At 45.0% G+C, this 409,550-nt stretch overlaps 1 protein-coding gene and 2 long non-coding RNA genes across 5 annotated transcripts; 1 reads left to right on the top strand and 2 right to left on the bottom strand.

Moving 5' to 3' along the window:
- Positions 1 to 42,493: 42,493 nt before the first annotated feature.
- On the bottom strand, positions 42,494 to 52,675 carry DYNLRB2 (dynein light chain roadblock-type 2). The gene is made up of 4 exons (XM_004014924.4): positions 52,589 to 52,675; positions 50,061 to 50,136; positions 43,796 to 43,963; positions 42,494 to 42,741 (listed from the first exon to the last, which is right to left on the bottom strand). The coding sequence occupies exons 1-4, from the start codon at positions 52,589 to 52,591 to the stop codon at positions 42,698 to 42,700; spliced, it is 291 nt and encodes a 96-aa protein (XP_004014973.1). The 5' UTR covers positions 52,592 to 52,675; the 3' UTR covers positions 42,494 to 42,697.
- A 96-nt stretch (positions 52,676 to 52,771) lies between these two features.
- On the top strand, positions 52,772 to 343,996 carry LOC105609364 (uncharacterized). Of its 3 annotated transcripts, none has more exons than XR_009596148.1 (6): positions 181,157 to 181,230; positions 182,226 to 182,358; positions 229,776 to 229,954; positions 314,483 to 314,566; positions 341,790 to 341,920; positions 342,386 to 343,996. It is a non-coding gene; the product is annotated as an uncharacterized LOC105609364 (long non-coding RNA). The 3 variants fall into 3 exon arrangements; XR_009596149.1 differs by having other exon boundaries at positions 182,223 to 182,358; XR_003591434.3 differs by lacking the exons at positions 181,157 to 181,230; positions 182,226 to 182,358 and adding an exon at positions 52,772 to 52,895.
- Positions 247,501 to 249,163, bottom strand: LOC132657663 (uncharacterized). The gene is made up of 2 exons (XR_009596150.1): positions 249,026 to 249,163; positions 247,501 to 248,462 (listed from the first exon to the last, which is right to left on the bottom strand). It is a non-coding gene; the product is annotated as an uncharacterized LOC132657663 (long non-coding RNA).
- Positions 343,997 to 409,550: the final 65,554 nt, after the last annotated feature.

The following is a 409,550-nucleotide window of genomic DNA, read 5'->3' as shown; positions in this document are numbered from 1 at the left end:
GGAATAAGAAGTCTGTCAGGGGCTCGAGGCAGCAGGGAACTCTGTGGAAGGGACTACCTGTGCGTCCATCCAGCGGCGGTGTTGAGCCCCCAGCTCTGCCTCGAGGCCACACCAGTGCCGACAGGCAAAGATTACTCAGACCGTCCCTGTCATGCAGAATCTTGGGGTCCAGGAGTATGAGAAAGACATGTCATCCTGCCTTAATTCCCAGACTGTGCACAATGTGGTACTGGAAAGAAGAGCTTACATAACCTCCAACACCCTCAGAGCCTAGAGGATGGTGCGGTGGTGGTAGTTTTCCGTTGAACCTGCATCCAGCAGCGTGGGCCAGCCAGCATGGCTGGGAGCCCAGGGTTGTCCCACTGATGGTCCCCTTCCCTCTCTCTTGTTCTTGGTGGCATCAGCGTTGTCTTGTGTGCCTCTCTGCCCTTTCTCTGTAGTCCTGACTCCATCCTGAGCAGTCAAGGTCAAACCTGGAAACTCCTTTGCTCCTGACTGTGTCTGGTCCTTCCAGAAGACTGGACGAAGCCTTTCAGATGTTTCAGGGCGAAGTGTCTGTAAGACTAACCCTTCTTCTTTTGACTGTCTCTCCGAGGCTACCTTTGATGTGATGTGATACTGAAAGAAGGCCTCACCCAGCAGTGAGAACTGAGCTGAGGGTCTCACGTGGTGAGACTCATCAACAATTAAATGGACCGCCAGTATGTTGAATGAACAGTGATGGGGTGTAATCCCCAAATTTTGTCTCTCACTGTTTCTTTAAGTTGGGTTAACCGGATAATCATCTCCTAGATGAAAACACAGGCTGTCAGTTCAGTCACTCAGTTGTGTCTGACTCCGTGCAGCCCCATGGACTGCAGCACGGCAGGCTTCCCTGCCCATCACCAACTCCCAGAGCTTGCTCAAACTCAGTGTCCATCGAGTCAGTGATGCCATCCAGCCATCTCATCCTCTGTCATCTCCTCCTCCTGCCTTCAGTCTTTCAGTAAATAATACAATGTCACAAACAATGTCAGTTCAGTTGTCAAAGATGGTTATGTTCCATTTAAGCATCAGTGCTTCCAATTTCATCCAATGTCAAGACTTCACTCATTCTTACTGACTCTCATTTCCTTTCCTGGTTGGATTACGGAGCGCTCGAAAGATTTTATAAGGACCAAGCAGTGCTGTTGTCACATGCGGGCTTCCTTCTCTGGGCCCCATAAATGTTTATGCTGACTGTCTTTCAGGGAACCCATCTGGGTTTCTGGTGATTTCTTCAGCTGATGCTGGCCAGTCTCTTAGTGTTGCCGGTGAACTCTGTGTCGTCAGCACATCACTCCCTCCTCGGTCCCTAGGAGTCGGCGGTCCACTGCCAGCTTCTTCAGTGCAGGTCTGTTTGTCCCTGTAGAATAAGATGATCCCACATGCCTAGACTCCATCTGGCTCAGGGGAGCATTCATGCAACCTCTGTTCATACAGGTCGAGGACTGCAGGCTGAATCCCAAACAGCAGCAACTGCCTCCCTGGTGGGCTAACTAGTCAGCTAGTTGGCCTCTCGTTCACTGAATTTCTCAGGCACGAGTCAGACGCCGATCTACTGTGTTACCTAAGTTTTAGGGGATACATATAAATTGATAAAGCCTCATTTCCTTTGACTTCAGATGAAAGGCCTTCTCGCTCACTCCGGGGTGTGTATACGTGTGTGTGTGTGTGAAGGGGTGGTAGGTAGCCTAGTTCTCACCAAAGACATTCTTACAAACCCTCCGTAGTAGACGTTAGATTCATGCATTACATCCCCAAACGATTCAGGCTCTTGCGAGGGGTGGTTTCAACATGCTGGCAGGTCTTCGTATGGGAGACACATGCTGTACAGCCTCGTGGGTTGGGCTGAGGATTCGAGTTTCCACTCTAAGGGAGGTGGGAGGGCTTAGGAAGGAGGAGCCAGGACTGACTTGTGCTTTTAGCAGATTTGCTGTGGTTTTGGGCAAAAGGGAGCTGAGGGCAAGGGGACCCAAAGGAGACTCTGGTAGTTGTCTGCCCTCGATGAAAGCTTGAATTGGGGATGGGGCACTTGAGGTAACAGGAAGGAGTGACATCCTGAGTGTATTTTGAAGGCAGACTTAGAACAAGTCAAGTTTGGTCCTGGGATTTGGGGTTGCCCCTAAGTGAGGCAGGGACAGCTCTGGGGTTTAGGGCGGGCAGATCTGAGTTGGGGTGCTTGGAGCTCAGCGGAGTCCTGGTATCACATGCACAGGGTGTTTGAGCTTGCTTAGCCTTTGGGGAATACAACTGTGCTCGCCTTCTAGGGAGTTTTTAAATGATTAAATGAGATTTATAAAAACATAGTATATATGTGAATGTATGAATATGTGAGAGTTTATATATGTGAGATTTATTTAAATATACAAGGGACACTAATATATAAAATTAGATTAGGTATATTTATAAGAGTTGGCATGAAATCTTTTTTAATGATTAAATGAGATTTGCATAATTATATAGAGTCTCTAGAACAGTTGCTAACATAGTCCGTATTTAATGGTTAAGTGAGATTTTCTTATATATGCAAAATTTATATAAATGAGATTTATATATACGTATCATATATAAATTTTAGAGATTATATATAATTATCATTACATGTGGGCTCAGATAGTAAAGAATCCACCTGCAATGCGGGAGACCTGTGTTTGATCCCTGGTGGCTGCTGCTGCTGCTTCTGCTAAGTCGCTTCAGTCGTGTCCGTCCCTGGTTGGGAAGATCCAAATGGCAACCCACTCCAGTATTCTTGCCTGGAGGATCCCAGGGACAGAGCAGCCTGGAGGGCTACAGTCCGTGGAGTCGCAAAGAGTCAGACACGACTGAGTGGCTAGCATACGCACACACATACATACATATGTAAATGAGGTTTTATCTATGTGCAAAATGTTTGGAACAGCTGTTGGCACATAGTCACTTTTTACAATTGAAATGTAGTTGAATTACAGTGTTGTGTTAATTAATGCTGTACAGCAAAGTGACTCCGTTGCACATAGACAGCCTTTTGTAATATTCTTTTCCATTATCACAGGACAGTGAATGTAGTTCCCTGTGCTCAGTCGCGTGGAGAAGGCAATGGCACCCACTCCAGTACTCTTGCCTGGAAAATCCCATGGATGGAGGAGCCTGGTGGGCTGCAGTCCATGGGGTCGCTAAGAGTCAGACACGACTGAGCGACTTCACTTTCACTTTCCACTTTCATGCATTGGAGAAGGCGACGGCACCCCCACTCCAGTGTTCTTGCCTGGAGAATCCCAGGGATGGCGGAGCCTGGTGGGCTGCCGTCTATGGGGTTGCACAGAGTCAGACACGACTGAAGCGACTCAGCAGCAGCGGCAGCAGCACTCTACAGTAGGACTCTATTGTTTACGCGTTCCATGTATACTGGTCTGCATCCGCTAGTCCCAGATTCCCAGTCTGTCCCTCCCCCATCGCCCCTCCTCCCTGAATCACCAGTCTGTTCTCCATGTCCATGAGTCTGTTTATGTTTCATAGGTAAGTTCCTTTTTGTCATATCTTAGATTCCACCTATAAGTGACCTCATATGGTATTTGTCTTTTTCTTTCTGACTTACTTCATTTAGGATGATAATCTGTAGTTGCATCCATGTTTTTGCACAGGGCCTTATTTTGTCTTTTTTTGGCTGAGTAATATTCCTTCTTCTATATCCATTCATCTAGTGATGGATATTTTGTTTCCATGTCTTGTCTATGTGCATGGCCACTCTTTAGTGATGAAATGAACCTTACATATATGCATGAGTTTATATATATATATATATATATATATATATATATATATATGATCTATTCAAAGTGTGAGATTAAGCAGGTCCTTACCTACATACATATACAAACACACTCTCATCTTGAGGACCATTGTTGGCAAAGCATTGCTACTGAATCAAGAGTAGCCTTATCAGTACTTATGCTGGTGAAGGCCGGGGCGAGAGACTGGGTTACATCAGTCGGGGACTCGGGTATGTCTGTTAGATGTGGGAAAACACAGGTCTGGGCTCAGGCAGAAGTTGGGTAGGAGATGTAATGTTCCTCTGCTCTCCCAGGTGAGAACTAGTCTCTGCTGGTGGCTGGATGGCCACTTCCCCAGAGGAGGCCCCTGGCCGTGACGCCGTGGCACAGCCTTTTCCTCACTGGCCCCCGAGCCCTCCTGCATGTGGGGCTCATGCTGCTGCCTCTCTTAAGGTTATTGGGAGGATTCGATGGGAACGTGTGCGAGGCCTGATGCCCTTTTCCTTGGGGATTCCCTAAGGCGGCCCCGTCAGAAGCTCTTGGCTTCTGAGGTTTCCAGTGAGGTCTGTACTTCTCCATCCTCCAAACCCCTTCCTGGAAATGCGGATGCAGAGGCCTGGGCCCAAGGATGGTCCAGGAGCCTTCCTAAGCTGGGGGTGAGGACAAGAGCCCTTTGGGCACCAAGGCAAGTTGAGAAATCAACGTCCAGGAGCCGACAGGCTTCATGGGGGCACCAGTCTGGAGCGACTGGGAGGTTCAGGGCAGAGAGTGGGAGGGGGACACTTTATAGGGCAGCTGCCGTTTTGTGCAGGGATCAGGAGGAGACTGTCCAGGGCACCAGGCAGGCAGGAAGCACCAATATGTGTATGTAAATCAGTGAAAATTCCTCCTCCAAGGCTGTCAGTTTGTGAGAAATGTGGCGAGATCTTGCTGAGAAGTGACTGGAGAGATCAATGGCAACGATGTCACTGGAAAGAGCATGATGTATGTGATTGTCCTACGGGCAGAAAATCTTGCATTGAAGTCTCTGATCTGACTTCACTGAATGGCATCTTCATTTCCTAATCTGTGCAGTGGGCACAGTAGCTCTCACTACAGGGCATTGTGAGGCTTAGGCAAGCTGAAGGCAGAACGTGCCTGCAGTAGAGCTGGCACATAGTAGCTGTCCTATACATGTTGATTGCCTGACACCTACCTCCTCCCCTTCCCCGTCTTTAAAGCAGTGGAGACCTGTCTGGAGCACAGGGGAGGAGCGGACGACGCAGACTGGGAGGCAGCAAGGGTCTCCGCAAATCAGTCATCAGGGACTGACATTCAAGCTGGTGTCATTCAGGAGGTGCCAGGAGACCCCACCCACGTGGGACCCCCAGCCAGATGGTGACTTGTGGGGTGTAACTTAACCGCCTGGATTAAGGGCCTTAACAATGGTTTGTGGCTGTAGGACAGTTGGGGTCCACAGGCTTAGCCCCCACGTGCAGAACACACACACACGCTAAGAGAACACTTGTGGACTCGCCTGGGGGGGAAGGGTGGGGGACACGTGTCCTTGGGATTTTCCATCTATTGTCAAACATGGAGCCCTGGGCTCTGCCAGGACAGATGGCAAATGAGCTGTCTCGCGGTGCCAGGGGGCCCGATGGGTTCTAGCTTCGGGCCACACTCGGTGTCCCAAGACGCCTCCTTGTCTCACGCAGACACACTTGTTTACACTTTCACTTCCAAACAGGGGCCCGCAGGCTGCTCTCACAGCCATTTGGATGGTAACAAGCAGTTACTGACAAAAGAAGAGAAAACTCAGACGTTGTGGGCCAGTTCCTGGCAGAGGAGATCTGTGGTTGACAATTTTTTTTTTTTTAAGAAGTCTTGTGGTTGTGTCTTTAAGATTGTATCTCCTCTTGGCCACATTTCCTGTTTGATTGCGGAGTCTTTTCCTCCCCCTTCTCCTCCTCCCCGTGTCTTGCATTGGTCGTAGTACTATCATCAGAGCAATGGCCAGGAGGAAGCCGGGAGAGCCTGGCGTTTGGCGTCAAATGGAGCTGAGTTCACATTCTCCCTCCATCACGGTGTGATGTCATGTGTGATGACTCAGCTCCTTTCGCCTTCGGCACCTCTTCTAGGTTTTGTTTGTTTGTTTTAAGAATTAAGAAATATTGTGGGCAGACGCTTTACCATCTGAGCCACCCGGGAAATCCATATGCAGACATACAACTGAAAAACGTGTACTCATTTTGTACCCAACTTCTTTGCCTGCCTCAGTCTGATAGGAGAGAAAAACTGGGGCTCAGAGAGGTGAGATTACTTGCCCAAGGGCACACAGTAGTGAGCAGTGAGTGGGAATTCCAGAGTGTCTTTCTGTCCTCTCATTCTAAAACAATTTGACTTACAAGAAAGTTGCAAAATTGTACACCCCCCAATTACACATACCCTTCACCCAGATCCCCCAAATGATAACGTGATGGTCCTTCTTCTGGTCCTGAATCCAATCCGAGGTGATGCGTCGAATTTCGCTCTCCCGATCCCTCTTTAACCTGGAGCAGTTCCTTCACCTTTCTGAGGTTCTCTTGACCTTGACAGTTGAAAGAATGTATAAGAAGCTAGTCACGTTTTGCAGTTTGGGGTTTGTCTCCTCTTCCCCCGTTATTTAATTCAGGTTATGCATTTTGGAGGGAGGATCACAGAAGCCACGTCATGTCTGTCTGAATGCATCGCTTCAGGGGCCTTTGTTCCCTCACTGACGATGTCAACTTGATCATTTGGGTTTAGATTCCAAGGCTTCTTTTCTTTTGACTGCACCATGCTACCAACAATCTGATTTCTACACACTGTACTCAAGCTGTCAGAACCGATCCTGGCGTTAAAGCAGTTGAAAATAATATTAAATGATACCGCAACTCGAGATGTTGCTTTTATACTGTGAGTTTCCTTGAGGGCAAAAACCAATTTTGAATCTTTGGCGCTTTTGTGCCTTGCACAGAGAGAAAGCCAAGAAGCTGTTTGTTGAGTGAAAATAAATAAAATCATGAACATATGAGTGGATGGGATTCTCAGTTCAGGTGGAGGGCAGGAATATATACCTTCTATATCCCTTTACTTTCTATATTGCCTACAAACAGTGGGTACTCAATTGAATATGAATGAATGAAACTAACACTTCCAAGTGGACATTTCCGGACTTACAAGAAGAAGGGGAAAATATCTATTTTGTATTTTAAAAAATGAAAAATATTTATTTTTTCACAGCTCTTTTATTTTTATTAAACAAAGGTATTTCTGCTTTAATTCTGGGTGTGTAAAAATAATTTTCTTGTCTTTGGTTGTTTGTGGTGTTTCCACAGATGGAGACCGTAACTGTTTAGTTTAAGAAAGCTGGTTAATGATTCAGGCCTGTGGTAGGCAGAATACTGAGATGGCTTCAAGATTGCCACCCGATATAATCCCCTGTTCTTGAGTGAGGCTGCTCTAACCAGTTGAACCATCAGGAGACTAGAGGTCAGAGATGGAGTATTCAGAGGTTCAGACTTGAAAGGCCAAAGGGAGAGAGTCACATGGTAGGGAATGGCAGGAGGGTTCTAGGAGCTGAGATCAGCCACCAGTCAGTGGCTTGTAGCAAGAAAACAGGGACCTCAGTCCACAAACACAAGGCACTGAATTCTACCAACACCCTGAGTGAGACTGGAAGGGGACCTGGGCCTCAGACAGGACCCACACCCACTGACACCTTAGTTTTGCCTCATGAGACCTTGAGCAAAGAACTCAGCTACACTGTGCCCCAACTCCCAGACCCATGGAAACTGAGATGATACATTTGTGTTGTAAGTGGCTAAGTTTGTGATACATTCCACAGCAAGCTAGAATCAAGATTGCCGGGAGAAATATCAATAACCTCAGATATGCAGATGACACCACCCTTATGGCAGAAAGTGAAGAGGAACTAAAAAGCCTCTTGATGAAAGTGAAAGTGGAGAGTAAAAAAGTTGGCTTAAAGCTCAACATTCAGAAAATGAAGATCACAAGCATCCGGTCCCATCACTTCATGGGAAATAGATGGGGAAACAATGGAAACAGTGTCAGACTTTATTTTTTTGGGCTCCAAAATCACTGCAGATGGTGACTGCAGCCATGAAATTAAAAGACGCTTACTCCTTGGAAGAAAAGTTATGACCAACCTAGATAGTATATTCAAAAGCAGAGACATTACTTTGCCGACTAAGGTCTGTCTAGTCAAGGCTATGGCTTTTCCAGTGGTCATGTATGGATGTGAGAGTTGGACTGTGAAGAAAGCTGAGCGCCGAAGAATAGATGCTTTTGAACTGTGGTGTTGGAGAAGACTCTTGAGTCCCTTGGACTGCAAGGAGATCCAACCAGTCCATTCTGAAGGAGATCAACCCTGGGTGTTCTTTGTAAGGAATGATGCTAAAGCTGAAACTCCAGTACTTTGACCATCTCATGCGAAGAGTTGACTCACTGGAAAAGACTCTGATGCTGGGAGGGATTGGGGGCAGGAGGAGAAGCGGACGACAGAGGATGAGATAGATGGTTGGATGGCATCACTGACTTGATGGACGTGAGTCTGAGTGAATTTTGGGAGTCGGTGATGGACAGGGAGGCCTGGCGTGCTGCGATTCATGGGGTCGCAAAGAGTCAGACACGACTGAGCAACTGAACTGGACTGAACTGAACACAGCAATAGTTTGGCCTTTTCTGAATGTCACATAGTTGGAGTTGCGCAGTATGTAGCTTTTTCAAATGGGCTAATTTCACTTAAGTTTCCTCCATGGCTTCTTTGTGACTTGACAGCTGATTTTTTTTTTTTTTAACTGCTGAATCAACTTGAGGCTCTAAGAATCACATGGCCAGGAAATGGCAGAATCATACTTTGAACCTAGCTCTAGTTGAATCATGAAAATGAAAGTGGAAGTGAAGTAGCTCAGTTGTGTCTGACACTTCGCAATCCCATGGACTGTAGCCTACCAGGCCCCTCCCTCCATGGGATTCTCCAGGCAAGAGTACTGGAGTGGGTTGCCATTTCTTTCTCCAGGGGATCTTCCCGACCCAGGGATCGAACCCAGGTCTCCTGCATTCCAGGCAGACGCTTTAACCTCTGCGTCATAAACCCACATTATTTCTTCTGGAGGTCACAGCATGGGGTGGTTCCTGCACCTCGGAAGAGGTGAGGGTGGTTTCTTCTCTCTTCAGTCTGCCATTTTCCTTGGGTCTCACTCAGAATGGTTTTCCCTATCAGCTTGTAGATTAGGTTATCAAGGGAGCGGGATAATTATTGATTACTTTCCATACACCAGGTACCATACATAGCCTTAAAATTTTTTTTAAATACAATTTTAAATGTTACTTTCCATTTACAAAATATTTTCCCCATGTTGTACAGTAGATCCTTACACCCAGCAGTTTGTACCCCCTCCTTTTTACCCTCTCCCTCCACTGATGGCCACTAGTTTAGTCTCTGTATCTGAGAGTCTGCTTCCTGCTTGTTCTATGCACTAGTTTGTCATATTTTTTTAGGTTCCACACATTAGTCATATCACCCAGTATTTGTCTTTCTCTGTCTGACTCCCTTCTCTTAACATAATTCCCCCAAGTCCGTCCGTGCTGCTGCAGATGGCAACAGTTCATCCTTGTTTGGGAGTAGCATTCCATTGTGTATATGTATACCACATCTTTATGCACTTGTCTGTCCATGGATGGGTAGGCTGCCACATCTGGACTGCAGGTAAGTAATGCTGCTCTGAGCATTGGGGTGCATGTATCTTTTCAAGTGAGGAGTTTGGGGTTGTTCTGGATGTATACCCAGGAGTGAGTATGACTATTGCTGAGTCATATAGCTGCTCCAGTTTTAGGGTCTTGAGGAAACTCCATACAGTTTCCCACTGGCTGCACACATTTACATTTCCACCAACAGTGTGTAAGGGTTCTGTCTTCTCCACATCCTTGCAAACATGTGCTATTTGTGTTCTTTTTTGATAGTAGACATTCTGCCAGGTATGAGGTGACATCTCACTGTGGTTTTGATCAGCATTTCCCTAACGGTTAGTGATGTTGACATCTTTTCATGTGCCTATTGATCACATGCATTTCCATTTTTGAAAAAGTGTCTGTTCACTTCTTCTGCCCGTTCTTAAGTAGAGTTGTTCGTTTTTCTGATGTTTGTATGAGTTGCTTACTTATGTTGGCTTTTAACTCCTTATCAGTCATATCATGTGCAAATAAATATTTTCTCCCATTCAGTCTTTTCATTTTGTCAGTGGTTGCCTTTGCTGTGCAAAACCTTGTAAGTTTAATTAGCCCCTTTTGTTTATTTTTGCCTTTATTTAGTTTAGGAGATGGATCCGAAAACATTGCTGTGATTTATGTCAAAGAGTGTTTTGTCTATGTTTTCTCCTAGGCATTTTATAATATATAATCTTACATTTAAGTGTTTAATCCATTTTCAATTTATTTTTGTATATGGTGGTATAGAATATAATTTTATTCTTTTCCACGTAGTTCCCCAGTTTTCCCAGCACTGCTTATTGAAGAGACTATCTTTTCTCTATTGTATACTCTTGCCTCCCATGTGATGGATTAATTGACCGTAAGTGCGTGGGCTTAATTCTGGGCTCCCTGTCTTGTTCCACTGATTTCTGTTTCTATTTTTGGCCAGTACCATACTGTTTTCATTATCGTCACTTTGTAGTTTAGTCTGAGCTCAGGGCATGTGTTTCCTCAACTTCTCATGCACTGCCGTTTATATCTGCTGTTTAACCCTTACAACAAACCAGTTGGTTGGGTAATATTATGATTTTCTTTTTTTACAGATGAAGGAAATGAGCCTCAAAGTCATTGAGTCACTTTTCCAAGTCACAATTAGTCCCAACTAGTAATGGCAACTGCTGGGTTTGGAATGTGGAGTGGTCTTGTTTTAAGTTTGTGACCTTTACTCTCTGCTGATGGCCCTCATTCTTCTTGGTCTTAGGCACCTCTCTTTCTCTTAAAAGAGATTGGGCTGCAGCCCCTCCTGAGTTATTACATTTAGGTCATTAATGACTGCCATTCCTAGTAATTTCACCAAAAGGGAGTCAACTGGACATTATTTTTCTCCTCAAGGAAAGACATAATACCACCTATCTCTAAACTGGGCTTGCAATGTCCAGGAACTACATGCGAGAGAATATGTTAAGCAAACTCTATCAATGCAATTAGTCAAATCTTGAATGCAGAAAAAAAACTATTTCAGCATTTGATTCCTTTACCAGATGACTTTCAAAGGAGAAAATATCAATGGGAGAAGGGAACCTAGGAGAGACATATGTACCAAACATCATATGTAGATTATGTCAGATCTTGATTTGAACAAAAACACTGTATGCCTGTGTATGTGTGAATAATATTAAGGAATTGCTGGTAGTTTTTTTTTTTTATAGGATACTGACTGTAGTTAGCCTTTTTAAAAATGTTCTTCTGGACTTCCTTGATGGTTCAGTGGTAAAGAATCCACCTGCCAATGCAGGTTCGATCCCTGATCCAGGAAGATCCCACATGCTGTGGAGCAGCTAAACCTGTGCAGCACAGCTGTGGAGCCTAAGCTCCAGAGCTCGGGAGTCACAAGTGCTGAGCCCAGGAGCTGCGAGTACTGAAGCCCGTGTCCCCTAGAGCTTGTGCTCCGCAACAGCAGAAGCCACCACGATGAGAAGCCCTGGCCCTGCAACTCCAGAGTGGCCCCAGCTCGCTGCAGCTGGAGAAGAGCCCTCATAAAGCCCACCGAGCACAGCCAGCATCAAGAATAAATCAATCAAATTATTTTAAAAATGTTCTTCCATTTAAAACATGTGCAATTAACTTCTAAGTACTTTACTTTTCTCACTTCCTCCTTTTTTTTTTTAGACAAAGTTAGAGGAACCCCTGGAAGCCCTTTGTCAGCTTCACACCTGGGACATGGCAGAGCTGGGCCTGAAGGCAGGGGACGCAGGCAAGTCTGTCTGGGCGCAGCTTGTTGCCGCGCCTTTACAGTCTGGTCAACCTTTCTTGGTGTGGACACACGTTGAACCGTGTGACAAATGAGCAGTCGAGGAATCTCAGGCTGCGGCTCTCGTGGGATGCAGTTTAGGGGTTTTTTTGTGGAAGTCCCTAGGAACAAATTTGAAAAATACCCAGAATCAGCTCCATGGCAGGAAAGGTATTTGCCAAAAGCAGCCTGATTGAGACCGAAACTCCAGATGTCATCAACTTTGCAGACACACGCAGTTCCGTGGTGAGCGGCGAGCGGCAGTGGAGGCTGCTGACTCACAGGCTGGGAGCCATGGGGCCGGGGCTGTTTCTTCAAGGACGTTTTATAAGCCAGCTGCCATCTTGGCACTACCACGTGGGCTGGGCTGTCCTCAGAGTTGACGGTGGTCCTTCCACATTTGGGGGTGCTTCTTCATTCCAAACATGCACGGAGTTCAGCGAGCGCATCTTGCTTTGGAATTTCCGGTTGACAGCTCAGAACCTCATCTTTCTTACGATTAGCCCATGGGGTCGGGACGTGGACTTGAAGGGGTGAAGTGATGAGTCTGACCTCCCATGAACCCTTTACCTTCCTGATGAGATGAGTGCAAGGAGACAGGAAGGAGGTTGGGCCCGAATCACTGAGCGCTCACCACGAACTGAGAAGCACTCGTGCTGCCAAGCAGCTATCTCTGCAATGCACAGGGTTTCTCACAAGAGCAGAGGGGAACTGCGGGTGAGTCGGGACAAAGCCAGCCCAGGACCGAGAAGACAACCGAAAGGCAGGGCTGTTCAGCAGCTCGGTCCTGGCCGGAGAGCACCAACTCTCGTGTTCACTCGGGAGGCAGCCAAGCCCAGCAAGTCTAAGCAATGATGGGGTGGCCTCGTGGGGTTATTCGCCCAAGGCTTCCGGAAAGAAACGTTCTGAGGGAAGAAATGTTCCTGGCTTCTGACCAGGAACAGGGGCATGTGAGGACCTGCCATAAAGCCTGAGCATAAAATCAGAAGCCTGTTATCTATCCAAACTTGGGAAGGCGTCGAGAGCCCACGGCTGCGGTGCTCTGTAACCAGGGAAACAGGATGTAGCACAAATGGGGATGGGTACTCTCACAGTTGGCGTGGCTATTGGAGCACAGAATAAGGTCATGCTGGAGGGTCTCATGCTGGGCAGTGACCCTCCCGTAGAGAGATGGAGCCGGAGCTGGCTGGGAGGGCCACAGGACAGACAGGTTACAGAGGGTATCCAAGAGAGGCATGTCCTTGGGTTTATGCATGGCACCCCTTGTGTACTCAAGCAGGGAGCTGAGGTAATGTGACGTGTCATAGGGTAAACATGAGAATTAAGTGAGAGAATAAGAAAAGCATTGGTGTTGTTATTGCTGTTTCATAATTTTAATTGTTATGTCAAATAAACCTCGGTTCTGAGATATATATCTATAGACAGAAGAACCTGGTGGGCTCCAGTCCATGGAGTCACAAGAGTCAGACATGCCTGAGCGACTAACACACACACACACACACACACACACACACACACACACACACACACACACACATATACACGCACGCATGTGGGCTCAGTCGTGTCCAACACTTTGTGACCCCGTGAACTGTAGCCTGCCAGACTCCTTTTGTCCATGGAATTTTCCAGGCAAGAATACTGGAGTGAGTTGCCATTTCCTGCTCCAGGGGAATCTTCCCGACTCAGGGATCGAATCTGCAACTCTTGAGTCTTCCTCATTGGCAGGTGGATTCTTTACCACTGGGCCACCTGGGAAGACCCCAGAGCTGGGCCATAGAGAAGGCTGAGCACCAAAGAATTGATGCTTTTGGACTGTGGTGCTGGAGAAGGCTCTTGAGAGTTCCTGGACAGCAAGGAGATCCAACCAGTCCATCCTAAAGGAAATCAACCCTGAATATTCATTGGAAGGACTGATGCTGAAGCTGAAGCTCCAATACTATGGCCACCTGATGCGAAGAGCTAACTCATTGGAAAAGACCCTGATGCTTGGAAAGACTGAGGGCAGGAGAAAAAGGGAATGACAGAGGATGAGATGGTTGGATGGCATCACTGACTCCACGGACATGAGTTTGAGCAAAGTCAGGAAGATGGTGAAGGACAGGGAAGGCTGGCGTGCTGCAGTCCATGGGGTCACAAAGAGTCAGATACAACTTAGTGACTGAACAACAATGTACTATTAATAACTTAATTAAATTATATGAATTACCAATGTCTGTACGTAGTAAGTGCTACGTACAGCTGCTAGTTGCTTCTGTTATTTTTATGATGATGATTATCAATGGAGATGATGGTACTAGAATAGCAGGAGGACTTTAAAGATGGAGAAATATATTTTGATTATAATTACTGTCATGCCTGTTTTTGATCCCTGGACTAAAAATGGAGCCTGGAACTCATGGGTAATATTGAAATAAATGTGTTGAACTCAGTCAAAGAGAAGGAGAGAGAGAGACTCAGAACAGGGACTTTCAGGCTCCAGTTTCCATCTTGGTTCAGCCGCAGAGGTGGGATGCCCACGCTACGCTGCCGGGTTAGGTTTGCTCGTGGTCCAGATGAGTTTGAGACTGTCGGAGTAGACAGTAGGAGGCTGGAGATGCTTGTCTAAGATCTCCAACTGGTTGGCGTCAGCAGCCAGCGCAAACACAGGAACTCCCACCTCCGACTTCAGATCCCTTCCTCTGGCACTGCTGTCTCAGGTATGAGAGGCCCCCGGGGTCCTGGCTGGCTGTTCTCATGGGGATGAACATGAAGACAAAGCGGGTTGGGATCCAGGCTCCCATCCGTGTGGCTGGCTCTCAGAAGAACGCCTTGGTCCAGCCTGGAGGAGAGGTGCGGGGTAAGCCGGAGAACTGGTTTGGCTGAATGTTCTAAATTTAGAAGGGGACTTGGATGCGCCCTCTGTGGCTTTTGACTGGTGCCCAAGCTCAGAGCGTGTTGGTGTTTTTCCTCTTTGGGTTCCCCATCGGGGTGGGGAAGCTGCCGCCCTCTCAGGTTCCTGAGGGCTCAGGCACAGGCGCCAGGTTTATAAATACCCTCTCTCTTCCCTGGCCGATTGTCAGTGATTCCAGGGTTTCTCATGGAGCCTCTGCGCTTCAGTTCACTGGGATGAGGATCCAGGGTGGCGGGTCGCCCCCAGCCCTGGGGAGGGTCTGCGGCAGAGGCTCCAGTGGATGCGTCCCGGTGCTGCCTCCCTCCTCCCTGTGCCTTGCGAGGCAGTCAAAAGCCTTGTGGGGAAATAACACTTTCCTTTGTCCCATTCAGATAAAACCATTTGGAGGTTTGTGCTGTGTCATTATAGGGGTGGGGGCGTGAAGACAAGGTTGGGCCTGGGGCATTTGTAGACTGTGTGCCAGGCTTATGCCCGGGGATTTAATGCTGGTTGAAAACGTGAGCTGATAATGAGTGTTCTATGTGTGAAAGCTCCATGCAGCTGTTTTTATGCGGACTGTCTTATTTATTCACCCATGTGATCCTTTAACGTCTGTGGAGTGTTTCATGGCTGAGGCACCTGAGGATCTGAGGAGTGATGGGACTGACCCAAGTCGCACTTCACTTTCTTTCTTTCCACAAGCGCCATGTTGAGAACCCCTATCATCTAATTTGTATTTAATAGCATCCTGGGCAGTTAAAACATTTTGAAGACGTAGTGTAGTGCGTGTGTGTGTGTGTGTGTGTGCATGCTCTGTCGTGTCTGACTCTTTGCGACCCCATGGACTGCAGCCCGCCAGGCTCCTCTGTCCATGGGATTCTCCAGACAAGAACACTGGAGTGGGTTGCCATTTCCTCCTCCGGGGATCGTCCTGGTCTAGGGATTGAACTCCCATCTCCTGCATTGCAGGCAGATTCTTTACCACTGCACCATCTGGGAAGCCCAAAGACATGTAGACCGGGGCTCAAATCACAGCCCTGCCACTTGCTCTAAGAATCCTCAAATCCTTTAAACTTATCTGAGCCTCAGTTATCTTACCTGTCAAATGGGAAGGAGAGCAGAGTCAGTGTGAGGCCCAACTGAGACTGTGTCAAACCACTTGGGAAATAGTGTGCCCTGAATCAGTGATAATGAATAATTGTAATAATAATAAAATGTTAATTCAGTTTGTCCTCCCTATGTGTTAGGCTATTCTGTGCACATTATATTTTTTATTTAATGCTCTCAACCATCTTAGGAAGACATACTTTATTAACCTCAGGTTTCAAAAGATCTGAGGGTTAAAGAGTGACCTGCCCGTGGTCTCATAGCTAGTAAATGGATGAACGTGGGTTTGAATCCAGAGAGACTCCGAGCCCATATTCTTACCTCGTGTGTACTGCCTTTGTCATCATTGGCATCATCGTTTATCACCTCCGTCGTTGTCATTCACCATCACCATCATTCTCCATCACTGTTATCACCATCAGTATTCTCTCCACCCTCATCACCATCACACTGCTCACTGCCATCAACATGGCACCACCCTCATCACCATCACCACTGCCGTCATCACCATCCTCATCAGCATCTCTATGATGACAGTCAGCATCGTTATTCCTGACTGTGTCTGTCAGCTCTGGAGCTGCTCTCGGATGGGGATGGTGCCCATACGAGCAGTAGGATCTCAGCATGTCTGTGGATTGGAAGCATGAATGAGATGACCCTTCATGAGCTCAGCTCATCTGAGAGGTTTCTCACCCATGTGCCCAGAGCAGTCGAGGGCTGCTGTTGCTGCTGCTGCTAAGTCGCTTCATTCGTATCCGACTCTGCGCGACCCCATAGATGGCAGCCCACCAGGCTCCGCCGTCCCTGGGATTCTCCAGGCAAGAACACTGGAGTGGGCTGCCGTTTCCTTCTCCAATGCATGAAAGTGAAAAGTGAAAGTGAAGTCACTCAGTTGTGTCCGACTCTTAGCGACCTCATGGACTGCAGCCCACCAGGCTCTTCCATCCATGGGATTTTCCAGGCAAGAGTACTGGAGTGGGGTGCCATTGCCTTCTCCAGCAGTTGAGGGCTAGTGGATCTTAAACCTGAAATTCCCGTGGAAGGGTGCTCTGAGAAGCACAGTGTTGGCAAAAATGCTCAGAAGCTGAGGATTCTGTTTCTCCTGCACTGTCCAACCAATATGGAAGCCACTAGTGACTAAATTTTAAAAGTCACATTATTTAAAATAAAATAAAATAAAATGTTAAATTGAGTTCCATAGTTATGGTAGTCCCCTCCCATCACTTGTGGCTGGTGGCTACCATATTGGATATGCAGCCATTGACCACTGAGTGTCTCATTGCTAAAAGTTCTCTTGGTGCTGTCCTAGAAGGTCCTGATTCTCAGTCCCCATGTGGCCTCTGAGTACATTAATCTTTCCAGATAAGGAGGCTGGTCTTGGGCTTGGAGCCCGTGGTCACTGTGGCCAGCACGCACCAGTGGGATGGGGAGACGAGCCAGAGAGAGGCTCCTGGCGGACTCCTCAGTCTTGCCGCCATCCTGCCTAAGCTCAATGGGCTCAAGATAAGGTGGTTGAAGTCACCAGCACTGGAGTCAGGGCTCAGATCTCCAGTTTTCAGCTGTGCAACTTTGAGAAAATTAATAAGCCTCCCTGGGCCTCAGTTTCCCCAACTGTGAAATGTGTACGCCACAACTTCATAGGGACTTGTGGGAAAACCGGAAGAGCCGTGTCAAAAGCACCTGCGCACAGCAGGTTATGAAGCGCCAGTTCTCTTCCCCTCCATCAGAGAGAAGGCCAGGGTGGGTGAGGTTCAAAGCCAGGTGCCTTTACAAACTGCAGGGAAGTTCCCCTGCCCTCACCTCAGCCTGCTTCTCTGGACCTGCTTAGTCCTGCTTGGAATGTTATATGTTTGGGCATTTGGTGAGACAGAGAATTGTTATATTTTGCTACCATCACCAGTAAACAAAATAAGAGGCTTTCCCCAAAGGAAGCCATGCACAGGGGACTTAGTAAAGAGTTCTGGCAGCCCCAGGAATCAACTCCCTTCACCCACTCAATGCCCATCCCCTTCCCTCCATACTCGCCCCGCAAGGCCCCATTTCCCTGCAAAAAATCAGCACCTCTGTGGCTCTGAATTTCAAATTCACTAGTAGCAATCACACTCATAGCTACTGTTTGTTGAGGTCCTCGATGTGCTGGGCATGGTTCAAAGGTGTTTACACACAGTATCATGGCCCTCTGATGGGCCGTATCAGCCCATTTCACAGATGATGAAACTGTGCTGGTTTGACTAGCACACCCATAACCTGTTGCGTGGCAGGTAAAAAATGGCAGAGCAGGACATTGAATTCAGGTCCACAGGAAGCTGAAGTCCCAGCTATTCCCATCATTTCACATTTCCCATGGGGTCAAGAAGATGCTTATGTAAGAGTGACCGGCATAGAGTTTTATAACCATGATGGTCCAGCTTGGAGGGGAAAGCCCAGGCTTTGTGGCCCCAGTTCAGCTTTGAGATCTGGCTCTCTGTTGACTGCCAGGGCAGTCGTGGGCAAGCTGCCCCCTTTTATTAATAAAAACCACTTTAAGTTTCAGTTTCCCTAACTGTAAAATGAGGATGGTGATTAAACCTCATAGTGATGTTTTGAGGATTCAGGGGTCGCGAGCTATGTTTGACAAAGTGTTTGACCTGCAGTGGGTGTTTGGAGCGCATTAGAAGCTTCTGCCCTTGCAGGCTTCTCCCCACCCTGGACGAGAGTTTCTCAGTCTCAGTCCTCCTGACCCTCTGAGCTGACAATTCTTTGGTGTGGAGGCCGTCCATGTTACAGGATGTTTAACAGCATCCTTTGCCTCTACCCACTAAGTGCCAGTTGGAACAACCAAAAAGGCTTTGCTAAAACTGTCCCTGGAGGGGCAGAATTCCCGCTCACACCCTCGGGGACACCTGCTGGAGCACCATCTCCCAGTGCCATGCCAGACAGGAGGCTGTGATCAGCCTGGGGTGGCCGGTGCTGGCGCCTTTTGAGAATTGGCACCAGGCTCACTTTTTCAGCTGGCAATTATCTGAACAGAAGTATTCTAATTGCCTGAAGATCAGGTTTCCTCTGGGGGTCATTTCTTTGAAGGCTCCTGCTGCTGTTTATTTATACTCATCCCCATAAAAAACATGTGCTCAGCTGCAAGGGGTATTAATGATGGGAGGGTCACTCCAGACGGTGCCCAGGGAGGCGCCTGAAGATCCCTCCTCCAGAGGTTTCTCATTTGCTGGATCTGCCTGGCAGGGCCCTGGTGGGAGTGAGGTGGGGAGTGTGTGTGTGTGTGTGTGTGTGTGTGTGTGTGTGTGTCTGTGCACCAAGAGTGGGCATTTGTTGCCTCTCTGAGTTAGCACTTATAATAACACAAATACATCCCCCAAGGAAGCTTCTGCCCTCACATCTGGCCACCAGACTGGGCCTCTGCCAGTCTGGACTTCCTGCACCCATCACAGGCTTCCAGTTTGACTTCTGGGGGTGACGCTGAGCCCCAAAGCTAACTCAGCTGGTTATCCCCCTGGAGGGAAACTAATAAAGTAGTAAGGATGCCATACATATGAGGGCTCCGTTATTAGCAACAAGCTTTCTCACGGTGATCGTCAGAATGAGGATATTAAATAAACAGCCTTTTCTGAGCACTGACTGTGTACCAACCACTGCACTGTCCGCTCCCTCATTCACTCACGCACTCATTCATTCACACAGACATTGAAACAGACATGCTTTGAGTACCACTAACCCCAGGCATCATTATAATGCCAGAGCGTCGAAAGCCAATCAGATAATTAGCTCCCATGGAGCTGACAATTCGGGGAAGGTGGAGGGGAGACAGAAGCTCCTCCTCCCCTGCAATTATAATGTTGTGAGCAAAAAAATAAATGAACAGGATTATTTCAGTTACTGATAACTGCGCAAAAGGAGGTGAAACGGAGGAAGAGGGCAGAAATTTGTTAAGGCGAGAGGGGCCTCTTGAACAGGACACAGCCATCAGAGGAGACCTCAGGCCAGGCCCTTGATGACAAATGGCGGGAGTGTTCTTGGAAGAGAAACAGCGGGACGAATGCCTTGAGGTGGCAACAAGCTGGAATTACTCGTGGAGCAGAAAGGTGTCCCAGGAGGCTAGAGCCAGGAGAGGGAGGAGGTGGTTGGCGAGACTGGCAGGGGCCAGAAGTCGAGGAATGTCTTCCGCAGCAAAATTCGAGTCTAAGCATTGAGTTGGCCAAAACCTTCATTCTTACTTTGGACTGATTATTCCATTTCTGCCCCACAAACAGCCCGATGAGGGCATCTTATTGTCTCCATTTTACAGTTAGGAAAACAGGCTGAGAAGTGGGGCCACCTGACCAAGACTCCACGGGTGGAAGGTGGGTCAGGGACCCAGGTCTGCATGACTCCAAAGCCACTGCTCCTAATACCTCCCCACCCAACCCTGGCAGCATGTTGCATGGCAGTGAGGCTTTAGTCGGGTGGGTTATGTATTTGACCTCTTCCCTTCCATACCACAAGCCGTTGGGAGACCGGGGGCTGTCATCTTGTTGAGGCCTTTTCCCATTGACCCCCTAGCTGGGGGCCTGGATGTGTCCCTGGGGGCCAGTCCTCTTACCCTGACGCCCCTGCAGGCTCGGGGTGCTGTCACGCAGACAGGAAGGGGCTTGGATAGGAGTCAGTGCAGCTGCGCTCCATTGTGTGAGGTCAGAGGGAGACGGAGGCAAAATCCCATCTTCTCCTCCAGCTAAGCAGAACTCATCCCCACCCCACCCCAGCCGTGGGGGCACCTTCTCAGCTTTGGGGGTGGCTGCAGGGCCAGTGGACGCACCCCCATGAACTGGGACCCTGAGAACCCAGGTCCCTGTGCCTCCAGGCCCTTAGCGTCTTCCAAGGGCTGGAACCGAGTAGGGCAAAACCATCGATTCTTTGTGCTGGAAGGTGCATCCTCCTTAAAAAGGCTGCTTGCCCTCCCTTGCCTTCCTTCCTTCCCTCCTTCACCCCACCCTCCCTCCCTTCCTCCTCTTTCTCCTTCATCTCCCCTCCTTCCCTCCCTTAGGCCCTGGGGCAAACAGTGGGGCAGGAAGCTGACCTCATCGCTGCCATCCTGAGGCTGAGGGCCCGGCCCAGTGATTCTCCTTCCCCTTGGGAAGCCACAATCTCGGAGGAACAGAATTGGAATAGGTGGGAGGTGGGGGTCACAGTCGAGTGGCGGGCAGTCAGCCTTCTGCTGTTTTGGAAATGTCTCTAGTTGACCCTAACTCCCGGGGGGACACTGAGAAGTCCTGGTCTGGAAGTCTCCTGGATTAACCCAGTGACTCTCTAAGTAATACAGAGCTGCAGCCCTGAAGTGCTATGGGGCTGAGGAGTGTGGTCCAGAGGGGTTATTTGGGAGGTTGGACTTGGCTCAGGAAGTCGAGGAAGGCTTCCTCGATGAAGTGACTTTGGGTTGAGTTCTGAAGGGCAGATGGTAGGAGTGAACGAGGTAAAGAGGCGAGGGGAGAGGGTGTGCAAAGTCCCTGTGCAAGCAGGAGTGTGGTAAGGACACTGACCAGGCACTCGGAAGAACGGGTGGGTCTGGAGTTGTGAGGAGGGGGAGGAGGGGAGGAGGAAGGGGGAAGAGACTTCAGGTGGGGGGTGGGCTCAAGGTGAGGAGGGGTGGGTCAGGGGGGCAGGGGTCGCACCACTCTGGCTTCCTGAGCCCATCAGCCCGGGGCAGAAGCTGTCTTCATCCAGAGATCAAAGGGAAAGTGTGGAGGTGTTGAGCAAGGGCTGGCACGCCCACACTCACAAATTTGCCATGGGCTGTGCCCGGAATGTGCAAAGAGGGGGTTCCAGGGTGCATCTTGGGGAGACCAGTCAGCAAGTCGCGCCCCAGTCTGGAACGGAGGCCAGGGACAACGAATCACGGTATTAGCAGTTAGGAAAAGTGGCCAGGTGCCAGACGCTAAGTCACTTGGCTGGGTTCTGCAGCCAGCTGGTTCAAACCCAGTTCAACTGCACAGCGCCCGAGTGGCAAGTCTTTCGGAGCACAGGTGTCCCCTCATGGATGTGTGACATCATTTTTGTGGGTCACAACCAGCATTTGCAAAAATACTTGTGTGTGTGTGTGTGTGTGTGTGTGTGTGTGTGTGTGTGTGTGTGTGTGAAAGGAAAAGGAAAGGAATGGAATGAAGTCTAGCACAGAGCGCTGCAGGTGGTTAAGTGTGAGGATTACTTTGTGCAGATGCGTTCTGTTTTGTATTCGGATCTACCAGGGTGTGATGTGGCCAGTCGTGGCCAAACAGGTTTGGAGAACGCTGCTCAGGGAGGTTTGAGGGTTCCCCCTCCAGCCCCTTTCTCCCGCTGAGACTGGATTCTAGTAAACGAGTCAGAGGAGAGACCGTCCCCCAGTCTCTGAGCACCTTGCGCTTTCTCATAATGCAGTGCTGTGAACTGGGAGCCAGAGGGGCCAGATGTATGCCCTAAGCCTCCGTGGCAGGGATGTCCAGGGCTGAGGGGAAGGCCGCATGAATCCCCACGACTCAGGGTCCAGCTCAGTCCAGACCCCCGCTGGCCGAGAGCCGGGGGCACCCCACCCCTCCTTCCCCATCTGATCTGCCGCAGCCCCTGCCGATGAGTCCGAGTCCCCGTGGCCCCAGCATCAGCCCCCCGTCCCTGGCTGCGAGGCAGGAGCAGGGCTGCAGAGCTGAGAGGCCTTTAATTTGTTTGATGTAAGGCTTGGTCTGCAGACGGTCTACATCACCAGGAAGGCCTGGCTTAGCCTGGCCCCTGAGAACGCTCCCCCACACATCCTACAGGCCCGATCCTAGAGGGCAGGAGGGTGAGGGGCATGCCCTGCCACCCTCTTCTCAGGCCCCGAGAATCCCACCAGCCGGGCCCAGGGAGGGAACAGAGGGTGCTGGTCTTCCAAGTCTCCTCCGGTGGGTTCTGAGTCCCAGCTGTGGACCTTCAGATAGCTTAACTCTCGCGTGGTTTGCATGTGGCTGGCCAGCTTTCCCAACACCGCTTGCTAATAAGAGGCGCCTGGATGCCTCTCTGAGACTTCTGTTTTCATTGAGATACAGGACTTCTCAGGTGGCTCAGTGGTAAAGAACCCGCCTGGCAACGCAGGAGACAGAAGAGACTCCGGTTCCTTCCCCGGGTCGGGAAGATCCCCTGGAGGAGGAAATGGCAGTCCACCCCAGTATTCTTGTCTGGGAAATCCCACAAACAGAGGAGCCTGGTAGGCTACAGTCCGTGGGGTTGCAAAGAGTCAGACACGACTAAAGTGACTGAACACGCACTTATGCTTAGCTCACATGCACATACACGGCACCCTCTCAAAGTACATAATTCAGCTGTGCAGGTATCACCACTAGCTCCAGAGCACTGTCCTCACTTCAAAAACGAAACCCCGCACCCTTGAGTACCTTCATGTTCCCCCTCCCCGTCCTGTGGCAATCCCTAATCTACTTTCTGCCGTCTCTGTCTTACCTTTGCTCCTGGATAAGCAGGTCTAATCTTCCCTTAGAGCCATGTTTCATTATTTGCTCAACATTTGAACCTCCTTCCCATATGTGTGGAATTCCATAGTGTATGGCTTATTGTCGGAGGCCTTCTACCTTTTTTTAGATTTATTTATTTGGCTGCACTGGGTCTTCACTGCTGTTCGTGGACTTTCTCTGCTTTCAGCAAGTAGGGGCTGCTCTCTGTTGCAGTGCATGGACTTCTCACTGTGGTGGTTTTCTTATTGCAGAGAAGAGGCTTTAGGTGCTTGGGCTCTAGAGCTCTGGCTCAGTAGTTGTGGCACACAGGTTTAGTTGCTCTATGACATATGGGATCTTCTTGGACCAGGGATTGAACCCGTGTCCCTTATATTCAGTTCAGTCGCTCAGTCGTGTCCAACTCTTTGCAACCCCGTGGACTGCAGCATGCTAGGCCTCCCTGTCCATCCCCAACTCCTGGAGCTTGCTCAAACTCATGGCCATCGAGTTGGTGATGCCATCCAACTGTCTCATCATCTGTCATCCCCTTCTCCCACCTTCAATCTTGTCCAGCATCAGGGTCTTTTCCAGTGAGTCAATTCTTGGCATCAGGTGGCCAAAGTATTGGAGCTTCAGCTTCAGCATGAGTCCTTCCAATGAGTATTCGGGACTGATTTCCTTTAGGATTGACTGGTTTGATCTCCTTGCAGTCCAAGAGACTCTCAAGAGTCTTCTCCAGCATCACAGTTTGAAAGTGTCAATTCTTTGGCGCTCAGCTTTCATTATAGTCCAACTCTCATATCCATTCATGAGCACTGGAAAAACCATCACTTTGACTGGATGGACCTTTGTTGGCAAAGTAATGTCTCTGCTTTTGAATATGCTGTCTAGGTTGGTCATAACTTTCCTTCCAAGGAGTAAGCGTCTTTTAAATTTTATGCTGCAATCACCATCTACAGTGATTTTGGAGCCCCCAAAATAAAGTCTGTCACTGTTTCCATTGTTTCCCCATCTATTTGCCATGGAGTGATGGGACCGGATGCCATGATCTTAGTTTTTTGAATGTTGAGTTTTAAGCCAAATTTTTCACTCTCCTCTTTCTTTCAAGAGGCTCTTTAGGTCCCTTTACATTGGCAGGCAGATTCTCAACCACTGGATACCAGGAAAGCCTAGCCCTGTCTCTATTAAAGCTTTAAAAAAAGCTGAATACATGCTTTCCCAGACTCCCTTGCCGCTGGATCCCTGGTGTGGGAGGCTTAGCCAGTGATTTTAGCCAATCATTAACTGATGATTTAGTGATCAACCAGTTAATCTTAACCAGTCTAGAGTTAGTGGCCCCGAAGTCAGGGGCAGTGGGGAATCTTCTGGGAGGTGTGTGGCCTCAGCGATCGTGTCCAAGCCTATGGGCAGCTATGGCAACGGGGCCAGGGCCATGCTCAGTGGCCCTGGTGTCCCCACTGGGCTGGTTGGGGTTCTGACTGTGGTTCTGGCTGTCAGACTCCCGCATTCCTGGCCATTGTTTCAGCTGGGTCCTGCAGCCTTCCTGGTTCCTGTGTGAACAAGACCCTCTCTTTAAAATAGATTGCCTTCAGCTAAAACCATCTCGAGTTTGTTTCCATGCATGCAACTGAGAACCATATCTCAGTTTAATGAGACATGTTTTAAAATACTAAAGTCTTAACAAAACAGCTTTGTGGAGGTTGTCCCCCAGAACACTGCATTTGGAGGGTGCCACATTTTGAAGACTGGCCTGCCCTCCTTCCGTGTTCTTTCTTATTCCTGCTGCGGTGCAGTGGTGAGCAGGCTTCTTCCTCTGGGAACATCCCCAAAGTAGCAAGGGAGCAGAGAGGGAGACGGAGACTCAAGATCAAAGGTGCTCACCTGGGGGTCCCTCAGTCGGGGAGGAGGCTGGGTCTCTCCTCATCCTCTCTGAGTCTCATTTAGAAATTTAGAGTTTCTGGTTCTGGCTGCTTGTCCTCTGTTACAGGTTGGACTGAGTTTTCCCACAAGATATGTGGAAGTACTAACCCCACAGTATAAGAATGGGACCTTATTGTATAATGGGCTTCCCTGGTGGCTCAGACAGTAAAGAAGCCACCTGCAATGCAGGAGACTCGGGTTTGATCCCTGGGTTGGGAAGATCCCGTGGAGAAGGGCATGGCAACCAACTCCAGTACTCTTGCCTGGAGAATCCCAAGGACAGAGGAGCCTGGCAGGTTGCAGTCCATAGCGTTGCAAAGAGTCAGACACGACTTAGTGACTGAACATCAACAGGAAGTTAAACCACAGTTTGAACCCAAATCCCTGGCAAAAGCTCTGCTTGAGAATCTAGCCTTAGAGACAGGCAGAACAGGGCGTGGGGCTTAACTCATCACTACCAGACATGTGGGGAGTCTCCATTTCCTCACCTGTGAATCAAAGATGAATGGACCTCTTTCAAAGACTGTTAAACACTGGGACTTCTGTGGTGGTCCAGTCTTCCAGTGCAGGGGCATGGGTTCAATCCCTGGTTGGGGAATTAAAGATTCTGCATGCCAAAAAAAAAAAAAAAAAGACTGTTAAACATTGGACATAGTGCCTGGCACATAAGTGGCAACTATTGATGTTAACCAAGTGCTCCTTGTCGTTCTGAGGCCCCCATGATCTCTTCCTGTTTGGGGAAAGACGTCAAAACCTGCTCTTCGAATACAGATCAATGCCACGAATTATTCACAGACAATGAATTTTCTTTTCAAAAGAGAGGATAACTCCATGCATGCAGTGTGTCCCCCAGCCTGCACCGTCTTTTTAATATTTTTTCGTGCTTCTGAGCTTATGTTGCAGGAAGACCCCCTTCTTAGGAACGGTGGGTGCTAACAAGCAGGGGAGGCCCCATGGCCCAAGGACAGAGCCCTCCTCCCCACCAGCCGGGCAGGGTCGAGAGGTGCAAAGCGTCTCGGAATGGCTGGTGGGGAATCTGGCCTCCAATCTGGGGAAGCTGGGAGCGGCAGGTGGCTTTAATATCCGCTCTCCACGGCTTCATCTCCACTTGAGATGGCTGCTGATTGTGGCGCAATAAAGCTGGAGTGATGGTGGGGGTGGCTCGGCCGTCCGCGGTTATTTCACTCAAAGGCTACTGTAATCCCCTTCAGGGAGGGGTGGACGTGATTTAAGGTGTTTCAGGAGCTCAGGGCTCTAGGACGTGGACAGTTCCCTCTAGCCTGGGGGCTCTCATGATTTGAGGCTTGCGGCCCCGCAGGAGGGCCATCCTGACTGCAGACATGGGAACAAATTTAACAGGTGCGTGGGTGGCTTATACAACAATTATCCACAGCCCTTGTCTGAGGGCAGTTTCCTTAGAAGTGGGCCCTGCCCGCAGAGTCCTGTGCATGGGACTAGTTCAGGAGCAGGGCAGGGCAGAGAAAGGAGGCCCTGTGATTCCAGGCTGAGACCCGTGGAAGGGAGCTGTAGGCTGCTCCTGCAGGGGCCTCTGAGTGGTACCCTGCGCCTCTCCTGGGTTTAGGGGAAGCTGATTCTACACCCACTGGCTGAGGGCCCCTGTGGGCTGGCACTGCCAGAAACCTGTTTGCACCGGGTGCTGTGGAATCCTCGATTCTCTAGTGCAAGAATCATCTGAGTATAGAATGGAGTCTGGACCCAGGAAAGGTCCCTGTGTATAAAAATTGAAAGATGGGCTTCCCAAGGAGCCCAGGCAAAAGGAGGAGGGGGGCGTTTCCTTCCTCGCGGGCGGCAGTTGTGCCCAGCATGGGAAGGGATAGTGGTCACAGATGAGGGATTGGTGCCCAGAGGCTATCCGTGATGTTTGGAGCCCTGTGGCTCTAGTAGAAGCGCCAAGAGGGTTGGAGCAGTGAAGGCAAAGGTCACGAAGATGCCGCTTTAAAACTGCTGGCCTGACACATGGGCGGCTGAGGTGCCCCAGGGACCCCCTAGTGCCTGTGTGTGAAACCTGGCTGGGCAATCAGCTTTGCCTGGATTTTCCAGGTCATCTCCTCCCTCTTTTTTTCTTTTTTTTGGGTCAGGATGGGGGCATAAGTTGTCTGCTGTATGGCATCCTTTTCCTGTCTCTCTAGCTCTTACTCTTAGCCCAGGCTTTGGATGGCCTGGGCTTGGCAGTGGAGGGAGATTTCAAGAGAACAAGGGTGGGCTGGCGGTGTTCATAAACTCCCATCCTAACCCCTCTCCAGGGGACACTTGTGGGTGAAAACATAGGTTTCCTCATCCAACTTCAGTGGGAAGAACGCAGGTCTCTGGGAGTCTTTCTAAACCCAGAAGCTGATTCAGCAGGTCTGGGGTGGGGTCCCTGAAGGACCATTGTGTTTAAGTGTGGTGGGGGGGCAGGGACGAAGAGCAGGGGAGGACAGAATGGAAGCGCACCGCGCCCCCCCCCCCAACTTCGTAGAGAGCAAGCAGCTTTAGTCATCACTGCGTGAACGACGGTCTATTCCTAAAGCAAGACAGAAAGACCACTGACCTAGAATGTGCCTCACTTTACACACCCTTAGCCCAGGTTGCTCTTTATCTCCCCCTAACTTTGTGAACTCTTGTCCGGCCTTCGGCCTCCAGCTCAGGGATATTTGCTTGCAAGCTGCTTTCCTTAAACACCAAGCCCTGGTCAGTCCTTTATCTGCGTGGTGTTGGCACCGGCCCTCACACCTACTGCTTTGGTTGGCATCCTCTCACTGTGTCGAAAGTGCATTCTTTGCACGCCTCTCCCCTTTCTATGCCCAGAGCTCCTTGAGGGCGGGGATGACGTCACTCATATCCCCTCCTGGGCAGACTGTTCCGATTTCTATGCTGAACGGGGCCCACCTGGTTCATGCTTCCCTGACTAAGAAGCACACCTCCTTTCAGTTCTCAGATGGAGCCAGTGTTTTTTATTCATTTGTAATTTCATAAATGGTTATTCATCTCCACCTGCATCTCCCGGAAATTACCTGGCTTGGGCAAGAGCAGGTAAACACGTTCAGATAACAGCCTCTTTCCCGTCCTCCTGACATCACAGACGGTGTTGTGTGTGCTTTTTTTTTTTTTCCTTTCCTAGAGACACTAGATGTTCACGTTTCCCCTCTGTCCCTGAGATATGATCAAATACCCAGCCGAAAGGTTCAGGATTTGTGAACAACTTAAAGTTCATGTCGGATAAAGGATCTGGCTGACAGCACCGTTTGGGGCATTGTAATCTGATGAGGCTGGCGCCAGCCCATTCCTGGGAGGTCTGGGACTTGCTGACACAGGCCTCCCATCCACACTTCACAGAGGGTACAGCTGTGAATACTGGACCTCTGCTGAGAAGCTGGGCCTTCTGCTCTCCTGGCATTGACGGGGAGGCCCCAGTATTTCCTGGGAGCCATTCAGGAAGCAGGAAGCTGTGCAGGAGCAGGTGCAGAAGGAGGCCCGTGGCACTCAGTGAGCTGCTTTAATTCATTCTACGATCTGAATCGAGACATTCTAAAGCTTCTAATTGGCACTAGTGGTAAAGAACCTGCCTGCCAATGCAGGAGCTGTAAGAGACGTGGGTTCAATCCCTGGGTTGGGAAGATGCCCTGGAGGAGGGCATGGCAACCCACTCCAGTATTCTTGCCTGGAGAATCCCCAAGGACAGAGGAGTCCCCGGGCTACCAGTCCATAGGGTCACAAAGAGTCAGACATGACTGAAGTGACTTAGCATGCAAGTGCAAGCCTTCTAATTGGTCAGAATCTTGTCTCGAGTATTCTTGGAGGATGTGCACTTCAGAGGTGCCCAATAACTTGGTGAGCCCCTTTTCAGCCAAGTCCCGTAATCCAATGAACAGTGTTTCTAAGATAGGGCCCGGGTGGGAATAGAGATCTTGACTATCGCCCTAAGGACTGAGCACCATCCTGTGCCAGAGTTTCAGCCAGGTGCTGGGGTAGGGGAAGGACAAGGCAGAGTCTGCATCCTTAAGCCTCGCAGACTGCCAAATGCACAGTGTCTCTTGATTGGACTGTTGAAGCGATGCAACCAGTTAATACGGATCAGAAAATCGGTCTGATGGATTGAACTGATCCATCAATCCAGACTGAATAAGAAAGCTGGTGATGTGTGTACACAGGGTAAGGAGAGGGAAGGAAAGAAGAGTTCAAACAGGCTACAAATGTGGATGGTATGGGAGGGGGATTAAACATAGTACAAATTAGCTTTATTGTAGACATCCTGGGAGGGGTAAAACACGGGCTTGGTCAGCATATTAAACAGTAGATGCCTTCTTTTTTTTCTTTAGTTTTGACTGGAGGATAATTGCTTTATAACATTGTGTTGGCTTCTGCCGTACGACATCATGGATCAGCCACAAGCACACCCGTGTCCCCCGCCTCCTGAGGCTCCCCCACCCCTCTAGGTGTCACAGAGCACCAGGCGGAGGTCCCTGCACCCCTGCAGCTGCTCCCCACTCGCTGCGTATTTCCCACATGGGAGTGTACGTACGTCAGCGCTACTCTCTCAGTTCGCCGCACCTTCCCTTTCCCCTGCTGTGTCCAAAGTCTGTTCTGTATGTCTGCATCTCTATTCCTGCCCTGCAAATAGGTCCATCAGTACCATTTTTCTAGATTCCACCTGTATGTGTTAATATACAAAATTTGTTCTTCTCTTTCCGACTTACTTCACTCTGTATAACAGGCTCTCGGTTCCTCCACCTCACTAGAACTGACTCAAATGCATTTCTCGATGGGGAGGTTGGTCCTAAGAGCAGTCCCTGACACAGTGACATTGCATGGATGGAGTGGTGGTTTGACATCCTGGAGACCCAGATGGATGGTTGATTGCTGGAGTTTGATGAAAGGATTAGCAGTAATTGTTCTACATGACGAGCCCCACAGAATACTGTCAAATGTCAGCACTGTGACACTGATCATATCTCTAATGATGATACAATTGCTGTGATGGTCATCTCCCGGCACTTGCTGCTTCTCTTGAGAGTGCTGATGATCATAGCAACTCCTCTTTGTTGAACATCTCCTCAGTATCAAGGGCTTTATGTAATTTCTTCTTGCCTCCCAACAACCTACATTGTAGGAATTATGGTCTATGTATATTTTCAGGTAAGGGTGCTAAGGCTCGGCCTCCCCTGGTGGCTCATGCAGTAAAGAGTCTGCCTGCAATGCAGGAGACCACTCCAGTGCAGGAGACCCAGGTTCGATCCCTGGGTTGGAAAGATCCCCTGGAGGAGGGCCTGGCAGCCAACTCCAGTATTCTTGCCTGGAGAGTCCCATGGACAGAGGAGCCTGACAGACTACAGTCCATGGGGTCACAAAGAATCGGACACGACTTAGAGTCTAAACAACATCAAGCTGAAGGTCAGAGAAGTTGTGGATCCTGCTAATAAGTGAGTAGTAGAGTCAGACTGTCGGTCTCATGGTGTTTCAACTGCCTCATATGTATATCTCATGGGGTTTAATGGACAGAGAAAGAGATTTTGAAAATCATTTCTGCCTATAGCAGGAATGTTCGTGGTTGAGGGCATCAAGAGAGGCAGCCCTGAGGTCATGTATGGTGAGGGGAAGAAGGAGGGGAGGTTTCCCAAAGTCAGAACCCAGGAGGAAGTCTTTTTTTTCTGGGTCCAAGACGTGGCTGAGCACATGGCCAACCCAACCTCTTGGTTAAATCTCACCTAAGAAATATGAAGCAAAGTGTTATTAGTACTCACCTAAAATATTCAAGATCCTAAAAGTAATCCAGCCTTCCCTGGGGATGCCAGAGTGTCCATTATTAGAGACGGTTTCGTATTAGGGGGGCAGTCCAGACCCATGATTCCCCGGATTTGAAATACTGGTTTGTCTTTTGTAAGACTCCTGATTGGAGGTGTTACCATCACTCTGAAAGGTCTGCTGTGGCCCAAAACATGATCTACTTTTTTCTTAAAACTGGAACTGTAAGACCAAATATTGGTTGATTGACTACCTATGGCTGTATTATTCAAGGGCATGTATTATGACACATTTTCTAAATGCAGAAGAATAAGGGTATTTCCCCCCATGTCAAAGACATATTGGGGACTGTGATTTATTGAAGGCCAAGAAAGGAGTGGGGCAGAATCCAAGTCTTGATCTATGGCAATTTTTGGTTTTGAAGAGGTGAAAAAAAAAAGTGAAAACTGTTAGTTGCTCAGTCATTTTGACTCTTTGTGAACCCATGGACTGTATAGCCCGCCAGGCTCCTCTGTCTGTGGGATTCTCCGGGCAGGAATATTGGAGCCGGTTGCCATGCCCTTCTCTAGGGGATCTTTCCGACCCAGGGATCGAACCTGGGTCTCCTACACTGCAGGCAGATTCTTTATCACCTGAGCCACCAGACCTACCCCTTTGAAGAGGTGATCTAGCTCAAAAGCAGGACATACACAGGGAACGTGGCTTTGAGAGGCAGGTACTCTCTGGACCTTTGGGCAGTTTCCTGACCAACCTCTTCTGAAATGGGCTGGCTGTTCAGTGATGAAAATTTGGGAGCTCATCATGCTAATGATGTGTAAATGCATTTTATCTATTTTATTAAGCTGGTCTTTCCAGGTTCATTCTCATTAATATTGATGGTTGGGATATGTTCCTCCAGAGAGTCTGTGAATAGCTCTCCTATTGTTCAGATAAAATTTATAGCAAGTTGGACTACAGGGAGGCCCCAGTGAGTCCAGGCTTGTACTTCTCACAGGAAATGAAAACTCTATCCGTGGTTTTGTATGAATGTGGACCTTGAGTCTATAGATACAGACATCTTGTGATATCTTTTTAAATGAGCTAATTTACTCTGCTGTTAGGAATCCAAGGGGAATGTGGGTTTCTCTCTGCTGAGGCAGAGAGACGTGGCACAGATTTCCTAATATCACATCCTCCTCCACTGCCACTGGGTTTGGCAAATTCTCTGCCACAGTCTCTGCCTCCAGCAAAGGGTTACAGGTTCCCTTGGGTGCGAAAGTGCAGGCAGGACGGCAGCCGAGTTCCCTGCCCCGTGGAATGGAGGGAGGTTCTTGCTCAGAAGAGCCACACAGAGTCCTGGCACGTGGAGCGGTGGCACCTGCGCCTGCCAGAGCTCTCCCACTGCTACATCTCCAGTGGGGCTTGACATTTCTGGCCTGGCCCGGAGGGAGGAAGTGGCTCTTCCACTCAGCCGTGCATCTGCTGTTGAGCTCTGGGTGGGCTGCGAAACGATGGGGAGAGGACAGATTTGGGGATTGCAATCAAACGTTGCCTCTGGTACATTGTATAACAGTGAGATAATCTCTACCTCCTCAAAACAATTTTTTCTGGAGGGTATGGAGGGGGTCTCACAAGCACATGAGCCCTCTGATGAGATCATGAGCCCCAATTCCAAAAAAGAGAAAAGTGAAGTGAAAGTGTTCGCTGCTTAGTTGTGTCCGACTCTTTGTGGCCCCATGGACTGTAGTCCACTAGGCTCCTCTGTTCATGGGATTCTCCAGGCAGGATTACTGGAGTGGGTAGCCATTCCCTTCTCCAGATCTTCCCGACCCAGGGATCGAAACTGTCTCTCACACTGCAGGCAGATTCTTTACCGTCTGAGCCACCAGGGAAGCCCATAGCATGACCAGTTCAGTACAAACTCACATATTCGATTCCTGAAGGACACTGCACACCTGGCTCAGGTGAAACCTTCACCTGTAACACCAGGGACTCAGATAGATGATGTCAACGATCCTCTCCGTCAATAGTGCATTTCCTTGCTGCTCGGCTTCTCATGAGATGTTCTTCATGTTGGAGATGGTCAGCACATGTAGAAGTGTCCCCTGGACCACTGGGTATTGTTATGGTACCCAGACCTCTTTGGGTTGAAGGGTGAGGTTGGGTCCATGGTAGTATGTCTGGTCTCTGAGTCATGACAGAAGGAAGGGGAAGCAGTCACGAGTGATGAAGACCAGCTCTAGGGCTGAGTTTCCTCTACTCTTACAGGCAGCCCCTGGGTCCAATCAGGAGGGGCTCAAGGGGGATGGGGAGCAGATGGCACGGGGGACTCAAGGGAGAACAAGCACAAATTTGATACCACCTTGAAGTGGAGAATAGAAAACAGGGGTTCTGAAAACAGCTGAAAAGCTGGAGACATGACCACACAATGTAACATGCTACCCTTGATAGAAAGCAGGATTAAAACTTAGCTATAAAGGACATGCGGAGAAGGCAATGGCACCCCACTCCAGTACTCTTGCCTGGAAAATCCCATGGATGGAGGAACCTGGTGGGCTGCAGTCCATGGGGTCGCGAAGAGTTGGACACAACTCAGTGACTCCACTTTCACTTTTCACTTTCATGCATTGGAGAAGGAAATGGCAACCCACTCCAATGTTCTTGCCTGTTTCTTGCCTGGAGAATCCCAGGGACGGGGGAGCCTGGTGGGCTGCCGTCTATGGGGTCGCACAGAGTCGGACGCGACTGTAGTGACTTAGCAGCAGCAGCAGCATAAAGGACATGAGGGGACCACTGGGGAAATTTGAATATGACTATATATTAGCTAATAGTATTATATCAATTAATACATTTCTTAAGTGTGATATTGAGGCTATAAGTATATAATATAGCCGTATAGTCTATATATGGACTATATGGAGAGAGGTATGAAGAAATGTAAAATACTGAGTCGGTAAATGTGATGAAACTTATGTGGGTGTTGATTCTTCTGCAATGCTGAAATTTTTTAAAATAAAAAGTGTGGGGGAAATGCTTGAAAGTCGAATATGTGCTATAGTATACAGGTTCTCTATTCTGCAGTCTGTCCCTTCTGTTTATTCATCCCCCTTTTAGGAAGAACTCACTTCTGCTGTAATTGAAGCTCATTTCCTCATTTGTTCCGTTCTCTCCAGAGACAGAGTCAGCAACCTCTTTGTAAATCTAGGGCTCAGCTGGCTGGACGATGTGGGAGAACCGCAGGGCTGTTCCCAGGCTGGAACTGGTATATTTATCTGTTGCCTTGGGCTCCTCTCCTCGCCACCCCAGTAAGACCCATTGTTGAGTAACAGCAGCGGCTCTCAGCCTGGAGCCATACTGCGAATATCTGGAGAGCATTTTCAGAGCATATGCATGTTGGTCTTGCTTTCCAGGGGCGCTGCGATCTGCAGTGGGGCGCAGACTTCTGCTGTGCGGATAGACTTAGCTGTTTGGCTTCAGCGGCCATGGTCTCTCTCAGCCTTGACCTGCCTCCTCTCCCCTCATCACGTGCTGATCAAACCCCTTTCATCTGAGGGCTTTGCCTCGGCCCTTGCTTGCTGCTCAGATTACACTACGGTCTGCCTGAGTGGAGGCTTCCCTCGTAGCTCAGATGGTAAGGAATCTGCCTGGAGTGTAGGAGACCCAGGTTTGACCCCTGGGTCGGGAAGATCCCCTGGAGAAGGAAATGGCAGCCCACTCCAGTGTTCTTGCCTGGGAAATCCCACGGACAGAGGAGCCTGGTAGGATGCAGTCCATGGGGCTGCAAAGAGTCGGGCACAACTGAGCGACTAACACACTGCCTGAGTGGGGCCATGGTAGCCCCTCAGGATGCCAGCTGGCGCTGCGGCAGTGTGGAACTAAACTTGTCCTGCGCTGTCCCTCACTCCTGGCGTGCCTTGGAGGAGTTGTGGGGAAGTGCCTGCGGACCCCTGTGCAAGGTAACTTGGGCATCTGACAAGAATCCTGGGGGTGGGCTTCCCTGGTGGTTCTGTGGTTACGAATTTGCCTGCCAATGCAGGGGAGACAGGCTCAATCGCTGCTCTGGGAAGATTTCACATGCACAGGGGCAACTAAGCCCATGCACCACACCTACTGAACCCTCTCTCAACAGAAGGCACCAGTGAGAAGCCCACAGGCCTCGGTGGAGAGCAGCCCCCACTCACAGCTAGGGCAAGCCCGGCCAGCCGCAGCCAGGCCAGTGTAGCCGAGACAAGTCATTCGAGACATCTTAAAACAGACAGACAGACAGAAAAGCAATCAGCTGGGAAAGGAGAGGGCCGAGGCCTTGAGGGGCAGACAGGCTGCAGTTGTACCCATAATGTTTCTTAATCTAAAAAATTTTAACACTTAATACTTTTTAGGGATTCAGATCAGTACACTTATTATTTAAAAGAAGAAGAAACATGCCAGCAAGGAATACAATCCTATTTAAAGCAATTCCTTTCTCCCCATAAAATTATATATACATTGTGTTGGTTTTTTTTAAATTTTAATTTTTACTTTATTTTACTTTACAATACTGTATTTGTTTTGCCATACATTGACATGAATCCACCACGGGTGTACATGTGTTCCCAAACATGAACCCCCTCCCATCTCCCTCCCCATAACATCTCTCTGGGTCATCACCGTGCACCAGCCCCAAGCATGCTGTATCCTGCATCGGACATAGACTGGCGATTCGATTCTTACATGATAGTATACAAAATTATATATACATTGTGTTTTTTAATCTTTTTAATTCAAGTGAATAATCGGAAATTTTTCTTATTTTTTGGATGAATCTCAACAAAACTATGCTGAGTGAAAAAAAGTCAATCCCAAGAGGCTATGTCCTGTGTGATTCCATCTATTGAACAACCTTCTGGATGTGACAGAATTATGGAAATGGAGGACAGATTGCTGGGTGCCAGAGGTTTGGGGGCTTGCTGCAAAAGGGTACCATGAGGCACTCTGGTGTTTATGGAAATGCTCCATGGCTGGGCTGAATTGGGGTCTACTTCCTGGTTATGATGTTGCACTATAGTTTTTTTTTTTTTTTTTTTTACTTGACAGTATTGTATTGGTTTTGCCACACATCAACATGAATCCGCCGCGAGTGTACACATGTTCCCAATTCTGAACCCCCCTCCCACTTCCTCCCCTACACCATCCCTCCGGGTCATCCCAGTACACCAGCCCCAAGCATCCTGCACCCTGCATCAAACCTAGACTGGTGATTCGTTTCTTATATGATATTATACGTTTCAATGCCATTCTCCCAAATCATCCCACCCTCGCCCTCTCCCACAGAGTCCAAAAGACTGTTTTATACATCTGTGTCTCTTTTGCTGTCTCGCATACAGGGTTATCGTTACCATTTTTCTAAATTCCATATATATGTGTTAGTATACTGTATTGGTGTTTTTCTTTCTGGCTTACTTCACTCTGTATAATCGGCTCCAGTTTCATCCACCTCATTAGAACTGATTCAAATGTATTCTTTGTAATGGCTGAGTAATACTCCACTGTGTATATGTACCACAGCTTTCTTATCCATTCATCTGCTGATGGACATCTAGCTTGCTTCCATGTCCTGGCTATTCTAAACAGTGATGTTGCACTATAGTTTTGAAAGATGCTGCCATGGTGGAAACTGGGTAGACTACACAGGATCTATGTTATTTCTTACGATTTCATGTGACTCTTTAGTGATCTCAAAATAAAACAATTATTAGGAAAAAATGGATATAAGGCAAATATGACAGAAGTTGGCATCTATGCTCTGTGGGTCGTGGAAAATCTGTGGTATTTGTTCTATCATCATTATCGTTTGCAGAGTGTTTGAAATACTTAGTAGAAATAAAGCTTCCTGGGACTTCCCTGGTGGCCCAGTGGTTAAGACTTCGCCTCCCAGTGGAGGGGGTGCAGGTTTGATCCCTGGCTGAGGAGCTAAGATCCAACATGCCTCAGGGCCACAAAACAAAACCATAAAACAGAAGCAACATTGTGACAAATTCAACACTTTAAAAATTATATATATATTAAAAAAAAGACATATACCCTTCCAGAATTATGTAGGCAGCCTTAGACATGTGTGTCCTTGCTCAGAACCAGCTCCTGGTTTGCTCAGGCTAGTGCGATGGAGGGACAAGCCTGAGGAGTTTTGCAGGTGGTGGTGCTGATCCAACTGAGAACCATGCTCCTGACTTCCTACTGTCCTTGTTTAACCTGGGAAGGCACTTAACCCTCCTTGAGGGCTGGGACACCCTGCTTTGCCTGCACCCCACAGGACTCTGCTGAATCTCCTGGGCATGTGAGCGAAATGGGCAAAATCACACTTCTGATTCTTGGTGGCTGTTCAGTTCAGTTCAGTCGCTCAGTCGTGTCTGACTCCTTGTGACTCCATGGACTACAGCACACCAGGCCTCCCTGTCCATCACCAGCTCCTGGAGTTTACCCAAACTCATGTCCGTTGAGTCAGTGATGCCATCCAGCCATCTCACCCTCTGTCGTCCCCTTCTCCACCCACCCTCAATCTTTCCCGGCATCAGGGGCTTCTCAAATGAGTCAGTTCTTCACATCAGGTGGCCATAGTATTAGAGTTTCAGCTCTAACATCAGTCCTTCCAAAGAATATTCAGGAGGCTGAATATTTACTTCTAGACTAAAAGAACTGTCACAAGGAAGTCTGCCTTGACAGCAGAATGCTTCAGTTTTGGGTATGGCCAGAAAGTTCATTCGGTTTTTCCATGACATCTTACGGAAAACCCTGAACAAACATTTTGGCCAATTCAATAAAAGAAAAAAAAAAAAAGAGGTGACATAACTACCAGAACTGATTTATTATACAGTTAAATCACAAATTTATGATACATTCATAAGGGACTAAATGAGATATGTAAAGAGTTTAAATGCAAAAATAGAAAGGACTGTCCAAAAGATCACTTTGATTGGATTATAATCTCAGGAATCTTTAGAGAGTGAAGTGTTTTCAGCCCGGCATCACAAGACAGAATTTGGCTGTTGCAGGTCTATTCACATGGATTCTGAATGACGATCAGAAGACATTCCTTATCTGCAGAGAGAGATGGATAAAGTTTTAGTTCAGTTCAGTTCAGTCGCTCAGTCATGTCCGACTCTTTGCGACCCCATGAAGCGCAGCACGCCAGGCCTCCCTGGCCATCACCAACTCCCAGAGTTCACTCAGACTCACGTCCATCGAGTCAGTGATGCCATCCAGCCATCTCATCCTCTGTCGTCCCCTTCTCCTCCTGCCCCCAATCCCTCCCAGCATCAGAGTCTTTTCCAATGAGTCAGCTCTTCGCATGAGGTGGCCAAAGTACTGGAGTTTCAGCTTTAGCATCAGTCCTTCCAAAGAAATCCCAGGGCTGCTCTCCTTCAGAATGGACTGGTTGGATCTCCTTGCAGTCCAAGGGACTCTCCAGAGTCTTCTCCAACACCACAGTTCAAAAGCATCAATTCTTCAGCGCTCAGTCTTCTTCACAGTCCAACTCTCACATCCATACATGACCACAGGAAAAACCATAGCCTTGACTAGACGGACAAAGTTTAATCCACCCTAAAATTTTGTTGTTGTTTAGTCACATAGTCGTGTTTGACTCTCTGCGACCCCATGGGCTGTCCCCCACCAGGCTCCTCTGTCCCTGGGTTTTCTCAGTAAGAATACTGGAGTGGGTTGCCGTTTCCTACTCCAAGGGATCTTCCTGGCCCAGGGATCAACCTGCATCTCCTGCTTTGGCGGGCAGATTCTTTACCACTGAGCCACCAGGGGAGCCGCTTTATGTGTTAGGCTACCCTAAAAATCAAATAAATGAGTGCTTCAGCTCATCTGCTTGTCTCTTCAGCACATCGCTTGGACCTTGTGTAGACCAGTGGTTTGCCAGCCTGGCTGCACATCAGAATCACCTGCTGAGCTTTCAAAAAAAAAAAAACAAAAAAAAAAACAAACCCATTACCTGGGCCCAGCCCCAGAGATTCTGACTTTATTGGTCTGGGGTGGAGTTTCAGGTATCAGTAAAATTTTATCTATTTTTTAATTAAATGATAATTGCTTTACAGAATTTTGTTGTTTTCTGTCAAACCTCAACATGAATCAGCCGTAGGTATACATATATTTCCTCCCTTTTGTACCTCCCTCCCATCTCCCGCCCCATCCCACCCCTCTAGGTTGATACAGAGCCCCTGTTTGAATTTCCTGAGCCATACAGCAAATTCCCATTGGCTATCTATTTTGCATATGGTAACGTAAGTTTCCATGTTGCTCTTTCCATACATCTCACCCTCTCCTCCCTCTCCCCATGTACATTAGTCTATGTCTGTTTCTCCACTGCTGCCCTGTAAATAAACTCTTCAGTACCATTTTTCTGGATTCCATATATATGTGTTAGAATACGATATTTATATTTCTCTTTCTGACTTACTTCACTCTGGATAATAGATTCTAGGTTCATCCACCTCATCGGAACTGTCTCAAATAAATTCCTTTTTATGGCTGAGTAATATTCCATTGTGTATATGTATCACAACTCCTTTATCCGTTCATCTGATGATGGACATCTAGGTTGCTTCCATGTTCTAGCTATTGTAAATAGTGCTGCAGTGAACAATGGGATACATGTGTATTTTTCAATTTTGGGTTCCTCAGGGTATGTGCCCAGGAGTGGGATTTCTGGGTCATATGGTGGTTTTATTCCCAGTTTTTTAAGGAATCTCCATACCGTCTGCCATAGTGGCTGTGCCAATGTGCATTCCCACCAACAGTGCAAGAGTGCTCCCTTTGCTCCACACTCTCTCCAGCATTTATTGTTTGTAGACTTCTTGGTGATGGCCATTCTGACCAGTGTGAGGTGCTATCTCGTTGTAGCTTTGATTGCATTTCTCTAGTAATGAGCTATGCTGAGCATCTTTTCATGTGTTTATTAGCCATCTGTATGTCTTCTTTGGAGAAATAACTGTTTAGGTCTTTCCCCCACTTTTTGATTGGGTTGTTTGTTTTCCCACTGTTGAGTTGTATGAGCTGCTTGTATATTTTGGAAATTAATCCTTGGTCAGTTGTTTCATTTGCTATTATTTTCTCCCATTCTGAGGGTTGTCTTTTCACCTTGCTTATAGTTTCCTTTGCTGTGCAAAAGCTTTTCAAGTTTAATCAGGTCCCACTTATTTACTTTTGTTTTTATTTCCATTACTCTAGGAGGTGGGTCATAGAGGATCTTGCTTTGATTTATGTCATCGAGTGTTTTTTTTTAAATTTAATTTAATTTAATTTTTTTAATTTTAAAATCTTTAATTCTTACATGCATTCCCAAACATGACCCCCCCTCCCACCTCCCTCCCCACAACATCTCTCTGGGTCATCCCCATGCACCAGCCCCAAGCATGCTGCACCCTACGTCAGACATGGACTGGCGATTCAATTCTTACATGATAGTATACATGTTAGAATTCCCATTCTCCCAAATCATCCCACCCTCTCCCTCTCCCTCTGAGTCCAAAAGTCCGTTATACACATCTGTGTCTTTTTTCCTGTCTTGCATACAGGGTCGTCATTGCCATCTTCCTAAATTCCATATATATGTGTTAGTATACTGTATTGGTGTTTTTCTTTCTGGCTTACTTCACTCTGTATAATTGGCTCCAGTTTCATCCATCTCATCAGAACTGATTCAATTGAATTCTTTTTAACGGCTGAGTAATACTCCATTGTGTATATGTACCACAGCTTTCTTATCCATTCATCTGCTGATGGACATCTAGGTTGTTTCCATGTCCTGGCTATTATAAACAGTGCTGCGATGAACATTGGGGTACATGTGTCTCTTTCAATTCTGGTTTCCTCGGTGTGTATGCCCAGAGGTGGGATTGCTGGGTCATAAGGTTCTGCCTATGTTTTCATCTAAGAGTTTTATAGTTTCTGGTTTTACATTTAGGTATTTAATCCATTTTGAGTGTATCTTGGTGTATGGTGTTAGGAAGTGTTCTAATTTCATTCTTTTACATGTAGCTGTCCAATTTTCCCAGCACCATTTATTGAAGAGGCTGTCTTTGCCCCTATTGTATATTCTTGCCTCCTTTGTCAAAAATAAGGTACCCATAGGTGCATGGATTTATTTCTGGGCTTCTACCTTGTTCCATTGGTCTATAATTCTATTTTTGTGCCAGTACCATACTGTCTTGATGACTGTAGCTTTGTAGTATAATCTGAAGTCAGGAAGGTTGATTCCTTCAGCTCCATTCTTCTTTCTCAAGACTGCTTTTGCTATTTGGGGTCTTTTGCATTCCCATATGAATTGTGAATTTTTTTGTTCTAGTTCTGTGAAAAATGTCATTGGTAATTTGATAGGGATCACACTGAATCTGTAGATTGCATTTGGTAGTATAGTCATTTCCACAGAATTGATTCTTCCTACCCAGGAACTTTTATTTCTTTTTCTTCTCTGATTGCCATAGCTGCTGCTGCTGCTGCTAAGTCACTTCAGTCGTGTCCGACTCTGTGCGACCCCATAGATGGCAGCCCACCAGGCTCCCCATCCCTGGGATTCTCCAGGCAAGAACACTGGAGTGGGTTGCCATTTCCTTCTCCAATGCATGAAAGTGAAAAGTGAAAGTGAAGTTGCTCACAGCGAGCCCATGGACTGCAGCCTACCAGGCTCCTCCGTCCATGGGATTTTCCAGGCAAGAGTACTGGAATGGGTGATTGCCATAGCTAGGACTTCCAAAACTATGTTGAATAACAGTGGTGAAAGTGGACACCCTTGTCTTGTTCCCAATCTTAGGGGGAATACTTTCAGTTTCTCACCATTGAGAATAATGTTTGCTGTAGGTTTATCATATATGGCCTTTACTATGTTGAGGTAGATTCCTTCTACGCCTATTTTTTAAAGAGTTTTAATCATAAATGGGTGCTGAATTTTGTCAAAGTCTCTTTCTGCATCTATTGAGATTACCATATGGTTTTTATCTTTCAATCTGTTAATATGGTATATCATATTGATTGATTTGCACATATTGAAGAATCCTTGCATCCCTGGAATAAACCCAATTAGATCATGGTGTCTGAGCTTTCTGACGTGTTGCTGAATTCTGTTTGCTAAACTTTTGTTGTGGAGTTTTGCATCTATGCTCATCAGTGATACTTGCCTGTAGTTTTCCTTTCTGTGTATTGTCTTTGACTGGTTTTGGTATCAGGGTGATGGTGGCCTTGTAGAATGAGTTTGGAAGTGTTCCTTCCTCTGAAATTTTTTGAAAGAGTTTCAGAAGGATTGGCATTAGCTCTTCTCTAAACATTTGATAGAATTCTCCTATGAAACCATCTGGTCCTGGGCTTTTGTCTTTTGGGAGATTTTTGATCACAGCTTCAATTTCAGTGCTTGTAACTGGATTCATAATTTCTATTTCTTCCGGGTTCAGTCTTGGAATATTGAACTGTCCATTTCTTCCATTTCTGTCTGTTTCTTCCAGGTTACCATTGTATTGCCATATGGTTGTTCATAATAGTCTCTTATAATCCTTTGTATTTCTGCATTGTCTGTTGTAACCTCTCCTTTTTCATTTCTAATTTTATTTGATTCTTTCTCTTTTTTTGTTGATGAGTCTGGCTAAAGGTTTGTCTATTTTGTTTATCTTCTCAAAGAACCAGCTTTTAGTTTTATTAATCTTTACTACTGTTTCTTTAAGAAACTTATTTATTATATAGTTAAATCACAAATTTACAATACATTTAAAAGGGACTAAATGAGACATGTAAAGAGTTTAAATGTGAAAATAGAAAGGACTGTCCAAAAGATCACCTAGATTGGATTATAACCTCAGGAATCTTTAGAGAGAGAAGTGTTTTCAGCCCGGCATCACAGGACTTGGCTGCTGCAGGTCTATTCACATGGATTCTGAATGACAATCAGAAGATATTCCTTATCTGCGGAGAGAGATGGACAAAGTTAATCCACCCTTAAAATTTGTTGTTGTTTAGTCACTAAGTCATGTCTGACTCTCTGCGACCCCATGGGCTGTCCCCCACCAGGCTCCTCTGTCCCTGGGTTTTCTCAGTAAGAATACTGGAGTGGGTTGCCGTTTCCTACTCCAAGGGATCTTCCTGGCCCAGGGATCAGACCTGCATCTCCTGCTTTGGCGGGCAGATTCTTTACCACTGAGCCACCAGGGGAGCCACTTTATGTGTTAGGCTACCCTAAAAATCAAATAAATGAATGCTTCAGCTCATCTGCTTGTCTCTTCAGCACATCGCTTGGACCTTATGTAGACCAGTGGTTTGCCAGCCTGGCTGCACATCAGAGCTTTCAAAAAAAAAAAAAATTACCTGGGCCCAGCCCCAGATTCTATTGGTCTGGGGTGGTGTTCCAGGTATCAGTAAAATTTTTAAAAAACCTCTCCAAGCAATTCTAATGTGCACCTTGTGTGAGAACACAGGTGCAGGTAAAGCTTTATTTAGTTTGTGGGTGACTCTGATTTTATAGCTGCATTATAGAGAAGTTTGATCTCGACTAGATTTAGGAACATGAGTCCTGTTTTACACTGACATCCACTAACGTAGTGAATGCACCTGCTTCAAGGAAAGAAGTATTTCTGTGGCGGCTGGCTTTTGGTGGCCCCAGTGAACGGGCTCCGCCCCAGGGAAGGTTTGAGACCCAACAGACCTTTGACCCACCCTCTGCTTTATCCCCTGGATAGGAGACATTTCTCCCACTCTTCAGGAGGTCTGTGTGCTAAGTTCACGTACCAGGAAACCTATACCTCCTAAACATTTTACTAACAACAGGTACAAACGGGCAAAATCCAACTTCTTGACTAATTTCAAGGAATTTTCAGATTCAAACTTCTTCATTTTATAACTGAGGAACGTGATGTGTCATAGTGCATGTTAAAACCCACAATCCCCATCCTTTGAGACACAAAGCCTTTATCCAGTAAAGTAGAAAGATGCCTGAAATGTGAAATGAAATGGGCCAGATTACCTGGGGCTACCATGATTTCATGCTTCTTGGATCTGATCCTAAGAAAAGTTAGGTCGTTCTGGGGGTCAATGTCACGGACGGTGCTCTTGGCCTTCATGGTCAGCTGATGCAGGAGACCGGCGTACTGAACTGTTGTTGAGTTGTCCAAGGTCGTTCGGATGGGAATGCCTAGTACAAGATTTAATTATGGGTTAAACATTTTTCTTTTCTTTTTATAAAAGTAATAGGTGCATCATAGAAATACTGGAAAATACTGGTAATTTTAAAAAGGAAGAGAAAGTGATGACTCATATTACTCACTGGAACAATTTTACTTTATTTCCTTCCAATCTTTCTGCCTCCACATGGATTTTAAAATTTAGTTGGATCAAATTAGAAAAGTAGATTTGACTGTTGCTTTTTTCTTCATTCAAACGGCAGCATACAAGTTTCCCTTGTTGACAGTGCCATCGACATGGTTTTTAGTGGCTGTAGACTTTACTATTCTTTGGATACAGCATAATATAATCAACCCCCTACTATTGGATTGTTAGGTTGTGTGTTTTTGTTTTCATACCTAATGGTGATGACCACTTTTGTACACAAATCTTTTGGAAGTTGTTAATTGATTATTTCAGTAGTAACTTCACACGTTTCTATATGAAATGCATTCCCCTAAGCATCCTGTCTGGAGAAAGCAATGGCAACCCACTCCAGTACTCTTGCCTGGAAAATCCCATGGACGGAGGAACCTGGTGGGCTGCAGTCCATGGAGTCGCTAAGGGTCAGACACGGCTGAGCGACTTCCCTTTTGCTTTTCACTTTTATGCATTGGAGAAGGAAATGGCAACCCACTCCAGTGTTCTTGCCTGGAGAATCCCAGGGACAGCGGAGCCTGGTGGGCTGCCATCTATAGGGTTGCACAGAGTTGGATGCAACTGAAGCAACAGCAGCAGCAGCAAGCATCCTGTCTATAGTGAGTTCACCAAGAGAAGCTGTGAAAAGTCCACTTGTGACATGGTGCTAGTTTCCTGAGACCACAGATAGAAGGGTGTATCTGCACATGCTAGAGAGTATACCAAAAGGGGTTTTCAGAATTTCTTCGTAACTTCTTCATACAGTATTTTGCAAACGTTAACTTTTATGCTAGAAAACACAGCCACAAAGATGCTGTGGTTTGGCTGGGCATTCCCTGGTTTGCACTCATTCTTGGTTTAAGCGTGATTAAATTTGGCTACTTGTGTGCTCTATTGTTTCATTATGAGTGTAAAACAGAAGCTACTAATTTAGCTGAAAAAACCTAGCCAGACAGATATGCGAGTATAATTTCATTCATTCAAATCCATCCAGCCTCTCTTCAGCTCACTCCATGCTTATTGTGGAACAGGTGCTGTGCTAGGTATTTACATATATTGTATCTAGTCAGAGCTGACCTTCATATTATTTTGAAAACTACCTAATAAGCCAGGGAGTTCCAAGGATTTGATTTGCAAATGTGCCTTGAGTTTTGGGGGACATATGAAGGTGAATCTGGGATCGCTGTCAAGTTCCTCAGGAACCCAAATGAAGGCCCATCATTAAAAAAGGCTAAGGTGGCTCTCTTGGTTTTTCCCCTCAGAGAATGTAGCTCCAGAAACTGGTATGAGTGCTTCTAACTTGGGACTTTGTTTTTCATGAAAATCTTTGAAAGCCTCGACTCTGACTTTGAAACAGACTACTTTCCTTCCCCTTTAAGATATCCATTCTCTCCAGGTTAGGTCTTGCCAAACAAGATGAGGAGGACAATATTTATAAGGAAAACCTTTTCAGTAAATAAGGTTTCATAGAAAACTTGTTAATTTCTGTATTATTGTTTGCTGGCCACTTTCTCTCCAGAAGTCAGTTCTGTCTTTCACACCTCGCGAACCATCACAGCGTGTGTGTCTTTACCAAGCAGGAGACTGGAAGTGGAGCAAGCGCTCCACCTTTTAAGAGTGCTTTTTGACCAAACAGTTTTATTTTGCATCATGAAGAGTGACTACCTACGAAGTCTGCATTGCTCAGTGTCAAAAAAGAAATACAAGCAGAATAAATTATTTAAAGTGCAGATGACAAGATTATGAATCAGATGCTCGGGCTTACTTAGTCAGTCTATTCATGATCCAAGTTAATAAATAATAGACCTAGCCTTCCTGAATAATAAGTGTGTACCGTGGAAACTCTTGGAGTTCTTCATATTGCTGTGGACCCTTGGGGGGAAAAAATCAATCAACAAATATTTATTGAGTTCTTGCTTGGGACCATGTGAAGTAATTAAAAAATAATTTATTAGGAAGTAATTTTAGCACATGGTAGAAAATGCACCCACTTCTCCTTCTGAGAGGTAACCACTGCTCTCAGTTTCTTTGGTGTCCTTGCAGAGATATTCTAAGTCTGTTTAAATATGTTCATGTTTGTATTCTTTACCTGTATCATTCTCTATTCTGTACCTTAACTTCTCCCATTTGATACACTTGGGAAGTTGTTGCCTTCAGTCCACATAAGGCGAGGGCATTCCTCTTAATCGCTGTATAATGCGACTGTTGAATGGATGCTTTGTAATGCACGTAACTAATATATCTTCCCGACGAGCATCTGGGCTGTTCCCAGTCTTTGCCTTTTATAAACAAGGTGACAGAATATGACTGTGTGGATGCCATTGTACATTTGTATACACATGTGTGTAGGATAAATTCCTAAAATGAAACTTCTAGAACAACGAGTATAAATTCAATATTCCTGAATTTATGACACTGCTTTAAAAATATGACTCTTTATGATCCCACTAAGGTGGTTACTCTTCAACTGTGCACTTGTATTTTGGTTGCTAGATTATATTTCAAAAATAAAAGGAAATGGCTGGATGGTTGGATAAAATCTAATGAAATTCAAATGATGGATTGTTAGAAATGTCAAGAATATTTAAAATTAAGAGCCTGCAGAAATCAGGCTTATATACATAAGAATATACAACGGATATGACTGTCTGGGAAACGAATATGCATGTTCACAAGTATCTAGTTCAATGATCAGGACTGTAATATTGTAAACAATGAATTATTTTATAAATGGGAAACCAATGTTAACAAAGAATCTAACAAAAACCTACACCCCTCAGCACTGGGTTAAACTGATAAGCTCACTTCATTGTCATGGATAAGTCTATGTTTCAAATAGTGAAACCAAAGGACTCTGTTGAGCATGGCAGAGGATGAGATTTAATGTAGAAACATGGTATAAGCCTTACCTCACCACAGTTAGAAACCTAAAAAACTGTTAAAATGATTTGCCTGGAATTAATCAACTAAAACCATTGGAAGAAAACAAGAACACACAAACAGCAGCTTAGTTAAATATTTACAGTGTTAAATTTCATGGGACTTCTGAATGCTGCAAAGCTACATTGTAATAAATGGCATGTTCATTTAAACTTGAGTAGGCTGTTGAGATGGAGTATTTCATTTCATTCGAGTCACACAACTTATACCATATGCTATTAATAAACATCCTTGTCATACACTCTGGTTGTTAATAATCTGACCATAAAAATAAGCCCCTCATTTATATTTTTTGGGAAAAGGTTAATTTGGCTTTCAGAAAAGTGCCCCAAACCTTAACACAACCTTTTCCTAGTAGAGGTTAATTAGAAGTTAATGAGTATGAAAAATAATATTGTGTTACCCTTGGATGAGAAAAGTGTTAATTGAGAGACCTCAGGAAAATAAAAGTCATCTTTAATTCAATTGCTCAAGAGATAATCACTGTTAACACATCCCTGCCTTTTTTCCAGATTTCAGTGTGTATGTGTGCCTGGCTGTATTTAGGATTTAAAAATACTGGTTACTGCTTTGTTTCCTGCTTTTTTTTTTCATCTGATATTGTGAGTAGTTTTTCATGACTCTAAATATTCTTCAGCATTTTAAATAGAGTAATGGTTCATTGAGTAAATATTACATAATTAATTCAAAAATTTCCCTACTGCTGGGAGAGATTTATTTACTTATTTGTCTGTGTATTTATTGCGAGAGAACTGGGTTCGGTCCCTGGGTTGGGAAGATCTGCTGGAGAAGGGAAAGGGAACCCACTCCAGTATCCTGGCCTGGAGAACTCCACGGATTGTAGAGTCCATGGGGTTGCAAAGAGTCGGGCAAGACTGAGTGACTTTCACTTTATTGCTGTTATATGTGATGCCTCTGTGAGATCCTTTGCACCTAAATCTTTTCTTCATTACTCCTTAAATAAATTCCCAGGAGTGGAATTACAGATCAAAAGGTATGGATATTTTTCCGACATTTAAAGCATATTGCCAGGATTATGAACTTTAGACTAAGTCTGCCATTAGATACCTTGTCCTCGGTGTCAGGATTGGTGAATGAATGTACCTGAGTTAGTCGCTAAGTTGTATCTGACTCTTTGTATCTGACCCCATAGACTGTAACCCACTAGGCTCCTCTGTCAGTGGAATTCTCCAGGCAAGAATACTGGAGTAGGTGGCCATTCCCTTCTTCAGGGGATTTTCCTGAATCAGGGATCGAACCCAGGTCCTCTGCATCGCAGGCAGATTCTTTACTGTCTGAGCCACCAGATGGGTTGAATAGAGTACCCTCCAAAATTCAAGCCTTCCCTAAACCTCAGAATGTGATCTTATATGGAAACAGGGTCTTTGAAGATGTGAGGTCATACTAGATCAGTGTGGGACCTAACCCAATGACTGAGGTCCTTATAAGAAGAGGAGAGAGTACAAAGAGGAAAACGCACATGATGATGGAGGCAGAGGTGGGAGCGATGCGTTTACAAGCAAGCATACAGCAAGGACTGCTGGAACTCACCAGAAGCCGGGAGAGAGGCAAGGAAGGATGCTTCTTTGAAGAAAGCCTGGACCACTGACACCTGGATTTCAACTTCTAGCCTTCCAGAACTGAGAGAGAATAAACTCTAATCTTTTTAAGCCACCAAGTATGTAGTGCTTTGTTATGGCAGCCAAAGAAAACAAATACAGCCTCTCTGTGAAGCCCTTCAAATCTTAGTGGGTGTGATAGAGCTTATGCAAACCCTGGAACTAAAATCAGTTCAACCAGAACAATGGACTCAGACTGGACTGCCTCCTGGAAATATTGGGCATAGCTCTTGATTTACCTGCAGGCTGACGTTAAAACCTCTCCCTCCTGATCACTCAAGCTGGGTGAATTTATTACTTGACATTGTCTTGACATTGAGCATTTTAAAATTTTATTATTTTATAAAATACATCAGATATTTTATCTGTACAAATAAATTAAAAATTTCCACATTCACAGAACTACTTCATTACAATTCTGTTAAGTATTGGGTATTGTGCCAGGCCCTTGACAATTATTATTTCACTTATTTGTCACAATCATCAGTAAAGTAGGTTATTTTCCATTTTTAATAATAAGGGATTGAAGTTCAGAGTTTAAACAGACTTTCAGTGGGTAGTTGCTCAATAAATATTTATTGATGGATTTGCTCCATAATAATGATTAGCTGTGAGAGTCCGTTGCCAAGCACTGAGTTGGCAGTGTGCCAATTCCATGGTTATACCGTGAATTATGTGAAGTAGCTACTCTTGTTTCAACTAACATTCTGGGATCTGTGGCACCTCTCCCCCTTACAGATGCCTGAATTAGCAATGAAGCCAGCAGAAGCCTTTAAGAGGCTGCCACCATAGCTGAGCATGGAACAATGTGCCAGAGAGAAGGCTCTGTGGACAATAGGCAAGTTTCTGGTATAAGTCTACAGATTTCATAGGTGGAAATGTATTGGCCCTCCTTAAACTATAACCATGAAGACTATACTATAAATTACATTAAAATCAATTCTCAAAGATTTCATTAGCTATGGTGAAGGGACAATTTCTTTTCAAATGAAGATTGAAACACTGTATGCTTTACAATTTCAAAATGAAAGCAAACTGCCAACGATGGTATTCTTATCTTCATTGTAACAGTTTTATAGCTCCTCCTGAAATGTTAGAAGAGTGTTTACCAAAGCTTTAAAAATTAGACAATGTACAGCACTTCTTAGGAATATATATACATTAAAAATTTTATTCCCCTACCTCTTAGCAGAGTGCTTGGCATGTAATTAATAGACACTCAATAGATGTTTGATAAGTAAATGATACAGCTAAAATACGTAAAATATACTTTTGATTTAAAATTCCAAGATGTTTGCCTAAGACTTCAAAGAATACAAAGGCTCTTGGTCTGCTTCTGCGTGTCAAGAAGGCAGCCTGTGATGTATTTACCTTCTGCATTTACAACCATCGTTCCTATAACCCCTTTATGGCTCTGGATCCTCTTTAGGGTTTCCTCCACCTCTGCCTGGAAGAGATCAGGAAAAAAATTAACCAGAGTCTTCATGGTGGTCCCAGTCCTAAAGAGAGTAATGTTTAGAAAGATCCCTACTCCTCTGTCTCCTTAAACTAAGGTATTGGATGCTAAATCTCAGCTTTTGGAAGAGAGCTTTCAAAGTGTCAACACCCATATGCAAACTTATATAAGATTCTCTACATATAACCCTGAAAAACATCTTGCCCCGAACTTTTGTTGAGACAGAAATCTTGCCTCACAAGAGCTCACTTCATTTTTATCTGTCTCTATTCACTGGAAAAATGTCCTTTATGTTGAACAGAAATCTGCTCCTGGTCATCTTTCATTCATTGATCTTTCTGTATTCATACAAAAAATCCCATTTCTACATTATAGACTTAAAAAAATACTTATAGAGCTATATTACTACCTCCTTCCTTCTAAAAGCATCACTTAGTAAGAAATCATATTCTCAGTTGTAAATGTCGTCTAATTGGGAGTTCAGATGATTAAATTAAAAATAGTCTGTGAAAACAATGTACCCCAGGATTCTATTGGTAACTACAGCCTGGATCTCAGGACAAGCTGAATGTTCAACCATAAATGTTATAATCCCATTACTGGGTTTTAAATGTAGCTTTCTGAATCTTATGCATAGACTATATTGTACCAGTTTCTTTCCTTCTACAAATGCTAAAATCAGGAATAATTTTTCCAGCCTGCATATTTTTCATAACAGTAATCACTGGATATTCTGAATTCAAACAGTATTCTGCAGAGTCTTTTGATGAGAGTTTATAAACTAATTTTGTTTCCAACACTGTATGGGTGAGCGTTGTTACTTTTGTCAAAAGACAGTTTTCTTTTGACTCAGTTTTCTTTTGACCCTAATGTGGGTGGGAGCACTTATTTCCTCTTTCCACCACTATAGCAGGTGTTTTCTAAATTTCAGGCATTCGTGTAACAGGTTTTCAATTTCTGCCATTATAAATAACATCTATATTATTGACCCAGCACATTTTTAGAATTATCTCACTGCTAAAAGTTTAAATGAATGCATTTTAAAAGGAAACTATACATCACTACCACAAATGCAAACCCTGTATCATTTGTCACAGGCAGAAATAACCATAAAAAAGAGAGAACATATTAATAAATTCTACTCCAATGAAAATTATGAGCCTGAGGTTTGCACTTCAGGTGAAAAATAAAAACTACTTGATGATAGATGATAGTGGCATTCAGTTCAGTTCAGTCGCTCAGTCGTGTCTGACTCTTTGCGACTCCATGAATCGCAGCTTGCCAGGCCTCCTTGTCCATCACCAACTCCCGGAGTTCACTCAGATTCCCGTCCACCGAGTCGGTGATGCCATCCAGCCATCTCATCCTCTGTCGTCCCCTTCTCCTCCTGCCCCCAATCCCTCCCAGCATCAGAGTCTTTTCCAATGAGTCAACTCTTCACACGAGGTGGCCAAAGTATTAAAAGGACCTAAAAGTGCCAGAAAGTCTCTCCTGGATATAGTCTAGAGGCTGAAAAAAACGAAGGAGGAATAACTTTCTACGATGTGATACACTCTGGTTTTTGGTGTTTCTGAGCCATCTTAAAGTAGCAACTCACGTTTGCATCTCGCTTTGGGAAACACTGCGCTAAAGCATAATACCTGAACAGGGGTTTAAATAACTACTTTTTTTTGTGCCATCTATAGGACAATGTCCACAGCTCCTTACAAGATCCGCTGACCTCTTTATCTTTTTCTGTTTTACTTCTCTCTCCCTGCTCGACCCAGCCTGTCCCTCTATTTTCCCAGGTGTTTTTTCCTTTCGTGATTTCTGAGCCCTCCTTATATAGTCTAGTCTCTTAATTCCCATTGTCAATACCTTTTTCAGTCCTTTAAAAACAAAAAACACCCAAAACACTTTCGGTTTGTTCTTTTTCGATCTCTCCTCTTTCTCCATTTTCCTTTTCTTCGCCTCCCTTCTCCCATCCCTACTTCCTCTTTTCTCTTTATTTTTCTTTCTTCTCTCTCAATAGCTCCTCCTTCTCGCCCCTCTCCTCCATTCCCTTGCGCTTCTGTCCCATGTCTTTCTTTCCTCTCAGGGTGATTTTTCTCTCCTCCACGGTGCCTCTTCCCCTTTCAAACTTCCCTCGCTGTCGAGGAGATAACTCAGTCCCCTCAGGATCTTTCATCCCTTCCGTATCTCTTTCTCGATATTCTTCCTCCTCAAGTATTACTCCCAGAAGACACCCCTAGATATCTATTCCCCAAGAAAGCTTCCCCCCATCTACACATCTTCCCTTCCTCCACGGTCGCCCCCTTTGGTCCCTCTAGCGTCTCCGTGTCGCCCCTCCAAGAAGCTTCTGGAGCTCCCAACCTTCCCTACGGCCCCGAGAACTGGGCAGCGAAGGGACCCTGCCTGTCGGCACCCTTGGCGGGCGGCTTGTTGACAGAGATCCCGGATTTACCATCTTATGGGCGGCGAGACTCTGGGCTCAGACCTGCGCCACTGCGGCCTGGGATGTCAACAACGCTTCCAGCCGTTGCTAGGAGACAGTGGAGGAAGTGATCTCCCGGAAGCGTGGGTACCCGCGCCTGCGTGCGCGCGGGGCGGGTCCTGCGGAGCTTGCACTTCCGCCCGGAACTGGCTTGACCTTCCCGGCCGCCGTAGCCCGGGACCATTGCCCCGAGCACTCACCTGAGCTGAGGAGAACTGAGGTGCTTAGGCGAGGCTTCGAGTCGTTCGTTCGAAGTTTCACTCAGTCATTCCTTGAGGTACGCGTTCGGTAACCGCCAATTCCCCGTTCAAGAACGATTTATTGACCACTTTCCGTGTCCCGTTCTCTGGGCCTGTGGTACATTCTAGAACGGGAGACAGAAAATGCGCGACAAACGAAGCAGTACTGTCCAAGTGTGATACGTGTTCTGGAGCAAATAAACCGGGGTGGTTCCGTCTGACCCGGGGTGATATGAGGTATAGACTCAGCTGCCCTGTGACCCGCGGAGTTCCTGAGGCGCTGCCTTGTGCAGGGCTGCCACATTTGTTCCCCCGCCCACCAAGCACATTTCTTTATAATTGAAGACATATATATACACAGTAGGTATGTATATATCGCTGCTGCTGCTGCTAAGTCGCTTCAGTCGTGTCCGACTCTATGCGACCCCATAGATGGCAGCACACCAAGCTCCGCCGTCCCTGTGGTTCTCCAGGCAAGAACGCTGGAGTGGGTTGCCATTTCCTTCTCCAATGCAGGAAAGTGAAAAGTGAGAGTGAAGTCGCAGTACATAGTAAATATATATTTATTAAATTAATCTCCCCGCCCCCAACACCGTAGGTGAAGTGTCATCATGACGCCTTAGGTTCTCCTGTGGTTGTAACACCCCCAGGCTGCTCTTCGCTCACTTGTAGAGCTGCTGCTTCCCAGTACTTCTATTTAACCCACTAGGACTTGATTTTATTTTTTACAAAGCCAGTTGCCCACATTTCTGAGTTGCTGAAAAGGGGCAGGTTAGTGCTGAGGTTCTGCAAATCTCCGTAGAAGAGCAGTCCACTGGGTATTTGAGGAACTGAGGGAGGAAACAAGTTAAAGGTCAGCTAGGGATGGTTACAAGTCTCTTGGTCTTCCGAGGAGCATTGATATGTCTTAGTAGTCTGGGAGGAAGAGACAGAGTGTACATGAGGCACAGTGGGAAAATTTTGTGGTTGGGTTGGCATCCCCTCCTGGGGTTTGAAGAGAACTTGAATGACTGAACTCTAGACAGGTCTTCCCCGGTGGCTCAGTGGTAAAGAATCCGCCTGCCAAGCAGGAGACACAGGTTCCATCCCTGGATGGGGAAGATGCCCTGGAGAAGGAATTGGCAACCCACTCCATTATTCTTGCCTAGAAAACCCCATGGGCAGAGGAGCCTAGTCCATGAGATCAAACGAGAGTTGGATATGACTTAGCAACTGAGCATGCATGCACTAAATAAGTGGTCAAGTTGGGACTGCATCTCCATAGGGACCCCGCTATAGCGGCTCCCTGTAATATTGACTCAGTTTGTGCTTTTGTTTCCAATAAGTGAGTTACACCAAACAAGGCATGGATATTGCTAGGGAAGTCATCTAGAATCTGAATAGGTCCTTGTCTTCCTGGTCAGGGATGCCCTGGAAAAATTTTGAACTTGGCTTGGGACTAGAGGATCCATTTCAACTTGGAGTCTTACCCTTTTCTGATACTATGTTATGTACAGAAACACTTGCTGAAGCTCTAGTTCTGCTTCAGTTTTTTTTTTTTCCTTTGAGAAACTTACTGCTTCTCAAAAAGCCAAGTCACAATGGCTAACTCATGCCCCCTTGTCACTCCACACTTGACACTCCAGCCAAGGTCGTTTGGAATGGGCAACTGAGATTCTGGGGGAGGAGCTGGTGTGTGTGTTTGCAGATCTAGCTCTGCACTGAAAACTTGTATGCTTTTCAGTGATTAAAGTGTAGGCATACAGTGCAATACTGGATGAATTGTATAAACGCTGATTCTTGGGCTCTCTCGGTGTTTTAGATCTAGGAGATTCCTACTTGGTTGTGCAGCCATTTGTTTTGCTTCTAAAAATCAGTGGCAGTGCACCATGTTATCACTGATGTCAGTCAACTTTAATGAAGGAACTGACTGTGTATGCGTGGTCTGTGAATCCTCTCCTTTCTGAAGTCAGGGTGTCAAACTCATTCAATAGCTGACAGCTGTGATTAGAGTAAAGAGAGACTCTGGAATGAAAGGCACTGGCAGGAGTATCCAACTGCTGAAAAAAGTAATAAGAAGTAGCCAAACTGACTTCCAACCAACAGTCAAGTTTGACTCACTGTGCACAGAAAATCAATGAGGAGAATATGAGCCATTTTCTCTGTATTGATTCTCACTTCTAATTATTCCTTGGAGGTAGCATGGTTTAATTTTTATGCTTTTTGAGGGACTATAATGAATATCCAGAGCTGTGCTGTATAAAGTATCTTGGCAGCATCTATCACGTTCCCTATACCCATGCTCAGTATATGGGAACCCCTGTTTCTCTTTTTCTCTTCTGTTCATCCCCTCACCACTTCTTTTGACCCACAGTAAATTCTAACTATAGTTCAGTAACTTAGAACTAAAGTGAAAGACTTAATGAATAATACTTTTTGCAAGTACTCTTGAAGTGACCACCAAAGTTGTGGTACATGCAAGGATAAAGTCTACTGTTCTTCACATATAATTGTGTCAAAGTGAGATGACTTTTTGCTGGAGTCTCTCTCTCTAATAATTTGTTTCCACTCTCTGTTTAATCTGAAGAAATCCAGGTAACTTCATGAGCTCGAGTTTTATCTTGGAATTTTCAGTACCATCCCATATAGGTAGGAACTAGCATTCCTACCAGTTGGCAAATACTAAGTAATGAGCCAGGGAGTATACTTTGTGCCCATTTTCTCATAAGATAAGGCATTATTTGTCAGTTTAAACACAACTTCTCCTAGTACGCTAGTGATTTTGCTCAAAAAAGTGTACACTAGATTCTTTGACTTCCCTGATGGCTCTGTGGTAAAGAATCTGTCTGCCAGTGCAGGAAACTCGAGTTCACTCCCTGGATTGGGAAGATCCCCTGGAGAAGGAAATGGCAACACACTCTGGTATTCTTACCTAGGAAATCCCATGGACAGAGGAGCCTGGCCTGCTACAATCCATGGGGTTGTAAAAGAGTTGGACATGACTTATGACTAAACAGCAACAGCAACAACAGTTTGCTTGAAAATTGCCCTTAATACTGAAGCAGAATTAGGGGATGTCAGTGACATCAGTAAGTATTATAACTGACCCAGTACCATTTTAGAATGACAGATTTAGAGTTTCAGAAAATCAGCCATTTTCTACTTTATATTCGGACAAAGGCAACCTCTAGGGTAATTCTTTTCAGGACTCAAGTGTAACGTAAGCATTTACTTCCTGTAAGGGAATCTTTTCTGTTGTAATTAAATGGTTTCCTAGAGCACAGAATTTGGAGTTACGTGCAGCTAGGGTTGATGTTTCTAAGTGTGTTTCTGTGAGTAAGTTATAAGAGCTTCTGTTTCCTCACTTATAAAATAGGAAAGACAATATCTCACAGAGTTTATGTGAGGTGTCAAAGATATTATGTGGGTAAACTACTTGGCTTGTGTCAAGTGTCCACTGTGGGTCATTTAGCCACATTACTTTCTGTGTCATTTCCTTTCCTTAGTGTCCTTCCTTATTTCCTCCATTCCTTTACTCCCTTCTTTCCCTCTTTCTCAGCTTTCTCTTTCTCTAGCCTTTCCCTCCTTACTTCCCTCCCCTGTTTCTGTCCTCTCTCCCTTCTTGACTACTTTCTCTTCAACCTCCTTTTCCTTCATGCCCTCCCTATGAAAAAAATCTAGAATTTGTGTGACTTTCTCACTAAAGAACATCTTTCCCTTTGTTCTCTTATTCCTCTTCTCCAGTTATTCACTTAAAATGTCCATCTAATGTAATTTATCTACCTCTCATCTCATTTTTTCACAATTCCCATTTTTAAACTTCTCACTCCAGCAAGCAGTTTCCATTGTTGTGCACTGCGCTCAGTAGATAGTCTCAGTATCTTAGGGGTGAGGGAAAATTGTTACTATTTCCTGGTCTATTAATTTTGTTCGAAGAAGAAAGGGCTGAAAGGAGCAATAAGAGAACCATGTCCTTTATATACCCCCCCTTTTTTTTTTCCTGATAATACAGTCGAAAGGTCTCTAGTCTATTTAGTTCAGAATTACTTTCATTGTTAGGTATAACACACAAAACAGTTTGGTGCACAAAAGTTGATTGGTGAGTTACTAACACAGGCCACGTGCCTAAAAGAAAATATACAATCAGTAAGTTACCACAAAGTGAACTCCTATGTAACCCCCAACCAGGTCAGAAAATAGAACACTGCCCACATTCCAGAAGCTTCCACATGGTCATTTCCAATCATTACCTTCACATTGTATGGCCTGAAAAGCCTAAAATATTTACTGTCTGGATCTTCGCTGAAAAACTTGGTGACCTCTGTAATAGACATTTTTTCCCCCTCTCTTGAGTCTTCTAAATATGTCTGATGGTTGAAAACAAAGCATTGTTAAAAGTATGTAAATGCAATGTATAAAATAATCACAGCACAGAGTAGGGAGGCTAAAGGGATGTATCCTGACATTCTACCTGACCTGTGTTCAAGTATTATTCTAAGTAGACTCTGAAGTGAGGTGTGTAATCCACAGAGGAACCAATAAAAATTTATACAAATACAATGAAGTGAAGTCGCTCTGTCGTTTCCGACTCTTTGCAACCCCGTTGACTGTAGCCTACCAGGCTCCTCCGTCCATAGGATTCTCCAGGCAAGAATACTGGAGTGGGTCGCCATTTCCTTCTTCAGGGGATCTTCCTGACCTAGGGATCAAACCCGGGTCTCCTGCATTGGAGGCAGATGCTTTAACCTCTGATCCACCAGAGAAACCCCAAAACTCCATTCAGTTCAGTTCAGTTCAGTTGCTCAGTCATGTCCAGCTCTTTGCGACCCCATGAATTGCAGCACACCAGGCCTCCATAGCATAATAGATAAACTGGAGTACTAAAAATTGTTCAAATAACCTAAAAGAGAAAGACAGACAGTGGGATGGAAAACAAATGGAACAATCAGAAAAAAAGATATAATTGTAGAATTAAATTCTGATTTATCAACAGTTACATTGAATGGATACAGACTAAGCACACCAGTTGAAGAAGAGATTGTCAGAATTCTTCAAAAAATGACCAGTGATTTCTGTTTTTGGAAAGATGGAGTATATGTATGTTTCCCTATTCTTCCCATGGAATATAACTAAAAGTCCTGTAAATTATATGTAGAAAACCCAAGAAGACTTTGACAGATGGAGTAAATCAGGCAGATTGCCTAGGGACCTTGGGACCCAAGGAATGACATGATTGTAAGTTACTTGGGTTCCTTTTTTGCCTCCTATATCCCAGACTAGGAACTGAAGAGGCTGGTAATGCAGAAATGCCGATAGGCACAGAAATGAAAGACGAAAAACCCAAAAGCCTACTCTTGAGTCCAAGGATCAGGAAGGGCCAGTCAACAAGATGGAAACACTTTGAAAATAACCACTGTACTCTAGCCAACTACTAGCAACCAGCCACCTTCATGTGGACAGGCAAACCCTGTGGAGAGACACCTCCAGCTGTGTTTATTAGCTCTCTAGTCATTTTCACTAAGGAGCCAGAAATATCATGTAAACATTAATCAAAATAAGCAAGAATGTTAATACCAGCTAAGTAGACTTCACAGCAAAGAAAATTACCACATATAAAAGGAAAATTATTTAAGGATAAAATGATCACAGAGAAGATAGAGCAAATCTAAAAAGGTACGCATCAAACAACAGAGCTGCAAATGATAGAGAGTGACAGAATTAAAAGAAATAGACACATCTTCAGTAACAATTGAAGACTTCAAGACCCCTTTCTCAACGATTGGTAGAAGAATAACAGAAAAACTACCAGTGATAAAGAACGTGGCATTATCAACCAACAGAATCTACTTGACATTTATAGAATACTCTAACCAACACCAGCAGAATATGTTCTTTTCATGTATCCACAGAGCATATACCATCCTGGGCAATAAGACAAACCTCAACAAATTTAAATGAACTAAAATCAAACAGAGTATGTTTCCAGTGGCAGTGGAGTCAGGTTAGAAATCAATAACAGGTAATATTAAAATCTCCAAACACTTGGACAATAAACAACACATTTCTGAATAATGCATGAATCACAGAGATCTTAAGAGAATAGAAATACAGTGAACTGAATGGAAATGAAAATACAACATATCAAAATTGTGGGATATAACTAAAGCAATGATGAGAGGGAAATTTATAGCCATTAAATTATTACATTAGAAAAGGTAAAACATTTTAAAGTGAGCTCCCATATAGAGAACCTACAAAAAAACGAAGCAGAAGAGTGTAAATCATAAACATAAGAGCAGAAATCAAACGTTTAAAACCAGAAGACAATAGAGAAGATCAGAGTTGGTACTTGGAAATTATCAATAAAATTTGCAAACTTCTAGAAAGATGGACAAAGACAAAAAAAGCCCACATAAGCAGTATCAGAATGAAACATGGAATGCCACTGCATACTTTGCAGAGATTTAAAAAGTTGGGGAATAGTATGCACAACTTTGCATGCATGCAGTTTACAATTTAGATGAAGTGGACCAATTCCTTAAAATCACCTGCCACAAAACCCCAGTTTGAAATAGATAATTTAAATAGCTGTGTGCCTGGTAGGCTGCAGTCCATGGGGTCGCTAAGAGTTGGGCACGACTGAGCGACTTCACTTTTGCTTTTCACTTTCATGCATTGGAGAAGGAAATGACAACCCACTCCTGTGTCCTTGCCTGGAGAATCCCAGAGACGGAGGAGCCTGGTGGGCTGCCGTCTATGGGGTCGCACAGAATCAGACACGACTGAAGCGACTTAGCAGCAGCAGCAGTATCAATTTAAGACATTGAATTTATAACTTGAAAATTCCCCAAAAGAAATTTCCACTGGAGACTCACCAAAGAAATCTGCAAAATGTTTAAAGACTAATTGATATCATTTATACACAATCATTCCAAAAGTAGAAGAGGGAAGACATCCCAATTCATTTTATGAAGTTAGCATTATCTTGTTATAAAAACCAAAGACAGTATTAAAAAGGAAGAGAAGGAAACTATAGACCAGTATCTTTCATGAGTGTACATGTAAAACACTTAACAAGATATTGGCTAGAAATAGAAATAGAAATAGCAATTATAAAGAATTATAAGCCATTACCAACTGGAGTTTATCCCAGGGAATGCAAGGTTGGTTCATCATTCAAAAGTCAGTCAGTAGTCAATACACTACGTTAACAGACTAAGGAAGAAAAAATATCACATGATTAATAATTGATGCAAAAAGAGGAATTTGACAGAATTCAATACCAATTCATGATTTTTTTAAAAAAAAAAACCACTCAGCAAACTTGGAATAAAAGGGAATTTCTATAACTTTCTAAAGTGTTAGTCACTCAGTCATATCCGACTCTTTGCAACCCCATGGACTGTAGCTTTATAAAGAGTGTCTGTAAAAAGCTACAGTTAATGCACTTCATGCTGAAAGACAAATGCTTTTCTCCAAAAATTGGGAAAAAGAGAGGATGTCCTCTGTTGCTACTCTTTAACACAGTGATGGACCAGTTAGCCAGTGCAGTAAAGCAAGAAAAGGACCCAAAAGGCAAACAATTCTCAAAACAGTGAAAATCAAGAAATAAAACTGTCCCTATTTGGAGATTATTGAATATGTAGAAAATGCCATGGAATCTATGAAAACAACTTATAGAAATGAAATCTTCAGATGTAAATATAATAAAACTTGCATAGGATTTGTATGCCTAATACTATGAACAGTTGATTGAAGAAAATGAAGATCAAAGTAAATGAAGGGATGCCAGTTCTCTCCAAACTGATGTACAGGATCAATTCCTGCCAAAATCCCAGCAAAATTTTTTGAAGATACAGAGAAGATTATTCTAATATTTTTATTGAAAAACAAAATATAAGAGCAAAGACAATTCTGAAAAGGAAGAATAAAGTTGGAGAAACCACTGTACTGAATTTCAAGATATGTAGCTACAATAATCAAGACTAGGTTATGTTGGTGGAGGGTTAAATATGTAGATCAGTGCAACAGAACAGAGAACCTCGAAATAATCCCACACAAATATTCCCAACTGATTTTTGTCAAAGGTGAAGAAGCATTCGGTGAAGGAAACATGGCTTTTTCAGTAAATGGTGCTGGAGAAATTGAACATCCATAAACAAAAGAAACAAACTAAATTAAAGCAAAACAAACAATGCTAGGCATTTGTTGTGCCTCTTGAAACCGTGGCTTGATATCTTTGTTTATTTCAGGAAATTCTTACTCTGTTTTTCCAGTTTTCAGTAATTATGATAAAAACATTTTTTATGAATGAATAGAAACTATAGCTTTGTCTAAGGTGACTGAGTGAAAAATGTGTACTCATCATATTCTGCATGTGTATTTCCATCCATATAATTACAAATATGGAAACAAAATGGCACAACTATATATGGTGTCTCCCCTTTTTTGTACCCTATATGATCTCTGCCTGGTTCTTACTCTCAGAATCTACTGATTATCATTTAGGATATACATGGCTAATTTTTCTATAAGTTTTCTTTCTTAATTAAACCCATGTGAGGATGTAAGCAGTGAAATATTCTCTCCAGACCCTTAAAAATGAAATATAATTGGTATTGGGGAAGTATGTGGTCCTTCTGTTAAAAATTTCTTCTCTCTCATTTTTTGTTAGCTGGGCATAGTTTTCCAAGCACTTAGATATACCCTGCCTCAGCGTATGATATGCCCTCACAGCGACTCCTTGAGCCTGTCAAGCTTGTAGATACAGTCTCGGAGGCAAAAAAGCCAGTTGACAGAATGAGAGTCCGGAGTGATAAATCCCATTTCATATCACTCTGAAATTTCCCAGGATGGCTCTGAGTGCCTGTTTTACACTCTTGCGTTTACCTAGTTCCAAAATGTCATAGTCCTCCCATGGATACAGTAAGTGGTCCGATCAGAAACAAAGATATCTTCCTTGTCTTCTTTTTATGCTGTGATGCGTTTGAACTGTGGTGTTGGAGAAGACTCTTGAGAGTTCCTTGGAGTGCAAGGAGATCCAACCAGTCCATTCTGAAGGAGATCAACCCTGGGATTTCTTTGGAAGGAATGATGCTAAAGCTGAAGCTCCAGTACTTTGGCCACCTCATGCGAAGAAAAGACTCATTGGAAAAGACTCTGATGCTGGGAGGGATTGGGGGCAGGAGGAGAAGGGGACGACCGAGGATGAGATGGCTGGATGGCATCACTGACTCGATGGACATGAGTCTGAGTGAACTCCGGGAGATGGTGATGGACAGGGAGGCCTGGCGTGCTGCGATTCATGGGGTCGCAAAGAGTCGGACACGACTGTGACTGAACTGAACTGAACTGAGGCCAACTGCATACGAGAGAGAAGACTTTGTTATCTACTTGTAAAGAGGGAGGGTTCTCATCTTCCTCCCAGTTGACTGCTGCTTCCTAAGAGAACAGCAGACATCTGAGAAAGAGCTGTCCTGCAAATATAACATTTTGATTTTCACTTCTCTTGCAGTGACTCAGTAGCTGAGATGGGTAGTGTGCAGATCCTAGAATCAGTCTGGAGATTGTGACCAGGCTGCCAAGTGGAATTGCTGTAAGTCTTGAGTAGGAAAAAGCAGCTTACATTATGGAATCTTGGGTTTTTCTTCTGACCGCTGTAGGGATTAAGAGGACAAGGTAAGCAAGGAAGCATAACTGAGGCACATGTTTGGAAGGCAAAGTGATGGAGATAATGTATGAAGCCGCGGAGTCCTTCTTGAGGTGAATCATACTTACATAGGGGAATTGTTCCTTCAAAAATATTGATGGAATGTTTGTACAAGAACCATGGGAATACATGGGAATGCAGTAAATAGAATAGGAATAGCCCTGCTTTTGTAGCACTTGGGGCTTCCCTGATAGCTCAGTTGGTAAAGAATACACCTGCAATGCGGGAGACCTGGGTTTGATCCCTGGGTTGGAAAGATCCCCTGGAGAGGGGAAAGGCTACCCACTCCAGTATTCTGGTCTGGAGAATTCCGTGGACTGTATAGTCCATGGGGTCACAAAGAGTCAGACACGACTGAGCAACTTTCACATAGCACAGGGTGAGTCATAAAGAATCAGACACTCGTTAGGTAAACAGATGTGAAGGTTGAATAGAAGGGAAAGAGTGGGCAATAAAATGGAAGATGTTTCAGAGAACTAAGATTATTGCGGTTTGGTGTGACTTTAGCTGTGGCTTTTCCTTACAGAACGGGAGAAGAGTTCTCTAGGTAAAACCTAGTCTTTGAAAAACTAGGTCGAAGTGCTTAACTTTAAATGAGAATCATCATGACTGTTCCCCCACTGGCTCCCTACTGTTTACTAGTGTGTTTAGGTAGGAACACTGACTTCCTATACACAGGCAGGAAGGTATGGCTGACTCAGATTTCTGCATTTTGTCTTGCGTGGCAAGTTGTGAATCTGTCCGTTCTGAGGCAGACAGCACCCTCAAGTGGCAGTGAAGATGAGCACTCCACCTGCCTTACCGAAGGTGCATTTCTGCCATTCCCCTCTGAGGTTGCAGTCCGCTGAGAGAAGAGTCGGCTGAAATTCTGAAACCAAATAATACAAGGAGAGTGCTAGTTTTTAGGAAGAACTCACTTATTATCCAAACATTAATCCTTTCAATTTGCCTCCAAGGCAGTTACCTGGTTGAGAAAAATTACAAAAAAAAAAAAAAGAGAGAATGAGGACTATACAAAATGGGAAATGTTCTGTCTTTTCCTTTTCAGCTCCACCGCCAGAACGCTGGGCAGCAGGAGGAGTTAGTGAGTGGATCTGCTGGTGTAAACAATAGAAAGTTAACTTCTCAACTCTTCTAAATAAATGTTGGAATAAGACTTTGACCTGTTACCAAGTAGCCGGTCTGCATTAAGTGCTCACCTGTCTGGGATTTAGGACGGAATAAGGAGGGTTTGTCCCCAGGGAGGGGGACTGCTGTGGTTCACGTCATAATGTCCCAGGACACACCCAATTCCCCTTCTTCTAGGGGGAAAATTGGGATCCTCTGCACAAATGTGTTGTGATTTTCTGCATATTCAATTTTATTTAGCTATTCTATAGAAATCTAAAGATTTATGAAGGTGCCAAATAGATGGACAGAATTGCTTTAAATGACAGAAGACCCAGAATGCAGTAGCTACTTTTCTTTCTGCCTAAATAGGAAGAATGGCTGAGTCTGGGGAAATGACCCTGTGGTGTTTTTACATATCCTCTAGGTGGCGCTGTTGCAATACATATGGGCTAGAAAAATTTTTCGCACTTAACTATCAAACCAAAACTTACTGAACGTCTTATATTCATGGTAATTGCTAATATGATCCTACTGATAATTTATACCATCGCATTTACATCTTGTTCTCCTAAGAGTGAGCCTATACACATAAATTCCACAACAAAGTAATTTCAAGAGTTGAAATACATGCACTTCTCTGGTTATTATTGCATAAAATAATGGACTTCCTGTGTGGCTGAATTCTTCCACACCTGTTAAAACTGGCTGCAGGATTAGCTTTTTCAACCTAAACTTGTGTTGAATGGTGTAGGACAGTGCCTTGTACAAAGTGGGTGCTAAATTAACATTTATCAAAGAAATTGATTCTGTTTTGTTTTTCCCTTTTCACTACTGATTGGAAATGACATGACTGCCTGGATTAAGGTTTTGCAGTGCTGGTCAGACACTGTGTCTTATCTTTGCTAATGCTAATAAAAAGACTGGGGGGCCATTTTTTCTTTATTTCTGAAAATAGCCTGAGATATATATATATATATATATATATATATATATATATATATATATAAATCAGTTCTTTATTTAAAAGCAAATTAGTTTTTAGGTTGGTTTCATTGAAATGCAGGAATGGCATGAAAAATCATGTTTGATAATTGCTTGAATATTAATCAAGATTTTATTAAAATCAATATTTGATATGCTGCTCAATTTAATTAAACTAAACCATAGAGAAATGGCTAATAAATGAGCTTGAAAATCAATCACAGGATAAGCTATGTTTCTTTTAATTAGTTTAACCTATGAAATGTTGGGTTAAGCAATTGCTGACCACGAAAGGAACAACAACAAAAATCACCACTTTTATTTCTACAGTATGGACAGCTAATAGGAATGCACACATACTCCATGCCAGGCACTGTGCTAACCCTTGTATATTTAGTTTCTCCATTTATTTTGAAACACAATCTTATAAGGTCTGTCTCCTCAGTTGAGCCAGCTGAGGAGTGTCCCAGGTCATTCAGCCAGTAAATGGCAGAGGTAGGTTTTAGCACAATGATCTAGCACTTCCCACTCCGTTAAATTGCTCACAACAAGGAAGAAAGAGAATAATTTAATTGTGGCTAATTTTAGAAAAGTTCATTGGTGATCATTTTCTTCCTAAGAGAAGTGTTCCATTTAAGACGACTGATAGAGGAGAGGAGAGGGGGAAACCCAAATCAAAAGGCCTGAGTGTTGACTTAGCAACTCAGAGTCTCATGAACTGGGGGAAAAAAAAAAGAGGTTCTTATTTTTTTGGACAGATACAGAATATGATTATTTACTATATAATTTATGCTTATTGAGAGTGGCAGAGATTTATGGCTTTAGTAAAAAAATGTTCTAATTGGGATTAGCTAATGAAAAAGTGGTTGCGCTGGAGAAGGAGAAAGTTGGAAAATGTGATTTCAGTGGAGGTGTTTCTTCTCTCCTGGGAGGCCAACAGAAGGGCTAGTGTGACGCACTAGGGCAAGAATCATCCTTTTAATTAGGCCTTCAGCGTTCGGCCTGCGCTCTTGGTTCTAAGTGTTAGCCATCCAAAGAATCGGCTCTAGGATACTAAAGATATTCTTGTTAAATACCATCGACAAAGAAAACTGAACTGCAGCTTCAGTTCAGTTCTGTAATAAGTACCTCCCTCATTTTTATTTAGTGCTCATTCAGTAGGATGAAAATGAAAAGCCAACAATAGTTACAACTACATGACTGTGTGACTTCTCAGCTCTGGATAATTCTCAGCTTCTCAGACAGGATAATTTTTCTTTCAACTCTCAGCTTCCCAAACAACAGTCAGTCATGTATCACATGCACAGTTTTGGACATCTCCCTGTACCTCTCGTGTGACTTAGTATTTTCACTGAAAATGGTTCATTTTTAAAAACTGAAATCACCTACATCTATTTTAGAAGGAAACTTTATGTCACAACCACAAATGGAAGCTAAAGTTACTTGCACTAAGACGGATATGAGTGAAAAGAAATATAGTTAAGTCAAAACACTGTTATCAAATTTTAACTCCAGGAGAGTACCCAGAGGCCATAAAGACATACTTGTACCAAACTGAGACTTCCTCTTTTATTGTATCGAAGGAATAAAAAAGATTTGAAAAGGGAATGATTTTTTTCATTACGTGAATCAATTTTGTCCAGCAAAGTGTCTATATACCACTTAAAATCATCTTCCCCACAAGAGGTGCATCCTCCAGTCTTTATGATTAACAGCCCATGAAGCTTTGTCTGCTGGCCACACAAGCCTTTACCACTTCCCCCTACCCCCTACCCTGCCCTTTCTTTACTTCCCGGCTTCCTCCCAATGGTATTTGAACCTTGCTCTCCACCCATCCAATTCCACTGACCTTATTTCTAAACATTTAGAGAATGCTGTTAAGCAGACAGACTTGGGATGGGAAGCAGATTACAAAATGAATGGTTTCTATTATTGGTTAACACTTCTGTTCTCCATACATGATGTTTGAGATAATTTTCCTTTAACCAGGTGTGGCAAGCTTCTAATAATAGTAAAGTAAACATTATGAACATGATGTCTGTTTACCACTCCTGACTTCATATACCCAGTTCTTGCCTCCAGAGGCAACCGCTGTTATCACTTTTTCTGTATTCTTCCAGAGGTAGTCTGTGTAAGTGCAAGTTTACTTGAACCCGTATTCCTCTACTTAAATGTCACACAAATGGAAGCACATTCTACATGTAAATGGATAGAATGCTACATTTTGTTTATTTTAATCCAACAAAGTGTTTTGGATGTAGTTTCATATTAGTATCTATAACCCTAGCATATTCTTTTGAATACTCCGTAGATAGACTCTTTCCATGTAACTAATCCCCTTTCTATGGGCACTTGGGTCATTACTTTTCCTTCTGTAAACAATGCTGTATGCAGTATCCTTGCATAATTCTCTTTGGGCCCATGGTGACCATTAAGAAATGAATCTGATGCTGGACAGTACTCACTCAAATGGATGGAGTTCTGATTATAATAATTAGAGTGGGCAAACATAGTCATAATTCTTTCAGGAAGATTGGCTTTCTCTTCTTGTTCCTTACACGTAATATAAATTTGTCTTTGCCGTGGTGTCCTGCACAGTGTGAAAAGCATCTTGATGTGCATGTGTAGTTGTGGGTTCTAAGTTGTGTTTGGTTCATTTGTCTAATACTATTTTTTCCTTGTCATGATCACGTTTGAAATTAGCCCTATAGTTTTGTGCACAATGCTTGTCTCTTTCAGTGGATGACAAACTCCATGAAGCCAGGGAGGGACCTGGGGTTGGGGAAAAGTCCTAAACTTCTTTGACCTTAGGGAAAATAATTGTCATATAATTTTAGTAACAAATAGACACACATTCCTAGTGCAGCCTGAATGGGAAGTATGAAGGGAAAAAAACAGAATGGGAAAACAGTCCATGAGAGTTAGGGTTGCTATTTCTGACCAAGCTGGAATTGGGAAATACCAGGAGTCTCATAGGAGATCTTATCTCTCTGGAAGACCATCCTGTCCTCTTGGCTGAAGAACTGGCATGTGTTTCTTTGTATATAATACTTTCAGACCCAGACAGAGGGCTGGTCTACCTTCTGACTTAGCCTGCCATTTATTATCATTCACAAGGTGGTGTTAGATGCTCAGCTTTTAAAAGAACTGGCTTTTCAGCAGTATTTTTACCCTTGAGAGTGTATAGAGAGAGCTCTGTGTTGTATATTAATCAGAGATTTCACGACTTGCTTTGAATGGTATTCGAAGTGTGTCTGGGAGTGTGGTGAAATGAAATATGCCCAAAGTGTGCTCTATTATTTATTACTCAGGAGTCTTTCCATCTGAGACATAGGCTGAAATTAAAGGAACCAAATACCTACCTTTAATAACTCAACATTCTTCACAGCTTCTGCTCCATATATACCCCTCGCCCCCAAAGGGGTGATACCTCCCCTTGATACCTCCTAAGAGTCAGTTTGTATCTAAAGTTGTACTAAAATTTGTATTTTTAAATTCCCCAGTCTTTCTGTAGATGTGTAGACCTCAGAGCACACAGTGCTATGCAAACATTTAACACACATGCCTGAGAGCTTTTCCTTCTAGAACCACTTCCCTTCCTTTCCCAGACGGCAAATCTTACTCATCCTGCAAAACCTGGTTCAAATGTCACTTCCTCCTCTCTCCTCCCTGATGGTCCCAGGCAGTGAGTCACTGCTTTCTCTGCTCTCCCAGCATCTTTTTTATATACCTTAATCACATGTCTTCTCAGTTGGGCCAATATTGTCCCCAAGGGAGCAAAAATTCATTCTTGGGGGACAAAATATATTCTTTTAATGTATAAAACATAGATATACATATAATACATAAAATATACTGTATATAAAATTTCATGGTGGGAGGAAATTAGGAAAACAGTATCCAAAAATGCTTGATTTGGGACTTCCTTGGTGGCTTAGTGGTTAGACTCTTGAGTTTCCATGCATGTGCGTGCGTGCGTGTGTGTGTATGTGTGTGTGTAGGAGGGTAGGGAGAGGTGTGCACGGGTCAATCCCTGTTCTGGGAACTAAGATACTGTGAGGCATAGCCGCCCCCCCCCCAAAAAAAAAGCTTGACTTTAGGTTGGAGAGATCATGGAAAAAGGTTGAGAAACTGCTTTGTTATAACACTTGCTTCTTCTGTGACGGTCATTACTTTGTATTATACTGTGTATCTCTTAGGAGTTAGAAAACCCTGGCTCTGAAACCCAGCCTCTAGCATAGTACTCATGTTTACTGGTATTCACCATTTCTTCACCTGAAGAAATAGATGATGATTGAGATGTTTGCTTCTAAGTGTAACTGTTCCACATCAGAAACTCCTGTAAAAATCATTCTTAATACCAGTTTCCAGGATCTACCTCCAGGTATGGAGTAGGACCTGGGAACATGCATTTTAAAATGCTCTTGAGTGACTGAATTTGTGAACTATCACTCCAGCCCTAGAATCACTATCCTTTTCTTTTACAAAGGTCTCCATTTATAAAAACAAAACCCAGAATAGATGTGGGTATGAATTTTAGATTGCAGGATCCTGTGAATGTGGCGTACAGTGTGGTCTGGCTCAACACCAGGGGAGCCCCGGGCAGAGTTTCTTTTGCTAGCATCTGGAAACGATGGACAGATATGAAAAGTTAGGTGGTTTGGGTACTGAGTGAAGGTTTAGGGTGCTGGTTGATGGAAGTGTTGGTGATTTTTAGTGGCATGACCTGAACTCTTTCTTTAGTTCTGTCCTGGGAAAAGTTGTTTCCTGGAAAAAATGTTTCAGCAGTTTGAATAGCACAATGGGAGACACACTTACCAGATCTATTGATGACACAACTAAAGAGGAATAACAATTGCATAGAACAACGATTCTTTAACAACCACCCAGCAGGTTGGAACCGAGATTCTCGGTCCTCTCAGGCCCAGTGCTTTCTCTGTAGAAAATATTTTGGTATCCCACTTTTGTTATTGTGAGAGGAATGTCAGAGATGACATAATCTGCCTATTCATTATATGTGTAATTCCCAAATATCACTGTAATGTCATGAATGTAATAACGAGAAATAAAAGGGGAGCAATTTCACAGTAAAATGATGCTAGGAGACGTATGTAGTACATTCAGTTCTGCCATCATACTTGTTTTGGAAACATGAATTTGTTTCAGTGTGACTGCAACATGAGGAGATGGTTTGAGCACTTGTGTTTGCTTATGCACAGTTTTATCCACACGAAGGGAATGCAGAAAACCACACCCACGTGAATTCAGCCCGTAGAATGCACAAAACAAGCGTGTGCACCACCCAGACACCGGCCAGCCGCCTCAGTTCACCTCGAGCTGGAAGCCGTGCGTGCCTGTGTAGTCGCTTTAGTTGTGTCTGACTTTGCGACACTATGGACTGTAGCCTGCCAGGCTCCTCTGTCCATGGGATTCTCCAGGCAAGAATACTGGGTTGGGTTGCCGGGCTATCCTCCAGGGGCTCTTCCCCACCCAAGGATTGAACCTGGGTCTCCTGTGTCTTCTGCATCGCCAGACCACTGGGAAGCCCCAAGTTGGAAGCCACATTGACCCAAATATGGTGTTACAGCTTGCCTTGCCATCCAGTCAGCCCAGCCTCCTCCACAATAACACAAGCTGCAGCCCTTCCACTGCTCAGACTTATACAAGCAAACCTCAGATCTCTTCCAACATGACATGCCTATAGTTACATATGTATTCCTTGGCCATTTAACACGTGTAAAACTGCGCTGCCATTTTTATCAGGTTCTTTTTTTTTTTTAATGTGTTGCTATCGAAATTTCTGAGCATTGCGGCCCTCGTTCCACTCTCCCTGAGGCCCTGTGATTTTATCAGGTGGTTTGCTGTGGAGAGGTGACTTTTTAGGAATGCATACATTGTATTTTGTCAGAACTAACCAGATTCTTGCCTCTGGTACAGTTAATTAGTTTGGATTTAATAAATGTGAGACAATCTTCAATTGAATAGTATCAATAGTTTTTCTGTTGGACATTTTGAAATCAGGATGAAATAAATATATTAGGACGTATGCATAGAATTGTCTTACTATAGCAGCTCAAATGCTGTTGAACTATGCTGGTGACTCAGATACCAGTGGTGCCATTGTTACAAATGATGTGATTTTTCTAAAATGATGAGTAAATTCTAAAGTTCTGACCAAACAAAGCATATCTCTCCCTTGATTTCACAGTAGCTGCATTCCTAGAAAAGTAGCTTACATTAAGTGAAGTCACTCAGTCGTGTCCAACTCTTTGTGACCCCGTGGACTGTAGCCTACCAAGCTCCTCTGTCCATGGGATTCTCCAGGCAAGAATACTGGAGTGGGTTGCCATTTCCTTCTCCAGGGGATCTTCCCGACCCAGGGATTGAACCTGGGTTTCCTGCATTGGAGGCAGACACTTTAACCTCTGAGCTACCAGGGAAGCTTACATTAAACTCATGAAAAAACAACAACCACCAAAAAAAAACCCCTAAATAACCGTATTTATAATTGAAAGGGAATTTTATTCTGTCCAGGTATGTATAAGCATATTTTTTCATCTATAGGAATGACATGGGGGAAGTGTCTTCTCTTATCCTCTATGAGACATGCAAGGCCCTGCCCACTAAATAACAGTAGTGCCCCTCCTCATCATGTGACAACCCAAATTGCCTCCCCACTCAAATCTCCAACATGCCCTTTGGGCTATTTCAGTGGACTTAGGATAATTAGAATCAATGTAAGTTCTTCAGTTAGGCTGAGAAAAATTACTGTATGGAAAACAGAATGGAGAAAAAAGACTTTCCCAAAGAAGGGGTAAGAAAAGTGCAAAAATGTTTGTTGACAGAAAGTGAAATATGAGTAAATAGTTCCATGTGACCTGATGGCCTTAGGCTGCTTGAGAGAGCACAATAACTAGACCAATGCTGTTTGGTAGAAATATAACATGAGTACATATATAGTCTCAAGTTTTGCTCTGCGACAAGAAAAGCCATTGCAATGAGAAGCCTGTGCTCCACAGCGAAGAGTAGCCTCCGCTCGCTGCAACTAGAGAAAACCCTCATGCATCTGTGAAGACCTGGTGCAGGCAAAAATAAGCACAATTTTGAAAAATTTCTAGTAGCCACATTAAAAGAAAAAGGTAAAAAGAAACAGATGAAATTAACTTTATGAATATATTTTATTTAACCCAGCATATTCCAAAACATTTTTTCAAGGTGTGATCAGTATGAAAACTATACTGAGGTATTTTTTATACCTCTAATACTAAGTCTTATTTTAAATTCTGTGAGTATTTTACAGTTAGAGCCTGTCTCACGTTCCACGTGTTTGAAGATTGTGTACCACTACCAGCTAAGTCTTACTTGGTTATCACAGAGCTTAAATGTTACAACTTGAATTCTGTATTTTCTAAGATGCTGTTGAGGGCAAGTTGAAAATCCCCAATGCAAACTGCCTTAAACAATGAGAACATTTATTCTCTTACTTAAGTTGAGTGTGCCCTGGGATTGGTCAGTTTGGCAGTTTGTGGTGTCATCCAGGCCATGGGTTCTTTCCATCTTCCTGTCCTGACTTCCTCTGGCGGGCACTCCTCTCAAGGTTGTAAGACGGCATCCAGGAGCAAGATGATGGCTCACACTTCCTTGTTTGTGTTCAAAAGGAGGGATGAAGACACTTCTCCCCCAGATTTGGAATATTCATTCTTTCTTTCAGTTTTATTGGGCCAAATGCCATGTCCCAATTGGCTTGCATAAATCATCTGGGTCAGACTATTGGATATTCTTGTGTCAGATGCAAGAATGCCTTTGGGCATTCCCTCTTCATTTATTCACCATTAGAGACACCATTTGTTATTGTCTTGTACTTGATTTCTTCGTTCATTTACTGTATTCCATCGTCTCTGGAAGTGGCTGAGTTTGTGACCTCTTCATAAAACCTGGGCTCCAATAATTTTTGGCCAAGCCACACATGCAACGTTGTATATAATTTTGCTTTAAGGGGATATTAAAAAATGGAGTAGGTTTAAAGGAGAGACCTAAGGTGACAAAGAGAATTGAAATCATATTATATGAGGAATGTTGGAGGGAAAGGCGGTGTAAACCCATGAGGAATAGAGGGCTGGTGGGCAGGAGTAGAGTGTCTTACATGTCTCAGGGATGATGGTAGGTCTATTTGTAACAGTTCTCTGCTCCCATCAATTTAGCTGACTTTAATTTGTTCTGGAACTGGAAGCCAGATAATTAAGCCTGTTAGAATAACATGTACTATGAGAACAAATAGGCTGTGATTGAGAGACTGAGGTGCTTGGCTAAGAATAAAGTATTTAAGCATCAATCCTTGAACTTGGTTACCCATCGTCTACCTCTCTCATCTCATTCCCTTTTGATATCCTTGATGCCTGAGCTTAGTTCTGAGTAGGTAATATGATTTTACCATTTTCTAGCATATGCTAATAAATTTATGAATTATCACTAGTAAATAATACTATATTGTGTGTGTGTGCTCAGTCTCTCAGTCGTGTCTCACTCTGTGATGCCGTGGACTAGCCCACCAATCTCCTCTGTCCATGAAATTGTCCAGACAAGAGTACTGGAATGTGTTGCCATGTCCTACTTGAGGGGATCTTGCTGACTCAGGGATTGAACCCATGTCTCTTGCATCTCCTCAGTTGGCAGGCAGATTCTTTACAACTGCGTGCCCATGGCATCACAAAGAACTGGACATGACTGAGTGAGCTGCTTCTCTCGGAACTGTGCAGAATTGTTTTACCAGGGAGGAAATTTTCAGTTAATTTTGCAGTTCACACCTGTATCCACTCTTGCTTGACTCCACCTGTTTGAGGACTGTATATCCCTCACCTGGATGTTGTAGAGATTGGTTCATATTTAGGACCTCAGACTTTATCTGTGGGCAGTGGGATGCCATTAATACATCTTTGAGAGTGGGAACACTGAGATCAGCCTTATAGTTTATTAGGATTCCTCTTACTTCTTTTGGGGAGATGGGATCAAAGTCAGAAGCCAAAGGAGTTCAAGAGCCCCTCTTTCCCAGGGAATATTTCCCCATCATCTCCAAGTGTCAGCCCAGCTCCACACAGCACTATAGTCACCTCCATCAAATGTCAGGGGGATGGAGGGAATGTGTTCAGAAAGGCGGCATTAATCAACCAGCCAGCACATTTCCCTAGGGTCCTCCCGACCTCTTGTGTCTGTGCATAAGCCCCAAAGGAACCAGACTCTAACCTCTTTTTGGGCCATTCATGACCAAATGAATACCTGAATCATATTAGGAGAAATTAGGGAGAAACTAGGGAGAAATTAGAAATCCTCCTAGGACAAAGGGAGTATAAGCCATTGCCATTTTCTGAGAGGAAACTGAGAATTGAGGGCTGAAATATTCCTTAATTGCAGAGCGGTTCTAACAGCAGACTTTGACCATACCCTTAATATGGGCCACGCATTGTACAGAGTATGTTACATGAATTATTATACTTTATTCCCATCAGAAACATCTGAGGGAGTATTCTTATTCGCATTCAGCAGATGAGAACATTGAGGCCTCAAGGAGTTTGACTGACAGTCTCAAGGTCACATGATAGTAAATGATGGAGTCAGTTTTAAACCCAAGCTGTCTGACTCCAGAGCCAGCACTCGACACCCTAATGACTTTGGTTTCTCTGATGTTTAATTCAAGAAAGCTGAGACTGTCCCCTTCCACAAAACGATTGATGCCATACAGTGAAACATAGCAAGGCTGAGTTCTGCTGCTCTGCAGCACTGCCCGAGTATCACACGATCCTCATCACATGCAGCTTAGACACACCTGTAAGTATATAGTCTCCACATTCCAGCGTGAGGTGGACCATCAGGCAGAATGCAATCAGTTGTCAAGCATATGGCCCCAGCAACTGAGAACTAAACCATCTCTACAAGGTATAAATAAATAACAACATGGAAAGAACGAAGTTTGCTATATGCAAGATGCCAGCTGTAATTTCAAGAAAATGTTGATTGCATGCTTCAGGAACTATTTCACAAAGCCTTGCTCCAATACAGATTTTCCTTGTAAGGTAGCATGAAAAAAAAGAGAGAGATTTTTATTTTTACTTGGTGTTTATTGTTTCTTCGTCAGCAGCTGTGCCAACGTGGTGTTGATTATGCAGAGAAGAATTATTTTGATTATTGACAGTTGGCATTCTTCTCATAATTTGGAGTTCTTCATCTCAGAATTGTTTCCTCACCTCCTCTCCTGTCTGCACATGAATAAAAATCTAAAAGCACTTGCCAGGATTCTTCCCCAAAGCAGCTGTTAGGAGGAATGTAGTTGAAAGTTCAGATGCAATTTGATTTTAAACTCTCCCTGCCGTTTATTCCTTTCTTTGAGCATCGCTTCAGAGCAGTGGAGCTTGTGGGGTTCATCACAAGTGTCTGAAAGGCCTCTCGAAAGGGCGCCACCCGCTTTTGTGGATTGCCTTTCCCATTCACCTTTGTTGGCGGGATGTCCTGTCTTTCCTTGCCATTCCATTCAGAACTGTACGCCTGCAGATTACCAGTTAGAGTTGGCTAAAATGAATAGTCTGTGCTACTTTCCATAATTTTTTTTCTCAGAAAAAGACTGCTTAAAAAGCAAAAATGATCTGAAGGTCCCCCTTTTGGGTAATTTTCCCTTGGTGTTTATAACAGATTCCTTTGGTGTCTCATGTCAAATCTCTTTACCTATCTGTTTAAGCCTGATTTAAGACAAACCACCCCTAGCACTCTTTCCCTGGAGGGAGTTAATACCCCTAAGGACAGCCTTCCATTTAGGGGGTCAGAAACCAGTGGAAAATGACCTAGCTCTTCCTCCTGTGGGTGGGAAGTTCTGAGAGGCATTTTATCTACTTCTCAGAAATCCTGGAAGATTCAAGCATATTGTCCACATCAATGACCCCAAAATACTTCCTTATGTGGGCTTTTTCTCTTCCTTAGCACATACCTCTTAACCAGGGACATGCACCCAAATCCTTGTCTCAGGCTCTGCTTTTGGGGAAACACAAAATAAAACATTCTGTGTAAAAAAATTTTTTCCCCACTGCATTTCTCTATTACCCTCTTGCTGTTCTTATCCATTTCTTTCGTGTTGGAGTAAATAATAAGAGTCTATTCTTAAAAAAAAATGTAGAGGTTATATAGATATATTAAAATATTCTTTCTCTTCTTATATATATGTTTTAAAGTATATGTACAAATGTGTATGTGTATCTTTAATTTTTGCATCTCTTTGTGGATTAAGTACATTGTAGGCAGAACTGTCTTGGGTCAGACACCTGGGGTTGAATTGCAGCCCTGTAGGCTTCAAGTCTTCTGAACTTGGGATAGTTATTTACTCTTCCTCAGCCTTAGTTCCTGCTCCCCAAAACTAAAGTGAGCATATTTATAGGGTTGTTAGGCATATTAATTGGCATTGTGTGGGTGTAATACATTAGCATGGTTCCAAGAATTTAGCAGAATTGATGCTTTTGAACTGTGGTGTTGGAGAAGACTCTTGAGAGTCCCTTGGACTGCAAGGAGATCCAACCAGTCCATTCTGAAGGAGATCAGCCTTGGGATTTCTTTGGAAGGAATGATGCTAAAGCTGAAACTCCAGTACTTTGGCCACCTCATGGGAAGAGTTGACTCATTGGAAAAGACTTTGATGCTGGGAGGGATTGGGGGCAGGAGAAGAAGGGGACAACAGAGGATGAGATGGCTGGATGGCATCACTGACTCGATGGATGCGAGTCTGAGTGAACTCCGGGAGATGGTGATGGCCAGGGAGGCCTGGCGTGCTGCGACTCATGGGGTCACAAAGAGTCGGACACGACTGAGCGACTGAACTGAACTGAAGCATTTAGCAAGCACTTAGCATATCTTCTCTGGTAGCTCAGCTGGTAAAGAATCTTCCTGCAATGTAGGAGACCCTGGTTCAATTCCTGAGTCAGGAAGATCCACTGGAGAAGGGATAGGCTACTCACTCCAGTAGTCTTGGTCTTCCCTGGTGACTCAGATGGTAAAGAATCCGAGAGATTTGGGTTCTATCCCTGCACTGGGAAGATCTCCTGGAGAAGGGAATAGCTACCCATGCCAGTGTTCTGGTCTGGGAAATTCTATGGACTGTATAGGGGTCACAAAGAATCAGACACCACTGAATGACTTTCACTCACTAGCATATCTTAGTGATTATTATAAAAAACAAAACAAAGCAAATTTCTCTATCACACTGTACATTCTTCCCCTACTTTCTGGGGAGGGATGGGATGGGTGCAGGAAGGAAACCATTGTGTCTGCTGTGTATCTTTCCAAAACTTTTTCTGTGTTTGCACAAACTTGAAAAATGTCTATGTATATGTATTTTTATATATTTACTTTCTCTTTTATGCATGTGGGACCATATACTATGTCACACAGAGTCGGACATAGTATACATACTCTTCTGCAATTTAACATCAGATCATGGACATTCTTGTATGTTGGAATACGTACATCTGTTGCATTAAAAAATGTCTGTCTGATATTGTTTTGCATGAATGAACCCATTTGGGAAGCTAATTTTATGTGTCAACTTGACAGGGCCATGGGATGCTTAGATATTTGGTCCAACATTATTTTGGGTGTTTCTGTAAGGGTGTTTTTGGAGTTTAACATTTAAATAATTAGAGTAAAGCAGATTGCCCTCCCTTATGTGGGGTGGGCCTCATCTAATCCATTGAAGGCCTGAATAGAACAAAGGGTTGATCCTCTCCTGGGAAGGGAGAATTTCCTCCAGTCTGATTGCCTTCAGTATGAGACATCAATATTTATTCCTGCCTCTGAACTCAAACTAAAACCCTCTTCCTGAGTCTTGAGCCTGCCCGCATTTGGACTGGAGCTGTACTATCAGCTCTCTTGGGTCTCCAACTTGCTAACTGTACATCTTGGGACTTGTGAGCCTTCATAATTGCATGAGCCAATTCATTTTAATAAAAGAGCAGAGACATCACTTTGCCAGCCAAGGTCCATATAGTCAAAGCTATGGTTTTTCCAGTAGTTGTGTATGGATGTGAGAGTAGGACCATCAGGAGGACTGATGCCGAAGAATTGATGCTTTCAAATTGTGGTGCTGGAGAAGACTCTTTAGAGTCTCTTGGACTGCAGGGAGATCAAACTAGTCAATCCCAAAGGAAATCAACCTGAATAGTCATTGCAAGGACTGTTGCTGAAGTTGAAGCTCCAATACTTTGGGCACCCGATGTGAAGAGTTGACTCACTGGAAAAGACCCTGATGCTGGGAAAGATTGAAGGCAGGAGGAGAAGGGGTGACAGAAGATGAGATGGTTGGATGGCATCACCGACTCAATGGGTATGAATTTAAGCAAACTCCAGGAGACAGTGGGGGACAGAGGAGCTTGGCATGCTGCAGTTCATGGGGTTGCAAAGAGTCAGACACAACTTAGCGACTGAACAACAACAATAACATATATCTATATCAGTACTGTGTATGTTCTACTGTGCTTAGTTGCTCAGTTGTGTCTGACTCTTTGCGACCTCATGGAGAAATGCCCACCAGGCTCCTCTATCCATGGGGATTCTCCAGGCAAGAATACTGGAGTGGGTTGCCATGCCCTCTTCCAGGGGATCTTCCTAACCCAGGGATTGAACCCAGGTTTCCTGCATTACAGGCAGATTCTTTTCCATCTGAGCCAACAGGGAAGCCCGAATCTATACATGTATGTAAATTAATAGGGGAAACATTCATACATTACATTATTAATGGGAGAAAGGGCAAAACAATGGTGTATTAGCAAGGCTTCTCCAGAGAAACAGAACCAGTATGTACATACATGTTTGAGGGAAGCTGGTAAGATGACTGTGGTCTTGTCACAGAGACTCTTTGACTTTTTAAATTCACCAGAGACTTCCCCATTCCCACCAGTGCCTTTAAATAGATCAGCTTTCTTGAACTCAAGTCTTCCTTCTTGATTTCCAGGCTCACAGCCTACTGTTTAAGGATACAGTCCCCAAGGATGTCGTGATGATGCAGGATAAAGTCACTCTCAGGAGGATAACAGTCCTGGCTCCAAAGCTGACCCAAGGGGGCTGTTAGAACAGTGCTCTCTGGAAGTTCCTGTGCCTTCTCTGAAGATATGAGACATCTAAGAGTCAGATGGGTTTTCATAACCTCTTAGCAGTATCCAGATCCTTCAATGTAGTGTTTCTGAAGGCTGTAGGCAGACTACCCAGACCCAGAACTCTTTATCTGTGATTTTACTTCAAAAGCACTTTGTTCTGGACATATTTTTATGTCCAGCATCAGCAGCAGCCCTGAGCATGGAGCTTTCCAGCTCCAAGGAAGGCAAAGCTTTAAAGGGGACCATGTGCAGTTTAGGATTTCCCAGCTTCTCTCCTACCTGGAAGTAAAAGGAGATTCCTGGTGTTGGATGCTCTGAACTGAGGGTCTCTTTGATGGAGTGGACTCTTCTCTGTTGAGTGGCCCTAATTTGATCTACAAAGCCCAGCATGAGCTGCTATGGCTCTTAGGAACCAGCTATTCACACAAGTTCTGCCTCTTGGAGACCACAAGTATAAAGAAAGAAGAATACTGGAACAAGTCAGATGTCATGCAGCTGTTCTATTCCGTTCTTCTCTCTTCTGTTCTCTTCCACTCCATTCCATGCTGTTACATTTATTTTTTCTTTCTTTTTTTAAAATTTTTTTATTTTTTTACTCTTACTTTATTTTGCTTTACAATACTGTATCATGCTGTTATATTTAATTACTAGACATTCTAGTCTGTGCGGTCCCATTCCATTTGAACTTGGGACTTTTTATTCTGTTATTCTGGTTCATTCTATTCCATCTCATCTCTTTGCACTCCATCGCATTCCATTCCACTTTACAGCTGTGTAGAATGAGTGTGTGTGTGTGTGTATGTAAGAAACACACGTGTTTTGAAGAGTAGTTTTCAGGATATCATTATAGTAGACAAAAATTCCATATTTCTTGCACCTGTCTCTAAGAATGTTCAAGAGGCAGTCTTAAGTGAATTTGATATGTTACAAAGTAAAGATTTACCTGGGCTTCCCATGCGGTGCAGTGGTAAAGAATATGCCTGCCAATGCAGGAGACACAAGTCCATCCCTGGGTCTGGAAGATCCCTGGAGAAGGCAATGGCGACCAGGTCCAGTATTCTTGCTTAAAGAATCCCATGAACAGAGGAGCCTGGTGGGCTACAGTCCATGGAGTTTCAGAGTCAGACATGACTGAGCAACTGAGCATGCACGCACAAAGTTTACCGAGAGAGCACTGGTACGTGCAGTGAGTTAAGGAGAATTCAAGGCTTTAAGTCCCTTATGTTTCTTTTCTCGTGATCTGTTAGAGACCATGTTTACTAGCAATGCAAATCCTACGGTAAATGAAGATGCATTTCAGTCTATATTCAAAAGTTTACAAGGTGGAAGACACCAAATTACAAACAGAACCGTAAGCTATATGTGTGTGTGTGAGGGGTGGGGCGGGAGTGTGCTCAGTCGTGTCTGCTCTTTGTAACTCCAGGGCTGTAGCCTACCCGGCTCTTCTGTCCCTAGGATTTCCCTGCATACATAGTGGAGTGGGTTGCCATTTCCTCCTTCAGGTGGTCGTTCCAACCTAGGGGTCAAGCTTGTGTTTCCCGAGTCTCCTCCACTGGCAGCAGATTCTTTACCGCTGAGCCATCTGGAAATCCTGTAAGGTGAATAGAGAAGGTATATACTTTCAAATGTATTTCTCAACTCTCCTTCTTCAGTATTGGCTACAATGTGGACATTGACATCTTTTTGTTTTTTTCTTGGAAATTCAGTTATTCTGGGAATAAAATATGTCCTCAAGAGGTAGTCTAGTGTCATTGTTAATAAGATCATCGGCTTTTCTAAAGAACTGAGTTAGAAGGTCAGTTCTACTAATTCTAGCCACATGAACTAGGGCGTGTTCCTTAAGCACTTGGATAATAGTCTCTTTCATGGTGTTCTTGAAAAAAGTTAGATAATGCATATGGAGTGCTTAGGGTCATATTACCAATATTAAGTGGTCAATAAATGTCAGTTATTAGTTGAGAAATAGGGACAGTATAATGCTTTTAGGGATTTTTTTGAGGATAAACTGAGATGCTTTTAAAGCATTTAGGTCACATGATAAGCCCTCAACTAGATGTTCAAATCATTGACACCATTGTTTTTGTTATTACATCTTATCTGTACAATATGGATAATATAATTAACTTAGTATACTTGTAAAGATGAATTGAGATAATGTGTGTGAAGTATATTTAGTGCTGTGCCTGGCACAGAGTGAGAACCAAATAAATCTTAAACTGCTGAGGGACAGGAGTTGTGTTACTTACACTGAGCACCCCAGCCTCATGCTTGACATATAGAAGGTATCCAATAAGTATTCTGTAAATAAATGTATGAATCACTGTATTATAAATTAGGTTCTAATCTACCACAAATGTAAAAGGAGATCTTGGAAAAATGTTCTGGTCTCCTTTAGAATCTGATGACCCCTGAAAAATGAGGAATAAAATAAGCCCGAGGAGACAGGATGTTCCCAAACTCTGAGATCATCGTCCTAATCCCCTACATTAGAAAGGTCTTTATGGTTCACAAAGAATGTTCACATCCATTATGTCATCCAATATAAAAAAATTAAAGTAAAACAAGCAAGAAATGTCCTTAGGGTCCGCCTGGACAAGGAACTCAATCTCTTACAAATGGTTTAAAGCCCCCTCTGTCTTCCTACAGATATTGCTTATAGAAAACTTCAGGCACAGAAATGCTACCCAGCTTGATTTAGCTTAAAGAAACCTTTTGTGACCTTATAAACAAACACAGCCCAGTGGGAACTCAAGTGGAATTTCAGAATTTTGAAGATGAGCTGAGAGAATTTGCTCAGAAATGGGGCATATTAAAACAATCTCTACCAAAGGAGTGAAACAATAAAGAGATTGACTCAGAAGAGAACAAAAAGGCTAGTCCTGCTTATTGGTGAGCAGTGAGCTCCTGACTCATTAGAACTGTTGACTGTAGCAATAATGTTTGGGAACATTGCAGTCTCATGAGCGAGCTTATAATGATGTTCATCTCGTGTGGATGGACGGCCTTACATAAACTCTGACTGCTCGTGGAAAGAGCTTCTTATCCTTAAAGTATGCTATGAGAATGAGGCTGGGCAAGGCTGATTAAAAGACATTTTTATGAATGTAAATGTCAACTTTGAAATGCCTGTCCTCTGATACAGTGCTGTGTGTTCACGCATGCACTGGGTAAATGTATTTCGACCTTTTGTCCTGAGTGAGTGGGTTAGGCCAGTTGGTTAATTGAGTCATTGAAAGAGAGACAAGTGCTGTGTTGGTCGAGGTCCCAGCAAGAAACAGATGGTCCAAATGGAGTTTCAAATGGAAGGACTTTATTGACCAAGGTATGAGCAGGGCTGCTCAAGTCGAATGAATAGACAAAAGGACTGAAGTGAGAGCAGGGTTACAAAGTAGGGACGAGGGGTTGTGAGTGAGGTCCTAGACACTAGCCATGAGAAACCTGTGAACCCCTCAGGTGTATCTAGCATTAGGGCAACCCAAAATCTCACAGGAGCTGTGATCCTGGAAAAGCACAGATACCGTCATAGATGCGGGGAAGCAGGGAAGAGGCTGTGGCCTCTCTCCCGTCTCTCATTCTGGTTCCCTGCAGGTATTTCCCAGTGGTCAAATCCATCCGGGTGCTAGCAGGTGAGGGAACCCGGGAAGCAGTCTTCTGGGGCTCCCAGGGACAGAACAGGACAGAAAAAGATGGGTCTCGGGGTGGGTCATACCATCTTTGTCACAGCTACTCTTTCTGCCGTTGTAGGGTAAAAGCTGGCATAGATAATAAGGGAATGAATGTGTATAGCTGTGTGTCAATAAAACTTTATTTACAAAACAGTGGGCCAAATCTCCAGTTACAGTTCACTGACCCTTGGTCTTAACCTCAGACTTATAAGAGAATGGTTTATACGTTGAGTCCAGCATAAGCACAGTTACTGAGTTCCTGGGTAGCAGCAGACAACAGCAGCAATGTCCTCATTAACTCTTTCTGGCTGGGACCTATCTCCACTTGGTTTCTGCCTTGGGTATCATATAAGTTGAAGCAATTGCCCCACACAGGGTTAATGCACACCAGAGAAGACTTTGGTGGAAGCCTTCAGCACACTTGAAATGAGGACGTAAATAATTCGAGTGAATCCATGAATGATTCAAGCTTATTCCAGTAGTGTGTGCGTGGACACAAGTGTGTGTGTTGTGTTCTGTGTCATGAGCAAAAGGGCAACATTGAGGCTCACATATGGGTGAGTGGGCACAGCTCAAAGGCACATAATCTATCTCCTCGTTAAGCCAGTGGACTTTGGGGAGATGAGAGCAGAAGTAAACAAGGACTACCCCAGGAAGAACAAACAGAAGCCTTTTATTAGAAAGCCTGTTATAGCAGGAGAGTCAACCACCATCACTGGTGTTTGGCAAAGACTCACAGGCAGGCAGGGGAGAGGGAAAGTTGTATAGTGAGAAAAGGGAAGGCTTCAGTGTGTTCTAATTGAAGGCTGTCCTCCTGGGGAGGCTGGGGGCAGGCCAGCTAGGAGCGGGACATCCTAGGGGCTTGGTTTGGGAACATATTTGGCTTTCTTTCGTTGGTCCTGAGTTGGAAGAGAAGGCAAAAATAAGAGAAGCTGGCATCATTGACCAAGTCCTGCCTGGTTTGGATTGATTGCTACCAGGTTTGTGGTTTGACCTCCTAGGCTGGATGTTCAAGTGGTATAGCTGGTCTGGCCATTGGCCGTTTATATATTCAGTCTCTCAGTGCTGACTGTCTGTCCTGGCTCTGTCTCCACTTGGATGTTGTTAAGACAGGAAGAGCATCTCAGCAACCAGCTTCTCTGCTCTGTACCAACTCACGTGGGCCTCCGTGGCCATGAACATTTTCCTTACTGCGACTCACAGTGGATCTCCAGTTGCCCAATTATCACAACACTGACTTAGTGTTACCAGGAGAAGCTATGGCCTGATTCTCAGAATTCCCCTATAAAACTCAGTCTTCTGTCAATCCTTTTATATAAATCTCACATCCTTCCCTTAATGACCTTATCCTTGCCAGCATAATCTCCTTGTTCCTCCCCAGGTCTCCCCATGAGGTGCACCCAACTAGGTCATGTACGCATGCTTCTCCAGTCATTCCTTGCCTCATTTGCATGTAGTTTGCTCGTAATTTTATCACCCCGAGCCATTCTTGATCCAGGATGGCCCGGTGTGGAGTGTACCTAGTGAAATCTCCAGTCAGGCCTGAACAGCTGTGGTCAGGTTCCTTCTGCGTTCAGGTTTCTCTTGTGTAGTGTGGGTAAAAGATTGCACATCCGTTTACAGGTCTGTGCATTTTCTCTTCTTGCCTTCGTTCTCCCTTCCTACAAGGTTTATCTCTCTCTCCTCTGCATTTGGTTGGATTGAACAGTTTGTCATGAATTTACTGAACTACTGGATGCCTTCCCTTTCTTCTAAAATAAAATGTATAGGTCCCCAAATTTAGTTTCTGATCATTTCTCTCTCAACAGCCACTACCCTCTCTGCTCTGAATCAGACAAGCCCTGTAGGTAGTTTCTTTGTGTGTGTGTGTGTGTGTGTGTGTGTGTGTGTGCATTTGTTCACCTGAGTCAAATGGCAACATTCTTTTTCATAGACTTGCAAACCCTTGGAGCTGAAAGGGATCTCAGAAGTCAGGGAGGTTAATAATCTTCAGATGGGATGCATAGTGCTGGATGGGTGTACATGGTGATGTTGGCTAAGCATTTCATGTAATTTTAGTTGTTGTGAATTTATTTTAATCTATTAGAAAATTTTATGTAATTGTTGCATCAAACTATGTGAGTTCATAAACATTACTGTCAAGGATTAGGCTGAGTCATATGGTATCTTAAAAACTTATTGTTCTCCATGTATATGAACTGCAGGTACTACGGGTAGTACCTAGATATGACTAAGATCATGAAAGTAGAATTTTTGGAAGCACCAATCTGCTCCAACCTCCAAAGGCTATACAAGAGGAAGCCGAGTCTTTGAAAAGAGACGAGTTTCATGCAGGGCCCCTCAGCTTGGTAGAAGCAGAGCTAGAGTTAGATCAGGTCCAGATTCCCAGTGTGTTTTCACTCAGTTCCCAAAGACTCCTCCTTGGAAACTCTGAGTTCAGCTACAGAATGAAGACCATGATCTGTAACGGCTCCTGGGGGATGGATTTGCAAAAGCACAAGAAGCTGGACAAAAGCCTATTCTAACTACATGGCGAATTACCTGAACAAGTCCAAGAGCCTCATTTTCAGAGATAGAAACTGCTCGTTTATTGGATCTAGAACAACTGAAACTTTGCTGGATAACAAGGTAAATGAATGCATTGCACCATTCACCGCCGTGGAGGCCCACAAGCTGCTGGCTGCTCTGCGTAATGGGAGATTCAGAATGCAGTTAATGGGTTAGTGTAGTTTTTATTGTAAAGGCAAACTAAATTAAACTGATAGTTTTAATTAAATTTGAATTGGCTGTGATTTTACTCAGTTTTAAAGGCCACTTGAGACACTAGCATTTGCACTTAAAATCTAGTGTTGTAATTAGTGACATCTACATTTATTATAATGGTTACTGCACTTTATTGAATTTATTCAGGGGTAAACAAAAACTCAGCATCTAAAGAGCGTGGATTCCAAGCTAGGTTGGCTTTGGGAGCCTGTTTTGTTTCTGTTAGAATGTTAGGTGATGATGCTGATCTTAGAAAGGGAGGTCTGGGGTTTAGCCCTCCATCCTCAAGCTTAACATCATGGGCTACCTCAAACCAGAACTGTCCCCAAATGCTATACTTTTTACTGTATTGTTTTTTGTCTGGAAAATCCAAATTAGGTGTCTGTTTGAGCATCTCTCAATCCTCCAGTTCTTCTAGAGTTCAAGGTCCACTAATCTAGATTTGGAGACACCATCAAGCAACTATTAATTTGATCTGGAATTCATAGAAGCTTCGTGGCAGCTCCAGGAAATGTTAGCGTGGGAAGGTGCTGGCTTCTGGAGGAGGGCAGTGCCTGGGCGGCTCGGTATCATCTATTGTCCCAGACAGAACTGGGCCCTAAAAGGGGGTTCTCATAACTTGGGTGTGTGGAGGATCACCTGAGAGGCTTGTTGTAATGCAGTGTTGGGGCTTCATCTGTAGAAGTTCTGGTTTAGTAAATGCCCGGGGAAAGCTTCATTTTGAGAAAGTCTGCTCTAAAGTGTTAATTCAGTTTAGTGAAATCCTCAAAAAGAGCCCTGATTAACAGAAGTGGGGGTGTCTTCTCGGAGGGGCACTGTGTTGCACACTCTGCCGTGAGGCCTGTGTGGTAATGGCCACTTAGAATTGTTTGGTAAGAGTGAGACTAAAGCAAGGATTATATTTTTAATTAAAAACTAGTAAATGCTTATAATTCAGAAGTGTGTAACATAAAAGCTAAATTACTGTTAGTCAGTCCTCCTCCCCAGGGGCAAATAGCTCACTATCTGGTATATTACTTCTGGAGAGATATTTGCCTCCTTCTTTATAAGCATAAATATAAGTAGATGCTTCCCTACTAGACTGCCCTACTTGTTACTTTGTTCTGTGTTCCAAGGGATTTCTTCTGCTTTGTCTTTTTATGTTATTTGTTTATTCCTTTTATGTACTATCCTATTCTTGTTTAATGGATATATAAACTTTCTCAAGGTTTTTGAAGATAACAGGTTTTTTTTTTTTTTTGGATATACTATCTCAAATTTCTCTGTTACCACATTTCTCATTTTTTTTAAAAATCTTTTTCTGGCAAGCAGTAGGCATAGTGGTTCTGTTTCAGATATGAGAATGGAAGCAAAAGGGAACTCTGGATTTAGAGGGGACTGCTTGACTATCAGATTTCTCTTCTGGTACAACAGTCAAGAATCTGAACTCTTTGCTTTGGGACTCCTAATGCCAACCCATGGAGTGCTGTCCACATTCAAACTCACTCTAGCTCCCTTGTTTTTCTCTTGTTTATTCAATTTATTTTAGAGGAAGAGTTCTTGCTATTGTTATTGCAGTTTTTTTTTAATTGCAGGTAAACATCTGCCTTTAGGACATTCTGAATATCCCATGTGTAGAACTTTAATTAATCTCACTTTCTTCCTTCCTGTTCTCATTGATGTTCATGAATTCCAAACCTCACTGGAACTCTCTTTTTTAGACAGAGTGGGCAAAACTCAGAGTTTTTCAGGAGCATGACACATATGCTTACTAACCAGTCTAAAATTTGAACAAACCAGTACTAGTAAACAAACCTGGGTATTTTAGTAGGGACCAATACTTGGGCTCCTCCACATTATTCAGATGAATTTTAGGTTTGAATCTGTAGGAACTGTGTCTGTAAAGAGCAGTGAACTTTGATCAAAGATGAAACAAATCTGAATCATTTGTGTCTGATTCCTTCACCCCAAACTCATTGACTTGGAATCTATAGGACATGAGTCTATGTAATGGCAATCAATCAAACAATTTAAAAAACAAAGAAAAATCCCAAATTCAGTGAACATGAATACAACAGGGAAAATTTTGTGATTTCTTTTTAATCAATATAAATTCAATTACTTGTATTCCTGTTTTCAGTGTCATCTTCTGGAGCACTGAACACCAGTTTCAGAATTCCAGAGTTTGTTCACAAGAGCTATAATAGTCAAAATATTTTAGACCTTGATAGGGCCTTAATGTATTGGTAAAAAATGAAGGAATCCATATTGGGAAGAAATTAAAAATTTAGGCTTTGAATTTAGGTAGGTCTGGGTTCTCATCTGCCTTGACTTAAAGGTGATACTGTTGCTTCTCACTTTCTGCTAATGTCAGAACAAATCACATGACTCTATCCTCTGTTATATAACTGCAGGAGAATTTGAGAAATATGGGACCACACAGACTATTTGGGGAGCTCTCTTTGACAGGTTCAATCATTGCCAGTATCAAATCCAAAGAGATGAAGTACCTTTTGTTTTGTCTATAGAACCAGTCCAGTTATAGGTAGGGTTATGTTTTGAACCAAGATAAGGAGTTTTGAGCCATAGTTGAGGACTCTATCTTTTATTCTATGTTACAGTTAAACTTAGGTTCCCAGAAGTTGAGCAATCTTCTCAAGATGCGGGATGAATTAGGAATAGAGCTGAATTTTATTCTTTCCACCTAACCACCCTGCCTGTCTTCTCCTGGAGATTTCTGTAGTATCTTTTTGTAATTATTTCTGTGACGTTTTTCCTTCAAATTACCAAATTGTTTATTATCACCTAGAAAGAATAAGTCTTTCAGTGAAATGTATGAGCGTGTAAATTTTATGATAATGAGAAACACTTCCTCCTAAAACTAGGATAGAGCATCTGGAAACATAAAATTCATATTAAAATGACTGAAGAGACGCCCCTCCTCCCAATCAAAGTAATTAAAGCTAGGTTGCAAGGATTTGTATTAAGATTAGGAAATTCTTCTTTAGGTTATGTTGTGGTGAAATCTTGTTACAATAACAAAACAGTCTTCTAACATGTGGATGACCTCAGGGCTTCAATGTTGAAGAGCATTCTTCCTAGCACTATGAGTCTGAATATTACGTGCCAATAAAAATGTGTGAAGTTAGTGGGGGCTATCTACTTACTAGGTTGGCCTTCCATTTTGGTGGATGAAAAATGGCCACAGATTCTATTACACACTTCCCAGGGGAAGTGGGTTTCCCCTGAGAGAACAGCTTTGTGGCTGCTTAGACCAATAGGCTGAAAGAATATGGTGGAAGGGACAGTTTCCAGTGTAAGTGTACAGGCCCAGGCTAAAGCAGTTTCCATTTCATATCTCTTAAGATACGCATTCTGGAATCCTTAACCTTCATGTGGACAGACAAACCCTGGGAGAGAGAGGGCTCCAGCTGTGCTCAGCTCTCTAGTCACTCCTGCTAAGGCACCAGACATGGGGAAAAGAAGCCATCTTGGACATAGACCCCTCAGCCCCAATTACTGTACATAAAGCTGTGTGGATCAGAGACAAAGGACCTGGCTGAACTTTTTCTGAATTCTTGGCCAATAAAACTGTGAGCAAATAAAATGGTTGTTTAAGCTATCAACTTTTTCTTTTTATAATTTTATTTCCCATTATGGTTTATATTTTTGTTGTTTCTTAGTTGGTTAGTCATGTCTGACTCTTGGCAACCCCACGGTTCCTCTGCCCATGAGATTTCCCAGCAAGAATACTGGCGTGGGTTGTCACTTCCTTGTCCAGGGATCTTTCCAGCCCAGGGACTGAACCTGCGTCTCCTGCATTGCAGGTGAATTATTTACCACTAAGCCTCCTGGGAACCCATATCGTTTATCATAGGATATTGACCTGATGTGAAGAGCTGACTCATTTGAGAAGACCCTGATGCTGGGAAAGATTGAGGGCAGGAGGAGAAGGGGACGACAAAGAATGAGATGGCTGGATGGCATCATCGACTCAATGGACATGGGTTTGGGTGGATTCCGGGAGTTGGTGATGGACAGGGAGGCCTGGCATGCTGCGGTTCATGGGGTCGCAAAGAATCGGACACGACTGAGCAACTGAACTGAGCTGAACTGATTGAATATAGTTCACTGTGCTGTACAGCAGGACCTTGTTTATCCATTCTGTGAATAACGGTTTGCATCTGCTAACCCCGGATTCCCAGCTCATCCCACCTCCAGCCCCCTTGGCAACCACAAGTCTGTTCTCTATGTCTGTGAGTCTCTTTCTGTTTCATAAAAGTTCATTTGTGTCATGGTTTTGATTCCATATATAAATGATATCGTATGGGATTTGTCTTTCTCTTTTTGATTTACTTAGTATAATAATCTCTAGTTCCATCCATGATGCTGCAAATGGCATTATTTCATTATTTTTTTATGACTGAGTAGTAGTTCATTGTATATATGCACCATATCTTTTTAATTTATTTATCTGTTGATAGACATTTAGGTTATTTCCATCTCTTGGCTATTGTGAATAGTCAAGCCATCAACTTTGGGTTGCTTTATTACATAGAAATTGGTGACTGGTACGTCTCTCACCTATGATTCATACCTAGTTTTGAGTTTAAGCTCTGGAACTAGCCTTCTTGGGTTTAAATCTGATCACCAAGTCTTAGTAGCCATGTGATCTCAAGCAAATTATTTTAATTCTCTCTGCTTCAGATTTTTCATCTATAAACTTAAAATACTGAAATTCATCTCATAAGGTAGTTGTGACTAAATATGTTAAATATGGTACTTAAAGCAATGCCCAATAAATACTTATTCAGCAATACACTGAGAACCTACTAAGTGGCAAATAATGTTCTTGGTCAGTTCAGTTCAGTTGCTCAGTCGTGTTCAACTCTTTGCAGCCCTGCGGACTGCAGCACGTCAGGCTTCCCTGCCCATTACCACCAACTCCCAGAATTTACTCATGTCAACTCATGTCCATTGAATCAGTGATGCCATCCGACCCTCTCATCCTCTGTCATCCCCTTCTCCTCCCGCCTTCAATCTTTCCCAGCATCAGGGTTTTTTTTTTCAGTGAGTCAGCTCTTTGCATCAGGTGGCCAAAGTACTGAAGTTTTAGCTTCAACATTAGTCCTTCCAATGAACACTCAGGACTGATCTCCTTTAGGATGGACTGATCTCCTTTAGGATCCAACTCCTTTAGGTTGGATCTCCTTGCAGTCCAAGGGACTCTCAAGAGTCTTCTCCAGCACCACAGTTCAAAAGCATCAATTCTTCAGTACTCAGCTTTCTCTATAGTTCAACTCTCACGTCTCTACATGACTACTGGAAGAATCATAGCCTTGACTAGACGGACTTTTGTTGGCAAAGTAATGTCTCTGCTTTTTAATGTGCTGTCTAGCTTGGTCATAGCTTTTCTCCCAAGAAGTAAGCATCTTTTAATTTCATGGCTGCAGTCACCATCTGCAGTGATTTTGGAGCCTAAATAAATAAAGTCTGACACTTTCCACTGTTTCTCCATCTATTTGCCATGAAGTGATGGGACCAAATGGCATGATCTTAGTTTTCTGAATGTTGAGCTTTAAGCCAACTTTTCCATTCTCCTCTTTCTCTTTCATCAAGAGGCTCTTTAGTTCCTCTTCACTTTCTGCCATAAGGGTGGTGTCATCTGCATATCTGAGGTTATTGCTATTTCTCCCAGCAGTTTTGATTCCAGCTTGTGCTTCTTCCAGCCCAGCGTTTCTCATGATGTAGTCTGCATATAAGTTAAATAAGCAGCGTGACAATATACAGCCTTGACGTACTCCTTTTCCTATTTGGAACCAGTCTATCATTCCATGCCCAGTTTTAACTGTTGCTTCCTGACCTGCTGTTCTAGGCTTGGGGCATATGAGTGAAAAAATAGGCAAAAAGTCCTGGCTTTTTATAACATTTATCTTTTTTTTTAAGATTAAAAAAATGTGGACCATTTAAAAAATCTTCATTGAATTTGTTACAGTATTGCTTCTGTCGTGTGTCTTGGTTTTTCATCCCGAAGGCATGTAGCATCTTAACTTCCTGACCAGGGATCGAACCCACACTTCCTGCATTGAAAGGTGAAATCTTAACCACTGGACCACCAGGGAAGTTTGCCATATACATCTTAAATGAATAGGTGAACAAAACCCAGAACTCATGGAATCAAGGGCCTTCTTAGACTCAGGATGTATCAGTTAAATTGTGCTCCTTTGTCACATTTCTGCACAGCTCTGGCTTCTTATGTTGATAATCTTTGACTATGGTGATGGTTAAGTCACTCTAATAGAGATTATGATGACTTATAGGGATGATCAAGAGCAGCCTTCAAAAGGAAAGCAGCTGTGTAACTATGGACAACTGAACTCTCTGAGTCAGTTTCATTATCTGTAAAATGGACCAATTATCCTGAAAGCAGTTTAAGGTCTCCCCTACCTCTGATGACTTGTGTGTGACAGGAGGCCACCAAGAAGGGTATGTGGGGAGGGAAGTAAGAGCACTTTCTCTGTTGGCAAAGGTGAGGGAGTTAGAGTCATTTGGATGGTTTTTGCCAAACTTGGAGTTTGCGTCCATGGTCTGATAGTGTTAAGTACAGTTTCAGGGACAATAGAAAAGCATATTTAAAGAGTGATTTGAGAAAGGTAAGGCACACGACTGCCATGCTGCAGAGTCATTTGCATGTAGGTGGCCATGAAGAGGACACTTGCACCAGCAAGAGGCTCCTTCATTCTCATGCGCAGACATTCAGCACACAGCCCTCTCTTTCCATCTCTTTCTCACATTCACATGCCTTTTACAGCAGGGCAATCACTCTGATTTACTGAAGTTACCAGTACCTCTGCTTGGAGCCTCACGAGTTGGCATTTTCATTCATTCACGCGTTTGTTCTAGGACCGCGTGTAGTGCAGTCGTTTAGTGCTGGATATACACAGGTGACGGTAGCGTTTTGTGTTAATTGCACCAACTGAGGTTTGCCCAGGGTTCCATCCGAGCTGGGGAAAGAGGCTTTGGCCAGGCTGGGAGGCTCAGGACAGGAGTCAAGGTCATCTGTTGTTTTGTCTTTCCAGCACCCCTTCCCTTCTTTGCAGGCAACGGGCCTCTTTCTAGTGAAGGATAAATCCTACATGTTCTAAGTGGGACTGACTCAGCAACCCCTGGCATGTGACCCAGACACATAAATGTCTCCCCTAGGAATTTTACGACACAGGCATTGGCAGAGGCTCATTTTGTTAGGGTTGCTGATCTGAAGGGGTATAAATTTGGGATGGCTACCGGTCATCTTTCCAATCATTTGAAGTAAGTCCAATTATGAATGGAACATACATTAAAACAGCTGCAGAGACACTTCCCTAATCAATGGAAAGTAATTGAAATTTGGCTGCAAAGATTTATATGAAAATCAGAAAACACACCTTTTAAATTTTAGGCTGCTGCTTTCCTATTACAGTGATGACACTGTCTTGACTGGAGGGAAAGATGAAGTCCTAATAAATAGCATTCAAGTGCCTGGATCCAACCATGCCTGAAGCTAGACGTTTAGTTCTGTACTTGTTATATGATCCAGTGAGTTGCTCCCCCAACTTTTTCCCCCAAGTTAGTTCAAGGTAGATTTGCATTATCTGCAAGTACAAAGTTTTGCTGGAGTATATAATGACTTAGCTGAGTTTAAATGGATGAATAGGAATTCATCAGGTGAGTTGAGGATGAGTTAAGATTTTCCAGGAGATAGATCATATAAACAAAGGCTTGGGCAGAAAATTTCTAAGGAAAGTATCTATACAAAATAACACAGTGGGAATTGTCCTTGGTCCAGGCTCTTCACTTGGAAAAAATACTGCTATAGAGTGGCCAAAATTAATTTGGAAACAGTACCCACAAGAGCATGGCCTTCTGAGTAAAATCCACAAAGCAGTAATGAGTTGGAAAAATACTAGCTCATAAGAGTCACTTAAAAGACTTCTGGGATGAAGTTACAACTGTGGTAGATACATAAGAAGAGACAGAAATATTACCTTTAATAAGAAGTTCCATTTAATCTATTCGGACATGCTCAGAAACATTGGGGGAAATCAATCACATTCATCTGATGCTCTTATTTATTTAGAATGGCTGAAAAGTAAGGTGTTTTATAATTGCTGTGACTAAAAAACCATTTTCACCTGAGATCTGCCAATTTTCAAACTCCACATACTAACTTTAATCCAGCTAATGATGAAAATGAATCTTCTATGTCTTTCATAACCAAAAGTATTTTCAGCACATCAGTCTTCTTGCTTGAAATGAGTCCTGTTTCCTATTCTCCTTTGCCATCTGGATTTACCCATCCTTTAATTCCCACTTCAAATTCTGTTCTTTCAAAAAGTTGCTTCTGAATGCTATAGCAGAATCGAGGCGACCTTCTTCTCAATACGTGTCTGAGTTTACCTCCTGGCCTAGACCGTACTTTTGTCTTTATGAAGTTAACTTTGAATTACAACTTAACTTTGGATTAGAGGACTACTTGGATGTAACATCTGGGGCTGAGGGGGCTTTAGTATCTGATCTTGTAGCTGCAGAGTAGATTCTATATATTACTTTCCAGGAGTCCCACCAATATTCCCCTTCCCTGGATGAAAGATGTAGCCAGGAATTATAGTTTCATGGGGTACTGATAAGCCTTATGAAAAAAATGGACCTGTAATGAACATGTTTCATGTATTAGATGAAATAGTGTAAATTCAGTAGGTCTTTAAAGTGAAGGACTTATTAGAGCCTTCAGTTGATTTTTAAACAACACAAGTTTGGACTGTGTGGGTTCACTTATACATGGATATTTTTCAACAAATATGTGCTACCACACCACATGATCCTGGTTGATTGAATCCACAGATACAGAACTGTATATGTGGAAAGTGAAAGTGAAAGTGAAGTCGCTCAGTCATGTCTGACTCTTTGCAAACCCCGTAGACTATAGCCTACCAGGCTTCTCCATCCATGGGATTCTCCAGGCAAGAATACTGGAGTAGGTTACCATTTCCTTCTCCAGGGGATCTTCCCGACTCAGGGATTGAACCTGGGTCTCCCACATTGGAGGCAGATGCTTTAACCTCTGAGCCACCAGGGAAGCCCCATACATGTGGAGGAACCACATATATGTAGGGCCAACTGTAAGTTATATGCATATTTTCAAATGTACAGAGGGTCAGTACACCTAACCACATTGTTCAAGGGTCAGTGGTTTATATTTTCATATATTATCTTGGTTGACCTGTTTTCCATATAATTTATTCAACACTAGACTCAGTTTTCTAGAGGTTGCTCAATCAATGGCTTCTAAAAACATCTCTCCTCAGATACCTGTTTCACTTGGGAGGCAAAATATTGTAGGCTTGTCATTTTACAATAGGAAACACTCTTGACCCAAGAGATTATGCAGTATTTGCTGGACTTTCAGTTCTTTCTCCTTCTTTAGGATAAGCCAGAAGTGGAGACTGAAGGAGTTTATTTTACTAAATGCAGAATTCTATAACCTTCATTGTCTAGCAGAAAGATACTCTCCTTTGTGAAAACTTAGTTCATAAAGTGGCCAACTGGTTTTTCCTGCTGAACTCTTTCAATCATATTTGAATGTAAGAACTGTTTTAAACATAGTAATTCACCACATTTACCTTGACTTTTATTTATATGTAGGAATTATACTTATTTTAAGTGGATTTTATGAACAATGATTTCTGTGCCTATATTTGGCAATGCCTAGAAAGACTGTTTATTTCTTCCTTTTACGTATGGAATTGGTGATTCTGGGAGTCAGGATGTAGAAAAAGTATGGGCTGTGGTGCAAACCCAACTTGGATACGTGTTCTATTTCTTGCTAACTTCATGGATCTGGGCAAGGATTTCACCTTTCTGAACCTGTTTCCTCACAAAATTAGAACCCACTCACCTCGTTGGGAAGTTGTGATGTTCTTCTCTCGCCCTCCCTTGTCTTTGCAAGCTGAAATGTGAGCTGATGCAAAGCCTCATTATTGCCCTGTGTCCATCTATTGCTCACCTTGTTTGAAACTGCGTTTCCCTCTGTTGTGACACTTCTTTCTTTTCACACTGGCCTGCGCTTACCATCCACGCCTATTCAGCACTCTGCCCTTTTCTGCCTGTCTGATTGCCAGTTTTCTGCACATGTGACATCCACGAGCAGTAGGTATCATGGGATTATTTCAGAATGTATGTGGTCAATTATGTCTTGAGATTAAATTCTGGATTATTTTGTTCAAATAAGATTGCCCAGTATTGGGCCTTATATGCCTTCTGTTCTTTTCTGAAATACCTTGGAACAAACTTAACTATAAGAGAAATCAACCTAAATGTGTCCCCTAATATTTATGCAAAGCATAACAGTGTATGAGCCTCTTTTTTTGTACTGAGGAATTTGTTTTAACTTTCACTATGAAAAATTTCAGGCATACAAAATAGAGATAATAACAGATAATAGTATGATGAAATCTCATGTACCTGGCACAAAGCTTTAACAATGACCTGTTTATGGAAAATTTTGTTTCAACTTTATCTTCCACTTTCTCCTTACCACTGAATTATTGGGGGACAAATCCAGTATATCTTTGCATTTCATTTGTGAATGTATCAATATGTGTATTTTGAAATGATAAAGGCAAGCTTCTAAGACTCTAACAGTAATACAGTTATCACACCAAAAAATGTAGAAGTATGTAAAAAATTTTATGTCAATCATTTTGAGTGGCGATGGTAGGGGAGATATAAAATGCCTAGTAGTTGAGGTTTACTACAGAGCCATGCAGATTGAGAAAGCAATCTGTGCAGAGCCTGAGCACCTTGTGACCTTGACCTTCACCCTGGTTTGCAGATCAGAAGAATCTGGCAAATTCTAAAATCATGAAAAAGAAGGAAGGGAGGTCTCTGGAATGACCACTTAGTATTCCTGCTCCTACCCAGCAAAGATCACAGGAAGCCAGAAGTTTCTGGAGATTTGTAGATACGTGTACTGGGCTACAAGTTTTGAGGCTCTCACTGATGTCAGTAATTGCTGTGTCGTTGACAGAGGTGGTCCCTTCTGTTTTGGAGCTGATGGCGTCTGCTGCAGCATGGATTTTGTTCCCAAATGGGAGAATCAGTACACTGATGATACCATCATTCCTCTCAGAAACTAACAACGAGGAAAAAGGGAAAAAACCCACCAAAATAAGTCCTAAAGGTGCTACTGAGGACCAGTTAGTATCCCGAAGTGGTAACATTTCTTATCAAAATGTGACAGAAGTTCTTTTCTTAGAAAGGTGCCAAGTTAATTAGCACCTTATAGGGCCTTGTTATAGTGCAGAACAACTTTCCATCTGCTGAAAATTTAATTGTTATACTCGTGACACAAGGAAATCGAGCTTCACATTCCATTACACAGTATAAATCGAGTCACTGAATGCTGCTCAATAGCTTGATGTCATTAATAAGGTTGTTTCTTAAACTCATAGCAAATATGAAGTTGTTTCCTCAGTAGGTTAAAAAAATAGAGCCAATCCATGTGGCAGTTTTGAGAGGTGAACCAGCTGGGCACATCTGCCAGGCTTCTGGAAGTCATGGGCTGCTGATGGAAGAAGATCATGTGGGCACTGAGCTTGTTTGAGGTCAAGAAGGTTCTAGAAGGACATCCTGTAGGGAGGGCAGGGTGAAGGACCCTACAAGCCGCCGCTCTCCCAGGTTGTCTTTAGCACTGGGCTAGGGGTGAGGGATGGGTGCTGGTCCCACTCTGGAGGCTTGAGCCTGGCTGGCGTGGAGGTGCAGAGAGGCAGCGCCACACTGGGACAAGGGAAGGAGAGCTTTGTGAGCAGGTGGTCCCTTCTTATGCTCCACAGCCTTTCAGCACTGGGTCCAGAACGTTCTCTGATAGCATTCTGGGAAGCCCTGTGGTCTGGTGCCCCAGCAGAGCAGCCCAGGGAGTCAGCGTATGCCTGGGGGACAGCATGAGCCACGTCCCTGCTCTGGCCCTCATCCCAGGGCCAGCCTGCATGACGGCTCTGTGCTGCCTGGAGAGGGGGCCCTCCCCTGCTTGTCCCCTGAGTGCCGTCCTAGTCCTCAGCGTGGCTGGAGTCGCTGGCCTCGCTCCATCCATGACTTTGTTACGTGCTCCCTCTCAAATGTCCCGTTGTAGGTCAACAAGGAAATGCTTCCCGCCTCTTTCAGGTGGAGTGGGATTGTGTTCAAAGTTAAGACACAAAACCAAAGCAAACAGACAAAAACAAAACCAAGTCAACAATGGAAACAGAGGAGGCAGGAGCTTTGGGCTGGCTGCAAGGATCGTAACTGTAGAAAGATTGGGTTGGGTGGAACAGAAAGACTGAAGATATCCTTAGATTGCTCAGGGTGTGGGCTGAGGGTTGACAGGAGTGGGCGTGACTGTCAGCAGCCTGGGAGGGTCCTGGGCACTGGGCACCAGTGAAGCAAATATGTCTGCGGCCTGGTGGGTAAAGTGCAGAGAATTAAGTCAAACTGGAGGCAGTGCAAGATGTGGTGGCTATTTAGCCAAACTACTAAGCTCCCAAACTACGTGAAATAGACTCCAAATCCAGCTTACTCTGCGTTCTTGGAATAACAGACTGCCTAGCTTGAAACCTGTGTCTGTCTTCTTTTTGGTAATAAATTCATGGTGATTTCAGAAAAATCATGAAATTTAAATAGTAAAAATAAAGACAAGCAAAACACCTCCCAAATATTCTATTATGTAGAAATAAATCAGTCATAAATTTGATGGATTTTCTCCTTTCTTCCTTTCCTTCTTCTTAATCTCCTCTCATGTATTTGTGTGAGTGTATAAATATATCACAAATATATATATATGTAGTATTCTACCTTATATCATACTTTTCCTCCTTAATATTGAAGACACATTTTCCTGTGTCTGTAATGTTACTATTGATCACTGAATAGCATTCCACAGTATGAGTTATTCAATCTCACTGCTTAACTATTGACATGATGGTCTCTCTAGTATTTTCTTTTGGGAGATTATATTTCCTGACCTGCACCTCTAATAATGAGCCCCTACAGTTTGCTGGGAAGAAATGAGGAATGCTTATAGCATCACAGACACTCAGGATGGGAAGAGAACTTGGTTGCGGTTTTGGAAAACTCCGACCTCATTTTTTTTTGTTTTTTTTTTTGGTGCCATATATAGCCATCTCACCTCTTGGGTGGTCCAGCCTGAATTGACAGTGACTGGGAAATCACTATGTGAGAAAGTCAGCAATGAGCTTATTAAATACACATCAGAAAATGTTTTTTTTTTTTTTTTTTTCCCATGGAATGATCCAGAATCTGCTTTAGGACATGGGGATCTGGGGCCAGATATACTGAATCTGGTGTCCTGGTTCCTTTGCCTGCCAGCTCTATGGTCTTGGACAAAAGGCTTAAAGCTCTCTAACCCTTAGTTTCCTCCTATGGAAAGCAGGTATGATAAAAGAGGAGGTGCCTCAGATGGTTGGTAGGAATATTAAATGCGATGAGGCATGTGGAATGCATAGTAAGCGCACTAAAAGTCAGCTGTGATACACTAAAATCTGCACATTATTGTAACACAGAACATACTCGGTCACTGCCACCCGACAGACCCACGGCAATTCAAAGGTGCTGCTGTGTCCTGCCCCTTACCCCAGTCTCCTTTTCTTTCGAGAGAGATTTCATAGGACAGCAATTCTTATTCCTTCATCCCATCCCACTCTCTCTCTCCTGACTATATTCCACGTCTGCCCACTTCTTCCTTCTCTTCCCACCCACCTCCACACTTCCCCGGACAAAACCTAAAGCCTCAGGGTGCTTGCACCTTCCAACTGGCTCCCCTGCCTCTCAGTACTTTGATTAGTGAACACAGGAGAAAAAATTCTTCTGTGGAGACTTTTCATGCATCAGTATTTTTAAGAAAAATGAAATACACAGTAGAGTTTTGGTTGGCAGAATTCCTAACCTTGACACAATGGGTAACTCTTTTGGTGCTGGTGACTCAAACTGTTTTGACAACTCATGTGACTAGAGCTGTCTGCTAAAAACCATTATGTGACCAACAAGGTTGAGTGATTTTCCAGGTCTTTCCACTCTGACCAGACATTTTGTCCAGCCTAGTGTCTTTCTCCCACTGGAATAGATCAGAGAAAATGGTGTCTTGCCTCTAATTAAATTCTCATCTTTGCCCAACTGTTTGAAAGGGCAACTGTCTTAAACCTTTGAACTTTATTTGTAATACAAAACTTCAATTAGATAAAGGACAATAATTAGCAGATCTTTTATCTTTGGGCATAATTAAATCTTTAAGAAGGGACGTTTTAATCAATGAGTTGTAATGACAAGTTCATAAATTAATTAATCCCACCAATGGAGGCTTGGCAGTAATCAATGGATCTTTAAAGAGGTTCAGGGTGAGGGGACACGGCTCTGGGAACACAGATGCTCACTCAGTTCAGTTTGGTGTAAAGATTCTAATTTATTAAGGATTAGCTGGTTCAAAAGATTACCTATTTATTCAAGGGAAAATCATTTAAAATATTAACTTTTAATGGGAGGGAAAACCTTCTTCTTGCAAGTTTCTGCTTTTGAATTTTCTTCTTAGAGCACTCAACTCAGACAACTGCTGCTGACATCTGTTTGTACCCTCGTTCTGGGGCTGTTTTCCAATTTACTGGCTTGACAGGTAGCTTGAATTAGAGAAACCAAAACTGAGAATGACCACCCTTAGATGTTTAAAGATGCTTCTTCTAAAGCCTCTAAAACCTGAAGGAGTCAGCAAACTCCAGCCCACTTGCCAAGTCTGGTCCCCTGCCTGTTTTTGTGAATAAAGTTTTATTGGAACACAGACATGTCCAGTTGCTTCTGTATTGTCCATGATCATTTCACACTACAAAGGCAGAGTTGATTAGTTATTCCAGGGACTGTCTGACCTCAAAGTGGAAGATATGTACCATCTGACTATTTGTTTTATAGGAAAAGATGTTTGTCAGCCTCTGTTTTAAAACATTGTGTCCTTTTTTTTACCAAACCTTGAGAACTGTGGTGAAGTTTAAACTCAATACAGCACTACATAGATGGTGTTTACTGTAAGAATGTAAATTAAATATTTGAAACATGAGGCTCTTTGGCTTTAATATCCTCTAAACCGGATTCCGGGGGGAAAAAAGCAAGGGAAGAGAGGAGCTAAGGGAAGAGTGTTGTTGCTGTTGATGGTGGTGAGAGGACAGCCATGTAAAAGCAGGAGCCTGGTGTGTCCCACAAACAGGAAAAACGCGAGGGTCGTGAGTGGTGTAGCAGGAGCCTGGGGGATGGGGGCTGTGAGGCAAAACTGGAGGCTGGAGCTGTTATCAGGGGCCAGACAAGAAGGCTGGAGTTTATTCAAATGGTGAATGGAAGCCATGGGAAAATTCTAAGTAGGGGGCACTTGCTTCCTGGTAGTGGTGGTGGTGGGGGGTGTCACACAAAATACACAAACTTCATGGCTTCAAACAATGGGAATTTGTTTCCTCAGAGTTCTGAAGTTCAGAAGTCCTAAATTAAGGGGTCAGCAGGACCCTGTTCTCCTGGAAGGCTCTAGGGGATGAGCCTTCCTTTTCTATCCCAGCTTCTGGGGGCTCCAGGCATTCCTTGGCCTGCGGCCATGTTGCTCCAGTCTCTTCCTCTGTCTCACGTGGCCTCTCCTCTGGGTCTGGGTATCAAGTCTCCTTTCTCTTATAGGAACACTAGTCATTGGATGGAGGGTCCATCCTAAATCCAGGATGACCTCCTTTCAAGGTCCTTAAGTACATCTGCAAAGACCGTTATTCTAAATAAGGTCCAACTCATAAGCACTGGCACCGACTCAGTGGACATGGTTTTGAACAAACTTCAGAAGACAGTGAAAGACAGGGAAGCTTGGTGTGCTGCAGTCCATGGGGTTACAGGGTCAGACATGACTTATCGATTGAACAACATAGGTACTGGGGGTTTGGAAATAGATGTATCCTTTGGGGGGACACAATTCAACCCATCATCCGGGGGCTAACACGATCAATCAGCTTTTGAATTTAGGACCACAGTGCCTGCTTTCCTGGGGCAGGAGATGGGATTGAAGTGGCACAAGCATGGAACCAGGGGGCCAGCTCAGAGGCTGCTGTGAGCTTTCACCACTCCCAAATGTGGTGGCTTTGTGGTGGGCAGGGGATGGAGAGGTGCCCAGAGCAGGACCTGTTTCTCCGGAAAGCTGTCTGTGACTTGGGGGGGGGGGGATCTTTTACAAAGTTAGTTGATTTTTTCCTGCTTTCCTCGGAGTGAGTGTTCAAAGAGAAGGACTCAGAAGATCAGGGAGACGTGAGTTCTTGGAAGGGTCTAACCCAGCACAAAGAAGATGCTCAAACACTCAACATATGCTGGTAGAATAGATGCAAGCAGAGGATTATTCCAGAAGCTTCCTTCTCTGAGTGTGTGTTGGCTTTGGGCAAAGATGCAGGTCTCCCCTTCACAAACTGTTTTAAAAAATAAACTCTTTTAAACAGGGCTTAGAATTCTTTGGCAGGAAGACATTGGACGCTTGGAAATATTACTATTATTTCTGGAGCCAAATTTAGCAAGGACGGCTCTGTCTTTAATTACTGGTTGATGCTGAGTTGTACAGGCAAATGATTACATGCACAATTAGTTGTTCCCACAAGTAGCCAATTATGGGAACGATTATTTAAGAAAATTGTGGCTCCTGCTAAAGGGACTTTACATTGTAGCCTCAAAGTACATTTCTGTATAAAATTTCCTTTTATTGCATGTATTATTATTTTTTCCCTTCTCCCAGGCTGCTGGAGAAAGTGGCCCTTGTGGTCTCATTTGTGGGGAGAGAGTCGTGGAAACCCAGAACTTTGGGACAAGCCTCGGGCAGGAGTGGGGTTGACAGCTGGGGTTGACAGCTCTTCCAGGGCCCCGTTTGCTCTGGAGACTGTGTCTTAACCCCTAAGGGGGAATGACTGGAGGATGACTTAGGTCTCTGAGTGGGGACAAGGGACCATCTGGAGGCACATGGAGCCCTGTGGCACAGCCACGTGTTACTGTTGACTCAGTCTTGGCCTTTTCCTGCTTCCGCATGACTGTGCTTCTTACCTAGGCCACTGCTCTCCCGGAGCATCACAGATCCCGCCACGCACCCAAACTGTCCTAAAACCATAACCTCTCAGAATCAGAGGGACAGAGATGATAAAACTGAGGCCAGAGAGGAGAAAGAATCACCCAGTGTTCATAAGCCCAGCTGAAACGTGGCGCCGGCTTGCCCAATTCCAAAGCCTTGGCTCTTTCCATTGTGCTGTGCCAGCTTCTGGGGGCAGCAGCCACGGGGCAGCGCTGCCACCAGCATGTTGTGGCCGTTACAGTTGAGGGGCTGACTGATGGCTCCCTCCAGGCCTGACACACTGGGAACCATGACAAGCACAGGGAAGGGAATCCAGAGAACCTTCTAGTTCCTCTCATTATGTACCCGAGTGGAATTGGAAAACATGTTTACCTGAGATGCCCTTCTCCCTTTGAATATTTCTCATGATACAGACCTTGATACCTGCATGAGCAACCCTGACCTCACTCATATAGGAGAAACCACAAATCCAAATGCCAGTGTTTGGCATTTGGTCCATAAAACCCTGTTCCGTCCCCCCCAGATGTTCAGCTGTGTTTCTGTGTTAACGGCTGTGGATAAATAGTCTTTCCTCGCCTTGTTTTCATAGCGACACCTACTCTTCTATCCTAATGTGGCTGTACTACGTGACTGGGCCCAACTCTTCTGATCTCTGCACTAGTATTTTTCTGTCATACCCCTGCCACAGCCTCATGGTGGGTGAAATGTACTCCCGTTTTTGAATTTGGATTTGGCCATGTGATTTGCTTTGGCTAAAGAGTTGCTAATATATGTGGTGTGAGCAGAGCTTTGGGACATGCCCGCGCATCTGGCCTGCCCTTTGTGAAGGACTGTATCCTCAGTCACCCCGCTTCTGGGCCACCCTTCAAATGTCTGGAAAGAAGGAATGAATGGGCAAGGCACCACTGTACTGTGACCGCAGATGTCTCTCCGTGCAAGCAAAGGGTTCCTTTGTGTCATATTGGGAGAGAGACAGCAATGTAATGGGTGAGTTTTACATGTAGTTGTCATTTTTTCTCTCCTCGACGAAAGAAATGGCTTACAGCATTTTATAGCTCTCAGCTGGCTGTCTGATAAAGTCACCCGGCAAGACCTAACAGCATTTTGTGTATCTTCCAAAGACCACTGGTGACCTTTGCTCAGTAAGCTGGAAGTAACACCCAGATCTGCTAACCACAAATTTCTCTCCATGGCCACTCAGGGTTCTTTGCCTTTTGTGGAATCAGGATCCGGCCAGGAAAGATGCTCTCTGCACCTCATGAGAAAGCAAATCTGATTTGTTCACTGGGGGGACCATGGCACAAACTTCCCTTCTTCCAAAACCAAAGCCTTTCATGGCCTTCCATGACCTTGGCACATTTGAAGAGCACTAACCAGTTATTTTGTAGAGTGCCCTTCAGTTCGGGTTTCTCTGATGTTTGCTCACGATTAAGCTGAGGTTGTTGGCAGGAAATCACAGAAGGGATGTGGGGCCCTTAGGTCTCATTGCTGTGAGGTTAGTCTTGATTACTTGGTTAAAGTAGCGTCTGCCAGGTCTCTCCTCTTTAAAATTACTCTTTTCTCCTTTGTAATTAATAATTATCTTGAGGGAAGATTCTTTGAGGTTATGCAAATACCCTGTTTCTGCATAACACTATCAGCCCACTAATTTCAACATCTGTGGTTGGGGTTGGTTCTCCACCTGCCTTTTAAATTGGGAATTCTTTAGGCCTTGGTCCTAGGCCCTCTCATCACCTTCCTATCTTTCCTAGGCAATCTCATTCCCCACCCCCCACAGCTTCACTCCTGCTAGAAAGCTGGGAGTTTCCTTTGATAAACTTTTTATTGATTAATCACCAATACTTGTTGATTCTGTCTCCTTAATATTTCCAGTTGTTTCCATGTCCACAGCCAGTACTACAAAACAAAACCACCGTCATCGTCTCTACCCAGGACTATTGCTTTGCCCTTAAAGCTGGTCCCTGGTGCTTTGCACAGAGCACCCAAATGCAAGGCTATTCATGTCTCTTTCCTGTTATGTAGGAAATGTTGTGTAAATCTCCGAGACCCACACTTTGAGATACTGTGTAGCCATTGCTAACAGTGAGCTGATTATGAACTAGGGGACTGGAGCATATTGAATAAATGAATGAATACATGAGTGACAGAGAAAAGGTAACAACTTTCTCTCTCCTTATGGTGCCAGTAGCACCTTCCCAGGGCTAAGATTAGAGGCAGACAAAGGAGGCGTCCACCTCAGGGTAAAACATAAATGGGGAAGAGATGCCAAAAACATTCTGTAGGGAAGATAATATTTTCAATTGAATATTTTAAAAAATTAAAGCAAAAATCTAAAATGAACCGAAAATCAAAATTTAATTTTTCTTGAAGATTGTTACTCAACTGACCCCAACCCTGGTCTTCCTATTGCTAATGGGAGAACTGAGCCCTGTAGATTGTAATCATGTAGAATAGGAGTTCTTAAGAAGAGTGGGGAATGACTTTACCCGCTGGGGCGATAGTTGGTGCGAGGAGAAGTTCTGGGGTGTCACACTGGGGTGTGTTGGGTGGGGGCAGGGATGCTACTAAACATCTCACAATGCGCAGGGTGGCCCCCACAACAAATCATTATCTGGTCCCATATGTCAATAGTGCTGAGAGTGATAAACCCTGTCTTAGAGGTCCTTAAAAAATACTGTGTCCTTGTCTTTAAAAGCTCTACATAACTAGAATATATCCAGGAGAGTGTGGCAGGGTAGTAAACAGCCTCAGTAATAGGGATATGCTTTTCTCCCCTCCTCTGTTGAAAAAAAAAAAAAAAAAAGAGTGATTTATCTGAAAAGAAATACTGTGTCGTCTCAACTTCCCAGCCACGGAGTTCTCTGCTTCGCAGAGTGGGCTGGGCTAGAGGAAGGCCAGGTAGCCAGGGGTCTCGCTGAGCAGTTCCTGTATCTGTCGTTGGTCCCTGGACAGTGAGCTCCCAGCGCCCACACCCGGGGTGACTGGGGTTGAGAGACAGGCCCCTTCAGGGGGGCCCCTCCCAGGCCACTGGTTGGTGACCTGGGGAAGCATGTGGGGGTGTTTGAGGCCATAGGTGTTTCTCCAGGGCCTCCGTGGGCCTTGTTTGCTGCCTGTTGGTTGACTTCGTGCTGCTCTCCTTAGCCTGTAGCACCGCTCCTCCTCCTCTGCCCTTGCTTGGTCTTCGGAGTGGTCCAGTTTTGCCCTATTGCTGATCCGGAGGGCAGCCCCCACTTTGCTTGTTCCCTCGTCCCTGTCTGCATCCCGTGAGCCGCCTTTTCACTGTTATCCGAGCTATGTGGGTTGATGTCCTTGCTGCTAGTACCCTGTCAGCTCTTCTCATTTCAGTCCTTGGTGACCTCAAGTTTTTCGGCTAGTTTGTCTTCCACCTTCCAGCTGGACTGAGTTCTCCGTGTAATTAGTGAGGTGACTGTGGGCAGGGCTCTGTGATTCCAGCAGCCTTGGCTTTCTCATCTGTTAAACTGAGATCATAATTATCTGGTCTCTGGACCTCACAGGGCAATTTCAGCCATCTAAAGAAATCACGTTTGCCAGTGAGCTTTGTGAATTACAAAGCACGACACAAAATGAAGCTGCTATTACTGTTCTCATTTCTCCACCATCACACCATGTTATCACATCTGCTTTCAAAAGCCTCCCCCATGAATCCTTAGTGATGTAGGAAGGATGCCTGTTCTTTTTAGGTTTCAGACAAAACAGACTCCAGTAAGCTTCACACGGAGGTTGGCAATGGGGCTAAACCATGGAAACTGTACACGAGAGCCCTCAGCGCATCTCTTCGGAGGTGCAGAGCAGTGGAGTATCCTGGTCATTGGTTAATTTAGCAGGCATCTCCGGAGTGTCTTGCATGAACTGGTACAGTGATGTATAGCCCAGTGTCTTAGCTTAGGCTGGCATAACAAAATACCATAGAGTGAGTGCCTTATTTACTCACTGTTTTTCAGGGTGGAAGCCGCAAATCGAGGTGCTGACAGGGAGGGTTCTCAGTTCTTGGTGAGGGCCCTCTTCCTGGCCTGCATACAGCTGCCTTCTTGCTGCGTCCTTTCATGGCAGGAGAGGAAGCTCTAGTTTCTCTTCCTTTTCTTATAAGGGCACTAATCCTATCAGGGGTCCCCATCCTCATGACCTCATCTAATCCTAACTATCCTGAAGACCCCAGCTGTAAATACCATCACTTTGGGCATCAGGGCTATAACATGTGAATTTTAAGGGGGATACAGTTCAGTCCATACCACTTAGTAGTATCTGGTTTTTCTATCACCTGGAAAGCTTGTTATTATGTCAGTTCTGACTCTGCAGAAAGTCAGTATGTCTGGGATGTGGTTAAAGAGTCTGTGTTTTAATATGCACCTTAGGTGCCTCCAGAGCAAGGGGTCTCTGTGCCGCTGTGTGGGAACATCAGGGGCAATGGTCCAGAGCATGAGACAGTGGATATTCTCTGCCCCTTGCTGCCTGGACGGCCCAGCCTCGAGGAGTCTCCGTTTCTGGCTCTGAGCGATGGGGTTTGTTCATGCATAAAATGGAGCTCATCACAGCCCCCCACTCCCATGGGCTTTCTGTGGGGGTTAGTTAATGTTATTGTCTAATCATTCATTATTGTTAAGTATTAGTTCTTTATTACTAAATATTCATTATCACTTGCAGAGTGCCTGGCAGACCTTAAATGCTTTAGATACACAACCATCATCACCAACACCGTGAGGTTTATTTTCTCTGCCTGCACATGATATTGTGACATCCGCTTGCCCCTTTTTGGTGTCTAAAAGGGTCTTAGGAGCTTGGATCAAGAGCAGACCCTCAGAATGCCGAGTGGGGAGTGCTCAGCTGCCCCCAGGGTCACCCACGTTTGGTGGGTCTCTCTCCATCCATGGACACTTCTTACCACTCCCACCATTTCTCTCCCTGCAGCCACAGATCAGACAGGCTGGCCCCGGGCCAGGTTGCCTCCTGTGCTGCTGGTGAAGGCATGGCTGACCTTTGTTCTCCAAATGCCTTCCCTGAGCTTCTTGCAGCCTGAGACAATGGGTAGGGCTGCAGCTTCTCTCCAGTGGAGCCACCAGATGGCGATGTCTCCCTTGTCATCGCTGGAGGCCCCGCATCCTCCATTTCAGTGCCCAGCCTCCTGCTCCAGGTGCCAGGCCTCCCTGCTGACCCTCACCGGGTCCCCAGGGGCCATCGCTGGGATGTGGGGAGTGCAACTCCGGCTTCTCTCGGCAGAAATTTCATATCTTTGTAGGCACACAGCATATGTGGTGTTGGCCCAAGAAAAGCAACTTTCCCCATTTCTAGATGACCAAGCTATTTTTTGCTGACAGCTTTGGTTTGTTTTTGGAGAACTATGCCCAGAAACTCACAGGGGTCAAGCAATTGATTCTATGGATTCAGTTGACTTTTCTTCTTCTCTTCTTTCTCTGAATGCTCCCATTTGTGGCTTTCTGATAAATATCCCAATAACTATCCTCCATACATGACTGCAAAACCATTTCCCACACTATTTGAAAAGCAGAGAGTCCCCTGTTACCATGAATTGCCTGAGAACAGAAACAGACTGCAGGCAAAACCCTCTGCCTTGACACTGAGAAAGGACGTCAGCTAAGCATGCGGCCTTAGCCGCCTCAGAGTAATTTTCCTGCAGCTTATCTAATGCTGCCATTGGCTGCAGCACTCCTTGTAAACTACTCGTTTCTCCAAGCTGTCCACCTCCACCTCTGCTGGGAATCTATAGACTTGACTTCTGTTTAGATTCCCCGCATGGGACCTTTTACTTCTTCTCTATTGTATTGACCACCTAGTGTACCCTGCAGGTGCCCCCAGGTAATTCACACTAGCAGGCATCACAGAAATTAATATGACATCAGCCATCAGCCTTGTGGGTTTGAGTCCTGACATAATTATTTATTTCTTTTGTGTTCTGGGTAAATGATTTAAACTCAGATCCCAAGATGCCTTACCTGTAAAATGGAAAGAGTAGCGATACATACATGTCAGGTTGCTGTACAATGTAAATGAGGTTATGTTTGTGAGACGCTTGGGACAATGTCTGGCATACTTGCTTAACTAACTTTCCTTTGGGACAATGTCTGGCATACTCGCAGAAGGCTTTATTACCTGATTTAACCCTGTCAGAAGATACACAGAAGGAAGGGACTCAAGGCAGGGATGGAAGAGGAAGAGACCAGAGTTCTGAGTGGCGCCCAGAGTAGCGGAAGTAGACACCATCTGGAGTGGTGGTGGGGTAAAGCGGCGATGGTGAGCTTCATGCGGCTGGAGCTGCCAGGCCGTCAGTCTCATCTTACACAACCGATGAGCCTTAGACTTTGAGCCCGTGATGGAAAGTCTTCACTAACTGAAGATGTGTGTGTGTGTGTTTTCTCCTTCCCATCCTTCATTCTCTGTTCACAGTTCCTGCCTTTCCCCCTCCGCCCTCTCCCCTCACAGGGAAAGCTGCACTGGCTCTGCAAACATCACTCTGTCCTGGTGGTGCCCCAGCCCCCAGCCCTCACCGCCCTGCCCCCTGCCCCCTCCTCTATAACTGGGAGTGAGGGCCTCCAACTGTGTGCCCTCGGCTCCTGACTCATTTCACCCTAGCCCTGGCCGTGTTATACTTAGAGCACTTACAAATTAAATTATATGGTAATAGAAATAATTACTTTCTATGGGATCCCCGGGTGGCTCAGCTGTAAAAGTATCCATGTGCAGTGCAGGAGACGCAGGAGACCAGGGTTCCATCCCCAGTTGTGAGGATCCCCTGGAGAAGGAAATGGCTACCCACCTCAGTATTCTCGCCTGGAAAATTCCACGGACAGAGGAGCCTAGCGGGTTACAGTCCACCGGGTTGCCAAGAGTCAGACATGACTTAGCAACTGAACCATCATTACCGCCAATAGAAATAATATCACTAAATATGTTCTTTAAAAAATCGAACATTAATTATAAAGCTCAGATTGTCTTTGACAGCCTTCCTCACCTGATCGTGATCCCCTGTATCTGTCTGGAATGATGTGGGGGGGCATCTACTGTTACTTATTTTGAAACGTGTCCCTCTAGACGTTTTTTGGTCTGTTAAATTTGATACGCTTGTTTGCTTCACTCTAATGCTATTTATGTTTCCCGATAACTGTATTTATTGCATTATGTTGAATGTTTTGTTTCTGTGTCTGTCTCACCCAAGAGGCTACAAGCTATGACACAGACTGTGTCCTATTTATCTTTCTCTCACCAGGACCCAGCACTGAGGCAGACACACAAAGGCTGTGTTTCTGTAGGGAGGCCGGTGAGTGTGTGCTCACTGGTGTGAGGTGGGGAGAAGGGCCAGGCAGAGCGTGCAGCGGGGAATGACAAGAGGCAGAGAGGAAAGTTTAATTGGAGTGTAACCTCCCCACATGGGCTAACAGTCCTGGAAGATGTCTCAGATCTTTACAGGAGCCACGAGAAAGGGCAAAGTGGGAGCGAGCAGCTGAGCAGAACATTGAGTTAAGTGCGGGCGCTGATCCCTGAAGGGCCTGGCTCAGCGAGGGAGAGCAGGGGACCCAGGGTGCAGGACACGTGTCCCGGGGGCAGACCTTTCCAGCCCTGTGGCAGCGTGTTATGCTTCACCCGTCATTAAGATGCAGCGGGAGAAGCAGAGACTCGGTCTTGAAGAAGCCAACTGAGAATAGACTGTACAGGCTCAGATCTGGACTGTAGAAGGACTCATGAATTATGTCTCAAAACCTGTGGGAGAAAGTGGTGTGAAGCGGCTTTTGTTATGAGAAGTGTATTTTATTACCATGGTCGGGAAGGCTGTTTGCAGACGGGAAAGCTTTCCCTGGGATCCTCCCCACAGGTGGAGAAGGTTTTCTGTATTTGCAGCCTGTCTCCTTGCCTATAAATCATTCTGATTCTCTCCCCCTGTGCACATGTCACGGGCCTCTCTATTTGAAGACTTTATCGGTATTTATCTTGTAGCTTTTAATAAATCATTTGTTGATGGCATGTGATCCAGGGTATTTTACATGACTGGAACACCACCCTAACCCCACTCAACTACATTTCTTTGACACGTCTGAGTAACTTCTGTTCTGGCTCTCTCTCTCTCTGAAATGGGAGTGGGAAAATGGGTGAAGTTGGCTATGTCAGAATGCTTGTTTGGGAAGAAAGCGGGATTTCACTTGATCTAATTATCTGCAGTCATTGTTTTAGTCAGAGGGTGCACGTTGAAGCAGAAGCCTTTGTTAGAATAGTTATGCCACTGAAACGGAGGTTTGCCTTTCAGTGGGGGGGTGCACTTTAATCTCCCACCCTCCTGAGGTTTTCCCGTTTCTCCTAGGTTCTAATCCAGTGGAGGGCAAATTACTGGCCTCAGGCCGAGTCTGATTCACCTCCTGGTTTGTCAATAAAGCTTCATTGGCACAGGCCCACACCTGTTTGTTTTACTGTGTTCTAGGCTGCTTTTCATACTGCAACAGCAGAGATGAGTTGCTGTGGCAGGTACCTTCTGGCCCACAAAACCTGAAACATTTACTCTCTGACTTTTTACAGAACAAGTTTGCTGGCCTCTGTTAATTATTTCAGGGATGTCAGTGGGTGGTGGTGCCAGATCTCTGCCTAGGGGGTCCTCTACCGTTGCTACAAGTCTGAAGACAGATCTGTCAGGGAATGCCGCACATATGCCCCTGTGAATGTGTATGTGTGTTTGGGATGCACAAGTGTGTGCATGGGTGGAGGGACGGTCCTATAGGCTGTACTCCAGGCCTGTGTTCCTTTTCTCTTATGTGTGTATATTTTTAATCTTTCTGCAGCTGCAAGGAGGCCTACATGATACATGAGCCCATGGTTGCAGCTCCCCTGACACCTGGAGAAGGAGCAATTGGAATTATCACTGGCATTAAAACAGTAAAGTATGTGTATTCGTATTTAGATATATAGTTCAGTTCAGTTCAGTCGCTCAGTCGTGTCCGACTCTTTGCGACCCCATGAATCGCAGCACGCCAGGCCTCCCTGTCCATCACTATCTCCCGGAGTTCACTCAGACTCACATCCATCGAGTCAGTGATGCCATCCAGCCATCTCATCCTCGGTTGTTCCCTTCTCCTCCTGCCCCCAATCCCTCCCAGCATCAAAGTCTTTTCCAATGAGTCAGCTCTTCGCATGAGGTGGCCAAAGTATTGGAGCTTCAGCTTTAGCATCATTCCTTCCAAAGAAATCCCAGGGCTGATCTCCTTCAGAATGGACTGGTTGGATCTCCTTGCAGTCCAAGGGACTCTCAAGAGTCTTCTCCAACACAGCAGTTCAAAAGCATCAATTCTTCAGTGCTCAGCTTTCATCACAGTCCAACTCTCACATCCATACATGACTACAGGAAAAGCCATAGCCTTGACAAGACGGACCTTAGTCGGCAAAGTAACGTCTCTGCTTTTGAATATACTATCTAGATTGGTCATCACTTTCCTTCCAAGGAGTAAGCATCTTTTAATTTCATGGTACATGCATGTAATTATTTTTCTCCCTTCCTCTTTTCTGTGCACCCTTTCTTTTCTCTTTATGTATCATCATCATCATCATCATTATTTTGTTCAGAGTAATGAGTATAGAACATTTTGAGCAAACCAAACAGTGTCTTTTTAGATAGATTAGTTCATTTACTAATGGATTCCATAGTTTTGAGCACCTTCTTTTTGACAGCTGTTGTGCCACGAGGGACCTTTATCCCTGGCCACATCCTAAACCTCCCCCCCTCGTACCCGCAGGGTCCTGCAGATTAACTCTCTTCGCTTATGTTCTGTCACCTCATCTCTTTTTCTCCCCTTGGGGCTGCCATCTCCGTCTTCTCCAGGAACATTTCTAGTTGTCATTCGAAACCAAATTTTAGATTTTAACCTCTTCCTGGAATCTGCCCAAAAGCCCCCTAGAGTGGAGTAGCTGCCTCCTGCCACAGTGAGCTCTCCTCCTGGAATAGGACTGTCTGCAGAGTCGTGATTCTCTGAGGGAGGGACGGTGTCTGGTTCTGTGCCTGGAGAGGGAGGAAGAGGAGCGCAGATCACGCTGGCCCTGTGTGAGCATCTTCATGCGCTCTGTCTCAATAGAAGGAGCCTGTGCCGAGGTCCTTCTCGCTGTGTGACAGACGGGGAGAGTCACAGAGACGTGAAACCATTTGGTCCAGAGCTGTCAATGGCGGGCCGAGGCTGGAACCAGCTCTGACTTCCTTCAGATTTCGAAGTTCAGGGTTTTCCTATCGTGTTGTCTTCTGCCTGGTGTTCCATAGAGAGAGGGAGGGAACAGGGAGGCTGGAGGGGCTAGAGAAGGGGAGGAAACAGGCCCGTGAAGATGTGGCAGTGCAGTGTGGTCATGGGGGCAGCATTTAGCTGCCCACCGGGCATGAGGCGGGTGGTGCAGAGATGGGCTCCTTGGATGGGGTAATAATGCAAACGCAAAGGAATTGAAAATGAAAAAGCAGTTTTCTTTTTTTTAACCTGGAAACTTACTGAAGAGGAAAACAGCCTTGGTGCCCTCCGACTCAGTTTCCGGGCAGGGCCATGCTCCCTCGTGGCAGCAGCAGGGACACTGGCAGACCCACATCCCGCCCTGCACCCCGAAGTCTGATGAAGATCTGCCCTCTGCTCTTCTGCTGTTTGCCGATTGAAAACACGCTTCGTACTGACAGGTTTTGGCACGGCCCGTCTTCACCAGGTTCAAGTCATCCCACCGGAAATGGAAGAGTCAACGTCCCATTGGCAAGAGGTGGACTCAGCTTCTTTGGAAAGAGCCCTGGCCTTGTCCTCCCCCGCCTCTCCCGTGGGACTCAGGCCTCTGCACTGATACAGTCCTCTCTTTATTACTCCTGGGCACTCTTGAGGCCCTGTGTGGGATTCTGGAATGAAGTCCTCATTGGAAGCAGCGGCTTCCTCCCCTCGCCTCCCATCCAGGAACTTGCGGAATGTGATTTTCCGTTCTCGAATCTGCGCCTTTGGACAGAGTGGTTCTCTTTACTGGCGACTGTGTTTGGTCTGGTCTCCATTCAACTTTTTTAAGAAAGCCCGTTGCGGCTGTTGTTTTGGCCGCGTGGCCGGGCAAATGGAGCCGAGAGCTGAGCCAGTCATCTGGAAGAAGCAGGCTCCCAAGATTTCAGCTCCGTGTGTCTAGAAAACTGAGCCAGTGATGAAATGTTTGAGGTGGCTCTTTGTGTCCCTTGTTTAGCCATGCTCTCTTGTTACGGGAGGGGACCCTAAGGCCTGAAAGGGGGCAGGCACTTGGCCAGCTCTCACAGGACGATGCTGGCAGATCCTACGTTGGAATCCCTGCCTCTGTCTCCAGATCCATCCCCACCCCATCCCCTCTCCATGTGTCCCTCTCAGGTCTAAACCCAGTGGGTGGAACTGCAGGGTACAAATATTCTGATATTTTGTCCTTTTTTCGCTAATTTTTGTGATAGGGATTTGCACAGAATGCAAGAAACCAGGCCAATTCTTGATGTTCACAAGATGCTGGGTGAGGGGCATAGACTTTGGAGCCTGAGCCCACTTGGGTGTGAGCATCAACCCAGCCACAGGGGACTGCGGGGCTGGGGCAGGGTCAAATCGGTTTCCTTTCCCGACATCCGGTTTCCTCCTTGCTGTGTTGAGCATGATGGCACCTTCCTCATAGGCGTCAGGTGTAAATGAGAGACCATGGGGAATGCTGGCATCCCTGTCAGCTCACCACAATGTGCCTCCCTTCTTCCTCCTGTCTTCCTTAGGTGCATCATGTCACCTGATCATGTTCACTTTTGAGACCCCCAAACCCTTGGGTGTGTAGTAAGGCCGGAAAAGAGGGGGAAGGGAATATTTGTTGAGCAACTACTTTGTGCCAGGCCATATGCTTCTGGAGCCATCTTGTAATTAACCCTGGGGTGTTCTTCACAGGAGAAGTAAAATCTTTCTCTGAAAGCTCTTAGGTTTGGCCACTCATGTTCACATGTTTAGTCCACAAGAATGTTAAAGCAGGCCTTGAACTTAGTCCACATCTTGTATCCCAACTCCAACCACATCCAAGATGGTGGAGATACAAGAGTGGCTTCATCTCATTCCTCTGCCTGAGAGGGGACACGGTTTGGATTCCCCCACTTGCTGTACTTTCCATGAGAGAGATGATTACCCAGTTCATGGATAGGGAAGGTGAGGCTCAGAGTGCTTATACAACTTGCCCAAGGTCACTCAGTGAATGGAGCTGGGTTTTGAACATCGGCCTTTCTAATTTCTAAGCCTGCATTTCTCTTTTGACCCAATCTTAGCTTTGGATTTTCCACAGACCTGTGTGTGAATGTCACAAGGTAATTTTGAATAAACTGAGATCATATTGAAAAATCAAGTCTAGAGAGAAGGCCTGTGTTCTTTAGATCTTTGTATTAACCAGCTCAGACTGCCATTACAAAATACCATGGATTGGGTGACTAAAATGACAGACATTTATTTTTTCACAGCTCTGCAGGCTGAAAAATCCAAGGTCAAGGTTCTGGCTGGGTTTGGTTTCTGGTAAAAGCTATCTTCCTGGCTTGTAGACTCTTGCTGTGTGCTCACATGGAGGAGAGAGGGTTCAGGCTTCTCTTTCTCTTTTCCAAAGGGCACCAGTTTTATGGAATTAGGGCCTCATCCTTATGACCTCATTTAACCTTACTCACCTCTCAAAGGCTCCATCTCCTATATAGTTACAGAATGGTTTAGAGCTTCACATATGAATTTTGGAGACATAAATATGCAGTCCATAACAATCTTTGTGTTGGGGATTCACAGAGTTGGACATGAGTTTAAATGATGGATTCTGATCGACTGAGTGACTGAACTGAACTGAACTGATCACAGTCTTCTTAACAGTAACAAGGCCCAGCTACAAAAGGGGAGCATGTTAGAGAGTTGAAGAAAGTATTTAGAAAAAGCTGGTCTTGTCTGAAGGACTATCCCGATTTTGTGTAACAATAGGGAACCCCAGACCACATATCTTGCCCTATTCATTTCTAACTCTGTTTTTATCTTCTTGACTTGGTTTTCCCAACTTGTAGCAAAAGTAGGTAACGTTGTGTTGTTGTTGTTTAGTCGCCAAGTTGTCCACTCTTTTGGGCCCCATGGACTGTAGCCTACCTGGCTCTTCTGTCCATGGGATTTCCCAGGCAAGAATACTGGAGTGAGTTGCCATTCCTTTTCCTAGGGGATCTTCCAGACCCAGGCGTTAAATCCACATCTCTTGCATTGGCAGGCAGATTCTTTACCACTGAGCCACCTGGGAAGCCCTAGCACTGTGTTAGATTATGCCAAATGTGTGTGAATGTTTGAGAAGGGCATGGCAACCCACTCCAGTACTCTTGCCTGGAGAATCCCATGGACGGAGGAGCCTGGAGGGCTACAGTCCACGGGGCCGCAGAGTTGGACACGACTGAGCAACTTGCTATGGTAGTTATTAGTGCAATTAACAAACTATTTCTGGATGCCCTTGCCCCATTCCTAGCATTTCTAGGACCCCTGAGCTGCATGTAGTTGTATAACTTGCTCTGGCCAATGAAATGGGAATGGAGGTGGTGGGATCACTTCGGGTGAAAGCTTTAAGGTCTAGCGCCTGATTCAGCCACTCCAGTTTTCCCTCTGCCACTCTAACCAGCAGAGCTCTGTTTAAGGGCTCCTTCATTAGACTGGGTCCTGGAGGGACAACAGTGTCGAACAGAGCTCCCAGCTGATCAGCCATGGACGAGAAGTATGAGCAAGAAATAAACCATACTGTTTTAAGTCCCCAGATTCTGGGGAAATTCGTATTGTGGCATAATTTAGCTTTATCCTGACTGTTTCCTCCTTTGGACCCAACACTCCGCACTGTCTACACCGTCAGCTCTTGATTTATTCAGCCCCTGGGGGTTCTGGGCTACCATCCAAGTTTGCAAAAGGGGACACCAAGACTCATAGTGATGAAAGCATATTATAACTGGAGACACAACTAGGAAGTAAGTTTGGTTTTGAACCCAGATTCTTCCAACTTGGGAGCTCATGAGATTGCCACACTATGGTTATACTCTTCTCATTTCTTCTCAGGAGTCTGCTGGCATTTCGACCTCTGAGTCAGGGTCTGAGCTGTCAACTAATCAAAGACTATCAGCCATTAGGTTCAGGGGTCTGCAAACTATGGCCCCTGGGTCATATCTGTGCTGTTATTTGCATTTATAAATAAAGTTTTATTGGAACTTGATTATGTGCTGCTTTCTCACTCCAGCAATGCAGTTGAATAGTTGTAACAGAGACCAACTATTTGGCCCACAAAGCCGAAAGTATTTGCTGACTCTTCAGAAGAGGTTTCGTGACCTTTAATCTAAGCAGACTATATTTCATTTGAAAAGTTAGGAAACTGAGACCAGAGCAGTGGAATATGCATTAAAATGGAAAATTATTTTCATGCAAAGCTGTGCATAACAAACCATTAGGCATAAGAAAATAATCTTCGGGGTCTATGTGCATAACTGTTCTAAAATTATATAATTCTGACATACCTTTCATTTCTCTCTGCATTAAACACTGGCTATGTTTTTGCTTTTCTTAAAGAAAACTAATAAACTGATTTTTGATAACCCTAACCAAACAGAGATTAAATGAGAGAAAAAAATCCATTTTTGAATTGGTTTGAAATTAAATGTTATGTTCGTTCCTACAATATGTCATAGATGGCGTTGTCCCTGTTTTAGTTCATGTGACCTTATATCATGAGCATTTCCCACGTCATTAACATTTTACATGAATGTAATTACTGATGGTTGCACAATGTTCTGCTCTATAGAAATGTTATAATTTATATAATCATTATAATGTTTTTGTTTTTTTAGAAAGTTTTCCATTATACTGCATCTTTTTGCATAAATCTCTGCCCACATTCCTGATTTTTTCTTGGCACAGATTCCTAGAAGTAGAATTCCTGGCCCAAGCATATGAATGTTTTAATGGTTTTGATTCATTCTATAAATTTCTTTTTTGAAAGAATTTCCAGTTTATATTATACCTTGAGCTTTAGGTTGTTTGTCTTACTACAGTCCTTGAATCATTGTATATTGTTATTTTTATGTCTTTCCGATGATGATATATACATATAGTATTTTATTTTCATTTCGTTCAGCATGTTTTAATCACCATTCAAGGTGGATTGTTTTCATGTGATACTAGCTGTTTATGTTTTATGTTCTGAAAATTCTCAGTTCTCATTATTTGACTTTTTATTAAGAACTCAAAATACTTTTTAGAACTTTCCTTGATCTATTTATTAAATCAGTTTTATTGATTACTTCTACTATCTTCATTTTTAATGGTTTTCTTCCTTGGTTGGACATGGCCCTTCCTGACCATAGCCCTGGCCCCTAACCCTCTCTGTCCCTTCACTCCCCTCTGAGTGTGATATATGCCGTCCTCACAACCTGCATTTCCTCATCTCTGCCCTATTCTCCTGGGCTACCAACTTCCTTTGCCAATTGCAAAGAGTCTATAAATGTCAATGTTGTGATTGCTCAACCACGACCCCATGTGTAGTCCATTCAGCGTCACTTTTGACAGCCTTATTGCCTTGGCCTCCCATTGCTTCCATCTTCCAAATTCTCAATAAATCCATCTCATGTTTAATAAGTGGGAGAACTTCTAGAGAGAGTCTCAAAAGTGGAATCATTCAATGCATTTACTCGACACATATTCATTGTGCACCTACTGTGTTTCAGGCACTGTTGTAAATGTTTGGAACACGTCCATAAACAAAGACCACTACGCTCAGAGAGCTTTCAGTCTATGGTGAAGGCACACAGTGGTCAGTAAGTTAAATGTGTCCACCAGTCACCAGTGTTGCAGAAAGGGAAACAGTGGACAAGAGAAAAGGAGCTCGTAGGCTGGCGGGCGCTTGTGATTATAGATGACTGGTCAGGTTAGCCTTCACTAAAAAGGTGAGATTTGAGTGAAGACAAACCAGGGAGGGGAATAGATGTGCAGTAGAAGAGCAACCCAAGCAATCCAAAGCCCTCAGGTGGCCCTAAGGAGAGAGCATACGTGGGCGTTCAATGAACAGCAAGGAGGGTGGGGGCTGGAGCAGAGCACTAACAAGGAGACAGTAGGAGATGACCCGAGCCCCGACCCCAGCCCTAAGCAGACAGGATAAGCCAGAGAGGCCAGGAAAGAGTGCTGGCCGTGTCAGGCCATTCCAGGGAGCGTGGATGCTCCTCTGAGATGGGGAGCCGGCCACACCCACAGCGTTGAGCAGAGGGGTGGCTTGTCTGATGCAGTCTGAAAGGCCTCTTCAGGTTGCTACAAGAAGCCTCGACGGAGGGGCAAAGGCAGAAGCCGTGCACTGCGCTGCATTGCTGCAGTGAGGCTTCAGCTTGGTGCTGGGTGGCAGCGGTGGTGGTGGCGGCAGGTGCTGTGCTTAGTCGCTCTATTGTGTCCGACTCTTTGCAACCCCATGGACTGTAGCCTGCCAGGCTGTGGAGGTGGGGAGGGCTGATCAAATTCTAGACTTACTTTGACGTTACGGCCAACTGGATTGACTGCTGGACTAGATTTGAGGTCCTGGAGAAGAGGAGAGAGAAAAAAAGGCTGACTGCAAGGTTTTGGCATTGAGCAGTTGGTAGGATGGGGTGCCATTATCAGAGAGGGGAGCGTTAGGGGAGGAGTAGGTTTGGGAGTTGAAGACTGGGGATTGCTTTTGGGCATGCAGCATGGGCGATGCCTAATTAGAATTCCAGGTGGAGATGCTGAACAGGTGACAGGACAGCAGGTTACAGGAGCGGGGTCTGAGCTAGAAATACGAAGTTGGGAGTTGCTAGAGATGGTATTTAAAGCCATCGCGTGCATGAGATCCCAAGGGAGTTATTGCAGCTACAGGATGACCAGCTCCTCTGCAAATTACTGTGCCCTGGTGCCAGCTGGGCTCTGAGTGGAGTGCAGGCTGCTCATTCTTCTTTCCCCTCAACTCACCAGCTCTGCGCTTTTCAATCTCAGTGGTGACTCCTGCCAGGAGTCACATGAAGGTTATATGGCATCACATGCTCTGTATCTTCCTTGACTTTATGATGCAAGAATCTCAGAAACATGTTTATCTTATACTTATGTTTTATTGAATAGCATACAAGTGATTTTGTTTTTTAAAAGAGAAACCACCATCTTTAACAAACAAACAAACAAAAAAAACAAAACTCATGCTTTTTCTGTGTTTTGTCTCATCTATCTAATTTGATCAAAGCCAGACGTATGTGTTCCCCAGGTTAGGTATACTATGGTAGAAAATGAGGGAAGTAACCTCATGAGTTAAGAAGAAAGAAAGTCCAGAGAAGAAAGTCCAGAGTTAAAACACCTTCATTCATTTTTTGATTGGGATATAGTTTCTTTACAATGTTGTAGTAGTTCTTGCTGTACAATGAAGTACATTAGCTATATGTATACATATATCCCCTCCCTCTTGGACCTTCATCTCACCTGGCTTTAGAACTTTTGACAATTTTTCAGGTCAGATCTTTCTCCCTTTGTGAAAGTTTCTAAAGCATGCAATATAGAATCTGAATGAATATTCCAAGTAAAGGATAAATGTGGTTTGGGCCATGGCAGCATTTTTATAATAAATATGTGGCCTCCTATGGTAATGATTTTGTATTCAGCCCTCCTAAGATGTGTGATTTTTTGATCCATTTGTTAAAAATATAATTTTAGGTCTTTACATTTCATATAACTTGGTTTGTCTTCACAGTTTTCACAGTTGAACATGTATTAAAATTTTAGTCTCTCACACAGGATACACATGAGTGAAGCAGTGGGGAATCTGAAGGGCCCAGGAAACAATGGATCCAACTTAGAAGAGTGATGAAGGGAAGTCCTGGGTGTATTAAGCTATGTTCCTACTGCTGCTGCTGCTGCTAAGTTGCTTCAGTCGTGTCCGACTCTGTGTGACCCCATAGACGGCAGCGCCCCAGGCTCCCCCGTCCCTGGGATTCTCCAGGCAAGAACACTGGAGTGGGTTGACATTTCCTTCTCCAATGCATGAAAGGGAAAAGTGAAAGTGAAGTCGCTCTGTCGTGTTTGACTCTTAGCGACCCCATGGACTGCAGCCTACCAGCCTCCTCCGCCCATGGGATTTTCCAGGCAAGAGTACCCCATTCATTTAGACTGAAACAGGAGTGTCAGTCTTCAGAAAAGAGATTTTTGGGGAGAAAGACTTTGATGCTTTCTTGAGACACTAGAAATACTTAAAGATTTGATAAGGATGAATAGTTGGAGAATAGAAAGGCAACTTGAAATGCCACAAAAAACAAAAAGCTGTACAAACAGAGCAGTGTTATCATTGCACTTTACTTAGCTTGATTAATCCCCTCTAAGGGGAAACCTGGACTGTTTTTAACCAAAGGGTCAAGGCTGTGGTTTTTCCAGCGGTCATGTGTGGATGTGAGAGTTGGACTGTGAAGAAAGCTGAGCGCCGAAGAATTGATGCTTTTGAACTGTAGTGTTGGAGAGGACTCTTGAGAGTCCCTTGGACTGCAAGGAGATCCAACCAGTCCATTCTGAAGGAGATCAACCCTGGGATTTCTTTGGAAGGAATGATGCTGAAGCTGAAACTCCAGTACTTTGGCCACCTCAAGAGAAGAGTTGACTCATTGGAAAAGACTCTGATGCTGGGAGGGATTGGGGGCAGGAGGAGAAGGGGACGACAGAGGATGAGATGGCTGGATGGCATCACTGACTCGATGGACGTGAGTCTGAGTGAACTCTGGGAGTTGGTGGTGGACAGGGAGGCCTGGCGTGCTGCGATTCATGGGGTCGCAAAGAGTTGGACACGACTGAGTGACTGAACTGAACTGAACTGAAGACCCTTTTAAAAATTCTTGGGACTTCCCTGGTGGCTCAGATGGTAAGAATCTGCCTACAGTCCAGGAGACCCAGGTTCAATCCCTGGGTCAGAAAGATCTAGAGAATAGAATGGCAACCCATTCCCATATTCTTGCCTGGAGACTCCCATGAACAAAGGAGCCTGCTGGACTACATACACTTAAGAGTTCTTAAGCTAGTGGTTCTCAATCCGGGGCAGTGTTGCTCCAAAGAGACATTTGGCAGTAAGTGGGGAGTGCTCTTGGCTTGCAGTGGAGACCAGGTATGCTGCTAAACATCTTACAAAGCACAAGATAGACCCTGCCTCGACCTGAACAAGGAATTACCCAGCCCAGAATATCAGCGGTACTGAGGTTGGGAAGCCCCACCCTAAATGAAGAGCAAATGCAGAGAAAGGCAACAAATACTATTTGATTAGTATGTTTTTACTCCAAAAGACAATTGAGATTTTTGGGTGACTATTTACTTTCTGACAGGATTTAGCAGTGTTTTGATATAAAGGTAAAACTATCCATTTATAGTAATCTGGATAAAGCAACTACCCGCTGATATCCTGTCAAGGTTCAAGTGTTTATAAAGCATATTGGTCAATATAGTGTATATCCTCTGTGTGAGGTAGGTTGTGAGTACATGCTGGCTGTTGGGGTCTGCATGTGTGTGTGGGTGTGTGTGTACATGTATGTATGCACTTGCTGGTTTTGATGGGAAGTATAAATTGGGTTTTGGAAAAAGATGCCCCAAACTACCTCCAACTGTAAGCCTTGACTTCTTCCTATTAAGATTTCCCTTGCAACTTGGCCTCTTTTAAACTCCTATCTGGTGCATTCTGTCTTCTAATCTAATGCCTCTGCGTACATATCTAAACATGATCAGTGACAGTTTTCGCTGCGGGGTGAGGCTTTCTCTGACAAGGCCAGTGAGCGCTGATTTGAGCCCAGCCGTTGTGAGTGACTTCAGCTGTCTCTTCAAGTGACATCCAGCTACTTGAGAAAGGAGTGATGACGAAAGTTCTTTGGGCAGAAAACTTTCACTGACAAGAAGGTGACAGGTCCTTGCACAGCTGGTCTCTGATATGCCTCGGAAGGGGCCCATGGAGTGATTAATTTGAGCTGTGCAGTCGCTGGGAGGAAGTGTGGGGCCCATGCCCTCTTAGGGCTCCTAGAAATCTGTAAGACACAGTGGCAGTGGGTGCGGACTGGAGGGACCCCTTGTTGTGTGGGCAGCAGGCCAGGGAGCCCCGTCTGTTTAGAACACGAGAAGACTGGAAGTTTTCATGGTGAGTGGACGTCTGTGGTCTTTGCCTGCCCAGAATCTGTTCTTCCTCCTCCGATCACAGCACCTTATTTTCCCTTCAGCAAGTCACCCCATCTCTACTTTCATTTGGTTGGAACCAACCTTGGTTTCCTGGCTCCAGGGATTAGCGATTGACAGACCCGACCCTTTCCTCACAGTGGTTGGTTCAGGGAAGGCTCAGTGACTCAAGGCGATCCCAAGAGACTCAGTTCTGGGCCTTTGCCACAGCAGTTGGAAGGAGGTGTTCTTCCTCCCTGAGGTGACCACACTGTGAATGGAAGCTTGGAACTTCTAGGAATCACGATGTGGAGCAAGTAACCTAGAGCATGAACCAACTCAGAGAATAGAAAAGCTGAGAAATGGAGAGAAAGAGACATTCCAGAATCAGCGAAATTATTTGACCCCCTCATCAGCTGTGTCTGAAAGGCCCTGTATCCTAGACTTTTCTCATTGTACGAACAATGAGTTCTTGTTTTCCCCTTAGTGCAACTTAAACGTTTGTTTCTCAACAGAAAGATTCCTGATTGCTATAAACAGCGACCATTTTTGAGTGCCTGCTCTGTTCCAGGTGGTGTATGTCCAGGAGGTTGTTTATCCTCACAATGACCTGTAGGGTTGACACTGCTGATGTCCCCATGCTGGAGAGGAGATGAGCACAAACTTGGTGGCAGGAGTGTAGGGTCTCACAGTTGTGGAGGCCAGAAGTCTAGAATCAAGGTGTCAGCAAGGCCGCACTCTCTCAAGTTCCCAGGGAAGAGTCCTCTGTCTCTTCCAGCTTCTGGTGACATCAGGTGCTGCTTGGCCCTGGAGACACATCACTCCAGTCTCTGCCTCTTCCTCACGTGGCCTTCTCCCTGTGTGTCTGTGCGTCTTGAATCTTCTTCCACTTCTCTTATGAAGACAACTGGTCCTGGGTTTAGGGCCCATCCTAAGTCCAGGATGATCCCATCCTTAATTTAATCACAACTGCAACAACTTTTTTTTCCTAAATAAGGTCCCATTCATAGGTGCCGGGGGTTAGGACTTGGACGTGTTTTGGGAGCTACTAGTCAATCTACCACGACAGGTGTTTAGAGTCTGAATAAAGATAGACTAGTGGGGATGGAGATGAGAAAATCTGTATTTGAACAATATCTAGAAGAGAATTGAGATTAATGCGTAGAATGATACAATGTCCAAGATTTTCTTTGCAAAAATCCAAAAGTGGAAGGAAGAGAGTGGGTTATAAATTAAATAAAATTTCCCCAAGTCAATAAATCACTGAAGTTGGGTGGGTATATGGAGATTATTATACTACCCTCTTTACTTTTGTATATATTTGAAAGTTACAAAATAAAAACATTTCAAAAGAAGATAATCAAGAATATTGCATTTATTTATGTTAATTACTCATTAGTTAAATTCCGGTTTTGGTTAAGCCCTCACTATATACCTGGCACTTGCTGAGCCCCTTGTTGATGGGTCATGGAGCAGTTACAGATGTGTTTGTTTTTCCAGTGATACGACACGCTTGCATCACCTGACAAATAGGCCTAAAGATTTACTTTATGTGGAGACAAGCGCATGTGTGGAAAGATTTTTGTCTTAGGATAAATAAAGCTTTCATCACAGGTGAGCAGGAGATTCATGTTACCTTGTCCAAACCGAGTCAAAACCTACGACTAGCCAGCGTCCTGCTGCAAGGAAGTAGCTTGTTTTCCTTAAACATCCCAGTGTCGCCTTAAAAGTAGGAATGAGCGACGGTGACCCCGACTCTGTAAACCAACTGTCACAAGGAAAGGTGAGCCTATGTAGCCGCCAAAAACACCACGGTATTTTAATTGTCTTGTCTCCATAGCAGACGTTAGTTATCAGAGTGGAGTAAGGGGAGAACGCAATGAACTGTTAAATGCAAACTAGACTCTGGGTGAATGCGATCCTGTAGTTTAATCCATGTGCTTTTTTCAGATCCTTCCTCGTTTCTTTGCAAAGCATGGTATAAAAATGATGTCAGAAGAATGGTTCGCTGAGTTGTTTAAAAGCCTGCAAACATCATTTACAAGGTGTGTTGTTGACAGTTAAAAATGACGTATCTATTATTCATGGTGTCCCCCCTGACAGAGAAGATGTTGCTTGAACTTGGCGACTGTAAATGAACAAGGAGGGAAGTAATGGAATCTGTGATGTGACCTGTGCTCAGTTGCTTCTGGGGACTGTTTTGGAAGCTCAATATTGAAATTTTCCTCGGAGGGGCAACCAGCTTGGGGATATCTGAGTCTGATAGGAGCACTGCTTTAATGGAGTTTCCTTGTACCTCCAATTGTTTATCTCAGTTTCTGTGCTCTAATCGTCGTCGTTTGTTCTGCTGCCTTCAGGCTGCAGGGTTTAGGAGCGCCCACTTTGTGCTCAGCTGGTAAAGAATCCACCTGCAGTGTGGGAGACTTGGGTTCAATCCCTGGTTTGGAAAGATCCCCTGGAGAAGGGAAAGGCTGCCCACTCCAGTATTCTGGCCTGGAGAATCCCATGAGCTGTACAGTCCATGGAGTTGCAAATAGTTGGACACAACTGAGCAACTTTCACTTTCACCCTGCACTCTGGGAGACAGTGAAGGACAGGGGAGCCTGGCGTTTACAGTCCAAGGGGTCCCAAAGAGTTGGACATGACTTAACGCCTGAATGACAGCAACCCTGCACTGAAGTCCCAGCTCTGTCAATGGCTAATCTGGAAGCCTGAATCTAGCAGCTCAGCCCATCTAAGGAGCAGTTTCCCCTTTTTTTGAAGTGACCATGTTTCATAAAGCTGTTGAGAGAATTCAGTGGTGTAATGCCTGGGATACACTGAGCACAGTGTTTGCCTATGTGAATCACTCAGTGAATGTTAGGTGTTACAGAGGGAAGAAAATCAAATCCAGGTGCTTAAGTGTGCTTTGCAGGCCCGTGGCAGGATCACCACTAGGGAGCTTGTGAGAAATACACTCTTGGGCCCCACCCTGGACCCGCTGAATGAGTGTCTGCACTCTGCTTGGACCCCCGGGTGATTCATATGTGCATTAAAGACACGAAGCTCTGAACACACTCCTATTACAGGACACGGCGACGGAGGCTTTCCCTGTTGCCCTGGGGCTGGAAACACAGGTGCTGAGGAGCCCCTCTGTCAGAGAGCCGTGGACGCTGGCCTCACCCAGCTCGCTGAGGGTCTGTGTGGCTGACTCTCCCGCCGTCTGGCGGTCGGTGGAGGGTTATCAGTCAGGAGTGTCTGGCTGAGAGCACAGCAGACTCAAACATTTCTCATTTTGCTTCCCCCAAAGCCAGGTAAGGTGTTACCCGCAGGCACATCACTCTCCAAGGCTGGGGATACTCTCAAGAGGCAGGAGGAGGTGTGTCATACCCACTGGGTGGTGTCAGGGTTCAGGCCAGCCTGGTGGGGTCATCTGACCAGCATGGAGTGTGGGGAGAGTTTGGCAGGTGCCTGCTGCCTCTGGAAGTGTGTCTGGACATAGGGAGTAGAAGCTGATGCTTCTTTTGGAGGTTTCTGAGGGCAGGAAGGGCCTGAGAAGAGAGCTGAGGACACTGCCATCACGGCGCCCAGGAGGGGATTGGTGCTTCCTCGGTTCCACATGAAAGGGTGTGGGGTTAGAGGAGGAGTGGGCCCTGTGGTGCTGCTGCTCTGGGGTAGGCGAGCCCAGGTTGGCAGCGTTAGTGCGGCTGAACAGGAGCAGACGCTGCCTGTCAGTGGAGGGTCCTTGAAGATGGGTTAGGGCCAGGATGACGTTTTCCCCTGCCCACAGCACTGTGGTACCTCTCTGCGGAGACTGCTGAGTCGACAAGGCGCTTGCCAGTGGACAGGACCCTCAGCCAACGTCAAAATGGCTGTACTCCTTCCCCACCATCAGAGAAGCAACTGTTTCCCCCTTGTCCTAGGTTCTGGGGAGGGGTTACCTCAGAATCAGCCTTGGGGTTTCATCCCTCAAGTGCTGGGAAGAGGGGTGAAAAGGAAAGCCTCCAAGTTCCCGGGGCTCAAGCCCAGCTGGGCATGAGGAAGGAGAGGGGTTTCAAAGTGGGTGTGAATCCACAGTTTCCAGGGCTGGACTTAGCATAGCTTTTAATAAGTGAATGTGACCATGGCGTCTGGGAATCTACCCAAAATTTACCCAAGCAGATAGAGAGTCACACCGCAGTCCGAGGCAGTGGCTGGAGAAAAGGCTGCAATACTTCTGAATTACATTTCTCTGTGTTGTCCCACTCTGAGCTCCAGACATAGGTTCCTTAGTCTTTGGGGTGTTTAACATCCACAGTTTTCGCCATCTGTCAGCAATCTTTGCTTTCATGATTTCCAGTAGTTTTCAGTTTTGCTCAAGGCTGGATTTGAAGCCCTTGATTGCCGCTGAAACCAGGGCGTGGGCATGGCCCACTCAGCAGCCTGCCCTCCTTAACCCTGCTTGGGCAGAGTCTGCTTGTTTTCATGTTCGTGCTTTGCTGTGTTGTTTGCTTGGAAATGGTACTGAGTCTCTTCAGTCATGTCTGACCCTTTGAGACCCCACGGAATGTAGCCCTCTGTCCATGGGGTTCACCAGGCAAGAATTCTGGAGTGGGTTGCCAATTCCTTCTCCAGGAGAGCTTCCTGACCCAGGGATCGAACCCACGTCTCTTAAGTCTCCTGCATTGGCAAGTGGGTTCTTTACCACTAGCGCCACCTGGGAAGCTCTTGCTTGTAAATACTGACACTGAAGAGGAGACAGCTGACCACTGAGGTAGCAGCGGGCTACTGGAGACATCCAAGAAAGGCATGTTTCAGAGCTGGGGAGAATACGGAGAGAGGGGTGTCCGCGCTGGCGACATCTTCAGCTGACGCTGAGTACATTTTGGTTGGAAGCTCTGGGTCGAGATGAAGGGGCGGGTTGAACAGTTTGTGCCTCTTCTTCTCAGGGCTGAGTGTACCTTTCGCACACCAGACTCTGCTTGTGGTTTAGTCACTGCCTCAGAGAGCTGAAAGACTGTGGCCTTGACTGTATCCCAGGATACGGGCTCAAACCAATGGAAGGGAACATTTGGGCTTTGGAAATTCACTGGAGCAGTAGGCTGCCTTACAAAGGCATGGAGTTCCTGTCGCGTGAATCAGGAAGTTTCGGTGTTTTGAGAGCTGTCAGGACCTGTGTTGTGGTCTACATCTCCTTATCCAGTGTTTCTGATGCTACGCCTGTAGGTGATAAACCCAGGACACTGTCAATAGTGTTGAGATAGAAGGGTGAGCCCTGCTAGAGGGTTAAAGTCAACGTGTAATGGACCAGAAGAGAAAGCTGCGAAGTCACTGTTACCTTGAAGAAGTGAAGTGAAGTTGCTCAGTCGTGTCCGACTCTTTGCGATCCCATGGACTGTTCCCTGCCAGGGTCCTCCATCCATGGGATTTTCCAGGCAAGAGTACTGGAGTGGGGTGCCACTTCCTTCTCCAGGGGATCTTCCCTACCCAGGGATCGAACCCAGGTCTCCTGCATTGTAGACAGACGCGTTCCCATCTGAGCCACCAGGGAAGTCCCTTAATCACAATAAAATAATGGCTAAAATGACTGATTACTTGCTATATGCCAGGCACTTTGCTGATCCACTCATCTGTTCTTCCGCCCATTCCCCCACCCACCCATCCATCCCTTCATGGGTCTACCCATCTACTCCTCATCTTCTTAAATCCCCTGTGGGGTTGGTGTCCCCATCTGGGTTTTATGGCTACGGTGTGATTCCCAAGTCCGCAGGTTTGATCTGTAACCTGACTGAGAATATTCAATGTCCAAAGATAAAATGCGCTTCTAGGGCTGGAGCTAGTCAGTCCTGAGAGTGTGGAAAAGGAGAGACAAAGAAGCAAAATCCGGAGGGCAAGGCCTGCCCAGTCTCAGATTTATTCAGAGGGAGAGGATTCTTGCCCAAGTGTCCTCCAACTTCATGATGCCCTGGTCACGCTGACCCTTTCACAGGGGAGGTCATCTACTTCAGGAACTCCTCTTTGCTGTCGCTTCTGTGGACGTCAATTTGGGACGGGAAATAGGTGTTATTTGTATCTTAACGAAACCTCGTTAGGAAAGTATAGTCTGTAATGTGTGCATAAGAGGGATCATGAGTGCGTGTGTGCCTGTGTAAAATAGACCACGGGTGATATAGTTGATTATGCCTGGCACAGACCTACGAATATAGAATGTGTGTCTGTCATGTTTCACGTCTTCCTCTCTCCTGACTTTTGTACACACAGGCCCGCACTCATCGTTTGGGATCACCTGAGGCGCTGGAGCGGGTGCAGGGCCAAGGCTTTCTGTCTGTGCTGGGGACCAATATCTGTCGTGTCCCTGCTTTGCACCAGTTCCCTCTGGTGTGTGGTAGAGCCAGCATTTGGACCCAACTCTGGCCACTTTCTGGAGAAGGCAGTGGCACCCCACTCCAGTACTCTTGCCTGGAAAATCCCATGGGCAGAGGAGCCTGGTAGGCTGCAGTCCATGGGATCGTGAGGAGGTGGACACGACTGAGCGATTTCACTTTGACTTTTCACTTTCATGCATTGGAGAAGAAAATGGCAACGCACTCCAGTGTTTTTGCCTGGAGAATCCCAGGGACGGGGGAGCCTGGTGGGCTGCCATCTATGGGGTGGCACAGAGTTGGACACGACTGAAGCGACTTAGCACCTGGCCACTTCCAAATTCAGGGCTCCTCCAGGTGAGAGCGGGAGGAGCTGTATTTCCTGCTCTTTCTTTGGAATACCCGGCAGTCGAGCAATCTTGTCTGTAGCTGAGCATCAAGCAGACATTCGCTCTGTTTAACTTACGCGCAACCCAGAGAAGCAGCGGGGATCAGCGGCATGGGGGCCAGGAGCCCCGTCCCGGGTCTGGGCCCTTCCTCACGGTCCAGTCACTGAAGACCAGCCCCCTCGGCCCCGCGCCTCATGGCTCTGAGCTGGATGTGGAGTGATGCGAGCCGAGGTATCTGCAGTCCTGAGATATAAATAAGTCCACAGAGGTCAGTCTCAGCTGTGGAGGTGCGATTCCACTTCACTCTGTGCTCCTCAGGGGCTCCAAGCAGCGGCAATCGGAGCCTTTGCCCAGGAAGGCAGTCTGAGTCCATCTCACTGAGCTGGGTTTCCGGGGGACCAGCTGGAGATGCGGCTGAGCCAGGCTGGACCTCAGGTTGGGAGTGTGGGCTCATGTCCTGACTTTGGCCAAGGGCAAAGTTTCAGAGGTAAGAAGAGATTCTTTTAGGAAATGCTATCAAGTATGTTTTTTTGTTTGTTTGTTTGTTTGTTTTTTCCCGTCTGTCTTGGTTTTTGTTATTGTGAAAGTCTTTTTCAAAACCTGCAACCATGTCTTCAGAGTAGGTGATTAGGCCATTACAGTGATTAATTTTGTTTCTCCAGCAGCAGATTCACATGCCCATGTAGTTTCTTCTTTCCTTGCAAACCCCTCCTCCCTTAGAATGCACCCACAGTGGCGAGCAGCGGTTCCCCAGGGGGTTGAACACTGCCCCCCACCCCCAGGGCGATGACAGTGGAGCCGAGGTTGCCTCTGAGTTCACCTTGCATGTGTTTAAAGTCGAACTACTTAGAAAAATGGAGCATTCATTTTGCCAGTCCAGGAATGCTTCTTGCTTTGGGTGGGAATTCTCTTTTCCTTCGTGCACAAGGGCTTCATCCATCACTGCGCTTCCTTGTCCGATTTCATTAACCTGAGCTTGTGTTCATCTTGTGGCGGCTTAATAACCTTTATTTGTGGAATCCTTCAAAGAAAGCCTTGGTTATAAATCCCACGTCACAGAAATGAAGGCATAAATGCCAATCTGTGTCACTGCATAATATTTATTATTTTAATTAAAGAAAATGGATAGTGACATTTATTAGGTCACAAGTTACTTGTTAATGGCAACAAATGACAAAAAAATTACTGATTTTATGAGCAAATCTTGGAATGTTCCTCAATGATTATTCTGTTACGCTCTCAACGTGAGTGGTGCTAACAATGCATTGGGCACATTTTTGGAAGCTCATGCTGATTTTTGGTGAGACACACCTCCTGTAGGGGTAGGTATTGGCTTAACTGAGAAGCGAAGTCAGAACTGACTGTGAACTCAGTTCCCCGCCTCCTAACCCCCAGGTCTTTTAGCATATACTTTGACTTCCTGAGATAATTGTGTGTGTGTGTGTAGGTTACTTCCAAAGCAGAATAGCATAGTTGTGAGAAACAAGGATGTTTATCACAGTGTTGTTCGGTGTTGGGTATCACAGAATACCTAGGGGCCCCTTACTAAAGCACCCATTCAGACCAGAGACAAGTGAAAAAGAGTGATATGCAATAAAGCGGTCCAAAGGCTGGGGACTTACAGGGCCTTTAGACATGTATTATTTCACTTAATGTTCACCCTCCTGCCATGAGAAACGTACTCGCCTGTCTCCATCCGTCAGCATACCTCATCGGGATTAGTTACTTTAGGGCAGAGTTTATGGATGAGAAAACAAACTCGGTTGTTCAGTAACTTGCACGTGGCGCCACAGCCTGGACCTGGCAAAGCTGGCACGTGAACCTTTCATTTGTGTGGCTGCAAAACCTGTGATTTTATTGATATCCTGCTCTGTGCCCGAAGCAGTGTCCTCTGACCACAGGGATTTTGGCCGCGACAGTGGAGCAACTGAAGCTGGGTGGCTCTGAGGAGCTCACCGTGGCCGAAGTTAATTTTAGTTGGTCGGGGCATCTGTAAGGTTATGTTTCGCAGGGCTTACTCTCCTTTGACTATTGTCTGACTCGTCTCCTGAGTGAACAGGCTAAGGAACACCGCTGGAAGTTTAAGAAACTGATCTCTTTCACAAAGGTTGTTAGCTTGTTTACAGTCATAACTGGTTGTGGTCTTTGTTTTGATGTATATCTTGTTTTCACCCTACTGATGACTAAACATTAAAATAAAAAGATTGTGATGTTTTCACTTTAGTATGCTGGTAGATTTTTATCCCTTGAGTCCGATGACAGCAAGAATAATTTTGTTCTAAAGACAGAGTCCACATTTACAAGGTGGGCTTAAAGATAAAGCCACATGAGGAAAGAGAGAGAAACGGGTATTTGTTGAATACATACTTTGTGTTAGCCTTTATCCTAAACACTTTCCACATGTTCTAGCATTTAATCTTTTAAGATATACTCTATTATTTTCCCACTTTATAAGTGAGATAACCAAGGCTGAGAATCTTCCCGCTATACAACCCAATTGCAATGGTTGATGTGTATTCCCATGAAGCCTCTGATCCTAGGGCACTCACTGCCTGACCTTTGAGAAAAATTTTGAGGAATAATTTACATACATCAACGTGTATCTTAAGTGTGTGGTTCAACAAGTTGTGACAAGTACATACACCCATATAGCTGACACCTCAATCAAAATATGACATTTTTTAATGTCACTGCAGAAAGTTCCCTCATGCCCCCTTCTAGCCAAACCCACCACCCACAGGCATCCACTTTCTGGATTTCTTCACTATAGCTTCTTTTTCCTTTCTCTAGGACTTCATATGCATGGAATTGTATAGTGCACTATTTCAGTTTTGGCTTCTTTGATTCAGCATGTTTTTTAAAGACTCATCCATGCTGTGTGTATCAATGGTTCATTCATATTTTATCACTGATAGTGTCACATTACATGGAATGCTGCTGTTTATCAATTTTCCTGTTAATGGGTATTTGAATCCTTTCCAGTTTGGGGAGATTGTGAGTAAAGTTGCTATCAACATTTTTTCATAGGTCCTTGTGCAAATGTGTGTTTTCATTTCTCTTGGGTGAAGAGCTAGGGTTGAGATCACTTGGTCATAGGTTAGGGAGATGTTTAATGTTATAAAAAACTGTCAAACTGGTTACCAAAGTGACTGTACCATTTTATGCTCTCACTAGAAGTATGTGAGAGTTCTGGTTGCTCCATATTTGCCAAATTTTGCATGTCAGGTTTTAAAATTCGGATCATTCTAGTGGTTTGTTGATGCCTCATTTTTTTTGCTTAATTTGTGTTGCCATGATAATTAGTGAGGTTGGGCACTTTTCCTGTGGGCTTGCATTTGAATATCTTCTTTTTAGGAGCTCCTACTCAAATCTTTTTGCCAGTTTTCAAGTTTTAAAAAATTTGATTGATCATGTAAATATTATTGATTTGTAAGGGTTGTTTACAATTTGAGGGAACATTGATATCTTAACAATGATGATTTTTCAAGCCCATGAACAGAATATATCTCCCCAGTTGTTAGGAGCTTCGTTAGTTTCTCTTAGCAACATTCTGTATTTTTCAGGGTCTGAATCTTGCATACATGTTAAATTTGTTGTTGTTGTTTAGTTGCAAAATCATGTCCGACTCTTTTGTGACTCCATGGACTGTAGCCCACCAGGCTCCTCATCCATGGGATTTCCCAGGCGAGAATGCTGGAGTGGGTTCCTTTTCTAGGGGATCTTCCCGACCTAGCGATCAAACCAACATTTCCTGCACTGGCAAGTGGGTTCTTTACCACTGAGCCATCAGCAAAGCCCCATGTTGAATTTATCCTCGTATATTTTTGGTGCTATTGTAAATGGTATAATTTAAAATTTTTATTTTGTAATTGTTCATTACTGGTATGTTGGAATGGATTTTTGTGTATTTACGTTGTGTCCTATGATCTTGCTAGTTCACTTATTAATTCTAGAACTTATTTTACAGATTCCTTAAGATTTTCTATTATAAATAATTATGTCATCAGAAAGTAAAGACATTCTTACTTCTTTTAAATCTGTATACCTTTTATTTCTTATTTCTGCCTTATTGCTCTGGCTAGGACTTCCTGTTAAATATTAAGTAAAAGTAGTGAAAGCAGAAATCCTTGTCTTATTTCTCATCTTAGGGGAAAATTTAATTTTCTCTTAACAATGATTTTAATTGCAGCTTTTAAAAAATTAATGCTTTTTATTAGATTAAGAGATTTTTTTTGTTCCTAGTTTACTGAGAGTGTTTTTAAAAAATTATGAATGGGAATTGAATTTTGAACTTTGTTACAAGTTTTTCTGAATCCATTGAGATAACTGATTATAGCATATTTTTCTTTTTACTGTTGATGTGATCAATTACATTGATTTATTTTCTAATATTGGACCAATCTTGCATATTATTGATAAAAAGTATTTTTGTTGTGATATATTATCTTTTAATAAATTGCTGAATTTGATTGCAAGTATTCTGTCTAGGATTTTTATGTCTACTTCAGTGACATACCTTGGGTTGGTCTGAAATTTCCTTCCTTCCTTTCTTTCTTCCCTCCCACCCTTCTTTTTTTCCTTCCTTCCTTTTTTCCTTTTTGTATCTGGGTTATATTACCTTCATAAAATGAGTTGTCAAGTATCCCCTCCTCCTCTATTTCCCGAGTTTGTGTAAGATTGATAATATTTATTCCTTAAACAGATGATAGAATTTATCACCTAGACCACCTAGGCCTAGGCCTGGAATATTCTTTGTGGAAAATTCTGCAAAGAAACTTTTAAATTATGAATGCATTTTTAAACAGATGTAGCACTATTTAAGTTTTCCATTACTTCTTGTGAAATTCTGGTGATTTATGTCTTTCAAGGAATCTGTCTACTTCATCCATGATAAATTTATTGTGATACATTTTTCATAACAGTCTGTTATTATCATTTTAATGTCTGTAATGATATAGTCTCTTTCATTATTGATATTGATAATTTATGTTTTTCCTTTTTCTTGTCAGGTTTGCTAATAATGCTAAACTTTAAAGCTATTTTTAAAGAGCCTACTTTTGGTAGGTTTTGTTGAATTTTCACTATAGCTTGATTTTTTTATTTCATTGATTTCTCCTCTTATTATCATCTCTTAATTTATTATATATCTTTTATATATCATCTCTTTTTAGTTACTTGATTTAAACTTGTTCCTTTTTTCCAGCCTCTTCCTAGTATTAGATCATTGATTTTACACTATATGATTTTCTAATATGAATTTTTGAAGCTGTAAATTTCTAAGCACTACCCACATTTTGTGCCTTACTCACATTTTGATACATTTTTTTCCCCATTGTTGTTCAGGTAAAACTATTTTCTTATTTCTCTAGTATTTTTTTTTTCTTCGAACCATGGATTGTTTAGAATCATGTTGTATATTAAAAAAAATACTTGGAGTATTTTATAGATTTTTTCCTTATCGATTTCTTATTCAATCCCGTTGTTTCATGTTGACTTCTGTGTTTTTTTCATAATATCTAAATTATCTTAGTCCTTTAAGTCCTTACAAAAGGTTGATGTAGTAAATAATGCTGCAGTAAATATCTTTATGTGTGCATGTGACTCTCTTTGTCTTCACTATTTGCTTAAGACATGTTATCAGAAGTAAAATTATGTACTTACAGGGTATGCAATTTTTAAAATGGTCTTTTCTTTTTAAAATTTTTGCCAAGTTGTCTTTCATGTAGCTGCTACTCTTGCCCCATCTCTGTGAACAGGATTTCTATTTTCCTGGTGTTTTCCTGCAGAGATTCCTGTCTGCATGGAATACAAAGCACCAATGCCTCCTGAAGTTGTATAGTATGGCTGCTTTGAGGAACAACCCAAGTTTTAAAAACCTAGATTCCACAAGAGGTAAACAGCCTCTCCCATTTCTTGTCTCCAAAATACACTTTTATTTTCAAATTTTGTTGTTGCTCAGTCACTGAGTTGTGCCCGGCTCCTTGTGACCCCATGGCCTGTAGCCTACCAGGTTCCCCTGTCCATGGGACTCTCCAGGCAAGAACGCTAGAGTGGGTTGCCATTCCCTTCTCAAACTTTAGAGCTGTGGGAATAATTGCTACTCAAAAATTCTGGCCACATTCTAGCATCTATCCCACTTTTTTTTTTTAAATGAAGAATTTCAGTCTTTAAGAAATTTCATATTTCCATAGAAGGGCCCTAAAAATCACTTTCTTGGTGCACCTGATTTCTTGGTATCTTCCTAGGGTTTTTGAGCAATCAGGAGGCTCAGAAGAGACTCACAGATTGTATAACATTTCCTTTGTTTCCAAACATCTTGCTGAGAATGCTAAATCCACCCAGGGTCCTGAAATCTGGCTATAGGGTTTATTTACTATCAACTTCTTCACAGCTTAGTGGAATCCCCAGACCTCTGAGAACCCATATCCTCCCCCAAGTTCCAATTGTCTCTAATAGAGTCATTACATTTATAGTAAACATATCATCTCACTCCTATTCTAGGGCTAATAATTAGTCTACGGTGCAGATATACGTAGTGCTGGGATTTATAGTGATGACAAAGAAGTCTCTAAGATGTACGCCTATTTCACAGGGGCTTATGCAGCTTGTGGGTGTAAACAAGAGTTCATTAACCCTAAAAAACTTCTCATTGTAATTGCCTCTATATTCAAGCGTACTCGGCTTTTGAGTCCATGTGACTAACTTGTACTGATTGGTCTTGGTGAGTCTCACTGCTCTTTCTGCCAGATGCAGCTGAACCTGCTGCCTCTAAGGCCAGTCCAGGTTTAAAAAGAGAATTAGACACTCCCTCTCAGTGGGTGGAGTAGTAAATACTACCATGTTTAATTTTCCACAAAATGAAAACAAAACAAGAAAACTATTGAATCAGCCTGGGATTAGTCAGGAAAACAGAGCCTCCACATATATTACGGGAAAAAGAAGTTTGTTGTACAAACCTGTCTTTCACGAGTGTGGAAGAAGTCTAGGTGTGATGGTTTGGAAGCCAGATGACCAGAGATGCAGTCACTGGTGACTGAGGCTTGACACTCAGTCACACGGAGGAGTCGCAGGCCCTGGGGAAAGGCGGGGAGCCAGGTACATAGTGGCGTCCTGCGCCCGGGAGCTCACAGAGGGGTCTGTGGAGCTGCCACAGCTGGCTGTCGGAGCCCCCGGCAGTGGTTTCTGCCTCATTGCCCCCTTCCCGATTTCACATGAGTTCCTGTCATGGGAAAACCCTCACCTGCACCCATATGAGCAAGGAGTTCCCAGATGCTCTTCCTTTGAACGCTTGGCACTGCCCAGGGGCTCTGTGAGGACTGCTATGCGTCCTGTGTCAACACTTACTGGTGCTCTCTGGAGACCTTGCACTATGCTGTGACAGGAAACTATGAAATCAGAGAAACTGTAGGAAAAAAAAACAAAACAGAATGACCTGTCTAGTCCTCAGCCCAGAGACACGCAGGCCCTAGGACAGACAGAGTCTGTGTGTGATCTGGCCTGCTGGCAAGATGCTTCTGTGCTGAATATTATCCCTCTGTGGAGCCCAAGAGTGGGTTAGTCATGTGGCTTTCCATTCTAGGTGGAGAGATTCAGTTGCTTTAACATATATCCTTTTAAAACGCAAATACCCTTGAAACCATGACATGGTCTCTGACTTTAGTGTAAACTCATCTTATTGACATTGCTTGCTGACATAAACGTCCTCCTGTAAGCAGAGTTAGTGTTAGCCAGGGTGTGATGGATCTACAGCAAGACTCACTGAGCATTCTGTGAAGGGGTTGTAATGTATGTACTGGGGCCTCTGACCAGAAGAAGCATCAGATCACTAGGGGCATCAGACCTGGGCCCATGGGCAGTGAAAGGGCGGTGCTCAGGCACCCCCTGGGGCCTAGAGGCAGTGGGAGAAAGCTCTCAGAGAAGGAGGGAAGAAGATGCGCACGCCACTAATGAATGACACTGTTCTTCAAGTTTGCCCCAGATTACCCATGCATATTCAGAAAGAGCCTAAACATAGGAGAAAGAAGGCCACATTCATAGGTCCATTTGGCATCTTGAATTGAGCTGAGGTGGCAGCCAAATTGTTACATGGCATGAATTTTTGGTGATCCATTGACAGATTGTAGAATTAGGTAGAGCGGTATCCAATGGAGATACTGTGCTGTGCTAAGTCACTTCGGTCGTGTCCGACTCTTTGCCACGCTATGGACTGTAGCCCGCCAGGCTCCTCTGTCTGTGGGATTCCCCAGGCAAGAACACTGGAGTCGGTTGCCATGCTCTCTTCCAGAGGATCTTCCTGACCCAGGGATGGAACCCGTGTCTCTTAGGTCTCCTGCATTGGCAGGTGGGTTCTTTACCAGTAGCATAGCTGGGAAGCCCCGACTCAGATGCTACCTGACTGGCAATGCCATCTACGATCCCCTCCACCCTGGTTAACACGAAAGTCAACTCCAAGCCCACTGGAAGGGGTGCGAGAGTCCAGCACAGTTTCTGTCTCCTCTTCTCTATAGATGACCCGAATGCTGTGAGTTTGCCTTGCACAGCAGAAGCCAAATAGCTATGATGTCTAAGCAGCCTGTGGCAGCCTGTCGTGTGACGGACAGCTACCAGGGAAACTTCCCTCTCCCTGAGGATATCACCAGACAGCTAGCCTCATTTATCTTTTCTCTCCATCACTTTGATCAAAGCCTCTCATTGTGCGTTGATTTAGCATTTTAAGTCTTACCTTGTATACTCGAGTTCCCTTTTATTTACTTGCGCCTGTCTAAACAAGTAATGGCAGAGTTCCTTCTTGTGTTTCTTAGCCGATGAGAAACCTTGGCAGTCATCAGCATAACCTTAATAGCCATTTTCACCATCACGATGCTAATATCTATTGAGAATTATGCCCAAGGACCTTCTACGTGCTTAACATGTTTTATCTAATTCTCAAAAGAGTTCTAAACTTTGTAGCTGTTATTATGGGTTAGCTTACTTGATCAGAGTCACACCTCAGAAGCAAATTCTTAGTTGGAATTCCGAACTGAAGACTGACTAAGTCTTGTTTTGTTGCCTGATAACTTGCTAAACTTCTCAGAAACTAAGTAATTTCAGTAACCATGGGAGAGAAGTTAACAATTTCCTTATTTTTCTATTGCTTTTGAAGAATCTATAGGTACTAACTTTGTTCTTTTGACTTATATTTCATTTTTAATTCTTAAAAGAAAAATATGCAAATTTTTCTTTATCATTACATATTTCAATATTTCTTTGATTTTACTATAACTTTGTTTTTAACAATATAGATCCTTCTATGTATGCATGCTTCTGAGAGTGATACTATAAATCATTCTTATTAAATTTAAGTACATCTTCATACCCAGCTCTAAAATCTTCAATAGAAATCTGGTTTTCGTAATCTAGCCTAGACTAGATTGGAGACATGTTTCACAGATCTGTAACTCTTTACACGGGATCTTAGACTAAAAAGGGCAGGTTGGGGATGAAAAGAGAAAAGATAGTTAAGGTGGACAGCAGAGCTGTGGAGAAAAGCTTTGTGAAAAAGCCCTAGGGACAAAGGGAAGCAGAGGTCAAACTTAAGTACTCTGGGTTTTCAGTGGTGTTTCCACCTCTGAAAATGGTGACGGCTTCAGACTTGAGTTGAGGGGTGTGATAGAACCTGGAATATAAGACTGGGAGAAGGCTAAGTTTGTATGATTAATTTAGGTCTTAAGAAATATGTTCTTGGGAATATGAGGAGAGACTCATTGATAATTTTCCCATTTAAAGCGTCCGTAGGCCCTCAGTGGGACAGACTGAAGAAACGTTCCTTGTCTTTCCTCAGCTCAGGTCTCTGTCCATCCTGGAAAACCAGCTTTCAGCGCCAGCACATGCATTGCTTTGCGTTTTGGTTCCAACTGTTTGCAGCTCAATCTTTTTGTAATAAAAGAAACAGAAGTTCAGGGTCAGCTCATCTAGCTGGTTTAGAGAAAGGCTGTCTCCTGAGACACAGTGCTGAAGATTCTATTAGCATTTTCACATTTTCATGCATTGTGGACCATTTTAAAATAATTTTCGTTTTTAAAAAATTGAAGTACAGTTGATTTACAATGTTTCAGGTGTGCAACAAAGTGATGCAATCATATATTTATATTAGTGGTTGTTTGTGCATTCATTTTCAGAGTCTTTTCCATTATAGGTTATTATTAACATAACATATTGAATATAGTTCCCTGTGCTTTACAAGTAGGACCTTGTTGTTTATCTTTTTTATATATAATAGTATGTATCTGTTAATCTTCAAATTCTTAATTTATCTCTCCTCCCCTTTCCCCTTTGGTAACCATAAGTTTGTTTCCTATGTCTGTGAATCTATTTCTGCTTTGTAAATAAGTTCATTTTTATCATATTTTTAAGATTCTACATAGAAGTGATATCATATGATATTTGTCTTTCTCTGACTGATTTAGTGTGGTGATCTCTAGGTCCATTTATGTTGTCACAAATGGCATTATTTCATTTTTTTAAATGACTGAGTAATAGTCTACTGTGTATTGATGGACCTTTAAGTTGCTTCCAAGTTTGTAAATGGTGTTGTTATGAACATTGGGGTATATGGATCTTTTTGAATTAGAGTTTTCATCTTTTCTGGGTATATGCCCAGGAATGGGATTGCTGGATCATATGGTAGCTCTATTTTTACTTTAAGCAACCTCCATATTGTTTTCCATAGTGGTTGTACCAATTTACATTCCCACCAACAGTGTAGAAAGGTTCATTTTCTCATTGTAGACCATTTTTTCCTGGTAATTTCCCCCTTTTTAGTCTCTTTGTTTTCAAATTGTCTTCTTATAAGGAATTCTGAAAGAGATGGGAATACCAGACCACCTAACCTGTCTCTTGAGAAACCTATATGCAGGTCAGGAAGCAACAGTTAGAACTGGACATGGAGCAACAGACTGGTTCCAAATAGGAAAAGGAGTACGTCAAGGCTGTATATTGTCACCCTGCTTATTTAACTTCTATGCAGAGTACATCATGAGAAACGCTGGGCTGGAAGAAGCACAAGCTGGAATCAAGATTGCCGGGAGAAATATCAATAACCTCAGATATGCAGATGACACCACCCTGATGGCAGAAAGTGAAGAGGAGCTAAAGAGCCTCTTGATGAAAGTGAAAGAGGAGAGTGAAAAAGTTGGCTTAAAGCTCAACATTCAGAAAACGAAGATCATGGCATCCGGTCCCATCACTTCATGGGAAATAGATGGGAAACAGTAGAAACAGTGTCAGACTTTATTTTTTTGGGCTCCAAAATCACTGCAGATGGTGACTGCAGCCATGAAATTAAAAGATGCTAACTCCTTGGAAGAAAAGTTGTGACCAATCTAAACAGCATATTAAAAAGCAGAGACATTACTTTGCCAACAAAGGTCCATCTAGTCAAGGCTATGGTTTTTCCAGTGGTCAAGTATGGATGGGAGAGTTGGACTATGAAGGCTGAGTGCTGAAGAATTGATGCTTTTGAACTGTGGTGTTGTTGAAGACTCTTGAGAGTCCCTTGGACTGCAAGGAGATCCAACCAGTCCATCCTAAAGCAGATCAGTCCTGGGTGTTCTTTGAAAGGACTGATGCTGAAGCTGAAACTCCAGTACTTTGGCCACCTCATGCGAAGAGTTGACTCATCAGAAAAGACCCTGATGCTGGGAGGGATTGGGAGGCAGGAGGAGAAGGGGACGACAGAGGATGAGATGGCTGGATGGCATCACCGATTCAATGGACATTAGTTTGAGTGAACTCTGGGAGTTGGTGATGGACAGGGAGGCCTGGTGTGCTGCGATTCATGGGGTTGCAGAGTTGGACATAACAGAGTGACTGAATTGAACTGAACTGAAGGAATAGTTTGTGACTAAGTCATTTACATTATGCTGTGGACTGAATGTCTGTGTTTTCTTAACATTCATATGTTGGCTCTCTAACCTCTCTTGGACTTCCAAGCCTCAGAACTGTGAGAAATAAATATCTGTTATCTGAGCATCTGGGCTTCCCGGGTGGCTCAGACAGTAAAGAATCTGCCTGCAATGTGGGAGACCTGGGTTCGATCCCTAGGTTGGGAAGATCCCTGGAGAAGGGAATGGCTACCCATTCCAATACTCCTGCCAGAAAATCCAAAGGACAGAGGAACCTGGCAGGCTATAGTCCATGGGGTTGCAAAGAGTCAGACACGACAGAGCAACTGACACTTTCTTATACTATCTGAGCATCCAGTTAATAACAGTTTATTATAACAGCCCAAACAGGCTGATATACATTGTTGTAACTGAGAGTTGTGAAATCCTTGGGGGAACTAAAACCCTTTCAAATCAGTAAGAATCCATTGAGAATAGCATAATATGGAAACAATACAAGCTTTGAAGTCAAGCAGAGTTGTAATTGTATCCTTGAGTATCAGTTTCCTAATCAGAAGGATAGAGATAATTTTTTCTAAATATTCATACATATAAGATAAGTGTACTTTTTAAACACTAGCCTTGGTACATGATAAAACCTCAGTTCAGTTCAGTTCAGTTGCTCAGTCGTGTCTGACTCTTTGTGACCCCATGAATCGCAGCACGCCAGGCCTTCCTGTCCATCACCAACTCCTGGAGTTCACTCAGACTCATGTCCATCCAGTCAGTGATGCCATCCAGCCATCTCATCCTCTGTTGTCCCCTTCTCCTCCTGCCCCCAATCCCTCCCAGCATCAAAGTCTTTTCCAATGAGTCAACCCTTCGGATGAGGTGGCCAAAGTACTGGAGCTTCAGCTTTAGCATCATTCCTTCCAAAGAAATCCCAGGGCTGATCTCCTTCAGAATGGACTGATTGGATCTCCTTGCAGTCCAAGGGACTCTCAAGAGTCTTCTCCAACACCACAGTTCAAAAGCATCAATTCTTTGGTGCTCAGCCTTCTTCACAGTCCAATTCTCACATCCATACATGACCCCTGGAAAAACCATAGCCTTGACTAGACGGACCTTAGTTGGCAAAGTAATGTCTCTGCTTTTGAATATACTGTCTAGCTTGGTCACAACTTTTCTTCCAAGGAGTAAGCGTCTTTTAATTTCATGGCTGCAGTCACCATCTGCAGTGATTTTGGAGCCCCAAAAAATAAAGTCTGACACTGTTTCCACTGTTTCTCCATCTATTTCCCATGAAGTGATGGGACCGGATGCCATGATCTTCGTTTTCTGAATGTTGAGCTTTAAGCCAACTTTTTCACTCTCCTCTTTCATTTTCATCAAGAGGCTCTTTAGCTCCTCTTCACTTTCTGCCATCAGGGTGGTGTCATCTGCATATCTGAGGTTATTGATATTTCTCCCGGCAATCTTGATTCCAGCTTGTGCTTCTTCCAGCCCAGCGTTTCTCATGATGTACTCTGCATAGAAGTTAAATAAGCAGGGTGACAATATACAGCCTTGACGTACTCCTTTTCCTATTTGGAACCAGTCTGTTGTTCCATGTCCAGTTCTAACTGTTGCTTCCTGACCTGCATATAGGTTTCTCAAGAGACAGGTTAGGTGGTCTGGTATTCCCATCTCTTTCAGAATTTTCCACAGTTTGTGGTGATCCACACAGTCAAAGGCTTTGGCATAGTCAATAAAGCAGAAATAGATGTTTTTCTGGAACTCTCTTGCTTTTGCCATGATCCAGCAGATGTTGGCAATTTGATCTCTAGTTCCTCTGCCTTTTCTAAAACCAGCTTGAAAACAGTTATTTGTACCCACAGTAATGATCAATGTTTTGCTTGACAACACCAGCTGCTGGGGAGGATATGGAGCAACTGGAATGCTCATGCATGGCTGATGAGAATGTAAGTCGGTACACCACTTTGGAAGACTTTGCCACAGTACATGCTAGGGTGGAACAAAACAGAGCCTATAACCAGTAATTCTACCTCAGGTATGCACCTGACCGAAGCACATACCCGTGAGACCCAAAGCTCACGCACAATGAAGGATCAGTTTAGTGCGGCTCAGTTCAGTCGCTCAGTCATGTCTGACTCTTTGCGACCCCATGAACTGCAGCACGCCAGGCCTTCCTGTCCATCACCAATTCCTGGAGTCCACCCAAACCCATGTCCATCGAGTCGATGATGCCATCCAACCACCTCATCCTCTGTCATCCCCTTCTCCTCCTGCCCTCAATCTTTCTTTTCAAATGAGTCAGCTCTTCCCATCAGGTGGCCAAAGTATTGGAGTTTCAGCTTCAGCATCAGTCCTTCCAAAGAACACCCAGGACTGATCTCCTTTCGGATGGATTGGTTGGATCTCCTTGCAGTCCAAGGGGCTCTCAAGAGTCTTCTCCAACACCACAGTTCAAAAGCATTGATTCTTTGGCACTCAGCTTTCTTTATTGTCCAGCTCTCCCATCCATACATGACCACTGGAAAAACCATAGCCTTGACTAGACGGACCTTTGTTGGCAAAGTAATGTCTCTGCTTTTTAATATGCTGTTTAGATTGGTCATAACTTTCACAGAAGCACAATTCACATTAGTCAAAACCCCCAAATAACTCAAAAAACTGTCAATGGTAGATCCAGCAATGAGAAAGATGAACTGTTGCTGCAGACAAGCATTTGGATGAATCTCAGAAGAATAACATTGATGAAAGAAACCAGAAATAAAGGAGTATATAAGGTATGATCCCATTTATGTAAAATTCAAGGCACGCAAACCTAACCTATGTGGTAGAAATCAGGAGAGTGATTACCTTTGAGGAGTAAGTGCCTGGTGACTAGGGGTAACGGTCCAGGGACCGGTCACATTTTGCATGTTCTTAGTCATTTCTTGATCTGGTTACAAAAAGCCAGGCAGTTATTAAAAATTCTTTGAGACTCATTTATGATTTTTGCACTTTCCTGTGTATTGTTGTTTTAGATCTGTTTAAATGTGGACCATTTTAAAAGCCTTTATTGAATTTGTTATAACATTGCTTCTGTTCAGTGTTTCGGTTTTTCGGCCATGAAGTGTGTGAGATCTTAGATCCCCGACCAGGGATAAAACCCACGCCCCCTGCATTTGGAAGGCGAAGTCTTAACCACTGGACCGCCAGGGAAGTCCCTGTATTTTTATAGTTAACAAAAAGTGTCTGAAACCGAAGCTGTTATTTCTCCGTATCATTTGTTAGCTGTCTCCAGGGGGGTGTTGCTTTCATTCTCTTGTTTTGCAGCCTCTGCTCCATCCAGAGCCTCTCGCCATGAAGGCAAGCCCCAGCTCTAGAGTCCTCCACTGTCAGCTGTATGCCACCCTCCTGGATCATCTCACAGACAGCAGTGTAAAATCAGACTTGACTCTCCTATACAGCGACTCTTCTCTGCACAGGAAGGAGACGGCAGCCCTGGCCCTCAGGCGTGATGCCCTGCCAGCCCCTCAGAGCTCTTGGTTGATTGAACGCTACATCTTGCCGAGTTTGCAAAGTCCTGGATCCTGTTTAGATCTAAGCCCCTGGAGGGAGGGAGGCCCTGATGGAAATGCTCGTATTCTGAACTCAGAGAATAAAAGGGGTTTTAACTGTGTTCTTGGGCACAAGTTTATTCATGGATCCTGCTATAAACTATACTAATGGCTAAGAGAGAGGTCTTGTTCTTAAAAAGGAGATGGATTATCTTCAAAGAAAAGAAAGTCATTTGAAGCCCTAATCTAAGTTGGTGGCAACTTCTCTCACCTTGATCTCCTCTGTTTCCTTCCCATATGAAGACCTGTGTCTTTAATCAAGCACCTGGTATGTACCAGACCTGGCATGATGCTTATACAAATGTCATTTCACATTTGATCTTCAAGGAAGTTCAGCAATACAGATATCCTTAGTTCATCTGTCCATATGTGGAAATTGAATTGCATAGAGCTTAATGTCCACCTGTGGACATAGGACTATTAAATGAGAAGCGGCTGATTTTTAGGTGTACCTAAAAATGTGAGGGCCGCAGCATAGTCATACCCAAAGAGCAAGCTAAACACCATGAATTTCATGTCTTAAGAGCCGATGAGCCTCGATGCCAGGATTGTTTTGGCAGAAGGTCAGGAATAAATCTGTAGGTGAGTGGAGCTCAGCAAGCAGGAGTTGAACAAACCAAGAGAAGGCACCTTGGCATCTATACCATCTCTTCTCTTCTTTTCTTTTAGCAAGTTTCATTATTCTGTCATTGCGATTTCTTGGTGCAGGTGCTTGCCTTGGGTTCCTGGCCAGGATGCAGGCTTCCAGAGCGAGCACACACTCTTACATGCCTCATGTTTTGCAAGGTGTCTAGGCGAGGGCTGTGCGCATAATGACCCTGATGAGCATCTCACAGTCAGCTCTGGTCATTAGCGCATCTTAATGGCCATGGGAAAATGCCAGGTCCTTGGCTCTTGGCCTCTCTCTGGGACTTCTGATTCATGCAGTAAAAGGAAACCTTTAGGACATGGTGGGTTTTCTCTTGTCAAGCTGATGGGTAACTGCCACTCTGTCCTTTCGTTGCCTCAGTCACTGCTCATCGGTTAACTCATTCCTTAAAAGTCTGTTGATTAAAGATCTCCCATGATAGTGGCCCAAGTGACTAGAGTTACCACGCCACATCTCAGGGCTCCTTGCCAATTCCCTGGGCAGTTCCGCCTGCCCAATTAAGCACCTCACTTCACCCTGACTGCATCTGCCGATCCTCCTCTCTCCCTTCACCTGTTATGGAGCATTAAAGGCAAACTCAATTTTATGCAGATAAATAGAGTTTAGTGGTAGTGTGCCACATGACCTTTGAAGTGACAAGATGACATTAATTTTTAGGGATTCTACCGTCTCGGGCTGTCACTGTTGAGCATGTAACTTGATGAGAAGTGGAGGTCTCTGCATTTTGAGGACGCATCTACAGTTTAACATGCTGTTTCAAATGTAAGGAGGCTCTCTCTTTAATTTTTTTTCACCAGCTTGACAGTTTTTCAAACATATTCACTGTCAGCCCTAACAACCTGTCAACAAATGCCATTATGTGAAAATTGCCAAGACTCACTTGAAGACTGTGAATAGTGACAGACATGCCACACGGATAAGTTTCTCAAAAACCCAGGGCTGAAACTTTTGAAAGACACTCTGGCCCTTCCAAGGAAAAAATGAACAGTCAGATCTCCAGGAAAAAAAAAAAAAAACCATACACTTGTCATATCAGATATCTGTTTCTTTCCCAGGCAAATTAAGGTGTATGTGAAGGAATAAAACATACAGAGGACAATAGCTGCCAAGATCCGAGGCTGTGCCGTGTCTCCACTCTTATCAGTGAATCCAGGAAAGGGACAGAAAACCATTTTTTTTTTTCTCCCACTAGAGAATTTAAGGAGAGGTCGCCTTCATTTTTAGGTTGAATGTTTCTGGGAATAGGAACCAGGAAGCAACAGAAACCGAGATAAAGCAAAGTGAATCCCATCATGATGTGAAAATGAGGACTTGTCCTAGTATCAGAACAGGACGTATCTTGGCGGTAAAATATGGGATGGGGTGGTGGTGGGGATGCAGTGATGTAGTACAAAAAGCCTTGGATATGAAATTAGGAGATCTGGTTTTGAAGCTCAGCTCAGTTGTTTAAGCGATGTCTGGCCTTGAGCTCTTTCGTTTAACTCTTGTCTGTCTCAGATTCCTCACCCATGCGCTGGAAATGGTAATATCCACACTAGAGTGTTATGCAGAGGATGAAATGAGTTAATGTGTGAATGGGAATTTGCTCAAGACATGGAGTTGAGATCGAAGACTCAAAACTGATGTGGCAAGAGAATGTCTCATCCCCAAGGGTCCAAGATCTCATTTTGGACGTAATTTGGCTCTTCATTTGTAATTGTTTACCCAGATTCAACCCCAGTGAACTGCTGTGTATCTTGGGTGATGTTTCAAACCAAAGGCAACCCATCCATGAAGAATGGTGGTGCGAGAGGGTGGCTGGTGGCAGAGGAGAGAGGAAAGCCTCTGGACTGCAAGTGTCTAGCCCCCCTGTCCAAATGGTGTCTGTCATTCGGTCTCTCCACGGCCCTGGGGCTGCTAGGTTGTGCTCTTGCCGTTGTTTGGACATTCTTATTCTTCCTGTTTCAAACTGCAGGGCTTTACTATCTGTCTCCCTCTTACAGCTGGCGTCCCAGAGCTGAGGAATTCTCCCCTAAAGAGGAACCCACATGGGAGAGCCACGAAGGGACCAAGGGAACACCTGTCCATGGCATTCTAGAAGGGCAGGGAGGGTCTACCCTCAAGTCTTGAGTGTTTTGTTCTAAGGAAGCATAGAAAGGGGATATTTAAACAGAATTAGAGGGAAGCTTCCTAGGGACCCTGCCTAATAAGTAGAATCTGAGGTCAGAGCACATTTCTGTGCTGCAGATACCTGTGACTTTTCCTGCTTCTCCATACCTCATTTGCAAAGTCACCTTCCCATTTTCAGATATATCTGGGTGCTCTTAATCCTAGAATATCTTACATTTTCCTGCTGTGATGGAGGGGGCATCTTTTAAAAGAGATCCCTTTTTTCTTCCCTGTGGTTTTTCTTTGGACCACAAAGAAATGTTGATGCTGAATTTGTGATTCAGAGGAACGTCTTTGGGGCTACTCAGGAAATGTTGATCCAGCTGGAGGTCTCAAATGATGATTGGCTGATGCCTGTTAAGGGCCCTCAGTATCCCATGTAAAAGCCCCAGGGACAAATGCCTTCTGAACTGACTGGGTGTAAAATCCACATTTGTAGGATCATGACCCAAATTTATCATCTACACTGTGATTGAATGTGTGGATTATGGTGATGGTGCAGGGACGAATGCGAAAGTGCCAGGAAGACGGGAATATGTGGCCGTTGATCCAGCTTGGGTAACAGTTTGTGAAAATCTTGACCCTGACTCTTGTTTAGTAGATTAGATAAATAATGTCTTTCTTAACACAGCTCACCTTCTCTGAGCCTGTGTTTCTACCAACTGTGAAATGGGAATGATGTCTACGTTTCTGAGCATTTGGGGAGATGAATTGAGACTGTGTGTAAGAGGATGGAATACTTACTCTGTGACTACTTGCGGGGTCTGATCTAGGCGGGTGCTATTGCACTTCCAGCAGTTTGCTCTTGGAAACTATTTGACTTGAGGAAAAAAGTGTCTAAGACGTTCTCTGTTCTGCAAAAGTGATCATGTTGCTAATTGTGATGATGATGCTAATGGAATAATAATGACGACAGCCCTAGATCACTTATAGAATATTGACTTTGTACAGTGCATTCCCCATTGGGGAAACAGTGGAAACAGTGGCTGGCTTTATTTTTCTGGGCTCCAAAATCACTGCAGATGGTGATTGCAGCAGTGAAATTAAAAGATGCTTATTCCTTGGAAGGAAAGTTATGACCAACCTAGACAGCATATTAAAAAGCAAAGACATTACTTTGCTGACATAGGTCCATCTAGTCAAGGCTATGGTTTTTCCAGTGGTCATGTATGGATGTGAGAGTTGGACTGTGAAGAAGGCTGAGCGCTGAAGAATTGATGCTTTTGAACTGTGGTGTTGGAGAAGACTCTTGAGAGTCCCTTGGACTGAAAGAAGATCCAACCAGTCCATCCTAAAGGAGACCAGTCCTAAGTGTTCAAGGACTGATGCTGAAGCTAAAACTCCAGTACTTTGGCCACCGGATGCAAAGAGCTGACTCATTTGAAAAGACCCTGATGCTGGGAGAGATTGAGGGCAGGAGAAGGGGACGACAGAGGATGAGATGGTTGGATGGCATCACCGACTCGATGGACATGGGTTTGGGTGGACTCCAGGAGTTGGTGATGGACAGGGAGGCCTGGCGTGCTGCGGTTTATGGGGTCACAAAGAGTTGGACATGACTGAGTGACTGAACTGAACTGAACAATGCATTCTGTATGTATAATATCATTCAGCCTCCCATCACAACCAGCTTAGTTGTAATAAGTTATAAACTTCTGTTGCACTCCTTCTAAAGATGAATAAACTGAGGTTTAATGGAAGTTAATCACCTTCTCAAGGTTACACAGCTAATAAATGGAAGAGCGAGTCCCACTTTTGTCTCAGTCCAAGTCTAGAGACTAGATCTCAAAGATACATGATTTTCGCAAAGTCTAGAACTCGATTCCTAGAGTCCTTTATGCAGCTTCTGAGTTTTTCCAATTTAAACTTCCCCAGTTCTTCTTTTTGCCTTTTTGCCCTTGGGAGCAAGCCGTCACCTTGATTTTGGTTGTAATTCCCATTAACTCTAATGGTTGTCTAGCACGTCTTCCCAGCATGTTGAGATGGATATTATTTCCCATCCAATTGTTTTAATGTTGTGGGTGTTGAATGAGTCTACAAACATTTAACCTTTGGTTTCATTATAAGGCTCAGAGCAGACAGGGTGTGGGGAGAAGATAAACCAGGACAAAGATGCTGGGAAAAGATGTATTGAAGATGATTTTACGAGAGCACAGCATATGGAATAATAGAAAAATAATTACAAGTACATTTGACAAGTGGATGGATCTTTCTATTTCAACTTGGAGCATTAGATAAATATTGCCAGAATACAGAATGGAAGATGCTAGAAGGAAGAAAAACAGCCCACGTTATATAAAATTGTGATATAATAGCTCTGTTTATTTTTCCATAATTTAAAAAAGTAATAATATTCCTGAGTTTTTAGAATGGATCAGGGTTTTGTACAGATGACTTTAAATTTTTATTTATTTTCTGGTCCTCATGATAATCTTGCATGGTTTGAAGGTCTTTGGATGCCCTTGCTTTGAGTCCCACTAACAACCGCTTGTAGGTTTGCAACCTAGAGAAAGATAATTAATGCTTCTGATAATAAGGACACATTCGTACTTCATGGAGTTATTGTATGAAATATACATTATGTGAAAGTAGTTATATGTGTGTGTGTATGCATGTCTTGGACCTGATTAGGTGCTCATTAGATGCTGTTGTAATAAAACTATTATTTCATTTATTCCACATGCTTCATTAATTCCATGAGTAAGCAAAGGCTCAGAGAGAAGGCTTAAGTCTCCATGGTCACACAGCTCATTCGTGGCTGGGAGGGGGGCATGCGGTAGGGTTTCCTGATTCCCTCAGTGTCCATTTTTATTGGTTTTATAGGGCATAAACAGTTGGGAAAATGTGGTTTTCTGATTCCACTGATAAAGTCTTCAGAAAGCCATTCCCAAACCTTTCTCAGCTGGATCAAGCGGTTTCTGAGAACATTTCCATCCACAGCCTCACCTGACATCCCTCTCTTCCAGCTCACGGGGGCAGCTGCCCTCCCAGTCCCTGTGTATCCCTAACCTTGTGCCTGTTTTGCTTTCAGTGGGAATCAGGCCCCTGAGGTACCTTCGGTTACTAAGGCTTCGGGTTGGTGTGCTGAGCTACCTTAGTGCTTTTGACTAACCAGATCCCTTTTTGTAACCCCCATCCCTCTCCCCAGAGTCTCAGTATGGGACCTCGAGTAATTGCACATTGCCACAAGCCGCAGTTTTTCTCAGCCTATTGTCATCTCTGATGTCTTTCTGGAAGTTCTGTTTGGACATTGGACCTCATGAACTGGTCCTCCAATTTTCTTCATTTTTCTCCACTATATTCCATTTTTCTTGTTGTTTCTTTCTGAGAGATTTCCTATACTGTATCTTCCAGTCCTTCTATTGCGCCTACCCACCCCCACCCCCCTGCCCCATTTCTGCTACCAAGCTATCCAAGAGTTTTTCTTTTACTGTTTGAATGTTCCCTTTGTAAAGCGTGTTTCCTCTGCAGAACTCGCTGTCTTTGCTTCAGGGTTACTCTATCTTCTCTTGCTTATCTGGGTATAATGATGATTTTGACAATGTTTTCTTTCTCTGTATAGTCTTAAACTTCTTGAAGTTGCATTTTTCTCTTTTTGTTTGCATTTTTCCTCAGATAATCCAAGTAAATCCTTGATTAAGAAGCGATGGGTCTGAAAAGCTGATTGGAAACTAAGCATGTGTAAAGCTTGTCTCCTTTCAGTTTCACTGTGGAGTGGCCTGAGTGGACTCTGAGTAATCCGAGTGATCTGAGTAAACTCTTGATATTAGTATCTGTATGTTTTTCCCCCTGAGTTGGTCAGGTATCCCTGAGAAGAGTCTTGATCTGATTAAATGGGTAAAGGTCTGGCTGCTGGTGTTTTGGGAGCCAGAACTCAGTGGAGGAAGGGGTTGGGGAGTGTCTGCTTTTGGCGCGCTTCTGTCCATTTGCTCCTCTCCTCTCTTAATGAGACCCAGGCAACCTCCTAGTCCAGGTAGATGCTTTTACTCTCTGCCAGGAATGAACGTTTAGTCTCCTGGAGAGGGAGGGGAGCAGTCACTCAGCGGCATAGAGTCGGGGAGTGGATCTAAGTATCTGATTGCTTCTCCATTATCTTTCACCCAATTCTGCCTAGTTTATCTCCTTCCCTCTCTTGGCGTTAGTTCCTGCTGTGACTGGTGGTGTCTGCTACCTAACCTTTTGACCATTCTGCTGTGTAAATCAGGATGTTTCTTCACAGATACCTAGAGTTGAGAGTAGTCTCTGATTGTTCACAGTTATTACGCATCCATCCATTGTCCAGTTATCAACATTCTGCTCTTTTTCGTACTCTTCTCCCTGCCTTCATGAGTTGTCTTTTCTATTTTCCTCTTAAATTCCTTTATTGTGTGTTATTTTTGCTTTTGTTTAACTGTCCTCACCTGGAACTCACTGATTAAAGTTTTCCATTAAAATTTGTTTAAGGATAACCCTCTGAAAGAATTGGAATAGAATGTGTAACTGCAAATCACTGGGGATAAGGGTGTTGAATAATATGTGGTCATTCAACTAGAAGCTAGGAAAGGAGAAAAAAGAAGCAAAGAAATTACTCAGAATTAGAAATTAGAATTAGGAATTAGAAAACAAAATAAGATGATAGAAAGTAACTTAAATATCTCCATAAACCAATACCTTAATTTCAGATTAAGCTTGCCGGTTAAAGGAGAATAAAACCTTAAAAAGGTTAACTAAATGCTTTTTATTAGTAGATGCATTTGAAATCTGGCTTCCCTGGTGGTTTAGCTGTGAAGAATCCATCTCCCAATGCAGGAGGCATGGGTTCAATTCCTGGGTTAGGAATGTCCCTGCCCTGAGAAGGGAGTGGCTACCCACCCCAGGATTCTCGCCTAAGAAATCCTGTGAGCAGAGGAGCCTGGCAGGGTACAGTCCCTGAGGTCACAAAGAGCCAGACATGACTTAGCAACTAAACAACAACAAAATATACATTTCTAAAATTCTTCGGTGACTCACTGCCACCACGAAGCACTACTGAGCTTTTGACATGTACACAGAGATGAGCAGAGGTCACTTCTCTTGAGTCTAAATTTTTCAAAACTGAGGGTAAAGTAGAAGGAATCTGAGGAAGCTATTAGGAGAGTGAAGGGTCATAAGATCGATTTTCCTTGTATCTGGAATCTAATACAGAAATGAGAACATGTTCAATCATTCTTATCCACTCCAAGTTTGTCTGCTTTCAGGGCATTTGGTTCTTCTTTCCAGTTTAGGGTACATGTAATGGGGTCAGCCTCATTATGGGTTTAGGCTGGATATTAGATGCTGTCTGCTGGTTGTTAATCAGGCTTAATTTGGAAACTGGCAGCCTCTGGAAGGATCATGGTATTACTTGTAAAACCTGCAGAGCTGGTGTCTGAGCCTGTTATAAAGAGGTTTACCTGTCATGTGTTCAGATGGATGTGTGAGTGTTCTTATTAACGATTTTGCTCAGGGAGGGCGTGTTTCTGAGTAGCAGTTTAACTTTATCAGACAGAGATTAAACCCTTACCATTGTGCACCTCATTGTCCCTCTTTTCTCAGCGTAGGTGAAAACCATTATGACCTCTAATATTTGGGACTTCTGTTCCTGAGACAGTAAACTGAGATGAATGTTTCCTGGTTCTGATGAGTTCAGAAAACATTTGCTACAGTGTGCATCTGATCACGCTAGTTACTGTTTCAAAGGTTTCAGTGTTGTCACCCTGCCCATGAGCTAAAGACCATCATCATTAACAAAGTTAGCAAGCCCTGATCAGACACCCACGGTCCTTAGAATCCCCTCTGTGCGTTTCCTCTAGTTCTTCTCCATATTTCCAGGCATCTGTTTTAAGGGAACACAGGGTTTGCTTTAATCAGATTAGGTAAGACTTACAGACATGGAAATGACTGCCTTGAGGGGAGAAGTCTAGCAATGCTGGATGAGTAAAAAAGATAGGAAGGTAAATTTGAAGGAGGTCTAGACTTTTTCTTTTCTAAGTTGATATTCAGAAACTAGGGACTTTCTTAGTGCAGCGTCACCTGAGACTGGTGAACTGACTTCAGCGGTGTTAAGAAGAAGTCTGCAGATTCTTTGTGTTTCGTAAAACCGTGTAGACTCGCACCACAAATTTAATAATTCAGCTGGGTGTTTATTTACTATTTAACCTGGATATCTTCAAGGACAGCACACTTTTCTCTTTTGAGATTGATATTCCCCCAATTCAGATTTGAAGAACATTTCTTGAACGGTTACACTTTCCAATTACTCTTTCACATTTCTTTGGTGAGGGTTGTGTTCATTCTTTACATATGGAAACAAAAATTCAAAGAGGATAACTGACTTGCTCGAGGTCACACAGCCAGAATCAAATCTACGTCTGCTGTTTCTGCATTCTGATCCTCGTCGCCATTTAGCCAAATATGGCTACATAGTCTGTCTTATTATTGACCTTTCTTTCATTCTGGTTTGGGCAGCTGGGTGACTCTTCCAATCAAAAAAAAAAAAATAATCTTGGAAGTTATTTGGAACCTGTAGTATTTCTTATGCAGACTAGGACTTGGGTAGAGAGGCACACAACCATCCCTGTTGGCTAAGCACCTACTGAATCTCCCACGAGAAAAAGGCTGCATGGCCTCTTCTTGAGGAGCTAATATTCTGTGCAGGGGCACATGATAAGGAAGTAAACAAATGAAGAAGCAGGTAACTGTGATCCTATGCTAAGGGCTGTGAATGCAGTAGGAAGCTGAGAAATGATTTCTTTGTGGCCGAGAACTCTGTTAAATGGGGTGGACAGAGAGGAGTGACGTTTAAGCCAAGACCTGGAGGATGAATGATTACTAGTTATGGGCCCATGTGGGGAAAAGCATGCCAGCTACAGGGAAGAGCACTGGAAAGGCACACAGGTCAGGGCTTTCATCTCGGGCAGTTTTGTTCTGTTAGCGAGACGTGACAGAGGGGTCCAGGGAGACAGTGTGTGCAGCACACCGCCTGAGAGGGTCCACTGGGCAGCCAGTCGCCTAGTGGCCAGCAAGCGTTCTACAAGGGCAGCTAATTGCGAACCACAAGATTGGTGCTCCTAGAGGGTTGATGAGACTGGCAAGTGCCAAGAATGTCGCCTGTGTCTGGAAGCACTGAGAGCCGAGGTCAGCCCTGCAGCACAGAAGCCTGTCCCCACCTGCCTGGGATGGTGGCAGGCAGCACGCATCCATTGTTTCCACCGCGGTGCCGGCAGTGAATCGCAGCTGGTTGTTGCTGAATTCTGGGACTTGCTTCTTGGAGAAAAATAATTAACACTGGCAGGACTTTGATTGTGTTAATTCACAAAAAGAAACACCCAAATGATAAATCCATAGTGGGAGAAACTGCCCATATGTTACAGATTGGCTTAACATGGTCGAGGCATTAAATAAAAGAAGTCTGGGAAACAAAAACCTTTATCAGCTTTATTAACATTGGACTCTGTGGCTTCCACTGGGGCTGACACACTTAATTAAAGATGCTCTGGTCTAATTAGGTTGCACATCAAATATATAAATACAAGCTTTTAAAAAGCCCAGTGCCTGGAGTTTGGATCCCCTCTGCTGTGCATATTTACTTCATGACAACACCAGGACCTTCTCTGGTGAGATATGGACACGGTGAGGCAGTTCCACCCTGTTTGGAAGGAGTAGGTATGTGCTTCTTTGTGCTGAACTTCTTTGCATCCAGACGAAGCTGAAGAAAGCAGACTTTGATTTTCTTTATTTTTCTTAAGAAGAAGGATGCATTTTGAAAAATTCATCCAGAAAGCCCTTTTGGCCACAGTTTTGGTACAGCATTTGTTGGCTTATTTATTTTAATCAGCCATTGTTATCCTCTTCCTCATCCATGTCACAATCATTACCTGTTTCTGAGGGTTTAATTCATATTGGTTGTTACTTTATATTAGTCAGTTTACTTACACTATTGTGGCTTTGGGAAAGTTACTTAATGTTAAGTAACTTTTTAAGTCTTAGCTATCTATTGCTGCATAACAAATTACCCCCACATTTAGTGACTAAAAGAACAAACAATTAATTATTTCATAGTTTTTGCAGGTCAGGAATCCGATCACAGCTTAGCTGGGTTCCCTGTGTCAGCTGTTGCCAGACCCGTGATCTCATCTGAAGGCTCGACTAGGGGAAGATTCACTTCCAGGTTCACTTTGTGGTTGTTGGAAGGATTTGTTTCCTCACAGGCTGTGGGCATGAGCATCTCAGTTCCTCACTGGTGGTAATGGTAGTGCTTACCTCACTTATTTCTTGTCCCTCACAAGGTTTAAAGTCTTGTGACGATTGTTCTTCAGTGCCTGAAACCAGCCATTTCATATATCCTGTCTCGTTTTCTAGGTGTGCACGCTCTATGGAAAGTCCTATGCTGCCTATATCAACATGTTCAAAGTGCACATTGAAAAATCAGAGATAGCTATACACTTTGTATAGTAATCTACATTGTTAAAAAGTGAGACTGTTCAAGTAAACCTGGGGTGTATCCACTGAGGAGACCAGAAAAGGTTGACATTTGGGGTTTCTTACCAGTCTCATCAGTCAGATTTACTTGAGCCAGTGACCACCTGTATCCTCCAATACTTGCTTTCTAGTTCTAAAACAGAACATGATGAAACCTAGTTGTGAGGCCTAGCCAGCTCTGAAGAAGGGAGACCTGCAGAGGGCTTCTATGTAAGCCTCCCATCTTGGGGTAGAGAACAAAGTTTTTCTGAAATTAATCTTGTTTTTTTTTTTCCTGGGAGAGTGTTTCTTAGCGCTTCAATAATCCATGGACTCCAGTAAGAACACTACTGTTTCAATCGATCTGTAAGTTCTGTGAGTCCCTACCTATCTTCAGTTTACCTGTTGCCTCTGATGACATCATCTGTCTGATGTCCTGGACAAATCTGGTAGTGAATATATTTACCTAATGCACCAGGACAGAATGGAAGCCAAGACTGGGTGAGCAGGCCTGTGCTCCGCCATAGTTACCTTGGAGGGGCTCTTTCCCTTGCCCAAGAATCACCTGAGTGTGATGTGAGGAATGGATGGGTCAACAACCACCACCTCGTGTCCCAGGTTCCAGTGCAAATTCCCGGCCAGACTGGCACCCAGGAATGTCTCTGTCTCTTTCCTGATTCATCCTCTTTTCAACAACCTCCTGCAGCAGTATTATCTCATTAAGTCCCATGAACCTCAGCAGCCAAGGAATCCCATGAGATGCTTAACCCACCTGTCCTTTCAGGCTCGTCTGGAGAATCAGCTGACCTCCCCATCCCCAACCCACATCCAAAATAGAGCTGTCCACTGCTTCCTTCTCTTGGGGTCTTGAGAGCCGACAACCATTAATAAGTGATTTTCTATTTGCTTGTTTATGTCTGCATCCTCTATTAGTATGTAAGCTCCATGAATATGTGGGATGCTGTTTGTCACTGTTGCCTCACCGCCCAGCATAGGAGTTAGTATATAATGGGCAGCCAGGAACCATCTCTACTGTAGTTTGAATAAAGGCATGGAAGGTTATACTCAGCTATACTTCAGTATTAAGACCTAATTTGGTCTTGGAAGGCCTGAGATAAAATCCCAGCTCATTAGCTTGGAGATTTTGAAAGTGTCTTTCCTTCTTAGGAGCCAAAATCGCCACTTCACTAGCTCTTGAGGAGCTCACTGTTGCTATGAGTTTTGAAATGAGAATATTTCTCATGGAGGGCTGGAATTTGGTTCATGTTTGGTAGAACCTGAAGAAATTTTCAGTCTGACATGCCCGTGTCATTCCCTCAAAAAAATTAGCCATTGATGTGGTGTACTCAAAAGTGCCCTAAGTCAAAATCTAGGTTCGTATTCTGGCTCAGTCACTTACCATTTTGGTGTCTTCGTTAGTCACTTAACTTCTTTGAGCTTTGCTTCCCTCGTTTGTAAAAGGGGGCTAATATTATCTCCCACCTCCTGGAGTTGCATGGAGGTGAGTTAGTAAAGAATCCATAGAGAATTCACAGCACTGTGGTGTGTAGTCGGCTCACCATACTGGACAATCTCAGATGCATTAACCCATATAGAGAGCCACATGGTTATTCAGCCTTAGAGGTGGTGATGTTAAAATGGTTTAGAATGCAGGCAGACTTTAGAGTACAGACTTCTTACTGTGGCTGAATTCTTGGAGCATAATAGTAGCTGCCTCTAGATTTGTGTTGAGAGGGATTCTGAAGTTGCCTGCAAACTCAGAGAAAAGGATGCCATGATGGATTAGCAATCCCTGCCCTGGTAATAGTGGCAGTTCATACACTAATCTCATCTCATCACATCTCATACACTGATCATCTCTAAGTCTTCTTAGTGAAGCCGTTCTGGTGGTCCAGTGTGGGGTGAAGGATGAGAAGGATGAGAGATTTGGGCATGGAATGGGGAAAGAATAAGAAGGGAGGTTTGGGCAGCTCTCCTCAGGGAGATGCTGTGTCCCAGACCTCCTGAGTGTACCTCCCCCTGGTGGCTCACCGGTGTTACCAGGCTCCTTCAGAGTGGGGAGAGGCCACATCCAGACTCTGTGTTTAATGAGCCCCTCTTTGTTGCTCTGTTTGCGTCTGCTGTGGACTCTGAATTTGTTTGCTCAAAGTTTCAAGGCTCATTAAGCAGGCCAAGTTGGGCTTTCCTTAAAGAGCAACTAGTTGCTTTTTGGATGATCATTGGCAACCTTTTCCTCTGATTTCTTTGATACTCCTCATCCTGGCTCCAGGCATCACTCTTCACTGGTTCTTAAGCTAATTGGAGGATTTTCATTTTCTTGAAGGTGGTTGACTTTTATGCCAGCCCTGCTGATGACCTGCAATTATTAACCAGTGTAACAGAATGGGGACGGGGAACGTGAACAAGTAACTGGACACATTTGTGGAAAGAACTCCAAAGCAGAACACTTTCCAGAGGCTTGTCTCAGTGAGGTGAAATAAGAATGCATGCAGAAATGCTTGGGAAATTTAAAATTACCTTAGAAACGTGCACCATTTTGTTGTTTTTCATACAGGATCTTATTTTTTTTTTAAAACATGACTTTTCCTCCTGGTGCTTTGCCTCACAAGCTTCTTACCTTTCACATCTTATCATAAGCGTCACCACTTCAGCGATGCCTTTTCTGACACCCTCCACTGCTTGGGCTTCCTTTGTAGCTCAGTTGGTAAAGGATCTGCCTGCAATGCAGAAGACTCGGGTCGATTCCTGGGGTGGGAGGATCCCCTGGAGAAGGAAATGGCAACCCACTCCTGTATTCTTGCCTGGAGAATCCCATGGTCCGAAGAGCCTGGTGGACTACATACAGTCCATGGGGTCGCAAAGTGTCAGACACGACTTAGCGACCATACCACCACCACCACCACCACCTCCACTGCTTGCTGTTGCTCTAAGAGATTATCGACTGCTGAAACAACTGGTTATGAATGTGTTTAGCAATTCCTTGCCTATTTATTTCGTTTCTTCCACTTTAAGATTCATGAAGGAGGTCGGGTCAGTGTAGTTAACCAGTTTATCCCCAGTATCTAGTATATACTTGGCACATAAGAAGTGTTTAATAAATGTCTGTTGAATGAAAATGAAAGAGGAGAGTGAAAAAGTTGGCTTAAAACTCAATATTCAGAAAACGAAGATCATGGCATCCGGTCCCATCACTTCATGGCAAATAGATGGGGAAACAGTGGAAATAGTGAGAGACTTTATTTTCTTGGGCTCCAAAATTACTGCAGATGGTGACTGCAGCCATGAAATTAAAAGACGCTTGCTCCTTGGAAGAAGAGCTATGACCAACCTAGACAGCATATTAAAAAGCAGAGACATCACTTTGCCAACAAAGGTCTGCCTAGTCAAAGCTATGGTTTTTCCAGTGGTCATGTATGGATGTGAGAGTTGGCCCGTAAAGCTGAGAGCCAAAGGATTGATGCTTTTGAATCGTGGTGTTGGAAAAGACTCTTGAGAGTTCTTTGGACTGCAAGGAGATCCAACCAGTCCCTCCTAAAGGAAATCAGTCCTGAATATTCATTGGAAGGACTGATACTGAAGCTGAAACTGCAATACTTTGTCCACCTGATGAGAAGAACTGACTCATTGGAAAAGACCCTGATAATGGGCAAGACTGAAGGTAGGAGGAGAAGAGGACGACAGAGGGTGAGATGGTTGTCACTGACTCAATGGACATGAGTTTGAGTAAGCTCCAGGAGTTGGTGATGGACAGGGAAGCCTGGCGTGCTGCATGCAGTCCATGGGGTCACAAAGAGTCAGACACGACTGAGCAACTGAATTGACTGACTGACTGAATAAATATTTGAGACAAAACATGATATAGCAATGGGCTTAGTGCAGGACTGAAATAAATGGAATGATGGGTCACGTCCTGGTTTCATCTCTCATTAGCTGTGTGATGTTAGAGAATTTACCTTACTTCTCATTAATAAAGAGATAAAAATCAGAAGGAAGTGATGAATATAAGCCAGTGTGCACAGTAACAACCTAAGGTAAAGTCCTTTATAAATATTAGCTATTATTATTATTAAAATGATTGGATATTATTTCCTTATTCATTCAACAAAAATTCACAGAGCACTTATTTGTTATGTTCTGGACACTGCCAGGAAGGTTTCCTTCAGAGAGGACCGAGCAGCTCAGGTGTGATAGCCTTCATTCCTCCCCTTGCTACTCTTGTTTCCCCCATGTAACTGTTGACACGTTCCTCTTCCTCTCTCCATACATCCGAATGACTCCCGAGCCCTACAAATTCAGCCTCCTAGATGTCTCTCGAGTTGGTTCACTTCTCTCCATCCTCACCTGCAGTCTCCAAGGTCAGGCTCCCATCGCCTCCATGACCACATCACCTTCTAAATCCCATCTCCCTTCACTTTCATTGGCCCTCCGCACAACATCAGAGTGATTGCTCTGAAACTTAGTTTGGGAATTAGGTCCAATCTTGAACTTCTGTTAAGTATTTGAAATGAACTTGCTCCCTCTGTCTGAAAGATGAATGTGCCATCAGATGAGTCAGACATTCAACTCAGGTTCTCATCTGGCCTTCCTCACTGTTAAAGGACCCTCCTAGCTTGGGATCTGTTTGCACCCTAGGGATCCTCTTCTCTCTTTCCTCCCTGGCCACCATAGATATGAATAATTCATACTGGAGCCCAGTACCTAATAAGCTCTTCCTGAATACTCTCTTGAGAGAGGCAGCTTTCTATCTGGTCTCTGCCTCTTTGATGTGGCAGAAAGAAATTGGAGATCAAGGGTAACAGGAGCCTCTTCCTCAGGCCCTAGATTCAGACAACCAGGAGAATGTTCTTTAGAAGAAACATACCATTAAAAATATTTATTTTCTAGCAAAAATGCATGGTGAAGATGCCTTTTCCTTTTCCAGGGCCACTGTTCCCTGCCAAAGCACACATCTGAGGGGGACTAACCTCCTGCCTTAGAATAAAGAGAAACAAATAGCTTAGAAACACAGCTCCAATTACATGACAAATTTCTAGAAGACCACTGATACTCTTCTGGGCAACTGATGAATTCTCACACCACCTAGAATAAATTCTTACCAATTTCATGCTCTCCCTTGTAGATACCACTCCACCCCCCAATCCTTTGAGATTTTTACTATTTACCCCATTTTAAAAATGATGAACTTGAGGTAAAGAAGATTAAGAAATGTTCAAACTTATTTCCCTGTGTCAGAGCCAAGATTTAAACCTAGGTCTATGTCTACGACACAGTTTCTTTCTGTTCTGATTCTAAAACAAAGAAAATAAAACATTTAGTTAATCATATAAAACAACTTTTAATCATGACCTTTAAATAACTTTCCTAATCTCTTCACTATGGGAATATTTACAAAGAGCATTTTCAGCTTTTTGGGAGGAATTCTGAGACTGGGTAGGAGACATTGACCCCATTCATCCACCAACACAATATGCCGAATCTGTTTTGAGGGTAGGGGAAAAAAGAGAACAAGAGAAGAATCCAGAGGAGGGGCAGCCACTGAAAGAACTTAATTTTGTAAAGTTATAAAACAATACATATGCTCATAATACACATTCTAGATAACAGAAAAGTACAAGAAACAACGAACACCATATTTAATCCCATGCTAAGATGTGGTAGGCAGCTGTTACTTGTCTGCTTAGCCCCTCATCCTTGCTTCCCCCATTGCCTTCAGAAACTTAGTCTTTTTTTTTCCTGGTAATTTCTTTTCCTACTCCTACTTTAAGGTTCCCTAGAAACTTCCATTTTCTCCCATGATTCTTATACTCCTCCCACGGCCCCCTAGTAGCCATGGGTGATTGGTTTGGGAAGAGAACCTGACTCAAAATGGGCTAGTCACAGCCCTTCCCTTGGATTTTAAACCTTGGGCCAGAAAGAGCATCTGTTTTTCTCCACTAGTGGAAGGTATGAGATGGAAAAAAAAATTATTTTAGATATTCAGTACTTATATTTCTACAAGGTGGTGGAAATCAGTTTGTAGTGATCAGTAGTAAGTATCCTGCCTAGTCTAGGTTCAGTTCCTTACTGTACTCTTTGCCGGCTGCGTGACACAGGCAAGCCGTTCCACCTTTCTGTGCCTCGGCTTCTTCACCCGTAGAAAGGTGCTGTGCTGAGGATTCGGTCAGTTAGTAAACGTGAAGTGCTTGGGCCACTGGCGTGCACTCAGCAGGAGCGACATAGATGCTCACTGCTGCTGGCAGCGGCAGTGCACGGAGCAGCTGCAGTGGTCGTGGTGGTGGTATGTGAAGACAGAGGCCAGAGTGGGTGAGGGAATCCTGGGGGCGCTGCTGTTCCTTGGTTCAAGTTTGCTTCTAAAATCTCCTGCAAATTTGTCCTTCCCAGGGCTCAGTCTTTCAAACTGTCCTGGGACTCTGTGAGTCAAAATATTCCATTTTTATCTAATCTGGTTGACTACAGTTTCTTACACTTGCAACAAGAGTGTAAAACTAAATTTATTGGCACTTGGCGTGTTTAATATAAATGAGTTAATTATAAAAGTAATATAACAATTACTGCCATCCATTAATTAGAAATAAAGTTTAATATTTTGACTTTGTGTTTCATATTTTTATTTTTATAATTATTACATAAAATGTGACAGATATTGTTGATGCCTCCTTCCCCCCCGCCAGAGAAAACTAGTATCTTGGGGAGTATGCTTCACTTCTACAGTTTCATACATATATTACGTGAGTGTGTATCAGCAGATGATACCTGGTATTGAAATGCATTAGTGGTGCATTACACAGTGCTTATCTTTCTGAAATTTGCTTTTAAAATTCAACATACTTACAAATCAAGTTCTTCCATTTTAGGTGTTGAATTTTTCATTCTTTGAATATAACATAATTTGTCTCTTTCTTTCCTCGTGAACACTTAGCTGCTTTTCTCTTATCTATTTATATATTTACTAATTTTGCTCTCACAAATCATTAGCATGTTTGCTAATTTCTTCTTATCTATGTGTGTGAGCATTGCTTTGAAGTACATACCTAAGAAAAGCGGGATTAATGGCTGACAAGGGTTGAGTGGTTTTTTTTTTTTTTTAACATTACTAGGTGTTGTCAAATTGCCAAAGTATACATTTACCAGTAGCACGTACATGATCCCTCCAACATTTGATATTATTATTTTTAAAAATATGCCAATCTTTAGGGTGAAAATGAACTCCTGTATCTCTTGTCCTTTTTTCTATAGTATTGTTGGGTTTTCTTTCTCTATTTATAGAAACTTCAAATATACCTGAGCTGTTCACTTTATTGTGATATGGATTGCAAATATTTCCCCCTGTTTGTCATTTGCTTTTTACTTTGCTTTTTGTTCTCCACATGTTAAAAACGAGTTTGCTATTTTTTCTTTGAACTGTTCCCCTCATCATTCATTCCCCTATTCCACCCTTTTGACCTCAACAATCACTGGCAAAGAGATAAATTTAAAATGCTGAGTTCTCGAAAAGGCAGAGACAAGGCCATTCTTCCAGGAAGCTATGATCACCTTAAGGAAAGGGGCTTTCTGTGACCAGGGACTGCAGGTTTAGGAAGAAACCTACTTTCTCATGAGGACTCAGGAAGGAGCTCTGGAGAATCCACATTGCTGGAATTACCTGAGTTGTGGAAAGAAGAGTGAGCTGATGCTAGAAGCTGGGGTTTGATTTCACTTTTGTGACTTACTGACTCTGTGACTTGGGTCAAGCCAACCCACCATCACTGAGCCTCATGTCACCTCCCTCATGAGATGGTGTTGTCACTGAGTGCTCAAGGATGTTATGGCGCCTTGCATTTACTTAGCCCTGGCTGTTGGTGAGTTGAGAGTGAAAAGATGCCCCTTTTCCATGACATGGATGGAAGAATTTTAACTTATTTCTTTCCTGGTTATCATTTTGCTACTCATCAAGGGCAGCTGATTAATTTCTCCTTCCTCTATGTCTGTGGTTCTTTCCAGCAAGCAAGCAAGTTTCCTTTTTTGAAGTCCTTTGCTTCCCGTCAGTTCACAGACCTCCCATGGAATACCTCCCACCAGCTTCCAGGCCTTGATATTTCACAGCTGAGATACAAGCGCCTTAGGTAGTCAGGAATGCCTGCATGCCTTCTTCTCAGCCACTGCTGGGAGATCTCATGGTTTTATCGCCTATTTACTCCACATCTTAGACATTGTGCCTGAAATTATATCATTGCCCATTTTGCCTTCAGTTTAAATATGAAACTAACATGAAAATAATACAAATTGTGAAAGAGAAAGCAAATATTCTTGGGGTTATTTTACAACATGTGTCCGGGCCCACTCGTCTTGTGTGTATTTAGTTGGTCCTGTTGGTTCTGCATCCAAAGTGTCTGTTCCATCCAACCAGTTCTCCCATTGCCACAGCCGCCTCCTTGGCCCAAGCCACCAATGCATCTTGCCCGTATTACTGCAAAAGTTTCCTAGCTGTATTCACCTCTTATTCACTTGCAACCCAGTTCCTTCCAGAAGCTGACATGAATGTATCACTACCTGGCTGGAAACAATTCAGTGTCTTTCCGATATGCTTAGAGAAGTCCAGCGCCTTGTCCCATCTGCAGGCTATGTATGCTCTGATCTACGTCTCTGACCCCCACTTTGTTTGGTGTCCCCATCAGTCAAGCCAGCCAAGTTCCTTCCTGCTTCAGAGCCTCGGGGCTGCAGCTTGCTCTGCCTGGGATGTTCTTTAGGAGTGCACTCTTGTTGCCGAGTCTGCCTTATTCCTGATTTTGCTCCAATGTCAAGATCTCGAAGAGAACTCTCCTGACCATTGTATCAAAAGCAACTCCCTGACTCCACTCACTCTTCCAGATGGCTCGGTTTTATGTTCTTCGTAGTTTTTACAACTTGCATCTTATTGAAATGTGACAGCTGACTCACAGCCATATCCCCACTACCTAGAACTCTGCGGAGTATACATATTAATAGTCCACCCATGACGTGGACACACCTGGACATCCAGCATCCAAAGAGGCCCAGTAACACGTGACATCTTTGCTGAGTGGAAATCCCACGCGCTGGGCTGTGGCCCATTCAGTTCACCTAGCTTTCATGGAGCTGCCGAGGCCTCTCATGTGGGGTTCCGTTTTGCAGATGAGGACACCTTGCTAGACTGTTTGCTAAACGTTGCATTGTGGCTGAGGCAGGCCAGGAGTTGCTGCTCCCGACTTCCAGTGCAGTGTTTCTGTGAGTACCTTTCCTCCTGCTCTGGACTGCAGGCAGAGAAAGGGAAGCTGAAATAAAAATGGGTCGTTTCTGCAGGGCATATGACCCGAAAAGTAAGTTTTCCAGAGGCTTAAAATAAAATTAAATGCCCAAATTGAGATTGGAACAGAAAAGTAAGCAAACGTTCATTTCAAAGAAAGAAAAAATATTTATTTATTTGTAATGCCTCAGTCAGAAGAAGGAGGGAGATGGGCTGCCAAGCTCCGGCATAACAGTGTTTCACACGCTGCCTGCTGGAGCTGTTTCCTTGACTTCAGCGGCTCGTTTTTTATGTGGCAGCTGGGGATGGGGTTGCAGTGGCGTCGGCTCTTGGTTTTCTTGGTCGGTTAAAGTTAAATTTAGGAAGGGTCAGGGCTTTTAAAGGTCTGTTTTTGCTTCTCCCCTTCAGCCCTGACAAGGCTGCTCGTGGGAAACATTTCACCGATTTTTAAGGAAGGTGAGCGAGGTGCTGGCGTCTCAGGAGTGTGGACGCCTGTTGACCTTTCCTCAAACCCCTGTTCTCAAGCCCTGTCTCCTCCTGGCCATTTCTCACTGGCTTCATCACAGCTGAACCACAGAGAAAACAAAACAGACTTGAAATCTGCATCCTCCAGACTCATACACAATAAATACTTAGGAACAAAAGTGGTAGACTTTAGTCAGACCGGCAGGTGAGCATGTATCCTTGACATTGCCGGTTAACTAACGTCTCCTCTAAGAAATCTGCTTTTGCCTCCACAGACTATCGTGCTGCAGAAACCATTTTATGAGCACTTTATCATTTTATGGCGTTCTTTTTAAAATGTTTATCTCAATAGGCTTTGGAACTGGAAACAAAATCACTGATTCCTTCTCTCCCCACACCCCACACCCTCCACCCCAGGAGATAGCTTCAGCTTTCTGATTTATTTTACTTTTAATAAAATATTGAATGTCATTTTCTCTAATTATTTCTTATTGAATGTACTCCTTAAGTCCCCCCTTTTTCAAATAAAAAGAATAAAACCGACCATGTAATAGGACAATGGTTCTATCACTACTGATAATTATACATGTTGTTCTCCTTGTAATTGCCCTGGTTTGAACTGTGCTTATTTTAGCAGAAAGCGTTCATTATTTTATCAACAACTGGCAGACCCCGCTGGTATTTACTGACTTTTCTTTAACCAAAACAAGGATTATAGCTCCTATCCATGGCTCAGCTGCTAAATCTTTGCTAAGAAATTTGGGAACCCCTTTTGAATGAAACACTGTACAAAGCTTTAAGCACTCTTTGCAACTGAGTTGTATTAAATGATAGACAAAAAAAGCCCTCTGAAGAATTGGTGCTTAATTACAACTTAATTAGCATAATTATGCATGCTAATAGCATCTCAAATGAATAGCAGTTGTCAGGAGGTTGGGACCATCTGTAAGAATGTCGGATTAATACATCATTTTTTATTTCTAACAACGCTGTAACTCTTTCCCTGAAAGTGATTTTCATTAATCAAGTTCATTTTTATTATATAGAAAATTTGGCATTTTTCATTATGGGCCATTATCTGTTTCCCCATGCAGCCCTAATACAATACTAATGAGCCCCTGTGTGGCCGGTCCACACTGACAATGGTGGTACAGGTGTATTATTATAATTGTTACAAACAGCACATTGTACCTCTGGAGTAGCGGAGTTCTAATCTCCCAGCACCCGCGTTTCCACTTGGTACCTCCCCGGGGCCTAGTACAATTTTCAGAGCTTTATGAAAAACATACATGTTTGTGGTTACAAAGAAGCTATTTAAAGAGAAAGAGGCCCATGATTACCTGCAGCCAGGATGCTGTTTTGCTGAGAATCCCTTTTGTGGAAGCAGAAAGCTTTGGGGGCAGAAGGAGGTCTGTGCCTGGGCCAGCCGCACTCTGGGGAGGAGGAAGGCAGCGGCTGGGAGGCCCGGGCATTTGCTGCAGAATTGCTCCGTTCCGTGCAGCATCACTCATTGCTAAACATGGCCATAAAGCCGCAGGGGGGACATGTGTCTTCATGGTTCCTAGCCCCAAGAAGCACCCCAAATGGCAATCTCAAAGTTCACATCTGGAGCCACACACACATGTTACAGCAGGCTCTGTAAATATCTGGAGTCTGTCTCGTCTCGGAGCTGCCTTTTACTCTCAGCCTGGGCTTTTGATCGTTTGGAGGGTTTATCCATGCTCCACCTCCGCCCTCAAGGAAACCCCCTGGCCTTCTCCCCGGACACACATCCACCCAGGCTCTTTCTACTCTGTTCCTTTCCGAGGAGCCTCATCTATTCTTGCACCCACACCCCAGCCTGAAACCCAGGGTTGATGCCAGGGTCCTTCAGTGCTCTTCACCCATTACCAAGCTCAAGGGGAGCATTAGCCTCATCCACTTCATACAAATGCAAAACAAAATGGCTACAGCTTTATTCTAAACCTCAGTTCCAGGGAGTAGGAATAAGCTACTTGCCGTGTAGCTAAGCCCCATGGTCCAGAGGTGAATAAAGACCCCTTCCTTAGGCATTGCAAGCTCCATGGGGGCCGGGGGGGAGCTCTCTATGGGGCCAGTGAGGCATGTTTATACTTTGCACCCGCAGATGGGAAATAGGAGTGCTGGAGAGAGAGGCTCATGGCCTTGGTGGGGTCAGAGAGTACGGGGAAGGCTGCGGGCACCTCCCTCACTCAGGATCCAAGTGAAGGTGAATCTGCCAGACCCTGCTCTGGCCATATGTCCCAGGAAGCACACTGTTTGTGGAACATGCAGTCTGTGGAGCAGGGATACTGCCTAGGACATTCTTATGCTAAAACAGTTACTTGTCATCTATGTGGTTTTATAATTTCCTAAGTCTGGAAACACTGCTCCAGAACCAGATTGCCTGACCTTGAATCCTGGCCTTGCCCTTACAAGCTGTGTGACTCTGAGCCCCTTTCTGAACCTCTCTGTGCCTTGTCTCCCCTGTAGAATGAAGATGGTGCTAGTGGCTTTGAAAGGTTGTTGGGAGGATTAAAAGATTCTTAAAAGGTCAAGCATCTAGCGTAATATTTGGCAAGAAGCCCTCATGGAGTGGTAACTATTAATGTTGTCTCCCGAGAACTGCTTTCTTGGGTCCCGAGATCAGGGGTAAGATGCCACTAGCAGTCTCAGTGGAAAACAGGAGGGCAGCTGTTGCAGGTGGGGCCAGTGGGGTCAGAAGCGGTGCAGAACGACAGTTCTGAGCACAGGCTTTGGAGCTCAAGGGGTCTGGGTTCCCAAGGCCCCCAGTTCCTAACAGCAGGCTCTTCCACAGACTCTTTGAGGTGACCTCCTGTGTCCTTATTGACAAAGGGAGTTATACATGGCCCCTGCCTCCCAGGGCTGCTGGGAGGACCACCCAAGATATGTGTAGATTGCTCAGAACAGTGCCTGAGGTGTAGACAGGACCTCTCCCCTGGAACCCCAGCCTAGTGGGCCAAGATTCTTGTTCCATGCCTGCCACATATTGTGTAAGCACTGTGACTCTAAGCAAGTTCCTCGACCTCCATGCCTCATCTTCCTCCTCTGTAAATGTGTACCATAGTATGACTGACGCCCCTGGGTGATGATCAGATGAGCCTAGCACTTGATTAGTTGCTAGGATAAGATGCTGGGGTTTCAGCAGCTGTGATTCCTTTTCTCCTGCAGACTCTCCCCTGTTGGCCCTGGTTTCTCACCAGAGTGGATTCTCAGGCAGGGTGTCTGCGGGCTTACAGCGAGCTGCCACTGGGAGATGCACTGTGTCCATGACAGCTCCAATCAGCTCGGAACAAAAGAGCGCCTGGCAGTCCTGCCGACCGCCTTTTCTCGGGGGAGTAGGGTTCTCCCGAAGGTCATGGGTGCTATGCTTTTGTTTCTTGTTGCTTATGGAACAACTGGCTTTGTGCTCAGGTTTGCGCGTGCATACACAGATACGCCCTGTGGTCACTGTCCTGCGTGGGCCCAGGTCTGCTGTTTGCTCCTCTGCACCCACGGGGTCACCCTGAAGAACACAGGTGTGACCTAAAGGAAGACATCTCCCTCCACACTCGAGAGGGGAGAGACCTTGTTATATTCCTGATAAAAAAACTGGTAGTAAAACCTATTGAAATAACTGTGAGACCCTTCTTAAGCGCTCGCTATTCACTCCACCACCCATTCAGGTACCCGTGGATTATTTTAGCAAATCTTTAATGAATCACTTTTCCCTGCAAAGGGAGGAAGGGTCATCCTGTGGGACTCTGTGGGGAATGGGTTTTTTTGTTCTCCATGGAGCTTTTGACCTAGTTGAGGATGGTACATGAGTGCTATGGGGGCAGGGGGTAGATTCAAGGGGGCTGGAGGGAGCTGGAAAAAGAAGCCAGGCTTATGGGGAGACCAGCCTGGGGGCTTCTACTGATTCTGTTTGGAGGCTCCCTTAAAACCCATCTCTAGTTAAAAAATGTCTATCATGTACAAGCTGGCGTATCCACTACTAAGGGTTTATCCTCCAGACCTGTGTGTGAGACTGTTCATTCAACATAGATTTGAGAAACAAAAGACTGGAAATAACCAGGATGTTCATTAATAAGAGAATGGTAAATAAATGATTGTCGCTTAAACAATGGGATATTATGAACTTGTGAAAAAAGAATAAAGTGGATCTCTATACGGTGACATGGAAGGAACTCAAAGCTCTTTTGTTGAGTGAAAAATACTGAAGGCGATATAATGAGTTTGGAATGTTCCCCTTGGTGGAAAGAAACTGGAGATATACACAGATGCAGGGAAAAAAAAATATGGTGAGCAATACTTGCGTCTGAAGGCAGGGCCTGGATCTGGGAGCTTGACGGAGACTTAGTTTCTTTGTATGTCATTGTTATGTTTTCGTTTTTTGCGGTGTGTGTACATTAATCTTTTAGTTGAAGAAACAGAGCAGAAAAAGAAAACCTCCACCTGCATGAGGCACAGAGAAGGCTGTTCAGGAGAGCAGGGTGCGGGCAGGGGGCTGGGGCCAGGGAACCCTTTACAGCCCTCCCGCCTAAAAGAGTCCCTCCAAACCCCTTCTCAAAGATTCTGTGACTTGTCAAATCCTATTGCTGGTAGAACCACCTTGTTGCTAATTTCCCAATATCATTTTGCCCCACGGGGAATGTCAACAGAACTTCATCTGAGTGCACCTTATACCTGTCTGTCTTATTCCTGGAGCTGAAGTGGTTTAGGGTAGAAGAAAGTGGATTTCCTAGAAGGGGTGGATCAGTTAGAACCAAGAAGCACCTCTTCTTGAGACCCCGTCATCAGAAGGAATTAGCAATTCACTGGGCAGTGGCGTAAATGGTAACAAGCCCTTGTTGTGCTGCTGTTCTTGTGAGACAGGAACATGGGTTCACTCTTCCGAACTGCTAGAAGAAGGCTGAACTAAAGTCAGGAGCCCTGGGCCCCGCTGGGGTGCCGGTTGGGGTACCGTTCCCTTTCAGCCTCAGTCACCTCAACTGTGAACGGGGCAGTCACTGCTCCTCCCTGCTGGGGCCCTTCAGTTCTGAGAGCCCATGGTTTTATCGAGCTTAATGAAACAACGGAGGCCAAGTGGCAGGAGAAATTTTTTCTGCCCCGTGAATACCAAGATGGCATTGCTGACCCTTGCTGGCTGTATCTGCCTAAACCATTCTGGCTTCAGTATTAGGATAATGTGGAAACAACAGTAACGCAGAGTTCAGACAGCTACTTTAGGTCTTCTGCCTCCTCACCGCTCTTTTGGAACTCTCCCTTGCCTCCAACCTCCAGTGTTCATGACCCACATGGGTATACTTGCTCCAGAGACCCTGCCCCTAGCCCCCTGCCATGTTGGAGCTGATACCGGCCCTGGGTCCCGCAGACCAGCTTTAACCTCCTTTGGGATCCACACGCTCATTCTGCTTTCCCTCAGCGCTCTCTGCCCCCTTCACCAGGCCTCCCGAGGGTTAGGATCCTCCAATTCCAAAGCCAAAATGTTTTCTAGCTTGTGTTTCTTAACTGTATATAATGTTCCTTTAAAACGGTGAGAAGGCAAGAAAGAAAGGAGGGAAGGAAGGAAGAAAGAAAGAAGCTTAAAATGCTTCATGAAGTCAGGGTGAGAGGGGGAGCAGCATGTACTATTCACTAGAATTCCTAAAGAGTAATCAAGTCTTTTCATTCCAGAGGGTGTTACTGCCTGGTAATTAATATTAGATCTGATTTTGAAATAAGCCTAATGATGATGACTTTGGGGGTATATATATATTTTTTGCTGTGTTTGCATAAAGCCTCTTTCTCAGCTTTGCATATGGAAGTTAAAAAAATGTGAGCTTTGCCTATAAGATTCTTGGCATACTGTGTGGCAGAAAAGGTGATTGTCGGCAGGGACCACAAGTAGGAAAGTGAACTTAATGTTGTTTAGCGTGCCGCTGTTGAAAGTACATGGCCTTCCTTGGGCTGGTCGGTACTGGGAGGCTCGGAAGCACTGGGGATCTGGAGCCCCCGCGTCTTTCCTGGGGGCTGACACTGGGCGTGGCGGGACGGTCAGCTTGGCACATGCGCCTTTCCCACAGACCTTTGTCGCTTTGTTGTCCTCTGCGCTACGGCAAACTCCTCTGTAGCTTCTGCATCCCCATCGTGACTCACAGGGTGCAGTTAGCAGTGCACAGACAAGGTGGAGTCTCATCCTGTATTCCTTACTTACTGCTTTGCAACAAATTACCCTAGGATGTAATGACTTAAAGTAGCAAGCATTGATTATCTCAGTTTCTGTAGGTCAGGAATTTGGGAGTGACATTCCTAGGTGCTTCTGGCTCGGGAACTCATTTTCCTCTCTTATCTGCACACACCTTTCTCTCTGCTTACAGTGCTAAGCCTTGGCCTTGCTCTGTCAAGAGGCAAACTCCTTTCTTACAAAACCCTGATTAAATAACCCAGCCTCTTATTTCTTCCTGTGCTCTCCCCCTAAATTGGCTTCTACCTTTCGGCTCCCATGACATTTGGACATACTTCTGTTAAAATGAGAGCCTCTGACTTAAAACAATTTTTGTTTTTTGGCCACGCTGTGTGGCATGCAGGATCTTAGATCCTCATCCAGAGATTTAAACTGTGCACCCTGCATTGGCAGCAGAGTCTTAACCACTGGGCGACCGGGGAAGTCCCAGGAACCTCGGACTTTTCAATGTGTGTGTATGTGATGTCCTTCCCTTGGGGCTCAGCTGGTAAAGAATCCACCTGCAATGAGGGAGACCTGGGTTTGATCCCTGGGTTGGGGAGATCCCCTGGAGAAGAGAAAGGCTACCCACTCCAGAAGTCTGGCCTGGAGAACTCCACGGACCATATAGTCCATGGGGTTGCAAAGAGTCGGACACGACTGAGTAACTTCCACTCACTCACTCACATGATGTCCAGACCTGAGGTGTCCAATATGGTAGTCATATGTGACTCTTTAAGTAAAATATTAAATTCAGTTTCTCAGCCACACAAGCCACTTTCAAGTGATGGCTAGTCACACATAGATGGTATCTACTGTTCTGGACAGTGTGGATAGAGAGCCTCACCACCATCATAGAAAGTTCTACTGGACAGCATTACTCTAGAGTATTAGCTTTTCAACCATGGAGTCCTATCCTCTTCATCCAAAAAGCAACATTTTCTGGTCTAAAGCAGCAATTATTTTGTCTGTTCACCTCTGTGTTGCCTGGGTCTGACATAATGTCTGGTTGAATAAATAAATTTACAGAGTGGTTTCTGGGGGGCCTCAGAGACTCATTTGACATATGTTGAGCTCCCATTCTATGTCAGAGACTGAATGTCTGGTCCCTAGGACTGACAGAATGCGAAAGGGGTAGTCTGGCAGTCAGTGTTAATTGACTGGCCCAGTCTCTGTTTGCAACGCCTTTCAGCCAGGGGTGGCAGCATGACACACTAGACCCCTGGGTGATGTGGGTATAAGGCTGCTAAGGAGCCCCACAGTGTTCTTTTGCTTTCCACATACTGGTGTTGTCACAGTGACCTTTTTAGATCTAGCAGGTGAGAAGTTGTTAGCCGTCTTCATTCGCACTGAAGTGCTGATATGACAGGGAGGGGTCACAGCAGCTGTTTTGTGGCCATGAGGTGGTGAGTGAGCACACTGAAATGATATGAAATGATAGAGAAAGTGAGGCGTCATGTTGTGGAGTCTCTACGCCAGCTCTGGACCACATTTCTCTAGGTTTCTTATTGTGTGAGGAAAAGGTAGATATCTGTTTTTGAAGATACAAGTATATTAATTACTTGCAGCCAAATGCAATTCTAACTAACACAGATGGAATGAATAGAAATTCCAACTGCTCCTAATTAAGAATTCAAAACTTAGTGTTTAGGACCTTCTGCCACAGGGAACATAGCAGCTGAAGGTAACATTTCTGACCAGATTATCAGATGAGGAACTGGAGACTGGGCTCCCTGGAGACCCTAGAACTTAGTCCTCCCCAGGTTTGACTGGCCTGGTCCTCTACCTGGTTGCTCTACTCTCAAAGCCTTCCATGACCTTTCAGGTTGGTGTCACTGGGACTGTTACCTAAAGGACACCCCAGAGCACCTGTACCCCCACTGACTGATAGGACCTGGGAAACACACCACCAACCGAGGTCCAGGAGCTCTGACACCAGACAGTCCTCTCTAGTCCCAACCTGCTGCAGAGCACGGAGGGGATAAGAAAAGATTATGGACTGACTTTGGAGCCCTTCCTTTTGTACCCTTCTTCTATTGTGCTTTTGATTTAAAGCAGGCCCGAGAAACTACTTGATTCTGGCTAAACTCAGAGAAATTTGTCAGTGAATGAGAATTTCAAACATAACGTTGCTTTGATCTCAGTCAGATCTCCCCTGCATCCCATTTTAATGTGTCAATTAAGTATTTTAGTATGTTGACAGAGGGCCGTATGGTGTGCTTATCATCTGGGGGAATAAAAACACTTGCTGATGCTGAATGAACAGGGCAAACTTTGCTGTCACTGTCGAACCCCATCCTGAGCAATGCACTCTTGCTCGGCCCTGGTTTGCAAGACTTCGAACCATTAATTGGCCCATAACAGCAGAGTGACAGCAAGCAAGGTTTCAATCAACATACTCATGATTTGCCAGTATTTTGAGAAATAAATTGCTAGCTAATAAATTTCCCATAGCTTCCTTTGTAAATGCCAGCTAAAGGCCTAAACATTCCGTGTAGATTTAATTACACATTTAGTGTTCCTGTAATTTTGAATTAATTACATGCCAAACAGATTTATGTTCTATGTACTTAATAAACCTTGGTAAGTGCCCTTTTAGCAATCAATTGGTATTTAGGACCTGGTTTGTTTTTTAAAAATAATGGTTCACATCGCTGGGTCTTGTTGTTCCTTCCATATGTTTGGGTGTTGATAGAATTAGAGGCACCAGATGTTGATACTAAAATGAAAACAGAGTCACTGGTGGATAGCAGGGCTCGGGGGTGTGGGGCGAGGAAGGGGGATGAGCTCATGCTTGGACGTCAGGGAGCCGAATCATCAGCTTCATCAGCAGGTTTGGGTCCTGCCGTTTGTCTCAGCCCGTTGTGTGGTAAGGAGCCCAGGCTGACCTTCGGAGGAGAGATGGGCTGCCGGAGATGGCCAGTCAGTCTCCTCGCCGTCTCCAGGTGCTTGGGACTCTGATGGCCACTAAGATGTTGTTTATTCATCTATTTTGCTTAAGGTGCTGCTTCTTATTGTATTCTTTGTCAGGACAGACTTGTTTTCCAGCTCCTTGGGAATCTCAGCTGTGTTTATTGAGGGTTTACTCAGTGCTCAAGGGCTTTCCTGGTGGCTCAGAGGTTAAAGCGTCTGCCTCCAATGCGGGAGACCGGGGTTCGATCCCTGGGTAGGGAAGATCCCCTGGAGAAGGAAATGGCAACCCACTCCAGTACTCTTGCCTGGAGAATCCCATGGACGGAGGAGCCTGCTAGGCTATAGTCCATGGGATCACAAAGAGTCGGACACGACTGAGTGACTTCACTTTACTCAGTGCTCAAGACTGTGTTAGGTGTGTTTGAGTCCTGTTTCCTGATTTCTGATGACAACCGTCTGGGGTGGGGGAATAGCAGAGGCAGGGGAACCCATTTGTGCTTCACAGATGAGGAAACTGAGGTCCAGAGAAATGAAGACGCCTGCCAAGGTATCAGTGAGCAAGTGATGGAGTGGTCCTTCAGCCTGGGGCAGAACACACAGATGTCCATTACTCCAACTGCACTTTGAACTTAAGGTTTTTTTTTTTGTTTGTTTGTTTGTTTTAAATATTCTGTCTTAGTCTGCTCAGGCTGCTCTAACAAATTACTACTGACTGGGTGGCTCAGACAACAGACATTTGTTTCTCATAGTTCTGGAGGCTGCAAGTCCGAGATCGGGGTGTAGCATGGCTGAGCTCTAGTTAGAGCTCTCCTCCCTACTTGTGAACGGCTTGCCTCTGTGTGCTCACATGGTTGCCAGGCAGGGCCAGGGAGAGCAAGCTCTCTAGAGAGTCTTCTTACGGGCACCAGTCCCATCACGGGGGGCCCCACCCTCATGGCCTCCTCTAAATCCAATCACCTCCCAAAGGCTTCACTTCCAAATACCCTCCCACTGGGGATTATGGCTCCAAGAAACCCGTTTTGGGGACACATAGCCCTGTGCATAGCACCTTTGAAATGCCTGATGATAACTCAGATTGGGAAGAGAAACCAAGAACCAGTGACCTCTGGGATCTCTCAGGTGTGCATGACATTCCTACTTCAGAAGCAAGCTGGAGCTGCAGAGCCGCCTCTCGTCACAGAAGCAGCCACCACATCTCAGAAGAGCCTTCAAGAGAAATCCTGCCCAGAGCAGAACTGGAAGAGGCAGGCAATGCCCTCCTTCCGTGAAGATAAAAGTCAATTGGCTGGGGAGTGCAGAGGCAGGTCAGGGTGATGAGGAGAGGGCAGCAGTGAAATGGAAAAGCAGCTCCTGGGGGTGGGATTGGAATTCCACACGAAAGAGTCACGTAAGTTACCCCTCGGCAGGGCCAGCGTCTGATTTCCCTTGTCGTCAGAGGTCGGGGAGGCCGGTTTACAAGCGCTGGCTGAGGGACGCTGCACGGTCACCAAAGATGTTCCTCTCTGCTTCCTGCGAAGGCAGTTCTGGCAGAGTGTGCCCACCTGCAGGAAAACGCCCGCCGCAGCAGCAGCAGCTCCTCTCTCTGACCGCCTCCCATCCCTCTGAAGGCAAGTTCCAAATTGAGCTCTGTTAGACACAGGGAGGAATGTGCCGTTTTTGCCTGTGTCCTCTCTTTATCTGGAAACGTCCCCAGGCCTGTGAAATTAAGCAGTAACATAGCAGGCGGCCATCATTATTGCTGGATAATTGACTGGGTATCCCGAGTGAAACAAAGGTGGTTACAGAATGGTAAAGGCAATTATCAGTTATTAATGGTGGTTATAGAGCATAACAGAGCAATTTACAAATTGAATTTCTAAGTTGAACAGCTTTCCATTTATATTTTTAAAGGCAGGAGGCAGATATATGGAATAAAGCATGTGACCTTTGCTGGTGACACCGTATGGCTTCAGGAGATTCTTTTTAAATAAATTCTTCATTAGGCCACTTTTATGATGGACCTTGTTGTTTTGGACAAAAACTGCTAAAGGAGCTAATTCTCTCCAATCTGATTTGGATGAATGTGTACAGTCACTATTAGTGTCTGTATGTGAGTCATTCTGTGTCCATACACATATGTGTGTCTTTACCCGTCAGAAGAGGCCATGCAGAAATAACATGGAAAAGCCTGGAGGAAGGCCTAAGAAGTGTCCACGAACCTCATGACACTTTTTCATCAGGAAGTGTGCCATTTTAAGCAGCCCTGAAATGGAGAGAGCGCGAGGTGCCTAAGAAGCCAGGGAAAAGATCACTGCTATCAGAGCTGGGTTTTATCAGACGATGGGTTAGGCTTTACCACCTCTTAAAGATAATGTTGTCTCTCGAGGCGACTCACTTTTGGCCTCGTGGGCCTTGTTGCTGTGTGCGGCTCTTCTCCAGTTGCAGTGAGCGCGGCTGCTCTCCCGTCGCCGAGCTCGGCCTCTCACCATCGTGGCGCCCCTTGTTGTGAGCGCAGGCTGTAGGGCACGCAGGCCTCAGTGGTTATCGCTCCATGGCCTGTGGGATCTTCCCGGACCAGGGATCGAACCCATGTGCCCCGCACTGGCGGGCAGATTCCTATCTGTTCTGTGATCAGGGAAGTCCAAGCCTTTGCTGCCTTGTGAGTGCGTTTTTACCTTTAATAAAAGGAAGTTTTTAACTTGACACTACTGATGAGCTACAATAAAAATTTATGGCAGGCTGAGTGAGTTTCTACAATTTGGAGGGGGTTGAAAAGCTCCTTTCTAATGCTTCAAATGAATAAGTGGACTGGGGAGGTGCCATCTGTGAGTTTAAAAACATTTTGGCTCTTTCCACTTGTGCCGTTGGCACACACCTCAGCAGTGATGGGAGATCTTGTTTCTTCCATGATTTCATAACTCACAAGACTCATTAATTTACATTCCAAGCCACACTTTCACCTGCACGTCACCTCACGAACTGAGCCAGAAGTAAAGGTGACCTCCGGGGGCTTTGTCCCACGTCCTCGCTTTGCTTGCGCAATTTTGTTTTTAACTATCACGTGACTAAGCTAGTTCTCCTTAAACCTGCCACGCTCGACAGAGCTGCTTGAAAGATGCAAAGCTGGATGTCAGTGTCTCTCCTCCCCCCATGTGAGGAGTTATTCACCGCGATTCGTAGGCAGCACAAACCATTTTGCTATTTCACCCCCTTCCCCAAACACCCTTTCTTTACCGTAATGTTTGGGGCCCAGGAGTGTTCCTGGCTCTCTACAGATGTTGCCTCATGCATGATAAACACAATGGGCAGTTGCACAGCTGGAGTTCCCCCAGACCCTCTGTTCAGCGAAGATTCCCTCCTGTCAGCTCCTCCTCTCCGCTGTGAAATCAGCCACGAGCCCTACCCTCTCTGTGTTTCCATTAATTTCTCCTTCAGCACATCTGATTTCGATTGCAGGGTCTCTGGGTAGAACCCTGATTAGCTTTTCTTTTGGAGTTGGTCCTCACATTGCTTACAAAAATGAGCGCAAATCATGAAAATGACTCTAAACAAAATCCACTGGCTGGAAATAGTGTGGGGAAAGAATATTGCGGCGGGGGTGATGCGTATTTCAAAACTCGCTGAGTTGGAAGCCGTTTGCCAGAGATTCTGCATAAACAGTGGTGATTGTTGGGACTTATCTTTCTTGCAGTGTTTCTGCTGAGAACTGTTGGGCAGGCCATATCTGGAAAATTCTCTCTTTCTCTCCTAAAAAAGGTGGTGGTGGGGGTAGGGGGCAGAACACTCATCACCCTCCTAGGCAGCCCACTTCTAACTTCCCAGCCCACTCAGCACTGACTTGGAATTTTTGGCCCCAATCAAAGCTTTTGTGCCTTTTTACATAACGACTGGGCCCCTCTGCGGAGGGATGGGTTGAGTGACAATTTTCTGCATTGTGTCTGTGTTCCGTGACTGGGTCAATAGTCCATCCCTTACAACAGGAAAAATAGCTTATGGGTGAAAACAAAACCATCATTTAAAATCCCCACACAGTCGCCCCCTCTGCCGAGGACCGGGCTGACATTTGGGAGCGCTGGTCTCTTGAAGAAGCACAGTGCTGAAAACGCAGTCTGCCAGCATCTCCAGTCAAAGGCAAACGGATCCACCTCCCTCCCCCGCTCTTCTCCATTCCAACCGAACTTCCTGCACCGGTTATAAATATTTAAAGCTACAGTCAACAAAGTTTAAAGACCGGGAAGTGAGGAAACCCAATCCCGCCTGCAATGCCTTCTGTGTCCTGTGGCCTGCCTCTTCTGGCCTTTGTTGTAAGGTGAAGGACACGAGGCTCAGAAGGAGCAGGTGCCCGCCTCACGCTCAGGAAAGCCGTCAGCACCAGTGAGTGGCACAGACTTTTCATTTTATGGTCCTGACTCTGCAGAGTGTCCGATGTGACCAATTTGCTGGAAATAAAGTTCCTGAAGCAGCTTGCTATTTTAGACCCCTGCTCTGGATACCTTTAGTGCAAGAAGCCTAGTAGGAGCACTCAGGCTTTGCCTGGCATGGTGCCTGCCAGGTGTGGCGCATGCAGAATCCAAAAGCTGCAAACCCTCCCCTGCAATAATCTGTAGTACAAGGTGGTACATCATGGGCCATCAGGAGGATTATCAAGAGTTATACAAAGTGCTGTGGGGGCTCAAAAGACTGATTCATTCATTCAACCAACACCTACCTATACGCCCCTACTATGTGCTAGGCAGTGGGTGAACCTCTGAAGGGTCAAAGATGAAGCAGGGATGAGAGTGGGGCGTAGAAAACGAATGAGATAATAAGGCTTCACCTATGGGACTACTTTTGTTGGATCTTGGAGGATGAGTAGGAGGTTTCCAGGTAAAATAGTGAATAAGGACCAGGGAGAAGATATATCTGGAAGACAGAAGTCAAGGGCAAAGTTGTGCAAGAGGCAAGCATGACTAAAGGGTGGGCAGAAAACCCACAGGAGTTTCTCCGGCACATGGGTCCGTCACAGGCAGGGACACCACACACCAAGGAAAACATGCTGGGTCTCATCCAAGCTGGAGATTCTGGTCCAGGGCTGTGTCACTCAGAGAGTGAGGTATGTTTCTCAAAACTGCTCCACCCAGAGGTAATCCCTTCCCCAATTCTGACAAGCACACTGTCTGTCATCCCCTGTCTTGTGAAAACAGCTCTCCCAGAAAGCAGAACTCCTTGCTGGGTGGGAGAGAAGGAATTGCCTCCTGTCCCACCCTTGCTTAGGAGCTGACTGCACTCGGCTGACTCTCCAGACAAGCAGGGCGAGGATCGAGGATCGTTCTGGCAGAGGGGATGCTGTCTGCAGCCTGCAGAGCAGGACCAGGGCTGAGGGCTGCCAGGTCCTGCCCTGGACGCAGTTGCAACTTAGTGAGTTGTAGATGTCCTCTTGTTGGATAATACAGGCTGGGGGGCAATGACCCCCAGCCTTAATTTTAAAGGAGTCTTTAAATCAACTGCAGCAAAACTTTAGTTGAATAATGTGAAACATGTTTTTACAAATGACATGTGAAGTGCATTTGAAAATAAATTTTGTTTTCTTCCCTGGGTGAAAATCTCCAATTCTTTACTTGGCCTGAGCACATTATGGTTTACAAAGCATTGTCGTATGTTTACTCTTCCCAAGAACTTCCTGAAAACTGGGGCAGAGACTGGGGAGAAGACAAGATCAGAGACTCGTGGTGCATGGGCCGGCGTCTGCGTCTGTGTCAGCTCAGGTGCCCCACAGGGTCTGTAAGGGGCTCTTTAGGATGTGGGAACCCTGACCCCACATCCTACTGCAAAGGTCAACTGGATGTCCTGCCCGAGGGCTTTGGGGCCAAAAGGGCTTCATTCTGCTGCTGAGGAGCTGTGGCTTTAAGGGACACCTTTGTCTGTGGAGGCAAGTGCGTATCTTGGGGTCCAGAAGGTCTGAGACGGCCCTGTGATTGCTCCTGCGATAAGACATGTCTTCTGTCCTGCAGATGATGGCAGCATGGCGCTGGGGGAAGGTTCAGAGCCCTGGGGGAAGGTTCAGAGCCCTGGCTTTGCGATGGTCCTGTGGCAGTGAGGGACTCACACAGGCTTGGGCTCTCAAAAGCAACCAGCTGGGGACCCTGCCCTTCTGAGGTCCTCAGATGGCAGAGCTGAGTTCGCAGTTGTGATTCAGCTGTTTAAAGTCACCTGTAGTGACTCCAAACGGCCTGAAAGAGGCCCCTTAAGACTTTGGAAGTTGGCTTTTCTGATTGCTGGGCAGTGGAGTATTCCTCTCAAGCATCGGTGCCTTCCTTCGCCCTCACAGGGAGAAGCTGGGAACAGTTCCTCCTCTCCTGAGCCGCGCTGGCCGTGGCTCACCTTGGAGGCTTGCTGGCACGCTGTCTTATCTTTCGCCCCCACTCTGTGTTTACTGTTCTCCATTTGCTGTTTTGCAATGCTGTGCCCTGGCGCATGCTCTGAACTGGGGAGCTCAGCTGTATTTGGAAACCCAAGAAGGCCAGGCGACCACAGTTGCAGTTGGTCCTGGGGCTTTGTGACATCCAGGGGTGAGTCAGTACACTCCTTCATACCACCTGCCACAAACCTGTCACTTTTGTGCCTGTGTTTATCATGTACCTGGGCATTAATTCCTTTCTGGGGCAGTGCTGAGAGTCACTGTTTAGGAGGCCTCCATCAGTCCTGAATCAGCCTTTCTCTCTCTGCCTCCTCTCACCTCTATCCACACAGTTACAGGTGCTTGTATGATTCAAACTTCTGGAAGAGGTTGCAGAGTTAGGTCACCCGTGGATTCTCACGACCAGTTTGACTCTAACTGGTGATGGTTTTAGTAGATGGTGAGGAGACCTTAACCTACTCAGCGGCACATTTCTGTGGGGAAGTAGCTCCAAAGGAAAATCATTTCTCTTGGTGCAGGAATCACGAATCTCAGCCTTTCCTGGGCCTGTTCCTCCAGGATGGGAATTGCTCCCTGACCCTCTGCAAGGCAAAGCCTCCTGGGGGTGGGAGGACGAGGTGGGCTGAGGAGTCCGTGCCTTTAGAACGGTTTTATGAAAAACAGTATGTGGTTCCCGAGATGAGAGCCCCTCAACAGTGATCAGCTTATTTATACAGTTAAATGAGCAATTCTGCACCAGAGTGTGTGGATGGAGCTCGTGTTCTGTGATTGAGGCCTGTTTATGAGACAATGTGCTTCATGGGCAACAGTCACTGCTAAACAGAAAACTCAGTGCCTGGGGGAACACATGCAGACTGGCTTTAGAGTTGTCTTTTATTTCTTTAAATACAGATCACCCAAGTTATGGGCCAGTTAGGAAGATAGTATAGCTCAGTGAACTCTGGTGTGAGAGTGACTGGGTTGAAATCCTGATTTGACCTGTACTAGTTGTGACCCAGAGAAGGCAATGGCACCCCACTCCAGTACTCTTGCCTGGAAAATCCCATGGACGGAGGAGCCTGGTGGGCTGCAGTCCATGGGGTCACTAGGAGTTGGACACAACTGAGCAACTTCCCTTTCACTTTTCACTTTCATGCATTGGAGAAGGAAATGGCAACGCACTCCAGTGTTCTTGCCTGGAGGATCCTGAGGATGGGGGAGCCTGGTGAGCTGCCGTCTATGGGGTCACACAGAGTCGGACATGACTGAAGTGACTTAGCAGCTGCATGACCTTGGACATGTGAGTTAATCTGTCTTACCTCAGTTTCCTCTTTTTGCACAGTTGGAAGAGAAACACCACCTTATTTTAGGCTGAAAATTGCCTCCCCCCCTCACAGATATCCATACTCAGATTATCCTGGATAATGTGGGTGGGATTTTAATGCTGTTATGAGGGTCCTTATAAGAACCGGGCAGAGGGAAATTTCACAGACACTTTGCAGAGGAGAAGGGAATGTCAAGATAGACGTGAAATAGGAGAAACTTGAGTATACTGGCCCCGGAGACTGCAGTGATGTAGCCATCACCAGGGAATGCCAGTAGCCACCAAATGCTGAAACCGGCGAAGGATGGATTCTTCCCTGGAGCCTCCAGAAGGAACCAGATCTGCTGACTCCTAGATTTTAGTCAGTGAGATGTATTTTGGACTTCCGGCTTCCAGAGCTGTCAGAGAATACATTTCTATTGTTGAAAGAAATCTGAGATGATTTGTTACAGCAGCCACATGAAACTAACACACACCTTCATGGTGTAATCAAGAGGATTAACTATGCTAGTGCTCACAAAACATTTGGTGCAGTCCTGGTGTTACATAGTAAACTCTCACCAGTAAGGCTTTGGTTATTGTTTCATCTTGAAGCTGGGAGAAAGGTTTGCCGAGGGCAAGGAGGACTGGCTGAGGGGGTCACAAGGGGTGGGTGTCAGGTCCTGGCTGGGTCACTGTCACTTGCAGGCCCAGCTTCTGTTTTTCTCCTTTGGCAAAAGGAGGCCACCAAGTCCTCCCCCGAGTTACGAGGATCAAATGAGTTAATGAACGTGAAACTGCTTTGCACGTCACCCACGTAAATCGTTAAGCCGTGGTCACAAAGAGCGGGACCAAACTGAAGCAGCGTGGCAGAGGGCTGCGGAGAGCTTTGTCTCTCTGGCTCTGTGAGGTGAGGTCATCTCTTTCAGCTTTTGTTCCTGCCTCTCTGAGCTCATTTGCTGGTTTTCCCCCTAATCCGGGCCCCTTTGGCCCCGAATGGAGCTTCAGATGACAAAGCTCCAACAGTCCCAGCCAGCCGTGAGCCACCCCTGGGGCATATTTCTTCTCGTTACTGTTTTTAAGAGGCACAAACAAAAATAAAAATAAAAAACCCCAAATACACTCATCTTCAAAGTGATTTGCAATGCCCGCCATGGAGATTAGGTCAATGGATTCCAGTTCCACTTAGCTGAAGTTTGAGATGTTTTCAGTCTATTTTTCAGGCCAGAGACCCATGAGACCCAGCATCGGGTGTCAGCTTAGATGGGAACAAGTCAACCTTTGTCAAATGCTTGAAAGCGGTGAATTCATCTGTAAAGATACCCAGCCTCCCAGGAAATGTGCTGTTTTAGCCTGAGTAGGCAAAGGACAACACACAGGATGAAAGCAAGCCATTCCTGCCCTTGATTTGCTTGTCTTTTACTGGTCTGTCCAGTAAAATCTTCACACTCCCTAAGACGGTCAAAGGTGTGTGTTGTAATGACAGCTCTTTGCTGAAGGACTTGGCAGATTCCTCCAGTTCACTGATTCAAATCTACTCACCTGCGACGGGAAAAGAAAGGACCCCATTCATATGCATTTATCTTTAACAAATAGATCATGAAAACCCGCAACGTTCCAGGCAGTGAGGGGACGCTACTGACCACAATGCACGGGTTATCTGGAGTTTGGAGCTGACTGGGGATGACATTAGCCAAAAAGTGACATGACATGGACAAACTGCAACGGTGGTACGGCAGGAGCACCTAGTACTTACAGGGTCTCCAGTGGACGTTTCTCCCGGCAGAGAGATCCCGAGTTCCAATTCAGGAGGCAGCCAGGGATCAGCTGAACCAAAAGTAAGGGGAACATGCTAAATGTGGAGAGGATGGTGTGTGCAGAGCCCCCAGAGTAGAAAAAAAAAAAAAAAAAGACAACCAAAACCTTGACATGTAGGAGGAATCAAGTAGAAGCTTGCGTGGTGGAAAGCAGAGGAAAGAGTTTGGGGTGAGGCTGAAGGAGTATGAGGGACCGAAATGGGGTCCTGTTGGCTCTGTAGGGTGTACAATATTTGGGGAAGAAAGATTCACCTCCTGGGTCCCACTCCCCCAGAGATGCATCTGTGTGGCTTTCACTCTGGGGCCCCCAGGTCTGACCAGGTCTATGCTGAACCTGGCAGAGCCAGGGCCTAAGACAGAAGCTGAGAGGCGGGTACCCTGTGGCTCTGCCATTTCCTTGCAAGTTTACGTCTCTGCTCTGAACTCAGCAAGACTTACTCTAGCCTTGCTCCGCCCCCCGCCCCCAGTTTGTTCATTCACTCAACAAATATTTATTGAGTATTTGTGATGTGCCAGGTCCCGGGCTAGGCCCTGGGAGGCAGAGTTGAGTGAAAGAAGGCCCACTTCCTGCTCTAGAGAGGCTTCAAGTTCGGTGTGGGGGGAAGGGTAATAGCTTGGACCCCCACAGTCAAACATCAACTTGTCTTCTGCCCATTGTCTGAACTTCCCCTGTCACCATTTATGGATTGCCAGCCAGCCACTTTTCCTTGTCACAGGGGCTTAGGCCAGACTCTCAGTCATTATGAGTGGACTGCACTGATCCTCCCTAATATGGACCAGGGTTCGGCCCCAGTCCAGTCCTGGATCCATCCCCCTGCATCTTGGCTGCGTAGCCCCAGGTGCAGACAACAAAACCATCTTGCTGAGACCCACCTCCCGTGCTGTGTCTCCAGGTGCCCAGAAAGGCCGTCTTCCTTGTTATTTCCCCGTGGGCACAAATCTTCTGAAAGCAGCATAAGTTCCCTCCAACAGCAGCATATTCCCACTTGCCAGCAGTTAATGAACTGTTGTTGGGGGTGGTTAATGCCCTGTGAAATCAGTCATTAATTGTAGAAACAACTGATCTCAGAGAGATCGTGGCAATTATGAGCCATTTATGATAGCAGAGGCATAACAAAACACACTGCCATGCTGCCTGTCCGTCACGAGGGGAAGAGTCTGCAACTTGGTTTTGAAGCTGTCTTCTAATGGGAGTGGTCACACACTGCCCAAGCTCCCTGCAAACCTCACTCTTAAAGCCCTGGCTGCAAAAAACCCAGAGCTAGTAACTGTGCTTGGGAAACAAAAAGATACACCTGCAGAGGGCCGGCTGAAGGAGGCAGCATCGGATAATAGATAAAGCGCTGTGGCCTTTCCTGGCCTGGTGGCTTCTGAACTGTGGTCCCAGAGCTGAAGGAGCAGAGAAGGTTTTCCTGGTGGCCTCTGGGCTGGCCTCTGAGGGTGGTGATTCTGAGACATGTTCTTCATCAGTTCTCTTTCAGGGGAGCATTTAAGATAAGCAGACCCCTTTGTTGGTGGTGTATCTGAAACATGCTCATCGTTTGTTCTTTTCATGATGAATGTTCCCCTCCTGGCAGTCAGAAACCGGTCACATTAACAGGAATGTTCACAGTCTTTCTGACCCTGGTAACACTGCCAAGATTTTCAGTTTTCTGCCTTCAAGTCTCCCAGCCGTTTCTGGAGCCCCAGACAATGTCTGTGTAAACTCCTGAACAGGTTTTTAGAGGCCTCTGCCCCTCTGGGAAGCTGGTACCTGGGGATGTCTGTCCCTTAGTCACTGGCTCTGCTTTCACAGGCACTGGGCCTGCATCAGATATTGGCCCCTATAATATCCAGGAGGAAAGGCATCCCTAAAAGGTTTCCACAGCAGTATAGCAGGACCATTCATCTATTTTACAAAGTCCAGCTGGATCAAGTTTGGGTAAGGATGTTGGTATGTTCTCATAGCCAGGAGGCTTATGATACTGAAATATTGGGACTGCCCTGAATGATCAACAGCATAACCTTAGCAAAATGCATTTGGTATTCCAATAGGGTAGAATCCTATGCAGCATTTAATATGATTATTAAAATCTGTGCTTATTGACATGAGAAAAATGCCCATGGTCTATTACTGAGTAGAAAAAAGCAGGCAAGCAGATTCACTCGATCCTGTTTTACAGACAGTGGGCACACATGTGGGAACGTGGGCCTGTGACAATGACGGTCTTTCTTGATGCCCCGCAACACGCTGCAGTGCTTCTTCTGAGAGACTGAAGCTGACTTAGAAATCCCTCCTTGTGCTTTTGGAGAGTATCTGAATTTATTGTGACAAGTGTGTCTTGAACTTATAAGAAAAGTAATCTATATATTTTTACATTTATTGAAACCTGCTCTCTTTTATCTGTTGTAATAAAATTATGTCTTATCAGGATTTTCTAAAGCTTTTTACATTATGTGTCCTTATTGGCCAAACTAAGACACAATGTTATTAGAAAAATTTGGAAAATAAAATCTCCAAGGAATTTGAAAGATGAAGTTGCAAAAGCTGAAAAATAAATGGTTTGCCTAATATCAGCCGGGCAGCATCAGAGAAATAGACTTGGCTGGGAGCAGGGGGAGGGGGAGATGGGGGCAATGGGCAAAGACACAGGAGAGTTTGGTGGCAAATGGGCAAACAGAAGCGATGGTTTTCCAATGTCGGGGTGGTAGTATGGTGGTTGTAGATGACCTGTAGGGGTCTGTTGTGACCATAGAAGGGATTCTTGGGCAAACAAACTTGTAAATATGTGATGTGACTGAAATTTTCACTCTGCCTTTAAATTTAGATTTTTCTTGAATTCGTGTATAATTCCATATTCAGTCACGCTTTTTCCTATAATCTTCTGTCCTGTCTCTAAATGTTGGGCTTCTGCTTGGCCCCCAAGCTAAGAAGTGGCCTTGCACATAGCCAAGGAAATGGTTGTGACCCCTTGCCTTTTTAGACGTGGTCTTTTTCTTGTTAAACATCGTTGCCTGGAAACTTCATTTTAAGAAATTGCAGCACAGTTGGAATTTCAGCCAGTGGTGCTTTTGAATTCCAAAACAAGAAGTGATTTCTTTAATGACATTTGATGCAAAGCGAGAAACCTGAAATATAAAATCAATGTCGTGAATCCAGGTTTTAGCTAGCTTATCAGGTGGCTGGAAGGAGGAATTGTTTTCAGACAAATTAAACAAACTTATTTTAAAAATTATCTTTGGGGCTTTATATAAACAACAACAACAAACATGCATTTGGGAGTGGCTTTGTAATCATGGTCAGTGAAGAATTTCTTAGGAAATTCCACAGCATCATAAGCATCAATCTCATTTTATTAATGGTGGAACAAAAACAATATTTATTCCACAGATCCTATTTTCTCCCACTTAAAAAAAAATCCTGCGACTTGTCCGAAGTTCTCTAGCTTTGGGAAGATAATTCATAAATAAAGCAAAAACACGAAATCAATGCAAGACATATTCTGACTGGAAGTGGAGCTAATAAAAATGTAAGATGCAGGTCAAAAATAAAAAGCCAGTGAGTTCTCCAAATTCTCTCTTTGCAGTGTAGTCCCAGTGATGAAGAAGACAATCTGTTCTTTATCATCTACACTAATACAGCTTTAAAATAACTTCCTTCATTGTTTCATGGATCTATATAATTTGTCTCTCTAGCAAGATTTTGGGCCATTGAGGGCAAGGGACCGTTTGCTCTGTTTGTCTGATATTCCCTACTCCTGAGTTTTCAGGAGAGTTGGGAACATGTGAAGTGCTTCACAGTCATTTATGCGCTGGGAAAGAAAGAACTGGAATCAGAAAATAATGGGTTTCATTTTTTCACATGGCTTGCCAACTCCAGTTGATTGCTAAGAGCCTCTTGGAGTCCCACGTTGAGAGAGAGTCTGAGGGTCAGCTGGCGCCATGTAGAGTATTGTTGCTAGAGGTAAAGTCTGTCGGGGCTGTGAGAGCAGCATGAGCTCAGTGCTCAGCCGTGTTGGACTCTTCTGCAATCCCATGGACCGCAGTCTGCCACGCTTTCCTGCCCATGAGATTTTCCAGGCGAGAAAGGTGGAGCAGGTTGCCATTTCCTCCTCCAGGGGATCTTTTGGACCCAAGGATCGAACCTGCATCTCCTCTGTGTCCTGCATTGGCAGACAGGTTCTTTACCACTGGGCCACCTGGGAAACCCCAGCAAGAGCAGTGGTACCTATGATATGTTCAGTCCCTGTCTCTGAATTAACCAACCCCAGACCCACCACGCCTTCACGCTTTTGGGTGAGAAAAACACATCTTATTATTTAGGCTACTTTGAATCAATTTCTCTTACACATTGCTGAAAGCATCCCGTATGATACCGTCTCCTATTTCCCGAACCCAAAGCTTCAGCAGAAACTTCTTTGACTCATGAATTATGATTTTTCCCCCCACTAAGGAATTAATGTGTTTTATTGAAACCCCACATGAGATACAGGGCTGCAAAAGTTCTCACATATTGATTCTCTTACTAGTCGAGCGACTTCTGCTTAGGTTTTCTTAAAGCTCTAAGTCTCTGTTTTCTAATCTGGAAAAATGGGACAATGTATATCTCACAGAATTATCATGAAAATTAAATAAGACAATTGAAGTATGTGAGCCCAGGAAACACGTAGCGGCGTGCCACTCAGCGGGATTTCTTTCTCTCCTGGCCTCCCTGAGGAAGTTGAAGCTCAACTGCTCTGTAAAAACACCTGCTTTACTTCACTGCTGGAGTTCAGTCCCAGGTCTCTCCACAGTGAGCTCTGGCAGCTCTGGTGGGAGGCAGCGGAGGGCTTTCCCTTCGGGATGGTGGATTTCTTCACAGAACCGTCTGCCGGTTCTGGCCTCACGTCCCCCAGCTCTGGTGCAGCTGAAAGGCAATCTAATCAGGAAAAGAAATTCAATGCGAACTAATATACAATTTGGAAACCTTGTGAGAGTAGGTGTATTTTTTTTTTAACGCATTGGAAGATTTTGCTCTTATTTTATTACTGGGCCTCCTGATAAATTAAAGAGAGATGAGCTATTCCTCAGCCAAAGAAACCCTTACATTGAAATTAAAGTTTAAACCTTTCCTCTGTTTGCTCTGTCAGACCCATAGGATGGTGTCAGAAGGGGCTAGAACTATGTGACACTGTTTTATAGTTTTTTTGTTATTTTTTGGGGGGGGAAGGTCCTGTTGACCTTTTCTGTGATTCCGTAGTCTGGCATTAAAATGTTGTTCTCGAATAAAGAGGAAGTGGCTGAAGCTGTAAGGAGAATGACTTAACGTTTAAGAATTGATTCAACAACTAGTGCATTTCCTAATAGTTAAGAGAATGGGTTTAAAGTCCAGACAGATTTGGTGTTTGCTCATCCTGCTTAACAGCCGTATGACCTTGAACGGTTAGTTGACCTCCTCAAGCCTGTTTCCAGATCTGTAAAGTGGATACGACGCTTGCACTGTTTAACCACTGCTGTATAAACGCCTGCCGGCCACAATCATCTTTTATTTCTCTGGCATGTGTGTCTCATGAACTCATCTGCTCTTGGTTGGGTGGCTCCGCTCCTCTAGGCTGGACTCACCCACATGCCGGTGGGTGGCAGGGGGTCAGCTGGGGCGACTCTGCTCCACGAGACCCTCACCCTGCTTCGAACAGCAGGGCTGCTGAAGCTGTCTTCTCGCGGTCGTGGTGGGGGCTGGAGAGGTGAGACTTTTTTTTAAGCCTTCATCAGCCTGCTGCCATCTCATTGGCTGAAGCAGGCTCCACAGCCCCGCACCGAGTCAAGGGGTTGCGCTCCTTCCGCGCCTTCCTCCTCCTTCCCACCTGCTCTCTTCCCGCCCTGCTCCTCCTCTCTCCTCCTTCCTTCTCTCATCTCCTCCTCTGCCTTCTTCCACCTCTCATCTCCTCCTCTCCCTTCTCCCCCTTCTCCTCTTCCTCCTGCTGCTCTTCCTTTTTTGCTTCCTCTTCTCTTTCTGGGCAAGTTGAAGCGGGGAAAAAGCCATGTTGCATTAACTTCTCTCCACCTGACACTGTGTAGGTACCTGATTCATGTTGACAACAGAAACCATAAGGCAGTTTGTACCTGGCTCATGGAGCTGTGTTCATGCAAACATATGTGTGCCTGTGTGTGCGCTCATGGGCTTTCGTGCGTGCACACACACACACACACACACACACGGTTGAAGATGTTGGACTATCTTCGCTTATGAATAATAAAAAAATGACCTCAGTCTTGTCAAATGCTTCAGGAGAGAAAAAAAATTTTTCCCTCTATTATGCCATCATTTGCTCAAAGGCAGATCCAAAGCGTTCATTCAAATGTTCCTTCTCCCCTGATTATCTTGTACAAAGCTCTCCATTTGGGAATACTTGCAGGTTTCCTTGTCATGCTCCAGCTCTGGTTTATATAAAAATGGATCATTTGTTGAGGCAAACTTCAAAGCCAGAGAGCGCCCTAAGTTATAAATGGTTCCGTCTTTTAATTCAGGCATAATCCTATTAGAGACACAGCTCTCAGGCCTGGGGAATCCTTTTAGGACTCTTTGATCAAGGGAGCACTTTTGAGTTCCGTAGCTTCAGCCTTCCAAGCCCTAAAAGTAACAGGGAACCCATTTAATATCTGGAAATGTCCATTTCTCTCATTTCTGGTGAAAGAAGTATATTCTCAAGTGCAGCAGGACCCGGTTTTGAAATCGGGAAAATGTGGGAAGCTGGAATAGCGTTGTGCTGTGTGTCCACGGTGTGCGGGACTAACCTTCGCTGATGCGCCAGACGACTTTAGGTGGCATTATATCCGAAGGCGTTTGACATCCTGCTCATTCGTTGCCCGTCTTCAAAGGATCTTTCTGATTACATGAGATAGAAGTTTCAGTTTGGGCTTTGTCTTTAGCTTCTTGAAATCTTGTTGACACTTCTGTTTCAGAGATCGTCAGCGAGTCTTGACCTGAGACTTCAAGGCTTCACACATCCTCCCATCTGCTTCCGCGCCCCATCACTCCCCTGTCAGCACGGCGTTTCTCATCCGGCCTTGCTCACGCTGCTCCCGTCGTGGGGTTGACCTCTTTGCTGTGTGTTAACGCACCAAACACGTTCATTCCCACCTCGGAAACATAGCACCCTTCCTTCCTTCTGTTCCGGCATCTCGTCCCCTGTTAATCCATGTGACTCAGTCCCTCACCTCTGGTCTGTAATCCGATGCTGCCTGGCAAGTAGAAGATGCTCAGTGAAGTGTTTGTTGACTGTATGCATGGGAGAACTGAGTTTTGACACTGGTGAGTGATATTGTCCAGTTAGAGTTCAGTCACATTGCTGCTTGCATTGTAGGTATTTTTACCTGCACTTTCTGTTTAAGGCAAGTGATACCAGCATCTGGGCCCACAATTCCTAGCCCAGAATTCCTTTAAAATTCCACCTTCTGATGCCTCAATCATCCATAAAGGCTCTGAGTTTGTGGCAATAAACACACTCCTGGGATCACTTACAGTGCAGATGAAATATGTATCTCATTGGGTTCTGAAATGAATATTTTGAGTCCCTATATCAATTTATGTTTTTGTTTTTTTTCTGAGTTTCTCATATACAGACCACATTTTTCAAGATCCTAGAGAATGAAATTTATTGACAAGAAGTCTGTGTGCTTTTTAAAGGGGGGCGGATCTTTCCTCAAATGCAACTGAAGAATTTACCAGTGGAATTTAGATTTGAACTGCACCCCAAGTGCCATGTTTGAAGTAGCACAAGGGGCTTGTCTGAGATCAAGCATATGAGACATGTCCAGAAACACAGGGGATTTAGTCTAATGAAACAGTCTCATCAGAGAAATGAAAAATGGTGGAAAAACGTCTTTAGGGAGGCAAAAAATTCGAGGTCTGAGCTAGATGGTGATTTGGGGGCAGAAATCTGTGACTCTGAACCAATTCAGGTGGATCTGAACACTCCATCCTCAACTGAGTGCAGTGACCCAATTAATTCATTATGTAACAAATTTTTCGAGTTTCTACTGTGTTCCAAGCACTGTCTAAGAGCTGGCCGCCCAATGATGAGTAAACGGATAAGACCCTTTGATCATGGAGCTTAACATCTAGCAGATGAGATGACACACAAGCCAACACACCCAGATATTAGTTTGGTTACAACAGCGGGTCGGAGGCCCTGACTTAGGTTGGGGGTGCGGGGACCAAGGATGCCAGCCGAAGGTCTGACGAGGCCCCCTTGTGATGCCTAACCTCTGCCCTCTCCTTTCTTCACCTGGAAGTCTTTCCTGCCCTTCTCTTCCTCATTTTTTTTACTCCGAGGCTACTCGTCATTAAGCTGGTGATTGCCATCTCTTAAGGGGATGACAAATGTACGACCCTGGGGACTTCACAAACAAAGGGGCTGAGTCTCCAGGGATGGGTCCAGGGAATCTGCATTTGGAAAATATGCCTGGAGATTCTGTGGCTGGCTCAGGCTTGGGAGCTCTGTGTAATCATGCAGGGGAGCTTCTGAGGTCCCCCTACTTCTCCCACCAGATTACTCCCTGAAACAGTTTGGTTTAAATGCCAGCCTCTGCCTTCTCTCCCTCATTTTTACCATCATTGTTCTGGAGCCCAGCCATAGTGGACGATGTGATTGACTCACCTGTCCAGAGGCTGTATAGACTTTTCCTGAAACCCAAAAGTGACCAGAGCCCTCTTCTCTTGCATCTTGTCACAGGTAAATAAGATACAGTTGTCATTCACGTAACACTCCTGCATGCCAGACCCTGCACAGCTAATATACCTGCCCAGGTAATATACCACTTAGTTCTTAGGGGCACCTCTGTTGAATGCTCAGCCCACCTACACTGATAGGCAAGCTTTGGTCACGTCAAAGTCACTTGAAGACCCTCGCAAATGTGCAGAGGCCCAGTTGCTGCCATGCTTCAGGGCCCCTGGCCATTGTTCTTCAGCGGCTTTCCAGGTGGCTCTGAAGCACATGTCTGGGCTCCCCTGCGCCACGGCAGTGGTCCTCACACTTCAGAAAGAATACCTCAGAATTGCCTGGGCGAGCTTTCCAGTGCCAAGCGAGCTGGTGCTCGTGTGCCCATAGGGCTCAGGATCGCATCTTGGGCTTCATTCTCGCCTGCAGTCTGGGAGGGCAGTAAACTGGTCGCTTCTCCTGAGTCTTAGGCATCCCAGCTTTCCCTTTGTCTTCTGCGGGAAGTCTGGGGTGCCTGACATCCCGTGAGCAGAACCCTGGGAAGGAGTCCTCGGCCTTTTATTTCGAACACCGTGCTTTTTCTCAAGGTAACTTTTGGACTGGGCTGTGTTTTGAATCCCAGATGAACGTGATTTACTAAACTTTGTAAAGCCCAATGCTCGGGTTTTATCCACGTGGGTTAAGTTTAAGGTAGATTCTGTCTCTGGTGAAGCCTGTTACTCTGTTGCAGTCTCCTAAACCTGTTCACACCCAGCCTCTCTTTCAATAAATTCAACAAGATTTGAGGGGTTGATTTTACAAAAGGGGAGACTGAAGCACAGGAGAGATGACGCGACCTGCTTAGTGGCTCCCGGTGAATGGATCACGTGGCTGAGGCCGTAACCGAGGACCTGTGGCTCCCAAGCGGTGCTTGAATAGGCGGTCCTGGTCCCTGCACGCTGGCTCCCACCACATCAGTGGTCCCTGATGCCTGGAGCTGAAGGTGTGGGTTGGGGTAAATCTCCAAAAATGACTCTTAACAAGGCATTCACAAAGCTTCAGCTTTTACCACAAGCCACAGTGACACTAGCTAGACTTAGGGCTCTAGTGATAAATTGGTAGTAATGAAATCTCAATATCTATTCACGAAGAGAAAAACAAAAAATCCATAATGGGCCCTGATGGGCCATTAGGTGTTAATGGGAATAATACAAATACCCAACAGAGTACATTACTAAACTGAGCAAGCGTCGCCCAGCCCATCACAATCTGTAATGTCTCAATATTTTAACTCTATACATATATATGTGGGATTGAGAACAACAATAGCTGAGATTAGGGAGTCTGGGCAGTAAGAGTTAAGATAGCGCATCTTCACTGTAACTGAAGGACCCGGTTTTGCAACTGTCTAAGCTTCTGCTTCTATCTGTAAAATGGGTACAATCACTCTCTCTTACAGGGTTGCTGGGAGGACGAAAAGTGGTCACAAGAACTTGCATCTCCCTGATTTCTGGATGAATTGAGCACCTTTTCCTGTGCGGCTTTCAGAAGTTGTTTTGTGAATTGCCTGTTTATCTGCTTAGCTCAGTCTTCTTTTGAGTTGTTGACGTGTATGTTTCGATATTAATCTTTCTGTCAGATGTGTTGCAAGTATTGCCTTCCCATCTCTTTGTTTTAAACAGCTGTGTTGAGATGTAATTTATATACTAAATTGAGTCATTACAAGGGTACAATTCAAGGACTTTTTGTAAATTTATAGAGCTGTGCAACCATCACCACAGTCCATTTTAAGACCTTTCCTACCAACCCAGAAGCTTCCCTGTGCCCATTTCAGTTACCCATGCTCCCGCTCTCCAGCCCGAGGCGGCCACCAGTCTGCTTTCTGCGTCAATGCGTTTCCCTTTTCTGCATGTTTCATCGCAGCGACTGATGCAGTGCGAGGCTTTCGGGTCAGGTCTCTTTCACTGGGCACCATGGTGTTTAGGTTCGCCTATTCTGTAGTGTGTGCCAGGACTTCATTCCTTTTTGTTGTTGAGTAGTACTCCTGCCTGGAAAATCCCATGGACGGAGGAGCCTGGTGGGCTGCAGTCCATGGGGTCGCTAAGAGTCGGACACAACTGTGCGAATTCACTTTCACGCATTGGAGAAGGAAATGGCAACCCACTCCAGTGTTCTTGCCTGGAGAATCCCAGGGACGGGGGAGCCTGGTGGGCTGCTGTCTATGGGGTCGCACAGAGTCGGACACGACTGAAGCGACTCAGCAGCAGCAGCAGCCGTGTTCCACTGGAGGGATATATCAAGTTTGTGTCCTCCCAGTCCCTGCTCTGCGTGTGTGTGTGTATACACAAACCCAGGAATATAGCGTCTCACATCACGACCACAGCTCAGACAACTAGAGCCGTTGGCCCTCCCTGCCTCCAGGACCATCGCCTCTGCTGATAATACCCTTGGGCTTGTGCGTTCCCCTGGCAGGTGTGTGACGCTGCCGCTCCTCACCCTTCCCTCCCCTGGCAGAACCTCTCCCGACCTCGCTGGTGATGATGGTGGTATGATGGTGGGAGGGTGATGGTCATAGTGATGGTGGTGGTGGGAATGATGGCAATGCTGGTGGGGACAGAGGTGGTGGGGGCTGGGGGCTGTACTCCCAAGACAGAATACCGCAGAGCCCCGCTGCTCTTACCTTAAAGTCCAGCAGTTTCATAAGCATGAGCCCTTTTCAGATTGTTGTTTAATTTTGGTGATTTCCAGGGTATTAAAATGGTAATTTCTGTCCATTTTTTCCGGCTTTAGAGTTACTTTGGGGGAGCTGACTGGCCAGTCTTCTTAGCTGGCCACAGCTGGAAGGCTCACCTTGCTTCACAGTCTCTTCGTTGCCTTTTAACTGAGCTGTGAGTTCTATTGCCATATAATGATTTCAGGTGTTTTTAAAACTAATATAGTTGTCCCCCATGTATCCTCCCCTCTATCTCAACAGTTATCATTACACTGTCTTTTTTGTTTCTACTCGCCCCTTCTCTTTTTTTCTTTCTCAATTCATTTATCTTTAATTGAGGGATAATCACAATATTGTGTTGGTTTCTGCCACACATCAACACGGCTCGACCATGGGACGACATGGAGCCTCCTCTGGAGCCTCCCTCCCGCCTCCCAGCCCATCCCTCCCCCTAGGTAGTCACCGAGCCCGGTTCGGCTCCCGAGTCACAGCGCGTTCCCACTGGCTCTGTCCCACGTGGCAGTGTGCGTGCTTCCGCGCTGCGCGCTCCACCCGACCCGCGCTCGCCCTCCTGCTCCCCTGCATGGCCACGAGTCTGTCCTCCAGTCTGCGCCTCCGTCACTGCCCTGCAGATAGCTACGTCAGTACCATCGGTCTGAATTCCATATGTATGTGTTAATACACGATGCTGGTTTTCCTCTTTCTAATTCACTCTGTATAATGGGCTATGGGTTCACCCCCTCGTTAGCACTGACTCAGATGCGTTCCTTTTTGTGGCTGAGTGGTACTCCGCTGTGTGCATGTGGCAGCTTCTTTTCCCATTCATCTGGCAGTGGACATCTAGGCTCCTTCCGTGTCCTAGCCATTGTAAATAGTGCTGCGACGGACATGGAGAGACACGTCTTCTTCAGTTATGGTTTTCTCAGAGTATGTGCCCAGTAGTGGGATTGTTGGGTCATATGGTTGTTTTATTCCTAGTTTTTTCGGGAGTCTCCATACTGTCTTCCATACGGCTGTATCAATTTACATTCCCACCAACAGTGCAAGAGGGTTCCCCTTTCCTAGCACCCTCTCCAGCGTTTCCTGTCTGTACGCTTTTGATGGTGGCCCTTTTGGCCAGTGTGAGGTGATGTCGCATTCAGTTTTCGTGTGTGTCAGTATTTCTGTTTTGGCGTCTGTGTGTTTTGGTTTGTTTAGGAGACTGTCTCCATCCTGAGATCATTAACAAATTCTCTTATCCTTTCCTGTAATATTTCTGCAGCTCTGTGACTCACATTTAAAGGCTCTCGATTCATGTGAGCTTGCTCTCTGTAAGAATTGTACCCATGTATATTTACGCCAGAAAAGTATCAGCATTTTTAAAAACCATATCTTAGCTAGCGTTAAAATTTGTGTATATTCTCTCACCATTAAAGTTTATTGTTTCTTCATTAGTTGTTCATCTTGTTTTATGAGTTTATCTTATTTTCCAAATATTTCTTATGAAGTGTTTATATAAAGAAGATATTGAGCCCTTGGCTATCATACTGCTGTGAACATTCACCAATATGCTATTTAACTATGAATTAGTTAAATTTTTTTTTTTATAATATCAAACCTTATCCCTGGTGGCTCAGATGGTTAAGTGTCTGTCTACAATGCGGGAGACCTGGGTTTGATCCCTGGTTCGGGAAGATTCCCTGGAGAAGGAAATGGCAACCCACTCCACTATTCTTGCCGGGAAAATCCCATGGATGGAGTCCCATTAGTTAATTAACTAATTAACTAGTAATTAGTTAATGTTTTATAATATCAATGCAAAATCATTTTAGAAAAATGAGAAAATAAGCATGGCTTCATTAGGACCTTATAGTATTTACTCTTTTCCTGGTTGATGTATGTTTAACCACGTGTTTACCCAAAAAGGTCACGTGGCATGTAGTGCTTTCTCAATTATTGTATCATAAACTTTCCTCATGGGCACTTCATCCTCAGCATAATTTTAATGTTGAGGTTTTTAAAATTTATTTTTTATTGAGGGATAACTGCTTTACAGAATTTTATTGTTTTCTGTCAAACCTCAACATGAATCAGCCATAGGTATACATATATCCCTCCCTTTTGTATCCTTAGTGTAATTTTAATGATTGAAAAGTATTCTATTATATGGGTATACGGAAATTCAATTCATTTCCTTCAGTTAGTCATTCAGATTCTTTGCATTGTTTGTCTCTTTCATATAACACTCTGAAGAACAAAAGTAGCTAAATTGTTGTGAGTATCCAGGTGGCTTTGTCAGAGAACAGACCAATTTCTGAAGTTTCTGATACCTATTAACAAATTGGCTTCTAGAAAAGTAATTTCAGTTTACATTCTCACTGGTGATATATGGGTAGCTTTATTCCTAGGACAGCAAGAATTAGCATTTTAAGAAAATCTCTGCAAATTTGGTAGGTAAAATTTTATCCTTTCAATGTATTTAGAATACAGTCATAAATTTATATATTTTGTAATAAGTGAATGTGTAAATATGTATTTTTATGTACATATTTATATGCGTATATATGTTTGATTGCAGGTATTTAGTTACAAAAAGGTTAGACGTTTCTCAGTTTAACAATCACATTTCTTTTGTGAGTGGCCTCATCATGTCACTTATCCAGTTTTTTAAATGAGTATCGATCTTTTTCTTAATTACTTACGATCTTTACATATAATTTCATTTTACAATAGGAGACTACAGTATTTTGTAGGGTGCCATTCTTAGACTATGTAGTTACTATAATTCCATATCAATAGCATAGTTTAAGTAGATTGGTCCCATTTTACCTTCTCTCATTATTCTCTCCCCAGCTGCGGTAGATTGATTTCACAAATCAATCAGAAAGTCCCCAGTTCTCTAGCCTTTCTGCTGTCTGTGCCCTTTGCAATCTGACTTTGCAGCTCCTCCAAAGATGGAGCTTTGAGTCCATGATGCCTGGAAGACCCGCTTTGGCCAACAGCGTGGGGTGAAGGTGACGAAGCCCACCGAGCGAGGTTTCGCTTGCTCGTACGCTCTCTCCTGCAACTCTGCCGCCTTCTCGGGAGCAAGCTAGCCTGCTGGCTTGTGGGAGACACGTGGCTGTGTCATTCCATGGCCTTGGCAGGCAGCAGACCAGCCGCCAGACTGGTCAATGGCGCTCTCCCTGAGCACTGGCCCCACCGTGCTGGGCTGTGCTAGTCGCTCCGGCGGCTCTGCCTCTCTGCGACCCCTTGGACTGTAGCCCGCCAGGCTCCTCTGTCCATGGAATTCTCCAGGCAAGGATACTGGAGTGGGTTGCCACGCCCTCCTCCAGGGCATCTTTCTGACCCCAGGGATCAAACCGAGGTCTCCCGCACTGCAGGTGAATACTTTGCCAGCTGAGCTACCAGGGAAGGCCCCAGACCCTGCGAGCTGATCACAGATGCATGAGAGAGTCAGGCTGGGATCACTTAGGCAGTCCAGATCAACAGAACCATCCGGCCGTCCCCGAATGTGTCAGCAGTAACACACAGTGGTGGTTTTCAACCACTAAGTGTTGGGGTCATTTGTTGTATAGGAACGGGTATATTTCTTTTTAAGAAAATGAGATGGTGCAAAATATGGAATTTCTTTTATTCTGCAGATGATTGTTATTTCTATGTATTATATCTTTCAATGGCTAGTTAATTTTATTTTATTTGTACTCTGTAAGGATATGGAGGTTCTCAGTGTTAGCTGCCAATCATTTTATACAACATGCTAACATCTGAGTTCTTCATTTTGATCTATCTCTTGTTCTATTGTTCTGCACACTGGTGAGTCAAGATACAGTACTTGACTTAAAATGTTTCTATTATAGTCACCATTTATTCTTGAAAGAAAAAGTAGCTTTTCATGAAATTTAGTCTTGAAAAAGTCACCATTTATTCTTACTTATTCACAATTTGTACCAGGTAGGAGAAGGATATTTTCTGTTGGTTTCTTTCATGGCTCCATGATGATATGAACTGTTTTTATGTTGCTTAAAATACTTACGACAACTTTGGTGCAGTCATGACTGTTCAGTTTGATGAGTAAACTAAAACAAAAAAACACAAAGAGCAAATAGAAATTCACTGTTGTGAAAAATTAACTGTCTAGAATTTTAATATTATATAACAACAAACAGCCGACGTTTAAGTAGAATTGTACATCAGTGCTTCAAATAAAAAATCTCGCTCAGTTTTTTAATGATAGAAACATACTTCTAACAAAAAGGGACTTTTACCCTGCACTGGCTAATATTCATATTCTTGATATTTTAAGGCATCTGATTTTTCTCCAGCTTTTACCTTCATCTGTATTTTAGGGTGTAATTGTTTGTACAGTACATCATATTCTCACAGATTTGTATCAATAATCAAAATTTATAATCTCTCAAGGTTCTCTGTCACCTGTCTTAAATTTGATTTTAATTAAGGCTGAATTAAAAATATGAAGTTGTAGTTTCACTTTTTCCTAATATTTTAGGAATCCCCCCCAAAATTGTAAGTAAATGTTAAAATTTATGTATTTTTATTTATCTAATGATATCATTTAATTATCTTCATATGCCCCTGTTTGGCTGGGTATAATATTCTCAAAACACTGTTAGGATGGACATTTTTTGGGTTTCTTCCCGCATGGAGTGTTGGAAGGCCATGTGATTTCTCTCCCCGGGACCTCTTAATAATCTTCTGCCCTTAAATTTAAAAGACAAAACAAACAAAGGCCAACAAAACAGTTTGGTGTAGGTGCTGGTTCCTCCATGTCGATTTTACCTGCCTTTTCACTTACAGAGGAAGTTATTCAGCTTTATTGTGGCTTTGCATGTTACTTTCGTTTCCTTTGTTTCGGTTTCCTGCAACCTGGATTATCCATCTGTTGGAGCTGGAGCGTTGCCATTTATTTGTTTTGTTTACCTGTTACCTTCCCTCTTAACTTCTATTCAGTCTTTTACTTGCTCTTCTGTGAAAAGTACACCAAGCTTGTTCTGCACATTTTTTTTTCCAATGTAAATTTAGTCTTCGTGATTATTAATGCTATTTTCTTTTAAACTCAGTTGTGGGGTTGTTTTGTTTTTCTTTACGCATGTCAGGAACCATTGTGTCTCTCTCTATTGTCTTATCTACATGTCTTATTTCAGTTCCCCACCCCAGAAGCAGATCCAATGACTAGAGAAGCCGGTGAGCAATGAGATGTGACTGGCTGACACACTGGGTAACTGAAACTAAATCCCAGGTGGAAACACCTGGAAATACTCCAAATGATCCCATCCGAAGTGTGAGAAATCTGGAGTGTTTATACTCCATACCTGTCAGGGCCATCTGCAATTCCTAGCATCAATTCAGGGTCAATTTCCTAGGAACTACCGTCTCACCACGTCCTTGGCATGTAGGGTTTCTGCAACCTGAAGAGATTACTCCAAAAAACATTCAGGTGTTGGCCCTTCTAAAAGAAGCTAGTATGCAGAGAAATTGTAGGATGGTTTGAGGGACTAGGGAAAGAGTGTAATTTTTGTCTACATCAGGTGAAAAGTCCACAAAACTAGATGCTGCCCTGAAAAAGCTTTGATGATCAGAATGTGTTCTCCCCTTGGGGCTTACCTGGTAAAGAATCCGCCTGCAATGCTGGAGACCTGGGTTTGATCCCTGGGTTGGGAAGATCCCCTGGAGAAGAGATCAGCTACCCACTCCAGTGTTATGGCCTGGGGGATTCCGTGGACTCTATAGTTTCTGGGGTTGCAAGGAGTCAGACACGACTGCACAACTTCCCCTCAGTCACTTGCACTGTGAAGCCTGGATTTAAATTCAGTTCACTTCGGCTGCTTCTTGGCTGTGTTGAACACCTCTAAGACTTCCATTTCCCTGTGTGTAAAGTATGTATTGTCACAGGGTAGCTTTGAGGATCAAACGCTTCAGTGCCAGGTCTCTTAACTAAGCACTTACCGTATATGTTTTAATTTAAAAATTCAGCCTGGACTTTACCTTTGAGTGCAGTTTTGATCATATCTCTTAGTTTTGTGATGTGATTAGTATTCTTCTGTGTGTGATGTTCTAACTAATGTGTGTTGTGTGTGTGCATGCTCCTTATCCAGCTTAAGGCCATTTTAAAGAGCTGCCCAGTTGCCAGATTCAAAACATACAAACAAAAAGCTGAAACAACCAGTTGTTGTTGTTTAGTCGCTCCGTCGTGTCTGGCTCTTTTGTGACTCCATGGACTGTACCCCACCAGGCTCCTCTGTCCATGGGATTTCCCAGGCAAAGATACTGGAGTGGGTATCTTTGTGCCATTTCCTCCGCCAAGAGATCTTCCTGACTCAGGAACTGAACCCATGTCTCCTACATTGGCAGGCAAATTCTTTACCGTTGAGTCACCAAGGAGGCCTGAGACAACCAGGCTTTGCACCTATTTTGTGTTCTGATATTTGAAGTGCTTTCTTCTGAAATGTAAATCTTTTCCTGTCCCAGAGTAGTCCTGTGAGTTTCCATGTATGAAGATTTGTGCTCAAAGAGGTTAGGCAATTTATCCAAGGTCACACAGGAGTAAGCGACCAGAATCAGAACGGGCACCGAGCTTCCACTGACTTCTACTCCAGCGATTTTCCAGTAGCCTCACACTCCTTTTGTGTGGTGGACTGATCATGGCCTCCGAAGATGCCCACTTCCTAATCCCCTGAATGTCTGATGGTTATTTTGTATGGCAAAAGGGACTTCGCAGATTGAAAAAGACTCTTGGGTGCAGGGGCTCTCCTGGATTATATGTGTGGGCCCAGTGGAATCCTAAGAGTTGTCATGAGGAGGGGTGAAGAGTCAGAGGAGGAAGGGTGATGAGGGAGGCAGGTGCGGGGTGCTGAGTGGGAGGTTGGGGCAGGCCTGGGTGGACGGAGAGCGAGAAGGGGACTGAGAAACAGAAGGGAGCTGGGCCTCTGGCTTCGAAATGGTCAGGAAGTCCTGAGCCAAGGGTGGCAGGCAGTCTCTAGAACCTGGAAAGGAAGGAAAACACTTCTTGGAATCTGCGAAGGAACACAGCTCTGTCGCCACTTGGCTTCAGCCCTATCAGACCCCTTCTGGACTTTTGACCTCCAGAATTGTAAGATAATACATTTGTGCTGTTTTACGTCATTAAGTTTGTAGTAATTTGTTACAACAGCCACAGGTAACTGATACTTTGTAACGGTAACAGGTTTGCACACCTCTATGTGTGCTGTAGGCATTTAGAAATTGTTTATTCATTTTTCATGCAAGGAATGGTACTAGAAAGGCCGGGCAGAGATGAAGGCCGGCTCCTGCTGGCAAGGACCTCAGACCTGGGGCAGCAACATGGGCGGTTGGAAGCCCCTGCTAGTGGGTTACACTAGAGGCGGACTTGGGGCACCACCGGGTGGCGAGCGCAGAGTCCAGGGCGTCTTGATGAAAGTGAAAGAGGAGAGTGAAAGAGCCGCTTTAAAGCTCAACCTTCAGAAAACTAGGGTCACCGCAGCTGGCCCCATCACTCCATGGCAAATAGACGGGAAACAGTGGAAACAGTGTCACACTTTATTTTCTTGGGCTCCAAAATTACTGCAGATGGTGACTGCAGCCATGAAATTAAAAGATGCTTACTCCATGGAAGGAAAGCTATAACCAACCTAGACAGCATATTAAAAAGCAGAGACATTACTTTGCCGACTAAGGTCCATCTAGTCAAAGTTTGTCCAGTGGTCATGTATGGATGTGAGAGCTGAACCATAAAGAAAGCTGAGTGCCGAAGAATTGATGCTTTTGAACTGTGGTGTTGGAGAAGACTCTTGAGAGTCCCTTGGACTGCAAGGTGATCCAACCAGTCAATCCTAAAGGAAATCAGTCCTGAATATTCATTGGAAGGACTGATGCTGAAGCTCCAATACCTTGTCCACCTGATACGAAGAACTGACTCATTGGAAAAGACCCTGATGCTGGGCAAGACTGAAGGCAGGAGAAGGGGATGACAGAGGATGAGATGGCTGGATGGCATTACCGACTCCATGGACGTGAGTTTGAGTAAGCTCCGGGAGTTGGTGATGGACAGGGAGGCCTGGCGTGCTGCGGTCCTTGGGGTCGCAAAGAGTCGGACAGGACCGAGCGACTGAACTGAGCTGAGAGTGGAGAGTGAGGGCTCAGGAGAGGTAGGGTGCAGTTGGAGCAGTCTGAGGAAGGCTCCTGTGCTCTCTACCCTGGGAAGCAGGGACAGCGTGGCAGAGCCACGGAAGTTAGGGGGTGCACGTGAGTCAGAGGGAGCACAGGCAGCAGCCGGAGCCCTGCTCCGTCCATGCAGGAGAGGGTAGCACATACCTGGCTGCCTCCCCCGCCTCCTAACCACCCCTTTGCTTCCTGCGACGGGCTGGCATCTGTGCCTTCCAGCCAGGTCCTTGTGGGCTTGCCTTGGGGCTCCGGCTTGGGATCTGGGTCCTTCCTCCTCGCTAGAATAGCAGGTCAGCATCCACCAGCAGTCCTTTGGCCACAGAGGCGCCCTCAGACTGCTGATTCATAAATGGAGAGTGTCAATAGAAACAATCAAAGGAAACCGGCAGCCCATAAATAATATCGACTCCAAAACAAGTAAGATGCAAGGGGCTGGAGAATACTGGAGCGACGCGCGCTTGAGTACTTGGATGAAGTTCCACGGTATAATGTGTTTTCTGTATCAGTAACCCGTGCTGTTCAAAAGATCGAAACAGCAGTGGTTTGGTTTTCTGTGTGGAGGGGAGGACCATGTTCTTGCCCCCTTTCTGTGCGTCTTCTCTTGGAGACGCATCTTCCCAGGAGAGTTGGGCCCTGCACATTTGCAGGTTTCCCAGCTGCGCTCTGGGCGCTGCACCTGGAGGCCCCCCCCCCCCCCCCCCAGTACCAGGTCTCAGGTTTGGTTGAGCTCACAGACTCCATCCTGTGAGTGTTTTACACCGGAATTCAGATTCCTTTCTACCCTGCCCATGGCCATACGATTCGCATAGCAAACACATGGATATCCAGCTCACGTGAAAGATCCGGACTAGTTTGTTTTGAAGTGTATCGTGGAGCAGACTGCTCTCAATATTGGGAAAAGGTGACAAAGATTAGATACTAACGGCCTGCTTGGCGTGTCCTTTAGCCTCCCTTGCCTGGTTTAAGCAACCGAGTTAACTAGCAGTGGCTTCCGTTTTTCCCCTTGACCTTGTGCTGTGTGGACAGAGCCTGTCACCCCAAGGCTGGATGAACCGGGTGATCTGTGCTTAATCTCCCCTCCGTGTTATTTCACTCCATTATTTGTATTTTGTTTATACAGCATGTCCTATGTGCCGGACCTTCTGTTAAGCACTTAACAGATAATAATTTATTGATCTTTGTTATCATCCTATACGGCAAGGACTGTTGTTATCCTGAGTTTGATGAAAAAACTGAGGCACAGAGAGGGTAGTGAATTTCCTCCCCAGGGTCCCAGGGCTCGTAAGTGGCAGGGTAGGATTCAGCCCAGACAGTTTGGTTGAGTTGTCATGCTGCCCCCGTGGGAATGAGAGATTTGGTCCCTCTGGTGTCTTCCTGCTTGCCCGCCTCTGCCCTGGGTCAAAAGCCACATTCTCATCACTCGGGTCTTCTGGCCTCTGCTATAGCAGCCGCATGCCCTTCTGAAGCAGTGGACTCTGTCTGTGTGCCTGGTCTTGGCCTTGGCAGCATCCTGAGCCCAGGAGTGAGGAGCGGAACATGCCACCCTCTTCCCTCCTTTGTCAGGAGCCACCAGGCCCTGAGCCAGCCACCCCGAGGGAGGAGCTTGAACACCCTGGGCCTGCCACCACCCACGGACGTGTCCTTTCCCAGAAACAGAACCAGGTCCTTTCTTGGAAACTGACAAGGGGATGCCAACAGACAAAAAGCTTAAAGGTCCTGCTACATCCACCCTGGTTGCCACCTGTACCCACCAAAGTCCCAGAGTTTGGGACAGAAATACCCATGTTCTTTTATCTGCTCCTCTGAAGTCTGTACTTTTTCTGTAGGGCTTACAGGATGTAGCAATCTCTTTGGGTCAGTCTCTGAACCCTGCAGACAAGGTAGCTGGAACAAAGGTCTGCAGGGTAGGCGTCTTTTGTTAAGGGCATAGCCCTTGCGTCGGCTTTGTGCCCTGTACACAGAGTGATCTTATTTTCTGAGTTCAGGATGGCGCTTGAGCAGTTCCCTTCTGCTGCTTGTTCATTCAGTCAATGGATGTAGACAAGCCAGGCCCCGTGCAAAGCACACAGAAACCAGAAAGAAAGCAGCCCCAGTTCTTGCCTCATTGAGCTCACAGTCTCCTGGGGGAAAACAAATAAACGAGCAATTGCACCTGAATAGAGAAGTGCTTTGATAGTAGCAAACAAAGTGGGAGAGACAGGTAGCCTACTCAAGGGTGGCCTGTCAGGGGCTGATGCCTGCCCTGGGTCCTGGGATGGATTACCTGCACAGAGGAGAAATGGAGAAACTGTCCAAGCGTAAGGAATAGCATAGGCAAAGGCACGAACAGGGAGAAAACACTTCTGAGTGATGCATAATGTGACAGTTGAGCATAGGATGAAAACTTATCAATCAAGTAGATGCTCTTAAAGTGAGCAGGTGATGTTTGGCACCACAGCAGCCACCTTGTGATCATGAGGCTTGAGGCTTAGTGCCAACTCCTTTGGGATGTTTTGTAAAGTATTAAATACCCTTCGGATCTAAGCAACTTTTGTTGTTGTTGTTACTTTCACCTTAAAGGATATTATCTGATGTAGCTATGGTAAGGAGTTGGCCTTTGCCTTATGACAATGTGAAGACATAAAATGGTAAGCAGTCTGCCTTTACAGACGTGTTACATCTGGGATGGCTGTGTGTGTGTTCCCCAGCATTGCACACTCCATTTGTGTCCCTGCTTTATCAGTCTAACCAAGTAGCAGTTTAAATATGGTGATAGAGGCAGTCACATTTCTGTCCCATACCACCTCCCAGAACAGAAAGCCTTGCGAACAGTCACTCCTCTAACAAGCCACTCTCAGGCAGATGCTCACAAGGAGGACACCAACTCTTTTCACACCCGCCCCTTGCTTCTGAAAAACTTTTCAAATTCATCATTATTTATAAAGTTAATACTCATAATGCAAAGGTTTCTCTTTGATGTGGGAGTGTTTTCGAAGCCTTGGTGACCTATATTGCCGACATACTCTGTGCGAGGTGAGGCAGGGACTGGCTGGGGAATTACCCGTGTTTAATGAACACTAAAATTAGAATTTGACTGAAATCCACAGAAATGGCTCGACAGCAAGTTCGAGATGCCCCTGGGGAGCTGTGGGCAGCTCAAATTTACCCACAGGCGTTTTTGAAAATGTTTCTTTCTTTTTTTTTTTTTGAATCAGCATAGTTGGCTCTTTTGAGCCGAGAATGCTGCTTGCTCTCAAAGCTTCTCCCAGCCCCTCCCCAGCCCCTGACACTGATGCTTCGGGGACAGCTAAGCGCCTCCACGGGCCTCTGTCTTAGTGGTCAGGCCCCAGGGACCACGCTGCACGGGGCGGGGCAGTGGCCTGTCTGCCCTGTTGCCGGGGGTCACACCCCTCGTGGAAAGTTCTAAGAAAAATCGCAGCATCAAAAGCAAGTGTAAAAGAACCCTGGATATCCTCCTGTTCCGTGGACCCTTCGAACGGGGACTTGGGGTCGATTCTGATATCCTAAAAGAGTAAATAGAAATTCTCCTTGGAATGAGAACAAAAGCCCTGAGTGCATACACGAGCTTAGTTCGGTGACCATCACTCCAAACCCAGGAGTAATAAAGACGACAAACCACTAGGAATGAAGTCCTGGCTGGCGCCTGGGCGAGAGCTTGAGGTGCGGTTTCAGTGCAGCAGCCTCATCTCCCAGGAGAGGGAGCGTCTAGGAGGTGGGGGCAGAACCAGAGTTTGGAACTCAGACATCTCGGTTCTGAAGCCAGCGTGCTCCGTCTGGGGTTCCTCAGCCCACGGTGCACTCCGATGCTGTGTACAAAGTGCATGAGAATTCTGGGGGAGTGCTTTTATATACTCGTGTAATTCTAAAACTTTATTTTCTAAGTTATAAGAGCATTTATAAAAATGCTTGCTTGGACACGTTTTAAAATAGAAAAAGTTAATAATGACTTCTAGTTCTCCTCCAGTCTCTCCTCACTAGGAAACTGATGGTAACATTCAGTCCTTGATAGCTGATAGTTTTTGGTAGGTCTTTGATAGTTTTTTATATTCTTAGATATAAGTACAAATATATAAACTATAGGCATATATGTCTGCATGTTTGTGATAGGACATTCTATTCAGCATTTTGCTTTTTTACTTATAAAGTATCAAAAGAAAGATGACAATTAAAAAAACAACCCATCAGAAGTATCTTTCCTCATATAGCATCTAATTCTCCTGACTACTATAAAATGAATTTATCAAAATTTATTCACCATCCCTTAATGATCCTTTCATTTACTTGTCCAGAATATAAATTTGCGTATCTTCCTCTCCTGTCATGAGCACCATGGGTACTCAACTTGAGAGCAAATAAGAATCACGTGGTGATCTGATTAAACCCGATTCTGGAGTCCCACTTCAACAATTTTGAGTCACCAGGTGTAGATGGGCCTGGGAATTTGCATTTCTAAAGCTGCCAGGTGTGGTTTGATGCTGCTAACTGAAGACTAGGTTTCAAGTGGCTCTGCCTTTCTTCAAAATCCTCAATCAGCTCAGGGGTGTTGGGGAATTTGTCTCTTTACCAAAGCAGCTCCTGAAATTTCATCTTCCTTTCAGCCTCAGAAACACCTCCCTGTTAGCAGAGGTCCTTGGGCCAATGTCACACGCTCTGTGGTGCCCTCTTCCTGTACCAAGGGTAGCTCCTGATGGCTGCAGGCCTCACACTGGAATTGAATTATCATCATATCCCACATTACATCAGTCATCCACACTCGAACCTCAGACAGTCTGCTCAAATAATGCTAACCTGGGGCCTGTATCCTATTATTTTAAAAAAGAAAAATTTTATGGCATTACACATCAACCCTAAGGTTTCCAGTTTCTTGCATCTTAAGGCTCAGTGAAACACCGGTATATGTAACAAGCTATCAGTCAGAGGGCAAAATGTTTCAACCTTCGGTTCTGAACCCCAACCACCAGATGACCTGGATTGTTATCACTCAGCTGCCTGTCTGCAGTGAGGCTGTGGTGCCTTCTCATCACCAGCTTCTTCTGACATACGTGTCCCTTTTACTGACCCTCAGGAAAATATATTTTTAAAAAGCTAGCTCTTGAAAATATCTACATAGCATTCTGACATTCTTCGGATTTTATTTGCAAGGTCGCTCAATTCTTTGTTTTTACATTGTTTTAAAATATGCGTTGCATGGCCTATAGGGGATCTAAATATATGTTTCCCAGGATATTTGCAGAAGAGTGTGATGTTGAGAAATAGTTGCCTTCTATGAAGTTCAAATATTAAAAACACAGATATTCTGCTGCTAGAAAAATGTTAACGGAGGAGATGTTATCTTTGCAGGGGGGTGGTGCAGGAAAAATGCATTTTCCGCTAATCCCAGCCAATCAATAGCACCACCTGGAGAACTTTCTTCTTCAGGTGATTCACCGGCTCCTCCCCCAGAGATTCAGACTCGCTAGGTCTGGGGATCTGGGGATTGGGTCCTGAAATAACTGAAATGAGCAGGTTTAAAGATAGCTGGTTTCCGTTTCTGTCTTTGTCAACTCGATCATGAGTCTTTGGACAACAGGCGCTCCTGGGTGTCTTTCTGCCCGGGTGCCTGGCGTGGAGTGGTGTGCTAACTGATTAGCACTGATGCTGTGCGCACGGCGGGCCTGCCTCACTGCTTTTCTAGAAGCGTTTGTGCGCAGCCAGGCAGGCGTTCTGGACTGTCCTAGCGCTGCTGCTGTAGGACCACGAGTGTAAGTAATCATGTGAGAGTCTTGCTTGTGATAGATCTGTGAGAACATTCTGTGCAAAACATTCCCTCCCCCTCCCCTACAGACTCAAGCAGGTTTTGTTGTTCTGCAAAAGTCAGACTTTCCTGAAGCATCTGTGAGCATGGAGTGAAGCCTGATCCTGGTTATAATCCCTATTGTCATCTCGTTCTTGTATCCTTCTGTCTACCCTGGGGCCAGGTCAGACTGCCCACCTTCCTACGCTTTCACCTCCAACCAAACTTCCTGCCCTTGACCTTGGGGTCCATCAGCTTGCCCTTCGCTTTGCTTCTCCAGCAGATTCAGGGTTGCCTCTGGGGCTCTCACCTTTCATTTTATTTTCACTAACTCCTCTGGGGCTGCTATTTTTATCCTTATGTTTGAGGTGTCGAGACTGTTTAAGATGAGGCCTGTGCTGTGGGCACAGCGCTCCTCCGCAGGCTGGGGGCTGCTGTCCCATGCGGCCAGCTTGCAGCGTTTACCTGGACACCGTGGGTGGCTCCCTTCCCCATTCCTCCTCCCCTTCACTCCACACAGCTGGAACGCAGGTGGAAAATGTTGGTTTGCGAATTTCTGAAGTCACCTGCTTTTCCTGCACCGGTCACTTCTCTTATCCATAACTCCTCTGCTTCTGACTAGTATCCGTGATTCGCTTTTTTTCCTGTAACATCCTGTCCCTGCAGTAAGACTCTTAAACTCTTTGAGATTGGGAGTTCATCTCACCCGTCTCTTTCTAACACCCAGGGGGCCCAGGAGAACTAAAAGACGGCTTGTTGAGTGAAATGTTAGGGCCCAGATTTCTGAAGACATAGCTGTTGATGCACAGCAAATTAAAATGATCATAAATGAAATTCTAATGGTTTAGTTTTGAAAGTGTGAAAAATGTAAGTTTAGTTTATGAAAGCATTTACGAAAATGTTTATTTTATAATATTTATTTTAATAAGTAAAAAAGAAAACATAACTAATTTCTCCCCACCTTTCTCCAGTCTCTACATGCTAGGGTGCTGATGTGAATGTTTTGATATGTGGCATTCTATATAGCTTTTCCTGCTCTTATGTAAACAGTCAAGTATGTAACTATATAGGCATGTGTTATGGTTTTAATGGGATTTTTCACATGTTACTTGTTTACAATTAGACATAAACACCCCAAAGCAGCACCCTGTGACAGCTGGCTAATTGTCTACCTCAGTGATTGCCAAGGAGATTCTCAGGCACTGTTGACTCCTGTTGATATTACACAGCAGAGAGCAAATATGTTTTGGTGTATTTATTGGATGGACGGGTGAATGAATGAATGAGTGAATTTGGATGACTCCAAAGGAGGCTCAGATGCTAGTTTCCCCCTGACTCTGCGAGATGCCCCTCTCTGCCCATCACGCTGGAAGCCAAACCCGACAGGCCCGTCTCCCGGTGGAGAACCACGCGGTCATCGTGTCTCTTTCCCTTTGTTCTCCACCCTTGTCTGTCCCTGGGAAGGCTGGGCAGGGGCGCTGAGCAGCCAACACCAGACAACCCCTTTTATTCCTTTTGACGGCCTCAGGGAAGTTTGATGGGGATATTTCCATAATCGATGAGGGAGCCCTGTCACCCCAAACATGGAGTCTTTAAAGAGAAAAGGTTTATGCAAATTAGATATTGATGGAGTAATGATTAATTGGCTCTGAGCCTTTGTTAATATGCAATTGTAGTAACAGAGATACATTTATAATTATTTCAGTTAATTGTTCAAACAAGCACTCAGGACTTAATTGCACAGAGTAATTGAAGAGCCTTGGTATCAGGATTATTTCTTTCCAGAGAAAAATCAGAGTTCTTTAACTAGTTGGATTCCTGTGCCGAGGGGCTTAGGTGCATCTTTGAGGTCCTGGTATCGGCAGAGGAGAGGGGACAGCCACATATTCATGGGTCTTCCTGTGTCTGCAGACGGTTGGGGATGTGGGCTTTGAATTCGGTCAGATAAAGGTTCAGAGTTCCAACTCCACCTGTTTAGTAGCTCTGTGGCTTTGGGCAAGTTATTTAGTTGCTCTGAGCTACAGTGGCCAAATCTGTGAAGTGAGAGGGATAACTCTTCTCTTTAGTAATAGTGGGAAAAATATATGAGGTGGTCCATGTGAAACCCTCTGCTCCTTGGTGCCTTGTCCCCAGTGAGCAGGCCCAATGGGAACCGGCACGGCCGTATTTACCAGCAGAGCCACCGGCGGAGGCGAGAGAACGGCGGTGAGTACAGGCTGCCCATCACCTGTGAGCCCACGAAGGCATTGAAGTGCCGGAGGTAGGAGGGGCACCAAAGGCCTGACTTGGAGCATTTTTAAAAGCACAGAGGTGGGAAGAGATGGGAGGAACATGTGTCTGCTCCGGACTGGTCTGTGAAAGTAATGCCAAGGAGCTGGCTTGGCTGCCCACCTCCTGATCAGTGCTGTTGACAGATTCCAACTTTTCTCACAGTTACCTTTGTTCAAAGTCTCTCTCTCTCACTCTCTCTCTCTCTCTCTCTCTCTCACACACACACACACCTACTGCAAATCTTGTGGTGGGGAGAAAGAACTTGATGTTGCTTGCAAATGGGCAGGCCTTCCCACAGTCCTTGTTTCTCTCTCCCTCCTCTTGAAAGTGGCCACTCCCAGCCATGCAGGGCCAGAGGCTGCAGGATGAGCTAGCTGGAATGGAGGGAGTATGCAGTGGTGTTCAGAGCACAGGCTCTAGAGCTCAACCAGTGTCCTTGCCAGTCCAGGCTTTGCACTTCAAGGCTGTGACCTTGGACAGGCTTTGGAAGCTCTCTCTGGCTCATTTTCCCATCCACAGTTTGGACCTCATCGGACTGAAGGGAGGCATAAATGGGATGGTACATGTAGGGTACTTATTTAGCACAGAGCCTGGCCACTGTAAGCGTCTGACAGCTGTGTGGTGATGAGGATGAAGATCAAGATCCTGGGGAGCTCAGGCAGCACTTCAGGTACCACCCGAAGGGGGTCACACTCTCCCACATCACCCCATCAACTGCAACCCCCATAGAGACACCCAGAAAGGCTGTCCCCCAGTCTTCCTCATCCCTGGGAATTTAGGAGCCTTTTTAGCCTATGGCTCAAGTCATCCCTGTTTATTTCACTTTTTTCCCACCTGAGGTTGAAACGAGGAAGCAAAGAGCTGCTTTCTGTGGCGGGTACCATCCAAGAGTTTCAATCACAGCAGCAGCTCTTCTCCCACCCAGATTGTGCTCTTCTCACTGTCTCTGGAAAGATTCTTTGTTTCCAGGTCGGCTTTGTACACTGTATCTGCATCTGACACTTTCTGTCCTGCTTTTTGCATCTGTTTACTTTCAGCCTTTGTGTGTCTTCATGTTAAGACACATCTCTCATAGGCAATAAGAGTTGGGTTTTGATTTTTTTTTTTTTTTACCCATTTTGACAATTTCTCTCTTTTGAATTGAGTGTTTATTCTATTAGTATTGAATGTCATTATTGATGTGACTGGATTTAGGCCTGGTTTACTATTTGCTTTCTATTTGTCCCTCCTTTTATTTTATTTTTGTTCTTCTGTTCCTGCTTTTCCTACTTTCTTTCCGGTGTTAAAATATATATATATATATATATATATATATATATAAAATTATAAAACACATTAGAGTTCCGTATTAATCTATTGGCTTTTTAGATAAACTTGTTGGCTTTTTTTACTTGAATATATATCCTGAACCATGCACAGTTTACTGAAGGTCAGTATTGTCTCACTTCTAGTAGCATGTGGAAAACCTCCAACCATATGGGTCCATTCGCTCCCACTGACCCTCTATGTTACAGTTATATGGAAGTATTATATCTATGTAGATTATAAGCCTCACCTCACAATACAACTTTATATTTGTCTTAAATGAAAAATTATAGAGATTGGCAAACTCTGACTTGCAAGTCAAAAATTGACCCAAAACTTGCTTTTGTAAATAAAGTTTTATTGGAACACAGCTGGGCTTGCAGGTTTACGTAGTGTTTGCGGTTATGAGTAGTTGTGACAGAGACCGTATAGCTGCCAAACCTAAAATATTTACTATCTTCTGGCTTTTTTTCAGAAAATATCTGCAGACCCCTGCTTTAACCAAATCATGTGTATTTTAAAGAAACTAAAGGTGGGGGGGGGGTGGTTTAATGCCTTTCACCATTTCCCAGGCAGTCACCGCATTTGAAGCCCTTCTTCTTTATCTTAGTTGAAATATAGCCCCCTCTGCTTCCCTGGGGGCTCAGTGGTCAAGAATCCACGTGCCGATACAGAAGACGTGGGTTTGATCCCTGGGTTGGGAAGCTCCCTTGGAGAAGGAAATGGCAACCCACTCTAGTATTCTTGTCTGGAGAATGCCATGGACGGAGAGGCCTGGCAGGATACAGTCCATGGAGTTGTTAAGAGTCAGACACAACTTAGCAACTAAACAACGACAACGATCTCCTGCTGTAACAAGGAGTGATACCAAGGAATTTTGACTATCAGATTACAGAGCTGACTGTAAAAGGGGGCGGGCTGCACTCAATACTGTGGGTTTTCTGATATTGTATGAATATTTGAACATGGCTTAGGCAAGGAAATCCTATTGTGAGTTTCATAAATGTGGCTAGCGTTGTTTTTATGGGATGACTAGGTGCCAGTCACTGGGGTAAATGCTTGCAGTGGATTGTCTCTTTGCATCTTGACGGAAGCCCTCTGACGTGGTTATGGTTAATGTTCTAGTTCACCTGAAGGTCCAAGGGATGAGCCTTATACTCAAGGTCAAGCACCCTCAGGGAGCCAACAATCAAACCCAAGGCGTGTGATGGTAGGACTCATGCTCTTGACCAGCGCTATGCTCGGCCTCGTTACCCTTTGTGGTGTGTCTGTCTGGGCGGACTGTCAGCTCCCAGCATGCATAAGCTAGGGCTCTCTCTCCGGGGGCAATATCCATAGGCCCACAGCGTTGCCCGGCCCCTGGTGTGTGCTCATGGGTGTTGAGAGGCATGTGAACTGTCTGGTGTAGGGCAGATACCAGAAATGGAAAATGAGTGGAGTGTTAGAGAATCAGCAGACGTTGGGGTCGGGTGGGGCTAATGCCAAACCTGAAAGCAGGACCTGGGGAGGAGGCGTGGGCAGGGTTCCTGGCAGGGCAATACTAGAGACTTAATAAGGAAAAACAAATTCATCTGAAAGAGGCACCGCTTGATGGAAGACACACATCCATGCCCCAAAGAGGGAAGGGATACATTTCAGGACTAGGTGGAGAATCAGGCTACCTAGAGAAATCCCTGGATGATGTTAACTTGCTTTTGGAGAGTTCAGAACCTGCCAGCCCTTCCCCAGCTGAATGTAAGAGAATACACCTCTCTCTCTCTTTCTCTCTAAGTTTCAGCTCCTGGAGTCTGGCCCCTAATATCAGGTGCACAATAAATCCTTGCTGAATTAAATTAAAATGTTTAAGGAGCCATTTTCTGAGCCAGGCCTCTCTCTGCTGTCAAGGAAGAATTTATTTAACAAGTCCTACACTTTGGCACATGGATTCTACTTCTCTTGGCTGGTCTGTAGCCATGATTTAAGATGCTGAGGTTGCTGCCCATTGTTGGGAAATAGATTCTTGGTTGGGGAAGGGGTGTGGCTTAAAGGTTTGGGAAGAAGATAATTTAAAAGAGTTCTGAAAAAGATTGTTAGTTTATACGCTGGTCCCCGTAGAGGTCTCTGGCTCCTTGAATTGTGTACTTGGTCTTCAGAAGTCGTAATTCCCTGAAGGCAGTTGGGTTTTGCATCAGCATGGACAACTTCAGGTCATCTGTCTGCAAGAGGCAGGGAATATGGTCTGGTGTAAGTTTTCCCCACCCTCCTCTTCCCGCCATGGATGTTGTCCGTTGTGAGCATCATCTTAAATAGGATGAATATCTGCAGTGTCTGGGAGCAGTGATCAGCACTTAGAAGACGTGGCCCCTGGTTATAACTCCGTGGTGTGTCTTTCCTCCTATTTCATGACCAGCAGCAAAATCTTTCCTCCCCTGAACTTCCCTGAGCTTGGAAAGGCGATATCCTTTTCGAGACACCCAGAGCTAAGATGGAGTGTCCGTGCCAGGACTTAACGATCACCTGTTTCTCAAGAAGACAGCTCCAGCAGCTCAAATGAGCCCTGTGATTCAGTGAGTTAAGAAGGAAAGGAGACGTTTTAATTTTAGTGGACGAGTGCCGTGTGGCTTCTGGGAATCCCAGCACTCAATCTCCGCTTCCATGGGATATGAGAGCTAGACCCTCCTTGCCAGGGAGGCATCTGCAAACTAGCTTTTGCTTCTTCAGCAGGCACCAGGGAGGCAGAGCAACAGAGAAACCCCTTAGGTACTGGTCTGGGCCCATGCATCTCTTGGCAGAATGCTCAGGACGCCATTACATTCTTCCAGACCTAGTACTTGGGCTCAGCACACAAGTTGTAACCTTCTTTATTGGTCTCTTGAGCTGGACCTTCAGATCCTTCCAGGTATAATTATCTGAGAAGTAGACTCTGTCTGCTTAATGATGTAGGATTCTCTCCTAAGCCTAAACAGTTCCTTTTGCAGAGGTGATGTGAAAGATGGAACAGTATTTCACAGACCCCAAACACTTGGGCAAAAGGGAGAGTTGGTTTTACCTTCTGTTAGTGAGTGCTGAAGTTATCCATGAAGTTAGATGGCTCCGTTTAATTTATCTTGAATGGCTCAGTGTGGAGTGAAGGCAGTCTTATTCTGAGCAGAATTGTCTGCTTCTGTTCAGTTTTACTTTGAAGCCCCTTTCAGCAGGTGTTTTTCTTCTTCTGATGCTTCTCCCAAATACTACTCCTGAATATTTTGCACAAATGAACAACACAAAAATACTAGTGACCTTAAAGATGGGAAACCCGTGACCCCACTCTAACTCCTCATGATTTCATTTTTATCTCCATATTCCTATTTAATTTACACAGATAAGATAATACTTAACCTACTCTTTAGTGTTTTATTGGTACCTCATCACTTTCCTCTGTGGTGCTGCAAAGTCAGTTTAATGGTTGCTTAGTATTCCGTCCTATTGTTTAGCAAATACTAAAATTGTCCCCAAATAATGAGCATTTATGTGGTTTTAAGGACTAACTTTTAGAGAAAATCTGCATTAGATATCTGTGTGCATATTATCTTATTTTCTTGTGTTTCTCTTGAATCGTATCATTGGGTAAAATTCACAGAAGCAGGACAGTTACGTTCAGGGCTGTTTTCGTGAATCTTGTTCCTTCTTATAACACTTTCCAACATGGCTGCGCCAGTTTACATGGAATGGGTGATTGAGTGTAGGGCACACTGAAAACTCACCAGGAGTGGATGTTACGGTTTGTAAATTTTAGGTTTGAGAGATTATGTCACTTTTGCTTAATTTTCATGTATTTGATTTCTCTCCAAGCTTTTGATCTTCTTTCTAGCAAGAGAGACCTGGCTGTTCCCAAACTAATCAAAGGCAGTGTTTACTTGGCTTTAAAGCATATGTAGTCATTTTTAAGTGCTGAGAACTCCTGTAGCTTCTTCTTCTAAGAGCCACACACAAAAGAGAGGGGAATGAGTTATTTAGCAACATGATAACCTGGAGTTACCTTTCCCCAAACAGGAGAAAAAAAAAAAAAGTTCTGCTTAATTATTTGTTTCTCACATTGAAGACCTCAGTTCTGTTATTTGTCATTAATCCAGTGGAAAATTTCCAGTCTTCATCCTGCTTGAACCTCCAGGGTGCTTGTCCTGGACCATTCTCTCCTTGAAATAATTCCTCGTTTGACCTTGTTTTCCCCTGTTTCCTCTCACTTCAGCTGCTCTTTGGGATCCTGTATGGCCTCTGTCTCCTCCCACCTGGCCTTTGAGTGTGGGATGTTCTGGGACTTAGCCTTAGACCTTCTCCTCTCCTGTGCTCCCTGGACAATCTCATCCCCACAGAGTCTGCCATTATCACTTCTCTGCCATCTTTGTCTCCCACTGGAGTTCCAGATTTGGAGATGTGAGCATCGCCTTAGGACCCCAGTGGCTGCTCTGAGTATAGCGTGGTCTGCTCTACCTCCTTTGGAGTCCTCCACCCTGGTCTAGGCACGTCTGCTCATTGGCGGACCAGAAAACAGCAGTGTCCCTGATGCCTTTTGCCCCTCTTGCCCCTCATCTCTGCCCGTGTCAGACCTCATTAACTTCACCTCTAAAACCTCTCTTGACTCCATTCAATTCTCACCGTCTCCCGGGCTGCCTGCCACCTGCATACACGTGGACTGGTCTTCCTACCTCGGCTCAACCTTGCCTCTCTGCATTCTACTCAATTCTGTTCTTTTTGCTGAAGCAAATTGCTTCTTTTGCCTAAAAAAAATCTCTGTGGCTTCACATTACTCTTCGAATGAGGGCTAAAACCCTACCATGGTCCAGCTGGCCCCATTGACCTCGTCCTTCCTGCTCTCCAGCTTCGTCTCATTACACACTCGTGCCTGCTCGCCACACCCCAGCCCTGCGTGGGCCTTCTCTCCATGGCCCACACGCTCCAGGCTCTCTGCTGCCACAGGGCCTTTGCACGTGTTGTCCCCACTGTTGGGTGTATCTCCTTCCTCCTTTGTCTCTGGTTCCTTTTAGGGATGTTGGGGTTAGTGTGGGGGGCACTGCTCACTGTTTCCACTCAGCTCACAGGACTATTGTCAGCTGATAGCTGAGTCTTTCCCCAGGGTTTGTCCTCAACTGAAAGGAGCTGCCTTGCCCAGAGAGTTATGACCGGTTGACGGGGGTACAAAGCCTAAGACTCTGATAAGAATCAGGCTCTTGGCCAGGTCCTCTGTTGCCACTTTTCCCTCTGCCCCGTGCAGCCTCCCTCACTCCCTTGCAGGCGATGTTTCTGAGAGCACCCCACCATAGACCCTTTGCACTCAGATCTGCATATCAGAGTCTCTTTTCTGGGGGCCTTCCTCTTCATCCTTTAGATCCTGGTCCACACATCACGTCGTCAGGACATCTTCCCCAACTCACCCCAGTCTCTGTATTCATTAGTGTTATTCTTAATGCGTGACTAGATTTTAAGCTTCCAGAAAGCAGGGAGTTCACCAAGTCTCCCACTCCAGACTGTCCCTGCGCTATCTCCCCAGGTGATGTTGAGTTATCTGCCAGACATGGAAATGAGACCACCGTATCCAGCCCAGATGAGTTGGCCCAGAACAGAAGACCTACTGGTCAACCCACAGAACCATGAGAAATTAAAAAAAAAATGTGTGGGAACAAATTGCTTTAACCTATTGAGTTTGGGATGCTCATTCTCTGTGTCTTCCTGCCAATTAAAAATGTGAACACCTGAAATGACTATAAAGGGTTAAAGTTTCCTGAGTGAGTACATTGGATTTTGTCAATAGTTAAATGTTCTAAGCTTATCCAACTTTACGGCTCAGCTAGTAAGGAACCTGCCTGCCGTGCGGGAGACCTGGGTTTGATCCCTGGGTAGGGAAGATCCCCTGGAGAAGAGAAAGGCTACCCACTCCAGTATTCTGGCCTGGAGAGTTCCATGGACTGGAGAGTCCATGGGGTCGCAAAGAGTTGGACACGACTGAGCCACTTTCATTCATTCATATCCAACCAAGGATTTCTAACTTGGTAATTGCTGTCCTGACCGACTCTACTTCTGACTAAAGATAAGAGAGTGAAGCCAGGTGGATGTGGAGGGAGGGGATGTGCTATCCTGGGGAGCATAAAGGTACCCAGCTACAGAATTGTTGTTGTTTTGCTCGAAGGTCTTAAATGAACTTATCAGTCTCTGTGAAGTACTGAGCCCAGCTCGGTGGTGAGCCATAGAGTGATGCTTCTTCCGTGTTTCACAGCATTTAGCTCATCTGTAGACGGACAGGTGTCTTTCAAGGCAGGCTCCTGCAGACACGTTCACCTTTAACATGTACAGCTTTCATGTTGAGATTCCTTCATACCTGTTTCAACATACTTTCAAAATCCCCCCAAATCACTTATCTCAGACAGCGGTACATCTTTGGGAAAAAGAAATATTTGCATAAAAAATCAGAATACCAGTATTTCTCAATAAAACTGGGGAAAAAATTCAGACTAGCAATTAAAAGGCATAGAGGTCTCTGCAGGTGAGTGTAAATTGAATTGGGAATAGGATGTACAACAAACTTTTCAAAAAAAAAAAAGACTAATCATTCAGTAACACAGCTATTTTTTAAAGCTTATCCTTTCAACGGCTTCCACTTTAATTTTTTTAAATGCTTCAGTGACTAAAAATGGCAAAAACATTTTATTTATGTAAAAAGAAATCACTTGTATGCAGGGTTGCAGCTGCTTCTTATAGGTATACAAGTGGATAAAAGCCTGGGAACATGCAGTTTTTCTTTTTTTTATGGAAATCTTGATTTGCTCTTTAGTGTTGAGTTGAGAATCCTTCATTCAGTGGTATCTTGGAGTTTGAACTGGATTGACAGCAAAAAATGAAATACTAGAGAGACATTTGTATCCTGGTTATATCTCATTAGATGCAGTTGTGCTTTTGAGAACTATAACTTTCTGGGTTAGAACAGAAGATAAAAAGTGATGATGGTGATGACTAATAATTTGTAAAATGTCTGAAATTTCTAATTATTTAATATTCCTTGGTCTGCTTTCCCCATCCTCCACACCCCTGTTCTAAAAATAAAGAATGTTTAAAATAGAATAATAACAGGAAAATCATTCAGAGAAAGTACCCCCAGAATGTGTACTCAATTAGCTTGTTTTTGATGACTTGGAAGAAAAAAGACATTCACTGTATATATTGCAGATAGGAATGATGCTTTTGTAAAGAAAAGCAAATAATCCCTTATCTTTTGGAGCACGATTCAGGCTTGTTTATTTATTTTATCCTATTTTTTTGAAGCCAGTCAGGTCAACTTCTGAAGGCAAAGGGGGTGGGTAGGGTTTAAAGGACGTGACCTGGGCTGGACTGAGATGGAGTCATGGTCAGACCTTATGTCTGGGCTCCTGTCCTTTGGAGGAATGTCTGGGCAGAGTGGATTCAGGAGAAGCTGACCTTGAACTTCCTCGGAAAAGCTGTTGATCCTCTGCTCTGACCCATGGTCTAGCAGCAACTCTTAACCAGGGGCGACTCCGTCCCCCAGGTAGCAATGACAAAGTCTGGAGATGTTGTTGGTCATCACATTTAGAGAGGAGGTTGCTCCTGGCGTCCAGTGGGTGGAGGCCAGGGTGCTGTTGACCACCCTGTGATGCACAGGACAGCTTCCACCGCAGAGAATTAGGGTCTAGATGTTATTGTGCCCAGGTGGGAAACCCTAGTGCAGTGGGACTGTTTGGAATTGCTTCAGAGGCTCTCACTCAGAAACCATTGGATGCTTTGGGGGTTTTTCGTGACGAGGAGTGTGGGTGATTGGTACCCTCCCTCCCAGGGTGTTTTGTCAATGAGAAAGCAGAGTCACAAGGATAGTCAGCAGAACCCAAGCAAGACCTCAGGTCCTCAAGTATGAGCAGGTTTAAATGTTCATTTCCTGCATGTGACTCCCACTGTGACGGACTCTGCTGCAGGCCTGGCAACAGCAAGGTCTTTGCTTCCACTTCTGACCGTTCTCATCACCAGCCATCCCCAGCCCAGGCCTTAGCCATCAGTAAATTCCCTCTTGTTCCAGCATTTTAAACCTCTCTCACCAAATCTGTACCTCCGTACTCAGCCATGTGTGAGTCAATTCCATCCCCCAAAGAAATGAGAAACAAGCCGTCAAGAGAGCTTCTCTTGCTCTGCCTCACGGTCTCCCACATGCCCGTCTAGAGCACGACTTCCTCTGTCCCCACTGACTCCCCCCCTTCACTCCGCAGCCACTTCCCCCTTATTTCCTTACTTAGCGCTGGTCTCCTCATACTAGAACATGAGCTCCTGTGGTAGGGTGCTTTTCCCCTGCTGCCCTGTCTGCCCTGCGTAGAACAGGGCAGGCAGCGTAGGTTCTTACCAACTGTGTTTGGAATGAGCACATGATGAGTGATGTTCAGTTAAATCTCTGACATCATGGTCTTCCCTGGGATGAGGAAAGTGACATTTCTAGAACCCTGGGAAGTTGTATTTTTCAGCTCCCAGAACAGCCCCGCGTTTTGCCTTTCCCTTTTTAAAACCACCTATGCGTGATTGGTGACATACACCGATTACATACCTGTGCGTGTATGTCATGCTTGGTATTGTCCATGCTCTTAGGCCAATCAGTGCTACTCGAAAACTGTCAGGAAACAGCATCTTTTTCTTTTTCTGGTCTCAGCTTTGCTTCCACTTAGTCTCACTCTGGTGGAGGTCAGTTGTGAATGATAAACTCACAGTGCTGCGGGTTGGATCCTGTTCCTCCCAAAGGTGCGTGCAAGTCCTAAGCCGCAGCCCCTGTGAATGCGACCATATTTTATTTGGAAATAGGGTCTTTGTAGATGTAATCAGGTTGAGGCCCTAAGTCCAGTGATTGGTGTCCTTTTGAGAAGAGGCCTTTGGGACATACATGAAGACATCCGGGGGGAGACCATGTGATAACAGGCAAAGACTGGAGTGATGTGTCTGCAGGCCAAGGGGTGTCAGAGATGGCTGGCAGCCTCCAGAAGCTGGGAGAATGGCCTGGGGCAGATTCTCCCCAAGAGGCTTTGCCAGGAACACGGCCCTGCTGACAGCTTGATCTCAGACTTCCAGCACCCAGGCTCAGGAAACACACTTTTATAGTTTTAAGCCCTCAGTTTGTGGGAATTTGTTGTAGCAGCCCCCAGAAACCCACATGCAAGGCTAACAGTCTCCAAATGTGCAGGTCCCTTCAGCCAGCCCTTGCAGCTGAGGAAAGTTGTGTTGGAAATAAGCCCCAGGCTCTAACTGGCCGGCTCAGCACTGTTGGACAAAGGGTGTCCGTGTGGTGAGGCAGCGAATTCTCTCCACAGATGAGGGAGGTGACAGGAGGTGGCTCTGGGATCCCTGGGCCTGAGCCCTGTGGGTCTTGCACGAGCTCTCATGATCTGGGGCTGCTGGGGATCCCTGGGTCCCAGAAAAGTAGAAGTGGGGACCCGAGCCAGGCTCCAGTTTAGAGGAAGTCATCTGAGATCATGGACCAACTCGGGAGATGACTTGAGGGAACCAGAGCATCAAGGCTCTCTGCTTCGGGGACATCTATGACATGAGAGCCGTCATTCTGACCCCTTGGGTAGATTCTTGCAGCTTCTGTGTGTGCCCTTTGAAAGGGGAACCTACTTGTATTTACTTACCAGATACTCATCTCGAATGGTAAGCTCTCAAGCTTTACGAGGGGAAGGACCATTTCTGTCTGTTTACTACTCTTACCCCAGCACATCACCCAGTACCTGATACACCGTAAGCCTCACAATGTATATGTGATGGGATTGAATTGATGGGAGGTGTTCACGTGCAATCGTATATCCTTAGGTAATTAACAAATGAGTTCAGTTATTGTTTTAAACGTGGTTGCTTTAGTACTTTAAAGAAAATTTTAAGGAATCCTTAGGTGCTAAAATGTATAGGGAAAAAATGATCTAAATCAAAGCACCTCACAACCCACAGACCTGTACAACACAAACTGTGAACCCTAAAACAGGCTGTGGACTTGAGTTAATAATGTGTGTTGTATTTGCTTATCGGTTGTGACAAATACACCACACTAATGCAGGATACTAGTAATAGGGCAAACTGGGTGGAGGAGAGAAAGAGCAGAAGGTATGTGGGGACTCACTGTGTTTTCTGCTCAGTCTTTCTACAGACCTGAAAGTACTCTAAAAAATAAAGTCTGTTAATTAAAAACTCTAAACACAAGGAAAAATCTAACCTCCTTGTATTTTGAAGACTCGCACTTACTTTGCAGGATTACTATCAAGACTGCACACACACACACACACACACACACACACACACACACACACACAGGCACACATACACACACACAGAGTTAAATAGTTGCTATGAAGTTGGCTGTAGAGAGGAGACTGAGGAATGGCTTTGCTCTCTTCACTCCGTACACTACTATTGGGAACCCCCGTGGCAAGAGTTTTTACACAGATTAACTCCATAGATTAATTTTTATGTGCAGAAGCTCAGAAAAGTATCAGAGTGAAATTGATAACAAATTACAGAGTTAATGCTCCGAATCTCGTATCATCATTTCTGCCACATATATTCTCTGATGCTGGAAGCTCCGCCTCTTATATGATTCTAAGATCTCCTTGGCACAGCCTCTCACGCAATTTTTATCCAGCTACTCTAAACTCTGTTTCAGCTGGAAGGCAGGGTTCTGGCCAGCACCATGATCTGTATTTTGATCTTTATTTCCTTCTGACTTTTGGAGAAAATCCAGAAACTTCATTTGACAAGTACAATGTGACAGGTATGATATTAGTGACGTGAGAGTGTTCAGAGGCCTCCCTCCTCCAAAGGCCATCAAAGAGGAAGCGGCCAGAAGTGGTCAGTAAGCTGGTCTCAGCTAGAGCCTCTGCCAAGGCTGTTTCTAGAATTTCAAGATGCAGAACCAGGTAGTGAGTGGAACGTAGAAGACCAGAGAGTCTAGTTGTGACGAACCTAGTGAGAAAATCAAACAGCTACTCAAAAGCATAATGAATGGGTGGGGGAAAGAAAGTAAGACCTGAGCAGGGTAGGGAGGTGAGGGCGGGTTGAGGGCAAGTTTATTACGTGAAAAGTGCTAAAGAACCCAGGAAGTGAGATCTAGGAGCAGAGAGAAGGGATTCAGGACAAGTTTCTGGTCTGACCAAGAAGTTCTCTGGGGGTAACCAGTAAAGGGGAGGATTCGTCCAAGTCACTTATTGGCTCTTTAATTGTCGGCGTTTTTGTTTTTTTTTAACGCGATACTGCTCTCTCTGATGTGGAAATGCATATCCTGTCTTCAGGACCCTTTGGGAACAATTCTTTTTGGGGCCCTTGTCTACAGGTAATTTCATTGTAAAATTTATTCACCTTACGAGCAATGGTGATTTACTGATGAAACTGTAGGACAGTGGGCAGAGAACATGAGTTTTTCATTGTCCAGTCTCCACATACCAAGGCACCATTGCTTCAGGTCCAGAGACCGCTTCTTTGCGCTTCTCGTGGTCAGTAAGGCATTCCTGGCTGATTTCACATCTTCCATCATAAGCAAACAGTAGCACCCCATTATTATTCATAATGCCGTGGCTTTTCATGACCAGTTTATACTGAAAACAACACAGATATTCTTGCCTCTGCAGCTCCCAATACCGTTGATTTAGCTCTGGTCCCAATATTGTGCATGACGCAGCGTCATCCTTCACTCTACCTGTGAATGCCGGCTCCCACTGATTCAGAGGTTGTGCTTTGTTGATGTTGACCAGAATACAACCTTAGCAAGAGTGTGCGGGAAAAGAGGCGCGATGACTCACTTTCTGGGCACGTTAAACCTACCATTTGGAATTTTTTCTGTACTGACATGAAATGTAGAACACTCCATCCTCCGGTGGTGTCTTCTTTGGAGCTGTCGAGGGCCTAACCACTGCGTGCCTCGCGTGTGATCTCTTTCACTGCTGGTGACACCCTGCCACCCACAGAGCGGGACGCACAGGAGACGCCAGGCAAGAGGCCTGTGGGTAGAGAAGGGAGAGCAGTCCACTTGGCAAGAAGCGTCTCTTTCTCACCCAGCCTGACCTGCCAGGCCATGTTCCTGGAGCCAGGGTCCGGCCATGGGGCCTCAGGATGACCTCATAGTATGAATCCTGGAGCTCTGGGGGCACTGACTCCACGTCCGGGGTGAGGGACCCACGAGTGCTCCAGAAGGGAGGAGTGAAGACAGGTCTGTTTCAAGGGAGGGACTCCCAAGTATGGGGGTCAGTGAAGTCTGGGCCTGGAGGGCACACTGCCTGTGCACAGTGAGATTATAAACCGCATGTCTTCACATGGGGTCGCTGCTCCCTGGTTTCCTGGCGCACTTCCCTTTGACCCCCATTCAGGTCCTGTGTTCCGCCAGCTCTTTGCTCCTTCAATGCAGTTCTCTGTGCCAGGCCTCTGGTAAGCAGGTATTACAAGTGAGTTTCTGTCTCCAAGAAAACCTTTTCCTTCTTCTTCTTCTGATGAGTACTTTTTATTCTTCAGCTCCAGCTTACTTATTCCCTCCTTCATCAAACCTTCCAGAAGCTTCCCAACTGCCTCATCGGAACATCCATTCTTTCCTTCATCCAGCCAGTGAGAACTTTTTAGTGAGCAGCTACTCCTCTCTGCCAAGCCCTGTTTCAGGCACTGGAGCAACAACAGTGACTAAATAGGCCAACCATCATACAGGCTCCCTCTGGACTCTGTGTATCTGTTTCCACTTAACTTGTGTTGAAATTGTCTCTGGTGGTGGTTTAGTCACCGAGTCAAGTGCAACTCTTTTGACCTCATGGACTGTAGCCCACCAGGCTCCTCTGTCCATGGAAGTTCCCGGGCAAGAATACTGGAGTGGGTTGCCGTTCCCTCCTCCAGGGAAATTATCTGTATTTGTCAGCAAATGTTTTCTGTAAAGGGTCAGATAGTAAGTGGACTTTGTGGGATGTATGGGCTCTGTTAAAATTGCTCAGTCCCACCACTGCTGCAGCACAGAAGCAGCGAGAGTTAGTAGGCAAATAAGTGGGTGTGGCTGAGTGCCAGTTAGACTTTATTTACAAAACAGGTCAGGGGCCTTGTTCTGCCCACCACGTGTAGTTTGCTGCAATAGAAGATAAGCTCCATTAGAATAGATCCTTGTTTCTTTACTCTTTCTATTTTATTGTTTTTACTGTTACCTTAGTGCTGAGAACTCGGTGCTGAGCACATTGCACACGCAAGGTATTTGACATAAATTAAGCAAGAGAAGTAAAGGAATGTCATCCGTTACACTGGGAAGTTTTTGAAAGACAGGGTCCATCTACACAGTGATCAACATGAATAGGTGTTGAACAGATGAGTGAGCTGCAGGAACACCTTCCTCCTGAGACTTCCTCCTGGTCGGTGCCTCTGGTGGGTGGGCAGGAACCGGGCAGGTCCAGGCCAGCCTTGTTATCCTGTCGTATTGCAACCGCCTCCTCGGCAGGCTGAGTCGAGCATGAGGAACCAAAAAGAGAATTCCAGGCAGGCCTCCTGACTGGCGCAGGCCCTATGGCCAGCTCGGTGACAGCCTGCTGCAATCTTGCAGAGCAGCAGTCCAGTCCAGGGAACTCGGCAGCGGAAATGGCCATTAAAGTGAAACACGCCTGCCTGTCAGAGAGAAGCAGCAACCACAGGAGCCCGATCGCCACCGTCAAAGCGCCTGTCAGCACCAGCCCGCTTGTTAAGTTTCTGGGGCCCACCTTCCTGAGCAAGGGTCAGCCAACTGGCTCTGACAAGCAGGGCCCTGGCGTTTGGCGGGGCCTGTCAGCTGAGACCCAGAGGTGAAGTGGGTGCTGCTTTGGAAACGGGGGCCTGACAAGTGCCTCCAGATCAAGACAAGACGAAGGAGAGAGGGTGGGGGTGCTGAGCTGGGGGGCTCCAGGCAGCGGGGCCTCCCCCAGAAGGAAGCGGCTTTGCTTCTGTGTTGTGTCAACTTTGCTGTTGCTGGACAGTCGGCGAGGTTTCAGACAGATCACCGCCCCTTTGGGAAGCGCAAATGCCTTGGCAGACAATTTCAGGCCTTGATTTGATTGATAAATCCTTTGTGACGGGAGGGGATGAAACAGGCCCCCAGTTTGGTACATACGAATAGGAAATTAGCTGGCAAAGTTGTCAAAGATAATTAACTTTCCTATTCTGCGGGTCTATTCAGGTTGACATGCTGAAATTATTTAGAAATGCACATGTCAACGCTCTGACAGAATCTGCGGCTGATCAGATAAACAGATTTGGAGATGTTTGATTGTAAAATGATGTAAGCGCTTAGCCGGTGTTTTATCACTGCGAGTTTCCGTTTGCCGCTGTGGGTGATGTTCAGGGAGAGGGTTTGGTGGCTAGGGGTGGGTGGGGGCCAGGGGTGTAGGGGTGGAGAGATTGAATAGGATGCACCAAGTACAACAGACTTGCCTTCTCAGTTTACTCTCAATGAGTCGAGAAATTTCTAACCTTCAATTCAAACACAGTTAACCTTGGACTCAACCCAAGGGCTCCTCTCCAGCCCTCAACCCCCAGTATGAAGGAGAGTTTTCCAAAGGATTTGGCAGCAGGCACGTGGTTCCTCTGTCAAACCCAGTCTTGGCCCAACAAGTACAGGGTGCGAAATCCCCTAGAGTCACTGCTGTTTCTTATTCACCATGAGTCTGGGTAGATCACTGGGTTGTCATTGTTGCCGTTAGTCCCTCAGCCACGTCCAGCTCTTTGTGACACCATGGACTGTAGCCTGCCAGGCCCCTCTGGCAGGGGATTTTCCAGACAAGAATATTGGAGCAGGTTGCCATTTCCTTCTCCAGGAGATCTTCCCAACCCAGGGATTGAACTCACATCTGCTGCATTGCAGGCAGATTCTTTAGCACTGAGTCAGTCACCAGGGAAGCCCAGATCACTGGGTCTCACAGAGAATACCTTTTCAGCATTTCCATCTTGTTACTGCAAATTGCTTCTTTAAAAGACCAGTTCAGAGCCAAATTCTTTCAATGAAGAAATTCCTCCCTCCGAGTGGATGAAGATGAGTGAGAACTAACATTTACTGAGCACCTACTCTGTGGCAGAGGTCAAGGTGGACACGGTACTGTGTCGTTTGCTTATTGTAGTGTTTCTAATTTCCATAGTAGACAAGTCTTTATCGTTTGCCTGCTGAGAAAATAGATACTCAGAGGGGTTAGCTCAGCTACTGAGGTGAGCCAGCTGTCTAAGAAGTGGCATTTGGACTCGAGCCTGGTTTGGCTGCTTCTGCTCTTCCCTCACCACGATTTTCGGGTCAGTAGAATTGTAGACTCTCAGACGGATGCCTGCCAGTGCAGCAGATGTGGGCAATGTGTGCTCTAGCCCTGGGTTGGGAGGATCCCCTGCAGTAGGAAATGGCAACCCACTCCAGTATTCTTGTCTAGAAAACTGCCTGGACAGAGAAGTCTGACCCCATGGGGTCGCAAAGAGTAGGACATGACTGAGCAAATGAGAAGGCACACATGCAGACTCTCAAACAGAAAGGATTCTGAAGGTCAGGGAAGTCAGCGTTCAGCAACCCAGAATCCATGGGCCAAACCCAGCACTTGTTTTTGAAAGGCCTACAAGCTAAGAATGGTTTTTTTTTTTTTTTTTTTGCATTTTTAAATGGTTGGGGAAGAAATAAAAATAATGTTTCATGACATGAAAACTACATGAAGTTAAAATTTGAACGTCCATAAAGTTTTTTGAACGTAGGCTCACTCATTCATGCATGCATGTCTATGACTGCTTCTGTGCTACATTTGCAGAACTCCATAGTTGTAACAGAGACCATATTGCCTTCAAAGCTGAGAATACTTACTGCTTGAGCCTTGACAGAATACATTTGCTGACCCCTGGTTCACTGGTTGTCTCAGTGAGAGCTTATTGGGCTGGCAAAATTATTTGCACTGGCAAAACTCTCAGCAGGTATAATCTAATTTATCTTAACTCCTCAAGGTGGGTGCGCATAGGTGAAGAAATGATAGCTTCAGAGAGGTTCAAGAAGCTGGTCAGGCTAACTCAGCAGAGCCAGGATTCATGGCCTGAGTTCACTCTCAAAGCAGTGCACTCAGTTTCCTTATTTTATTGCCATTTCACTGTAATTCACGTTACCTGGACGTAGCTTGAGACACGATGGTGATTACCACTGAGGTGGGCAGAGTAATGGCCCCCAAAGATGTCCTCATCCTAATTCCCAAAACTGAATACTTTCCATGGCACAAGTGACTTTGCTGGTGTTATTGGGGGTCTTGAAATGAGAAGGTGGTTCTGGATTATCCAGATGGGTTTAAGGACAAAAGGGAGGCAAGAAGTCGAAGAAAATGAAAGAGACAGGATGATGGAAGCAGAGGTTGGAGTATTGTGAGGCCACGAGCCAAGGGATACAGGCTATCCTAGAAGCTGAAAAACACCGTGGAGGTATATTCCCCTCTGACCTGAACGGCGAGAGGATACGTTTGTGTTGCTCTAAGATGCTAAGTCTGTGTTCATTTGTTACAGCAGCCACAGGAAGCTAATATACACTTCCCGCATCCTTGGCTTCAAGCTGCTCAATGTGGTAAAGGACCCCACCCATCAACAGAAGTAGATTTCAAAGAAAAATCTGTACTGCAAGTGTTAAAAATAAATAACTTCTTGGGGGGTGGAATCAGTCTAGAGGCCTTCCTAAGAAGGGGGTTAGAGGGCTTGCAATCCTGCAGAGCTGTGTCTTCAAGGAGGTCCTTTCTTTATTCCAGTTTCTGCGGCTGGATGCTGGCATCTCCCAGGATCAGCCGCATGATGTAAGGAAACAGAGAAGAATCAGAGGCAGAAGGACAGACATCTGTCGTGCTTTTGTCTCAGCAACTCACACCACACTTCTGAGGCTAAATTCGGGCTTTCTGGCATGTGACCTAACCTGAAGCCGTGCTCCTTGGTGAGTTTTCTCCTCCTGTTTACGGAGGAGCTGAGCTTCTGCAAAAGGGAAATCAGAATCTCGCCTGCATTTTATTAGTATTGTGACCATTTGCAAATTAATTGGGAAGGCAATATAATTTACCTCTTGTATAGAATTCAGTTTTGATTACTGCCATGTCACTGCATTTCCTGCTTTCACGAAAGCTCTTATTATGAGAAATTAAGATGCCTTCCTCCTTCATCCAAATAAAATAAACATATGGCTGTGGGATGCTACTGAATTAAAAAATATCATTTAATCCAGGGAAGATAATTATTTGAAAGAAACTGGAGAGGAGAGACTCAATCTAGGGTTTGAATGTTGACATGAAATTGTGAAGGCTATTTTCACTCATCACTGACTTTTAATAGCACTTTGTACAGAGTAATTTCCAGCATAAACCTTGTTAATGTGATATTGGTTATTTCAGAATCATGTCAGGGAGTCGGAGCCATTCCCCAGACCACTGTTGGGGTGTCCCGGTATGTGGGCCTAGGTATTCAAGAAGTGGTACTTAATGACACATTTTGCCTTGCCTGTCAGTTGACTTTATTTTCTGTAGTCATGCTTTGTTCAAAATGGCATTTGGGAAGACAGCAGAAAAGTTAGCTGCTGTAGACATACTGTGTATATACCATGCTGTGTATCATATGAAGGCTGTGTGTGTCTGGGGCACGGATTACAGATTTGAGAGACTGGTCTTGACTTTCCATGCTGGCCCGTGTGCCCTGAGTTTTGTTTCCACTGTTAGAGTCCCTGTCATACACGTCCTTGGAACTTAGCACTTGGAAACATACCCTGCCTGACTTCCAGCCGCCAGGTGAGTGCTCTGTCTGGCCTCAGGAGCCCGCTCTGTCCATTTTGAAGCAAGCTGGAAATGCTTAGGAGCATTAGTCCTCAGTCAACAGCTCACATGAACTGGTGGGGAGAGAGAGTGAATGCCTCTCCTGGGATGAGGGTGGGAAGCGTGGACATCTTACGGCTCTTCTGCTGCCCTCCCTGTGTTACCCAGAGAAAGCCTGGTTGCCCTCAGTGGCAATGAGCATGAACCTCCATGCTTTGCGGCTTCTGTCCCTTTCTCGTCCCTGTCTCTTACTCCTTGGCTGGTTTTTTCCTGTAATTGCCTCCAAAACAAACCACTTGCACCCAAATCCTTGTCTTGTTGTCCTTTGGTGGGGAAACTAGTTCAAAACAATCATTATTCCAATGAGTTCATTCGCTTATTTATTAAACCCTGGCTGGGAGCCTGTTCAGAGCAGGCAGCTGAGAACCACGTTAAGACCCCTGCCTGGAGGAACACAAACCCCATCGAGCAGACAGATGTTAAACAAGCAAACAGACACAGAAAGGATAGATTTTTCAGGTTGTACCTACGTGTCCTGCTGGAAATAAACAGGGCCGTGGGGGCGAGTGATTGATGGGAGAAGATTTTCATAGAGTGGTCAGGACAGTGACTGAGGCCTGGAGGATGGGAAGGAGCCAGACGTGCCACAGTGAGGGCAGTGCTGGAGAGTTCAAGGAGCGCAAAGGAGGAGGGTGGGCGCGGCGTGCTGAGGACAAGCGAGAAATGGGGTCTGACCAGAGGGGTGACCTTGATAGACTCTCCAGGTCCCCGTGGGCTGTGTTAAGACCTTATACTTCAAGGAGAACGATGACTCAAGTTGCTGAAAAGACCATTAGGATAGACGGTCACTGTTGCTGATAAAGAGTGACGGAGGGCTCAACAGTCATGATGAGGGTGAACGGCAAGCAAGTAGCACTTGCTGCGAACTTGAGGCTCCATACCTTAAGATCTCACTTTAATACTTTGAGCAAAGCATTAAGTTGGGGGTGTTTGTCATCCCTGTTTACTTGATGAGAAAATGTCAGACAAAGGAGTTTGGCTAGCTTACCTACATCTGAGAAGGTTACGTGGGATTAAGTTGAGATTTGAACCTGGATCTCTCTGGCTCCTGAACTAATGCTCTTCCCATTGTTAAACCACACTGCCATCTTTGCTTTATTAAAAACACTGCTTAAAATCATTAATAAGCAGTAAGTTACCAATAAGACTCTTTGCAACCCCATGGACTGTAGCCCACCAGGCTCTTCTGTCCATGGGATTCTCTAGGCAAGAATATTGGAGTGCGTTGCCATTTCCTTCTTCAGGAGATCTTAAAGAATTGGACATAACTGAAGGGACTTTGCTCACATGCACACACCAATAAAAAAATTAGCCTGAGATCTTTTGATTCAGTAAAGAAAATCAGAATCAGGTTGTGAACTTAATTGCTCTATAATTTACATGTTTCCTGTTCAATGAAAGTATTAACATAGTTTGATCATTCTGCGTCAAGCTTTGTGTCAAGCTTCTTCTCTGCTCTGGTTCTATTTGTTGTGCTTAAAAGTCCCGATGCCTGGGAGGCAGGTGGGGCGGTGTGGGTTGAGTATCCTGCAGATGCAGTGGTCAACTGCCATTGGGATGTTCACACACAGAAATAAAAGAAAAAAGAAGAAAAAGAAAGGAAAATGCTTGTCTCTGTTCTGGGTGCCTACCATTAGAGCTTCATTACAAATGAACCTCTCCCCTCCTCTGACTTGTATCTGTAGGATTTGGTCAATTAGAGAAAAGCTTTGCTCATCAACTGTAGATGGTTAAAGTGGTTCAGTAATTTCCTAACAACCCTTATCATTTGCCAATAGAAAGAGAAGGAAGAGGTGTGAATATAAACAGAGGAATATGTTTATTACTCTCTAAACTCCTCCACCTACTATTGATAAGCAGTTTAGCTCCTTCTTAGCTTGTTTAGCTGGAGAAATGGTCACCGGCTCCCAGGGAAAGCCTTCGACTGGGACGATGGGATGTAGAGTGGAATCCTGGGGATGTCAGGGAGTCTATTAAAGTCTGGAATACTTGCCAGATTAATATTAGCAATTCTGTTTGGATACACTTTGAATTTTATATTAACAATATTGACTTCAGTAGCTAAGTCAAATCAATCAAGTTGATTTTGTTATTTTGATCGACAGGACCTCTTAACTCATTTAAAAAATAATTATTGAGGACCTACTATATACTGAACACAGATGATGTAACCATGAGCACAACACAGAAGGTTCCTACTGCTGTGGAGCTTCGGTGCAACAGGGGTTTCACACAAATACATAAATCCCCAAACATCAGGTGTACACATGAGTTATGATGCTAACACACAGTGAAGTAAAGAGACTGGGGGCAGGGGGGGCATCCGTAGAGAGCGGTCAGGAAAGGTATCCTGAAGAGCTCACAGTCAGCTGAAATATGAGTGTCCGGCGTGTCACCATGTAAACATGTGGGAGAAGAGCTTTGCAGAGATAGGAAAGTGCAGACAGTATCAGGATGGGAATGATCTTAGTGTTTTTAAAGGTCAGAAATGAAGCCATGTGACATGAGCTGAGGAACCAAGGGGGAGGGAGGTAGGAGATGTTGGCCAGTAGACAGGGTGAGGATTGTATACCAAACTGTATATGGTTTTGGAAACCATTAGATGCTTTTTGTCAGACTCATAAGATGATCTGATAGTCTACTTAAAAAAGACCATTCCCGTTACTTTAAGAGAGCAAGACCAGAACCAAGAGGACCAGCCAAGGAGCTATATGGAGGGACCAGTGAGCGGGTTTGGAAAAGGTTTTGGTGTCATGCAATAGAAAATCTCTCTATAGTGGTTTAAACACAAAAGGCTTATTCTCACAAGTAGGAGAATTGGAGCTAGACAATCCAAGGCTGGTATGGCAGCATTATGAAATCACCAAGGGACACTGGCTCCTTCTGCCTGGAAGCTCTGCTCTTTTTAGCCTGCTGCCCCATGGTCCAAAACAGCTACAGAAGCTCCAGCCATTAGACATATATTCCAGGCCACAGGAAAGTAGAAGGCCAGACCCCTTCTTCTTAAAGGTCATTTTTGGAAGTAGGCACCTACACATCTGGTTCCAATTCATTGTCATATGTCTATACCTAGCTTCAAGGGAGGCTGGGAAAGTAGTCTATTTGTAGAATGACATTTGCTGAGAAGCAGACAGTGGATATTAGCAATGATCTAGCAGTCGCTTCAGTCGTGTCCAACTCTTGGTGACCCCATGGACTGTAGCCCACCAGGATCCTCTGTCCATGAGATTCTCCAGGCAAGAGTACTAGAGTGGGTGGCCATGCCCTTTTCCAGGGGACCTTCCTGACCCAGGGATTGAACCTGAGTCTCCTGTAGCTCCTGCACTGCAGGCAGATTCTTTGCCACTGGGCCACAGGGGAAGCCCTAATGATCCAGCAATCTTGCCTTAAACCTAGCACTAACCTAGTTTACTTGCCCAAGACCACGTAACTTAAAACAGGTGGGAGGGGCTGAGACCTAAATTTTACTATTATTTGTTCTCTTATTTTCTGCCTTTCCTATACTCAGCTTTTCTATTTTCTTCACAGTTGAGAAAATGACTAGTTTTTTTCTCAAACACCCTTTCAGAGCTATTTATTTTCCCATTTTTAGCACCAGGACCATTCTCTGAGTTCTGCAGTGTTATGGGGAACAGAAGAAAGGGAGAGCACTGATTTCAACCTTGCAATGCAATCACTCCCTGCTTCCATAAATCAGCAGGTTTTTAGGAGGCGGCAAGGAGAGTGCCATCTGATTTTTACACACCTGATTCACAATAAAATCTGCACAGGGGCTTCTGGGGGTGCCTATTTTCCCAAAAGGCTGAGGTAGCAGAAACCCATCTATTATATAAGGGGAGAAGGATTCACCCATTTAGAAGTAACTGCTAAATGCTGGTATAGAGCTTTTTAACTTACAGTATCCATTTTTACTACAACTCGGTGGAGTGTATCTCTGCACATGTCCTAAAACTCCCAGAGAGGATCCTTAATGACTTTTCTGCTATAAACCAAAGCTTTGTTTAAAAAATAAGAATAACAGTGAATACCTGGATCTCAGATCGCTTTCACCAACGTGAATGTGTGGCTTCATGAAGTCCAGTAGTGGCAACTCCTCTTGCTCTTACAAGAACCATCCTCTCTCCTCCTTGGGTAAATTCACACCCGCTGGATGGCATGACGCGGCATTAGCGTGTGCATGACTCTGGGGCCACACATAAGCATAAAGGCAAAGCATGGCTCACCTGGGAACAGAAGCTGCAGTTAGCCCCATCACGTTTTGGGTCTCAGTTTCCCTCACCACTCAAAGGAGGTTGGTTTAGACCGTTTGGGATTTCCATGCTCCTGGACAGGGCATGGTGGTGAGAACTGGGATTGGAAATCTAAGCATGCAGCCCCATGACTGGGGTTCTCAGCGGGCATCCGTTAAGGGAGCTCCTTTGATGAAACGTCCCTGCTTGTGCCCTGCAGAGCAGGGGCTGCCTCGCCTGCAAGTTCTCACGAAGCGCTCTTGGTGGTTTGATGCCATAGCTGCCGTCATCCGCACTTTACAGTAGAGGACGCTGAGACTGAGGAGAGCTCAGTAGCTCATTCTCACTCTTTATTCTCCAGTGGGACCCAGATCGGAGCTCAGACTATGACACCAGCGTATGGGCTTTCTTTCAGGAAAGCCAATTCACTACATGTATATTCAAAATACATTAAGTTTTAAAACTTAGCAGCACCAAACATAAATAGATTGAACCATTTGGAACTGCCAAAACTTGATAGTGTTTGTGCTAAAAAAAAAATTGTCAATCCCATGTGGTTCAATGGGTAGATAAAGTAACCCTTTGCAAAGTCATTGTACTGAATTTGGGGTTTGGCAAATACAATTACTGAAGGACTTCTGATGTATGTAATTCTAATCCAGATGGGTATAGTGCCCTTATCTAAATCCAACAAGCAATGGCATTATCAAAAGACTTGGTCATTACTCCTTGCTAAATATCTATTATCTGCTTTCCTCTGTAAGGCAAGGGCTTAGAGAAGAAAGCCCTGTACCAGCCCCTACTCTAGGATCTAGTAATGCTGTCTCATCAGAGATCAGAGTAGTACTTCCTAAGTGATGGGTCTCTTTATGTAATTTCTGTGGTTGCATCTCAGAAAAAAATTTTTTTTTGTTGCTACAATGATTAAATTACAAAAGATAAAAAGAGTGAAGCCAAAGAAGTTTATTGCAAGAAGAGTCAAAATATGTATGTGATATCAACCAATATGGAAAAATAGGACTGGAGAATATACGGGGGTTGCGTTAGTGACTGTGGAATGGAGCTGAGTTGTGTTTTATTTCCTCCCTGCTTCTTTACATCGTCACATACTTTCTAATTTTCCTGTCTTATATTGCTCCATATGAGAGGAAAATCAAGTCAAATCCTCAAAAATGAAAGAAAACTCTTCAAAAATAGCATTTAAATATGGCAGGACAAAAACATTAATGTGAAAAGAAAGTCTAATTCTGCCTTTTGAAGGAGGAAAATGTTGATTTGCTGAGAGAGGAGCTGAGCAGATCTACACAGGGAATGTGGGGAGCCAGGGAAAAGAAAGAAAATGGAAAGGATGGAACAGTGTGACCGTGAGCTGGGAGGACGTGAGAAGAAAAGGAAAGCCAGGGCTGCCCAATGCAGATCCTCCCTCCAATGCCGCAGCCTCCGGGAGGGCTCCCTGAGCCCCTGCCTCCCCACCCCCACTATAGGGTGACCCTCTAAACTCATCGTGTGTGACCAGGGCCTCCTGGTTTTAACGCTGAAAGTCCCAGTTCCTGGGAACCCGCTGGGGGAGGCTGGTCAGCACCCCTCCTCTCCCCTTCTCTGTACAGTTGTAGCACAGTGTTACAGTCGTAACAAGTCAGCACTGTTGTTACAAGATGCGCCATTTCCTCATCTCTTCAGTTTCCTTGTATCTGTCTTCTCCCATCTGGCAGTAAATTTCAGGATGACAAAAACCATCCCAGTGACTTGCAGTTGTGGGTGTCGGTGGATTTATTGAATGAGGAGATGCGCTGGCCAGGCACGAGGGGTCCCGGCTGAGCATGTGTAAAGATGGAGCGGGGGCAGAGAGTCTGGTGTGTCGGGAGCTGAGCGTCTTCTCGCTTAGCCGCTGAGAGGTGTGTAGGCTAGAGCGAGGCCATGCTAGAGCGTTAGCATTTGGGGACTATCACACCCTTTCACTGTCTGCTGAAAGCGCTGGACCTGCTGCCCATGGAAATGCCCAAAAATTGCACATCATTTTGCATATAGATTCAGAATTTTGGGCAAGAGTGGCATGACTACAGCCAGTGGTATGTTTCTTGTAAATGAAGTTTTATTGGCACATAGCCACAGCCATTCACCTACATATTGCCTATGGCTGCTTTCTTATTCAAGCACAGGATTGAGCGGTTGTAACATGCAATGTGATGAACTTGTGAAGTCTCAAATACACCTTCCAGCCCCTTACAGAGAAAGTTTGCCAGTTCCTAATTTGGGAGCAGTTGAGAGCCTGGGGGTGGGTGGTGCCTAGACCCGGGTTAAACCCTTGCTGTAGAAGTGAGAGGGCTACTGAAGGAAGTTAAAGGTGACAGCAAAGTGGTTCGTCCCGCTTTGGCTGGTTTGGATGGTGTGGAAGGCAGGAGACTGGGAGCAGGGAAACCTCCATGGTGACAGCCCAGAGGAGAGCTGGTAAAGTCTGAACGAGGGCAGGGGGGTGGAGTGGCCAGCAGAGATTTCCAGATGCCTACCTCACCAGCTCTGCTTTGCTTCCCTACACCCTCAACTCGGCCCCAGACGCCCACACCCCTGGCATTTCTAGTCTGCACTTGACCACGAGCTGCTGCTGGGTTCCATACAGATACTGTCAAATCAGCCCTCTAAGGCTCATTGCTGGCAACGCGCAGAGGTCTAAGCAGGGAGTTCACTTGTCCACTTCTGCTTTGTGGAGTGCTGGCTTTAAAAAGATCTAAACCCAAAGCTTGGTGAAAAAAAGATCTAAACCCCCCTGGGGTTCACCCAGCAAGTCAAACAGCAAGCGTTTACTGTTGGCATTCAAAACAGCCGCTGCCTCTGAAGTGAGAGGTCTTGAAGGGTGTGCATTGGGACAAAATGAGGATGTGATGAGCTCTCACTGGTCACCACCTCATCGTCCACAATGCTGGGAGGTGACAAGGAGCAGAGGGAGGATAGCATCGTGTACCCTCAAAACTGCTCCCCCCACCCCCCAAGGACCACCCGCTCTTCCGGCTCACAATGTCAGGGTTCAGGGGCCATGTGTGGAGGTGGGGTCCTGGGTGTGAGTGCTCATTCCTCCACTGGCCCTCACTTTTCTCCCCCCTCCACCTGGAAGAACTTGTGCTATTACTGCCATAAGCAGTGTTCTCCAGGAGCATCTCAGCTAGTGCCAGGCAGCTGTGGGGCCCAGGAGCGTTCCCGAGGACGACAAGGTGAGCAAAGAGCTGCGAGGGGGAAATGCACCAAGTCGTGCCTCATGCGGATGCACCTCCAAGACATTCTGCCAAGTGAAAAAAAGAAGAAAAAAACCAGTCACCAAAGAGCACAGATTGTATGATTGCATTTATGTGAAATGTCCAGAATGGGCAAATCTGTAGAGACAGGAAGCAGATGAGTGCCTGCCAGCAGCTGGGAGGAGCGAGCAGGGAGTGAGCACTTAATTGGTCTGGGGTTTTCCTTTGGAGTTGATGGAGACATTTTGAAACTAGACGGAGGAGATGAACAGCATTGTGAATATACCCATTGCCACAAAACCATTCGCTTTAAAGTGGCTGCTGTTATGTTGTGTGAATTTCCCTTCAGCAAGTCATTTCAGGAAGGAAGAGGAGCAGGGGGAGGAGGAGGGGGCGGCAGGGTGTGGGCCTGGAAGGCCTACACTGCTCCTTGGAGGACTCTGTCCTGCAGCCGAGCAGCCATCTCTGTGTTGATGGCCGTGCTACCCATCCTCCCATCGCTGTTTTCTCTCTGCGCCCTGCCACCACGTGCCATTGGCTGGTCTCCAGAGTTCTCAGATCTACCTGCTTTTTTCCTGTCTCACTGTCACCCCCTTTCTCTAGGACCTTCATCCCCTAGCCCAGGAAATGCCCTTTCTCCCTGCCTCCAGTCTCCTCACCTCCACCCTGCACCCCTCCAGCCACCCCTGGCCATAACGTTCCTCCTACGGCACATCTTGGGGCTGGGCCCCATGTCTTTTCTGGCTCCCTCCCTTTGGTAGGAAGGAGCCTGGCGTGCCAAACTGAAGAAGACCATGGACTTGGCTTCGGATGCTCCAGAGCACCCTGGTTCCGACCCTGACTAGTGTGGCCTCTTGGCAAACCCGTGAGGGTGTCTGTTAACACAGGTTCTATCTCGTTTCTCCCTTTGGTTGCACGGTGGTAATGACAGTCTATCGTGGGGCTTGGTGAGGACCAAATGAGATTGCATGTGGCCCAGAGTTACTGAGCACTGGCCCAGGCCCAACCCTGGACTAAGGACATTGTTTGAGTTTTCTCAAATAATAGAAGACTGTGTTCAGTCTGCAACTGTGTGTATATTTGATCCATCCAAGGAGCCTGATAGGCTGCAGTCCATGGGGTCACTAAGAGTCAGACACGACTGAGCAACTTCACTTTCACTTTTCACTTTCATGCATTGAAGAAGGAAATGGCAACCCATGCCAGTGTTCTTGCCTGGAGAATCCCAGGGATGGGGGAGCCTGGTGGGCTGCTGTCTGTGGGGTCGCACAGAGTCAGACACGATTGAAGCTACTTAGCAGCAGCAGCAGCAGTAGCAGCAGCAGCAGCAGCAGCAGCAGCAGCGTTGTCATCATCACTTTTAAAGTCGCCTTCAGTGTCTTCCAGTGCTTTGCCTTCATGCTTTTATTCTGTGCATGATAGGTCCGTTTACCACCCGTACCTGTGTGAGCGTGATGGCTTCACACCATTGTCTGGACAGTCCCTTCTGCGGGGAGCTCCCACTCTCCCCTCAGAGTTAGGCCACTTGCACTATCTCTAGATAGCGTAGTTTTCCTCCAGGAAGGTCTGAGAGGACTGAGGCTGTTTTCCCAAAGATTCCTCAGACTCAAGCTGCATCTTCAAAAGTTGAGTAGCCATGGGGAGTTGAGAGAGACAGAGACGCCCAGAACTTTTAGCCCTGGGTGCTGAGCCTGCAGCAGAAATTTACCCCACACTTGCAGCCACGTGTCCCAGAGTTGTTGTCCTGGTTGGCCAAATTCTAATCATGCAAACCTTTTGCATTCACGTATTTTACAAAGACCTTAACGTGCCGGCCGTGGGTGGGGCATTTCTCGTAAAGGCCCATGAATCTTCTGAGGGTGTCCGTATGATCAGTGTGGCTGATCCCGGCTCTTGACTCCCTGCCCTGGAACGGACCCTCTTCTCTCATGTGGTCCAGAAGCTTGGCTGCTGCTGGACAGCTTCTCCTTTTCCTCTGATGACTCAGGTTGTGTCCAGGAGGCCTCATGGTGTGGGAGGTCTGTGAGGAGGCAGGAAACTGGCGATTGTTTTCTGATCGCTTGACAAAGAATATGACTTTCCGAATACCCAAAGAAGAACAGATTTCTTCCCTCCCTTCATCCGTCTCTTGATTCTAATCCCAGTCGTGGAACTGGCTGACAGGGAGCATAGAGGCCCCAGGTCTTGGCTGAGATGTTATGAACAGTCCTCGGTTTACCGATTCCTTGCATAAATGTTTATTCAGCACGTACTCTGTGTCAGGAATTTTGCCAGGTGTTGGAATATGAGGTGAAACACATGGACGTGGTCACAGCCCTCTCAAGGTCTGTCACATAATAGGAATGACAAGTATGGGATTACCAGCAGCCAGTGTTGATCCCAGCAGCAGAAACAGGAACGTGAAACAGAGGCATCTCCCTGTGGCAGTCCCGGTGGGAGCTGAGGCCTGAAGAATGGAGAAGCGTGAATATGGGGGAGTGTTGCCAGCCACCAGACAAGATGCAGAGAGGCTCAGAGAAAGAGGCCGCTCGGCACATCCCAGGAAGTGACAAGGCGTCATTGTGGTTGGAGGGGATGGAGAGCTCTCCTGGGTTTCAGAGGATGACGGGGAGGAGAAAAATGAGAAATGAGGCTAGAGAATGTTGCTGGGTCTGACATCCAAGTGCCTCCCTGGCCCCAGGGCGCCCAGAGAGTCTCTTCTGCACAGGGTTATGGTACGGCTGGAATCACAGGCCCCCCCTGAATTCTATCTCCCCAGCATTTAAGAACAAGTTATTGCTACTAGATTGCTACTAGTTATTGCTAGTGTCTGCATCTACAAAGGGACACAGTTGACCTGGTCATGCATGGAGATAGGAGGATTGGAGGTGGACACATTTAGTTACCGTGAGTTCAAGGCTTTCCTGGAGATGCTGATGCTGTGGTTGCTGCTCAGACCTGGCCCCCACCCCCTATCTGGCCTCAACCAGCAGGCACAGAGCCTGAAAGGCTGACCAGCAGGCAGGCAGCTCATCCGCAGGCAGAATGCCTGTCATTTGTTTCTGACTTGGAGGAGAGGACATGGGCACCAGACAGATGCAGACTAGGCTGTTGGTGGGGTCATCTGTTCATTCTGTTCATCCAGCCACTCTCTCCAGCATAACTTCTCCGCACCAGGGAAGCACTTGTCATGGTGAGCTGGACAGGCACTGACCCTTGCCACCCTCAGAGACTTTACCATCTGATCAGGAAGAGAGACATTAAACAGAGAAGTACAAAAACAATCACGATTGTTAGAGGAGCTAGAAAGGACTAGTAGAGCATTACCCAGTGCTCTTTACTTGTATGAAAGTTTATGGTTTGAATCTGGGATCTACTGCCTGTCTGATGGGAAGGTGCCTTCTGTGCCTTGGTTTCTTCATCTGCAAAGCGTGAGGAGTGGTGCTAAACCATGTGAGCCTCGGTGGTTTTAAACTTTGCTGTATCTGAATCACCTGGTGAGATGTTAAACATCCCAGTGCCCAGACTATACCACACCAACTCACTCAGGATCCCTGGGGGTGGGGCCCAGACATTTAAGTTTCCTTAGAGGTTCCTAGGTGATTGGAATGCGCAGCCAAGTTTGGGAACCAGCACTCTAGCCCAGCCCTTCTCACACGTCCAAGTGCCTATGAATCAACTAGAGTCTTGGAAAAGACTTCTGGTTTATTAGCTCTGGGATGGGACTGGAGTGTTTACATTTCAAACGGGGCCTGGCGTGTCCTCTGCTGGGGTGATTTTACCTCCAGAGGACCTGAGGCAATGTCTGGAGATGCTTTCAGTTGCCAGAACTTGGGGTGAAGGAAGGTGGTGTTAGCAGCCAGTGAGTGCAGGTCAAGGATACTGCTAAACATCCCGCAGTGCACAGGACAGCTCCCACAACAGAGAGATTTCTGGCCCCAAACGTCCCCAGTGCCAAGGGCTGAGAATCCCTTTGCCAGGGTGAAGCTGATGCTGCTGTTCCCGCTGACCATGCTCTGAGGAGCAGCCAAGTCCCCTCCTCCAGCTCGGCCACGACTCTGGGCTAAGCTGTCCAAGAGTGACCGAGAATTCCTCACAAAGCAAGCAGACCCAGTGAGCCAAGACTGAATTTTGTCTTTGGTTGGGGTTTTGGTGAAAGGCAGAGAGGATGTCTCCAGCTCCAAATCACTGGCGTTAGAGAAGCGGCCGTTTGAATGTGTGTAAGGATGTAGCACTGAGAAATCAAAAGGAAGCTCCCGCGTTTCTACCGGGTTTAAGCAGCAAAGACAAAAGAACTGAAGAAGGCAAGCACATGAATTATTAACAGGCCCGGGTGTGAAAGTGTGGTGCAAGCCTTTTTAACACTGTTTGAGATCAGGATGAGGAAAAATGGGCAGAGACTTAATTGTTTCATTGACTTTTGCAGAGGAAACCCAGAGTCATCAAATACACACAGGGAGGGCAGAGGAAGAATTCATGCACAACACTCTCCTCCCTCACTTTTCTGTTGAGATTAATTTGTAATTTATGGCTCTAATGACCTGCCTGGTGATGGGGTTCAGATCTGGACGCAGGATTCATGGCACGGCTACCCTCGCCCAGCTCTCGAAAGCCTTCCCTCCACCCTACTCCCCCCGCCCTCTTCAAGACCCCCGACATTTCTCATCCAGATGAGCCCCACATTTCTCATCCCACATGGCTTTCCTGCATTTGCTCTGCCAGCCTTCCCTTCGAAGTGTCTCCACATGGTGGCCGAAGGGACGTGACCACTGCTGCCCAGGGGAAACTGTTTAATGGCACCTCAGGCTGTGGTCAGTTACGTTTCCTAGGGTTCCCCTGTTCTCTAGATCTGTGTTCCTCTAAGCATGGTCTGTGGACCCTACTGGGTCCCCAGGAGTCTTTCAGGGGGTCTGCAAGGTCTAAACTATTTTCATAATATTAAGACATTACTTGTCTTTATCGCCGTCTTGACAGTTTCCCTGACGGCACAAAAGCCACAGTGGATGACAGTGCTGGTGCCTTAGCAGGAATCTAAGCAGCAGCTTCCAACTGTACAAACTGTCATTGTGCCCTGCATGACCGTGCTCTCTCGATGACACAGAAGACAAGCAAATAAGTACACAAAGCATTTTTCCCTTAAGAATGTCCTAGATAAAGCAATACTAATGATTAATGTAATTAAATCTCAACTCTTGAATACACAACTTTTCATGTTTTGTGTGATGCCTCAGAAAGCATGCAGAAAGCACTTCCACTTCTGCTGCCTGGCAAAGCACAATGGTGGCCTCCGGGCAAAGCACTTGTGTGTTTGAGTTGTGAGCTCAACTAGCCACTTTTTGCATGCAACACCATTTCACTTGGAAGAGCAACTGACAGACAAATTATAATTATTCAGACTGAGGTATTTGGCAGACATTTTCTCAAAAAAAAAAAAAAAAAAAAAGAGATAGGCCTGTCACTTCAAGGAAAACAGCTGATAGTATTTTTTGCCACTGTTGAAATGCAACCTTTCAAGGGAAATTTAGCATTTCGTACAACTTGTGTCTGCAACTGTGAGCTTGACAGCATCCCCATACTTGAATACTTCTGTGATGAGACTGATGGTATTAATATTGCGTGTGTTCTCAGTCATGTCCGACTGTGTGTGGCCCCACCAGGTTCCTCTGTCTGTGGAATTTTCCAGGAAAGAACACTGGAGTGGGTGGCCATTTCCTTCTCCAGGGGATCTTCCAGAACCAGGGATCACACCTGCATCTCTTTTGTCTCCTGCATTGGCAGGTGGGTTCTTTTATCATGAGTGCCAGTAAATGTGAGTTTTTTAAAAATGTGGTACAAGCAAAATATGAAAATATTTTAAAATCTGCATAACTCAGAGAATCTATATTTTCCAAGTGAATTATTATGAATGGGTTCAAGAACCATTCAAAGTACAAGATGGAACCCTGGATTTTAACTGGGCAGAGTACAAAATAAATTATTGATAAGGTCTCAGATTCTACTATGCAACTAACCTTTAAGAAATACCTCTTGTTGAGTTTTGGTGTAGTATCAAACAAGACTAGCCATAGTCACTTGGAAAAAACTATTCTGATATTCTTCTCTATTTTCATTACATGTCTATGTGAGTCTGGCTTTGCTTCATATTCTTTAACAAAAATTAAATTATAACAGATTGAACGCAGGAGTCTATGTGAGAACCTAGCTGTCTTCTAAGCCAGACATTAAAGGGATTTGCAAACACTGTTCAGCAATGCCACTCTTCTCACTAAATTGTTTTCTTAAATTGAAAACGATATTATTATTAAACAAAGCTGTGTTCTTTACGCTGACATGTAATGGATTTAGTATTATTATTGCAAATAAGTAGATAAACATTAAAATTTCATCCGTTTGAATTTGTAAAGGGTAAATACTGATAGACATAACTCACATAAACAAAAGCTGTTTGGGAACCTCAATAGAGTGTAAGTGTGTAAATGGGTCCTCAAGACCAAAAGTTTGAGATCTGCCATCCTGGACCTTCTCCCATGTCACCTCTGATCTCTGTGCTCAGGACAATGTGCGACTCTTGTGTTTAACCTGCTATGTGCACCACCCTAGAGAGCCTTGCATTTCAGAGAGTAATCACATTACATTAGCAGCTGAAGTTTCGCAGGGCTAAGGAATTTGGGAGTTTGGGAGACTTAATGACTTGCAGCATGGAAAGCCATGCTGTGAAAAATAATACCAAACAGCTGGTGGGAACTGAGTGCCCACCGAGAGCTGCCCTTGGGTGCGTCTGTCTTTCACCCTGAACTCACAGAACCTGTAACTACCAACCTTCCTGTGCAGCAGGAGCTGGGCTAGGCCACGTGTGGATTGCTTCTCAGTCTTCCTCCTACAAAGGGCGCTTGCAAAGGATGGGTTGGATTCCCTATGTTGCCTTCTCAAAGCGACATCCTTTTTCTCCTTTCTCAGAGCTGACCTGAAAGTCACCATCAAGACCCGAATAGGCTGGTTTCCCATGAGAATGCTGCCCCTTCCACAAGCCCACCTCCTCAGAGCTGCAGGCATTTTCAGGCCTCATTAAGCCTCTTCATGGAGTAAGTTGTCTTGGCCTGGACCAGATGGACTCCCTGAGGAGATTTGGCTAAAACATCTTCTCCTGAACGTCTGAAGCTCCCATGCTCACAGGCACCCATCTGTTCCTCTTGTAATGCATCTCAGCCGTTGCGTTTGGGATGATCTGGAATTTTCACTGCAAATGAAATAACCCTGCCCCGTTTCCTCTGACACCCAATTCCCACTTTCACAAGCGTTTGGTTTCCTGGGCAGACAGACTTCAGAGTGATGCTGGCACTTTGGATCTTTGTGTCACATTGTAGCACCAAAATCCTGCCATTCACCCTCCTGTTCTCCAGTCTCCTGAGTCAAGGTTGCTATATGAATAAGGGCAAAGACTAAATGGGAAATGCAGAAAGGCTTAGATGGAAATCCATTTCTCTTAGAATGCTATATAGTCCCCCTCTGTGGGTTCTTTCTGTTTTGGATAACTTTGAACCAGTGGATTCGTGATATATGGCTTTTTTGTGACTGGCTTATTTCACTCAGTATAAAGTTTTCAAGACTGATTGTGTTGTAGCATATGTCAGGTCCTCGTTTGTTTTCATTGTCAAATAATAGTCCTTGGTGCTATAACACATTTTATTTATTCATTCATGAGTCAGTTTGCCAGTTTGCGGCTCTAATGATGCTATGTGCATTCATGTAAAGGTTTCTGTGTGAACCTCGACTCTCGGCTCTCTTGGATGTGTGTCTAGGAGTGGAATTGGTAGATGTATGGTGACTGTATGTTTAGCATTTCAGAGAGCTGCCAAGCTGTTTTTCACAGTAGCTGTGCCATGTTATAACTCCACCAACAATGTATGAGGGTTCTAGTTTTTTTATATCCTCACCAAGACTTATCATTGTTGGTCTTTTTGATTGATTGATTGATTGATTCATTTATTTATTGAACAATTAGGGAATTTCCTGGTGGTCCAGTGGCTAAGACTCCATGCTTCCAACACAGGGGGCCCAGGTTCTGTCCCTGGTCAGGGGACTAAGCCTGACGTGTCACGTCTAAGAGTTTGCATGCTGCAAGGAAAGGATCTCGCATGTGGCAACGAAGATCGAAGATTCCACATACTGCAACTAAGACCTGGTGCCGCCAAATAAACAAACGTTAATATTAAAACCCAGCTAGTCACTGAGTGCCTGTGTGTGCTGGAGCCTAGAGAATAAGAGTTAGGAAATCACGTAAGGAGCGTATGATATTTGGCAGAGACCGACAGACCAAATGAAAATGCAAATAAAAGTAAAAATGCAATTATAAGGGAAATTACAGAGGGGTGGTTGTACGTGATGTTATGTGACTATACACCAGGGAGGGTTTCCCTCAGGAGGCAATGACTGAGCTGAGATGTACAAGCTGAATAAGAGCTTAGTAGATCTTTGATTATAAACAAGAGTGTTAATGGATCTCATGGAGAGTTTGCCAGATCCACATAACAGAGTGGTTTGGGGAACTCAATGAAAGTTATTGTTAGGGAAGGATTAGATCCCTCAATTAGTGATTCTCTGGTTTCCTTTTGTAATCCCCTACCCTCCCTCACTCTCCAGAAGGAAGGGGCTCTAGACAAATGATAGTATTGATGGTGATGGTGGTGGTGATGATCTTGAGGTAGGCTCTGATTTGATAGGTGCCTTCTATGTGTCGAGCACTATGCTAAGTAATTTAAAACATCTTATTCATTTCTTATAATGACATTGCAATAGAAGGAGGTCAGCATGAGATCAGAATGAAGAAGAAAAGGAAAGGGGAGTGTGGGAGACAGGCACTGAGTTTAGGTATGAAGGAACTGGACTTGTAGTTGAAGTGACTCTTGAGAGAAATGTTTCTAAGTCTGTGTTCACAGAGCACCTGAAATAGACATTTGGTTTCAGAAAATATACATTCATGCAATTTCATTCTGTTTATACTTAGAAGGGTATTTTACTTCTTGAATATGGAATGCAGTTTCTTTTACTTTAAATTAATTCTCTGGTATTAAACTAAATAGTTTAGCTTAATCACATATAACACACCTCCCAGTATAAGGGCCTGGATCCCAAATCTCGCTACAAATTAGTTTCCAGCCCAGGCAATAAATGCATACCTGGAGCAAATTCAAGAAGGGAAACCACTTTAATTAGGTTTGAAAGTGTCTCCAATCAGTTCCAGAATAGCTGTCACTGGATTTATGATGTACCTTCCAAATTGTAACTCTTTTCATATTCAACTGAAGTGAGAAGGCCACAGAGAAATTGAACTTGATTTCTTGAAACCTAAACATTTATCTCCCCAAACAAGTGCCTCTAGAAAAGATGGGCAAGATTGATGGAAGGCAGGCCGGTTCACCTGTCTGTCAGCCTCTATGGTAGTTTCCACTTAATTGAGAGTGTTCTAGAAGGATTAATCCAATCAAACCTTCCTTGGAACATTTCCATAAGTATAGTCTGACCCCGCTAATCTGTCACGCAACAATTGCACTCACTTTTACATTTGTGCCCGAATGACAGTAACACACAGCTTTCCTGGAGGAGGAGCTGGTGCTGAGACTCAGAGGCTAGATGGCTTGCAGAGTATCACCGACTTCTAAGTGTCAGAACCAGGATTCAAGCCCAGATTACTCTAATTCCAGTATTTTGAGCCCAAGGGACATATTCAGAATAAAATATCAGCAATAAAAATGATGATTAGTCACCTTATCTATGTGATTTCCAGCTGTTTTGAAACCGAGTCGCCTGTTAATTTTTGTTGGATTCTTTTAGCCTTGTTTTCGCAGCCATAGTATGTGAATGTGGCAGAACTCAAGAAAGTGGACACCGGGGCATGGCAGAAAGACGTGATGCCAGGGTGGGAAGAGTGGGAGCAGAGCCTGGCTTTCCACTTCGCACCGATGCGACTTCGGGCTCAGCCACTCTGACAGGAGTCTGAGCAAGCTCCGGGAGTTGGTGATGGACAGGGAGGCCTGGCGTGCTGCAGTCCACGGGGTCGCAAAGAGTCAGACACGACTGAGCGACTGAACTGACTCTGACGCTTTGTCTCCTCCTCTGGGTAGAGGGAATTAACACCTCTGGGTAGAGAGCTGTGATGAAGTTGAAGGGAGAAAATGCCTTGTGAACTCTAAATTGCCTTCACATTGCTTACTACTTTCATCTAAAAGAATGCCATGAAGTCTGACAGGAGTGGTATGCAAGGTCTGCTCTGAGAGGTAACTGGAGATGTCCTACTTTGTCAGAAAGTCACCATGACTCTGAGCCTTGATCACTCACCAATCAGCTCTTTAATTCTTATGTAAATGGCATAGTAATTGTGAAGAAGATAGGGTATCTGGGTTAGAATTCCTGCTGTCTCCACAGTGTGCTGGCCACTGTAGCAATACTTTATGAATATTATCTTGTTAAATAAATCTATGTGATTGGCAGGAGCATTATAATCCTCACTTCACAGACAGAAAGTGAGCACATGTTGGCTCGATTTACTGTAGTCCAGCTAAACGGCAGTTCCCTTTGGTTCCCAACCTTTTCTCCCTTCCATTTTACTTGTTATTATCAAAGCAGTTTGCCAATGGAGATTATTTAACTCCTTCTCCTAGATGACTGTCATTTACCTTTGACTGTAAGATGATGTGGTAGGCAGGGGACTTACCTGGTGGCCCAGTATCTAAGACTGCGCTCCCAATGCAGGGGGCCTGGGTTCAGCTCCTGGTCAGGGAACTGGATTCCCACATGCTGCAGCTAAACGTTTGCATGCCACAGTGAAGACTGAAGACCTTCTGCAACCAAGACCTGGCAGCCAAATTAAAGCAATGAGCCAACAAATAAATAAATATTGTTTTAAAAGATGATGTAATGGGGAGAATAAGCCTCCCCCCCATTGGCTGCCCACCTCCCCAAGAAAAAAGATGTCCACCTTGTAATTTCAGGACCTGTGAATGTGTTACCTTACATGGCAGAAGGGACTTTGCGGATACAATTAAAGTAAGGCTCTCGAGATCGGGAGATTACTTTAGATTATGTGGATAGGCCCAATATCACCAGAAGTTTCCAGGATAATTAATACAAATGCCAGAGACAGAGATATGAGGACAAAGCAAAGGCTGGAGTGATGAATTTTGAAGATGGAACAAGAGGAAGGAGTCAAGGAATGCATGCAGCCTATAGAAGCTGTTGGGGAAGGAAATGGCAACCCACTTCAGTATTCTTGCCTGGAGAACCCCATGGACAGAGGAGCCTGGCGGGCTACAGATATTCTTGCCTGGAGAATCCCATGGACAGAGGAGCCTGGCAGGCTACAGATATTCTTGCCTGGAGAATCCCATGGACAGACGAGCCTGGTGGGCTACAGTTCAGGGGGTTGCAAGAGCTGGACACGACTTAGCCACTGAACCTCCACAGAAGCTGTAAAGGATGAGGAAATGGATTCTCTGTTCGAGCCTCTGGGAGGAACCCAGTTCTGCTGGCACTGCAGTTTTAGTCCAATAAGGCAGACCTGCTTTGGACTTCAGACCTCGAGAATATTGGGTTTTAAGCTACTAAGCTTGTGTTAAGTTTGTGGTAATTTGTCGTAGCAGCAATGGGAAACTAATACAGAGGGTCAGACCGAATGAGTGTTCTTGGCAGTCAAGACACGATCATAAACATTCAAGTGTGTACAGCTGTACTGTGGGCTATAACATTCTCAGCAGCAGTGGACTGTGAAGCCAGCCAGTGAGGTCAAGCCCACACAGCCGGGGAGGGCAGCTCCTGGAATCCAAGTTCAAGTCTTTCCAACCATGTCACCCTCCTTGTTCATAAATGTGGTCTGTGTGGCGACTCCCTCCAGGGCCCACAGCTGGTTGCCAGCAGAGCTGGGCTGAAATGTGGTCCTCACCCTCCAAATACACTTCTTCAAAAGCAGGGATGTGGACCACAGACTCCTCACAGAACGGGGATGTCTGACCTGCTCCTCTGCCTCTCCCGCTTGGCTATTTCCGAAAGTGCCTGAGTGTGGTGCTCATCCTTCGCTTGGGACTAGCCTGTCCTCACTCATGGTCTCGTGTGATGACTTGACGGGCGGACGATGGTGAAGTAATCACCAGTGAAGCGGTTAATGTTTGCTGAATGTCCCAAGACTGCACTTTGACTCCTTGTCACCACCACCCATTATTGAGGGAGAGTCCTGATAGGGGAATCTCTCGGCATAAACAAGGGCTGGGGTTACTCATGGTTCAGGGTGTACCCTATAGAATGCTGTGTCCTCCCCAGTGCTGAGCTTAGGATGCAGCTAGATGACAAAGTGTTAGTCGCTCTGCTGTCAGAGACTCTTTTGTGACCCCAAGGACAGTAGCCCACCAGGCTCCTCTGTTCATGGCATTCTCCAGGCAAGAATATAGAGTGGGTAGCCGTTCCCTTCTCCAGGGGATCTTCCCAACTCAGGGATCAAACCTGGTCTTCTGCATTGCAGGCAGATTCTTTACCTTCTGAGCCCCCAGGGAAGCCCAAAGTTGTGTTTCTGAGGGAAGGAAGGAAAGTGAAAGTGGATGGGCACCCGTTTTGTACACAGAATTACACCCAGTGAATTCAGATGGCTTTGTCTCACAGCGGCATTATGAAGGATTATGGTTCCTCTTTCTAAATGTGGAAACTGAGGCACACATCCAGTGGGTACAGGACTAGAAATAGTGCTGGAGAGTTTAGAAGTGTGGGATTAGTGAGGGGAAAAGCCAGAGTTACAGTTCATACCTTTGGGTAACAAAAGGCATTCAGTGTCCTCTGTGTCCGCCTGTGAACAGGAGAGTTCACACTGCATCACTGACCCGCACATATAGTTTATTTTGACCTGCTAATGTCCTGAACAGAGTTGATCCAAAACTACTTGTGTGGGGTGCTGGGTTGGTGCAAACTACACCAAGGTAGGTTTCAAAAACTTGAATTGTATTATTTTATCTTAGACAGATTAAAAATTTTGAAAGAGGCTTTCCCCTGGACGTTCTTACCTATTGAGGTAGCATAATATAGAGAATATCTTAGGTTTTGAAGACAGGAAAACTGGGTTAAAATCCTGGTTCAGTTATGCATGAACTGCGGCCTTATGCTCCTTAACCTCTCTTGCCCTCAAGCTCATCATCAGGAAAATAATGGTAATTATATGGAGCTCGTTGGGCTGTTTCATCACTGCAGTAATAAATAACAAGCACCCAGAAGGCCCACTGGTGCCTGGTTTCCCAGTGGTAGCTCTCCAGTGAGGGACGTTCGTCTAAGTCACCTCTGGACCTCCTGCACGTCTCTCATTTTCATTTCTTAAAACCTTTGACTACTGTTTATGGGGAACTTATTACACAGTAGGCTATAGGCCAAGGACTATACTTGCATTATCTCAATAAAGCTTCATCACAGTTTTAGCAGGTATCAGAATCCTTGTAGATAGGGAGAAGATAAATAAGTTGTCCCTGTAACTAAAAATACCAATAGACTCAAGATCTGAATCTAAATATGACCATTTCCAGAACTCCCACTCTTAAAATTAAGCTCATATTCATAACATATATGTCTACACACATTATCACTTTTGCAGAAAAACCTGGACACCAATTCTCCCCCCTCCCCCCAATGCAAGTTGACAACCCTGTGAATTACTGAGTCCTTGCGAGTCCCTAGGTGGCACTGGGATGAGAAAAACCCAGTATGAACCACACCAATGCTTTCTACCAAAAGTTGTAACTGAGACTGATTGTCAAAGGTGTGAGGAAAGTGAGATTCAGATATTTGACTGCCCATGTTCTCAAGGAGTGGAAGAGTTGCTGCTCAAAGCTGATGGGAACTTGCCTCTCTGAGAACCAATCAGGAGAAGTTTGGGTTCTCATCCTAGTTTTTTCTCTCTCCCTTCATGCTGATTTCTCAACCATTCTATAGGCTAAGCCATAGGTTGGGAAAGAAGATGACTGAATTCTGTAACTTCATCCAGCTCACTTCCCCAAAAATTCACATTTAGCGAGCTTCTGTAATCTGCCAGGTAAGTTCTAGCAACAAGAAAACTGGACTTCCCTGGTGGTCCAGCGGCTAAGACTCTATGCTCCAAAGGCAGGGGGCTGAGTCCAACCCCTGGCCAGGGAACTGGATCCCACATGCTGCAACTGAGGGGCCCACATGCCGCCCCAAAGACTGAAGACTCCGTGCTGCAAATAAGACCCAGGACAGCCAAATAAATACTTTTTATAAAAAGAGTGCCAGAAAGAGAAGGTCCTTATCCTCAAACAAGACTTTAAAAAGCCTTGATTTGCAGCATCTGCCAGCATCTGCCAGTGGTGTAAATACTCCCACCAAGGCCTGTTTTAAGCTTTGTATGTGATGTTACTGAATGTGGAGTTGGGAAGAGCTCCCTACTGGCTCTGGTAAACCTGTACTATCTGGCTCCAGCCTTCCCCCTGTCTTCTTAAATTTCCTCTTTGCTGGAAAACATGCCCCTCCTTTGCCTAGTTAGCACCCTCTTATGCTTCAGATCCTCACACAGTTGTCACTTCGGCAGAAGTTTCAACTGGACCCTTGTCCCAGATGGAAAGCCTTCTGAGAGCTCGAGAGGTCTTTCTAGTCATGGCCCTCTTGCGTGAAATATAAGAAAGCACTTCCGGAGAGATTTTGACTATGACTACACATGAGAAGGGCTTCCCCAGTGACTCAGCAGTAAAACAATCTCTCTGCAATGCAGCAGAGGCACAGAAGATCTGAGTTTGATCCCTGGGTTGGGAGATCTCCTGGAGAAGGAAATGGCAACCCACTCCATTATGCTTGCCTGGGAAATCCCATGGACAGAGGAGCCTGGTGGGCTACAGTCCACGGGGTCATAAAAGTGTTGGACACGACTTAGTGACTAAACAACAAGAACACACAAGAACCTCTGAAAAGGGCCTAGAGATGAGTGTGATGTCAACACAACCTTGAAGCAGTCTTATGAGAGGAAACTTTTCTGTTGAAATGACTTTTGGAGTGAGTCCTGGATCCCAAGGAAACTTCCACTACAAAGCAAACCCAATTTTCCCACAAAACAACTGAAAAGGGTTAGGCCAGCTGACATAGGCATCACATAATCCACGTGTTCATTATTGAGTCCTGGGCTCTTATTTTAAGCCATGTGAGGCTCTAACTTCCAGTGGCATTTTAGGCGCCTCAGGGCAGCGTCAAGACATTTAGTCGAGGGCTTTGGAAGTACTGCAGCAGTGCCATCGTCTTCTCTCTAGAGGCTGCTGGGCTGATTTGGATAAAATAAGAAGTGGCTTGACCCCTTAGCCTCAGACAAAATCAGGACAAAATCAAATGTTTGAACTTTCCCGGAGTTCATCCCACTTCTGCCCTATTGGTCTCACTTGCCTCTGCCTTCCCTTCCCAGTGGCCACTCACAGACAGCTCTGAGGATGTCCTGCCTGGAGTCAGCTCTTCCCAGGGTATTTCTGGCCTCACCCAAGATAGAAAGAATCCGAGGTCTCCAGAGGTCACCCATCTGAGTTTGCAGTCAGGCAAGAGAGGAGCATCTGCAAGATAGGGTCAGTGGCTGAACGCGCACCTGCTGATCAAACTAAAGCCGCCGACTCTGCAAAGGTCACCTTTACCATTCGTCACATTGCCTGCGAAGTCGATTCGCATGAGGGGAAAACCCCTCATGACCTGCTCTGACACCAAAGAGCTTTCTGGCGCCTCCTCCTGGGTCCAGGCCGCCTTCATCCGAAAAGGCCGGACCAGGGACACGTCCAGTGAGCTCCTGTGCGGGTGAAGCACGGCCATCCCTGTCTTCACTTTGCCACCATCACTGCCAGCATCCCAGAGCTCCAGGGGACCCTCTGTCCATGGGCCTTCCCAGGCAGGAACACCGAGGTGGGCTGCCATTTCCCACTCCAGGGGACCCTCTGTCCGTGGGCCTTCCCAGGCAGGAACACCGAGGTGGGCTGCCATTTCCTACTCCAGGGGACCCTCTGTCCGTGGGCCTTCCCAGGCAGGAACACCGAGGTGGGCTGCCATTTCCTACTCCAGGGGACCCTCCTGAAGCAGGGATTGAACCTGCATTGCTTACATCTCCTGCATGAGCCGAGGGGTTCTTCACCACTGGTGCCACGTGGGAAGCCCACCTCTGATGGTAACTTTGGCTTAATAGCTCTCTGATGCCTGTGCTGAGCTTTTCTCACATTGAAAGGTGGTCTAGGATCCTTGCTCTGCACATATTGTGCCTGTTGTTGCTCCAGTGTATTCCCCCTGAACTCCTGTATATCTGTTTATGACTTTCCTGTTGTTGCTCTAAGAAATTGTCACAAATTTAGTGGCTTAAAAATACACAAATGTATTCTCTTCCACTTCTGGAGGTCAGGAGCCCAAAATGGGTCTCACTGGACTAGAATCAAAGTATCGCTGGGCTGCATTCCTTATGGAGGCTCCAGTGAAGAATCTACTTCCTTGTCTTTTTCCAGTTGCTGGAAGCCACCTGCATTTCTTGGCCCATGGCCCTTTCTTCCATCTTCAAAGCTGGCAGTGTAGCATCTTCAAATCTCTCTGCCTCTGACCTTTCTTTCCCCCTTTTATAAGGACCCATTTGATTATGTTGAGTCAGTCTGGATAATCTCACTTACTCTTCCCATCTCAGTATCCTTAATCACATCTGCAAATCAGGGTAAACATATTCACAGGTTCTAGGCATTAGGAGGTGAGTGTCTTTGGGGACCATTATTCTGTCTACCATAATCTCTTGATGCCTAATTCAGGAATTGGCTATTCTAAGAAGCCTTCTCTTACTCCTAAATCAAAAGCAACTACTCATCCCTATGAAACACATAATTTTAATTTTATCATATATTATAATATTGTATTATTTAATAAATCACACAGCACTGCCCTTATTTTCTTATTTACTTCCCTTAAACTAGATGGTGAGAACCACGGGGTATTGGGTCTTGTCTTACTCAACCCTGTAGCCCCTAAACTGAGCAGTCTGCCTCAGTTTAGGTTTCAGTAAATGCTTATTACAGGGGACTGAAATGCAAAAGTAGGAAGTCAAGAAACACCTGGAGTAACAGGCAAATTTGGCCCTGGAACACAGAATGAAGCAGGACAAAGGCTAATAGAATTTTGCCAAGAGAATGCACTGGTCATAGCAAACACCCTCTTCCAACAACACAAGAGAAGACTCTACACATGGATATCACCAAATGGTCAACACCAAAATCAGATTGATTCTATTCTTTGCAGCCAAAGATGGAGAAGCTCTATACAGTCAACGAAGACAAGACTGGGAGCTGACTGTGGCTCTGATCATGAGCTCCTTATTGCCAAATTCAGATTTAAATTGAAGGAAGTAGGGAAAACCACTAGACCATTCAGGTATGACCTAAATCAAATCCCTTATGATTATACAGTGGAAGTGAGAAATAGATTTAAGGGACTAGATCTGATAGATAGAGTGCCTGGTGAACTATGGACTGAGGGTCATGACACTGTACAGGAGACAGGGATCAAGACTATCGCAATGGAAAAGATATGCAAAAAAGCAAAATGGCTGTCTGGGGAGGCCTTATAAATACCTGTGAAAAGAAGAGAAGTGAAAGACAAAGGAGAAAAGGAAAGATATAAGCATCTGAATGCAGAGTTCCAAAGAATAGCAAGAAGAGATAAGAAAGCCTTCCTCAGTGATCAGTGCGAAGAAATAGAGGCAAACAACAGAATGAAAAAGACTAGAGATCTCTTCAAGAAAATTAGAGATACCAAGGGAACATTTCATGCAAAGATGGGCTCGATAAAGGACAGAAATGGTAAGGACCTAACAGAAGCAGAAGATATTAAGAAGAGGGGGCAAGAATACACAGAAGAACTGTACAAAAAAAGATCTTCATGACCAAGATAATCACGATGGAATGATAACTCACCTAGAACCAGACATCCTGGAATGTGAAGTCAAGTGGGCCTTAGAAAGCATCACTACAAACAAAGCTAGGGAGGTGATGGAATTACAGTTGAGCTATTTCAAATTCTGAAAGATGATGCTGTGAAAGTGCTGTATTCAATATGCCAGCAAATTTGGAAAACTCAGCAGTGGCCACAGGAGTGGAAAAGGTCAGTTTTCATTCCAATCCCAAAGAAAGGCAATGCCAAAGAATGCTCAAACTACCGCACAATTGCACTCATCTCACATGCTAGTAAAGTAATGCTCAAAATTCTCCAAGCCAGGCTTTAGCAATACATGAACCATGAACTTCTAGATGTTCAAGCTGGTTTTAGAAAAGGCAGAGGAACCAGAGATCAAATTGCCAACATCTGCTGGATCATCGAAAAAGCAAGAGAGTTCCAGAAAAACATCTATTTCTGCTTTATTGACTATGCCAAAGCCTTTGACTGCTTGGATCACAATAAACTGTGGAAAATTCTGAAAGAGATGCAAATACCCAACCATCTGACCTGCCTCTTGAGAAACCTATATGCAGGTCAGGAAGCAACAGTTAGAGCTGGACATGGAACAACAGACTGGTTCCAAATAGGAAAAGGAGTTCTTCAAGGCTGTATATTGTTACCCTGCTTATGTAACTTCTATGCAGAGTACATCATGAGAAACGCTGGGCTGGAAGAAGCACAAGCTGGAATCAAGATTGCCAGGAGAAATATCAATAACCTCAGATATGACACCACCCTTATGGCAGAAAGGGAAAAGGAACTAAAAAGCCTCTTGATGAAAGTGAAAGAGGAGAGTGAAAAAGTTGGCTTAAAGCTCAACATTCAGAAAACGAAGATCATGACATCTGGTCCCATCACTACATGGGAAATAGATGGGGAAACAGTGGAAAGAGTGTCAGACTTTATTTTGGGGGGCTCCAAAATCACTGCAGATGGTGACTGCAGCCATGAAATTAAAAGATGCTTACTCCTTTGAAGGAAAGTTATGACCAACCTAGATAGCCTATTGAAAAGCAGAGACATTATTTTGCCCACAAAGGTCCATCTAGTCAAGGCTCTGGTTTTTCCAGTGGTCATGTGTAGATGTGAGAGTTGGACTGTGAAGAAAGCTGAGCACTGAAGAATTGATGCTTTTGAACTGTGGTGTTAGAGAAGGCTCTTGAGAGTCCCTTGGACTGCAAGGAGATCCAACCAGTCCATTCTGAAGGAGATCAGCCCTGGGATTTCTTTGGAAGGAATGATGCTAAAGCTGAAGCTCCAGTACTTTGGCCACCTCATGCGAAGAGTTGACTCATTGGAAAAGACTCTGATGCTGAGAGGGATTGGGGGCAGGAGGAGAAGGGGATGACAGAGGATGAGATGGCTGGATGGCATCACCGATTCGATGGATGTGAGTTTGAGTGAACTCTGGGAGATGGTGATGGACAGGGAGGCGTGGTGTGCTGCGATTCATGAGGTCGCAAAGAGTTGGACACGACTGAGCGACTGAACTGAACTGAAATACTCAGCTGAACTGAAGCGTGCACTTTGTGACATGAAGATTGCATTTTGACGGGGACAATCCATAACATCATTTGTAGAGTGTCCAATATGTAAGACCAACTAGACAGACGGTCCATAAAACAGGTAGAAATTTGGGGAGCTATCACAGTCCAGCCTAAGTTAAAAGGTTGAGTGGAAGCACCAAGGCTGGGAGTGTGATCCAACGCAGTGTCTTGGGAAAGTAAGATCTCTTGGAGTTGCTGGAATGTAAAATTCAAGTAGGAGCAGAGCCTGAAGATGAGGCTAGAGGGAAGAAATGGAAATTCAGGCCAGACTGTGTACATTTTACTAAGGAGTTGGGGCTTTGTTCTGCAGGTAATTGGGCTTCCCTGATAGCTCAATTAGTAAAGTATCCGCCTGCAATGCAGCAGACCCCAGTTCTATTTCTGGGTCAGCAAGATCTGCTGGAGAAGGGATGGATTACCCACTCCACAATTCTGGCCTGGAGAATTGCATGGACTGTATAGGCCATGGGGTCGCAAAGAGTCGGACACGACTGAGCCACTTTCCCTTTCTGTAGGCGATAGAGAGCCAGCATGTATTTCTTAGTTGAGTAATATGATGGAATTGTTATCTCCTGAGAGTGGAGGGTGAGGGAGGGGATGGCAGACTAAAGGCAGGGCGATTGGGATGGTTCATAGGAGGAAGACGTTCGCTCTGAGTCAAGTCTGTTTGAGACGGGACAGAGGAGCAGGCCTCCTGGTTAAACACCGAGTTCAGTGAGGCGGTGACTGTGCCCGTTTCGACTCATCATTTGTCCCAGGCCCCACAGAGTTTCAGTGGATGCTCAATGCACAGGTATTTGCCAAGTAAGTGACAAGAGTGATTTGAGTGAGGTAAAAAAAAAAAAAAAAAAAAAAAAGGAGGATTGATGCAACTGGAGATTGGGGAACTACAAATAAAGATGTTAGATTAGTTGGCGAGCGTAGCGCAGGAGTGTGCTAGGAGGGCAGTTCTAACTGGCTTCCTTCGGCTATCAGATGACTGACTCGGAGTGTGTCCGCTGTCCTCTTGAACGTGTGCTGGAGGTGGGCTGGGGAGGGTAGCGGCCCCTCCCTCTTGGTTTCCATACACTGGATCTTCCGTGTGCCTCCTGCCCCTTGACCGTCAAGGCGCCCCTCCCCGGCCCCTCCCTGCCTGGGCACACTGCTCTGGGCTATTTCTCAGCTACTCAGTTCCTAGTCTAGCTTGCCCCAGAGGGCATCCTGCATGGCATTCCTTCCCCAGCCCACTTGGGGATTCTTAAGTTTAGCCTCATTTACATACTCCCAGCATTTGCCAGCAAGCAAATTCATTTGGATTCATTTTGAGTAAGCTCCTGGGTGCTTGGCTCAGACCTTAAGTATTTCACTTGATTTGTGTTTGAGAGGGGAGGGGAACCCACAAACAACAAAAAATGATGGCTCTATATAAAATGACAAATATTTATTGAACTTTTCAAAATGCATGCAATACTTTTAAAGGCCTCTGGGAAAATATTAAATTAAAAACTGTGCATTAAACAATGTGAAATCAACTGCTCTTGGTACATAAAGGTCTGTTTCTCCCATTGGTGTGTATGGGCTTAGACCATTTGGCCAGCACTGTCTTTATAAACAGAAAGTGGTGATGAAACATTGCATTTCAGTGATTTGTAGGCTAATTAAAAAAAAAATACACCCTCACCAACAAAATTCTTTCTTCCCTCTTGCTTCAGTATGTGATTTCAGTTCAGTTCAGTCACTCAGTTGTGTCCTACTCTTTGCGACCCCTGAACTGCAGCGTGCCAGGCACCCTTGCCCATCACCAACACCCGGAGTTTACCCAAACCCATGTTCATTGAGTCGGTGATGCCATCCAACCATCTCATCCTCTGTCATCCCCTTCTCCTCCCACCCTCAATCTTTCCCAGCATCAGGGTCTTTTCAAATGAGTCAGCTTTTCACATCAGGTAGCCAAAGTATTGGAGTTTCAGTCTCAGAATCAGCCCTACCAATGAACACCCAGGACTGATCTCCTTTAGGATGGACTGGTTGGATCTCCTTGCCATCCAAGGGACTCTCAAGAGTCTTCTCCAACACCACAGTTCAAAAGCATCAATACTTCGGTGCTCAGCTTTCTTCACAGTCCAACTCTTACATCCATACATGACCACTGGAAAAACTATAACCCTGACTAGATGGACCTTTGTTGACAAAGTAATGTCTCTGCTTTTTAATATGCTATCTAGGTTGGTCATCACTTTCCTTCCAAGGAGTAAGTGTCTTTTAATTTCATGGCTGCAATGACTATCTACAGTGGTTTTGGAGCCCAGGAAAATAAAGTCATCCACTGTTTCCACTGTTTCCCCATCTATTTGCCATGAAGTGATGGGACCAGATGCCTCGATCTTAGTTTTCTGAATGTTGAGCTTTAAGCCAACTTTTTCACTCTCCTCTTTTACTTTCATCAAGAGGTTCTTTAGTTCGTCTTCACTTTCTGCCATAAGGGTGGTGTCATCTGCATATCTGAGGTTATTGATATTTCTCCCGGCAATCTTGATTCCAGCTTGTGTTTCTTCCAGCCCAGCGTTTCTCATGATGTGCTCTGCATATAAGTTAAATAAGCAGGGTGACAATATACAACCTTGACGAACTCCTTTTCCTATTTGGAACCAGTCTGTTGTTCCATGTCCAGTTCTAACTGTTGCTTCCTGACCTGCATACAGATTTCTCAAGAGGCAGGTCAAGTGGTCTGGTATTCCCATCTCTTTCAGAATTTTCCACAGTTTACTGTGATCCAAGCAGTCAAAGGCTTTGGCATAGTCAATAAAGCAGAAATAGATGTTTTCTGGAACTCTCTTGCTTTTTCAATGATCGTTTTTTCAGGTCGTGAAGATGTTTTTTGTACAGTTCTTCTGTGTATTCTTGCCACCTCTTCTTAATATCTTCTGCTTTTGTTAGGTCCCTACCATTTCTGTCCTTTATTGAGCCCATCTTTGCATGAAATGTTCCCTCGGTATCTCTAATTATCTTGAAGCAATCTCTAGTCTTTCCCATTCTATTGTTTTCCTCTATTTCTTTGCATTGATCTCTGAGGAAGGCTTTCTTATCTCTTCTTGCTATTCTTGGAACTCTGCATTCAGATGCTTATATCTTTCCTTTCCTCCTTTGCTTTTTGCTTCTCTTCTTTTCACAGCTGTTTGTAAGGCCTCCTAAGACAGCCATTTTGCTTTTTTGCATTTCTTTTTCTTGGGATGTTCTCGATTCCTGTCTCCTGTACAATGTCACAAACCTCCATCTGTAGTTCATCAGTCACTCTGTCCATCAGATCTATTCCCTTAAATCTATTTCTCACTTCCACTGTATAATCATAAGGGATTTGATTTAGGTCATACCTGAATGGTCTAGTGGTTTTCTCCACTTTCTTCAATTTCAGTCTGAATTTGGCAATAAGAAGTTCATGATCAGAGCCACAGTCAGCTCCTGGTCTTGTTTTTGCTGATTGTATAGAGCTTCTCCATCTGTACCTGCAAATAATATAATCAATCACCAAAATCACTGATTTTGGTGTTGACCATCTGGTGATGTCCATGTGTAGAGTTTTCTCTTGTGTTGTTGGAAGAGGGTGTTTGCTATGACCAGTGTGTTTTCTTGGCAGAACTCTAATAGCCTTTGCCCTGCTTCATTCCATACTCCAAGGCCAAATTTGCCTGTTACCCTAGGTGTTTCTTGACTTCCTATTTTTGCATTCCAGTCCCCTGTAATGAAAAGGACATCTTTCTTGGGTGTTAGTTCTAGAAGGTCTTGTAGGTCTTCATAGAACTGTTCAACTTCAGCTTCTTCAGCATTATTGGTCGGGGCATAGACTTGGAGTACCGTGATACTGAATGGTTTGCCTTGGAAACGAACAGAGATCATTCTGTCATTTTTGAGATTGCATCCAAGTACTGCATTTCGGACTCTTTTGTTAATCATGATGACTACTCCATTTCTTCAAAGGGATTCCTGCCCATAGTAGTAGATATAATGGTCATCTCAGTTAAATTCACCCATTCCAGTCCATTTTAGTTCACTGATTCCTAGAATGTTGATGTTCACTCTTGCCATCTCCTGTTTGACCACTTCCAATTTGCCTTGATTCATGGACCTAACATTCCAGGTATGTGATTTAACTGTCTGTAATTCAATTGACTTAGAGAAATTGATCCATGAGGGGACTTTTAAATCTATAGTTTTACCACGGTTGGGAGGCTATGAATAACATAATTGACCAAATATAACTCTCATCTCTAAGGCTCACCCCTGATATGTCAATATTTCAGAAAGGAAAGAAACCAGCAATTATTGAGTACCTACTATGTGCCAGGTTTTGAGCTAAGTGTCTTTTTGATCCATTCTTATTTTAGCTTCATCTTTGCTGTAGCAAAATATATATGTATATGATCTCTGTCTTATAGATTAGAGAAAGACAGCTCAGGAAAGCTAAGTGCCTTGTGCAGAGTGACCCAAGAAGTGGGCAAAGCAGGATTCAAGAATTCAAGCAGATGTCCGTAACCTGCAGAAGGAATGGTCACAGGAATGAACGCAGGGACAGTTGTCAGACACCTCACTGGTGATTTTCTTCTTCTGTCCTGGTTTGCAAAGCATCAGCTCAGGCACTGCACATGCCAGTTCAATGGATTCAGAGGTCTCTGTGTGCAAGAGAGGAGCCTACTCCAGCAGGCCACACTCTCAACTATAGTGATTCCTTGGGAGTTACTTACTGTCTTGTTGCTGAAATTAGAGGGATGTCCTTGTTCTAAGAGGTGATGTTGGCTTTGGGTTAAGATGGTATATTTGTTTCCTAGGATGGTCTTAGGCTTCCCTGGTGGCTGAGATGGTAAAGAATCTGCCAGCAATGTGGGAGACCTGGGTTCCATCCCTGGGTTGGGAAGATCCCCTGGAGAAGGGCATGGCACCCCACTCCAGTACTCTTGCCTGGAAAATCCCATGGACGGAGGAGCCTGGTGGGCTGCAGTCCATGGGGTTGCGAAGAGTTGGACACGACTGAGCGACTTCCCTTTCCCTTCCCTTACAACCCCATGGACTGTAGCCCACCAGGCTCCTCTGTCCATGGGATTTCTTGGGCAAGAATACTGGAGTAGGTAGACATTTCCTTCTCCAGGGGATCTTCCCAACCCAGGAATTGAACCCAGGTCTCCTGCATTGTGGGCCGATTCTTTACTGACTAAGCTACAAGGTCTGCCTGAATTAATTTTCACTCACGTGTGATTGTTTACTGTGCACTTCCACCCCATCCTGGAGGTAGATGAGAGGCGTCTTCCACTCATATTTCTCTGAAGCCTCTGTGTGTGTGTGTGTTTGTGTGTTGTACAGGTGTATAGCAGGCATTACAAATGAGTGGAAGATGGTGAAAATTAATGTCAGGGAGATGAGATAGAATAACATGCATTAAAGAGTAATAGCCACAGTCTCATCTTGAACAGACAAAGGAATTGTCTGAATTTCATGTAATAGATGTGCAACTCAATGGGGAAAAAACAGTAGATTCAATATATATCAACTCAAAATAATGAGAAACAGAAGTAGAAATTGACAGAAAGTGTGGGAGACCTGAACCCTCATGCCCAGTGTCTGAAGCTTTCTAACGAAGGAAAGAAACGGGGGCAAGACAAAGCTCAGTGCTGGTGTCCGTGTTTTACAGGATGGACTGTTCATTTCCTGCTAGGGACTTTCTGATGCAGCTGTTAGTGAGACAAGGTGATCCCAACAAGTGCTCTTTTGAAAGCTGGGTTCTTAGGTCCTGGGTTCTGTGGATCTGCATTCTGGTGCTTTGGGGTGTGTACAACCTAAACAAAAACTATTATCAAGACAAGCTCATAGTGCTTTGGTAACATCTGTGTGAAAGATGAGTCTGGGGGCCATTGATAATTTCCTTGGAACCCATGGTGCTTTGGAAAACATTTTGAGAAGAAGTAAATAATAAGTTCTGCCACCTCACCCCTTATTATCCATCCGTTAAGGTTTTGTCGAGCAGCTAACGTGGCTACCTGAGGAGTGTGAAACAGACGTGAGTCATACACTGTCCCATGGGATGGAAACCCTGTCCCTCTGGAGGATGAAACCAATAAAGCTATGGTTGCAGGTCACCCATTTCCAAGAACCACAGCCTCAGAGGGGAGACAGATTCGAGGTGGGTTCCCACAGTCCTCTCTCATCTTGGAGAAGACAGTGGGAGAAACGATTTTTGTGATGAGGAATTGCTGGTGAGAAAAGTGATGTGACAGAAAGTGTCATAGCCTTGGGCTAAGAGAAAATCAGCAATTAGCCAGAGAGAGACGTGCCCCGCCCCAGAAAAGTCCTTAGTGTTTATATATGTGTTAAGGAAAGGGGTTGCTGTGGGGAGCAGCCTCCTTTGCCCTGGGTACAAATAAGTCTACAGTCCATCGACAGGTCCTGGCAGACTGAATCGAGAGCACTGAGAAAGTCCTGAGGTTACATTTTTCTTTTTGAAGAGTACTGCCAAATTGCTAATTTGGACTCACGTTCTTTTTCTGCAACATAGCTTTCTCTGACCTCGAAGGAGCGAGGGTGTAGGCTGCTGAGTGTCTTAATGTTTGAGAATTGCCAGCTCTGCTTCTCCTCCCTTAACTCTCGGGTGGATTGGTCCATAGAGTTAAATGGCTCATTGCAATTCAGCAAAGTGGCTTTTATGTGCAATTAATGTTTGTTAATTTGGTTAAATGTCAAAGTATACACTTTTTTGGGGGGCAGCTGGAAAGTTCCTGCAATACAGCCTCCACCCCCCAAACCTTTTAAGTATCAAGGGGTGAGATGTTATTCTCAAACAAATGGGAAAGTGATCATACTCAGCATCTGTTTTAAATTGAATGGACAATACCTTAGTTAAATGTCCCTCTTGGGAGACAAGACAGTAAGATGTCAGCACAACTGAGTTTGGAAGCAAAATTAAGGGAATAGTTGAGAAAACCCAATGAAAAAATATTGCCTTTGCCACCTGGCCCCCAAAGAAAGAAGAAGGGCTTTGAGTTAGCTGTTTGGCCCACTTGTTCCAATTCCTCATCTTTTTGTTTCCCCGAAATTTTAATATTCTTCCACTTCTGTTTGCATATTTTACACTATGGGTGATTTTTTGTTATTCTTGGATGCATTCATATCTATATACTGTGTTCTGTTTCTGTTGCTCTGAGTGCTAAAGACTCGGCCACAGCTACAGGATTCTCATTATAGTGACCATTTTTATTAAAGTCTACTGTGCCTTTATTAAAAATACAGTAAAAATATAGACTAATGTACTTAATTCTTTAGCCCTGGAATGTATTTATCACTAAAGTAGAAAAACGGTTGTCTTTTTCTAAGTTTACAGGGTAAAAATAGACTTAAGGGTCTCAGTCTTAGAATTTCTCTCCTACTTCTTTCCCCCTAAGAATTGGATCCTTGCTATACCTCCATGCTGGTTAAATTGTGCTGCAGACATCCGTGGGTAGAATTTAGGTGTGACTTGTGGATGTCCTAGATATTTTTAATTTCTCGTCTTGTCCTCTTTTTGAAAATCACTCTTTCGCCCTGTTCATCTCTGCATTTCTGTGGTGCAGTGCAGTGATGGAGCTCTGTCTGCTCCGCTCACTGGCCGCTCACCCTGCTGGATGTGGGAGTTCAGGCCAGTTCCTTCTAAGCCTCAGTGTGACAGTCCATCTTCCTTTTGTTGCAGGAACTGCCTTATGGTCATCACTCCTTTCTTCCTCATAACGTCAGAAAGGAAGACCTCTGGGACCAAAATGTGGGATCTATGGAGACCTGTAGTTTGCTCCTTAGGTGAGGGCAAGAGTCATCCCAGTGGCTCTTCCACATTAGGCAGGGTCACCAAAGCCAGCAGAGCATAAAGAACTACATGTTCTTGGTATGTTCATTGTTTGCATCATTTTCAGAAACCCATGACCATAGCTCCTTCTTGGCAGGGCCAGCTGCGCAGGGCTCGGTGCTCAGAAGGCACCGGCACCTGGTTTAATGCCCTACTGTTGCCCTCTTCAAAGTTTTTAACCATTTTTGAATAAGAGGTCCTCCACTTTGATTTGCACTGGGCCCCAAGAATGGGAGTTCCCGTCTGCCTCACAGAGTCAGGGAGACCTATGTATGTGCCTCTGTGGGCCAGGAGAACATGTTAGTGTCCCCAGGGTTCACAGGAGAGAGCTGAGCTCAGTGAGGCCTCAGCTTAACACGCCAAAGCGTCTACAGTTACACTGGGTGGCGAGCTCATTCGCTGATAGCCACGTTTTTATGAATGGAAGGGAGCAATGTCCAAGGTACTTTTCGATTCTGTGGAAATCAGTCCTTCTTATCTGGGAAGCTCTCTGAAATTTGTGGCCCCCTAATCCTTGAAGGTTTCATTACTTTAGAGTTGATACAGAGTCCTATATCCTACCATAGTTACGCTTTGGTTGTTCTTTCTCTGAGAGTCCTCCATAATTTTGTAGACACGGCCTGTGAATTTCACCCAAAGAATGTACCATTGCTTCATGGGACAGGCTATGTCCAGGAGCTAGACTATGGTAAGCCAACAGAAACATGTTTGACTTTCTCCCAGACCTTGGCTGGATCTCCATTGCCTACTGGAAACAAAGGGGAAAAAAACCCTCCTCAGCCAAGCATTCAACACACATTTTGATATATTTATCAATATGTTTTTTCAGAGAAGTCCCTAACTTCAGGGGCTGGGAAGGACATTTTTGTGGGATCAGACAAGGTAAATGACACATTCTCAGAGAAACGTGCCCGCCTTCGTGAGGGGGTGACATCCCAGGACTGACGCGTGAGAACGGGCAGACAGGTTGGTGGAGGGAAACAGCTGAACGCATGCTGCACAGTCTCTTTCTCCGACTCTGCCTTTTATTTCCTTTTGTGTGTGAGATGAGATTTTAGTTGGGTTCATGAAGGAAAGACAGGACATTCTGACAGAATGCTCCATCGTAGAATTCCTACTCAGTGGCTAGGATTCTGGGCAGGATTCTGTTGATTTCTTTGGTTTTCACCCAGTTCTTGACTTGGTGGAAAAGCGAATCCCTGGTCTAGATTCACTGTCTATTCTGCCCAGGGCCTCTCTTCCCAGGAAATGGAACTGTGGTGGGGAAAGAGTCTTGGAAATGGAACAGGGAAGTTGGTTTGCAAGTCCCGGTTGTGTGAGTAGCCATCAAACCTTCTGAGTCTCATATTTCTCATGCTTGGGGAGGGATGGGGTGAAGTTTAGGCATTGCAGAGTGACTGTGATGGTTACTGGCTACAGCCTGTGAAAGCACCCTAACCTAGCATGTCGTACATAGGAGCGATTCACATTTTATTTAGTTGAACCAGAGCAGAGGAGTAACTCTGTATGTGTTGAATTTATTGTTATTAAATGTCCTTTTGGCAGGAAACCAGAGTTGACTGTATTTTGCTTTGTTTGCCTACAGACTCCCTCTGTATTTTCATATATATATATATATATATATATATATATATATATGTATGTATAACGATTATGACGAAGAAACCCCAAATCACAATAACTGGTATTTCTGCCCCAACTTCTGTGCCAGGAAATGTGAGGGGAGCAGACAGAAATCCATTTTACTAACATCGTTAGGCTTTACCATGGTTTGGGCCAAAGTAACACATCCGCTAATCCTGGAAGAATGTCAGCAGAGCAAGAAAGAAATCCACTTGCTCTAGCCTGCAGCTGAGCAGAGATCCTGGGTCTGGTTGACAAGAGAGCAAGAAAGGGCAAGCTGGCCAGCAGTCAGCCTCCAGACGGGAGTTCGCCTGTCCCCACAAGGGCAGAAGGAGAGAGAAAAGGACAACTGAGTAAGGACAGGAGAGGCACAGGCGTGTGACGGGGCGCCGGGTGCACAGACCCTGGCCACAAGCGAGCAGAGCCACACGCTGGCTCAGGCGCTGGCAAACGGGCAGCAGGCCTTCCTCCCGGGGCAAAGGCTTTCCCCGAGAGGAGAATTAGAAGGGCTGCACCCCCACCCTAATGGCCCTTCAGAGGCCACTCCTTGCAGATTTGATTTCATATCTCCCAGGGGAAACATTTTTGTCTTCATGGGAGAATTGTACAACAGATTATCCTCACTGGGGTCTTACTTTTCCTACCAGGATAGAAGAGGGGCACACTTTAGGCCTTCATGGAATTCCAAATTCACATTCCAAAGAACAAAATTGCATTTGTTCATGTTATAAATAATAATGCATTTGGACCTGGCAACCACTAGGCATGGCTGCAGAAGATATATAATACAATTAGCCCTCGCTGGGAGTTGCCAGCTAACAATGCTGGCAAGATTTATGTGTTTGCTTTTTCTATAAGTAGAGTTTTATTTGATAAGTGCAGTCCAAAGATATAAAGAATTAATCCAGGGTCTGCATTGTGGGATATTTCCTCTATAATATTAAATATTGCACTTCTATCCAATTACATAAAATTATGTTAATATTATCTTCTTTGTTGTTGTTGTTGTCTGCCTGTTTCATCTTTGTAGCCAAAGAATTTATTAAAAGCAGTGACTGCCTTCCTTTCAGTAAAAGGTAGATTTTTTTTTTTTATCAGCTTAGAAGATTACAATTATTTCCTCCTGAAAGAAACACTGCCGACTCTGGTAGAGGGTCTGGTTTTCATATCCTTTGCTCTGGACTCCTCCAACTTATAGCTCTTTCCTTATGGCCAACCTGAACTTCTAGGAATAGCAAAGTCACACATGTTGAATGCATGTAAGCAGTTGGTAGTGCAGAGAATTGCGAGTGGGCATTTGATCATTTCAAAGGATTTGATACCTATCAGATATAGGGATGGGCTTCCCAGGTGGCTCAGTGGTAAAGAATCCCCGCTTGCTAACGCAGGAGATGCAAGAGACTCGGGCTCAACCCCTGGGTCGTGAAGATCCCCTGGAGTAGGAAACAGCACTGGTCTCCAGTATTCTTGCCTGGAGAACCCCATGGACAGGGGAGCTGGGCGGGGTACAGTCCATGGTGTCAGGGTTGCAGAGTCAGACACGACTGAGCACATAGCCCTGGGTGTTGTGCAGATCCTTGGGGCAGGAGAGAAATATAAAGACCCAGTAGGAGGGTGTACAGGTCAAGATTTGGGGATGAATCATTTTCTCCAATGCCCACGTGATACCCAGACATTCAGTGTGTTTACTGGTGGCCACTTAATAAAAAATTTATCTCAGCCTGGTGATGGTGTGTCTAGTCTCTGTCAAGGGTCTTAGAACCTGGGAGAGAAAGCAAGAGGTGACATAAAAATTAAAGTGTCGCATTCTCAGGTGAGAGAAGGAAGATCCACTCTTTCACACAGATGTATATCTTAGAACTAAGATACACACAGACAGAACACAGATACACACTTGCCAACTGCTGCTTTCCATCACACTTTACCAAAAGTGTGGTCTGTGGCCCAGTGCTGATTAGTTACTGTCAGTGGTGAAAAAAAAACACAGAAATTGAGAGTTTGCCTTTAGAAAGCTTTATAGCAATTTAACACTCTCATCTTATGTTTGAGGAATCCAAGAGTTTAAAAAAAAACAAACTTGACCTTATAGTTTGTGTAACATTGTTCAATTCTACTGTTTGCTGGCAATGAATTTTTATTAACTAGAAATAAATGCATTAGAAGAAGGAAAATTGGGTTTTTCACTGGATGATTTGAGAAAGTGTAGGTCTTAACAGATAGTACTTTTTCTATCCACAGAGTCCATTACAAGAATTAAAAGACAGCAGAGACTTAATAAATGTTAACCTGATTTGAGCTTTGAACGTGACTCAAATAGCTGCGCTAACCCACGACTTCTGCTATCACGAAGGGGAATAATGAGGAGAAACCAGGATTTAAGGCAGTATCCTGTGTCCCAAACATGTGTATACTGAGGATTCACAAAAATTCCCAGAGGAAGCATAGTTAGAACCACTGTACAGGGAGGAAGACAAAGGACACACAGTTACACAGCTTAGAAGGGGCAGAGCCAGGCTTCAACCCCCAAAAGCAGATTGTTTCTTTTTTCTCGACTTGCCTTGGCTTAGGGGAGACTTCCAGGGAGTGGGCATTGCGTCCCCTCTGTGTCCAGGCCCAGTGGGAAGCCCCTGGCTGCGTTCTCTCAGTAATTCCCTGAGAAGCCCTCTGAATTTATCTAGCTCTTTACAGATGAGGGATCTGAGTCGTGAGAGGTTACCTGATGGAAGAAAGACCAGAGCAGGCAGTGTCTGACATCAGTTCTGTTCAGCAAGAGGCAGACATGGTCCAGCAGTTTAGTCAGACTGTTTTCATACCTGAGACGGATAAGGGGGCTCGGTACCGCTGTGTAGGCTGTGCACTGCACGACAGCAAGGGTTCTCAATCACACCATCACCCGTGTAATGGAGCCCCTTGGAGCTGTGCAGTACACAACCCCCGTGGCTCAATCAATGGGCCTGGCTGAGAAAGGCAGCAGAGTCTGAAACCTGCTGTTCAAAATAGTCCCAGATGCACTTTTCAGAAAGCATGCCAAGCTCCGCCCTACGCTCCTCAGAGAGAATGCCTCTCCACACGACCTGATGCCCCTATTGTCCTGCCCCCGGCGCAGGTCACCGGTCAGAAACAAAGCAAGATGAGCTTGTGATACACCCTTTGTTGGTCCTTTAATCTCTGGCTCGCTGTGCTTTTATGAAATGTGAAAGTAGATTATGGGCTGTGAAACACTATAGAACTGCGTTAGGTAATGATTGGGATGTAGCAAACGCTGCCAGTGATAATAATGGAAGAATGAGGTCATAGGAAAACCCACTCACGTTTCAGCTATTCGCTGTTTCGGAAGATCCAGATTCCCCAAGAAGAACAAAACAAGCATTTGTTCTTATTGATATCTCTGTTGCCCTCTCTTAGTAAGGCTTGGCATGGAGTAGGCATTCAATAAATGCTGACACATGAAGACGGCGACAGAGAAATGAAGGGAAGGTTAAGTGACTGAATAAACAGAGTTGCAAGAGTGGCCGAAAGTGGGAGCTTGCTGCCTGGCGCTGATCTTTTTTTGGAGAGGTAAACTGGTGTAGATTATATGGTGGTACTTCTTTGGGTGTAAATTACCAGTCATGGGAGCCAGTGTTCAATGAGTCCCACCTTGTACATCAGTCACTGTGTGGGGGACTTCTCCACATGCCAGTCCATTCAATCCCTCATCAGCCTCAGAATGGGATCACTGTGGTCTCCATCTCACAGGTTAAGTAGCTGGTCTAGGTCCACATTTGTAGGTGACAAACGTAGGATTTAGACGATGTCCCACATCATTCTGGAACATGCACTTTTCTGTCCTATTTGTTAAGCCAAGCAAAACTGCCCCAAACTGACTTAGAGATAAATCTCCTGTTTGAAATCATGGGCTTTTCAAGGTGTTGGGTTTGTTACGCCCTTGTGTCTGTTGTTAGGTTCTTGACTTTCCTCGGACAGCCTTTCTTCTTCTGGTACCTAGAGAGAGCCTGGAGTCCAGGAGGAGGATGCAGGGCAGAACCATAGATTCTTGTTCCAGCAGCCAAGTGCTGCTGCTGCCTGGAAGGGCCAGACTCTTAGGTACTGAGACGGGCTCTTGATAAATCAACTTTCACAGGTCACAAGATCCTGAGACCTTTCAAAGGAAAGAGAAAGAATAAGAAAGAATAAGAAAGAAAGAGAAACAGAGAAAGAATAAGATGGTAAGAGGAAACCATCCTGGGTAGATCATTGTGTTACTGGATTCATCTTTTCCACTGGTGCTTAGTGGTAAATACGCTGGGGACCATTAGGATTCAGGGTAATGAAAAAAAGAATCACTTCCTTCTCCTGTCGTTTGATGCCATTGGATCCGGAGATGAGGCTGCAAACTGCCGTCTGTGTCTTGTGGATGTTGTTAGTTTTACTTCAAAGCCCTGGAATTCTGAGTAACGGGCCTGGTGAGGGATGTGTTTGCAAGGAGGAGGGGGGTAGGGCCCGTAGGTCAAGGGGGAAGAGGAGACTCGCCAAGTGTCAACATCGTTCAGTCTTTCAACCTGTCAGCTTGGTGCCACTGCTTCTGCCAAGACCCGGAGGTTTCCCCGTGGCCTTCATGTCACCTCGAATCTGACTTTATGTTTCCAGGGCATGGCTTATGAGCGTCCTCCTCGCTCCCGCTTATGTGCTGACCCAGCATCCCTTCCTTTCGCCGCCCGGGTGGTGGGTGAGGGCAGACCCCTGGGCTCTAGGCCTCCAGCATCGAGGGCCCCGTGCCAAGTCTACACCCAGGGTCGCTCAATGCTCCCAGGATGCTCCTCCCTCCTGTACTGCTCAGAGGAGGCAAAGCCCTGGGTATGGGGTTTTCAGTGGTGTGTGTCTATGCTGTCAGGATTTGAGGACAATCAACCAAAACTTCCCAAGCATGGTGAGGTGGGCCTCTTAGCCGCTGACGCTGCAGGGGCCTAAGACCCCAGGTGTCTTACTTTGCCAGGTTCAGCGCTGGTAGGGGGTTTGAACATGTCCTTATTCCCTCAGGCTGCATTTGTAATGATTTGTAATGCTGAGCCACAGGGAAACATCTTCTGGTGTTTTCCTGTGCCCTCTTAGCCCTAAGTCCTTCTTAAGTATTCCAGAGCAGGAGGTCAGTGTGCTCTGTATCCATGGCCCATATTATTGTCAGAATCTTCTAGTTTAGCTGCCTGCTAATGGCTCCTGCAAACCCATCCCTGTCCCCTGCTGGCTGGGTGGATGTTGGGCAGGTTGCCATCAGAATCATCCCTTTTTTCTCCATCCAAAGATTTGGGGCAAAAGAGAGAAAACACTGTGATTGTTTGGGGGTGAAATTCTGCCTCCAAATAATCAGGATGTCTGGGCTTTCTTATCTGTGGGGTTTAATTCCCCAGAAACTTTCTAAATAAATCTTCCAGCTATTTTTTGTGTCATTGCTAAAGTAGCTAAGTGTTTATCTGCAGATTAGAAGCTTTGAAACTCACGTACAGCCTGGTTCGTAGGACTTTAGGGTCATGTTTCTTGCTCCTTTGATTTGGTGTGCTTTTTCCTAAGCACCCTTTGGTGTCTTGGTGAGGTCAGTTAAAGGAGACTGTAATTTTGGTCTTCCTCCCATGTAGAGGCAGGCTCTTATTCCCTCCCTTTGAATCTGAGTGGCCTTGGTGACCTGCGTAACTGGTAGGTGACAGAGGTGACGGTCAGAGACATCCACAGCTGGGTCACACAGTCTTGCAGCTTCATCCTGAACCTCTTATAACATTTGCCCTAGGGATGCTCCCTCTGGGAACCCAGGTGTAAGGCCCAAGGAGAGACCACACGTAGGCGGTGTGTGGACTGGCCCCAGATAAACTCCATGGTCAGCCTTCCCAGCCTAGGCTCCTGGCTTGTGAGTGAAGATGGCACCTTGGAAGTGACCCTGCAGCCCTGGTTGCATGACAGGTTAATCATTCCAGATAACAGATGAACCAGCCAGCCGAACCCATCCTGAATTTCTGATCTGAAAAAATAAGATGGGTTTTTATTGTGGAGGGAGTGAGATAGCATGAAATTGCTGTGCATACACGAGGTGCCTCATATGTCTTGGCTGTGGATAACTAACACTCATCTCAACCTCTTAATAACAGCTCCCTTGGGGTCCATGACATTAATAATCAAAATTTAGAGAATTATTTGGGGCTTTCCTGGTAGCTCAGCTGGCAAAGAATCCACCTGCAGTGAAGGAGACCCCAGTTCAATTCCTAGGTTGGGAAGGTGGAGGGCATGACAACCTACTCCAGTATTCTTGCCTGGAGAACCCCCATGAACAGAGGAGCCTGGCAGACTACAGTCCATAGGGTCACAAAGAGTTGGACATGACTGAGCATCTAAGCACAACACGACTCATAGAATTATTTGGAAACGTAAAGTTATCTTACAGATCACTTCACATTTTCAGATATTATATGATTATTTTTATTAATACAATCGTTGTTAGTACCATCATTACACTAATTTGACAAGTAGGAAAATATGTTTTTCTCTCCCATTTTAGAAATGCAAACAGACCCAAGGAGGCTGAATGTCTCATCACTGGTTATAGTTTTCATGACTTCAGGCCCTGGTACAGGATTGTCTCACAGTTCAACCTCAGCAGTAGCACAAAGGGTTATAATCAAGGACATGACAGAGACAGACTGCTAGCCAGGACTTGTCATTGAAGGCAAGGGTCTGTGGGGTTTGGCATGCTCTTTCCATCTTGCTTTCCTGTTGTAAAATGACGTGCAGAAAACCCAAGTGTCTTCAGATGTACTCTGTCTCCGCTCTAATTTCAGGATTTGATGGCAATGGCTTCTCATTTGTACCAGTTGTAGAACTACCCCTGGCTGACTGTGAAGAAATGCCTATCAAAGTTCAAAACTGTTATCTTGAAGAGGTCAGTGAGAAGGAAAACAACATCTTATCAGCTGGGACCCAAGTTAATGTTTCTCCATTTATTTTAACCCTTAGATGGGGTGTCAGAGGGATTAAGGGGTGCCTGAGTCATAAGACCTTGGTATACAGCACATGACACATCCCAGAGGAGCTTGGACTCTGGGAGCTAAAGGGGCCTCTGCTTGGGAATAATTTCAAGGGAAGTATCAGTTATGGGGCTCTGTACAGGGTATGTGAAGAGCCTGAACATGTCACAGTCATCACCAGATAAAATGTGGACTCCTACATGAGCCTGCTGTGGGCTGGGCATGGGTCAGGTGCTTTGCGTACACAATATGACTTAATCCTTCCACAAAGCTATGAGGGAAGGAAAGGAAACCAACTGTAAACCAACATCTATATAGATATAGACATACAGATATAGATAGGTATATCTATTTACACATATATATATTCTTAAGATGGGCTCTGTAGTCAGCCTGATTTAGGGTTCAATCTTGACTCCACGATCAGTACGTGATTGAGGCCGAGCAGACTGTCTCTAAGCCGCGGTTTCCTTGCCTGAGATTCAGCATGATGTAAGTGGAGTGAGTGCTTGGCCTGAAGCCTGCTGTGTGCTCCAAGCTCATGCTTGGTCTTCACCACCATCCCTGCCATCGCTGGCATCGCCATGATCACGCAGGCCTTGATTATCCCCGTTTTCTAGAAGGCTCAGTGATCCGAGGCTCAGTGCCCTTTGGTTTGGGAAGTGTTTCTAAGTTGTGCTAACATCCTGCTTTATAGAACTGTTTCTCCTAAAGAGGAAGGTACTCCTTTCTCAACTGCTTTTCGGTCCTAATTATCTGAAGGAGAATGTCATCATTTAATGCTAATAAGAAATTAAAAGCAGGCCTTAGGATCAGAACTCTAGATAGGAAATGTTATATGACCAGAATGTAAGAGTCTGGCTTTTACTATAATTTCTTCACATTTCCATTCTATTTATGTTGGTTATTTATTTATTTATGCTGTTGTTCAGTCGTCGGGTTGTGTCCTACTCTTCACGACCCCCTGGACTGAAGCACACCAGGTCTCCCTTTTTCATTTATTTATTTTATTTATGGGAAATAGTAATTAATAGTGGTACACTTGAAGTGGCAATTAAAGTTTCTTATGCCATACGATTAAGGGAAAGGGTAAAGCAGTAGATTAAAGGTAAGTAGCAAGTAGTAAAGAATGCACACAGATATGACAGAAACGGTGATGGCAGGTGAGTGAGTGTACACTGCAGTGTTGCCGCCACAAACATTAATCTTGGCTCTAGGCTCAGAATTGTAGTGTTTCTCTATTTGTGTTCTTCCTAAAAAGCCTACTGTGGTGTCAGAACCACCCATGAGAACCTAATAAACATGCAGATTCCTGGCCCTGGCCCAGTGGGGTCTTGGAACCAGTTCTCACCAGCTCACAAGAGCTGCACATCTCTTCCCAACTCTGTGTTAGCTGGTAGCACATTGGCAGCTGAAACTGGCCATGGTGAGAACACTTACACCAGAAAATCAGCAAACGCCGCAAATCTTTCATCTTTTTCTTCAAGAGAGAGCTGGTTGCAAACTTGCCCCTGCCCCAAACCTACTGAATCAGGAGCTCTGGGGAGAAGGGCCCCAAGCACCCGTGCTTATTAAGTTGCCGCCCAGGTGATTCTGCTGCTCTGCGAATGTTTTGTAACCACCACCGCCTCAGAAACTCTCTGGACCTGCAAGCAAGCCTTGCTTCCTCTAAGCCACTCTCCCTGCTCCACCCGCAGTCCCCCCAGCCTCCCTGCCCACGGACGATTCTGCTACCAGCTGGGAAAATGCTGTGGCGGCTTCCCTACCTGATGAAGCAGAAACTCCGGGTAGGGCTGGAGAGAGCGCTCATTTAAACACGGATAGCTGAAATAATTGCCGAGTGAATCTGCAAAGTGACTGGCAGAGTAAATTGCCTTTTTGTGTGTCACGTTTCTTTCGGTCTGCCCCCGGTGCTGGGGGTGGAGAGCGGTGGGGAAGGGACTCCTAGAGAAGCTCAGGCTGGCAGGGTGAGCCCCTGGCTGCACCTCCACTTCCTACTGCAGCGCCCGCCCAGCCGAGCTCTCCCGGAGGCTCTGAAGGCTGGGAGGGATTACCCCCAGACCCTGAGATGTCAGTCTGGAGCTGCGGCCCTGTCAGCTTCCCCCAGTCCTGGAATTCAGATCAACACGCACGCAGCCCGTGAAATGGTGGGCTGATTTCCCTGTAAATAAAAGGCTACCTACCCATTCCCGAGCATCTAATATGTGGTGTTCCACGCACTACACTGGTTTTATTTAGAGCAAAGTCATAGTGACCACATAGGAAGAGCATATGAGGCACTGTTTTAAGCCCCTTTTTGTCCATTAACTCATGAAAGATGTACAGCAATGCCATGTGGTGGGTATTCTTCTTCTCCACTGAGGAGCAGAGTGAAGGCACCTGCCCAAAGCCACGGAGCGAGGATCCCCGTGGGGCCCACGTGTCCCCCACCGACCCCCGCCAGCTGAACTCTCGCCCACACAGGCTGAGCTGCCTCTCACCCTAGGCATCCCTCATCGCCTCTGGAAAACCCTGCGCAGCGGCCGATGATGATGATCGTGCTGCCGAGGACAGGACAGCTCCAAGGAGCAAAGAGACTAGTCCCAGATCCCACAGGGAGTGAAGGAAAGAGCCCCAGGAAATAAAGGGCTGCACCAGATAAGCCCGCAACCATTCTGCATGAGGAGCCGCCATGCTCACACCTTCACAAGGTGGCAATACCTGCTTCAGGACCATAAAGCTTGAGACCAGGAGCGAGAGCTTGGTGTCGTGGCTGAAGCAGCTTCCCTGGGGGTCAAGTTCTACCTCCGCAGCCCAGGGGAGTCCTTTAGCCTAGGAGTTTCTCTCCCCTTTTGCAGAGTGGTCTTGTTGTGCTGTACACCTGAAACTATCAACATCGTGAATCAGCTACACTGTAACAAGTGAAAAAAGAGGAACTCAGAAGATATTAGCTCAAGAGAGCATCCTGAACATTTAATAAACTAGCATGGACAGCCCTCTTAGCAAAATCCCTGACGAAGCAGGGGGGAGAAAAGAGTAGTGTTATTGTTAACTGTTGCCACTCAAACCTGGATGCTACTGTAAGTTTGCTATCACGGTTGACCTACAGGAGCATACCTCGAAGCCTGGAGCCTGCCGTCCCTAAGGTTAGTCCTGCAATTAAGCCCTAAATGCAGTCAGGGCTTTCTTCCTGGCTGGCTTCCCACAAACATTAACCTGAGAGGGGGAGGGGGTGATTGACACAAGGTCCAGACGTCCAGCCCTCCTGAGACGCTGGGCTGGGGGAAGAGAAATGTTGCCCTGGTTTTCTCTCCCCAGAGGAACTCACTCATTTGTCACCACCTGGTCTGACCTTGGGGTTGACCCCCTTGCCCCCACACAGTGGCAGTCTCAACATGGAGCCAGCTGGGGATCCATTTGATCTCAGAGTGGTCCTCTCAGACCAAGAGTAAACTCCCCGTCTGTCGGTTGCAATGAAGGCTGCCTTGTCTCCCGCCGGACAAAGTAGACATATTGGTTTCAATGTTTGATCCTAGAATGTCAGCAGTGGCCCAGATGTAATGCAAGAAGCTGCCCAGGGCTTCTTTTCATTCTTATTTATGTTTTAAATACTTCAGAATATTCTAAGTGCAGTACTTGGTGATTGAAGACAGTTTAGAAAATATAAGTGAAAGTAAGGAAAAAAAAATTTAAACCACGAATCCTACCTCTCATAAGCATAAGATATAGCTCGATAGTCTTTATCCAACTCCAGTTCTCTTATAAAGTAATGGAATCACTGCTTATAAAGTAAGGGAATAAATAATAAATATGAAGTGCTAAGTGGTTTAAACAGTCTCAATTTGTTGCTTAAAAAATTCATATGGTTGTACTAGTTTGCATTCCCACCAACAGTGTAGGAGGGCTCCCTTTTCTCCACACCCTCTCCAGCATTTATTGTTTGCAGATTTTTGGATCGCAGACATTCTGACTGGTGTGAAGTGGTACCTCATTGTGGTTTTGATTTGCATTTCTCTTAATAATGAGTGATGTTGAGCATCTTTTCATGTGTTTGTTAGCCATCCGTATGTCTTCTTTGGAGAAATGTCTATTTAGTTCTTTGGCCCATTTTTTGATTGGGTCGTTTATTTTTCTGGAGTTGAGCTGCATAAGTTGCTTGTATATTTTTGAGATTAGTTGTTTGTCAGTTGTTTCATTTGCTATTATTTTCTCCCATTCAGAAGGCTGTCTTTTCACTTTGCTTATATTTTCCTTTGTTGTGCAGAAGCTTTTAATTTTAATTAGATCCCATTTGTTTATTTTTGCTTTTATTTCCAGAATTCTGGGAGGTGGATCATAGAGGATCCTGCTGTGATTTATGTTGGAGAGTGTTTTGCCTATGTTCTCCTCTAGGAGTTTTATAGTTTCTGGTCTTACATTTAGATCTTTAATCCATTTTGAGTTTATTTTTGTGTGTGGTGTTAGAAAGTGATCTAGTTTCATTCTTTTACAAGTGGTTGACCAGTTTTCCCAGCACCACTTGTTAAAGAGATTGTCTTTACTCCATTGTTTATTCTTACCTCCTTTGTCAAAGATAAGGTGTCCATATGTGTGTGGATTTATCTCTGGGCTTTCTATTTTGTTCCATTGATCTATATTTCTGTCTTTGTGCCAGTACCATACTGTCTTGATGACTGTGGCTTTGTAGTAGAGCCTGAAGTCAGGCAAGTTGATTCCTCCAGTTCCATTCTTCTTTCTCAAGATTGCTTTGGCTATTCGAGGTTTTTTGTATTTTCATACAAATCTTGAAATTATTTGTTCTAGTTCTGTGAAAAATATCGCTGGTAGCTTGATAGGGATTGCATTGAATTTATAAATTGCTTTGGGTAGTATACTCATTTTCACTATATTGATTCTTCTGATCCATGAACATGGTATATTTCTCCATCTATTAGTGTCCTCTTTGATTTCTTTCATCAGTGTTTTATAGTTTTCTATATATAGGTCTTTAGTTTCTTTGGTAGATATATTCCTAAGTATTTTATTCTTTTCATTGCAATGGTGAATGGAATTGTTTCCTTAATTTCTTTTTTACTTTCTCATTATTAGTGTATAGGAATGCAAGGGATTTCTGTGTGTTGATTTTATATTCTGCAACTTTACTATATTCATTGATTAGCTCTAGTAATTTTCTGGTGGACTATGGAAAACAGTGTGGAGATTCCTTAAAAAATTGCAAATAGAACTGCCATATGACCCAGCAATCCCACTGCTGGGCATACACACCGAGGAAACCAGAATTGAAAGAGACACTTGTACCCCAATGTTCATCGCAGCACTGTTTATAATAGCCAGGACATGGAAACAACCTAGATGTCCATCAGCAGATGAATGGATAAGAAAGCTGTGGTACATATACACAATGGAGTATTACTCAGCCGTTAAAAAGAATACATTTGAATCAGTTCTGTTGAGATGGATGAAACTGGAGCCGATTATACAGAGTGAAGTAAGCCAGAAAGAAAAACACCAATACCGTATACTAACACATATATATGAAATTTAGAAAGATGGCAATGATGACCCTGTATGCAAGAGAGCAAAAAAGACACAGATGTGTATAGCGGACTTTTGGACTCAGAGGGAGAGGGTGGGATGATTTGGGAGAATGGCATTGAAACATGTATACTATCATGTAAGAATAGAATCACCAGTCAATATCCGATGCAGGATACAGCATGCTTGGGGTTGGTGCACGGGGATGACCCAGAGGGATGTTGTGGGGAGGGAGGAGGGAGGGGGGTTCATGTTTGGGATTGCATGTACACCCGTGGTGGATTCATGTCAATGTATGACAAAACCAATACAGTATTGTAAAGTAAAATAAAGTAAAAATAAAAATTAAAAAAAATTCACATGGATAAACATTTTGGACCTTTGCCTTGAATTTTGAAAAGGAAAGGGCTGTTCCAACCTCTCCTGGATGAAGGTGTCAGGAAGACATAGGATATGTGTGGTCTTTGCCCCACTCTGGTACCTGCGGGGATGTCATATTCTAGAGCCTGAGAGGAAAGAATTAGGAGTGTTTAGAAGCCTGTTTCAGGCGGAGTGCCTTCTTGGAAATTAACACTGAGAACAAAGGTAGACTTGGGTTCGCTGGGCACAGAAAAAGGCTCTTTCCTACTCACAAAGCCATTCCACGAGCTTCTTGGTGTGCACAGGAAGAGGATGAAGAGACGGAACAGGAGAGCCAGAGCTCCTTCATGTTCGCAAGGCTGGCGAGGGGAGGAGAACCTGCCCTTTTACCCCTGTTGGCTGCACCTTTGTAGCTTCATCGTGATTCAAGGCCTAGTCCTCCTCTCTGCAAGCCCAGAATGACCCTGCCTTGCAGATGGAAGGGGTGTGTTGTTGGTTCAGCTGGCCCAGTTTCTAGCCCCTGAATGGTTGCAGGGGAAGCCAAATTGCAATCAGAAGATTGCTTGGTGAAAATGCACCATAAGAACAGAGCGAGTGGGTGATGGAAGCGGTCTGTGCCTTCAGACTTGACCTCCCATCTCCAACCAGGAGGAAAGGGTGGCCAGGGAGTCTGGACCCGGAGGCAGCCTGGGGTTGGACGTTCTCTATCCTGTCTTTTCTGTTTAGAGTGGTGCAGGGTTTGGAGTCAGTGGGCCTAAGTGAGTCACTTAGGTTTCCCTTGCCTCAGTTCTGTCATCTGTTGGTTGGGAATGACGTAGTGTCTACCTATGTGATCCATGTAAAACACCTGGCATGCTGCATTGCCGTTACGAACTGTGCTGTTTATTTCCTTCGTGTTTTGGTTTGTTTTATATAGTAATGTAGCTGCTGAAAGTGAACGTGTTACTTGCTCAGTTGTGTCTGACTCTTTGGGACCCCATGGACTGTAGCCACTCAGGCTCCTCTGTCCATGGAATTCTCTAGGCAAGAATACTGAGGTGGGTAGCCATTCCACACTTCTTGCTTAGATCAGGAGCCATTCTGTCCCATTAAATATAAAATGCTCCCTGGCCTTCAACTAAGAGCAGTTGCTGACAACCTGTGTCCATGACTCCCCTTCTGACTCCTGCTCTTAAGAGGTCCCTCAGGCTTCCCAGATCTACTGCTAAGTCACTTCACTAGTGTCCGACTCTGTGCGACCCCATAGATGGCAGCCCACCAGGTTCCCCCGTCCCTGGGATTCTCCAGGCAAGAACACTGGAGTGGGTTGCCATTTCCTTCTCCAATGCATGAAAAGTGAAAGTGAAGTCACTCAGTCGTGTCCAACTCTTTGCAACCCCATGGACTGCAGCCTACTAGGCTCCTCCGCCCATGGGATTTTCCAGGCAAGAGTACTGGAGTGTGGTGCCATTGCCTTCTCTATCTGCAACATCTCCTCTCCTGGATTATCCCGTCATTCAGCCTCACCTGTAGATCTCCAGATCTCCAGTTCAGTCATTCAGTCGTGTCCGACTCTTTGCGACCCCACGGACTGCAGCACATCAGGCTTCCATGTCCTTCACTATCTCTCAGAGTTCGCTCAAACCCATATCCAGTGAGTCGGTGAGGCCATCCAACCATCTCATCCTCTGTTGTCCCCTTCTCCTCCTGGCATCAATCTTTCCCAGCATCAGGGCCTTTTCTAATGAGTCAGTTCTTCACATCAGATGGCCAAAGTATTGGAGCTAAGCGTCAGTCTCAGTCCTTCCAGTGAATACTGAGGTTTGAGTTCCTTTAGGATGGACTGGCTTGATCTCCTTGCAGTCCAAGGGACTCTCAAGAGTCTTCTCCAGCACCACAGGAGAGGAGATAAAGAGTTTCAAACTTGGATACAGTCTCTAGGAAGAGTTGACCGACATTCTTAGTATGCAGAGGTTCGATACACCTTGCAATCTTCACTCCTGCCATCCAGTCTAGTAGACGCCGTGCTTTCCTCCAGTCCCGGTTTTTTGGGGGAAACACACACAAATGAAGAGAAACTCTTAAGTGCCTGATTGGGAAAGGACCTTCACTCAGACCTAACAATATATGATACAGAACAGAACCTAATCCAGATCTCATTTCATTTATAAGAAAGTGTTTATTAGCAAGCATTAAGATTATAAGGAATTAATTTTAACCCAGAAAGGAGTACATTTTTCAGGCAAGCAGAAAAACTTTAGAATTTTTTACGAACCTCAGTTGACATCTAGGGATTTGATAGTTTCCTTAAAAAAAAAAGCTGGTTTGAAAGCCCAGCCATTTGTACATAAACTTTCTCTATTAGTTGGGCTAATTGCTTGAGGACTTGCCTACTAATCTGGCGTTTTCTTCTTGCCTGAAGCCCCCTATATGGTCCCCACAGGGATTTAGACTCTCCTCTGGTGTGCAACGGAGAAGGCAATGGCACCACACTCCAGTACTCTTGCCTGGAAAATCCCATGGATGGAGGAGCCTGGGAGGCTGCAGTCCATGGGGTCACAAAGAGTCAAACATGACTGAGCGACTTCACTTTCACTTTTCACTTTCATGCATTGGAGAAGGAAATGGCAACCCACTCCAGTGTTCTTGCCTGGAGAATCCCAGGGACGAGGGAGCCTGGTGGGCTGCCGTCTATGGGGTCGCACAGAGTCGGACACGACTGCAGTGACTTAGCAGCAGCAGCAGTTGGTGTGCGAAATTTAGATCAATTGATAACTTCAAGAGCATAGATGCCAATCTTGACTACAAAGAGTCCAAGATGGCCTGAAAAACCTCTTCTCATTCTGTTTTTCCATCCATGTTTTAAGGCAGCATTTTATAGAATGAGGGACCTTTAGTCCTAGAGAGACTCTTTCCATTTTGGTACTTTGGGTAACCTGATGCTTTCGATAATACCAGAAGGCATCATAAGAGTTGTTTGCTTTTCATTTCTCTTTCAATATTTCTGAAGGTGTCTAGGAGGAAAGGTCAGTGTGATGCTGGTATAAATTGTCAGTCTCTTTCTGGGGTTGCCAAATTTAGCACATAAAAACATAATACATCCAATTAACTTTGAGTTTCTGATAAGCAAATTACATTTTCAGAGTAAGTACACCTCCAATAGTGCATGGGGTCATAATTATACTAAAAAAAGTACCTGTTGTTTATCTGGAATTCAAATTTACGGAGATTCCTGTATTTTATCAGATACTTTCACCCCTTTCTTATTTCTACTAATCCCCTCTTTTAATGAAGATTAAGCAGACTTCAGGCTCAGACCCTATAGTTGGCAATGATATCTAGTTAAAATTTAATAGCAGAATTACATTTTCACATCTTATTTTTACATGTCACTTTTAACTTAGGGCAAATAATACCAGTTTTGCATTTACAGTGGTTCTTTTAGAAATAAACTTAATTTTAACTAAATTTAAGTAAAAACTAAGAATTGGATGGATTAAAACCAAAGGTTAGCATAGAGTGAACCTGAATGTGGGCCAGAATTACTGAGGATGGGACACATTACCTTCCATGTGCTTTAATTAGATGTATCTTGCATATCCACCTGGGATCAGACGTAATACTTGAAGAGAAGTTTGAGGTTAGTTATAGGAATCCAAGTTCTCGCCATAAATTTTTATAACTTAAGAGGGAGGAAAATCCAGATTGCCTGTTTTGAGGAGTGGGGGGAGAGTGATGGGTTATTTTAGGACCCAGGGAGGCTAACTTCTGAGTGGGGAAGAGTTTTCATTGGGAATTTCTTTTTTACTCTTTATACTTTCTTCCCAAGTTTTCTTAGTTCCTGGGTTCCCAAAGTGTGGGCCAGAAGCATGTAATGAGCTGGCTGGGAGCCTCTTAGAAAGGCAGACACCCAGGCCCCACCTCAGACCAGCTGTATCTATTTCGACAAACCCTTCAAGTGATTCTGATGAAACAAAGTTTGAGATTTACGGTCATAATTCATACATTAAGGAATAGCTACAAAGCAACATCCCCTGTGTGGCTTCCCCTGCTTCTCTTAGCTGGAAATGTTCTCTTCCTTATCTGAATGGCCATAACATTTCATTTGAATTCCTTTAGAGAACTTTATTGTGCTTCCTGGGCACCACAGTTATTTGCACGCAGTATCTGCTGTCCTGTTTGCCATGAGCTCTCTGACAAGAGGGACGTTAATTATGTATATAGAAAACTTAGCAAAGAAATATCAGATCTCCTTATCTGACTAAGAATTTTAAAAATTAGTTCATGAGGTGTTCTACATAGGAATGATTAAGGGAAAATACCCCCACTAAACTCTGAATAGCAGTATCTTGGACTAAAGAATACCAACCAGACAAGACACAGAAGAAGAAATGCAAATTCCTAAATATGCAAAAATATTCAGTTTCCTTGGAAAGTAAGTTAAAGCAAATTAGGATATGAATAAAGAAGCATTTTAGCTATAAAATTAACAGAGATTAAAAAATGGTAATATTCAAGTTTGGCTAGAATACAGAAAAATAAGCATTCATATAAAGTGCCTGAGGGAGTTTAAGTTATACAATTGATATGGAAAGTAATTTGGCAGAATATATGGACCGCCTAAGAAAGTTCATGCCCTTTGACACCATCATTTTTCTTCTTGGGGCAAAGTCAAAAATTCATATGAATATTTATGCACAAATATGCTCATTGCAACATTATTTATAAATAGCAAAAATGTGGGAATGAAATGCATGCCAAAATGGTTAAATAAATTATGTTAAATAGAAATGAGAGAACATATGCAGCCATAAAAAATGTTTTCAAAAGATATTTAATGACATGAAAAATGTGCCTCTTCTAATGTTAAGTTAAAAAAAGAGAGCAAGATAAACATTTATATATACACCATCATAAGAATTATGTTAAAAATGTGTGTGTGTTTGTCCAAAGGAAAATAGCCTAAAACATTGCCAGTATTAGCTCTGAAAAGCAGAAAGTTCTACTCCTATGAGATGCTACATCTCTTTATTTTCTTCTAGACTTTAGACAGCTGGATCCCTGAAATAAAATGATGTGCAGAAATAGATTCACATACACTGTATTCGATCAGTTTGCTTTTGTGGAACATCTGTATAAGCACAGGGGGGGAATAAAAAAAAGTCTTGACCCCTACCTCACTCCGTAGACAAAAATTAATCTGAGATGAATCGTATAGGGAAACATAAAATCTCTTAACTTTCTGTAATAAAACATAGCCATCTGTCTTCAGGACTTTGAGGTCGGCAAAAACTCTTTTGGGGGCAGAGGTGGAGAGTTAGGAGGTGTACCATGAAGATAAATATATATGTTTCAAGTTATTTCAGAAGTTCACAAGACTGTCTTGATAATTAAGCAAAATAATGTCTATGCAGTGGCCAAGACATAGTATGGTATCTGGTATGTGATACGTGCTTGAGTTTTGTTCCCTTTCCTCATCTCCTTTATCCAGGCGTGAATGTTACCATCTCCACACTGGTGTCAAACAATGGGAAGCAGTGGGCCATGCGTAAGTTCTGGAATTAGACCTTTCAGATTGAAGTCACATGAGCACCCCCTGAGTAACTTGGAACGCATTCCATTTAATTTCTCTGTGTGTCAGTTTCTTCATACGTAAAATACTGAATTAACCCATACAGTCTTTGGGATTCCCCAGATGATCCATATAAAGTGCCAGCACAGAGTGGAGGTAAGTGCTCGAGAGAACTCAGCTAGCTACAGTTACCATGGAGTGACCTTCTTCTGATGTTAAGTAGCACCCACTCCAGTTGTGGGGCAGAGGAAGTAAGTGCGTAGGACCTTGGAGAGCTGTCTGAGTCAAGGAGTTGCCTCAGCTTTTCAAGGCCATGCTTTCCGTGTTTCGAGTGTCAGTTAGACACTGAAATACATCCTGCATGGAACCCAGAACAACACAGAGATCATTCTACTTAGACTAATGACTGCCAAATTAGGAACATGTCCTCAGCTCTGGGTTAGGATAAATTATACCCTATCTTCCCTTATTATCTTCATGGGGTCTGTGACACGGTCTCCTTGAAATTAGGTGTTGAAACACTAAGACAAGTAGTGTCACAACATCTGTGATGAAGGCCCAATTATCAAACAAGAAGCTAAGGGTTCTCACTGCTTTCTTGGCCATGTTTGGGGGAAGAACCATTTGTAGAGTATCCCTTGTTTGTAACTAAGTATGAGGATTTTGCTGGCTGACTCAATAATGAGCCAAAAATCAAAGCAAAATTTAGTTACACCTCCCTCCATGCAGAGGGATATAAAGAAGAGGGTTCCTAGTCCATCAATTAACAAGAGTTACCGCCCCAGCCCTACAGGCAGAGGAATGAAGAAGGTGCTGGGGATGGTGGGGTGTGTTGCATCTTGGCAGCCTTAGGGTCCCCAAGAATTGCTGGTTTCTGCTTGTCTGGTCTAGGGAGAGTCATCAGGTCAGCCAGCAGTGTCCAGCAGGCACAGCTAAAATAGCATGGGCCAGAGAAGCAGTGGAGGGTGAGGGGTTGGGGGGTGCATTCTTTGATGGTCTGAACTTCTGTAGTCGTATCTTTTACTGAGAGGTACTGGGCGTTCACAAGTTAGTCCACAAAGCACAAGTAACCCACTTATGCTTTCCAATTATCCCTCATAAAGATGGTCAAACATATGACTGAGACCTGTATTTAGTACGATTCCTGCATATAGTAGTTTCCCAATAACTGAGCTGGCCCTTTAACTTTGCCCGCAGAACATAATACTGCCCCAGAGGACATGCTTTCTACTGTTTCTCCCATTTCACTGATGGTTAGTTTGGGAGGCCTCAGGGAAGGAGCTGGGATAAAGAAGATTACGTAGATCTCAGGGGCCCTGTAGAAAAAGTTAGACTCTGGGATCTTCTTAATTGGGAGTCTTTTGGTTCAAAGCAACTCAAACCAGCTCTAACTAGAAGAACTGGGGAAAGGGACGTTTATATAAGTCTGTGGGTTATATCACCATTTTCACGGGCAGGGAAGGATCCAACATTGGGCTTGTATTTGAACGTAAAATTTCTTTGTGCCTCTCTATCTAGTCCATCCCTCTTTGTTGCTGAAGTCTACCCTCCCCCCCCACCCCGTCCCTGCCCAGTTCACATGACTAAAAATGTTCACCTACGTGTCTTCTCTGGAAACCAGGCAGACTGAAGCTGGAGTCTTATTTGTTTTTCTATATTACTAGAGAAGAGACTTTAGCCTTCTTTGGGTCTGATACCACCTATGATTTAATTTTTCTCAGTCAGGAGCCCATGCTGTTGCCAGATAGACAACGCATGTGAGTCAGGACAGCTCCCAGCAGAGACACTAAGCGTGTAGCCCAATTTGTGTCTATTCTGTCAGTGATGCTGGTCCTCTAAGATGGCCCTCCCCTTTCCTGGGAATATGAGAAAGGATTGAGAAAGAACCCGTACATTCCAACCAAGCATTCAGGGTACATTTCCTTAATAGGCTAATGAAAGATGTTACTAAGATAGTGGACCTAGAGCTTAGCCTTGCGGCTAAGACACTTCATGCAGGGTGTCAGAACAGCCCATTAACTAGTCCCCTGGGCTAGGCCTCCCTGACCGTCTTCGTGATTGTCGCCTTCTTTCGGTAGTGCCTGCTACGCAACGGCCCGCTGTTTGGCCTGCCGCGTGGACTCCGTGTTCTCACTCTGTCCACGTCCTGCAGTGCTGTCAGAGATGGGGATTCCTAGAATTCAAACCCGGCCACATCAGCTTCACTCTTTGGAATGAATGTTGCTGGTTCCAGTAGCCCTAAGTCCACGTGCTCTGCTCTGCTCTGCAAGATGCCAACCAGCGGCTTTGTCCTCACTTCCTCATCGTGCATGCCGATCCAAAGGTATATCATAGGTTTGTCCAGCTGAGCTCACGGGAAAGGCGATGGAGTCAGGCCCTAGATTCAAGCCTCCTCTCGCTAATCGGCTCTGTGACAATGGGCAGGATACTCACCCTCTCAGGCTTTTAGTCTCCTCCCTTGTAAAATAAAAATTAAAATAGGACCCGCACACAAATCTATGGGAGGAACTAAACAAAATAGCCCATGTGAAGTGCTTCAGACGATGCCCGTGCATGTGCGCGTGTGTGCCCAGTTGCTCAGTTGTGTCCGACTCTGTGCAACTCCACGGACTGTAGCTCGCCAGGCTCCTTTGTCCATGGGAATTCTCCAGGCAAGAACCCTGGAGTGGGTTGCCATGCCCTCCTCCAGGGGGCCTTCCCAACCCAGGGACTAAACTCAGGTCTCCCGCATTGCAGGCGAATTCTTTACCATCCCAGCCACCAGGTGGTAAGTACGCAGTAAGCAGTACCTACGATCAGCAGCAGCAGTTTCATCAATAAAATGAACACGGTGATCAAACAAATGAGCCACCGTTTTGATTCCTCAGCCTCCAACTCTGCAAACTGTGCTAACTACCCATTTCTCTGAAGCCAAGTTGAATATGTTCCTTTAGTAAATGGCCAAAAGGAGGATGGGAACTCTGCAAATAATGAATAAAATGCTGCCTCATTAATGAGCCCTTAACCATACCTCCCTCAGAGGCAGCTAAAAGATAGGAATAAATATTTCTTAGAAATAATGTCTTTTTCTCCTAAGCAGAATACCAATCCTTGACCTTGGACTGCCCACGGGAATCTAAGGGCAGATGCCACCTGGCCTTCGGGACATAGGGTCTGAGCTGTGGCACCTAGCTGGGCTCCCCTGTCACAGGGACATGGCAAGCCTGTAATTCATTACCAGTGGAAATAGAACATCATTGAAGAGATAAGGGCAACAATGGCTTTCTATCCAGTGATAAATGACTAACAGTTGCATTATTTTCCCTTATTTATATATGGCTCTCTTTATTGAATTTAGGGAGAGATAAATAAACGATCTGCCAAGCGTCTGGTTAATATTACTTCTCGGGGACTTGTTTTAGGCCCAACTAGACTCCTACTGATACTATCTGTAAGCTTTTCAGGAGGGGAGAGACATAACATTTGTTTCTGACAAGAACCCTCTGTTCGCCTTATCTATTTCATTTGAGAGGCCATCGACCCCTAGCTTCTTTGGTTAAAATGAACTCTTTCCAGCCACGGGGGAGTTCTTGAACTTGCCTCTCAGCACACGGCGTGACTGGGCGTCTCCGCTGCAAATCTGAGGACCCCTGTCACAGAGAGTCAGACTCAGTGCTTCCTGCTGCCCGCCAGGAGACAGTGAGGGGCATGGTGCTGAGCCTCTCCCCGCACACATTAAGATAATTCCTTCCTGGTCTGGATAGAGAGAGATGCCTTTTCTCTTAATCACACCGTTTTTAAAATTTAAGCATTTATTGATGCACACTGGTTTAGGAACACAGAGCTGGTGTGTGGCAATGGAAATCAACCCTAAGCCAATAAATAAACCCTAAGCTAATAAATAAATAGCCCTGAGCTTTTACCAACATGGTGCAATGTACGCTTGGAGACTTTATTTTTGAGATAAAGAGACAAAGGCGTCCTTCTAACGCCCTTTCTCTATGTACCGTATTGGAGGCATGGTTCTATATGTGCTTGAGGAATTCATACTCCTTTGCAAATGATTTCATGTACAGCCTCTGAAAACCTTGCTCTGATCCTAGATCTGCATCTCCAAATGGCTAACCGCTCTGCCAGGGTCTCACACTGCTGGCCCCCTCATGCTACATGGCTGTGTCTACAAGGCTCCTTCTTGCTCTAGACAGCAAGTTCTTGGAGGACGCATATTGCAGTCTCTCTGTATCTTCAGGATTCAGTAGAGGGTTCGGCACAGAGTGGGTGTTTAGTAAATATCTCTAGATCTAATGGGTCAGCGTTTCTCTCCCTTGAGTGCTGGTCTTGTTCTTTCTTGATATTATTTGTTATTTGAGACATCTCTCTCTCGCCAGACTGTAATTTCCTTGAGAGCAGAAATTGTGTCTGTATGTATACAGAGTTCCCCTCAGTGTCTAGTAGAGTGCCTGACAGTTGGCATCTGATGCGTGATTACCAAAGGGATAAGCAAGAGATTGAAAGACATGGGGTCTTGGGATTCAAGGGCTGTGCATGTGGGCAGACGTCAGAGTACTGCACACGACCATGCACCTGAGTCCAGTCTGGCTCAGATTCCAGTGAGAGGCCTGCTTTATCATCTGTAAAATGCTACCAAAATCTCAGAGATAGTAGTAAGGATGAAGAACCAATGACTGTGGAAGCTCCTGCTTCACTTTGAGCTGCCATTTGGAAGTTAACAACTGTCTTTGACTGACATCCTAGCCCTGACCACCTCCTTGAACCGTAGTCAATACGCAGGGAAATGGATCCATGAGGTGGGTCTCAGGATGAAGATCTGGACCTGGGTGATCCTCAGGTTGCGTGAGCCGTGGTACCTAAATGAGAGGGTCAACAGGAAAAAAGAAGCTGTGCTGCCATTGTGATAAGATCTGTCCTTGGTCCCTTCAGCTCTGTGAGTTCCTCGAAGGTGGTCTTGAATGGGCTTCCCTTGTTTTGACCGTCAGTGGGTCTTCTTCCCTGAACCCTCCTTACCTCATCCCACATCAGCTGTTTTTTCTTTCGCTTCCCCTCTGACCTTTCCTGCCCCTTCTTTACCCTCTAACTGAGCTAGGCACCAGGTGGGGCTGAGCAGCACCAGGAAGCCTTTCACATCAACGGAGCACGAGGAGGAATTTGGGAGTCTGGCGACTAGTTACTCAGCGGCAGGCGCTACATCACTCCACCCAGTCAGTGTGCTGAGTGTTGTCGAAACCTTCCTCCGTGTCCTGTGTGCAGTGCGCCCTCCCTGAACCGCTGCCACCCAGCTTCACGCAAGCTTACTGCCTTGCTTTGAAATCACTGAAGGCACTCTGGCTAATGAGCTAACTTCTGGCTAAATCCTTCACATTGCTAACAACATTATTCTTTTAAAACCAAATTGGAAGCATTATACTCCCTTTATCCCATCCCTTGAATGAGTTTCTAATTCTCCAAGTTAAATTTCACATGCCTCATCCTGAGACTGAATGCTGTGGATGTAATGTGCCTTTAACTCAGCTTTCTAGCCTCATTTCCCTCTGAATCTTAGTAATCACTAGCCCCCCAATAGCTCCAGACCCCGTTATGGGAGGCAGGGAACCTGGAACGCTTCCTGTAGCGCCATCCTTGTTAATCTGTATCTGTACCATTTTGTGTGCACCTTCCTTGGAATTCTACATTCATGATCATCATTTAATATCTACTCAATTATTCCCTTCTCTAGGACATTTTCCCAGAGTCCATCTGTTGGAGTAAACTGCAGGAGCTCCGCTCCTAGAGCAGTTTCGCTGTTGCTCTGTTCAGCCCATCACAGCCTGTGTGGTCTCCAGAACTATAGGTACAGCAGTGCCTTAGTTCAGGCTGCTCCAACAGAATACCGTAGACAGAGTGGCTTAAACAGCGGACACTTATTCCTCGCAGTTCGGGAGGCTGGGGAATCCACGATCAAGGTGCCAGCAGATCTGATGTCTGATGAGAGCGCTCTTCCGGGTTTGCAGATGAAGGGAGAGAGAAACCATCTTTCTTGAGTCTTTTCTTGTAAGGACACTGATCCCATTCAGGAAGGCTTCACCCTCATGACCCAGCTACCTCCCAGAGACTCCACTTCCAAGTACTATCACATCGGGAGTTTAGATTTCAACACAAAAGCTGTCGGGGATGGGGTGGGGAGTGGTGGCAAGCGTTCAGCCCTTAGGGAAGATCTGCCTCTTCAGCCGAAGGGTGAGCTTCTTGCAGAACAGTGTCTTCTTTCCACTCTGTGCTCCTTAGCTCAAAGTCTAGGACACAGTGAGTGCTGATGTATCTATGGGAAATTAATTTTAGCAGTTTTTCCATAAGTACCCTTTCCCCCTATGTTGTCAGTTCCTTTTAAAGGACTAGTTATTAAGGAAAATTTCAAAGTACACACAAAAAAGTTGAGAGAATAGTTTGGGAAACCATGTATTCATCATCCAGTTAAAAAAAAAAACAAAACACAAAAACAAACCTTGCCCATGCTTTTAAAAGCAAAACTCTTCTGCAGACAGAGCCTTTGGTGTTGAGGAGTATAGTTCTGTAGTGTCCAATTAATTCAAATCAAGTTTGAGCTGAGTTTCTTCCCCCAGAATAACATCAATAGGACTCCCAGTGAAAGGATGTCTTCCTAAGGCAATTCTGAAGACAAAAATGCAATATAAGAACACACTTCCCAATAATGTGAAGATCTATGGCTCTACTAAATAAAAATGTTCCCTTAATGTACTGTAAAAAAAATAAAGATGTTTGGCTAGATTTATCAACCTGCTTCAGGAGCAGAATTAAGTTTCCACGCTACATTTTTTCTGCTTATTTAAAAACACCTGAGTTGTTACATAGCTAGTCAGACAACTGCTTCATTATATAAATACAATACATGTCTGCTCTGAAGATATATGGCTTAAGAAAAGACCTCTGTGTCCTCAGACCTGTTGGGTAACTTGCAACCAATGATTTCTAAGGACACAGAAGTGGATGCAGTTAGCTACATGTTACAGTTTTAATAGATTAATAAGACTATGCTTCCCCGGTGGCTCAGCTGGTAAAAAATTCACCTGCAAGGCAGGAGACCTGGGTTTGGTCCCTGGGTTGGGAAGATCCCTTGGAGATAGGAGCCGCTACCCACTCCAGTATTCTGGCCTGGAGAATTCCATGGACTGTATAGTCCATGGGGTCAACAAAGAGTTGGACACAACTGAGCGACTTTCACTTTCTTTCAGAGATACGTAATGTACTAGAGGTATGTTCCCACAAAATGAAATTAAAGCCAGCTCTTACAGTTTTGAAGTGATGCTGCCTGAAAGTTGAATAGCAAGCCAAGCAGGAGGCAGAACTCTTCATTCTGAGCAGAATGGATCACCCCAGATGATCTACAGGGATAACAAGCATGTGTGCCTATTGACACGTCACTGCATCACATGCCCGTTTTAGAATCGCACAAAGTTCATGGCCTAGAGTTCCAACAAACAGCACGTGAAGAAGGGTTTTTGCCATGTCTTTGCTCTTTATATAAGCTATTCACCAGTGTTGCCTGCAGCTTCTAATCCAGGCAACTCACAGGCCATGAGATGATGGAAACAGTCAAACGTGGAGTGTTAAAACAGTGACCCAGTGGCTGCCGATCTCCCCTGGGGAGGAAGGGAACCAGCAGCGGGGAAGGCTGGAGGAGCCCAGTGAGAAGCTACAATAATGTGAGGGTGAAAATCAGAATGGGTGGGGTTTCACCACTCCTTAGAACCAACCGTAAACTCCATCTATGATGGAGCCAGGAGACTTGGAATAAACCAAGCAACTAGACACTAGCTCCTTCCCCCACAGCTCCCACAAACCTGGGTTGGTGGAGTATAAGAAAGTTGGCTTTTTTATTTCATCTTTTCTCTCAGTGTGAGCCCAGGAGAGATTTGGAATATCACATTTCACTGGGACAAACTCTCCAAACTCACCTTAGCAGCCCCACCTCAAGCAGTAATCCTGCGTGAGCCTGGCGCAGTGTAGATTCCTCAGGAGCCTGCATCAGCCACTAACTGATCAACTCAAGCCCAAGCTACGGGTGCTCAGGCTCTCCTGGGCCTCTCTCTGACTCTCAGTCTCACCAGATCAGGACCGACACGTCAATGTAGTGAGCAGCGTCCACTCTTTTCTCTCCCAGCCATAGAAAACACCACTGCTTCCAACTAAACTCGGTGTGGTTTATGGGAACCAGCCAGCTCACCTGCATTAATTCTTCCCTCTCCTGGCCAAGCCATCCTATTCAGTTTCCTCCTTAAAATCTAGTGCTCCATACTCTGAAATGCCATGGGTTGTTCTGGAGTAAGAAAGTTGAAAAGAGAGTGGGCTAAAGGGAATCTGAAAACAGTAACAGCTACCTTCTGCTTTCTAGACAGGACCATGTTCCAAAAAATGCACCAGGTACTTCAGTAAGAAGCTTCCTCATTATCTCACTGCATCCTCTGGGTCCGTATAGTCCACCCTTGACAGAAGGGGAAACTGAGAGCTGGAGAGAGCCCGTGACCTTCCTAAGGTCACATAGCAAGTGGCAGAGTTGAGACAAGAAAAGTGCCTGAGACGGATGAGAGTTTCTCAGGATTTCCAGTCTTGCTCCCGGCATCTCCACCATCTCCATCCTTCTAGAGTCCTGTAAAAGGACTGTTGGAGTTTGTAAAGCCTGTTCTGGAATTTCAAAACCAGAAATAATTTATGCATTTACTAATGAAATAGTTTCACGGTGAAAAAAACTGTTCATTTTGTTTGGGCTGGGATTTCACTAACCCGGCATAGTAATCCCAGTTATCCATGTTGATCAGGACTAGGAAGAAAAGGAAGTCTTTGAGCTCTTCCCTAAAGGGTGACTGACTAACTGGGGCGTGGCCAGGTGGGAAAGGAAAAAATGAAAAACGGGAAACCTGTCATCCTGAGATTCCACAGTGGATGTGGAGGGTACGGGGGTTCAACTCTGTCTTCTAGTCATTTAATGACGAAACCTATTCTCCACTGAGTGGATGGAGGCTATGGAGGACGTATCTTGTGACTGAATAAACTAAGCTTCTTGAAGTCAGGAACTCTGTCTGCTACGTTTGCTTCTCCAGGAGAGTGGCTAGTGTATACTAGCTGCTCAGTAAGTTCTTTAAAAATGTCTTGAGGCGTCCCTGGTGGCTCAGTGGTAAAGAATTCACCTGCCAGGGCAGAAGACACGCATTTGCTCTCCAGTTTGGGAGGATCCCGCATACCTCGCAGCAGCCAAGCCGGTGCACCACAACTATTGAGCTTGTGCTCTAGAGCCCGCAGGCCTCGACTACGGAAGCCCACCCGCCCGAGAGCTGCGCCCCGCCTCCACAGCACGAGAAGCCCACGCGCCACTCGAGAGCAGCCCCCACTCACCACAACTAGAGCAAAGCCCACGCAGCAACGAAAACCCGGCGCAGCCCCAGAGAGGCAAGGGAACTGAAGAAAGTCTCGCATGGGCCCTTACGTCCAGAACATGTGGTACAGAGAATGGTATTCGGGTTTTTTGAAATGAACTGATAATTCAAGACCTAGAGGACAGTGGCGTCACAGAACTGATGGCATTTTTGGAAAATAGGGCAGGGTAGGCGGTGGCGATAAGTGTTGTCCTGGCCACAAGAATGTATGTTGGGGCTACAGTTTGGTTTTCAAAGAGCAGGGCACAAGAGTCAGTTACGGGTTAAGGTCCTGTTAAAAGAAACTCAAGAATCAGAGAATAAGACCTAGACTTAGCTGGCATGGTCTGTGCAAAGACCCCAGAGGGTAAAACTGCAGGTAACTATTCTTTCACCTGGCAGCCATTCTGCAAAAACCAGCTGTGACTTAATGGCATTTTACTGCCTGTTTCCCATATAAATTGGTCTCTTCATCTTATCTTCCCAGAGAAGTTTCTCACTAAGCATCACATTCAGTAAAACCCGAACCACAGGAGCTCTTGGTGGCTTCTCTCGTCCAACATGCATTCTTCTGGAAGTTATGCAAAGCTATGAAAGGAGGAGACACAGGAGACATGGGTTCAGTCCCTGGGTTGGGAAGATCCCCTGGAGGAAGAAATTGCGTCCCATGCCAGTATTCTTGCCTGGAATATTTCATGGACAGAGGAGTTGCAAAGACTTGGTCACAACTGAGCGCATGGCACACTTGCTGTGTTCTGTGCAGCGCCTAGAACGAAAAATAGAACAAACATGATCTGAGCAATTCCCATGTGTACTCTGTCATGAAATCACAAGCATAGTTTTTCTAAATACAGACAGGTCTTTGGGAAATTAGGAAACACTGAAATGATTAGTAGCCAGGGGGCAACTTTTCCTTTCCCCAGTGTTGGCTGGAGCATCACTTTGAGATGATGATGGGGCGCATCCTTAGGTTTTGCTTCATTAAAATGACTAATGTTCAAGTGAAGGTGCAAAGGTTAATTGCACCATCTCAGAGAACCACGCAGATACATCAACAATCAAGGGAGTATCAACCACCAGCAAAACACCACTAGGACGTCTGAGGAGTCATAAATTTCTGGCTTCAAATCTTGGGCCTTCCTAGAATTTTCCAGAGCCCACTCTGTTAGCAACTTGAAGACTAAAACTTGATTATTGGCAGGTTTCATAGTTAAGTTTTCTTAATCACCTGAAGACCATCTCAACTTGGGATCTTCTCTCATGATATTTTCCCTCCCTAATCATCTAGCGCCTCAAATCCTAGGGATTCCATAAGTCTCACGTCCACGTGGAAGCCTTCCATCATGCATCCCCTGACTTCCTTTAGCACTCAGAAGCCAGCTGCGAATGGAAACTGTCCTCTCTCTCATTCCTTCATGTCTGTGCAACCTGTGCCCTCAGATGGACTCCAAGCCCCCGGTCGCCAAAGACACGTCTTTCCATCATCTGTATCTTCCATCATCTACCATCCCAGAGCTGAACATGGAACAGGCCCTCGACAGGGACCCATGGTGATCCTGTCCCACATATGATGGAAAATGTCACTGGGAAGCAAGCATCTATCAAACCCTTACTAAGTTCAGCCTTGGGTCAGGTTCTTTTACATGCATGATAATTTTTATTTATTCAGCAACCCTGAAAGATAGTATCATATTTTAGAGATTGAGAAAACGGAGTCAGAGACTGCTACTACATGGAAAAAACAGGAACCAAAGGCAGCTTAGCCCGACACCAGGGCTTCACCTCCTTCCTCTATCCTGTGCCATCTTCCTCCCAATTCTGGCTAATGCACCTCAAAGAGAGTGACTTTAAGGGATAAAATGTTAAACAAGTCTGTCTCCCTGCTTGACACTTGTTCCCCTCCTAGCACCGCATGTGAGTGCTATTGATATGAGGCCTAGGAAGCGAAGCTGGTAGCGATAAATTATATGGCTTATTATAGAAGGGACAGTCGATAATTATTATGGGGCCCATTTTAAGTGAGATCCACGCTCTCAGAGCCACTTTACCCATGGCCACTTCTTCCAATTAAATACGATCAATGAAGAGAAAGAACCAGAGGAGAGGAGATATGGCCTCAGAAGGATTTGGTTTTTGTATGCTCAGTGACAGACTCCTGGGGTTTTAATTGGCTTTTTGTTGCCAGAACATTCTGAAGAAATACTTTTTTTTTTTTCATTTTATGACTCCTGAGAGGTCTGGCACTCATCGCTGTTTTACACGTGGGTTTGAATATTCAAACACTCACTCAAACGTGAGCTGGGAGAGACTGGCCTTTGCCTGTGATCCTGACACACACACTGGGTCCTGCTTCCCCACCTCCTCCCACGCCGGGCCTCCTGCCTGTGATGCTTGCCCTTCCAGCCTTTCTTGCCAAGTGGCGACATCCTTCCTTCAAAACATTGCTAAAATGTCACCTTCTTTGTGGAAACTTCCCCGAGCCCTCCCATACCCCTCTCCAGCAAATACAAATCTTTCCGCCTCTGAGATCCCAACTTTGAGAAGATCTCAGCATCTGTCTGCTGCACTGTAATCTTTATTGAAGCATGGACCTCCGCGCAGGATGTCTAATTATTTGAGGAGGCAGTACCACCTGGTGGTTAAGGCTCTCCCTCTTCTTGTCCAGACTCAGCTTCCACATCGATGCTCTTGTTCAGTCACTCAGTCGTGTCCGACTCTTTGTGACCCCATGGACTACAGCATGCCAGGTGTCCCTGTCCCTCACTATCTTCCAGAGCTTGCTTAAATTCACGTCCTTTTGAATTGGTGATGCCATCCAACCTCTCATCCTCTGTCAACCCCTGCTCCTCCTGCCTTCAATCTTTCCCAGCATCAGGGTCTTTTCCAATGAGGCAGCTCTTTGCATCAGGTGGCCAAAGTATTGGAGCTTCAACTTCATCATCAGTCCTTCCAATGAATATTGAGGGTTGACTTCCTTTAGGATTGAGTGATTTGATCTCCTTATTGTCCAAGGGACTCTCAAGAATCTTCTCCAGGACCACAATTTAAATGCATCAATTCTTCGGCACTCAGCCTTTTTTATGGTCCAACACTCACATCCGTAGATGACTGCTGGAAAAACCATAGCTTTAACTATATGGACCTTTGTCAGCAGAGCGATGTCTCTGCTTTTTAATATGCTGTCTAGGTTTGTCATAGCTTTTCTTCCTCATCAATAGTAGTGCCTTAATATCCACCCCTTAGGTTTAGGGAGAGTTAAATGAGATAGGCGATCCTGGCAAAATGCTTAGCACCTGCTCTCAACTAGCATTAACTCTTTGTACTGCTGTCCTTTCGGTCATCCCTTGTGACCACCTACTCTGTGCACACAGCTGAGCACAGTGGGTTGAGACGTGGAGCTTGCAGTCCACTGCCCAAGGAGATTGGCCTCTGTCCTCTTGCATGCCCTGCTCTGTGCTGGGCAAACACCGTTTGTTGTGCTTGACGTGCCTTCCCCAGCCTCTCAGTGGCATTCTGACCCTCACTGCCAAGGATGACCCAAGTTGTACCTCTTCCAAAGACCCTGCCTGACCCACCCAACCCCAGGTGATTCCAGGGACTCAGTTCCCATAGCGTTTATCTGGGGTCACTAATTGTCAAATTCTATCCTTTCTCACCAGTTTGCTTCTCAAGCATGTATAGTTAATCTTGGATTCATAGCGAGAAACTTGAAGGCAGAGGCTGTGTCGGATTCTCCTTTGTGCTCTCAAGAGCCTGGATCAGGGTCATTCCACAGAATCCTAGGGACTCAGTCATCACCAGTTCCAGCTCAGTCTTTCAGGGAATGCTGTTTGCTGGCATCTTCCACTGTGTAGGCCCTGAAGTCCATCTGGGAACAGGACAGCCAGGACCCCTCCACTCCCTTGGGATTCGCCCTAGCCTAAGGTATGGTCACATAGGCAAGTCAACACGTAAAGGCAGGCGATAGCTGGAGACACTGTCAAATCCTAGAGAAAATACGGCCGGGTGAAGCGTTAGAGAAGGATGGGGGTGGCAGCCTACGCTCAGCCTCCTCATTCCATTGCTCAGCAGCCGAGCACACTATTTCCTAAGGAGTGCTCTGTTGAGCAGCCACTGGGCCAGATGCTCCACCAAGGCAAGACGAGGGGCGCTATCGTCAAAAACAGTTGGAAAATACATCCTGCGTGTTTACCCCCCATTGGAGCTGCACAATTTATATTAGTACATTAAAGGCATTGATACTGCAGTAAAGGCATTTTTATTTTGCTTCTGCAAGCGTTTCCCCCATTATTTTTTTCTTCGTAGAACTTTTTTATCTGTCTATCTTTTAATATTTGGCACTCATTAACAGTCCATGAAACTCAGGTCTGCAGAATAAACTTTGAGATATATTGATTTATTGAATGATATTTATTCTCAGCAAAATTCTTATCTACGTAACCCCTCCAGGGAAGCTGGCCTACATGTCACTGCTAAGCCATAAAACTGAGACAAAGCAGAAACAGCTTCACTGAGTGAGCCAGTCATGAGCATGATGACATTCTTAATTCAAATCCCCTAGAAATTATTAAATATCTCCTGTGTTCTAGTCAATGTTCTAGGAGCTGGGACTAGAGGAGAGAGCAAAACACAGTCCTTTCCGCCATGGGGCCATCTGTCAGGCCTGCGGGGTGGTACCGGTGGCTTCCTCCCAGGTCTTCCCTACAGAGCAGAGGGCCACAGTGAGCCCATAAAAGCCCAGGCAGATCGCCCCCCTGCCTCATTCAGTGTCCCCAATGGCTCTTCACCTCATGCAGAGCAAAAGCCAGAATCACTTACAGTGGCCTGTAGCTGAGCTGTCGCCAACTCCAGCTGCTTGCCTCATGTGGGCTTTTTAAATTAAAATTATTTGCTATTAAATAAAATTGAAACTTGCTAGTGCAGATCCCTCAGTTGGACTAGCCACCCTTCTGGCCCATAGGCATGCGTGGTCAGAGGCTACCACTGTGGGCAGCATTGACGTAGAACCTTCCCATCCTTGCAGGAAGTTCTGCTGGTTGGATGATGCCCTGTGACATCTGATCACTATTGCCCTTCCTATCTCCTGCTCGCCCGCCTTGCCCTCCTCCCTCGTCCGCTCCCAGCCCACTGCCCCCGTGTGGTTCGCACACTCTCAAGGCACAGTCCTGCCTGTTTGCCCTTCTTCTTTCCGCCGGGCATGCTCTTCTCTGCGTGGCCACCTGGTTCGTCTCTGCTTCTTGCCATTCTTTTCCCGTATGTCACCTTCCCAGTGACGCTCTCGTGGTGCCCCAGTTACAGCTGCGGCGACTGCTTCTTACCTCACCATGCCCTCTTCCCCTCTTTACTGTTTTTCCCTTTAGTGCTTAGCACCATGCGGGGTACACACCCTTTACACATTTGCTCACTTTTCGTATATTCCACGAGAGTAGAGATTTTTGATGACTTTGCTCACTGCCGCATCCCAGTACCTGGAACGTGGTAGGCGCTTGAGAAACATTTTCAGATGAACAAAGGCACTTTATGGAGAAGGACGTCACAGCGATAGCACAGTGAAAGCAACATACACAGATACAGACTCATTGTAAGGTCAGGTGGTGACAAGCACCTTAGAGGAAAAAAATCAAGCCACGTTAACTGGAAAGTGTTTCGTCTCCATTTTTAATAGGGAAACTATTGAGGAAAGTTAAATAAGTTTCCCATGACCGTCATCACGATGGGCCAGCCAGGATTTGAACCTCCCTCCCGTGTGGTGCTGGTTAATGTTTAACAGCCGGCCCTCCGAACAAAAGATACAGCACCGACTTGCAGTTTGCCTGCCTGCATGATACGAATACTCCCACCACGGCTGATTTCAAGCTGCCAACCTGATGCCGTTGACCATGGAGTTGGGAAGACACGGGCACAGTCTGCTCCCCTGAGCGGTGCGAGTTCCCGTGCACCACCGCTGACCTTGACGTCCAAGCTCATCCTGTTGCTCCAGGCAGGCCACCCTGTAGAGAAGCAAGCAGACCCCTCTAAGGAATCCCCCTTCCCAGAAACCATGTGACCACTGTCCTCTAGCATCCTTGCCTTGTGTTGCAACCTCCCTCTGCCCAAACCATTTGGGTTTGCATTTGACCTGTTGGCATCATGGCATTTTTCTCCTAAGAGGGTCATGCTTATTTGACTTGACAGAAGAGGTTGCTCTCAGAGGGGTCTTCTCACCACGTTAGCCTTTGAAATGACTGCCTGGACAGCACAGGTAATCCTACTGGACCTTTGGGGCCTGGGCAAACTATGCTTTTAATTGATAATTCCACATTTCTATAACAAGTGGCTTCCTTAATAATAGCCTGCCACGTCACTTGCGATGATTGCTAATTTAGGTTTTCAGGCTTCCTGGATGTAATGAGCTCTAATAAGCCCAAGACTTGTCACAGGCTCAGAAAAGCCCATTTCCCCCCTCGAAGCAACGATTTCCCTTCCATCCCTGGACACAATCGGGCACACTCTTAAAAATATTAATAAGTGTGACTGGGATGTTCACCCCTTTCCAAATAAAACATAAAGTCCTGGTTTCATTAAGCCAAGCTATTAAATTAAGAAAGCGTTTTTAATTATCTGAGCATTTCAGGGAGCTCATAAAACATTTAAGGACCTCACGGGCTGGTGCTGAAGCCCTTTCAGAGTGAATTAAAGCCTTGACTCCTGGAGTTGGATGGGAAGGGCTGGGGCCCAGAGCTGCAGGTTCCCCAGGGCCCAGGGCATCGCCCTGCCAGACAGGAAGGAGCTGCCGATCTGGCTGCAGGGGGTGGTGGTGGGGTGCACCCATGTCCCAGGAGACAGGCTGCAGGAGAAAGCAGATCCACTTCTCACAGCAAAACGAAACATCTCACAGAACCCAACAAGCCTTTCCCTTAAGTCTTGCTCTGCTGGAGGCTGAGGCTTGAAATGATTCTGCTACTTACTGAGGAGTCTCTTATGTGCTCAGTGCTCTAGAACTTACCAGATCTCAGCCCATTCTTATGAAGGTGAGGCCAGTTACATGTTATCCCCAACTGATAGGTGAGGAAACTGAGACAATTACCCACGTGGGGCAGCTAGCGAAGCCAGTCCCCAGGAAGACACCCTGTCCTGTCTGACCCACGGCCCTCGGGCCTTATACTGTTGAATGAGCTGTAGCTCACACCCTATGTGCCATAAAGTAATGATGACCGTCGTCATTGCGAGGGATAGTAAATACCTCTTAGGGTGCCAGGCTCAGTGCTCTGCACCCTGCGTAGCTTATCTCATTTAGTCCTGCTAATGACCCTGCGGGGTTATCATTATCTCCATATGACAGGTGAAGAGGCTGAGTCCCAGAGAGAGGTCGAGTAACTTCCGCGGGACTCTACATCTAGCACTAGAGGTGGGGTTTGTGCCAGGACTATTGAGTCCCAAGTCCATGGTCTTAGTCACTTTGACCTTCCAACGCCCCATCTGAGCCCATCTCATCAGCTACTCAGTTTGTTAAAGCAGCTGAGTATTAGGCTGTACTCACACCGTGTGGGAGAGGCATTTTTCTTTATAATTCAGACCTAAGTGTCCTTCCCAGTCTTCTCTCTTTTTTTAATCTCCCATGTTACCTTGTCACTGGAGTTAATTCACCTGTACCCAAACATACCTTTGGATGGATGACTCATTAACAATTGATAAAAATGGGTCATTTTTTCCCCTCAAATTCCTAGCTAGTACTCTGCACAGGTTGCTGAGACACTGATGCCCAAGGCCTCTGGGTATCTGGATCCAGTTGTTTCTGGATGTGAGCAACCTCACTTATGTCCCTAGTGTGCTGCTCAGATATCATTAGCACAAGCATCACACTGGCTAGTTATTAGGTCTTTCATTTGAAAATACCTAGTAGAATCCATATTTCACCTCCCAGAGTGACAAAAAAAGAGTAATATTTTGGCTTGTGGAGAACAGACTCTGGTGGGTGAGAGTGTCACTTGAAATGCCCAAGGAGGGCAACTTAGCAACATCGATTCCAATTTCAATTATTCAATCATTTAGACCCAGCTTTCCTTCTACTAGGATTATATCCTTTAGCTACACTTGTTCCCAGCACCTCATATACATTATTATTTGCTACAATATTGTTCAAAATAGGAAAAAATGAAAGAGAGGGAGAGAGAAAGGAAGGAAGGGGAAAAAGTTAAAGAAAGATCGATTATATGGCTTTGTGAATGGTTTATATAAATTATGGCACAGCCATAGAATGGAATACTATGCAGCTATAAAAAAAAAGGGAGGCATTAGTTTGTGGCCCTAAATGGAATGATCGTGTATTACTTTTGCAAACATCGTATGACATAAATTGCAGCTGGAGGATTCAATGGGAGTGAGAGCATGGAGGCTAGTTCTATATGCAGGGGGTACCAAGAGCAAACGAGAGCCTGGCATTTTCAGGGGCTGAGGGAGAGCTGGTATCCAGAGCAGAGAGGAGAGGAGAGTCCAGAGCACGCAGAGCAGGACTCTGGGAAGGTTTCTGCGTCATTGTTCCGTCGTAATTGAAGGGCTCTGAGCAGGCAGGGATGCCTTGATCAGATTTGCGTCTCACTCAGAAGGATCATCCTAACTACATGGGGAGACCAGTGAGGAGCTGCTGCCTCTGTCTGGGTGACAGCCGCCTGAAAGGCTGTGGCATCAGAGTAGGGGGGCGACCACAACAAAGAGGTGACGGGATGCACTGGAGGCTTGGCTAGGAGTGTCTTGATGGGCTGTGAGGGGGATCCACACAGGTGGGACCGCTTCCTGAGAGAGGGTGGGACCAGGTGTGGTGAGGCAGGGGACTTGAGTGTGATTTTAGGACACTGAGTCCAAGCCACTTTGAAACATCACAGAGGAGACAGTGAAAACATGGTCAGAGGTAGACTTCTGGAATTCAGACACGTCTGACCACAGCAGGGAGACGTGTACACAGAAACTGAGGGTGTGCACGGAACAGCATTTTCCAGGACGAGACTGATAACCAGGCCTTCCTCCCAGAGGTGCGAGCAGAGGCCGGACATTCGTACCCCAGCACCGTCCACATAATCGGTGCTTCCCGGGTGTCTTCTGATCAGTCACAGAGGAGCCGTGGATGGCAATTAGGGGGTTACCTGCTCTTTCCCCGCCGCACCCGCTCCAGGCTGGGGGTCCTCTCCTCTGACCTCAGAGTCTTTCTGCAGACCGCCCACATGGTCCCTCTCCCTGGCGGTGTCACTCCTGCAGCTTAGAGGTGAGTGGGGCATCCCGCCCTCTCTCTGAGCACCTCCCCGCCCAGCAAGCGGCAGTGCTCTCCGGGAATAATTGATATTACAGAAAACACAGGGCCGGGTGCCAGCTTCACATTCTCCAAGCATTTAATGATTCAACCTTTTCAGTTTCATCAAAGCCAAGCGTGGAAACTCCCCGATGGCCCACTGCTAACAAATAGCAGGGTGCCTGCCTTAGCACTGCTGCTCCTCAGGTGTCCGGGCGTGGAGGAGACCTTTGGCCCGCTGACAGCTGCCCGGGGCCCCCTTCCGGGCCTTTGTGCCCGCACAGAGGCCTCAGGTTTGGCAAGCTGGGTGAAGCCTTACTCTTGCAGGGGATCAGCCGGCAATGCTGGCTTGAGCATCCAGGGGTTGGCACGAGCTCCCTTTTAAAATCTGTTTGTTTAAGCTGTCAAGACAGGACACAGCTGTTTGTGACAGGGAAAAGGAAGCACAGGACAGCCCTGCTGGTGTGGTAGAAGCAAGCTGGGGGGGTGCGGGATCTATCACAGGAGTGTCAAGACCACTAGGAAGTGCAGGTGAGAGAAGGGGAGGAGGGGGGGCCTGGGCAGGGGACCTGGGAAGATGGGGCAGAACAGGAAGCCAGGAGATGATGGATGAAAGACAGACAGCTTCATAGAGGGACCAGGGAGAGGCAGTGAGGGACATAGAGACACAGAGAGGGAGGCAGAGACAAAGGAAGTCAGAAATCAGAGCTATGCACTTTCACACAAAATGAATTCTGGAGGACACAGCTAGGTTCTCTGACTTAAGGCCCCTCAGCTGGGTTCAAGGGCATTGAAAGAGACTCTTGGCATTCAGTTTCTTTGGTTATTGTCCATGTGAGCCCCACATGATACGTAATTATTAATTCTAACAGCTAGTAACAGCAAGAGTGGGATGGTAGCAGCAGTCACAGCAGAATTAGAACTGGCTTCTCTATAGAGCCTTCCAGATTCCTTGCAGCAACTACCCCCCAAGGTAGACTCTGTAATCTCTGCTAAGACTTGAATAGCTGAGAAAACAGTTGCTCTGAAAAGTCATATAAATTTTAGCAAGTCACCCAGCTGGTCAGGAAGAGAGCTGTGTAAGACACCCAGAACTCCTACCTGGGAGACCAGTCCTTCCCCAGTCCATGTGGCTCAGGGAGGGCTGACCTTGCTGATTGGCCCCATGACCAGGCCTGGCCAATCAGAGCACACCACCTACCTGTGCTTTGTGATTTGTTTAGTCGTGGTTGGGCCAAGTCAGGCCAATCAGAGGCCTCCCTTGACGTTTGTGAACCAGAACTGTTAGGAGAAACTACTCTTTCTCAGGGCCTCCAAGTTATATGCATGAGAGGAGCCAGGCCCGCTTGTGGCATCTCCCTCATATGCTTGAAGGAGATGTGTGCTGATTGGAAACATGGGAACAGACAGCACAGGAGCCCTGGGATCCATGTATCCCAACAGCCTTCTGAGAAAGATTTCTTCATCTGGGGTCCTACACGGGCCTTATTTTGGGCTTGTTTTGAGTCTGACTTCCATCCTTTACAACTAGAAAGAGTCCTGATATCAAATGCATCTTTAATTCTTACTTTTAATTATTTAAATAAGTATAATTTTTTTTTCTACTCCTCATATCCACCCCAGACTTTAATTCACACAGTTATCTTCCATTGATAGTAAGAAACAAGACTGACTCTAAAAATGTTCCTGGAGATCATTTCTTGACTCAGTGTAGCTGGCTGCTAAGTGACTTTCCAGGTGTCCCCAAAATGTGACTGTGCTTGAAGACAGCGTCTGTTTCAATAGGTTGTTGGTTTTTGTTTGTTTTTTTTTTTTTCCTGAACCATACCTAAAGCCCACTAGGCATGAGCAGGGGATTCAAACGCAAAGATGATTTATGTGTGAAAGGAATTAAATGTTCTCTGAGTGGAAACTGCTTCTGCTCGGTGCCTTATAGAAACTGGCCATTGCTGTGTAATGGAGAACTGAAAACCCAGTAATTCAAAGGGATGCACGTGTGCTGAGCTCTGAATTTGCAGATGGGTAGGTGGTTCTAGTGGGTTGAGCCGAGCTTGGTAGAGTTCACCTATCTCTGAGGTCCGCTGTGGTTTTGCTGATCTTGACTTGATTCTCCATGTTCTGGACTTTGCTTCTCAAGCTAAAGATGCAGCAATGAGAGAGGACAGATGGAAGTGGCCCTTTAAGCTTCTGCTTATTTTGAGTTTACCTCTATCTGCAGAGGTAAGCCCAGAGTTAGTGTGGAAAAGCATTGCTGAAGGGCAGAGATACCCAAGTATCATCTGTTGTCTTTAGTGAACATTCAGAAAGTCTTAGTAGAGAACCAACTCCAGTCACTGGACTGGCAAATACTAACTGCTGATGTGAGGCCCTGAGAATCTGCTTTATTTGGGGGTGGATGGGCAGCTGAGGCGTAGGGGGTGGACCTTTCAATTCATACCCAGGAAGGAATTTAGAACTCCATGATTTATTCTTCTGCTGAAAATATTTCACGTGGAAAATTGTTTTGTCAGTCTCTTACCACTGCCTCTAATGCTTTACTTCTTGCCAGAACCCTTTAAAAAAATCTTTTCAGCAAAGAGGATCCTCAAAGAACTTACAGTCTAGAATGGGAGGCAGACCCAGAAACAGAAAATTTCAAGATCAAAAATAATGGCGGAGGCAGAACTAAGCCCAGGGTGCTGTGCAAGTCAAGGGGCGGGGCATTTAGCCTGAGCAGGCAAACCATTTAGAGAAATCTATTTTAAATTGATTGTTTTATTTGCTGGATTTTGTATTGACATGTTTTGCTTTGTTCTCAATGTGTTCTGGGACTGCAGCCTATTCATTTATTATTAAGAGAATGGTAATTATTTCCAGGAGCTCTTGAGAATACGCTTTGCTTCCCCTTTGCCTGATCTCTGCTGATTCTGGTGTAACCTTCATATCTCTGAGGACATCTGTAGCAGGAAGTGACAAACCCTGTGTGCCCCGTGGAATCACCAAAGACCCCACTCTGGAAGGAAGGCTTGCCGACCACCACTTTGCAGATTTTAATGAGCACGTGGGTCCCTTGGGATCTTGCCAAAATGATTCAGGAGGTCCAGGGTGAGGCTTGGGATCCTGCTTTTCTAATAAGCCCCCAGAAGGTGCTGATGCTGCTGTCTGAACCACATTTTGAGTAGGAAGATTCTAGAAGACCAGCAGCACTTTCTCCACTGGTGAATATTTCAGCAGAGCTGAGCAGAGGATGACCTATATCTCATCTGTCTTGCCAAAATGCCTGGCCTATAAACTCGGTGAAGACAGGCCCTCTTTCTTGCCCATAACTCTATCTGCAGTGCCAGGAACATAGACAAATCTCGATGAGTATTTGTCAAACCAGTGCCTCCTGTTCCCACCACCCCCCCCCCCACACCCCCCTTTCTCATGGATGTGCTTACATGAAAATTTACCTGATAGTCTTCCAGGTTCATGATGTGAGTGGAGCCTGGACTTGCACCCATCCCATGGGCTGTAGTCTTGACCCCAAACCGAATTCAAGACAGCTTGGATATCCAGGGCTGGACCATGTGACCTGAAGCTCTCTCCTACATTTGAATAGATCTCATCCTGATGAAGAAAACCTTAGGAAACAGGGTAAAATTCAAGATGATTCAGACTGCTTAGAAAATATCAACATTAGACTGAAACCAATTCTAGACAAGTGCTGGCACTATTTTCATGGATGACCTATGGGTCCCTGTATCCTGCCCATGGGCAGACTGGCTAGATCTTGATTCTAGCTGAATGTTACACTGCTGCTGCTGCTAAGTCGCTTCAGTCGTGTCCGACCCTGTGTGACCCCACAGAAGGCAGCCCACCAGGCTCCCCCGTCCCTGGGATTCTCCAGGCAAGAACACTGGAGTGGGTTGCCATTTCCTTCTCCAGTGCATGAAAGTGAAAAGTGAAAGTGAAGTCGCTCAGTTGTGTCCGACTCAGCGACCCCCATGGACTGCAGCCTACCAGGCTCCTCTGTCCATGGGATTTTCCAGGCAAGAGTACTGGAGTGGGGTGCCATCGCCTTCTCTGGAATGTTACACTGGAGTTCCTTAAATCCTCTTGGACTCAATGATTGACACTGTTAGCTTCTTCCTATTACAGCTCTTCTGGCTTAGTTCTCCTCGAATCTTTCAACACCTTCCTGCTTCCTTACTTGAAAATCCCAGCAAAGCTGCACGATTGGAGCTGGAGCTAGGCCAGTGATGACACGAAGGACTAACATTGAAATTTAAGATCATTACTGGTCCCTTAGCTTGAGTTCCCACCCAGAAACTTGGCACCTTCCTTAGAATGCATTTTTAAAAAGCCAAAAGCAATTAGCCATTATGCAAACTATCTGCTTCTCAGTTTCCTCAACTGCAAAATGCAAAGAGCTGCACCCTCCTTGTGGGGTTTTAGTTAAGATTAAGATTGTGTTATAATAGTTATAAACTGCTTAGCTCAAGACCTGACACATGCAAAGGGCCCCATAAAGGAGAGTTCTTTTTATTTTTACATCTACAGTGTAAGTCCTAAAGTCCAGGATCCCCTAGGGGGAAGGACTCCAGGGAATCTACACCCACAACTCCAACAGCTCATTATGGAAGAGAGCAGGTTGGGTCTAGCAAAGGTCAAAGTATTAATAGCTAAAATAGAGAACACACTCAAGTTTCAGATCTCAGTCAAGCCCCTGTGATGCCAGTAAGTGGATGCTGGCAGTAGAGGTCCCATGCTGGATGTCAGGCATTTAGCCAACAGGGTAGCTGTTGGGTGTCTCTACTCTGAGAATTCCCGTGGGCCCCTCCCTCTTCTGTGACACCTTTCCAGACTCCTTGCTCTGGGTGTGGCCCTTCCCTGTGTATGCCACCCAGCCCTTGTCCAAAACTGACTTCATTCCAATGTTTACATTTTCTGAGCAGTTGGATCACCTTGAATTTTATTCCTGTTTCCTAAGATATTTTCATCGTCATAGAATATGAATATCCTATGAAGGATCATAGAATGCATTCAGCTAGTCAACAAATACTTAGTGAACATTTCCTATATACCAGACACTGTCCTAGGACAGGATACCTCCGAGGACACGTTGCTGAAAGAGGGAGAGAAAGGTCCTGTCCTTATGAAGCTTGAATGTATTTTGCAAGAGCAATGTACAGTTTTTAGAGTCAGGAGTCAAGATGATGACTAGGACGAGTGCCAGCCTGACAGAGATTCCAGGAGAGGTCCCAGTAGGCCGGTGTGCACAGTAATGCTTGCTTGCATCCTGAACTGAATCCATGAACATGTAATCATGAGGAACAAAAAGAGAAGATGGAAGAGAAGAGAGATGAGGTGGATGGATGCACCAGGAGCCATTCCGGTTCTTGCTGGGAGTCAGTCACTCACTCAGTTATGGAATGCCCAGGAATATGTATCCCATAGTCAACAAAAAGAGACTGAGCCTTGACCATGGGCTAGCTATCATAATCAGAAAGATGCACATTGCAGTAAGTGAGAAAAACAAGTCCTCCTTTGTGAAACATACTGTGTCACTAAGCATTTTATTGGTTCTCTCTGTGTCTTGATGAGATCAGAATCTCTAACCACATATGTCATCTTGGATACTGGATGGTACATTCTGATCACAAGTTTTATTGAACATGTTTTTGTGTATAAGAACATTTTAGGTATCTTTCTAGATCAACATGGCACACAATGACAAGTCGACTTTTCAAAGGTTTGAAATCCTGAATCTTAAAATTCATTTTTCAGCTAAAACTGATAAATGAACAACCAATATTACACAATCCATTTAACTTCAGCTGAAATAATATCACCCAGTCCATCTTGGACTATATTTATTTATGTTAAATCAGGGTTTCTCAGCCTTGGCCCTGTTGACATTTGGGGCCAGATGACTCTTTGTTTTTAGAGGCTGTTATGTGTATTGTAGGATGTCTAGCACCATCCCTGGCTTCCACCTGCTAGATACCAGTAGCATTCTCCACAACTGTGACAACCAAAAGTGTCTCCTGGAGTTCTAAATTTCCCCTAGAAGACACATGTTCCCATTGTTGAGAAACACCGCATTACGTGTATCCGTGCTTTCAAAGAATGGCACTGTGTTTTGAGGTATGCCTGATCTGGTGTTGAGTGTTGGTTCTGTTGTGAACAAGCTATGTGATGTTGGGTGGGCATGACCCAAGAGTCAGCTTCCGCGTCTGGGCAAAGGGGTGGTGAGTCCATCACCCGACACTGTGGTGAGGTTTCAGAGCTGGCATGTATGAGGGGCCTGGTCACATCTTAATCTTTGGCTAGGAGAGTTGGCCATTGCGAGAAGCTCTGGGTGCTAGGAATATGTGTGTGTGCGTGTGTGTGTGCATGTGTGCGCGTGTGTGCGTGTGCGTGTGCGTGCGTGTGCGTGTGTGTGCACACGTGTGCGTGTGCGTGTGTGCGTGTGTGCGCGTGTGCATGTGTGTGTGCGTGTGTGTGCGCACACGTGTGCACATGCATGTGTGCTACAGGCCAGGGCTTTGCTGCTCAGAAAGAACTAACCCCCATGTGGCTCATGAGCTCCCTGGTGGAACACGAGGGGTACAGAGCAACAGGTAAAGGCGCAGCTTTGGGGTGGGACCGGCCTGCAGTCCACTCTGAGTTCCACCATCTGCCAGTTTTGTGCTGATTTCTATCCAGCTCTGTGACCTCTCTGCCTCAGTTTAATCTGACACACAAAGGTAGTAACGGTACCCATCTCACGGAGTAACTGTGTTGTGAGGATTACATGAGATTGTGCGTGTGAAACAGCACCGTGCCTGTGGCCAAGGCAAGTTTGCTCAGTAACTATTAATTGCTGTTCCTGTTATTATTGGTGTTATTTCACCCTTGGGTGCATCCCTAGGGGTAACTTCAAAGCAGAGAGTGGCCTCTTTACAGGGGGTTCCAATCTTGCCAGAGAAGCTCAGTCAACAACTTCCCTAATGAGCTCAAGGCTCCATCGGGGGGACCCTTTGTTTGCCTAGTAACTCTCTGTCAACGTGGTTTCTGTTCCTGCCTCAACGTTATATACCAATTGCATATTCACTTGCCTGCCTGGGACTCAAAACTATCAGTTGCTACAATAGTGTAAATGATACTCATTGTTAAAATAGGGTAAATGCCTATTTCCTTTGCACAATGGAAGAAACCGTTGTAGGCTATTAAGTAAATAACTATAAATAACACACTATAAAATGCTTTACATATGCCTTGCTGCCCTGAACTGCAACACTACGAAGTAGCTGTTATGGCTGGGTAAATTATACGTGTTTTTAAACACTGTCCAAAATACATATTTACACGTACTTAAAATCCTACGCTAAACAGTCTCTATAGCAACCAGAAAAACACAAAAGCCTTATTAAGCATTCTTTGTAGTATTTTTAGGAGTTTAGTCATTAGGAGAAAGCTCATAGGCCATGTAGACACCAGGGAACACAAAGAAAGAAAGTCTTTATAGGAACAAAAGAATGAGGCTGGCTTTGAACCTGGTGGGAGGGGATTTTATTTTTTTAAGCTAATAATCACCAAGGGCCTTCTCTTTGTGAAGTCGATGCTATGTTTGGGGTACATCAGACACAGTTTTGGAATTACAATCTGGTTTCTCAACAGAGAAGAGAGAATCTTCAGTTTACAATTACCATATTCCAGCAAAAGATCACTTTCAATGCTTGCTCTTTAGTCTCAGCAAGAAAATATTTCCTTGCCATTCAAAAATGAAGTCACATGTGCTGTCTCTGTGGAGTCTGAGTCGTATAACTAACACTTTAAAGGGGCATTCTAATGGTTCCACCGGGGTGACGCCCACATCCCATCAGTTGAGTACTGGGTTTATCTGTCTATGACGAGTGACGACAACAATGTACAACAATGTACCCCGTGACTGGTTGGCGGAGTTTCTGCCCCATGCTGTCACTTGGGGACTCTGGGAACTCTATCCTTGTGTGATACCACCTCTCAACCGCTTGCTTCTGTAGCAGAGGAAGAGGGCTGGAAAGTGGCTTGACGGCCCAGGAGCAGCACACCCCATTTCCATTCACACCCCACTGGCCAGTACTCACATCACAGAGTTCCAACCAACCTGCAACAAAGGCCGGAAGAATAGCACCTGAATTATTCACTGAACACTCAACATCTTTGGGAAGAATATCACGTAAAATGTCCGATCTATACCAGATAGTTTATAGTGCTTGATCTTATCATTAAAACAACTCTGCAATGTAAAAATTCCCCATTCACTACTGGAGAAACAGGCTCAGAAATCTTAAATGACTTGCGTTAAGTTCACTCAACCAGAAACTGGAAAAGTGAATTTTAGTATGAAGTGAAGTGAAAAGTCTCTCAGTCATGTCCGACTCTGTGTGACCCTACAGATTGTAGCCTCCCAGTCTCCTCAGTCCATGAAATTCTCTAGTCCAGAACAGAGGAGTGGGTAGCCATTCCCTTCTCCAATGGATCTTCCCGACCCAGGAATCAACCCAGGGTCTCCAGCATTGCAGGCAGATTCTTTACCAGCTGAGCTACCAGGGAAGCCCAGTCTAAAGCAAAATATGAGATACTCTGTGACCAGCAGGTCCATTCCTAATTACTTTTCCAGAAATGCTGCATACATATGCTCACCAAAAGACACATTCATAGAGGCACGTTCAAAAGACACATTCACAGTAACAGCCCCAAACTGGAAACAACCCAATATCTATCCAATGATGGGATAGATAAATCAGTTGTGGTATATTAACACAATGGAATTTTACACAGTACTGAGAATTAATGGTAGCTGCATATAAGCAGGGATAGAGTTCACAAATATTACCTTGAATAAAAGAAGTCATGTGGAAAAGAGATTGTACTGTATGGTTCCACACTGTATTATTCAAAGGCAAGCAAAATTAATAGAAGTCAGGATAATCACTGCCTTGGAGTTTGGTAGTGATTAAGAGGATGTGAAAGAGAGCTTCTGTGTTTTGTAATGTTCGTTTATCTGGGTGCTAGTTATAGGGGGTGTTCAGTCTGTGTAACTGCATCTAGTTGTACAGTAATAATTTTGCATATTGCTCTGTATATATTATATTTCAATTAAAAGTCTACTTGGGAAAAACTTGCAAAAGTATAAATTATAGGTTCAAATCAAACTGATTCCAAAGCCCTGTCTTCCATCATGTCATATCCATTTCTCTCTCAACCACATTAAAGTAAAGCTTATCGCCACCCTTAAGAGTTCAACTTGATTCCTACCCGAGTCACACAGCCCATCCATTAAGATGGTTCCTGAGAATTATGGCTTAGCTAGAAACTTGCAGCAAATTTGAGAGAACTGTCAAAGCCACCTCCAATTCACTCTACTACTGACTTTGGTAATGTAGTTTTCTGCCTTGAAATCGAATGCAAACCTGGAATCTCCAGAGGCTGGAGGGAAAGACAGTGGAATCTGCCTGCTCTTCAGGCTAGAGGGACGCATGCAGTCAAGTGTAGAGGAGAGGATGAAACCTGTGTTACAACAAACCCCAAACCAAGACAATACAACCATATAGACTGGGGCTGGGGATGTTCACACCCATTTTATTTGGAGCCATCATAAGACTCAAAAACCATTGTGCCGACCCAGCTAAGGTGAACTCCCAGCTGAAGAGTGATCCCATTAGTTTTCTCTGCCCCTTCCCTATCCCCTCAACACGCCCAGCACCAAAACAGCAATTTGGTGGAGCCCTGCCTGCCAAAAGACAGTGCTGTCTTAGGGAAGATATTAGTGGTAAATCCTCAAGCTGTTTTATAAGCACCTCCTAGGTTGGCAGCAGAAGGCTAAACACAAAATTGCAAGATGAGCTTGAATTTAATTTTGCAGCTTTCATCTGTCATCACGTTATGACAGTATGGTGTTCTGGGCTTTACAGAAGGTGCAGGGCAGGGGTAGAATACTCCTACTGGGAAGGGCTTCTCTCCCATCTGTTTCTGTTTTAGAAGAAATGCTTGTGGGATCATGGTTTCCAAAGATCTAGTGCGAGTCACCAGAGGCACTCCTAAGATCTGTCAGGTGCTTAATCAGTGGCAGCCTTTCTCTCCATCCTTTTTTCTTTCATTTATTTATTCTGCACCTATTTCGTTTCAGGTGCTATGCAGGACCCATCATCCAAGAAAACGTACCTCCTGCCCATGAGAAGCTTGTGATCAAGAGAGAGAATAGACGACACGAGTAAGTGAGAAATTTGAAAGAAATTTTGCCGTTTAGGCAAAAAGAAGGATGGCCCACCAAGCCTTGAGGATGGAGATCACTTCTGGTGGTAATGACTTCCAGGCTGAAACATGAAAAGTCCAGTGTGGCTGTGCTGGATACACCCCAATACCCATGACTGTGCTGTGCCCTGGAACTGTAAGGGTGGACAGAGCCTGGTCTGAAAAATGGGGTAGAGTGTGGTCTGACAAGGGATAAAGGAAATCAGTGGACTATTTCAGGAGGCTGGTGAAGTTCAGTAGGGTGTTTGGGGACCAGCTTGGTGGAGGTGGTGTCTGAGGAGTTCATTCTGGACACATGAGTAGCTGTTAGGGGGAAGAAGCATGGCCATTGGCGGGGCTTGCAGCGGGTACAGTGGAATCTGGGAAGCGCTCAAGGTGGGAGTTAAGGCGCGCACTGGTGATCTTGGTGACTCACCAGACGGTGGTAGGGGCGGTTGATCACACGGTGCTTGAGAAGGATCACCCTAAGACCTGTCTGGTGAGAAGGTGAAACTGGAAATCCACCTTAGTGTGACCAATATCCCAGCGGGACCCACAAGCCTGATGCTTTCCTCTCCCCCTCAGTCTTCTGGGCTGCTAGAGACAAAATCGAAACCCAGAGAATGCACATCGGAAGCAGGACAACCTGCGACGGTGTTTCCTCTGTGGACACATGGCGTTGGTGTGGATTTATCCAACTGCATTTAGGACTGATGATAGAATCATTGCTTTTTTTTTTTTTTATCCCCTCCATGACACAAACCAAGGAAAAAAAATCATAATAAAATTTTACAAGTTAGCTGCCACCGAGAATAAACAAGAGAGCACTATAAGAAATGAATCAGAGGCTCTAACTGAATCTCCTCTCAGGACAATAACTCTAATGTAAAGCCAGGGTCTGAGGAGGTCACAGTGGAAAACTCTCCTGGGGCATTTCCGAGGAGAAAGGAGATACTCTCCTCCTGTCATTTCCACTTCATATCCTAATATGTCTGTGGATGTGCAGGGAAACATAATCTGCAGCCTCTGCTCTGAGTCAAGGTTTGGATAACCAGGGCCATTACGGCATCCCCAAGGATCACAGAATTAACCCTCTATGAACCCAGGGACGCCACTGCCACTGCCACACCAGGAGAAAGTTGCTTGATTCTAATCACAGCTGAGCCAAAGTGTCACTTGCCATTAGGTTCGATTGGCATTTTCCCCCCTTTTTAAATTACGAGATTACCTTTAAATTGTGTACAGGAACTCATAACTGCTGTCCATTGGAGGTAATCGAGAGTGATTTCATTTTGCCCATGGACAGGCTGCCTCTTCCCGAGTCTTTGTTCATTAAGCCCCTGTCTATCTCAGGTTCCATTCAGGTATCAACAAGGAATAAATTCTGTAGCACAGAGCACATTGTGTGTTTGCTTTCAGAGTTGCCTGCTTTGTTGACTGATGATTCTTTAGGGCAAGCTAGATTCTCCTAGAGCCTGTCATGTATTTGTGGCAGATATGTTTTCTCTATGTCGCCTGGGTGGTCTTCTTGACAGAGACTGCTGTGTTGGGCTGACCCCACGAACTCTCTGCAAAAACATCACTTGGAAAGACAGGTCCAAATCGCTATAGTCATTCTTTGTTGCCTTCAGTTGAAGCAGCGTTGGTATAATTGATTATAGACCAAGTCCTAGCATTATTCATCCCTTTTGTATACTTATACTTTCATTCATTCATCCATTCATTTGATATAATTGTGCTTAGTCGCTCAGTCATGTCCAACTCTGAGACCCCCTAGACTGTAGCCCGCCAGGCTCCTCTGTCCATAGGGATTCTCCAGGCAAGAATACTGGAGTGAATTGCCATTCCCTCCTCCAGGGGATCTTCCCAACCCAGGGACTGAACCCAGGTCTCCTGCACTGAAGGCAGATTCTTTATTGTCTGATCCACCAGGGAAGCTCAAGAATACTGGAGTGGGTAGCCTATCCCTTCTCCAGGAGATCTTCCCAACCCAGGAATTAAGCCAGGGTCTCATGCACTGCAGATAGATTCTTTATTTTTTGGTAGAGCTACTGTGCATGTATTACATGTAAGACATTGAGCCTGACACTGGGTACACCGCTAAGCTGGTAAATGGACACAGTTAAATAGGCTCTTCCATTACAGTGTGACAAGGGTTGTGAGATGGAGAGAACAGGAGGCCCAAACTAGATGCGTTTATTCCAGGGTTGGGGACACGGGCGGGGCTACTCAGAGAGAGTTCCTTCTGAGCGGGGATGAGAAGGTGGAAAAGTTTCACTGGCTGCAGGAATAGCTCGTGCAGGGGTCTGGAGGTGAGAGGGCAGTTCAGAGGGGGTGGGAATGGAGAGCCGTGTGTGCGTGTGAAGCTGGTAGAGCAGCACATCGGGGTGTTGAGGGAGGATGCAGGGACCGTGTCACAAGGAGGGCTGTAAACCAGTCCATGAGCGTGTACTTTGTTGTCAGGACAAACATGTGCGTAGACATGTGTTGTAGAAACATCACTGTAGTCCTCGCATGCACAGTGGGTGACTAGTCCTACGGGGGTCTGAGGCATTTGCAGTGGGGGTCTGACTAGTTCTATGGGGATCCGAGGTGTCTGAGGTCTCTGATGAGGGTATCCTTTTCCCCAGACACAACATCTAATGCATTCTTTGATTTTTATCTTTTCCTCCAAGAATGCCCTCTGTGCTCCATTTATTTCATTTCTGCATGTAATGAAATAGAATTTCAGTAAGAGCCCATCTAAACATGCTCACAGCCAAGACTTAAGGGCATAACAAGAGTGTTGATACCCAAGGCCTAAGACTGTGGACGATAGTAAGCAAAGGAAACGTTAAGATTTGCCTTGGCAGAGTGATTTAAGCGGCTGTATTGTCAGGTCCTGCCACTTTACCAGTAGAAAATATTAAAATCCTGGCTTGTGAGCTGTAAGCCAGCACACGTTGGGAGAGGACACTGGAGTCAGAGACTTAAGATCCAAGTTGAAGTTCATTGTTGTTGTTGTTGTTGTTCAGTTGCTCAGTCCTGTCCGACTCTTTGTGACCCCATAGACTGCAGCACCCCAGGCTTCCCTGCCCATCACCATCTCCTGGAGTTTGATCAAACTCATGTCCATTGAGTTGTTGATGCTCCAACCATCTTGTCCTCTGTCGTCCCCTTCTCCTCCACCTTCAATCTTTCCCAGCATCAGGGTCTTTTCCAATGAGTCAGTTCTTCACATCAGATGGCCAAAGTATTGGAGCTTCAGCTTCAGCATCAGTCCTTCCAATGAATATTCAGGATTGATTTCCTTTAGAATTGATTGGTTTGATATCTTTGCAGTCCAAGGGACTCTCAGGAATCTTCTCCAATACACAGTTCAAAAGCATCAATTCTTCAGCTCTCAGCTTTCTTTATGGTCCAACTCTCACATCCATACATAACTCCTGGAAAAACTATAGCTTTGACTATACAGACCTTTATCGGCAAAGTAATGTCTCTACTTTTAATATGCTATCTAGGTTGGTCATAGCTTTTCTTCCAAGGAGCAGGCATCTTTTAATGAAGTTCATCCTGCCACTTAATAGCTTAGATGGCTTAGAAGTCATCCCATTTTTCCATCTCAAAACTTTGTGTTACTCTTACAACCCAACATGTGGTGGGGGCTCACTGACAAATGCATAGCATTCTGCAGATATTTATTGGATGAATGGAAATGGGTAATATTGGAGAAGCTCTGGACTCTCTAGGCTATAGTCTCCTCATCTGTAAAATGAGGAGGTTGGGGTAGATGTTTCTGAGCCCTTTCTACCTCACATAATCTACAATTCCTTGATGCTTGCCTATTTCGGAAGTTCATACTGGCCAACTGTGCTAAAGACAGGAAAAAATGGTTTGCTATCTAATAAAGCCAAAGGACAAGGAATAAAAGATTTCTGAGAGAAGAAACCCTAGTGATTCTCTGGCCTGACTCAAGTTGCTCTCATCGCCAAAGCCAGGTGATGAGAAGAGTGCTTGCTTGCTGCTGTCTCTGGCTTCACTTGACTTCTGTAGTGAAGACTGGTCTCAGAGGATGCAGCTGGCAGCAGCTCTCCTGTAAGACCACTTTGCACTATGGAAAAGAGCTGCTTTATCCTTTTATGTTATCTCAGGAACACTGTTGCTGCACTGTTCATGCAAAAAAACCTTCATGTTTCTTCTCGAATAAGGACTCAAAGAGAGGCGATTCTGAGCACAGAAAATCTGATATCCGATATTGAATAAAGGTTCCCTCTGGCTTTCTGAAAGGTGACTTGACTTGGAATTTAAAAACCACTGGGAATTATCCCCCTCTCTGCAGCACTTCTGATGTATATACATTCTATCCTTGCTGTATTTAAAGACTTTGTTCTTTCTTATCATGTAGAGATTGGCATTACTCAGTATTTAATGACTCAGCTGATTGGCCTTTACTATAGTGAGGTAGCTAAAAATAGCCACAGGGGGAACAGTTCCAAAGAGAGGAGAATGGAATGACTTGAATATGCCCTGATCACAGCTGAAATATCTCTTGAGCACACTGAGTATCTCCTATCCTGTTGGGACCTGAGACCTGAGGTTTTCTGTATTATTCATAGACTCTTTTTTGGTGCTTCAGAGAGGGCCAACTGTGATGTTGATCACATAGGACCATCCAGATTCCTGTCCTAGAGCACAACCCTCAAACCTTAGGAGATAAAGCTACTTAGGAGTCAGCTGCTCGAGATGGCGTGAAATGATCAGAGAACCCAGTTTCAGCATCTTTGTCTCTGGGAGTCTGGGATGACCTCTCAGGAGGTCGCTTCTACAGCATGCAGCCACCTGTTACAGACTTTCCTTTGTTGTCTGTCTCTTAGCTTGGGCTTCACATTCCCAGGGAATAGAAAACTATTTCCTCACTTCCATTGTATGCTGTCTACCACATAGTAAGTACACAAAATAATTTCCCATGAAGGGTAGAGATCTTTTAATAATTACATTTTAATTGCTATCTGCTTGATTTGATTGCAAATTCCATGAAAGAAAGACTTCATTAAAAAAACAAAAACACTGTATTAGGAGAATGCTGGCTGCTAGTCAGCGCTTAATACTTATTTACTGAATGACTGAGTGAAGGAGTGAGTCAGTGAATGAATGAATATACATTAACCAAATAACCCCCTCAAAAAACAAAAACCCCAGCTTTAAAGGGAAGAAGGTAACCAGATTGGTTACCTAATAATTTAACACTCAAAATCCACCGCCCAGAACAAATAAATTTTGCTAAAAAGCACTGTTAAATTAGTCCATCTACTTCTTTATTCTGAATCATTAATCCATTTGGTATGCATGAGTATATTTTAAGAATTCTGGCACTAAAACCATTCCAGCATCTATACTTGAAAGAAAAACGGGCCTCCTGAGGTATAGTTGACATATAATCAACTGCACATTTTAAAAAGGTATAATTTGATGTTTTGATATATGTAGACACTAGGGAAACCATTACACAAGATAACAAACATATTCATTCACTCCCGAAAGTTTCCTTGTGTCCCATTGTAGTCGCTCCTTCCCCTTCGGCTCCCACAGATCTGCCTTCTATCACTCTACGTTAGCTTCCGTTTCCTAGAATTTTATATAAATGGAGTTATACAGTATGTTCTCATTTCTGTTTGGCTTCCTTCAGTCACACAATTATTTTTAGACTAATCCAGGTTGCAGTACGTAAAAAGAGTTTATTCTTGCTTTGCTTAGAAATATCCCATTGTATGATTATACCTCTGTTGAATGATTCAGCTGCTGTGGGATATTTGGGGAGCTTCCAGTTTGGGGCTATAACAAATTAGGCTTCTATAGACATTCATGTGAAAGCCTTTGCATGCACAAGGGTTTTCATTGCTCTTAGAAAATACCAGGGATGGAATTGTTGGGTGATTTGACAGGTGGGTGTTTAACATTTTAAGAGAGTTCCAAGTTATGGTAGCATTTTGCATTCCCACCAGCAGTGTGTGAGAGTTCTGGCCTTTCACATCCTTTCCAAGACTTGGTGTGATGGGTCATTTTAATCTTAGTCATTCTGATAGGTATGTAGTGGTATCTGTTGTAGTTTTCCTTTTGTTTTCCCTAAGGACTGATGATATTGGACAACTTTTCATGTGCTTATATATCATCCATATAATCTTTTTATTTATTTATAAGTAATCTATTTATTTATTTATTGTTTGCTTTCTATTAGTGACTTTCAAGAGATTTTTGTATATTTTGGATACCAATTCTTTACCAAGTGTAAGACTTGCAAACTGTTTCTCATAGTTTGTGGCTTGTCCTTTCAACAGTGTCTTTTGAAGAGTAGACATTTTGAATTTTTAATTAAGTCCAGCATATCACTCTGTTCCTTTATGGACTGTGCTTTTGATGTCACACTGGAGAAATCATTGTCTAACCCAATGTCAGGAAGGCTTTCTCCTATGTCTTCTTGAAGTTTCATAGTTTTAGGCTTTATATTTAGGTCTGTGATCCATTTTGAATTAATATTATGTATTGTTCAAGGCATGGATCAAAGTTATCCATTTTATATGGATATTCAATGGTTCCATACCGTTGGTGGTAAAGACTACCCTTCATCCACTGAATTGCCTTCGTAACATGTAGAAAATCATTTGTCTGTACATTATTACTATAGCCTAACTATAAGTTTTGACATTTGGCAGTGTAAGTGGTACAGCTTTATTCTTTTTAAAAGTTATTTTGGCTGCATTAGTTCTTTTGCATTTCCATATGACTTTTAGAATATAATCAATTTCTATTATAAGAAGCCTGCTGAGAGATTAGGGAGAATTGACATCTTAACCATAATGAGGCTTCTGACCAGTGGACACAGTATATCTTTCTATTTATTTAGGTCTTTAATTTTTCCAGCAGTGTTTTATAGATCTCAGAGTATGGGACTTTCACATCTTTTGTCAGATTTATGCCTAAGTATTTCAAGTATCGTATTTTTTATAATATTGTAAATGGTATTTAAAATTTGGTATTTCTAGTTATTTATTAACAGAAATATGACTGATTTCTATATATTGATTTTGGATGTTTGCAATCTTGTTAAACTCATTTATTCATTTTAGTATAATTTTGGGGGATTCAGTCAGACTTTCTGAATAGAAGATCGTGTCATATATGAATAAGAACAGTTTCAATTATTTATTTCCGACTGAGATCACTGTTATTTTCTCTTTGTCTTTTGGCTAGAACAAAAAGCCTAGTGGTGAGAATGGACATTCTTTATTTTTTTCTGCTTATGGAGAGAAGATAGTCAGTCTTCAAGTTTGAACTCGAAACATTTGCAGACAAATACCAATTGTGCTCTGCAGTTCAAGGAGAGCCCCAAACATATACATTTGTCCATTTCTGATGAAGATTTCTATGGAATGTGGAATATCATTATACAAAAATTAGAGTCAGCAGCTGACACTAAACCAGATAATGAGAAACAGAATTTAAGCAGGATAATACTCCCCTCAAAAACAGGGGCTAGGAGCCTAATAAGAAAGGATCACAGATTAATATCAGATTCGCACTTTCAACTATACATAACTTGATAATGTTGGGGTGATTTTCAGTAAAAACTCTATAGGGCTTCACAGGTTGTTACCGTCCTATTGGTCCGCTGCCTGCGCTGCGCTGGTGGGGAAGGAGGTTGAAAGCAGCTCTGGCTTTGCCTTCGTGCGGTGGTGCCCTGGGGCTGGCTCCCCCAGGCTCTCCAGGCCCATTGTGCTCATCTCGTCCCAACTCGCATTCAGTGATGTCACCTTGTCAGCTGGACACCAACCACGGTGGGAAACTTTACACTAGGGAAACTTGGCAAATGCTACAAATCAGAGAGCTGGTTCTTAGACATTTGTCAGCATACTACTGTCTAGCTGGCATTTATCAGCACACCACTGTGTAATCAGTACCCTGAATATAATTGGTACTGATATACGAATATATTCACATAAAGTACAATTCCTTGAATCTAAGAGTAGGACACCACATGATTTCATGTATATCTAAGAAAGATAAGAAAGAAAGATAAAATGCTATCATTGTAATTTTGAGATTCCATTGGTAGAGTGGAAAAAAATCTCATCCTATTTTCAGCTAGGCTAAAATGTAAGAAACCCTGAACTATTGCAGTGAAGAGATACAGCACTACTAAAATTCATCACAGAGGAAACACTATATAGTTTGTTTTATTTTATGCATTAGCCATTCACATAAAGTGCTTGGCTCTCATTATAAAGTGCTGCTAAAAACAAAAGAATACAATAATGTTTTTGGAGTTTAACTAAAGCATTAGAACTTGATAAGCATATAGCTGCTTCACTTCATTGTACAGCAGAAACTAAACACACTATTGTAAAGCCATTATGTTCCAATAAAAAATACAATAAAATAAGGGAAAAAAAGATTTTGAAGCCTTGTGTAGGCAAAGAACCAAATATGCGGCCCTCTTTAACCTATGCTTACAAAGCGCTTGCTGCTTTTTATTGATACAGTTTGTTTATGCCTTCATTTATCTGTCTCAACTAGATGATGTTATGCTTCAGAGCAGAACTTTGTGTGTCTTACTACCCTTTACATTCTCAATATTGAAGTAGTTGTTGAGCTCATTCAAGGGATGAAGAAATGTCAACTGAAAAGCAAAACAAAACAACAACGCTGTCTGTCTATCCTGATTCCTAAAGGAGGCATACTCATGTTTGGGAGTAGTTCACACACAGAGATGCCGAATGAAGGTTTATTTTAACAGATGTTTCGTTATGACTTATAAATCAGATATATTGTTGAGTAACCTCTCTTCTTCTGACCATCTCACCAAAGAGGCTAGCCCCTAGTTGGATATTTCTGAGAGTGAAATTGAGCATGAAGATGGTTAATGCCTGATCATATCAAATGGGCCACTGGCCTGGGGTGGCTTTCAAGCATTGTAACATAGATAGACTTGCCTTTTCTCGCTCTTCCTTTAAGGACTGAATACAGGTCAGAATCTCGTTAGCCTCTGTGTGCCTAGGTGCTTAACAGGCTATGAGGAAGCAAGTCTTCAGGGGTCTTCTCAGGCAGCCTGGTTCAGTATGTGAGAAGCTGACCATTCCTGCGAGGTACCAGCCAAGCACATCACTCAATAGCTCCATTTGGACACGGTGGCTTCTTTCCTTTTCTTTTTCCAGAAGCTGAAAATATTCCCTGATAGCTCAACAGAGAAGAATAAATTGTCCCCATGTATTTACACAGAGGAAAAAGATTTTCCTCATTGTATTTGCAATTCCGTCTCATGCGATGACCTCCATTCTCATAATCCTTCATGGAGTATCGTGATGTAAAAAGCTTTCTCTCCCTGCTGTTTCTGTTAAAAGGTTTTCTGGTGCGGTTCTTGGAAAGTCAAATTCTGCATTTAAATGTTGTATTTTCGCAATATAATATAAAAGAGGCCATACTTCTGGCATGTTTTTCTTCCTGGGAGAGTAGAAGGTAATTCCACCCTTCTGCATATATTGTTAACCAAGCCATGAGAGTGTACAGCAGCTTTAATAGCAAAGCAATTGTGATTACATCTTGCTCGTAATTACATTTATTTGCTCACATATGTTGAAAAGGCAAGCATTAGCCCGACCGGATGGGTATGTGTTTGTGCAAGGAAAATCATCCAGCAGATTGGCAGTGAGGAAAACCGCTTTCAGCCACTTAGGTCTCTCCTGTCACGGACACTTGCAAAAACTGTCAGGGTTTACTTAGTTTTTGCTTTGATGCTTCTAAAATTGATTGCATTTGGAAAGCAGGTGAATTTATTATGGGTGATGGATTTGCATCAAAGTAATCAAAATATTAGGGGTTGCCTGTAACAAGATACACGTCTGTGGTCCAAAAGAGAAGGAAGTTGAGAAGTGCCATGGTTCAAAACAGCTTTAGAAATGGTCCCTGTCCCTTCTGGGGAAAGGCGGTATGCAGCTCCTCAGGGAACTTAGAGGGCTGTAGGAGGGCTGTGTGTGTGAAAGAATTTTAGGTCTGCAGCACTGAACTGTCCCTTTCCAATGGTGGACATGGCACTGGATTTTTGTGAGACGGATGAGCTTGGCCAGGCCACCTATAACTCAAAGACTTTGAGGAAGCTAGTTTATTCCTCTTTGCCTTCATTTGTCTGTCTCTAGAATGCGTATAGCGATACTGAGCTTATTGGGCTGTTTTCTTATTTTTATACTCACTGAACTATAAATTAGTTCCTCACTGTTTGGGCCATTGCTGTACCCTCAGAAGTTGGCACAATTCCTGGAACATCATGCTTACCCAGTAAACTTTTGTTTTTTAAATAAATGAATGTAAATTACTCAATACAGGCACAACTCAACAAACAGAGTCATATTTACTGTTGCTGGAATAAACTGCCAAACTTTACTATCTCATAGTCCTGGAGGTCGGAAATGCTAAAGTTCAAGGTGTCTGAGGGCTGTGGTCCTTCTAGGGACTTGAGGGGAGAATCCATTCCTTGCCTTTTCCAGCTTCTGGAAGCTGCCTGCATTCCTTGGCCCAGGGTCCCTTCCTCTGACTTCAGAGCCAGGCTGTATGGTGTCATCCACTCTCTCCCTGGCGTTGACATCCCACGTCTCTCTTATAAGTATCCTGCGATGGCACTGGGTCCACTGCATGATGCAAGGTGGTCTCCCCCCCTCAGGGTCCTGAACCCAATCACATTTGCAAAGTCCCCGTCTGTGATCTGAGGGAGCATCCTCACAGATTCTGGGGTGAGGATATGGGCAGCCGTGGGGCAGTCTTGATTCTGTCTACCGCATCTCTGTTATGGAATAAAGCCCTCCCTATTCAGTATCACCATATCTTTTCATTACCTGTTTGAAAGCTCCTCTTGAAGACTTTCAAACAAGTCATAGTCATAGTTCTGGATTCTTCTTGCCTCCTTGATGATGGTCCAAGGATTCTAGACACCAGCAATGTCCCTTTAGGCCTCACTGGGTGGTGACTTATCTCTCTTGCTTTTGGAGTTAGAAGAGCATGTGTTTGGTTAAGTAAGTCTCTCTCAGCAACTAGCAGAGGGTCTGGCACTTAAATAAACGATCATGGAATGAATAGCTCAGTGTTGAAACAGTAACAGTCTACCTTCTAGGATCACTTCTTAAGAGGAGGGATGGCTTATAGAAAATTCTTTGTAACCAGCAGAAAAGCAGCACTTAGCTGAGCTGATGCACTGAACATATATCTCCCAGACTCACTTATCAATAAAGTGTTGTTGAGATTCAGGTGCCTCTTTTCCCTTGGGCTGAGAAATTTTCAAATACAGGGATAGAGACTTCAAGGCCTGAAACTTGTTTGGTTTTGCCAAAAACTGTGACATAGAATTGAACTGTGTGAATAATCAAATAATTCATGGAGAAGCCAAGATCTCATACATGTTTTGGGCTGAGAGAGGGTTAAAGGGTCCTCCAGTTTAACCTTTTATCCACTATGTAGAGTTCTTTGGACCATGTGGTCTATAAATAAGCCAGTGAAATCCTTTTATGACATCAGATTAGATGAGTTTTCTACCTTTGGCACATGTGGTGGGAAGTTCTCTCTTACACTGAGAGAGTTCTCAAAATGATCTCCCTACGGGGGCTGCCCATTCTCACGTCCTCTGTGTCATACGTCGCCTCCTCTTCAGCGCCTTCCATAGATTTCTCACCCCAGACTCATGCCTGCCTCCTTTTCTCTCTTCTCCTATCTATTCCTTGTGATTCCTGTGGTTTCCGTAGTGCCATATTGCAAGGGGTTATTCGGTGTCTCTTCTAACAGACTCCACATTTCTTAAAAGCAGGTTTGTTGTATCTCTGAGTCACAGAGCTTAGCAGAGTGCAAGATTTATAGCATCAAGAGAGTCAAGTTTTGTTGAATTAAGGCTACAGGTAATTGAGCCTAATGGACCGAGCCCAGGACACCCAGTAAAGAGAATCAGGGTTGGAGTCTGCCCCGGCTGCTTTTGAACCATGTGGACTGGGCAAGGCAATTCTCCTCTCCAAGTCACAGATTCCTGTGTCTTAATGGCAACCACTTGGGGCTGTTTTGAGGATAAAATGTGTGAATTATGGGAGTGTATTATGCAAATACAGAGGGTTGTCTCAGTGCCCTTGAAGCCACATAGAGCAGACCTCATCCTCTTCTGCTTGGCAGCCCTTCAAATATTCAAGGGAAGAGATCTCACACTCCATATCCCAAGCTGACAATGTATATAATAACTAACTGGGAGATGTCCAAAATTAAAGCTCTGGGCTTCAGCTATCTCTCTGCTGCTTATTAGCTGTGCGACCTTGAGAAATTAACTTCTCTATGCCTCAGTTTCTCCATCTGTGAAAAGAGGGTAAAGACAGAACTCGATTCTCAAGGTTGATGAAGTATTGGGTAAGACATTGCTCATCAAAGCTTCAGTCAGTACCTGGCACGTAGTTGTCAATCAGCCAATTATTACTGCGTGACTCTCATTGTTTCCCTGCAACCTTAATGTCCTTAGTTCCTTCCACAATATGAACTGTCTTCCCCCACAGGCATTATTCTCTGAGAATGGCAAATAAATTCTGTCTATTCTTTCAGCTGCAGTTGGTTCATAATGACTGGCTTGAACTTTATGTTAAGGAGGATTCTGAGGCCCTGTGGTGTGGGCTCAGTAGGAAAGAATGTGAAAATAACCTACTTGTCCTTTCCGACAATGGAGAAATGCTAACATCCATGCCCTAAATATGCCGATGTTGCATCTCTTTACAATCCTAGGTAAATTGAGTCTAAATTCCTTGTTTTATCGCATATGTCAGACCATATGTCAAGTCAGGTTCCCCAAAGGTCAGTCTGGAAAATATAAAAGGTAAGAAGTACCAGCTGAACTCCTGCCAAGTGCCAGGCACTCTTTTAGGTATTGTTTATACAGAAGTGAACACATTTTGCTTGTTAATGGTGTTTACCTTCTCATGAGGCAACAGAGAATCAACTAAGGAAATAAATTTGAAGGTGATTTCAAATAGTTATAGGTACTGAGTGAAAATCAAAGCTAGCTCTTTTGATAGTAACTGGGGAACAGGGGAGTGGTGTGTCATTTAAACGGAACAGTTAGGAGGGATTTCTCAAGTGGTGACATCTGAGTTCGGATGTGAGTGGAGAGGATCTAGTTGTTCGCTGCTGTTAAAACAAATTACCACAAACTCGATGGCTTAAAACTACACAGATCGATGTATCTTACTGTCCCGTAGGGCACTGATCTGCACTAATCTCTCTGGGCCCAAGTCAAGGTGTCAGCAGGACTGTGTTCCCTGTGGACGCTCTGGTGGAGAATCTATTTCCTTGCCTCTCCTGGCTTCTAGAGGTGTCCCACATCCTGTGGTTTGTGGCCCCTTCCCCATCTTTAAAGCTAGCAGTGGTGGGTCTAGTCCATCTTGAGTCTATGTCCCTGCCTTTTCTGCCTCTCTCTTCCACTTTTAAGGACTCTTGTGGTTACACTGAACCCTTTTGAATAATCCAGGATAATCTCCTTCTCGAGGTCTTTCACTTATTCACACTTGCAAAGTCCCTTTGGTCATGAAAAGTAGCATGTTCACAGATTCCAGCACCCAGGAATGAGGATGCAGACCTCTACCACAGACCTCTACACACAGTATTTGTGGTAGAGGTCGCCAGGCTGTGGTACCAGAGAGAAGAAGGGCTCCCAGGTGGGAAATATGTGGCATGTTTAGAGGAAGAGAGAAACCCAGTATGCCTGTGGTCTTCTGAGCACAGAGAGGGCAGAAGATAAAAGTCATGCTTGTTTCTATTTATTGAGGAACTGCTATGTGTCTGTAACTTGGTGAACACTTTCTATATATTATTTCATAGATTCTCATGATCACCTGATGAGAAAGGTGTTATTATTCAGTTCCTTTGAACTGTTCAGAAATTGGTAGCTCAGCAGTTAAGATATACAGCTAAGACCATAGAACGAACACACGATGACGGCAAAGTATGATAGCAAGCCATCTATGTATGAGTCTCTGTTCTTGACCATCATGCTTTTCTGCTTCCAACACCCATGAAGCAACTGCTTGGGAGCAGATCCAAGTGTAAGCTCAGAGAGGGTGGTCCATGACCACCCTCTGGTGAGCCTGGCTAACCTTGACTGCTGCTTCTTAAATTTTCTTTGAAACCATCCTTACTAACTTGGAGCTCCAGGGATATTTTCCTGAGAAACAACAATCAGTTGAGAAGAGAATAGTGGCTAATAGTGGGAGCTGACCTGACGTTAAGAGCCAGACCTTTGTAATTCTGAGAGCTGGCCTGGCACTCACAGCGAGGCCATGGCATTTTCCCACTGCATGTGAACAATTCTATGGGACACCAACATCAGACAAGGCTACTTTGTGCCCATGATAGAATAAGGCAAAAACGAGATCACCCTGCAATTATGCCTAGAAACAGACAAAACATGAACACTGTCCACCCACAAAATGCCAACCATCTTGCTTTCCCAGCCAGTAGGCGTGACTGCAGCTTCCTTACCAATCATAGCTCTAGCGTTACTCTTGTCTGTCCCCCAAGATGATAAGATTTATTGATATACAATCAGGGAATAACCACAGCTTTCTCACAGTGCCCAACCTAGACCAAATCCCTGTCTTTTTGGATCTACTTCATAAGCACATAAAACAAGCCCAACCGAATCTTAGAAGTTGTTCTAGCACTTTCTGTTAAGATCATACATGGCTTCCTATGGTGTGGGTTCTCCCTTGTTCCAACAAGCCAATAAACCAATCTTGGTGTCACAGGTGTGTCCTGGGTGATTCTAGCTGATAGGCATTGTCCATAGAGAAACACACAGGCATACAGCTGTCCATACATGCCTAATCTTCTGCTCTGGACTGCTGGGGTCTGAGAAAGATTAGGTGCGGTCTTATCATGAAAGAGACAGCTTGATGATAAACTCTAAAGAACAAGGTACGCAGAGTACTCAGAGACAGGGATAAATAGAAGGGACATACTACTCAGGGTTCAGTTCCTGACCTGCCTGTGTAAGTGAGTGTAAAATATAGAAACATGGAAATCAAGTGAAATAGTCCGGGGAAAGAACATAGCATAAGAGGGGCCACGTAATAAATATAAGATAAATGTTGACTACTTATTATATTGTTTCCAAATAAAAAAGAGATTTGCTGGAGATGATATTAATATAACAAGGGGTACCATTCTGGAGGAGGGGGACTTAAAAGGGACACTGGTGATGGAAATGTTCTGTCTTGTTAGGCGTGGTGGTTATACAGGGATATGCACTTATACAAACTCCACTCTGCATGTAAGATCTGTCAGTTTCACTGTATGTAAGTTATAACTTAGTGAAGTAGTTCACACTTAACAAAGAGCCTTGAAGGCAAGGTGAGACTAGGCAAGTCAATACAGATCAGTACAGATGGAGGAGGCACGGCAGGCTTCCAGAATGGCGTTAGAAGTTCTCAGTGACCAGCAGAAACAGGCAAGCATGTCCCTAAGTCTTCCAGCCAGGCTCCTGAGCCCCTCGCCAGGTCCGCGAGCCCCTCGCCGGTTCCGCGAGCCCCTCGCCGGTTCCACAAGCCCCTCGCCAGTTCTGAGAGCCCCTTGCCAGTTCTGCGAGCCCCTCGCCGGTTCCGCGAGCATGGCAAATTCTACAGGCTGTGGCCCTCATATCAGGTGATTACCATTCAGCAAGTGGGTCTTCAGAAAAAGCAAAAGTCCTATTTTTTGCTGAAATTATTTAGTGAAAGCACATCAAAAGCACAAATATAGTTTTGGACTGAGACTGCCTGGATTCGCATCTTTGCTTCTCTGGTTTTGTTACCTTGGGGAGTTCTCTTCACATTCTGCAACTTCCTGTATCCCCTGCCATAAAGGATGAATACAGTGCCTTTTAGCACTGCTGTATTATTGAAGGAGAGAACGGGTGTATAGTGTTTAGCATATTGGGCATATGAGAGCACTATTTTAAGTCACTTGCAGTGACAGTGGTTGTGATGGAGGAGGCGGAGGTGGTGGTGAGGAGGGGGCATTGGTGGAGGTGACGCTGGTGCTGGTGGTGATGGAGGCGGTGATGACGGTGGTGGTGATGGTTGGAAAGGTGGAGGAAGCAATGAAACTTAAATAGCAATATGTGCACTGACCCTTCGTCCCCAAATATAAATCAAACCACATTTTCACTCAGCTGAAAACTGAGAAGTTTCTCTCTCCAAGCTGACTACCCTTCAAGCTTTGTCTTCTGTTGCTCTGGTCCCCTGTGTTGCCCGCATATAGCATAGATTGAGGTGGCAACAAAGAAAGGAAGGGTGTTCACAGTGAAGAGAGGGAGGGCAAAGCCTGGGGCTTCAGCCCGCTTCTTGTGAACACCATTGATATCTGCACCTTCTGGCCCTGCCTAAGCTCAGGCGTGGTTTCTTACCCTCTTGGGGGTGCCCTATTCCTTCTGAGTGCAAGGAACTCTGGACAGAGCCCATACTTGCACCACCAGAAATAGCAACATCAGTGTCAGCTCGAGCTGAATGAGGATTTGCAGCAAATGGTGATGCTGCTGTGCGGTAGACCCCAACTTTATTCACACAGTGCAGAAGCAAGCCACATCCTGTGATCGGTCCTCTATATTTTCTTCCTCTAGAATATAATAAATTAAACATAGAATGAAATGCAAAAAGGTTACATTGAGACATATACTATTTGAGGGTTTAATTCATTTTTCTAGTGTATAAGACACAAGGCTATTAAATTTTTAAAGCAGTGATCTCCTAAACTCTCTACTTTATGAGGGCTTTCTTCATAAAGATAAATGGTTTCCTTGCCAAATCAAATGCAGATTTGAAACAAATTAAGTTAATGTTCAATGATACAAGGTAGAATGAATGGGGGAGCTGTTTTATTTTGCATTGTAATAACCGTACACACCTAAATCAATAGCTGTGGAAAAAAGGCAATAATATCACGTAACTGCAGGAAATGAAATATAGTGGCCAAGCGGGGGGGAACAGGCTGCAAAAAGAAAGGGTTTGTATTGGAATAATGACATTTCATTAAACAGGGAAGGAGGACTATTGAAGAGAAGTCCATAGCAGTAAATTCTGTTTCTTATAATAACACTTGAGCCGAGTTGAAGTTGGCTGGGTATTGTGATAAAGGATAATGCTGTCGTCCTTCTGTGCATGGGGCTATAATTTTAGGTTTAAAGAAAACCTAGATATTAAAGAACCAGTGCATGTTTTCAGAGGGCGTCCTCATTCTTCTCATCTTTTGCTTAATTTAGTACAAGGTCCAATAATCTGTCTGAAAGATTGCAAGAGGAAGGTAGCCTGAGGGTTTTTTTTTTTTTTTCTGGTAATTGCTCTTGAATGAAAGTCAACAGGTTTTTTTCTTCTCTCCTTCCTTCTTTCTTTTCTTCCTCCCTCCCTCCCTTTCTTTAGTTCATAGTAGGCAGAGCAGGGACAGAGGGATTTGCTATTAATGAAAGCTGCTTTTCAACCGTTATTAGAGAAGGAGAAAGAGAGAGGGGAGAGAGAGAGAGACATGCTCCATGCTGATATTTTTGATCATATACCTCTCTACCCATAGTCTCTAGAGTAGCTGCCAAGGAACTATCCTAGATGACCTAAACACCCTTGCAGAGGCGGAGGCCTGACTCAGGGATATCATGGTCTGAAACCATTTTGAGTAAACCTTATCACCTCAGTCTTGCCCCGAGAGAGATGGTACAAGGCCCCCTCAGCTGCAGCCACGAGTGGTGTGTTCTTGGATTGCCCCCGTACTTTGAAATCAGCCTTTGTTGCTATTGTCTAGTTGCTAAATCATGTCCGACTCTTTGCAACCCCATGGACTGTAGCCAGGCTGCCCTGTCCATGGAATCTTCAGGCAAGAAGACTGGAGTGGCTGCCACTTAAAACTGGGGAGGAGCTTTTTTTGTTTCTCCTTGGATATCTTTCTGCCCTCTTCACTGAAGGAGACAGATGCACCTTTTCTATCTGGTACCTGTGTGCCCACCTCGAACTGGGCCTATAGAGACGCTGGCAGGAAAAGCATCTCATTAGAGGGGCTGCCTTCTCCAGAAAGGCTTCCTTGTCCTCCCCAGCTGGATGAACTTGTGGCCTCTGTTGACAGTGCAGCTTTGGCATGGGAAGATAGTACACTGTGCATTTTACTGTGTTATCCCCAGAAATTCTGCCTGTGTAATGGAAGGTACAATTGTACTCATCTCACACGCTACCAAAGTAATGCTCAAAATTCTCCAAGCCAGTCTTCAACAGTACGTGAACCGTGAACTTCCAGATGTTCAAGCTGGATTTAGAAAAGGCAGAGGAACCAGAGATCAAATTGCCAACATCTGTTGGATCATTGAAAAAGCAAGAGAGTTCCAGAAAAACATCTACTTCTGCTTTATTGACTATGTCAAAGCCTTTGACTGTGTGGATCACAACAAACTGTGGAAAATTCTTAGAGATGGGAATAGCAGACCACCTCACCTGCTTCCTGAGAAATCTGTAGGCAGGTCAGGAAGCAACAGTTAGAACTGGACATGGAACAACAGACTGGTTCCAAATTGGGAAAGGAGTACATCAAGGCTGTATATTGTCACCCTGCTTATTTAACTTATATGCAGAGTACATCATGCGAAATGCCAGGCTGGATGAAACTCAAGCTGGAATCAAGATTGCTGGGAGAAATATCAATAACTTCAGATACACAGATAACACCACCCTTATAGAAGAAAGCAAAGAATAACTAAAGAGCCTCTTGATGAAATGAAAGAGGAGAGTGAAAAAATTGGCTTAAAATTCAACATTCAAAAATCTAATATCATGGCATCCGGTCCCATCATTTCATGGCAAATAGATGGGGAAACAGTGGAAACAGTGACAGACTTTATATTTTTGGTCTCCAAAATCACTGCAGATGGTGGCTGCAGCCATGAAATTAAAAGACGCTTACTCCTTGGAAGAAAAGCCATGACCAACCTGGACAGCATATTCAAAAGCAGAGACATTACTTTGCTGTCAAAGGTCCGTCTAGTCAAGGCTATGGTTTTCCAGTGGTCATGTATGTATGTGAGAGTTGGACCATAAAGAAAGCTGAGTACTGAAGAACTGATGCTTTTGAACTGTGGTATTGAAGAAGACTCTTGAGAGTCCCTTGGACTGCAAGGAGATCCAACCAGTCAATCCTAAAGGAAATCAGTCCTGAATATTCATTGGAAGGCTGATGCTGAAGCTGAAACTCGAATACTTTGGCCACCTGATGTGAAGAGCTGACTCATTGGAAAAGACCCTGATGCTGGGAAAGACTGAAGGCAGGAGGAGAAGGGGACGACAGAGGATGAGATGGTTGGATGGAATCACTGACTCAATTAGACATGAGTTTGAGTAAACTCCGGTAGCTGATGATGGACAGGGAAGCCTGACATGCTGCAGTCATGGGGTCGCAAAGAGTCGGACGTGACTGAGCAACTGAACTAAACACACAGGTTCTGGAAGATAAACCACCCAAGTACAAACAGGATCTGTGATCCTAGTAGCACTGCAGTCTTGAGGAGTTCCCTTAAACTCTCTCTCCCTCAGCCTCCTCATCTGTAAAACGGTACCCAGCCCTCAGGGATGTTGTCAGGATGAGGTGAGAGGTTACACACGCAGCAGTTAGCAATCCGGCATGCAGAATGTCCGATAACCAAGGACGTAAACAGAGCATATTTAATTAACCACTGCGCCGGGCTCCTGGAATTCAGTTGCACAGTCCTGCTCCTGTATACCCAGATACTCCCCGCAGTGCCAGTCCTGAGAACCGCCTGAAGCCCCCGGCCCTGAAAGGACTGGCAGGGGCCGGACTGGCAGGGGAACATGCAGCAGGAGCCTGGCCCCAACAAGAGTAGACGAGGCTGTTCAGCCCAGTGCCCAGGGCGAGGCAGGGCATAGGACCCAGAGCAAGCGCAACACGAGGAAGCCTGAGGGCAGATTCAGTTTCCGGGCACAAGTCTATGGGGCCACCTCGGAGAAAGTGTCCTTGCAAACTCTGCAGTGGCCTGCAGCTAGGGAGGGTGTATGCACGACATGTTGCCCCAGGTGCCGTTTACCCTTGCCTCCCTGCTGCCCCAACGGGTGGAGAAGTCTTTTCCATTCCGTGTTGGTATGGCATTGCTTGGGTCTGTGCTGGGCGGGGTGGTTCTCTAACTCCCCCAGTCTTCTCACCTGCCCACCCAAAGTCTTAGCTCCTCAGCACATTTGTGTCTGACGCAACATGTATTGATCTAGCTCAGCATGCGACACGAAGCCCCTACCTGCTTTCTATCAAAAATCTACCACCTCCTAGCTGTGCGGCCACAGGAAAATAAACTGGCCTCTCTGAACCTCTGTTTTCTTATGAATTAAGTGAAAATCAACATACTGAGGATCTGAGGATTAAGTTAGGCGATACATGCAGAAGATCTAATGCAGTACCTGGCAACTAACACATTGTTAACAAGTGCTGTGCGTGCGTGCTAAGTTGGGTCTGACTCTTTGTGACCCTATGGCCCGTAGTCCGCCAGGCTCCTCTGTCCATGGGATTCTCCAGGCAAGAATACTGGAGTGGGTTGTTGCACCCTCCTCCAGAGGATCTTCCCAACCCAGGGATCGAATTCGCATCTCTCATGTCTCCTGCACTGGCGGGCAGGTTCTTAACCACGCATCAGGTAAGCGAGAGGCCAGAATCCACCCTACTCGGGAGAGGATATCTCGTCCTCATTGTCCTTAACATGCTGTGTGTTCGACAGAAGGGCCTCTGCTCCTCACTTGATGGGCACACAGCTTAGGGCCTGGGATGTGAGCTCTGGAGCCAGACACATCCTGAGTGTGAGTATCAGTGCTGTCCCCTCGGTCTGTGGCACCTTGGGTGCCTCGCTCTCATCATCTGTAAAATAAGAAGGCAGTCTTCCTCACAGGGTCGGTGTGAGGGTGAAATGGACTAATGTGAGTGAAGGCCTTGACCAGAGCTTGACACTTAGGAAAGCGTTCAGAGCCCAACCATGAAAACAAGTACTGTTATTCAATACTTAGAACCACCACGTGAGAGTGATAAGAATAAGGATCGTCATTTTGGAGAGAAAGACCCCGATGCTCGGAAATGAAGCAAGGTGTCCCCCTCCACCACCAGGTCACACACTAAGACAGGGGCAGTTTTGGGTAAAACAAATGCACAGCCACGTTAACCCTCCATGGCCTCTCATCAGTGAGCCGCCTCTGCTCGCCCCGCTTTGCCATCCACTCCAGCTCTGAGTTCACGTGTTTTCCAGCGTCCGGGGTGTGTGCTGTCCTCCACATCTTCTGATGTGTCCCCTAGGCCTCAGCCTGTCGTTCCTTCCAGAAGTCTGCCCATGTCTCTGCCCCACCCTGGTCTGGATGGGGGCTCTCGCCTCACAACAGTGTCCGGGACTCCTGCGACCATGTTCCCCCTGCTCTACAAGCCCCTTCCTTTCAGAGACCATCCTGCTAACCATTCACTCTCTGATGGCTTGGCTGCTGAGCACCTGATAAACACTGCTGCTGCTGCTGCTGCTGCTGCTAAGTCGCTTCAGTCGTGTCCAACTCTGTGTGACCCCATAGACAGCAAGCCCATCAGGCTCCCCGTCCCTGGGATTCTCTAGGCAAGAACACTGGAGTGGGTTGCCATTTCCTTCTCCAATGCATGAAAGTGAAAAGTGAAAGTGAAGTCACTCAGTCATGTCTGACTCTTAGCAACCCCATGGACTGCAGCCCGCCAGGCTCCTCCGTAGTTAGAGGAAAGAAGCAAAGGAGGGAGAATTGAAGAAAGTAAGGGTGTTCTCTTTGGTTGATAGTATTTAGAGTAATGTTGCTTTCCTTTTTTTTCCCTAAAAAGTTTAATGGGACTGTCACCGCCATATGAAAAGCAGTTAATAACGGCATGTGAGACCAGGGCCTATTCTCAAGCTCTTCAGGCAATGGAAAGATCAGGAGCTCTGAGCCAGGAGACCCTGGCTTTGAATCTTGGCTCAGCGAATCACTCGTGTCATTGTACTCAGTAGTAGGTAGGCATTCACATTGCCTACCACGCAAGGCTGTTGTGAGAAATTAGAAAGAATATGATGGGGATGGTGTGGCCTGTGTGCGCACTGTCTGCTGTGTTGCAGTGACGGCCTCATCATGGTGGGCATCTCTGCTGCTGTGACTTCTGTGGTTTTCATTAAGAGCAGAGCTCTTTCCATCTCAGAAGATTGCATTCTTCAAGGAACACACAGTTCTAACAAATTAGCAGCTCAGCCCTTCTCTCCAATCAGCAAAATTTCTTAAATATGTACTGGGCCCTGCCCTGAGCAGAATTTGATACTCATTTCTGTGCTTGCGTGGAGAGGTTCATAATCCTAAATTCGGGAACTGGAAATCACACTGAGTACGTTGGCTAAAGAGCCAGGCTGAACTCATCATACAGAGTCCTTGTTCCAAGGAAACAGAAGACGGATGCTCCCAGGGGATGTGCATGGTCTGGCCTGGGCACTCCGTTTCTTCTTGCTGCTGTAACAAATCACCACAAACCTGGTGGCTTAAAACCATGCAGATTTATTATGTGATAGTTCTGGAGGTCAGAAGTCTGAGACAGATCTCACTGCACTAAAATCCAAGTGTCAGCTGGGCTGTGTTCCTCCTGGAGGCTCCAGGCAAGAACCAGTTTCTTGGTCTTTTCCAGCTTCTCGAGGTTTCCTGCATGCCTTGACGTCTGGCTTGTCTTCCATCTGCAGAGCCAGCAAGGGCAGCTTTCTCATGCTGTGTCCCTCTGGCTCCAACTCTCCTGTCTCCTTTCGTTTCTGGGGACCCATGTGACAACATTGGAATAACTCATCTCCCCATCTCAAGATCCTTCAGATCACATCAGCAAAGTCCTCTCCTCCATGTAAGGCCATGCATTCACTGGTTCTGGAGTTCTTCACGTGGACATCTGCGGGGTCCAGTCTTCTGTCCACCACTGATTCCTGGGGACAGACAAGGTCTCCCAACAAGGGGCTTTGAGTGGAGATTTGCTGACCTGCAGAGTGATCCACCAAAGGCTTTGACAAGTGTGGTTTATTTATAGGGAAACAAGAGGGAAATGTATCCATTTGAGTTTATTATCACACTTTCCATAAAAGGGCATTTTAATTTTAAATAGGAGGTGAGAATTATGACACTAATTGTACATTGTGCAAAGCGCCTGACCACTTGCACTTATTTAGTCTCTATAATAACCCAGCAAAGCATTATCTTCATTCACTTTAAAGACCGGTACCTGTTGTATTGGACATCTGGAATATGAACCCAAATCTGTCGAGCTTGAAAGCCCAGTTCTTTCCAATTGGGCACACAAATTCCTGGAAAAGAATTCCTCACTTTTTCCAAGGACTGGGGCTACTGGTCAGCAGTCTCGTTTCCCAGCCAGATGTGGACAGATGCAAACAAGGGGGTAGTCATGCCTTTTTTTTTTTTTTTTCTGGAACACCAGCTGGGTGAGGAGGTCTGGGCTGGCAAGAACTCAGAGTCATCTGCTCTTTTCTGACTGCCCTTCCAGAAGCAAGCTGATGAAGGGGAAAGGATTTCCCCTCCAGCCTGACATCAAAGGTTCCGGTCAGGGGCTCCCCAGGCCAGGATGGTGTTAGCAAGGGATATTAACCAAACACACTTCACCCCTGTGTTTGTCAGGGGTGGTTGTGTCTTTGACGCAGCCTCATTCCTTGGACTTAATTAAAACCCAGTTCCCTCTTTTATTCAGTTTATGAGGCCTAGCCAGCAGGATTAAGCGATTACAGACAAAAAGCCCCATTTGTGAAACACTCCTAAACTCAAGCTGTTACGCTGCTTACTTGTACTCCATTAAATTAATAAGGAATGAATGGGCTGATCCATTATGAATAAAGCAGTGGGGAGTCTCTGCCCTGGCTCATACTTCCTGCTCCCTCCTTGGAGAACATTTGTGTAAAATGATTATGTTCATATTCATTCAATTGGAATTCTCTAAAAGTGGAATGCATAAATTACTCTAAAGACACAGAGTTTATCTTAAACATTAACTGCGAAGGGTGAATTAATACGACTATTATAAAACCATTAGCATTCAGCGTATTTACCTACAGCTGCAGTATACCTAAACCAAATTCAGCCCACGATTGCCATTTGTGTTGGGTGATCAGGCGAGTTTATTTTAGCCCTCAGTTCATTTAAACTCATAACACACCCTTGAATATCCAATGTTTCCATTAGCTCCTTTCTTCAGGGGTTAACTTGGTTGGAAATTGACTTTTGTTGTTTCCCGATTTAACCACAAACCTCTACCCAGCTGTTATGACACCGCAGTGTTTCCAAATATCTGTCATTTAACTCAACAAGATAGGAACAAAGAGGCTAACTTTGTTCACTTTGAGGTCCAGACAATTACCTGAGGCGTGCAGGAGACACAGCTGAGGAGATGGGACCCCCAAGGGTCTTTCACTGACCACTTACCCAGACTGTAGAGTGTGCGTATCCTGGCTGCATGTGTAACAGGCTGCATGTGTAACAGGGCCACATGTGTAACAGGCTGCATGTGTAACAGGGCCACGTGTGTAACAGGGCTGCATGTGTAACAGGCTGCATGTGTAACAGGCTGCCTGTGTAAAAGGCTGCACATGTAACAGGCTGCCTGTGTAAAAGGCTGCATGTGTAACAGGCTGCATGTGTAAAAGGCTGCATGTGTAACAGGCTGCATGTGTAACAGGCTGCATGTGTAACAGGCTGCATGTGTAATAGGGCTGCATGTGTAACAGGGCTGCATGTGTAAAAGGCTGCATGTGTAACAGGCTGCCTGTGTAAAAGGCTGCATGTGTAACAGGCTGCGTGTGTAATAAGGCTGCGTGTGTAACGGGCTGCCTGTGTAAAAGGCTGCATGTGTAACAGGCTGCGTGTGTAATAAGGCTGCGTGTGTAACAGGCTGCGTGTGTAATAAGGCTGCATGTGTAACAGGCTGCCTGTGTAACAGGCTGCCTGTGTAAAAGGCTGCATGTGTAACAGGCTGCATGTGTAACAGGCTGCGTGTGTAATAAGGCTGCGTGTGTAACAGGCTGCCTGTGTAAAAGGCTGCATGTGTAACAGGCTGCGTGTGTAATAAGGCTGCGTGTGTAACATGGCTGCCTGTGTAACAGGCTGCCTGTGTAACAGGCTGCCTGTGTAAAAGGCTGCCTGTGTAACAGGCTGCATGTGTAACAGGCTGCGTGTGTAATAAGGCTGCATGTGTAACAGGCTGCCTGTGTAAAAGGCTGCATGTGTAACAGGCTGCGTGTGTAACAAGGCTGCGTATGTAACATGGCTGCATGTGTAACAGGCTGCCTGTGTAAAAGGCTGCCTGTGTAAAAGGCTGCATGTGTAACAGGCTGCGTGTGTAATAAGGCTGCGTGTGTAACATGGCTGCATGTGTAACAGGCTGCCTGTGTAAAAGGCTGCATGTGTAATAGGCTGCGTGTGTAATAAGGCTGCGTGTGTAACATGGCTGCATGTGTAACAGGCTGCCTGTGTAAAAGGCTGCATGTGTAATAGGCTGCGTGTGTAATAAGGCTGCGTGTGTAACATGGCTGCATGTGTAACAGGCTGCCTGTGTAACAGGCTGCATGTGTAATAGGGCTGCATGTGTAACAGGGCCATGTGTGTAACAGGCTGCATGTATAACAGGGCTGCATGTGTAACACGGCCACACATGTAACATGCCTGCATGTGTAACAGGTTGCATGTGTAACAGGCTGCATGTGTAACAGGCCACATGTGTAACAGGCTGCATGTGTAACATATCTCCATAGAAGCTGAATCTTGCTATGATCCAGGATCTTCCTCCCTGTTAACTCTGGACATGTGGGGCTGAATGATTCCCTTTTGAAGGCTATCCTGTAGGATATTAAGCAGCATCTGTGGTCCTATTCACCAGGTACCAGTAACCATACCTGCCTCCCTCTCCAACAATTGTGATACCCAAAAATGTTTCCAAATGTTGCATAGCCCCTAGTTGAAAACCACAGCCTGAATTTTCTTACCAGGAGTCACTCTGCCTCTTTCAAACTTCTTTTTCTGACTCTAAACTGAAAGAAGGTAGCCTCTGAAGGACTTTTATAACCCTCCCAGCACCAACCGTTGTGGAATATAAACCTGCTCGTCAGCAGTTGCTTCCCTGTCCTTCCTCTGGTGGGGACATAGATCCCCACAGATCTTGGGAAGATGAACCACGCCTCACCCGAAAGCCACTCTCCTCTCTTTACCCCTGTCCTTTCCCTGCTCACAAATGGATTTCCCATTTCAGCCTTGAGTGGGAAAACAGAAGCGGTCAAAGGAGAATTCCCACAGGCTTTCCATCTGCCCTGCCACCTCCATTTGCCCCTACAGGCCCCGCCTTCCTCCTACGAGTGTATCTAGGAAGTCCACCTGCTCCTAAACTCGTCGTTGCCACCCAGTGAGCACTGTCACTTGCTCAGGGCATGCCTCCATCCAAGAGCAGAGGCGTTGCCTTTTCCCTGCTTGAGTAACTCCAACATACACGCACATGCACACACATTCCCCCAGAACTGCACCTGAGAGATGCCTGCTTGCGAGGTCCCCCAGCTGTCAGGAGGGAACTCAGATGCCCTAAAATCCAGGCTGTCTTTTCAGCACGGGGATACCAAGTTCTCTTCCTTTTGTGACAACAAAATCCATACCGCCTGCGCAATTGCTATCCCAGCTCCCTTGCCCTTTCCCTGAGGGCCTCCCAAGTCAGACCTAGTGGTTCCGAGCCAGACTCACAGGAGGAAAGGGGAGTGCCTGGTGCAGGCGCGGGTGGGAACGCAGACTCAAGGCGGGTGGAAGCTCTCACCCAACAGCTTCTGTTTTCCTGGGGCTGGACTGTGGATCCCATCTGTTAACTGGGGGTGCGATCCTTGTTGGTGGAATGCCTGACGGAAATGTACATGAGGTAAAACGTGCTCACTGACACTCACCCAGTGAGGAAGGGCAGGAGGTACAACCCCAAGTGCCTGGGACCCAGTCTGTTGACTCTGACTCAGCACACTGCTCTCTCATTACCTTTGAATTACTACAGCCAGGTTGTAACCCATCGAAAACCAGCTCTTCGTGGCCAGGGCTGAACCCTAAGTAACTGAATGCATTGAGACAGCTTCTTTATACCCAGAGTTTTGAACTCCCGCCTTGCCGTATTTGTGTTCTCTCTTTCAGATGGTGTCCTGAGCAGTTTTACCATCGGCAGGCTTTTGTCTTCCACCTCATTTGCCCCTTGCACCTCGCGGAGACAGCTGCTGTCATGCTTTGCATCTCATCAGGCTTTTAAGAAGGAGAGAGTGAACCAGGTGGGTGGATGATCAGTAGCGTGGCTTGTTGGCACGGTACTTGCATCATTTGGTACCGAAGGAACGGGCCGTGTCAGCTGCAGGTCCGTGCACCAGGGGCTTTGCGGTCAGATAGCACAGGGTCAGGCCCCAGCGGACATCGTATTAGCTTCACATACTTGGGCAAGTTACTTAAATTGTGAGTCTCAGTTTTCTCATCTATTGAAAAAACTCACATTCTGTGAAAGTCTCTGTTAAGTGGTCCTGGCCCACCCTCTAAACACAAAACTGAGGCTGTGAAGGCCGCCTCCTCCACAAGGTCCCTCACCTCATCCCCAGCCTGGTGGGAAGGATTAATGCATTCTTTCTTGAAAGGACTTACATGTACATATGGAATTGGCAAAAGTCTGGCTTTTTGGCCCAACTCCAAGTAAAACTAATCATCAGAAACTTCATGCAGATTTACGATTACTCTTTCTCTAACAGGGTGAGGCCCGAGCTGCTGAGACAGAATTAAAAAGGAGCTGCTGCAAGCAGAGAGGGCGCAGGGCTTCACAAAGAGGCATTTTCAGACGGGGCCCCTGGTGTGGAGCTCTGACTCCAGGTTGGCTGTAAATTAATATCAAACACTAAAACGGCCTCACTCCCCTCTCCTACGATTGTGGTGATGGGCCCTCACGACTGGGCTACCAGCTTTCATATAATGCTAATAAAGAGAGACACATAGGATCTTCCTAATCTAGTGTGCTTAATCCAAGACATCATTTAATTTTATGATGGCTGGTTTGTCTCAGTTAAGCCAGATGTGTGCACTGAAGTCTGTCTCCTCGTGGATCCAGTGGAAATGGCACTGAGTGCTGAACCCGCTCCAGAGCATCTTGCCAGGTGCTAATTATGAGATCTGTAACAAGCGTCTCCTTTCTCTGCAGCCCTGTTCCCCTTTTATAAAATGGCTGATTAGGGTCAGGACGGAGGATGCCAACTGCAAGCAGCCCACAGAAACAGTTTGCTACACACACTGAAGAAACGTTACTAAAAAATTGGCAGAGTCTACATGCAAAACTTGATTTTTGGCTTCTCTCAGATAACTGGGGGACTGGGCCACGAGATCCACATTCCAAGAAGGTGGCAGCTGGGTGGCACTGATCATCGGGCCCTGCGTCTCACGGATCAAATGCTGGCTTTCTGCTCTGCCGCCCCCTCCAGCACCCCCGCTCCCTGTTATGACATCTGGCCCTGCTATTCAGCCATCCATTCTCTGGTTCCTGTGTTCTAGTTTGAAACCCCCATGCTGCCCAAAGCTTTTCTAGTTGAATTTAGGATTTTGAGGATCAGTGTGATCTGGAATAGTCCAGTTGAAAATACTCTTGCTGGGTCAATACTTTATTGAGACCAATATGTTATAATTCTACTAACAAACCTAAAATGCCTCTGATTCAATTTACTCTCTCTCTCAAGTTTGAAAGCCTGCTATATAAAAAGAATGTGCTGGCATATACTGGAGATATAAGGATGGATATACATTTGGTAGAAGAGAAGACAGAAAATAAACAAGGAACTGGCCAAGTGAATGTTAATGAAATTAACATCTGAGGGAATCTCAGTGTCACAGAGAAACAGAATTTTATGGAAAAGAACCATTTAGATGGCAACTCCTTTGGCTGAGGAGTTGACATTTAAGCAGACAATAAGGGCTAGAGAAGAAGCCAGACAAAGGTCAGTGGGGCTGGATACTAGAGGGTGGAAGCAAGGGGTGTGGCGAGGAAGTTGATGAGTCAGGCAGGGGCTAGACCAACTGGGCACTGGAGGATCTAACCGAGGGCCAAGCTTGATTTTTCAAGGTCTTGGGTAATGCAGACAAAACCGTTATTGGATGCCAAACTGACATGGATCATAGTCTCAACTCAGGGAACCCACAGAAATCGAAACAAAAACATCCTTGTCACTCCCCCCCATCCAACTTTGTGACCTTCCTTCTGTGCCCTTTCTCCAAATTATCTGTCCCTCCAGTGAGTAAATCTCATTAAAGACATAATTTGCACATGGAGGTTTCTTCTCTTGCAGAGGTTTATGATTGAATCATTTCAGAAAAGAAAACTAGCCCTTATTGAAAACGTTCTATATACCAGATGCTGTTCCATTAATTAAAAAAAAAAAAAAACACTTTGTATTGAAGTATCAACTTGTACTGCAGTTCAGAGCATCAGCGTACAGGTTGATGAATCTCACAAACTGAACTCATTGTGATCAACACCCAGATCAAGAAACGGAACACGTGCAGCATTCGAGGTACCTTCCTGTACCTGCTTCTGACCACCATCCCTACCCCTGCCAAGAGTAGCCGCTGACCCGGATTCTCACCCGGCAGATCAGCTTTTGCCTGTTTCTGAGCTTTATATAATGGAACGTACAGTATGCACTGGCTTCTTTGTCTCAGCATTCTGTTTTGTGAGATGTGTTTCTGTTGTCTGCAATCGTGCTTGCTTCACTGTCCTGACTCTCGCGTCACTCTACTGTGACATGTAGCACAGTCTGTCATTTTCGCTGTCGATGGACTTTTTGGTTGTTTGGAGCTATTATGAAGGGTTCTGCAATGGACAGTCCCGAAAACGTCTCTTCACATATGTATGCATGCTTTTCTGTTGGGTATCTACCCCATGAGTCGTGTTCTGCTTCATTCAGTTCAGTTCAGTTCAGTCGCTCAGTCGGGTCAGACTCTTTGTGACCCCATGAATCGCGGCACGCCAGGCCTGCCTGCCCACCACCAACTCCCGGAGTTCACTCAGACTCACATCCATTGAGTCCGTGATGCCATCCAGCCATCTCATCCTCTGTCGTCCCCTTCTCCTCCTGCCCCCAATCCCTCCCAGCATCAGAGTCTTTTCCAATGAGTCAACTCTTCGCATGAGGTGGCCAAAGTACTGGAGCTTCAGCTTTAGCATCATTCCTTCCAAAGAAATCCCAGGGCTGATCTCCTTCAGAATGGACTGGTTGGATCTCCTTGCCGTCCAAGGGATTCTCAAGAGTCTTCTGCAACACCACAGTTCAAAAGCATCAATTCTTCAGCGTTCAGCCTTCTTCACAGTCCAACTCTCACATCCATATGTGACCACAGGAAAAACCATAGCCTTGACTAGACGGACCTTAGTCGGCAAAGTAATGTCTCTGCTTTTCAATATGCTATCTAGGTTGGTCATAACTTTTCTTCCAAGGAGTAAGCGTCTTTTAATTTCATGGCTGCAATCACCATCTGCAGTGATTTTGCAGCCCCAAAAAATAAAGTCTGACACTGTTTCCACTGTTTCCCCATCTATTTCCCATGGAGTGATGGGACCGGATGCCATGATCTTCGTTTTCTGAATGTTGAGCTTTAAGCCAACTTTTTCAGTCTCCTCTTTCAATTTCATCAAGAGGCTCTTTAGTTCCTCTTCACTTTCTGCCATAAGGGTGGTGTCATCTGCATATCTGAGGTTATTGATATTTCTCCCAGCAATCTTGATTCCAGCTTGTGTTTCTTCTAGTCCAGCATTTCTCATGATGTACTCTGCATATAAGTTAAATAAACAGGGTGATAATATACAGCCTTGACACACTCCTTTTCCTATTTGGAACTAGTCGTTTGTTCCATGTCCAGTTCTAACTGTTGCTTCCTGACCTGCATACAGATTTCTCAAGAGGCAGGTCAGGTGGTCTGTATTCCCATCTCTTTCAGAATTTTCCACAGTTTATTATGATCCACACAGTTAAAGGCTTCAGCATAGTCAGAAAAGCAAGAGAGTTCCAGAAAACATCTATTTCTGCTTTATTAGGTCCTGCCAAATGGTTTTCTGTCTTTATACCTTTCCCATACATTTATTCTTTTTGAGTTCTCATGTCCACCCTTTGTTGAAGGCATCTCATCCCCTTAGGACAGATGAGAAAACAAGGGCTCAGACAAAGCTCTGTCAGTTCCTGCAGGCCACAGAGCCAGTGAGCAGCAGAGCAAGGGCACGAGCTTGGATCTGTCCGGCTCCTCTGTCCGTGTGCCCACCATCACATGGTGAGCTCCATGGTACCTCTCAATTGCTGTTTCTCCATCACCCCTTTCCTGGCCCAGTCTGGAGAAGTTAACGGTGCTACTCTGCTTCCCGGGCACCTTCTATGGGGTCCCTGCGGCCACCATCATGGATGGTGTTGCAGGGGGTGGAAAGGGCAGCTTCCCAGTCAGACAGACCTGGTTTCAGTGTCAGCTCTGCCACTCAGGTCACACGGGCTTGAAGCAAGTTGTGTTCACTTATGGGAACATGGAGGATAGTAAATATGGAGACCTACCAGGCGCAGGTGGTCTGGTATTCCCATCTCTTTCAGAATTTTCCAGAGTTTATTGTGATCCACACAGTCAAAGGATTTGGCATAGTCAATAAAGCAGAAGTAGATGTTTTTCTGGAACTCTCTTGCTTTTCCATGATCCAGCGGATATTGGCAATTTGATCTCTGGTTCCTCTGCCTTTTCTAAAACCAGCTTGAACATCAGGGAGTTCACGGTTCACGTATTGCTGAAGCCTGGCTTGGAGAATTTTGAGCATTACTTTACTAGCATGTGAGATGAGTGCAATTGTAATTTTTTGGCATTGCCTTTCTTTGGGATTGGAATGAAAACTGACCTTTTTCAGTCCTGTGGCCACTGCTGAGTTTTCTAAATTCGTTGGCATATTGAGTGCAACACTTTCACAGCATCATCTTTCAGGATTTGAAATAGCACCACTGGAATGCCATCACCTCCACTAGCTTTGTTTGTAGTGATACTTTCTAGGGCCCACTTGACTTCACATTCCAGGATGTCTGGCTCTAGATGAGTGATCACACCATGGTGATTATCTGGGTCATGAAGATCTTTTTTGTACAGTTTTTCTGTGTATTCTTGATCTGCCTCTTGAGAAATCTGTATGCAGGTCAGGAAGCAACAGTTAGAACTGGACATGGAACAACAGACTGGTTCCAAATAGGAAAAGGAATGCGTCAAGGCTGTATATTGTCACCCTGCTTATTTAACTAATATGCAGAGTACATCATGAGAAATGCTGGACTGGAAGAAACACAAGCTGGAATCAAGATTGTCGGGAGAAATATCAATAACCTCAGATATGCAGATGACACCACCCTTATGGCAGAAAGTGAAGAGGAACTAAAGAGCCTCTTGATGAAATTGAAAGAGGAGACTGAAAAAGTTGGCTTAAAGCTCAACATTCAGAAAACGAAGATCATGGCATCCAGTCCCATCACTCCATGGGAAATAGATGGGGAAACAGTGGAAACAGTGTCAGACTTTATTTTGGGGGGGCTGCAAAATCACTGCAGATGGTGATTGCAGCCATGAAATTAAAAGACGCTTACTCCTTGGAAGAAAAGTTATGACCAACCTAGATAGCATATTGAAAAGCAGAGACATTACTTTGCCGACTAAGGTCCGTCTAGTCAAGGCTATGGTTTTTCCTGTGGTCACATATGGATGTGAGAGTTGGACTGTGAAGAAGGCTGAACGCTGAAGAATTGATGCTTTTGAACTGTGGTGTTGGAGAAGACTCTTGAGAGTCCCTTGGACTGCAAGGAGTTCCAACCAGTCCATTCTGAAGGAGATCAGCCCTGGGATTTCTCTGGAAGGAATGATGCTAAAGCTGAAGCTCCAGTACTTTGGCCACCTCATGTGAAGAGTTGACTCATTGGAAAAGGCTTTGATGCTGGGAGGGATTGGGGGCAGGAGGAGAAGGGGACGACAGAGGATGAGATGGCTGGATGGCATCACTCACTCGATGGACGTGAGTCTGAGTGAACTCCGGGAGTTGGTGATGGACAGGGAGGCCTGGTGTGCTGCGATTCATGGGGTCACAAAGAGTTGGACACGACTGAGTGACTGAACTGAACTGAACTGAACCAGGCGCAGAGAGGATTCAGTGACGTGAAGTACAGCACCTGTGTGGGATCTGGATCAGAGAACAGGCCCTCAGCAATATCAGCAGATGGATGGACACGCAGAGGGCTAAACAGAGAGGGGCGAGGTGTTCCCAGCAACCGCGGTTAATCCCGGTGTTGGGTACACGCGTGGGTGTTTATGTGTGTGTCTGTGCCTCACATGTGTGTGGCTATATCTGCCTGTCTCCGTCATTTATTGCCATCTACCTGATAGGTCTTGAATAACCTTCCTCCTTTTAGGGATCTGGCTCTCCTCCTCCATCTCTGAGGAGGTGAGAGCAGATTCAGATTCGACAAGCTCTGTTGATCAACTACTCTCTGCCAGGGACTTTTAGAACCTCCGTTCCCATTCACTCCATCATTTACATCAAGTAAACCTTAAGGATTTCATGTCCAAATTCCAATAGGGAAAGTGAGGCTCAGAGACGTCAAGTATCTAACCAGCTTATGAAGCAGAGACAAGACTCATCATTGGGTCTCGTTTCCAGAGCAGAATGTTTCTCTTATTTTCGGCATCACAGTGTTTCCCTGTCGAGTCTTTGGTCCTCTGTGATCCTTCTAGAGTTCTCTTTGTTCTTGGCTAAAGAGAGTCTTGCAGAGGCATCGTCTGTACTTGCAAGAAGTGGTTTGGAGCCAGCCTGCAATAAAGAAAAAATAGATGTCAAAGGGACCCCAGTGGAAAATCTGTGTAGTCAGCTGTGAGCAAGTGTAGAATCACAGGCCACGTGTCCCTTTGGCTTTGCCCTCAAAGAGCCCCAGCTCAGCTCCCGTTCCCCTTACTTACAGCGCTTGGTTGACTCAAATTGATGTCCACCTCAAATTGATGTCCACCCAGAACCTCAGAATGTGACCTTACTTGCAAAGAGAGTCTTCGCAGATGTCGGTGGTTAAGCATCTTGAGATGAAATCACCCTGGGTAGGCTCTCTATCCAAAGACAGGTGTCCTTACAGGTAGAGAACAGGACACAGAATCCAGAGGGCAGAGGAGGCAGAGAGCGTGGTGCTGCAGGGAGAAGCCGTGGACTGCTGAGTCTTGCCAGGGGCCACCAGTGGTGAGGGGGGAGGCAGAAGGCAGGCTTTCCTCCAGAGTGTTCAGGAGCAACCCCTCGGGCCAGCGCCTTGATTTAGGACGTTTGGCCTCCAAAGTTGTGAGCCTAAGTTTCTGTTGCCTAGGCCATTCAGTCTGCAGTCATTTGTCATAGAACCCTAGGGAGCTCATGCCCTTATGGACTGTGTCCTCCTGGGAGACCACTAACCCCTGAGCCTTGGTTTTGCACACATAGAAAGTGGGTCTGTTGAGTGGGAACCGCCTTATAGAGGTTTGAATTTATATATCTGTTGTGTAAGGAACCTAGAACCTACACACACTGGGCAGGTGTTCCTTCTGTGATGTGACACCAGGGAGCAGCTGGGGAAAACCTCCAAGCCAAAGTGTCCCTCCTGAGAGGACTCTGCCTGGGCCTGGCCTCTTCTGGGCCTGAAGCCAGTCCTCTCAGCCGCCCTCTCAAGGGCAACAACGCCCATCAACCCAAGCTCTGTGTTCTTAGGGATTTTGCAGTGGCTCCTGGAATCAGCAGGCCCTATTGCTTTCAGTTGCAAGCACGTATCGCCAAAGACGCGTATCCCCCTTAGAACCATAAACGCTCTAATAGCAGTAACGGGGCGGCCTCGATCATGACCAAACGTGATTACATTCCACATAAAAATATAAAAGCTCATTTGAGCCAGGGCTCCCCCTGGGCCCATTGCCTGCACTTTTATTGAAGACCCCGCATTCCTGACTCTGTGAGTGCTGACGTCAGGGCCCAGTGAGGCTAAATCTCAAGGATCCTTGTAAAGCCCCACGGCAGCTCGCGGGCTGGACTCAACTGAAAATCCCTGATGTTTCCCAGTGTTCTGCGGCTGAGGGCCCCTCACCCTCTATTGTCTGGGAGCCCCTGTCTGCTTCGAGAGCCTCACCCTGCTGGCCCAGCCACAGCCTCACGCTCTGCTCTCCTGCTGGAATACAAAGGGCAGCTCTGCCCTGTTCCCGGTGTGTCCTGCAGCCCAGCCCTGGAATAAGCAGCCTTGGAGGGCTCCTCTGCCTCCCCTCTGCCTGGCCTCTCAGGGTCCTGCTTCACCCACCCCTGCTGGGCCCTCGAGTCTCACGGCTCAGTCGCCCCCACAGCCCGAGGCCCAGGCTGGCCTCTGAGGGCTCCCCGCGTGCCACTGCTTGCCTCCTGGCTTCGCCTCATGCTTGTCCTTCTGCTGGGACTCTCGTCAGTTACTCATCACTGACTTCCCAACATTACTTAGGTTTTGGCTTTGACGTCACTTTTTCCTCCGAGATGTCTTTCTTTCTTCATCTTTTTAAAGAAAATTGAACTATGGTTGACTTACAATGTTGTGTCGGCTTCAGATACACAGCAAAATGATTCAGTTGTATATTGCTTTTCAGATTTTTTCCATTATAGTTTATTACAAAACATTGAATGTAATTCTGCATGCCATACATCTATTCTATCTATGGTAGTGTGTATGTGTAATGTTAATGTCGGCCTCCTAGTTTATCTCTCCCCTCTCCTTTCTTCTTTGATCACTGTAAGTTTGTTTTCTATGTTTGTGAGTGTTTCTGTTTATTAATGTAAGCTTGTATCACTTTTTTGACTCCACATGTAAGTGGCTGAGTGATATCCCACTGTATGCATGCCCCACACCTTTATCCTTTCCTCTGTTGATGGGCACTTAGGTCATTTCCATCTCTTGGCTATTGTAAATAGTGCTGCAGTAAACACTGAGGTGCATGTGTCTTTTCGGGTTCGAGTTTTCTCTGGATATATGCCCAGGAGTGGGATTGCTGGGTCATATGGTAGCTCTGTTTCTGGTTCTCTAAGGAATCCCCATACTGTTCCCTCTAGTGGCTGCCCCAGTTTGCATTAACAACAGTGTAGGAGGGATCCCTTTTCTCCACACCTTCTGCAGGATATCTCTCCTGTGCCAAAGCCTGGCATGGCTCCCTTCTCTGGTCGCCTGTGCCCCCAAGTCACCCTGGCCGGTCAGCCACTCTGTCCCCTCTGTGGACATGTCTCTGCACCCCAGGCACCGTGAGGTCCTGGGCAGTGTCTTCCCACCCTTCTCCTTCAGGGCCTGGGGGGTGTCTGACTCATGGGCATGTTGATAAGGGCTGGTTGAATGAGCTGACAAAGTGTTGAGAGAAGAACACATCTTCGTAGAAGCAGACGCGAAAGGGAGGGAAGAGGCAAGGAGGGAGGGGGACTGCTGAGTCAGTGTGATAGCCAAAGCCACGGAGGGTGGCGTCTCGAGTCCTGTCCGCTTTGATCCCTACAGCAGTCGTGGGAGAGAGCTGGTACCCTCCCCCTCTTCCCTGACTTCTACTCAACGAAGAGCAAGTGGTCAGAGACATTGACTTGGCCTCTGTTGCGTTCGCAGCAAGTATGTAGGGCCAGGGTTTTCATCCAGCTTTATTCCACTCTAAATCCGAATTCTCAGCCAGGTCAGGATATAAGAATCCTGGGAAACAAAATCCTGAGAAATGTTTCTAGAGTGGGTGATTGCTCGAAGCACTGAACTAGGAGTCAAGTCATCCATTCTGCCATCCACACCTTGACAGGCCTGGGACAAGCCAGTTCCCTGCTCTGGACCTCAGTTTCTTTACCTGAAACAAGATATTTGGGCATTGGATTAGGTGATTTCAAACAATGCCTGTCCAGCTCAAAAGTATTCTGAAAGTATGCAGTTTATGGGGGAAAAAAGCATACATTTTGGAAATTCAGTGATTGAGGCAACAGCTGTCAGCATATTTTTGCTCTGTCTTTTAAAAATAGATTATACAGAAGTGTGTGTGTGTGTGTGTGTGTGTGTGTGTGTGTGCGCACGTGCTCACATGCATATGAACCCATGAACTGAACAGTGGCAGTGGCAGCATACCTTTTAATGAATGCTGTTCCCACTCAGAATCCTCAGGGACAAAATAAATAAGTTGTTGATAGTGCTGATCTGGAATCAGACCAAACACTGTGGGTGCTGTCAACGTATTTGTCTTGATTTACCTAGGTTTCTGTTCAAGTGGCATCTCTTCTCTAATTCAAGGAGACAATCAGTTCAGCACGAAAAGCTATGGGCTATGAGGGACAGGAGGTGAAGGTGATCAAGCCTGGTGGAACGGCACAAGGAGGCAGGTATTGTTGGCAGTACCTGATGAGAAGGCAGGCTTGTTGCTATCTGTAGTTTGTACTTGGTTTAACATGAGGGGCAATTGTAGTTTCCAAAAATGCTTAAGTTAAATGGATGCTTAATAAGCTGTTATGGATTTTCCTGCAAGGTGGTTTCTTTCTGATAGAGGAATTCTATCATTTGTTCATTCATTCACACACATACACACACACACACACTCTCTCTCTCTCTCTGTCTCCAACAACGGGCCAGATACTGTACTTGGCAATGAGGAGAGGTCCCTGCTGACACAGTTTATGAACTAGCTGGGGAGTGCAACAGGCAGACTAGTGGACACCTGATGATGTCCATGTCCCGATCCCTGGAACCGGGGGTTATGTGGCAAAAGGGACTTGAGGGATGTGAAGGATCTGCATATTCATCCTGAGTCACCGAGGTGGGCCCAGGGTAGTCACAAGCATCCTCAACATGGAGGAGAGGGAAGAAGAGTCAGGAGGTTTCGAAGATGCAAGAGCCCGGGAGTGCAGGTGTCTTCCAGAAGCTGGAGGAGGCAAAGGAATGGATTCCCTCCTGGCGCCTCCAGAAGGAACACAGCTCTGCTGATGCCTGACTTTATCCCAGGGAAGGGGATCTTGGATTTCTGACCTCTGGAACTATCAGCAAATAAATGTGTGTGGTTCTAAGCCACTAAGTTTATGATGCCTTGTTAAACAGCACAAGGAAACTAACACTTTAATCAGGAAATCGGAAGGCTACATGTATCAGTGCACAAAGTGAGGAGTGATGGGAAGGAGGAAAACTGACTGTTGTAAAAAGGTCCAGTCGAGGTCCCAAATGCTGTTGCTTGGGGAAGGTGCCTCTGGGATTCCCTGGGGAGAAGGACGTTGGTGCCTTGGGGCCGTGCGGGTGGGGAGGAGATTCCACATGGAGCGTGTTCTCTGTGGGAGGGCCCCAACCAGGGAAGGAAGAGGGCACAGGTCAGGGAGTAAAGGGAGGCCAGGGGGCCTGGGTCACAGTGTGAGGAGGACACAATGCAAACTCCGCCTGGAAATGCGCTGCTGGATCAGGCGGAGTCTCTGTAAACCAGCTGAGGGATTTGGGTTCTTATGAAATGAGCATATTCTCAATAGTGTTAACTCACAGGGAAATAGGTCAGCTTTATACTTTTGATCTGTATTTTCCAATGCAGTAGCCATCATGTGTAGCTATGTAAATTTAAATCGATAAAAATTAGTTTAGAAAATTCAGCTTCTGAGTGACAGTAGCCCATATTTTAAATGCTCAGTAGCCCCATGCACCTAGTCACTACAAAACTCAGACAGAACAGATAGAGAACACGTTTAGCACTGGGGAAGTTCTGCTGGACTGTGCTTCTGTAGAGGAAACATCCCTTCTGCGAGGGGAGTGTGAGCTGGGGCGGGAGATAGGAATAGATGTGGGAGAGCAGGGGAGGACTCTCCCCAGTACCCCCGGTGGAATCTGATGCTACGCCAGCCTGATGTGGCGGTAGAGGTAGACCTGAGCGGGTAGGTTTGAAATCTGTGCAGGAGGGAATCGTGGGTTTAGAGGCGTTTCTGCCTCACTTTGACTCTTCATTAGCAGTGCTGCTTAAGTTCATGGGGCCTCAAATGCCTCATCTGTGAATGGGAGTAAAGCCTCCTTTAAAGTGGATATTGCAGGGGGAAAGCCCTGGCATAACGGGTGTCCAATAAAGTGCACGGTTCATACTCTTCATAAGTCTCCATCTCGAAATAGTCAATCGGATATCAAGATCCAGGTGGGTCACCTTGGAGTTATTAATAAAAGCACCTATGACCAGATGAGCTCTCTGTCTCATGAGCAGAGCCTGATCAGAGGATCTCCCACCCTGCTGCTGCTGCTGCTGCTGCTGCTGCTGCTGCTGCTAAGTCACCTCAGTTGTGTCTGACTCTATGCGACCCCATAGACGGCAGCCCAGCTGGACAAGCCCTAAGTCTAGAACTGCGCTTGGGCGTGAAGGTCACAGGGGAAGGTACAAAGGGAAAGAGCCATATGCGGAAAATGAGCAATTCTGTTCCCACCATGACGGCGGGGTGCCCAAATGGAGCTATTTTACAGTGAGAACACCACGTAGGACCACACTAGGAGAGCGAGCTTGAGGGAGGCAAGGAGAAGAGCGTGCCATCCGTGTAGAGAAGATAATTGAATCCATGGGAGGTCGACTGGGGCTCATTTCACACAGAACCGCACAACAGCGCATGGCTCGCTCAAAGACAATACAGGCCTTCAAAGGGAACCGCTAAGGGGAGTGCATTTCGCCATTAAGGGCACAACATACTCTAAGTGAGACACATTGTTATGCCTCTTCTTCCCAGCCACAGCCTGGAAATAGCCATAAAAGAAATGGAGTATATTTGCCTTGTTAACACAGTTTGTATTACATATTCATAAACCATTTTGTGAAACTGCAAGGGAAAGATTCAATTGTCTTGGAAGCTGATAATGGCCAAACTGCCATAGAGAAAGCAGGCAGCATGTTATGGAATTAGCTGCACAATGAATGAAATGCAACGCCTATAATAAACCCATTCAGATATAAATTATGGCCGAGTAGATGCAATGTTTGTTAAGCAATAAAACTTGCCACCCTGCATGGGAAATTGAATGAGATTTATCATAAAATATGGCGGAGGATGTGCTAAGAATCTGACGCCCCAGACTGGGTTTAATCAAAACAATCTAGAAAGAAGGCTTCCAGGAACAGGAAACCAAAAGAGAATGACAGCAGCTAGTCCAAAGGGCATTATGACTTGAAATACTCTTGGTCTCAGCAGTTCCACCAAGAATACTTGAATTTTAGAAAAAAGCCAGATCTGTTTTGATTTTTCCTTCGGGAATTGTCAAAATGCCTGAAGCTCTGGGAATACAAAATGTGACCAATATTTGACTTCCTGGTTGGCCAGGGCAGTAAATGAATTCAGCGGCAGGGAACTTGTCCAAGGGACACAGGGCTCTTGGTTTCCCTTGGAAATGGTTGAGACCGAAGATCCCTAGGGAGCCAGGTGGCTTTTCGACCACACTGTCAGATGTTTCACTGGGTCCCTGAAGGGCGTGCGGCTCATCTTCTCAGAAGACCTCCCATGACTCTTCCACACACGGTGCTAAATGAATATGAGGGCTTGTTGTGTGACGCCTCCTGGAGCTGGAGCTCGCGTTTATCTCAGACTCCACTTTCTGGGAAAAATAAAATGAAACCAAATAAAATAAAACAAGTATTAACCCAGCATGATGCAGTCTTTCTGGTACTGTTACTTGAAAATGACTGCAAATATTTTATGGCTTTACAAGTTGGAGTCAATGATTTCAGTGTATTGAGAACAATGAAAAATACCTTAGGAATGTAATATAGTCCCAGAGTTGGATTAAGAGCGTTCGGAAGCCAAAAGGAATTTTCTGCCTGCTAATAACATTACCCTGAAATCTAATGAAATAATCTCCCCAAAGTCAGGTTTATTTTCCCATTTACTGTTTAAAATAAAACAAGCAGATGTCTTCCTTGGTCAGCTCATCACTCAGTCCATATACCATCACATTATGCTTCAGAGAGCAGAACTGTATGGCTTACGTGGGCCGATTACGAGGTTTCAGAAATACAAATTATTTCCAGCCTTCAGTAAAGTAGGCAGAAAAGGTGACTCTGACAACAGTCTTCAACACACTCCCAAAGACGCTTAAAAAAGCACACACTTTGGAGATTTTACTAGTGACTTCAGCCACACCATACTCACTGTGTGTGTGCGTGTGTGTAAATGTAAATATATACAAATACATACATATGTATATAAACGTGTATACATTTTACACACAAGTATATATGCACAATGATGTATATAACAACAAGAAAAGAGAAGTATTAACAAAAAAGATTGGAAAAATCAGAAGTTGTATCAGATTCTAATAAACTGATAATAAATCTTTTCTTCCCTCTTCTCATCAACCCCCATTCTCCACACTCCTCCCCCAACTAAGATGAAACAAGTGCTAAGTATTTGGAAAGGCAATCGGACAATAGGATACTGAAATAAAACATAAAGATGACGATGGCTCTCAGTACCTTACCTAAAAGGATAATGCCAACAGCTGCATTCCTATTGGCTAGTAACTTTCCTTCCTATCATCTCATTCACTTCTCACAGAAATCACTACAGGGAAGGCACCGCCATTGCCATTTTCTGGGTTAGGGAATCAAAGAAGCTCTGCTGCTGCTGCTGAGTCGCTTCAGTCGTGTCCAACTCTGTGCAAACCCATAGACGGCATCATTAAAAAATCCCTTCAGGTACAAGAAGTAAGACCTCTGGATGTGAAGTGATGAAGGGCTAATTCGTCCTATGTAACAGGAAGTCTGGTGGTTAGCCTTTCAGAGCAGAATGTGCCAAAAGATATCTAAACCTTTTCTCTCTTTCCTCACCATCACCCTCTAGACTTTCCGGAATGAAGAAAGGTGAAGGGTCACACCCCCAGAATAGGTCCCTTTTTACCGCCAAAATCAAAGGTTTCCCAGTGGCCCTATTCTGCAGATTTCTTCACTTTCATTTCCCTGATCAGAACTTTTCCTTGGCCACCCCTCACTGGGAAGTGGCCAGAGAGAAAGGGGGTGTGGATGTAAGATTGTGAGTGAATGTTGATCTGCGTTTGCCCGATTGGCACTTTTGTATACTAGCATTTACATGAACTTGAGATGGATGGGACAGACCCACACAACAGAAGATTTTTAAGCTCTGGTTTATGATTCTGACTTAGTTTGACCAATAAGGGTAATTTAGTGTAGTTTCTGAACCATTTGGCTTTCATGGGAAGGCTAGGTGAGGCAGCCATTAGGACTGATTTTTTAAAGCCGTGTGAGCACGAGGGCCTCTACTTCCAGTTGAAAACTCTAACGAGCGTGACGGTCCTCAGTGAAGTGAGCACTCTGTAGCCCTCACTCTAATGTGCATTACGGATCAGTTAACCAGGGTCACGGTGATTGTGTACCGAGGGCACCAGCTGAGAGCTTCAGAATCCAAGATAAAGAGAGAAAGAGTATGCTTTCCCTTTAGAAAAACTTCTTCATCATCTTGGTTGGTCCAGCCAACCACCATCTTGATTCTGGGAACAACCAGTTTGGTGCAGATGCCATTCAGTATCCATGGTTCAGTGTGGCCACTCCTACAGCATGAATGCTTCCACGCACCACGCAGATATGAGGGAAGAAGAGGAAAGAGCCGAGAAGTACACTAGAGACCCCGCTTGCCTTTAAGGCAGCCCTCAGTGAAATGTGAGAGCTGATGTCACAGCCTCCAGTTACATCAGCTGTACTTAGTTCAAGGCACAGAGTCTCTGCTCACAGGCTTTGGCTGAGGTAGAAATTCTCCAAGTTTCAGTTACCTGTTATTGTGCAGTGAACCATCCTAAAATAGAGTGGCTTAAGACAGCACCATGCATTGGCTCACAGCACTGCGATTTCAGCAAGGATTGGGGGGAGTGGCTTGTCTCTGTACCAGCTGATGTTGCTGTCACTTGACTCATTCCCCTGGGGGTCATACAGGAGTCCAGGCTGACCTTTTATACGCGGCAGATGGATCCCAAGAAAGTGACGGTGGACACTTCCAGGCCTCTTCGGTGCTAGATTCCAGACTGTAACACACCTCTGTGCCACATTGCATTGGACATAGCAAGACACTGGCCAGCCCAGATTGAAGGGGAGGGAAATTACAGTGCAGCCCTTGGTGCAAACAGCAGCGTGTGCTCAGGTGGGTGGGAAGGATTCTTGGCGGCCACCTTTGCAGGCAGGCTACACACCCAGGATCGACTCCTTCTGAAGACCTTACAGGTTCCCACAAGCAATCTTTGCCCTCCCAGGAACCTATCCATCCCTCAGTGGAGCACAACGTAGACAGCTTCAGAGCAAGGGATTTAAAGTTGGGTTTCTGGATGCTAAGCCTATCTGTCTCGCTGGCTCACTGTCAGATCTTGATCAAGTTATTTACTGTGTTTGGGCTTCAGTGTTCTCAGTAAAATGAAGATAATAGCAGTGCTCTCCTCAAAGGCTATTCACAGTATTTTCCAGGGTTAATCCACCTAAACCATTTAGGACAGTGCCTAATACATGGTCGGGGTTCAATAATATTGATTCACAGCTGCCTCCCAGTCTTCTGTGAATTTCTGAGGGGAGGCATGGTGGTGTCATCCCTGGTAAAGATTTTAATGTGTGTAGGTGGGTGCTCAGGTCCTATGTGATAAGTGAACACTGAACCAGGCTATCTTTTTCTTTCATTATGCCCATCTGAAGGCAAATATTTAATTTCAAAAAACTACAAATTGGGGTAGCATATATCATGTGTGCCAGGGAAATGAACACTTTTTCATTCATTCAGCAGATATTATGAACACCAGTTATGACCTGGGGAGTCCATTATGTACGGAAGTACCATGGTGTATAAGCCAGGGGTTTCCACCCTTGTGGTAGTTTTATTTTAGTGAGAGGAGAAAACAAATAACCTCAAGATAGTAGATAGTGATACACCATTTGAAGATTACAGCTATATGATAGTGTTTGGTCGAACCAGGAATGGGGTGAGATGCAGTTTTGGGCTGGTGATGCAACTTTGGGTTGGTGGAACTCCCAACTTTTCCTAAAAGTTAAGATTTCAGGAGAAACCTCGAGGAGAAAAAGTCAGTCATTTGGAGATGTGTGGGTAGAGTCTTCCAGAAAGAGAGAGGAGCAAGAACAGAGACATTTTGTGGAAATGAGCATAGAGTTTAAAGACATCAGGAAGTCCCGTATGCCTGGATCTGGACGACCCAAGGGGAGAAAAGGTAGATGGGCTAAATGAGGTGGTACTTCTGATTCCCGATTCCCTCTAAGTGCAGTGGATACCATTAGACATGGACGGGAAGTAACCTCCCTTCCTTGTGTTCCATTTTTGGGTTATTTTATTGCTGGCAGCCACCCAGCACAGACATGACTGACCCTATCCACACAGAACTCAGGAAATCCTGATCTTCTGAGCTACGCATGTGTGGGAGTAGGTAGTGGTGGTGGTAGTTTAGGGCTGGTGGAGAGGGCCCTCTTCCGACAACGCTGGAAGTACACTGAGTTCCCCAAGCAAATCCAGATGGTCCAGGTTCTTTCTGTACCAAGAATCAAATGACGATGGTCATTCGGTGACAGCAGCAGCCGCTGGTTTCATTTTAACTATATGCCGGGCACCATTAAGTGCCTCACAGACATCATGTTTGATTCTCACACACGCCCAAGAGCTCACTGCTGTTGGCATCAGGGTTTCACAGATAAACATGCTGAGATCTGTGAGGTGAAGTGCCTAGCCCGGAGGTTAACCCTCGGGATTTGAGTCCAAAGCTTGAGGACATTTTATTTCCAGCACATTTCAAAGCAGCTCATCTGCATCTCCTCCCATGAAGTCTCCCCAGACAGTGCAGATAGATGGGGACTGAAACTCCATGATCAGTTACAAGATGTTCTCTAGAACTTGCGGAAATCATAGGGTGGGTGAGCTGGTTTTGCAACAATGGTCCTAATGAGCCATTTAGTGACGAGCGTGCACATGTGTGGGAGAGTCGGCAGCACAGCCCGCCCTTGGCACACATTTGTGTCATTGTTTGGTGTCTGTACACAACTTGAGATTTCCAAAATGTTCCCCGAGGAAGTTGATGAATGGCCTTTCTCAGATTTTATAGATTTGGGGGTGAGGCCAGCTAAACGTCGGCCTCAAGTCACATGGCAAAAGAATGGACTTTTCCAAGTCTTAAATGAAGAAGCCATGCTCCGTGTCCTTCTGTCTAAAGGTTGCATTTTGACCTTCAGCTGAGGTCAGTATATCCAAGAGAGGTTGGCTGTATCATAGCCTATCAATGACTTCTTTAGTTTGTCTATCAAACATTCAGTGCCTCTGAGGTCTTGGGCACTCTGCTCAGTGTGGGAGTGCAGGGTGAATAAGACTTGGCCCTGCCCTTGAAAAGTTGTCAAATTTTACCACCCAGACGTCTGTCCTCGTTCAACTTCAGTGTTCCCCAGCCCAGTCTAGTGGTGATAGGGATGTAGGCACTGATGGAAGACCACCTGCGTTCAAATCCAGGCTCTGTGTGACTAGGGCTACCGCTTTAACTTTTCTGCCCCTTGGTGTTCTCACTTGTAAAGCTGTACTCTTAGTAGTAAGTAAGTAAAATAACTTGTGTAAGTAACATGATACAGTATAGCTTTTGTTTTCCAGTTCCTTAATGATAAGTATCACCTGGAATGATTGTTAAAAATACAGTTTCTCAGGCCCCTCTTGTGGAACTTCTGAGGCAGTGGCTTTGGGATTCAAGACCTTGGTTTTCTTTGTTTGTTTGTTTTATTTTAAACAAATATTCCAGGTGACAGTTGTAAACCAGATAATCTGGGAGACCTTGATAGAATGCATGACAAGCGGCTGGTCTCAACTTTGGTTGCGTATTGCGGTTGCTTGGGGAGCTTTGAAAACACAGATGCCTGGGTCCTGTTTTCATAGGTGGCAGTGCCCGCTGGGATGTCTAAAGGCTCCTCAATAATTTCTCATGTGCAGCCAAGATAAAGCATTTAGCTGTAAAGAATTTAGCACAGTGTCTGGTGCAAAGTGACTGGCAACAAACACCTTGTCGTCTCTGTCATTATCTTCATCTTCCCCAAAGAAATGGGAAACCACAGCTAAGGAGAAAAGAATGCCAACTAGTGTGTAAGAAGAGTAGAGAGAGCCATTCCGAACCCTGTGACACTGACTATTTCATTGTGGCATTTAGATTCTCTCCTGGACTCCAAACTTAAACATTTTTGCCTTTCTCCTTCTTGACTGTAAAGCTCTATCAGGAGCAAAATAATGTGTTTCATTTTAATGTTTTAACATCCCCCCCCCCCACACACACACTGTATCCAACCCTTGTATAGCTGGAAATGGTAACCAAATGTTTATCAAATTAATAAGATCAATGTATTAGTAGAGGAACTGCAGAGACAAACTGTTACAGAAAAGAGTGAGGAAAGGCGATTCCAGACCATTGGAGAGTGTGCAAGTTATCACTCGAAGACCGGCTTCAGTGTTATGAACTGGAGCAGAGGAGGGCATTTTTGGTGGGAGAAACAGTTTGTAGGAATTTGAGGGAGAGGAAATATCATACGGCTGTAAAAGGAGAAAAGAATACTCAGGTTGAGATGGGCTGAAATATCCCAGGCAGACGTAAGCTAAAAGGACAAGTGGGAGAAGATGCTAGAGGGACCACAGCGTTAACTCCGAGAGTTGGGTCAGCTTCCCGAGGCACGCCAGGGTGGATCTGGATCGGAAGCTTGGCTGGGGCAGCTCGCGTACACACTCCCAGCTGCTGCACCCCTCTAGCTCCCAGTGTCTTGAACAGCAGGGGGATAATGAAGACTTTCTCCGCAGAAGCATGATAGCCTCAGACAGATTCTGTAGAACAATCATCTTGGCAGCTGTGAGGAGGGGCAGGACTGGAGATCAGGAGAGCAGTTCTTTCCCAAGTCTCTTCTTCTCAAATAGGGTGAGTGACACGTGTGCTCCCGAAAAACAAACAGACGAGAAAAGCCGGCACCGAGGTCAGCACACAGAGTGCATAAATGCACGCCATGCGTTCCGGCCTCCTGAACAGAGGCAGGCGCGAACTCGGATCGGCGTGTGCGGCAGCCAGTGTGATTCACGGAGGTGATGAAGGCAGACACGGTGGCCACTCAGGAGATGCCCAGCCCTTGCTTTTACTGACACCCGAGAACACATCCCCCCACGGACCTCAAAGTGAAGGAAGACCCCGTGCCAAACGCTCCACATTGCACTCAACCCTGAAACCAGCCCGGAGTGCACGGTGCTGCTTTGAGAATGGTCCTTAACAAAGGCAGTCTCACCGGTGGGTAAGGCTCTGTCTTAACCCTGCAGGATTTCCGTTTAGCTTTTGGACACTTCAACTTAAGATTCTCATAGCATTTTTGTTTATTAAAATATACCACTCCTGTGCCTCCTCCTAAAAGTAATGGTTGCCTTTTGTTGTTGTTGTTGTTAAGTCAGCTAAATGATTGATCAGATCCTATTATATCCCACTTTATCTCCAGTGCTGAAAATGTAAGGCTAGGCTTTTAAATATGTATATTGTAATTTCTTGATGTCGTATCTAAAGCGTTTATAATGAAATGTCAATAGCAGTGGTGGTATATTACTATAAATCTTCTAATGACATATTTATTAAACAGAACAGAAGCATCTCAGCCTTTCTCCCTTGATCCCTTTATACTGTTTTTAAAACTCTTCATGCCCTGTTTGCATAGAAACATAGATTCTCATGTTTAAAGTTGCCTGAAGCTTACGCAGCCATGGATTCTTTTCTATTCCAGCCACGGACTCTTTTCCCCTTCTAACCACTTCTGGTCACAAGGTATGGCAAAATCAGATTGAATAGGCTCTTCACACTCCAAATATTTCCCCCACCATGCCTCCAGGAGAGCAGCTTTGGAGGGGAAAGAAGAGGAGAGAAGGCTGTAAGTAAAGTCGCTCAGTCGTGTCCGACTCTTTGAGACCCCATGGACAGTAGCCTACCAGGCTCCTCTATCCATGAGATTTTCCAGGTAAGAGTACTGGAGTGGGTTGCCATTTTCTTCTCCAGGGAATCTTCCCGACCCAGGGATCAAAGCCGGGTCTTCCGCATTGCAGGCATATGCTTTACGGTCTGAGCTACCAGGGCTATAAATGGATAGAAATGAAGCACCTGGTCTATGTCAGGCACTTAGCACATTACCTTCTGGAACTGGACATCAGTGACATGCATTGACTTCCCACTTAACAAGGAGGGGAAGTGAGACTCAAGAGAAGCCAACGAGCATGTCTGTTTACACAGCTAGTGTCAGAGAAAACTTCTTTCTCAATCTGATGTCCCTGCCCAAATTCTGTCCATGGTAATATACACCTCCAAGGATAAACCTGGAAACACAGGCGGCAAGGGTTTCAGTTCCAGGATGGACACACATTCCTCCAGCCTGTCTCTTCCACTGAAAGAAGCCATAGAAGCTCAGTAGAATGCATGGGGAAGCTATGCCTGGAGAAGCAAACGGAAGACTCTGAAAGTAGCAGTAGCAGGCAAATTGGGGGAAAAGAGCTGAATTCAGAGTCTCTGAAACTTTGGTGAGTTTATCAGCTTTTTATCTTCCTCTAACCCACAGCCTGAACTTAACACAGCTCAAAACACAAAGTGGTCATTCACGCAGACAAAACTCCAAAAGAAGCCCTCCAGCCCTGGCTTGAGGGGCAGGAAGAGGGACGCTCAGGGGGAGCAGGAAATTCATCTCTTTTGAAATAAATCTCTACTGTCTTGAGCCCCAGTACCTAAGTAATCACTGAACGGCAGTAGCAGTGCAGTGTTAGCGAAGGAACCAGGGCTCTTCAGACCACTGATACTCGGAGGGAGACGAGGCTTCCTCCCTAACTGGTCCCAAGAGGGTGTGGAGAACTCCCATCGCTCTTTGCCTCCCCTGTCTCCCCACCACTTGGTTTGTGGATGAGGATGCTCTTGTGGGAAAGAGCAGGGAAACAAAGCCCTAGAAGCTTTCTGGTGGGAGCACTAAAATAGCAAGCCTCAGGAAAGTGGGGTGAAGCAGGGACAGTAAGGAGAGAGAGGAGCTTGGCAAAATCAACCCAAGTTGTGTATAAACTCCTGGAATCGCTCCCACACTGAGCATGGATGTTTCTGACCCCAAATAACACACCAAACCTGAATTGAGAAGCCCCACTCAGGTCCCAGACAGCCCACTGCTAGGATACACGCAAGATGAATTCAAAGAGCACTACAAAGGCTTTGAAAAGGGGACTGAAAATTAAAACCACAACCCACAAAAGTCTGGGGAGAATTTGCAGCTTCATCCAACAGAGTCAGTTTCCTGGTAAACCGAAAGGGTCAACATTGCCCATGGGATTTAAACACCATCCAGTGACTCCTAACCTAACATTCAAAATGTCAAGCATACAATCCAACATTACCTGACAAGTACAGAACCAGGAAAAGATCAACGTGCCTGGGAAAAGGTAATGCATAGGGTTGTTGTTGTCCAGTTGCTGAGTCATGTGCTCTCTTTGTGGCCTCATGGACTGGGGCACACCAGGCTCCTCTGTCCTCCACTGTTTCCTGGAGTTTGCTCAGAATCACGTCCGCTGAGTTGGAGACGCTATCCAATCCCCAATAGAATAACAAGGCCAAAATGACACAGATATTAGGATTACCTGATAAAGACTTTGGAGAAGGCAATGGCAACAGCTATTATTAAAATGACCCAAGGAGTAAGAGCCTACGCTTTTGAAAAGAATGGAATGATAGAATGCTTCACAAAATAAATGGAAGATATATAAAAATGAAAATTTTAGAATAACCTAAATTTAAAAAAAAAAAACCACCTCATTGAATGTACTTTATAACAGAGTAGAGATTAAAAGAGGAGAATCACTAGATGGACCTGATTGATGAAAATTACCCAACCTCAGCAATGATAGAAAAAGAGTAAAAATTTGAAAAGACCCTCAGGGATCTTGGTTCAATGGCAAAGGTTTAATATTTGTGTTACAGGAGTCCCAGAGGAGAGGATAAACAGTATAGGAAAAACACACAATAAAAAATTTGAAGAAATAATAGCTGAAAACTTCCTAAATTTGAGGGAAAGATATAAATTTACAGATTCATGAATTCCAAACAGAATAAACCAAATGAAACACCCTCTGATAGATTATCATCAAATTATTTAAACAGATAAAGAAAAAAAAATCTTGAAAACACCTGGAGGGAAACAGCCCATGACTTGTAAGGGATGACAATTTGAATGGCTATGTTTCTTCTCAGAAATCATGGAGGCCGGAGGCTGTAGAGTGACACTTTTAAAGGGTTGGAAGAAAAGAACCGTCACCTCACAATTTTACAACCAATGAAAATATGGATATATTCAATCAGTGAATAAAGGTAGACACTAAGGGGAAACCAGCTGTCCCAATTTGGTTCCCCAAGACGGAGGGGTTTCCCTGGGTACAGGACTTTTAATGCTACAACTAGGCAAACAAGGTCAGTTGTTCTCAGGTGAAAGAAAACTAAGAGAATTTGTTGCCATTAGTCCTGCCCAATGGCAACCCACTCCAGTGTTCTTGCCTGGAGAATCCCGGGGCGGTGGAGCCTGGTGGGCTGCCGTCTATGGGGTCGCACAGAGTCGGACATGACTGAAGCGACTTAGCAGCAGCAGCAGCAGCAGCAGCAGCAGCAGCAGCAGCAGCAGTCCTGCTCCAAAGAATTGCTGAAGTGCTTTAGACAGAAAATGATAACAGGTGGAGACTTGAAGCATCAGAAATGAAGAAAAATGGAAATGACAAATATCTTAATAAATAAAATGGTGATTTCTTCTCCCTTTGAGGTTTTAAAATGTGCTTGATGGTTGAAAGCAAAAATGTAACACGGTCTGATGAGGGTTTCAAGTGTACACATGTGCTATTAGCATCCCACTTAATGGTGGAAGACTGCAGACTCTCTCCCTTCAGTGGGATAAGATCGGAATAAGGAATGCAGATCTGGCCTCAGCACTCCCATTCAGCACTTTTGTGGAAGCTCTAGCAAGTATAACAATCAGAGGAGATAAAATTCATACGGATTATAAAGGAAGAAATAAAACTCCCTCCATCTCTCAGAAGACAGGATTGGATTTGTAGAAAATTTCAATTAGTTTACAAACAATAGCAACAACACTATAAACTCTTAGTACCAGTGTGTTAATTTAGGAAAATTACCGGAACCAAATTACAGGTAAAAATCCATTGTATTTATACATACTAGCAAGAAAGACCTGAAACCAAAATTTGAAAAACAAGCCAAAAAATATTACCATCTACAGTAGCTCCACAGGTGAAATTCTTAGCTATAAACCTTAAAGTCACATTTAGGACCTATGTACTGAAGACTACAAACTGCTGATAAAAAGAAAGAAAAGAAGAAATAAATCAATGGGGAGACATCTCTTGATCGTGGATTGGATTGGGAGACTCAATACAGTAAAATGTCAATTCTCCCCAAATTAATCTATAGGTTCAATGTACTTTCTAATCAATATCCTAGTATTTGGTTTGTTTCTTTTTTATAGACAAACTTATCCTAAAAATCTATGGAAAGGCAAAGGAGCTGAAATAATCAAAACAAATTTGTAAAAGAAAAATGAAGTTGGAGAAATCCTTCTACCCAATTTTGAGACTTACTGTAAATCTATAGCAACTGAGGCATGAGGTATTATTTAAGGGAAAACCACATAGACCAAATGGAGCAAAATAGAGAGTTCAGAAATAGACCCACACAAATATGGTAAACTGATTTTTGAAAAAAATAAAGAAGGTAGTTCAGTGGAGAAAGGATATTTTTATAATGAATGGTGCCAGAAAATAAATGTGTGTGTGTGTGTGTGTGTGTGTATGTATATATATATATATATATATATATATATATATATAAAACCTCAACCTAAATTTCACATCCTATTTCAAATCCTAAAAGATGATGCTGTTAAAGAGCTGCACTCAATATGCCAGCAAATTTGGGAAAACTCAGCAGTGGCCACAAGACTGGAAAATATCAGTTTTCATTCCAATCCCAAAGAAAAGCAATGCCAAAGAATGTTCAAACTACCACACGATTGCACTCACCTCACACACTAGCAAAGTAATGCTCAAAATTCTCCAAGCCAGGCTTCAGCAGTAAGTGAACTATGAACTTGCAGGTGTTTAAGCTGGATTTAGAAAAGGCAGAGGAACCAGAGATCAAATTGCCAACATCTGCTGAATCATTGAAAAAGCGAGAGTTCCAGAAAAAACATCTACTTCTGCTTTATTGACTATGCCAAGCCTTTGACTGTGTAGACCACAACAAACTGGAAAATTGTTAGAGAGATGGGAATACCAGGTCACCTGACCTGCCTCTTGAGAAATCTGTATGCAGGTCAGGAAGCAACAGTTAGAACTGGACATGGAACAACAGACTGGTTCCAAATCGGGAAAGGAGTACATCAAGGCTATATATTGTCACCCTGTTTATTTAACTTCTATGCAGAGTACATCATGAGAAATGCTGGGCTGGATGAAGCACAAGCTGGAATCAAGATTGCCAGAAGAGATATCAATAACCTCAGATATGCAGATGACACCACCCTTATGGCAGAAAGCAAAGAAGAACTAAAGAGCCTTTTGAGGAAAGTGAAAGAGGAGAGTGAAAAAAAGTTGGCTTAAAATTCAATGTTCAGAAAACTAAGATCATGGCATCCAGTCCCATCATTACATGGCAAATAGATGGAGAAACAATGGAAACAGTGAGAGCCTATTTTTTGGGGCTCCAAAATCACTGCAGATGATGACTGAAGCCATGAAATTAAAAGATGCTCCTTGGAAGAAAAGCTATGACCAACCTAGACAGCATGTTAAAAAGCAGAGACATTACTTTGTCAATAAAGGTCTATATAATCAAAGCTATGGTTTTTCCAGTGGTCATGTATGGATGTGAGAGTTGGACTATAAAGAAAGCTGAGTGCCGAGGAATTGATGCCTTTGAACTATGGTGTTGGAGAAGACTCTTGAGAGTCCCTTGGACTGCAAGGAGATCCAACCAGTCCATCCTAAAGGAAATCAGTTCTGAATATTCATTGGAAGGACTGATGCTGAAGCTGAAACTCCAATACCTTGGTCACTTGATGCAAGAATAGACTCATTGGAAAAGACCCTGATGCTGGGGAAGGTTGAAGGCGGGAGGAGAAGGGGTCGACAGAGGATGAGATGGTTGGATGGCATCACTGATTCAATGGACATGGGTTTGAGTAAACTCCAGTAGTTGGTGATGGACACGGAGACCTGGAATGCTGCAGTTCATGGGGTCACAAAGAGTTGAACATGACTGAGTGACTGAATTGAACCGAACTGATACAAAAATTAACTCAAAAATTGCTGTGTGGGCACAGGAGGGCCTAGAGGAGCTATTCCATGTTCAAGGTCAGGAGGGGCGGCGGTGAGGAGATACCCCTTGTCCAAGGTAAGGAGCAGTGGCTGCGCTTTGCTGGAGCAGCCGTGAAGAGACACCCCACATCCAAGGTAAGAGAAACCCAAGTAAGATGGTAGGTGTTGCAAGAGGGCATCAGAGGGCAGACACACTGAAACCATACTCACAGAAAACTAGTCAATCTAATCACACTTGGACCACAGCCTTGTCTAACTCAATGAAACTAAGCCATGCCCATAGGGCCACGCAAGGCGGGCGGGTCATGGTGGAGAGGTCTGACAGAACGTGGTCCACTGGAGAAGGGAATGGCAAGCCACTTCAGTATTCTTGCCTTGAGAACCCCATGAACAGTATGAAAGGCAAAATGATAGGATACTGAAAGAAGAACTCCCCAGGTCAATAGGTACCCAATATGCTACTGGAGATCAGTGGAGAAATAACTCCAGAAAGAATGAAGGGATGGAGCCAAAGAAAAACAATACCCAGTTGTGGATGTGACTGGTGATAGAAGCAAGGTCTGATGCTGTAAAGAGCAATATTGCATAGGAACCTGGAATGTCAGGTCCATGAATCAAGGCAAATTGGAAGTGATCAAACAAGAGATGGCAAGAGTGAACATCACATTCTAGGAATCAGCGAACTAAAATGGACTGGAATGTGTGAATTTAACTCAGATGACCATTATATGTACTACTGCAGGCAGGACTCCCTTAGAAGAAATGGAGTAGCCATCACGGTCAACAAAAGAGTCCGAAATGCAGTACTTGGATGCAATCTCAAAAACAACAGAATGATCTCTGTTCATTTCCAAGGCAAACCATTCAATATCACAGTAATCCAAGTCTATGTCCCAACCAGTAACGCTGAAGCAGCTGAAGTTGAACGGTTCTATGAAGACCTACAAGACCTTTTAGAACTAACACCCCCAAAAGATGTCCTTTTCATTATAGGGGACTGGAATGCAAAAGTAGGAAGTCAAGAAACACCTGGAGTAATGGGCAAATTTGGCCGTGGAATACAGAATGAAGCAGGGCAAAGACTAATAGAATTTTGCCAAGAAAATGTGCTGGTCATAGCAAACACCATCTTCCAACAACACAAGAGAAGACTCTACACATGGACATCACCAGATGGTTAACACCGAAATCAGATTGATTATAGTCTTTGCAGCCAAAGATGGGGAAGCTCTACACAGTCAACAAAAACAAGACCAGGAGCTGACTGTGGCTCAGATCATGAACTCCTTATTGCCAAATTCAGACTTAAATTGAAGAAAGTAGGGAAAACTGCTAGACCATTCAAGTATGACCTAAATCAAACCCCTTATGATTATACAGTGGAAGTGAGAAATAGATTTAAGGGCCTAGATCTGATAGATAGAGTGCCTGATGAACTATGGACGGAGGTTCGTGACATTGTACAGGAGACAGGGATCAAGACCATCCCCATGGAAAATAAATGCAAAAAGCAAAATGGCTCTCTGGAGAGGCCTTACAAATAGCTGTGAAAAGAAGAGAAGCGAAAAGCAAAGGAGAAAAGGAAAGATATAAGCATCTGAATGCAGAGTTCAAAAGAATAGCAAGGAGAGATAAGAAAGCCTTCCTCAGTGATCAGTGCAAAGAAATAGAGGCAAACAACAGAATGGGAAAGACTAGAGATCTCTTCAAGAAAATTAGAGATACTAAGGGAATATTTCATGCAAAGATGGGCTCAATAAAGGACAAAAATGGTATGGACTTAACAGAGGCAGAAGATATTAAGAAGAGGTGGCAAGAATACACAGAACTGTACAAAAAAGACCTTCACAACCAAGATAATCAAGATGGTGTGATCACTCATCTAGAGCCAGACATCCTGGAATGTGAAGTCAAGTGAGCCTTAGGAAGCATCACTACGAACAAAGCTAGTGAGGGGATGGAATTCCAGTTGAGCTGTTTCAAATCCTGAAAGATGATGCTGTGAAAGTGCTGCATTCAATATGCCAGCAAATTAGGAAAACTCAGCAGTGGCCACAGGACTGGAAAACGTCAGTTTTCATTCCAATCCCAAAGAAAGGCAATGCCAAAGAATGCTCAAACTACCTCACAATTGCACTCATCTCATACGCTAGTAAAGTAATGTTTAAAATTCTCCAGGCCAGGCTTCAGCAATACATGAACCGTGAACTTACAGATGTTCAAGCTGGTCTTAGAAAAGGCAGAGGAACCAGAGATCAAATTGCCAACATCCTCTGGATCATCAAAAAAGCAAGAGAGTTCCAGAAAAACAACTATTTCTGCTTTCTTGACTATGCCAAAGCCTTTGACTGTGCGGATCATAATAAACTGTGGAAAATTCTGAAAGAGATGGGAATACAGGCCACCTGACCTGCCTCTTGAAAACCTATATGCAGGTCAGGAAGCAACAGTTAGAACTGGACATGGAACAAAAGACTAGTTCCAAATAGGAAAAGGAGTGTGTCAAGGCTGTATATTGTCACCCTGCTTATTTAACTTCTATGCAGAGTACATCATGAGAAACGCTGGACTGGAAGAAGCACAAGCTGGAATCAAGATTGTCGGGAGAAATATCAATAACCTCAGATATGCAGATGACACCACCCTTATGGCAGAAAGTGAAGAGGAACTAAAAAGCCTCTTGATGAAAGTGAAAGTGGAGAGTGAAAAAGTTGGCTTAAAGCTCAATATTCAGAAAATGAAGATCATGGCATCTGGTCCCATCACTTCATGGGAAATAGATGGGGAAACAGTGGAAACAGTGTCAGACTTTATTTTTGGGGGGCTCCAAAATCACTGCAGATGGTGACTGCAGCCATGAAATTAAAATACGCTTACTCCTTGGAAGGAAAGTTATGACCAACCTAGACAGCATATTCAAAAGCGAGAGACATTACTTTGCTGACTAAGGTCTGTCTAGCCAAGGCTATGGTTTTTCCTGTGGTCATGTATGGATGTGAGAGCTGGACTGTGAAGAAGGCTGAGTGCTGAAGAATTGATGCTTTTGAACTGTGGTGTTGGAGAAGACACTTGAGAGTCCCTTGGACTGCAAGGAGATCCAACCAGTCCATTCTAAAGGAGATCAACTCTGGGATTTCTTTGGAAGGAATATGCTAAAGCTGAAACTCCAGCACTTTTAACACCTCATGCGAAGAGTTGAGTCATTGGAAAAGACCCTGATGCTGGGAGGGATTGGGGGCAGGAGGAGAAGGGGACGACAGAGGATGAGATGGCTGGATGGCATCACTGACTCGATGGACGTGAGTCTGAGTGAACTCTGGGAGATGGTGATGAACAGGGAGGCCTGGCGTGCTGCCATTCATGGGGTCTCACAGAGTCAGACACGACTGAGCGACTGAACTGAACTGAAAAGTAAAACGCAGAACAATAATACTTTCAGAAGAAAACATAGGAGAAAATATTTGTCACCTGGGGTTAGGAAAAGAGTTCTTGGTATAACCAATATGATAATTAAGGAAAAAAAATAATTCGACTTAACATTAAAGATGTTTGCTCCATGAAAGATGCTGTTAAAAGAATGAAAAGATAAGCTGTGCTGTGTGTGTGTGTGCTCAGACATGTCCAACTCCTTGTCACCCCATGGACTGTAGCCCGCCAGGCTCCTCTGTCCATGGGATTTTCCACGTGAGAAATCCTGGAGCGGGTTGCCATTTCCTCCTGTAGGGGATCTGCCCAACCCAGTGATCTCACCCACATCTGCTACGTTGGCAGGTGGGCTTTTCACCACTGAGCCACCTAGAAAGCCCAAGAAGATAAACTACAGACTAGGAAAAATATTTGCAAATCACATGTCAACAAAGGACTTACATCTGGACTATATAAAGAACTCTCAAAATTCAATAGTTAGAATGAAATAATCTGATTTTCTTAAAAAGGGCAAAAGACTTGAATAAATATTTCATCAAAGGGAAGGCAAATTAGCACATGAAAAGACATTCAATCAATAGAAACAAATTGAATGAAAATTAAACCCATAATGAGATACCACTGCAATTTATTAGAGTGGACAAAAAAAAAAAAAAAAAAAAGAACCTGACAATACCAAGTGATGGCTACGGGAGGTTGTCATTGAGAAGATGTGGGTTGACCCATGAGCCGGACCCAGGGAGCTGAAGGCTCCTCCCCATCCTTGGAATGTATGTTCTGACTACTGTCCCTGCTCTGGGACTGTTTCAAGGACAGAGCCTTGAAAGAGTTAGTTGTGGTTGAGGCCATCTGGATACTATAGTGATGGGACCCCATTGAAGCCTCTGTGTAAAATTTTATGATTCTGACCATTGGGCACAGAGATTTATCTACTCGTTTTGTGTCCGTCCAAGAAAAGCTCTGGAAGTAAGTTATCCTACCAATCTATAATGGTCTACCTCTTTCTTCCAACTCTCTTTGCCCCTCCATGTACAGGAGCCAGTCTGAGATTTCATCTGAGAAAGTCCCACAGTTGTAAACCCAACAGCAGTGAGAGTGTGGAGCAGTAGGAACTCTAATCCACTGTTGGTGGAATTTTAAAATGGTACAGTCTCTCTGGAGAACAATTTGATAGTTTCCTCATAGTTGAATATCAGTCCTGGGTGTTCACTGGGAGGACTGATGCTAAAGCTGAAACTCCAATACTTTGGCCACCTTGTGCGAAGAGTTGACTCATTGGAAAAGACCCTGATGCTGGGAGGGATTGGGGGCAGGAGGAGAAGAGGACGACAGAGGATGAGATGGCTGGATGGCATCACTGACTCTAGGGATGTGAGTCTGAGTGAACTCCGGGAGTTGGCGATGGACAGGGAGGCCTGGCGTGCTGCGATTCATGAGGTCGCAAAGAGTCAGACACGACTGAGCGACTGAACTGAGCTGATCCTGTGACAGCAGTCCTGCTCCTGGGTGTTTATCCTAGAGAAATGAAAACTTGTGTTCACAGAAGAATCTGTGCATGAATATTTGCAAGAGCTCTACTTACAAGTGCTAAAGTTGGGAAACAAACCCAATGTCCTTCAGTGGATGAGTAGATGAGCAGAATGTGGTTCATGCATCTGATGGGATACTCTCAGGAATTAAAAAGGAGTGGACTCTTGGTACATATGACTCTGATGGATCTCAGTGCACTATATGGAATAAAAGAAGCCACTTGAAATATTCCATTCACATGAAATTCTTGAAAAGAAAACAACTGTGGTGCATGACAAAGACCAGATCAGTTGCTGCCAGGTGTTAGAGATGTGGGCGGGGAGGCTACAACGGCAAGGGGGTATTGTGGGGCCGCTTCTGTATTCTGATTGTTATGTGAACCTATGAACATAGAATTTATAGAACCACAGGTATAAAAGAAGAGGCAATTTTAGCTAAAGAGCTGAAAAATAGTAAGTACAGTCACTATTCTTCTTGTATTTATTTTTAATTACAAATATATTTCCAAAATACATTCTCGTTGCAAAAACAATAGTTTGCTGTCTACATCCGTGTCTCCATTTCTGCTTTGCAAATAAGTTCATCTGCACTGTGAGGTGGGATGAACTGGCAGGCTGGGGTTCACATATGTACACTATTGACTGTTCTCGTTGTTTCGGCGCTCAGCAGTGTCCAACTCTTTTATGACCCCATGGACTGTGGCCCAACAGGCTCCTTCTGTCCGTGGGATCTCCCGGGCAAGAATATTGGAGAGGGTTGCCATTTCCTTCTCCAGGGGAATCTTCTTGATGCAGGGATCAAACCCACGTCTTGTGCCTTGGCAAGCAGATTCTGGGCCACCGAGCCACCAGGGAAGCCCAGGCTACTGATGCTATGTACAAAGTCGATGACTAATGAGAACCCATCACAGGGCGCTGGGAACTCTACTCAATGCTCTGCGGTGACCTAAGTGGGAAGGTCATCGTAAGCGGGGGGCATATTTATATACACGTGTAACAGAGTCACTTTGTTACACAGCAGAACTAACCCAACCTTTGTTCTCAAAAGAAAAAAGACAGCAATAAAAATGCAGCTGAGGCTCCTACACCACCTTGACAAAACCCGCCAATTTCCCTCCCTCCCCAGGGTAACCTCTCTTACCAGTTCATCTCTTTCTTTCTTTCTTTCTTTTTTTGGAATTTTATTTCAAAAATTTATTTATCAACTCTTAGTGAGATTAAACAAGGAAGAGCCTCTCAGTCGTTTAAATACGTGGAAAAATCGGTACAAAGTAGGTGACGATGCCATTTTATGACACTGTGGGGCACACACGTGTGTATCTATGTTCACTGAGTTTATTTTAAAAATTATTTTCTGTTCCCAGCCACCACCCTCACTCACACTTCAACTCTGTTCGTCTCATGCTATTCATTTTCTGTGACTTATTTCATGCCTTTTAAGCCTTCCCGTCTCAAATCTCCCTCATCAATCAGGAACTATCACAAAATCAGTCTTAGGGCAGATGTTATGAACAGACCCTCAACGGATGCAGGACTACAGCCGAAGCAAATCTCTCCTTTTTGGTCTGCTGGTCCCACTCGTGTCTTGGATATTCCCCGTGCCATCTTTCACCTTTCTCCGTCAGTGTCTCTGACGAAATGCACGGATTTCTCATGTTTCTGGTTCTAAGTGTGGGTTCCGTTCCCAAGTTCTGACCACCTCTCCTGTTTCAGTGTGGGGGGTCCTTCCAGGCCGAGCTGGCTGTGGCGCCTGTTTGGTCACCCTGGGGACCTCCCTTGTTGATCAGGCCCCGTGGACAAGCTCTGCTAACGTAAAGCGAAGCATGGCCTAGACTCAAGCCACAGGCATAGCCCGTCTTTCCTCCTGTCTTGCCTGTCCACATTTTGGATTGTTTTTCCTCTTTGCTCAGTCATAGATGGTATCTCTGTGCTGCCACTAACTCAACCATATTTTAATCACATTAGTTAGTCCAATTGTCAAGTGGCAAAAAATAGATTAGCAGCTTGAATAGTTGAGCTGATATGGTTATTTCATCATCAGTGGCTGTAATGGTTCAGTGATTATAATGGGATCAGATTGAATATTTAGCACCCAATCCATTGAATAGAAATTGACCTAAAACAGTCAGTTTGGCCTCTCAGTTAGAGCCAGCCTCTGTCCTTATTTTTAAGCATCACCTCTCTCAGTAAGATCACAAGGCTGCTTTCCACGACCACGTGTTATGATTTGTGTCCTGATTTACATGAATTTTCTTTGGTAAACAGTGTCATGTAACAGCCATATTCACAGATGGTAATAATGAGCTATGTGATTATAAGGGATGTTTTTCTAGTTCCTCAAATTCCTATGATATTTATTATATTTATTTTATAATAAAGCAACAACCCAAAGAGAGACCACCTTTATGAATAGACCTATGAAGAGAGAAGCTTCCTCCATATTTAAATCCACCAAAGGAGATGCCTTCTTTACTCTCCGACTATTTTTCCTAGCGCCCAGAACAAGAACTGCGTATATTAACGGCAGGCATTCCCACTGGAGAAGGACACAAACCACACACGGCCCCAAATATGTGTGGGATGCCATGCAGTGTGCTGTGCCCTTTTTGTGTGTGAGATTTAGGAAAATCCTGCAGTGATTGTGTAAAACTCACACAGGGGTTTCACACAATTATTTTATCCTTATTTTAGAAGTAGGGAAATAGGCTCACTGTCAGGGACACCACAAGTTTATACAGTGTCTTTGTGCAAGTGAAACTTCTAGGAACATAGTTCTGTGACTTGGCTAGTGGGGCACAGTCTCCACTTGTTGAAAAAATGTTTTGCAGTTAGCAACCTGTACAACTGTACATGGTGGTCCTACTCTGAATAGTCAAGAAACTTACCCTGGGTCACAAATTAGAAACTAAAGTTTAACTGAATCTGAAGTTCATGTTCTTGGTGTTTACACAAACTGCTTACTGATAAATGAATAAAATTCATGCTGTCCTTATACTGAGAATATTCAGTGATCCAGACTCTAATAAAAGATTGGATGTAACAAAATACATGTAGATGGTTTCTCCAAATTCAGCTCATATTGCCTCTGAGAACTTCTTTATTTTCGCATGTTGTGGTTGACTTTAAATTCAACTCAATCAAACTCCAAAACCACCTCCCCGCCCCTACCACCACCTCCCAACCTCCTAACCCCAGGGGCCACGTTCAACAATACGCTTGCTTTATTTCCTAGACAGGGCCCTGAAATAATGGCAGTGGCATCAGTAAAAACCACAATAGCATTAAGAGAATTCAAAGAAACCGATTTTCTTTTAGTAGCTCATACATCCAACACTTCCCAAAAATATCCACAGCTTTGTCTAATGCAGATTTATAACTTGACTCCTAATAAAGCTTTATTTCTCCCAAGCTGTGGTATTTAAAATTCACATGATGTAATGCTATTAACTAATGTTGCAATTTATTTCTATTTAAGGCATTATGCAAGGGAAACATGGAAGAATAGCTTAATGGGAGTGATTCAGAATGATATTAAGTGTTAATTAAAGCACAATAAAGTAATAATGAGCTTGATTTTCAGACCTGGCTTACAGGTAAAATTTCCCTGAATTTTGACCACCTCTTCATTATTTACAGTGCTGTGCCCCTCTGAACATCCCCTCTTCTGCCTCGGTGTGATTTGGGTCCATGATTCACTATTTGCGCCTTTAAGAGTTTTCTTTAGGGGGATGTATAGCCAGATAGAGTTTCCCTGGTGGCTCAGTGGTAAAGAATCTGCCTGCAATGCAGAAGCTGCAGGAGACACGGGTGTGAACCCTAGAGGGCATGGCAATCCACTCCAGTATTCTTGCCTGGAGAAGCCCATGAACAGAGAAGCCTGGCAGGCTACGGTCCATAGGGTCACAAAGAGTTGGACACGACTGAAGCGACTTAGCACACACGAACGCATAGCCGGATAAGGCACCATGTATCTGTCTTATTAACAAATGGGCAAATGTCTGGCATAGCCAAGCAAACTTTCTGGCATAAAACACATCTAAAGAACATGTGCCCAGTAGAATGCATACTCATGTCCGCTGAGAGACACACAGCACGGTGCTCACTGGGGCACCGTTTGCGGCAGCCCGGACGAGGAAACCACCTAAGTGCCGCCAGCAGCGGAACGCACACCGGTGGGCTCCCCGTGCAGCCGGCGCCCCGTGCGCCATGCCTCTCTCTTGCCTCTCCTCCGTGACGTCTGCTGAGTTTAGCTGATTCCAAAATGAGTACCAGGTCCTCTCAGAGTGAATGCATCCCTGCGGTGCTCATGGATGCTCCTTGCCCCCACCCAGCTGGCCTGTGAAAATCAAGAAGCATGCTGCCTCTGAGCCCTTGGTCACCCATTTCACTGGGTGAAGTGCAGAAACCAACTCTGGTTGCAGATGAAGTATCAGAGACTGCTTTTTCCACCCTAAGCCCTGGGGGAGTTAAAGGAAGGGGGAACACTATATCCTGCTCTGGGCCTACTGTATTAAATGAGGCCATACAAAGCCCTTGGAACCAGGTAACCACTTGATACTTATTGGTAACTACTTTGCCCATACTTTGACTATTTTACATGTTGGTAAACTACTTTTACTTTGTAAAAGGGAGGAGCAGCATGTAATGAAAACACCTTACTTCTTGATATTTCCTCAAAAGTTCAAGGTAAAAAAAAGAATCTATTCCCGTCCTGTCTTCAGTGGCTCTCTAACAGAATAAGCGATTTAAAAGTCATTTAAACCCAAACCCCTCCCCACCCCAGTAAGTCGTTTAAGCCCAAACCCCTCCCCACCCCACCCCACCCCACCCATCAGACGCTGCAGACCGTGGCCTAGGGGTCAAATCTGGCCCACCACCTGACTTTTGTAAACAAGAGTTTTATTGGAACGCAGCTGTGTCCGTTTGTTCACACATTTTCTGCGGCTGCTTTTGTGCCTTAAGAGCAACGGTGTAGTCATGACTGAGGCAGTACGGCCAACAGCCCCTTGAGTCCTTTGGTCCTCCGCAAAAAGTGTTCGCTCACCCCTTTTTAGCCCCATCTTCCCTCCAGGTCTCACCCCAGAGAGGCTGCCCTCCTAGACCAGCGATTTCTCTCCTGCCCCCAGCTCACGTGGCTCCTTCTACCCAGAGTCACCTTTCAGCTGCGCCTTTCTTTCACAAGCTTATTCATTTCCCCCCACCCCCAGACTTTCTGAGATATAATTGACATATGACATTGTATAAGTTTAAGATGCACTCGTGACAATTTGATACCTTTGTATATTGCAAAGTGATAACCACAACAAGGTTAGTTAACATATCCATCACCTCACATAACTATATATATATATATATATATAATTTTGGGGGGTGTGGTAATAACATCTAAGTCTCTTAGCAACTTTTAAGTATACAGTGCAGTGTTGTTAGCTATAGTCACTGTGCTTTATGTTAGATCCCCACAACTTACTCATAACTGGAAAATTTATACCCTTTTACCTATGTCTTCTCATTTCTTCTACTGCCCAACTCCTGGCAACCACCATGTAGTTTCTGCTTCTCTAAGTTTAGCATTTTTAGCTTCCGTATATAAGTGATATCAAGGAAATGGCAGCCGACTCCAGTATTCTTTCCTGGAGAATCCCATGGCGCGAGGAACCTGGCAGGCTATAGTCCATGGGGTTGCAAGAGTTGGACACGACTTAGCGGCTAAACCATAATCCATGATGTCAAGTGATATCATACTTCCGTGGCATCACTTGCATATAAGTAAAGAATTTGTCTTTATTTCACTTAGCATAATGCCCTCAAGTTCTGATTATGTTGTTACAAATGTCAGGATTTTCTTTCTTCTGTCTGAATGATATTCCGCAGTGTGTGTGTGTGTGTGTGTGTGTGTGTGTGTGTGTGTATCTCATTGTCTCTGTTCCTTCTTGCATTGTTCGTCACTTAGGTTGTTTGCATGTATACTTTGGTTGGTATTAGTCAAGCTGCAGTGAATGGGTGTAGATGTTGAGATACTGACTTCATGTCCTTTGGATGTATTCCCAGACATGGGATTGCTAAGTTATATTCTAGTCATTCTTTGATTTGTTGAGAAACTTGCCTACTGGTTTCCGCCATGGCTGTATCAGCTTCTATCCAGACCAACAGTGCACAACAGTGTCCTCTTGTCCACCTTCTCATCAACACTTGTTATCTCTTTTCTTTTTGGTAATAGCCATTCTAACAGGTATGAAGTGCTATATCTTTGTGGTTTTGATTTGAATTTCCATGAAGATTAGTAATTTTGAGCATTTTTCATCTACAGGGTGGACATTTGTGTGTCTTCTTTGGAAAAAGGCCTATTCATATTTTCTGATCATTTAAAATCAGATTATTTGTTTTATCCTCAGATATGCAGATGACACCACCCTTATGGCAGAAAGTGAAGAAGAACTAAAGAGCCTTTTGATGAAAGTGAAAGAGGAGAGTGAAAAAGTTGGCTTAAAACTCAACATTCAGAAAACTAAGATCATGGCATCCGGCCCCATCACTTCATGGCAAATAGATGGGGAATCAGTGGAAACAGTGTCAGACTTTATTTCTGTGGGCTCCAAAATCACTGCAGATGGTGACATCAGCCATTAAATTGAAAGACACTTGCTCCTTGGAAGAAAAGCTGTGACCAACCTAGACAGCATATTAAAAGCAGAGACATTGCTTTGCCGACAAAGGTCCATCTAGTCAAAGCTGTGATTTTTTCAGTAGTTGTGTATGGATGTGAGAGTTGGACTATAAAGAGAGCTGAAGTGAAGTGAAGTCACTCAGTCATGTCCGACTGTTTGTGGCCCCATGGACTGTAGCCTACCAGGCTCCTCAGTCCGTGGAATTTTCCAGGCAAGAGTACTGGAGTGGGTTGCCATTTCCTTCTCCAGATAAAGTAAGCTGAGTGCCAAAGAAGTGATGCCTTTGAACTATGGTGTTGGAGGAGACTCTTGAGAGTCCCTTGGACTGCAAGGAGATCCAACCAGTCCATACTAAAGGAAATCAGTCCTGAATATTCATTGGAAGGACTGATGCTGAGGCTGAAACTCCAATACTTTGGCCACCTGATGTGAAAAACTGACTCATTGGAAAAGACCCTGATGCTGGGAAAGATTGAAGGCAGGAGGAGAAGGGGATGACAGAGGATGAGATGGTTGGATGGTATCAATGACTTGATGAACATGAGTATCAGCAAGCTCCGGGAGTTGGTGATGAACAGGGAGGCCTGGTGCGCAAAGAGTTGGACATGACTGATTGAACTGACTGGCTGAGTTGATTTATATGAATCCCTTATGTATTTCGGCCTAACCCCTTATCTGACACATGGCATGTGTGTGTCTTGTCCCGCTCCATAGGCTGCCTCTCCGTTTCCTCGATCATTTCTTCTCCTGTGCAGAAGCTAATAAGTCTGCTGGAGCCCCACTAGTTTATTTCTGCTTCTCCTGTGCAGAAGCTTATGAGTCTGCTGGAGCCCCACCAGTTTATTTTTGCTTCTATTGCTTGAGCTTTCAGTGTCGTATCAACAGAAAATCATTTTCAAGACCAGTGTCAAGGAGGTTTCCCCCTATGCTTTCTTTTAAAAGGTTTACAGTTTCGGGCCTTTCATTTTAGTCTTGAATCCACTTCAAGTCAATTTTCGTGCCAGGTGTAAGATATGTTACAATTTTCTTCTTTCATGTGTGAATACCCAGTTTTCTCAAGACCAGTTGTTGAAAAGACTGTACTATCCCCGCTGTATAGTCTTCTCTCTCTGGTTGAATATGAGCTGACTGTCTGTGCATGGGTTTATTTCCAGGCTCTCGGTTCTGTGTTGTCAGTCTCTGAGTCTGTTTTTTATGCCAGTACCATGCCGTTTAGTGACTACAGCTTCGTAATATAGTTTGCAATCAGTGAATGTGATGCCTTTGCCTTTGTTCTCCCTTCTCCAGATTGCTTTGGCTATTCTGTGTCTTTGTGGTTCCATACACATTTTAGGATTTTGTTGTTGTTGTTGTTTAGTCACCAAGTCAAATACGACTCATTGTGACCCCATGGACTTCAGCATGCCTGGCTTCCCTGTCCTTCACTATCTCCTGGAGTTTGCTCAGATTTATGCCCGTTGATTTGGAAATGCTATCTAACCATCTCATCCTCTGCCACCCTCTTCTCCATTTGCTTTCAGTCTTTCCCAGCATCAGGGTCTTTTCCAGTGAGTCAGCTCTTCGCATCAGGTGGCCAAAGTATTGGAGCTTCAGCTTCAGTATCAATCATTCCAAAGAATATTCAGGGTTGATTTCCTTTAGGATTGACTGGTTTGATTTCCTGTCAGTCTAACCGTTATTATTTTTATTCTGTTACATTTGGGTTTAGCTTGTCCTTGTTTTTCTAGTTCCTTGAGGTATAACATTAAGTTGTTTATTTGAGATCTTTCTTTTCTCTTAATGTAAGCATTTATCACTGTAAACTTTTTTCTTAAGAACTGTTCTTGCCACATCCCGTAAGTTTCTGTATGTTGTGTTTTCATTTTCACTTGTCTCAAGATACTTTCTGATTCCTCTTTTGATTCTTCTTTGACCCAGTGATTTTCAGGACTGTGTTGCTTAATGTATTTGTGGATTTGATCATTTCCCTCCTGTTCTTTACTTTTAGTTTCATCCATTATAGTCAGAAAAGATTTCAGTTTTCTTAATTTCCTGGGGGGCATTCCATGCATGCTTGAGAAGAACGTGAATTTTGGTGTTGAATCTCGGTTTTCTTTAATGCAGTCAGTCACTTCTTTTGAAGAATTTAGTCTACTTATGCTTAAAGTACTTATTGATAGGTAAAGCCATTTAGTTCATTGTTTCATGACTCTTTCTTCCCCACTTCTTTTCTGCGTCTGTGATTTATTTTTTTGTAGTTGTATATTTTAATTCCCTTTTCTTTGTATTTTTGTATCTACTAAAGGTTTTTTCTTTGTGGTTACTATGAGGCTTACATAAAACATCTTATTGATACAATGGTCTATTTTAAGCTGATAACAACTTCAGTTGTATACAAAAACTATACACTTTTACTTCTCCTCACACTTTATGCTATTATTGTCACACTTTACATCTTTTTATGTTACATATCCATTAAAAAATTATAGCACTAGTTGTTTTCAGTATCATTGCTTTTTTAACTTTTATCTCAGAAATAAAACCAGTACTATATTTGGGTATTCTGAATTTGACTGTATATTTAACTTTGCCAGTGAGTTTTATGGAGAAGGCAATGGCACCCCACTCCAGTACTCTTGCCTGGAAAACCCCATGGATGGAGGAACCTGGTGGGCTGCAGTCCATGGGGTCGCGAAGAGTCAGACACGACTGAGCGACTTCACTTTCACTTTCCACTTTCATGCACTGGAGAAGGAAATGGCAAGCCACTCCAGTGTTCTTGCCTGGAGAATCCCAGGGACGGCAGAGCCTGGTGGGCTGCCGTCTGTGGGGTCGCAAGGAGTTGGACACGACTGAAGCGACTTGGCAGCAGCAGCAGCAGCAGCAGTGAGTTTTATACGCTCGTATGTTTTCATGTTACTTAGTATCCTTTAGTTTCAACCTGAAGAGCTCCCTTCAGCGTTTCTTATAAGATAGGCCTAGTGGAGACGAACCCCCTTAATTTTTGTTGGCCAGAGAATGTCTTTTATCTCTCCATCATTTCTGAAGGACAGTTTTGCCAGGTATAGTATTACTTGGCCATGGATTTTAAATGAGTGCCCAATTGAAGGACAAAGGCCCTGGGAAGCTTGGTCAGAATAGACCCTCCATTTACATAGGTGCAGTAAAGGGATGAAAACACATGGGACTCAACCAGCTTGTGAAGGTCCAGCCCCCAAATCCAGGCCTCGGATATCAGGAGGCTTTCAGAGACCATCCCCAGATTGATGGCTCCAGCCCCAAAATCCAGGCCTCGGATCTCAGGAGGCTTTCAGAGGCCATCCCCAGAAGGCTTTCAGAGGCCATCCCCAGATTGATGGCTCCAGCCCCAAAATCCAGGCCTCGGATCTCAGGAGGCTTTCAGAGACCATCCCCAGACTGATGGCTCCAGCCCCCAAATCCAGGCCTCAGATCTCAGGAGGCTTTCAGAGACCATCCCCAAACTGATGGCTCCAGCCCCAAAATCCAGGCCTCGGATCTCAGGAGGCTTTCAGAGACCATCCCCAGACTGATGGCTCCAGCCCCCAAATCCAGGCCTTGGATCTCAGGAGGCTTTCAGAGGCCATCCCCAGACTGATGGCTCCAGCCCCGAAATCCAGGCCCCGGATCTCAGGAGGCTTTCAGAGGCCATCCCCAGACTGATGGCTCCAGCCCCGAAATCCAGGCCCCGGATCTCAGGAGGCTTTCAGAGACCATCCCCAGACTGATGGCTCCTTTACTAGCATAAAGTCAGTGGCTTCTGACTCACTCCCTAAGGCAACAGGAGTGACAGGATTGGTAGAGAGTAGATTTTCACTGGGGGTTGTAAAAGCCACACTCCCTAATGAGAAACAACTAGGGACTAGATCCAGAAAACCAGCCCAGTTGGTAACACCCTTGTAAAAGAGACTGATAAATAAATAAGCAAGCCATCCAGCTTTTCTTCTCCTCAGCAAATGAGATGGAACAGCTGGCCTTGGAAAGAGGCCCTGTGCTTTGTTAACTGGAAACAGATTAGCAAACTCAATCGGCTGGCCGGTTTTTTTCAGGCTCGCGGCCTTGCAACTTTTGAAAAAGGGAATTTTTTGTTAAAACTTTCTCTAGCGAGGGCCAGGCAACAAATGCCACTAGCCTGGCCTGAATGTTTCATGCCAGTGGGTAGAAATACTTTGGAGGGGTGGGGGGATTCTCATCTTTAACTTTCCTGTGGGTCTTTGACAAAAACCTCAGGGAATTCTATGGAGTGCATGTTGTCAGTATTTTAATCAGCTTCAGCTGTCAAAACTCTTGTAACCCGCCTCTTCTATTTAAAATGTGTCTTCTAGGCATAAAATAATTAAAGGTGCAGGGCCATACAGCAGGCTCAGGGCCATCGCAATGTGACAGAACCCTATGGATGAAAGGTATTATTTCAGGAAGTTTTAAATATAAATTTTGTTTTGTCAGAAGGCTGCAGGGCACACATTTTCTATACTGTCAAGCTTGATAGTAACAATATTTATATTTCAAATAAAAAGATTAAATTGCAGTTTTATGTGTTTCTGCTTTTCATCAAAAATTTTTTTTCACTAGTTCATAGTGCTGTGTTCTTGGTATGTCATCATCATACCTTTTTTTTTTTTTTGCTGACAATACTTTTATTTTATTGAAATATTTTGTCTTTCACTGTCAATCTCAGGATTGAAATAATGAAGGCAGACAGCTGCGCCACTCGGGTTTGGTTGTTTTACAAACGTCTTGTTTTACACCTTGTCAAAGGTCTGATGAAGGAAATGCAAAACAACACAACCAAACCAAATAACAGACGGGCTCAGACCAACATGTTTAGCGCGCGTGATGGAGAGAGCTCAGGGTTCTTCACCTGGAGTCAGGTGTGCGCCCTTTCATCCCAGGCGTTTGGAAAGCGGAGCAAACAGACAAGGCCAGCGAGCCCTAGGAGGGAGCGCCTGCCGGGCACACGGCGCAGGCTGCTTTGCGTCAAGGCTTGTTAGCTGCTGCGGCTCAGGGTCTCCGAGGGGTCAAGGCAGCCCATGGAGCCTTCCGAGCCGCGGGGGCTGATGAGTTTCTGGTCGGGCTCGGTGTCAGCCCGTCACTATTGCACTTGACGGAGCTGCTTGGGGGCGATGTGCTCAACGCACGTCTGTTGCCCCTGTTGGACCCAGGGCTTGACTGCAGCCAGGGGTTCTGGGCTTGTTTGTGTTGAAATGAAGGGAGAATCCTTGCTTTCTTTCGGATGGTGGCTGCGTCTTTCAGAATGGCCATGCCTTCTTCTCACGTAGTGCTCTTTGCTCTGCTGAGGGAGAGTCAGCTGGTTGACCAGCACTCTTCTCCCCAACCCTCACCCCCAGCCCATGGAGTCTGACCTTTCTCAAGTTGACTAGGTCCAAGGGTAGCACATTCATCTCTGTGATCACAAATCACAGAGGAGCAGTAATTTCTCCTTGCCCAAGGCAGACATCACTAATCAATGTCAGCACTTTAACATTCAACCAGCTGTCTCTCAGGTTCCCTTGCAGCCCAGCTCTCTAGTCAGTCACAGCCAATCATCTTGGCCCCACCGGTTCCTTCTGCAGGACCCAGGGGGACCAGTCCAGGACATGTATGTCTCAAGCCACCTCAAGACTCAGGCAGCCCTGCCGCTTTAATGTTGCAGATCACAGCCTCAACCCAATCACATTTTAACAGTATTTCAGTTCACAAAGTCCTTTCATATCCTGATCCTACATGGCAGCTTAGAGTTTTCAAAAACTCCAAGTGAAAGCTGCTAAGCAGACAGTCACTCCTACCGCATTCTGTTGGTGAAAGGGAGGGACAAGAGTGGCCCAGATTCCACATGGGAGGCGACTAGAATCTCAGCACACACACGCACTGGTAGGGAAGGAGCGTTGGAGGCTGTCTTTGGAATCTGGCTGTTACAAGACCACTCACCAATCTGGATTATGACACTTGACTCGTATGGAAGCATTTCCTATTAGATCAGTTCAAAAGTGACCTTTTAGCCTTTGTGTTGAAACCCAGACTCTTTAGCATTACTATCAAAACGTCTCCCTGTCTAGCCTCCATTTGCCCAGTGTCAAGCCGTGCTCTTTCAACATATGAAAGTATGTCTTTGAAGCACTTAGTTTCCTCCAGTTCCTAATCTTCACCCACCGCATGTGGTCACCTACTTATTCTTTAAGAGCCAGTTCTGATAACTCTTACTTTCTGCCCCTACCAGAGGCAGAATGACTTATTCCCTCCCTTGGGCTCTTATGGGACCCTGGAAGGGAAGAGAAGAGAAAAGGGGGACAGAGGGAGTTATTTGCATGAACTGTGGGCAAGGGGGAAGGCCCTATAATTTAATGATTGGATGAACATAAAGATTCTGAAAACTTTTCTTTTCCAGTGTGTACACACGCACACACACACAACACACACAGACACTGAAGTTCAAAGGAAGCTGAATCAGACCTTATTCTGGAAGGAAGTTTTTTTCATGTGTATAAACTACACAGATCTGGAAACCTATTGATAATATCACCCCATTTAAATTTATGCCAGCATTTCCCAGACTACAAAACCCTGTATGTCACATGCGTGTCACATGTCACCTTGTGCATGGAAAGGAAGCTAAAGTATTGGTTACATCTAAGTCAGTCATTGTACCAGGCAAGTTTGACATCTGTCTCATTTTATCTTTACATCTTACAGTCTTCAGTGGCAAAGAATAGCTTAAGCAAAAGTAAAAGTGTGATAAGAAGAAAGATACAAAGAAAGATACAAAGATACAAAGACAGAAGCCGAGGAGAGGAAGGGTAAGCAAGCCTCACTGGGCAGAGCTAGGACCAGAATATTGTCATGGAAGCAAGAAGTCCCCTCTCCCAGGGTTGTATCAGCTTCTGTGCCTAATTCCATACAGATGTCTCCCCTCTTTCTCTCTCCCTCTCTGCCTTCCATTTGTTGCAAACCAGGTTTCTTCAGCTCACTGCATGTGGTCCAAACATGGCTTACGCCATGGAAAACTTAATATTCTCCAGTGCCTCAACTTAAGACTCAGGGTTTCTATGTTTGTTTGTTTTTTTCATAAATATATATTCATGCGTTCAGTGAATGTATGTATGTGACTGCATGTTAGTGCAGATGGCTTTTTAAAACCTGAACTTGATTTACCAGGCTGTGTTAGTTTCAGGTATACAGCAGAGCAATTCAGTTACACATACAAATACATCTATTTTTTTCAGGTTCTTTTCCCTTAGAGGTTATTACGAAATATCTATCTTTATTTCATATTCCCAAACAGGAGAGCCTGACTGGTCCAGCTGGCCACACAACTTTTTCCCAGGACAAATGGCCACGTTTGGTCCAAGGGGATATGCCCACAGTGACAGGTCCTGGGGCCCTCACTTGCCACCGAGTGGTTCTAGAGCCTCCTTCGTGTATTAGTGTGCCACGAGAGAGGACGTTTTCAGATGAAGGGTCATGGGATGGCTGGGAGGAGGTCTGAGGATGCTTACCTGTCATTCTTAATTTATAGACAGGAAACCGGCATTTCAGAGACTTTGCTTTTGAAGAAACACTCCTTGTCAGACTTTACTTCAGCCCAACGTCTGCACGATCTAGTCACTATTCACAGATACCAGGCTTTTGTTCTTTCTTTTTGTTGACTCACAGAGTGGACCATCATTATGACACAGAGCATTTACGTTTGGGTCGACGAATCAGCAGCATGCCCAGTATACAACATAAAAGACACTCCTTAAAACTCCTGGAGGGGACGTCATGAACCTGCGCTTTCACAATCAGGAATTCATAAGGGTAGAAGTCACTAGAAAAAAATGATACTTTTTCAAATAGGTGATTAATAGACTGAAATTACTGGCAAAGGAGGGTTATCAAGAGCCGAAGGAGTCATTCTTAAGCTTAAGTAATCATGTGTCACAGGGCGGTTTTCCGAGTTTTACTCCATTTAGAGAAGTCTGACAGAGCCCATTCTAGTTCACCTCCATCTGTCAAATACCTTTTAAGGCTTCATTGAGAAACTTAAGTAGTCTCTGTTGTAAAGAAGAAAAAAAATGAAAAAAAAAAACACAAAGCAAAATCAATATTCTAACATCGTCAAACCATGGAGTGGGGATTTGTAGGGATTTACCATGTGGCTCTAACTCATTTTCCCAAGAAATATGTAAGAGGACTCACCCAAACACAGAGAAGACGGAACTCTTTGGAAAGCTGTAACCAAGCTGTTTAAAAGGGACAGGAAAATAAAGGTACTATTGCTTCTAGAGGGCTTCCCAGATGGTGCTAGTGGTAAAGAAACTGCCTCTCAATGCAGCAGACCTAGGAGACACACGGGTTCGATCCCTGGGTCGGGAAGAACCCCTGGAGGAGGAAATGGCAACCCGCGCCAGGATCCCTGCCTGGAGAACCCCGTGGATGAAGGAGCCTGGAGGGCTGCAGTGCGCAGGGCCGCAGAGAGTCGGACACGACTGAAGTGACTTAGCACGCATGCATTGCTTCCAGGAAGCAAGTTAATGTAGGTGATTGCTCATCAACTACCTATAGAAAGCCTTGTCAGAATATTTATCTAATTCCACATTATCCCTAAGTCAGCTTCTCAGTACCTGCCAAGAAGGGCGGACATTCTGAGTTAGATGCTTCCTGAGTTAAAAAAAAAAAAAAAAAAAATTAAACGGCACAAGCTCAAGAAAAGAGGCAGTGTTCCATCTAGCACTAGTGCCATGTTTCAAGGAGGAATTTATTTGCTAGAGGTTCTTAGCAATAGGATGTGGGGAATTTTCATAGAAAGTGGAGGTTTGGGGGGGAGAAGAGAAGCAACAGGGAAGAAAGAGGAGGGGAGAAATGGGCTTCTACGCAGCTCTGCCATGGAGCGTTATTGACAATACCAGCAAATGAATCAGGAAGCTCACAGCTTTGATGATAAGGAAGCTGTCACTTTCCCTGCTGAGACTGACGTGCCTCATGCCATCAGGATAACTGATGTCTGTTCAATAATACCCAGATCTGTCCCAGAAGCTGTGCGGGGACATCTGACGGTTCTATCTGACTTCAGAGTGAGATGCTGAGGGGGAGAGTGTCCAGATGGACACAGATGTTCTCAGACAAAATAAGATTTTTATAAGAAATTATTCAAAGCTGTTTAACAGATGTCGCATTCAACAAAGGATCGGTTCAGAGTTCGCATGCTGGTTCTGAAGAAAGGGCTGGGCTGGGCTAGGCAGGGCAGGGCACCGGGGCCGTAAGAGTCACTTGCCCAAGGCCTGGCTTAAGTCTGTGGGCGGCCAACATGGCTCCCTCCAGGGGAAGCCTACCTCGCCCCCTGAACCATCGGAGAATGCTTGCTCAGCACGAGGTTCGGTCTCCTTTTAGCTTCAGTCATCAAGTCACCTCGGAGGAGACTGAACACCCAAAGGACCAGATCTTTGCCCGGTCTGAAGTTTCTCCGTTCCTGATTTCTGACCTTAAAGATGAATGCAGCAGGTGAGAAGCATACTGGGTGGCCCAGAAAACAGTATAGCAAGAGATTCTCCTGTGGATGCTTGACGAAGGCTGTGGAGTTGCTGGTGAGGGCCCTGACGATGGCCCAGCCATGGAGGGACCAGCAGAGTAAGGCCCGTGGGCCACAGTTGCCTGCCACCTGTTCTGGAAATGAATTTATATACAGCCTTCAGTCTGCAACAGCATGGATGAACCTAGAGGACATCTAAGGGAATTAAGCTGGATGCAGAAAGACAAGTATTGTATGACCTCACTTATCTGTGGAATCTAAAAAAGTCACACCCATAGCATCAGAGAGCAGAAGGGTGGGCGCCTTGGGCCGCAGGATGGGAGAAAACAGGGGCATCATGTTGGTCAAAGAGCTCAGGCCTTTGGTCATAAGATGGGTAAGTTCTGGGGATCTCATGTACAGCATGGTGACTATACTATTATACTTTATTAGTGTGTTGTCTTTTCATACTGTAAAAAGAGCGCCGAAGAACTGATGCTTTTGAACTGTGGTGTTAAGAAGACTCTTGAGAGTCCCTTGGACTGCAAGGAGATCCAACCAGTCCATCCTAAAGGAAATCAGTCCTGAATATTCATTGGAAGGATTGATGCTGAAGCTAAAGCTCCAATATTTTGGCCACCTGATGTGAAGAACTGACTTACTGGAAAAGACCCTGATGCTAAGAAAGATTGAAGGCAGGAGGAGAAGGGGACGACAAAGGATGAGATGGTTAGATGGCATCACCGACTCGATGGACATGAGTTTGAATAAACTCCGGGAGTTGGTGATGGACAGGGAGGCCTGGCGTGCTGCAGTACATGGGGTCGCAAAGAGTTGGACATGACTGAGCGACTGAACTGAACTAACTGAAGTGTGTTGTCTACTTGGAATTTGCCAATAGAATAAGTCTTAAGTGTTCTCATCATAAATAGGAAATGGTAACTATGGGAGGCGAGGTGATAGGTGTATTAATTAGCTTGACTGTGGTAACCATTCCACAGTGTGTGATACAGAGAGTCATCACTTGGTATACCTTGAATATGTTGAACAACACGGGTTTGTGCACGCCCTCTTAGGCTATTTTCAATAAATACATATGGTACTGCATGATCTTAGTATAATCACTGGTACCCGGTATTATCGTGACCTCGTGCTCAGACTCCTGACACATTTTGGCCTTCCTCATCCCCAAAAGAAATCATTTGAGCTTCCGTTCTTGTTCCTTCAGATGCTAAGGGCACAGAAGTGGCTTCCACAGCGGATAAGGTTTATTTGACAAAGCAGTCTTCTCCCCCAGAAGGCCCAGTCAGCCCCATGAGGCCAAAGCCCTCAAGGTGAATCGATCCCTGTGGAGTGGATGGCAGGGTCTGTTACATCAACATCAGCTTTCTTGGATCCACAGAGGGGAAATCCACCCCTCCCACACTCTCTGAGGGCTCTCCTTTCAGAGGAAAGGGCTTTGAATCCAGGCCAGAATGGGCTCTCAAGCCAGGGGCCAGGGAAGCTCCCCAGCAGGGGAGGCAGGGTGCTGTGGATGTTGTCCGTGGGTGTGTGTGCAATGCACCCCCTCCTAAGAGAAAGCTCATTTCATCGGGTTTTCTAGTTGTCATCATATTTCCATCGTCTTGAAGTAGTGCGCACACCTCAGGGGAAAGGCACTCCATTCGCAGCATCAAAGGTAAGCTGGGTTCATCTAAGGAAATTGCCCCTCCCACCAGTGGTCATTCCACGAAGAGCAGAGTAACCCCCTGAGCCAATGGGGTACATTGAGCAGTGTTCTGGGGGCGTCCTCACTCTTCTGGGGGGACTTTCTTGACCCGTGCTGTACAAGAATATGGTCTAACCACATGTGGCCGCTGAGTACTTGACGTGGGGTGAGTCCAAATAGACCTCAGATCTCAAAGACTTAGTGCGAAAAAAGAAGGCAGACACTTTCATTAATACTTTTTACCATTGATTTCATGTTAAAGTCCCAGTCTTTTGCATACATTGGGTTAAGAAAATCTATTTTAGTAAATTTGATTACACCTGCTTCTTTTCACTTTTTAAAATGTGAGCACTAAACAATGGAACATTAGTATTAATACAATGAAACATTAGTATTAATAACGAGAGGACCACCCATTAGCGAGGTGTTGTCTGGCTCCAGTACGTGGTTTGCATTCTCCTGAGCAGAGCTGTTTGAAAGTCGGAATGTGGTTGTGTGCAGATAGAGGCCGGGAGCTGCTGCAGCCTCCCGGAAAAGCCGACCGGGAGAGAGGGGCAGAGTGAGGGGCCGGGGCCAGGGTATGACGTTCAAAGGACCTCTGCATTTCCAGTCACGCCATCCAGCGGGCACCGGTTCGGTTCATGAGACTTTGAGTTAGGGCTTACCCTCCCTTGCTGTGGAAGGTTTTTCAACTGCACATGGCCAAAGCAAAGCCTGGGATCTTCCAAGTCCTGTGGCCAGCGTCTGAAGGACCTGGTCTGGCAGCATGGATTGAGCCTCTCAAAGTTGGGATTCCAGAAGGCTGAACTATCCATGATGCTTTACAGCTGGGAGCCCACCTGTGAAATAAGGTCCTGAACGGAGACCGTGGGGGGCAACACAGAGCCTGGGCCTTCTGGCCTGCCGACAGCAACGACGACGGACACCTCTGCACCAGTGCCGGAAGGAGAGGATGGAGCTCCCTCAACCCGAGCAGCAGGCTGACCGTGCTGGGAGTGGCCTTGTGCCCCTCCAGGGGGCTCTCCACTCTCCTATCCCCGGCCCCCTGCCCTGGGGAGCAGGATTTACGACAAAATCCTTCACTGTCTGTCTCAGTAGGGTTTACGCCGTGGGGAGCACCAGCAAGAGAGGAGAAGACGGAGGTGCGCGTGTTCGGGGTCTTTGCTCTCCTGACCCCCTCCCTGAAGGTTGTCGTGAGCTGGCGGCACCCCTCAGCTGCAGACCCCAGCTCCTGGTCCTCTTGTTCCAGGTGCCACATCCCTCCCCTCCTCCCTCGTCCTGTCGGGTCTAGCGGTCGTCACGGTGCCCTCTTGCTACTAGCCCCGAGCTCCTAAACCCCAGTGCTTGCCTGTAGCCTGCCCACACCTTCGAGTCTCTTCCAGTGCTTGCCTGTAGCCTGCCCACGCCTTCGAGTCTCTTCCAGTGACGTGCATTCACTGTTATCTCTTTCTCTTTAACGACTCTGATACAATGGTGCCTCCAACTCTCCTGTGCTGTTCCTTTGGCCAGGGTGTGGGACAAGGTTACCAAGGTCACCGGCGTGCATATTTCAATGTGGAGGCTGTCCTGTGGTCGGAGTGGGGATGGTACAGGTGCATTAGGACCGGAAGCTGAAGGCAGCGGGCGCAGGAATGGCCCACATGTGGGGGTGAGGGTGACGGGCCCTCCCAGGGGATGGTGACTTGGTGTCAGAAGGTCGGCATGGAAAGCTAGGGAGTGCAAGGCGGCATGTCCTGGTCTTCACTCTTAACTTGTGACCTACAAAGCTGCAAATCACACCCTTGTTTGGGATTTTCACGGTGCTGCAAAGAGTATCTGGAGCCCTGCTCCAAAGACCGCGCATGTGTGGGGACTTCATACTGAAGGGCATTCCTGGCAACGCCACAAAGACTGGGTCTATGGAGTTATGGAGCATGTACTATCTGTGACTTGGGTGGGCGGCCAAGTAACGTGTTCTAGCTCTACCCCGAGCAAAACCGGAAGGCTAAAGAGATCTGATTTAGCCATTCCTACCTCTCGCCCCATCAACTCCGCTATTTTTCTTCCTTCTTCCTCTTGTTAAGTTTCCTGATCCTTGGGGTCCGTTGGCTCAATATTTTTTAAAAAAATCAGTCATTCCTTTACAAAGTATTCAAAGACTTTTGCCAAATTATTATAACCAATATTGATTTATTTAAAATGCCCTAAACTGATTTGACTCACTTTTTTTAACTTTGCCTTGTCTAAGTATTGGTATGTGTGAAACCACATATTTGGTAGCTGAGTTATAGTATTCCTTTTACATACACATACGGATACGTAATACTAGTAATACGAAAATTCATGTGCCAACTAAGCCATCAGGCACCACTTGATCTACGGGCGCCCCAGTACAAGAAAAGTGAAATTGTCAGACAGATTCTGAAATAGCGCTCTCTAGCAGAACCCTGCACAGTGATGGGAATGTCTGTGTCTGCCCTGTCCTGTACACAGCTGCTAGCCATGTGTCGCTGTTGAGTACCTGAGACACGGCAAGTTCAACTGCGAAACCAAATATTTACTTTAATGTAAATATTATTTAATTTAGTTTAATGTAAATATTCCTTGGACTGCAAGGAGATCCAACCAGTCCATCCTAAAGGAAATCAGTCCTGAATATTCCTTGGAAGGACTGATGTTGAAGCTGAACCTCTAATACTTTGGCGACCTGATGCAAAGAGCTGACTCATTTGAAAAGACCCTGATGCTTGGAAAGATTGAAGGTGGGAGGAGAAGGGGATGACAGAGGATGAGATGGTTGGATGGCATCACCAACTCAACGGGCATGAGTTTGAGTAAACTCCGGGAGTTGGTGATGGACAGGGAGGCCTGGCATGCTGCAGTCCATGGGGTCACAAAGAGTTGGACACGACTGAGTGACTGAACTGAACTGAATTTTAATTAATGTTAAGTTTAAATTTGAAGAGCCACATGTGGTCCTTGGCTTCCATACTGGACAGCACAGCTCTGGGGTATCTACAGTTAAAAATAACTCATAGCAGAAGGGAAGAACCTTGTGCCAGATACTGTAGAAGCTATTTACATCTCTTCATCCTTATGTATTCTGAAGGACCCTGTGAGGGATGTACTGCCTCATTCTGGTGGTAGACACAGGTCAAAGATGGGAGGATTTTCTGTTGCACCCTTAAATGTACAATGGACCCATCCTCTGTTATTTACAGAGAGGGAGAGAGAGACTGTCAGTGAGCAAATTGTCATCCAGTCCCACCACATTCAAGATTTAAAAGGTTGACATTTCCTTTTTTCCTTCTCTCCCTTTTTTTTAAACACCCAACCCTCCTCGTTAACCAGATATCTTTATTCTCTAAATATTTACCACCCAAATGAAATTTACAGTTTAATTTGCTGTATAAAATCATTTATTGACTGATAAACCTCATTACTAAGCTCCAGCACAGCCCCTGGTACTCCCGACAGTTTTAATTCTTGTAGCAGCAGGCTACTGCGAGAGAAAAACAATCCTGTCAAATTAACGGCAGGGGTCTAAATTATTCAAATACACTAAATCCATGCAGAACCGTTCCCCTGCTCATAATTTTTCTTTCAGAGCCAACAATTAACCGGCAATATTCTAACTTAAACACTGACAGCCATTCTAAAAGAATTCTGGGAACAGGGAGCATTCCACCTCCCCACGTGTCCTTCAGCTCCTGGGGGCACCAGGGGAGTGACCTCTGCAGGGATTCCCGCAGAAAGGGAAGGTTTTCCTCCTCCTCCCAAACAGCTCACCTGTTTGGATCATCACTCGCTGTGTGTCTCTCTCACACCCCCAGGTCAGAGATGGAGTTTTGGATGTCAAGGTGCGTGTGTTTCTAGCAGTTATACCAAATGAGCATCAGCCTGCAATTAGTTAATTGCACATGTTCCTTTCTGCCTGTGGGGGGAAAAGAGCCTGCAGTTTTCTACCTGCAAATGCAACCAAACTAATTATTGAGCTGCTGATTCAGAAGGCAGACCCATCTAATTGAGCCTATAAAACAGGGGGGAAAAAAAAAGAAAAAAGACCTAAAAATGGTATTAGCTTCAGAACAACAAATAGCAAGAATGTCTCTCATATTTGAGAAGGAAAATCATTCCCACTACATTGGACCTCAGTCTGGATCTGCAGAATGAATGGCCTTGGGTGTTAGTAGTCTTTGAAAAAAAAAAAATTCTTATAGCTTGGGTCCCCTAAGAGTGATGGATCCCTGGGCATGACACCCAATGTCAAAGTTCTTAAACAGAAAAAAAATTAAATGTTGGTCATGACAGTTCATGCATGCATGCATTTGTTCTTTTATCAAATATTTATCGAGTGTCAACTATGTGCCAAGCTCGTGGTACCTGGGAAGCATCGTGGTGCTTGATGTGGAATGAGAAGCCAAAGAAGGACATTTAGTTGAAAATGATGCCTAGCCCCTGCCCTTTACTTCAGGGCTGATCAGAATGTATGAATCAGAAAAATCTCAGAGGCTTGTTAAACATGCAGATTAATTGGCCTCACCTGACACAGAATAAATCAGAATCCCTGAAGTAAAGCCTGGGAATCTGCATTCGAATGCACTTTCCCTGGCGATTCTTAAACACATTGAAGTCTGAGAGTGTTGGCTTTGAGCTTGCCGGATGGAAGACTTAACTCGAGAGCATCAGGCAACAGTGGGTAACCATAAAAGAATACCAGGATCAATATACAAATAAGTAACCCAGGAAATGCTGCTGGGAACATACCCAGGGTCCAGCATAAAGAAGTGGGGAAGGTTCAGCCTGAAGAGGCAGTTTTCACAAGTCCAAGGTCACCTCTGTTATTTTAAACAGCGGCTGTCCTACCCATGGTGCTCATAGGTTTGTGTTTTCTGTGTGTGTGTTTGTTTTATGTGGTAGCTTTGTTTACCTTATTAAACTTTTTAAATTTTAGGGTTGCAAGTTACAGAAAAATCACAAGGATAGTGGAGTATCCATGTGCCTCATACCCACTTCCCCCATCGTTAGCATCTGATGTTAGCGCGGGTCGTCTGTCACCGTTCGTGAATGAGAACTGACGCGCTATTATTCACTGCTCTCCATACTTTAATTTCCTTTTGAGCCTAACATGCTTTTCTCATCTAGGATGCCATGGTACCTCCAATCCTCATGTCTCCTTAGGCTCCTCTTGGCTGTGACAGTCTCTCAGACTCCTTGTTTTCAATGACCTTGGCTGTTTTGAGTTGTACTGCTCAGGTATTTTGTGGTATGACCTTCAGTTGGCACTTGGTTGATTATTTCCCCTCATAATTAGAGAGGGGTTATGGGTTTGGGGGGAGGATGAGCCGAGAGGTAAGGTGCAATTTTCATCACATCACATCACAAGTATTTGCGATCAACATGACTTGGAAGGAGTGATGCTAAAGCTGAAACTCCAGTACTTTGGCCACCTCCTGCTAAGAGTTGACTCATTGGAAAAGACTCTGATGTTGGGAGGGATTAGGGGCAGGAGGAAAAGGGGAGGACAGAGGGTGAGAGGGCTGGATGGCATCGCCAACTCGATGGACATGAGTCTGAGTGAACTCCGGGAGTTGGTGATGGACAGGGAGGCCTGGCGTGCTGCGATTCATGGGGTCGCAAAGAGTCGGACACGACTGAGCGACTGAACTGAACTGAAACTGAACTGACTTATTACAGTTGATGTTGACCTTAATCATCTGGCCGAGTATGTCACACTCCCCCACTGTACAATTACTGTTCCTTTCCCTCCTGGTACTGTACTCCTTAAAAGGAACTTCCTAGGTGCAGCCCAAACTTAAGTGGGGGAAAATATATCCCACCTCCTTGGGCATGGAGTGAATTATTTGGAACCCTTCTCTATGGGAGATTTGGGTGTTCTCCTCTGTTTATTTACCCAGCACTGTGTTAAATCAGTATTAGCTTAATGGACATTGATGTGATACTTTGTATTTTAGCACAATGGTTTGTTCTTAATTTTTCTTGCTGAGAATTGTTCCAGCTGTAGTCACTGGGAGCTCTTTCACTTGACTCCTGTCTTCCTCTGACGTGCTCACACAGTTTTGTTTTTTTGAGAACTTCTTAATTCCTGGCACTAGAAGATCACCCTGATCTAGCCCTAGAATCAGCCATTTCTTCACGGAGCCTTGGTTTCTTTTATTGGAGAATGGTATTTAGAAGCCAAAATCTGGGTGTTGCATGTGCTTATTTTTACTGGGATGTTGTTGCTTCTAAACGCTCCCAGAACAAGGACAGAACTAAGAAATAAATGTGTGTATTAACATATATCTGTACATACATTATATCTCTATGTAACATCTGTGGGTATCCAGCGTTCATTCGTTTATCCGTTTATATCTATATTAAACTATCCATGAGGTCATGCTAACGTCTCTAACTCTAATCCATGACCACCTTGGTCATTCCAGCCCCTTCTCTTGTTTCTCTACAACCACCCGCAGCAACAGTGAGAAGCCCGGCTTTCATCATCTGCCACCCACTTATGTGTTCAGCCTCAGCAACCTGCCTTTTTCTGTAATGTCCCTTTACAACCAAAGCCCTGTCTGTTGACTGCAACACACTTTGAGAGACTCTGGCTTGAAGGTATCTTGTCACTAACCTAGAGACACAGGGAGTGCCCTGAGCCACTTCTCCTTGTTGTGGCTTATCCTTCCGGGTCATGGCTCAGCTTCCACTGGCCACACCACCCCAAAGTTTGCCCAAGGTCTGTAATAGCTGCCACTGCCTTTCTGGGCCCTAGTGGTTATCGGCATGCATTCAAGGAGCATTTGCCGAGAACACATACGCCGTGCCTAGATCTGTAAAGATGCTCAATTTAAGGGTGTGGATATTAATATAACAGAGTCCTGTCTCCAGTAGCTTTGTTTTCACCTGAGGATGGACCCTTGTTGCTGTCTTGCTCTTGTCAGTTTACTTATCTAAGTGCCACCATACAAGGAAGCATGGAATGCCACAGGGCCTCTAGGGGAAAGCACCTCCACATAGTCCGGAACATTCAGGAAAGCTTCTCAGAGGAGGTAACTCTTTAGCTGAGTCCTCAAGAACTGATGATTGCTTTCAATATGTATCTGCTGAGCACCCTAATATAGGCTGGGTGTTGAGAGTACAGTGGAGGGGGAAAACCCAGATAAGGTCGCTGGTCTCATGGAGACCCCAGTTAAGCAGGGCTTCAGGCACTTAGTACCATAAGTGGTCATTAACCAGGCGGGGCTGGGGTGTTGCAGTCCTGAGATTTCACCTGCAAAATGTTTCTCTGTCCTCACATCTCTTTATCCATCGAGTCCCAGTGGGAGGAAGCTCTACAAAGATTCGAAAGCCCCTGCTTACAGGGGAACCGTGTACTAATTCCTGTGCACGAGGGAGAGGGGAGGGAAGCTGGGTGCCAAGTGGGACAACATCCATTTGATCCTTTTTATATGTAAATGTGACTTTAAATAATATTTTGTAATGACCTGCATTTCTGTTAGGAAATATCTCTTGATGATTTATTTTTTTTCCCTGCAATTATGACAATCTAGTGATCTTGTTAATTAATGCCAAAGAAGGCTTTTCAGCACCTCATTAGAGGTTTTCCCTTTCAGGACACTGAGTTCTCATGCACAGCCGGGGCAGAGAGTCATTTTCTTGTGGGTGGAAATGCGTCTTTTGATCCCCACATCTTCCTTTTCTTCTCCTTTGCTTTCTTATTACAATTCATTTATTTTCATTCTATGCCCTTTCTTCTTCTTTTTCTTCACTATAATCCCAAAACACGGTCACTTCTTGCTGCTCTGAAACATTGTTTTAAATGGTTCAGCTGTCATCAGTGTGTTCCCTTAGAGGCCCTCTTTCTCCGGGAAGAATTGTTTTGTTTGCTATTTAATTCAATGCTTCCTATTCAGTGACTTCTGGCTGAGAGTTTTCTGGGTTCCCTGTTTCCTTGTAGATATCAGGGAAATAGCTGTGAACCAGAGAGTGTCCTGACTGCAAGACACTTAGTTTTGTTCCATAAAAAATAGCTAACATATGAGTGGATGAATGAATGAAGGGTTCTGTGGTCCAATAAATTTTATTAATCCTACTCCAGGGGTTGGAACATTATGGCCTGCCCTTTGCTTGTTTTTATAAATAAAGTTTTATTGGAACACAGCCACACCCATTGCATATTGTCCATGGATTTGCAGCAGCTTTGCTGCCACAACAGCAAAATTAATTTGTTGTAGTGGAGACAACTTGACCCACAGGGCCTAAAATATTTACCATCTGGCCCTTGACAGAAAAAAAGTTTGCTGACCCCTGCTCTGTCCCATAATTGGAGAGTCTGAATGCCTGTGAAAAATTTAAAAGTCTGAACAATTCTGCAGTCAGAAAATGTATTAATTTTCTTCAACCCATTTTTCCCCAAACATATTTGATCACAGAACCCTCTTCCAACCCACCCCTTCTCTACAAGTTGATTTAGAGATATTCCCCTGGATGAAATGCTTGTCCTGAAGGTTGTCTTTTTCTGTCTGCCTGATTTCAGTTTGATCAGCACCCTGGTCTTCTGTGTTCTGGCAGCACCGTCGCCTAGACTGTCTGAATCCAGCTGTCTCTCAACCTCTGTGAAAGTGTCCTCCACTCAGGCGTGGAGGGTGGGGAGCCTGCTTGGCTCCATTGAGACACTGTTTCTGTCTCCAGGAGCAATGGTGTGTGAAACCCAAGTCACCGCAGATGGCAAAACAGGTTAGACTGGTTTCCTATCCTGGGGGTTTTCACTCTTGCCTCATCTAAGGTGTCTCCAAGAAAACTCTGATTTGTGGTTCATTTTTCTGAGGCATTGTTGAAGCTCAGATTAGACTGGGATGCCTTGAAGATCAACCAGACCTGAAGGAAAAAGGTCATGGTGGTGTTGAGAAGTCCCAGCAAGTAAAATTTCCCCCTAAGGTCCAGAGAGAACCTGGAAATGATATGGTAAGGGAGACATCCTTCCTTTCCCTGGGACACAGGGAGGTGGTTTTTGGAAGAAAAGACTCAGGTGATTACATCTTGACCTTTGGACAGTGCCCTGAAAGTAGAAACGGGCATCTGTGTTACCTTTCCAGTTCCACTAGCTCTTTCTCTCTCATAAAGGAGGCCTGAAGAAGGGAACAGAATGTCAGGAACCACAGGGAGGGTGTCTGGGCAGGTATCTCTTCAGGGGGTTGGGTCCCGGGGGCGTGGAGTCAGTAGGTAGATGCCGGAGCTATAAGGAAAGGCCTGCGACGGACTGAATTCTGCCAACAACTTGAATGAACCTGGAAGCATTTTCTTCTCCAGAGCCTTCAGATAAGATTTCCGCCTGGCTGACACTTTGATTCCAGTCTGTGAGATCACATCTTGGGTAGAGAGCTAGTCACACCAGGCTGGACTTCTGATCTGTAGAGCAGTGAGCTACTCGGTATATTTTGTTGACACTCCTAAGTTTGTGATCACTTGTTACACAGCAATAGGAAACTAACATAAGTGAAGTATCCAAATGGCTAAGAGTTTAATGAGGAGTCTTACAGGCACATAAGACGGTGTTTAATGCACCGTCCATCCCTTTGGTATGCTAGCACTTCCCCTTTCCTAAGAATCCTGGCTCGACTATACGGTTCCTTGAAATTTTACTTTATGCCCCTACTCAACCCCAGGAGTGGATGCCAGACTCAGGCCCTGCTCACGATGGGCATCCTACCTCCTGGCCACACTGGTAGGATCAGGGGTAAGTCTGTAACACAAGGAAGGCAGCCGTGAAGCACTGTAAAGACAGTCTTTTTGAGCTCTTGAGCCGTAAAGAGTATGTGAGCCTCTTTCCTGGTAGCTCGAGGAAGCTGGCCTATTTTTGTTGTCGTCCAGTGACTAAGTTGTGTCCGACTCTTTGTGACCCCATGGACTGCAGTGTGCCAGGCTTCCCTGCCCTTCACTATCTCTCAGAGTTTGCTCAGATTCATGCCAATTCGGTCGGTAATACTATCTACTCATCTCATCTTCTGCCACCCTCTTCTCCTTTTGCCTTTAATCTTTCTCAGCATCAGGGTCTTTTCTAATGAGTCAGCTCTTCGCATCAGGTGGCCAAAGTATTGGAGCTTCACCATCAGTCCTTCCAGCGAATATTCATGGTTGATTTCCTTTAGGACTGACTGGTTTGATCTCCTTGTTGTCCAAGGGACTCTCCAGAGTCTTCTCCAGTGCCACAGTTCAAAAGCATCAATTCTGCAGTGCTCAGCCTTCTTTATAGTCCAACTCTGACATCTGTACATGACTGCTGGAAAAACCATAGCTTTGACTATATGCGCCTTTGTCAGCATAGTGATGTCTCTGCCTGGGAAGGAAGCAAACACAGAGTAAAGAAGTTCAGAAACATTCACTCGGTTATAGGCAGTTCTGAGTGACTTTTATGGGACCCACAAGGGCAGATCCAGCAGGAATCTTACTCTAGGGGGAGAGAGGGAGGAGCTAAGTCAAATGCAGTTTTCTTCCCAGCTTCAGCCATCCAATGAGTCACTTCCCCTCTTAGGGCACTGTGAGTAAAGGGCAGAAAGAGGAGAAAGTGAGCCACTAACCAAATTCATTCCAACTGGAAGGAAATAGCAGGAGTTGAGAGAAGCATTTCTTTCTAATATAATCCTCGCACAAGGCTTGCGTCTTTCCCTGGATCACCAGCCATGAGAGAGCCTCATCCCTTTGTACCATGATGCGCCATCTGTCCATCCATTCCTCCTTGTCCCCAGCAGTGTCCACAGATCCTTCTGGAGTAGAGATGAAACCTGTGCATGCTCTGACCACTTTCCCTTCCCTTTTACTTCTTTGCTGCCTGTAATTAACAAGATATATCTGGAGAGGGGGCAATATCCTTCCAACATGGAAAGTAACTCCTGCTCTTGGGCTTACAAGTGTCTTTAATCTGTGTACCACAGGCAGAAACACTTAAATAGCCAGTTTCAGGTTTTATAAAGATAGTCAAAATAAACCAGCCAGGGCAAGATGTCTGCAATGCTACATCCCAAATCCTCATGAGGTGCTAACGGGAAGGACAAGCGCTCAGAGCAGAAGTCCCCTGAAGCCCTACAACTCAAAGTGTGGTCTGTGGACCAGCAGCACCCATCACCAGGAAGCTTGTTAGAAGTCTCCCCCTGACTTACCCAGAGTCAGATACAAAGCTCGAAGCAGGGGAGTACATGAAGCAATTAAGGAACTCAATGTGGATAGTCCAATTTGAACATTTTCTGAACCTGACCTCACCCTGGGGTAAGACCACCTCCCGGGTCATCCCCAAGCTAAACTGTTAATGGGGGCTTTTGCACACAAGCATTTTTTTGAACCAAAACCTTCCACACATAGGAAGAAGGTGCTCATCCATTGTTTTGCCAGGCTTAAAATAAAATAAAAACAATAAAACAGACATTCCTGGTACTAACCACCTGCTGAACTCAGGTTCTGCCTATGAGGGAGACTATTCTTGACTATTCTTGCCTATGTTTGTCAGTGAAGAGAATATAGTAGAAATAATATTGGGATCATTACAGTTAAACCACATTTATCAATGACATATTGACTGATCTCAGTCATATTTAAGCAGAATAATGATGACAAAAAGAGGAAGGTGTCATTTATTTGTTTTTTCTGTTAAGTCCAATTAGATAAGCTTGAAAGTAGAGAAAATAAAGCTGCTAAATTTACTCAAGTTGTCAAGGAGAACTAGCAATTAATTTAAACAACAAATTGAGCCGTGGCTTCCTCTTTGGTGCTGTTTGTTTAACTTTCGTTCTCATGTAATACATCGAATTTTTCTTAGGACGAAACCACTCTGCTCCTGGACTGAGGCACTGTCCTAAGACTTGTACTAGCTAATTATTTGGGGAAGGTTCTGCATAGCATTCTCATTTGAAGTAAAACTTAAGACTAGAGTCTCATTTATTGCAATGATTCCTTTATAGCAGGAATGAACATGGGATTTAAATACAGTTCTCTTCTAAAAGCCATGCTACTTGCTCACACCCAGAAATGTTCCCTGAATTTACTGAAATGTCAAAAACAAGACTTTTATGAAATCCTGTAGCTGTGTTTGACATGCCTTGGAAAATTCTCCAATAGAGAAGACAGAGGGCTCCAAGGCTACAATTTAACTCTTTTCCCCAAAGTTTAATTTCCATGACTTGATTTCATAAAAAGCGATTTCACCATGGTTTTTAGGTGGTCTTAATTGAAAGGAGAAATTCTCCCCCTGAGAGAGTCTCCCTCAATAGCTGTTTCTGACACTGATACATCTTGCTCTTGGCCAGAAGCCACAGAAGAGGGTCCCCCTCATGTTAGATCATTAATTTGTTCTTCTACAGACACACACACACACACACACACACACACACACACACACACACACAGGTCTGAACACACTCAGCTGAGAGCCAAGGCGATTATGCACTGAAGTCAAGCAAAAAGCGATGCTTGTGCTCCAGTGAGCCACAGTTTCAGCTGAGAGTGGCGTTGACTTGACTTGTCCAGATAATTGCTTCAAGTCCTCCATGTCCCTCCTACAGAATGTGCAGTTCCTTAAGAGAAGGTGTATTTGAGGGGGAGAGTGCCACCACCTTCTTAGAAAGAGACGGGGGATGAATACTGATGTCCTTTGTCCAAGTCAAATACAACTATGTTAGTTTGGGATCCCCCAGAAGCTGACCCTTTGACAAAAACCCAAATGAAATGGTTTATTCTGGAAGTGATTCCAGGAAACATTGGTAGAGGGATGGGAAAGTAAGACCGCAAAGTAAGAGTAAGCAAATAATGAGCTCAGTCTTACGAGGGAGACCTGGGAACCAGCGCAGAGCTTTGCTTAGACACCCACCTGAGGGGCCATACTGACTCCCAATGGTCACTGTAGAGGGTCTACACTGAGGGCCTTAATTCCTTGGCACTTGGGACAGAATTGTCTCTGTCCTGCAGGGACAGCCCTAAGGCAGAGGTCCCCAACCTTTGGGATCTAATGCCTGATGATCTGAGGTAGAGTTGATAATTACTATTATTATTTTTATTTCTAATAATAGAAATAAAGTGCGTGATAATGCACTTGAATCATCCTGAAACCATTCCGCCCCTGCCCACCCCCCCACCCCGCCTCCAGATCCATGGAAAAATTGTCTTCCAATGGTCTTCTTGATGCCAGAAAGTTTGGGGATTGCTCTAAGGCAAAGAAAGTAAATGCTGGCCTGGGAGGTCTGGCTGGCAGGGGCTGTCGAGATGAATCCCAGAGGGAATGGATGGGGCACCAACTCTACCTCCAGACTTCTTCAAGCCAAAAGACCTCAATTTTTGTCATTCCAGATCTGAATCCACCTTACTTCCATTCTCTGCTCTCAGAAAAAAATCTGCACGTTTGGACATGAACTTGACAGTGATCATCCTAGAGACAGCATGTCACTGGCTCTATATGTAAGTTTTTAGCATATTTGAAAGCTGAAATGTTAGCTGTTTTTACTCTTGAATACCCCTTTTTCTTAAAAAAAAAAACAAAAAAACTTTGAAATGGAAAGACCCCACTGTACCTGATCTTTGCTACAATCTGAATTGTGTACGTTTCTGCAGTCTTTGCCGCGAGGTCGTATAAATCTGCCCAGACTGTTTCCTTTGGTACACTGCAAACATAGCCAGGGTGAGCCAAATCAACAAGTATTTGTTTAACAGTTAATATGTATTATGATTTCCTAAGGTAAATACTTCTAAACCACATACTGTGTCACTTGCTCTAAATCAGCTTTTCTTCTTTTCCTGTGGTATTATTTGCAAATACAGGCAGTAAAGAGACAGAAAGAGAGCTAACAATGGGTCTGTGGGATGAAAAGCTAATTTCTTTCTCAGAATTTTGGCTCAAGTAACATTCTTTGAAACCCTGAGTACATGGAACTCAGGAATTGTCACTATAATTGTTTACATAAAGAATTATGAAATTCTTCATTCTCTCAATTGCAACCTCCTTTAAGACTACTTAATAATATTAGACTTATCCCAATGTGATGTGATTCAGGGTAATCCTTTGGCTGTATCAACTGAAGTCCACATGTGCAGAAGAATTTTAAGGGGAGTAGCCCTTGTGTATCATTCTTATTAACCAGGACATCATTTATGGCAACGTTGAACCCCTCCTATAATACCTTCTGTTTGGAGAAACTTCACTAACCCCTCCGCATAGACTGAGTTGTTTTTCTAATTCCCTTCTGCCACCTTGCATAGTGAATTTATCAGAGCAGTAATAGTTTCATTTATTTTTAAATTCTCTCTTTCCTGGAATAGTGACTAGGACTATGGATGATCAGAAAAGGCTAGCTGAGTTGGCTTGAGGGAGAACCTTCCTTATTCTGAAGAATATCTACCAAAAAAATCTATATCAAATATTATAACTAGTGGTGACGTATTTAAAGCTTTCCCTTGTGATGGGGGCCCAAACAAGCATGCCCACTATTATCACTTCTGTTTAATGTCACATTGTATGCCCCAGCCAGTTCAGCAAGGGAAGGAAAAAAAAAAAAGGTTTTAAATATTAAAATGAGACAGAAAGAAATATAGCTATCATTAGGAGATAATATCATTGGAAAATAGAAATCATAAAGAGTTTGTAAATAAACTGTAAGAATTAATAAGTGAATTTATCAAGGTTGCTTAATTTAAAGTCAATATGCAAAATCAGTTTTATTTCTACGTATGTGCAACAAATAATTAGAAAATAAAGTGAGGGTAATTAGGATGCAATAGCAATAGTGTCCTGTACATTATATACTTAGGAAAAAACCTAATGAAAGACGTGCAAGGCTTCTATCCAGAAAACTGTAAACCATCACTGAAATAAGTAAGGCTGTGGCCATGTCCTTTCCATGTTTGCCAAAGTACCGATCTTGTCCTAGGACTAAAACACATGGCTAACTGCATATATGGCTGTGACCCTATGGAAGTCAAGTCCCCAGCATAATCTAGAAGGTCATCACATGTTAGGCTCCTTTCGATTTCTGTGTGGCCACACCCAGCTGCCAGAGCTGAGCAAACCTAGGAGCTGCGGGCAGATTTGTCTCCATGCCTCAGCAGTTTTGTACACATAGGCATTTACTTGTGCCAGGGAAGGGAGCGGAAGAGACCAGGTTCTCAGGCCAGGTCACCGGCTTCCTAGGTGAAGACCAGACTTCCCAAGAGAGCGAATACTGGAATGTGTCTTGACTCTATGGAAAAGGAAGTTCTTCCCTTCTTGGTTTCCTAACACTTACACAGAGGCAGAAAAGTCTTTGGATGAGGTGAGTAAAGGGGGACAGTGCACCCGTTTTCTCTGCTGACACTGGAGAAAAGGCAAGGGAGAAAAACAGATCACGCGATGAGAGAAGAGAGAGGCACTGGAGACGGAATTTCTAGGGGAAGACTCACCAACTTGGATGAAATATTCTTTAGACTGCTCTTAAAGGACAGTATGGCACCATAGGAAATAATGGTCTTAGCAGTCAGAGACTGTTCATGGGGTTCTCATTACTGGTCCCATCACTTCATGGCAGATAGATAGGGAAACAGCGGAAACAGTGACAGACTTTATTTTGGGGGGCTCCAAAATCACTGCAGATGGTGACTGCAGCCATGAAATTAAAAGACATTTGCTCCTTGGAAGAAAAGTTATGACCAACCTAGACAGGATATTCAAAAGCAGAGATATTACTTTGCCAACAAAGGTCTGTCTAGTCAAAGCTATGGTTTTTCCAGTGGTCATGTATGGATGTGAGAGTTGGACTATAAAGGAAGCTGAGTGCTGAAGAATTGATGCTTTTGAACTGTGGTGTTAAAGAAGACTCTTGAGAGCTCCTTGGACTGCAAAGAGATCCAACCAGTCCATCCTAAAGAAAATCAGTCCTGAATATTCACTGGAAGGACTGTTGCTGAAGCTGAAACTCCAATACTTTGGCCACTTGATGTGAAGAGCTGACTCATTGGAAAAGACCCTGATGCTGGGAAAGATTGAAGGCAGGAGGAGAAGGGGACAACAGAGGATGAGATGGCTGGATGGCATCACCGACTGCACACCAACTGCATGGACATGAGTTTGAGTAAACTCCGGGAGTTGGTGATGGACAGGGAGGCCTGGGGTGCTGTGGTCCATGGGGTCACAAAGAGTCAGACACGACTGAGCAACTGAGCTTAACTGAGTCCAGAAGCCCTGGATTTGATTCCTACTTCCATGACTCATTGGTTATGTGGCTGTAGATATGTAATAGAAATGTATCTCATTAAAAAATTAAAAATTAATAATAGCCACCAAGAACGTTTTGAGGATTAAATGAAATAATATTTGCAATACCCCTAGAACAGTTACAGTTATAAACACTCAGTAAAGTACCTTCTTCTCTGTAAATTGCCTATATTCATCCTTTCATTTCCATTCCATGGCCTTGCATAGCTAAAATCTTATAGTTTTGGTCAGTATTTTGGTAATTTTGTTTAGAAATGGGTCATAAAATCCACAAAAGAAGACTCACTGAAGTTCTAACATTGTGTGTGTGTGTGTGTGTGTGTGTGTAATAAAACAAACTTGGGAGGTATTTTTGAGTTATTTAGTAATTATGAGCCTAGTAGGGCAGGGGATAGTAGAATGAAGGGAAATGAACTGAATATTTTTTTTGAATTGTAGTGATTGTAAACACTCTTAAAAACCAAAGAAAAACGTAAGGGGAATGAGAATGGGATTACACACAAAGCCAAACACACATACATTTTGATGGATCCCTGATGAAGTGGAAAGGAGGGACTACTTTAACCTGCTGGTGCTCAATGCCTAAGTACGCTGTCTAGGTGAGTGTGGTGACTGTACTGCCGCTGTCGAGAAGCACCTGTCACACGTCTCCGTGCAGGTGAGGCACGGTTGAGAGCAGGTTCTTGTTGTTGCCCTCTCGTCGGTCGTATTCTAGGTGGACGGCAGTCGCAGATGTAGACTTATACAGTGAGCTCAGTGACGTGCCAGAGTCAGCTTGTACCAGCTCATCAGAGCAGATCGATCAATTTCTTTTTAACTCCAGGTTCATTGGCATCACTTTAGTAGCTTGAAGTCTTGAGCCCTGCTGGGAGTGTTTACATCACGGAAATTGGCAGGAGCCGCAGGTCGTACTCGGAGAAGGCAATGGCACCCCACTCCAGTGCTCTTGCCTGGAAAATCACATGGACGGAGGAGCCTGGTGGACTACAGTCCATGGGGTCACTAGAGTCGGGCACGACTGAGCGACTTCACTTTCACTTTTCACCTCCATGCATTGGAGAAGGAAATGGCAACCCACTCCAGTGTTCTTGCCTGGAGAATCCCAGGGACGGCGGAGCCTGGTGGGCTGCCGTCTCTGGGGTGGCACAGAGTCGGACACGACTGAAGTGACTTAGCAGCAGCAGCAGCAGCAGCAGGTCGTACTTACTCCTCCCCAACCAAGGGTGGTCACTAAACATTTACTAACATACCACTGGACAGACAGATAGATAATGAAATGAAACAATGTTCTAACAGCTTCATTAAAAGGCTAAGAAACTCTTTATATTACATAGTAAAAGTTTTGTTTTTGTTTTAAATTGGGAAACATGTACTTGAAGTTAGAGAAAAAAAAAAATCTCAGTTTAGAACTTACATGCTGAGTTCCAAAGGAGTGGAATGACCACCATCCAATTTAATTAAAAAAAGGAATTTCATTGCTCTTTGGATTCAGTGAAAGGGGGATTTTTTTAAAAATTGATTTTTGTTTTAAAGTTCAATAAAATTTTATTAATTTAATTAGTTCCTATCAATTTTTAAATAAGCAGTAGCTTAGATTAAATTTGCTCTCTCTTTCTCTTTCCTTATTTAACCCAAAATCCTCCAAGAGTATTATTGGGTCTGGTCTATCATTTTGCAGCTAGAGTGGTATTGGTGATTGTAAATCAAGTGAATATTTTGGATCAGGATCTTGAGATGTTGTTTCTATGAGGATTTTGACGTGTTTCCATTAGGGTGTATATTATGGAAAAACAGCATACGCATGAGGGGAAAAAATTTCTCTGGAAGCAGGAAAGGGCTTCTGTTGATGGTGGCCTAACCCTAAGACAATTGCACTGACTGTCATGTTCAGAAAGGTGGTTTAAGAGTGGGCGTGGTATCAGTCAGCATCTGCAGGATGGTCTGGGCTCCCCTTCTAAGTGCCTGGGGGTCCGGGGGGAGCTGGAGGAGGAAGGGAGCTTTGCAGAGTGATCAGGAAAGGACCAGGCTAGGAGAGGCGGGGCCCACGCCTTGCTGTTCTTCTGAGGGAGCCTTGATAACTTCCGATCAGGATCGAAACCACAATCCAGAGGAGCTAGGAAAGGAAATAAATAGGCAACGAGACTGGAGTTAACTTCTGAGGCTTGAGGGTCCGAGTGTGAGAAAGCCTTTTCCCAAGTGTTTTCCTCCGTCCTCTCGTTCCACATGATAATTTCCAAAAACAAGGGTCTGCAGTCAAATAATTTAGCAACTTAACGGCCGCGTGGAAATGCACAGTGGGTGCGGTCTGTTTAAAGCTTTGACAGGTCTTGTAGTTAATAAAGGCATTTAGGACTGCTTCGCCAAGCACAGAACACATTTTAGCATCTTGACGTCCACTTTCTGAAGAACCATGTCCCATAGAAAATCAGTTTAAGATGTAGTATGGCAAAAAGGGCATGGACTCTGGCCAGATATTCTCAGACCCAAATTCTGGAGACAGGCT

The sequence above is a fragment of the Ovis aries genome, chromosome 14, assembly GCF_016772045.2.
Source record: "Ovis aries strain OAR_USU_Benz2616 breed Rambouillet chromosome 14, ARS-UI_Ramb_v3.0, whole genome shotgun sequence".
Lineage (NCBI taxonomy): Eukaryota > Metazoa > Chordata > Mammalia > Artiodactyla > Bovidae > Ovis > Ovis aries.
This window is presented reverse-complemented; position numbering and strand designations above follow the sequence as displayed.

Bases quoted from the DNA above. Each gene is read 5' to 3' on its own strand.
- DYNLRB2 (XM_004014924.4), bottom strand. The intron at 43,964-50,060 runs GTAAATACATCA...ATCTTGTACTAG, and splicing joins GATGGTTGTAAATGCAGAAG to GCATTCCCATCCGAACGACC. The intron at 42,742-43,795 runs GTAATCTGGCCC...CTCTCTCCGCAG, and splicing joins TGAAATCATGGTAGCCCCAG to ATAAGGAATATCTTCTGATT.